At 38.9% G+C, this 525899-nt stretch overlaps 3 protein-coding genes, 1 non-coding gene and 2 pseudogenes across 4 annotated transcripts; 3 read left to right on the top strand and 3 right to left on the bottom strand.

Moving 5' to 3' along the window:
* Positions 1 to 16050: 16050 nt before the first annotated feature.
* On the top strand, positions 16051 to 18970 carry MARS2 (methionyl-tRNA synthetase 2, mitochondrial). Its single transcript, XM_066232616.1, has one exon. The coding sequence runs from the start codon at positions 16142 to 16144 to the stop codon at positions 17981 to 17983; it is 1842 nt and encodes a 613-aa protein (XP_066088713.1). The 5' UTR covers positions 16051 to 16141; the 3' UTR covers positions 17984 to 18970.
* A 48322-nt stretch (positions 18971 to 67292) lies between these two features.
* On the bottom strand, positions 67293 to 100265 carry BOLL (boule homolog, RNA binding protein). Its single transcript, XM_066232751.1, has 10 exons — positions 100245 to 100265; positions 94973 to 95116; positions 91909 to 92000; positions 88745 to 88799; positions 87342 to 87417; positions 82245 to 82372; positions 77565 to 77636; positions 69750 to 69797; positions 68846 to 68974; positions 67293 to 67409 (listed from the first exon to the last, which is right to left on the bottom strand). Exons 1-10 carry the CDS (start codon positions 100263 to 100265, stop codon positions 67293 to 67295), a joined length of 882 nt encoding a protein of 293 aa, XP_066088848.1.
* A 23859-nt stretch (positions 100266 to 124124) lies between these two features.
* On the top strand, positions 124125 to 511387 carry PLCL1 (phospholipase C like 1 (inactive)). The gene is made up of 6 exons (XM_066280316.1): positions 124125 to 124546; positions 433352 to 435826; positions 439622 to 439825; positions 455937 to 456012; positions 458124 to 458233; positions 509740 to 511387. The coding sequence occupies exons 1-6, from the start codon at positions 124304 to 124306 to the stop codon at positions 509920 to 509922; spliced, it is 3291 nt and encodes a 1096-aa protein (XP_066136413.1). The 5' UTR covers positions 124125 to 124303; the 3' UTR covers positions 509923 to 511387.
* Positions 233314 to 233423, top strand: LOC136307004 (U2 spliceosomal RNA; annotated as a pseudogene).
* Positions 296099 to 297690, bottom strand: LOC136337742 (nucleosome assembly protein 1-like 1; annotated as a pseudogene).
* On the bottom strand, positions 403339 to 403414 carry TRNAP-AGG (transfer RNA proline (anticodon AGG)). Its single transcript has one exon. It is a non-coding gene; the product is annotated as a tRNA-Pro (tRNA).
* Positions 511388 to 525899: the final 14512 nt, after the last annotated feature.

The raw sequence follows: 525899 nt of genomic DNA, 5'->3' as shown, positions 1-525899 counted from the left end.
AGCTAGAAGACTAATATTAAGTTTTAACTCTTTAATGTAGTTAAAGAGTTAAACATTAGTTTCACAATGTAGTCATATTTCCTCATTAGTAACTTATTGAAAGCAATACTTATTGAAAAAAACACTTTTTTTGTTGACAGAGACAGAGAGAGGGACAGACAGACAGAAAGGGAGAGATGAGAAGCATCAATTCTTCATTGTGGCACCTTAGTTGTTCATTGATTGCTTTCTCATATCTGCCTTGACGGGGGGTGGAGTGGGATGGGGGGGGGCTATAGCAGACCAAGTGATCCCTTACTCAAGCCAGCAACCTCCAGGTTTCGAATCTGGGTCATCTGTGTCCCAGTGTGACGCTCTATCCACTGCGCCACTGCCTGGTCAGGCAAAAAACACTTTTTAAAAATGATTATAATTGCCATATTCATCACATAGTTAATAGTTATATAGACTAAGATTTGTATTTTGCCTTTTTATTTTGTTTGATATAGTCTGACTTCTCAACATGACATTTAAAATTATTTATAGCTTTATAGTCTTTCAATGTTCATCAGTTCAAGACACACACACACACACACACACACACACGTTTACATATTGATTTTAGCAAGAGAGGAAGGGGGAGAGAAAAATAGGGACATCGATCTGTTCCTGTATGTGCCCTGACTGGGGATTTGAACTGGCAACCTCTGAATTTCAGCACGATGATCTAACCAACTGAGCTATCTGGTCAGGGCAGTCCACAATATTATTACTCTTAAAAATTTTTTTTGAGTATTTTAAAAAATTTATTTATTTATTTATTTATTTATTTATTTTTTACAGAGACAGAGAGTGAGTCAGAGAGAGGGATAGACAGACAGGAATGGAGAGAGATGAGAAGCATCAATCATTAGTTTTTCATTGCGTGTTGCAACACCTTAGTTGTTCATTGATTGCTTTCTCATATGTGCCTTGACCGCGGGCCTTCAGCAGACCAAGTAACCCCTTGCTCGAGCCAGCGACCTTGAGTTCAAGCTGGTGGGCGTTTGCTCAAACCAGATGAGCCTGCGCTCAAGCTGGCGTCCTCAGGGTCTCGAACCTGGGTCCTCTACATCCCAGTCCAATGCTCTATCCACTGCGCCACCGCCTGGTCAGGCTTTTTTGAGTATTCTTAACTGTTTATTCTTCTAGATCAGTAGTTTTCGAACTACTATGGCAGAGGCCTCTGATTCCAAAGAGATGCCTGTTCTTGTGAAGAGATGGGCCTTTGCCCACGAGAGAAGGCTGAGCAGGTGGGGCTCTGGGCCCCCCGCCACTCTTTCTTCAAACAGAATTCAGTAGCTTAGATTTTTACCAGTTTCATACACCTGAGTAACAGTTAAAAAATTATAATTTTCAGAAAAGTACACTATTACATTATTGATAAACTATGTAGTTTTTCTCTAGTAATTAATCTCTCAAAATATAAGCTGGACTTGTATGTAGAAAGTTATAAAACATTTCTTGAACAATATGAAAGGAAACCTAAGCAAACAGTAAGATATGCATAATTTTTTAATCGATTTTAATTTATTGTGTTTACATAAATTCTAGTGTTGTCCCGAATGCATCTCCCCTCCCCCATATTCGCCTCAACATCTCCCTTGCCCCCCTCCCCATAACTCCCTCCTCCCTTCCCTTCAGGTTTATCCCCTCCCATCACCCCCTTTCCCTCTGTCCTCTTTTCCTCTGGTCCCTTTGATCTCTCCTCTGTCTCAGTTCACATTGTTCAGTGGATTCCTCAAATGAGTGAGGTCATATGATATTTTTCTTTCTCTGCCTGGCTTATTTTACTTAACATAATAGTTTCCAGGTCCATCCAGTTTGTCGCAAAAGGTAAGATTTCCTACTTTTTCATGGCCCCATAGTATTCCATTGTATATATGTACCATTGCTTTATAATCAACTCGTCTACTGATGGACACTTGGGCTGTTTCCAGATCTTCGCTATTGTGAACAATGCTGCCACAAACATGGGGGTGGGTGCATTTCTCCTTTTGAAACAGTGCTATGGTGTTCTTAGGATATATTCCTAAAAGTGGGATGTCTGGGTCAAAAGGCAGTTCAATTTTTAATTTTGGTTTTTTTTTTTGCATTTTTCTGAAGCTGGAAACAGGGAGAGACAGTCAGACAGACTCCCACATGCGCCCAACCGGGATCCACCGGACACGCCCACCATGGGGCGACGCTCTGCCCACCAGGGGGCGATGCTCTGCCCATCCTGGGCATCGCCATGTTGTGACCAGAGCCACTCTAGCGCCTGGGGCAGAGGCCACAGAGCCATCCCTAGCACCCGGGCCATCTTTGCTCCAATGAAGCCTTGGCTGCGGGAGGGGAAGAGAGAGACAGAGAGGAAGGCGTGGTGGAGGGGTGGAGAAGCAAATGGGCGCTTCTCCTGTGTGCCCTGGCCAGGAATCGAACCCGGGTCCTCCGCACGCTAGGCCGACGCTCTACCGCTGAGCCAACCGGCCAGGGCCCAATTTTTAATTTTTTGAGGAATCTCCATACTATTTTCCACAGTGGCTGCACCAGTCTGCATTCCCACCAGCAGTGCAGGAAGGTTCCCGTTTCTCCACATCCTCGCTAGCACTTATTATGTGGTGTTTTGTTGATGAGCGCCATTCTGACTGGTGTGAGGTGATATCTCATTGTGGTTTTAATTTGCATTTCTCTAATGATTAGTGATGTTGAACATTTTTTCATCTGCTTTCTGGCCATCTGTATGTCCTCTTTGGAGAAGTGTCTATTCATTTCTTTTGCCCATTTTTTGATTGGATTGTTTATCTTCCTGGTGTTGAGTTTTACAAGTTCTTTATAAATTTTGGTTATTAACCCCTTATCAGATGTATTGTCGAATATGTTCTCCCATTGTGTGGTTTGTTTTTTTATTCTTATTGTCTTTAGCTGTGCAAAAGCTTTTTATTTTGATATAGTCCCATTTGTTTATCCTGTCTTTTTTTTTTTTTTTTTTTTCATTTTTTTTTTCTGAAGCTGGAAACAGGGAGAGACAGTCAGACAGACTCCCGCATGCGCCCGACCGGGATCCACCCGGCACACCCACCAGGGGGCGACGCTCTGCCCACCAGGGGGCGATGCTCTGCCCATCCTGGGCGTCGCCATGTTGCGACCCTCCTGGGTGTCGCCATATTGCGACCAGAGCCACTCTAGCGCCTGGGGCAGAGGCCACAGAGCCATCCCCAGCGCCCGGGCCATCTTTTGCTCCAATGGAGCCTTGGCTGCGGGAGGGGAAGAGAGAGACAGAGAGGAAGGCGCGGCGGAGGGGTGGAGAAGCAAATGGGCGCTTCTCCTATGTGCCCTGGCCGGGAATCGAACCCGGGTCCTCCGCACGCTAGGCCGATGCTCTACCGCTGAGCCAACCGCCAGGGCCTATCCTGTCTTTTATTTCACTTGCCATGGAATAAATCAACAAAGATACTGCTGCAAGCGATGTCAGAAACTGCTGCTTATGTTTCTTCTAAGATGCTTCTGGTTTCATGACTTACATTTAAGTCTTTTATTCATTTTGAGTTTATTTTTGTGAATGTTGTAAGGTGGTGGTCTAGTTTCATTTTTTTTTTTTTTTTTGCAGGAAGCTGTCCAATTTTCCCAACACCATTTGTTGAAGAGGCTGTTTTTACTTCATTGTATGCTCTTACCTCCTTTGTCAAATATCAATTGTCCATAAAGGTGTGGTTTTTTTTCTGGGTTCTCTGTACTGTTCCACTGATCTATATGCCTGTTCTTATGCCAGTACCAAGCTGTTTCTTTTTTTTTTTTGTATTTTTCCAAAGCTGGAAACGGGGAGGTAGTCAGACAGACTCCCGCATGCGCCCGACCGGGATCCACCCGGCATGCCCATCAGGGGGCGATGCTTTGCCCATCTTGGGGCATCACTCTGCCGCAATCAGAGCCATTCTAGTGCCTGAGGCAGAGGCCACAGAGCCATCCTCAGCACCTGGGCAAACTTTGCTCCAATGGAGCCTAGGCTGCGGGAGGGGAAGAGAGAGACAGAGAGGAAGGAGAGGGGGAGGGGTGGAGAAGCAGATGAGCACTTCTCCTGTGTGCCCTGGCCGGGAATCAAACCCGGGACTCCTGCACGCCAGGCTGATGCTCTACCACTGAGCAAACCGGCCAGGGCCCCAAGCTGTTTTGAGTACAATGGCCTTGAAGTATAACTTGATATCAGGAAGTGTGATGCCTCCCACTTTATTCTTCATTTTCAAGATTGCTGAGGCTATTTGTGTTCTTTTTTGGTTCCATATAAATTTTTAGAATATGCCTTCTATATCTTTGAAGTATGTCATTGGTATTTTAATTGGTATTGCATTGAATTTATAAATTGCTTTTGGTAATATGGACATTTTAATGATGTCTATTCTTCCTAACCATGAGCATGGTATATGCTTCCACTTGTTTGTATCTTCCTTGATTTCTTTTTTTTTTTTGCATTTTTTTTTTTTTTTTTGCATTTTTCTGAAGCTGGAAACAGGGAGAGACAGTCAGACAGACTCCCGCATGCGCCCGACCGGGATCCACCCGGCACGCCCACCAGGGGCGACGCTCTGTCCACCAGGGGGCGATGCTCTGCCCATCCTGGGCGTCGCCATGTTGCGACCCTCCTGGGTGTCGCCATGTTGTGACCAGAGCCACTCTAGCGCCTGGGGCAGAGGCCACAGAGCCATCCCCAGCGCCCGGGCCATCTTTGCTCCAATGGAGCCTTGGCTGCGGGAGGGGAAGAGAGAGACAGAGAGGAAGGCGCGGCGGAGGGGTGGAGAAGCAAATGGGCGCTTCTCCTATGTGCCCTGGCCGGGAATCGAACCCGGGTCCTCCGCACGCTAGGCCGACGCTCTACCGCTGAGCCAACCGGCCAGGGCCGATTTCTTTTATCAATGTTTTATAATTTTCTGAGTACAAGTCTTTAACCTCGTTGGTTAAATTTACTCGTAGGTACTTTATTATTTTTTTGTTGCAATAGTGAAGGGGATTGTTTCCTTAATTTCTCTTTCTGATAGTTCATCGTTGGTGTATAAAAATGCCTCTGATTTCTGAGTATTAATTTTATATCCTGCCACCTTGCTGAATTCATTATCACGTCCAGTAGTTTTTTGACTCAGACTTTAGGGTTTTCTATATTCAATATCAGATCATCTGCAAATAATGATAGTTTTACTTCTTTTCCAATTTGGATGGCTTTTATTTCTTCTTCTTGTCTGATTGCTGTGGCTAGGACTTCCAGAACTATGTTGAATAAGAGCGGTGAAAGGGGGCACCCTTGCCTTGTTCCTGATCTTAAGGGGATTGCTTTTAATTTTTGCCCATTGAGTATGATGTTGGCTGTGGGTTTGTCATAGATGGCCTTTATCATGTTGAGGTATGTTCCCTGTATTCCTAATTTGCTCAGAGTTTTGATCATGAATGGGTGCTGGATTTTATCAAATGTTTTTTCTGCATCTATTGAAATTGTCATGTGGTTTTTCTCCTTCCTTTTGTTTATGTGATGAATCACATTGATTGATTTGCAAATATTGTACCAGCCTTGCCTCCCCAGAATAAATCCCACTTGATCATGGTGTATGACTTTTTTCATATATTGCCGGATCTGGTTTGCTAATATTTTGTTGAGGATTTTAGCATCTAAATTCATCAGGGATATTGGCCTATAGTTTTCTTTCTTTGTGTTGTCTTTGCCTGGTTTTAAAATCAGAATAATGCTTGCTTCATAAAAGGAGCTTGGGAGTCTTCCTTCCTCTTGAATTTTTTGAAATAGCTTGAGAAGAATAGGAGTAAGTTCTTCTTTGAATATTTTGTAGAATTCACTTGTGAAGCCATCAGGGCCTGGGCTTTTGTTTGTTCAAAGTTTTTTGATAACTGTATTGATGTCATTTGTTGTAATCAGTCTGTTTAGGTTTTCTGATTCTTCCAGATTGATTTTTAAAAGATTATATGTTTCAAGAAATTTGTCCATTTCATCTAGGTTGTCTAATTTTTTGGTATACAGTTCTTCATAGTATTTTCTTATAATCCTTTGTATTTCTGTTGTGTCAGTTGTTATTTCTCCACTCTTATTTCAAATTTTATTTATTTGAGTCCTCTCTCTTTTTTTCTTGGTGAGTCTGGCTAAAGGTTCATCGATCTTGTTTACCTTTTCAAAGAACCAGCTCCTAGTTTCATTGATCCTCTGTATTGTTTCTTTAGCCTCTATGTCATTTATTTCTGCTCTGACCTTTATTATTTTCTTTCTTTTACTACCTCTGGGCTTTACTTGCTGTACTTTTCTAGTTCTTTTAGTTGTAGGGTTAAGTTGTTTATTTAAGCTTTTCTAGCTTCTAAAGGTATGTCTGTAATGTTATGAACTTTCCTCTCAGTACTGCTTTTGCTGTGTCCCATAAATTTTGAGTTGTTGTATGCTCATTATCATTCGTTTCTAGAAATTTTTTTATTTCTTCTTTGATCTTATTGTTAACTCATTCATTATTTAATAACATGCTATTTAGTTTCCAAGTGTTTGAGTATTTTTCAGTTTTTCTGTTGTGGTTGATTTCTAGTTTCATGCCATTGTGATCAGAGAAAATGCTTGATATGATTTCAATCTTCTTAAATTTGTTGAGACCGTTTTTGTGCCCTAACATGTGGTTTATCCTAGAGAATGTACCATGAGCACTTGAAAAGAATGTATATTCTTCTGCTTTAGGGTGAAAGGTTCTGAAGATATCAATTAAATCGAGTTGATCTAGTGCAGTGGTCTCCAACCTCTTTTGGGCCATGGACCAGTTTAATGTCAGAAAATATTTTCATGGACCGGCCTTTAGGGTGGGATGGATAAATGTATCACATGACCAAAACAAGCGTCAAGAGTGAGTCTTAGATGAATGTAACAGAGGGAATCTGGTCATTTTTAAAAAAGAAAACATTGTTCAGACTTAAATATAAAAAAACTGGAAATGATGTAAGTTATTTGTTCTTTCTCTGCAGACCAGTACCAAATGGCCCATGGACTGGTACCAGTCCACAGCCCAGGGGTTGGGGACCACTGATCTAGTGTGTCCTTTAAGTCAGCTGTGTCTTTGTTAATTTTCTTTCTTGAGGATCTATCTACTGATGTTAGTGGGGTATTGAAATCCCCTACTATTATATTATTGCTGTTGATCTCACCCTTTATATCCATCAAAATCTGCTTTATATATTTAGGTGCTCCTATATTAGGTGCGTAGATATTTATAACGGTTATATCTTCCTGTTGGATTCCTCCCTTTATCATTATGTAGTGACCTTTTTTATCTCTTACTATAACCTTTGTTTTAAAGTCCATTTAGTCTGATATAAGTATTGCTACCCAGCTTTTTTTTTCATTTCCATTTGCATGAAAATTTTTTTTCCATCCTTTTACCTTCAGTCTATGTGCATTTTTTGTTTTGAGGTGTGTCTCTTGTAGACAGCATATGTATGGGTCCTGTTTTCTTATCCATGCAGCTACCCTATGTCTTTTGATTGGATCATTTAATCCATTTACATTTAAGGTTATTATTGATATGTAGTGGTTTATTGCCATTTTATTCTTTAAAGCTCTATTCCTTTATTTATTTATTTATTTATTTATTTATTTATTTATTTTTACAGAGGCAGAGATAGACAGGGACAGACAGACAGGAACGGAGAGAGATGAGAAGCATCAATCATCAGTTTCTCGTTGCGCGTTGCGACTTCTTAGTTGTTCATTGATTGCTTTCTCACATGTGCATTGACCGCGGGCCTTCAGCAGACCGAGTAACCCCCTGCTGGAGCCAGCGACCTTGGGTCCAAGCTGGTGAGCTCTTTGCTCAAGCCATATGAGCCCGCGCTCAAGCTGGCCACCTCGGGGTCTCGAACCTGGGTCCTTCCGCATCCCAGTCCGACGCTCTATCCACTGCACCACCACCTGGTCAGGCAGCTCTATTCCTTTTTTTGCTATATTCTTTTCCCCCTTTGATCTGTTTATAACAGGTCCCTTAACGTTTCCTGCACCATTGGTTTTGTTGTAATGAATTCCTTGAATTTTTTTGTCTGGGAAGCTTTTTATTTCTCCTTCAATTTTAAATGATAGCCTTGCTGGATAAAGTAGTATTGGTTGTAGGTTCTTGTTCTGCATTAGTTTGAATATTTCTTGCCATTTCCTTCTGGCCTCAAGTGTTTCTGTTGAGAAGTCAGATGTCATCCTTATGGGGGTTCCTTTGTAGGTGATAGCCTTTTTTTCTCTGGCAACTTTTAATATTTTTCTCTTTATCTTTTATCTTTGATATTTTAATTATGACGTGTCTTCGTGTAGATTTCTTTGGGTTTCTCTTAAATGGAATTCTCTGTGCTTCTTGAACTTGTGTGACTTTTTCCTGCATCAATTTAGGGAAGTTTTCAGCTGTGATTTGATTGAACAAAGTCTCTATCCCTTGTTCTTTCTCTTCTTCTTCAGTAACTCCTATGATGCAGATGTTATTTCTCTTCATGTTGTCACAGAGTTCTCTTAGAGTTTTTGAGTCTGACTTTTTGAGTCTCTTTTCTTTTTGCTGCTCTGCTTCCATGCCTTTGTTTATCTTGTCCTCTAACTCGCTGATTCAATCCTCAGCTTCATCCATCCTACTTTTAATTCCTTCCATTGTGGTCTTCATTTCTGATATTGTACTTGTCATTTCTGACTGATTCTTTTTTATTATTTCAATGTCCTTTTTTATACTTGCTATCTCTTTATTTAGGTGTTCGTTATGTCCATCATTGTTGTTCTAAGATCTCTGAGCATTTTTAAAACCATTATTTTAAACTCTGCATCCGGTAATTTGTTATATCTGACTTGTTCAAGTCCTTTTCTGGGGATTTCTCTTGATTCATTTGGGTTGAATTTATGTGCCTTCCCATTCTGTCTATGTATAAAAAGGATGTGGCCACTGGAGTCCAATGGGTTGGCCTCTGTGTTCCCTAGGTGTGGTCTGTCTGTAGGCCTGCCACCCCCTCTGCCACTGCCTTGGGCGTTCGGGTATGGGCGTTGCTGGGGCCAGCCTGCTGCGGCTGTCACTGCAGTTTCTACCTCTCGTCCATGGGAGGGGCTGTGTTTACGTGCCCAGTCCACAAGCCTCCACCGGTCTTCGCCCCGCCCCCACGGGTGGAGCTGTGCTTGGGCACTGGCTACATGCCCTGGGTCTGTGTACCGGCAGGGCTGTGTGCCTGCATTCTGCCGTGGGTCTCTGCAGTTCCCCGGCTTTCTCCTTTCTCCGGTGGGCGGGATTGCAGGCAGGACTGCTCTTGCTCACCCTACCCGCAGCCGGGTTGGACCACTTTTGTGTGCCCCTTCCGCCTTTGCCTGGTGAGACTAAGCTCACACCAGGCCTCAGTTTTGGATGGCCCGGCTTCCGCACCCACCTATGGGATACGCTTTCATGTCCCGCTGCTGCCTGCTCTCCAGCAAGCCCTCAGCAGTGTGGGTGGGAGTGCTGCTGCTCAGACCTCAGCACTCAATACTGTAATCCTGAAGGCTCCCTCCTTCTAAATGACTCTGCTCTGAGTGCTGTGGGAGAGCTTGTTTGGCTGGTGTCCTGCTTCCCTTTGCTGGTATTGCTGATTCCAGGGGAAATATTCACTTTAGATTTGGGGAGTGACTCAGACCGAGTTAGGGTGGCTGTCCCTCAAAGTGTTTCTCTTTGTGTCTCCTAGATTACACTCTCTTCCTGCTACTTCAGTCATCTCAACTCTCCTAGTCTCCCAGAGTCCTGGATTAGTGGTTGTGAAAGAGGTGTTCTGTGCGGTCCCTTTAAGAGGAATCCTGGCTCTGAGAAATCTGTCTCTTTCTCACAAAAGTATCCTGACTTGTTTCGCAGCTAAACACTGTCCATTTGCATCTTCTAGGCTCTGAGGCTGCAGGCTGGGGCTTTGTTCCTGGGGCCCAGTACCCTTCCCTCTCTGCCAAACTCAGTTCCCACCACGTGAGTCTCTCCCAGCTGCTGTTTGCTCCGGTGAGCTGGGCAGCCCTCTCCACGTTTCCGCTTTTCCTACCAGTCTCAGTGTGGCTTCTTCAGTGTTCCTTGGTTAAAGAGTCCTCTTAGTTTAGTCCAAAGTTGTTTTTTTTCAGATGATGGTTTTTAAAATTAAGTTGTAATCCACTTTGGTTCTGTGGGGTGGAAGTTGGTATGTTCGCCTACTCCATCTCTATCTTGCCCCGAACTTTGATATGCATATTTTAAAGAACACTTAATATTGTAACTATATCTCTCCCAGCCCTTGACACCTGTCATTAAGCTATAGATTTAATGCAATGGTGACATTAACCCCAACAGGCATTTTTTGAATGGAATTTGTCAAGTTGATTTTAATATTTATGTGGAAGATAAAAAGTCAAGAATGAGATATTTCTGAGGAATAAAAAGGAGAGATTGGGCCCTGGCCGGTTGGCTCAGCGGTAGAGCGTCGGCCTAGCGTGCGGAGGACCCGGGTTCGATTCCTGGCCAGGGCACACAGGAGAAGCGCCCATTTGCTTCTCCACCCCTCCGCCGCGCCTTCCTCTCTGTCTCTCTCTTCCCCTCCTGCAGCCAAGGCTCCATTGGAGCAAAGATGGCCCGGGCGCTGGGGATGGCTCTGTGGCCTCTGCCCCAGGTACTAGAGTGGCTCTGGTCGCAACATGGCGATGCCCAGGATGGGCAGAGCATCGCCCCCTGGTGGGCAGAGTGTCGCCCCATGGTGGGCGTGCCGGGTGGATCCCGGTTGGGCGCATGTGGGAATCTGTCTGACTATCTCTCCCTGTTTCCAGCTTCAGAAAAATGCAAAAAAAAAAAAAAAAAAAAGGAGAGATTGGTTTTTTCTATATTAAGATTTACTATAAAGCTAAAGTAATTAAATGTTTTTAGCAAAGCACGGATAAGTTAATCAATGCAACAGAATAGACAGCCTAGAAACAGAAACATGGTATATGTGAAAATGTAACATATGTTGGAAGTGGCATGGTATATCAGTGGGGAAATGGAACTGGAATAATGGTTATCTATTTGGGGAAGAAATTGGATGCCCACCTCATATCATATATAAAAAATTTCAATTCTATATAAAATACTTGAACATCAAAAGCAAGTTTTATGCTTTTATATGAAAATATGAATATGCTGAAGCAAAAATTTTATGCTTTTATATGAAAATATAAATATTTATGCTGACATCATAGTACTAAATTAAAAATTTTTTTTCTAACAGTATTTAAAAAAATTTTTTTTTGTTTTTCAATTACAGTTGACATACAACATTATGTTAGTTTCAGGTGAATAACCCAGTGATCAAACATTATATAACTTACTAAGTGATCATCATTATAAATCTCGTACTCCTTTCACACCATATGCAGGTATTATATTATTGAGTATATTCCTATGCTATAATTTATATCATACCCTGTGACTATTCTGTAACTACCAATTTGTAGCTCTTAATCCTTTCACCTTTTCACTCATCTCCCCAATTTCCCTTCCATCTTTCATCCAGTCCCTAACCTCCCCCCACTTCCCAACAACCACCAGTTTTCTCTGTTTCTATAGGTCTATTTCAGGTTTATTCTGTTCTTTAGATTTCACATATCAGTGAAGTTTATGGTATTTATCTTTCTCTGACTGACTTATTTCACTGAACATAATACCCTTTAGGTCCATCCATGCTGTCACAACTAGGAGTATTTTTAAGGCGAAATGATAATCATAAAATAACCATAAATGATTAATCATAATACAATTTTAAGATAATTGTGTTTGTGAGCCTCCAATAAACAGGTATGGCCTGATGCTTTAAGCCTCTTTAATGAGAAGACTACATACTAATTGGTAGATGATTTGCAAAATATCAACCAGTAAAAAAACAGTACCAATAATATATAAAGCACTCCTGAAAATAATTATATAAAAAGACAAGCCAATAAAAAAGTAGACACAAAATATTGATATAAATAGGCACTTCATAGGCAAAAAAACCCCATATAGTTTAATAAATACACGAAGAGATGGCTCAACTTCACTTCTATTTAAGGAAATGCAAATCAAGACCACAATGAGATAACATTTTATTGTCATAAAATACACATTAAACATTTATCATTATAACCATTTAAAGTGTTGTACAATTCAGGCAATATTGTACAATGATCATCACTATCTAGCTCCAGAACTTTTTTGTCACCTTAAGAGGAAAACTCATATCCTTTAAGCATTCACTCTCCATTGCAACTTTCTCCCATGTCATGGCAATCACTAATTTCCTATCTGCCTCTAATCATTTGTCTATTCTAGATATTTCATACAAATGGAATCTATGATACCTTATTTTCTGTGTCTGGTTTCTTTCATTTAGCATAATGCTGAAAGGTTTATCTATTTGGTGGTATGTATCCATACTCCTTTCCTTTTTATGGCAGAATGAGATTCCACTGTCTGGTTTTATAACATTTGGTCATCTATTCATCAGATGAAATACTTGCATTGTTTCCACCTTTTGGCTATTGTAAATATTGCTTCTATGAACATTAGTGAGGTAGCATTTTATTGTTGAATGGCAACAAATTAAGAACTAGATAAATCTAAGTATTGGAGAGGCCCCATTTAAGGGTGTGAGGCTGATGGGAATGTAAATTTGTTTAACCATGTTGGGAAACAACTTAGCATTATCTCTCAAAATTGAACATCCACATCCTCTATGATCCAGCAATCTCACTCCTAGATATATATATATATATATATATATATATATATATATATATATCTCCAAGATAAACTTTAGCATATAAGTATCAGAAAATATATGAGAAAGTTAGTTGCAGTAGTGTTCCTAAGAGGAAAAACAAACCAATCAAATGTGCATCAACAGCTGTTTGTTTCAAGGAGTTCTGCTATAAAGGGAAGGAAAGAAATGGAGCAACAATAGGAATTGAGAATTTTTTTTTTTAAAGTAGAAAAAAATAGCATGCTTCAATGCTGAAGAATAGATTCCATGGAGAAGTGCAGGGGTCAAGGGAGGAACTGTTGGAGAAGCTGATTTCTCTGACACATAGACTGGATTAGTTTCCTAGTTCTGGAGGTGTACATCCCCTCCAGTTTTAAGTTCCACCTATCCTTCACTTCCCTTCTTAAACTGCTGGATCAAGTAGAGCACTTCAGCTAAATGCCCACAGGATATTTGTTGTCCTTAATGTAACTCTTACAGAGAATTTGGTCCACTTTCCATATCACCACAAAAATCAGATCCAATTTACTATATGCCACTGTTCATAAATTATTATAACATAGTCAAAATGGCTCAACTAGAGTTACAAGCAAAAGCATGGATGAATCTTAGAAACAAAATGTTGAGTGAAAAAGGCAAGCTGAAGACTACATGTAGTATGATATGCATCAAAAAATGTCTAAATACAAGCAAAATGGAAGAATATGTTGCTTAGACATCATATATATAATATATATTATATATGATATATATACAGTGTGTCTGTAAAGTCATGGTGCACTTTTGACCAGTCACAGGAAAGCAACAAAAGATGATAGAAATGTGAAATCTGCACGAAATAAAAGGAAAACTCTCCCAGTTTCATATCTATTCAGTGCAGTTCGATGTGGGCTCACGCACAGATTTTTTAGGGCTCCTTAGGTAGCTATCCCATATAGCCTCTACAGACTCGTCACTGACTGATGGCCTACCAGAACGGGGTTTCTCCATCAAACTGCTGGTTTCCTTCAACTGCTTATCCCACCTAGTAATGTTATACCTATGTTATAAACGCGCCGATATTCACATTGCACTTTGGTCACAGATTCAAATTTAGAGAGCCACAGAACACACTGAACTTTCCTCTGTATCGTCCACATCTTAACTGGCATGGCCGTGGGCTGCTCTGCTGTATACACAGTGTTACGTCATCATCTGCACACGTGCACATGCTGCCACATCATCCTACAGAAACTGGGAGGGTTTTCCTTTTATTTGGTGCAGATTTCACACTTCTATCATCTTTTGTTGCTTTACTGTGACTGGTCAAAAATGCACCATGACTTTATGGCCACACTGTATAATATATACCATATATAATATATAATATTATATATATATATATTTTTTTGTATTTTTTTGAAGCTGGAAAGGGGAGAGACAGTCAGACAGACTCCCGCATGCGCCCGACCGGGATCCACCCGGCACGCCCACCAAGGGCGACGCTCTGCCCACAAGGGGGCGATGCTCTGCCCCTCCGGGGCGTCGCTCTGCCGCAACCAGAGCCACTCTAGCGCCTGGGGCAGAGGCCAAGGAGCCATCCCCAGCACCCGGGCCATCTTTGCTCCAATGGAGCCTCGGCTGCGGCTGCGGGAGGGGAAGAGAGAGACAGAGAGGAAGGAGGGGGGGTGGAGAAGCAAATGGGCGCCTCTCCTATGTACTCTGGCCGGGAATCGAACCCAGGTCCCCCGCATGCCAGGCCAATGCTCTACCGCTGAGCCAACTGGCCAGGGCTAATGTTATATATATTAACATGAATACAAAAGTACAAAATCTGACAATGATTACCTCTGGGAGAACAGGAAGAGGAGAAAAGAAACACATCTGAATATATAGTTATCTGTTAATCACTGTTAATATAGTTCAATGGTTCTCAAACTTTGCTGTGCATCAGAATCACCTGGAGAGCTCATTAAAACCTGGATTGCTAGCTCCCACCCCCAGAGTTTCATTCAGAAGATGAGGATTGGGGGTGAGGCCTAAGAATATGCATTTCTAATAAGGTCCCAGGTGTTGCTAATGCTGCTCTTCTGGGACATTTAAGAGAACTAGTTCTAGTTCTTAGGTTGAGTTGTGGGTTCCCAGGTTGCTCCATTGCATTTTATTATTAATGCCTCTAGTATTTTTAATTTTTTTTCTTTTTATTTATTCATTTTAGAGAGGGGGGAGAGAGAGAGAGAGAGAGAGAGAGAGAGAAGGGGGGAGGAGCAGGAAGAAGCATCAACTCCCATATGTGCCTTGACCAGGCAAGCCCAGGGTTTCGAACCAGCGACCTCAGCATTTCCAGGTTGACGCTTCATCCACTGCACCACCACAGGTCAGGCAATGCCTCTAGTATTAAGCGTAGACCTGGAACGTTGAGGTCACTGGTTCAAGACCGTGGGCTTGCCCGGTCAAGGCACATATGGGAGTTGATGCTTCTTGCTCCTCCCTCCTTTTCATTCTGTCTCTCTTCTCTAAAAAAATGAATAAAAATTAAAAAAGATATTAAAAATGCCTCTAGTATTAAAAAATGGCTAATTGGCTAGTCATAGATCAAAGATGAGAGCATGTCATGAGGCAAGGATTAATATTAGTCCAATTCTGGGCTCCAGAAGCATCCCTTCCAATAGAGCTAGAGTTCCGTTAATAAAAACAAACATGAAAAACAAAACAAAACAAACCCTACTCTAAGAGGAACGCCAAAACCATTTAAAAAGAAAATTACTAATAACTACTTTGTGAAATAAATTGGAAAATTGACTGTTCCTTATTTGCACAGTGATAACATATTACATTCCACCTCCCTGGAGCTAAATAATCTTTGGCAAAGACCTGGCATGTTACAAATCTTTTTTATTGAATCAACAAATACTGAGCGTGTTTAAAGATTTTCTTTTTCAGTTCTTATTCTTTCCTCAGGTGCTCTACGTAACTATTTTTCTTCCTTCCTCTTTCCTCCCCCTTCCCAGATTGTGTCCGCTAGGTTCTCGGATAAAATTTAGATGTTTAAGAGCCCTACGATGTCCAGAGCCGGTGCAAACGGCACTGTGAGTCTTGTTCTGTGCCAGCACTGATTGGGGTTTGACAAATGCCCGAATACAGATTTCTTGCCCACAAACAGCTCAGCCTAGACAGGAAAAGATCTTTAAATATAAAATTACAACCCAAAGCAGGACATACAGGAAGTTAGAGAAAACCAAGGATTTGCCCGCTTTCATAGCTTTCTCCAAGCCTAGTGCCTACATTAGAGCCCCGTCGCCCTGCAGCAATACGCAGCCGCAAAGTCCGAGCTCCAAGACCCGCGGAGGGGGAGGCGCGGGCGGGCGGGCCGGCGGCGATTCGGCCGTCTTCATTGGCTTTTCAGCCGGAAGCGGCCGGAGGCCCGCTGCGCATGCGCTCCTCACACGTGCTGCCGGAACGCCCCCTCCGCGGGTTGGGCAGGGTCTGCACAATGCTGCGCAGCTCTGCCTTGCGGCTGCTAGGACACGCACTGCCGGTTAGGCTCTCGCTCCCGGGGTTCTCTAGCTCACGCCGCTACAGTTCGGGCCCCCTCGGTGCCGGCGACGACGCTCACGATGCGCGCGCCTACTTCACGACACCCATTTTCTATGTGAACGCGGCGCCGCACATTGGGCACCTGTACTCGGCGCTACTGGCGGACGCTCTGTGCCGCCACCGTCGCCTCCGAGTTCCCAGCGCCGCCGCCACGCGATTCTCCACTGGTACGGACGAGCACGGCCTGAAGATTCAGCAGGCAGCGACCGCTGCGGGCCTGGCCCCGACTGAGCTGTGCGACCGAGTCTCGGCCCAGTTCCAGCAGCTTTTCCGGGACGCTGGCATCTCCTCCACCGACTTCATCCGCACCACCGAGGTCCGGCACAGGGTGGCAGTGCAGCACTTCTGGGGAATGCTGAAGGCTCGGGGTCTGCTGTACAAGGGGCTCTATGAAGGTTGGTATTGCGCCTCTGACGAATGTTTCCTGCCAGAGACCAAGATCAGCTGGCAGCCGGACCCGTCGGGAGATTCGTGTCCTGTTTCTCTCGAGAGCGGGCATCCCGTCTCCTGGACCAAGGAAGAAAACTACATCTTCAGACTTTCCCAGTTCCGCGAGCCGCTCCAGCGCTGGCTGCGGAACAATCCTCAGGTGATCACCCCCGAGCCATTCTATCACAAAGTCCTTCAGTGGCTGGAGGAGGAGCTGCCGGACCTGTCAGTCTCTCGCAGGAGGAGCCACTTGCACTGGGGTATTCCAGTGCCTGGGGACGATTCACAGACCATCTACGTATGGCTGGATGCCTTGGTAAACTATCTTACTGTAATCGGCTACCCAGATGCTGAGTTCAAGTCATGGTGGTCGACCACGTCTCATGTCATAGGCAAGGACATTCTCAAATTCCATGCTATCTATTGGCCTGCTCTCCTCTTAGGGGCCGGAATGAATCCACCATACCGCATCTATGTCCACTCCCACTGGACTGTCTGTGGCCAAAAGATGTCCAAGAGCTTGGGCAACGTGGTGGATCCCAGAACTTGCCTTGACCGCTATACTGTGGATGGCTTCCGCTACTTTCTTCTTCGTCAGGGCGTCCCCAGCTGGGACTGTGATTACTATGATGAAAAGGTGGTTAAGTTGCTTGACTCTGAGCTGGCAGATGCTTTGGGAGGTCTTTTGAACCGATGCACTGCCAGTAGAATAAATCCTTCTGGGACCTACCCAGCCTTCTGCACTACCTGCTTTCCCATTGAGCCAGGGTTGGTGGGGACATCAGTTCGTGCTCAGGCAGAGGACTATGCTCTGGTGAGCGCAATGGCCTCTTTGCCCAAAGAGGTAGCAGACCACTATGCTAACTTTCAGATCTATAAGGCTCTGGAGGCAGTGTCTAGCTGTGTCCGGCAAACTAATGGCTTTGTCCAAAGGCATGCCCCATGGAAGTTGAACTGGGAGAGCCCAGTGGATGCTCCGTGGCTGGGTACTGTGCTTCATGTGGCCTTGGAATGTTTGCGAGTCTTTGGAACTTTGCTCCAACCTGTCACTCCAAGCCTAGCTGACAAGCTGCTGTCCAGGTTAGGGGTCTCTGCCTCAGAGAGGGGCCTTGGAGAGCTCTATTTCTTGCCTCGATTCTATGGACATCCTTGCCCTTTTGAAGGGAGGAGGTTGGGACCTGAAACTGGGCTCTTGTTTCCACGACTGGACCAGTCCAGGTCCTGGCTGGTGAAAGCCCATAGGACCTAGAAACTCAGTTATGGTTTATGGCTTGTGGTAAAAAAAGCAAATGTGATATTTTCTTATTTTGCATTTTCAGGAAAGATATATTAATGTTTTCTATAGTGTTGTGTCAAATGAGCACATAAGCGATGTCCCTGTGAAAAGAAGTTTATAACCTTATAACCTTTCAGGTGCTGACCTCTGACTTTTCAGTTCTCTGTGTCCATTAACCACTGTCTTTTGCATACCAGTGTCTCTAAGCTGTATCTAGGGAAAAGATGGGTAAGAGACAACTTTGCTGAAACTATTCCTTCTTATTGTGCCTCCTTCCAAACCACGGTTAGGTTACATGTCCAGACTACCTCGTATCGCTTGTTTTCCATTGGCATGGCCTCTGCTGGGCAAATTAGAGTGGGGATTGGAGGCCCCCTACCTCAGTTTTTAGCCCTACTTTGGGTTTCCTGATAAAAGATTCTTTTATTAAACCTTTAAAAATCAGTGTCCTCGACCAGATGATTTTTGTTCATGTTTGTATTTTCAGTTCCTACAACGACTACCTATACTTTGTTAGTTACTATTCATAGGCCAGTAGTTGTGCTTTGTTACGTTACACTTCAACCAGTTAGTTGATGGCTCTAGTCTCACATATAAAATTACTCAACATTGAGGTTTCTGAATCTTTAGAATTAATTTTTTTGCTTCCTAATTTTGCAGAATTTAAAGAAAATTTTCATTGTTTTTCTTAAAATGAGAGACCTACAACCATTGGTCTTTTATAGATAGCGATAAAAAAAGGATCATAATCCTAAGTTTTCTTCAGACTACTGAAAAAGGATATTTATTCTACTTAAATGTTCAGTAAGCAAGTAAGTAAATGTATCAAGTTTGGATTATCTATGATAAACTATAAAGTTCCCTTGAGGTACATGATATGTTAAACATTAAAAAATTTAATAACAGATTTAGAGATATTTAAGAATCAGAAAAATGTTCCAAAAGGCAGTATTTTCTTTATATTTCTTAGTCTTAATTTCGTTATTCACATACATAATTTACCTTATATGATTTCTTTTGGTTAATCAGTATCTATAATATAATACAGAAATTGTAGAATAGTTATTATAAATGTTAGTACATTCACTTTAAAGTAGTTTTTACTGATTGTTTATTTTGCTCTTTTAAAACTTAAGTTATTAAAATTTAAAACTTTTTAGGTACCTTATTCAGGTATGTACTGTTGCATTTGTTGGAGGTGATGGTGAAGGGAGGAAATGATCAATGCTCCAAGAATCTCAAACTGGATATAGGGATCTCCCAAGGCTTCATAAGAGAACATCACAGAGAAGATGTTAAGGTATCAATTTATACAGTGACTATAACACAGTAAGCCAGCATTGTATCTCATAAGTGATTGACTGGATAGGTAGGCCAAAATTTAAAATGAGAACTTGCCTTGAAATATCCATTCTAAGCATGGTGGCAAGCAGAGAGGGCTCATTGAAAAGTACACGATTACGCTGCTCGTTTCCCAAATTTATTTCATCTGCTACTATCTAGCTCGTTTCTGTTGAGAGGTTTCTTTTTGCTAGGAAACACTGCTTAAAAAAAGAATACTTGAAGATATTCTAAAGGTTCAAGGATTATTTATACAAATTTTTTTTCAGATCCTCCTTATTCTTCATACTGGAATCCTTGGCTTTCCATATGACATATTTCAGTTACCTGCTGGAATTTTTAGGGCCGATTACTGGGCCCCAGGATGGAATATATGTTTCTTAGAACAGGATAGAGCAGAGTGGTGATAGACATGGGATGTGTTCACATGGATGAAAGAAAAAAAATGACTTGGAAAACTAGTAGAATGATATCCTCTGCGTTTGAAGTGCCCTTCAGGTAGTCTTACAGTTTCTGTCATGAATGGAGAGATAGGGTCTTCTATTGATTGAGCTTTCCTATGGCCTCGTGCTGGTCAATTCACTGGACCTTGGCTTGCTGGGTGTTAATGGAGTCCTTTTGTGCAATCTGTCATTTATGTAGGCATTTAACTGGCTACCAGAAAGCTTTTGTACTGTAGGGCACAAGAAAAGAGGGGACTCAAAGAGGAAAGGGCATAATTATTACAGAAGACAAGATTTTGAGTGAAGAGGTACGGGAAGTTAGATCTGACCTATTCTGTGTGATACGCAAGGTGAACCAATTTGATTCTCTGTAGGAGGTACAATGTATTCAGTTTGATCGGCAAGTAGAAGATAGGTAAAACTTAAAACTTGAGGGCATGCACTTCCAAGAGACAGCAACCTAACCTTACTTTTGGGAGACAATCAACTTGTAGACATCTAAGTATTCCCACTACTCCTGAACTAACATCTCATAGGCATTTCCGTATCCCTTGGCCAGAAGGGGTTTCTCCCAAATACCACTACTTGAGGCTCTCAAGTTTTCATTATAGGTTATTCTTATAGGCAGTGTTGCAGGAGGTAATGAAAACACTAATCAGATGTTCACAGGATGTCACGTTATAGTAATAACAAGCTGTCAGTAGACTACAGTCCTATCTATGAAGTCACACAAGAAGTTGTGGCAATGTATAATTTGTTAAGTGGCATCATTCTAGAGGGCTATTCTACAAGTAAACTTATAGAGCAGGCACTTCTGAAGCTGGAAGACCTTTGGCTATATGGAGGTCAAGAATAGGCAGGAACAGCCTGACCAGGTGGTGGTGCAGTGGATAGAGTGTAGGACTGGGATGTGGAAGGACCCAGGTTTGAGACCCCAAGGTTGCCAGCTTGAGCACGGGCTCATCTGGTTTGAGCAAAGCTCACCAGCTTGGACCCAAGTTCACTGGCTCGAGCAAGGGGTTACTCAGTCTGCTGAAGGCCCGCGGTCAAGGCACATATGAGAAAGCAATCAATGAACAACTAAGGTGTCACAACGAAAAACTGAATGATGCTTCTCATCTCTCTCCATTCCTGTTTGTCCCTATCCCTGTCTCTCTGTCCCTATCTCTCTCTCTCTCTCTGTCCCTGTTTAAAAAAAAAAAAAAGGCAGTAACAAGAAATAGATATAATCTGTGATTGCACTGAAAATTCAGTTACTCTGGAGGTTGGCCTTTTCTTTTTCATTATGGACCTGTGTGACTGTAGGGGCCGAGAAGAGCCTATAAATTGACTACTCAGTTGATGCAAAAGTACTCAACAAAGCCTAGGCAGAAAGGTGGGCCCTGAGGCACAGGTCTTTTTTTTGGGGGGGGGGGGATTTGTTACCTGTTGAGTGGGACATAGCTCTATAGATTTGTGAAGTTCTAAAACTTTAGTAAAGTCAGTAGTTGGTCAGGTTGTGGGGCTCTAACTAGGAGGACGTAATCATAAAGTAACTTGAACAGTATGTGGCAGTACCAAGCATTCAGGCATTCAATAGGCATTCCTCCTTGCCTTTAAGGTAGGGATGATTTCCTGGATCTCTTTGACTGCCCGACCCCTAGTAAGTTGGCCTGCATTTGAGTTAGGGGGGAGGCCATGCTTCTTGACCAAGACTTGGTCCATAAAGCTGCTGTATGATTACCTATAATTGCCTCCTGGAGGTAATGCCTCCAGAGTTCCGCCAGATATAGAGCAACTGTTGGTGGTGAGGTCTGGGGTGCTGTAAGGTAAATCTTAGTGGGTTCTTGCCCTCTTGACAAAGGGTATGTACAATACATATTGACAGCCATGTGTCTATTTTAGGGGGAGCAGTTCTAGAAGAAAGCCTTTTAGTGCCTTGAAAAACAAAGTATCAAATATATCATTTCAGTACAACACAGCTAGGCCTGCCCCTTCCTCTTGTAGGAGCTTGGTATAGGATTGGCTAACTTTTATGACCAAACTTTGAGGTTAACATTGCTGGAAGGGCCAGAACAATAACAACCAAGTTAACTAAAGTTAATTAGTGGGGATTTTAACTTTTCAAGAAGAGTATCTTATTTTCTGAGACAAAGGATAAAAGAAGCTCAGCCTGCCTGACCAGGCAGTGGCACAGTGGATGGAACATCGGACTGGGGCACGGAGGACCCAGGTTCGAAGCCCCGCGGGTTGCTGGCTTGAGTGTGGGTTTATTGGGCTTGAGTGTAGGCTCACCCAGCTTGAGCACAGGGTCGCTAGCTTAAGCATGGAATCAGACATGACCCTATGGTCACTGGCTTGAGCTCAAAGGTCACTGGCTTGAGCCCAAGGTTGCTGGCTTGAGCAAGGGGTCACTCACTCTGCTGTAGACCCCGAGATCAAAGCACATATGAGAAAGCAATCAATGAATAACTAAGGTGCCACAATGAAGAATTGATGCTTCTCATCTCTCCCTTTCTGTCTATCCCTCTGTCTTTGTCAAAAAAAAAAAGAAAAAAAAAAAGTCTGGCTTAAGCTGGCTTCCTTTCTGGGACTAATCCATTTGAAGGTACAATCGACTCTTCCTTTGTGTTTTGGTTGTCCTGCATTATCCTGTATAGAGCCTCTGAATCAATGAAACCATCTAATAGAATCACTGACCATATTTAAAATACTTTGATTAGGATTATATCAGTTTTTACTTCTATTTTCATGATGAGGAAAGGGAATTGGGAAGAGCTACCCACCAAGAAGATCTTTAATGCACTGACAACTAGAAATAATGTACTCTCTACTGTCTCTCCCCATGAATAGCTTTTGCTCAGCCATACTTGAATCTTCATCAAAGTAAGGCAAGGCTATAGTATAGAAGTTCCCTACTTGGCTATGAACTGAATTTAACCCTCATTTAATTTATGACAGTTTAACTCACCATGGATTTTAAAGTTCATGATACCTCCTCACTTAAGAGTAAGATGGTATGAGAGATCAGGAAACCAAGTATGCCATCTGCAAGAAGAAAATTATAGCTCCAAGGAGAGATAAGCCCTGCCTTCAAACCACTAAGGATTTTAGGGTGAAATTTCTGAAGGCCTGGAAGACTCACTGGGTAAACTGGAATGACACCTCTAGGAATAACTGTGGAAGTGGATGATGCCAACTTTCTTAGCATATGGTATAATGAAATGGTACTAACCTCCTTATGCTATACCAGTCCCAAGTCTAACCCCATGCATGAAACCCTCATTAGTTGACAATCACTGGTTTGTGGGATTTAACATGATGAGCTTTCAAAAATGAATTTATGATTGTTACAGACTGGAATCATTGTTCTATTCTCTTAATTCAACACATTGAATAAATAATATATGAGCAATTACATTTTTCTGATTACTATATATATATTTTGTGACAGAGACAGAGACAGGAACAGAGAGAGATGAGAAGCATCAGTTCTTCACTGTGGCACCTTAGTTGTTCATTGATTGCTTTCCCATATGTGCCTTGACCAGGGGCTACAGCAGACCGAGTGACCCCTTGCTCAAGCCAGCGATCTTGGGCTCAAGCTGGTGTGCCTTGCTCAAACCAGATGAGCCCGCACTCAAGCTGGTGACCTTGGGGTTTCAAACTTGGGCCCTCTGCATCCCAGTCCTACACTCTATCCACTGCACCACCGCCTGATCAGGCCTGATTACAATATTTTAAAAAGGGTAATATTGCTTTGGAACACATTAAATAAGATAGTTTTAGTAATTTAGCTTCCTTTGAACTAGTCTATAAGCGTCTATTGGATTAAAAGCTATAAACATTAAAAATATAAAGTTAAACATGTTACACATTTTAGGTTAACATTAAAATAATAGAAATAGATATTTCTTTCATACCACATGAAAAGAAATGTTAAAGAAAACTCAATACAACAGAATACAGGAAGAAAAAAGGCAAAGAAAAATAAAAAAATCTGATAAAAGAACACCTATAATAAGATGACACAAATAAATACAAATGTATTAGTAGTTGAAACATAATAGAATGTTAGAAGATAGCAATGTTCAAGCTTAAATTTAAAAAGTTAGCTATATGTAGTTAAAAGGTATAAACTTAAGCATAACAGAAAATACAACGTGAAGAAACACTAGCTAGTCCCTGGCCAGTTTGCTCAGTGCATAAAGCATCAGCCCGGTGTGCAGATGTCCTGGGTTCAATCATCGGTCAGCGCACACACAAGAAGTGACCATCTGCTTTTCTCCACCTCCCTCTCCCCTTCTCTCTCTCTTCCTCTCCCGCAGCCAGTGGCACGACTGATTTTAGCATCAGCCCCAGATGGGGGCTGCAAGGTGGATCCTGGATGGTGTGCATGCAGGAGTCTATCTCCCCTCCTCTTAAAAAAAAAGAAAACACAGATATATATTAACCAAAAGAGCTGATATAATATTAATAGTAGACAATTTATATTGAAGAGAAAATCATTACTAAAGTAAGATGATATAAAAATAATAATGCCAAAAAGCTTTAAGGATTATGAATTTATACAATCTAATAATACAGTCTTAACATATAAAAAGCTAAAGCTAGAATTGAAAATGGCAAATGTTCAAGTCTGCAAAAAAAAAAGCTTCATGAGTTCAGAGATAGTGTGCAATGAGAAAGTAAAAATATAACATAAACTATATATTAGCAGTTCATTGCTCACTACCAAGTATACTATCATTAAGTGTGAAAAAAAATCTTATAGCAGGCATGATTGTGACTAAAACTTTTTCCATGCATACCTCTGTGAAAATAATAACTTGGTTTTTGAATAGAAATGTCAGTGAATATACTATATCTTCAGTAAATCCTCTTTATGGATTTAAAAGGGAGAATATGATGGCCATAATTTTGCTAAATTTTCTAATTGTTATTCAGTAATAAGCGAAGGTAAAGGGAGAGAACCAGGAGTTCTATGCTCCTTTTATGTGTTCTCTCATTTATTTTTCTGTGAAGTATTCTTTCTGTTTAACTGATGAAAAAGTGAGGCATAGAGAGATTAAGTAACTTGACTAAGGTTATACAGCTTGTAAAACAGGAAGAGTCTAGACTCAAACTTGTCTCAATGCCAGAGCTTCAGCACCACCCTTAGCACCAAAACCACAATCAGTGAGTTTATATACAGAGGACACTGTATTGTGGAGAGGAGGAAGTTGCATAATCAGATCTAAAGCCCTGACGATGAAAAGCCTAAGAAGCCTTAATTGAAATATGAGTGTTTTAAGATGAAGCACTGGATCACTAGATTATGAAACAGATGACTGCCAAAATAGAAGCTTAGAAAAAAGTCTTACCTTTATCAAAAATATATTTCTCTTTTGCTTTTAATAGTTTCCTTTATTATCCTAATCCTACTTATGTTTGTAGATGTAAAATTTAAAAAAATTTAATAACTCTAGTCTCTAACTTTCCTTAAGATTATTCTGTTTCTTATTTTCAGAACAGTGTTCCAAATTCTTGGCTCCAACAGTTCTCCTCTAAGTGAAAGTATTTTATCATATTCATGAAGCTAAGTATTTTGAAATAACATTGTAATAACTGATAACTTAAAATATACGTTTATTTTCCATACATGAAAACATCAATATTCAAAAGTTTTATTTGAATTAACTATCATAGTAACATGGCCAGTAGTTTACAACGACTGAAACTTTTTCATTTCATACATACAGTTTTAATACAAATGAACTTATTAAAAAAATCTATTTTCTAACAATTTAAATTCTATGAATTTACTGAACATTTATTACTGTATTCTTATGACATCTTTCATAACAAGCCTGCAGAAACCAGGATAAATACATTTTGACACCAGTTATTACCAAAGCAAATACCACCCCATTAGCTAAAATGCAGCATACTGGATAATTCCTGGTAAAATATAATCATAAATATGACAATCAAAACATGTTCTAATTTCCTAAAATTAGAAACTTTATGAACTGCATAAAAAATACAGTCATATTTTATGTTTTAGAAAATGTAGCTATTACATTAGACATAAGCTATACCTTGGAGAAGTGTGATAAAACCTAGGTTTATATAAAACTCTTAGCTAGCATCTAAATTGTATTTTATAAAATATTTCAAAAGGTATTAGAGACTCTGCTAATTTGGGAGGTCAAGAACATCTATATCTTAATTCCATGTTTTAAATAATTTCACCACAACTCTTTTAAATTGAAGCTACACAGTCCCACAGTTAACAAGGCATGATGGGCTCTTACTTTAGTATTTTTTGCATGGCAGATTATGACTCATTAGTAGAATCACACTGATGTATGTATTATAAATATGAAATTTTTTGATTACCTTAAAATCACTAAAGGAATTTATAAAGGCTTTCTCAAAGTAAAAAATCTTCAATTTTGGTAAATTGAAATTACTACATTAACTAGATTTCTGTAAAATTTATTTTGTGGAAACTCTCTACATTTTTAGAAAGCAAAACTTTTTAGTTCTGAGTTTAGTTTCTTTAATAACTTATTACTGGAACACATTTAAATAAATCAAGTTACAACATGTAAAAAGCCTATATCAGTATTATAGGAGAAAACTATTAAAATAAAATGAATTATTGAAAATATGTACGGTTAACTGCATGAAAGCTGATGGTTGAGTTTCCACACCATTTTTGGATTTGGAAGGAGTATTTTTTACTAAATATAAAGGAAATATCTTTAATATTCATTATGACATTGTCCTAGTATAAAACTATTAGTTAATAATTGATCTTCAAAGTAGAAAGTTTTGTCTTGTTAAAATGTACACATTAAGTCAGTCTTTACAAGGTAGATAATTCTAACAAGTTTTAAATAAACCATTTTGGATGTAACAGATGTATTTAAAGTTTTCTAGCCTAAGGAGAATATGTTAGGATTTCTTCCTTTTTCCATAATCCATGGAGACCATCTAAAAGTGGAGTTACAAGTTCTGGGGCACAAAAACCAGTATAAATGCACAACTATGTCTACCTAAGCATAAAAATTAGAAAGTCAACCTTATCTCTGACAGAAACAAAGGAAAAATGGTGAAAACTTGTTGCTTAACATTGAGAGTAGTAAGACCCAGGGCACTAGCCAAGTTCAACCAAGTCATCAAAATTCACCATTGATACGTTTGTAGAGGTAGATGTTTTAAATATTCCTTATGTTAAGTTAGGTAAATCTGAACTCAAGAGTTTTAAACAAGTCATTCTCTAAAGATAGACACGTAGCTAGGGCACAGGCATCAACATCTATTTGGTAGAAGCAGGACCATTGCTGAGTTTATTTTCCTTTGGCATAGATAGACATTAGGATATTAAGTGTGTTATTTTAATTGAAAGCTGTCCTCATTCTTACAGGCTGTTGGGTATAGCCTGAATAAAATAATCTTACAAACAGACCTGAATGGAAAATAAAAGGGAATACTGACAGTGTCACTGTGTTAAAGGGAGAAATATGTGTTGAATCTGACATGATATATGCAGTGAATGCCTATTCTTGCTAAGATGCTATAAGAACCCTTATATGGATGACAAAAGAGGGCCTGAAATAGATATGGAGGTATCTTTAGTATATTTAAGAATAGTGTCAATTTTGCCCATAGTAACTGGTATAAAATAATTGGTGTTAATATGACAGATTTCCATAAATATACAAATTATTTTTATATGTAGTAATGGCTGTCAAAATTTCTAATGTAAACCTAGAGTTTGAAATGTTTTATCAAAAACATTTAATATAGGTAAAATATAAATAAACCTAAACACAGTGAAACCAAAATAATGTAGAAGCTAGACTCTTCTACATATTATCTCCTTAATATGCTAGTGTTTTAAAAAAATTTTCATATTACAAAAAAATGGCCTGTTGCTATGTATATTCTGTATATGCCATGGCTATGTTTACATGTTTTTGATATCTGGTTGATAAGACAGCCAGATGATGACCAAATTTTTATCAAGTTTTATACATACCCTTTGTTCTGTTTGTTCTAGATTACAAGTCTGTGTTATTTAAGTGTGTGTGAAGTAATAAAGGAAACCATGATTTTATCCTGAACCTCCAGTGTTTTACCTGCTAAGATTTCTTTAATTCCCTCAAAAAAAGCAAAAACATTTAATCTTAAGCACATCCAAACCCTCATATTTGTTACCAGGTCACACAAGAGGCTAGTTGTTTTCTATTATTGGATAAACTAGTTATCCAAGACTACTTAACAGAATCAATTGGAGAACTATAGTCATGACCAAGTAGTTAAAGATGATGGACTGGAATCAGTAGGGAAAGGATTGAATAAGAATTGAACCCTCTATTCTGAAATCTTTTCTAAAATGACAGGGTGGGCTTCAAGAATATCGAGGCTTCAAACCTACAGATGAAAGCTGAGAAAAGCTTCTTCTCACAGAATGTAACCTTGGTTCCTATTAAGAGATTTAAAGAAAATTAGGGTTTTAAAACATTTTAAATGGTTCTAATTTTATAATTACTCGAGGGAAAGATTTTAAGAACAGTATTAACTGGGCCTGCATTCTGAGGAGACAAGGTGTGCTTTAGGAAATTCCCATTAGGAAGAGTAGGCAACTTATAACCTGCTGCTGGATAGGGAGGAATTCTAGGGCTATAAAAAGACTCACTAAAAAGGATCTGAGGATAGCTATATCTAATGGTATTTCTAAATAGACTTCCTCTGTGCTATCCCTGAACTTTGGTCAAGATTTGTTAAAAAGAAGATTTATGTACTTACTGATATACAAAATTAGAGTCAGATTCTATGGTTGAGAAAGCAACTATCCAGAGAAAATCAGGGACTTATTAATAAAATTTCATGTTAACAGAGTAGTATTTTATCCTATTGTTAAGTAAAACATCCAATGAACAGATTCTGTTCCAACAAATGATTTTTATTTGATCCACTGCTGAACCTATGGATTGCTGGAAATACTGCTTTGCTCAAGACACTCGAATAAGAAAATTTCACCTGAGGCATCTACACTGCTCACAAAAATTAGGGGATATTTTATCACTTCATATTCATTTTGAAATATCCCCTAATTTTTGTGAGCAGTATAATGACTAAATGCCTACTTTAGAGCATCAATGTTTAACCAAATCCTTTTGCCTGAAAATCTCATTATTTGCTGTGTCTGCTTTAAGTGGTTTGAGTTTGAACGTGGTGATTCAAGAACACAAGCATCGGAGAGCCTGAGTTTATTTTAAAAAGTTGAATAGAACTTTGGAAGAAGCATGTAGGCCAAATCAATTGCCCAACCTGAATCTGACAACAGAAATTTAATATCAAGTGTCCTAGTTGTTCTAAAAATTAGCAACCTACATTTAATTAAGAAAAATGAACTAAAATGTCCAAGATAAATTCTCTAAAGAGGGATATTTGATAATATACCATTGAACTTTCTATGATTTGTGTACATGACACTATTGCTTTGCCAAGACTCTGAGCATGTCCACGAACAATGAAACAACTTGCAATGCTAGAATAGGTAACTATCAGGAGTAATTGATAAAAACAATGGGTAATTTTTTATGGACTATCAGACTTAGATGTTTCTAGGGCTAAAAATGTTTTAAATAGTGCAATTGCACAGTTTATTCATATCACTTCAGGATACTCTGGGAAGTTACAAAACAATCTTCTAACCAGAAAAGAACCATTTATGAATTACTGTGAAATAAAGATAATTATCAAAATCAATGTTGTGAGAAAACTCACTCCACTGACATTAGGGCTGTCTTTAACCTTAGGCACTGTTGCAATTTTTGAGCTAAGGAGACTTCAGGAGGCAATTCTGTTAATGAACCACTTATCTTAAAACCACATTCATTTTGTCAGTATAAAAAGTGGCATGAGTTTGGTACTTGTCATTGGGATGTAAAAAAAACAACTACATTACAATAACCCTTTCCCAAAATAGCAAACATCACATGGAGGGTTTATAACAAAGACTGATAAGTGCGTATATTGCAATTACTAGCAGGAAAATTGATAGAAAGAAGAAAAGCAACTAAAGTTTCATTTATGTGGTTTTTTGGTGGACTTTGTTTTTAAAAATGTGGAAATATGCCATGTTCCCCAAATATAAAGAATAGATGGCACTACCTATAGCTATCTTTTGCTATCAGAGGGATTAATGTTTTTCTGGATAAATTAAATGGCCTTTCTTACTTTGTCTTCCTTCTTATATTTATTTCCCAGAATGCTGAGTGTACAATACTTTTAAAGAAAAATTTGATTAATAATCTACACTAAATTCTAGAATATTTTGTTTGTACTATTTTGGTTAGGAAACTGTTCATACTTAGGTTATTTGATAAAAGCATGATTTAACAATTTCATGTTTATCACAATTTGTTTATTTTAGAATTGAAATAATTTCTGATCTAAACTCCCAGATGCTTAAGTGATTAGAATAGACATTTTGTCATTTAGTTGTCATCTTGGGCAACTGTCTTTCTTTTCTGTACATATATACATTTATATTTATATTTATATTTATATTTATACAGTTTCTCCCACAGGAAAGTCTATACAAAGAGCAGTACTGCTGAAGCTTAAGTGTTGAGTGGCAAAGCCACCATGTAATAATTCAAGGTGTTCATCAGATATAAAAAGGGCTGAATTCAGCATACAAAATACAGTTTAGAAATAGTTATAATTAGAATTATCATTGGGCAATTCTCTTTTCTAAGTCTCATTTTTCTTACAAAACGTTGCCTGATTATCTCACAAAAATATTAAGTGGATAAAATAATGTATGTGAAGTGCTCATAAATTAAAAGGTGCTATATAAAGTGTTATTCTTGCCTTTGAGTAATATAGTAAGCAAAAATGTGATAGTCACAGTATGATCTTATAAAAGATTTTCATCAGCATCAAAAAGTTAATAAAATTTTTATAAAGAATATTATCATAGACTTTAAACAAACTTTAGTAAGTTAACCAAAGCTTTTCTTTAGCAACACCTAGCAATTATAGAGCAAATTTATCTACACAGGGCTAAGTTGTCAATGTTTTAAGACTAATGTCTTAATATTATTTCATAGTTGTAGACTCTAGTGCTTAAGTTATATGATTCTATGATTTTATGTTTATAACATAGGGAAATAGGCTTATACCTAAACATAATTCCATTAGTTAACTAGAAAGCATAAAGTTTCAAGGGTTAAAATGATACAAGAATTCAAGGCTGTCTCTTATGGCTAATCCCTTTCAGACTATACCTTTTGATCCCAGTATAATGTTACATTAATTTTGTAATATATTAAAAGGGTAACCTACATCCCAATTTCCCTGAGACAGTGTAGGTTTCTGCCTATTGTATTATTAGTTTCATTTGTGAAAAATAGTCTTTGAATAGAATGAGTATATAGGTTTATTAATGTGATAAACTTCTTTGTTGGTCAATAGCACATATTTCAAAATTTATTTTAATTATTTTTGGTGTCCTCTTCCACTCTCAAGTGTCCTAATTTGAATGATAAATATATAATTTCTGTATATAATATGAATTTAGAGCAGAGATCAAGAAAGTAAAGAACTTTCTGATTATTACAAGGAGAAGTAAAAGCAGAACTTGCTATATGACTGATAAACACCAAAGGAATTAGTTTATAGGTAAGTTAGCTATGGTTTCTAGAAAGAAATTCATATCAAGTCTGTCTGCATAAATCCAGGAAAAACACTCCTACATATGGAAGCTATATAAATTTGTTTAAAAATACTGTACTGCCATTATTGGCAGACATTTATAAAGCAATGTTATAAACTAAATCATAATTCTTTTTCTAAGCTATTTTTTTGAAATCAGCTTAAAGAGGAAGTTAGTTTTAATATTCAAAGAGCTTTTATATTTTGACATGCTACCATCTTTCTATTCCTGACTGTATTAGCGACTTTGGGAATCAGGTTGCAAAATTATTACCTAACACAGAATGAATTTCAGATGTCTTCAGGTTGGCCTTTCAAAATGGGTACTAAGTAAGTAAAAACTTACTTTTCAAATTTATCTATAGAAGATATACAACAGAAAAGAAAAAATAAAACAAGCTTTACTTAGTATATGTAAGGAGAATTTTCATCCGTCCAATTTGTTTGTTTTTAAAAGTAACATGTTTGGGCTATCAAGCTTTGCCACAAAGAAGGGTGAAGATGTTCTCCATGTATTAAGAGTAATAATTCCAGTTTTGACTAGCTTCTTGAAGTAAAACTAAATTCTAAGAAACTGTATATGTATATATATTATATGTGTTTATACATGCAATCTATACAGCTTTGTGGAAGCAACACATTTGGGTATCAATTATTATCAAAGTTCCTTATTTAATTTTTATTAACAGTCCAAGATTTGTTTAGCATCATGTTTAATATTTTGAAAATCAAAACATTAACATTTTTGCTCTCTGATAGTGGTACTAAAAGATCTCTGACACCAGAGGCTAGTAATTATAACTTACAAAACAAAAACTTGTGAAATTTCATTGTGGAACCTATTAGTCTATTTACAGTTTTCAAACCTGAGAATAATTAGTGTATATGGGATCCTTGTATGCTAGCATATATTCATGTGGCCTCTTGGTCACATGAAAATTTGACTGGTAAACATGTTCATTATGGTTTTAAAAGAAATGCCCTATTTGACTGACCAGGAAAAACTCGGAGGGGCGAAGCTATGTTCTATTAGTCCCGGTGCTGTTGCACATAGAAGACATTTGGGGATGGACTAGGAGAGTGAAGAGGTAGATTTATTTAGGTAATGGCAATATTTATGGCTTTCCCCTTCTTTTCTCAAATTAGGAAGCCACTGAAAGAACTGCAAGTGAATGTAAGGAGGATTTTTTTATACTACTACAGAATTTTTAGTGATAATACTTATGATTTGGTATGTAACTTTTGAACAATGGCTTTTCTTCCCTACCTGTTTTCCAATTTTTATAGTAAGACTTGGTTTTATAATCAGAATTTAAAGTTTTCCTTTGGTGTAAGAAGTAGTTTTGCTTTTTATAAAAACAATTGTCCTTTTAATAATCAATAATATATATAATTGGATAAATTGGTAACATAACAAGAAGAGGTCAAAAGATTAACGCATTCAAAAAACACTGAAATACAACGGAATATCAGTTAATGTTAAGGGATATGGACAGAGGTGAGCCCTCCTTTCATCAAAACAATTATATTTGATGATCCATATTACATAAAATTTGATACCAAATGGTTTATGTTATAGAAAGGCTGCATTATCTCAAATGTTAGAGAAAAATTTTAATACAGTCATAATAATCACATGAAAAGGCAAGAATACTGATCATCTGAATGGTACTACTAATATTTGGAAAATGTTATAAAAAGTATAAATGCTATTCAAATTTTGAAAACCATGGCAGAAGCAAAATTAAGTAAAAAGTACCAGTAACAAATTTTAAAATTCACACAGAGCATATTAAATAACAAAATAGCAAAGCAGTAGAACTGAATCATTAAGATTAAATATATTATATGCTAAAAGGCATGAAAGTATTAAAAATTCTGTTAGAATTAGAAAGAACTCTTATCCTAAATATTAAAATAGATAGCAACAAATATGAAACATAACTTGTAAAAGGTTGAGAAGAAATAATACAAAGAAAATAAGAGACACCTCATTATTTTCATTGTGGTTATTATTTATGGAATGGATAAAACATGTAGAAAATGTCAGTACAGTTAGATTAACACATTATAAATTCAACATACCACATCTACCTAAATAATTTTGTAGAACAGTTGAAAAAGCAAATTTCACCAAATTTAGACAGTATATAGTGGAATAAATAAGTATGGTGAGTTATTAACTAACCCTAAGTTTCACAACGGGCAGCTTCTAGCTGGTTCATTGAAGCTGGATCTCAGCCACACAAGGATCATTGGACAAGAAATCAGCTGAGCTGGACTAGAGCTGCCCAATTGTCTTAATAATGAATGCTCCACACTGTCTGTTAAGTAAAGAGAAAAAAATATATAGATTAGAAAGACTGAATAGGAAACAGTAAGTATAAATTAGAGTAGATGAGTGTAGGACATCAATGAACATTTAGTAAATACTTGCAGAACATATGACACTAATTATATTGGTGTGTTATGAATAGAGAGGCTAGAGATTAGGAGGCGGCCAGAACTCAGGAAAGGCTTGCTCACTGCTCTCTGAGAGCTTACAATCTATTTTAGACAATCTCTTTTCCAGTGTTACACTATAAATGTTTAGTGTATAAAATGAGGAACAGGTAAACACAAAAATAAGTTAATAAAATTCCTTCTATTTTTGAAGACATCATTAGGTGGTTTTTAAAAGAGGAGTAGAATTTGGCAGAAGGCTATTTAGAAAGTTGTCCAAAACCCAAAATGACCCTTCAAGTTGGCATTGGTAAGACAGGTATATAGGTACGCATACCATATAATACAGAATAAGTCCATGTATCTGTATCATCCTGAGATTTTTTTGGTGTGTATTTTAAGATTAGTTTGAGTCAAAGAAACAATCTAGTTGCTACTAGCTTGTTGGGATTTTGGGCATAGGCCAGGTCCTAATTTTGGGAACCAATCTGTTCTATGTCATATTTTAAATTTCAGTTAGGCTCAAAATTTCCCATATTTGTTCCAGGATCTCTAGAGCAGTACTGTTTGATAGTATGATACTTTCTATGCCGATAGGAAGGTTCTATTATCTATACTGTCAAATATGGTAGTCAGTAGCCACATGACACTATTTAGGACTTGAAATGTGGCTAGATGCAATTGGGGAACTGAATTTTAACTCTCATTTAATTTTAATTAATTTAAAATTAAAATTAGTCTCATCTGGTTTATGGTTACCATATTGGGACAGCATGGCTCTACAGGTTTGAACTTGTTCAGTTTGCTAAACTTTATAGACTGGCCTAGGATTTCTCCGGCCTGTTCAATATTGTCCAATATCACTTAATGTTGTTCACTGCCGTATTCTCAGTGTCTAGAATACTGGCTACTATACAGTACAGTAGGTACTCAATACATACTTGGTAAAACAAAAAAATGTGCAGTGATGATATACAGCTATTCATGCCTAGTCAACTACTCATGAATTATTAGTTATATGTTTTAGTCCTCTCAGGAAAAATAGAGAAGTAAAGTCAAACTGTATTATGTATGTGGAATTGCTTAATGGAAGGCTCAATGTGCCCAGAGAGAATAAGAGTGCCAGCTTCATTATAGCTCAAAGAAAAGAAATACGAAGTTGTAGCATATGAATAACTTAGGTTGCCAAGTCTTGAAAAATGGAAATAATATATTTATGCTGTTAAGCATAGGAAAGTGAAAGAAGAATGTAATATTTAATGGTAAGGAATTTAGTAAGGATGTAGATAAAAGTTGATGAGATGGATAAGAGGCAAAAAAACTAACTTTAGGTAAAAAATTAAATTCAGATTTTTGCATGACTAAAGGATGGAAACTGAAGATAGAGAAGTCATGAAGAAGTATATAGCAATCTGGCAATAAGAGATGTTAGAAAAGGGATTTGGCAGTGAAAAGAATATATTATTCTTAGCAAGATAGTGAGCTAAGGAAATGCTAGAACAGTATCAACAGACCATGGAGCATTAAGAGGTCAGAAAAATCACTGGTATTGTTTTAATTTTCGAGGAGAAAGAAGATAGTATGACCAACTAAGTTATAAAAGGAAGATCTTGAAAATAAAAGGTAAGAAATTGTGTGTTCATGATTTTCAGTTTAAGGCGGTAGTGACCATATATCCAGGTTTAGGGTTAAATCAGGAAGAGAATCAAAGCACTAGGGTCAGATTCACTATTAAACACTTACTAAATGCAGAAGAAAACTGGAAAACTCCTTTAGAAGACAATCCAGAGGACAAAGAGAATCATGTCATGATTAATAAGGAATAGTTCTGCAAGAGACAATGAAAGATCAAACTGAATGCAAAAAAAGAGAGGCATATCTGACAATTAATAAAATTTGAGCACAGGGTAACTGACAGCATCGAATTAAAGAGAATCTAAGAGAAAAAGGACTAGGACAAGATCCTTGGGATTTGGCTAATAAGTCATCAGATCTTGGCAGTAAATCTTAGTTGAGTAGTTTGAATAGATCTCATTTATGAAGAAACAATAATTTAATATGGAATGAAAAAGATACCCCATATCCTCTTCCATTATGGCTGTCCAAAACATAACTTTAAACTATATTTAGTAAAAATAAGTAAAGCACGGAAAACAAAATCCTACTGCTAGTTGTCATGTGTTCTCGGAGTCGGTGAAGATGTTACCCACCAAAGTTTACGAAACAATTTTGAAAGGGATTAAGATTTGATGAATTGGATCTTACATTGGTAAAAATGAGGATGCTTATCCTAAGAATTCTGGGATTAAAGGGAAAAGATAAAAGGTGGGTAAAGGGAGATAAAAAGTTCATTTAAAGGGAATGACAAACTCAGAATATAAGAAAATGTAAGTGTTCAAAGACTAGAAACAGGTAACTAAATATGCAAATAAAATGTGCCCCATGTGATGAGATAGATTTCCCCCATAAAAGAAGTATAAAAATTACTCAGGCTATTATATCAACTAATACCTATCCTTATACAGTAATTAATAAATATCTCAAATTATTTTTATCTACACTTTCACCAAATAAATGAGTATTTTGGCTGGTAAGAACTGATGGCAAATGTAAATATTAAGGCAGTCCAGAGGAGAAGGACTAATATGGTTAACTATTAGGTTAAAAATGTAAATATATATAAATATCTAAAATATGCAAATACTATATTTCACATTATACTTTAAGAGGGTACATGAACCTGACAATGGGCTAACCCAAGGTTAGTCAAACTATGGCCTATACTCCAAATCTGGCCCATCACCTGTTTATGTAAATAAAATTTTACTAGAACACAGTTACACTCATTGTTTATATTTTATTTATTGTTTTCCATTACAGTAGTAATGTTGAATAGTTGAGATAGAGACTGTGAGGCCCGCAAAGCTTAACATATTTACTATAGGGTATTTTACAGAAAGTTTGTTGATTCCTGGTTTAACTTAGGCTAAAAAGAAATTTTCAGGCTGAGAACTTCTGAAATTCTATGAAAGAAAACCTTAATAAAATGTGTTAAATTCAATATAGTATATATACTCTATATTGTGGAAATATTACTAGCTCAAATATATTGAATTCATCTTGATTAAATAAAAGTAAAAACCAGAAATTACAGGTTTAATTAGAAACCTTGAGAGAAACTAGGAAGTTGTTGATACTAATGCTTCTGAGACTATGAAAAACAGAATTAACTAGGATTCAGTAAGTCCTCACTTAAAAAGGGGTTCTTGGAAACTGTCTTTAAGTGAAACAACATATAACATAAGAAATTTTAGCATAGGCTAATTGATATAAATAAAATTCTTAAGGCATATATCTGGTCATAAAAATTACAAAATATATAGTCACAAAACTTTTAAATAAAGACTCAAAACACTTCTAATATTAAATATTGAAAAGAGTGTAAGCTGTACATATAGTTAAGAAAGATTCATATAAACAAGATAATGATTTTCCAATCCTCTCATCCCAGTTCAGAATCACAGGTAGCCAGAGTGTCTCAGGGTGCAAGGTAAGAGCCCACCCTGGAAAGGATGACTTTCCATTGCAGGATGCACTCACACCCACACTCACTCAGACTGGAACAACACAGACATGCCAGTTCACCTCATATGCACATCTTTGGGATGTGGGAGTTCACCAGAATATCCAGAGAAAAGCCATGTAGACATAGGGAGCATGTGCAAACTCCATACAGACAGTGGCCCTGGCCAGGATTTTCCCCTCTCATTATTATAATGAAATGATGTTGAACAAATGACACTATTTGAGGACCTGCTGTATATGTTTAAATATATAAGAAGATAAGTATTTGTGCACTAGTTATAATATTTAAGTTAAATGTATACTTATTCTTTTACTGTAAAAAGTTGAGTTTCTAAGTCTTTATAGAAGTACAAGAACCTTTCTGTAACTGAAAAGTTTGTTTTTAAATAGTTCTTCCATGGTTCTGATTTTTTTAAATTAGCATTTTTAATAGAAAATTACATGTTATAATATTTGTTTTAGAAAGTTGTGTACACTTAATGTGATTGTATTTGCAATATCTGGTTGGTACTGCTTATTAACATTTTTCCTGTGTCACTGCTTATCTAGTTTGAATAACCTTAACCAGAAGGGAAGACCAAAAGCTCTGTTAGAATTAGGAAAATGTAGCTAAAGACATTCTTCCTTGTATTTATACTACAAGTAAAATAAAGTGACTCTAACATAGAAGTTAATTTTTAAAAAATATTTTGCTTTTTCTATGTATTTATTTATTTATTTATTTATTTTTTCAACTCTAGCCTTTTTTTTTTTTTTAATAAATTTTTATTAATGGTAATGGGATGACATTAATAAATCAGGGTACATATATTCAAAGAAAAGATAACATGGCTAGGTTATTTTGTCATCAAATTATGTTGCAAACCCCTCGCCCAAAGTCAGATTGTCCTCCGTCACCCTCTATCTAGTTCTCTGTGCCCCTCCCCCTCCCCTTAACTCTCTCCCTCTCTCCCTCCCATGTCCTCCCTCCCCCCCCACCCTTGGTAACCACCACACTCTTGTCCATGTCTCTTAGTCTCATTTTTATGTTCCACCAATGTATGGAATCATGTAGTTCTTGTTTTTTTCTGATTTACTTATTTCACTCCTTATAATGTTATCAAGATCCCACCATTTTGCTGTAAATGATCTGATGTCATCATTTCTTATGGCTGAGTAGTATTCCATAGTGTATATGTGCCACATCTTCTTTATCCAGTCTTCTATTGAAGGGCTTTTTGGTTGTTTCCATGTCTTGGCCACTGTGAACAGTGCTGCAATGAACATGGGGCTACATGTGTCTTCACGTATCAATGTTTCTGAGGTTTTGGGGTATATACCCAGTAGAGGGATTGCTGGGTCATAAGGTAGTTCTATTTGCAGTTTTTTGAGGAACCACCATACTTTCCTCCATAATGGTTGTACTACTTTACAGTCCCACCAACAGTGAATGAGGGTTCCTTTTTCTCCACAGCCTCTCCAACATTTGCTATTACCCGTCTTGTTGATAATAGCTAATCTAACAGGAGTGAGGTGGTATCTCATTGTAGTTTTGATTTGCATTTCTCTAATAACTAATGAAGCTGAGCATCTTTTCATATATCTGTTGGCCATTTGTATCTCTTCCTGGGAGAAGTGTCTGTTCATGTCCTCTTCCCATTTTTTTATTGGATTGTTTGTTTGTTTGTTGTTGAGTTTTATGAGTTCTTTGTAAATTTTGGATATTAGGCCCTTATCTGAGCTGTCGTTTGAAAATATCAGTTCCCATATAGTTGGCTGTCTGTTTATTTTGATATCAGTTTCTCTTGCTGAGCAAAAACTTTTAATTCTGATGTAGTCCCATTCATTTATCTTTGCCTTCACTTCTCTTGCCATTGGAGTCAAGTTCATAAAATGTTCTTTAAAACCCAGGTCCATGATTTTAGTACCTATGTCTTCTTCTATGTACTTTATTGTTTCAGGTCTTATATTTAGGTCTTTGATCCATTTTGAATTAATTTTAGTACACGGGGACAGGCTGTAGTCGAGTTTCATTCTTTTGCATGTGGCTTTCCAGTTTTCCCAACACCATTTGTTGAAGAGGCTTTCTTTTCTCCATTGTGTGTTGTTGGCCCCTTTATCAAAGATTATTTGACCATATATATGTGGTTTTATTTCTGGGCTTTCTATTCTGTTCCATTGGTCTGAGTGTCTATTTTTCTGCCAATACCATGCTGTTTTGATTATCGTGGCCCTATAATATAGTTTAAAGTCAGGTATTGTAATGCCCCCAGCTTCATTCTTTTTCCTTAGGATTGTTTTGGCTATTCGGGGTTTTTTATAGTTCCATATAAATCTGATCATTTTTTGTTCAATTTCTTTAAAAAATCTCATAGGGATTTTGATGGGAATTGCATTAAATTTGTATATTGCTTTGGGTAATATGGCCATTTTGATTATATTTATTCTTCCTATCCAAGAACAAGGAATATTTTTCCATCTCATTGTATCTTTTTCGATTTCCCTTAACAATGCTTTGTAATTTTCATTATATAGGTCCTTTACGTTCTTTGTTATGTTTATTCCTAGGTATTTTATTTTTTTTGTTGCAATCGTGAAGGGGATTATTTTTTTGAGTTCGTTTTCTAATATTTCATTGTTGGCATATAGAAAGGCTATGGACTTTTGTATGTTAATTTTGTATCCTGCGACCTTACTGTATTGGTTTATTGTTTCTAATAATCTTTTTGTGGAGTCCTTCGGATTTTCGATGTATAGGATCATATCATCAGCAAAAAGTGATAGCTTTACTTCTTCTTTTCCGATATGGATGCCTTTTATTTCTTTGTCTTGTCTGATTGCTCTGGCCAGAACTTCTAGCACCACGTTGAATAAGAGTGGAGAGAGTGGACAACCCTGTCTTGTTCCTGATTTAAGGTAGAAAGTCCTCAGTTTTATGCCGTTTAATAGGATGTTGGCTGATGGTTTATCATATATGGCCTTTATCATGTTGAGATATTTTCCTTCTATACCCATTTTGTTGAGAGTCTTAAACATAAAATTGTGTTGTATTTTATCAAAAGCCTTTTCTGCATCTATTGATAAGATCATGTGGTTTTTGTTATTTGTTTTGTTGATATGGTGTATTACGTTAACCGTTTTGCGTATGTTGAACCATCCTTGAGATTCTGGGATGAATCCCACTTGATCATGATGTATTATTTTTTTAATATGTTGTTGTATTCGGTTTGCCAGTATTTTGTTTAGTATTTTAGCATCTGTATTCATTAGAGATATTGGTCTGTAGTTTTCTTTCTTTGTGCCATCCTTGCCACATGAGGTTTCGGTATGAGGGTTATGTTGGCCTCATAAAATGTGTTTGGAAGTATTGCTTCTTCTTCAATTTTTTGGAAGACTTTGAGTAGAATAGGAACCAAGTCTTCTTTGAATGTTTGATAGAATTCACTAGTATAACCGTCTGGGCCTGGACTTTTATTTTTGGGGAGATTTTTAATAGTTTTTTCTATTTCCTCCCTGCTGATTGGTCTGTTTAGGCTTTCTGCTTCTTCATGACTCAGTCTAGGAAGGTTGTATTGTTCTAGGAATTTATCCATTTCTTCTAGATTGTTGTATTTGGTGGCATATAATTTTTCATAGTATTCTACAATAATTCTTTGTATATCTATGATGTCTGTGGTGATCTCTCCTCTTTCATTTTGGATTTTATTTATTTGAGTCCTGTGTCTTTTTTCCTTGGTGAGTCTTGCCAAGGGTTTGTCAATTTTGTTGATCTTTTCAAAGAACCAGCTCCTTGTTTTATTGATTTTTTCTATAGTTTTTCTGTTCTCTATTTCATTTATTTCTGCTCTGATTTTTATTATCTCCTTTCTTCGGCTGGTTTTGGGTTGTCTTTGTTCTTCTTTTTCTAGTTCCTTAAGGTGTGAAGTTAAGTGGTTTACTTCGGCTCTCTCTTGTTTGTTCATATAGGCCTGAAGTGATATGAACTTTCTTCTTATTACTGCTTTTGCTGCATCCCAGAGATTCTGATATGTCGTATTTTCATTTTCATTTGTCTGTATATATCTTTTTATCTCTGCGCTTATTTCTTCTTTGACCCATTCATTTTTTAGAAGTATGTTGTTTAGTTTCCAAATTTTTGTGGGTTTTTCCCCCTCTTTTTTGCAGTTGAATTCTAGTTTCAAGGCTTTATGATCAGAAAATATGCTTGGTACAATTTCAATTTTTCTAAATTTGCTGATATTGTCTTTGTGGCCCAACATATGGTCAATTCTTGAGAATGTTCCATGTACACTAGAGAAAAATGTATACTCTGTCGCTTTGGGATGAAGTGTCCTGTAGATGTCTATCATATCCAGGTGTTCTAGTATTTCGTTTAAGGCCACTATATCTTTATTGATTCTCTGTTTGGATGACCGATCTAGAGCCGTCAGCGGTGTATTGAGGTCTCCAAGTATGATTGTATTTTTGTCAGTTTTTGTTTTAAGGTCAATAAGTAGCTGTCTTATATATTTTGGTGCTCCTTGGTTTGGTGCATATATATTAAGGATTGTTATGTCTTCTTGATTCAACTTCCCCTTAATCATTATGAAATGACCATTTTTGTCTCTGAGTACTTTTTCTGTCTTGTAGTCAGCATTATTAGATATGAGTATTGCTACGCCTGCTTTTTTTTGGGTGTTGTTTGCTTGGAGTATTGTTTTCCAGCCTTTCACTTTGAATTTGTTTTTATCCTTGTTGCTTAGATGTGTTTCTTGTAGGCAGCATATAGTTGGATTTTCTTTTTTAATCCATTCTGCTACTCTGTGTCTTTTTATTGGTAAGTTTAATCCATTTACATTTAGTGTAATTATTGACACTTGTGGGTTCCCTACTGTTATTTTATAAATTGCTTTCTGTTAGTTTTGTATCTAGTTTGATTCTTCTCTTTTGTTTTTCTATCATTTGTTTTTGTTTGTGTTCCATACTTCTTTCCTCTGTTGCTACCTTTTTTAAGTCAAGTGTTTTTGTGGTGGTTTTTTTAAGGGTGGTTACCATTAAGTAATGAAAAGGGTACCTACCATATTCATTGTAGTACCCTATCTTATAAGTATTTCTGCACTTCATCATCCTTTGCTACTGTTAATCTCCATCCTCTCCCCCCTTTTTTTTCCTTTGTTGTCACAGTTTAAGTTTGGTTTTATTGTGTTCTTGGTGGAGCTGTTACTTGTGGTGTTGTTTTCTTTTGTTCTTTGAATCTGGTTGGAAAACCCCCTTTAGTATTTCCTGGAGTGGGGGCTTTCTGTTGATAAATTCTCTCATCTTTTCTGTATTTGTGAATGTTTTTATATCTCCTTCATACTTGAAGGATAGCTTTGATGGGTATAGTATTCTTGGCTGAAAGTTCCTCTCTTTCAGGGCTTTAAATATTGGGGTCCACTCTCTTCTAGCTTGTAGAGTTTCTGCTGAGAAATCTGATGATAATCTAATAGGCCTTCCTTTATATGTTGTACTCTTCCCTGGCTGCCTTGAGAATTTTTTCTTTGTCATTGGTTTGTGTCATCTTTATTATGATGTGCCTTGGAGTGGGTTTGTTGGGGTTAAGAAAACTTGGTGTTCTGTTTGCTTCTTGAATTTGAGGCTTTAGTTCCTTCCACAGGCTTGGGAAGTTCTCGTCTATTATTTGTTTGAGTATATTCTCCATTCCATTTTCTTTCTCTTCTCCCTCTGATATACCTATTATTCTTATGTTATTCTTTCTGATGGAGTCAGACAATTCCTGTAGGGCTTTCTCGTTTTTTATTATTTTTGAGTCTCTTTTTTCTTCTCTCTGTTGTGCCTCAAGTTGTTTGTCTTCTATTTCACTAATCCTATCTTCAATCCGGGCTGTTCTGTTAGCTAAGCTTGTTACCTCGTTTTTCAGCTCGTGAACTGAGTTTTTCATTTCTGTTTGATTTGTTTTTATAGTTTCAATTTCCTTGGTAATATATTCTTTGTGTTCATTGAGTTGTTTTCTGATCTCCCTATATTGCCTTTCTGTGTTTTCTTGTATATCTCTGAGTATTTTTAAGATTTCTATTTTAAATTCTCTGTCATTTAGCTCCAAGGCTTCCAATATGTTAAGTCTTTTCTCCATAGATTTTTCCACATCTATTTGTGTTACCTCTCTTTCTTTTGTATCCATAATATTCGATTTCCTCTTTCTTACCGGCATCTGAGGGTGGTCTTATTGATAGCACTAATTAGAATTAATAAAGAGTAAAAAGTAAAAAAAAAAAAAAAAAGGGTAAAACACCCCACAAAAAAAAACAGTAATAATTTATTATTTCCCCCTTTTTTTCTCTCTTCTCTTTCCCTCCTCTCCCCTCCTCAGGGAAATATCGTGCCTATAATGGAGGGCCTGATTTGGGGTGAAGAGTTCAAGGGGCAAAAAAAAAGGGAGTAGGGACCTACTAAATGCAAAAAAAAAAAAAAAAAAAAAAAAAGAGGAAGAAAATCTTAGACAAGCATAAGATGATTTGCTTGTAAGTGATGGTCAACTAAGAGATATAATGAGAGGGATAAGAGGGAACCAGAAAAAAGGACCAAAAAAGAATAATAAAGAAGAAAAAATAAAAATAATAAGTAAAAATCTGTTGTATTAAGTGGAGCAAAGACTAAATACAATGGAGACCTTGGGTTGGGAGGACCCAAAATGCCACAAAAAGAAACAAACAAGAAAAAAAAATAAAAACAAAAGCAAAAAAGAGAAATAAAGCCAAAAAAAAGCCTTGAGTCCCAAATTAACTAATTTGTTCGTGATTGAGGATTATATGGGAGGAAAGTAAAATGAGAAAAGAAAAAACGAATAGAAAGGAAAAAATAAGAAAAAGAGAAAAACGAAGGAAGAAATAAAATAGGAAGAGAAAAAAACAAAATAAAGCAAGACAAAAAAAAAAAACACAAAAGAGGAGAGAGTGAGAGTTAAGTGTTTTGGAGTATAACCTTAAAGGAGGGTGAGGATGAAGAAGAAAAATAAAATGCAACACTCATGAGTAGTGTAGTTCAAGAAAGGGGAAGTATAAGATGGGCAGAGAATAGAAGGACCGAGGTGGAGGAAATAAAGGCAAAAAGATAGAAGAAACAAACAACAACAACAACAAAAAATTAGTGGATCAAGTTGTAAAGTCTGTGGGTTTTTCTTGATTTTGAGAGGTTAACTTCTTCCTTTTTCTTTTCTCTCCCTCTTCCTGGTCAGTGACTCTGTACCCCAGGCTCTGCCCCTGTGTCACTCTTAGGTAGGGATCAACTGCAGTTGATGGGATTCTATGGCAATGTCATATAATTGGCTTTAGTCTTGCTGGAAGTAAAGGCTTGTTGGCGTTTGCAAGGTTCAACGATGAGAGAGTTTGCTTTCCTGGATTCTCTCTCCTAGTCCCCCCTTTCTGAATTAGCAGCCTGGTGATCCAGCTATAAGGCTGCAACTGCTTCTGCCTGGGGAGTAAGAGGCTCAAAGAGCTGGGAAATCCCCACTCTATCCCCACTCAGTGCAAGGCTTTGGGAAAGGCTCTGACAGTCAGGGCCTCCAGTGTAATCAGGCGGGGGTGGGAGTCATTTGTTGTCAAGGTGACTGATCAGCGCCTATCATTTAGTTGGACCTCTCAACCCAGGCTTTCCACACTTTGTAGCCTGTTTTTGCAGGGAAGAAGAGGCACTAGTCTCTGCTTACGACTAGTGTAGTATAGACCTTATTATCTGCCAAGTCCTTCTTGTTAGCGTTTATCCCTGAATATGGAGGCTCTATCAATCAGAAGTTGTCCCCGCCCCTTTAGCGAGAGGCACTAAAAAATATCACGCCTCTTGTCTTGGATCGCTGAACTGAGAGAGATCTTATCAATTAGAACCGAGGGTGCGCAGATTTCATGGGTTAAGCTAATTTCAGTGATTGGGTCGCAGCTGTGCTTCCGAAGGTATTTTAGGCTGCCTGCGCGCGCCCCTCCCCCAATGCTTGATTGTTAGCTTGAATGGCTGGGTGAGGTGCCCCGCCCACGGAGAGAATCTCCCAAGCCTCTCCCGCTCGCCCCGCCGCTGGCGGCTGGACCGCACCAGGCGCAGGATAATGGAGCCCCCTGGGTGTGCAGGCCAGCAGGGCGCCCTGGACGCGTGGAATGCCCAAGGCACGCGCGAATGGGGCGCTCCGGGCACCGGTGGCTGGCAACCCCCACTCGCAGTGTGAGGGCCGCTGGGAATGTCAGCGGTGCTCAACCGGACCGGGCGCGCGCGGTTGCTCGCGGCGGCTCGCTGCGGCGACTTGTGGAGGCCGCTCGCGGCGGCGGCTCGCGGGGGCTCGTGGCGGGGGCTCTCGGCGGCGGCTCGTGGCGGCCGCTCGCGTCGGCCGCTCGCGGCGGCTCGCGGTTCCCAAGTATATGGGCTGACTCACCACAGGCGCACTTCCTTGCGGTTTGAAAGAACGTCCCTGTGGTAGATTCCTCCACACCCTTGTCTCTCAGATTCAAGTGATAACAGTCCTTTCGCTATCAGTTTGTGTGGAACTCCGGAATGCTCCGAGGATAAATTTTTCTGTTTCTAGTTGATAAATTTGTTGTGATTTAGGGGAGAGCTGTCGGACGCGCTGCTCACAGCGCCATTTCCGTGACGTCACTCCTTCTATGTATTTATTAAAGGTACATCAGAAATCTTCATAAATAGTTTTAAGACATTAACTATTTTTGTTGATGTGTAACATGAGCTCCTGTGGCAGTCTACTGAAACCTATGGATTCCTTCTCAGAATCATGTTTGTTTGTTTGTTTGTTTATTTATTTTTCTGAAGTTGGAAAGAGGGAAGCAGTCAGACTCCCGCATGCGCCTGACTGGGATTCACCTGGCATGCCCACCAGGGGGCGATGCTCTGTCCATCTGGGGCATTGCTCTGTTGCAACCAGAGCCATTCTAGCGCCTGAGGCAGAGGCCATAGAGCCATCCTCAGCGCCTGGGCCAACTTTGCTCCAACAGAGCCTTGGCTGCGGGAGAGGAAGAGAGAGAGACAGAGAGAAAGGAGAGGGGAAGGGGTGGAGAAGCAGATGGGTGCTTCTCCTGTGTGCCCTGGCTGGGAATCGAACCCAGGACTACTGCATGCCAGGCCGACACTCTACCACTGAGCCAACCGGCCAGGGCCAGAATCATGTTTTAAAATATATAAAATAAAATACATAGGCTTATATAAGAGAAAGTTATATTGTTATATAGTTACAGCCACAGACACTTTAAGAGGAGGTCTTTGGACCAGATTAACTTTAAAATTTAATGTAGAATTTTGGTATCTTTTTTTCCTTGAACTCAAAGATTAAGTGTAAATGATTGGCCATCATATAGACCCCATCTTGCATACTAACATCAATTATAAAAAGTTATATAATATTCAGTTTGGCTATGTTAAAGCAATCTTAGATTTGATTTTGTCATTTTAGGAAAACCAAAGGTAATACAATTCAGGTACATACTATTTTCTTAAGAGCAGCAACTAAATTCTGAACTTAATTAAAAATGCAATTATTCCCTAATTCTTTTAGAAAAATGGAGTGAGCTAGGCTGTAAACTATTTATTGTTTTGGGAAGATAAAAATATGTTGATATGATTACCATTTATGGGAAAACAAAAGTTTTCAACAATTATAAAAAACATATAAATATATAATGTATATTATACATGTATAGTATATATTATATATTTAGTGATAAAGGGAATTATATTACTTTACTAAGATGTTAGGAGTATAAAGAAAACACTCATAATTACAATAGCTGTGATGAACTAATGAGAAACAATTATTCACACTATTTCAATGTTTTGTTTTCAATATGGGGCACATCCACAATTAATTTTATTATACTACTAAACATAAGAAATCAATAAAGGTTCTGAGTTCAAACCTGGGAACCTTAATAACTAAAAAAAATTGACCTTATTTTTTATAGCATCCTTAGGTTCATAGCAAAACTTGGGCAGAAGGTAGAGTTCCCATAGACTCTCTACCCTCAGACATACATAATCTCTTCCACTATCTGGCCCTAGAAGGTGCATTTATTACAACTGATGAACCTTAACACATCATTATCACCCAAAGTCCCTAAGTTATATTAGGGTTCGCACTTAGGGTTATATATTCTATGGGTTTTGACAAATATGTAACATGTACCCATCATTATACTATCATACAGAATAGTTTCACTGACCTAAAAGTCCTCTGTGCTCTCCCTATTCACTGCTCCCTCTCCAAACCCCTCGGGGTTACTGTCTCCATAGATTTTCCTTTTCCAAAATGTTATATAGTTGGAATCATACAGTATGTAGTGTATTTACATTGGCTTCTTTTACTTAGTAATATGCATTTAAGGTTTCTCCATGCCTTTTCATGGCTTGATAGCTCATTTCTTTATAGCACAAACTAACATTCTATGGTCTGGATATACCACAGTTATTCATTCACCTATTATAGGACATCTTGGTTGCTTCCAAGTTTGGCAATTATGAATAAGACTGTTAAAAGCATCTGTGCACAAGGTTTTGTGTGAACATAAGTTTTCAGCATATTTGGATAAATACCTGAGTGCATAGTTACTAGATTCTATGGTTAAGAGTATGGTTAATTTGGTAAGAAACTCAAGTTATCTTCCAACGTTGTTGAGCCATTTTTCACTCCTACCAGCAATGAGTGAGTGTTTCTGTTGCTCCACAAATCTCTGACAGCATTTGATACTGTCAGTGTTTTGGATTTTAGCCATTCTAACAAGTGTTAGTGTGGTATCTCATTGCTATTTTAATTTGCAATTCCCTAATGACATATGACAGTAAGCATCTTTTAGTATGTTTATTTGCTATATGCATCATATCTTCTTTGGTGAGGTGTTTATTGAGGCCTTTACCCATTTTTCTAAATTGCATTGCTAATTTTCTTATTGTTGAGTTTTAAGAATTCTTTGTATATTTTGGATAGCATTCTTTATCAGATCTGCATTTTGCAAATACTTTCTCTTAGTATGTGGTTTGTTTTCTCATTCTCTCCTCTCTTTTTAGATTTTATTGGTTTTACAGAGAGGAGAGAGTGGGGGAGTGAGAAGTATCAATGCATAGTTGATTCACTTTAGTTGTCGTTTGCTTGTTGTATGCGCCTTGAGTGGGCAAGCCTAGGGTTTTGAACTGGTGACCTCAGCATTTCAAGTCGATGCTTTATCCACTATACCACCATAGGCCTGGCTGTTTTCTCAGTATCTTGACACTTTCTCAGAACAGAATTTTTATTTTTTTATTTATTTTTTTTACAGAGACAGAAAGTCAGAGAGAGGGATAGTCAGGGACAGACAGGAATGGAGAGATGAGAAGCATCAATCATTAGTTTTTCGTTGTGTGTTGCAACACCTTAATTGTTCATTGATTGCTTTCTCATACGTGCCTTCACTGCGGGCCTTCAGCAGACCAAGTAACCCCTTGCTTGAGCCAGCGACCTTGGGCTCAAGCTGGTAAGCTTTTGCTCAAACCAGATGAGCCCTCACTCAAGCTGGTGACCTTGGGGTCTTGAACCAGGGTCTTCTGCATCCCAGTCCGACGCTCTATCCACTGCGCCACCGCCCGGTCAGGCCAGAATTTTTTAATTTTAATGAAGCCCAGTTAATCAATTATTTTTCTCATGGACTGTGTCTTTGGTTTGTAGCTATATTTGATCTTAAGCCAAAACACCAAGAAGCAATTTTGGTGTTGTATCTAAAAAGCCATCACAAACTCAAGGTCATCTAGATTTTCTCCCATGTTTTCTAGTTTTACATTTAGGTCTGTAATAAATTTTGAGTTAATTTTTGTGAGGGGGTAATATTTGTGTCTAGATTTATTTATTTTGCATGTGGATATCCAGTTGTTCCAGTATTATTTGTTAAAAAGTCTGTCTTGGCTCTATTGTATTGCATTTGCCTCTCTGTCAAAGATTGTTGATCATATTAATATTTTTATGGGTTGATTTATGGGTTCTCTATTCTGTTTGATTGATATGTTTGTCTATTCTTTGCCAATACCAGACTACCTTGATTATTGTACCTTTATCATGTCTTGTAGTGTGTAGTGTCAATACTCCAACTTGGTTCTTTTCCTTCAGATTATGTTGGCTATTCTAGGTGTTTTGTATTTCCATGTAAACTTTAGAATAAATTGTTAATATCCACAAAATAACTTGCTAGGATTTTAACTGGAATTTTGTTGAATCTGTCAATCAAGTTGGGAAGAGCTGACATCTTGAAAAGTGGCATGTTTCTATCTATGCACACGGAATATCTCTCCATTATTTAGTTCTTTGCTTTCTTTCATCAGTTTTGATAGTTTTCCTCATATAGATCTTGTACATATTTTGTTAGACATATACCTAAGTATTTCATTTTTTATTCATTGTTGGTAAATAGGAAAGCAATTGAATTCTGCATATTAACCTTGTATCCTGAAGACATGCTATAATTGTTTATTAGTTCCAGGAATTTCTCAATTCTTTCAGGTTTTCTACATTGATGGTCATGTGAACTGTGAACAAGGACAGTTTTATTTCTTCCTTCCCAATCTGTAGACCTTTAATTCCTTTTCCTGTCTTATTGTATTAGCTAGGGCTTCTAGTACAATGTTGGAAAATAGGAGTGAGAGGGGACATACTTACCTTGTTCTTGATTAATAATTTATTACATTTTCAAATACAGAAATGGTATCTCTGAGTCTGCTATATGTTCACATAAGAATTTTAATGTAAAATTACAAGATATATAATTTAACCTGATATTCTAGAAAAGATCCATTAACATCTTCCTCATTTATTCTTTTTACTTTTTCTAAAACAGACCAAACAAAATCAATGTAAATCAGGTCTTGCTAGTTTCAATAAAAACTACATGTCAATACTGAATTTTACCATACTTAAAGGAAGTAGCTATGGACAATTTTAAAGTAACAGTTAAAATTAGAAGAAAATTATGGACTCAGGAGATGAATAGAGCTGTCTGTAATCTCAAAGGTGAAGTCTTATTAATTGTATCTATAGCACATCAAATAATATTTTTCAAATGTGTTGTTCAATAAATGTTTGATGAGTTGAACTCTTAAGAATTAGTTGTTACTTAAGGTTTGTCCTACAGTAGAGTCTATATGATGTCTATGTAAGTGCAACTTATTTATGTGACTTATTAACTAATGGTCAGTACTTCATTTAGATTCTGCCAGATTCGACAGTACACAGTAATATGTGACAGAAATATCAATGAATTTAAACACATATAGTTAAAAATTTTATTTTAGCTATAGCTTTAATTGCATCATTTAATTAAAAGTTTTTTGGTCAGATCAGAAGGATAAACAAACTGATTTTTAATTTTTTTTAGCGTGATAGCGACAAGAGAGAGAGAGAGAGAGAGAGAGAGAGAGAGAGAGAGAGAGGAGAAGCATCAACTTGCAGCGTGGCACTTTAGTTTTTCATTGATTGCTTGTCATAAGTGCCTTGACTGGGGGGCTCAATCCAGCAACCTTGGGCTTCAAGCCAGTGAATTCTGGGCTCAAGCCACCATGGGATCACGTTCATGATCTCACACTCAAGCTGGTGACCCCCCAGCTCAAGCCGGTGAGACTTCACTCAAGCTGGTGACCTTGAGGTTCTGAACCTGGGACCTCAGTGTCCCAGGTCAACGCTCTCTCCACTTTGCCACCACCAGTCAAGCAAAACTAATTTTATTTTGACTCCCTTTCCTTATTTTAAAGAAATGCTTTAAACAATAGTCAAAAAGAAAAAAAAATTACCAAAAGGCAAGTTAGGATGTGAAAAAATAAAGGAGTTATATCAAATGGTTTAACCATTATATGAAAAAGACAAAACTGATAGTAAGAAACAGAAAATACAGAGAACAGACTGACACCTATCAAAAGGAAGGTTAGGTGTAAAAGGTGAAGGGATTAGCAAAGAAAAAAACTTTTAGACACAGACACTAGGGGATTGTAGGAGGGAAAGGGGTTGCGAGAGGTGCAGGCAGGTAGAGAGGGGTAGACGGTGATGGAGGGAGACTTGACTCGGGGTGGTGAACACACAGTGCAATATATAGATGATGTATTGTGGGGTTGTGCACCTGACACCTGTATGATTTTATTAACCAATGCCACCCCAATAAATTCAATAAAAAAGAAATAAAAATTCCCTCAAAAGAAAATATATCCTATGAATATTTTTCAAGTACAAATTATTTGACCAAGTTTAAAGTTAAGAGAAGAGGCTTTTAAATAAAACTTTTAAAGTTTCCAGAGTGACATAACTCTCCTTAAAGGTTTATGAGATGAAATAAAAGGCTTTTTCCTCCACCTTGCAATCAAGAGCTAATATAGTTTAGGTTGAGAATATTTCATTGTACAAAGAATAAAGGAAGATAAAGTGTTTTGCAATTTACAAATATTTAAAATCTGTTGCTGTGATAGACTTATATAATGAAATACTACTTAGCCATAAAAAAAGGGATATGTTACCTTTTGAGACAGCATGGATGGACCCGGAGAGCATTATGCTAAGTAAAATAAGCCAGTCAGAGAATAACGAGTACCATATGATTTCACACATATGTGGAATCTAATGAACAAAATGCACTAACAACTAAAATAGAGACAGACTCATAGAGAGTAAGCTGACAGCTGTCTGAGGTGGGAGATGAGAAGGAGGTGGAGGGATTGAGCAAAAAAAAAAAGGGAAAACACATGGACTTGGACAACAGAGTAGTGACTGCTGGGGGAAGAGGGGTGGGAGGAGTTGGAGGAAGATCTAGGGGAGATAAAATGTGATGAATGGAGACTTGACTTGGGGTGGTGAACTCACAATACAGTGTACAGATGATGTATGGAGAACTGTGCACTAAAATTAAGCAAAGAAAAAACCCCCTCTGACATAGACAACGGTGTGGGATTACAAGAGGGAAAGGGGAAGGTAGGAGGTGGTGGAAGAGGATAAAGGAGGAATAAATGGTGATGGAAGGAGACTTGACTTGGGGTGGTGAACACAAAATACAGTGTACAGATGATGTATAACAGAATTGTAATTGTACACCTAAAACTTATATAATTTTATTAACCAATGTCACCCCAATAAATCCTGTTAGAAAAGAAATATTTAAAAAACTGTGTACTTGAAGCCTGTATAATTTTGTTAACCAGTGTTACCCCAATAAATTCAATAAAAAGTTACTAATGTGTTCATTCTCAAGTTTTAAAGAAAAGCAACACATGCAACACTCTTAAACAATACTGTTTCATCAAGTATACCGGTATAACTAAAGTCTTAAGTACCAAAGAAAGAAAGGCCAAGAAGATGTACAAGAAATTTCAATATTTTTCATATGATTTAGAATTCTATCTTAATTACCTGAGCAATGAAAATGTAAGCAGAAAATTACCCTTTGGTAATACAAACATATAGAAGACATTTCCAAGTGGACCACTGTTATCGAGTATAGCGATGATAATTAATAATACTGTATTTTATTTTTAAAAACTGCTAAGAGAGCCCTGGCCGGTTGGCTCAGCGGTAGAGCGTCGGCCTAGCGTGCGGAGGACCCGGGTTCGATTCCGGCCAGGGCACACAGGAGAAGCGCCCATTTGCTTCTCCACCCCTCCGCCGCGCTTTCCTCTCTGTCTCTCTCTTCCCCTTCCGCTGCCAAGGCTCCATTGGAGCAAAGATGGCCCGGGCGCTGGGGATGGCTCTGTGGCCTCTGCCCCAGGCGCTAGAGTGGCGCTGGTCGCAACATGGCGACGCCCAGGATGGGCAGAGCGTCGCCCCTGGTGGGCGTGCCGGGTGGATCCCGGTCGGGCGCATGCGGGAGTCTGTCTGACTGTCTCTCCCTGTTTCCAGCTTCAGAAAAAAAAAAATGAAAAAAAAAAAAAAAACTGCTAAGAGAATAGATCTTAAATGTTCTAATCCCAAGAAAAAAATCTGTAACCATGTGAGGTTTTGAATGCAAACCAGACTTACTGTGGGAATTATTAAATCATTATGTTGTATACCTAAAACTAATATAATGTTACATGTCAATTATAAAAATTGCATATTTATTGAAAGAGAAAAAGTGGACCACAATATATATGTAATTAAATCCAAGTTACTTAAGTTTGAAGTAAAAGTTATCTGTAAACTTTACTGTGTGTATGTGTGTGACAGAGACACAGAGAGAGACAGAGAGAAGGACAGATAGGAACAGACAGGGAGGAAGAGAGATGAGAAGCATCGGTTCTTTGTTGTGGCACCTTAGTTGTTCACTGATTGCTTTTTCGTATGTGCCTTAACCCTGGGGGCTACAGCAGAGTGAGTACCCCTTGCTCAAGCCAGTGACCTTGGGCTCAAGGCAGAGACCTTGGGCTTCAAGCCAGTAACCTTTGGCCTCAAGCCAGCGACCATGAGGTCATGCCTATGATCCGACGCTCAAGCCAGCTACCCCACGCTCAAGCTGGTGAGCCTTTGCTCGAGCCAGAGACCTTGGAGTTTCGAACCTGGGTCCTCTGTATCCCAGTCCGACATTCCACCTACTGTGCTACCTCCTGGTGAGGCTGTAAACTTTACTTTCAAAAATAGATAAGATTAAGAGAAAGGAAAAATTAAGTGTGAGTGTGAAATCTGGAGATTAATTCTCTTAAAGATGCATGAAGCTGATGGTTTTATTATTTATTTTAAAAATTTGCTTATTCAAGTAATGTATGTGAGGAATTCTGGCTAATATCAGCTGTTCTCTTTCTCTCCCCTTTTCTTTTGGTCACTTACTGTGTTCTCAAAAGTTTTGTGATTATTGCAAGACAGTTTTCTCTTGAGAGTGTTATCAGCTAAAATGGCTTATAGAGGGTATGAAAAAAAATAAGAGGGTGGGCAGTGGGCCAAATCAGGCCCTAAGCTTGTGCAGTGGTTTGAGAAGGAGTCAGAGTTGTCATGCCCATGACAGAGCCCGTGGCACTATCATCTCAACCCATCTGTTGCCATTTCACTAGGCAACCCCGCCTGCCAGAGTCAGTTTCTCAATACTTCTGCCTTGCACAATACTCTTCTCTTTGACTATATGTAATAGTCATTATAGTTAGAGCACATGGCCAGTATAATATACTGAATTTATAGATTTACTTTGTGACTAAAATATTAACTTCTGGAAATGTCTAGATGCTAGAAAATAAATAGCTTTCTCACTGCAAGGTACAAAATTCAATATGTATTATTCATATATAATATTTTTTAGGTCTTATTAAAATCTAAGTTATAATCATGATATTAAAGTCTCCCAGTTGTATTTCTTTCTCCTGGTATTGCTAATAGCTTTTAACTTTATATTTTTTGATACAAAATATCTTTATATAAAAATAGTATATTTATTTATTAGGGACATCTTCAGACTTGGTTATTCACTATAGAATTAACCTTTTATCACAATAAAAGGACTTCTGTCTTGTTTAGTGTATTTTTACTTTGAAATTTATTTTCTTATGTTAATGTAATCTTTTCTTTCCCCATAGTTGTTCACATTTGCCTGACACATATTGGGTGGAAATGGCTCAATTTAGTGTTCTTTGCACTTTTGGAGCTAATTTTTATTTTTATAAAAGTAATGTATAGTCTAAAAGTCAAATAGAGATTAAAGGGCAAGGGAAAAAGGTCTCCAACATGACCCTCCCTCACTACCCCACTCCTGTCCCACTTCACTTCTTTCTAAGTGGCGACATTCACTTGAGTTGTTTCTTCTACTACCTACTTCATATTTCTATCTCTATGAATCGAACAATTTCATTCATGATTCTTACATGGTAGATGAGGATTTAAATCTCTTTTATCTCATTTACTTCCTCACCCATCCTCTTTATATGAGTTACTTAATTTTTATGTTACTTTCATTATCATGCTTAATACTGTTCCCTAATGAGCCAAATGGTGTATTATAACTATATTTTTATTGAACAACTTTTTGTTTTTCACTAATTGCTTCACTTTCTCCCATTAGTCTTCCTTGAACTTATGGCTAAGTCTCTCAATAACAGCTCTGTGAAATACCCAATACAATTTTCTACACAAAAATTATTTCCCACCTCTCCTGCAGAGAACCATCCTGAGGCTGGTTGCTCTCTAAATCTGCTAAACAGTCATTTAGTGAATCTCATCCAAACAGCAACTTGCACCTACACAACATTAATATGTTGCTGACAGCCCTGAATGAGTGCACTGCATGGGGCCAGATTTTCATCCTGGAGGGCCTGTCCAATTACAAGCCTAAAGATGACAGAGAGGCTCAGAGCATGTGGGAGCAGTCACTCCCCGGCTATCTCATGCCAACTCGGCAGTTGTGCTTTCAGCAGTAAAAGTCCTAATGAGACTTCTAGAGTTGTTACTCGAGGACTCTGATTACTACAATATGCTGCTTTCTTCTGTTCGTGTCTCCATTTGTCACTCTGCTGTCTGGGGAGTGAGAGGTGTAGTATGTCTCCCTGAGAACCATCAACCTAATTGCCCTGAGGAGGCCTGAAATCTTGAAGCAGGAAATCAAAGTCTGTGAAGTATAAAGATCCTGTCTATTTTAAACTAAGAAGTTCCATGATTTGTTTAGTATCCCAAGCCAAAATTGCTCAGGTTCTGGCAGAAGGAATATGCCAAAGAGGTGAAATGTTGACTCTGTTCGCAAAGCTGTGAGGGCCGCTGGGTGGTGTGCCATTCAGGTGGAGCTATCTGCAGAATGTTGTGTAATCACACTGCTTGATCTCATTCAGAGCAAAGTAAATTATGTGGTCCAAGTGGCAATGCTGTCATCAGGGATATTTTCCGCAAATACCCCAACATTTATGAAAGTATTATTGCCACTCTGTGAGAACTTAGGACTTGCTGGGAGCCAGATGTTCGAGCAGCTATGACTTGGATTGTGGGAGAATATGCTGAAAGAATTGATAATGTAAACAAGTTACTAGAGAGTTTCCTGGAGGGTTTTTGTTTTTTTTTAAATGATGAAAACACCCAGGTACAGTTCACTCTGTTTACTGCCATAGTGAAGCTGTTTCTCAAGAAACCATCAGAAATACAGGAGCTGGTATAGAAGGTCCTGAGTTTGGCAACACAGGATTCTGATAATACTGACCTTTTTTCTACATCCTTGCTAACACTTGTTTGTGACTTACTGATGATGGCCATACTGACAGTTGTGAGGTGATATCTCATTGTGGTTTTAATTTGCATTTCTCTGATTAGTGACATTGAGCATCTTTTCATAAGTCTATTGGCATTCTGTGTGTTCTCTTTGGAGAAGTGTCTATTCATATTCTTTGCCTGTTTTTAATTGGATTTTTTCTTGGTGTTAAGTTGTATAAGTTCTTTATAAATTTTGGATATTAACCCCTTATCAGATGTATCACTGGTGAATAAGTTCTCCCATTCAGTGGGTTGTCTTTTCATTTGTTGATGGTTTCCTTTGCTGTGCAAAAAACTTTCTAGAAAAAAATATTGTTACACAACACGTCCGAGATTTCAGTATGTCTTCTTCTAGGCTTTTTATAGTTTCACATCTAACATTTAAGTCTTTAATCAATTTTGAGTTTATTCTTGTGAATGGTGTACAAAGGTTGTCTACTTTCATTTTTTGCACATATCTGTGCAATTTTCTCAACACCATTTATTGAATAGACTATCTTTACCCCATTGTATGTTCTTGCCTTCTATGTCATATATTAATTGACCATAAAGGTTTGGGTTTATTTCTGAGCTTTCTATTGTTCTATTTGTCTGTTTATATGCCAGTACCATGCTGTTTTAGATTACTATAGCTTTGTAGTATAGTTTGATATCAGGTAGTGTGATTCCTACAACTTTGTTGTTCTTCCTCAAGGTTGCTATGGCTATTAGAGGTCCTCTGTGGCCCCATATAAATTTTTGGAATATTTGTTCTAGTTCTGTGAAATGCATCATTGGTATCTTGAGAGGAATTATGTTGAATCTATAGATTGCTTTGAATAGTATGGACATTTTCCTTTCCATCCAATATTTTTAAATTTTTTAAAAATTTTTATTAATTTTAATGGGGTTACATCAATAAATCAGGGTACATATGTTCAAGGAAAACATGTCCAGGTTATCTTGTCATTCAATTATGTTGCATACCCATCACCCAAAGTCAGATTGTCCTCTGTCACCTTCTATTTAGTTTTCTTTGTGCCCCTTCCCCTCCCCCTCCCCCTCTCCCTCCCTCCCCCCCCGCCCCCCCATAACCACCACACTCTTGTCCATGTCTCTTAGTCTCATTTTTATGTCCGACCTGGGTATGGAATCATGCAGTTCTTAGTTTTTTCTGATTTACTTATTTCACTCTGTATAATGTTATCAAGATCCAACCATTTATTTTTATTTTATTTTTTTCTGAAGCTGGAAATGGGGAGAGACAGTCAGACAGACTCCCGCATGCACCCGACCGGGATCCACCCGGCACGCCCAACAGGGGGCGATGCTCTGCCCCTCCGGGGCATCGCTCTGCCGCGATCAGAGCCACTCTAGAGCCTGAGGCAGAGGCCAAGGAGCCATCCCCAGCGCCCGGGCCATCTCTGCCCCAATGGAGCCTCGGCTGCGGGACGGGAAGAGAGAGACAGAGAGGAAGGAGGGGGGGTGGAGAAGCAAATGGGCGCTTCTCCTATGTGCCCAGGCTGGGAATCGAACCCGGGTCCCCCGCACGCCAGGCCGACGTTCTACCACTGAGCCAACCAGCCAGGGCCAAGATCCAATCATTTTGTTGTAAATGATCTGATGTCATTTCTTATGGCTGAGTAGTATTCCATAGTGTATATGTACCACATCTTCTTTATCCAGTCATCTATGGAAGGGCTTTTTAGTTGTTTCCATGTCTTGGCCACTGTAAACAATGCTGCAATGAACATGGGGCTACATGTATCTTTACGTATCAATGTTTCTGAGTTTGGGGGGTATATACCCAGTAGAGGGATTGCTGGGTCATAAGGTAGTTCTATTATCAGTTTTTTGAGGAACCACCATACTTTCTTCCATAATGGTTGTACTACTTTACATTTCTACCAACAGTGAATGAGGGTTTCTTTTTCTCCACAGCCTCTCCAACATTTGCTATTATCTGTCTTGTTAATAATAGCTAAGCTAACAGGTGTGAGGTGGTATCTCACTGTAGTTTTGATTTGCATTTCTCTAATAGCTAATGAAGATAAGCATCTTTTTATATATCTGTTGGCCATTTGTATTTCTTCCTGGGAGAAATGTCTGTTCATGTCCTCTTCCTATTTCTTTTTATTGGATTGTTTGTTTGTTTGTTGTTGAGTTTTATGAGGTCTTTGTATATTTTGGATATTAGGCCCTTATCTGAGCTGTTGTTTGAAAATATCATTTCCCATTTAGTTAGCTGTCTGCTTATTTTGTTGTCAGTTTCTCTTGCTGAGCAAAAACTTCTTAGTCTGATGTAGTCCTATCCATTTATCTTTGCCTTCACTTCCCTTGCCTTTGGAGTCAAATTCATAAAATGCTCTTTAAAACCAAGGTCCATGAGTTTAGAACCTATGTCTTCTTCTATGTACTTTATTGTTTCAGGTCTTATATTTAGGTCTTTGATCCATTTTGAACTAATTTTAGTACAAGGGGACAAACTGTAGTTGAGTTTCATTCTTTTGCATGTGGCTTTCTAGTTTTCCCAGAACCATTTGTTGAAGAGGCTTTCTTTTCTCCATTGTGTGTTGTTTGCCCCTTTATTGAAAATTATTTGACCATATACATGTGGTTTTATTTCTGGACTTTCTATTCTGTTCCATTGGTCTGAGTGTCTATTTTTCTGCCAATACCATGCTGTTTTGATTGTCGTGGCCCTATAATATAGTTTGAAGTCAGGTATTTTAATGCCCCCAGCTTCATTCTTTTTCTTTAGGATTGCTTTGGCTCTTTGGGGTTTTTTATAGTTTCATATAAATCTGATGATTTTTTTGTTTCATTTCTTTAAAAAATGTCATTGGAATTTTGATGGGAATTGCATTAAATTTGTATATTGCTTTGGGTAATATGGCCATTTTGATTATATTTATTCTTCGTATCCAAGAACAAGGAATATTTTTCCATCTCATTGTATCTTTTTCGATTTCCCTTACCAATGCTTTGTAGTTTTTGTTATATAGGTCCTTTACATTCTTTGTTATGCTTATTCCTAGGTATTTTTTTTTGTTACAATTGTGAAGGGGATTATTTTTTTGAGTTCCTTTTCTAATGTTTCATTGTTGGCATATAGAAAGGCTATGGACTTTTATATATTAATTTTGTATCCTGCGACCTTACTGTATTGGCTTATTGTTTCTAGTAGTCTTTTTGTGGAGTCTTTGGGGTTTTCGATGTATAGGATCATATCATCTGCAAAAAGTGATACCTTTACTTCTTCTTTTCCGATATGGATGCTTTTTATTTCTTTATCTTGTCTGACTGCTCTGGCTAGAACTTCTAGCACCACGTTAAATAAAGTATGGATGTTTTCATGATGTTAATTCTTCCTATCCATGAATACAATCTATTCTTCCACTTATTTGTATCATCTTCAGTTTCTTATAATTTTCCAAATACAGGTCTTTTACATCCTTAGTTAAATTTATTCATAGATATTTTATTTATTTTTTGATATAATTGTAAATGGGATTATTTTCTTACATAGTTGCCCTTTCTGATAGTTTGTTACTGGTGTGTAAAAATGCAATTAATTTCTGGATATTTATTGTGTATCTTGCTACTTTATTGAATTTATCTGTTCTAGTAGTTTTTTTGTGGAATCTTGAGGGTACTCTCTATATAGTATCAGGTCATCTGCAAACAATGATAGTTTTACTTCTTCCTTTCCAATTTGGATGCCTTTTATTCCTCTTCTCTGATTGCTGTGGCTAGGACTTCCAGTATTATATTCAGTAAGAATGGTGAAAGCAGACATTCCTTTCTTGTTGCCAATATTATGAGAAACGCTTGTAGTTTTTTTCCCATTGAGCATGTTGTGGCTGTGGGTTTGTTACATATGGCCTTTATTATGTTGAGAGATAGTCCCCTTACTCCCACTTTGCTGAGAGTGTTTATCATAAATGGCTGCTGGATCTTATCAAATGCTTTATCTGCATCAATTGATATGATCGTGTGATTTTTATCCTTCATTTTGTTTTTGTGTTGTATCACATTTATTAATTTGCAGATACTGTACCAACTTTGCATCCCCCAAACAAATCCTACTTGATCATGGTGTATGGTCTTTTTAATGTATTGTTGGATCTGATTTGTTAATATTTTGTTGAGAATTTCAGCATCTATGTTCATTAGGGTTATTGGCCTATTATTTTATTTTTTTTGTCCTGTCTTTATCTGGTTTTGGAATTAGAATAATGCTGGCCTTGTGAAATGAGCTTGGGAGTCTTTCAGTCTCTTGAATTTTCTGGAATAGTTTAGAAGGATAGTTGTTAGCTCTTCTTTGTTTGGTAAAAATCACTTGTGAAGCCATCCAGTCTTTGTTTGGTAAAAATCACTTGTGAAGCCATCCAATTTAGGACTTTTTTGTTGGGAATTTTTTTATTACTGCTTCAATTTCATTAGTTGTAATCCATCTGTCCAGATTCTCTTATTTTTTCTGATTCCGTTTTGGAAGATCGTATGTTTCCAGGAATTTATCCACTTCATCCAGAGTATCCAATATTATGGCATATAGTTGTTTGTAATGTCTTCTAATCCTCTGTATTTTTGGTGCCTGTTGTTACTTCTCCTTCATTTTTTATTTTATTTATTTGGGTCCTCTCTCTTTTTTCTTGATGAGCCTGTTTAAAGTTTGTCAATCTTGTTTATTTTTTCAAAGAACCAGCTCCTGGTTTCCTTGATCTTTTGTATTTTTTATTAGACTATTTTGTTTATTTCTGCTCTGTATTATATTATTTCCTTTCTTCTCACTTTGGGTTTTGTTTGTTGTTCTTTTCCTAGTTCCTTTAATTGTAAAGTTAGTGAGATTTTTCTTATTTTTAAAATTATTTTTTATTTAGTTTTTTAGGTGAGAGGAGAGGAGATAGTGAGGCAGACTCCACATATGCCCTGACTGGGATCCACCCAGCAACCCCATCTGGAGCTGATGCTCAAGTACCAAGCTATTTTTAGTGCTTGAGGTTGTCCTGCTCCAATGGAGCTATCTTCTGCACCTAGGGTCACGCTCGAACCAATCAAGCCACTGGCTGCGGGAGGGGAAGAGGGAGAGAAGGAAGGGGGAGGAGAAGAAAATGGTTGCTTCTCCTGTGTGCCCTGACCAGGAATCAAACCTGGGGTGTACATATACTGGGCCAATGCTCTATCCATTAAGCCACCAACCAGGGCCAATTTTTCTTATTTCTTGAGGTAGGCCTGTAATGGTATGATTTCCCTCTTAGAACTGCTTTTTTCTGTGTCTCATAGATTTTGGGTTGTTGTGCTCTCATTTTCATTTGTTTCAAGGTATCTTTTGATTTCTTCCTTGATCTCATTGTTAACCCACTCTTTGTTTAGTAACATTTTTTTTAGCCTCCATATTTTCATGTATTTTTCAGTTTCTTTTTCTTGTAATTTATTTCTAATTTCATACCATTATGGTCAGAGAAGATGCTTGATATGATTTCAATCTTCTTAAATTTATTGAGACTTCTTTTGTGTCCTAACATGTGGTCAAGCCTAGAAAACATTCCATGTACACTTGAAATGAATATATATTCTGCTGCTTTGGCATAAAACACTTGAATCCATCTGACCTAGTGTGTAATTTAAGGCCTCTGTTTCCTTGTTGATTTGCAGTCTGGAAGATCTATGTATATTCATTGATGTCAATAGGATGTTAAAATCCATTACTATGATTTTATTACTATTGGTCTTTCCCTTCATGTCCGTAAGATTTGCTTTATATATTTAGGTGTTCTTATGTTGGGTGCATAAATGTTTTCAAGGGTTATATCCTCTAGTTAGACTGAATCATTTAGCATTATGTAATGTCCTTCTTTGTTCTACTGGCCTTATTTTAAAATTCATTTTGAGAAAGGGGAAGAGGGGGAGGAGCAGGAAGCATCAACTCCCATATATGCCTTGACAGGCAAGCCAGAGGTTTTGAACTGGCGACCTCAGTGTTCCAAGTAGATACTTTATCCACTGTGCTACCACAGGTCAGGCCTAATGGCCTTTGTTTTGAAGTCTATTTTGTCAGATGTAAGTATTGTTACTCCAGGTTTTTTTCATTTCCATTTGCATAAAATATCTTTTCTCTTTACTTTTAGTCTGTATCTTTCATTCTGTGGTGGGTCTCTTGTAGAAAAAATATATAAGGGTCTTGTTTCTTATACATTTCACTACCCTATGTCTTTTTTTTTTTTTTTTTCCCTGAAGCTGGAAACTGGGAGAGACAGTCAGACAGACTCCCGCATGCGCCCGACCGGGATCCACCCGGCACGCCCACCAGGGGCTACACTCTGCCCACCAGGGGGCAATGCTCTGCCCCTCCGGGGCGTCGCTCTGCCACAACCAGAGCCACTTTAGAGCCTGGGGCAGAGGCCAAGGAGCCATCCTCAGTGCCCAGGCCATCTTTGCTCCAATGGAGCCTCAGCTGCGGGAGGGGAAGAGAGAGACAGAGAGGAAGGAGGGGGGGGGTGGAGAAGCAAATGGGCGCTTCTCCTATGTGCCCTGGCCGGGAATCGAACCCGGGTCCCCCGCGCGCCAGGCCGACGCTCTACCGCTGAGTCAACTGGCCAGGGCCTACCCTATGTCTTTTGATTGGAACACTTAAGCCATTTACATTTAAAGTGATAGGTATGTATTTATTGCCATTGTATTCTTTTTAAGTATGTTTTGTTTTTTCATTTTCTTTCTCTTTTGAAAGAAAAAACGCTTTAACATTTCTTGTAATACTGGTTTGGTGGTAATAAACTCCATTAGCCTTTTTTGTGTGGGAAGTTCTTGACTTCTCTTTTAATTTTAAATGATAGCCTTGCTGGGTAAAGTAGTCTTTGTTGTAGGTCTTTGCTTTTTATCACTTTGAATATTTCATGCCTACGCCTTCTGGCCTGAAATGTTTCTGTTGAGAAATCAGCTGACAGTCTTATGGGAACACCCTTGTCGATAACTATCTTTCTCTTGTGGCCAAGATTCTCTCTTTGTCTTTAACCTTTGCCATTTTAATTATGATGTGTCTTAGTGTGGGCATCCTTGGGTTCATCTTGTTTGGGACTCTCTGCATTTCCTGGGCTTGTGTGTCTTTTTTGTTCACCAGGAAAGGGAAGCTTTGAGTCATCATTTCTTCAAAGGTTCTCAATTCCTTGCTCTTTCTCTTCTCCTTCTGGTAACCCTATGAAGCGGATACTCTTACACTTCATGTTGTCCCAAAGTCCCTTAAACTATCCTCATTAAAAAAATCTGTTTTACATTTTGCTGCTCTGATTGGGTGAGTGTTTTCTGCTACTTTGTCTTCCAAATCACTTATTTGATCCTCTGCTTCATAAAATCCACTGATTATTCCTACTAGTATATTCTTCATTTCAGACATATTCTTCATTTCTGATTGATTCTTTTGATGGTTCCCATGTTTGTTTTCATGCTGTTGGAGTTCTCACTAAGTTTCTTGAGTATCCTTATAACCATTTTTTTGAACTCTGTATCTGGTAAATTGCTTGCCTCTATTTCATTTAGCTCTTTTTCTTTCATTTGGGGCATTTTTTTTTATTTTGACAGAAACAGAGAGAGTGTCAGAGAGAGGGACAGATAGGGACAGACAGGAAGGGAGATGAGAAGCATCAGTTCTTTGTTGTGGCACCTCTGTTGTTCAGTGATTGCTTTCTCATATGTGCCTTGACCGGGGGGCTCCAGCAGAGCGAGTGACCCCTTGCTAAAGCCAGCGACCTTGGGCTCAAACTAGTGACCTTGGGTTTCAAACTAACAACCTTTGGGCTCAAGTCAGCGACCATGGGGTCATGTCTATGATCCCACATTCAAGCCAGCGACCCCACGCTCAAGCTGCTGAGCCCATGCTCACGCCAGAAGAACCTGTGCTCAAGCTGACAACCTCGGGGTTTTGAACCTGGCTCTTCTGTGTCCCAGTCCGATGCTTCACCTATTGTGCTACTGCCTAGTCAGATGGGGCATGTTTTTTGTTTTTTGTCTCTCTATTTTGGCTGCCTCTTTGTGTTTGTTTCTATGTATTATGTAGATCTGTTATAATTACAAGTCTTGGTCGGGTGGCCTTGTTATAGATGTCCTATGGGACCCAGTGGTGCAGTCTCCTTGATTACCTGAGCTGATTGATTCAGGAATGCCCCTGTGTAGGCTATGTGGGCCTCCCTGTTGTAATTGACCCTTAATTGTTATTGGCCCATTTGTGCATGGGATTGGCCCTCAGGATGGCTGACTGTGAGGATCAACCCCGACCACAGTGTATAAGCTACTGTGCAAGTGATGACTACATGAAGCAGAATTCACCACAGCATGATCTGGTACCTGCCAAGATCTCCCTTTGGATACATCACTTGTAAAGCTAATTGGATCCTGCTCTGATGTTGTCTGAAGTTGGCCACTGGGTGCTGGTTCTGGGTCTCTTGGGAGGGACCTGGTATAGGCAAATGTCAGATGCTACCTATGACTGTCCCTAGGCAACCTGTTTGGAGCTAGTAAGAGATCCACAGTTTGTGGCTGCCTCCATTGGGCCTGGGTGTGTGTGGGAAGGACTAAGCTGCAAACCAAGGCTGGCTTTTACCAGCATCTGGGCCTGAGGCAGGTCAGCAAAAGTCCTAAAGCATCCCAACACCTGCCTCCATCTGCTGGCTGCCTGGTAGGCTCAGTCACTGAAAGATTCTCTGGCTGTTTTTGAGTTGCATGAAGTAGATTCTCAGCGAGTCACCAGGTAGGGGCAAATGGTGTTCACCAGATTGATACAGGTTCAAACTCAGTACCAGTGCTGGGTCAGAGGCCACTCAGCAACTGTCCCTGGGTATACCAAGGCTAGCTGCCACCTGTCATTGCTCACAGACCTTTGTGGTGGGAAGGGTCTCAGGGAGATGTCAAGTTGAAAACAGTAGAGTTTATCAGGCCCAAACTGACCAATATTTAGCTGTGTGAAAGAAGGGCTCTGCACCAGTTAGATGTGTGAAGGAAAATGTTCCCTGTGCTAGAGCCACACAACTCAATATGTTCTAGATTCTGCACAGCCCTCAGCAGGGTGGGTCTACCAGGAGTTGGAAGAGTGGGGCTGCTGGGATCCTGGAGGGTGGGGCTATTGGCTCTTCCATAAGAGCAGGGTACCAGTCAGATTCATAGGAAAAGGTGGGGATGGCCCCTGCCCCAAAGCCGTAACACCGAGTCACCAATACCATCTGTGTCTGTCCAGATCTCTAAACCCTAGCCCAGGTATCCGACTCCTCAGCAGGGTATGAGCTCTGCAGGCTGGGGTGACAGGAAGTCCAGAGAGTGGGGCTGTTGCATTCTCCCAGACTGATGCCATAAAGTGGGATGCTCTATCCCAAAAGTGTGGTGTCTGCAGTATGAGAGAGGGACTCACCAGAGAAGGTCTGGCAGCTGTCCCTTCAGCTATCTCCAGAGTCACAAACTCCAGGCTCTACTCACAGAACTCTAGTCCACTCTGCCCTCCCTCCTCTAGAGCCCAGAGTGACTGGCTGTGAATGAGATTTTGTGTGTTGGCGCTTTAAGAGGACACCTGTGTCTCTAGCCAACTCCCGTCTCTTTCTGAGACAGAATTTGGTTGCTTTTCACAGTCAGATGTTATGTGGGCAGCTCTTCCTGGCTCTGGTGCTCTGGGCTTGGAAGCCAGATGTGGGGTTGAGACCCTACACTCTTCAGGGAGAACCTTTGCAGCTGAGATATCACCCTGGAATCTCAGTCCCTGCACATGAAAGTGGGGTCAGTCCTTTGTACCTTTCTGCCCTTCCTACCAGTCCCTATGTGGCTTCTTCAATAAATCCTTGGTTATAAGACTTCTATTTAGCTAGTCTTCAGTTGGTTATTTGGGCTGATTGTTCTATATTTTAGTTGTAATTCCAGTTTGGTCCTGGGAGGAGGTGAGTGTACTTTTCACCTATTCTGCCGCCATCGTGGATCTTCCTTCCTTAAATTTTATATGCAATTAAAATAGATAATAGGCCTGACCTGTGGTGGCGCAGTGGATAAAGCATCCACCTGGAAATGCTGAGGTTGCTGGTTCAAAACCTTGGGCTTGCCTGGTCAAGGCACATATGGGAGTTGATGCTTCCAGCTCCTCCCCCCTTCTCTCTCTCTGTCTCTCTCTCCTCTCTCTCCCTCTCTGCCTCTCTCTCTCTCTCCTCTATAAAAATGAATTAAAAAATAAAATAAAATAGATAATAAAAATGAGTATATGAAATATCTACGAAAATTCATGAAAGTAGATTAGAGGTTACCAGGTACTGGGGTAGGGGATGGGATGTTACCACTTGATGTGTATAGAGCTTCCATTGGGATTACAAAAAAGTTTGGAAATAGTTTTGATGTTAGACAGCATTATAAATATAGTAATTACCACTTAATCGTCCACTTAAAATGGAACATGCAAAGTTACATATATTTTACCATAGTAAATAAAATTTTTTTAACCATGTTTGGTTTATAACTTGTTCAAAACTAATAGAAATTATAGTTAATTTGGGATTCTATTTCCTTCACATGAAAGTTCACTAATTCTATACTCTGATCACAAATATGGTATAAATACCCAAAGTTGTTCCTTTCAGAAGAGAAATTTGGAAAACTTGAAATATGACCAAAAAAACCAAACAAACCCAGAAATAAGTATTTAAAACAAACTTCTTACTTTAATTGGTTCAGGCTGCATCACAGGTGCAGGCATAGCAATAGCACTTGAAGCATAAACCTGGTGATATGTTGCTTGAACTCCATGATCAGAATAAGGCTATTGTAAAGAAGAAAAGAAATGTATAGCCTTTCATTTTTTAATTCAAAATATTTATCAGCATTACAATGTACTAGGCACTTTGTTATACAACAGAGAAACACAGATGAAAAACATATCCCTATCTTTAACTTATAGACTGATCAGGGACAGACAAGTAGTCAGAATTACCGTAAGTCCTAGGAGACATCAACATGTATAGGAGAAAAGAACTCCTTGATTTAGCTTAAGAAAGATGGGGAGGTGTTCAGGGACAGTTTTCTAGTAGAGCTGATGCTTGAACTGGAAGAATTAGGGAAAGAAGATGGAACAGTGTGTACAAAGGCGTAGAGACAACCAAGAACCCATCTCATTTGGAAGATCTGCACAAGTTGTCTGGTATGGCTGGAAGGAAGCATATACCCTAAAAGAGCAAAAGGTAAGGAACAGATGGTGTAAAAGCAGATTTCTGGCTTGTCCAACAGACAGTGGAACCATTTATTGAGATACGAAATATAAGAAAAGCAAGTTTGATGTTTATGTAATTGTGTGTAATGGGTTTGAAGTTAGGCTCATAATAAATAAAGTTTGAGGTATTTGTAGTACTTCTGTTAGATGTATCCTGTTGATAGGAAGCTAAATGGCTCTATCTACAATGACATATCACCTCATTCTGATGATAGTCAGAATGGCTATCATCAATAAATCAACAAACAAGTTCTGGCAAGGATGTGGAGAAAAGGGAACCCTCCTGCACTGCTGAAGGGATTGTAGACTGGTGCAGCCACCATAGAAAACAATATGGAGTTACCTCAAAAAATTAAAAGTAGAACTGCCTTATGACCCAGTGATCCCACTTCTAGGAATTTATCTGAAAAAACCCCAAACACTAAAATTTGAAAGAATATATGCACCCCTAGGTTCACTTGGCTATTATATACAATAGCCAAGATTTGGAAGCAGCCCAAGTGTCCATGAGTAGATGAGTGGATACAAAAGCTGTGGTACATTTACACAGTGCTATACTACTCAGTTATAAAAAGAAGACTATCTTACCTTTTGTGACAGCATGGATGCACCTGGAGAGCATTATGCTCAATTATGCTAAGAAAGACAAGTACCATTTCACTCATATGTGGAATCTAATGAACAAAATGAACTCACAAGCAAAACAGAAACAGACTCACAGATAGAGAGTAGACTGACAGGTATTGGGGGGTGGGCTGAGTAAAGGGGGTGGGAACGATTGAGTAAAAAAAGGGGGAAAACAGAAAAAACTAAAAAACTCAGACATGGACAACAGTGTGGTCATTGCTGGGGCCATTCTTAGACGTAAAAGAGGGGAAGAGATATGAATAAATAAAATAAAAGAGTCTTGAACAAATATTTTTAGAAAAACAAAGAAACAAATGTAAGGTGAGGTAGTAAAGATAAATTACTTTGAGACTACTACATACCTCTGTAATTGAAGTTTCCATCAGAGACAGTGGAGGAGGAACACATCCTCCATCTTGTGCAATTTCCATTGGTTGATAAAAAACCTCAGATGGTTGTAGGTATAGGAACTGAGCAGAAGAGGCAGGAGACTGAAGCACAAAACCATAGTTCTAATTAAAAAATGATTAGTTATCTTAACTAAACCAAATGATTTACTCAATATGAGAGACATATTTTTTCATATTTTCCTAAAGTTCTTTTTCAGGGATAGCACAGAAGTTTCTCAGCAACAAATTAGGAACTCTGGATTGTTATAGACTCCAGTTGTATAGATGTCATCAAAGGACTGCATCAACAGTAAGTACTATAAGTTCTTATTACTTCAGAACCTCATATATAAATTCAGATAATTATATTAGTTATATTTATTATATTAATTAACCTATGTTATTTAAGTTGGCATAAATATCTATTCTCAGATTTGTAACTTGCCACGGAAATGGGAAATGTCAAAAAAAGATTAAATAATTTTTTTGGTGGTAAACTATTTTTTACCAAATTTGAGAGATGGGATATTTATTTGGAAGCATAAAGTCAAGCAAAATCTGAAGGCTAGAGAAATGTTAAAATTTCCTCTAATACTAATAGAAAAGAAGTAATTTTTCATGTTTATGTAACACTCATAACTTTCACTTACATGATCTCATTTGATCTTCACAAAATCATATGAAGAAAATTACAAAGGTAGAGTAGTATCATTACTTCCACTTTCCAAATAAGGAAGCTGAGAAATCAAATGATTAAATAAACTGCCAAAGGTATCACAGTTAATAAATAAAAAAGAAAGGTCTCTAATCTAGTTCTCCTGACTTCAATATTCATGCAGTCTTCACAAAAGCACAGTGAAAAAAAGTGAATATTTACCTGAGAAACACCCCACTGCCACTGACCTGGTATACACTGTGCAGGGGCCTAAAATGAAAGAAAAAGACCCCAAGAATTATAAACAAAGGTTAAAACTAGACATCTACATGCCTAAGATGGAGTTGTACCCCTATACCTCAAACCATATAAAAAATTAACTCAAAATGAATTCAAGACCAACATTAAGCGCTGGAACTATAAAATTATTAAAAGAAAACTTAGGTGTAAATCTTTGTGACTGACTCAGGCAAACTGTAAAAATTATGACATCAAAAGCACAAGCAACAACTAGACTTCATCAAAATTAAAATCAATGATTTGATTTGGTAAGGATATGAAGACATTAGAATGTTATTCAGCCATAAAAAGGAATGAAATACTGATAAATGCCACCACACAGATAAATGGTGAAACACCATTTATAGTTGGAAGAATCTAGTCACAAAAGACCATATATTTTATTTCATTTAATATATTTTTTGGGGGGTTCAAATAATATTTTTACCTTGAATGCTGATGTTTGAATAACATTGTTAAAAGAGTAAGAAAAGGTAGAAAAATTTTGGGAGGGGCATTTTCCTACATTTTTTCCCTTGTAGAGTTTAATATTAATAAAGAATGACTTCCAAATTGACAATTTTAAGAACATAAAATGTTCTTTTTGACAGTAATTAAGAAAAATATCCAAATAAAGGGAAATCAGTAATAACTAAGGGGTACTAAAAAATGTTATTAGTGATACCTACCTGTGATGAAAAGACCACATATTTTAGATTCCACTTATGTGAAATGTCCAGAATAGGCAAATATATTAAGATAGAAAGTAGATTCCTGGTAGCCAAGAGCTGGGGACAGACAGAAAGAGGAGGGACTGCTAATAAACAATATTTTTTTGTTTGTGATAAAAATGATAAAAATTGCAGCATGGTTGCATAACTCTGAATTTAATATAAAAAAACCCCACTATTGCATACTTTAAATCAGTGAATTATATGGTTTGAATGATATCTAAATGAAGCTGTTATTTAAAAAAAAAGGTAACCTTATTTAAGGTACTTACTGTAAGATGACAACATAAAAGACTTTTTCTTAAATTAGTTGTATTATTTCTTAATAATGTTTCATTCTTTACTTACTTTCCATTTTCAATAAAGTCCTTTATTTATTACCAAAGAAAAAAAAAGAATAAGAACACCACATGGATCTACTATCTAAATCCAATCAGTTAGTTTAGTGCTGACCATTTCAACTGCTAATGGGTAACATCTCTGTATTATAATGATGACCAAGATAATGTAAAGTTTATATTCTGTATACTGTATTCAGAAGGGTAGGATAATATATAATTTTTAAAGAAAATATTTTAACAAAAACATCTGAAATAAAATTTATATGTAGATTTGATAAATGAAATCACTATCTACTTATGAAGTGAGAAATACAAAGGAGATATTGATTAAACCATGAATTACCTGATATGAATAATAAAAACTAATAGAGCTATCAATCTTAGAATTTATAAAAAGGAAGAGCAAGGGACTATTCTTATCAAAGTGGGAATTTTAAGGGCGAATGATGATGAGTATATAATTGAAAAGAAATATGTGAAGTGAAATTATTTCTTATAAGATGTTACAAATTGGTACCAGAATCTTTCCTGAGTGTATCTAGGTAACATACTTCTAATTTTATAATGTGTATCAAGTGGAAAACCAAAGTATAAAATTAACCCTTTGAGTAGTACAAATGTCCTCGTGCCTCCTGACCATCCAGAGCAGGGGTCAGGAACCTTTTTGGCTGAGAGAGCCAAGAACGCCACATATTTTAAAATGTAGTTCCATGAGAGCCATACTATATGTTTAACACTAAATATAAGTAAATGTGTATATTTTATGTAAGACCAACACTTTTAAAGTGCAGTAAGTCTCTAAATTCTTTTTCAATAATGTTGTTATGCTGTTGCTAACCAATGATGAATAAAGTACTTCTTACCATTAATGCGACTTCTGGTGCTGCATGGTTTTGCTGATGGCTTTGTAGTCTGGTTGATACATGGTGAGGTTAAGCTTCATGCAGGCGTTGAGACTTCCATCCATTAAACGTGATCGTAGGTTGGTCTTAACGTTCTTTAGATGTGAGAAAGACTGCTCACATGCATACATAGAGCCAAACATTGTCAGTACAGCAATACTCACACGCTACAGTGTGTGGTATGTGACGGGAAGCGCGTTCCAAGTTTTGACAATCTGCTGGTCCGCGGGCTGAAGTTTTTTCATTTCTCCCCACTTGTGTCTGCTCGCCAACTCTGCTTGCTGTCATGCAAGTCTTTCCAAATCTTCATTCAGTGACTTGAACTTATTCACCCACGTCTGAGGCCTTCAGGTCAGCAGCTTGTAGCTCAAAAACTCTGATGGAGACACTGGAGATGTAACTCAGGTCGGCGCTGTCCACTGCACACTCGTGTGGGTCGGTGATGAACTTAAAAAGACTAGTGTGCTCACAAGATTCTCCAAAGCACGCTTTGAATGACTGCAGGAGATTAGATGTGAAGCCTGCTAGATGCTGGAGATCAAGATGTTGAGCAGGGTCACTTGCTGTGCATGCATCTTTAAACTCTTCCAGTTTTTCAAAGTGTAGTAAACAACCTGTTTCAATGTTGGAGATGAAGTGTTCTAGCTTGTTTTCAAATGCATACACTGCTTGTTGAGGGATAAAACTGTATTTCCAATGCCTTGCATTTTCACATTGAGCTGGTTCAGATGTTCAGTCATGTCCACGAGATAGAACTTCAGGAGCCACTCAGTGTTAGCTAATTCAGGATGCTCGACGTTTTTCATTTCAAGAAAAGTCTGGACTTCACACAGACAAGCCGCAAAACAGCTGAGCACCTTCCCTCTTGACAACCAACACACATTGCTGTGCAGAAGCAGACCAGGATAATTATTCCCAATTTCATCCAGCAGTGTTTTAAACTGGCGATCATTTAAAGCTCGGGCAACAATCAAGTTGACCGAATGATCAGCGACATCACCTCACCAAGCTGCTCGCCACACATCTAAGTACTAAGCGCCTCCTGATGTAGGATGCAGTGAAAACTTAGGATGGGTCTCTTTTCATGTTCACGAAGAAGCGCTATGAATTCTCTGTTTTTCTCCACCATGCACAGATCACCATCAGTACACACCGAAATAAGTTTATCCATCGGTAGATTTTTTCTTCAGCGAATTCAGTGAAAGACCTGAATAAATCCTCCCCTCTTGTTGTCTCTTTCATAGGCAAAACAAGACTTTCCTCATGTAGTATGTCACCGACAGCATACCTTGCAATCACGCTGAACTGGGATAAATGGCTTACATCTGTTGACTCATCCAAAGCGAGAGAAAAGAATGGTGCTGCATTTATGTCCTTCACTTGTGTTGCCTCAATTTGATTTGCCATCGTGATGGTATAATCGTGAACAGATCTTGCCGACAGAGGCATGTCTTTTATTCATTTGATTATCTTGTCTTTATCTGAAAAGTCGTCCAAAAGTTCATTGGCAACATCAAGCACGAATGTTTTGGCATACTCCCCATCTGTGAATGGCTTTCCGTTTCTCACAATTGCTGTGGTTTGAATGAGAGGAGATGTAAAGAAGAAAGGAAGAAACTAATATAGAGGGAGAAAAGAGAGAGAGAGAGAAAAAAAGAGGGAACCACTAAAAGAAGAAAAAAGAAAGAGGAGAGAGAGAGAGAGAGAGAGTTAAGGGTTTTGGAGTGCAACCCTCATAGAGAGAAAGGAAGAGGAAAGAAAAGATAATGGGAGATGTAACACTTATGGGTAGTGTAGTTCAAGGAGAGGAGAGAGTAAGACTGGCAGAGAGTTAATCGGCCAAATTGGAGGAGGAAAAAAAAATATCAAGAATGAAGATAAGAGAAACAAACAAACAAATATAATAAAATGGGATAGGTTATAAAGTCAGATTATTCTTGATTTTGAGAGGTTATCTTCTTGCTTTTTCTTTTCTCTCCCTCTTCCTGGTCGGTGACTCTGTACCCCAGGTTCTGCCCCTTTGGCACGCTCAGGTAGAGGTTTGCAGTTGATAAGTCTCTATGGCGATGTCATGTATTGTGCTTTAGTCTCGTTGGCAGTCGAGGCTCATTAGCATTTATATGCTCCGACAGTGAGAGAGTCTGTGTTCCTGGAGCCTTTCTCCTAGTCTTTCCTTCCTCAATTAGTAGCCTGATAATCCAGCTATGGGGTTGCTGCTGCCTCTGCCTGGATAGTAAGAGGCTCAAAGAGCTGGCAATTCCTCACTCTATTTCCACTCAGCACAGGGCTCTGGGTAAGGCTCAGTCGGTCAGAGCTGCTAGCATAATCAGGCGGGGCTTCCGCCCACTCAAAGACCTCTGGCTCTGCCACTCTGTCCGGTAACATGGGCGGGCGCCCACTCCCGGGGTTTGGAGGAAACTATCGCTCACTATCTGTGCGCGCAGACCAGGATATCAAGCCGGCAGTCTCACACTCTGAGTGAAACCCCCAACCGCATGGAAAAGTTCCAACGTTGGAATTGGCTCTCGCTCCGTCCCCGTGCGCGGCTTTTGCAAGGCGCTGGGGCGGCCTGAGATTCTGCTTTTGGCCCACACAAAGGCCCCTGACTCTGCCCCTCTGTGCAATAACACGGGCACGCACTGCCGAGGCACTCGGAGGAATCTCTGGCTCACTATCTGCGTGCGCAGACCAGGATATCAGGCCGGCCGCGTCTCCCTCTGAGTGAAACCCCCACCAGCACGGAAAAGTTCCACCGTTGGAATTAGTTCTCACTCCCTCCCCATGCGCGGCTCCCCCAGGGCACTGGGGCGGCCCGGAGATTCCACTTTTGGCCCACACAAAGGCCTCTGACTGTGCCTCTCTGTGGGATAACACGGGCGCCCACTCCTGGGGCTTTGGACGGACTCTCGCCCACTATCTGCGCGCCGACCAGGGGATCGGGGAAAATGGCTGCCCCACTTGTCTTTCTTTGTCTGGGTTTGGCGGGAGTGTTAGCTTGTATTGCCTGGGTTGCCACAGGAACAGTTTTTCCTTGGCTTGGATCTCCGTGCCACAGCCTGGTTCAGCTGTTTGTGCCGCAGCCTGGATCTATTCACCCCCTTTGCCTGCCTCAGTTTCTATATTCACAGTTACCAGAGAAAGCCGCCCTGTTTAGGTTAGTGAGAAAGGCGGAGCATTTCTTACTCCCTATTTCCTTCGGGGTTTGGTTATATATTTAGCCAATTTTTCGCTTGACCATACCTTCGGGTGTATTGCGAAACATCTGGAGGCTCCAAGGATAGGTTTTTCTGTTTCTGGTTGAAGATCTTGTTGAGTTTTGGGGGAGATTTATTGGTATCGCTTCCTACCCTGCCATTACTCTGATGTCATCTCCATTTCTCACAATTGCTAAAGCACCAGCAAAGCTAGCTGAATTCGTCACCTTGTTGGGTCCAAACACGGAGTTGCTGCTGTCTAGCTTGTGCTCTGCACAGTAGCTCTTGACATGCTTTCTTCCTGCTATCTTCCGCTGGATATTTCAATGCAAATGTAGTATGATGTGTGTCGAAGTGCCGCTTTATATTTGACCGTTTCATCAATGCAATTTTATCATTGCATATTAGACACACTGCAGAACCTGCTCTCTCCAAAAAGGTGAATTCCTCTGTCCATTCCTGCTGAAAAGTACGATACTCCACATCTTTTTTTCTTTTAGTCATCTTCTTTGTCAAAAGGGTTTCTGCAATTAGCTAGCTGACTACTTCATTAAAAGGAGGGAAGTTTACTTCCTGACCTCACAACAACCCGTGTACCTTACGCATTATCCAATAAAAATTTGGTGTTGTCCCAGAGGAGAGCTGTGATTGGCTCCAGCCACCCACAACTATGAACATGAGCAGTAGGAAATGAATGGATTATAATACATGAGAATGTTTTATATTTTTAACGTTATTTTTTAAATTAAGGATTTGTCTGAGAACAAGATGCAGCCATCAAAAGAGCCATATCTGGGTGTGAGCCATAGGTTCCCAACCCCTGTTCTATACCATTTTATATCAGGAACTTAAGCACCCAAGGATTTTGGTAAGCTGCCTGATGAGGAAATTACAAATTTATATTCCTTACTTTTTTCTAACGTTCATCTTGCAACAGCATATTCTAAGTGCCCGTAGTAATGTTCATTCCATCCACTGGTGAAAAATTTGATGGAACTATGCTTGTAATATTTATTTATTCATTTCATAAAACTCATTATACGTTTGATGAAATACTGCATTTTAATTCCCTCATGTTTGTTATTCAGTAAACAAACATATAATGGAAAAAGTGCCAAACAACCAGGGGTGACAAGCTGTCATGGAAATATCTTAAATAACAGTTTTACTGTTTTTTTGTCATGTATTTCTAAATATTTCTTCATTAATATTTTATTTTTATTTCATTTTTTTGTGACAGAGATAGAGAGGCAGAGAGAGGGACAGATAGGGACCAATAGAAGGGCGATGAGAAGCATCAATTCTTCGTTGAGGCTCCTTAGTTTGTTCATTGATTGCTTTCTCATATGTGCCTTGTTCAGGGGGCTACAGTAGAGTGAGTGACCCTTTGCTCAAGTCAGTGACCTTGGGCTTCAAGCCAGCGACCTTTGGGTTCAAGGCAGTGATCATGGGGTCATGTCTATGATCTCATTCTTAAATCAGAGACCCCGTGCTCAAGCCTGATGAGCGTACTCTCAAGCCAGCAACCTTGGGGGTTCAAACCTGGGTCTACTACATCCCAGTCTGACACTCTATTTACTGTGCTACCACCTGTTCAGGCTCATTAATATTTTAAAACTTTTTTTATAACATAATCTAGCTTTTGTACCTTTTTTATTATTACTTAAATATTAAATACATGAAATAATAAACTACCTTCCAGTATATCATTTTTTAAATATTTAAAATGGTTATTAGGGCATAGAACCAGTTGTTAAATTATTTGAATCCCCCCACTGGATATCTGAATGTGTGGTAGAGGTCAGTGCCCCTAATCTCAGTGTTCAAGGGTCAATTGTATATTAAATATAATAACAAGATAGTGATATAATATTAACAGTAACATTAGAAAACCAGTCTGTGGTCCCTAATATTTGTATCTTACTTTGGGAATTATTGCCAAGGACTTTTTAGATTAAATGTTAGCCAGGGGAGCCCTGGCTGGTTGGCTCAGCGGTAGAGTGTTGGCCTAGCATGCGGAGGACCTGGGTTCGATTTCCGGCCTGGGCACACAGGAGAAGCGCCCATTTGCTTCTCCACCCCTCTGCCGCGCTTTCCTCTCTGTCTCTCTCTTCCCCTCCCGCAGCCAAGGTTCCATTGGAGCAAAGATGGCCCGGGTGCTGGGGATGGCTCTGTGGCCTCTGCCTCAGGCGCTAGAGTGGCTCTGGTTGCAACATGGCGACGCCCAGGATGGGCAGAGCATCGCCCCCTGGTGGGCAGAGCGTCGCCCCCTGGTGGGCGTGCCGGGTGGATCCCGGTCGGGCGCATGCGGGAGTCTGTCTGTCTCTCCCTGTTTCCAGCTTCAGAAAAATGAAAAAAAAAAATGTTAGCAAGGGGAGCAAAACTGACCTCATTACATTTCATAAAAGGAAGCAAACAGTCCATCTTCCTGTATAACATTGTTTAGTTGTCTCAAAAAAACCCCCACTGCTACCAAGGCTTAGCTTTCTCTTTGATTTTCAGAGTATTTGCAGGAGAAAGAATAAAATGAAGATTACCGAAAGAGGACTAAAATTATCAAGGAGAATTTTCACTATAATTGAATGTTTACCTGATAGTGATATGCAGACTGCTGATAAACAGGCTGTGTTACCATCACAGGGGAACCAGATATAGAACGTGACTGTAAGAGAAAAAAAAAATTTTAGGCAAAATTCTTTAAAATAGTTTATAATAAAATTTATCTCAAGTTGTTACTTATACCTAATCAATTTATGGATTATGATTGGAAATGTAATTTTTCCACCCTTTATTGAAACTACAAACTCCACTTAAGTCTATTAAAACCATCACAGTTTCCTACTTCCACATGGTTTCATTTCCATAATAATGCTAAAACCACCACCTGGAAAGTTGTTTTTAATCCACAGATTATGAAAATATAGTTCTAAGAGAATATTCAGAGGAAAATGGCAGCTGGACTTAAGGTGTAGTTACAGTGTAGTTAAGTTTAATGTTTACATAGCATTTAGAACTGACTGAATAGTCATAGCTTATTTTGCCACTGACTTTCTACTATTTACATATAATCAATACCTATTTCCTTGTTATACATTTAGGTAAAGCAAGTACATCATTTATTGAAGTATTTGTCAAATTCTATTGTATTAATTTGACATTTAAATGATTTAATAATTTCTAACACAAATTATTCAAAGTAATAGAGTAAACCCCCAAATTTAAAACCAGATCATTAATAAAACAGGCAAGTTGTATGACAAGATAGGTAAAATAGGCTTTAATGATAGCAATTAAAATTTATTTTCTGGCCCTGGCCAGTTGGCTCAGTGGTAGAGTGTTGGCCCAGCATGTGGATGTCCTGGGTTCGATTCCTGGTCAGGGCACACAGGAGAAGTGCCCATCTGCTTCTCTACTCTTCCCCCTCTTGTTTCTCTCTCTCTCTCTCCTCCTCCCCATCTGGAGTCATGGCTCAATTGGAGCAAGTTGGCCCAGGGTGCTGAGGATGGCTCCACGGCCTCTGCCTCAGGTGCTAAAAAAATGGCTCTGGTTGCAACAGAGCAAGGGCCCCAGATGGGCAAAGCATCACACCCTAGTGGGCTTGCCGGGTGGATCCCGGGTGGGTACGTGAGGGAGTCTGTCTCTGCCTCCCCTCCTCTCACTAAAAAAAATAAAATAAAAAAAAAAATTTTTTAACATGAAATCTAATTCACATTGTTTTAATGTTTGCTCCCAAAACTAAGGAAAAGTATCATAGGTTTGCACAATTTGCAGACTATATTTGTTACTGAATTTGTACCACAGATTAACATTAGAAAACAAAAATTTATTAATAGATTAAAGGAGGTAAAAACATGGTAATCTCAGCAAATATAGAAATAAATCTGTTAAATTTAATAGCCTTTCATGAGAAAAACCATTAGCAAACAGAATAGAAATTAACTTCCTTAAATGACTTAGGCATTAATTATTAACTATACCAGTATGACTTTGTCCTGTGAAGGAATATTTGGCAGTATTTTGGTTTTCATAAATGTAGGGAAGCTAAGAGACTAATAAACATCCTACAACATACAGGACAGCCTCCCACAACAAAGAATCATCTAAGCCATAGTGCTGAAACTGAAAAACCCTGGTTAAAATGAAGAGTATCTTTAAAAACATACAGTGTGAGTCTGTGTGTGTATAAAATATGTGTGTATAAATATAATATTAACAGTGAATCACTGAATTCATTTTCTCTTTCAAGAACAAGATCATTGTGTCACTGCATAAATATTGTAGCAACTGCCAGTACAATAACTCAATGGGAAAAAAATGAGAAACAAAAGAACAGAAGGTATACCGTGTCATAAATGATTGTCTCTATGAGTTTGGCAGTTTAAATATCAACATTTAAAAATCAGAAAGCATTAGTAAACACCAGCCACAATTTATTAGAAAATGTGATTTAAAAATATACACCACTCATTAAAAGCAACAAAAACTATAGAGTACTTTAGAATAAATCCAACAAAAAATGTATCAGAGTTCTTATGGAGAAAGAAAATTTGACTGATGACCTAAATAAGAGTCATTAATGGAAAAAATTTTAAATACCCAAATATCCCAAATTAATCTATATATTTAATTAAATTCTACTAAAAACCCAACAAAGGCTTTTCACAGAACTGAACTAGCTGAATTATAAACTTTATATTTATAAAAGCAAAGACTTAAAGACAGATGAAAGAACTCCTAAAGAATAAAGTAAGAGAACTGTCCTAGTAGATTTTAGGACTCATTATAAAGCAATAGGAATTTTAAAAAAATGGGCAGGGCAGACAAATACACCAGAAAGAGACTACTTGCACATAGAAATGTGGCATTTGATAGAGGGTTCATTTCAAAACAGTGAAAGAGACTAGATTAATCAATACATAAACTCCAGATTTAAGATCTAGATGTGAAAAACAGCAACATCATAGTATTTTTAAAATAAAATATACAATATCTGTATTCTTGAAATAAAGACAAAAAGACACTAAAAGGTGAAACCATAAAAGGAAACATTAATACATTTATTTGTCAACATAAAAACAAAAAACTTATGTATGATAAAGAAATCATAAAGTTAATGGACAAGCCACAAATTAAAAGATAGTTATAAAATTCATATAATGAACAAAAAATAAGACAAATAAGCCCAATTAAAAAATGGACAAAGGATATGAAGAGGTAGTTCATAGAAGAAACTGAAATTGCCAATAAATATAAGAAAATATGTTCAGTCTTACCAGTGCCTAGGCAAATGAAATGTAAAACACGATACTATTTCATAATAATATCGACAAAAATATAAAAATCTAGTAAACTAAAGGACTGGCAGTTTATGGGGAAATTGAAGCTCTCAAACTGTTAACTAAAGTGTAACTATTTGGCAACATCTACTCAGAGATGTGAATATTTACGAATGTGAAATTCTATTTCTGTGCATACCACAGCATAGATGCAGGTTGGGGAACACAAAAATTTTCCAGTGGTACATAAGCATGAATTAGTTTAACAGTATTAACTTTCAAATGTTAAATTTCACATGTACTGCCTGATTCAATCTGTGAATGTGCTGGTGTATGATGAATTCTCTTCAAACTCTCCTTTTGCTTCATTATTAAAGGCACCCTTTCTAACTCTTTCTGGATCTTGCTATACTGCTTTCTGGAATGTAAACACCAAAGGGCATCAAACAAATAGATAATTCAAGAAGTCAGTGCTGCCTGACAAGGTGGTGGCACAGTAGATAAAGCATCGGCCTGGGATTCTGAGGACCCCACTTTGAAACTCTGAGGTCGATGGCTTGAGTGAGGGCTCATCCGGTCTGAGCTTGGGCTCACCAGCTTGAGCACGAGGTTGCTGGCTTGATTGTGGGGTTGCCAGCTTGAGCATGGGATCACAGACATAACCCCATGGTTGCTGGCTTGAAGCTCAAGGTCACTGGCTTGAAGCCCAAGGTCACTGGCCTGAGCAAGGAAGGGCTCACTGGCTTGGCTAGAGCCCCCATCCCCTGTCAAGGCACATATGAGAAGGCAATCAATCAACAACTAAAAAGTGCCGCAACTATGAGTTGATGCTTCTCAGTCTCCTTTCCTGTCTGTCTCTCTCTTGCTTAAAAAAAAAAAAAAAAAAAAAAAAAAAAAAAAAAAAGGCAATGCCTTTGAGAAAAAGGAAAGAACAAAGCAAAATGATCTTGGATAAGATATACTAAAGGAGAGATACCTTTTTTATCCAGTGAGAAAAATAAATTACATGATGGTCAAAGGGATATATATTAACTCATTTATTTGAACTTAAAAATAAAGTCAGAATTTTAAAACAGAACCTAAATATTGATTTTCCAGTATTATTAGGTTGACTAATTTTGTTAACTGAGTTACAAAAATTTTCCATACTTCCTTTTCCTTTTTTTAAAAATAAGATATAATTGACATAAAACACTCTATTTGTTTCAGGTGTATACCATAACAATTTGATATATGTATATATTTGAAAGGATCACCACAGTAAGTCTAGTTAACATCTATTACTACACATAGCACATGTCCCATTCTCAAAATCCATAGCTACAAAATTTTATAGAATTACATCTAAAGCAAACCTATAGAATATAATATCCTTAGATTATTTAAAATTATGATAAATTTCAGATACCAACTTAAAAATGAGAGCATTCATAATTTTTTTTCAAAAAAATTTAGGACATATAAGCAAACAACTTTGAAGACTACTGTCTTAGACAAACACAAGATTTGGATGTTCATTTTAGTCTTGTTTATAGAAAAAAGTTAAAATGTCCCTCAATTAAGGAATATACACTCATACAATGGAATATTATAAAGTTTTAAATAGATATATTAAAACCAATATAGTTTAATCTCAAAAACTTATTTATATAGTGTTTAAAAACCACCCAAAGTAATACTATATATTAAGTATTTATATATACCTACATTTGTAGTAAAAACATATAAAATAAACAGGAAAGGTATTCTCTGAGGAGGAAGAGGGTAAGAGAATAAGGCAAGAAAACTTTACCTAAATTTATCATATTTTATTCTCTCCATTAAAAATACTTAAGTTAAATATGGCAAAATGTTAACATATAGTAAACTTGAATGGTAGCCACATGGCTATTATATTATTATGTGTACTTGTCTGTGGTTAACATGTTTCGAAATAAAATATTTAAAAAACTAATAGTAACAGATGGAAACTCTTTTAAAATGAAGTTACTTACAGGCCAAGGTGGTGAAACAGAAGTTACCTCTGGAGTATGAAAATAAGCAACACCATTATGGTAAGTGTAAGGATATCCAGTTGAAGTTGTTAGATACATTGTTCCAGCTGCAGGCATTAAACTGGAACCTAAAGTAAAGATTGAGTAATAATAATTGAAATGTTAAATTTAACTTTAAAGAATGTAATTTCTGAACACAAAAAAATGTTTCTGTTAACACCTAAATAGCTATAATAAAAATTAAAAGTTATGTTTTTATTTATTTTTTTTGTATTTTTCTGAAATTGGAAACGGGAGGCAGTCAGACAGACTTCCCGCATGCGCCCACCTGGCATGCCCACCTGGGGGCAATGTTCTGCCCATTTGGGGCATTGCTCTGCTGCAACCAGAGGCACTCTAGCGCCTGAGGCAGAGGCCACAGAGCCATCCTCAGTGCCCGGGCCAACTTTGCTCCAATGGAGCCTTGGCTGCGGGAGGGGAAGAGAGAGACAGAGAGGAAGGAGAGGGGGAGGGGTGGAGAAGCAGATGGGCGCTTCTCCTGTGTGCCCTGGCCAGGAATCGAACCCAGGACTCCTGCACGCCAGGCCGACGCTCTACCACTGAGCCATCTGGCCAGGGCCAAAAGTTATGTTATTTTTTAATTCTTGATGTTAATGTCTCTTTGAAGTATATGTATGTATTTTCAAACTTATTACATTTGAGCTTTTATTAGCTTAAGGTGAATAAAAAAGAAACAAGTGTAGTAAGGAATACTAAAAGAAAATAAAATACAAAGCTTAATTTAGACTATCAGCAAAGTCATTATTTTTACAAACATAAATTATATATTGAATATAATTTTTATTATTTTTTTTGTGTGACAGAGACAGAGAGAGAATCAGAGAGAGGAACAGATAGGGACAGACAGGAAGGGAGAGAGATAAGCATCAATCAAATCAATTCTTCGTTGCGGCTCCTTAGCTGTTCACTGATTACTTTTTCATGTGCTTTGATGGGAGGGTGCGACAGCAGAGTAAGTGACCCCTTGCTCAAGCCAGCGACCTTGGGCTCAAGCCAGCAACCTTGGCCTTCAAGCCAGAGACCTTTTGGGCTCAAGCTAGAGACCGTGGGGTCATGTCTATGATCCCACACTCAAGCCAGCGACCCCGGGGTTTTGAACCTCGGTCTTCTGTGTCCCAGTCCAACATTCTATCTCCTGTGCCACCACCTGGTCAGGCTAAATTATATATAATTTCTTTTACTATACAGACACTGTAGTGAAGTTCCTAAGACTTCAGTAAGATCTTTTATTTGTAAAAGACTAAAGATGAGGGAGGCAGTGAGGTTGGAGGAGATTCTACTTTCTTGAAGACATTTTGATTCCACTCTACAAATTCTTTGCATCTACTGATAGGCAAGCCTTCATTCATGTTATGACTTTCTTTTATGCTCTAGTCTTCTTTTGCTACAACTGATGCTGTTATAAACATGACCACAAATCTTCATATAAATAGTCTTGGGTCCCCATCTCTTTTCCCAGGCCAAGTTATGTAAACTTCTTCCCCAAAATTAGAAAAAAAAAAATTTTTTTTTTTAGTCAGAAGGAAACTTAAAAAATTTAGATGAGCCAAGTTGGACTAAGTACTTGACTAGCAAGTTTGTGTAAAGTACGAGTACTGTCGAGTTTCATGATTTTGCTCCCCTCCAAAGATCATCAAGAAACCAATTTTATCTGTTAAATAAGTAAATAAAATTTGATAAATACTATTATGAGGCATTGAACTAGGCCTTGGTGATACAGTCAGAAAAGAAAAAAAATGGGACATGCCATGGGCTTTATCTTCATAGAGGTTCTGGTGGGGACAGTCACTAGCTAATTACATAATTAATTAATTATATTAAATACAATTTTGATAAGTACACAAAGAGGTAGTACAGCAGGGGTCTCAAACTCGCGGCCCGCGGGCCGCATGCGACCCGCCTACCAATTTTGTGCGGCTCGCAGATTAATCCACGAAGTTTGATTAGTCTTGCGGGCCGCACAAAATTGGTGGGCGGGCCACACGGCCGCGAGTTTGAGACCCCTGTCAGGGTATTTTACTGGCTAATATAGGATGCTAGGCTGAACATTTGGGCTGGGCTTTAAAAAAATGAATGGAGCCCTAGTCAGTTTGCTCAATGGTAGGATGTTGGCCTATCATGTGGATGTCCCGGGTTTAATTTCCAGTCAGAGCACACAAGAGAGGTAACCATCTGCTTTTCCAACCCTCCCCTTCTCTCTCTCTCTACCCCTCCTATAGCCATGGCTTGATTAGTTCAGCGAGTTTGCCCCAGGCAAGGAGGATGGCTTTTGGAGCCTCTGCCTCAGGCGCTAAAAATAGCTAGGTTGCTGAGCAACCATCAAGGGGGGATGGGGAGAAGATGGGCAGAGCACCCCCAGAAGGGCTTGCCAGGTGGATCCTGGTTGGGATAATGTGGGAGTCTGTTTCTCTGTCACCCCTCCTCTCACTTAAAAAAAATGAATGGGACTGACAGCTGTCAGAGGGGAGGGGGTTAGGGGGGACTGGATGAAAGAAGGTGAAGAGATGAAGCAAAAATAAATAAATTAATATATGTATCACACACACATATAACACATAGACACAGACAATAAATGGTGTGGTGATAGCTGGGGTAGGTGGAGGTAGGCAAAGGGGAAAATGGGGATGCAAAAAGACTCTGCTTGGGGCAATGGACGCATGATGCAGTGTGCAGATGATGTTTTAATGAGTTGTACACTTGAAACCTGTACCTCAATAAATTCAACAATAATAAAAAAAAACAAATGGGATGGGAATGAGATGGCAAAGAGCATTCTAGGTAAAGGAAACAGTACAGTATTTCAGGAGTACGGTATGTCCTAAAACTGAGAGGAGGATAGATGGCTAAAGCATGGAAAGAAAAGAAAAGAATATCTCAAAATAAGCAAAGAATAACACAATAGAATATGCACTTTTGAAAGGTCACTCTGGCTAACTTGTGTATGCTGGGCTGGAGGGTAGAAAGATTAGATTCAGAAAGCCCAGTTAGGAGACTTTTCCAGTAATCAAGGTAAGCAAAGAGGGTATTTGGTACTAGAATGCTGGTAATGGGGATGGAAAAAAAAGTGACAGATTTGAGAAAAGTTTGAGGTAAGAATATCTTTTATTTTATAGTACTTTTAATACTCATTATGTCTTTTTTAAAAAGTAAGAACAACTTTGGAGTTTAGGAGGACTGGGTCTGAAGGCTAAGACTATCATTTAGTTAAGTTATTTAATGCTACTTTTCTCAAATTTGGGCATGGGATAGTATACCAAGAAATATGAAAAGGCACAGAAGAAAGAAGATGATCTTCCTACAGAATCAGTTTTTTTCAAATAATTATTTCTAGAAAACATTTTTAATATGAAAATAAACAATACAATATTATAGAACAGAATGCAAATTGTGTGTGATACTTACATAGAACATGAGACTTTAAAGAAAAAATTTTAATTCTGGTTTGCTTCATTGGTTTAAGATCCATAACATGACAATATTAACCCTTCTCTACTAAGAGTATTTCAGCAGAAATGTTTCTAGAACAATGACTTCACCTTTCTAAGACTGAATTTTCTATATATAAAATAGAGCTAATGCCTGACCTGTGGTTGCGCAGTGGATAAAAGCGTCGACCTGGAAATGCTGAGGTCGCCGGTTCGAAACCCTGGGCTTGCCTGGTCAAGGCACATATGGGAGTTGATGCTTCCACCTCCTCCCCACCTTCTCTCTCTGTCTCTCTCTCTCTCTCCCTTTCTCTCTCCTCTCTAAAATGAATAAAAAGAATTAAAAAAAATAGAGCTAATAATACCTTATGGGTTGTTATAAAGATTAAATGAAATAAATGAAAACCTGTAACACTGACCCTTTCACTGAATAGTTCTTTATTGTCTTCATTTGTTTGGAAGTATGTTTTATTTTTTTTGTTTTTTTTTTTTGTTTTTTTTTGTTTTAAATTTTATTTATTCATTTTTTAGAGATGAGAGAGAGAGAGAGAGAGAGAGAGGAGAGAGACAGAGAGAGAGAAGGGGGGGAGGAGCTGGAAGCATCAACTCCCATATGTGCCTTGACCAGGCAAGCCCAGGGTTTCGAACCGGCGACCTCAGCATTTCCAGGTCGATGCTTTATCCACTGCACCACCACAGGTCGTATGTTTTATTTTTAACAGCTTGTGGGTCATAACATGAACATTACTACCTGTGCATACTCCTGGTAATAACAGGTTTCTAAAAAACCATTAATACATAGTACAGCTTAACTCTTGCAACTAAATACAGTAGTCTAAAAATATTCAGTATTCTGCCATATTAGTGCTTTCCATTTTGAAATATCACAATCTATTAATTTTTTAACAGATGTAAAATAACTACCTAATGTTTTAAACATTCCAGTAGTCAGTATGACAGAGATGAAGAATAAGAAAATTTAATTACTAATTTTATGTGAAGTTGCTTCTTGTAGCTGAATACTCTGTTAGAGATTTTAATAAATATTATAGGTAAAAACGATCAAGATACCTAATTTAATAAATGGAAAGAGTGAGGGAAAAAAAAGAGGAGAGTTGAAAGCATAACAGAAATTGACGAAGGCACATAACTTGGCCAATTCTTATAGCTTCAGGGACTGTTCCTTCTGATAATTATGACACGTGGTTGGGTTACAGTAAATAAGATGCAACCAGAGTTTCTGATATTGGGTCTGTATTTTAACCTTCAGTACTTCTACTCTAATTTTAAATTAAAATTTAAATTAAAAATTTTTAATTAGTAATTTCAAATTACTTTTGCAATTTTAAATTATATTCTATCAGATTTTTCCTTTAAAGATGTAACTATATGAAATGTAGTTAAGCATCGGTATTCATGCAAATTGTTCCCTAGGCTCCTCTAATCTATTTTAATTTGTGATGAGAACTATTCATTTGACCACCAACTTTGCCAAAGTAATTTTATTAAATGAAAGGAACCTGATATTTTAATGAGGCTCTAGAGAAAGTCTAATATTTTTAAAAAGAACCATGTAAAAATATTGAAAAATACATTAGTTGTCAATACATACGAGGGATCCCTATTTGTTGTTTTCTTATTGCTGGGCCAATGTTTAGTTTCTTATCCTTATAATTAAGTTTTTCAGCCTAAAATAAAAAAAATAGATTATTTTATTATTTTAGTATTATTGTTTATAAAACCAATAAGGAAAATTAGTGAGAAACAATTTTTAAAATTCAGACTATAACATTCTTTGATATCAGCAAGGTACAGTGGAAAGGCCAAAGTCTTTGGATTTAAAGAGCTCTGGGTATGAATCTTGGTTGCAATGCTCTGATCCTAATTCCTTAGCTGAAATAGTCAATCCTCTATTCATGGAACATTGAAAATTAACTTACTCATTAAAATTTATCTGTAATCCTAAAATCAATACTCATGGCAATTTAGTGGTTATTAGCAGACAAGAGCAGAGGAAAAATTTGAGTTGCCTGATGCACATGGTCCTAGCTGGGGTGAAAGAAGGCGACACTGTCTTGTTTCAGCTTTTATACTGCAAACAAGTGTCCTTTTTAGTGTTCTATACAGTGCCATGTATTTTGCATTTTTGTATTTATGTTGATGATTCTGCTACTTAAAATGGTTTAGTGCTTAAATTTGGTTAGTGTTGTCAAGTTTAAGACTGTCACTACTCTTATGGAGAAAATAAGTGTTAGATGGGCTTAATTCAGGAATGAGTTACAGTGCTGCTGGTCATGAGTTCAATATTAATGAATCAAACAGTATAAATTAATGTCTTTAAATAGAAACACATATAAAACAAATTTGTGTATTGATTGGTTGATGAAAATATTGTGACCAGAAGCTTGTGGGAACCTTGCACCGTATTTCTTCTAGCAACAGCAGGTCAATGAAAATTTGCTAGGTTTCAGTGTTTGAGGTGACTTTAGAAAATAAGGAGAATCAAGGGCATATGATTTAATAACATACAATTCAAAATCTATCTTTTCTAAAAAACTAAGTGTTACATTTTCCAAATTACGCTGAGCTGTAGGCTTCAGATTTTTTTCTGAATTTTGTTTAAAAATTTTCATAGGAGGGAAATAATCTCAGATAACATCATTGTAGTAATCCATACTTGTAGTTTTTAGGAATTCAAAGTGCTATTAATACTTCAGAAAAGATAGAGTTCCAAGTTCTTAGTCTAAGAAAATAAAGTGAAAATTATACAACTTCACAACTACATTCATGTAATGATTTAAAAGTTGTTTTTCTGAAGATAAAGTTTCTCTTTTATTTTTTAAAATTAATTCAGTTTTTTGGGTAACCAATGTCAATCTTAAGATGCAAATAAGTTAAATTTTTTTTTAGCAACTGATCATTGTTCTGGAACCCTACTATTAAAAAAAATACCTAAAGAATTATTTTCAATAAAATAAGTTCCAAAATAATATTAAATACATAAAAAGATCTCACCTCTTGTAAAATTTTCTGTGCATCTTCTTGTGTTTCAAAAGTGATGAAACCATACCTAAATAAATAAATAATTTTCTTAGAACATTACTTAGAGTTATATTAAGATTAATTTTTTTTTTTAAAGAATGGGCTAGAGTAGGAGTGAGCATTTTTTGATGGTGCACCTGCATGCAAACCTTAGGAGACTTATTTACAACTTAACATTGTCACCTTCTCTTAGAGCCAGGAAAACTAAAAAAACCCAAAACCTCAGGGATTTGAAACAGTTTAGACCTGAACTATATAAGGCAGAAATGCATGAGAGATACATATGCTGGCTTACAAATTAGGACACAGTAAGTTTCAGTCCAGAGCAATAATGTCTTTCTAAAACAGTAAAAGTTTGGCTTAAATTGGAATCAAAGTAAAAAAAAAATTATAGATTTTATTTTTTATTTATTCATTTTAGAGAGAGGAGAGAGAAATGAAGGGAGGAGCAGGAGCATTAACTCATAGTTGCTTTCCATATGTGCCTTTGCATATTTGCAAGCCTGGGGTTTTGAACCAGCGACATCAGTATTCCAAGTCAACACTTTATCTACTGCGCCACCACAGGTCAGGCTAAAACTTTTTTTTTTTTTTTCATTATTCTGAAGCTGGAAACAGGGAGAGACAGTCAGACAGACTCCCCCACGTGTCCAACTGGGATCCACCCGGCACGCCCACCATGGGGGCGACGCTCTGCCCACCAGAGGGCGATGCTCTGCCCATCCTGGGCGTCGCCATGTTGCGACCAGAGCCACTCTAGCGCCTGAGGCAAAGGCCACAGAGCCATCCCCAGCGCCCGGGCCATCTTTGCTCTAATGGAGCCTTGGCTGCGGGAGGGGAAGAGAGAGACAGAGAGGAAAGCCGGCGGAGGGGTGGAGAAGCAAATGGGCGCTTCTCCTATGTGCCCTGGTCCTCCGCACGCTAGGCCGACGCTCTACCGCTGAGCCAACCGGCCAGGGCTAAAACTTTTTTTATTAAAAAATTTCTTCATGAAGCCTGGTTTGGCAAACCACGTGAAACCAATAAATTAAAAAAAATTAGTATATTAGATATTTATCAACAAATTCAATTAAAAATATGTACAACTCAGGCTTTACATCCACTTTTCATATATAATTGTTATCTTCAGAGTGTATTTCATATAATGTTCAAGATACAAATACTAAAACAAGTAGACAAAAAGAAATGAAAGATAATAATTCTCAAAACATAATTTCTATTTAGATAACTTAAAACTTTTGAGTAATGCTAAATATCTTATTTTCTTAAATTCATAATTACTGTATTATATATAAAGTTCTTTTTCTAACAGAGGAATTTCTCTTTTTCCATTTGCCCAAACATTAAAAAAGGGTTAAAGAAATAATTATTACACTATTTTTTTGATAGAACACATACACCACCTAGTGGAAAAGGCATAAAATACAGTTTATATGTATTTCTATATAACTTTCAATGATAAAAAATGGAAATTACCAAAACACTGCAAATTCTATCAGCCAAATGAAAGAAGTACAATCTTGCCTGACGAGGTAGAGTGTTGGCCTGGGAGACTCTGACAACCCAGGTTCAAAACCCTGAGGTTGCTATCTTGAGTGCGGTCTCACCAGCTTGAGCATGGGATCATAGACATTTCTCCATGGTTACTGGCTTGAGCCCAAAGGTCGATGGCTTGAAGCCCAAAGGTCACTGGCTTGAGACCAAGGTCTCTGGCTTGAATAAGGAGTCACTGGCTTGGCTGGAGCCCCCCAGTCAAGGCACATATGAGAAAGCAATGAATGATCAAGTAAGGTGCTGCAACGAAAGAATTAATGCTTCTTATCTCTCTCCCTTCCTATCTGTCCCTGTTGGCACCCCCCCGACACCCCGCTAAAAAAAAAAAAAAGTACAATCTCACTTTATCTTAATATTGTTCATTAGTCTGAGGAAGTATCATTTGTTTGGAAATAACCTCTCTGCAGAATCCCATCTTTTCCAAAGTACCCATTTGTCATATATCGTTTCCCACTAATATACTTTTCTTTTTTCCTCATTGATCCCTTCTCTTATCCCTATAAATATGTTATGTCTTGCCTCTCTTTCAAGAAAACAATCTTTTACTGATCTCCATTGCCTTAACCATTTTCTCTAACTTTGCAGTCAAACTATTTTTATTTTTAGTTTTTAGTGAGTCAAGGGGAGGCAGAGAGACAGACTCCCTAATGCCCCCTAACTGGGATCCACCTGGCAGGCCCCCTAGGGGGCGATGCTCTGCCCATCTGGGGCATTGCTCTGTTGCAACTGGAGCCATTTTTTACTGCCTGAGGCAGAGGCCATGGAGCCATTCTCAGTGCCTGAGCCAATCAAGCCATGGCTGTGGGAGAGGGAGGGAGGGAGGGAGGAAGGGAGGGGATGGGGGGCGGGGGAGTGGTGGAGAAGCAGATGGTCGCCTCTCCTGTGTGCCCTGGCCAGGAATCCAACCCAGACATCTACACGCCAGGCTGACGCTCTACCACTGAGCCAATCAGCCAGGGCCACAGTCAAACTTCTTAAGTGAATATATTATGTAAACTACCTTCTTCTTCTCGGACATTTGGCTTTTGCATATACCAATCCACTGAAAAAGTTCTGTGGTCATCAGATATTTCTAGATAAATCCTACTACTTTCTTCACAATTTTCATTCTCCTTGATTAAGAGGATAAATGTAAATTTTTCTCAGATGTCTCTTAATTAGATCTCTGAGGCATAACCTACAGACGTTCCATTGTGTTAGCTTTTTCAGAGAAAGCTCTCTTTAGTCTAAAGCAGGTATTTAGCTCTAAAAGTATCTGATTCCTTTAGCTTCTGATTCCTTAGCTATTGGACATTACCTACCTAAGTGCATGCTATGTAACAGTGAGTAGTCCTTTAGCCCACCCAAGAATAACTTCACAACAAAGTAAGGAATATTAATTTGTGTCCCCCTCCCTCCAAAACACACACACACACACACACACACACACACACACACACATGATCAAAAGGTAGAAGGAAAGAAGAGAGCACAAAATTCTCTTTTTACAACAAAAAGGAACCAGAGTAAGTTAGCACACAAAATTTAGTAACCCAATAAAAAGACAATTGTTAACTCTGTATACTATTAATAGTGATACTAACCCTTTAGACACTCCAGCTCTGTCATTTACAATCTTCACTTCTTTTACAGACCCATACTGGGAAAAAAATTTTCTTAAATCATTTTCATTTGTCTAATGGCATAAAAAGAAAACACAATAAACATTGTTTAATTGGTAAATGATGAAATAAAACTCTTATGCTTGTTTTGGAAACATAAAGGTTTATAAGTAAAAATAATATGAATATAAGAATACCTCTCATTAAAAAGTGCATAAAGTTACTAGATTATTAAAATCAATATATGTAAATACTTTGTTTTATGGAGTAACGTAGTTAAAAAGGGTTTAGTAATAAGAAGTTTTAAGCTGAATTGTTTTTAAAACTACAAAGAAAGCTCAGTATTCAAAGGAATTCTTATTCTCTAGTTGGCCAGTTAAGAAATAATAATTTTAATAAGGTATAACTGTAATTATAGTAAGGACACATAGGTATGCCTCATTCTTTGAAATTTTGCCTTATATCACCTTGCCTTACAGCAGACCAAAAAGGATTTTTGCTTTTACAAAAAAAAGGAAAAATAGTGTTCAGAATTTGTTTTGAAGCAAGCATTTACAGAGGCAGCAAGCAACCCAAGCAAAAAGAATGACACTGCCAAGCTCCTCCCCCTGAACTGCACTCAGCAGCTCAGTGTCAAGCTGCCATAGCTTTAAACTGTGTCTGTGGGCATATGTGTTTTATCTTGATTTAGTCTGTGCATGCCTGAGCAAGATGTATCTTAAGGTATCAGAAAAGCTTAAGAGAGCTTGTAAGTATATTATGCTTAGCATAAAACGACATAATTAAACATATTTGGTATGATTTAGTAGGTTATTCTTTTGGGGGTCCAGGAAACACTAAAAAATTTTCCATATGTAAATGCTTCCTTGCTTTACAACATTTCAGTTTACAAAAGGTTTCATAGGAATGCTCTACTTCCAGAAAGCAGAGGAAACCTGTGTTACTAGAGAGGTCCACAGTTAAAGATAGTGTAACCAAATTATGTTGGCCTACATCAGTCACTATTTTAATCAGCATAGTATACTGGAAGAGCAAGGTCTTAGAAAAGGAATATATTCCCTAAAGTACTTGAACTCAATTTGTGGTAACAATTAAGTAGCTACAAGATTTAAAGCTTTTAGATGCTTTATCATACTCAATATACATTTCGGCTAAATACAGATAGTATGATGCTTTAAAAAGAAAAAAAATTGAGTCATAGACTATAATATACAAAATGTATATTATACAAATATACACAAAGATGGTTTTGGCATATCTGGTTTTAATTAATCTCATGACTCATATCATCCTTCCTATAGTATTTGTACTAAATTTATTGCAATTTCATTTTCTGGTTCAGCTATAACTGTTTTCCCCCAAGAGGAGCTTTAAATATTCCTAGAAAAAATTTTTTTGTATAACATAGGAAAACACATGCCTAAGAGCTATCTCACTACTATTTATATACACTATTGGTTAAGTAACCTAAAGCCTGCTACACTGGATGATGATAAACACTGAGTTATCTGAGGATAAATGAGTGCCTTTTATTTCAATAAATACAAAATGGAATCAACACCAGAATTATACTTTTTATTACAGATTTAAAAACAAATTAAAGCTATTTTCTGATAGAAAAAATCACTAGCTCAATTTTGCAAGTCGACTTCATTGAAAAGTTAAGGAGACAGAAAGTCAAGATGATTAAATATTAAAGAGAGGTGGGCTACAGGCTTCTAAAAAGAGTTTTTTAAAAGTTTGAGACCATCTCCTGCTATAGTAATTTGTTTCACTGCAGGCATTTATCTATGATTTTGAAAAAAGTGTAAGGGAAGGAACTCTAACGGTTACCTCCAAAGTTATGACTATACCGTAACAATGACCTCCAAAATTAATTTTGTAGTTGTAGGTTTCGGTAAGTTAGCATAACCTAGCCATACAAATGTTTACATTTATTTATGATTTATTTTAAAAATGCTAAGCTGTTGTAATATAAATTCTGACCAAGAATAACCACCTTGAATATTTATGGTCTGCCATCAATATTTTCCATAGAAACAAAATCTTTTTAAAAGTTAGCATTTCATAAGAAATACTTTTCCTTTATTTTTAGTAAACCAATCATATATTTGCTTAAGATTCATTATTTTGACAAATACATTACATGTAACATTTCTCTTGAGCAAGAAAAAATAGTTCTATCTAAATTATGACAGACTGACTACAGGGAAACATTGAGTTATAACTGTCAAATATCATACCTTAACATTGGGATTTTTTTTTAAATTAAGGCAACTCTCCCGTGATTTTCAATACATAATATGGCAGCTTGGAAATACTTCCATATATCTACTATGGAACTAAGAGTATATTCCACTTTATCCATGCATGACTCTCCTGCAGGTGTTTACTACTACCTCCCATATGGGGATACTGAAAAGTATCTCACAAAGCATGCCTTTTTTGAATGGCTGCCTACATTATTTAAATATAGTACTGTTAAGATGTTTTGTTCTGACAAGAACACAAGCCTGTTTGGGAATCAAATTTTAAATTTGGTGATATAAAGCAATTTTCAAAAGATGGAAGTCTAGGAGGTTACTCAGGAAACCTGAAATAAAAGTTGGGATAAAGAAACAGGATTTCATAGGAGTAAATTTTTTTGTTCTTTTGAATTTTCTTGCAAATTATAATCATTTTTTATTTGAACTACTGGAGTATTTGCAAGAAGGTATAATTAGTGTGGCATGGTGAAATGAAGAATATGGAGCTATGAGTCAGAAAACTAGGATTTTAGTCTTTATTTGTCACTAAGTAGCTAGAGGTCTACAGATAGGTCAATGAGCCTCAATTTCCTTGTATGGTATATGAAATTGGACAATTATATATGCTCTATTTAATTTCAATTGTTTTTGAAAATATTCTTTATATTAAGATAATCTGAAACCTATTAATCATTGTACGAATAGCAAACATGTTACATTAATAGTTGCCCAAGGAAACAATTTCTGAAAAATAACTTGAAATGAAAAATATACACCATATTGTATGAATAAATAGGTACCTTAAAGTCAATTCCTCCTACAAAGATGCGATTAGGGATCACTGTTCCATATCTTGGGGCACTTGTTGGGTTATTCAAAGGCACAGGTGACACAGGATTAGGGGATGAAGATAATGAATCCGTTTGCGTCTGATTTGATGTTTGCTGTAAGATAAAACTCTTTTAAACTTTTAGCACAGGATTTTTTTTTTTTTGTATTTTTCTGAAGTTGGAAACGGGGAGGCAGTCAGACAGACTCCCGCATGCACCCAACCGGGATCCATCCGGCATGCCCACCAGGGGGCGATGCTCTGCCCATCTGGGCCATTGTTCTCCAGAGCCATTCTAGCGCCTGAGGCAGAGGCCACAGAGCCATCCTCAGTGCTCCGGCCAACTTTGTTCCAATGGAGCCTTGGCTGCGGGAGGGGAAGAGAGAGACAGAGAGGAAGGAGAGGGGGAGAAGCAGATGGGTGCTTCTCCTGTGTGCCCTGGCCGGGAATTGAACCCGGGACTCCTGCACACCAGGCCAACGCTCTACCATTGAGCCAACTGGCCAGGCACAGGATTTTGGTGCCAGCTGAAAACATGTACCATATTTTTCAAAAAGATGAGCCATTTAAATAAAATGTATTACTTTAGACTTTAATTTTATTCTAATTTATGAAGATTATAATTAAAGCTAATAACTTTACATAAATATATGTTTAAATATATTACCTAACCATACTTATGTTAATTATTAAGTATACTACTTAAGTATATATTATAAATATTAAGGAAAAATGTTAAACTCAAAAAGAAGTTTGATAAAGAGAAAAGCAGGTCCTCGCTAGTGGCTCAGTGGTAGAGCATTGGCCTAATGTGTGGAAGTCCCGGGTTCGATTCCTGGTCAGGGAACACACAAGAGAAGCGACCATCTGCTTCTTCACCCCTCCTACTGCAGCCATGGCTCAAATGAGCAAGTATACCCCAGTAGCTGAGGATGACTCCACGGCCTCGCCTCAGGTGCTAAAATAGCTTGGTTGCAGAGCATCAGTCCTAGACAGGGGTTGCTGGGTGGATCCCAGTCTGGGTGCATGTGGGAGTCTCTCTGCCTCCCTGTCTCTCATTTGATTTAAAAATAAAAAAATAAAAAAAAGAGATAGAGAAAAACAGCCCTGGAAAGCTAGGAGGCAGTTTGGCATAAGCAGGTACATCCTGGTGGTATGTTAGGAGTTGGCCTAGAACTCACAGCTAGGCTGTGGTATTCTTTTGTTAACAGAACACCAACATCAGGAAAAGCTATTCTGTGATTGTGATGGATCAAGATAAAAATAAGACCATTCCATAATCATGTCTGGACACTGGCAGAAACAAAAGCATTGTCTAAACCACAAGAGTGACCAAATATCTCTCTATTCTGGCTTAAATGAGTGACTGCCTCTTCTTTATGAATCACAGCATTAGCCTTGATCTATTTGTCTTGCCTACAAGATAAGAATTAACACACCGATCATAAAATTACTACCACATCCTGACAACATGCATTTTAGAGTAAAACCTTTTTACCCCTTATATCCTCTCTAAAAATGCTTAACACAAACTTAAATCCTAAGCTCTAACATCATCTTAAATTCTAATATTGTCTTACTGAGATGTCCTATGGTGTATGCCTTTCCTAGTTGCAACATTTCCATAGACCCTATTAAACTTCAGGTCTGTTCCTTGTAGTCTCCGGCTAAAGAATATTGACAAGTTAGTAACCACTAACATTAAAATTCACTGTTTTTCATCTCTAAAATCAAATTTTTAAATGTACTTGTCAGTTTGAAGATTTGACTGAGTTCATAAAAAAATTAAATACCGTCTGACCTGTGGTGGTACAGTGGATAAAACGTCGACCTGGAACACTGAGGTTACTGGTTCGAATCCTGGGCTTGCTTGGTTAAGGCACATACAGGAAGCATGAATAGATGCTTCCTGCTTCTCCCCTCTCTTTGTCATTCCCCGACCCTGTCCCCCTCCCCTTAATCCTAAAATCAATAAATAAAATTTAAAAATTATATACCTATAAAAAATTATATACCTATAACTCATAAGCATACATTTTTATACCAAAGAATTGAGCTCAGCATATATTCATATATTCACAATTCTAGGTCAGGAGACTTAATTTTAGATTTTAATAAATATATCATATATATTTACATATAAGCTTTTACACAATGGCAAGATAGTAGACTCTTAAGGTACATCTGAAAAAGCAAGACTGGAGAATAGAATTTTGGAAAGAAACCAATTCAAGAACTTGCTAATTTTCCTTCTACAAACACTAAACAGACTTCTGGGGCAGTCTAATATACTAAATGAGTGCTTCACAAAAGCTTCATAATTGCAGTTCTCTGAAACAAATACATGAAAATGAATTTTCAACTTAGATAATGAAATTGTTCTTTTTCACATTTATTCTATGTCACTTCATTAGCCAATAAAACTATCATTGCTAAATTAATCTCTGCAAGATGTACAAAGGATGAGGCCAGTGGTAACTATGAGGTTATAGGCCTTATGGGCTCTATTCTCCACCTAATCTTAAGTGGGGGGGGGGCAGGATCTCTAATAAGGGAGTTCATAAAAACATCTATTAAACCATAGAAAAGTCATCACATTTATTAACTGCTATGGTTGTTTCCAATTAAGGAAATTGGGAATCCAATCTTAACAGCATCCTCTCTGGGCATTTGGAGGTTATTTGTAACTTTAGTGACTTAACTTGCAGGACAGTGCCTAGAATAGATGATTCTGGGATGCTTAGTGTTATTTTTCAACTATAAATTGTTTAGCCAGAAATAATAGAATAGTAGATATAATTTTGTTTCTGTACCTATTTGCAAATTTTAAAAAATCAGTCTTTATGAAATTATTATTATTTTTTAATTGAGGATAGTGAGACAGACTCCTGCATGTGTCCAGACTGGATCCATCTGGCAAATCCCATCTGGGGCACTGATGCTGGAATCAACCAAGCTATTTTTAGCACCTGAGGGTAACACTCTCACCAATGAGCCATTGGCTACAGAATGGAAGAGGGACAAAAGGGGGATAGAGAGGGGGAGAGAAGCAGATGGTCATTTCTCTTGTGTGCTCTGATGGGGGATGGAACCTGGGATGTCCATACTCCCAGCAATGCTCTATCCACTGAGCCAGCCCACCAGGGCCTCAAATTCTTTTAAAAAACAAACTGTGGCCCTGGCCAGTTGGCTCAGTGGTAGAGCGTTGGCCTGGTGTGCAGAAGTCCCGGGATCGATTCCCGGCCAGGGCACATAGGAGAAGCGCCCATCTGCTTCTCCACCCCTCCCCCTCTCCTTCCTCTCTGTCTCTCTCTTCCCCTCCCGCAGCCAAGGCTCCATTGGAGCAAAGATGGCCGGGGCGCTGGGGATGGCTCCTTGGCCTCTGCCCCAGGCACTAGAGTGGCTCTGGTCGCAACAGAGCGACGCCCCGGAGGGGCAGAGCATCGCCCCCTGGTGGGCAGAGCGTCGCCCCATGGTGGGCGTGCCGGGTGGATCCCGGTCGGGCGCATGCGGGAGTCTGTCTGACTGTCTCTCCCCATCTCCAGCTTCAGAAAAATACAAAAAACAAAAAACAAAAAAACAAACTGTGTTCAACGAATGAGCTCATTTGTTCTCAAATTTGTTTAAATAAACTTCTTTTTTTTTCATTGAGAGAGGATGACACGAACAGAAGTGAACAGGGTGATTTCCAATCTTGAGATTTTTCTCTTTACCACTTATCACTTTCCAACATAATATAGAATTTCCTTATTATGTGTATTGTCTGTCTCTGTAATTACATTACACGATAATGTAATGTTCACGAGGAAAGGAGTTTTGCCTGATTTGTTCACTGCAGCATCTATAGTAGTGATGTGATGGCGCACAGCAGGGATTCCGTACATATTTGTTGAACGAATGAATAAACAAATGAATCATTTCTTTCTGCTCATGGTATACCATCCAGTAGCCTGCAGGCTTTAGAACAGAATATGAATAATAGCCTAGAAAATATTTTAACTTTAGAAGTAACAAAGGTCAGCTAGAGGCAACACCTTAGCTCCTTCGAGGACAGCAATGCATTGAATTAACCACTGAAGCCTCAAATTCAGGTACCAATAATTTTGCAAACGTATGAAAACCGTCTAGATAGATGCTGTTACTGGGTTAGAAGGGTTCTTAACTTGGTCAACTTCCAGTATTAGAGAGTTTATTAAAAACTTCCTCTAAAGTACTGTGCCTTCACCACCTCCACCCTTTGAGAATGAACCTCGAAATCGATCATCTGTACTCGCCAACGAAGACAACAGGGAGAGGGGAGGCTAACCGTCGCAGTCGCGGCCTCGAAGCTCCTTCCCCTCCGAGGCCAGAAAGCTGAAGCGCCGGAGGAAATGGCCACGGAGACAACTTCCTCGGGTTCTCTCGCGTCATCGTGAATTTGGGCATTGACACGAGGATCCACCCCCTCCCCACCAAAGTGCGGGAGGGAAAAAAAGGCTAACCAGCGAGAAATTTTGCCCCACAAACCCGCCAGCAGCCGTGGCGGGAACCCTCAACGGCACTGAGCCGACGTCAGCCTCGTGCGTAGCTAACCCCGAGGCCCTCGCGTGGCGCGCTGTGATTGGCTGCCGGCGGGGCACGTCTGCGTCGCCATGGCCCCTCAGGCCTGTTCGGTCTCCGCCTCCCCCCCACCCCCCCCCCCGCTGGGCCCTAATCCACCTCGGGCGTGCACTCGGTGTTCGAGAGTCTGAGTCTGGCCCTGGCCCTGGCCCTGGCCCCTGGGCCCAGGCGTCCTTCTCCCCGGTCGCTCAAGCCTTCGGGTCCCCACTTGGTCTGGGAGAGGAGGAGCCGGCCGCCCTGACAACTCGTCGAGGAGACGGCTGGGCTGAGACTCGGTGGAGCGGGCGTCAAGGACGCAGCCGAGCCCAGTTTCGGCGGGAAAGCTGTTTCTCTGGCCCGGACCGGTCTGGTGCCCCGGGCCTGCCTCCCGAAACCTCCCAGCCATTCCCGAGACCCCCCAGCCCGCCCAGACCCTGGTCAGGCCCACTGGCCGCACCTTACGAGCCCACGACACAACGGCCCAGTCCGGCGAGGCTTGCCCGGGTGCCGCTCTTGGCCGTGGACGATGAGGCACCCTGTCCACGTCTCTCTCCACAAAGTAGAGGGCGCCCGGGCCCCGGCCCTCGCCCTGCGGGCCCCCAGGGACCGAGTCCACGCTGCTCCTCCCGGCTACCCCGGGGCCCCGGCCCGAGCCCTGTACTCACCGCTCCGGCCTCGCTCTCCATCTTCCTCCACGGCTCTTCAGACGCCCGGGGAAAACGGAAACCTAGTCTGAGCACCTTCGCACCCAGGGGGCGACAGCACGTTTCCCGACGGAGACTCGCTCCCCCTGCCGGCGGCGGCGGGGATGGCAGCCGCAGGGGCGCAGCCTGAGACCCGGGCCGGACCCTGCACCCGGGTGTGGGCGGGGGGGAGGGGCCGGCGACGGCCACGCGGGCGGGATTCGGCGGCGGCTCGCGGTCGCCGAGCGGGGCCGTCTCAGGGCAGAGCGCGCCGCAGGTCGGGACGCGCGTGGGGTGGGCGGGTCGCGGGCTCGGGTCTGGGGCCACTGTCGCCTGCTTTCGGACGGCTGGGATGGAGAGGGCGAACGGTTATGCAAAACTCCATGCACCGCACGTCTCTCCCTCTTCTCCCCTTCGGAGAAAAGCCGGCCTCTGGGACCTGGGTTTCCAGAGGCTGAGGTGACCTCAGGCTTTACTAAGGTGCAAGAAGCCGGCTGCGGGGCGTCGTCGGAAGGCTGGTGCGAGGCGAGGAGGACAGTTTCCAGAGTCAAACTCCGACCCACGGGGCTTGACGAGCCAAACTCTGGGGTTCCGGAGCCGCGGACGCCGCGCCGCACCTGTTGTCGCCGTCACTCATGCGGCCGAGCGGGCGGGGCCCCCAGGCCGGCGCCCGAGCGGCTTCGCGGGCCGAGCACCGCCTGGCCGCCGCACAGCCTCGGGGACGGCCGGCGACCGAGCCACCCGCGCGCGGGGGAGGGAGACGACTGCGCGACGTGGCTAGAGCGGCCGGGAGACTGCTTTGTAAAAAATATTTCTAAGAGGTAGCTGAGGGTATGTTATATTGGCTGTATATAATATAAGGCATAACCAAGTTGTAAATAATTACAACTAGATAAACTCATGTAATAATGGTGGTTATTACTGTAGCTACCACTTATCAAGACCTCGCTATGTGCTAGGCGCAGTGCTTTGTAATCAGTATATTTAATCATTTCATTCTCACAGCAATCCTTCAAATAGATACTCGGATTATCTTCATATTGCAGGTGAGGAAATGGAGATGTGGAGGGTAATTTGGTCAAGGTCTAAAGCTATAGGAAATTTAGTTGGTGGGGGTCTCTTTGACAACATTTCATGGTCTTAACTAACCGCTTTTTGCTCATATTTTAAAAGAATCAGCAGCAATAATTGTTTCATCAGTGGTAACTTTTTCTCTCTCTATTGTAAGAGCTTGACTTTAGGTTATTTTACTTTCAAGATAAAGGGTTAAAATAAGCAGTGTGACCATATTTTAATCTGTTCAAAGATTAGCTCTTAATATTACCAAAAATAAAGCAGGAAACAATTTTTGTGAATGAATACAGTTCAGCTAAAGCTCCCTGAAAGTCATTATACATTTCTGTGTGCAATATAAGCTCATTTTCTCAAGTTTTTGTGTCTGTGCTAATAGATAATACAAATCAATTCAAACTAAAACATACTCTAGAGCAGAATAATTTTGCTGTTCAATACCATTGATCTTTGGACATTTTTTCTTTTAGTGGTAATGGTGGATTTAATATTACTATCCTCTTTTTTTCTTGTATATCTATTTAAACTAAAAACACTTATTTTCTAAGACTACTGTATTCACCACAGTAAGTTGTTCACAAGTTGATAAAATTTAGGAAACATTGACTTCAATGGGTGCTGAGGGGTAGTATACTTTATGTAGAATATGGTAATTTTCTGTTCTGCTTCTAACTTTTAATGCTTACATAAAAAGTAGTTTTTTTAATTTTAAAGTTTAGATAAATTATGTAAAACTATACAATTCAAATTACTAGACATGTGTAGAGTTCCTATTATGTGTAGTACAAAATGTTATATGCTATGGGAAATAAGAATGAATAAGATCACACCTCTGTCCTTGCAGTGTTTCAATCTGGAAAAGGAGAAAAGACTAATTATTCTAAATAATTATCTCTAAAGATGCTGAAAATAAGATACAAACAAAATAGGATAGGTGGTGTATGAACTTTGATCAGATGTGTGTGGGAGCACAGAAGACAGCATGGGAGCACAGTGTTCTGAGCTGGGTCAGGGCACCCTCAAGGCCGGAATGCTGGTCTGAGTGGAAAGGTGGGAGGAAATATATCGAGCCTTTGTCATGTACCCAGCACTGGGCTAGGCACATCCAATTTTTAATCTTCTGAGTTCTCATTCTCTCTCTCTGTCTGGAAATCTAAGCCTTAGGGAAGTAAAAGTGACTCATGTAGTCACATTGCTGTTAAGTGGTAGATGCTGTTTTCAAAACTTAGTTCTCTTTAACTCCATTGCTCATGCACAGTGCACTCTGCCATGTTATTTATACTATGGAATAAGAAATAAGAATAAGGATTTAGGCGACTGTTGCAAATAGAAGAAGCTCATTAAAAGTTATTGACTTAGGAAGTTACATACTCAAAGCCAAAATTTTGGAAGATATTCTTAGTCCAGAGAACAATTTTTTAGGGGACTGGCAACAATAAATTAGAAGGATACAACTCTAGTGAAAAGTACTGGGTACCTAAACAAAAGTAGGCCAAATGAGAATAAAATACTGGGAGAGGGTTAAGGAAAACTGGAGAAGAACTGGGGCTGTTGGGCATGAGTGATGATGGAGAGGAATCATGAGGATCATTAAGGAGGAAGTTTCAGGTACTGGAAATATAAAATTACAACATACAACAAATTGCAAGCCTAAATATCCCATTTTCTTTTTTTCTTTCTTTTTTTTTTTTTTTTTTGTATTTTTCTGAAGTTGGAAACAGGGAGGCAGTCAGACAGATTCCCGCATGCGCCTGACTGGGATCCACCCGGCATGCCCACCAGGGGGCGATGCTCTGCCTATCTGGGGCATTGCTCTGTTGCAACCAGAGCCATTCCAGTGCCTGAGGCAGAGGCCATGGAGCCATCCTCAGTGCCCAGGCCAACTTTGCTCCAATGGAGCCTTGGCTGCAGGAGGGGAAGAGAGACAGAGACGAAGGAGAGGGGGAGGGGTGGAGAAGCAGATGGGCGCTTCTCCTGTGTGCCCTAGCTGGGAATCAAACCTGAGACTCCTGCACGCCAGGCCGATGCTTTACCACTGAGCCAACTGGCCAGGGCCTAAATATCCCATTTTCTTATGTTTTATGCTAGCATTCCGTAGTCTCATGTCTCATTTGTTTTCTTCACACCATCTGTTCAAAACATACTTATTGTTTTAGGGTTTTACCTAAGCCTGCTCTCCCTCTTGCTTGCCTTCCCTTACTGGCAGTTATCTTGTTTCTGCTTCTTGAGTTTTCTAGCCACAGATTCCAACTTTTAATATCTATTTCAAGCAATCTTTTTTTGATAACCCTTTGAATGCGTTGTTTTTTCAACTGCTGATCTATAGGTCAATCTGGCAAAAATTTCCTGCCCTCTGCAAAAGAGTTAACCACCCTGATGTTGTAGGAAGATTATAGACCTAATGAATGATCTTAGTAGAATTTGTGCATGTTAAGGGTAATTCCTGCCTTAGCAGTTTATGAAATAATTCTCCTAATTTCACTGGTCCCCAAATGTAAAAAGCTTGAAAACCATTGCTCTAACTTACAGAACTAGCATACCTCCTATGGACCAGCGTTTACTCTAAGGCAGGGGATATGGCAATAATTAAGACCTGGCTCTTGCTCTCTAGCAGCCTGTGGTCTAGTGGGAGAAGGAGCTAGCTATTTTGAAAGTTTATACACTCAGGGTGCTAAGTGCAGCTGTGGAAGAGTTGCCAGGTACAGAGATAGCCCAGACCAGGGATTGACTTAGTAGGCAAAACATGAGAAGGTAAATGCTTAGAAGATGCCTCGGCTTCTGTTTTCTTTCTTTCTTGTTTCTAGGTATATTGACCTCTTCTTGTATTTTGGAAGATTAAGAGGTGCTTTCTTTTTCTCTATGATGGTTGGATATTTGAAATAGGAGAGGTGAGGGACAAGATTAAAAAATATCTGCTGGCCCTGGCCGGTTGGCTCAGTGGTAGAGCATCGGCCTGGCATGCAGGAGTCCCGGGTTCGATTCCCAGCCAGGGCACACAGGAGAATCACCCACCTGCTTCTCCACCCCTCCCCCTCTCCTTCCCTCTCTCTCTCTTCCCCTCCTGCAGCCAAGGCTCCATTGGAGCAAAGTTGGCCTGGGCGCTGAGGATGGCTCTGTGGCCTCTGCCTCAGGCGCTAGAATGGCTCTGGTTGCAACAGAGCAACGCCCCAGATGGGCAGAGCATCGCCCCCTGGTGGGTGTGCCGGGTGGATCCCTGTCGGGCGCATGCGGGAGTCTGTCTGACTGCTCCCCGTTTCCAACTTCAGAAAGAAAAAAAAAATCTGCTATAAGGAAGTAAGGTTCATTCAGTTCAGATCTTTTCCTCTGCAGGGAACACAACACTTACACTTAGAGAGGATGTTACAGAGATGGTATAGACTAGAGCAATATCTGATTTATTAGAGGATGCCTTGTAAAAAATTATAAGGGGTCGTCAAACTTTTTATAAAAACTGCCCACTTTTGCAGTGCTGGTCAACCTGGTCCCTACCGCCCACTAGTGGGCGGTCCAGCTTTCATGGTGGACCAATCGCAGCGTTGTTTGGTTGCACGGTAGGGACCAGGTTGACCAGCACTGCAAAAGTGGGCGGTTTTTATAAAAAGTTTAAAGACCCCTGATTGCACAGCATAAGGTAGGAAGTCAATAAATATTTGTAGAATGAGACTAAATAAACAGATGAGCCTCACCCCACCCTCAGATGAGTTTCTCTGGTACTAATTTCTGAGCTGATAAGAGTCTTCAGTAAAAGGAGAATTTATATAGTGCCTGTAGGCAGAAAAGGGGGAGCTTTTACTGCTTCTTAATTGCCTTCAACTCAAAATAGTATGTCAGAGGCATATTTTGGGGTGACATATTCTGGCTTTCTTCAGATATATGAGGTATTTTCACATCCATTATCAGGATACCTCTTACATATTTCTTATACTCCTAGGTATCTTGGTAATACTACAAGTCCCCAATGTCCTTCCACCCATGAGGTTTCAAACATCTGTGTGTAAACATTTGTTGAATTGTCACTTGTCCACTTTCCTCCAGCAACTACATTGTTTTTGAGTAATGTGCAATTGTTCCCTCATGCACTCTGATCTCTTATACCTAAGACAGGCCACCCAAGGACTGATGCATAAGAGTGTCTGCCAAAAGAAAGAGTAGGCTAAAATCCCTGCTGCTCAATTCACATAATCATGTAGCCTTAGGACTCTATCCAATCAATAGGAGTGCCTTTTTCTAATTCATAAAAAGGTATCGAATGGGTCAGCAGCAGCACTGCCTAAATATAGCTCATGCACTGTAAGATGGTATCAGGAAACATTGGCTTATTTAAGTTCATTATATTCTGTTATCACAGTTTCAGATATCAATAACTGCTTAACATCTGGAAAAAGTTTTGGTGAGTGTTGCAAGTTGGGTTCTCAGGAAACAGACTGTGAGATTTGCATTGATAATGGAGAAAATAAAGTGAAATAAGCATTGCTAAGTGTCACTTAAAATGAACTTGAGAAGCCATTGAGGGAGTTGGCTTATGTTATGCCATGTCATGTCCCAGAACTATAGTTAAGTTGCTGACCTGTTGCTAGACTCAGCTCAAGGAAGAACAACAAACATCCTGGATCAGTAATTGCTACATGGATCTTTATGGATTTTACTTTCTCCTCATATGGTGACCAGATCTTCTGCATTCTTCACCTTGAAAGGAACCAATTCATTTAGACAATCAACATTCTTCATTTATAAGATGAACCTAACCAATCTCAACTGACCCAGCCAACATCATTTATTGACATAGAGGACCTTGATTTTTCCCTTTATAAATCTTGACTTTGTTCCTTCAGAGCACAATTTATGTTGCTACCTGAATCTCTGCCCTGGATTACAACCCCTTCTTTACTCCAATAAATGCTTTTTATTTATTATAGCCTAAACTATTTTGTTAACACCATGCAGGAGTTTTTTTTAGGGACTTAAGCTTGGAAACAGCACCTAAGAGGAGTTAAGGGAAGCAGGACTGGGCAGAAGTTGAATTGTGATATTGCAACATAGTTCTCAGAAATACTAGGATGACCTTCAGAGTTGTCTCTAGAAACCAGAGTCATCCTCTCCCCCCATCCCCCCAACACACACCTTACTATCTCCGTCTATCCCTCTACAGTCTTTGGATGCAGGCTGCTCCCAGAGAGGAGACCTGACTTTGGACAAGATGGTTTTCTTTCAGGGCAATTTTTGAACAGGACGCAGCTAAGAACAACCCACACTTCCAGTATCTGGTGGTACTGAAGGGGGATTTGGGCACACACCACAGCACATGCTAATGTGACTTTGTAATCGTTGATTTTTTCCCCTCCACAATGGGATTCAGCAGGTTACTGCTGCTTGCTTTTAGTTGAAGGGAACATGATAGAAACAGAATAATGCCTGGAAAAATTAAAAAATACTTTATTTATTTATTTATTTCAGAAGTTGGAAACGGGGAGGCAGTCAGACAGACTCCTGCATGCGCCCGACCAGGATCCACCCGGCATGCCCACCAGGGGGCGATGCTCTGCCCATCTTGGGGTGTCTTTTGTTAGTGAAAGCACCTCCCTGATTCCAGGTGGGATGAATACCTGGAGCATAAATTTGGTAACCTAAAATTTTGACACTGAAAGTTCAGATTGCACATTGTATTTAATGATCACAGGCTTGAAAACATCTTTTCAAGAGTTTGTCCTCTATTGGTTCCATGCTCAAGAAAGTATGCATATTGATTATCATTGGTGAAATTAAAAACAATAAAATCTCCTAACCCAGAAGACTTCTCCACAAAGATAAGAGGCAGAAAACAGTTTTATTATTGAATAAGCAGGAAATCTGTGGTTCACATACATCACAGGCAATCCACTAAGAGATTGCAAAGACACAAAGGAATCACCACCCCCTTGTATGGGCAAGCAGATACAACCCATTACCTCACACAGAGTTCATCTCAACTTCACCTGGTAATTAGGGTAAGCATCTTACTGGCTTTATCCAGAGGGGGGAAAACACACAAACTTTACATATCTTTATAATAGTTAGTTTTGCAAATTGGAGCAAAGTAATCACCAAAGTTAGGCTCTTATCTTTTTCTGAAATTGCAGCTAGGGGAGCTATCTCCCATTATGTTTGCATTTCAGATAGATGCATTCAAAAAGGTGGTTCTTGAGACAACATTACTGAGTTGTGAAACTGGCAGTTTTATTTAGCAGTTACAAAGATTCACACATATTTGAAAAGGACAGAAAAATTCTGAAAAGGAGTAGGGGAAGAGTCTCTTATTTTCAATAGGTAGAATTCCTTTATTTTTCATTTGTATTTGTCCTTACATTACATATCTGGATATGTTAAAAGGTTGGGTCTCCTTGAAGCACTGAAAAATTTTGAAAGCAACCAAAATTCAAAGCCATTATTTAAATGTCTGGAGTAGCTTCATTGACCATCATGTGTGGGTAAGTTTGAATGATGTCGAGTTTGGAGAGGTAGTATTATCATATAGTGATCCAGTAGGGCGATGGCTTTTGACCCTGCTGTGTGCCCATGTAATCTCTGCTTTCCATCCCTAAAATAAAGATAATAGCATCTATTACTACAAGCTATTGTGAGGATTGATATAATGCACGTAAAAGTCTTAGCATAAAACCCACATTTACTTAGTACTCATTGATTGTTTTTCCCTGAGATCTGTTTACTCAGAAGAATAGTAAAAAGTTGATAAACTTAAGTACTTTGTTTATATTACAAATATAGTCACACAAAAACCTCAGTTTAATTTAGGCTTTTTAATGGTACTAGTTACTTTGACTCACAGAATTTATTAACCTAGTTTGGGTATAGCTTATTTGATTATGAACTCAAAATCTTTAACTTGCTTTCCTTTAACTGGCTTCTTTTTCCCTTGGTGAAAATGGACACAAGCAATGGCTGTCCAGTGTAGGAAAATGCCTTGGGAAAACCTTGACAAATTTGAATATTCTATGTAAAGTAGTACAACCATTATGGAAGAAAGTATGGTGGTTCCTCAAAAAACTGAAAATAGAACTACCTTATGACCCAGCAATCCCTCTACTGGGTATATATCCCCAAAACTCAGAAACATTGATACGTAAAGACACATGCAGCCCCATGTTTATTGCAGCATTGTTCACAGTGGCCAGGACATGGAAACAACCAAAAAGCCCATCAATAGATGACTGGATAAAGAAGATGTGGCACATATACACTATGGAATACTACTCAGCCATAAGAAATGATGACTTCGGAACATTTACAGCAAAATGGTGGGATCTTGATAACATGATACGAAGCGAAATAAGTAAATCAGAAAAAAACAGGAACTGTATTATTCCATACGTAGGTGGGACATAATAGTGAAACTAAGAGACATTGATAAGAGTGTGGTGGTTATGGGGGGGAGGGGGGAATGGGAGAGGGATAGGGGGTGGGAGGGGCACAAAGAAAACAAGATAGAAGGTGACAGAGGATAATCTGACTGTGGGTGGTGGGTATGCAACATAATTGAACGACAAGATAACCTGGACTTGTTATCTTTGAATATATGTATCCTGATTTATTGATGTCACCCCATTAAAAAAATAAAATTATAAAAAAAAAAAAAAAAAAAAAAAAATAAAAAAAAATTTGAATATTCTAATGGCTTGAATACCTTGACTATTGTGCTGATTGTTTCTGTTCACTGTTCTAGATTCTTCTTTATGCTTCCTTTGCCATGATTCTTTTTTTTTTTTTTTTTTGGCAGAGACAGAGAGAGAGTCAGAGAGAGGGACAGATAGGGACAGACAGACAGGAAAGGAGGGAGGTGAGAAACATCAATTCTTCATTGCAGCTCCTTAGTTGTTCATTGATTGATTTCTCATGTGTGCCTTGTGGGGGGGGGGGCTACAGCAGACCGAGTGACCCCTTGCTCGAGCCAGCGACCTTGGGCTCAAGTTGGTGAGCCTTGCTCAAACCAGATGAGCTCGTGCTCAAGCTGGCGACCTCGGGATCTCCAACCTGGGTCCTCCGTGTCCCAGTTCGAAGCTGGTCAGGTTGCCATGATTCTTTGTTTCACTCTTAAGTCCCCTCCTATGCTTTCCCCATAGTTTAATTCATTGTAAAGATGAATTAATGTGTTTGATGAACATTTTCATCCTCAATGTGTTTGATGAATACTTTCTCCACTTTCTTGACCTGATGAAATATAAGGAGACTCTGAAGACCTCACTCTTTTGCAGGAGTTTTCACACTTTTTTTGTATACTCTTTTTGTTTTTTGAGGACACACATCATTTTTATTCATTTATTATTTATCTATTATATCTATGTTTCTGCTAGTACTTGTGCCCATTATAAAACATAAACAGAAGAATTTTTAAAAGATGATGCAGCCCTGGCCGGTTGGCTCAGCGGTAGAGCGTTGGCCTAGCGTGCGGAGGACCCGGGTTCGATTCCCGGCCAGGGCACATAGGAGAAGCGCCCATTTGCTTCTCCACCCCTCCGCCGCGCCTTCCTCTCTGTCTCTCCCTTCCCCTCCCGCAGTCAAGGCTCCATTGGAGCAAGGATGGCCCGGGCGCTGGGGATGGCTCTGTGGCCTCTGCCCCAGGCGCTAGAGTGGCTCTGGTCGCAACATGGCGACGCCCAGGATGGGCAGAGCATCGCCCCCTGGTGGGCAGAGCGTGGCCCCATGGTGGGCGTGCCGGGTGGATCCCGGTCGGGCGCATGAGGGAGTCTGTCTGACTGTCTCTCCCTGTTTCCAGCTTCAGAAAAATGCAAAAATAAATAAATAAATAAATAAAAGATGATGCAAACATTGCTTTAAAATATTTTGCTAATGGTCATTGCTTCATACTACCATTGGCTAATATCTTAAGACTATTCAGGCGTTGGCCGGTTGGCTCAGTGGTAGAGCGTCGGCCTGGCGTGCAAGGGGTCCCGGGTTCGATTCCCGGCCAGGGCACACAGGAGAAGCACCCATCTGCTTCTCCACCCCTCCCCCTCTCCTTCCTCTCTGTCTTTCTCTTCCCCTCCTGCAGCAAGGCTCCATTGGAGCAAAGATGGCCCGGGCACTGGGGATGGCTCCTTGGCCTCTGCCCCAGGCGCTAGAGTGGCTCTGGTCACCACAGAGCGACTCCCGGGAGGGGCAGAGCATCGCCCCCTGGTGGGCAGAGCGTCGCCCCCTGGAGGGCGTGCCGGGTGGATCCTGGTCAGGCGCATGCGGGAGTCTGTCTGTCTCTCTCCGTTTCCAGCTTGGGGGGGGGGGGAAGACTATTCATTTTGTATCATCTGTATTTTCAGAAGTGGAGCTACTTTCAGAAGTGGGTATACATCCACATATCAAAAAGTCAACATTTTGTGGTGGATTTATTGTTAAATCTCTCAGTAAAAGAATGTCCAGCTTAAAAAAAATAAAGTAAGAGTGTATTTAATGCCTGATCAGGCAGAGGTGCAGTGGATAGAGTGTCAACCTGGGATGCTGAGGACCTAGGTTTGAAACCCCGAGGTTGCTGGCTTGAGCATGGGATCATAGATATGACCCCACGGTTGCTGGCTTGAGCCCAAAAAAGGTCTCTGGCTTGAAGCCCAAGGTCTCTGGCTTGAACCCAAGGTTGCTGGCTTGAGCAAGGGGTCACTAGCAAAGCTGGAGCCCCCCCAGTCAAGGCAGAGTCAACCAACAACTAAGATGATGCAGTGAAGAATTGATGCTTCTCATCTTTCTTTCTCTCTGTCCATCTGTCCCTTTCTCTCTCTCTCTCACACACACAAAAAGTTTATTTAAGCCAATTGATGAAAATTGCTGGGAAGCAAAATCTCAGTGGACTGAGAAAATGCTCTCTGGAAAATAACAGTTTTATAGCATATTTTATACATTAGAATCAAGGAAATGTAAAGAGGGTTACAGATTCTTTTTTTTTTTTTTTTGAATTTTTCTGAAGCTGGAAACGGGGAGAGACAGTCAGACAGACTCCTGCATGCGCCCGACCGGGATCCACCCGGCACGCCCACCAGGGGGCGACGCTCTGCCCACCAAGGGGCGATGCTCTGCCCCTCCGGGGAGTCGCTCTGTCGCGACCAGAGCCACTCTAGCGCCTGGGGCAGAGGCCAAGGAGCCATCCCCAGCGCCCAGGCCATCTTTGCTCCAATGGAGCCACGCTGGGGGAGGGGAAGAGAGAGACAGAGAGGAAGGAGAGGGGGAGGGGTGGAGTAGCAGATGGGTGCTTCTCCTGTGTGCCCTGGCCGGGAATCGAACCCGGGACCCCTTGCACGCCAGGCCAACGCTCTACCACTGAGCCAGCCGGCCAGGGCCAAGCGTTACAGATTCATTGGTGGTAGATTAAGGGAGGTGGGAGAATCTCTGAGATTGGATAAAAATAAAATCAGAACAGATACTTCTTTTACATTGGTGGATACAGGATAGTTAACATTTATAGCACCTGGAGATGGTATGTGGGCAACAAGATAATAATGTGATCTCATGCTCTGGTGCCAGGGGTTGTGCCTTACTCTGACATATCAAATGCATGTTATTTTATATGCACAAAGACAATAGACAAATTGAAAGTTAAAGATTGACCTTTGGCAATGAAGTTATAGGCCTAAGTTGTGACTACCAACTTATGACTTGCTTTTAGTTAGAAATTTTTATGTTTTGACCACCTTGTGTGGTTACTTTGATCTCTGGATTAATAAGGCCTGCCATGCGGGCCTCCCCCTGAACTTGTCAGATTTAGTATGTGGCCCCTTCTTTGTCCATGATTGTTGTTTTTATCTCATAATATGGCCAGAGATGTCCTTGTAATGGGAACAGGAGAAGGGTCAGCCCCGCCATTTTTGAAATGTCTGCTAGAATTATCTTTGATTCATGTTTTTTTTCCCAGGAATATTTTAAGGCATCCATCTATGTTGGGTTAGTTCAGTTTAAACTACCCAATATAATTTTAAAACTTATTTAATGGGGTTTATGTATCAGTCCATGAGTTAGTGCTGGCAACTTCTCCATGTTCAGGAACTTCCAGTCTTCCCTTAAATACCTTTCACCCACATAACAGCCAAGTGATGGTATCAGTGAAATTTGCATATTAAAAAAGAAAAAATGGACAAAGCTTAATTTATTTCTTATTAAATTTAAATAAATATAAGTCCCAATATTTTCTTTCTATGCCCCCAGAGGACCACTGCTCTAGTTCAATAGTTTAAAAAATTTTTATTGCATGCCTGTTTTATATCATCACAGGTTAAGTACAAAAACAAGATCTGAATTTGATAGTCTATAAAGCAGAGGTCAGACACACTTGAGATGTATCCATATAGTCTAGTCAGTACAAAAAATACCAATGGAGGGGGGTAACTTGTAACTTATGGGTTTGGAAATGCTTCCTGAAAAAGGTGATGTCTGAACGGAATTTTGAAGACAGAATAATGGTTAGTCTAGTGAAGAGAGGTGGGAAGATATTTCATGTAACCAAAATATGACAGTATGAAATAGCATGTGGGTTCATGTAGCCTAATATTCCTAGAGTGAAAAGGAGAAGAGAAATAAAGTTAGGGATGTAGATAGATTCCATGGTCACATGTGCCAGGAAGACTGGACCCTGTTCAGCTGGCTCTGGGAAGCCAATAAATCTCCATAGGGAAGAGTCAGATTTGTAATATAGGTAAATTCCTCTAGCTACAGTGGGAAAGGACTATGCATATCAGAACATACCACATAGTCACTAAAATCAAATTAATGTGGTATTGGATGGGAAACTGAGCAGAAGTAATTTAAGTACATGTGAGAATTTAATATATGACAAGAGGATAATTCAATTTTGTGAGAAAAGAATAAGCTATTTAATGAAAAAAGAATATAGACTACTGTCTCTTTTTAAAATTTATTTACCATTTGTACACACTTAGTATATATAAACACATATACACATACAAACTAAATTAAAAAATAATTTATAAGAAGAACAAATAATTAAATGTTTAAAAAATAACAATAAAAATATTGCAAGAAAAGGTAGAAGATTACATGTACAATCTAGAGTTAAGAATTAACCAATGCTGAAAATAAGAGATAAGTGTATTTGATTACTGTATATAAAAATTAATATAATGTGTAGGCAAAAGACACCGTAAACAAAGCCAATAAACAACAGTTCTGGAAAAAAATATTAAAGCATATGAAATAATAAGGATAATATGTATATAATGTGCCAGTTGGGTTCCTTGAGAAGCATGTGAAGTTAGAAGGGTAAAAAATTTATTGGAGAATCCCAAAACACTAATTCAAAAGAAGATATACACCCCCATGTTTATTGCAACATTGTTTACAATAGTCAAGATTTGGAAAGAGCCCAAGTGTCCATAAGCAGAGAGTAGATAAAAAAGCTGTGGTACATATATACACAATGGAATACTACGTGGCATGAAAAAGAAGGAAATCTTACCTTTAGCGATGGCATAGCTAGACCTGGAGACTATTATACTACGTGAAATAAGCCAGGCAGAGAAAGACAAATATCATATGATCTCACTTATTTGTGGAGTCTAATGAACACAGTGAACTGAGGAACAGAATAGAGACAGAGATGGGGACATGAGGAGTAGAGGGACAGCTGTCAGAGGGAAGGGGGATAAGAAGATGGGATCAGAGAAGGTGAAGGATTTAGCCAAATTATATATACATAACACATAGATACAGATAACAGGACAGCAAATCCTAGAAGGAAGGGGGAAGAGGAAGGTAAGGGTAAGGGGAGATGGGCAAAGGAGGTCTAATGGGGGGCACATCATTGGGAATGGAGGTGGTTATAATGAATGAGATAATCCATATCAATCCAACAAATTAAAAAATTTAATAAAAATTTTTATTGGAAAGTAACACATGTAGAGAGAAAAGGGAGGAATAGAATTGAGCAAGAGCCCAGGTACAGACCTGCCAAAGTTTCAACCAGCCCAAGAGGAAACTTTGGAGCAATAACTGCCTATTGAAAAAGTCCTGCCATGGCAGAAATGGCTAGAGTCCATTGTCTGGAGTTTGCCCAGGGAAGAGAAGAGCAGCTATCAATGCCTCACTCATTCACTGGCAAGGGGCCACCTTCAGAAGAACATGATCTAATTTCAAAAGTTGATGTAGACCCTGAGCAATCAAATAGCTGAGGGCTGTCAATGAATCAATCATGTGCCTCGCAGCTGGAGAGTGTGCCCTTTGTTGAAGTGAGATCTGAGTATGAGATCTTTGTGTTTATCACAGAACTCTTACAAAATGACAAGACAAAGGCATTCAATCCAATGGAAATTTAGGCAAAACACATAGATAGACAGATTACTGAAGATTAAGTCCAAATGGCCAGGAAAAATTGAAAGAATGTTTAGTAACCTAGAAAGTGAAAATTAAAATAATAATAGACTATAGTTTTATACCTATAAGATAACCAGAAATTATTATAATATCTGTTAAGGTGGAATATAAAGTATGATTCTTTGGGAACTCTATCTTGCATTATCTATTAAAATTAAAAATATATACATCTTTTGACCCCAAAATTCTACTCCTGGAGGTCTTTCTGATGGAAATTAAACAACTGGTTCATAAAGACATGTGTACAAAAGTGATTATTACACCATTGTTTGTAGTGGTGAAAAACTACAGAAATAAGTTGAACTCGCCAAATAGGGCAATGTCCCAATAAATTGTTATATCCATACATAGAATATTATGCATTTATTGAAAATACTGAATTAATAGATAGTGTAGATAAGATGGTGGAATTCATACCAAGTATTGTTGAGTGAGAAAAGGAAGCTTATGTATAAAAATATTTCTGGCCCTGGTCGGTTGGCTCAGTGGCAGAGCATAGGCCTGGTGTGTGGATGTCTTAGGTTCAATCCCTCGTGAGGGCACATACATGAGAAGCAACCATCTGCTTCTCTTTCCCTCTCTCTCCCTTCTCTCTCGTGCGCTCTCTTCCTCTCCTGCAGCCATGGCTCAATTGGTTCAAGCATTGGTCCTGGGAAATGAGGATAGCTCGGTTGGTCCAAGTATCGCCCTCAGGTGCTGAGGATAGCTTGGTTGATTTGCATCCGCCCCACTTGGGGGTTGCCGGGTGGATCCCAGTCAGGGCACATGCGGGACTCTGTCTCCCTATCTCTACTCCTCTCACTTAAAAATATTTCTGCTCCCCCCACTTTTTTTGGTAAATCAAACAGTCACAAAAACACATTTGATTTATATGTGTATATGTAGATATATATGAATGTAGACCAAAGCTGAAAAGGTGTATCCTAAGTTACCTTTTATCCTAGTTAACTTGAGTTACCTAGCAAGGAGTGGGAGCATGAATGAGGGTGGAGGAGAGAAATATGCAAGGTATGTAAAACAAGATTTGAAAAAAGTGTACCCAAAAGCATGCATATGATTACATTTATGCTCTCATTTCTAAACCTAATAAGAAATGCAGCATCAGGGCCTTACACAGCTTGCAGGAAAGGGAAATGAAAAAAATGTTACAGAAATAAAAATAACTGTACATGATTTTATAGGATATACAAATTTTTTTATAGTTTACTAAAGTTTAGCAAATGTTTATTTGCTATACAAATCAAACAGTATCTGACTATATGAATCAATTGCATGGTTGTGAAAAGCATAGGGCTTTTAGTAAATTTATGTACATACCAGTTAAAAGAGTCTAGGTTACACTACAGTAGCAAATGACCCCCAAATTTGAGGGGCTTGCCAGAAAGTTTGCTTTATTGCTCATGCTACACATCTGCTGTAGATTGGTTTGATCTCTACTCCATGCTGTTTTAACTCAGGATCCCTCCTCTGTCTGGTGACTCATTAATCTTGCAGCAGAGAAAAGTGACGTCATGGTTAAGCATATGCTGGTTCTTAAAGCTTCTGTTTAGAAGGGGCTCTTCCACTCATCTTTCACTGGCCAAAGCAAGTTATGAGACTGAGCCTGCTGTCAATGGGATAAGGATGTATAACCCTCCCACAGGGAGAATCAGTAAACATCTCCCTAAGTAGGAAGATCGGCTTCAGCACAAAGGGTGTTAATGAAGTGTTTCCATGTAATTATATTAGTGAATGTTGTCCATGCTTGGGCAGAGAGGACAATTAGATAAGAAATAAGAGAAAATATTTTTATAATTAAGTAAGTGCTATTTTTTTTCATCCATTGGGTATACAGATAAGAGCTGCTCCTTTGACTTTAATTTAGTTTCAATCACAAATCACAAACCATCCTTTACATTTTCAGAAAAGAAACAAACTAAACCCCTTTTAATCCATATTTTGAAACTAGGAAAAATTAAGGTAGATAGAAGGAGTAAGATTAAATTTTACCCACATATTTTAATTTTTTGAAGTTAGACTTTACAGCAGGATTTATGCAATGAGAAGCATAACATTTATCAAAAATCAGAAAAATATTCCTTCCCTTAGAAATGATGTCTAAAAATAATAGTATTTGGTGCTAGTTAAAGAATCTTCCATACCAGTGATATCTGTAGCTATCAGTTTAGTTATTAAAATCTCATTTTGGTTAGGGGAAATTTGAAGAAAGCTCTCTAACGTCTCATTTACATTATTTATAGTATTGTACCATGTTTTTTGCTTATTATCCCACTTCACGGTTTAAGTTAAATTTGTTGCTGTGTAATAATACAGATGATTCTTGCAAAATGCTCTATTTCCCTAATCTTTCAAAAACAATTGTGACATTATCTTAAAAGTTTCACCAATACATTTTATATAGAACAGAGAATGGCAGAAGTCCCAAGTGCAGTTCAACAGCTGTTGGGTTAAGGGTAGAGGCAGTTGTATCCATGGTGACCTATATGAGTCAGTGAAGGTGAGAATTGTGGGATTCTCACAGGGGTTAATGACAGAACAAATGCTAGCAATTTAGCTTTCACTAGACATTTGGCACCAAGTGGATTTTTTTTTTTAAAGAAAGAACTCATTTTTTATAGATCCTCATTTTGTAAAGCAGATAAACTTATATTGCACTTCACAAAAAGGCTGTACACCTGAAAACTTACTAGGTATTCATCATACGACCTAAGGAGAGGAGTGCATTAAAACAAAAATGACTATATTTTGTTCCAATCAGTTCTATAATGCTGAAAAGCATTAATAAACTTTATGTCTTGGCAAAAATTGGAGGAAAACTCCCACACATGCAGATGAATTAGATTTTGGGTATGAACCTGGGATCGGGGAGAGGAGAAGAAACGTACCTCATATTAACTCCAAAGTTGATTTGAAGAGATTTCTATTATAACTTTGTACCTGGAAGAGATCCAAGTTGTCAAATAAAAAAGAGAAATGAAAGAAATGAGTTTTGTTGGGGGCTTCACTGTGCTGTTTTTATAAAGTGCCTCTGTGGTTTATGTATTGGTGGAGAACATAACCTCGATATGAGCTTCAACTCCAGGATCCATGTCAAAGTAAGTTAATACACAAAAAATAAATCAAACAGACTGTCTATTTTTAAGAGACATTTGCTCTGTGCACACAAATTGTTCCCAGACGATTGGCCAGGGAATTCTGATAGTGTATCTTAGCCTCAGGGTCTCTACATGGGGTGTATCCAGAGGGGGCAGTGTTAATGGACCCTGGCATTTTGTTCTCCTGTAGGTGGTAGAGGTTTCCCAATACCTGAAAGCAGCAACCATCAGAAACTGAAGAGTATTGGCTGTGATTAGAGATTTCTTATATTTATTGCTTTTCAGTATTTTAAAGATTGACTAAACTGGAGGATCTATATTTAGACTATTTGTAACTTGTTGGAGGAAAGCCAAAGCACCAAGTGACTTTCTGTTCCCATCTTGAGGAAGTGAAGGTTGAAACCAAGCATACGTGACTGAAAGCAGTTGCGTCCAGGGAAGGCCCAAGGACGTGGGTGCTTGGTCCAACCAGAGCTTTCTGCAGGTCAGGAATCAGACAGCAAATGGTGTGGTGTTATGTCTCAGAAAGGGCAAGAGAAATCTAATCAGTTTTGCAAAACTAATAAAATTGTACACTGTGTTCTGTTTGTTAGTTTCTTACACATGATGTCATATTTCTGCTTAATAAATTGGATAACCAATTTCTCTAAGGCACCTCAATCTTGGAGAAATTGGGGTCCTCCACTTGCAGTATTATTGCTGCCTCATTCCTTTGCAGCTCCTCTTCATGAAACCCTGAATATTAACAACAGTAACTTTTCATTTTTATAGGACTGTTATCAGTGAGTGGAGTTTACCTGAACTTTGAAGTAGAATTACTTGACTTTTATGTTTGGTTACTAAAGTTTCCAACCTAAAGAGACAGAAGAATATGTTTCAAGAAAAAATAAACTTTGAACTTTAAGAGGGTATATTTAAGTTTTGCTTATCTTTTATTGGCGTTGTATATATCTACTCTACTATAGCATTTATACTACAAAGTACTTTGCAATTTTTTCCCCCTGGAACTACAAATTGAACTGATTATAATGTATATTGGGGAGTGTTATAACTGAATATGAAGATACATGTGACTCAGTTGAAAATGCCATACTCATGTTCAGTGCATCTTTGAACTTATCAGAACTGGCTCTAAATATCAAAATGTTCTTTCTTACACCTATGTGGATGAAAGGATAAATGCATTTTCTGACACACTGATACATAACCTCACACTCCTATCGTGATGATTTAGAGGTATTGGCTGATGTTAAGATAAGAGATTGTTGTGCCTAATGTGAGTGGTTCCAATTTTGAAGGAGTAGTTCTTCCGATAGTTGAAGTTTCCAGAACTGTCACTGGATTTGCAGCCAATGAAAGTCTTGTGTAGCAGGAAGAGAGAGAGCTTTGAAGTTAGTGGCTGGGACTTAAATCCTGGTTCCATCACTTCCTGTTGGCTCTGACTTTGAGTAAGCTAACTGACCCTTTTGATCTTCAGTTTCCTTATCTGTAAAGTGGAGATCAGAATACTTCATAGAGGATTATCTGGTACATAGAAAGTATGTATCAGAATGGCAGTTCTCTTCCCCAACTGTGATTTCCTGGTTATGTATGGGAAGTCTTAATAATTTCACTGGATTTTTCTTAGGCCCAGGGTTCTGGAGTGACTTCCCTGTGCTAGAAAGTCTACATTTACATAGCTGGTCTTTAATTCTGGGATAGGTGTTTTCTGGTTAGCTAGACCTGATCAGGTTCCTATCACTTGTCTTTTAGTCTAGTTCCAGATTTCAAATTACTTCAATATATAATTGTCTAATTTTTACAACTGTTTGCTTTGGGTCTGTTCAGATTTCTGTCCTAAAATGTAATTTTAGGATCTTTGAATGTGAGAAGTCCTATTGTCTGGGCAGTGAGAGAGCCATTTTTCTTTAATAGAAGTGGTTGTATTATTCAGTTAGAAGACTGTAAATGTGAAGATTCTGTTCACAAATACTTACTAAGCACCTACTCTGTGCCAGGCATGATCTGAGAACTGCAGATATAGTAACTAACAAAATAGGGTATTTATGCATGAGATTCCATGCTCCATTTCAGTGGGGCAGAGATAGGAGGTCAGTATGATAGAATATGTAAGCAAACAATTCCATAGACAGGACAGTTTATTCACAGTAATAAAATCCTATGAAAAAACCAAACAACTATATGAATAACATGGTATGTGTGTAGGGTTGAAGGGGCAACTCAAGATTTGTGGTCAGAGAAGACCTCTTTGAGGTGGTGATATTTGAATTGCCAAACCATTACTCTTATTCACATCCCTCCCCCCCCCACCCCCACTGACCCCCAACTTCTAATTTGCCAACCAAGAGATTGTAACGTATTACTTGGTGAAAGGTTGGGAGATAGTAATTATGGGTGATAGTAATTTGGAAAGAAGAATTGTTAATGGAGGGGTAGGAATGTGTCAATGGGGGCTGACTTAAACAAATCTGGCTAAACCTTCTTCTCAATCTTGGGAATGGGGCCTTGAGTAGAAGCAGTTTCAGTGGAGGGTTATATATTATATTTTTAAACTGCAAACATGAGTTATCAGGAGATGTTTTCTGAGGTTATGCTAGAAGATAACAGTATGAAAGATTTGTTAGATCAGTGTCCAACTATTTTGTCAAAGTGGAATGAATTAGACAACAACCTTTATGAACAGACCCTCAGAGTGGTGTGTGTGTGTGTGTGTGTGTCCATGTTTACCTTCATATGAGGCTGAGAGGGAAGGCTACTAAGGTAGGGGAGATAAGAGAGGAATCCAAGTGGATATCATCTAGTTGAAACAAAATTAAGAGCCCAGAAATAAAACCACATGTATATGGGCAAATAATTTTTGGTAAAGGAGCCTAATACATATGACAGAGAAAAGAAAGTCTCTTCAATACATGGTGCTAGGAAAATTGGAAAGCCACATGTCCCCATGTAGAAAAATCAACTCAAAATAGATTGAAGACCTGAATATAAGATCTGAAGCAAAAAGTTACATAGAAGAAAACATAGGTACAAACTTATGGATCTTTGTCTTAGAGCTAAGATTTTTAAGAATTTGACCCCAAAGGGAAGTGAAGGCAAAAATAGATTATTGGGACTATATCAAGCAAAAAGCTTCTGCACAGCAAAAGAAACTGCCAACAAAACAAAAAGGCAGCCAACTAAATGGAAGATATGTGCAAAGAATAGCTTCAACAAGGGATTAATAGCCAAAGTATATAAAGAACTCATACAACTCAATACCAAACAAACAATCCCAGTAAAAAAATAGGCAGAAGACCTGAAGAGACACTTCTCCCAAGAAGACATACAAATAGCCACCAGATATATGAAAAGATGCTCAACTTCTCTAGCTACTAGAGAAATGCAAATCAAAACTACAGTGAGATATTACTGCACACCTGTCAGATTGGCAGCTGTCAACAAGCCAAGTAATAATAACAAGTGTTGTAGAGGTTGTGGAGAAAAAAGAACTCTCATTCACTGCTGGTGGAAAACAGTATGGTGGTTCCTGAAAAATTTAAAAATAGTTACCTTATGACCTAGCAATCCTTCTTCAGGGTATCTGCCTGAAAAAAATGAAAACATTTATTCGCAAAGATATGTGCACCCCTATATTTATTCCAGCATTATTCATGGTAGCCAAGACATGGAAACAACCAGTGTCCTTTTATAGATAACTGGATAAAGAAGATGTGGTACATATTTACAGTGGAATACTACTCATCCGCAAGAAAAGATGAAATACTGCCATGTACAACAACAGAAATGGACCTTCAGAATATTATACTAACTGAAATAAGTCAGCCAGAAAAAGCTAAGAACCATATGATTTCACTTATATGTGGGATATAAAACTGAAACTCATAGACCCAGACAACAGTGTGGTAGTTACCAGAGGGAAGGAGGGTGGAAGGGTTAAAAGGGTAAAGAGAGGTGAATATATATATGGTGATAGAAGATGACTTGACTTTGGGTGGTGGGCACACAATGATACATACAGATCACATATAGAAATGTACACTTGAAACCTATATGACCCTGTTGACCAGTGTTACCCCAATAAAGTTAATAAAAAGATCACTAACATTAAGTGTCAGTAGAGTGACTGTGATCTTAATAGTTCAAAAAGCAAATTATTATCCAAATAATATACAAATCTATAGAATAGGAAATCCTTGTAACAATATCATCATCATAGAATGAGATAATAAGTGAGATAACTGCATTTTCTCAGAGGATAACCCAAGAAAATAATTTTGATAAGGTTAACAAAGAAAAATGAAGCACCGAAAGCAACTGTAGAAACCAGAAGTAAACCACAGTAATAATAATTGAATATCAAAGAAAAATGATAACCTAAAATCTGTTATATTTGTGAGGATAGCAGGTGAAAGTATTTCCTGTACAAGATAGATGAGAATTCCCTGAACTGATGGAGATGAAGGCATGTACGGTTGTTTTAAGCTTGCATGCCCTTTCACTTCCGTCCTCGAGTCTATGGGTTATAAAGGCAGCTAGCTGAAAAGGAAACTGAGTTTCCCCTCCAGTCTACAAATAAGAAAAAGCATTTGCCATACGGGTTGCAGTTCTCAGAATCTCACTAGAGGGCAGTGTTGCTTTTAAAACCAGAGGTTGCTAATCTACAGTACATTCATTACTAGTCTACATTCGTATTTTAAAAGAAAAGGTAAACTCTATCCCTCCTAGCCTTCCCTAAGAGTTGGTAAATGACAAGTCTGAAAATTCCCAAGGGTTCTGGTTACAGCCCCAGAAGAGCCAGATAAAGTTATGAAGAGATTACTAGAGGAGTTGGATGGCAGTTTCTAATTTCAGCTCCTGCACTAACTAGTGGACAAGAAACTAAGTCTCCCGCTTAGGCCTTCATCTCATCTGCAAAATAAAAGGGCTGCCCTAGGATCCTTAAATCTCTTTGCATCTCTTAAAATTCTGGTGTTCTAACAAACTCTGGATCTAAGAGGCTGAATAATTTCTCATATTCTTGGCCAGACAAAGGAACAAGCAACATCTCAAAGCATTAAATTATTAATAATTAAAATATAACTTAATGTTATAAGTGAGTTTTAATCTGGATTCTAATATTAAAGAGCCTTTAAATTAAAATGCCAAGTCTTCTGTTCTACCAGAGAAACCTCAGGGCCATCGCTGACATCCCTCTGGGCATGCCGTGGTTAATTTCAGTGACAGTGCATCATCCAACGATATCTCTGGTTGCTAGCTTGCTGGAAATGAGCAAAATATGTTTACACAGAATTATCTAGAGATTGATAATGGTTGAGCCATTATCAAACGGATGTTTTAGGATAGAGACTAAGTCCCCCACCTCACCTTGTACTTAGCCAACATCCACCATATCTGTGCTTTGTTAAAAGTCAGTCAGTCTCCACAGGGATTTAGTGAGTTCAGTTTCCTATGACCCCCATCTCTTCTGATTCCCTTTCCTTTGCCATATTTATTCACATTGCAGAGTGAACTGAAAACCTCTTCATAAAAGCTTAAGCAACTTATTCAACTCCAGGGCCCAGTAAACCCTAGTTTATCTCAGCATGGACTTGACCTCTAAGGGGTGGCATGAGAACCTGCAGTGAACCCCTTGATGTGTGAAGCTACACTCCGTCACCCCAAACGTTTTGACACTAATACTCAACGCTCCCTTTCCTCCAAATTGCTTTGCTTAAGATTTTCTCTTGAGTCCCCCTTCTTTTTTTTTATCCCGCAGTTTTGTTGCATTTTCAAGCTCATTTCGAAGACCTAAACTTCCTAAAATATACTCGGAGCGCCGGCGGGTGCGCACACGCGCTCGCACCCTCGCCGGAGTGCCGGAGCCCGCTGGGCCGGCTCGGGTCCCAGCACACATTCCATTCTCCGCGCTCGGGCACACCCCTCCGCAGTGGGGATTGGTCGGGCCGACCCCGCTCGGCGAGGCGAGACTCCTGAGAGGCTCAGACGCCTGCCAATCCCCACGGCTGTCAAAACAAGTCTACGCGCCCTGTCACAACAGAGCGGAGTGGAGGCCGCCGCCGCCGCCGCACTTCCTGAGGTCGCCGCGCGGCTGTCCGCGGGCAGGTGGCGGGTGCGCTGGACGCGGTCGCCGGTCTCCAGCCCCTCTCTGGCCGCGGGCGTCTGGCCTCGGAGGCCGCCAAGCCAGACGCCTGGTGCCTTTTGTCTGAGCAGAGCGGGCGTTTGCATCCCATTTCGGACACCTCCCTCTCCTTTTCGCCTCTCCTTCTCCCTCCCGTCCACTCTCCGCCCCACACCCGCCGCCGCCCCCGGCGGACCGCCGGCCTCCTGGACTGACGCCCGCGGACGTCTCTCCCCGAGCGATGCCTCCTCTCCAGAAAGTTGCAGCCGCCGCGGCCGGCGGGCGGTGAAACAAAGTCTGGCGGGGCCGCCGCTCGGTGCAGGCGCGCATCCGTGCCCAGCGGCCGGACTCCGCTGCGGGGAGCGCCGTCTCCCACCCGAGAGCCCGGAGCGCGCCCCGCCATGGCCGAGGGCGCGGCCGGCAGGGAGGGTCCCGCGCTGCCCGACGCAGCCGGGGGCGAGGACGACCCCCGAGCGGGCCTGGACGGCGCCTCCGGGGACGGCTCGGCGGCGGCTCCCGGGGGCCGGTCGAGGGACCGCCGCAGCGGCGTGGTGCCGCCGGGCGCCGCAGGGGCCCCGGCGGACAGCGAGGCGAGCCTCCTGGAGGCGGCGCGGGCGACTCCCCGGCGCAGCAGCATCATCAAGGTAAGCGAGGCCACGCCGCCGGGAGCGGGTGCGGGAGGTGGGTGGGTCCGCAACCCGGGCAACGCGCGCGCTGTCCGGAGGCAGCGCAGGCTCAGCGTTGTTGTCTCCACATCCTTCACCACCAAACCCTCTTTCCTCCTCGGGAGGTTCCCATACTCAGCTCTCGCCCTTGAGAAACAGAAGTGACTTTTTATTTTTGATTTCCCGATAGCGGGGGTGGGGAGGTGGGGGGAGTTCCGCTCTATGTCTTTGCGGTTTGATGGATGCTTTTCCTCATTTTCTCCGAAAGCTTCACTAAAGCGTTGACGGAAGAAGGGGAGGATTTAGTGTAGACGCAGACCCACGGGATGGCAGTGCTGGGCTCTCCAGCGAAAGGCTAACTTTCCCCCACAGTCAAGGAAATGCAGTTTACTCTCGAGTGAAAATAAAAATCCTCTAGATTCAAACGGTCCCGAAATCCTAAACAGCGTGAACTTTTCAGGTAGGCAGGGAGATTTTTTTTCAGTGGACCTTCGGCAAAGTAGACCGCGATGGTGGAGAAGCCCCGAGTTTCTGCGCTGCAGAAAGCGCGACTGGAAAGCAATCAATGCTCTAAGCATCTTCCTGGGTCCTTGCGGTCACACCACATCCAGGGAAAATGCTTCCCGAGCCCTCAACAGTCAGATGGGGTTTCTCTTTATCCATTTCGCAAGATTTTTGTAAGCTTCACCCCTCCCTTGTTTCTTTCTGTCTTCCACCTGAGGCTCGTTTCCTGTTTGAGATTTCATCTTTTGGATGTCTGATATCAGGGTAAGGTCTCTTGGAAGTCAGAACTCTCTTTCAGGCTTTGGAAAAGGGCTTCTTAGCGTAAATGCGTGGGAGTAATCATGTGCATGTGAGGGAGTAATCATGTGCATGTGAGAATAAAATCGATTTTGGTAAAACAGTCAATATGAAACCTTATCTATAAATGCCAAAGAGGATAGTGAAAGGTGGACTGGGAACTAATTCTTTAACGTCCATGATGTGCTAATACATTTAAAACACTTGTTCAGGTTTTAGCTGTGTAAACACCACATATTGCTTGTCTCTTTCCAAAGCTCTAAAATGGGGCTCCCAGCGCTAGTGTGGGTGGGTAGGTTGCACCCACAGTACATCCACTTAGCTCAGGGGTCAGGAACCTTTTTGGCTGAGAGAGCCATGAACGCCACATATTTTAAAATGTAATTCCGTGAGAGCCATACAACCACCGTGTACCTTTGGCATTATCCAATAAAAATTTGGTGTTGTCCCAGAGGACAGCCGTGATTGGCTCCAGCCACCCACAACCATGAACATGAGTGGTAGGAAATGAATGGATTGTAATACACGAGAATGTTTTATGTTTTTAACGTTATTATTATTTTTTTTAAATTAAAGATTTATCTGGGAGCCAGATGCAGCCATCAAAAGAGCCACATCTGGCTCACGAGCCATAGGTTCCCGATCCCTGACTTAGCTCCAAGTATGGTCTAGGTTTTTTTCCCCAACACTGACACATGGATGCTTAAAACCAACAAGGAGATTTCTATAATAAAAGAAGAGTAGGGTGGTAGTTGCAAATGTCTTGTAGTAGTTTATCTTATTTTATGACTTGTAGATTGTGAAAAGGGAGTGTTCTTTTCTGGGTGTGAATTTGGATAAAAAAATAAATCATTTTTTTTCTTTTAATCCACAGATCAGAAAGCATGTTGTTTTGAAGCTCAAAACATGTCACATTTAGGAAACATACATTTTGTTTACGTTCTTTTAAATTTTTTTTACTGAGGTGTAATTGACATACAATATTATATTAGTTCCAGGTGTACAATGTGATTTGATATATATTTATATTTGTATATATTGTGAAATGATCACTGTGATAAGTCTAGTTAATGTTTGTTACCATACATAGTGATGAGAACTTTTAAGATTTACACTCTTAGCAGTTTTCAAGTATGCTATGTAATATTATTAACAATAGTCACCATGCTGCATATTGGATCTTCATGACTTGTTTATTTTATAACTGGAAGTTTGTGCCTTTTGATTCTCTTCAACCCTTTGCCCACTTCTACATCCCACTACTAACCACTAATCTGTTCTCTGTATCTTTTTTTTCCCCTTTGGATTCCACATAAGTGAGATCAGACAGTATTTGAAGAGATACACCATTTGGGTGTTAAGATACTGATACTAAATGTGGTCCTGTAGTGTGAAAATAAGAACTACAAGACAGTTTAAAATACACTATCGTAAAAAACAGTGGGCTCCATACTGCTATAAAAAAATAAAAGGAACAGAGTGTAAAAAATATACAAATTCTTGCAACTAAATTTGCAGGTTTTTTTTTCAATTTATTCATTTTTAGAGAAGAGAGAAAGAGGTAGAGAGACACAGAGAGAGAGAGAGAGAAGGGGGAGGAGCTGGAAGCATCAACTCCCATATGTGCCTTGACCAGGCAAGCCCAGGGTTTTGAACCGGCGACCTCAGCATTTCCAGGTCGACACTTTATCCACTGCACCACCACAGGTCAGGTTAAATTTGCAGTTTTTAAATTGTACCATGTGCTGGTTTATTATATTCCCAAAAGGATCTTTGCTGAGGAGTGATACCTCTTTCATTTTGAAGTTTCCTTTCAGACAAGAAAAGAGGGAGGCAACAGAGTATCAACTGGATCTTTCATCTATTTAATAGTAAAATAAACAATTAGTAAATGGCCTTTAAAATGACAGATACTAGAAAATGAAGTGAATTATTATTTAAATTTAAGCTTTATTGAAAAAGTAATATATACTTTGATAAAAAAAATCAAATGTTGTAAAAGAGTATGAAGAGAAAATTCTTAGTCACTCCACACTCCCACTTACATAGTCCACCCCCGCAGCTGTTAACACTTTCCTTGTATCCTTCCAGAAATATTCCATGCATATATAAGCACATGTATCTATATACATATCTGGGGTGAACCATTGATACTTCTGGTTTATGTAATAAAATTTGGTTAGAGTTTTACAGCCCTTATATTTTCAGATTTGCTCCAAATATTTTTGCTGCCTAGAGGATTGCCTAAGGTCATTGAGATTGGTCAGTTAATCTTCAGGTAGAGCCTGGTGGTGGTACATTGTGGTCTGTCCCAAGGGGCCTTGATTCCCGTCTAGTGGGGAAAGAGTCAGGTGATGGGCTCTGTTTCACTCTCTCTCTGATCATCAGGGACTTTTCTGTTGATATCTTGAACCTGCTGCTCATGGTTTGTTTACTTTAATGTAGTAAAAATAAAAGTTTCTTAAAAATGGTCTAGTTCATGTAAGAAATATATAGCACATGGTCTGTATTGACAGAAAATACATTCTTCACAGCTTTGCCAAGGGTTATTTTTATTTGGCATTGAAACATACACAAAAGAAAGACTTTTGTACATTTTATAGTAATTAAATTATTAAATGTGGTTCCAAATAGCCTTAGTGCAGTGATAATTAGTATTCATGATAATTTCTGAACCACTGAAAGATTATGAATCACTAAATATTAAATTCTTTTCATCTCAATTAAGGCATTGTTCCTATTCTAATTATTTGAATGCAAATTCTCTGTTAACTCGAATATTAGATGAATCAGAATAGTGCATTTCCCTATCATGTTAGAAAACAAACTGTCTTGCATATTAATATGAGGAATGTTTTAGGCAAATTTTACTCCATAATTTATGAAAACATATGTTTTGTTGAGAAAACAGTTTCCCTCTTAGCTGATGAAAACAGTAACATTTATCCTTACACATATTCAGAAAGTCTTCTTTCTACTGTAATTGTTTCTTTACTTATATGCCTAGTACTAAATTTTAAAAAATTTAACATGAGAATTAAATGAGGCTTTAAAAAAAATCTGTCCATTTTCCCTGCATTCTTTGTGTGATTATTTTTGACAGCATTGATATTGATAAATGTTGCATGTTTTTTGGTAAGTGCATTGTTGTATACCACAATATTATAACAGACTCCATCTTAATTGCTTCTTAATGACTTGTGGTTTAAAATGACAAATTACTTACATGCAAAATTGATAATATCTAACAATTATGTACTATTCTGAATTTAAACACATTTTTATTTAAGAAATTAGACCATTGGTCTATCTGGTACTTGATATCAAACTTACATGTTTAAAATATTTGACATTTTGGCTTAGAGTTTATAGCTCCTGTAAATCTGTAATGTTCTGGAAATAGAAAGTAATGTAGCTTATTCCATATACTAGAGGGTGGGAACTGAGATACATGCATATTTTAAAATAAGTAGATTTTTCTTCCATTATATGGAACATATTAGGGGGGGGGTTCTACCTTTTTTATTTTTTTGATTCTTCTTAAGTATGAGTCCTTTAAAGACATTTTCGCTTATATCTCATGGACATAGGTTATGTGGGCATAGGAGTTGGGAATGAGGTATTCAGACCTGCAGACCTGTGCTGAAACAGCTAGTGATGGTTTCAGTGTTGTTTACATCTCATTATTTTGTATCATGGCCATTCTCATTCTGTCATGTTCATTGTGAGGCTGGTGTAGTGGGTTTCTGAGCTGCAGATGTGACTTGGTTACCTGTTGACCTGTATCAAAATTATGACTCTCCTCAGAGGGGCAAGGAAAATTTCATTCATACTTATTAAGTGCTATGAGTCAAGTACTCAGCTAGGAGCTTTCATACAATATATCCTCACAGCAAACCCTCTAATGTAGAGAAGGGAGGCACAGAGAGCTACTGATACAACGTCAAGTTATGATTTATATATGCATCTGCTTAACTGGAGACTGTGAGCTCTTATGCTGATTCTCCACAATCCATAAATACTTTCTAGGTTAGAAACAATATGAACATATGAGAGAGTGGCAGAAGAGTCCGAATCTTGGGTCCCAAAGCTTGTTGGGTAAATTATCCTTTCTCTGTGCCACTGCCTCCCTCTACCCCCCAATCAGAACACATGGAAATAGATAACTCCAGAAAGGATTGCAAACTTTACTATCTTCGGTCATTCTGTTAGTCCTGCCCTGTATGTTAAAAGCAGAACAATTTGGCAGGTGTTCTACTTGTTATCAGTATATGGATTGCACATATGTTGTTTTACACCAGGCCCACTTCTCCCATGCTCCTGCAGACAGCTGAGTTTGGGCAGGCTTGTATTCTCTTTTGTAGATTGATATACAGGGGGAACAAATACCTGGGGCATAAGAATATGTATTATTCTATGGAATAATAAAATAGGGAATCTTAAATTGGAGCTCTGAAAGCATTTTTTTTTTCTTTAGAGAGAGAGAGAGAAAGACAGACGGACAGGCAGGGACAGGCAGGCAGGAAGGGAGAGAGATGAGAAGCATCAACTCAAAGCTGTGGCACCTTAGATGTTCATTGATTGCTTTCTCATATCTGCCTTGACCAGGGGCTCAAACTGAGCCAGTGACCCCTTGCTCAAGCCAGTGACCGTGGGCTCAGGCCAGTGACCTTGGGCTTCAAGTTAGCGATTGTGACCATGGGGTCATGTCTGTGATCCCATGCTCAAGCCAGTGACCCTGTCTCAAGCTGGTGAGCATGCACTCAAGTTGGATGAGTCTGCGTTCAAGCCGGTGACCTTGGGGTTTCGAACCTGGGTCTTCAGTGTCCCAGGCCAATGTTCTACTCACTGCTCCACTACCTGGTCAGGCTGAAAGCATTTTAAAAATGGAAACAGTTATTAAGGGAAGTTAAGTGTAACTGAAAAATTATGTAAAAATTTTAGATACATGCACACTGTAAGTTAAATAGGCTTTTATAGATTGACCTGGGAATTAATCAGCATTTATAGATTTCTTTTTTTGGTTGTAGAAATATGTATTAAAACTTCTAAATAATCAACTTACGGGTGAATTTTTGGAAGCAACCTGATTGTTCAATGGGGTTGGCTAGCCTTGCCTCTAAGGGGTGCCATGAGCATGCCCTGGTGGCTTTGGTTGAGGGTGCTTCTTCTGAGGTGTGATTCAGCTCTTTAAATAGCATTGAACTTCTTGAGGTGGATTTGTTTTATAATCTCAGTAACTTTGGTCAGAGTGTTTGCTTTCTCTGAAATTGCCATAGAAACATGGTCACATTTAACCTTAGAAATGATCACTCTCATTGGGGTGCCTTGCCGATGTGATTTCTTATAGCACCTTTTCTAGAGAATAAGGAAGGAAATTTAGACAATCAGCCTTGTCATATCTTGATGAAAGATTTTAGAAGTGCCTGTTGATTAGGTTTTGCTACTACTATGTATGAGAGTTTATGCTATTTGTTTTGCTTGGAAAATGTATTAAGGTTGAAAAAGCATAGTTAATTACATAGCCTTTGAGGGATTAAACAAACGTATATTGCAATTAAGACTGAATAGTTGTTTTCCTAACCTTTTCCTTTTTACTGAAGAGAAAACAGGTAATGAAATTTTGTACAGTAAAATGTCAGTGGACATATTGCCAGATAGCACCTCAGGTACAGTGAGGTGTTACGAAAAGACATCAGGGGACAGCTGACAGTACCTTCAGTGCTCCCAAACAATCCATTAATGCTTCTAGGTAATACTGGGGTGACTGGGCAGGCAGTAGGTCTGGGATTAACTCAAAGAGGGAATTGCAGCAGTGTTCCCTGCTTCTGGAGGGACTTCTGTTGAGCTTTGATAAATGTGAACATTGCATGTAGTTCCATTTTCAGGAGCAATGTCTGAACTAAGGCATGTACAAAATAAAAAAAATTATCCAGCCTTAAATGACTAAACAGAAGTAAGAGGCAAGAGTAAAGTTATGTTTTGAGTTTCCCATTGGGATCTTAGTACCAGTAATTCACCATTGATTATTAGGTAGGGAGAGAGAATAATTTGATTGCACTTACAATGTAAATCTAAGGTAGTATGAGTAAACCTTATTAAAGTAAAACCTGTCCGTTTTACAAAATCTCATAGTTTGACGTATTTTAATAATGTAAGCAAGGTTTATTTGTAGTTTTATTTATCTTAATTATCTTTGCATCCTAGTTCATTTCTGTATCCCAGCTGCTATAATGGGATACAATTGTTATTATCTAAAGGGATAAATAACAATTAGGACCAAGTTATCAAGTTCTATAACAACAGTATTTTGTTTTCTTTTACATTGTAGACAGTGTATTCTGTGTTTCAGCTAACAAAATCATAGTGTGACAAAGCATTGGAATAGTCCCTTGGATTTAAAATGCGATTTGATTTGTAGCATTATTGGTAACATCTTATATGGATGTGTCTAAGAAGGATGTAATCTAGTTTATTTTCAAAGTACCATTTTAACTCATCTCACTAATAATTAATCTAGTATTACTTTGAGAAAAGTAAGATTGTACATGGTGAGTAGAGAAGAATCATTATTTATACTAACAGTATCACTCCAGGAAGAAGAAAGTTAATTTTGAAAACAATACAACCCATCCAAAAAACAAAAGAACATTACACCTAAACTATTTCAGTAAGTATTTCCAAAGATTTCTTAATTTGTATTTGTAAATTTATGGAAGTGTGTAGCTATTACAAGAAAAAATATTGCTTTTCTAAACAATAAAACAATACAACTTTGTATTTAAAAGTTTAAAATTGATATACTTAAAAAAAAAGAATATCTGCTTTATGAATTCTTTTGTGTTGTTCAAGGGGTTTTAAAAAGATGTTGTGGTAGACTAAGCCCAAGGCAATATGTAAAGTAGGGAAACATATATTTATGTGATAAATTAATGGTTAGAAATGATGGTAAGATTGTATTCAGAACATCTTCCCTGTGAGTGTGGAAAGAAATAAATGCACAAGGAAGACAAAGAGAGACACTTTACCATTAGCTGGGACCAGGATTACAAGACAGAACTCCATAAAGCTGGATCTGATTATGTTTTGGTGCTTTTCCCTAAGGCCCAAATGATTTCAAACCCAAGCAGGCCAAACAGCCTGTGTGGTTTAAAGCCCATACTCCTCATCAGAGATCTGACAGCTGCAGATGAAGGTGCGCTGCTCTGGAGCACCCCCTAGGGCCAGAGAGTAAGGTGTCAACAGGGGGAGATGATCTTTCCCCTCCTCATTGTTCAGGCTGGTTTAGGGTCTGACTCAAGAAAAGGGCAACTGCATCTGAAGAGTCAGTGCAAACTGTCTGCCCTGCTCCAGGTCAGCTGGTTGTTGGATTGAGGAGAGAGGAGACCATGTGGTGTGCACTCTGCCTTCATCTTTGAAAGCTTCAACGTCTATAAAATATAGCCCATTGCTCTGGCCAGTTGGCTCAGTGGTAGAGCATTGGCCCAGCATGTGGAAGTCCTGGGTTCGATTCTCCTGTGGCCAGGGCACATAGGAGAAGTGCCCATCTGCTTCTTCATCCTTCCCCCTCTCCTTTTTCTCTATCTCTCTCTTCCCCTCCCACAGTCAAGGCTCCATTGGAGCAGAGTTGGTCTGGGCACTGAGGATGGCTCCATGGCCTCCGCCTCAGGTGCTAGAATGGCTCTGATTGCAGTGGAGCAATGCCCCAGAGGGGCCTAGCATTGCCCCCTGGTGGGCATGCCGAGTGGATCCCGGTCAGGCGCATGCAGGACTGTTTCTGCCCCGCCCTCCTCTCACTTCTGAAAAATACAAAAAAACAAAAACAAAAAAAACATAGCCCATCAATATCCTTGAACTTGCACTTTCTTAATCATTTATTATGACTAATTTGGGAGGAGGGAGTAGCGATGAGGGTGGGGAAGAAGTCTGTGCTTCCCCTAGAGGCTGATATACAAGATGCAAAACATCTTCAGCATTTGGTGAACTGCCATTTTGACATATTTTGGAATTATTGATTCCGTGCTATAATTAAACATTATATTTAGAAATGATATTAATAATTAAATAGCTCTCTTTTTAATGTTTTATCTAGTAGAAAGAACACACAGTAACACCTTGAAGAGATTTTTCTATTGAGAAATTTTCTTTATAATAGTAGCAAATGCTTATATAATTTGTATTATGAATCTGGCATTATTCAAAGCATGTTATGTGTATTAACTCAGTGAATTCTTATACTATTGTATTGTACTCATATGTGGTGAGTATTTTTATTATTACCTTCATTTTTATAGGTGGACAAATAAGTGACTTGCCCAATGTCACATAGATAGTAAATGTTAGAGCCAGGAGAAAACCCAAATTGTCTAGTTCCAGAGGTTGTTGTTAATCTTTATGCTATACATTCTCTTTCTCTCTCTCTCTCTTTTTGCTTGCATGAGTAGGGGGGAAGGGACAAGAGATGAGAAGCATCAACTCACAGTTTTGGCACTTTTGTTGTTCATTGATTGCTTCTCAAACATACTTGGGGGTGGTGGCTCCAGTGAAACCAGTGACTCCTCGCTCAAGCCAGTAATCTTGGACTTCAAACCAGAGACTTTTGGGCTCAAGCTGGCCACCCCACTCAAACTGATGAGTCCGCGCTTAAGCTGGCAACCTTGGGATTTCAAACCTGAGACTTAAGCCTGACAGGCTGATGTTCTGTCTACTGTGCCACCACTGGTTAGGCTATACTTTCTCTTAAATAATATTAATTTAAACATTAGCTATTGTGGATTAAATAGCAGATATATTATGGTTACCTTAAATACTAAGTTTTCAAGATTCCAGGATGGCAGCGGAATAGGCAGATGCACAGACTCCCAGCTCACACCACCAAACTGGATTACAAATTAATTTAGTGATAAACCAACTTTGGACCAAAAGAACAGGTCTCAAAAACCAGGAAGCAAAGAAGAATTCACACCGATCCTGGTAGGGCATGCGGGGGCATGGTGGGAGCTCCCCTGCATCTAGGAGCAAGGGGAGGCTGAGGCTGAGAGTCTAGAAGGGCTCTCATTACAAGGAGAGAGACCCTGAAAGGTGGGGGCCCTCAGTCTCAGAACCAGAGACCCAGCCTCAAAATCCAGGGACTGGAGGAGACAGATGGAAAGCATTGAGAGGGGAAAAGAGCAAAGTTCTGTATGTGGGAAGTGACGGGGGTGCCTTAAAGGGACAGAGCAGAAAATATCACTCACAGCCACTTTCCTGGGGCTCCGGGGACAAAGAGGGCTGAGAGGACTGGCTTGTCTTCCACAAAGAAAGTAGGGAGAGTGAGACAGATGGTGACAGGTAGAGGAATGCCTGGGATGACCTGAGAAGCTGACTCATCCAGTGCAGAGGCAGCTATAGCTGGGGGAGGGGTTGATCCCTCCACATAGCACAAGCTAAAAGTGGTTCTGGGTGACCCACCTCCAGAAAGCTCTCCAGCTCCAATCAGCATGAAAGACACAGCCAAAAGCAGGAAGTGGGCTAGAGGGGCAGTAACTCAGGTCTCCAGGGAGATCTGAGATACACCTCTCCGTACTGAAGCTGAAAATGCGCCCTGCGCTCAGAGAGCAGCTGGCAGAACCCGCCTTCAGATTCTCAGAGGTCACATTCCTGGATAGTTTCAAATAAGCCACCACTGAGATCAGTAAACAAGCCTACCACCGAGTTAAGTAAACTGAAAACAAACAAACCAAGACTTCAAAGCAGCTCTACTAGGTAAGGAGACCACAACTGGAACAAGCCTGCAAGCCACAGACAGAAACAATGGGAAGACAGAGGAACTTAAGTCATATGAATCAACAAGACAAATCCCCAGAAAAAGATCTGGATTAAATGGAAGTAATCAAATTACCAGAGGCAGAGAATAAAATAATGATTGTTAGGATGCTTAAGGATCTCAAAGCTACAATGGATGGACTTAATGAACACCAAAGTAAAGAAATTGTAAGCATCAAAAAAGACATGGAGGCCTGACCTGTGGTGGCTCAGTGGATAAAGCGTCGACCTGGAAATGCTGAGGTCGCCGGTTCAAAACCCTGGGCTTTCCTGGTCAAGGCACATATGGGAGTTGATGCTTCCAGCTCCTCCCCCCGTCTCTCTCTCCTCTCTCTCTCTCCTCTCTAAAATGAATAATAATAAAAAAAAGACATGGAAATCATAAAGATTCAGAACCAAACAGAAATGACAAACACAATATCAGAAATGAAGACTACACTAGAAGGAATTAAAAGCAGGCTGGATGAAGCAGAGGATCGAATCAGTGACTTAGAGGACAAGATAAGTGAAAGCATGGAAGCAGAACAGCAAAAAAGAAAAGAGGACCAAAAAGTCTGAGGAAACTCTAAGAGAGCTCTATGACAACATGAAGAGAAACTATCTGCATAATAGGGGTTCCTGAAGGAGAAGAGAAAGAACAAGGGATAGAGAACCTGACTGAAGAAATTATAGCTGAAAATTTCCCTAAATTAATGCAAGAAAGAGTCACAGAGGTTCAAGAAGCAGGGAGAATCCCATTAAAAAAGAACCCAGAGACCCACACCAAGACACATCATAATCAAAATAGCAAAGCTAAGAGATAAAGAAAGAATACTAAAAGCTGTAAGAGAAAAACAATTAATCACCTACAAAGGAACCCCCATAAGGATGACATCTGACTTTTTGACAGAAACACTTGAGGCCAGAAGGAATGGCAAGAAATATTCAAACTAATGCAGAACAAGAGTCTACAACCAAGACTTCTTTATCTAGCAAGGCTATTGTTTAAAATTGAAGGAGAAATAAAAAGCTTCACAGACAAAAAAAAAAAAAAAAAAAAAAAAACTCAAGGAATTCACCACAACCAAACCAATGCTGTAAGAAATGTTAAGGGGCCTGCTGTAGACAGAACAAAGCTGGGGAAAAAATAATCTAGTAAAAGAGGAATGTAGATTTAAAGAAAAAAATGGCAATAAATAACTACATATCAATAGTAAACTTAAATGTAAATGGATTAAATGCTCTAATCAAAAGACATAGGGCAGCTGAATGGATAAGAAAACAGGACCCATACATACACTGTCTACAAGAGACCCACCTCAAAACAAAAGATACACATAAACTGAAAATAAAAGGATGGAAAAAAAATATTTCATGTAAATGGAAATGAAAAAAAAAAGCTGGGGTAGCAATACTTATATCTGACAAAGTAGACTTTAAAACAAAGAGTATAATAAGGGATAAAGAAGGTCACTACATAATGATAAAGGGAGCAATCCAACAGGAAGAGATAACCATTATAAATATCTATGCACCTAATATAGGAGCACCTAAATATATAAAGCAGACTTTGATGGACATAAAGGGCTAGATTAACAGCAATACTATAATAGTAGGAAATTTCAATACCCCACTAACATCACTGGATAGATCCTCAAGAAAGAAAATTAAAAAAGAAACAGCAGAATTAAGGGACACACTAGATCAGGGGTCCCTAAACTACGGCCCACGGGCTGCATGCGGCCCCCTGAGGCCATTTATCCAGCCCCCGCCACACTTCCAGAAGGGGCACCTCTTTCATTGGTGGTCAGTTAGAGGAGCATAGTTCCCATTGAAATACTGGTCAGTTTGTTGATTTAAATTTACTCGTTCTAGCCCTGGCCAGTTGGCTCAGTGGTAGAGCGTCGGCCTGGCGTGCGGGGGACCCAGGTTCGATTCCCGGCCAGGGCACATGGGAGAAGCGCCCATTTGCTTCTCTACCCCCTCCCTCCTTCCTTTCTGTCTCTCTCTTCCCCTCCCGCAGCCAAGGCTCCATTGGAGCAAGGATGGCCCGGGCGCTGGGGATGGCTCCTTGGCCTCTGCCCCAGGCGCTAGAGTGGCTCTGGTCGCGGCAGAGCGACACCCCAGAGGGGCAGAGCATCGCCCCCTGGTGGGCAGAGCATCGCCCCTGGTGGGTGTGCTGGGTGGATCCCGGTCGGGCGCATGCGGGAGTCTGTCTGACTGTCTCTTCCCATTTCCAGCTTCAGAAAAGAAAAAAAAAAAAAAAGAAAAAAAATTTACTCGTTCTTTATTTTAAATATTGTATTTGTTCCTGTTTTGTTTTTTTACTTTAAAATAAGATATGTGCAGTGTGCATAGGGATTTGTTCATAGTTTTTTTTATAGTCTGGCCATCCAACTGTCTGAGGGACAGTGAACTGGCCCCCTGTGCAAAAAATTTGGGGACCCCTGCACTAGATCAACTGGATTTAATAGATATCTTCAGAATCTTTCACCCTAAAGCAGCAGAATATACATTCTTTTTTAGTGTGCATTGTACATTCTCTAAGATAGACCACATGTTAGGGCATAAAATGAGTCTCAACAAATTTAAGAAGATTAAAATCATATCAAGCGTCTTCTCTGACACAATGGCATGAAACTAGAAATCAACTACAATAGAAAAACTGAAAAACACTCAAATACTTGGAAACTAAACAGCATGTTATTAAATAACAAATGGGTCAACAATGAGATCAAAAATGAAATAAAAAATTTTCTTGAAACAAATGAAAATGAGCATACAATAACTCAAAATCTGTTGGACACAGCAAAAGCAGTCCTGGGAGGCAAGTTCATAACATTACAGGCATACCTTAAGAAGCTAGAAAAAGCTCAAATAAACAATTTTAACCCTGCAACTAAAAGAATTAGAAAAAGAACAGCCAGTAAAGCCTAGAGGAAGTAGAAGGAAGAAAATAATAAAGATCAGAGCAGAAATAAATGACATAGAGACTAATAAAACAATACAGAGGATCAATGAAACCAAGAGCTGGTTCTTTGAAAAGGTAAACAAGATTGATGAACCCTTAGCCAGACTCACCAAGAAAAAAAAGAGAGAGGACTCAAATAAATAAAATTAGAAACGAGGGTGGAGAAGTAACAATGGACACAGCAGAAATACAAAGGATTGTAAGAAAATATAATACTATGAAGAACTGTATGCCAAAAAATTAGACAACCTAGGTGAATGGACAAATCCTTTGAAAAACAAAATCTCTCAAAAATCAATCTGGAAGAATCAGAAAACCTAAATAGACCAATTACAACAAATGAGATAGAAACAGTTATCAAAAAACTCCCAATAAACAAAAGCCCTGGGCCAGATGTCTTCACAGTCTAATTCTACTGAACTAATTCAAAGAAGAACTATTTCCTATCCTTCTCAAGCTATTTCAAAAAATTCAAGAGGAGGGAAAACTTCCAAGCTCCTTTTATGAGGCAAGCATAATTCTGATTCCAAAACCAGGCAAAGAGAACACAAAGAAAGAAAACAATAGGCTAATATCCCTTATGAATTTAGATGCTAAAATTCTTAACAGAAACCGGATCCAGCAATACATGAAAAAAATAATACATCATGATCAAGTGGGATTTATTCTGGGAAGGCAAGGCTGGTACAGTATTCGCAAATCAGTCAATGTGATTCATCACATAAACAAACAGAAGGAGAAAAACCACATGATAATATCAATAGATGCAGAAAAACCATTTGATAAAATCCAGCACCCATTTATGATCAAAACTCTCAGCATAGTAGGAATACAGAAAACATACATCAACATGATAAAGGCCATCTATGACAGACCCACAGCCAACATCATAGTCAATGGGCAAAAGTTAAAAGCAATAACCTTAACATTAGGAACAAGGCAGAGATGCCCCCTTTTACCACTCTTATTCAACATAGTTCTGGAAGTCCTAGCCACAGCAATCAGACAAGAAAAAGAAATAAAAGGCATCCAAATTAGAAAAGAATAAATAAAACTATCATTATTTGCTGATGATATGATACTGTACATAGAAAACCGTAAAGTCGCAGTCAAAAGAATACTGGACCTGATAAATGAATTCAGCAAAGTGGCAGGATATAAAATTAATACTCAGAAATCAGAGGCATTTTTATACACCAGCTGTCAGAAATAGAAATTAAGGAAACAATCCCCTTCACTATTGCAGCAACAACAACAAAAAATAAAATACCTAGGAGTAAATTTAACCAAGGAGGTTAAAGACTTGTACTCAGAAAATTATAAACATTGATAAAAGAAATAAAGGAAAATACAAAAAAGTGGAAGCATATACTGTGTTCATGAATAGGAAGAATAAACATCATTAAAATGTTTATATTACCCAAGGCAATTTATAAATTAAATGCAATACCAATTAAAATATCAATGACATACTTCAAAGATATAGAGCACATATTCCAAAAATTTATATGGAACCAAAAAAGAACCCGAATAGCCTCAGCAATCTTGAAAAAGAAGAATAAAGTGGGAAGTATCACACTTCCTGATATCAAGTTATATTACAAGGCCATTGTACTCAAAACAGCATGGTACTGACATAAGAACAGGCACATAGATCAGTGGAACAGAACAGAGAACCCAGAAATAAACCCACAACTTTATGAACAATTGATATTTGACAAAGGAGGTAAGGGCATACAATGGAGTAAAGATAGCCTCTTTAACAAATGGTGTTGGGAAAATTGGACAGCTACCTGCAAAAAGAAATGAAACTAGACCACCAACATACACCATTTACAAAAATAAACTCAAAATGGATAAAAGACTTAAATGTAAGTTATGAAACCAGAAGCATCTTAGAAGAAAACATAGGCAGTAAGCTCTCCGACATCTCTCACAACAATATATTTGCTGATTTATCTCCATGGGCAAGTGAAATAAAAGACAGAATAAATAAATGGGACCATATCAAACTAAAAAGCTTTTGCACAGCTAAAGACAATAAGAAAAGAATAAAAAGACAAACCATACAATGGGAGAACATATTTGACAATATGTCTGATAAGGGGTTAATAACCAAAAATTATAAAGAACTTGTAAAACTCAACACCAGGAAGATAAACAATCCAATCAAAAAATGGGCAAAAGAAACGAATAGACACTTCTCCAAAAAGGACATACAGATGACCAATTGGCATATGAAAAAATGTTCAACATCACTAATCATTAGAGAAATGCAAATTAAAACCACAATGAGATATCACCTCACACCAGTCAGAATGGCGCTCATCAACAAAACAACACATAATAAGTGCTGACGAGGATGTGGAGAAAAGAGAACCCTCCTGCACTGCTGATGGGAATGCAGACTGGTGCAGCCACTGTGGAAAACAGTATGGAGATTCTTCAAAAAATTAAAAATAGAACTGCCTTTTGTTCCAGCCATTCCACTTTTAAGAATATATCCCAAGAACACCACGTCAATGATTGAAAAGGAGAAATGCATCCCCATGTTTATGGCAGCATTGTTTACAATAACCAAGATCTGGAAACAGCCCAAGTGTCCGTCAGTGGACGAGTGGATTAAAAAGCTGTGGTACATATACATAACAGAATACTATGGAGCCATGAAAAAGAAGGAAGTATTACTTTTTGCGACATCATGAATGGACCTGGAAATTATTATGTTGAGTGAAATAAGCCAGGCAGAGAAAGAAAAATGTTATATGACCTCACTCATTTGAGGAATTCCATGAACAATGTGAACTGAGAAATAGAATAGAGACAGAGGAGGGATCAAAGGATCCAGAGGGAAAACGGACAGAGGGAAAGGGGATGATAGGATGGGATGAGAGCAGAAAAGCAAGTCCTGGAGGGAAGGGGGGAGGGCATTATGGAGTGGGGAAAGGGGGATATACTGGGGAATGTGGGGGAGAGGAGGATGTATTCAGGGGACACTAGAATCTATGTAAGCACAATAAATTAAAATAAAAAGAAAACAAAAATAAACAAAAAACTAAGTTTAGCCGACATAAAAATTTTAAAAGCAGTTTTAGGAAATTTTCTTAAGCATTATTTGAATGCATGTTTTTCTTAGTTTTATGACCTTTCATGTAAAATACCATGATTTTACATTAATATTGTATTCCACTTTCCCTTGAGAGGAGTAGAACTCCTGTTAGTATACTTTTACTCTTTGAATAGAGAATTAGCATCTTTACCATGAATCAAGAATTTATGATCCAACTTTGGTATCTTTTATACAAGCTGAGGATGGGCAGTTACTTAATCACTAAACCCTGATGTGATTTATTTTAAAGTTGGATAGTTTTGTCTTCCTGCATCAATAAATCATTGAGTAGCTGAATTTCTAATTCAAGGAAGTTACTACTTTGTTTCATGGTAGTGGATATGATGCTATATGACTGAGATTTTCTCCTAATTCCATTTGAGGTAGGTATAGTTTTGCATAGATAGCAGGAGTTTGGTAAATATTTGTGTAATTTCATTAAACTGAAAGTCTGTTGAATCATTTAATTCCTTTTTCTTGGTAGAAAATTCCAAGTCAATATTTGGAAAATTCAAATACAGGTATATGATAAGCCATGAAATTACTGTGTTTGTGACTGCTTTGTTATGTTGAAGGTAATGAATCCATTCTGCTGGGCAGAGATAACAGTGCCCTGGCCAAATGGTACCCAGAATTTTGTTCTCATGACTTGGAGACTGGCCAGGTGTTTAAGGCACAATTAGCTCTCTTGTTGAAAACACTTGTAAGTCAGCTTTAATTATCTATCTGCGGTTACGTTAAATTATGGAAAGGAACTTTGGCCTTTTCTTTCTCTCTTCCCTCCTTAACCCCTCTCCCCATTGCAGCACCTGCACAATAAAGTATTTGGTCATATTCTCTCTCTCTCTCTCTCTCTCTCTCTTTAGATAAGGCTTTTCTTAAACATCTGAAATTTAAAAGAAATATTTTTCCTAATATGTTTTCATGCTTCGTATGGGATCAAGCTGAGTTTGTGATAAATGCATATGTGTATATGTGTGCACGCTGATGCTAGGTGTATTGGAATCAGATTCCTCAACAGCAGGTGACCTTTTGATCTTCACTTTTCTGCTCTACTGCTGGGATGGTGGTCGTTACCCAAAGACATGTTTATCATGAAAGTAACTGCGTGAGCTGTGAGAAATCACACTCAGAAGTGTTAGCAGTGAATGCTTGACCAGGTTGAAAATTCTGGGCCTTGGGGAGAAGAGAAAGAAAAAGATCAAGGTGTGTTAAGAGGGGAATGGAATCAGATGGGACCCTATGTATAAATGGGTAGGGTAAATGGCTCAACAAATGCTTCTTTACCTGGATCATTCTGCCAGAAGTTGTACATTTGGGAATTCAATTTTTAAAAGAGGTTTGATTACTTTTGGTTCTTCTGGAGAGCCTTTTAACTAATGAAAGCCTCACACCTTGGCACACCTACCAGTAACTGCTGTGCAGAAAGTCCTTTGAGCCTGGAGATTTCTGGGATCCAGGAAGGATTAGTCTGGCTTGTCGGTGAGAATGCTGGGTATTAAAAGGTAAGTTTTGTCTATTTTGTTGTTTTCCTAACCTTAGCTCTAGGAAATCCAAGGGAATTCTTCATAGTTTCACCCTTAGCATGACAGGATCACCAACAGGGAGAAGTGGCTTCTGATAAACAGGTCATCATAGAAGTTGGGGTAACAGGATGGAAGTAGTTGTGAGTACTGGAATTAGCCATTATAGGTTAAAACAAAAGATTATAACATTTCACAGATTTAAGGGACCATGAACTGTTGTGTTCAGCCATCACCTGCTGTGTTATGGAGGGGTGGCCTTTACTGCTGCTCTTACTCACCCCACTTGCCCAGCCAAATAAGGGGAGGACTGGGAGGGAAGAGGTAGCTTTGGAAAGGGGTTATGGTTCCTGAAGAGAGCCTGTTTCTCCTACTTTTCTCTTTGTGGGGGCAAGAGCTCAGAGCTTTCTCTGAGGTTGAGAGATAAAGGGCTCATGAGAATCATGTGTAAAGATTAGGCAGGTACTGGTGGTAGCATCCAGCAGTCCCCTCCCTGCAAAGTGTCCCTCTGAGTTGGGACTGATGCTCATCTCTTCTCTGGAAGGTACTGAGTTACTGGACCATCAGAGCCCCTGATGCCATCCTAAGTGTGGAGAAAGGGGACACTATAGAAGATGGCCAGTCATCTTGCTGGTGACCCATCCAAAGAGGCCATTTGGGCAGAGAGACTTTAGCAACAAAGGGCTGGGGCAGGGGCTAGGTGAAGATTGGGAGGAAGAGGTCAGTGTTCAAGTTGGAAATCTAACACCGATATGACAAATGTGCAGGAGAAAGGGCACTGTGCAGAAGCAGCAGCTCCACAGTCAGTATTTGGATGTCTGCCTCACAGAGAGATCCAGTGGTCAGTTTGGTGTTAGCTTGAGGAGCACAAAAAAACCACCTGAGTGGGGCAGGCAACATCCCTACTAGGCCACCTATAGAGAGACCTTGGCTTCTCCCAGCTGTCTTTTAGCCCAACCTTAAAAGGGAAGTGCAGGAGGAAGGAAAAAGGGAGAAGTTGGTTGAATAGGACCACCCCTAACTCCAACCACTACAACCACCATTCTAGCTTGTCTTGGGAGATAGAGGGTAGAAAGAGGACCTTGCATTGAATGTAAAATTAAAGTTATAAAAACAATAGAACTGAGTCTTTAAGGATTTGAAAGATACTAAAACATTATGGAATATGAGTGATCTATTGGTAATAACTGGAATATCTAGGGGTCAAGGGGATCCGAGGTGGAATAGGTGGGAGGGAGAAGTTATGGGAAAAGTACAACTCAAATGTTTATACTTCAACAACCTGAGACTGCTTAATTATTCAGTTATATTATTGTAGAATTGAAGAACTTAGAGATCATTCTCTAATTCTACACCTTCATTCACTAAGCATGGCTGTTCAGCATCTCTCCTATTCTTCCAGGGTGCCATTAGAGAGATTGTTTATGATACCATGGATAGATACTGGACGGTTCTTTTAAGATTTCATGATATAGAATAGAACATGGTCAAGATCCTACAGCTTGAAAAGACATAGCTATTATTATCATTATAACCTTACAGATGGGGAAGCCAGGGCTCTGAGAGGTATGGAAGCTTGTTCCAGGTCTCATAGCTATAAAGTATGTGTGTGGATGGTAAGGTGGTAGTGGATGTGGGGAGGACAGAATTTTTCCTCCCTGTTTTATTTATTTATCCCCCAAAACTTCAGCCCCCATTATCCCAAATTTCCAAAACACAAACAATGATTTTAAAAATAAATTAATCTTCCTGGCCATATGGTTGCACAGTGGATAGAGCATTGGACTGGGACGCAGAGAACCCGGGTTCAAAGCCCGAGTTCAGCAGCTTGAGTGCGGGCTCATTCGAATTGAGTATGGGCTTACCAGCTTGATTGGGGGTTCACTGGCTTAAGTGTAGGATAACAGACATGACCTCATGGTCGCTGGCTTGAGCCCAAAGGTCACTGGCTTGAGTCCCAGGTCTCTAGCTTGAGCAAGGGGGTCACTCACTCTGCTGTAACTCCCCCCCCATGCCCGTCAAAGAACATATGAGAAAGCAATCAATGAAAAACTTAAGGTGCTGCAATGAAGAATTGATGCTTCTCATCTCTCTCCCTTCCTGTCTGTCTGTCCCTCTTTCTGACTCTTTCTCTGTTTCTGTCAAAAAAAAAATTTAATCTGGTTGCAATGGGGCCAGGTAGAAAACAAAGTTAAGGTGATTCAACCTTGCATTGTTCAAGAATAAAAGCAACAACCATTTATTGAGTTAGGTGCACATACATTATTTCCTTTAAGTTGGAAGTTGGAGGGATCTAAGACAACAATAGATCTGAGGTGATTGTGTTTGTACACCTCCTAGATTGGAGGTTTGTGTTTTTTACTCTTTGAAACCTGCATGCTAGAAATCTTAAATGTTAGTTTCCTATTGCTGCTGTGACAAATTACCACAAATTTAGTGTCTTCAGACAAATTTTTTATCTCACAGTTCCAGAGGTCTGAAGTCTGAAATGGGCGAATGAAGAGGTACATAGCAGGGCTATGTACCTTTTTGGAAGTTCTAGGAGAAAATCTATTTTCTTTCCCCTTTCAGCTTCTAGAATCTGCCTGCATTGATCATGGCCCCTTCATGTTCAAAATCAGCAATTGCTGGTGGAGTCTTTCACATCACACCACCTTAACGTTTATTTTTCTATTCTGCATCATTCTAACTTGCCTGTCTTCCTCTTCCATGTTTAAGGGTCCTTGTGATTTTATTGGACTCACCTAAATAATCCATGGTAATCTCTCTATTTTAAAATCAGTTGATTAGCCATTTTAATTCCATCTGTAATCTTAATTCCCTTTGCCACAGAACCTAATATACTCACAGTTCTGGGTAATAGGACATACAAATCTTTGAGGGTCATTATTCTATCACATCCTAGTTTTAGATTTAGGTCATTTTATAGTGACTAGTTTTTTTCCAATTACAGATGAATTTTATTAGATTCTTTAAGTGAAAATATAATTTAACAAATATAAAAAGTCTACTTAGTTACAATTTAGTATTTTGATAGTAGTCTTAAAGAAGAACAATTAGTTAATGGATTTTAGGAACATATTATTTCTAGCTGCATCTGCAATCTTACATGATATACTTTTTTTTTTACTTTAATGCAGGGGTAGTCAACCTTTTTATACCCACCAACCACCCACTTTTGTATCTCTGTTAGTAGTAAAATTTTCTAACCGCCCACCGGTTCCACAGTAATGGTGATTTATAAAGTAGGGAAGTAACTTTACTTTATAAAATGTATAAAGCAGAGTTACAGCAAGTTAAAGCATATAATAATAATTACTTACCAAGTACTTTATGTCGGATTTTCACTAAGTTTGGCAGAATAAATCTTTATAAAACAACTTACTCTAGTTAAATCTTTTTATACTATATTTATACTTTGGTTGCTCTGCTACCACCCACCATGAAAGCTGGAATGCCCACTAGTGGGTGGTAGGGACCAGGTTGACTACCACTGCTTTAATGCAGTGGTCCCCAACCCCTGGGCCGCGGACTGGTATGAGTCCATGGGCCATTTGGTTCTGGTCCGCAGAGAAAGAATAAATAACTTACATTATTTTCGTTTTATTTATGTTTAAGTCTGAACGATGTTTTATTTTTAAAAAATGACCAGATTCCCTCTGTTACATCCGTCTAAGACTCACTCTTGACGCCTGTCTCGGTCACGTGATACATTTATCCATCCCACCCTAAAGGCTGGTCCGTGAAAATATTTTCTGACATTAAACCAGTCCATGGCCCCAAAAAGATTGGGGACCACTGCTTTAATGTATAGAACTTTAAAAGATAATTGAACTGAAGGGATCTTTATAGTTTACCTCATAATAGTTGAGTTCACCTCTTTATAGTTGAGTCCACCTCTTTATAGATTTGAAACTGAGTCTAAGAGAGGTTACTGGCTTTCTCAAACCATAAAGCAAATTGGTGGAGAACTGGTACAAATATCTTCCAACTTTTTATGACCTTATAAAATTTAAAAATAAGGGGGTTCAGATGTCTGTATTCATTCTTAATATACCCTTCACAAGAATGGAAGGACAATTTTCAGGTTCTTATAACATTCTTGTGTGTTTGATTTGCCTCTGAGTAGAGTATACTTCTGAAAAGTCTGGGAAAATTGAGTCAACTCTACCTTTGGGCAGATATTCACTTCTGTCCTTACTGTTAAAAGTAGAAAACTTCATAAATCATAATTGGAAAAAAGGGATGATGTTCCAGACAGGGGAATATTGTCTATGGTTAAAAGCGTAGGTAGTTTTGTTTGAAATGAATCTTAATTTTATTTTATTTTTCCTTAAGAGGTATTTTGATAAATCCTGGTTAACTAGTGTGTAAACTTAACTTTTTTTTTTTTTACCCCTTTTCAACTTTATTAAATGTCTCATTGGGAGAGTCATATTGTAGAAGCTACACATAAAAACCATCCATACACAAAACACACACTTACCTGGGCCTCAGGTCCTTATTGTGTTCCTCTATGTATTGTCAGTGTAAGGTGTTTTCCAGCCTGTAAGGCAATGTGGGATGTTAAAATAAGAACAAAGCCCTTAGCTTCCGCAATGCTTTGTATATTAAAGAGTAATTTCCATGCAAACACACATCATAGAGAACCAAATGCTATCTGTTTTCATGGATACTGAGACCAGAGATACAATGTTTTCCATTGAATAAAGCCTGTAAAAAGCCAGAGGAGAAAGACAAGTACTTTTTCCAGTGACACTGGGATCAGCTAAGGATGTAGTGGGTTTGGTGGCATTAAATATGACTTAAGTCTTTCTGAACTCTTACGGTTTAATTTTTGTTTTTTAGTTTTTACAGTTGAAAATGCCTTGAACATTTTAAAGACCAAGTGGATGACTAAGGTAGATTTGTCTTATTTCTAGAAGGATGTTGGTGCTTTGACCCTTGAGGGGGACTGTCTTTGTAGTTTTCTTCAAGTACTGTTTTTCTTCTGTTATTTGGGTTTTTCTTTCATAAATTATTCTGTTTCCAACTTTCAAATGTGTACTTTTTTTCATCTCAGGATTGCTTTGGCTCTTTGGGGTCTTTAGTAAAGGTTGTGGAGAAAAAGGAACCCTCATCCATTGCTGGTGTGAATGTAAACTGGTACAGCCACTACCTCTCTTCTGGGATTCTACCCCCCAAATTTGAAAACATTTATTTGCAAAGATATATGCATCTCTGTGTCCATTGCAGCATTATTCACAGAGGCCAAGACGTGGAAACAACTGAAGTGTCCTTCGATAGTTGTTGGATAAAGAAGATGTGGGACATATATATGATGAAATACTAATCAGCCATAAGGAAAGATGATTTACTGCCATTTGTGACACTATGGGTGGATCTTGAGAATATCATGCTAAGCAAAATAAGTCAGATAGAAAAAAAGCAAGAACCATATGGTTTCATCATATGTGGGATATAGAACTTAAAGCAACAAATGAACAAACAGGATAAACAACAAAAAAACCCATCACAGATGCAGACAGTTATATGGTGGTTACCAGAAATAAAAGGAGGCTGAAGGGTAGTGAAGGGTAAAGAAAGTCGAGTTTATGGTGATAGAAGGAGATTTGGTTTTGGGTGGTCATAGGATTATATACTTGAAACCTATATAACTTTATTAACCAATGTCACCCCAACAAATTTGATAAAAATAATTTTAAAAAGGAAAAAATAAATGTAAAAATTTTTAATGGAATTATTTTTATATTTTTAAAATTAAATATTCAAAATTATCTATTAAAATTAAAAGCAAATATAAATTATAATTCATTATTATTAAACTTTTAAATAAAATTTAAGCAAAGCCAAAAAAGAAAAAGTGTACCACTGGTGTTATTACCCAGCGTTGAAAATATTGTTTGCTTAGAAGGTTGTCTTGATTTACCTCAGAGATTAAAATTTTACAACAAGATCTTTATTAAGGGTGAAATTTAGGACAATATTTATAAATGAATCTCTGAGGTTGTGAAATGAGCAAGTGTACTTTTTATATTTAAAAATGCTTGCATTTTTAAGAAGCTAAGAGGCTCTAACAAAGACATCCCAACATATGTCACTTAAACAAGGTAGACATTTATTTCTCTAATAAGTCGCTTTCCACCAGTAGCCAGGTTATTCCAAGTCAGATAAATGACTCTGTTCCATAAAGTAATTCAGGGATCTAGGTTTCTTTTGTTTTCTTTTTGGGCAACTCTTGGTTTGTCCCTTTGATTAAACTGGCCAACTGTGTCTGCATCCCCCATCTAGCCCATAGGAAGGGGGAAAAAAGAAAGCAGATATGACCTATAAGCTGTGCATGTCACTTATATTTCATTGGCCCATTATTAATATGGCCATATTCATCTGTAAAAGGCTGAGAAATATAGTCTCTGCCTAGGTGACCATGTGCTCAACTTAAAATTTAGGAGATTCTCACTAGTAAAATGAAGAAGAAGAGACTAAATTTTCTTAAAGTTAAAAGAATTAGTCATGACTGTATTCTTGGAAAAAGAATCCAAGTGTTTTGTGATATGAGGGGGTCAAACATAACTCTAGTATGTTTTGGGGCTCACATTGTTTGATCTAGTTAGGGCAGCTGACAAAAACATGACTCATGTGCTATTGAACATGGTCCTAGATGAAACAGCTCCTATTTCAATACGTTTGAACTTCAAAATTACGCTTCACAGACATGGGCAGCACTTTTTATCCTGACTCACAAATGAATACCATATGTGAATTATCAAGAAACCCCAAACAAGAACAATACAGCATGTCTTGAGTAACTGTCATGTGCCACATACTGTGGGGAAGTCTGTGAGACTATCTTAGGTGAGCCTTCGGCGGTTGTTGGGTGCAGTTAACCGTACTAAGAGCCCATGTAGATGTGTGGAAATTGACCTCCACTCATCAGGGAGCTCCTTCTCTCTTACAAGGGAGCCAATCCATTTTCAGGTTGCTTTTGTTGTATGGAAACATTCTTTTACTGTACCCAAATAAAATTTTCTCTAATGCATCTCCTAGTCAGTCTGATTTCTACCTCAGAGCTAGAATAAGTTTGTGTACTCTGTGACAACTCTTGACATATTTGAAGGAAGTTTACATGGATGTCTTTTCCCACTATCCTACCTCAGTAATAACTTCTGGCATTTATTCAGGGCTTACTGTTTTCCAGACACTGTTCTGAGCAGTTTACATGTATTGACTCATATAATTCTTGCTAAGCTTATGAAGTAGGGAATCCTTACCCCATTTCATAGATGGGAAACTGAGGCACAAACAGGTTATATAACTTGCCCAAATTCACACAATAAATGGGATGTTCTGATTTGTCATCTATGTGTGAAATCATACAGTTCTTAGCTTTTCCTGATTTACTTATTTTACTCAGTATAATGTTCTCAAGGACTATCCATGTTGTCGTAATGTCACTATGTCATCATTTCTTATGGCTGAGTAGTATTCCATTGTATATATGTACCACATCTTCTTTATCCAATCCTCTATTGAGGGACACTTTGGTTGTTTCCATGTCTTGTCCACTGTGAATAATGCTGTGATGAACATGGGGGTGCATGTGTCTTTACGTACCAATGTTTTCATGTTTTGGGGGTAGATACCCAGTAGAGGGCTTGCAGGGTCATGTGGTAGTTCTACTCGTATTTTTTTGAGGAACCACCATACTTTCTTCCATAATAGCTGTATTAATTTGCATGTTCTTTTTTAAAATAGGGAAGTAATTGGTAAACAACAACAACAACAAAAAGCAAAACAGTAGTACCTGGCCTGGGGTGGCACAGTGGATGGAGCCTTGATCTGAAGTGCTGGGGTTGTCAGTTCAAAATCCTGAGTTTGGTCAGGGTACATATGACAAGCACCAATGAACTACTAGGGTGAAGAAACTGTGAGTTGAAACTTATCATTCCCTCCCTGCCCCTCTCTCTCCTCTCTCTATATAATCAATAAATAAAATCTAAAAGCACCCCAAACAAACCAGCGGTTAAAAAAAGATTTTCTTAATGGTCATTTGAGACAATGGAGAGAAGTTAGGGATTAAGAGAATGGCTAGAAGTTTTTAGAAGTAGGTACAAAGTCCAGTAAGTAATATAGTGCTGCCATTAAAGGGGTGGGCCTTAGAATTTGAATCCTGATTCTGTTCATTAACTATGTGACATCAAGCAGGTTACTTAGTCTCTTGACCCTCAGCTTCATTCATCATTGTAGTAGCACAACCATTCATAGGATGGTTAGGAGGATTAAATGAGAGAATTCCTGTAGAATGCTTAGCTAAGTAGTTGGCATAGAGTAGATAGCCAATAAATGTTAGTTATTATATTTGGAAATGAAAACAATATTGTTTGAGACTAGTGTTTAAGTCAGAATTACCAGGACTTTTCAGAGACATAAAGGAATCCGTAAATAAAAATAATTCTTAAGATTTTGATCCTGGAGTTCTTTGAATAGAGTGGTATCTTTGAGTTCTGGAGTAAAACCTGTCTTCAGGCTGCTGTGTATAACCTTATTGGGGGTGAGGAGGTCCCCTTTCTAAAGCAATGGGGACTCCAGTGTCTCTGCTCACGGTCCTTGGAGTCTTAGAGATTGCTAATCACTGTTTTTTTCCTGGTTCCTTGCAGCATTACAAAGAAGAATGCACAGAAACCTTGATTTTTAGTTGATTTTGTCAGTAGTTATTAAAGAAATAGAAAGCTTCCCATCCTTCCCACAAAAGACCTGTAAACTAATCAGCAATATTTGTAATCGTCCTCTTTGTTGCTTCTTGATACATAATATTACAGGATTTGCTAGAGGGTCAAGTTTGTGCAAAGATGGTTTTTAACTTCTTCAAATTCTAGAGTAAAATAATGAGCTATAAATTTTAGCCTAGCTCCATTTTAGTTCAGCAAGTGATTTTTAAGTAACTGCATTTGACACAGTACTATGTACTTGGCTTTGATTGTTCTCTTGTCTAAAATCTCATTCTAATGAAAGTGTATAATAAGCCTCTTTTTTTTCTGCTTCAAGTTGATTAAAATTTTAGAAAAAGCCCCCATAACACCCACTTTGACACTAACTTAGCCTTAAGGATACCTAAAACTTGGTAAAGGCATTTATTAGAAATAGCTTCCTCATTGATTTAGCTGAACTGATTTCACCTTACAATTAAACTAAATCTTTTTTTTTAAATCAAACTAAGGCTCTCTCATAGCTACTTAATTAAGACTCCTTACTTTCCTCCTGAAATCAGGCTCATTGTGGGAAACTTTGTGACTATATACAAAAGGTGAATGAAAAATTCACTATTTAAAAAGCCAGTCTGATTCAGACTCAGGTTTTCTGTGTTTATGTTTCTGTTTTTCTATTAGATTATAACTTCCTTAAAAGCAAAAATTCTTTCAAATTTTTCAGTTTGTGGGACCACAGAAGGAGAGAGTCTAACAATACTCTTAAATACTTAATGACTGATCTTAAAATAAATCCTTGAAATTAAAGAAAGAAGAGAACCATAAAATCGGCAAATATTACTCAACTTATTATGAGTTAGTATGGTTAAAGGGCAACGCTATGTATTTTTGTCTGCATCCTTTTCGACCAAGGCTGCTGAGATTCTGAGGAGCCTCCTTCCGGTCTTCTGTCTTAGAAGGTTCTTATGGGTGAGGCGAAAGCTGATGGATGGAAAAGGATGTAGTATTTTCTGTCTCGTTCTAAGGGAAATCTCATTAGATTGAAACATAGCTTTCTTTACTATTATTATTGGTATGTTTTTTGAATTGAGATATAACTGACACAAACATTCTATTGATCGGGTATACAGTATAATGATTCAATATTTGTATATATTGCAAACTAGTCACCATAAAAAGTCACACATAGTTCAAATTTTATCAACACACATAATTACAAGTTTTTTTTTTAGCTTGTGAGAACTTTTGAAATACACTGTTTTAGCAACTTTGACATATAACGACAGTATTGTTAACTATGATCACCATGCTCTATGTTAAGTCCCCAGGGCTTACTTATTTTATTACTGCGAATTTGCACCTTTTGACAACCTTCACCTGTTTTGCCTTCTACATACCCCTGCCTCTGGCAGCTATTAATTAAAAAAAATTTTTTTTAGATTCCACATATAAGTGAGATCATACAGTATATATCTTTCTTTGTCTGACTTATCTCATTTAGTATAATGTCCTCAAGGTCCATTCATGTTGTTGTAACACATACTTTTTTCTTGTATACTTTTAAAAAATGAATTATTGTATTATTTTCCATATGAAATGACTGTAAACTTACTTCTGCCCCACCCGGTGTGTATGTATAACATTTTCTTTATTCACTCATTTACCCATGGACACTCAGGTTGTTTACATATCTTGGCTACTATAAACAATCATGCAATGGACATAGGGGTGAAGATTTTTTTTTTTTTTGAGTTAGTGATTTTGTTTCCTTTGGATAAATGCTCAGAAGTGGAATTGCTGGATCCACAGTTTCCTTTATTAAGACATCCTAAAAGAATTGAAATTTTGGCTAGAATATTTGTTAAAACCAATCATGCATTTAATCTGAAGGGTTGTACTAAGAACTGGAGATAATAAATTGCTCTTGAATGACAATGACAATGGGCCTAATCCTCCCTCCCCCCTTTCCCGAGTAAACTTAGTTGAGGAGCCAATGTTCCTGGACGTCTAAAGGCTGTAAGCCCTTTTAATAGAACATATAGGTAATTTTCCAAGCTTATCGGCTGTAACCTTGATTTTTTTTTTATTTTTTTATTTTTTTTTATTTTTTATTTTTGTATTTTTCTGAAGCTGGAAACGGGGAGAGACAGTCAGACAGACTCCCGCATGCGCCCGACCGGGATCCACCCGGCACGCCCACCAGGGGGCGATGATCTGCCCCTCCGGGGCGTCGCCCTGCCGAGACCAGAGCCACTCCAGCGCCCGGGGCAGAGGCCAAGGAGCCATCCCCAGCGCCCGGGCCATCCTTGCTCCAATGGAGCCTTGGCTGCGGGAGGGGAAGAGAGAGACAGAGAGGAAGGAGGGGGGGGGGGGCAGAGAAGCAAATGGGCGCTTCTCCCACGTGCCCTGGCCGGGAATCGAACCCGGGTCCCCCACACGCCAGGCCGACGCTCTACCGCTGAGCCAACCGGCCAGGGCCTGTAACCTTGATTTTGATAAGAAACTATCCATAAACGTGGTATTACAGTGCCCTTTGTTTATTCTTTTATTAGTCTCATCTCACAAACCCTGAAGAGAGGAAACACATTTTAACCTTTTTGTGTCCTCTATAGTTCCTATTAAGTGTTAGGCCTGTACTTGACTTATTTCTCTCCCCAAAGTAAATCAAGATGGCTATTCTCTTCCATATTCCTGAAAGGATCTTTGACCTGAGTTAATGTGACCTACCATTGCTAGTTTCACTTTAGTTAACAGGAACTTAAATTTGGCTAGGGAAGAAGACACAGACTTGAGAATTAGATCTGGGATTCTAGAATCTCAGCTTTGCTACTTACTAACTGTATGATCATGAGCAAGTTTTTAAATTTTTCTGAGCCAGAGTTTCTTCACTGGAATTATGATGCCTGTCTTGCAAGTTTGCCATTGGCGTGGAGGTGAGGAGTACAATATACCTATGTAGATATTTTAAAGATATACTGTATTTTAGGCTATATACCTAAAAAAGAGAGGACACGACAATCCACTGAAGTAGCAGCTCCTCCAATAAAAATCTGCCTATTTGGTAGTAATGGCAAATATATAAATTCTACAAAAATTTTTATGATACAGTTGTTATATTTTCTCAGCAGCCGTGGTCAATATTTTTCTTCTGGTGGTTTTTCACTCAAACTCAAAACAGTATACTCATGTTTAAAGAAGCAGTTCTGTCATCTGCCACCATCTCTTAATCAAACCATGTATGACATTCAGTCAAATTAGCCTTCTGTTATTTAAGCTGTCTTGCCCACAATCACTTATGTTAATGTGTGTGAATATGGGCCATGTCTGGCATCTGAGCCCTGTCATCTACCTATACCTCATTCTGTGAGATCCAACTAACATAAAAACAATGTTAATTCTTTAGGTAATTATATATAAAGGAATTTCTTAGTTATGACAGATTTTGACACAAATATTAAAAATTGAGTTGATATATAATAATACATATGTCAGAGTGAGGAAGAACATGGGTCTTGTGTCTCATTATTTAATGTTTCATATTATTAAATCTTTAAATATATTCTTAATATCTGCTGTGGAGCCAAGGCCATTGAAATTTGACTCTACTAACAGCCTTTTTGGAAATGCTGTTCAGATTATTTTCATGCTATAGTACATTTGGCAAACTTACTTTTAATGATTGTTTGATTCATTTGTTTATTCATTGATGTTTCTGTTATTTGTGACAAGACTATATGTTGTAATATAGAAATCCAGAGATGAGGATGACATACTTTATACCTAGTGTATTAAAACTATCATCACAGAGAGAAAAGAATTACTGTAAAAGAGATACAGATCTGAGCTTCAAGCTAAGGGCTTAAAAAAACTCATTGAGTGAATAAGTGTATTCAGGTTGTATCGCTTTGCTGAATATTCCCCTCCCCCTCAGATTTACCCTTCTCTGTGTTCCCCACCTCATGAATAGCAACATCACGCCCCCTGCCCCCAGTACCATCACTAGTAATCTTATGTCATCTTTGGCTCCTTCCTCTTTCTCCCATCACGTCCAGTTTATCAGCATATTCTCTTGGTTCTACCTTCAGAATAATAGCTCTTAGTGCTTGCTCCTCAAGTTCGGGATAATTCCATGCTTGGCTTTTTTTGGCATGGTATCTTTTTAGCTGGCCTTCTGCCTCCAATCACCTTCTTTTCCCTAATCCATTCTCCGGAATATTAGCTAAAGTCGTATTTCTAAAAGGCAAATCTAATTGTGTTATTTTCCTGCTTAATACTGTTTGATGGCTTTCCACTGCCCAAGGAATGAAGGGCAGATCTCTTCACATGGTTCAGGGGACCCAGCACAATATGAACCCTACTAATCTTTCCAGCTCTATCTCCTACCATTGCCTTTCACATTCCATTCTATGAGATGACACTGTGTATAAAGCACAGTGCCCTGCCCATAAAGGCTCAATGTATCTTAGGCTTTCTTATTATTCTCAATGTGTCTTCCCTGAAAGTGGCACAATTAGAAAAAAAAAATTTTAAGAGCATTAAATAAGCGGAAGGGAGAAAAGTTGAGAGTTCACAAGAGGATATGATAAAATAATTTAGATGTTGGTAACACAATGGATAATGGATACTGTGATAGAGATTAAGAAATTATTAAACCCATTAAATTTTTGAAAAACATTTTTTGGAGGATGATTTTGAAAAATTGTTCAGTGTAGCATATTAAAAAAAAGGACTCTGTTGAATGTTAAGTTTAATGTTTCCCGAGATTATGATCTAGTTTAGAAAAGTCTCCATATATTCACTCTTTAAGACTCACATTGTTTTCCAAAGTGCCCCAAACGGTCATGGCACTGTTCCTAAGTGTTTACTTGGCTTCAGAATTTCCTTAAATTGTGATTTGTAGTCAATGGAATATAATGACTCACAGGGAATGTAGCTGTTTTAGTTTACTGATCTTTATCTTTATGTGGTCAAGTCTGTTTCTGTTACTCTCACATTGTCAAATGTATTTGTGTCTAAAGGAGGAAATAAAATTTAATTTAGCTAATATTTTGTGTCTAACATGACAAATACTTTATCAGCTGGAGTTTGCATCATTTAATCAAAGTTTTCATGCTTTTGTCTCTACTCTTACAATTTAGATGGAAGATCCAGTTTCATTATTTAGAATTAATAGATCTTCTGAAAATATCAGTATCTCAGTGATGTTTCTTTATTTAATAAAATCTTTTATGAGAGATTAGTTAATCTTATAATTGTTGTCAAATACCTTTGTAATATAAATAGTGCATAAATTATTTTCTTATATTTATGTTTTTTTTAAAATTTTTTTATTGAGAGCTGGGGAGGCAGAAAGACAGACACCCACATGTGCCCTGACCTAGATTCACTTGGCAAGTCCGCTACCAGGCAAAGTTGTGCCCTTCTGGGGCCACTGCTCCATTGCTCGGCAACCAAGCTATTTTAGCACCTGAGGTGAGGCCATGGAACCATCCTCAGCACCCAGGGGCAACTTGCTCGAGCCAATCAAGCCATGGCTGAGGGAGTGAGGGAGAGAGAGAGAAAGGGAAGGGAGAGGAGTGAAGAAGCAGATGGTCGGTTTTCCTGTGTGCCCTGATTGGGAATCGAACCCAGGACTTCCACATGCCAGGCCAATGTTCTACCACTGAGCCAACTGGCCAGGGCAATAAGATGTTTTGATGATCAGAATTACACTTGAGTTCAAACTTAAGAAAACTCATAGTAAAAAAAACCCCAAAACATTTTACTTAGTGCCTCTGAATTTTTAAATTGGTTTCAAAGTTTTAATTTTTTTGTTAATTCGATATATACATCTGATTAGGTAAAATTTTCTAGCATAAAATTTAAAAATTCTTATGCTTGGATGATAATGGTTTAAAATCAAGTATGGATTTTGGGAAAACATTCAGTAATGGTAATTTGGAAGTTTAGAACAAATTTGTTAAAATTTCTTATAGCTTTGCCATGTCAAGGGAACCTTTGTAAAAGTATCCACAGAGTGATGTGAAATGCACTTGTATGGGCAAAAATTGTTATGCTCATCTTTATAATTATGTATATATAATATATCCACAATTGAATATTCTAATCACAGCCATTTAGGTAAAAGCAAATTCTGAAAGCTGTTATGCTCTTCCTGAAGAAGCATATTGAGAACAGATGAAAACACAGCCCTGGCTGGTTGGCTCAGTGGTAGAGCATCGACCTGACGTGCGGATGTCCCAGATTTGATTCCTGATCAGGGCACAGAGGAGAGGCACCCATTTACTTCTCCACCCCTCCCCCTCTTGCTTCTCTCTCTCTCTCTCTCTTTCCTTCCTTCTTTCCCTCCCTCCCTCCCTGACTCCTTCCCTCTCCTATATCCATGGCTCAGTTGGAGCAAGTTGGCCCTGGGTGCTGAGGATGGTTCCATGGCCTCTGCCTCAGGTGCTAAGAAGATCTTGGTTGCTAAGCAACAGAGCACCCTAGATGGGCAGAGCATTGCCCCTAGTGGGCTTGCCGGGTAGATCCTGGTTGGGGTGCATGCAGCAGTCTGTCTCTCTGCCTCCGCTCACTGAATAAAAACAACACAACCCTCCCCAAAAAACAGATGAAAATAGAGTGTCTTTAAGTGTCCTAAAACTATTCTATAAATGGTAACCAATTTCAAAAGTTAGGAATCCTATTGAATCTCTTAGTTCTTTTCACGAGCTGCCAGTTGATTGTGTAATTGCATGCCATTTGGCACAAAACATGATTTATGATGCTATTATTACAGGGTGCTTACTAAATAGATGATTGTAAAATGGACAGTATAGTTAATAGGGGAAGTACTGTAGGGTTGTCAGACAAAATACAGGATGCCCAGTTAAACTTGCATTTCAGATAAACAACACATAATTTTTTAGTATAAGTATGTCCTATACAAAAATTATTGATCATTTATCTGAAATGCAAATTTAACTGGGCATCTTGTATTTTTATTTGTTGAAACTGGCAACCCTAACTTTAGGTGATTGGGTAAAATATAGGTAACAGTAAAGGAACAGATTTTACTAATGTAACAAAATTTTTTCTTAAAATTGCTCCAAAATCAAATAAAGAAAATCTTTATCACACATCAAATAAGTCAATCCGGAACTTTGGTTTAATCTCAGGGAGTTAGCCTCAAGAGTCATGATCTATTACTACCTCTCATATACTGATGTTTGTGTTAGTGAAATTAAAAGTAGTTCTGATATTCCATGTTATTTCATACTGTATTATATTAATGTTTTGCATTATTAAATTATTAAAATGCATCTTTTATTTTACATTAATAAATTGACTTAGTTAATAAATAGATCTCTTTTTTCTAAAGTTAGCTTTTTTTTTTTCCTTCAGAAGTTTCAAAAAACACATAGACTATTGCTGTTTTATTTTAAGTGGTGGTCATTTGTTTAACCAAATGTCTTTGTTTGCTGCATGATTAATGGTGCTGTGCTTTTAATTTTCTTGTTAAGACCGATTTACTGTATTTGCACTCTGTAACTGGGAAGCAGCATGGTTTGGAGCTGCACAGTGCTCTGCTTGTTTCTTTAGCTTGGCTGGCCTCTGACTCTTCTGGTGTAGCCATCAATCATCCATGCTCTTTTCATGCTATAAGCCACATTTTTTTCTCTCATGAGTGACAGGGGTTACCTTTTATGACTTAGCCTTCATTAATAATTAGGCCTGTACCACATATGAGATCTTGAAATAATTCATGATTTGCATTTATTCATTTATCAATATGAATGCATAAAATCTAACAGTCACGAAAGACTTAAAACTAAAACTTCTTAAATACAAAGATGAAAATGTTGCAAGCTATGATAGTTGAAATTACGCTCTTGAGAATGGTAGAAATGACTTAGCATGAGTTTTATCTTTAAATATCTTTTCTGTGCTAATGAAACCTTTCCTTATTGGGATACCAAATAGTAAAAAAGGATACATTGATTAAATAATAGAAAAACAAACTAGTGACTACTTAGAAAAGTGGTAAGCGCTTATTTACTAATTAATGAACTTAAACATACTGATATTATACTATAGCAATAAATGAACTAATAATATCTTTGACTGTTTTTCTTAGTCTACATTTTATGTTACAAAAATAACCCTGTGAAAGCATCTAATGAGATTCTAATGTGTGGTATAAAAAGTATCACTCTTAGTGACACAGTATTTGTATTTAAAAATGTTTATCATTATTTCAGTCTGCAGCTTCAGAATACCTTGAGTATAAAAATTATATAACTGAAACATCTTTGATTTTAAAGTCTTCTGAGCTCTATAGGGGTGAGCAATAGTAGATTTACAGTTGTTTATGTACTATGAACATTATACAAAAATAATACATTAATTAATAAGTAATAATACAAAAATAAAATCTGTTTTACATACAACTATAAACCTATTTTTGCCCATTCCTGTACATAAAAAATGATAGAATTTGCAGGAAAATAACAAAATGGATATAATGTTGAATGATATTTTTTATTGCGGTATAATATACATAACAAATTCCCCATCTTAACCACTCTAAAATGTACAGTTCAGTGGCATTAAGTACATTCACGTTATTGTAAAATCATCACCACTGTCCATCTCTAGAACTTTTTCATCATCCTAAACTGAAACTCTTTACCCATTAAACAACAACTCCCTTTTTCTTCCCTCCAATCCCTGGCAACCACCATTCTACTTTCTGTCTCTGTAAATTTGTGAAGACCATTTCTAATAGTGCTAAATATTACTACCCACTATTAATAGGAACAACACAAGAAGATGAGAAAAATCTGGTACTGGACTTAAACCCTTTCTGCCATTTTCTAGTTTGTAATCTGGACTAAATTGTCTAACTCGCGGTGTGTATCAGTTTCCTCACCTCTCAAATAGCTTTAGTAATTTATTGTGCTATTGGGAGGATAAGATAACGTATGTAAAGCATCTGGCTCTTAATAGGCACTCAAATACTGTTATATATAGAATGTTTTCAAAATATTAACACATCTTTTTTTCAGTTAGGCATATTTTAAAATGACTTCTGCGCAGCCAGTAAAAAAATAGTTAATATTAGCCTGCCTGGTGGTGGCATATTGAGTAAAGGTTCAACCCGGGATGCTGAGGTCCTAGGTTCAAGCCCCAAGGTTGCAGGCTTGAATGTGAGCACATCCAGATTGAATGCATGTTTACTAGCCTAAGTGTGAGATCACTGGCTTGAGCGTGGGATCATAGACATGAACTGATGGTTGCTGGCTTGAGCAAGGGATCACTGACTCGGCTGGAGCTCCCTGGGGGTCAAGGCACATATGAGAAGCAATCAATGAACAACTAAGGTGCTGCAACTACTAGTTGATGCTTCTCATCTCTCTCCCTTCCTGTCTCTCTACCTCTCTGTCTCTGTCTCTCTTGCTAAAGAAAAAAATTAATAGGGAATTGTAGATTAAAATCTATGTTAATTCTCAGATGTTTTACAATATGTTACAAATGACATTTTTATTAAACCTTGGAAAGTGAAAATAGCAAATTATTGCATTTTACAAACCAAAGTTTAAAACAGTGTTTTGATATACTTGCATACATACAACTATTAGCTATTGCCAGTAGAAAACTAAATAGTGATTTAATTCATGGATTTCATTTTTGGTCAGTTTTAAAAATATCTTTAGCTATTTTTCCTGTTAAAATGATCTTGTGTGTCAATAATTCATGCTCTTTTGCCCAGTGCACTATTTGTCACCTCCATCTTAGATCACATAGAGGGGGAAAAAGGAGGTTTAAGGTAAGTTGATCAAAATTTTAGCCATGGTTAGGATTTATAAAACAGGTGTTCTGTGTTACAGGAATCAGGTGATGGTTTTTTTTAAAAAACACCTATATAATCTGGTTGTGCAAATTTTGTCAAATTCCTATGTTGTAAAGTTATGTATTTAACTATTTTTGACATACATTGGCAAACATATACAGAGCATTTTCTTCCTGCATGGTTTTAGGGTTTTTAAGAAGTCTAAATTATTGTGTCTTCCAGAGTTTACAGTCCCTTTGAAAAGGGAGGCCACTTGTGTGTTAAAGTTTAAGCTGCAGTTCAGTAGGTTCAGGGGCTTGAATTTTGAGAGAAATAAAGACAGTTTAAGCTGTAGCCATGTTGTGTTTGAGATGAAGATGGGATTTCTAATTTAAATGAGACTGTGGGCCTCAGGACAAAGGTGGTAGGTAGAATTAGCTATATACAGGGTCCTTACACAAATTTAATGAAAAAAGGAGAATGTTGGCACATCTAAATCTTTGTAAACAGTAAATATATTTAGAATGTTTGACAAAATGGTCAAGTTTAATAATAGTTTTAATTACATCTATTTGTGGTCTTCACTTGCTTAAACGTTTTCTCAAAATCATTGGCTTCTTAATGATAGAAGAATTTGTTTGTAGGACGTTGGGAATATTTTCGGGTTGCACCTCAAGTTCAGTTCACTTCAGGCCACACATCTTTGCTACTTGCTCCACACAGATGGATACCCCAAATCCGGCTTAGTTGCATTAAGTGTGGGAATTGAAGGGCAGAGGATAGAGAACAGGTATTGAGTAGGGTGACGGAAAGGCTTCCAGTTATGTCCAGAGGATGAATTATTGAATCAACTAAGTCAGTGAACAGTTTCAATACTCAAAGTCAGAGGACAACATTATCCGCAAAAATTAGATTTCTGGAAAAATTTTTGGGACTTTATTCCAAAAGCTATGTCAATCCTCAATTATCATAGGAATCATTGGGTCCATACTGAAATGGAAGAAAACGTGTCCTAATTTGATATTACTCAATTTAGCATCACCTGGAAAGCAAAACTGTAGCAATATTTGTGTGAAACTGAGGGCTTCTTCTTCCAATTGCAGTTTTCAAAGGTTGTAATCTGTTGTGTTTTTTTTTTTTTTTGGTTTGTTTTTTTAAGCGAGAGAGAGAGAGAGAGAGAGAGAGAGAGAGAGAGAAAGAGAGAGACAGTGGGACAGGCAGGGATAACCAAACAGGAAGGTGGAGAGATAGGAAGCATCAACTTGTTGCAGCACTATAGTTGTTCATTGATTGCTTTTTCATACCTGCCTTGACGGGGTGAGGATGGGGTGCTCCAGCTGAGCCAGTGACCCCTTGCTCAAGCCAGAGACCTTGGGCTCAAGCCAGTGATCATGGGGTCATGTCTATGATCCCACACTCAAGCTGGCAACCCTGCACTCAAGCTGGGTGAACCCGTGCTCAAACCGATGACCTCAGGAATTCAAACCCGGGTCCTAGCATCCCAAGCCAATGCTTTGTTCACTGCACAACTGCCAGGTCAGGCTGTGATTATTATTTTATTTTGAACAACAAAAAATAAATTGAATTCAGCCATGTGTTTCTTAATTCTGGTATTCTCAAATTTTTATGTGATATATAAAGTTTCCTTTCTCAAAAGTTGAAATTGGCAGGTAGAGTTAAAGATAAAAATATCTAGCATGGCTACTGGTCTTGAAGGAGGTAGCTTGCTTCTGAAGAAGCCCACCCCAGGGGCTGTGGGTTTATTTGAGTTCTGTTCCTTCTGATGATGTTGGCCAATTATCTTTCAGGGTTTAAGTTTCTCTTTGGCTTTCTCTTTCAAGAGGTCAAATTTGATAATCAGGTGTTTTCTTACCTCACTTAGAGGGGTGGGCCCAGGTGAAGAGTTTTAACTTTTCCAAAGAAAAGCAGTTAATCAACTAATGAATCATCAGAATTCTAATGCTTTTTATTGTTAATATTTAAATTTCACTCTGTAGTGGCAAAAATATCTAGATAGTGGTTATTTCCTCAATATTAATGTTGGAAAATGATAAAGCTGAGATTTTTAGGAAACGAATGATTTTCTGACTTGAGAAGTATTGAAATACAAAGAGCATGAGAATGCTTTCAGTTTCTTTTAGAAAAAAGATTTGTCAATTGAAAAAGTCTTAAAAAAGGCTTCTTTCATGCTAGGGATTTCTCTACCATTGGGACCTAAGTCTGGGGACAGTGTTGAAAGCGAGTGTAAACCTGTACATTACAGACTGATTGAAACTTGACTCAGTGGGGTTGCAGCAGTGGTGCTTCTGTTGGGTAGCCTTCCTGTTTTAGAGGGGAAGATAGAGCTGGCAGTACAGGAACCAGCTTGTTTGTACATGGATATGTCAATACCATGGACCAGCATTGGCCAGATCCTGACCCACAGTAAAACCAGTGGTTCAATTGTAATTGACCTGTGAATGGTTTTCTTCCTGAGTCATCTAATGAGACCACTTTGAGAAATCTCTTAGGAACCTACTTTATCTTGGAAATATAACAACTAGTGAAACTGTAAAAGATGAACAATACACTGTTTTAGTGTATATGCATTTAAGTGGAACACTTCTCAATGGAAAAAGTATTGCCTTATTATCCACTCTATACAGCTTTTGAATACCTAATGCTATTATCAACTTATATAAAAGAAAAATTTAATATCGTATTATTTCTTTCTATATCTAATTTAGAAAAGCAGTTGTTCTCAACATCATACTAAATTCTTAAAAATAACAGTATTTCACAATGCAAGATTTATTATTTAATATCTTCCTGTCAACAGTGTACAGGGTAGTTTTATAAAAAACTTCAAAAATAAACTTTAGAAATAGTCCAGACTCATAGTTCCTGTCAAACAAACTTATACTCTAAATAATAATTCTTACAAGTTGTCTTAATATGAAATGCAAAAATACAATGCATTATGGGGTAAAATGTTGTTTAAAGAAACAAGTTTTATATTCATATCTCCAGGGACTACTTTAAGCCAGTTAGACTATTCAGAAAAATTATCCATATATTATTTTTTAAAAAATTGCATTAGTATGTTCCAAAGCTGCATTTTCATTCATTTTGTGGTTTTAACCTTTGGAGAGCACAGCTAGAAATACTTATTAGAGATGAATTCTAGGAAAATAAATGTAAACAGAAACTCAATCTGAACTTAATTTTCTTCTCTGCAAGAACTACTTAAACATGGCAGTAGAAGACTGCTCTCTTGTCTACAGCGTATTATAGTAGAAAATGTGAGGACATGTCTAAATTCAAAGGATTCTGGATTTCTAGGGAAAAAATGTATCTTAAGAAGGGTGAATGAAATATTTGGTGGGGAAGGAAAATTTCCTTATTTCATCCCTAAACTTGGCATTATTTCTGAAACAGAGCTTGATATTTTGGGACAAATTATAGATAATTCAGTTCACCTTCTCTGGAAGCAGTTTTGCACCCAATTTAAATCAGTTTTGCAAGGGACATCATCTTCAGCGATTTTGCAAAAATTCACTGGTTGATTAAGTAAGATGCAAATAGCAACCTTTTGGTGAGAAAATAATTTCAGATCTGTCAGTTTTGCAGGTTTATTCACATATACCATGGAGAGATAAAATATGTTTTCAAATCTGAGTTTTTATGTTGACATGTTCATTAACTTCTGTTTGCCTACTGAAATCCACTCTTTCCAGCTCCTTTGCTTTGTATATTATCGGGAGACTTTGAGTGGGTAAGTAAGAGATTTTGAAACAGCAAAAGCTACTTAATTTTATTTCAAACAAGTCCTAATAAAAAGGGAGAGTCTCACTCTCCACACTATCTTCTATAGAAGTAGGATGAATAAACTCTAAAATGTACATAAAGTAAGGAAGGATAGGATAGAGGTCCAGTCTCTGGATCCAGAGAATATTGGTGTATCTCCAGATTATCTAATCTTATTTTATCTATCTATCTATCTATCTATCTATCTATCTATCTATCTATCTATCTATCTATCCATCCATCCATCCATCCATCCATCCACCCATCTAGATCTAGATGGAGATATATCTCTTATCTGGTTCTGCTCAGGTCAGACAGGTGGGTGAGTGTTTCGTTGCTGTGTATATAAACTATAGTAGATTAACAAGATATTCAATCTTACTGTTGTGTTTTCAAGTTTGAATCACATAATATTCATAGAACTTCCATAAGATAAAAGATTAACATGTAGGGGGAAAAAATGAGTCAGGAGCTCTGAATTCTTGCCTTTTAGGATAGCATATAATTTTGTCAGGAGAATGACAAATATGAATAAGATGGAGTTCCCTTGACATTAAGAAGCAGATGGTTAAATCTAGTAAAGAACTTAAGATAATTGGGATAAAAGATGAAATATTTTGTGATGTGAAAATTTACAAAGTAATTATTTCCTAACTTAACTTGACATAGGTAAGAAAGAAGTAGTGCAGATATGTAGGGTAAGAAAGAAAAGTTGTGCAAATATAGTGATCTGAGAGTAAACATTGGTGAGGCAGAGCCATGTATGGATGATAGACCCTCAAAGATGTTTTATGAGTTTAATATATTGATGATGAAAAATAGATCCTCTTGTTTAGGAAAGGATCTGCTGTGTGGTGCAGTTGTACTACTGGTCTGAGACTTATGGCTTCTTGTCCACATTTTATAACTATGAAGTAGTGGGCTGGGTCTCAGAGCCAATTTGTATGTGTTCTTTGGTTTGTATGAATGGTATGTACTGTGAATTCTCAAAATAGAACTCCAGTTTATTTTCTCAGTAGTCCCAGTGAGAAAAGCTATATTTCTTAATATGGTCGGAAGGCACTGGGGGAGGAGAGTTTGCTGTAGGAACCTATGATTGTCTTCAGGCACCAGCATGAATATGTTTCCATTCTGGAGCCCAGGGGGATAATATCATTATTATACCTCTGCAACGTTTAAGTCAATTTATTTCTTAATGCTTGTTTTAATATTGTAAAAGCAGCAAGTGAACATGAAAAAGAATTAAACAATGTAATAGAGTACGGTATATCATGAATAGTAAGCCTTAGGTCCCCAGCACCTCCTGGAGGCAACCACTGTTAATGGTTTTAGGGGTCTTTCGCACAATGGATGTTTTATTTTATTTTTTAATTTTTAAATTTATTGTGTGGATGTTTTGTTTTTATAGTGAGAGTTTTTATTTTATCTCCAGAAGGTGTAAATGTGACTGTAGTTCCCCAGCAATGCAGTCAGCAAATGATCTTGAACTTCTCTTTCCAAGGCCACTTTGAGACATGAGTTTTAAGGAGCTGAATTAAGCACTCTGACCTAAAAGAAATAGATATTTGGATTTCTGTGAAGACATGTCTTCACTGATACTGACATTTGGAAGAATTGAAATTAATAGCTTTTGTCCTCATGCCAAAACATGGGAGCTTAATGCTTTGGCTATAATTATGCATTTATGTTATATTCTGAATGATGCAAGAGAAAATATTCAAGAACTTTAGACCACGAAAACACTTTTCCTCACTCTCAAGGCTGTCTGTCTCTCGTATTTGTGCTGAAATAACAGCTGCGTATAAGACAGTGGGAAAGTCGGTAGCATGTCTTTTAGAATAAGCTTTCACACACAGCTTCAAACACCTTTGTGGTTTAGGTTGTATTTTGACAGTTGCTAAGTAGCTTGACTCAGAGTACAGCTGTTCAATTTAAGATGATTTTTCCTATCCCAGTCTCTAAAGAGAGCTAAATGAAATAAAATTCTAATCAGACTTTTCAAGTGTTAAATTTGACCAAACTACTTACAACTCATGCAGTAGAACGAAATGGATGAAAGATTAATAAGGCACATACATATCAAAGTACATGTAGCAGTGATTTTGAGTCAGATAAAGCCAGGCAGGCTCGGTGTGAAGAGATGAACTGAAATTTCAGAACTGTTTCATTGAAGGAAAACACTGGGTTTGGGAGTACGGAGACCTCTTGGCACAGGTGGGTGTTTGGCACTGAAGCACTAAATTCCACACGAGTGTGCTGTTTATAATGATGAACCAGAGAGACTAAGATTTCTGAAGAAAAAAAAAAGAGTAGAAGAAAATGTAGAAATCCAACTTACCTGGTCAGCAGGGAATACTTTAGGATTTGAAACTTAGACATAGATTCTTGTAAGAGGAGAAATAAAGATAGCTTATAGGTTCTCTATCCTGAGAGTTTTTCTTGTTAATTTTCCTGGAAATAAGGACTAGAGTGACATATGTTTGATGTAAATGAGGACACCATTTGATAAGGACTACTAGAGACTGCTATAGGAGAATGCTGTTAAAGAAAACAGAAAAGGAAAATAAGCAAAAGACTTTGTGAAAAGTTATCCAAGGCAGATCTTGGAGAAGATAAACTAGAATAAATGGCTATGGAAACAGATGAGGCCAGGATTTTTCTGGGCAAGTGGGATTATCAACCCAGTTAGAGGTATTATGTTGCTGCCTGGAAATTGGTTTAAGCTTGAATCCAGACCTTTACCTGGAGAAATAGGGCCATGGGCGGGTGGGAGAAGAAATATTGCCTGTCCTGAGGATAGAGGAAGACATAAAAAGAAGGAAAATTCCTTTTTTAACTAGAGGGTATGGTCCCTACAGCCAGCCCATGCACTTGGTAGATCTGGTAGGTGCTTGACTGAATTAAGGTTGAGGATTTGCTATCCAGGGAATGAGACAGCAGGGGTTGTTCCATTGCCAAAGCTACAGCCCACACACTATATAACCCTCCTCCTTGCCTTTTTAAATTCTCTGGATGATGGTAGCAGGTAAAGGAACAGCAAATGCAGGGAGCAGTAGGTTTGCAGGACCATTGGCATTCTGTCCTATGTATAATTTAAAAGCCACAACATAATAATAGTAGGAAATAAAATAGGCTTTTTGGGGGAGATGGGTGTTTCTTAAAATTTTTCTTGACTAAAGGAACATTTACCTATATATATGATAAACTAATTATGAGATGTTTATTGACATAGAGTAATGGACGGTTAAAAATATATTAGTATTGCTTTTTTCCCCCCTCTCTAATTACTAAAGTAATACAGGCTCAAAGGAAGTACTTTGGAGAAGCATAAATGTAGAAGAGTGGTATTTTAAAAGAAAATATTCTTCTTAAAAAATATTAAATGGCTGGGTGGGTAGATGAGGAAAGGAACCTTACAGAGCTTCAGGGAGCCAAGAGGGCTCAGAGAGTAATACAAGAGAATTGGACACATCTCCCTGAGGGCATGTGGAATTGGCCTGAAATCAATTTGGTTGAATGTAGAAGTATCTGCCAAAGAAGGATTGCCCTGGGGAGATCATTAAAACGAGAGTAGATGATCATTTGAGAGACTGATTCAAGTTCACTGAGGTGCTCCTGAAGTAGCCCTAACCTTTGAAGCATGAATCTGAAATTACCTTCTCACCCAAATTTCCAGTGTTTCCATTAAACACAAATGTAAACACACATGGTTGGCAGCCAGGAAACCTGAGCCAGTCACCAGGTAGTGGCATACCCTGGGGCAAGTAACTTAATCTCTCTGAGGTTTAGCAGTTCCCTCATTAGTAGCATGACAGAATAGATTCATATTCTCTCCAAGGTTCAGTGCAGCTCTAACCCTTGTAAGACATTGCTCTCACACTCTCTTTTTCTGTCTCACCCCCATTTGATCTTGCCCCCAAGGTAATTAAACTATTCCCAGTTCAGACAGTGAGCCAAGTGCTTTTCTGAACAGACAAACTCAAGAAATACAGGAGTGATTAGAGAAAGTGTAACTTCTTCCTGGAATCCAGAATGTGCGATTACTAAATTGTTTTAGTAAATATGAGTGTATTTTTGTGGGAAATAGAGAACCACGTGGAGGAGACGGAAACAAATGAGCAGGCTTGCACTTTTTAGTAATGTCGGGAATGAAAAGAATTGGAATTGTGCAGAACTTGATAAGAATCTGGGATCGTGAATGGAGTAAACCTGGAGGCTGCACGTACTTCTGAAGAGTTACTTTATTGCTTATACTTTCCTCTCCCCATGTTGAAGAAGACAGATCATACTGTCTATACAACAACTACACCTAGCTACTCAAGGTCTTCATTTTCTGTTGTATGTGAATGCAGTTTTTTTTTATATGGAGATAAGATTTCTGGAAACTTCAGACTTTCTGAACAGTTCTCTATGTAGAATATAGTACAAATAAAACAAAAACTTAGTATAGATGTTTTGGTAATGATGTGGTTTATGCATATCAAGCAGCAACCAGCCTAGAACCCGAAAATGTTTTCAGCTGCACAGTGATGGAAGTGTGGATTAGCTGGTCGCAAAAGAAATCAGTGTTATGTTTTGCTGCTGAGGTCTTCATCTGAATAAGCATACGAAATAATTGGTGTTCGAGAGAAGGTGTGGTATCTGGACCACCATGATTAATGTTATTGCTCTTGGAAATATTGCCCATCATCTAAGTAATAACAAGAAAGACTTTCTGAATGATAATCTAAAACCCAAGTACAAGTGAGAGGAGTGAGAAGGGACAAAAACTGGAGAGGGTGGTGAAAAGCAGCAGGGACAGTGGGGGGTGGGGATGAAAGACAGTGGCCCCAAGGGGAATGACTTGCACTTCTCTCAGCCCCTCACCTGGAGGGCCTTGTGCATAACAAGGCATGGCAGAGGAGACTAGCAGGGTAGGAAGGAACAGCTTTGAGCAAAGTTCAGGGGGCCTTTAAATCCACACAAGGTGACAAAGGAGAACTGTCACCTGTCTCCCTCTCCCCTACGCACAAATGATTATATATTATGATGGAGTTTCTGCATTAGTGTGAGGCCACATGACAAATTGCTCATGGCCTGGCATTTGGATTTGCCATTAGTAGTGAAAGGTGAATATAGAACGATTTTCAAGTGATGCTTTTTATGTATAAATAAGGATGGTTGACATTTGATTTTTCTGTGTATTTGAAAACTGCAGCAAATGGGGAGAGTTAATTCAACAATGGGCTTTGGCCATGTGTTTGATGTACTTGGTGGTGATAGTTGGAGGTAGGGGGGACATTACTGCATGCAGAATGAGGGCAACAATGTCATGTGCCTCTCAATTCCTGGCAACCCTGCAGCACAGCTGCAGAGTGGCAGGGTGGGGGAGGGAGCAGGGAGGATGACAAGGAGATGGCACCACTGTGTGCTGCAGCCCTCTCTGGCTGCTGAGCTTTGACAGGTCAGCTGGAGAAAACCAATCTTGGCTCTGGATCTTCATCTGATTACATATTATTTCACCACCTTTGTAACTGTTATGTGTTTACTATGCCTTTTGAATAAATCTTCATGCATGTAGTGATTAAAAAGTTAAGCAGCATTTAATGTGCTCATTCATCTGCATTTATAGTAGATTTAAAAAAAGCAATAAAAGTCTGTAACTATCTTTTTAAATTACGTTGCTTTCAGAATTATTGCATCAGATGGCTTCTTTTCATTAACAAAAATTCTATTTTTGCACATGGGTTGATTTTTCTTTAATATTCAAATACATACAGACATGTTGATGAGTGCCAGTCACTGATAATTAATACTAGGATACTCAGGTGGTAGAGTTATTGGTAGCTATGGCCAGAGTTCTTTCTTTAAGCCTCTCCTACTTTGACCCGTAGGATGAAGCCAGTTGGCCTCTCTAGGAAACAGAGCTGGGCTTGAATCCCAGTGCAGTCACTAGGACAAACTTTAAAAAAGAAAACAACAAAATTTAAGGAAATTGTGGTACATATACATAACAGATTTTACCATTTTAACCATTTTTAAATGTACAGTTTTGTGGCATTAAGTACATTCATGTTGTGGTGTAACCATCACCACCATTCATCTCCAGTACTGTTCATCTTCTCCAACCGAACCTCTATACCCACTAAACAGTAACTTTTCTTCCCTCCCTTCCTCCATCCTCTGGCAATCAATATTCCACTTTCTGTCTCTATGTGTGTGACTAGTCTAGATACATCACATAAGTGGAATTATACAATATTTGTCCTTTTGTGACTGGCTCATTGAGTTCATCGATGTTGTAGCATATGTCAGAATTTTCATCTTTCTTAAGGGTGAATGATATTCCATATTGTATCTCATTTTGTTTATCCATTCACCTGTTGATGGCCACTTACTTATGTTGTTTCCATCTTTTGGCTACTGTGAATACTGCTATGAACATGGGTGTTGTACAAATACCTGTTCAAGTCTCTGCTTTCAATTCTTTTGAGTATGTATATATCCGTAAGTGGAATTGCTGGGTCATATGGTAATTCTATGTTTGATTTTTTGAGGAGCTGACTATCTTAGTAAGTTTGAGATGCTATAACATGGCCCTGGCCAGCTAGCTCAGCGGTAGAGCATCGGTTCCCCGTGTCTTAAGTCCCGGGTTCGATTCCCAGCCAGGGCACACAGGAGAAGCGCCCATCTGCTTCTCCTCCCTTCCCCCTCTACTTTCTCTCTATTTCTCTCTTCCCCTACTGCAGCCAAGGCTCCATTGGAGCAAGTTGGCCTGGGCGCTGAGGATGGCTCCATGGCCTCTGCCTCAGGTGCTACAATGGCTCCAGTTGCAATAGAGCAATACCGCAGATGGGCAGAGAATCGCCCCTGAGTGGGTATGGCAGGTGGATCCCAGTTGGGCACATGTGGGAGTCTGTCTCTCTGCCTCCCTGCTTCTCACTTCAGAAAAAAAAAAAGAGGTGCTATAACAGAATACCATAGACTGGGTGGCTTGTAAACAATAGAAAATTGTTCCTCATTATGCTACCGGCTGGAAGTCTAAGATCAGGTGGCAGCATGGCTGGGTTCTGGTGAGGCCCCTCTTCCTGGTTGCAGATTTGCCATCTTTCTACTGTGTCCTCACATGTTGGAAGGAGTGAAAGAGCTCTCTGGGTTCTCATTTTATAGTGTCACTGCTCATGAAAGCGTCACCCTCATGACCCAATCATCTCCCAAAGGCCCATCTCCTAATACCATCACATTGGGGGGTTAGGATTTCACCATATGAATTTTGGAGCGGGCCCAACCATTTAGTCCATAACACTGCTAAACTATTTCCTAGGACAAATGTTAATTTCTCTAAGCCCACTGTCCTCATTTGTACAATAGGAATAATAATACTCTGAAGTGGGTTGTGAGGGTTAGAGATAATATAGGTGAAGTTTCAACATCATTTCAAGAGATTGTAGTAACAAAATGGGTCGTTTGTGCCCAAACCTTGCTGTTTCTTACCTTTGCTTTTGCTGCCTGTCTGCGGTGCCCTCTCTTGCCAGGTTCCCTCCTTCATGTCCTCTGAGACTTGCTCAGGGGCTGCTTTCCTCAGGAAGCTGTCCCTGCATCTCCCCAAGCTATATTACATGCCTTTCTTTATGCCTTTATGCCACCTCTATTATTATACCGTACCATATTTTGTCTCTTCAATCTTCTGTGTCCAGTTTGTAGATTCACTCAATACTTACTGGAATATTTACTATGTACTCATGACTGGGGATTCACTGGTGACTAGATACACATAGACTCTATCTGTAGTGAGGTCCATCTGGAGCTCAGGGTGTGGTCTTTTAGACTTGTACCCCAAACAGTTGGAAGCTTTGGAAACTCACTCTGGACCTGGGCACCTGAATTTTAAACATTTATCTTGGGTGACTCTTGTGCACACTCTCCTGTGAGTTAGGGGATTCCATGAGGGTGGGCTCTGTGTGAGTTCAGCACCTCATTCTTAGCCTTGAGCACCATTCCTAGCACAGTAGGTATGCAGAAAATGCTGCAGAAGTATGTTATTCAGAACTGCAGTGAGGGTGGGACAACAACCTCCTTATGGATTCTGCAGTAGGCGTGGCCAGCACTAGCGTAGGGTGGGGATTATCTTTGCCTTTTCTCAACAAGTGAAATGCCAAGTCAGTCCAGGGGTTCCAAACATTTGTTGACTCCTTGCTTCTCTCTGTCTCAGCCTGTCTATAAATTTCCTAAAGGAAAGAGATGGACCATTCTTACCTTAAATCACCTCAGATTCATGCCAGTCCTTTAATATTAATGCTTCTTGAGTTTCTGGAGAAAAAACTTTCAAACTAGCTTTTATTAAGAATTACAATGTTTTGCAACATAATTGAATGACAAGATAACCTGGACATATTTTCTTTGAATATATGTATCCTGATTTATTGATGTCACCCCATTAAAATTAATAAAAATTTATTTATAAAAAAAAGAATTACGTTTGAAAAGGTATATCACACAAGAATTTGAAATTAGGTTTTCTGAATGACATAATTTATATTAACATTTATATATGCAGAAACTGTTTATATACACATAATGTAAAAATTCATATACTAAGATGACATTTGTATACCAGGGCTTGTATACTACACATTCTTTGCTGAAGTGTAGGAGAGATAAGTTTATTTTTGAGCATTAGTGTAAAGGATAAAAGGAGGGAAGATATGAATTATTTTGAATTATGTAAGGGCCTGAAATTACTAACAGTTAGGATCTACTTGACTTAATTATGGAGTGGCTCAATTGGATGACTTGCTACATATTCTGGTATTAATCAAGTGCTGTGCTTTCTCCATTTTTGGCTTATTGGTTTATAGCTTAGGCTAAATACCATTTTGAAAATTTTATTTAGAATAAATACAGTTTTTTTGTAGCCAGATTTATGGCCAATGTGAATGTTCTTTTGGCTAACTGAATTGGTCAGGAACTGTGATAAATATTTTTTTTTTAATAATTTTATTTTTTTAATGGGGTGACATCAATAAATCAGGATACATATATTCAAAGATAACAAGTCCAGGTTATCTTGTCGTTCAATTATGTTGCATACCCACCACCCAAAGTCAGATTGTCCTCTGTCACCCTCTATCTTGTTTTCTTTGTGCCCCTCCCCACCCCCTATCCCTTTCCCATTCCCCCCTCCCCCCCGTAACGACCACACTCTTATCAATGTCTCTTAGTTTCACTATTATGTCCCACCTACGTATGGAATAATACAGTTCTTGTTTTTTTCTGATTTACTTATTTCGCTTCGTATCATGTTATCAAGATCCCACCATTTTGCTGTAAATGTTCCGATGTCATCATTTCTTATGGCTGAGTAGTATTCCATAGTGTATATGTGCCACATCTTCTTTATCCAGTCATTTATTGATGGGCTTTTTGGTTGTTTCCATGTCCTGGCCACTGTGAACAATGCTGCAATAAACGTGGGGCTGCATGTGTCTTTACGTATCAATGTTTCTGAGTTTTTGGGATATATACCCAGTAGAGGGATTGCTGGGTCATAAGGTAGTTCTATTTTCAGTTTTTTGAGGAACCACCATACTTTCTTCCATAATGGTTGTACTACTTTACATTCCCACCAACAGTGTATGAGGGTTCCTTTTTCTCCACAGCCTCTCCAACATTTGCTATTACCTGACTTGCTAATAACAGCTAATCGAACAGGTGTGAGGTGGTATCTCATTGCCGTTTTGATTTGCATTTCTCTAATAGCTAAAGAAGGTGAGCATCTTTTCATATATCTGTTGGCCATTTGTATTTCTTCCTGGGAGAAGTGTCTATTCATATCCTCTTCCCATTTTTTTATTGGATTGTTTGTTTGTTTGTTGTTGAGTTTTATGAGGTCTTTGTATATTTTGGATATTAGGCCCTTATCTGAGCTGTTGTTTGAAAAAATCATTTCCCATTTAGTTGGCTTTCTGTTTATTTTGTTATCAGTTTCTCTTGCTGAGCAAAAACTTCTTAGTCTGATGTAGTCCCATTCATTAATTTTTGCCTTCACTTCTCTTGCCATTGGAGTCAAATTCATAAAATGCTCTTTAAAACCCAGGTCCATGAGTTGAGTACCTATGTCTTCTTCTATGTACTTAATTGTTTCAGGTCTTATGTTTAGATCTTTGATCCATTTTGAGTTAATTTTTGTACAGGGGGAGAGACTGTAGTCCAGTTTCATTCTTTTGCATGTGGCTTTCCAGTTTTCCCAGCACCATTTATTGAAGAGGCTTTCTTTTCTCCATTGTGTGTTGTTGGCCCCTTTATCAAAAATTATTTGACTATATATATGTGGTTTTATTTCTGGACTTTCTATTCTGTTCCATTGGTCTGAGTGTCTATTTTTCTGCCAATACCATGCTGTTTTGATTGTCGTGGCCCTATAATAGAGTTTGAAGTCAGGTATTGTAATGCCCCCAGCTTCATTCTTTTTCTTTAGGATTGCTTTGGCTATTCGGGGTTTTTTATAGTTCCATATAAATCTGATGATTTTTTGCTCTATTTCTTTAAAAAATGTCATTGGAAGTTTGATGGGAATTGCATTAAATTTGTATATTGCTTTGGGTAATATAGCCATCTTGATTATATTTATTCTTCCTAGCCAAGAACAAGGTATATTCTTCCATCTCATTATATCTTTTTCGATTTCCCTTAACAATGGTTTATAGTTTTCATTATATAAGTCCTTTACATTCTTTGTTATGTTTATTCCTAAGTATTTTATTTTTTTTGTTGCAATCGTGAAGGGGATTATTCTTTTGAGTTCCTTCTCAGTTGTTTCATTGTTGGCATATAGAAAGGCTATTGACTTCTGTATGTTAATTTTGTATCCTGCGACCTTACTGTATTGGCTTATTGTTTCTAGTAGTCTTTTTGTGGATTCTTTGGGGTTTTCGATGTATAGGATCATATCATCTGCAAAAAGTGATACCTTTACTTCTTCTTTTCCGATATGGATGCCTTTTATTTCTTTGTCTTGTCTGATTGCTCTGGCTAGAACCTCTAGTACCACATTAAATAAGAGTGGAGAGAGTGGACAACCCTGTCTTGTTCCTGATTTAAGGGGGAAAGCCTTCAGTTTAGTGCCATTTAATATGATGTTAGCTGATGGTTTATCATATATGGCCTTTATCATGTTGAGATATTTTCCTTCTATACCCATTTTGTTGAGAGTCTTAAACATAAAATTGTGTTGTATTTTATCGAAAGCCTTTTCTGCGTCTATTGATAAGATCATGTGGTTTTTGTTCTTTGTTTTGTTGATATGGTGTATTACATTAACCGTTTTACGTATGTTGAACCATCCTTGAGATTCTGGGATGAATCCCACTTGATCATGATGTATTATTTTTTTAATATGTTGTTATATTCGATTTGCTAGTATTTTGTTTAGTATTTTAGCATCTGTATTCATTAGAGATATTGGTCTGTAGTTTTCTTTTTTTGTGCCATCCTTGCCTGGTTTTGGTATGAGGGTTATGTTGGCCTCATAAAATGTGTTTGGAAGTATTGCTTCTTCTTCAATTTTTTGGAAGATTTTCAGTAGAATAGGAACCAAGTCTTCTTTGAATGTTTGATAAAATTCGCTGGTATAGCCATCAGGGCCTGGACTTTTATTTTTGGGGAGGTTTTTAATGGTTTTTTCTATTTCTTCTCTACTGATAGGTCTGTTTAGGCTTTCTGCTTCTTCTTGACTCAGTCTAGGAAGGTTGTATTGTTCTAGGAATTTATCCATTTCTTCTAGGTTGTTGAATTTAGTGGCATAAAGTTTTTCATAGTATTCTACAATAATTCTTTGTATATCTACAGTGTCCGTGGTGATTTCTCCTCTTTCATTTTGGATTTTGTTTATATGAGTTCTTTCTCTTTTTTCCTTGGTAAGTCTTGCCAAGGGTTTGTCAATTTTGTTGATCTTTTCAAAGAACCAGCTCCTTGTTCTATTAATTTTTTCTATAGTTTTTCTGTTCTCTAATTCATTTATTTCTGCTCTGATTTTTATTATCTCCTTTCTTCGGCTGGTTTTGGGTTGTCTTTGTTCTTCTTTTTCTAGTTCCTTAAGGTGGGAAGTTAAGTGGTTCACTTGGGCTCTCTCTTGTTTGTTCATATATGCCTGAAGCGATATGAACTTCCCTCTTATCACTGCTTTTGCTGCATCCCATAGATTCTGATATGTCGTATTGTCATTTTCATTAGTCTGTATATATCTTTTGATCTCTGCACTTATTTCTTCTTTGACCCATTCATTTTTTAAAAGTATGTTGTTTAGTTTCCACATTTTTGTGGGATTTTTTTCCTCTTTTTTGCAGTTGAATTCTAGTTTCAAGGCTTTATGATCAGAAAATATGCTTGGTACAACTTCAATTTTTCTGAATTTGCTGATGTTGTTTTTGTGGCCCAACATATGGTCAATTCTTGAGAATGATCCATGTACACTGGAGAAAAATGTATACTCAGTCACTTTGGGATGAAATGTCCTGTAGATGTCTATCATATCCAGGTGCTCTAGTGTTTTGTTTAAGGCCACTATGTCTTTGTTGATTCTCTGTTTGGATGACCGATCTAGAGCCGTCAGCGGTGTATTGAGGTCTCCAAGTATGATTGTATTTTTGTCAGTTTTTGTTTTAAGATCAATAAGTAGCTGTCTTATATATTTTGGTGCTCCTTGGTTTGGTGCATATATGTTAAGAATTGTTATGTCTTCTTGATTCAGTGTCCCCTTAGCCATTATGAAATGGCCATTTTTGTCTCGTGAGTACTTTTCCTGTCTTGTAGTCAGCATTATTAGATATGAGTATTGCTACACCTGCTTTTTTTGGGATATTATTTGCTTGGAGTATTGTTTTCCAGCCTTTCACTTTGAATTTGTTTTTATCCTTGTTACTTAGATGAGTTTCCTGTAGGCAGCATACAGTTGGATTTTCTTTTTTAATCCATTCTGCTACTCTGTGCCTTTTTATTGGTGAGTTTAATCTGTTTACATTTAGTGTAATTATTGATACTTGTGAGTTCCCTATTGCCATTTTATATCTTGCTTTCTGTTAGTTTTGTGTCTTGTTTGATCCTTCTCTTTCGTTTTTCTATCTCTTGTTTTTATTTGGTTGTATTCCATACATCTTTCCTCTGTTGCTATCTTTTTTATCTCATGTGCTTCTGTGGTGGTTTTTTCAATGGTGGTTACCTTTGAGTAATGAAAAGGGTCCCTACCCTGTTCATTGTAGCGAACTATTTTGTGAGTACTTTTGCACTCCATCGTCCTTTGCTACTGTTAATCTCCATCTTCTCCCCCTCTTTCTTTTTGTTGTTGTCACAGTTTAAATTTGGTTTTATTGTGTTCTTCTTGGAGCTTTTACTTGTGGCTCTGTTTTTTTTTTTGTTGTTCTTTGTATCTGATTGGAGAACCCCCTTTAGTAATTCCTGGAGTGCGGGTTTTCTGATCATAAATTCCCTCATCTTTTCTGTATCTGTGAATGTTTTTATTTCTCCTTCGTATTTGAAGGATAGCTTTGATGGGTATAGTATTCGTGGCTGAAAGTTCCTCTCTTTCAGGACTTTAAATATTGGGGTCCACTCTCTTCTAGCTTGTAGAGTTTCTGCTGAGAAATCTGATGATAATCTAATGGGCCTTCCTTTATATGTTGTATTCTTCTTTTCCCTGGCTGCCTTGAGAATTTTTTCTTTGCTGTTGGTTTGTGTCAATTTCATTATGATATGCCTTGGAGTAGGTTTGTTGGGGTTAAGAAAACTTGGACTTCTGTTTGCTTCTTGAACTTGAGGCTTTAGTTCTTTCCACAGGCTTGGGAAGTTCTCATCTATTATTTGTTTGAGTATGTTCTCCATTCCATTTTCTCTCTCTTCTCCCTCTGATATACCTATTATTCTTATGTTATTCTTTTTGATGGAGTCAGATAATTCTTGTAGGGCTATCTCATTTTTTTTAATTTTTGAGTCTCTTTCTTCTTCTCTCTGTTGTGCCTCAAGTTGCTTGTCTTCTATTTCACTAATCCTCTCTTCTATCTGACTTGTTCTACTAGCTAAGCTTGTTACTTCGTTTTTCAGCTCGTGAATTGAGTTTTTCATCTCTGTTTGATTTGTTTTTATAGTTTCAATTTTCTTGGACATATATTCTTTGTGTTCATTGAGTTGTTTTCTGAGCTCCCTAAATTGCCTTTCTGTGTTTTCTTGTATATCTCGGAGGATTTTTAGGATTTCTATCTTGAATTCTCTGTTATTTAGCTTCAAGGTTTCCAATATATTAAATTTTTTCTCCATAGATTTTTCCTCATCTAGCTGTGTTACCTCTCTTTCTTTTGTATCCATGATATTCGATTTTCTCTTCCTTAATGGCATCTGAGGGTGGTTTTGTTGATAGTATTAATGAGATTTAATAAAGAATAAAAAGTTAAAAAAAATCAAAAAGAGTTGTTTTTTAAAAAAAAATTAATAATGAAATAAAGAAAAATAAAATAAAATAAAAATTAAAAAAAAGGAAATTATTCCCCCCCTCCTTTTTTCCTCTCCTCTCCTCTCCCCTCTTTCTTGAGAAAATCTTGTGGTGAACTGTGAATTATAACAAACAATGCCTGTAATGGAGGGCCTGAATTGGGGAAAAGTAATAAAGGGGCAAAAAAAAGAAAAAAAAAGAAAAAAAAAAAGAAAAAAGAAGGGGGTATGGACCCACAAAAAGCAAATAAGGAAAAAATTTGGGTCAAGAATAAAATGATTTGCTTTTAGGTGTTGGTTGTCTAAGAGTTATGATGAGAGGAATAAGAGGAAAACAGAAAAATGGGGGGGCAAATTAAAAAATTACTATTGTATTTAGTGGAATAAGAACTAGATAAAATGATGAGCCATGGATGGGAGCACTGCTAGTGAGTTAAAAAGGTGAAGTAAAAACCCCCCAAAATGCCACAAACATAAGTTTGAGTCCCAGATAAGATAATTTGTTTGTTATTGAGGTTTGAATGAGAGGAGATGTAAAGGAGAAAGGAAGAAACTAATGTAGAGGGAGAAAAGAGAGAGAGAGAGAAAAAAAGAGGGAACCACTAAAAGAAGAAAAAAGAAAGGAGAGAGAGAGAGAGAGAGAGTTAAGGGTTTTGGAGTGCAACCCTCATAGAGAGAAAGGAAGAGAAGAGAAAAGATAATGGGAGATGTAACACTTATGGGTAGTGTAGTTCAAGGAGAGGAGAGAGTAAGACTGGTAGAGAGTTAATCGGCCAAATTGGAGGAGGAAAAAAAGTATCAAGAATGAAGATAAGAGAAACAAACGAACAAATATAATAAAATGGGATAGGTTATAAAGTCTGCAGATTATTCTTGATTTTGAGAGGTTATCTTCTTGCTTTTTCTTTTCTCTCCCTCTTCCTGGTCGGTGACTCTGTACCCCAGGTTCTGCCCCTTTGGCACGCTCAGGTAGAGGTTTGCAGTTGATAAGTCTCTATGGCAATGTCATGTATTGTGCTTTAGTCTCGTTGGCAGTCGAAGCTCATTAGCATTTATAGGCTCCGACAGTGAGAGAGTCCATGTTCCTGGAGCCTTTCTCCTAGTCTTTCCTTCCTCAATTAGTAGCCTGATAATCCAGCTATGGGGTTGCTGCTGCCTCTGCCTGGATAGTAAGAGGCTCAAAGAGCTGGCAACTCCCCACTCTATTTCCACTCAGCACAGGGCTCTGGGTAAGGCTCAGTCAGTCAGAGCTGCTAGCATAATCAGGCGGGGTTTCCGCCCACTCAAAGACCTCTGGCTCTGCCACTCTGTCCGGTAACACAAGCGGGCGCCCACTTCCGGGGCGCTTGGAGGAAACTCTCACTCACTGTCTGCGACCAGGATATCCGGCCAGCAGTCTCACGCTCTGAGTGAAACCCCCAACCGCAGGGAAAAGTTGCAGCGTTGAAATTGAGTCTCGCTCCGTCCCCATGCGCAACTTTTGCAAGGCGCTGGGGCGGCCCGAGATTCCGCTTTGGCCCACACAAAGGCCCCTCTGTGCGATAACATGGGCGCGCACTGCCGAGGCACTCGGAGGAATCGCTCACTCCTTATCTGCGCACGCAAACCAGGATATGAGGCCGGCCGCGTTTCCCTCTGAGTGAAACACCCTCCAGCACGGAAAATCTCCACTGTTGGAATTAGTTCTCACTCCCTCCCGTGTGTGGCTTTCCCAGGGCGCTGGGGCTGCCCAGAGACTCTGCCCTCGGCCCACAGAAAGGCCTCTGACCCTGCCTGTCCGTGGGGCAACACGGGCACCCACTCTCGGGGCCTAGGAAGAAATTCTCGCCCACTAACTGCGCACCGACCAGGAGACTGGGTAAAATGGCCGCTCCGCTTGTCTTTCATTGTTTGGGTTTGGCACGAGTGTTAGCTTTTATTGCCCAGGTTGCCACTGGATCAGATTTTCCTCGACTTGGATCTACGTGCCACAGCCTGGTTTGGCCGTTCGTGTCGCAGTCTGAATCTATTCACCCCCTTTGCCCGCCTCAGTTTCTATATTCACAGTTACCAGAGAAAGCCGCCCTGTTCAGGTTAGTGAGGAAGGCGGAGCATTTCTTACTCCCTATTTCCTTCGGGGTTTGGTTATATATCCAGCCAATTTTTCACTCAATCATACCTTTGGGTGTATTGCGAAGCATCTGGAAGCTCCAAGTATAGGTTTTTCTGTTTCTGGTTGAAGATCTTGTTGAGTTTTAGGGGAGATTTATCGGTATTGCTTCCTACCCCGCCATTACTCTGACGTCATCTGTGATAAATATTTTTTAGCTAATATCCTGAAAGCAAATAAGTTAATAAAGCTCATAACTATTCAGGTCAATAAACTGATTTCCTTATTTAGTTCATGGAAAATGAAGAAGGAATTTTGATAAACTGAGCTTTGAACCAAGAGGATCAGATCCATCTATGCTTGTGGTGGTACCTGGCATTGGTTTCCTCTCATCTGAAATGCTGGCCTTCTCCTCTCCATCTAACTAAATCCCATTCTTCATTTTTGCTTTGTCCTCTTTCCTCACATTGCTATTTTTTCAGAGCTGAAGCCACTTAATCCTCACATATGCCCCGTTGTAGATTTTGGTACCAATCCTTTTCTTCAGGTCTTAGTTTGGTTGTTCACATCAAATCAACTTTTGTTTGGTTTTGCAATGCCCTTGCTTGCTTCTGATAATAGATGTGTTTTTTTTTTTGTTGTTGTTCCTTGTGACCTAACTTACCCTTCATTGCCATTCTTCCACCTTATCTGGTAGCACAGTTATTCTGGGCTTGGGTTCCTACTTGGCTTCTATAGTCTTCTTTGGAACAGCCGGGTTGACTGGGTTTTAATTTACCCACTGCCACATCTTCTTAATGCAAGAGCTTGGTTACTCTGACCTCTGTCTAACTCTACTAGTTACCTAACATAGGCTTACCCATTTAATGTCCTTCATCCGTCCCAAAGTACCTCTCTACTTCGGTAGGTCTAGTAAGTCTCTGTGTCCAAGTCTTCCTTAGTATGGCTCATCCTGCTTCAGTGGAGTCCTGATTTGGAGAACTAAAGACCAAGTCACTGGCTAAATGATCAATTTTTGTACTTTTGATCACTAAAAGATAAGTGTCCTTGTAACCTCTATGTCTCCAGCCAGTCGTTCAGATGTGCCATGTGAGCATAATATATCATTTTGGAATGTTACTGAGCAAGGGCATCTGTTTTAGCTTGGTTGCCCTTTTTTGACCTAAAACAGAATTCAGCCTTATCTAAGCAAAGGTCACCACCCATTTTCTCCCATTGCATTAACTTGGTCTTCTAAGGTGATTCTGAGCTGACCTTTAAGAACACAGCAGGCAATTTTGATTTGCTTGTTTAGTTGTGCTTTTTATTGTATCGATCCTAGAGAAATCACAGGGATGAGCAACACTTAGTGTTGCAATTTCAGTTCACAGACCTCTTAGAAGTTAAGAGCCTCAGCTCAACAGGCCATAGTGACACTGTGGTGGAACTTTTACCTTCTTCTCATGATTGTCCTGTACTATAGTAAATATTGTAACCTATAACTGATGGAAGTTGAAATAAGTTAGAAGAGAATGATGCTAAAATTTCTTAAGCATCATAGGTTCTTGAATTTATGCTATTTACTTGCTGTTACTACAGTGATAATTTTATAAATGTTATTTTTTAAAAGCAATCTATCAAAAACTACATGTGCATAGAACGAATGTGAAAAAATAAGAAAAACATTTATTTTGAACAGAATGTTATTTTCAAAGCATTTTTAATTTATTGCATGTATACAGTTACAAACAACACAAAAGCAAATTTTGGCTAGCAATGAAATATCATTTTATTTAAATTTTATTAACATTCAAATCTGGAATGTTTTAATTGGGAGGTGAAGAATTACAGCTAATACAGTGGTTTATATACTACATAAGATATGAAAGCCACTTTAAAAAACATTTCACTGCTTCCCTGGCTGGTTTGCTCAGTGGTAGAGTGTCAGCCTGATATGTGGATGTCCTGAGTTTGATTCCTGGTCAGGGCACACAGCAGAAGCGCCCATCTGCTTCTCTACCCTCCCCCTCTTGCTTCTCTCTCTCTCTCTCTCTCTTTTCTCTCTCTTCCCCTCTTGCAGCCAAGGTTCAATTAGAGCAAGTGGGCACTGAGGATGGCTCCATGGCCTCCGCCTCAGGCACTAAAAAATAGCTCTGGTTCCAACAAAGCAAGGGCCCCAGATGAGCAAAGCATCACCTCCTAGTGGGCTTGCCGGGTGGATCCCAGTCGGGGCGCATGCAGGAGTCTGTCTCTGCCTCCCCTCCTCTCACTAAAATAAAATAAAATAAAAAAATAACATTTCACTGCTTTGTTGCCACATTTCTATAACCACCCTACAGATAAAGTTGAAATGAGCCATTATTTTGCCATCACTTGTAATATTTGTGACTTAGCATTTATTATCTACATTATTCTCCATTATCATTATTCTGTTGTTTCAACTACTTTTTGAAATACATTCAGATGAAATACATTTGTCCAACTTCAAGAAGATTGCTTATATTTAGAATTTTTCATACTTTAAAGATATTTACTGAGAATTGGGCACTTTATAAAAAGATGCCTTTGACAAAGATAAAGAAAAAAGTCAGTAGGTTTATAGAATTTTACAGCCGAAAGGGCCAGAAAGGTCACCCAGGCCAACTATCTGAGATGGAGGCTCAGAGACAGCATGTAGTTGGTGGAGGTCTCTGATTTCCGCCTTCATTTTTCCACTATACCCAGGCTGCCTTGCATGCTTTTAAATCACCACTCCATCTGCAGAGAGCTTTAGCTACTTAAATTTTCTCTCAAGGTTAATCCTTACACAGAAAGTTTGTTCTCCGATAGGAATAGGTATGTTGACTAAACTGCGGCAGTATCGCTGATCAGGACTTCTGACCTTGAATCCGAGCTGCAAAATAAATGGTCAGCTGATTGGATCAGCTTAGTGAGGTGAAAAGCTAGGAATTCCTTGTCAACAAACAGCCTATGTAAATGTTAAACGAGAAGAAATCTGGTTTCTGTGTAGTAATGATTCACTGGTTTTCTAGTGGCGGTCATTTGAAAGGAAAGGGAGCAGGGATAGATACAGCTGAACACAGATTATTAAAATCTGACTTCACTTTTGGCTTCTTCTGCACAGGCAAGTTTAGATGTCCACTTGTAGGAACTTGATATAAATAGACCAGGCAGGAAGAGACCATGCTAGAGAATGAACAGAAAAGTGCAATGGCAAGGATATATAACAGGTAGGAGAGCAAGACAGCTATATTGAATTTTTTTTTCTTTTTGAGAGAGAAAGGTAAAGAAATAAAGACACTAAGGGAGAGAGATGAGAAGCGTCAATTTGTAGTTGCATGACTTTAGTTGTTCATTGACTGCTTTGTCATATGTCCCCTTACTCAAGCCAGCGACCTTGGGCTCAAGCCAGTGGCCTTGGGATCATGTTGATGTGCCCATGCTCAAGTCAGTGACCTCAGGGTTTCTAACCTGGGACCTCAGCATCCCAGGTTGATGCTCTATGCGCTATGCCACCACCGGTTAGGCTATACTCAATGTTTTGTCATTATGCAACCTTGTATATAAGGAAGTTTTCATATGGTAAAAGGGACCCTGAAATAAAGGAAACTGAAAGGGTTCCTTATTTAGGACACTCACCCTGAAGTTTCTTCATTTAATCAGGGAAATGGACAGGAAGCTAGGCCCTCTTGCCCCTGCTGAGTATATCTCATGGGATAAGAAATACTTAGATGGGTTCTTTTAATGCACTTCCATTTCTATGGGGATATATTTGAGCATATTGAAGTAGAGGTATTTTCAGCTGATATAAAACTTGGTATGAAGGAGATCACAAGGTAAAAATGAAAACATAAGAGTAGCACAAAGAACACATATTTTGGAAACAGAGGAATCTGAGCTCAACTCCTTGCACTTCAGCTCACATCCATGTGCCCGAAAACAGGTGACAGCCGTGCAAGGTTGTATCTCCTCCCTTTAAAATGGAACAGAAACGTTAACTGTTAAAATGAATTTCCTGTGAAGTTTGTGAAGCTTCGTTAATGAAGCCCCCTGGGAAGGGCCCGAGCCATGTGTTCCCATGCCATATGTTTTTATTAAGCCTCTTTACATTCTGATTTCTCCTTTGTCACACTTCCCCTTGTGTGGATGGCTCTGGAGTGACCATGGGCATTTTGGGGTTTAATATTGTATATTTATGTCCTCTGTATTTTAAATTGTATTATTTTCTTGGTTTTGTATTATGTGTGCTAGTTTTCTGAAAGAGAACTTTCCATATAATACCTGGGTTGGTCCTGGTTCACCTCATAAGATTCTTGCTAAGATGAAATGAAATAACCAGGTAAAACACTGTATCTGTTATTTACTGCTAAATTGCAACCCATCCCCAAAATTTAGTGGTTTAGAACAACAACCATTTTATTTGTGATTCTGTTGATTGGCACTTGGGCCTATGCTTTGCTGGGAGGTTCTTCTGCTGGTCTCTCCTGGGCTCACTCCTGTGGTAGCAGTCAGGTGGTGGCTTGGCAGGGACTGGATGATCCAAGAGGGCCTCACAGTTGTCAGGCTGCCAGTTGGATGGCCTTGTTTCTCCCCCTTAGGGCCTTTCTAGTGGGCTAACTCAGAGAAGTGCACATGGCGCAGCATTTCAAGAGGGTGAGAATGCAAGCTGCAAGGACTGCGGCTCCCACAGTGCCACTTGTCCTTCGTTCTGTTTGTGAAAGCAGGTCACATGATCAGTCCAGATTTAAGAGGTGGAGAAATAGACTCCTAGAATGAGTGCAAAGAATTTGTGGCCATTTTTAATCAATCACAAAGTCTGTACCTGATGTTAGCTTTCTTCTTCCTCTTTCCATCTTGTTTCCTTCCTTCCTTCCTTCCTTCCTTTTTTTTGAAAGAGAAGAAAGAGAGGAACAGACAGGGGTAGACAGACAGGAAGGGAGAGAGATGATAAGTATCGACTCACAGTTGCAGCACCTTAGTTGTTCACCGAGTGCTCCAGCTGAGCCAGTGACCCCTTGCTCAAGTCAGTACCTTGGGCTCAAGCCAGCAACCATAGGGTCATGTCTATGATCCCACACTCAAGTCTGCAACATCACGCTCAAGCTGGTGAGCCTATGCCCAAGCGAGATGAGCCTATGCTCAAGCGAGATGAGCCTGCGCTCAAGCCGGTGACCTCATGGTTTTGAACCTGGGTCATCAGTATCCATCCCAGGTCGATGCTCGATCCACTGTGCCACTGTCTGGTCAGGCTCACCTTGCTTCTCAAACAGTTAAGGTATATAAACTTTATTTCTGCTGAAGTCAAAGAAACAAATTGAACTTCTCAAACAGTTAAGTTAAATAAAGTTTATTTCTGCTGAAGTGAAAGAAACAAATTGAAGAGAGACTTCAACAGAAGAGAAAATTAAATAAGGCTTTCACTGATGTGTCTGATATTTAATTTTGTAAATTCTCCCCCCTCCCTGTTTTTTTTATGATATAATTGACATACAACACTGTATAAGTTGAGAGTGTGGCATAATGATTTGACTTACTTTGTTGTGCAAGGATTACTACAGTAAGTTTAATTACCATATTTTTCGCTCCATAAAACACACTTTTTCTCCCCCAAAAGTGGAGGGGAAAAATGCCCGTGCGTCTTATGGAGCGAAAAATATGGTATTTTATTAAATATTTTAACACACCATTTGGTTCAGAATTTTTTTTTCTTATTTTCCTTCTTAAAATCCTAGGTGCGTCTTACGGTCAGGTGCGTCTTATGGAGCAAAAAATACAGTAACATCCATCATCTCATATAGTTTAATATATATACAGTGTTGTTGTGATAAGATCTCAAGATTTACTTTATGGTATCTTTCTTGCATATATCTTGCAGCAGGGTTAACTGTAGTTATTATGTTGTATATCACACCCCTGTATTTACATGTCTTATAACTGGCAGTTTGTCCTTTTTGACCACTTTACTCTAATTTCCCCTTCCTGTACATTCTTAATCTTTCATTTCAATTAAATTGGATTTTCAATCCATTCATATATTTTAATAAATAAAATGTTTATAATTTTAATATGTTAATAAAAATATTTTATGTAAGACATTAAAGTTTTAACTTTTATACAGTTAATCTCAAATAAGGAATTTGCTAAAGAAAGTTTTGTTTTGGAATAAAAGTGAATTAATAATTTAAATTATATGGCCCTGGCCAGTTGGCTCAGCGGTAGAGCGTTGGCCTGGCGTGCAGAAGTCCCGGTTCGATTCCCGGCCAGGGCACATAGGAGAAGCGCCCATTTGCTTCTCCACCCCCCCCCCCCCTTCTTTCCTCTCTGTCTCTCTCTTCCCCTCCTGCAGCGGAGGCTCCATTGGAGCAAAGATGGCCCGGGCGCTGGGGATGGCTCCTTGGCCTCTGCCCCAGGCGCTAGAGTGGCTCTGGTCGCGGCAGAGCGACACCCTAGAGGGGCAGAGCATCGCCCCCTGGTGGGCAGAGCTTCGCCCCTGGTGGGCGTGCTGGGTGGATCCCGGTCGGGCGCATGCGAGAGTCTGTCTGACTGTCTCTCCCTGTTTCCAGCTTCAGAAAAATACAAAAATACAAAAAAAAAAAAAATTTAAATTATAAAAAAAGGATATGTTTAGCAATTTATCAATACTCATGGCACTCTTCTAGTTTAGTGGCATTGTACACATGGCATTAAGAATTCAATAAAGCAAATTCCTAGGATTGTCTCCTTTAAGTGATAGTTAATTGCTTGTTGAGTAATTAATCAGTCTAATAATGAGTTACATGCTGTGTGTAATGACTTAGATAGCATCTACAAGGCTTAAAAGCCTGTTAAATGGTTTTGAGACTCAACCAGGTCCTCCTGGTGATGCTAGAATCCATAATAACCAGCATCACAACTAACAATAATCATTTGGAGAATTAGTTTTTAACCCTTGCTTTTTATATAGTAATAAATATTTCTATTATGAATAGTACTGACTTTATGACTACTGAAGAGATAATAATGAATAAGAAGAGATATAAAAAGGAAAGGAAACAGAAGCTGGTACTTGTTTTTAGTTTCTTTAGTTGCAAAGGACAGAAAACAGAAGAATGGGAGACTACTGCTGGCTGGTGTAAAGGGAGAGGCCAGAGGAAGACAGTAGGGATAGCTGGTTGCAGGATCCCAGTGGGAAGTCAGGACCCAGTTTTCTCTCTCTGATTTGTGCTTCGTTCTTCTGTGTAGGTACCAGTCTCAGGTTTGATATGGGAACAATTTGGCTGTAGTAGTTTAAATTTCTGTATCCTCTTAGGTTTAGGCACCATGGAAAATAGTGGTTGTTTAGGAAAACCCCCTGAGATGATCTCTGATTAGTCATGGTGGGTTTGGTGTGAGCCATGTGTCTGTTCATCCCCAGACCGATATGACGAGGAGCATGAAACACATGAATTGTCTCAGCCCTCCCTGCGTTTCACGTGCTCTTGTTCTGGAGTGGGGATGGGGACCCTCACCCAACCCCATAGACCTAGGTTGGGAAAGAGTGGATCAGGAACAACAGTGGGGGGCTGAAGCGAGAAGTAGGGTGAAGATATGATGGCAAGCCAAACACAGTTAAGGTCTATTACAAATGTAACATGCTTATTCCTGGCATATAATAGAAAATTAATAATATGTCTTTAATTAGAGATGGTTGCAGGCAAAAGATAGTTTGGGTAGTTTTTTTTTGTTTTGTTTTTTTTTTTGTACAGTTGTTTTGCACTCTGAATTCTGCTGAATAGATCCAGATAAGAGTTTGCACTTTCTGGTCATTTGTCAAAGTATTTGTTAATGATTATCTTCCTTCCAACTAGTTCTAATTTATTTTACCTGTTGGTAAAATTCAAGTCAGACATGATTTGGCTCCTTCCAGCTTAATTTATTTGAGAAATTTAGAGGCTATATACAATAAAATATTGTGAAATTGCCTTTTATTATCACAGACTACTGTATGAATAGGTGATCATACAACCAGTTGTTCAAACCAGAACATTGTAAATGAAAGGGGAAAATTATACTGGGAAACCAAGTGTAATCTACAAACCAGTCACCCTATTCATAAATAATATAACTTTTTTTTTTTCTGAAGTTGGAAACAGGGAGGCAGTCAGACTCCCGCATGCGCCCAACCAGGATCCACCCAGCATGCCCACCAGGGGGTGATGCTCTGCCCATCTGGGGCGTTGCTCTGTTGCGACCAGAGTCATTCTAGTGCCTGAGGCAGAGGCCATGGAGCCATTTTCAGCGCCTGGGCCAACTTTGCTCCAATGAGCCTCGGCTGTGGGAGGGGAAGAGAGAGACAGAGAGGAAGGAGAGGGGGAGGGGTGGAAAGCAGATGGGCACTTCTTCTGTGTGCCCTGGCCAGGAATCGAACCTGGGACTCCTGCACGCCAGGCCAATGCTCTACCACTGAGCCAACTGGCCAGGGCAATAATATAACTTTTATTAGCTGTAAACTTAATATTAATTCTTTTTATGTGGAACTGTGTCAGAGTATGTTTTATCCTGTAAAGCACTCTGATAAATGAGCTGTTAGTCATGTGACATTTTTGATGTGAATTGTCTTTAAGAGATAACAATATTTTAAATATTTACAGATTGTGATAATGTTGGAAAGTCCCACTGCTTCTTTCTGCATTTTTATGGCAGAATATTTAGTAATAGGAAGAATTAATTTTTTTGAGTGACAGATTTAACTCTCCAAACATGTTCTTGGTAACCAATTAGTTTAGACTATACAAGGTAAACTATAAGACTAATGCCTGATAAAGATACGTATCTCGATGGCATAATTGACCTCAATAAGGCAATGAAGGTTGGAAGAACACTGAAAACTCTGGTTCTGTTTTCCACCTTGGTCCTGCCAATTTCAGTTTATCACTATGACGTTTTCTTTCTCATATCCTTGTCTCTTGGGTGGCATTTAAGATTTTAGTATTATGGTAACTAACAAAGGGCCATAAAATGAAGGCAACAAATGCCATATTAACTCTTTTTTGTTGTTGTTGCTCTATTTCTGTTGTTTACTTTTTAAAGAATGGACTCTCCTTGTTAAGTATAATTGTTGTTCTACTATAGTCACTTAAGAAATACTTAATGGTGTGAATTCATAAGTCAGTAGCATTTTCAAAAGCCACAAAAACATGTTAAAACTTAGCAGTTACAGAAAGAGTTGGGAGTTCTTCTTGTGAAAGCACAGTGCACATAGTACTCCCCTTCCAAGTCATTTGCGTGCTCTTAATACTAATTGCCTGAGCCACTTTACATTAAGCAATCTTATTTAAAGTTAGTTGGATGTTGAGCCCACTGTACTGAGACCCTCTTATTCTATATCATGACATGTACTTCAGTGCTCAATTAGTGCTAGAATCCAAGTAATAAGCAGCACTTATCTTTTTATAATTGAAGAATCTAAAGTAGAGCCAGGTGATTTACCAAAGGGACAGCGAGTTGAGAATAAAATCCATGGTGTGATTGCCCGTTCAGTGCTCTGCTGGGAGGTCTTCCTCAGTCCTGCTGGCATCCAGTGAAACTGGGAAAGCTAGCAGGGGAGGCAGATGAGCCAGTTTATAAAGGTGAATTCCAGGATGTATGCAATTAGGGGCATTTCTCAGTGTTGGAGAAATCACACTAGATTCTTATTCTCCTTTTCAAACTATTAAAAACAAAACAGGACTAGTTTTTTAAAAAAATAGAAATTGAACTTTACTTCTTGTTAAAAGTTTGAAAAATATTGAGAAGTAAGAAAATAAAAACCTTCATAATCCACTGCCCGGAGATATCACCAGTTCATGTTTTGATATGATTCCATTTATTTATTTATTCATTCATTCATTTAGTCATTTATAGCTGAGTATATGCACTTAAACATTACAAAACAGTGATCACAGCATAACTAGTTTTGCAACCTAATTTTTATTTTAAATTTACATTTATTTTTAAATTTTTATGAATTTATTGGAGGGACATTGGTTAATAAAATTACACAGGTTTCAAGTGTACAGTTCTATAATAGATTACCTGTATATTGTATAGTGTATTCACCACCCCGGGTCAAGTCCTTTTCCATCACTATTTATCTCCGCTTTATCCTCTTCTACCTGCCCCTATACCTCCTTTCCCTCTGGTAATCAGCATACTGTTGTTTGTGTCTGTGAGGGGTTATTATTATTATTATTATTATTTGTCTTTTGCTTAATCCTTTCACATTCTTCATTTCACTCAGCCAGCCAACGCCCCGCCCTTCTGACAGCTGTCAGTCTGTTTTCTGTATCTATGAGTCTGTTTCTATTTTGTTTGTTATTTTGTTCATTAGATTCCACATATAAGAGGAATCATATGGCAACTGTCTTTCTCTGACTGGCTTATTTCACTTAGAATAATACTCTCTAGGTCAGGAGTCGGGAACCTTTTTGGCTGAGAGAGCCATGAACGCCACATATTTTAAAATGTAATAATGTGAGAGCCATACAATGACCCATGTATGTTATACATTATCCAATAAAAATTTGGTGTTGTCCTGGAGGACAGCTGTGATTGGCTCCAGCCACCCGCAACCATGAACATGAGTGGTAGGATATGAATGGATTGTAATACATGAGAATGTTTTATATTTTTAACGTTATTATTATTTTTATTAAAGATTTGTCTGCAAGCCAGATGCAGCCATCAAAAGAGCCACATCTGGCTCATGAGCCATAGGTTCCCGACCCCTACTCTAGGTCCATCCATGCTGTCACAAAATGTAAGCTTTTCTTTTTTTTATGGTTGAGTAGTATTCCATTGTGTAAATACACCACAGTTTTTTTCTCTACTCATCTACAGATAGGCACCTGGGCTGCTTCTAAATCTTGGCTGTTGTAAATAACACTCTAGTGAACACGGGGTGCATATATTCTTTTGAATCGGTGTTTCAGGTTTCTTCGATATACTCAGTGGTGGGATTCAGCTGGTTCGCACCGGTTCAGCAGAACCGATACCTAATTTTTTGTTGAATTCGGCAAACTGGTTGTTAAAATGGCACTTGTAATCAGTGGTCTCTCTAAGGTGGGTGCCTGGGCAGCTGCCCAATGTGGAAATCACAAATTTGCATTCCTTACTCTTTTTTAATGTTCATCTGAACAACAGTGTATTCTAAATGCCCCTAGTAGTGTTCATTCTTTCTACAGGTGAAAAAAGTTTGATGGAACTATGCTTTTAATATTTATTTATTCATTTCATAAAACTCATTATACCTTTGATGAAATACTACATTTTAATTACCTCACCTTTTTTTATTTCAGTAAACAAACATATAATGTCAAGAGAAAAGATACCAAACAATGAGGGGGTGACAAGTTGTATTGTTTTTTTGTCAAGTACTACATATTTAATATTTTAAAACTCTTTCTTATAACATAATCTAGTTTTGTATACCTCTTTTATTGTTCTTTTTAATTTTTTATTTAGTGAGAGGAGGGGAGGTAGAGAGACAGACTCCCATGTGAATTCTGACTGAAATCACTCAGCAAGCCCACTAGGGAGCAATCCTCTACCCATCTGGGGTATTGCTCTGTTGCTTAGAAACTGAGCTATTCTCAGTACCTGAGGTGGAAGCCATGGAGCCATCCTCAGTGCTTGTGCCCAAGTTGCTTCAATTGAGGTATGGCTGCAGGAGGGGAAGAGAGAGAGAGAGAGAGAGAAAGAGAGAGAGAGAGAGAGAGAGAGAGAAGCGAGAGGGGGAGGGGGAGGGGTGGAGAAGCAGATGGGCACTTCTCCTATGTGCCTTGATTGGGAGTTGAACCTGGGACATCCACACGCCAGGCCAACACTCTACCACTGAGCCAACCAGCCAGGGCCTTACTGTTCTTATTGAAGTATTAAATGCACAAAATAACAAACTACCTTTCATTATATCGTTTTTTAATACTTAAAATGGTCATTAGGGCAGAAAACTGGTTGTTAAATTATTTGAAGCCCACCCTTGGATATACTCTCAGAAGTAGAATTGCTGGATCATAAGGCAGTTCATTTTTAATTTTTGAGGTGACTCCATACTGCTTTCCACAGTGGCTGTACCTGTCTGCATTCCCACCAATAGTGGGCAAGTTCACCATACCCTCGCCAGCAGTTGTTGTTTGTTGGTTTATTGATGACAGCCATTCTGACAGGTGTGAGATGATATCTCATTGTGGTTTTAACTTGCATTTCTCTGATTATTAGTGTTATTAATAATCTTTTCCTATGTCTATTGACTATCTGTATATCCTCTTTGGAGAAGTGTTTTTCAGGTCTTTCCTTTTTTTTTTTTTCATTTTTCTGAAGCTGGAAACAGGGAGAGACAGTCAGACAGACTCCCGCATGCGCCCGACCGGGATCCACCCGGCACGCCCACCAGGGGCGACGCTCTGCCCACCAGGGGGCGATGCTCTGCCCATCCTGGGCGTCGCCATGTTGCGACCAGAGCCACTCTAGCGCCTGAGGCAGAGGCCACAGAGCCATTCCCAGCGCCCGGGCCATCTTTGCTCCAATGGAGCCTCGGCTGCGGGAGGGGAGGAGAGAGAGAGAGAGGAAAGCGTGGCGGAGGGGTGGAGAAGCAAATGGGCGCTTCTCCTGTGTGCCCTGGCCGGAATCGAACCCGGGTCCTCCGCACGCTAGGCCGACGCTCTACCGCTGAGCCAACCGGCCAGGGCCGGTCTTTCCATTTTTTAATTGAATTGTTTTTTGTGTGTGTGTGTATGTGTGTATGTATTGAGTTGTTTAGATTCCTCACAAATTTTGGATATTAAGTCTTTATCAGATTTATCACTGGTGAATATGTTCTTCCATTCAGAGGGTTGTCTTTTCATTTTGTTGATGGTTTCTTTTGCTGTGCAGAAACTTCTCAGTTTGATGTAGTCCCATTTGTTTATTTTTTTTCTTTTGTTTCCCTTGCCCAAGGAGATAGATCAGAAAAAAATATTGCTGGGTGAAATGTCTGAAGTTTTACGGCATATGTTTTCTTCTCTGATTTTTATGGTTCCAAGTTTGACCTTTAATTCTTTAATCTATTTGAGTTTACTTTTTTTTTTTCTTAGCGCACAAGAGAGGAGAGAGAGAGAAAGAGAAAGAGAGAGAGAGGGAAAGGCAGGGACAGATAGACAGGAAGGGAGATAGTTGAGAAGCATCAACTTGTTGTTACTGCACTTTAGTTGTTCATTGATTGCTTTCTCATACAGGCCTTGAGAGGGGGTGGGGCTTCAGCTGAGCCAGTGCCCCCTTGCTCAAGTCAGCAATCTTGGGCTCAAGCCAGAAACCTTGGGCTTCAAGCTAGTGACCTTTGGACTCAAGCTAGTGACCATGGGGTCATGTCTATGATACCATCCTTAAGCTGGTAATCCCATGCTCAAGCCGGATGAGCCCACACTCAAGCCAGATGAGCCCATGATCAAGCAGGTGACCTCAAGGTTTTGAACCCGGGTTCTCAGTATCCCAGGTTGATGCTGTATCCACTGTGTCACTACGTGGTCAGGACTGAGTTTATTCTTGTGAATGATGTTAGAAGGTGGCCTAGTTTCATTTTTTTTGCACATATCTGTTCAGTTTTCCAAACATCATTTATTGAATAAACTGTCTTGACTGCATGGTATGTTTTTGTGTTCTTTGTCAAATATTAATTGACCATAAAATGTGGGTTTATATAGGCTCTCTATTTAGTTTTATTGATCTATGTCTGTTTTTATTCCAGTGCCATGCTGTTTTATATACTATGGCCTTGTAGTATAGTTTGATATCTGAAATCTGATTTAAAAAATTTTAATACACTGTGAGCCTGTTTTGATTACATTCTTAAATTATTACACACACACACACACACACTCACATTTTGCATATAATTTTGATGTGGAAATACTACAGTTTGTTTAAATATCCCTCTTTTTTTTCTTTTTAAAACTTGTAAACACTGCATAATTCTATGATGATGTATAGTATATATTTCTTGACAAAAATGTAATTTTTACCTGACTGGTGGTGGCACAGTGAATAGAGCATTGACCTGGGACACTGAATTCCCAGGTTCGAAACCCTATGGTTGCTGGCTTGAGTGCAGGCTCACCAGCTTGAACGTGGGGTAGCCAGCCTGAGTGCAGGATTATCAACATGATTCCAAGGTTGCTGGCTTGAGCCCAAGCTCACTGGCTTGATCAGAAGGTCACTGGCTTGGCTGGAGCCCTTCAGTCAAGGCATATTTGAGAAGCAATTATTGAACAACTAAAGCGACACAACCATGTATCGATTCTTCTCATTATTCTCTCTCCAAAAAAAAAGTAATTTTTTTTTTAATTTAGTGAGAAGAGGGGAGGCAGAGACAGACTTCCGCCTGAGCCCTGACTGAAATCCACCTGGTAAGCCCATTAGGGAGACAATTCTCTGCCCACCTGGGGCTCTTGCGCTGTTGCAACCGGAGCCAATTTTTTTTAGCTCCTGAAGCAGAGGCCATGGAGCCATCCTCAGCGACTGGGGCCAACTCGCTCCATCAAGCCATAGCTGCAACAGAGAGAGCAAGAGAGACAGAGATGATAGATAGATAGATAGAGAGATAGATAGATAGATAGAGAAGTGAGAGGGGGAGGGTTGGAGAAGCAGATGGGCCTTTTTCCTGTGTCCTCTGGTTGGGAATTAAACCCGGGACATCCACATGCTGGGCCAATGCTCTACCAGTAAGCCAACCTGCCAGGGCCAAAAAAAGTAATTTTTAAAGGCTTTGAATGGGTACTGCTAAATTGCCCTCTAAAAAATGTTCTTCTAAGACATTCCCAGAAGCAGTGTATGAGAGCACTAATATTCCTGTATCTTCCACAACAATAAGTATTCTTTTAAAAATCATTTCCAAATTTGTGTGGTGAAAGTGGTATTTTATTGTTTAAATTTGTATTTATTTGACTTTTAGCAAAGTTAAGTGTTTTCTAATGTTTAGTGCCAACTTGTTATTTTTCTTTTATGAATTACTTGTATAGAACCTTTGCACTTTGGGGGTTTATGTCTTTTTCTTACTAATCTATAATGATTATTAGTGTATTGAGAAAAAGACTTCTTTTAAAATCTTATGTGGGCAAATATTTCCCTCCATTTAACGTTTGGCTTTAATTTTAGAGTATCTTTAAAAAATAATGAACAGTTGTTTTAAATTTTTATGTGGTTAAATCTGTCAATCTTTTCCATATAATGAATTCTGCCTTTACATATTGTTGAAAAAAGCCTTTATATTAAAAGAAAATCAGATACATACCTAATTATATATTTTTTTTCTAGCTTTAAAATACACACACAGAAATACACATTTATTTCTTGAATCCATTTGGAATTTTGTTGGTAGTATAATAGGAATTAGTCATAGAAATAAATCTATTCTCAAATATTTAAATGTTAAGCACAGGCTATATAATAAAAATTCATTTTTACCTGTTGATTTGAAAAGCAAAGATCATTTGTTAGTTTCATGTGTCTAGTAGATATACTTGTTGTTGGCTTTCCTATTTATTTTCCCACCTTTTATTATCTGAAAATTATCTAATTATCCCAGTTTTGAAAAGGATGTCTTGTTTTGCAACATGGTTAGGGGGAAAAATGAGGGCTTTGGAGTGAGACCCAAGGTTCCCCATCTGTAGAATGGGAATAATAGGTATCTGTCTACCTTGCAGGATTGCTTGAAAATTATGGATATTTTTGGTTTGCAGGTATTACTCTTCATACCATTTTTAAGGCATGACTCAGCCATTTATAATAGTTTCTTTTTGCCTTCTCTGTATGCCTTACAAGGCCCTATTAATATGGCCCTCATCCAGTCTTGTGATTGTTTCCATCATTTATTCAACATGTTATCTCACCATGTGCAGGCATACACCAGGCACTGTTCTGGAGTCTGGTGATAAGTAGTGTAGAAAGCAAAGGAGATCTGTGATTTTATGGCACTTATCTTTTTGTGGTGTGGGTAGATTAACTTAAGAATATTTCCAGTTGAGTTAAATGCCGTGGGAAGACAAACAGAATTTTAAGACAGAGGGTGCTGGGGATGGTTTACATTTGTGGTAAGATCTGTATGAAGAGGAATGGCAGCCTTGCCAAAAGAGTGTAGTCCAGGCAGAGTGAATGGGAAGCACGAAGGCCTGAGGCAGGGACAGAAAAGAGTCCAGAGGGGCTGGAGCATAGAGAGCTGGGGAAGGAAACCTCGCAGATGGAACTGGAGAGACAGGCAGGGGCAGATCATGTAACATCCCAATATGTACCTGTTTCCTTTCTGGCAATCTCCTAAGGACCTCTGCCTTATCATGCCCTCCTGGGTGCCTTTGCTTTACTGTCTTCCCTTTTACTGAAATATTTCCTTTTCTCCTTTCTATGTTTCAAAATTCTGTTCATTCTTAAAAGCCCAGTTAAGGTTTCATTTTCTCTTTTTGAATAGACATAGGCCACACTAGTCTCGTTCTTTGAGTTCCTATTGCTGCATGGCCATCCCCACAGTTTTGTGTGCTGGTCCCCACTGCTTCTTTATCTGCTGGATTGTGACCTTCTTGAGGACAGGGGGCTGGCTCTAATATTTCTTTCGGGTCCCTTTTCCAAAGTCTGATGTAGTGTTGGGAACACACTAGACACATCATTTGCTGTTCTAGATGTTAGCTGAGGATCTTAAGTTTACCCTATTGTAATTCTTTAAAAACAGTTTTGACTAAAAAGATCCCAAAGAAACTAATACAGAATCATACTGACTGTAATCTGTGATTGAAAAGGAAACCTAGAGATAGATTAAAGAATGCTAATTAGCACATTAAAAACAACGAATTATATCAATGGAACTGAACTTCATGCTTCAAATAGTGTATTTTAATACTTTAAATATTTATTATAAATTAAGATGAACAAAATTGAGTAACCAGTGTTCAGATTAATCACTAGATTTATCGTGAACATTTGCACTGGCTGAAAATGTTCTGTGTAAATAGCAAGGATGAAGCTCCAGTTTTCATTATTTAAAAAAATAATAATTAGTTATATTTCCTAGTACTTTCACATTGAATGAATCTGTCACTTATTCTGCTGGACAAACAAAAAGAGAGCTAATTTATCTGAACGTTGATGTAGCAGATGCTGCCAGAACCCGCCCTTGTCCTTGACACCTTTCACTGCTCCAGCTGACTTCAGCTGTCCGCACCTGCACCTTTCTGTCTGAGGGCTGCATTTCAAAGATCAGTTTATCCATGGCCAGCAGGTCAGCTCTAGGGAATTAATGTTCCCCATTTTCCAGCAGGCCTCATCTAATAACTCTAGTGCTGGTATATAAAATCCTCCAGCTCCCTTAAGCTCAGGTAAGAGCATTCTGAGACTGTGTTTTGCACTATTTCCCAAAGTTTCCCCAGGAAATTCACTCCAGACACCTACCCTGACAGCTGATTTGAGAGCTCACCCTTTATTACATGCTTTCCTTTCTTTGTCTTCCTTCTCTACTTCCTCCCCATTGTTCTCTAACCCCTCCCCCCAAAATATGCATTTGAATCTTGAATTTTTGTCTTGCATCTGCTTCTGGAGAACTCAAACTAAATCCCAACATCAGGCATTGTTGTTATTATACTTCTATGGATTAACCCTGTGGAGATCATGGTTTAGGAGTTCTCATAAAGTTTAAGAAGGCCCTGCAGAATCAATTGTGCACACTAATGGATTGGAAGTTATCTAGCATGACCCAAGATGCATTAGCAAACACAGCAAATCTGGCCTTTGAAGAAAGCCCCTGACCTGAGCCTGGAGAGTAAGATTCAATTTAGGACGATGAACCTTCCTTACACTATGTCAACTTAAACTTGCTACAGAGCTAATGATCCAGGGAAGAGGATTTTTGCAATGGCTATTTTTACTTTTTCATTTCCTTTGCCTGACTGATATTGGCAATAATCTCATCTTATTCTTTATTCCTGAATCTTCCCCAGTGCTATACACATAGATAGTGAAGACTCGTTGACTAGTGGCCTACTGTGTCCTGAACATTGTGCTGTCAGGAATATATTAAGTTTTGATATTTGATTTACTCTTAGCATCTGTGGGTCTCTTTTGAACCTGGTCTTTGTCGTTGTTAGGTTATAGAGCCTTGTCAAGTATTCCACTTTCTCTCCAAGGAATCCTTGCAAGATTAGCTTCTAATTATTTATTTTTGAAAACTAGTGATAAAATAGTTGTGAAATGAATACTACTTCTACCTGTCTGCTTCATCTCTCATTAGGTCTGGGCAAGGTCTTGTGGATGAGAGCTTTCATTTACTAAGGAAGCATTCCACCTTCAGTGGCAGCAGTCTGGCCAGTTGCTGCTGAGAAACTCCACTCTGCACCTTGCTTCTCTGGCTGTGGTTTGCTGGGGTCCACAGGGAGCCCCCTCCCTTATTCTGCTCAAGGATTTCCAGTGTGGCTCCCTGTCCCCAACCAGACGTCCTCGTCAGCAATTCCTTAGAGGTCTCACTCTGACTCTTGCAGGAAGCTCAGAGAAATACTCATAAAAAGTCACAGAATTGCTACATGCCATGAATTGCTTTTCTCATTTCAGGGTCGTAATTCTTTAACTGCTCTTAATCATTTCAGGAACAACTGTATGAGTGTACTGTATGCTTTAAACACGATAGTAATTGATCTTGTAGATAAAATACCAAATTATAATTGAACAAGGGAAAGGATTTTTATAATTTAAAAAACTTACCTATTACTATATTAGAAATGGGTATAGTGTTAGCTATTATAACTCCTTCTAGAGGTTCTGTGAACCTTTGTGTTTGGTAAAAACCGCATACTTCTACATATGCTTGGGCATAGTGCTTCCAGCTAAACCAGTGTTCATATATGTATTTTTCTATCTAAATATATTGCTAGGCATTTACTGGCAAGGAAGCCGATTACCACAGCATCTTTCTTATCAGCTGTTGCTTATCTGGCAACCTCAACTAGGTGGAACTTAGCCAAGAAACAGCTAAGAAGCTGAATTCATCTCCTGAGATGACCTAAGAGATATCTCAGTGTCAATGCAGCACTTATTCTAGTGTTGTTTATTCACTGAAGAGCCCCTTTACGACTTCCATGCAAAATGTGTTCTTTTTTATTTTGCACTTGATTTTAACAGGTTTGGTTTAGTTAATAGGATTTTCTGGTCAGTAGCAAACTAGAAAGAGGAGGAGAATAGATTACCAGAGAAAATGATCATACTTAGTGGAAGAGTTGGTTTTGGTCACATGTTAATTGACAAAATGGTAACAATTGTGTTCGAAGGCTTCAAACTGACCATTTACGTTGAGTACCTGGTAACATGCCAAGCAATGCAGCACTCTTTGTGTCCTCTCTCGCCCTAATATTCTGTTTGTAATAGACATTATTCTTGCCATTTAGAAAGAAGAAAACAACTGAGGCTCATATGAGTGAAATGAGTTGCTCAAAGCCAAGTAGTGAGTGACTGAGCTGGAATTAAACCAGGACTCTGATTTAAAAGTCTTTGCTGTTTCCGTCATACCAAGTTGCTTCCATATGGAGCATTCCATAATGCACTTCGTAGAATTGTTATTTTAAGAGCAATACACTCCTTAAAGGGTCTTCATAATAACCTTTTCTAACTCTTCTGAATTCATATCTGTTTTGCCCCTGAATGGATATGTAGGAATCTTGAACATTTGGGCTTATATCTGTGTAAATAACTTCCCCACTTGGTGTAGATTCAGTTCATGACTCTGATGATAATGTTTCTGGCCTCAGGCCTGACTCGCACAGTCATACACTGGCTCATCGTGTGAGAGATGGAGGGAAGGAAGGAGCAGCCAGAAAAACATCAGAACCCTTTTCAAGATGATTGTGGCACCTGCCACTGGTGGTGCGTCATTAAAGAAAGCAGATAGTTATGTAAAAGTGTTTTTTTGTTATTTTTTTTGCTGAGCCATCACTGACGCAGAGAGCAAGAAAATGGGGACAGATGTGATGAATAGGAGTTTGGATGTTATCCTATGTTTGGTTTGAATTCCTCCCCAGCCCTCAGTACTGCTGATTGTTATCTGTCATGTCAAATCAGAAGCAGGAACCCATAGGAGAAGGTGTGCTGCACTAGTAAGTTTCATGGTGAGACTTACATAATTCAGGGATCACATGAAAGAAAACCACATTATTTTCTAGCTTCTCATCTGATTTAGTAAAAAGACTTGAGCATACTTTTTTTTTTTTTTTTTTTTTGACAGAGACAGAGAGAGTCAGAGAGAGGGATAGATAGGGACAGACAGACAGGAACGGAAAGAGATGAGAAGCATCAATCATCAGTTTTTTGTTGCGACACCTTAGTTGTGCATTGATTGCTTTCTCATATGTGCCTTGACTGTGGGCCTTCAGCAGACTGAGTAACCCCTTGCTCGAGCCAGCGACCCTGGGTCCAAGCTGGTGAATTTTGCTCAAACCAGATGAGCCCACGCTCAAGCTGGCAACCTCAGGGTCTCGAACCTGGGTCCTTGGCATCCCAGTCTGACGCTCTATCCACTGCGCCACCACCTGGTCAGGCACATTTTTTTTTTGTAGCTGTTATTTCTCAGAAATCATAAACGCTAGAAACCAAACTTTGTCAAACATGAAGGAAGGGAGAGAAAAATTCCAATGAGGCTGGGAGGCCATGAAGCACTATGGAGTTTTGTTTTGTTTTTGTCTGGAGTAAACTGGTTTTACTATTTCTACTGAACTTTAGATAAAGTGAGTTAATAAAAACTAATCAGAGTTGGTTTATGCCAGAATTAGAATCAGTCAAGCATGCAGAAATTGGAGTATACTCTAAGGGGGTGCCTTCCTGTTTTTAGAATGTTTGATCTGTTATAAATTCTGATCTTGTCATTTACTCTCATCAATCCATTTGATTCCAGAGGGATACCTGCAGGGAATACTCCTGCAGGCTCCACAGCCCTATCTAGTCTTGCATCTTGGTGAGCCAGATTGACTTTGTTTTTTGATTTTAGCATAAAATGTAGACTAGAGGCCTATCTAAATTATTTATCATAGATTCCCCTTTTCTGTAGTCTTCCACCCTAGATATGTTGAATAATAATCTCATGATGTACCTAAAAATGTTCATTTTAAATGTAATCCCCCGGTGAGTCTTATGAATGGGAACTGCTGCATAGGTCTCCTAAGTCTGATAGCACCTCTCAGATATGTGGGACTTTGAAGCTTCAGAGGGTGTTACTGTGTTGGGAGGGAAAGGTGAGAGAAAAGTGTCAATCTTATTACCAGATTGGGGAGGGGCGGATTGGAGGCATGGGTGAAAAGGGGAAGGGATTTAGAAGTGCAAATTGGTAGTTACACAATAGTCATGGGATGTCAAGTATAGCATAAGAAATATAGTCAATAGTATTCTAATAACTATATATGGATTTACTGGGGTGATCACTTCGTAAGTTATATAAATGTCTAATCATGGGGTTCTATGTCTGAAACTAATATAATATTGTACATCAACTGTAATTTAAAAAATAAAAATAGGTTAAAAAATGGAAAATAGTGTTAACCTAAACAGTAGAGATCTCTGAACCTCTTTATGTCACTTCCAAACCTCTAAGCCCAATAGCCTTGGTCTGTGGTTTTTAAGATCAGTGTTTTTCTTTAATGGAGTTTCTTCTCCACAGGTATGAAATTTGGGGGGGGGGGTCGTGGATTTGAATGACATTCTGCCTAAAGCAGAGATAAACAATATTAAAAAAAAAAAAAAAGAGCAGGCTGCCCCTATTGCTCCTCACCCTCACTCATTCTGATCATTCTGACTCACTATATCCAGTGACTGGAATTCAGATGCTCATCCCTGGGGAAGAGTGTGACTTAGTGTGTTTGGGCTGCAATCACAAAATCCCATAGACCAGGTAGTTTATAAACACCAGAAGTTTATTTCTCACACTTCTGGAGACTGGGAAGCCCTAAATCAAGGTGTCAGCAGATTGGGTGAAAGCCATTTTTCTGGTTTCCAGATGGTCGTCTTCTCATTGTACCTGGCTGAGAGACAGCAAAAGAGTTTTTAAGGACACCAATCCCTTTCATCAGGGCTCCACCTTCATGACCTCATAGGATCCTAAGTTACCTTCAAAAGCTCCCATCTCCTAATACCATCACTTGGTGGGGAGGGTTTCAAGATATTAATTTTGGGATGACACAAACATTCAATTCTTAGCAGAACTGTTTTCCTGAAGATTAGAGTATGGGACCAAGAATGAACATACTTGTATTTGTGTAAGTTTCATGTTTAGGCTGGTGTTAGAGTTGGGGGCACTTTCCAGAGCCTACTACCAAACAAAGAGGCTTGATTTGACCCTGACCCTCAAGTAGGAATGAGGAGACCATTCAAATTTCTAGACCCTAATTTACACTTCTTCTCCTGGAGAGTTAGTTGAGAGGTATGAAGGGCTTGTAGAATTGCAGACTCACCAGGTTGGTCTCATTTTCAGAGTGAGGGTCCTAAGAGGAGGGGCAGAATGAGAACAGAGGGAATAGTGTAGGGCAGAGGCTCGCAAGTGTTCCTGGGACCAGCATCATTGATAACGTGCAGATTCCCAGACAGCAACCTGGATCTGCTGAGGGTAGTGTGTTAGCTTCCCGGGACTGCCATAACATATTATCTACCACAAACTTGGTGGCCTAAAGTAGGAATTTGTTTCCTTGTAGTTTTGGAGGCTGCAGTCAGGTGTCAGTACGTTGGTTCTTTCTGGAAGCTCTGAGGGAGAATCCATTCTATGCCCCTCTCCCAGCTTCTGGTAGCTGGTGGCAATCCTTGGTGTTTCTTGGTTTATAGACACATCACTACAGTCTCTGCCTCCATCCTCACATCCTTTTATCCTTTGTGTTTCTTCTGCCCTTCTCTTCTAAGGAAAGCAGCCATTAGATTTACCACCCACCCTAATCCAGGATAGTCTTGAGACTCTTTATTAATTACATTTGCAGAAACCCGTTTCCTGATTAAGGTCACACTCACAGATTCTGGGCCAACATATCTTTTGAGGGTAATTACTCATCCTACTGCGGTTTTGTCGGGGGACCTGCTTTTAAACCAACCCCCCTTGTGATTCTGACACATGGCCGTTTTAGGACTGCACTCTTAGAAACTTGGACGGCTCTGTCAGTCTCTGGGTCTGCCCAGGATAGATTCTTTTGCACTATAAATATTTGAAAAAGCAAGTCATTGTTAGAATTTCTTGTAATACTGTATATACTAGCTGCTAATTATTGAGCAGTGCAATAAATGCTTTAATGTACATGATTTTATTTAAGATTCACAATTCTTTGAGAGAGATATCTTGGTCTCATTTTGAAAAGGTAAGGGACTTCCAGTGTCACATAGTAGGTGGCAATGTAGGGATTTGAACCCAGGTCTCTGTGGTAGCCAAGCCAGAACAGTGAACCACTTTCTCATGCCATCTCTAAACCCTTGATTCACCTCAGGCATAACTGCCCCAGAAAACCCTCTTCGAATTCTCCCCACACCTCCAGCATCCCCCTCAAACAACAAAATTTACAATCTAAATTGACCTAGGTGGTCTCATTAGTGGCCCCCTCCTCTAGCACTCTGCATAAGTCTCTGATTGGGTAAGGGGTTGACCAGTCAGCTGCTAAGACATCTGGGACTGCAATGCAGTGTTTGACAAGGAAATGTGTGCTTTTCCCTCTCCACTACATCAACCACCACCTCACAAAGGCCCGGAGCAGCTCTTCAGCCACTCAACCCTGTGACCTTTCTAAGCAGCGCGCCTTCAGTGGTAAGAAGCTGGGACGGTACTTAGCTGCTCTTAGTTTGCTCAGCTGTGCTACAGCTTTACTGTTGTCGACAGTAAGTTCTGTCCTGGCTAAAAACATTTTGTGAGCCACTCTTTGATTGATATTTACAATGCAGGAAGACATAAAATTTAAAAATGTCAGTTGACCTGAAATAGTTTGTTAGGTTTTTTTCTTCTCTGGTCTAATCCAAGAGCTTTCTGTTTAGTTCATGAGGTCCTTCAGTGACCTTTATTTAGTTTTAGATAGCAAAGTTCATGCTCTGTGCAAGTAGAGGATGTTCTTTGCATTATATACAGCAAAATCAGCACAGTATTAATCACCTCATTCCAAATTTGGTTGGCATTTAGGCTCTAGAATCTCTGCTTGCCTGTTCTTCCCTCCCTCCTCATTTATCCTAAGGTGACCCAACTTTCTTACAATGAAAAGGAGGACAAGGCCCTAGCCGGTTGGCTCAGTGGTAGAGCGTCGGCCTGGCATGCAAGGGGTTCCGGGTTCGATTCCCGGCCAGGGCACACAGGAGAAGCGCCCATCTGCTTCTCCACCCCTCCCCCTCTCCTTCCTCTCTGTCTCTCTCTTCCCCTCCTGTAGCCGAGGCTCCATTGGAGCAAAGATGGCCTGGGCGCTGGGGATGGCCCCCTGGCCGGGTGGATCCCCGTCAGGCGTATGCGGGAGTCTGTCTGATTGTCTCTCCCCGTTTCCAGCTTCGGAAAAATACAAAAAAAAAGGAGGACAAAAATGGAAGAAAACAGTATCATAAATACAAGAAACATTTTATTCATTGCAACAATAATACACTGCCTTCAACAGTGGAAGTTAGTGGAGGGAGCATTTCCAAATTACTTATTTTTATCATAGAATTATTTAGCATGATGTTTAGGTTTATTTAATAAAATTTGGCCCCTAGAAAATCATTCAGAAAACTTTCTTAGCATACATTTCTAACACATGTTCTCTGGGTGGGGTAAAAAGCCTCAGGATCTTAACCTCTAGGTTAGAAGCCTGCAGGCATGGACCGATCTTTTATTTTCTGGTGGCTGCCTAGGACACATCACATGACCGGCATGAATTCCAGTGACCCTGGTCTGTGAGGAACAGCAGGAACCCTGCAGCCAGAAGGTACCTTCCTGTGATGGTCAGGGTCCGAAACCCTGTGGTGGAGAACTCCCATCACCAGGAGGTTCTTCTGGCCTGTGGCTGCTCACAACCGGCTATAATTGGCCTCTGCAAAGTAGCAACACGTGGGCTCTGCTACCCCCATCCATCTGGCTGTTCAGTTTTACGCATATGCAAATAATGGAATCCTTATTTGTGGCTATCCCTGGAACTTATGAGTCACAACTCATGCATCCATATGGTCTACAGTGTCACACAGCCAGGGTGGGGGTGGAGGAGTAGAGCATTAAGGTTCAGGCAGTCTGCTTCCATTACCTCTGTGTCCTGCCACTGTGTCAGACCACCTTCCTTGAATAGAAAAACCTTAATAAAATGAAAGACCTGAGATTGGTATGTCAATCGCTGCCAGAGACTTGGCACACCGTGATTAGGGCTAAAACTGATGCAGAACACTCTGGACAGGACTTCACTGTATTCAAAAAATAAAAACAAATCTTCGAAGTTCAATGACTCAGCATATCTAGTTGTTTAGTCATCTGTTTGTTTATTTCTTGTTGATCTCCCAGTGTAGTTCATTTTATCTTAACACTCAGTTATTAACTGATAACATTTTCTTCTTAGAGGAAACTATTTTTGTATTTGCTGGCATTTACATGTGTAATATGATACTATCAATAGTATCTAGAATGGGTCTTGAAACAAAATGTAAACATAATTTCCTTTTTTTTCTTCTTTTCCAAGTGAAAGGAGGGGAGATAGAGAGACAGACTCCTGTATGCACCCTGACTGGGATCCTCCCAGCAAGCCCCATCTGGGCCTGATGCTCTGCCCACCTGGGGCCATGTTCACAATCGAGCTATTTTTAGTGCCTGAAGAGGAGGCTCCACAGAGCCATTCTCAGCGCTTGGGCCCTATGCAGTTGAACCAATCAAGCCATGGCTGTAGGAGGGGAAGAGAGAGATAGAGAGAAGGGGGAAGAAGAGGGGTGGAGAAGCAGATGGTCACTTTTCCTGTGTGCCCTGACCGGGAATTAAACCCAGGACATCCACATGCTGGGCCGGTGCTCTACGACTGAGCCAACCAACCAGGGCCATAAGTATAATTTCAAAGCAAGCTCATAAAATTTTACTTACAAATTTCTTATATTATATAGTACTTACTCTGGAAAATGGCTACTTGTCAAAGTTATGACTGACCCAAATCTCAGTGGCTTGTAGGAACATTTCCATAGTTAATATACAGGCATGGGTCCTTCATGGTGTTTTGTTAATACTTGATCAATATAAGCCACTTTTGTTAATACTTTTGTTAACACAAAATGTCCACTTTGTTAATACTTAATCAGTATAAGGTACTACTACTTTTTTTTTTTTTCAAAGGTAAATATAAATGGATAAACTATTTATTTGATGGTTCATTCAAGCACATGCTTTATTCAATGGGGAAATGAAACTAGATTATTTCTGAATACTGCAATTTGAAGGCTGATGAAATGATTTTCATAAAAGAAAAAGTAATGTGTATCATAATATAAATATAATTATAAAAAGTTTAGAAACTTTAGAATATGTAGGTAAATGAAATGAAGAAAATAAAATAATTAAAAATCTTTCCATCCAGAGATAACCAGTATTAAAATTTGGTTTTTATGATGAAATGATTTTTAAAAATTATTATAGAGAGGTATATTAACAGAAAATAAAATTATCCATCTAGACTTACCTTGATAGATTTTTCAAAAGAAGTCTGAGTCCTATACACCATTAAAAATGGTAAGCAAAAATCTTATCTGAAATTTTAAAAAGCGAAAGAATACAAAGTAAATAGTAATTGTTTTTTATATAGATGTTTTAGATTTAGATTAAGTTTATGATTTGATGCTTACATTTTTATATTATGTAGCATAATTTTGTGTTGGAATACAATTTGCATAGGATACACTGAGGTTTCTTATATGTTGATAGTATATAGTATACTTGTGCCTGTTTGCTATGGTTGGAAGCATAATTTTATTAATTTAAAGTTGTAATAGTCAAAGTAATCAAAATGTTTTACTAGTAAAAGATACATAATGGTTTACATTATTATATGGACTATTATGTAGCAATGAAAATAGGTTAACTACAGCCATGTCCAGAAATATGGATGTATCTTACAAATAATGTCCAAAAGAAGCCAGACACAAAATTATATATATATATATATATATATATAATTATATTTACATAAAGTTCAAAAATAGGTATAGCTAAACTATAGTTGGGATGATCAGGGCAGTTTGGAAGTCAGAATACTTGTTACTTTGGGGGAGTTCTATGGGATTAGTGATTGGGAAAAGAAGAGGGTATATCAGAATGATCGATTTGTTGACCTGGGTGGTGGTTTATATAAGTTTATTCACTTTAAAAAATAATTCATGGAGTTTCACTAACATTTTGTATACTTTGCTGTATGTATATACTTCAATATAAAAATGTAAACAGTTATTAAAAAGTCATATTTATATGATATCTATTCTTTGCTAACCACATAACATTTATTCTTCATATTATTTCCTAAGGGAAATATGACCTGCTTTACTGTCATTCATTAATGGCTTACCAGAATGCATTGGTGTTAAAAAAACAAACCCCAGACAGGCAGAACTGCTGCCGTTTTTTTAAGTGAGAATAGGGGAGATAGAGAGACAGACTCCCACATGCACCCTGAGCAGATCTACCTGGCAACCCCCACACTCTGTCTGGGGTTGGTGCTCGAATCAACTGAGCTATCCTCAGTGCCTGAGGCAGCCATGCTCAAACCAATCGAGCTATCCTCAGTTTTTGGGGCCAGTGCTTGGACCAATTGAGCCACTGGCTGTGAGAGAGGGAGAAGGAAGGGAAGAGAAGCAGATGGTCGTTTCTCATGTGTGTCCTAACTGGAAATTGAACCCAGGACGTCCACTGGCTGATGCTCTATCCACTGAGCAAACTGGCCAGGACCCATCTTTTTTTTCCCTACTGATAAAATTTCTAGTCATTTATATCTTTTCTGGCTGATTGATAAAACTTATTAGTCCTTGTGCGCAGCAGATGTGTGAGACAGGCTGGTGTTGCTTTTTCCAGTGTTCAGATAAGGAAAGTAGACACGGGGAGGGTAATGTTTGCCTGAGCTGGAGGAATGCAGTTCTTCTGGCATTCCTCAGCAGTACCTGATTATAGAGCTCTGCTACAGCCACAGATATCTTAGCATTTCAAAAAACTTGGACTCTCAGGGATAAAAAGATTTCCATGAGCACAAACAGGCATTAACTATAAAAATATTTTTGTAGATTATGTTTGTACGTAAATACCATGAATAGACACATTGCAGGGGCAGGAAGGCTACTCATTCACTCAACAAACATTTCTGATGATAGGATATTAAGCCTGCCTTTGAATATAATTGTAATATAATGTGATAAGTGAAATGATGAAGGTTTACACATGACTTTGTGGGACCAGAGGAGGGGCCAGCAACCAGATTCAGATGAAAGGAATCTCTGAGTCTTCTAAAGGGTGGATGTCTAAATCTATTCTTAAATATGTAAGGTTGTATTTGAAATTAGATAGGTTAGATTTCCTACACTTTTCCCTTGTGATATTTCCACTTCCCAATTTTAAGAACTTCAGATTCTCAGAGAACATGTATCTTTTTCAGAATTTGAAAGATCAGATTAAAATTCTAGGGGTAATAGCTGATGGTAAGCCCTTGCAGACAGGGAGTCTTATTAATGCTTTGGTTTTTTTTCTCCACAGAATGCAGCAGTATAGTTGCATGTTTATTAAGACCATTGTGGGCCTAGTTGTGGTAGATTTTGTATCTTCTTCCTCTAACACATGCATTGCCTCCTTTACCCCCACCAGATTAGTACATTTATTAAAAAAGACACATTGATTCCTGGCCAGGGCACACAGGAGAAGCGCCCATTTGCTTCTCCACCCCTCCGCCGCGCTTTCCTCTCTGTCTCTCTCTTCCCCTCCCGCAGCCAAGGCTCCATTGGAGCAAAGATGGCCCGGGCGCTGGGGATGGCTCTGTGGCCTCTGCCTCAGGCGCTAGAGTGGCTCTGGTCGCAACATGGCGACGCCCAGGATGGGCAGAGCACCGCCCCCTGGTGGGCAGAGCGTCGCCCCTGGTGGGCGTGCCGGGTGGATCCCGGTCGGGCGCATGCGGGAGTCTGTCTGACTGTTTCTCCCTGTTTCCAGCTTCAGAAAAATGCAAAAAAAAAACACATTGACGTGTCATCATCACACAAAGTTCATAGATTACATTATGGTTCACTTTTGATGGTGTATATTCTATGGGTTTGAATAATGTATAATGAGATGCATTCATCTGATGATATCAGGCAGAGTATTCGAGTATTTTTACTATACTAAAAATCCTTTGTGCCCTGTGGAAAGGGTTATTTTTGGTAGCAGTATTTCTTTGCTTTTGTACCACATTTGCCTTATTTGTCAGCAGATTTAAAGTGCTGAACTGTTCGATTCATGGTTGTTCAGATGTTTTATTGCAGTCATATTCTAATATTATCAAATCATGCATATCAAAATCCAGTTGCAAATAAATTTTATTGGGCTGCATAGAATATTTTGATGGTAATAATTTTTAAAATAGGCTATGCTATAAATTTTATGTATAGGCATTTAAATGAGCTTAACCTCCCAGGAAACAAAAATCTCATGTTTATTATGTAATACCCAAACAGGCCACCTCCCAAGGTTGACATTTCTGTTTTTCAGGATATCTGCATCATCATGTTCTTTTAATTAGGTTTAGTACATGATCTCTCGTTTGTAAAAAGAGGTCAGACCTAACGAAATTTCAACAGTGAGATTTAGTTACAGAAGGAGAATATAATAGCATCAAAACCTTTATTCAGATGTATTATTTTGCATTGCCAATAGACATATGCTCGCATCTCGAATGACATTCACTATAGATGGCTCTCTAAAATATGTTATAATTACTGCTAGAGTAGTTAGGTAATAAATAGATAAATCCTTAAATCTTGACTCTTGTTTATAATACAAGTGCCTTGAAAGTTCAAGTGGGAGAGAGCAGGCCATTCATGATAAAGTAAAAGAGGAAACTTGAAGGCGCTGTGTTTGTTATTTTTAGATTTTGAAAATCGATCAAACTATTTAAAACAAATAGTAAAATAAAACATATTGGCCTATCTTGCATGATAGTTGAGGGAAATATCTCTTGAAAGTGGTGTTATCTCCCTGGCCATTTTCAAGAGAAAGTAGCTCAGCTGTAGAGCGTCAGCCTGGCATGTGGATGTCCTGGGTTTGGTTCCCGGTCAGGGCACACAGGAGAAGCGACCATCTGCTTCTCCACTCCCCACCCCCCACTTCTCTTTCTCTCTTCCCCTCTCGCAGCCATGGCTTGAATAGTTTGAGCAAGTTGATCCTAGTGCTGAGGATGGCTCTTTGGCCTCATGTTAGGCGCTGAAATAGCTCAGTTGCCAAGCAATGGAGCAGCGGCCCTAGATGGGCAGAGCATTGCCCTCTAGGGGGCTTGTGGGGTGGATTCCAGTCTGGTCACATGCAGGAGTCAGTCTCTCTGCCTCCCTGTCTCCTGGCCTCTCACTTAAAAAAAAAAAAAAGAAAAGAAAAAGAAAAAGTGAAGCTGTTACAATTTGCCCCTTTTACATGTTACCTAAATGTTTGTTTCAAACAAATAATGGAAATAAAAAAGTCCAGAAATAAAATAGGCATGCAGTTTAGTAAGTGAATGTTAACCTATTCTTAGCCAATTCAGTAGCCTAATTTATCATCCTGGGTCTGACTGATTTAAAAATTATTTTAATTCTCAAACATGACAGATTACTTAAATACAAGTAAACAAGAAAGAAAATGCATGCAAGTAAGCTGCCTTAATTTCTTAAAGTCGGTATTCTTGAAAGGTTGGCATAAGTAAAACAAAATAAAATGATAGTGTTTTTGCAATGAAGTTCTTAAATAAGGGCCCTTGCTTGGATGGACTTCTTCACTGGGGTTCTTGCACTCCTTAAAATTGTGTGCCTTTTTTAAGGGGCGTGCTTGGTCCTCCACTTTTATTGGGTTCTTAAAGAGTTAAGAGTGATTAAAACCAATGTGACCAGGATGTATTACTTAGAAATAGTGGATAAATTTGGAAAACATAGTAAGTCTGTCAAGTGCATTCATGTATTGTATATAACAACAAAGATGGGAGGTGCTTAACATTTCTGGGAATGCAGTCAAATGATGCCTATGTTATTAAAATGCTTGCCTAGATTATTTTATTCTCTTAGTTGAGATGCAGAACTTTTGTTTTCTTTCTTTTTTTTTTTTACAGGGATAGAGAGAGAGTCAGAGAGAAGGATAGATAGGGACAGACAGACAGGAACGGAGAGAAATGAGAAGCATCAGTCATCAGTTTTTTGTTGCAACACCTTAGTTGTTCACTGATTGCTTTCTCATATGTGCCTTAACCGCGGGCCTTCAGCAGACCGAGTAACCCCTTACTTGAGCCAGTGACCTTGGGTCCAAGCTGGTGAGCTTTGCTCAAGCCAGATGAGCCCGCACTCAAGCTGGTGACCTCAGGGTCTCAAACCTGGGTCCTTGGCATCCCAGTCTGACGTTCTATCCACTGCGCCACCACCTGGTCAGGCCAGAACTTTTGTTTTCTTGAGTTATGTTGCCTTGCTCTGTGACCAGTGAGAAATAACATTCTCCATTATCAAAGCTCTGTGTCAATTAGAAGTTTGGACTTTTTTTCCTGTTTATTCTTCTCCTGTTAACACACTTTGCTTGTACCACATTACACAGATTGAATGATAAATAAATCAAAGGTGACTTAGTAGCAGCAAGCATTTGACTTTTTTTTTCTCTAATTGTTCATTTGATTTAGTTTTTAAATTCACTTTCATTATAGGATGAGATATTGATTTATTGAGAATGAGCTTATTGGATTTTGAATGGGTTACTTCATAGCCCTGAGAATAATTTATAGCTGTTACATACATTTTGCTTTTTTCTTAAGAGCAACTTTAACTTTATTAAGATGACTGTAAATAAGATCAACTTATCTTTCGGGATATAAATGTTTTAATGAGTTTTCATTGTCTGGGGTATGAACAAGCATATCCCTTAACTCAATGATGGAATTGCTTCAGAAATGATTGGTGATCCTGGATCTTTAGGAAAAAAAGTGTGTATGTGTGTGTGTGTGTGTGTGTATGTGTGTGTGTGTGTATGTGTGTGTGTGGATAAAATGCATTGAAAAGTATGGTCAAAATGTAGTGCCTCCTTTAGGATCAAATTGAAGTCTCCAAAACATTTTTAATTCTCCTTTGACTAGACTCCCAAGTGATCTAAGACTGTGCATTACCAAGTTGGCGGAGGGAGAGTCAAGCTTTCTCCACAGTTTCCCTGAGATCTCAAACGGGCAGCCAGCTGGCTGAATCTGCCCACAGACATGTTTTATTTGGCCCATGCAGTGCTTTAAGAAATTTTGTGCCAACATTTTAATAGGAAGATTTCACATGCTAATCTGCATTTCTGGCTTATCTTGAGCAATCAGAAGATAGGGGAACAATTGTTTGGAGCTGAGGGGCAGCTGTCCTCTCCCCACCTGGGCTGCAGCCTTCTCCTGCACCTCCTTTAAGTGCCCCCACTCTGACGATAAATCTGTGCAGTTATTTACCTGCTGACTGATGGAGGCGTTATAGTTTGCAACTAGCTTAAGGCTGCCTTTGAGACTACCTTGGTTTTTTGATTAATAATAACCAGGTTTTGTGTAACACCTATCTTCTTAATCTTTGAGAGCTTTATTTATTGTTACATTGACATCTGGCTATCAAATCGAATAATTTTTTGGTTCAAAGGATTTAGAATTCCTAATGTGGATTCAGGATGGGTAGGGAGTGAATATAAAGAGAACACAAATGCTTATCTTTCCTAACAAATTCTGTTATTGTCTATCAAAACTTGTTTGAAGCTGTAATTTTAGTGATGCTGTAACTAAATTGTACTAGTTGGTTTTGGCATTTAAGCATGAAAAATATTTTTTTTCTGTTATGAAGAACAGTTGATTCATTTAAAAAACATGGAAATGTACATTTCTAGGATATCATAATTTCTTTATGCTTTGAAGTACAATGTACAAAATCCTGGGGAAAATATAATAGATTTGTTTTGGATTGTTTAATTCATGAGGCTGCAAATTTCTAATTTCTAAACTTTCAATTATTTTGGTCGAGATGGACATTCAGGCAGCATTCTTTTCCAGTAATTCCATGTAATATTTTCTAGGGAAGACAGAAATTTTGCCAAAACTCATATTTGACTTATTTGAGGGAAGCCTTTATCTTCTAGGGGTCTCCAAACTTTTTACACAGGGGGCCAGTTCACTGTCCCTCAGACCATTGGAGGGCTGCCAAATACAGTGGTCCTCTCACTGACCACCAATGAAAGAGGTGCCCCTTCCAGAAGTGCAGTGGGGGCTGGATAAATGGCCTCAGGGGGCCGCAGTTTGGGGACGCCTGAATTTAAACCTTTCTTTTAAAATATTTTTTATTTTTATTTTTTGTGACAGAGACAGAGAGAGACAGAGAGAGGGACAGACAGACAGGAAGGAAGAGAGATGAGAAGCATCAATTCTTCATTGCAGCACCTTAGTTGTTCATTGATTGCTTTCTCATATGTGTCTTGACTGGGGGGCTACAGCAGAGTGAGTGACCCCTTGCTCAAGCCAGTGACCTTGAGCTCAAGCCAGTGACCTTGGGCTTTAAACCAGTGAGCTTTGGGTTCAAGCCAGTGACCATGGGGTCATGTTTATGATCTTACACTCAAACCAGCAAGCCTGCGCTCAAGCCGGATGAGTCCAAGCTCAAGTTGATGACCTCAGGGTTTCAAACCTGGGTCCTCTGTGTCCCAGGCTGATGCTCTATTCACTGCGCCACTGCCTGGTCAGGCTATATAAATCTTTTTAATTCCAGTAAATTCTGCAGTTTAGTTAGGGTAGAAGGACTGAAACATGAAGTATTTAGTAATGTGAATGTGAAGGTAATTAGTATTTAACTTTTAAAAGAAAAATAAAAACTTTCCAAGGGTGATAACTTGAAGCAATCAAATATTCAGAACAATTTAGTTTTCATATAGTGCTAGACTGGCAATGTAATAAAAGCATAATAGCATAAAAACTCAGGGGATTTGGCCTTGGCTGGTGTCTCAGTGGTTAGAACATTGGCCTGGTATATGTACATCCCAGATTCGATTCCCAGTCAGAGCACAGAGGAGAAGCTACCCTCTGCTTCTAACCCTCTCCCTCTCTCCCTTCTCTCCCTCTGTCTCTTCCACAGTCAGTGGCTCAGTGGCTCAGTTGGTTCGAGCGTGGCCCTGGGCACTGAGGATAGCTCTGTTGGTTCGAGTGGATCAGCTTCAGGTGCTAAAAATAGCTCGGTGCTTGAGCATTGGCCCAAGATGAGGTTGCAGGTTGGATCCCAGTCGAAGTGCATGTGGAAGTCTGCCTCACTATCTCCCCTCCTCTCACCTTAAAAAACAAATCTCAGGGGATTTGAATATGGAAATGGGTAAATGTTTAACAATGAGAGAATTATTGTCCAACATTAGCTCCACAAAATTACAAATGTGCAAATCAATATTTTCATATACAATGTGTCTGTAAAGTCATGGTGCACTTTTGACTGGTCACAGGAAAGCAACAAAAGACAATAGAAATGTGAAATCTGCACCAAATAAAAGGAAAAGCCTCCCAGTTTCTGTAGGATGATGTGGCAGCATGTGCGCATGCGCAGATGATGATGTAACACCGTGTACACAGCAGAGCAGCCCATGGCCATGCCAGTCAAGATGTGGACGGTACAGAGGAAAGTTCAGTGTGTTCTGTGGCTCGCTAAATTCGAATCCATGACCAAAGTGCAACGTGAATATCGGCGCGTTTATGATGAAGCACCACCACATAGGAATAGCATTACTCGGTGGGATAAGCAGTTGAAGGAAACCGGCAGTTTGGTGGAGAAACCCCGTTCTGGTAGGCCATCAGTCAGTGACGAGTCTGTAGAGGCTATACGGGGTAGCTACCTAAGGAGCCCTAAAAAATCTGTGCGTGAGCCCACATTGAATTGCACTGAGTAGGTATGAAACTGGGAGAGTTTTCCTTTTATTTGGTGCAGATTTCACATTTCTATCGTCTTTTGTTGCTTTTCTGTGACTGGTCAAAAGTGCACCATGACTTTACGGACACACTGTATCTATAAATCATTTTTGACAATGCTTATCTCTGAATAGAGAAGTCATCTAATGATTATAAAATTGGTTGCTTTGAGTTTATTCCTTTCTTTCTCTTCTCATAAGAGGCAGCCAAGGGACTTTGGAATAAAACCACTTTAACTTGCTAAGTGTCCCCCAACAGTGAACCTTTTTGAAATAACATTTGGATGTTTTGGGTACAGATTATGTTATTCCCGTGGTTTTTTAGACTGACCAAACAAAACATCTATCTTTATGTGAAAAGTAAAAATAAGATATCTTAAGAGAGTTTACATTTTTACTGCTTTTCCACTTTTTAAAGTCATACTATTGCTTTACTTGTCTGCAGATGTTCTCATATGCAATGGAAAATATAAAGAAAAATTGAGTTCCTTGTCTAGGCTATTAGAAAAAAGGTAATTTATTAAAAAAAAAACAAAATAAAAGAAAAACTAGAGGTGAGAATATGCCTGGTTAAGATTTTATCTAATACATCCAGGGTTTAAGATAAAACCACACACACACACACACACACACACACACACACACACACACACATATTTAGAACATTTATAGTATGTGGAATTTGGTCTTGCTTTGTTCTTTTACTCACAGAATGTTAATCAAGTACATTTATACTCTGTGCCTTCTCTGTGAGTGTGTCCTACAAGGACTAAAACACATGGACTTTTTCTTCAAAGAGCTTAAATCTCCTTGGGAATCATTTATGTAGCCCCCAGTGGGAACATTACCTGGGAAAATATTGACAATATAGGTATCACGGTCAAAAGCAAACAATTACCAATACCTGACAGTTTTGGTCACCTTATAGGCATTTGCCTTCACTTTATTAATGCCTGATGATTTACTGTTTAGAATCAAACCATACCATATGGAGTTTATTTTTTCTTAAATTATGCACATCTGGAAATGGCTAAATGTTCGGAAGTGTACCTTCTGAAAGCTAGTTAATCTGAACCTAGTGCTAGGGAATTGAGATTGCTGGGCCATCCTGTGGTTTTCCTTCAGAATTACTTGTTCCATAATTCTATTCCAGCTTGTGAGCTCCCCGAGGGCAGGGATTGTGCTTACACTGCAATATCTTCACTGCTAACCCTTCTCTCGTTTTAAAGTAAATGCTCACTGTATTCTGTCAGACAGACCAGGCGCGAGGTTCTCTGTTGCTCAGATGGGTAGGTCTTAACAACCTGTGACAAAACCCTGGGATTTTAGGAGACACAGAAGTTCACTCGACAATCACGCAGATAAGTGTAAAATTCTTACCTCATTAATCAGATTTCCTCTGAGTTTTGTGGGCAGAGCATGATTTGTGAAACAGCCCATGGTTTTTGGCTCTAGGCGGTATCTCTGTTGTCTTTCATTATGCATCTCGTTTGGACTGGCTTCCTGGCTTTTGCCAGGTACCACTCTGCTTTGCAGGAGTCTGGCTGGAAGCAAGAGCGGGGGCTCTGTGTGAGTGAGAGTGGGCAGGGAAGGGGTAAGTAGGTAGGCACACCCCAAATTATACATGCTTTAACAAACTATAGAAATGATCCCTGAAAGTATAGTCTCATATACGTGCTTTAATTAAACATTTAATAGAATTTGTTAACCTTTAAATGTTCAGAGTGGAGGGAGAGGAGAAGCCAAGGCTTCTAGTTATTGGAAATTCTTGTGTGGTTGGAATATTAAGAGACTTCTTCTTTTTTTTTTTTTTTTTCAATTTATTACACAGATCTACCCCAGTGTGCTCCAAGAAGTTAAGGTACAAATCAAAGATTAGCAAAAACTTATCCAACTTTATGGGTGCATCTTGAGGAAGTAATGTTAGTGGCAGTATGCGGGGCAACCTAAAGACCAAACGGTCATCTTATTCACTGGGAACTTAAAAATTCATAGGAAGGACCTGAACTGGCTACTTTGCTATAGTTTACATTGTTTATTACCTGTTTCTTAAGCTTTGTATGTCACTTTTGCAGCAGTCTCTTTATTTCTCTTTCTTTTTATCATCATTATTATTTTGATTGTTTTGAGAGAGAGAGAGAGAGAGAGAGAGAAAGAGAGAGAGAGAGACAGGAAGGGAGAGAGAGGGTGAGAAGCATCAACGTGTAGTTGCGGCACTTGAGTTGTGCATTGGTCTGTGCCTTGACTGGGCCGTGTCAGTGTTCCCTTGTTCAAGCCAGTAACCTTGGGATTTTCAAGCCAGTGACTTTTGGGCTCAAGCTGGCAATCTTTGGGATTGTGTGGATGATTCCACTGCTCAAGCCAGTTACCGCACACTGATGAGACCATGCTCAGAGCTGGCAACTTTGGGACTTCAAACCAGCCACTGCAATGTTCTGGGTTGCCACTTTATCCACTGTGCCACCACTGGTCAGGCTTCTTTTCATTCTTTTTTAAGCAAGTCCTCACAGGGGTTTTGCTCAGAAGATTGATTTGAATGTAATACATTTTAGCTAAAGTATGTGTGCTTGTATTGGATGGATATATTACTCCCAAATATACAGGCAGTTTATATCTATATAACATCATGAATAAAACAAGAATAAGACAATCAAAGTGAAAAATCTCTTTTAGTATACATTGCAAGGCTTGGACAAGAATGTTCATGAAAGGCAGAAACTGTGAGACAAAATGAAAACATGAGGCTAGTGTGTTCCAAAAGGAAAGCTTGCTTTAAAATCACCTGGGTGCAGGCAGGCTGAGACCAACAAAGGGTGTCAGCACCGTGCTGTGGGAGGGAGCGTTAGATATAGGGGATGCTGCAGGCGTTCGCTGGCATGGGGTTCAGTGCACCTGGACATACTCAGATAAGCCTGTCTTGGTTTGTGGCCTTGGTCACTGACTGGACGATGAGCAGGAAGAGGGGATTCAGCTGCAGAAACACCTCCTCTGCAAGTTCTTCTCTTGTAGCACAGGCCCAATCAGCATGGTCCTATCAGGTGTCCTTGGTAAATCTTGAAGACAGCCAAGGTCAGAAGTCTCCCAGGAACAACTGGATCCTGGCACCCCTGGGCCTGTGGCTAGGCTTGTACAAACAACCATTGTGATTTCAACTCCCCTAATTGTCAGGTCCTTCCTGACAATGTAAGCTTTTCCTGACATTCCTGCAAAGGTAAACATTCTGCTACCTTTCAAAGTAAAGGCCAGGAAGCCATTGAGAGAGAGAACAGCAAGCAAATTAACTACAACCTCACAGTCGGGGATGAGGATGCTCTGTTTGGAGCCCTCCCTGCTCCTCCAGGCCAGTACCGTTCTCAAGATGGCCGCCGAGTTTTCATTTTATCTCTCCGTTCATAGCAGCATTATTTGTTGTATTTAAAATTGCTAATAACTCAAAATTCCATTAATAGAATAGATAAGTGAAATATTATAGAGTAATTAAAAAGAATGAACCGTGGCTATCAGGAACAATATGGATGATTTTTACAGACATAATGTTAAGTGAAAGATTATATATTTTTGTGTCATTTATATGAAGTTTAAAATCAGGCAGAATGGATCTGAGGAATCAGAATGCAGGATGATGGTTAACTCTGTGAAAGGCGGGTGCTGTGAACCCTCTGTGAAGGATTTTGGGTGCCAACAATGCTTTGTGACCCAGTCTGGGTTCTGGCCACACAGGTGTCCTCACTTTGTAAAATTTCATCAAGCTGTCTGTTTCAGATCTATATACTTCTCAGTGGGCATATTACACTTCATTGAAAAAGTAAAAGAAAAATCCCTTCCCTTTTATAAACAAGACTTGCCTCACTAATCTGATTTTCTTTTATAGGACAGAACTGGTAGATTGAGGAAGGAGTGATGGATACATAATGTTTTATTGTGCAAAGCATTTGTTTCTCTGCTTCATAAATAGACTGTGAAACTGTGGGCAAAATGAGCTGCTAGTCAGATCTGTTGGTGTTGGGAACTGTGGAGAACTTGTCATTATTACCTTATAAGGAGCATAATTAATGGGTCACATAAGGGAAGGTTCTTGGCTCAGTGTTGGTGTACATATTAGAATCCAGAATTGCTTAGTGTGGCGAGAGGAGTTCAGAATGACATTCCATATACTTAATTGTAGGACAGTAGAGAAATATACTGTATGTAGCATTTTAATAGCATAAACTTGCATTTTAATATAATATAAATAAATCTGGAGCTGAATGGATCAGGTAAATATAGTAAAAAATATATTGGCTTAAAAAAAGGGTATAACAATCATGTACAATACTGACATCATGTAATGAGTAGCACATACAGGTGATTCTTCCTTATATTGGTCTGAGTAGGAATATTTTGGGGTACCATGCACAGTAATGGTTCTAGACATAATTGTGTTATTGGAAAGATTTGTCTCTGGTAACTTCCTTCTCTTTTCCTTTTTCATATTGGATGGAATAGTGTATAAACATGAATTTTGAAGTCAGACTGCCTTTGGTTTAAATCTTGCCTCTATCTTAAGCTGACTGTTTGACTTTGGGCAAATAACTTCTCCGACATTCAGTTTCTTGTTCTTACAATGGGGGATCTACTTAACTGGGCTATTTAATAAGCCTATCAGATCTAACCTTACATCTCTGTATTAGTTAGGATTTTGTTTGACTGTTTGATCAGAAAACTCGATATAATTGTAAACACACAAGAATTTGTTTCACTTGGAAGAAGTCCAGAGAAAGGCAGTCCAGAACTGATGTATCTGCTCTCTGAAGTGACCAGCAAATTAGGCTCCATTTAAACCCCTTCTTTAATCTGCCCTCCTCTGCATATGAGTTTCATTCTAAAGGTTACCCCACAGCTGCTGGAGCTCCAGCTGTCTTCCTCTTTACAGGCAGCAAGAAAGAAGATGGAGAACAGGGCAAAAAACGTACAACTTCCGGCTGAGTTAGCTCCCTCTTTTAGTTGTCCCGGAAGTCCTAGAATACTTCCACTTATTTCTTATTGGCCAGAATTTGTTTACATAACTTCACTTATCAGTAGAAAGAGGCTGGGAAATGCAGCCTTTTACCTAGAATAAAAATGGGGTTTAGTTACTTAGGAAGAAGTGGAAAGTACATTTTTAGTGGCAATTAGGAGTCTTGGCCACAATGTTTACAACAGAATGCCTCCGCCCTCTTCTCTCAATCTTAGTAAATGGAACCACCATCTATCTATCAGACAGCTCAGTCTGACAATCTGGTGGTTTGTTCATTAATCCTTTCTTTTTATTATAACTCATATTCAAATTAGCACCAAGTCCTAAACTCTGAAATATATTCTGAAATCTGAACCTTCTCTCCATCTTCACTTTTAAGTGCACAATTCAAGTCATCACCATCTCTCATCTGGATTACTGTATTTCCGATGCCTCCTGACTGGTCTTCCTGCTTCTCGTCTCCATACAGATCATTACCTGTAGAGCAAACAGAATGATTTTCTCAAAAAATAAGTGAGATCATATTATTCTCCTGCCTAAAGCCCTTTAATAGCTTCCCATTGTAATAAATATAAACGACACCTTTTTACCTTGTCCTACAAGACCTTACATAGTTTGGCTTCTGCCTTTCTACAATCATTGTCGACCCCGCATCGTCAGGGCCTCAGGCTCCAATCATAGTGAACTCGTTTCTGACCCTTGAAACTTCTAAGTAAGCACTACCTCAGACATTTGCCAGAGAACATTCTTTCCTATATTCATATGGCCAACCCCCTTTTCACAGTTTGAGTCTCAACTCAAACATCTCTCCCTTAGGTACCTTCGCTGACCAGTCAGCTAAAGTAGTTCTTTCTAACATCAGTCCGAGTCATCCCCTGTTCCACTCTCAAGTTAAACTAGATTTCATGCTTGACAGGCACCTCCACCCGGCTCGGCTAGCTAGATGACAAATTTGGCCACGTGATGAAAGGACTATGGTGTGGGGAAAGAAGCCATCAGTGGAGAATGCGAAGTGTCGACCTGGAACGCTGAAGTCACCAGTTCAAAACCCTGGGCTTACCCAGTCAAGGCACATACAGGAAGCAACTGCTACGAGTTGATGCTTCCTGCTTCGGCCCCCTCTTTTTCTTTCTCTGTGTCTCCCCCCTTTTATGGCCAGTGGCCATGGCCATGCAGATTTGCATTGGGTTGGGGCAGACAGTAAAGGAACTGTGGAATTGGAAAATGGTGGGCTATTCCATTTATTAGACTCTCGCAATGGTGGACAAGCAAGCAAGCAGGAAAAACCGTTCTCCCCCCCCCCCTCAGGACTGACTAGCAAACAGGACAGGGGTTGGGGAACTTCTTCTCAGGCAAACAATAGCAAGAAATGGCCCCTCCCAATGGCAGCCAGCAGTCCACAATCTACAATCTGCCGCCCTGAGTGCAAACACCTGCAGCCTTACATAGACTACACATGTGGTGCTGCCCCTTGCTCATGCCCCAATCAGGCAAAGTACAAGCGAGCAAGCCTAACACACTTGTTTGCCCCACACCGCTCTACTTAAAAATCAAATAAAAAAGAAAAAAGAAAACTTTTTGGAAGAGTGAGAGCCTGCCACTTAGTCGTTTGTTGAACGAATGGTGACTCTGAGGACTGAATCACAAAGTGTCTAACCCCAGTTCCCCCCTTTTACTCTCCCTGCCCTTCACCCCATATTTAAGGTATCTTCTCTCCTACGATGTAAGCTAACACACATCCTGTAAAGTCAAATTCCTCAAACTAGTGTACTCCAGTTCCTGGGGCAATGCCTCAGTATTAAACTAGTGTATCTTCCTGGATTTGGTTTTATTTCAAGAATTTGGAGAAAAAAATATTTTTCTTTCTAAAAAGTATGGATCTATGAAAAGTTTGAGGGTCTTTGATATGCCTTCCAGGTTTCTAGGGTACCAGCTTAGTGTGTTTGACATTAGGACAATTTGATGGAAAGGTTTGAGAGGCACTGCTTAAAGGTGTTAGCTCCTGGGTAGATATTTGCATTTTAATAGAGAATTCTTCAATTCATTATGAAACAGCTATTAAAGCATTGTGCATATTGGGTTTAGTTTCAGGTGGTAGATGCTGGAGCAATAAAGTCTTCCTGAATTGTATATTTGTATATTCTCTTTAGTTTGCAGAATGCTTTCACATACCTTATTTTATCTGATTGGATTGTTACATCCACCAAGTTGAGTACCAGCATGGAAACTGTGTGCAGCCCACAAATAACCACGAGGTATGCAAACAATTAAACAGTTCAAACAGTGTTAAATTTGAAAATAACTAAAATATAAGTCCCCCTCCCAAACCAGGTTCCTAAATCCTCAGTTCTCTTCTCCCTAGGGGAATGTCATGGATATTTTTCCAGAAATATTTTAAAGCATGTACCAGCTCTCATATTAGGGTGTGATCTTGTATTCTTTTTTCATATACAAATGAGGAGTATATAATACTATTCTGCTTTTTAAAAAAGGTGTAGTGTTTTACATTGGAGTTTAATGTTTCATTGTATGAGGCATGTAAAATTTGTTTAATTACTTTAGATGGGTGGGTGTTTGGGTTGTTGCTTCAGTATTTTGCTGTAATGGCAGATTCTCTCAAGATCATCCTTTACATGAAAAACATTTTTTTCTTTGCCCACATAAATAAATAATAAGTAAATACTTAGGAGTGGAATTGTTGTGTCAAAGGCTATGTGGTTTTAGTTCTGTTAAATACCATAAAATTGCTCTTCAAGAGATTTTAACTGTGCTTTGTCTACTGATGGTGTAGGAGGAGAAAAACATTTTCCTTACATAAGGGTCAGTTCACAGGATCAGTTTTTAAAGTTTCTTAATAAGAGGGAGAGAAAAGGTTTATATTTTACTTGCAGTTCTTTAGCTGACTGAGATTGAGCCTTTTTTTTTTTTTTGTATTTTTCTGAAGCTGGAAACGGGGAGAGACAGTCAGACAGACTCCCACATGCGCCCAACCAGGATCCACCTGGCACGCCGACCAGGGGCTACGCTTTGCCCACCAGGGGGCGATGCTCTGCCCCTCCCGGGCGTCGCTCTGCTGCGACCAGAGCCACTCTAGCGCCTGGGGCAGAGGCCAAGGAGCCATCCCCAGGGCCCGGGCTATCTTTGCTCCAATGGAGCCTTGGCTGCGGGAGGGGAAGAGAGAGACAGAGAGGAAGGGGGGGGGTGGAGAAGCAAATGGGTGCTTCTCCTATGTGCCCTGGCCAGGAATCGAACCCGGGTCCCCCCCACACCAGGCCGATGCTCTACCGCTGAGCCAACCGGCCAGGGCTAGATTGAGCCTTTTTATTTCAAGAATTTCAAAGTGAATTTTCTGTAAACTCTTCAATATCTTTTTCTCCTAATTATCTACCGAATTATTCGTCTTTTTTTTTTAATTTGAAAGGACAGCATATACCAAAGAGAGGAGATTAACCCAGTAATTGTTTATGGTGTTTATGAACAACTGTCTACTCTAAAATGAAGTGAAAGTGTGCTTCCTTTTAAAATTAAAGGGTCTTGAAGCAGTGGAATGTCATCATAGACAGAGGAGAGCTAATCAGAGGAAAAGGTCAGGAGGTTGAATCATGGATCTGGTGCTTTCTAGCCTTATGATCTTAGAAAATTACATAATGTCAGAGAGTCTTAGTTTCCTCAATGGGAGAGCAGAAATGAGATAATACTTCCCCATAGATTCATGACAATTTAGTAATGTGGGGGAGGAATAAACTTTCTCCTATCCTCAAGGTTTTCTTCTGGCTTGATGTGAGACAGATTAGCAAGAGAAAAATAACCCAACTTTATATATACATGTGTATAGAAACTCCGCGTACACAAGAGTCAGAGACTCCATATGCAAGTGAAGTTCAGAGACAAAAGTGTATGTTGGTCAAGTAAGTTTGTAAAATATGATTTTTATGTTTGCTCACTTATAGTTTGCATTGGGGGCTGGGCAGCACCAGGTATATGTGATCTGTGAAATTGCAAATTACCCTTCTGCTTGGGAAGGGCCATTGTTTTGCTAATGTTTGCTGAAGAAGAGGTTTTTATGCCATAAAGTTTTGAGAAGAGAATAAGGAGAAGGAGAAAGAAGTCATGTTTGCAGAGTGAGAGAAGAGGAGAGAGAATGCAGAGTGCTGAAGAAGAAGCAGTTTTGCAGAGAGAGAGGTGTGCAGATGGGGGAACCAGAGCTGAGGGGCTTTGTGAGCTCTGCTAAGACTGATGGGCCTTTGATTCTAGGAGAAACCAGAGAAGATTCTCCTGATTGTGCAACTGGAGAATGTGTCCGTGGCTTTGAGAGCCCTGAGCGAAAGGGAAGTGTTTTCCCTGCCTGTTTGCTCATCGACTGGTGCAAGGCTTTTAATAAAGGAACGGCCCACCATTTTTTGACTCCACGGTTTCTTTACCATTTGCCTGAATCCGATGTGAACCCGCATGTGCATGACCATGAAGGCAGTGGCCTCTGGCCATACAGTATATAAGACATCTTGAGTTAGGGATGAGGTTAAGGTGCCTTGGGGGTTTCAAAAGGTCACTGTAGGATGATAAGACTTTTAATAAATAGAAATTTTCCCTGCCATATAGCTGGGTGGAAAAGGTTATTACTGATCATCTCTTATGTGCAAGGCCTCTAATTCAAAATCTTTTAGGCCAGTGTTTTTCATCTGCTGGTCCACAAATCAGTCTGCTAGAAATTTTGTGCCAGACTGTGTCAGAGTTTACCACCCTGATGTGGATGAAGATTATAGACCCACTGATCTTAGTCAAATTCACTTATGCTAAGGGTAATTTCTACCTTAATGGTCCCTGAAATAATTCTCCTATTTTCACCAGTCCCAAGTGTAAACCACTGTTGTAGGTAGTTAAGTGTAGGGGCAGAAGTTCCTCCTGAATCTGGAGCTAAAGTTGCCTTTGGCTCATACCATAAAGGAATATCTTGGGATGGCTGTTCTAGACTCCCACAGTTATAATCACACATGTGAAAGTGCTCTATAAATAACACTAAGTACATATCAGTTTTTGGTACTGTTTTGATAACTGAGTTCTCTTTTACATTGGAATATAATATTTTGAAGAATTGAAATTTCTGCTTTCAGAATTACTTTTTGGAAAACAAAACAAATTATTATTATATCCTAGTATTTTTCTGCTTTTAGCTCATCTCATGATTCCTACCAATTTAGTAGTTAAGAAAGACAAATTATTTCTAGTCATGGGACTAGAAAAAAAAGGTATGGTTTAATAATGCTAATGCATAATAAGGGATGATACTAATACTGAAAAGTGAAATAGTTATGTTAAGCTGGTACAATTATATCTTCTTTTAAAGTCTTTTCAAAATTTTAGTGGGAAAAATCTGCCAAAATTTAGTTCTTTTATTTGCAGCTTTCATAGAATATAAAAATATGATGCTTTCAGGTTGTATAAGTGTGAAGAGAATGTGTAGAGTTAGAGCTTTCAAAATATTTGATCTGGAAAGAACCCAGACATCATCTAGCCAGATGCCCATTTTTTTAGAGATGGGGAAGTCAGAAATTCCAAGAAGCAAAATAACTAACTTGAGTCATGTGGTCGCCTCAGAACAAAAGGGAAGAACTCATTCTGTCTTCTCTCTTCCAATTTAGGGCCCCTTTCAGCATCATATGACATTTGGGATGCATAGGTTGCATGTCTGTGTGTTTGGCTCTTATGACAATAGCTATACTTCTTCTAAACTTGTCACATGACCAGATACATTTCTTGAGCCTAGGGGTAAATAACTTTGCTCTTTTGGAGAGATTATTTTGAACCAGATTAAAAATTCTTATAATTTATACTGAATTTTAATATTCTAAGAAACCTTTTAAAGTTGGTTTTTCTCTATTTACTTTATGTTTTCATGTAGTAAGGAGAATTCATTTTAGGACAACCCAAGTAGGAAATGTGTTCAAGTTATTAAGCTATAATAATACATACTTTTTATTGATATTATTGAAATGGAATATATATTTAAAGCATTCAAAGTTGATCCAAATGTAATAAAATTTTACTAGTGACTAATAAAATTATTTCTATTTTTTTTCTCCTTACAAATCTTAGTTTTGCTTTTGTTTTAAGTTGAGTGTTGAAATTAGTTAAAAAATACCAGATTAATTGACATAATCTTTCTGTGGGAGGTGTGATTTTATTAATTCATTTAATTTTTTTCAAGCCATCTTGATTTTATGTAAAATATTAATTGAAATGAATTTTGCTTGTACATTTTTTTCTAGTATAAGGAAAAGGCTGGAGGCATCCCTCCAATCTCCTCATTCACTCTCTAAGAGCAGAAGCAATGCCCCGATTTGGTGATAGTATCAGAAAATCATTGCCATTAGCTAGCCCATCTAGTTTTGGTATCATGGTAAATAGAGTAAAATACAGTGTTTAAAAAATTCATCTTGGACAGTGAACATGCTGAAAAGTAGGAAAGAGCCAACAGATGAAGATGAGGTTAGAAGCTGATTTTCTTAACCAAAAATATTGAGAACAGATAATTTTTTGATGCTGAGAATAATCGACATTGTTAACATTGTTTCCACTGGCATCCACAGTTCTTATTAGAAAAATGTTATGTCATAAGATATTAATGGACATTTAAATATTTTTCTAAATCTCAGACAATAGGAGGAACATTGGTGAGAGCCAGTTGCTAAGGACAACCCATTTCCTACTCTCCTTCTTAGCAACAACTTTGCCCACCGTTGAATCATTGCCAACCTTTGGCTCACTGCCAACTTTGGGAAATCTCTGTCTTTTGAAGGTGAATACGGGAAACCATTATTTATTATAATGACACTCATTCCATAAGCATTTAAAATGGAAATAGTTTTACTATTTAAAAAAGTTATACATGCTTATTGTAAATATTGTAAAAAAAATAGGTATAGAGAAGAAAATAGTAAAGTATATGATTGTCTAATTTCTATGCTGTTCACCTGAAACTAATACAAAATAATATTGAATGTAAATTGTAACTGAAAATTAAAATAAAAAGAATGATGTCATTTCTTCGGGGAGAGACAGTCAGACAGACTCCCGCATGCGCCGGACCGGGATCCACCCAGCACGCCCACGAGGGGCAACGCTCTGCCCACCAGGGGGCGGGGGCATCGCTCTGCCGTGACCAGAGCCACTCTAGCGCCTGGGGCAGAGGCCAAGGAGCCATCCCCAGTGCCCGGGCCATCTTTGCTCCAATGGAGCCTCGCTGCGGGAGGGGAAGAGAGAAACAGAGAGGAAGGAGGGGGTGGGGGTGGAGAAGCAAATGGACACTTCTCCTATGTGCCCTGGCCGGGAATTGAACCCGGGTCCCCCGCACGCCAGGCCGACGCTCTACCGCTGAGCCAACCGGCCAGGGCCAATGATGTCATTTCTAATCTTACCACTTGGAGATAACCCTTGTTAACATTTCAGTGTATATTTTTCAAGAGCATTTTGTACTTATGTTTGTAATTTTCTTTTTCTGCTGTATATATCCTGGGTATACTTCCAATCAATAAATAACCAGTGTCATAATTTCTTTTTTCAGAGACAGAGAGAGAGTCAAAGAGAGGGATAGACAGGGACAGAGAGATGAGAAGCATCAATCATTAGTTTTTCATTGTGCGTTGCAACACCTTAGTTGTTCATTGATTGCTTTTTCATATGTGCCTTGTCCGCGGGCCTTCAGCAGACCGAGTAACCCCTTGCTCGAGCCAGCGACCTTGGGCCCAAGCTGGTGAGCTTTTGCACAAACCAGATGAGCCCGAGCTCAAGCTGGTTACCTCGGGGTCTCGAACCTGGGTCCTCCGCATCCCAGTCTAAGGCTCTAACCACTGCGCCACCGCCTGGTCAGGCCAATGTCATAATTTTTAATGAATGTATAGCATTCCACTGACTGATTGTGCTGTAATTAATTTAGGTAGTTTCCAAATAATGGAGTTTAAGCTTGTTTCAGTTTCTTTTTTTTCTGGTGTAAACAATGTTGTAGTAAATCAGTGAACGTTGAACACTTACTTCACCAGAAACTGTGCTAGATGTTAGGGATACAGAGATACACAGTGCACATTTTCTGCATTCAGGGACTCAACGGTAAAATAGGCAAAGAAACATCTAGGACTTGAAATACTGTGTGATATGGACAATGACAGAGCTGCACATGGGGCCAGTGTGGTACTGAAGTTGGAGTAACCCCTCTGCTTGGGAGCATTGACAGAAAATTGACTAAGGTTGAGAGACTTAGTCTGAAAGAATGGGCAACAGGTGTCCAAGAATCTGGGAGAGCTGGTTAAGATAGCTTTTTCTCAGTTTTATTTCTTAGAGAAGGTCAAGGGTGCGACCCCAGGTGGTCTACTCTTTCCAGATTGGAAATAGGCATAGGACATGTAAAGGGACTAGGGTGGAACACTGAATTGGAAAGGGGGTAGCTGCCAGATGACGGCAGACCTTGACCATCAAACTAAGGACTTTAGACTTTATTTTGTAGGTGATGGGAAGTCACTGAAGGTTTTGAGTGTCATTATTAGAACTGTGTTTTTAGGTGCACTTATCTGAAAGGAATACTATTATGGAAGTGTTTCCCCAGCGTCTTATGCCGAGGTAATTGACTTCTTGATTTGCTGATTATTTTTTATCAATAAATCAGACTAAATGCCAGCTTATTGCAGGGATCAGTGTTTCTCAAACTTTAATGTGCCTACAAATCACCTGGAATCTTGTTAAAAATAGAGATTTTTATTCGGTAGATCTGAGAGGGAAGCTGACATTATGCTTTTCTAACAAGTCCCCAGGTGATGTCGACGGCCATGATCTATGGACTACACTAGCATAGAAGATGTGTTAGTAGAAGGTTTTCGATTACGGAGGATTTCCATTTTATTTTTCACATGTGAATGTGCCCTACAATCTTAGGACTTCAATAAACTCCCTTGCAATCTGTTAGGGTAATATTTCCAACAAAGTTATATTTTCATTGACATATTTCTCTGTGTAAGTAACAACCTGTTTACTCACAATTCACAATGTGAAATTTTCAGTGAAGACCAACCAATATATGTATGTAATGCAGAGCCAGTTTTTAAGTTAAATCTTAAACCTTTTCAAAGAACTAGGAAATGCTAGTGAGATCTCACAAAATAAGAAGTTTAAAATTGGTTAACTGTATTGAGTTACAAAACCATCATTGCTCATTTCTTGGTATAGTTATTCCTTAATTAAATACAATGAACAGATGAATTTAAAAGTAGGATTTAGAATATCTATAACTTTAGAGTATCTCTTTTGTTCATCTTACCTACACTTATCCTGTCTTGCATTGGATTTGAACCCCTTGTGGTGTACAGATTTTGAGTTGCATAAATATCCTATAGGGAATAAAACTGAAGACATTTATCAAACACTTTTTTTTTATTGTTTCTCAGTAACTTCAGGGCTATATTTACTTGCTATAGAATTTGAGGTGGGAGAGGTGGCACTAAATATATACACTGAGCACTTTAGGGTTTAGTCAAGCAGGTCCTTCATTTGACCCTCATAACAATTATGTGAGGTACGCAGGGCAAGCATCATTATCCCCATTTCAGAAATGTGAGAAGACTAAGGCTCTGAGAGGTGAAATGATTTGCTTAAGGCCATGATGGCGAACCTTTTTATAAAAATTGCCCACTTTTGCAGTGCTGGTCAACCTGGACCCTCCCACCCACTAGTGGGCATTCCAGCTTTCATGGTGGGCCAATCACGGTGCCGTTTGGTTGCTCCGCTACCCGCCCACCATGAAAGCTGGAAAGCCCACTAGTGGGTGGGAGGGACCAGGTTGACCAGCACTGCAAAAGTGGGCGGTTTTTATAAAAAGATTCGGTATCATGGGTCTAAGGTCAACAAGTCAATGTCTGATTTAGAGCCCAGTGTATTATCCATCTCAGCATGCAAGACTCAATCTCAAAGAAAGTTAGGTGATTAAATGCTTTAGGTTAGCTGAGCTTTAAGTGGGCAGTAACACTGACATTATATTTATTAGAGAAATGTTCAATTTTAAGCAATATTAAGCTTGACTTAAAATGGTTTAAATGAATAGGAGTTCAGTGTTTTTGTATAACTAGACACCTGAAGATAGGTAGTTGGTGTTGGTTTTGCTCTTCAGTGACTAGGCTTTTTCTATTGACTCTGCCATTCTTGTACTCATTGACTTTCTTACTCTTGTTTGTCTCCTCATTATTGCAATATGGCTGCCCCAGCTATGGGCAGAAAGAGCCATGGAGTGTATGAGCAGTAGGGCAGATGATAGCTTTATTTCTCCCTCTTATTAGGAAAACAAAAAGCTGCCCAGAAATGCTACCTATTGTATTGGCTAGAGAGTTGGCACATGTCCCTGAGCCCTCTCCTCCATCTCTCCTTCTCACACCTTACAAAAGAGGCAGGGAAAGTCAATATTTAGTTTTTCAACCTTAAAAGTAGAGGTAGGCCAGCAAGAAGGGTCATTGGCCAGGGAGAAAGGTGATTTGCTGTGGGTGTTGAGTGAGCCAGCCTACGGTGTCTGTTTAGTCCAACTGCAATTCCATTTGGAGCAAACAGCATTGGATAAACTTCCAGTGAACACCCCTATACATTCCTGCCACTATATGAGTTTTGTGATTGTTTCTGAGTGCTAGGCAGCTTTTCTGTGTGATTTCCTAAGAAAGTTAAATTTAAATAACTTGCATTTTCTTTGGTCTAACTACATTGAGGGAGGGTGAGTGGTTGAGTTGTTTGCTTTTTGCTTAGTATGTAGTTCTTAGCTAGCATATTTATTTAATGAGATTATTTGTAGGATAGTTATATAGCTACTTTATCATCATTTGTAAACATCTGCTTTTCTGAATGCACGCACATTATTAAAGAATAGAAATTACAATATATTTGCTGTCTCTAAGAATAGATGTGTAGGATTTGCAGGTCATGGATTGTGTGTTTGCCTAGAGCTGTGTAGTATTTTCAGGAAGAAGCAGGACCTGCTAATAAAGGTACTTTAAGTTGTAGCAACATGAACATCATAGTTTTCCCGGGTTGGTGGAATAGGAAGAGAAGTTTTGGAGTCAGGTGAACTTGTGTTGTAATCCTGGCTCACCTCCTGAATCCCAGTCTCCTCAGTTTTCAGGTGAGAGTAATGGTGTTCACTGCGGTGCTATGAGCATCATGATGTGACGCATGTGATTGGCAGCACCACAGCACCACAGAGCTGGGATCAGAGGAGGCATTTCCTATGTTTCAGTTTCCCCTTTCCCTTTCTCTTTATAGCTCCTTGCTTCCCTTAACACACCCTGGCTTGTTCAACTTGGAAGCAATTTATCTATGTATTTCCCTGAATAAAAATGTTTAGTTTTTGTTTCTTATAGAAAGGGGAAGTAATTTAGAAATTCTGGCTCAGTAGACTTCCTTTCTAGTTAAAATACACAGCAAGCCTGTCTAATGAAAGAAAGGAAAATACACAATTGAAGTATCACTAAGATTCCAAGTTATCACATTGGTGAAAGGTCCTCTCTCCCCAGGATAAAGGTACTCTCTCAAAATGAAATCCATTGCATTTCCCCTACCCTCTTTTCTTTTTTACCTCATCCCCATAAGCTATCTTGAGTCAGAGAAAGTAAAAAGTGCCATTATAACATCATTTCAAGAGAAAAACACTATTTTGGTTGTGTGAATTGCATCTTGGTCTTTTGACTAAGATCAAATGTAGTATCTGTTCTTATCAGTTTAATTGGAATGTGAGCATCTAAAAGAAGAATATAGGTAAATCAAAAGTCACTAAATTTTTTTTTGTTGTATAGTTTTTACATATATGTATCCAAATTTTCATATTTAGAAATTCATGTAATTTTCTTCAGTATCAGTTGACACTCAATATTATATTAGTTTCAGCTGAACAGCTGTACAGTTAAATAGAAATTCATGTAAATTGTAATGAAGTCAATGAGGACTGCTTTCTGAGACAGCTGGTTTTGTGATATTTATAAAGCAGATTGTAAAATATAATTCAGTGCTATCATCCCTTTGATCTGCTAGTTCCAATGAGTATTTTAGGAAATTTCATTATATTTACTTGAAACACTGTATTTTTGAAAAAAAAATTTTTTGCACAGATTTGGTAAACAACCAAGAAGCACTTCAGTAGTAAGTTGGATCTCACCATACAAGGGCTATTTGTATTTAGAAGAAGCAAAGTTTGGAACTTTGCAGCTTGGTGTCATAGAATGATTGTAAAAACCAAAATTAATGTGTGAAATATGGGCCTTCGTTGAGAAGGACTGAGGTAGAAAGAAATACATCAGTGAAACTCTAAAGTGTGGTGGTTTTAAAGCACAATGGAACTGTAGTCTGGAATTCTTTTTGAGTTGATCATCTTTTGGTGATATTGTCCCATATAATGAACATTTTTGGTAATCGTGGTGTTCATGGATTATAGATCACCTTTGTTTCACCAGCCAAAATGCTGTTTTGAAATGGCTGAGATTAGAATAATAAATCTTAGGAACAGAAGAAATCAAATCATGTCTCCAAAAAAAAAAAAGAATTAGAACCCCATGACTTTGACCTTGTTGTCCTCCGCTTTCACTGAAGTAAATGAGGCAGATTATAAACTATATACTATTTTTTAAATTCATTTTAGATATTAGAGAGAGAGAGAAAGGAAGGAGGAGCAGGAAATATTAACTCCCATATATGCCTTGACCCGGCAAGCCCAGGGTCTCGAACTGGCAACCTCAGAGTTCCAAGTCAATGCATTATCCACTGTACCACCACAGGTCAGGCCTAAACTGTACCCTATTTAGTGGAGACATTTGTCTTCTGTTCACACTCTGAATTTTAAATTGTTGGCAGAGATTATTTTATCTGATGTAAAAATAGAAACCAAAATTAACATGAGTGTCACATACACTTTTAAAATTCTTAAACAGATTAAAAAACTTATGGGACATATCAGATATAAGCATGTAAATAGAATAATATAAATAAAAGAGAGTCATATAAGGAACTTTGTTTTATGTCCTTCCATGTCCCTCTTTTCCCATTAGGGATTATTTTGAAGCATATCATATCATTTCATCCATACATATCAATATTTCAGCATATGATTCTATAAGATAAATATCCCCAATATTAAACATTTTGAAATGGCTTTTAAATATGGTACAAGTGTAAAATATGAGAATGCCAATCAACATCAGGCATATTAAATTGCATACCTGCATGTTTTCACATGTCTCTACTTCCAAGCTTATTTTCTACAGACATCACTTTTGCTGCTTAATGTTTGGAGGTCTTTGTTTACATGCAATTTAGTTAAAAATACTAAAACAGCTTTAAATTTGTTCTCCTTTCATTGGCAACTTTTTCTTTAGGTGGAAATTTTTGTCTTGCAGAGTAGATGATCTTGTTTTATTTCTGTGGAAATGTTATCTGAGATGGCTCTGTGTGACCGCTGATGGCTCCAGCTGCCCTCTTCTGTCTTGAGACCACCCACTCCGAGAGCAGCTGGGGAGAAGATGAAAACTCCTCAGTTATGATTTGGGATTTAAGACGGAGATGCCATTTTCATTTGGAAAACGATATATTGCTTTTAGTGTCATTCTAATTAGTCTACAATTTATAGTTGAACATTTTCCTAATGATACTTTGGGGACAGGACTGTGACCCTTTTTGTTGTTGTTAATTCGGTTATATATGTACTATCTAATTGTGCTGGATTAGAAGATTTGATTTGACATGGGTGGATTTGCATAAAAAGATATGTTCTAATAAAATTTTATTTTTATGAAAGAGAATGTAGGCAATATAGAGTATTTGTGGTTCATAAAATGGTTTCCGGGGCCAAACTGCCCAGGGTTTGAATATCTGCTCCACCAATTAATAGCTGTAAGATCTTGGCTAAGTTTCCATATATGTAGTGCTTTAAATATCAGGATAATAAAGTGCTTACCTTCTATATTTTTTGGTATGGATTAAATAAAATGAAAACAAAAATTATCATTAATTTTGGCTTCAATTCAAGAGATATTTATTTGTTATTGGACATTTTTTTTAAAGCTATGATTACTTGTTTAATAACCTAAAAATAAGGATTGTTGGTTTCTGGGTGTCAGGTGAATGTGCATTATAAGTTTAAAAGTACTAAGAGGCAAATTCATTATTGTGAAGTTTTGTACACTTTAGAACTGTGATACATTTAGTTCTAGTACTGCATGTACAACGTTGCCTCAACGCACATGTCGATGGGAGCTGAAGCAGATTCTCTTTGTCATCTTAGAAGTGGACCTCATTTCCTTAAGTCCCATTTAGATTCGTTTAAGAAGCTCTTAAACATGTTCCTATTTTCAGTTTGTGCCATGTGCTGTAGGTAGGGAGTTCAACAGGTTCACCATCTCTATGTAGAGCAGCGTGGCACTTCAGCTGGAAGGCTTTGAGGAGGTGCAGCTGAGCTGCAGGATTCTGGCCTTTGCTCCTTTGAGGACTAGGACTTACTAGGCTCTGTCTAGTCCACAGGGCCTGATATCCTGCCCTGAACTACATGCCCTCAATTAGGTTGCATTTCAATTTTTGGCTGGTGTCCTTGGGCCTTTAGCCTTTGCTTTGCTATGGGGTAAGTTACCAAAGATGTTGATGGAGTAGAGGATTGGAACACACTGAAATAGGAAGCGGTATTGAAATAGAACTGGGAGACACCTACCTGCTTCGTGAACTTGCCAGATCCCATTTTTAGGTAATGTGAACTTATAGCTCATCACTAAGTGTACTTTGTTTTATTTTTGTCGGGTTGGCATTTCACACCCCAGAGATGCTTAATGTGTCATTTGCAAAATTTGAGACATCAGATTACTCAGTCTCTTCTAGTCCATTTATAAGTATCCAGGGAGGCTGATATTGGCGTCACTCCGAGAACCCTCATGCTTTGCCCCTCTTCTATCTGAGAAGTACCTGTTCATCCCTAACTTTGTGCTCTTTTCCTGGGATATATTAAGTAGTCAGTAAATATTCACTAAGTTAATAAATTGATGCAAGAGTTCACTGACTTTGCAGAGGAAATGTTTCAGTATTCATTAGATAGAACAGATTAAATTATAAGTTTAGGTGAAATGGAGCTAAAATTTGTGATTGCTTTTATAAAAGAAGTAAGGCAAGTAGTGATTAACATTAAGTAGAATGTACTCTTGGAGAAAATAAACTAAATTTTAGTTGGGGAAACTAAGAGAATAATAAGAAAAAGGAATGTTGGCAGACAATGTAATGTTATCATTTGAATACATTGTCCGAAAGTATAAATATTCAGAAGTATATGGCTCTCCTGAGTTCATGAAAGAACAAATGGTCTGCGGACCTTGGTATTATTGTCTAATTTAGCCCTGGCATGAAATCCCTGAAGATCTGGGCAAGATAAATTGAGGGATTAATGTCTCATGTCAGTTTTTATTACTACTTCTTAGTTTCCTGTACTCTTATTGGTTAAGTTTTTAATTTGCACTAAACTAATATTTATTAGTTACTTATAAAGTGAGAAGATTGCCATAGATAACTATTTTCAGAACAAGAAAAATACTTAATTTCCGACACACCAGTAAAACCTTAGAAAGGTCTTTCTTTATCTTTGTGTGTGTGTGTGTGTGTGTGTGTGTGAGCAGAGGAGGCAGAGAGATAGACTCTCACATGTGCTCTGACCTGGATCCACCCCTCAAGCTCATAAGGGGCTGATGCTCTGCCCATTTGGGACTGTTGCTCCATTGTTCAACAACTGAGCCATTTCTTTAGCCCCTGAGGCCACAAAGCCATCCTCAGTGCACCTTAGGCCAACTTGCTCAAGCCATTGCTGTGGAAGGGGAAGAGAGACAGACAGAGAAAGAGAGAGAGAAAAGGAGAGAGGAGGAGAGGGGGAGGGGTGGAGAAGTAGATGGTCGTTTCTCCTATGTGCCCTGACTGGGAATTAAACCCTGGACTTCTACACACTGGGCCAATGATCTACCACTGAGCCTGGAAAATGCTTTGTTGAAGTCTCCAACCCCAAAGTTTCCACATCTACATTAAACATTTTTTTTTTAAGTGAGGGAGAGATAGAGAGACCGAGAAAGGGACAGATAGGGACAGACAGGCAGGAAGGGAGAGAGATGAGAAGCATCAATTTATTTCATTGTGGCATCTTAATTGTTCATTGATTGCTTTCTCATATGATCTGGGGCTACAGCAGAGCAAGTGACCCCTTGCTCAAGCCAGCAATCTTGAGCTTCAAGCCAGTGACTATGGGGTCATGTCTATGATCCTGTGCTCAAGCCAGCGACCCCGTGCTCAAGCTGGCAACCTCAGAGTTTTGAATCTGGGTCCTCTGCATTCCAAGCTGACACTCTATCCACTGTGCCACTGCCTGGTCAGGCAACATTCTTTTTCTTTACTCCTCTTCCCCCATGGCCAGCCTCTCTCATACTCTACTTTATCAGCTGAGATTTTGAAAAAAAAAAACAGTCTCTAAACTAGAGAAACAAAAATGGCTTTAGATGCATATACTTTGAGAAGTGATTTTTTTTTGGATTAAGCGTGTGATAGGAGGTGATTTACTCAATGATGAAGATACATATTTCTAAAGAGTACCCCTTTCATGGTAGGGACTATATAGACAGTAGCACATAAGCTTTTCTTCTGAAATCAATATATGAGGAGACTTTCCATCTATTTTATTCATCATTATTCAGTACAAGTTGAATGCTTATTATGTGTGTGACATTATAAGATAATTGATTACCTAAATTTATAACCTATCAGAAAGGATAAGGCAAATATATAATCACTGCAATACAGGTGGGTCCCATAATAAATGAATAAAATAAAAGCTGGCGAGGTGTACAGGACAAAGAGATTGCTCCTAGTCAACCTTCAGAAAAGGCCAGAGGCAGGAAATGGTGTCTGTTTTTGATCTAGAATAAGACTTTTTGATGAACGGAATGGAAACCCTTATGAGCAGAGGCATGGAGGTGAAAAATTATGGGTCATGTTAAGGCAAAAGCAATGTTCCAGAAGAGGCAGAGGGGGATGAAATCAAGAAATAGGGCTGAAAATTTACTTGTGATAAAAAGAAATGACACTTCTAACTTAGAGAGAGAAACAAAGACCTATAGGGCAGAGAGAGCAATTTTCAGTAAAGGAGTGGAGGAGATTCTTTCATAGCTTCAAGCTCATTACATTAGGGGACAAGGTGAGCTGTTGAGAAAGAAGGGGATAGAAGTTATCTTCAGAAGCTATCTTACCTTTTCCAAGAACTTTACTTCAGAGATGTGTATCTTAAAAGGTTAAGGCCTTGTCCAAGGTGATAATTTGATACAGGAATCTAGAATCTAGGTCCTATGATTTTTAGCTCCAAGTGTATTTCTTGGCAAAAGTCAAAATCTCCCAAAGACCTGTATGCTAAAACTAATTTTCTAAGTTAAATATCTCTCATCTGATATGTAACTTTGATCTGTGGACATGATATTGTAGGCTTAAAAATAAATCAGACAAACCCTTAGAGGAAAAAAGGAGATGTATTACTTTCAACTTAAAGAACTACAACAGAAGCACTGTGTGTTAAACAAGAACAGTGTTCTGGCTGTGATTCAAGAGACTGTTGGTATCCACTGAGTAGCCCTCTTTTTCTCACTATCACTCTGTTTTTGTAGGCCTGGCAATCAGATATCCTCCTGGTACAACCAAAAAAAAAACAAAACAAAACTCTGGGTCCCTAGGCCCTGAAGTGGATCATGTCAAACCATATCTTAGTTTCAGTTAATTTCGTGAGTTTTGCATGATTGGAAATTAGACATTCAAAATGGTTTCTGTTCATTCATACCACTTGCTTATCCAAAGATGAGGGTGGTAACACCAGTAATTGTTGGACTTAAGGCAGCATGGCAAGGTTAGGGTTGGTGGGTGTCAGTCTCAAGTTTGACTGCAACATCAATTGCATCTTTGGTGTCATATGAGGGATTAGAAGAGAGGAAAGAGTTAAGGTAGACAATATATCCCCCCTTTTTTTTTAATCTCTGGCAGAGGTATCTCCCTAATTGTTTTGTAGGCTGAAGGATTTTTTGCACAGATATAAAAAATGAGCTTTCTGGAACAAGTACTGGATGGATTTACCAACCTTGGCACTGGAAACCTCCTTGGGCTAGCATCTGGGGAAACACTGGATCAAGTCCTAGGAATGAACCTTTTCGATTCTGAGTGAGCTCAGACACTTTGCAAGAAGGGTGTTCTAGGTTCTAAGATTTCTCCACCGGGATTTCAGTTATGCCCTTTAATTTTAGAGACAGACCTTGGCACCCAGGGGAAGAGATTGTTGATTCTGCACTCATGGTACTATTGATCTTGAGGAAGCTACATTTTAATGAAATTCACATCTAATATCTGTTGACATGGTTCCTGAGATTTTAGAGGCTGCACTGTAGTTAACCTAAACAAACCATTTATAAAAAGTAACAAAAAGAAATTTTAGTTCACTAGTGGACCAACTGATGTTTGCATGCTTTGATACCACGTTTTTTTTTTGTTTTTTGTTTTTTTTGTATTTTTCTGAAGCTGGAAATGGGGATAGACAGTCAGACAGACTCCCGCATGCGCCCAACCGGGATCGACCCGGCGCGCCCACCAGGGGGCGACGCTCTGCCCACCAGGGGGCGATGCTCTGCCCCTCCGGGGCGTCGCTCTGTCGCGACCAGAGCCACTCTAGCGCCTGGGGCAGAGGCCAAGGAGCCATCCCCAGTGCCCGGGTCATCCTTGCTCCAATGGAGCCTCGCTGCAGGAGGGGAAGAGAGAGACAGAGAGGAAGGAGAGGGGGAGGGGTGGAGAAGCAGATGGGCATTTCTCCTGTGTGCCCTGGCCGGGAATCGAACCTGGGACTTCTGCACGCCAGGCCGACGCTTTACCACTGAGCCAACCGGCCAGGGCCTACCACGTTTTTTTTTTTTTTAAATATAAGTCTTTGTTAGTTAGGAAAATTCTCTAGCTCAGGGTTGAAAATCTTTTCTTAAAGTTCCAGATAGTAAATATTTTAAGATTTAGAGGTAATATGGTAGTTATTGCAAGTAATTAATGTTAGCTGATGTTTTGATACAGAAGCAGCTATAGACAATATATAAAGAAATGTGCTTGCTCATGTTCCAATAAATCTTTATAAGAGCAAGTGGTGAGCCATAGTTTGGTGACCTTTGCTGTATGTAGTCCAGTGACTCAATTTCGCTACATCTCCGAGAAATTTGTGGCTAAATGTTACACGATGGTAGGCTGGGGACAAATATCTAAATATTTTTCTTTTCACTCCATTAAAATTTTAAAAAACTTTTAATTATTAAATAATTGTAAAAGAATATTCATTTGATATGTAGAAGGTGTAAGAAATTACAGTGAAATGGACATCTGTGTAACCATTACACAGTTTAAGAAAGATGCTGCTATTTCCTCTGAAGCTCTGAATGTGCCCCTACCCCAGACCATTCCCTTTTTCTCTCCACTCCACAGGTATCCATCCACCTTTCTGAATTTTGAGTGTCTTATTCCCTTGTTTTTCTTCACAGTTTCACCCCAATGTGTTCATATTATTCTGATAGGATTTAAAAATTATTTTTAGATGGTTTTATTTCATTTCTCTAGCATTAGAAAGTTTAGAAAAAGATGGCCAAATTTTGCTTAGTGAATAGTTGCAGATTCTCTTTCGGTTTATTTTTGGCAACATGCTAAGAAGGCAGAGTCGGGGCCTACAGTATTTGACTTAAATTCACTTCATGGCCTATTCTTAGGTTCTCCTGCCAGGGCAGACAGTGTCATGGGCTGACAGACAAGTGTAGCAGTTTGTGGCTTTCTACGCCCACCTGTCTTCCTGAGGAAATCGCTGTGGTAAATCAGAGCTGTTCCTAGGAGTGGCAAGGTCTATTGGTCTGAACTAAGTGCATATGATAGTAATGTTCCCAAGTAATAAAAATTGGAGAATTTTTTTATTTTTATTTTTTATTATTTTTTTCATTTTTCTGAAGCTGGAAACAGGGAGAGACAGTCAGACAGACTCCCGCATGCGCCCGACCGGGATCCACCCGGTACGCCCACCAGGGGCGATGCTCTGCCCACCAGGGGGCGATGCTCTGCCCATCCTGGGTGTCACCATGTTGCGACCAGAGCCACTCTAGCGCCCGAGGCAGAGGCCACAGAGCCATCCCCAGCGCCCGGGCCATCTTTGCTCCAATGGAGCCCTGGCTGCGGGAGGGGAAGAAAGAGACAGAGAGGGAAAGCGCGGCGGAGGGGTGGAGAAGCAAATGGGCGCTTCTCCTGTGTGCCCTGGCCAGGAATCGAACCCGGGTCCTCCGCACGCTAGGCCAACGCTCTACTGCTGAGCCAACCGGGCCAGGGCGGAGAATTTTTTTAAAGAAGAATTTTGTTTGCGGCATATAACAAAAAAAGGCCAATCTAAAGAATCATATTTGGTCAACAGTGAAAAACATAACTAGTTGTAATATTCGTGAATATTGGATAGTGAATATTAGATATTAGAGCATGACTTAGATACATTCCTCTGCTTTCTAGGTACCCAAAGCATTTTTAGAATTTCATTATTTTTGGTGGGGGCATACTGTTGGTGAGTCTATATGAAAAGCATTTTATGATCTACTTACACAAATGCTCCAATATTTTTTTTTCCTACATCTGTAGCTTGTTGCCTAGGATAGTTGCTTATGTTGGGGAATTTTTCAATGGATTGATGATGGTGCCATTTACTGAGATAGCAGAAATAGCCATGGTGCTTAGGAGAGAAAGTAATGATTCAGTTTTAGACTGATAATTTGGGTTTAACCCGTGGGACATCTATTTGGAGATAAGAAAGAACATCTAAAATATTAGAGCTGACCAAAATTGGAATAGGGATTTATTCGGTAGGGCTAAATATATTAAATGACTCTTGCCAGATGCTTATTGACTTTTTCTTAAATATGTCTAGCAATAAAGAATGAATTATCCATTCTATCTTTGAACAGCTAAAATAGTTCAGCTGTATTTCCTTATATTGACCCTGAGTCTGTCTTGTTTCTAATCTTTATCCACTGATTCTTTTTTTTTCCTCTGACTTTGGAGCCATTCATAACAAGTCCACTTTCACTTCCATGCCTCAGAAGAATTTCTTCTCACATGTTCCCTTCTTTGGGCTCAAGGTAACCACTTCCTCATTTAACATAATTGCAATACCGTACTTTCTAACACATCTTCTTAACATGGCAGCTAAACATGAATGTTAATTAAATACCCTACACTGCAGAAGTAAAGGGAATAAGCATTTCCTGGTCACGTTTTCATCTAATGACACTAAATATTATAACTCCTTTCTAAAACACTATATTTGAAGTAGAGAAGAGGTGATACTTTTCTTTGAAATACGCGCTTTTCTTCTTTTATATACCCCATTATAGTATTTAAAAAATAATTAGACTTAAACATAGAAAAGTTATGTAAAATGTATTATATATACTTTGTTGAATAAAAGGTTACTTACAATTATCTTAAAATTTATCTCAATGTGGAAAAATACTTGAACCCTTTGCTTCAAAAGGGGAGATAGTGTTTGTTTAAGTCTGTAAATTTATAGAAGGGTTTAATCACTTAAAAAAGGCCAAACATGAGGCTTTTGTTATTTCTCTTGTGGAAGATTTAATTGTCAAAGATAAACGTGGCATTTAGTTTTTCACTGCCTGTATTCCGGAAGGTATGCTCACATTTGGATAACTAATCTCCCTTTTCTTCCCTTGGAAACTGTGTCGAGCTAAGAATTTGTTGTTTAGCTCATGAATCATACGTCAGAGAATTGGAGTGTCTCCTTTAGGTACTTGGCAGAGCCAGGACATGTTTCCATATATAGCTGGAAAAACCTTTGTCGCCCATTCTGGCTTGAGAGAATGTGACTTACTAAAAGTTCATTCCTGAGTTCTTTCTTCTCTCTCTCTCTCTCTCTCTCTCTCTCTCTTTTTTAAGTCGGGGAACAGCAGTGGGCACTGACAGTTTGTACCTAGAAGAACAAAGATTAGCTCCAACAGAGAGGACTGGCTGTGTGTTTTGAGAACCCTTCCTAAGTTTCCTTGATCACTTTCTCCTTAGCACTTATGTGTATGTCCTTGGTGGCCACGGTCAGTGCCTTCTGGCCCACTTCCTCCTCATGGCCCAGGAAGCCCGGCGGGCAGCCTTCGCACAGAGCAATCAGGACGATGCCTAATCTGGGTCAGAGTCCGAGGCTCCCCTGTTGCTCTCGGAGGATGAGCTCTGTTTACCTCCGAGTTCCCTCTCTGACAGGATATTTGGAATTTTGGATGGTGGCCTGGAAGTTTGGAGACTGGAGTTCTCTGGGGAAAAGTTGTGCTGGTAGCAGTCAGCTTTTAAAGTTTATGCTGTCTGCCCTTTCATAAGGGCCATATGATGTAGTAAATGTTCTTTGGGAAAATGAAAAAGCCAGTAGACCCCTTCACTTCTGGCTTTGCACATGCTGCGACCCCCAGGTCTTGGTCTAGGGAAATGACACGGAGCTCTCCCTGAACCTTCCCTTCATCTCCACCTGTTCCAGTTCTGCTTGGCATCAAGTTCACCTTCTACCAGAGTGAAACAGACCTGTGTCTCAATCTTCATCGTTGCTTGACGTATGGAACGTCAGTCAAGTTGATGTGTTGTTTTTGACCTGAACTGCAAAAGAGAGTTAACAATGCCTGCTGCATAGGGTTTCAGGTGGGGGTTAAGTGGGATTGGGGGGGGGTTAATGTATATAAAGTGGTTAACAAATCTTCTGGGGGAAACAAGTATTTTTAGTCAAAAGAGCATGAACTTTGGGATCATTCACATTTGGGTTCTATCTCATTTTGTTCTTTCCCAGTTGCATGATCTCTAACTAAAGGCGCCTAAGTGTTTATGTTCCATAATCCTTAACCTCATTTTGTGTAAAACTGAATCATTGTCAGAGGGCTATTTTGAGGTTTAAATGGACCATCTTGTCCTACTTGGGTAGTGGCTAGTAGGCACTCAACAAATGTTAGCTCCATTTCTCACTCTCCTCTCCAAAGGCCTTTCCCAACCTCCCCCCCCCCCACACACACTCCCCAGTCCTCAGACACAGTTATTCCTTTTCTTGCCCTGTCAGTGTTTTGTTTGTTTTTGTTTATTACCTTGCTTCATTTCATTCTGTTTCTCACTCCATCTCTGTCTCTTCTCTGCTTCATGGCAATTACTTGGATACGGAGTGTTCGTCTTTTTGTTCTAATCGGCCTTACTTACTGAAGTTTCCCAGCAACCTGGAAACATTCCCTCAAGTTCTCTTAAACTTGAATTCTAAGGTAATTCAGAATTAATTTCTTAATCTTTTCTTCCCAACTCAAATATCCTGCAATAAATTACTAGAGAAGTAAATAGCTTTGTGGTCAATATAATGCATATTACATTTGGTAGTTCCTTCAGAACTCAGGATCTTTGTGTCTTCATTGTTGCTGGGCAAAAATGTAAAAGAGAAATGAGAACAAATAAAGACGATGCAGAAATGAAAGCTTTACACTTTAATAGGAAATTAATGGATATAGTGTTCGTTTAAAACAAATTAATTTGTTGTACATTATAAAATGAATCATAATCCAGAATGTTCATATTTAGGTACAATACACCTTAATTGAAAGCCCCAAGGGCACACATATTGATTCAGTCATCTCTAATAGTTTAGCAATTTGGACAAGAGAAACTTTTGCAAGAATATTAAAAAAAATCAGGTTCTCTTCAAGTATAGAAAAAAAAATCAGGTTTCCTTCAGCGTTAATAAAAGTTTAAATGTAAGTTAGAACGCTGTGGCAGAGTGTGTTTTATTTGCCTTTTGATGATCATGCATTGCTTGCAGGTATCACACATGTTAGGTAGGCAGATTCCGAAGTTGTGACTCTGTTAATCATTCCCCTTTTTCTATCTCTCTCCAGTATCCTGTTTCATTCGTGTGGAGTGCATGACATCCTGAGTCCATGACATACCTGAACACTTATAGATTATAATGTTGATCGGAACAACAAATTGAGAATAATTTTCAGTAAATTATAGGGCATTTGTTCAATAACTTGCAACAGAGCCTGTGCCTTTTGTCCCAGGCCCCAGCATCTGCTGTCCCTGCCAGGACACACAGAGAAGTGTTCCAACATGGCCCACCTTGCCCCCGCTACTGAACGCATTCCTTGCATGCAGAACGATCTCTGGAAAGTTATGCTTTTGAAGGAAATGGAGAGAGGTGCTACGTTACGTATCTTAACACGTCCAGGCTTATTTCCTAATAACTGAAAGGTTATTTCCTTTAGGCCTCATTAAACATAGATTTGAGTGGCAACAACTGGACACTGCTACAGGAAGTATTGAACCTATAGTCACTGCCTTGGCTCTCACATGAAGCGACAGTGGAGGAAAAAGGTGCTGTCTGTGAACCATTAACTTGGTTTTCTGACTACGTGAGGAATATAGAAACTTTTATTTTTTTTTTTGCTAGACTGTCAGATTTTGGTTTGGGAAAGGTCCTTTGGCTTTAACAATTACATTGAAATACATAGAGATAAAATGATGGGAGCAAAGAGGAAACTATATATTTTGGCATAAAGAATGCAAAGTGAAGAGCTTTTTCTGTGGTGTGACTTCATGGATGTTCCCCGCTCTTTCCTTCTGGAGGCAAATGCTTCGTGAAAAGACTTGTAGGATTAATCGTATTTGATACTGCAAGGGCCACTTTGCCGAGTTAGGCCCCTTACCCTAATGAAGTTGGTAATTCTGTTATTCACCAATGGTATCCAGCTGCAGAAAAGGCTCTTCAGAGGTAAACTCTCTTAGCATAAAGTGCAAATATAATAAAAGCAGCAGAGAATAACCACCAGTTTACAGGGGTGTTGCAAACTGACCTAAGATAATACATTGGTAGGACTATTGGGTTATTTTTGATTGAGAACAGCTACCAGTAATTAGAGGTGGGCAAAGGTAAGCTTCTCCACTGCAATCCCCTACTAGGTTACAGTGAAAGTAACTGGACCAAATTCCATTACACATACAGACAGGTAGATGTTTTTAGATAAACATTTATTAGCTTGTTCGCTGAACTTGATGAAGTTACAGGTGACCAGGGAAGAGATGCTTTTTCCACACATTGCATGACAGGCTTATTCAAGACGATAGTATTCAGGGGCTGAATTCAGTTAACTCTTCCCAGAATCCTCCAAACCTCTAGTTGGACATAGGTGTGTTTAGGTCAGCTTTTAATGCCGTCTTGGAGGGTGGAGGGCGAGGGTCTCCTAGGTTCCTCTATTCTTTTCATGCAAAGGTGGGAGTGTATCTCTAATATTTCTTAACTAATTCACTTACCTTGAGTATCACTATTTTTGCCAACAACAGTCCATTTTTAACATCAATTATTATAATAAACCATTATTTTTACCTGTGAAAATTTGTTTCTAGCATTCATTATGCTAAGTAGTAAGTTATGACCAGAAATAAAGAGATTTGAAGCATTTCTGGTAGCCACTGATATTGTGGCCTTTCTTATTGAATGTTAGCTAAGCACCACCGGCTGAGTCCCTGGTTAAGGTTACTGAAACACTTCAGTGTAGCTTATTTAATTTATTCATTCATAATGTTGAAACATTTGAGAGTAAATTATGACATTGTAGAATGGGGTGCAAAGAAAAAAAACAAAAGTGAATATCTGATTTATATTTTTGTGCCAATGCATTGGTCTTATTGGCTTTTGTAGTATATTTTACGATGAAACATTTCTTCAGCCTGTAAAAGACATACTGTCGAGTAGCTTTAGCCAGTAAGAACACTGTGTGTCTCAGGGTGATTTTCGGTTATTCAGTAAACGTTTATTGAGTACCTACTGTGTGCACAGGGCGTACAGAGATGAAGGGCACAGCTCTTGCCATCAGGACACTGTTACTGGCATGGGTAGGGTCACCACTCAGGGCAGCGATTTTCAACCTTTTTCATCTCATGGCACACATAAACTACTAAAATTCTGCAGCACACCAAAACATATATTTTTTTGCCAAGCTGACGAAAAAATAAGTACAGTTTTTTTTTTTTTTTTTTTTTTTTTTTTTTTACAGAGGCAGAGATAGACAGGGACAGACAGACAGGAACGGAGAGAAATGAGAAGCATCAATCATCAGTTTCTCGTTGCGCGTTGCGACTTCTTAGTTGTTCATTGATTGCTTTCTCACATGTGCCTTGACCATGGGCCTTCAGCAGACCGAGTAACCCCCTGCTGGAGCCAGCCACCTTGGGTCTAAGCTGGTGAGCTCTTTGCTCAAACCAGATGAGCCCGCGCTCAAGCTGGCGACCTCGGGGTCTCGAACTTGGGTCCTTCCGCATCCCAGTCCGACGCTCTATCCACTGCGCCACCACCTGGTCAGGCAAAAAATAAGTACAGTTTTGATGCATTCACACTAGATGGATATTGTTGTCTTGGCTGTTGTCATTTTAAAATTTGACAATCTAAGGAAAAAGAAGGACGTGTCCCTTACTAAATGGTCAGGTATTACATGTTTTAAAAATTCTTGTGGCCCGCCGGTGGAAAACTGCTGACCGAAGGCAATTGCTGCACAGGTCTAGAGGCACCTCTGTTACACTATGTGAACGGCAGGCCCTGAGGCGGAGCCTGGGAGGAAGCAACACAGTGGCTGCGCAGAGCCTGCTGTTTTCCTCCTTAAGTAACCTGGAACGTGACTCATCTTGTTGGAATTAAGACTTGGATAAAGGAGCATTTGTTTAACACATTGTTAAGGACATGGAACTCTTCCCAAGGAGCCAAAATACCATTGAGAGTTCCAGAGAACTTGAATTCTCTTTTTAGCTGCACTCCTTAGCTTGCAGTTCAGGTAAGAACAATCTTTTATTTAGATTGAAGTGATTAAAAAACTTGGAGGTCAGAAGGGTTTAATTGTCAAATAATCTGCTAACATCTTTTTTTAAAATTTTATTTATTTATTTATTTAAGTGAGAGTAGGGGAGATAGAGAGACTCCTGCATGTGCCCCAACTAGTATCCACCCAGCAACCCCTTTCTGGGGCCAATAGTTTGCCCATCTGGGGCCATGCTTGCAACTGAGCTGTGTTTAGCACCTGAGGTGGAGGCTCCATGGAGACATATTCAGGGCCCAGGGCCTGTGCACTCAAATCAATCAATCCATGGCTGCAGGAGGGAAAGAGAGAGAGAAAGAGAGAGAGAGAGAGAGGAGAGGGGTTGTAGAAAAGCAGATGGTTGCTTCTCCTGTGTGCCCTGACTGGGAATCAAACCCAGGATGTCCACATGCTGGGCCAATGCTCTACCATTGAGCCAACTGGCCAGGGCCCCCCTTTTTTATTTAAGAGGAGGAGAGATAGTGAGACAGACTCCTGCATGTGCCCAACCAGGATTCACCCAGCAACCCCACCTGGGGACAATAGTTGAGTACTGAGCTATTTTGAGCACTTGAGGCTGATGCGATTGGACCAACTGAGCTATTCTCAGTGCCTGGGCCATGCTTAAACCAACGAAGCCACTGACTGCAGGAGGGGAAGAGGGAAAGAAAGAGGAGTGGGAGGGGAGGAGAGAAACAGGTGGTAGCTTCTTCTGTGTGCCCTGACTGGGAGTCAAACCAGGATATCTATATGCAGGGCCAATGCTCTATGTACTGAGCCACTGGCCAGGGCCGCTAACATTCTTTTGTAATGTTGGGAAACAACATTAAGTCATATGATTAAAGCTGATCTTAAGGATCATTCAGTAAAAGAAATAATGGCATTCATTGTCCACGATGCAAAATAAAGCAGCAGGATTTGTATGTAAACAGTCCCATTTTACAGAAAGCCAAGATGCCCACATCATATTGATACTTCCTGTCTCTATTTAAATGAATAATGAATTCAGAAGGGATTTTTAAGTGTTCAGTGTGAAAGAAAGAGGAGAAATAGTCAGAAGACACTCTATTCAGGAACTCTGTGGATAATGAGTTTTTCCCAAACTCAAAATTTTACTTTCCAGAAGGAGATTAAAAATAAAGTCCTGGTGACTGCAGAACATGAAGCACCCATTTGAGTGGTGCTGAGAGTTAATCTGAAGAAGGTGGAATATCTTCCTTGTTAACAGCTGGTGCTCCATTCACAGATGTGTCTGGCTAATCTCAGCGAGGGTTGCAGGCAGTCTAATGGAAATTTCCAGCACAGCAGTGTTCATCTCCAGGGCCACGACCCCCCACATGGGTGCGAGAAGGCTCAAATGTGCACCAGATGCTGCCCCCAAATTTTGGAGAGAGGGAAAAACTCAAGGATAGACTCTGATACCCAGTGCATAGGAAAATAATTTATGCTAAAGAAGAAATACAGATGGCAAGATATGAAAAGATGATCAAAATCATTTGTCATAAGGTGATTACAAAAACAGATAATACGCTGTCACTATGCATCTTTAAGAATGGCAAAAATTAAAAAAGAAAACCTGACAATGCTAATTGCTGGCAAGGACAGAGCAACAGGAACTCTTATTTATTGCTGGTGGGAGATAGAGTGGCAGATTCTTACAAAGTCAAAAATAGTTTTTCCGTCAAATCCAGCATTTGCACTCCTGGGCATTTACCAAACTGATTTGAACACTATGTTCCTGTGAAAACCTACATGCAAATGTTTATGGTAGCTTTATTAGTAATCACCCAAAACTGGAATCAACTAAGGTATTTTTTAGTAGGTGAATGGATAAACACACTGTGGTATATCCATACAAATAAATGTTATTCAGTGATCAAAAGAAACGAAGTGTCAAGTCACAAAAAGACATGGGTGAATCTTAAATGCATGTTTCTAAGTGAAAGGCTCCATACTGTATGATTCTAATTATACACCATCTGTAAAAGGTAAAGCCATAGTGACAGTAAAACACTCAGTGGTTGCCAGGGGAGAGGAGAGCAGGACTGAATAGAGTGCAGAGAATTTTTTAGGTTGGTGAAACTATTTTATATGGCCCTGTACTTATAGATACATTATATGACACATTTGTTTAAAGCCATAGAACTTTATAGCACAAAGAGTGAATCTTGATAAATGAAAATTTAAAACATGATTTAGGAGACAGGGTCCCAGGATCGAATGCAGAATGTAACAAAACAATGTTAACAGTTTTACAAATAACTGAAAAAACCGCACTGAAGAAAGTGATGGTAAAAAGATGCTGACCTAAGTAACCTTGAAAATGAGTGTCTAAGACTAAAGGCAAAGGAAGGTATACGTAAACAGTAATCTAGCTGGAAAAGTTGTTTTCCATGGGCACACGGGTTAACAATGCTGATACTGCTACCACGTATACTGGAATTGAACAATTAAGTAAATGAGGGGTGGATGGTGAGAGCCAGGTTTCTCACTGTTGAAGTGAGAGTTCACAAATAATCCAGGGGAGGAGGCTGGATTAATCCATGTGGTAATGAATTAGTGTTGGAGAGAGCAGTATGAACTCATATTTAGTGTAAAGGTGGATACATGTAGAAATATTAATATGTATGTTACATATATATGAGTTATTATATACTTGTATATTTCCAAGCTCTGACAGCTGAGAGCACCTATAAATAATGACAATCCAGTAATAACACTTAGTTTCTAGTACCATTCTCCCATAAGAGGAACCAGGGCTTATTAGAGAAATAGATGGTCTTAGGACTGGGCAGGGAATATACAAGATGAGCCTGTAGCATCTTATAGTGCCAGAAAGAAAGGAAGTGCTCAAAAATAAAACAACAACAAGACCCTCCCCCCCTCCAAAAAAACCCAACAAAAACCAAACCTGCAATGAGGGAATATCAAAGTGCTATAGGAGCCAACTAAAAGACTGCCAATGGCCACAACTAGAACTATTTGAACAACAAAATAAAATAAGTATTGGACTATAATCTAAAATACAAAATGCCATACTGATATGAGTATAGTATGAAAAGGAGGGTAAAAATAACTTGACAGTGGAGAAACTTGACAAACATGAGCCAGGTGTCAAGGTCAGCATCAACAGTGATGCCATTTAATAATATGTATTTTTGATATGATGTGATAAATATGGTACTATACCTCTGTAATCACCCCCCCACCCCCATAACTCCAGTCTGATCCTGAGAAAAACAAAACTAATCCTAACTGAGGGACCATCTACAAAATACTTGACTAGAACACCTCAAAACTGTCAAGGCCACCAAAAACAAGAAAAGTCTAAGAAATTATTACAGCAAGAGGAGCCAAAGGAGACATGCTAATTCAATGTAAAGCAGTATCCTAGATGGGATCCTGGAACAGAAAAAAGGCACTAGGTAAAAACCAAGAACATTGGAATAAAGTATGGATTTTAGTAAATAATAAAGTATCAGTAATGGTACATTAACTGTAAAAAAGTACCATTCCAATGTAAGATGTTAATAAGGGAAATTGAGTGGGATATATATGGGGACTCTTTGTACTATCTTCATCATTTTCCTATAACTCTAATAAAACAGTTTTAAAAATTAAAGTGTATTATAAAAATAATTGTTTGAAGAAGACTTTTATTTATTTATTTAAAAAAAAATTTTTTATTACAGGGACAGAGAGAGGGATAGATAGGGACAGACAGACAGGAACGGAGAGAGATGAGAAGCATCAATCATCAGATTTTTTTGAGACTCCTTAGTTGTTCATTGATTGCTTTCTCATATGTGCCTTGAGCATGGGCCTTCAGCAGATGGAGTAACCCCTTGCTCGAGCCAGTGACCTTGGGTCCAAGTTGGTGAGCTTTTTTTTGGCTCAAGCCAGATGAGCCTGTGCTCAAGCTGGCAACCTCGGGGTCTCGAACCTGGGTCCTTCCGCATCCCAGTCCGATGCTCTATTCACTGCGCCACCACCTGGTCAGGCAAGACTTTTATTTTTAAAATTTTTAAAATTTATATTATTTTTTAGTGAGAGAGAGTATGAGGGACAGACAGGGAGAGAGATGAGAAATATCAACTCATAGTTGTGGCATCTTAGTTATTCATTGATTGCTTTTTCATATGTTCCTTGATGGGGATAGGGACTTTAGCTAAACCAGTGACCTTTTGCTCAAGCCAGTGACTTTGGGCTCAAGCCAGTGACCTTGGGCTTCAAGCCAGCGACCTTTGGGCTCAAGCTAGTGACCATGGGGTCATGTGTAAGATCCTGTGCTCAAGCCGAATGAGCCCACGCTCAAGCCGGCGACCTCGGGGTTTCAAATATGGGACTGCAATGTCCCAGGCCAATGCTCTACTCACTGCACCACCACCTGGTCATACTAAGAAATACTTTTAAAAACATAAAATCATAACTCATAGATGTAAAAATTATTACAGAGTTTAAGATTTTGTTTAACTCAATGATGGAACCAGGAAGATGATAGATAACCCTTTAAAGAAGAATCTAAAGATTTGACTCATTTATAGATTAAGAATATTGAAATAAATGTGCAAATGGAGGCAAAACTAACTTATTTTACCATGTTAGAGGCAAGTCAATTTAATCTCTGCTGAACAAGACAGCGTTTGCATGTCTACAGACAAGAATTATTTTGCGTTACAACCAGTTAGCTACAGTTTTCAGAGTTGTAAAATAATGTCCATATAATCAGATAGCTTAGAGGGGTGTTTTCTAGACAATGCATAGTTTTCTACCGAAGCACTTTCCCCCGCTACATGCATTTATCTCAAATACCATTTGTTGTAATGACATTTGAACATAACAAAATATTGAAGTACTTCTTGGAAGCTCCACCTCCTTGCCAATACTGATGTTTCTTTTGTCTTTGAAACCTCCATTAGTTGACTTTCTTTAAGGTTGTCGTTAGTTTTGTTCTGAAATATTTTGGCTCTTTGATTTCCTGGCACATTGTTATGTTGTATTTCTCACCTGCTTTGAAGTTTGGATAGCCATGTGACTTATGATGGCCTGGGAAGTAAAAGAGGAAATAACTTATGTCCCTTCCAATTGTAAATTTTAAAAGCTGCTTCCAGCCTAAGCAGGAGGTGGCACAGACGATAAAGTGTTGGCCTAGGAGGCTGAAGACCCAGGTTTGAAACGCCAAGGTCGCTGGCTTGAGCACAGGTTCACCAGCTTGAACGCAGGGTTGCTTGCTTGAGCGTGGGATCACAAACATGACCCCATGATTGCTGGCTTGAGCCCAAAGGTCACTGGCTGGAACCCAAGGTCGCTGCCTTGAACAAGAGGTCTCTGTCTCGCCTGGGCCCAGTCAAGGCATGTGTGAGAAAATAATGAACAACTAAGGTGCCACAACTATGAGTTGATGCTTCTCATCTCTCTCCCTTTTTGTCAGTTCCTTTCACGTTCTCTCTCTCTCTCTTTCTCTCTCTCTCTCTCTCTCTCTCTCTCTCACACACACACACACACAAGCTGCTTTCTTACTTGTCACATTTCCTTCTGCTATCTTCCTGAGTGTGTTCACCTTCTGTATACCTTCTGAACAGCTGGATCCTGAGAGACTACTAAGAGCAGAGCCCCTGCCCCCACTCCAGCCTGTGTTGGATGTTATTTCTCACTCAGAAATGAGAAATGAGATTTCATTATATTAAGTCAAAGGAAGAAAAACGACAAGTTCTTAAGTCAGCTTGCTGGGGTTTGAATCTTGGCTACAGCATTAATAATCTTGTGATTTTAGGCAAGTCCCTTAACCTTTGATTTTCTCATGTGTAAAATGAAGATAATAATAATGCCTATGTCATAAGATTGTGTGAAAGTTAAATAAAATGTATGTGCCATCCCTTGACACTCCTGGCTTTTTGTTTATTTTTTGGTCTTTTTGGTTCTGTAACTTAAAATATGGTCTTGGCCAGGTGGGTTCAGTGGGTAAAGCATTGCTCTAGTGTGCCAAGGTCATGGGTTTGATCCCCAGTCAGGGCACATATGAGAAGCAATCAGTGAGTGAATAACTAAGTCAAACAATGAGTTGATGCTTCTTTCTCTCTCTCTGTCTTTCCCCTTTCCCCTTTCTCTCTCTCTCTCCCTCCCTTTCTCTATCTCTCTCAAATGAAAGGAAAAATAAAAAATAATACCAGTGGTCCCACAAATTATACTTTTGCATATCATATATTCAGCACAATTCTGTTCATATTAGTACAGCTATTCCTGAAGGGTAGGGTCATAGGGACAGCTGTTCCACAGACTGTCTCAGAATGCTCTCAGGGAGGCTCCCTTGTGTTACCTTTCTAATCTAGTGCTATTGATGTTGAGTGTTTTGTGAAACACGAGGAAACTGGATACCACAGTGTCATGGGAGAGGCTCCCTCAGATGGGCAGAGAACAGAGTGTCTGAGGAGGACTCGAGTTCTTTTTCGGAATTGGAAATCAGTACTGTTTCTCTAGATCCTGAATCAGTGTCCTCATCTTTTCTTTATTATTAATCAGATGGCTGCTTCATTTTATTGTAACATTTAAAATTAATGAGAAAAATAAAAATTAATGAAATAATTGCAAAATAGAGCATGTATACAATAAAATATGCAAACTATCTAAGATTGCTCATTTACATTAGTGTGCTAAAGTTACTGTAACTGTTATGGATAATGTAAAATGATACACCTGCTATATGGTCTTGTGCCCTCTTGAAGAATATATATATGGAATAAATTGGCATGTTTTCTATAAATTTGTTTTAGCTCTTTTCCAAAAGTAGACACATATCCAGCATTATTTGCAATTCAATTTAATGTTCACTGCACACCAAAGGATCCAAGCCCTTCATATTTTGATTGATGAGCAGTTTAATTTCCCAGCTCAGTGAAAAAGGATGTAAATGACAACTGAGGGTATATTTATGCTTTTAGTACTTAGTGATCATATTTGTTCTGAAAAGTTAGTTTATATCAAAGACAGCAAGTGTCTTAGGCCACTTGAGTTGCTACATCAGAGTATCATAGTTGGGATGACTTATAAACGACAAGAGTTTACTTCTCACAATTCTGGATGTCGGGAGTCCAAGATCAAGGTTCCTAAGAGACTTGATGTCTGGTGAGGGCTTGCTTCATAGTTCATAGATGGCCATCTTCTTGCCAAACCTCGTGAGCCAAAAGTGATGAGGGAAGTCTTTGGGGCCTCTTTTATATGGGCAGTAATCCCATTTGTGAGGGCTCTGCCCTCATGACCTAATCGCCCCCTGAAGGCCCACGTATAACTACCATAACATTGGATGTCAGGTTTCAACATATGAATTTGGAGGAACACAAATATTTAGTCTATATCAGCAAGCTATTCATGTTATGTTAGGCATTTATCATTTGTTGAGTGTTACTTACAATGGTATGGAACCTATGAAATAAAAATAGCAAGAGGCACTTTTATTAATTGAGGTCCTTTTCAAAGTTTGGGGGTGAAAAGTTGTTAGATATGATAAGAATGTATACCTTGATTATAAATATTGGCATGCAGAAAATGTACTCACATTTAGTTCTTTTTCTTTTTCTTTTTTTTTTGAGAGAGAGACAGAGACAGAGAGAGGGATAGACAGGGACAGTCAGGAAGGAAGAGAGATGAGAAGCATCAATTCTTCATTGCAGCTCCAAAGTTGTTCATTGATTACTTTCTCATATGTACTTTGACTGGGGGTTACAGTCGAGCGAGTGACCCCTTGTTCAAGCCAGCAACCTTGGGCTCAAGTCAGCGACCATGGGGTCATGTCTATGACCCCACACTCAAGCCAGAGACCCCATGCTCAAGCTGGTGAGCCCACGCTCAAGCAAGCAACCTCGAGATTTTGATCCTGGGTCGTCTGAGTTGCATTCCGACACTCTATCCACTGTGCCATTGCCTGGTCAGGCTCACATTTAGTTCTGACAGATGTAAGCATCTAATAAAGGTGATGTAATTTAATGAAAAAAATAGATAAAAGTTGAAAATAAAAATATAAATTAAAATCTAATAAATAAGTCAGCATTCATTTAGCTTAACCCTTGCAGAAATGTACCTGTACTTGCCCACCAAGATCTGGGCTTTTGTCACTTAATTTCTATGCATGCTCTACTCTCGTTCCTAGCTCTGTTCCTTTGATCACACTATCTCTCCACATGAAATACACTTCTTTGAGCTTAAGTGCCACAGAAATTGTACATATCTTCCAAAATATTAGCTGACTTCTCGCGCCCACTCTAGTATTTCTCAGAATTTCTACAAATCTTGTGGTTGGTGTCCAATCTAGCAGTTATACAATCTTGTGCTATTATCTCTATATTTCTTATTTCTGTATTTTTGCCCTTTGCACTTGGGCTGTGTTATTTAAAGAAAGCACCCTAACTATAGAATCCTGAACACCAATAGAAGTATTAAGTGCCAGCTGATAGATGATGTTCTAATTGCAGTTATATTACAGTACGCAAACATCTTTTCAGATGAACCTTCCATTAATATTGACAATGGAGGAAGCTCTGATAGATTCACCTTTAATTTGAGTTGTGGTAAATACTTATAATAACAACAATAATGATAGCAGCTCTAAGTTATTTAGTGGTAACTCTGCCAGGCATTATATGAAGTATTTTACACATATTACTGTGTTTAATCCTTACTGCACCCCCATGAGCAATACTATTCTTGTTAACATTTTACAGACAGGGAAACTGAGGACTTAAACTATTTACTGAAGGTCCCCTAGAACAGGGACTGATTTTGGAGCTATGCTCTCAAGCATTACACAGATGTGCCTATCAGCATGGGGCAGCTGTTCAATGAAACATTCTTTGCATTTTGTGGGTCAAAGTAGAAAAGTAGTCATTATATTCTGAGGACTTCAGTGGTTGACTGAGAATACTGAGCACTTACCGATGAAACCTTTAGGGTTGCCATAATCGTTGGGGATGATCTAGACCTGACCATAGAATAAAGTGAAGGGAATACAGATCGCAAGCTCTGGTTTTCCTGTCAATCTGTTGAACAAATTAGGGCTGTACACCATAATGCTGCGATACAGCATAAAATGGGTATTTTTAAGATAGAAAATGTGGTTTACATAATAAAAAAGATGAAGAATCCCTCTTGACTTTTCCTGATGGACTTTCTGTGAATAGTAATATAATGCTTAATAATTTTTAATTTATGAATGTACTGACTAGGAAATTATCACTAATACATGCAATTTGGTGATAAAGAAAAAATAAAATAAATTCTTCTTAGTTGTGGAGGGTTTATTTGTATGCTGTAAAAGTGTGTTGCAAAGTGTGTTGGGGGAGTTTTAAAAATCAGTTAGTTAATAAAAAACAGCTTGAATTTGGGTGGGGTGGTTCAGTTTTAGCCAGTGGATTACTTAATCAGTCATAAATGTTCAGCTTCTGGGAAGAAATTTCTCCCCAAGTGAATACAGTAGACTCTTGGCTTTTCCAGGTTGAACATTTTTAGCTTCCAGTATTCGGGCATGAGCTGTAAGCTCTGCAATGCAGTGATTTATAATCCTGTGAAGTCATAAATATGGCACTGAGAATGCAAGGCTGGTTTGTTGGAGTTGTTCACAGTCAAGGAAAAAGTCTATACCACATCTTCTCAAGTCTGTTTTAGCAGAGGAGCTCATCCGCTATTCTGATACTTACACAAACCTAAGCACATCCATCACAAATGTTAATGCTCTGTTAGTTGTACTGATATTACAAGTTTTTTCTATTCACTCACTCACTCACTCACTGAGACCTCCTCAGTACTTGCAGAAGAACCTCCTGCCAAACCTGTTCCACATCTTTGTCATTAGTCTTCTCATTTTGATCTTCTAATCAATGGTCTAATTTTTCTACTCAGTTGTTTCAAATGCTCGTAAGTATATAGTACTTAAAGTCCCTTTTTTCACAGTACATTCATCTTCTCCTGTATTCCAAACTCATTCTGAATCAAACCCAGTCTGGTTTTGGAAGCCATCATTCACTGTGTTCAAACTCTTGTTGGCCTGTTCCGGCTTTTGGTGTGCCTTCGAGGGGCCCTGTTTTCTCTCTCATCTTTATCCATCCTTATTGGTTGCTCTCTAATGTGTGTGAACTTCCTCCTCACAGCATGTTAGCTGATAACTTGTCACACTTCAGTGGGCTATCTGTGATATTTTTAAACCTCTAAAGAGTATGTGGAGTAGACTCCACATCAGGACAGCAGTGCTGAGGAGCCCCAACCCACCCGGGCGGGAAAGGTCCGAGTTGCCCTCGGCTCCTGCAGTGGAGACTCGGAAGTAAGTGGTGGTATTTGAACAGAGAACATCTGAATGTGCTAAGCACGGGCTAAACCCACTTCTGGATTTTGCACTGTCATTTGACTTTCCTAAGCACAGTAACAGATTTCTTTTTTCTGACCCCAGTTTCTGCTCTTAGAACCTTTCCATGTTAGCGCTCTTTAACTCTGTGCAATGTTTCCAAATGCCAGCCATTCGCATCTATTTGCCATTACATTTTTTGTTGTAAGCTTTCAAAGTCAAATTATAACATACTTGATATTTAAAACTACCTTTAACTTAAATATATTCATATGAGGTTTCTCTTTTTAATTATTACCATAAATTAAAAAACCCACTATCCATTGCCATAAACAACATGAAAAATCTTTTTGGATTTTCTGTCATTAGCCTGTGCACTTCCTGTACCTGAGCTTATTCTCTTTTTCTTGAAAAAGGATAGCAGGAAATGTTCTGGTTATCAGTTGCTGCAAAAAACCCACCCAAAATTTAGTGACTTAAAATAACATTTTACTACTATCTCTCATGGTTTTGTGGTTGACTTAAGTCTGATGGTTTTTACTTGGGATTGCTCATGCAGTATCTGTCAGCGGCTGTGCTAGGAGTCATCGGCAGGCTCGAATGGGCTGGGTGTCATGAAGACCTTCCCACTTTGCTGGGTAATGGATGCTGACTGGTCACCGAGACCTCCCTATGGACTGTTGACTGCAGTGCCTACACATTGCCTCTTCATGTGACTTGTCCTGCTCACACATGGCAGGCAGCTGGTTTCCAAGAGTAAGTGTTCAAGGAAGCCCGGATGGACACTGTGGGGTTTCTTGTGACCTAGCCTCTGAAGTCCTCGAACATCTCTCACTTTCTTTTAGTAAAGGAGTCAGTAAAGGTGGTCCAGTTTCAAGGAAAAAAAAATGGCAAGGGATTTGCGGCCATCTTTGGTCTACCACAGCTTCTGTTAGACTTGTGGTAAAGACTAGCACCAAACTTAGGTGTACTCCAGGATATAATCAGAGAGCTTGAAAGAGAGCTGAAGGGGAAATGGCTTCCTCACTGTTCGATTCACTGTTATTTAATTCTGCCTCTCTTCATCACTTAAACTCATCTCGGTGCTATTGATTGTGGTGAGCCCCCTCCTCAGCATACTCACCCTCTTCTGTGTGTCTCTTGCCTTTGGGATTTCAAGTATTAATTTGGCTGTTATGTTCTCATACTCTCATTCTGAGGGTTACCTTCTGCCTTTTGCTAATGCCAGAATTAATACAAAGAAGAAAGGTGGAAAACCAAAACAAACACAATGATCTTTCGCAGGGCAAATGGACAGGTATTATATAAGTCAAGTCAGAGGGCATCTTTACCTAAATGTTGGAGAAACGGCTACACTGATTTCCAGATTAGAAACTTTTCTGATTCATTTGGAAGGAGGAATTCTCAGTAGACATCTTTCTCTGTGAGTCAGATTTCTGATTCAAATGTGTATGAATGAGAGAATATTTTCTTTTTTTTTTTTGCATTTTTCTGAAGCTGGAAACAGGGAGAGACAGTCAGACAGACTCCCGCATGCGCCCGACCGGGATCCACCCGGCACGCCCACCAGGGGAGACGCTCTGCCCACCAGGGGGGCGAAGCTCTGCCCATCCTGGGTGTCACCATGTTGCGCTGGGGCAGAGGCCAAGGAGCCATCCCCAGCGCCCGGGCCATCTTTGCTCCAATGGAGCCTCGGCTGCAGGAGGGGAAGAGAGAGACAGAGAGGAAGGCGCGGCAGAGGGGTGGAGAAGCAAATGGGTGCTTCTCCTGTGTGCCCTGGCCGAGAGAATATTTTCACCATAGAAGAGATGGTGTGGTTCTGTTTCTAAGAAAAAATTATTTAAGTATCCATATATATTATGGAAAAATGTAAGGTTATGTGGTTTGTTTATAATAACACAGTTACTTTCATTAGTATTAGTGAAGTTCATATAGTGAAGGCTTATATGAAAATTGATAAATATATATGGTGTAGTTTTTTTCTTTTTTAGAAAAAGCAGAAAGACCTATTTTTTTAATTTTAAGGTATATATTTTTTCTTAAGTGAGAAGTGGGGAGGCAGAGTGACAGACTCCTGCATATGCACTGACCAGGATCCATCCACAAGCCCCCTACTGGGGGTGCTCTGCCTATTGGGGCGTTGCTTTGTTGCTCAGCAACCGAGCTATTTTAGCACCTGAGATGAGGCAATAGAGCCATCCTCAGTGCCCCTATGCCAACTTGCTCCAACTGTGGGAGGGGAAGAGAGAGACAGAGAGAAGGGCAAAGGGGAGGGGTGGAGAAGCAGATGGGCCCTTCTCCTGTGTGCCCTGCTGGGAATTGAAGCTGGGAAATTCACACACCAGGCTGACGCTCCACCACTGAGTGAACCTGCCAGAATCTATTTTTTTGAGAAATGCACAAAATATTAAACCTAGATTTGGAACCAAAGGACATTTTAATTGAAATATGATGGTATAAATTTTTTTGAATTGGGTTATTGCTTTAGATTTGCATCTAGTTATTATGTGAATATATTTCAATTACAAGTATACATTTTCAGAACCTTTCTCTCATGCAAGTATCAAATTTTCCTTTAACATTGCTCTATATATTGTGTTGTAGATAAACATGCAGAATGATATATTAGCTCTTCCTTTTGGACAAAGTAATTTTTCCTATTGTACATTATCACTCAACATAAATGGTTTAATAGTCAAGATTAAATTTCCTTGCCTCTACTCAGTGACATTATGCAAACAAATGTTGCTTATTTGGTAGTCAGTCCTAACTGTGAAGAGCTCTTAGGAGCTTCCAGGCAGCTAATGATACCAAAAATTTCTCTTTACTTCATTAGATTTTTAAAGAAGCAAGATAGTTATTAGCCAGTGCTTGGAATATGTTTTGGATAAGTATTTGAAATGTTCTGAGTGAAGTCTATGCTAACATTATTGCCACTGGTACAGTTTTTAGCTTTGAAGATTTCTGGAATGAATTACTTTTTTTAAAAGCGTTGCTCATATTTTTAGGGGCTTATCTTTTAAATTATGCTAGATCCTACAATTTAAAAAGTACCATGAAAACACAATGATGAAATGTTGTTAGTAATGAGAATATATCTTTGAACTTTATTTTTTTTTGTGTGTGTATTATGTCACTGTACTGCCTCTGCTTTTGCTTAATTTCAAGATAAATTCAGTCACAAGCATGATATTTATAAAGAGTAGTTAATAACTTAGATGTTACAATAAAAATGAAACAACAGAATCCACAATTATGTAGACACATGGGCACAACAATGTCACAATAAATATACCGAGAAAAAAGTCTGGAAAGAATATACCAGCATGTCAGTAATTATTGCCTTAAAATGTTGGGATAGTGTCTTTCCCTTTGGTGATTTTAAAAATACTTCTCTATAATATTTTAAGAATGAGAATATTTTAGTATGGGCATGTGTCAGTTAACTAAAGGTGCTCCTCTAATGGCTAATGTTTATGTTTCAGCTGAATTGTTAGTTTCTAAATTATGTTCACGAGTAAACAAAGTTTCTAGGTCAACAATTTTCTAGCTTATTTGTGCCAGAGTGACATCTATTATACACAACTCTGGCTGCTTTTGGTTTATACATTTATATTAGCGGTCTTTAAACCTGTCAGGTGGAAACAGCTTCATCTTCCAGGTGATGAGGCCGGGTGTTCCTTTACTGGTGACTAAAGGTTCCATTCTTCACTTGGAAATGACTACAGCTGTGTTGTTAGCAGAACAGCAGGAGTGGCCTGGCCCATTTCTGTGACTCACAAAGACGCACTGGGGTCCTCAGCAAACATTCCTTCCCCTGCTCTTGTCGGCTTTCAGAAGCTTCAGGAAGTTAGGTGGAGAGGATGTGGGTGATTATAGGACATTTGTGGGAATAATTGAAAGCTGGGAATTTTATATATTTTGTTTAAGATAGAGGACAGGAAAACTCTACATTTGGACTCTGGGTCGGTGCGAATTCTCATGAATAACCATGCAAAAAAAGCAAAAACAGTGCTTGTTAACTAGCGGAGTGAGTTACACAGAAGACTTCGTACTGTGTCACTTTCATCTTTCTCATTCTCGGACCTGCCTCGCCTCTCATCCTTTCTCCACTCAAACAGTGTGAGGTTGTAGAATAATGGGGAAGAAAGAAAACGGTATACTTAATATCAGTCCATTCATTGAGTCAAACATTGTTTAAAGTTGTTGTGTTGCTTTTTCTTCCTGTGAGAGAAAAATATCACATGGACTGAGAAAGAAGTCATTCTTCTGGGGTGAATCAGCAGAGAGCGTGTGCAGTATTGTGTGCAAATGACTACTAGTCATAGAACTTCTGGGGTAAAGAAAATTCCATCACCACTGCTCTGCATGAATCCAAAGAACATAGCAGTTATTGAAGTGGTTTGATTTCGAACATATGCCATCTAGGTTCTTTTAACCAGATTATGCTTTTCTTTTTTCTTTTGTTTTTTAATTCATTTTTTAAAAATTCTTCTTTATTCAGAGACAGAGAGAGAGAGAGAGTCAGAGAGAGGGACAGACAGGGACAGACAGACAGGAACGGAGAGAGATGAGAAGCATCAGTCATCAGTCCTTCGCTGCGACACCCCAGTTCATTGACTGCCCTCTCACATGTGCCTTGACCGCGAGTCTTCAACAGACCGAGCAACCCCTCACTCGAGCCAGCGACCTTGGGTCCAAGCTGGTGAGCTTTTTTTGCTCAAGCCAGATGAGCCTGTGCTCAAGCTGGCAACCTCGGGGTCCCGAACCTGGGTCCTCCGCATCCCAGTCCGACGCTCCATCCACTGCGCCACCACCTGGTCAGGCCCAGATTATGCTTTTATAAAAGAAGATAGTAGCCCTTTAGCATATAAGACTTACCACATACCCCTACCTTTCATTTAAAAAAAATGCTTTTGAAAATATCCGTCAAGGAGAATCTTCAATTACTACATTGCTCAAGAAACCATACAATTTTGGTCATTAGGAACTCCACTCCAACAGATCTGTTCTTCACAAAACAAACTACTGCTCACAAAAATTAGGGGATATTTCAAAAATGAATATGAAGCAATAAAATATTCCCTAATTTTTGTGAGCAGTATAAATGATAGGTGCAGTGTCTTGCGAGAAAGATGTTTGGGTTCTTTTATATTTGATGACTTGGAATAGGTGAAAATTAAGGGGTTACAAATGAAATAACTGGGTCTTTTATTTTCCCTTTTAATAGTTTATTCTGTAAAGAGACCTCATTTTTTTTATTATGCCTAATACTTTGATACTTCTAATTTTCTTATGAGTTTAGAAAAGTGATTTATGTTCATACTTGTCTAGTTCATTGATCTGTATGAAACAGTTGCTTTATAGCTGTGGTCAGGTCTGATGAGCTGTGGTCAGGTCTGATGAGCTATAAAGTACAAATGCTGAAGGAGACTTTATAGCCCAGTAGGTCATCTGCCTCCACAGTGGTCAGAGAACCATTTTGCAATGGTCAGGACATATCTTGGGGCATGTTTGCTATTTTTTAAAATTGCATTTCTATTTCACAGTTCTTTCATAAGGAGGAGACGCGTGCTATCAAATATTTTTTTTTCAATTTGGAATAGGTTTATTGTATCTTCTATTATCTCCTTTATCTTTCCTAAAATGATAGTCCTCTGAATGATGTAGAAAGTTGCTCTTTATGAAATTCATGCCTTTTTCTTTTGTATCCAAAAAGAGCTTTGTATCAAAGCTCTGAGTGAGCAGGGGCTGTGGACAGCAGAGTCATAGGGGATGGGTTGGCTGGAGGATGGAGGGGAAGGTAATGAGTTTGGGCCAAGTCACATTTTGTGCTTGTTTTCTTAAATTTTTCATGGGTGACTGAAATAAAAATAAGGTCCACTTTGACAAGGAAAGGGAAGTTGGAGGTATCTCGGAAGGGAAGGGAGACTAAGCAGTGTGTGTTGGCAGCAGCCAAGCCTGGGCTGACTTTGTCACTATAAAAGTGCTTAGATCTGGCTGGTGGAAATCATTTTTATTCTACATTTTTTTGTTGCCTGGCTCACCTTAGAGCCTCAGTCTAGAATTGGTGCTATAATTTATAGCAATACCCTGAGGACAGTTCAGTTTTTTTTTTTTTTTTTAAAGAGTATAAAGCCATTGACCTGGACTAGAATTACAGTGGGGGACTCAGCCTTTGTGTGGGAAACAACTTATAAGGCAGACTGCGCTGGCTGGTCCTTAACTAAGTTTCTAATTTCTCCATTCAAATCGCACCCATTCTCTTCCCTTTCATGGCGGAAGCTACCAGTACCTTTACACAAATGGTCTTGGTGGGGTTTCTCTCATCCTGTATAAAGATGGCCTTAGTGAGTATGATTTTACAGACAATACTACAGACAGACCTGTTGCCTTCCTTCAGCTAACCCAGTGGTGGGATTCAAATAATTTAACAACTGGTTCTCTACCCTAATGACCATTTTAAGTATTAAAAAAAACGATATACCAAAAGGTAGTTTATTATTTCATGCATTTAATACTTAAATAAGAACAATAAGAGAGGTATACAAAATTAAGTTATGTTATAAGACAGTTTTAAAATATTAATAAAAATATTAAATAATACCTGACAAAAAACAATAAAACTGTTATTTAAGATATTTCCATATTGCTTCTTGCAAATGTCCTCGCTTGCAATTTTTTTCACCTGTAGATGGAATGAACATTACTATGGGCACTTAGAATAAGCTGTTGCTTATTAAAAAAGAGTAAGGAATGTAAATTTGTGATTTCCACATTGGGCGGCTGCCCAGGTGCCCACCTTAGAGAGAACTCTGATGACAAGTGCCATTTTAACAACTGGTTTGCCGAACTCAAAAAATTAGGTATCAGTCTGCTGAACCAGTGCAAACTGGCTGAATCCCACCACTGAGCTAACCTTTCTACCAACTAACCAGCCAACTCACCAACTGATCTTTTTACCATACCAGACAGAGTCCTTTATTTCTAGTTTTAAACTCAGTGTGAAATATAAAGTTATATGAGAACCTTTTTTTATTTTCTTGATGCTTTTATTACTATAAGGTCAGCTAAACATGAAATGGGAAGTGAAAAGGCTAAAGCAGTTGGGAGAGGTTATTAAAACCGGAGGACTATGGTTGTTTTACACACTTTACATATATATTCCAAATTTTGTTTAGGGATAGACTTACCAAATATTCTTCATAGATCAGGGATGGTCCATTTTAGAAGAAACTCTCTTGAATAGAAGTAAGTAAGACATGGTGTGACTAAAGAACCCAAAGGAACACCAGTTTCTCTGTTTTAGGATTCTGTGATTCTCCCCACACTTCTCTGTTGAGCCATGGCTACTTATATAAAGGTCTACCAGAAAGTTCTGTCCGTTTTTGGAATAAAACAAAATAAAAATTTTTCTTACCATCAATAAACTTTATTAAATAATATATTTCCACACCAACCCTATCTTCTGAATATGGTCCGAAATGGTTTGCTGAACGGAATTAAGCCTTTCTGCAATCTCCGATGTTGTCAGAAAAGGATCTTGCTCCAACATGGTCTTAACAACATTGTCATGGATCAAAGATGGTCGCCCAGAACGTGGCTTATCAGAAAGGTCAAAATCACCTGTTTCGAATTTTTCGAACCATCTTCTGCATGTCCTATCAGAAACTGTACCTTCACCAAACACTTTCAATAAATTTCTACATGCTTCTGTAGCATTTCTTCCTTGTTGAAATTCATATACAATACAGTGGCGTAAATGAACTTTATCAGTTAGCCACGGGGACACTATCGCTTCACACATAAGACTAACGTGAATCAACTTTGTTTTAGTTAATTTGGTACGTCAGTATGTATACATTAAGTGATAAAAATAGAGAGGCACACATGTGCCAAATAAACATGTGCTTATGTGTCAAAACTTGTGATAGAAACGGACAGAACTTTCCGGTAGACCTTATACTTATTGCAGGGCCCTGTGATACTCAGTCAGCCATTCCACAGAGTTACCATCTGAGGGGATAGGGCTAGTTTCAGCCCTCTGACCCTGCGGAGGAGGCTGGGCTGCAACCTGGGTATTTCCTTCAGCTTTTGATGGTTTAGAATGGCCATCCTAGGACATATCTCCACTGCACTGGACACAGTTATTCCCCATTTCTAGGTACTTATGCTTTTGTGATAACTTTTTATTGTGTGTGTGTGTGTGTGTGTGTGTAGAAGTGTTTTTAATTTAGTTTAATCTAAGAGCTAGTCCTTAGTCACCTATTATGAATAAGACACTATTCCAGGTATCACTGGGGTTCAAAGTGAAACATGGGCTGTGGCCTTGAGTTAATATAAAGTAGGGGAAGATGGGGTTCAGAGTGCTAAGCAAATAGAAGAAAGAATTTTAAGCACTTCACTGGGAGTGTTGAAAGGAAAGGGGAATCACATCTAATAGGGAAGGCATCTTGATTTGCTCAGGTCAGCTGGTTTGGTTTTATCTCCTCCTTTGGTGAGGCTTAGGGTCAATGTATAAAAAGCTAGAACTTAATAAAGAAAATATTTAAAAGTATCTGCTTCTAGAAACAAAGCATACGTGAGTAAAGCCGTCACTGGCGCGTCAAAGGCTTGCTCTTGATCAGGGTTCTGGAAAGAGCACTTTAAAAAATTTTAGTGAGTGGGGTGGGTCAAATTCCTAGCCAATTCTTAATTATTCAGGAGCTCATTATCTAGTTGGAGAATTATCTAAGTTGCCCTCTTTTTTCTCCTTTTTTCTGCCTCTTCTCTGATCTTTGTGTCATTTCTATATACTAATTTCTCCATAGCTGGTAGAAAGGAAAATAAAAATGATTAATTGCAAATCTTTAGAAAGTTGGTGAGAGCAAAGCTGTGATGTTTGGGGAAAACGAGGGTAACCCGTGAATTGGTTATTTGTTCTGATTCATCATTATCATGGCCCATGACTGATAGAAGTTTGTGGAACAGGTTCTGTTGAGTGACTTAAGATTGAGCTGTGTGTTGGACAAGAGTGGGAGAAAGGGTTTTGATAGTACTAGTTTTTCCTTATTTTATATGTTGTCCTAAACTAATGGATGCACTATATAATGATTTTGTAAAGTCTTTATGCTTTTTTTTACATATAGTATTTAAATTTCTGAACCTAAAATAAACTTCCTTAGAAGAGTAAGCTGGATTAAAAATGATTATAACTGCCTGACCAGGCCGGTGCACAGTGGATAGAGCATCAGCCTGGGATGCTGAGGACCCAGGTGCGAGGCCCTGAGTTCACTGGCTTGAGTGTGGACTCACAGGCTTGAGCGCCGGGTTGCTGACTTGAGTGTGGGATCATAGACATGACCCATTGTCGCTGGTTTTAGCCCAAGGGTCACTGGCTTGGAGCCCAAGGTCGCTGGCTTGAGCAAGGGGTCTCTGCTGTAGCCTCACACCCCCCTATCCCTGCTGTCAAGGCACATATGAAAAAGCAATCAATGAACAACTAAGGTGCCACAATGAATGCTTCTCATCTCTCTCCTTTCCTATCAGTCTGTCCCTCTTTTTCTTTCTCTCTTGCTAAAAAAAAAAAAAAAAAAAAAAAAAAAAAAGGTTATAATTGTAGAGATATGATACATGCTGCAAGATGCTCCCAGAAATCGGTAAGGCCAATGTCAGAGCCTTTTGGTTCAACATACTTAACTCTCATGCATCTCAGCCAATTAAAGCTTATGGCAACTGCCATTCAATACCAGCAGCTAAAGTGAAAAGATGAGTTCTTTAAAATGAATGTAGTTCCTTCTCTTATCTCAGGAAAAATGGTCTGGTTTGTCAGCAAGTGGTTTTTTTGTTAAGATGCCCTCTAGGCTGTAAATGGACAGGAAGCTGTCTTCTTTAGCAATCTTTTAAAAGTAGTGTGAGGAAGAAATACTACGATAAAATGTCTAATGGATCCTGAACCCACTTCCAGTGAGTTCATGGAAGTTTATTAATGTGCGGCTGTAGTGGGGTAGTGTTCGTTATGGCTGAGCCGGAAATGACTGTTCACGCTTCTGACCTTGTGAAGGCAGCATATCCCATCCGCGTCCACAAGGCCTTTCCTATAACCACAGCAATCAAATCAGGAGGCTTCTCTTCCTCTTTCTCTCTTATTATTAAGATGATTGATACTATTTGAATGACTACTTTCAAATAAGAGAGGCATAAGTTTAAATTCTGACCTCTGGATAAAGTTTTGTAAAGCCCATTTATTTCCTCATCTCAAATCTCTCATCAGCTACTTTATAGATTGTGGTCACCAAGCACCCTCTGTGTTCTCTGCTATGTCAGCCTCTAAATGTTGCAGATACTCTTTGGACAAAGATATTATGGAAATGCACTTTAGACATAGAATTCTAAACTCTGTAACACACAGTTACAATGAAATATTAATTAGAAAGTAATCAGGTGTTTGATATTAGGATTAAAATACTTAAAGTCAATTAGTTCCAAGGAGAAAAGGCTATAAATAAAATAAAACCAAAAGAGAGATAAAAATAATTATGACTTTTCAAAGCCAAGGACTGGCAGACATGGTCTTATACTGTTCCCTAAGTATTTAAGACGGTATTTGCATGGCTGTGTTGCTTTGCACTTTGCACTTTGCACTTGGATGGGTTGGGCAGTGAGTCCAAGGCTGGTGATGAATAAAGAAGTCACTCTCAAATTATCTCTGGGACACACTTGTTGGAATTTTAGACTCATACCTTCAACCAGATGTGACAGCTTCATGATTGTGTATCATAGACACCTCAAATTTCACATGTTTAATTTCTTGATCTTTCCCCTAGAAATATGCTTCTCTTCTAGTCTTTATAGGTAAATAATATTTCTGTCTTCTTAGAACTTGGGGGTCCATCTTTGACACTTTCCTCTACATTCAGTGCATCATTGAGTCATTGTGCTTCCGAAGTGTACGTTTACCTTACCCACTCCACCTCCCTTGCCACTGTGTTAGTCCGAGCCACTGTGCCTGGACTGCAGTAACCTCCTAACTGACTTTTCTTCAAACTCTTCTCACACGGTGGTTAGAATGTGATGAAATCCATACTGCTGCAATGTGTGTCTCAAGATACAGTGTTTGAGATTAAGATGGACATCTAAATCTCTCTCAGGTAATGTCTAAGCTAGGCAGCAGGTCTTCATCTGCTTGAGCTGTTCTATTGTCTTCAAAACACAGGTTCTGTTTTGGGCCTTGACCTTCATTTTTACCAAACAGATAGGGAAAGGACCAAGGGAATACACACTTGGTTCATTTAGGTGACTGCCTAGAAGCTTGGAGAATTTATATAACTTCCTGAATGTCACACAGCTACTTGGTGGTAGAACTGATTGGATCTGAGGTTTGTGTGGCTCAGAAGCCACGAGACCATGTGTAGGGGAAAGGAAATCACATGGATAGCTGTTGCAGTCTAAATGAACATCGATATTATTAAAATCATATTTTAAAATGATTATGTAAAGTAGAGACAAAAATGGCAGTATTATGAGTGAAGAGATGAATAGAAATAACATTTGAAAACTATACTTGAGAATGATAGGAAACAAATACATCACTATCCTAAGAAAAAAGTACCTTTCTCTGACGATGGTAGTGATTCGGTGGCACTATTTCTTGTGGGAGTACTTACCTGAGTGGAGCACAGTCCTCAGTAAAATAAAAAACTTAATTTTCCATTCAACTTTTTGGTTATATCCATTTAATAGCTTCAATAGGGGAATGTTAAAAAGAGTAAGTATCTGCTCTCTCAAGTTAACATTGAGTATAAAAGAGACCAAGTCCAACTTCAGACTTCCTAAAGCAGTGGCTCCTACCCTGGGCATACATTAAAATCTCCTGGGGAGCCTTGAAACCGCCCTGACCTCCCAGCTGCATCCATGCTATGAAGTCAGAAGGGACCTGTATTTGTTTGCCAGGGCTGCCATAAAAAAGTGCCGATATCTGGGTGGCTCATGATTATTTATATATTTTCTCACAATTCTGGGGTCTAGAAATCCAAGATCAAGGGGTCTGTGGGGTTGGTTTCTTTTAATTTTATTTTTATTTTTTGTATTTTTCTGAAGCTGGAAACGGGGAGGCAGTCAGACAGACTCTTGCATGCGCCTGACGGAGATCCACCCGGCATGTCCACCAGGGGGTGATGCTCTGCCCATCCGGGGTGTTGCTCTGTTGCAACCAGAGCTATTCTAGCGCCTGAGGCAGAGGCCATAGAGCCATCCTCAGTGCCCGGGCCAACTTTGCTCCAATGGAGCCTTGGCTGTGGGAGGGGAGGGGAAGGGAGAGACAGAGAGGAAGGAGAGGGGAAGGGATGGAGAAGCAGATGGGCGCTTCTCCTGTGTGCCCTGGCCAGGAATTGAACCTGGGACTCCTGCACGCCAGGCTGATGCTCTACCACTGAGCCAACCGGCCAGGGTCAGGTTGGTTTGTTTTAAAGTCTCTCTCCTCGGCTTGTAGATGGCGGTTGTTTCCTCCCCATTCCTTCATATGATCTTCCCTCTATACCTGTCTGTGTCCTAATCTCCTCTTTTTGTAAGGACTCCTGTTCTTATAAGTCTTTGGGCAGACTCTAATAACCTCATTTTACCTCTTTAAAGAACCCATATTCAAGTACGGTCACATTCTAAGGTACTCGGTATAGGATTTCAACGGATGAATTTTTTTGGAAAACAGTTCAGCCCATACAAGGACCAAAAAATCAGTGTTTTTATTTATTTCTTTTATTATTATTATTTTAAAAAATATTAATTTTATTTTACTTTTTAAAATTTATTTATTGATTTTAGAGAGAGAGGAAGGGAAAGAGAGACAGAAACATTGATCAATCTGTTATTGTATGTGCCCTGAGAGGGGATTGAACCTTCAATCTTTGAGTATTAGGATGATGCTCGCAGCCGAGCCATCCGGCTAGACTAGCTAGAATCAGTGTTTTTTCACCCCCACCCCAAGTGATACCAATGTACAACCAATCTTGACAGTCAGTGTCCTCCTTAGGATTTTAAAATTTGGTTATATTAGAAGCACTTGGGTAGCTTAAGAAAGGTCAGAGACACCAATGCTTAGGCATCACCCTCAGAGGCTTGATTGATCTGAGTGGGATGGGGTATCGTTAGTTTCCAAAGAACTCCCGGTGACTTAACTGTGTCATTAGGGTTGAACACTGCTGTCCCATGGATTGTTTCTTTAACTATATAAATGAAAACCTATTTCATACCCTTCTCTAGATTGTTTTCTTTGAAAAATTCATAAGAAATACAGCTCCTTTTTGTTAAAGATGTAGATCCAATGAACTACAGTTCAAGTCTAAAAAAAAAGAGCTAAATATGTCTAAGTTTGTAAAGTTTCAAATGTCAACAATGGGTTTGGTGATATTATTTTGCATGCGACTTGCAGTTTTTTTCTGCTTAATAAAAATAAATGAAAGGAACTTGGGCATATCACTCAGCACATAAAGTAACAGACACTTCAATGATTAAGTTGACTAAAATGTCAGAACTTTTAGTGAGGAGATTTTTTGATTAAAGAAATGATGTTTTCAGCTTTCAAAAGGAGGCTAGATTTTCCTTTCCAGATGATATCAAAATCTGATAGAATTTCATTGATTTAATCAGGCCAATTTCTGTGTTTTGAAGTAAAACCACTTATCCGGCATTTTTCATTAAGGCTTGACAGCAGCTGGCTGCTTCCCAGAATGTAGTATTGTGTCAGAGATTATTTTATAAAGCCGTGAATCAGCTGGCATTGTAATTTGCTTAAATTGATTATGTGTACATTTCTTCACTCTCTGGGCTGAAAAGAAATGCTGCACTTGGATGAGGAAACAGTATTATTGTTTCAATGACAAAAAGACCATTTCTACTGTGCTGTTACACATGGACACACTGTTTTTCCCATTGGGCCTTAATATATTTTTTATTTCAATGTTTTTAGCAAGTTTATTTTTAAATACTATGATTTCTATTATCACTGAATTATGTAGCTTTAATCAAGTGGTTTAGAGACAGTATTTAAAATCAGGAAAGCATCATTTAAACTATATAAGTATACATTTATGAAGAATATTTGATTTTATGTCCTTTCTGTTGATTTCTGACATAAAGATTTGAGTATGTGAGCTTTTAACTTAAAAAAAAACTATTATAACATTTCTTCATTAAATAATCACTTTCTAAAGTTGTGGGGTACCCACTCTTGCTGAAAGCTCTACAAGAATAATAAGGGCTGAGACTAGAGTAAAATTAAATATATTACTAAGTTTAGATATTTTATTTGAAGGCACCCAAGAATGCAGCACTAGAAATTCACTAGCAAAGTGCACAAAGGAGGAACCAAATTACATGTTTTCCTTTTATTCAAACTAAGGACTAAGATGAGACACAAGTGCTCATGTAAACTGAAGTAATAGTTTTCTTTAAAAGAATGGGCTAGCCCCGGCTGGTTGGCTCAGTGGTAGAGCGTCGGTCTGGCGTGCAGAAGTCCTGGGTTCGATTCCCGGCCAGGGCACACAGGAGAAGCGCCCATCTGCTTCTCTACCCCTCCCCCTCTCCTTCCTCTCTGTCTCTCTCTTCCCCTCCCGCAGCCGAGGCTCCTTTGGAGCGGAGATGGCCCGGGCGCTGCGGATGGCTCCTTGGCCTCTGCCCCAGGCACTGGAGTGGCTCTGGTCGCAATAGAGCGACGCCCCGGAGGGGCAGAGCATTGCCCCCTGGTGGGCAGAGCATCGCCCCTGGTGGGTGTGCCAGGTGGATCCCTGTCGGGCGCATGCGGGAGTCTGTCTGACTGTCTCTCCCCCGTTTCTAGCTTCAGAAAAATACAACAACAACAAAAAAAGAGTGGGCTATTTTTGGTTAAAAATGGATTTATGTGATGGATGGCAACTAGACTTACAGTGGTAAATATATAGTATATATAAATATTGAATTTTAATGTTCATCTGGAATATATATGATCTTGTGTACCAATTTTACAATAAAAATAAAAAACATATATTGAATAAAAAAGAATTGGTTAAATTAAAGAAATGAGGCTTTGTGTTTTGGTTTCAATCACTTATACTGTGGAACCGGAAAGTAAGATTTGGTTATCAAAATGCTGCTCTAATTCCCAGTTATTGTTTGGATTACTAGCCCTATTAGTTTTTAAAGACTTTATTTATTCATTTTAGAGAGAGGAGAGAGAGGGAGAGAGAGAAGGGGGAAGGAACAGGAAGCTTCATCTCCTATATGTTCCTTGACCCGGCAAGCCCAGGGTTTTGAACCAGCGACATCAGTGTTCCAGGTCTATGTCTTTATCTACTGCGCCACCGCAGGTCAGGCTGGATTATGAGCCTTATTGTACTACTTTTTCTATCTCTTCTTTCCATTGTTGAGACATACTAAAAAACCTCATAGATATGTCTCATTGCAAACTTTTACATTGTGGCCTTGCTGGTGCCTTTGATACTGTTTGAAGTTTTTAAAATTTATATCTTAGGGATCCCTATTCAGTGGCTTCCAAACTTAGCTACTTATAGAGATACTCTGGGCACCCTGTTAAAAATTGACTCCCCAGTTTCATCCTGGACCTACTGGGTCAGAGTTTCTGAGGATGGGGCTAGGGAACCTTTCTGTGTGACCCTCTCGCTGTGTGATTCTTGGTAAGGTCGGCCTTTCCCTGGCCCAGGGAATGGTCTTCGGGTAAGCCTGGTGATCAGTTTTTGGGCCTGACTTTCCTTTAGAAAATGATTGGGTCCTTCCTTTTACCCCAAAACTAAGGCCATCCAAAGAAATATTTTTTATATTCTCTTTTGTTTATCTAAGAAGCCTGTCTCTAGACCCATGGTGGTGAACCTTTTTATAAAAACCACCCACTTTTGCAGTGCTGGTCAGCCTGGTCCTTCCCACCCACTAGTGGTTGACTAGCACTGCAAAAGTGGGCGGTTTTTATAAAAAAGTTCACCATCACAGCTCTAGACAGTTGTTTTTATTTGAATTTCACAGGAAAGGGGCACTGGCCAGAAAGTAAACTCCACTTTTGCTTTTCTGTTTATCCATTTCCATCTTTAGTTCCCTTCATATCACTATCTAGTCCCCCCTCCCCCCTTTAAGGTATATCTTTTTCTTAACCATTGAACAACATAAATTTCCCCTGTTTGGAAAATTCTTTCCTCTATAACCCTGCTGCCATTGAATTTCTTAGTCTTCCCCCCACCAAACTTCCAGAAAGACTGATTTAGTTCTTCCTTACCAGTAAGGTGGTTCTTATTCTTTCCACTCTAGACCTGTGCCTTCATTAATTTTCTCTAATTATGAAATCAGTTTTCTTTTCTATCAGTAAGATTGGTGTTTCAAAGCAAGAAATAACAAGTATGAGAAGAACTATGAAAAGGCTTTTCTCCATCTCCTTTAGAAAATAAAATTAGAAATGTACAAAAGATACAAAAATTTTACCTATTATGAGCATTTGATGAGTAAGTGTGGTTGCTGTGGTCAAGATTCTGGCCTCCCCCCAAAGATAAGGTGAGAAGATAAGTCTGTCCAAATTTTTTGTGGACATGTTTATCATTGGTGCTCCTGTCTAATGGGCCATAACTAAGTAAGGCTTTGATTATGGTATCTAATGAAGATAATGAATACTCAGATAATTTATTTAACCAGACCTCTCCTAATTTGGAAAATTTTTCTGTTGCCATAATATGGGAATCTATTTATTACTAGAATATCAGAAAATTTCCACATTCTCTGGAGTTGTCCATAACTTACAAACTATTTTATTTTATTTTATTTTTTTTGTATTTTTTCTGAAGTGAGACACAAGGAGGCATAGACTCCTGCATGTACCTAAGCAGGATCCACCGGGTATGCCCACTAGGGGGTGATGCTCTGCCTATCTGGGGCGTTGCTCCTTTGCAACCGAAGCCATTCTAGCACCTTAAGCAGAAGCTGTGGAGCCATCCTCAGTGCCTGGGGCCAACTTTGCTCCAATGGAGCCTTGGCTGTGGGAGGGGCACACTTCTCCTGTGTGCCCTGGCTGGGAATCGAACCTGGGACTTCCACATGTTGGGAAGATGCTCTACCGCTGAGCTAGCTGGCCAGGGCCTTTTATTTCTTAATTATTATTATTATTTAGTTTTTCCATGATATGAGAGAGAGTGTGGTAAGAAGGGGGGAGGGAGAGAAAAAAAGAGAGAGAGAGAAGCATCAACTTGTTTTATTTAGTTGTGCCCTCATTCTTGTATGTGTTCTGACTGGGAATCAAACCTGTGACCTCAGCATACCAGGATGATGCTCTATCCACTGAGGCATCCAGCCAGAGCCTTTAATTACTAAATTAAAAAATAGTGATAAAAGTATCCCGTGAAAATGATTTTCAAATATTTCTTTAAAGCATATAATATTCTTTTTTTCCTCTCACTGTCTTTTCTACTTACTAGAAGAACCATTTCTTTTTTTATTAATTCAATGAATATTTATTACGTAATTACCTTGTGCCAACTCTCGTAGATGCTGGTATCATTGGTATCGCCTCTTCTTTTTAACATAGAAAAGCCATTTCAATGTTTTTAGCTATTTGTTCTTATAATTACTTCATTATTTGAAAACAGTATATTTCTTGATTAATATATTTATTTTCTATTAGGGTATATTATGATCATTACTCAATTATAATTCTTATTCCTTTAAGTTTAAAATCTGCCTGACTAGGCGGTGGCTCAGTGGATCGAGCATTGGCCTGGGATGCTGAGGATTCAGGTTTGAAACCCTGTGGTTACTGACTTGAGCACGGGCTCATCCAGCTTGAGCATGGGCTCACCAGCTTGAGCGCAGGGTCACTAGCTTGAGCACGGATCATAGACATGACCTCACGATTGCTAACTTGAGCCCAAAGGTCACTGGCTTGAAGCCCAAGGTTGCTGGCTTGAACCCAAAGGTCACTGGCTTGAGCAAGGGGCCACTGGTTTGGCTGTAGACCTCTTGTCAAGGCACATATGAGAAAGCAATCAATTAACAAGTAAGGTGCTGCAACTATGAGTTGATGCTTCTCATTTCTCTTTTTTCCTGCCTGTCTGTTCCTGTCTGTCTCTCTCTGTTTCTTGCTTTTTTGCTAAAAAAAATTTCAAAATCCCACACTACCCCCGCTTCTCACTTTGGAAAAATACAAAAAATAAAAAAGTAAAAATTCCCACACTAATTGCTGTAAATTCCAAGCATGCCCTGATATGAAATGTATACAGTATATACAAAGCTGCATTGAATGATTTGATCTATGTTGCAAAGTAAAAATTTTGCTTTCTTCCTATGTAATTTATTATGTCTAAATTTTTTGGTTACATCTTTTTCTACTATCTTAGTATGACTATGTAAGTGCTTTCTACAGTTATTTATGATGTAACTGCATTTCTTTTCTTATATTTGATGTTGTCCTTTTTACCAGGAATGAACAATTGCCTCATTTTCCCCTTTGTTTAATTTTCTTTGAAGGAAGGATACATCTTCAGACATCCTCTAACGATTCTGTGAAATACCTCTCAGTAGCGTTCCACACACTAAGCACTCAGAGAATCCTGCGCTTCCCATTTCATTCCTGCTTCTCGGAACCTCTGCCTCCTGCCCCCGTGTGCACTGTTCACCAGGCCGGAGGCACTGCTGACTCTCTGGGAATGCCCATTACCTCTCTCCTATATTTCCTAAATCCACATCTCTTCTTTCTTGGTTTATTTCTTTGTTTTGGTGAGGTATATCCTGTAGTGGCTTCTTGAGAAGAGTGCTTAGGAAAGGCATTTTTTAGACTTTGCAGGTATGGGTGGACTAATTTACTGAAGGATGATCAGACAAGTTCACTAGAATTTTCATTGAGGACCCCCCCCCCAATATCACCATACAAAAATCTTTTCTCTCAGGCAGTTTAGTTTCCCTAGAGGGGAATCCTCAGTCTCTTTCTAGGGGCTAATCTGAAGCCTGATGTTCTGGGGTTGAAGAAACTCAGGGATCAATATACAGATTTTCACGTATCATCCCTGTTTTTAGCATCGTGCCTTTTACTTGCTCTCTTTTATTTTTATTTTTATTTTTTTTATTTTTTTTTTTTTTCATTTTTCTGAAGCTGGAAACAGGGAGAGACAGTCAGACAGACTCCCGCATGCTCCCGACCGGGATCCACCCGGCACGCCCACCAGGGGCGACGCTCTGCCCACCAGGGGGCGATGCTCTGCCCATCCTGGGCATCGCCGTGTCGCGACCAGAGCCACTCTAGCGCCTGAGGCAGAGGCCACAGAGCCATCCCCAGCGCCCGGGCCATCTTTGCTCCAATGGAGCCTTGGCTGCGGGAGGGGAAGAGAGAGACAGAGAGGAAAGCGCGGCGGAGGGGTGGAGAAGCAAATGGGCGCTTCTCCTGTGTGCCCTGGCCGGGAATCGAACCCGGGTCCTCCACACGCTAGGCCGACGCTCTACCGCTGAGCCAACCGGCCAGGGCTGCTCTCTTTTCTTTTTGCTGTGTCTGATGAGTCTGAAACTCCCATGGTTCACTTTCTCTGGAGAATAAACCTGGGATTTCTAGTGGGTGGTGAAGCTTAGGACTTGGGAGCTATGGTGTGCTGGTAAATGTTTAACAACTAGCTTTCTTGAAAAAATCAAAACAAAAACAAAACTCTGATTTGTAGCAGTTGCTAGTTTCTGTAGTACTCCCACTATGGTTGATTTAAAGCGACCAATGTGAGGTTACTGCAGAGCTGGCTCTCGCTGGTAAGGTCTGCGTGAAGCTCACCAATGACTAAAAGTCTAAAGACCCTTTTATTTTAGCAACTGCTCTTATTACATCTTTCGAAGTTCCCAATGTCTCCATTTCCTAAGCATTTCCAGGGTCAAACTGGGTTGCTTCTTGTAGTCATTAGCTTGACTTCTCTTCTCTCTGCTAAAATGTTTTTTTCCATCTGCATTCCATCTTCAAATGTTGGGTTATAGCTGCTTCTTCATTTCATTGAAGTTGGAGTTGGTGTTTTTGTTTCCTGTTGTCTTCAGGGTTTTAGAATTTTGAGATAAGAAGGGAGTGAAAATGTCTTTACTTTGCTATCATGAAACTGAAAGCTCTAGTCATTTTTCTAAATAACAACTAGAGTTATAAAATGATACCTGTTGTTAATAGTATTCTGAATAATCTTGTCTAAATCTTTAAAAATCTGAATTGTAGTATAAGATGCTGAGAAGTAGTTTTTGACTTAGCTACATAGGCCTCATTATTCAGTGCAGTTCTGTAGTATACACGTTCTAGATCAGGGCATGCTTAAAAATTATAGCAATGGGCCCTGGCTGGTTGGCTCAGTGGTAGAGCTTTGGCCTGGCATGCTGAAGTCCCGGGTTTGATTCCCGGCCAGGACACACAGGAGAAGCGCCCATCTGCTTCTCCATCCCTCCCCCTCTCCTTCCTCTCTGTCTCTCTCTTCCCCTCCTGCAGCCAAGGCTCCATTGGAGCAAAGATGGCCCGGGCGCTGGGGATGGCTCCATGGCCTCTGCCTCAGGCACTAGAGTGGCTCTGGTCACGACAGAGTGATGTCCCGGATGGGCAGAGCATCCCCCCGCCCCCCATGGGCGTGCTGGGTGGATCCCGGTCGGGCGCATGCGGGAGTCTGTCTGACTGCCTCCCCATTTCCAGCTTCAGAAAAATACAAAAAAAAAAATTATAGCAATGCATGGTGGGATTTTTAACTTAAAAGTTGTGAAGGAGTGTGGGTTAGTTGAGAGAGCTATCAAGTTTTGAGTTACCTGTACTCAACTCTCATAGTCCCTTATTGTTCTTCTATCAGGTATTATAGCCATAGGTAGGTGTTACTGAGTTCTGGGGTAGATATTTTATTGGGGAAGGTTGGGTGAGGGTAAGGATGAGGGCATATTTATTCAGTTAACAAATTAGAAATACAGACTGTCCCACTAAAGTAGGTATACATTTTAGGTGTTAATGGCAGAAATAGTCAGTTGCTCATTTTATTTTGTGATCAATAATGATTTTTGAGACAAGATAACATAGTAGTTAAGGCAAAGGATCCTCAGTGCTTGTGTCCAGAGTACAACTTAGCCCATCGCTAGTCATGGGACCTTGAGCAAATTTCTTCATTTCTTGGTGTTTCTGTATTTTCATCTTTAAAATTAAGATTGAATAGAAAATCTTTCTAGCCAACCAGGTGGTGGTGCAGTGGATAGAGCATTGGACTGGGATGAACAGGACCCAGGTTCGAATCCCTGGGGTCACTGCTTTGAGCATGGGCTCATCCAGCTTGAGTGCAGGCTCACCAGCTTGAGCACGGGGTTACTGGCTTGAGCGTGGGATCATAGACGTGACCCCATGGTTGCTGGCTTGAGCCCAAAGGTTGCTGGCTTGAGGCCCAAGGTCACTGACTTAAGCTGAAGGTTGCTGGCTTGAGCAAGGGGTCACTCACTCTGCTGTAGCCCACAGTCAAGGCACATATGAGAAAGCAGTCAATGAACAACTAAGGTGCCACAACAAAGTGTTGATGCTTCTGATCTCTTTCTCTCCCTTCCTGACTGTCTGTTCCTATCTGTCCCTCTCTCTGTCCCTGTCTCTCTCGCTAAAAAAGAAAAAGAATCCTTCTAATGAGGATTGAGTTAATATGTGTAAGCACTTATCATGTGTGAAGCAAAAGTGCTCAATAAATAGTAATTATTATTGTTAACTCTTTGCACTAGTGATAACCAAATCGGTATTGGTTGACACCTGTCTACTTATTAAAATGTACATTAGTATCTTATCAAAGTCATGCATAAACACACATTTTATTGGAATGTGTTGTTGTTGTATGTGCCGTAGCTATTCTGTAGTTTATCACCATCTGATAATTTCATTTAACAGACATAAATTGAGCGCCAACCATGTATGATTTTAGTAAGCTAAATGCTGAGGTTACAGAGTTTCCCAAATGAACTTATTATTTGGTAAGATAAAGATTATTTGTGAAGGGTGAGAACTGTTTCTCAACCTTCACACCAAAATGAACTTTGGATGGGTCAAAAATTTAAACAAGAAAAGATGAAAAATAGAGCCCTAGAAGTGCTGGGAGGCGATATAAGAGGATACTTAATATAGTTGGAGCAGAGGAAGCTTTTCTACTGACATTAAAATAAAAAACCTTAAAGTAAAAGATTGGTACATTTGACTAAATACAAATTTTAACTTCTAGGATTCTATTTAAATATGAAAAAGTCTCCCTTCTGAAAGAGCGGAGTTGGCTGATGTGTGTGTGGTCATTCCAGTTGTCAGTGAAACTTACATATTGCTTTCTGAGACCATTTTCTATAGAACTTGTGCACACCTTTCTCAGGGGCACTGTTCCTAGAGGAAAACAAAACAAATACTTAGAGCAGGGGTAGTCAACCTTTTTATACCTACTTCCCACTTTTGTATCTCTGTTAGTAGTAAAATTTTCTAACCACCCACCAGTTCCACAGTAATGGTGATTTATAAAGTAGGGAAGTAACTTTACTTTATAAAATTTATAAAGCAGAGTTACAGCAAGTTAAAGCATATAATAATAATTACTTACCGAGTACTTGGATTTTCACTAAGTTTGGCAGAATAAATCTTTATAAAACAACTGACTATAGTTAAATCTATCTTTTTATTTATACTTTGGTTGCTGCGCTACCGCCCACCATGAAAGCTGGAACGCCCCCTAGTGGGAGGTAGGGACCAGGTTGACTACCACTGCCGTAGAGCTTCTGGGGCGAGAACAGAACTAGATTGGTTTGTTTGTGGGTTCATTTATTCAGTAACTATTTATTGAGTACTTACTGTGTGTCAGATACCATTCTAATCATTGCACATATAAGAATGGATACAAGTGTCCACGAAGCTACATAGACAGAGGGGTGAGATAGAGGGTGGACCCAGAAAGCCTTTCCAAAGTGGTCGTATTGGGTAGAGACCTGAACCATGAGACGGAACCAAGGATGTGAAGTCACTGGGTGGTGGTGGGGCTGGGGTGGAAGGCGGGAACAGAGAAGAGCTTTGCAGGGAAAGCAGAGAAATGGCTTTGAAGAGAACAAAGAGGCTGCTGAGGCTGCTGCCTCACGACTGGAAGGGACAGTGGCAGCAGATGAAAGCTGAGAAAGATGGCCAGCGGGCAGGTCATGGAGAGCGTGGCTCTCTGCTCTGAAAGTACACTGAAGATAAAGCAGTGCCGGACCCCACCTCTGGAGACTCTGACTTAATTAATCTGGGTGGCACTTAGGAATTTTTTAAAGCTCCTTAGGTGAGTCTGATGAGCAGACAAGACTGAAAATGATGGATTCAGGCCCTTTGTAGTGATGTAAAGTTAAGCTTTTATTTCAAGTATGGTAGAAAGCCATTGAGCAGTAAAGGATATACAGGGGGTCCTCAGGTTATGACACAGCTCTGTTCCTACAACAGTGATATAACCCAAATTTTGGTGTAAGTTGAAACACACCCTAGCCTAAGTCATTTAACTATCCTAACAGTTGTAAAATCATAATCTAGAACATAAACACACAGCAAAGCTACAGAAAAAGGACATAAGTATACTGAATTGTACATTGTACTGTAGTAACAGAAAAAATGACAAAAAATGAGTGTAAAAAAACCCTCCTTAACTTTATTCCTGTGGTTGGCTTGCACACTGCACACTGGAAGGGGCATTGCAAGGAAGGAGAGAGTGACCTATTGGGAGGAGGAAGCTGGAGAGGCAGGAGAACCTGCAGAAGGTGCTGGAGATACTGGGTCAGGTGAATCAGGATTGCCTAAGGAACATGCAGGAGACGCTGGGGATGATTCTACCTGTACCACAGGTGTTTCATCTTGAGAAGCAGCTGATGTGGAGGGTACAGGATCTGTTGCAGGTTTTTCTACCTTCTTAAAGAATTTTTCTAGGCTAGTCTGGAACTAGTTTGCCCACGGAGTTCATAAGTATGATGCTAAAGATGTAGGCTGAAGCACTCACGTCTCAATTTTTTAAAGTTTGAATGGGAGTGAGTATCGTAAACTCGAAATGTCATATGTTGAGACTGTCATAACCTGAAGACCCCTGTAATTGGATTCTGTTTTTGTCTGCTTGAATGGAGTTTGTAAGGGTAGTTAAGTGTGAATAGGGAAAACAGAAAGTATTAAACTGTCCAGGTTAAAAGCAATGTTGGATTAGTTTAGGTGGTACTGATGGTGAGTAGGAGGCAGGATGGTGGGAGTGTAGAACAGAAAGGACTGGCTGATGGGTTGGGCATTGAGAGGCGAGAGAGAAGGAGCAGACTTAAATATTATTCCAAAGTCACTTTTCAACTGGATGAAAGGTTTGGGCAGAAATTAAAACATTTTTTAGTTTGGACATGTTAACTCTAAGATGTTTTTTAGAAGCCGTTATGAACCAAATTTCTAGAGACTTACACCTGTGAGCTTAAACTGGTGGGCACATGATGGGCACCCAGTATATAGTTGTTGAATTAGTCAACGAGGGAATGAGTCAAGTCACTTTTATATATCAAGTTTATCATTTTAATGGGTGAAGTGGATTCAGATCACATTGTACAGAGGACATAAAATATCTAGTAGTTAAACATGTCTTGATTAAGTAATCATGAAGTAGTTAACTGGTCAAATGAATCTGCTGAATCCAAAAGGGCAGAGGGTTTTTGGTATAAGTTGTACAGTGTTCCTTGTGTTACCAAGGACAAAGGGTTAGTAAACAGGATCGAAACCCATCTGGGTTCTAGTTACATGTCTCTGTCTTTTTATTCTTTTTTTTTTTTATGAGCTAGTGTCGTATCTGCTTTCAGCAGAATCAGACCATAGTTGGAACCTGACTTCACAGAGAGTCCTACTTCTGTGTATGGCAGGGCCACAGTGGAGAGAGGGTTCCACGACAAGAGCTCACCTGACTTCACAGAGAGTCCTACTTCTGTGTATGGCAGGGCCACAGTGGAGAGAGGGTTCCACGACAAGAGCTCCTGTAAGCCAGCATGGACCATGCGAAATGTGTAATCACAGCTGCCGTACCTGAGATTTCAAAGGTGGTCAACATCTGCCTCTAAGTGTCTCTTCTCTTCTGATCAACCAAAAGTCAGAAGTTGTTTCTGGAGAGGAGAGTCAGTCCCACCAGTGGAGAGATCAGAGAAGCCACTGAGACCTGTTCCCAGGCTGTATTCCGATGCCCAGACTTGTGAGTGAGCAGGTGGGATCCTTCCCTAGTCCAGGCTGTTGTATCCTTAGGTTATGGAGTGGAGAGCCACCCAAACTCACTTCTCCTTATTAGTTCTGTGTTGAGAATAATGATTCCACTTCAGTTTTGGGTGATAGGAGTTAATAAGATAAGTCCACATTCTTAACAGCTGTCACCTGGTTCTTCTTACGAGAAGAAAACTCTATTTGTGAAAATATGTACCTTGAAAATTCACTGAAGGGCACAAGGTGGAACAGGAGAGTATGCTGGTGGCTAGACCCAAGGTAGCAGAGGGGAATGGTGAAGTTGGGACTGTGCTGCAAAGAGAGGAATTTGTTGAGCTCTTTCCAGGGAGGTAAACAGAGAAAGGACAGAGGAGAGAGGAGCTTGCTGATGCTGCATAGCTGGGTGAAGGGACCTATGGAAATAGTCCAGTGGTGGGATGGCCAAAGATAATTTAAGAAGGAAGATGTTTACTGTTCAATTGGAAGTTGTTTGCCTTTTTTTGGAAACTCCATTTGTGCCTCTCTTTAAATAACTGACAAAGTCTCTTACATTCATGGATGCACTGTGTGAGTTGTACAATGAGTGGGGAACTCAAGAAAGCTAGAGCTTCTCATGGTGAAATCTGATCTTCTAGATGGAGATCAGAGAGAGCTGTGGAAATAGTAGTGCAGCTTTCGGAAGGCACTGCCTGCTTCTCTGGTGCAATCCCCACTTTCTGATGTTCCTTGGTTTGGGGTCTGGTTTGCCTTCCCTTGCTTCTGTGACCTTGTGGGAGACCAGTTCTGCATTTCTACCCCTGGGGGCTATTGTACCTCATCCAGCATCTGAACTCAGGAGACCTCTGATCACTCAGGAGAGGGAGTGAGGCATGGCTGATATTCTGAGAGATGGTTTTCTGAGCATGAGTATGAGTGGGGCACTTTTTCGAAGATCTTGTATGATCACATGAATTTAAACAGGTAATGATTTATGGCATATCAAGTAATATTAAAAAGGTCATTTCACTCAGGAAAGGAAGAAGGCAATAAAAGATTCATTATTAGCTGAATTTTAAACTCCAGAAGCAGGGCCTTGAAAATATCTTTTTATGCTGCAAATGTCAAAGTCAGCATATACATTTCTGGAGGAAATAATTACCAATGCTAATATAAGGCAATTTTTAAAAATTTTAAATATTTCTACTGAATCTATTTTGCTGCTTCAGAATCTGCTAAATATTAATTAGGCAGAATTGTAAGGTAGGAATATGGTTTATATGTGGACACTGACCTTTTGACTTCACTCTAACAGTTGCTTAATATTCTCCTATAACGAAATTGTTTCCAGTAATGAAATTGCATTGCAGAAACTTTCTAGGTTATCTGAAGCCAAATAAGACACCAAGAATAACAAAGTAATTCTTGCAGGACAGAGGGCTGCTCTAGACAAGATAGTCATGGTTGTGTGATATTGGGAATGTATTCTCTCCCATAGACGATGCTACTTAGCAGGTTCATGGTGCTCCAGCTGAGTCTGGAGGTGGGAATAGTAGTGGAAATAGAGGGCTGAGAGGGTCAGGGATACAATTGTTTGCTTGACTGGAATAGCTATAGAATTTATAGCCCATAGTTAAGTTTGGTGAAGGTTTATTTACAAAATGACTGAACATACATGTTTTCATACCATGCTGATTATTGAATGAAAATTGCTTACAAACACCTGCAGTGATCTGCCATTGTGGTCTATTCAGTCCTGCCCTTGGACTTTCTTTTTGGAACAGTGCCCCCTTTCTTTTGGGAATGGTTCTAGCTTTCAGGGGTTGTTTCCTCCTTCCTTATATGACCCTGTCTCTTCCTTACTCCCATCCTTTCTCTTACCTGGACCACAGCATATTGGCCTGGAGTGGACACCTGCCTCAAGTTGGTCATTCTCCTCAAATTTTCTTCTTCTTTTTTTTATTCAATGAGGGGAGGGGAGGCAGAGACAGACTACCACATGCACCCCAACTGGGATCCACCCAGCAAGTGCACTAGGGGGCCATGTTTTGCCCATCTGGGACATTGCTCCATTGCTTAGCAACTGAGCTCTTCTTAGCACACGAGGTGGAGTCCATAGAGCCATCATCAGCACCTGGGGCCAACTCGCTCCAATCGAGCCATGGCTGTGGGAGGGGAAGGGGGGGAGAGGGGGGGGAAGAGAAGCAAGAGGGGAAGGGGTGGAGAAGCAGATGGGCGCTTCTCCTGTGTGCCCTGACCAGGAATCGAACCTGGGACTTCCACATGCTGGGCTGACATTCTACCACTGAGCCAATCGGCCAGGGCTAAAATTTTCAAGTGAATTGGGAAAGTGGCAGTTACTGTTGGCTGGGAATTTATAAGATGTGATGTTGTGGAGCTTCTATTGCCTGTTTTGCTGCCTCGAGAAGGAAGCCTAGTGGGAGGGTCAGGTCATGGAGAGAGCATATTCCTGTAGTTTGAGTGTTCACTCCCTTAATACAGGCTGCTTTAGCCTGCTTCCTATATATTTTTATTATGCTTAATCTCATCTAAGCAGGGTCTGTCACATACCACAAAGAATCCTGATGAACACATGGACACTGTACATAAGAAAGATGGTTTTATTAGAGGCTAATGGCTGTTGGCACAAAAAGTAATTCTGAGGTTTATAACACTAAACTGGTTGGTTGTTGGACATGACTCAGGAAAATGGACTTGTGTCTGCAGAAATCCTATTGATTGATTGAGTGATTGATTGCCTTGGAATATACACTTGAGGCTGTTTACTGGCAATATAGCCAACTAGGGAAAGTTTATGTCCCGTCTTAAACCTCCCCAGCCCTGTCAGTACTCTCTTGATGACCAGCTAAAGATTTGATAAAGTCCTTTCCACTGAAGTGAAATTCATTGATAATGGCTATTTTGTTGCCCTTTCCAGTTAGTACTTACCTTTTAATTCATTGGAGCAAGTTATTTATGAATTTAAGGCCCTATAGTAAGAAGAGGGGGGATATGACTTTTTGTGATAGCGTTTTGCCATGTGCTAGATATTGCTGCTGCTGTCACACTTAATCTCATTGCATCAATCTTAGAACAATGTTATGAGGTAGATATTATTATCCTTATTTTACAGGAGAGAAAAAACTAAGCACAGAGAAGTTAAGCAGCTTGGCTAAATTCATATAGCTCAGAGGATATAACTCAGAAGACAATAACCAGCACTGCTTCCTTCAAATTAGGCTCTTTGCCTGTATGAGTTACCTCCTTATCTGCCTTTAGGTGGGAAGTGGGCAGTGGTTGCTATGGTAACCCTAGGGACCCTAAAGCTTTTGGCATCTTGTCACGCATCCTGATTAACCCAGCTGTGGAAGAGCCTTGCTATCAACCAAGAATCACTGAATGACACACACAAAAGGAACGTAGCTTGCTTGTCTGCCATTTTGACCAAAGCCTAATTCCTTGGGTTTATTGGGAATTGTCAGATGTTACTTTGCAGTGATTGAGAGCCTCTGGGTCTCTAAATGACTTCTTATGATTCTGAATCCTAGAGGTAGGTGTACTGGAGATAGCTCAGAGCTGAAACCTCTAAAGCAGGGGTAGTCAACCTTTTTATACCTACCGCCCTCTTTTGTATCTCTGTTAGTAGTAAAATTTTCTAACCGGCCACCAGTTCCACAGTAATGGTGATTTATAAAGTAGGGAAGTAACTTTACTTTATAAAATTGATAAAGCAGAGTTCAGCAAGTTAAAGCATATAATAATAATTACTTACCAAGTACTTTATGTTAGATTTTCGCTAAGTTTGGCAGAATAAATCTTATAAAACAATGTACTATATAGTTAAATCTATCTTTTTATTTATACTTTGGTTGCTGCGCTACTGCCTGCCATGAAAGCTGGAATGCCCCCTAATGAATGGTAGGGACCAGGTTGACCACCACTGCTCTAAAGGGACTAGGATCATGCTCTTGCTTACATATTAATATATTAATAATCAACACCTCATCATTAATTCCATTTTAATGGTATCTGGGTTAATTAGTATAGTAATATAGTATTGATATTTCCTACTAAGTTGAATTAAGTCTATATGGATTAAAATATTTTCTAAGAGTTTTAAAAATCTTTGAAGTTAAAAGAAATATTGATTGATTTTAGAGAGAGGGATAGAGACAGAGAGAGTGAAACATCGATTTGTTGTTCCACTTATTTATGTATTCATTGGTTGATTCCTGTATGTGTCCTGACTGGGCATCAAACCCACAATCTTGGTATATTAGGATCATGTTCTAACCAACTGAGCTATCTAGCCAGGGCTCTAAGTGTTTTAAATATCACTTTGTATATTTCAGAGACTTATAAAAAGTGTCCTATATTTGCTAGCTTCCTAAGTAGACACTAATGCCATCAGGAAATAAAGGTGCATGAATTTTAAGTGGTCCACAGTTGGGAAACAATACACCTCTCGATGACGGGACAAATCTGTGTATATACGGGTGGTGTTTTATTTTTCTACCTGGACTGTGACCCAGTATATAATACTGGGGTTGACACCCCATCATTAGGGTTCATGAATATTTAGAATCAGAGGCTTATAAGAGACAATGAGAAGAAGACATACTAGCTGTAGGACTTTGATCCTCATTTTTCTTGGCCTTAGAATGATGTGATTGAGAGAAATGATTTTCAGGTTTAGTTTCAGCTTAAAACCTGAAATTCTCTAATACCAAATAATTGGAGATTTGTTTGCTCGTGTCTGATCACAGAGCCTTTTAGAAATAGAAGAAAACACCACAGATTTTGTTGTTCACTGTGTTGGGATAGGCTCTGAGGCAGGAAGGTCCACAGAGAGCCTCGGCTTCCTTTCTCTGATGACTTGCCTCCCATTTCCTTCAATGATGGGCAGAGATATTAATCTCTATTGTGTTTCAGCTTTTGTGGTTTCTTTCGTGAACAGCATCATAGTGGGTGTCAAGAACTATGTGGCAATTATGCTGTAGCATCATGTAATATGTGTGCATTGGAGAATAATAGTTTTAGAAGCACTTAAGTATAATTGTGTTTAGACAGGAGGTGCTTCGTAAGTGATGGCAGCCCCATACCTCTGCATGTCATGTTTAAGCTCATTCACAGCAGGGACTGTGTTTGGCATTCTGCGATGTGTGCTGGTTTCTTGATCCTTCCTCTACACAGCACTTATGGGAGAACCTCTGCCAGGTGATAATGATGATTTATTTTAATTTAGAGGATAAAAAGTATTTGAAAAAAAATTTTCTTTGAGAAGAAACAATTGAGAAATGGTTTAAGCATTTGAGAGTAGTATGTCAAGAATTATCTTACTAAAATTGGGAACAGTATCTAATTCCAGTGAGGATATATATATATTCATTTTCTAGGCAGTATATATGCTAATTCATATCAAACATTCCACATTTTAGGAACAGGCATCACTTCCATTAATCTTTTCCTTCCCATACCTATTCCACTACCTCGGTCTAGGCATTTATTACCACTGTTCTGGGTTATTGTAGCAGTCTTCTAGATTTTCTCCTGGCTCGCTCACACTCTTTTCTAAACATCACCTTGCACCTTGACAGATACTAGACCAAACCCAGCTATGATCAGGTCAAAACCTTTACAGGCTTCCTGCTGTTTAGGAAGTAAAATCCAAACGTTGTGCTTAGCAGTGAAGGTGCACAGCAGTCTGGTGGGATTCCAGCCTTGTCCTCCTTTACTTTCCAGCCAGTACTCTGAGTCCTAGAGGATTCAACTGCCTGCTTTATGTGGTGATTCTCTGTTCTTTCCTTCACAGACATCTGCTTGTGCCACTTCTTCATATACTGTTCTCCTGTTTTATAATCAAGTCGAGCACAACCGTTCGGGCCTTTTCAAAAACCCTTGACTCTATTTGCTCTTTCTAATTCACGCGTTTGGAGTTACTTTCCTTCCTGTAACTCTGCTAGAATATGGAAACTCACTGAAAGTATTGTGATTGTTCCTTCATGTCGTTGTTGTTTCTTGTATATGTATGTCCTTACGTTATATCCTTTTACTAGATTGTAACTTTTTGGGGTCGGGGCAGTGTTTTTTGGTTTTATTTTCCCTTTGTACCTTGTACAGGGTTGGCTTTGATAACTGCCATGGATAATTTGCATGGGCCAGTGGATGAAGGGTTTTGTTTGTGCTGAAACCCCTTTCTTTGACCTAGAAATCTCTCACTAACTAGAGGTTGGTGAGTTTTGAGAGATATTGGGTATATGTAGATGTGTTATTCTGCTGTTAGGTAAATTGTTAACCACTGATATTCTAAGCCTGACTCCATTTTTTTGATTGCTGATCCTGTCTATTATTTCTAGCCTAATTTTTAAAATACTAGATGTATATATCTTTAGAAATTATCATGAGCATTTGTTAGTGAGAGAATGTTGAATCAAAGCCATTATGTGAAAGTTTAATTCAGTAAGTATTTTAAATAACTATTATGGAGCCTGTTTGAGTTAGGGGCTGGAGAGCTAAAACATAAGTAATACATAGCCTCTGTTTTTATAGAAATAGAGAAGAGGATCAATAGATTGCAGCAAGATCACACTGCCTAATAAAATCTCTCTCACAGTCTTCACACTATATGCTACACATATATAGTAAAATTTGTTACATGTTATTGTCAAATGTGGTATTCTGGTTATTCAAATGTTCTAATCTCCAGAAAGTTACCATAGATTTACCAAGTTACAAAGCACTACTAAGCTATAGAGAATTAGCATGAAACGAAAGACAATATCTAACCACACTGGTCTTTGCTCTCGAAGGTATTTCAAGATTTTAAAGTGCCACTGTCATTGTCACTGTAAATATGGGTTAACGTGATATTGATATTGAAAATGTGTTGTAATACCTATGATGAGAAACTTTACTAATAATTGCTACTATTAATTGAATGCCAATTCTGTGTAAGTGTTTAGAAGCTTTCTTTTTTCAATCCTCAGATCCTTTCTGGGATGAGAGGTGGGAAATGTACTCTAATCTGAGGCACAGGGTTAAGTAACTGGCCCACGGTCACTCATGTGACTACTAAGTGATGGAGCTGGGCTTCAAACCCTGAAAATTTGGCTCTAGAATCTGCACTCTTAACCACTAATCTATATTCCTTCTTAATCACTCCAGTATTCTCAAACTTTGGTTTGCCCAGGTATCATTTTATGGCCACAGTCCTAGAGAACTGGGTTCAATCCATCTGGAGTGGGTCCTAGGAGTCTGCATATAAACAAGTGTCTACATGATTCTGTAGTGCTGCAGCTACACTCTGAGAAATACCTATTGTATATGGTAGCTTAGGTTTTTATAATGCATATACATGGACAGAGACATGTTTGTAACGTCATCTCCTACTCCATAAAAATAACTGCTCCAACATAGCGCACTGGGACATATCCTAGACAAAAAGTTAGAACAAGTTTTCCCCTCAAACTGGCGATGTGACTTTGGATAAATCAATGTTAGTCAGGGTTCTCCAGAGGAACAGATCCAATGGAATGTGTATGTACAGAGAAGGAGATTTATTGTTAGCAATTGGCTCATATACTTACAGAAGCTGGAGAGTCCAAAATCTGCAGTCTGGGCCAGCAGGCTTTGGGCCCAGGAGAGCTGATGATGGTGCAGATGATGTCTGCAAGCTATCTTTGGGAAAATTCTTTCTTGCTCAGGGAGCCCACTCTTTCTTTTTTCTGTTTATGCCTTCAAGTAATTGGATGAGGCCTATCCACATTATGGAGGGCATTCTGCTTTACCCCAAATTCACTGATTTAAATGTTAATCTCATCAGAACACCCTCCAAGGCCCTGGCCGGTTAGCTCAGCGGTAGAGCGTCGGCCTGGCGTGCGGGGGACCCGGGTTCGATTCCTGGCCAGGGCACATAGGAGAAGCGCCCATTTGCTTCTCCACCCCCCCTCCTTCCTCTCTGTCTCTCTCTTCCCCTCCCACAGCCAAGGCTCCATTGGAGCAAAGATGGCCCGGGCGCTGGGGATGGCTCCTTGGCCTCTGCCCCAGGTGCTAGAAGTGGCTTTGGTCGCGGCAGAGCGACACCACGGAGGGGCAGAGCATCGCCCCCTGGTGGGCAGAGCGTCGCCCCTGGTGGGCGTGCCGGGTGGATCCCGGGTCGGGCGCATGCGGGAGTCTGACTGTCTCTCCCTGTTTCCAGCTTCAGAAAAATACAAAAAAACAAAACAAACAAACAAAACAAAACAAAAACACCCTCCAAGCTGACACATTAAATTAAACATCACATCACTCAAGCCCTCTGGGTCCTATGGGTAAAATTCCACTGGTGAAATCCTCAGAGATTGGGCTAAGTGATCATGATTATATAAAAGACACACTGAATGGGTGGCTAGTGGGACACACCTGACAACTGAAGGCTCTGGATTGGCTGACCCAGACTTGTTCTATCCAATTTGTTTTTTTAAAATTTGAATTACTGTTAGCTGCTAACAAAATTCACATGAAAATCTGTATTTCAGGTTTCATGAAAAAAATTGATGATCTGGCAACATTGTATGGCCACAACGTAGCTGAGTCACACATGTCACCTGTAGGAGGGGTCTGCTGTCTCTATCACTCCTCCTCCCTGTATCTCACTCACTTGGTTCATGGCATTTATCTCATTTCTGTGAGCTGCTGAGCCCTGGTAGGCATCTGAGCTCTGGACCCTTGTTTTACTAGCTATGTGGCAGCTCCACCTGTCTGTTTAAAAATGACAAAGAGAGAAACACATGAAAGCCTGTGCTTGGTTGGGAAATAAGCTATTTCTTCATTATGTGTGGGGAGGTTTACCTTCTTTCAAATTATTAAAGGAGATGCTTTTATATGCCTGCCATCTTTTTTGGTTAGGAGATAATACGGATTGTGAGCTGGGTTTTTCAGAGTCACTGAGTGGGGTCACTGGATAAGAAGATGGAGGAACATTGATGTAAAAAGAGACTGTGCTAATTTTGCACAGGGTGGAATTAATGAAACAAGCAGTTTAAAATGTGAGTGTTGTCTTTTCTATAGCAAGGCTAGCTTTATAGGAAAAACAATGAATAGTTGTTTAATAGTATGATTTCAGAGGTAAAATAGCCTCGTAACTTCCCCAGTTGTTCTCTGGATGCTGCCATTACCTCATAGGGACAAAGCATTTTATTTCATAATGGGAGAAAGAAAGTGGAGACCCCTGAGAGTAGCGACATGAACTAAACTGCCACAGGAACTAAGTGGCGGTATTAGATCTGTATTGCAAACACATTTTGATGGGGGACTAGAGAAAAAATGAAACTCAGTGGTCTTCTAAGTCTGAAAATAGTAGGAGGAAGAAAGGTACAGAAAGGGGAGGCTTAGAGAACTAGGATTGACTTCCCTGACTGCTTAGTATAGAGCTCCAATCACATCCTTTTTTTTTTCATGTTAGCATGCCTATGGCCACCTTTTTTTTTTTTTTTTTTTGACAAAATATATATAAATTGCCTTCAGGGCCTTGAAAATTTATTCCATCAGGCATATGGTTTGCAAACATGCTCTACTTTTCTGTGTTAAAAAATGTATTTCAGATGTATAGCATTATTATGGTTTCTCTAGAAGTCATCCTTCATAAAATAACTCACGAATGTTAGAACCTTTGTCAGTTTCTTGGCAAACAGTGTTCAATTATATATTTATGTTCCACAAGACACAACGATTTTAGAAGTATCCTGGAATGTTTCCAGATTTGATTTTGGAACTCAGGGTTTGGTTATTCTTTATTAATCCCAATCAATAACAGTTTATAATAGTCATAAATGTGTTAGCTCTAAATGGCTACTGTATTCCATTTCAGCAAGAATGTTTTTGCTGTAACTTTTCCCAGAGTGTATATTTGAATATAGAATTTTGTGTGCCCTGATACTTGGACTCCTGTAGATAATTTGTATGAAAACCATCCAGAGAGAGAATGTGTGTGTTTTAATGTCTAATGTTAGATTTTCTTCTTGGGAGGCATACACTTGCCTCTAGATTTTCCATTCTTAGAACATTTCTTATTTTTTTCTCTTTCTATTAATTTTAACATATTAAAGTCATCATTAGCTCTAACCAGTTGCTTATTTCCATCTTGAATTAGATTTATAGTTTTCTTATTTTTAAATTCATCCAGTAGTTTATTTCTAAATTCCTTTTCCTTTAACTTGTAGAAAGAGAAATATTATAGTTAGCAAAAGTTTTATGCTTCCTATGCTGTCTTTTGGAGTAATTTTAGTAAATTACTGACTATAGCTCTTGGAAGATTGCTTATTATGCCATTCCGTTAGGAACTGTAGTCCTGTTTGGCTCAGAGACAAAATAAGCTTTGGTTCTAGGGCCATGACAGTTAACATCTTTTTCCTCCAACAAGATTATAGATTCTATGTGAGAAGTAGTTTTAAAAATGAAACTTTAGAGCGGGGGAGCTGTTTGTTATCTCCAAGGATAGGTGATAATGGTGCTTTCTCTTGGCCCAAAGGATGAGATACTTTCTGCCTCTCCATTCAGGTTAAGGATGGAAAATAACAAGAAATATATTGTTTTACAAAAATAAATAAATGGACTGGGAAGGAGACTGTATTTGTTTAAAGAAGTCATTCTAATATAAGTATCAGTATGAATAATTTGTGCTTGAGTAATAGATGTGATTAAATTATCCTTGGAATTTAAATGGCATAGTATTTTGTAAAGCTTTTCTTTTTAAATGAGAGAAAAATGAATTGTAAAAGATGCGATGTCCTGAAAAAAAACAACTCTGCTTCAAAATAACTTGCAAATTTTGTTTCATAACTCCTTATCTTTATTCTTGTTCTCCTATCCTTTTAAAAATATATAAACAGAAAAGGAAAGATGGTCCATGTATTCATGTGTCATTTAGAGTGTCAGTGGACAGACCACCCAGAGTACTCAGGAGGAGACTACTGATGCTCAGGATCACCATGTGCAGTGTGGGGCATTGAAAGAGGCGTTAAATACATATGGTTTGTCTGTGTTACCAAATAACCAACCACAGGTGGATTACCCATGGTGGTTTTAAAATCTCTAGTTAGTTTTTTTCTTTAACTCAGAATTCTTCTGGACCACCGTCATTGTGTGCTGACTGATGCCAGCCAATTTCTTGTACCCGCGTACGCCCTAGAGTAGAGTAGCGGAACCAGACTTGGACGAAGCGTTTGCTGCTCCAGCTTGGAAAGGGAAGCGGCTGGGAGTTGAGCAGGTGCTGACATAAGGGAACCCCAGGGAGAGTTTGTCCCTGCAGCCCTATGAAATCTTTTTTACTATGTTTTTGTTTGTTTGTTTTTTTGTTTTGTTTTTTACTGCATGGGAGAATTATCATGTTATATTAGGGATTTCGTTCACTTTTTGTTCATTCATTGATAATTGTTTTAAGTTTAGAAGTAACCTGGATATCAATGAATACATACTGGAAACTGGAATACATTCTAACCTGAATAGTTAGAACTGAAATTATAAGTCTGCTTAAAAGTAGAAACATTGCTTTCCATTTTATTTAATTTATTTTAGGAATTTCTTTAATGACTCTCCGATGACTTGTCCTCATATTTATTATCTACCTTTCAGTTTAAAAAGTTCTGTCTTTCTCATGGTCATAAGTGAAAAGATAAGAAACCCAGAGGAAAAATTACGTATTTACTCTTAATTTATTTTTAATATTAAGAAAATGTCAGCGCTTTCAAAATGCTTTATAATGTACATGTACTTTGGATTATTTTATTCAATAGAAAGAAGTATGGAAAGAAATTATGTTTTCTCATGTAGTTCAAAGACCCAATCTATCTAAGCTGGGAAAGTTACAGCCATCTTGAGTGATGTTCAGTGTCTGCCTTGTAAGGCCACTTCCTTCTCACGCTGAGCTCCTCCTCTCTCAGCTTCCTGCTGGTCACGTGTGTCTGGCTGAGGAACTTCTAGTCAATGTAGCCATTATTCAGCTCAGTTGTCTTTCACTTGTTATTCCAGTGATAATTTGTTAGAGGTAAGATAACTTACCTCTATGAGTATTTCTAGAATTTCATTCAGTAGTTCTGTTTATTTTCATAGCCGCAATCTAATAGTTACACGATAAAAATACCCTAGAAGAACCAAACTATGTAGCAGTGAATAAAAATGTGTGAGAGAATTTATGCATTCAACATATCTGGCAGAAAAATTAAAGTTAAAATGCTAGGTAGAGCAATCTTCTTGTTAAAATATCAATTCCTTTCCTTTAAAAAAAAATTAGAGTCTACCAAGAGATACAGAATCATAAGGCTGTGAGTAGGTAGTAGTTGTGTTTGGGCTGTTACAGTGGGGGTTATCCTCAAGGCCACATACATCTGCTTCACTGCTGCTTGCACTCTGCTGGGTTTGGATCCTTCTTTGCATCACTGCATCATTTTCCTCATCTTCTTCTTCCCCTTCCTCATCTGCTTCTTCACCTTCTTCATCATCATCATCATCATCATCATCATCTTCAACAGCTTCTCCAGTAAAGTACAACACTGATGTTGGGATTATATGCTCATGTAAAAAGTGGCCAATTTCAAAGTCTGCAGCAAGGATAGCTTCAGCAGCATCATCCAGATCTCTGCTCTCAGGAACTTCAGGAGGGGCAAAAAAATTAAAGAAAGAGTCATTGGAAACTGTTTTGGTCACAGTACAAACTGTCCCATGTCCCTTGTGTTTCTGCTTCTTTTTAATGGTTTTCAAAGTGACATTCTTCCCTTTTTTTCAATCTATCTGGCACCCTGTACAACCTATAATTTCTGGTCCATCGAAAGAAAAGGGATCAGAATCATCTGGTTCTGACCTCATCCTATATGTCTTTGTCAATACCTCATTTGTGAAATGTTCATTGGGTTCAAAGTGAAATTCTAAAACAAAGCTCATAGGCTGGCCAGCATCTGAGAACTTCACTGTCATATCTTTCAAGTGCTTCAGACAGAATAGGTTCATCATGTTCCTGAACCATATCGCTGAGCAAGTCAACATTCTTATAAACAGTCAACCAAAATTCAGGAATTCCCTTGGGGTCTTGTTTTTCTTCATCCTTTTTCTCAACTTCAACCTTGGCCTTTTCTTTCAGTTCCTCCAAAATTTCATCTTCCTCATCTGCTTTCCATTCACATTCTTCTTCTGTAGGTTCATAAATTGCATTAATGATCCCGAATCGCTTATCAAATAGAGGCTGATAGAGAACAGCATACTTTCTTTCAAGATCATGGTCTTCCTCATAGAACGTGGCTTCTATATGTGCACATTTAACCTGAAGGTTTTTGAGGGCATTCACGCATATTTTAACTACCTTAAGCAAGCCTTCAATGCTTCCTGGTGGTGTTTCTATCAGACCATCAAGTGTTTCTTGAAGGGCTGCAAGAATCTGGGGATTTTGCATCATCTGAACAGTCAGCTGACATGCTTTGATTTTTGCTTCTTCAGAAGTTTCTTCTTCTTCTACTTCTTCAACATCATCCAAATCTTGATCAAGTTCAGACTGTTCTTTGTTGTCAATGTCTGCCATGTTGTAAGAATTCCAAATATCGATGGCTAGCACAGGGAGCCAGGTGGCCGGAGCTGCGCAGTCAGTGACTCAGGGAAGTGGCCGGAGGCTCAGGAGGCGGCGCCGCGAGCAGATGGTGCTAAAAAAGACCCTATTTCTAGAATTTCAAGGCTCTAAAATTTATCTGCTTTTTAAGGGTTTAAAAATCAAGCTGTTTTCTGACTTGGAGAGGCGCTCCAGGAAAACGAACTCTACCATTGTTGGAGCCTGCAAATGCTAACAAGCCCGACTACCAACGAGACTGAGGCCTAGGATATGTCATTGCCATAGCAACACATCAACTGCAAATTTCTACCTAAGTGTGCCACAGGGGCAGAGCCTGGGGTACAGTGCCACCGAACAAAAAGAGAGAGAAGAAGGAAAAAGGAAGAAGATAACCTTTCAAAATCAAGAATAATCCACAGTCTTTATAACTTTTTACACTTTTTTTTTCTTTCATTTTTTTATCTTGATTTTTTTCTTCCACCTTGGTCCTTTTATCCTCTCTTTATCTTATTCTTTTCATCTTGAACTTCATTACCCATAGGTGTTACATTTCCCATTCTTTTTTTTCTTTCTATGAGGGTTATATTTGAAAACCTTAACTCTCCCTTTTTTTTCTTTCTTTCCTTTTCTCTCTCTTTTTTCTTTTTTCTCCTTCTTTTTTGGTTTCTTTTATTCTCTTTCACTTTTCCTCTCATTTGATCCTCACTCACAAACAAATTATTTTATTTTGGATTCAAATTTTTTCTTTGTGGCATTTTGTGTGCTTTTTACTTCGCTTTTTAATTCATTAGCATTCCTCCCAACCCCGGCTTTCCATTCTATGTAGTTTTTGTTCCATTTAATACAATAGTATTTTTTTCTTTTTTTTCCTTTTTCTTGTTTTCTCTTTCACTATATCTCTCATTCGACTGTCATTTACAAGCAAATTATTTTACTTGATCCAAATTTTTTCCTTGTAGCATTTTGTGGGTCCTTACCTCGTTTTTTGCCCTTTTGTCACTTCTCCCCAACTTAGGCCCTTCATTCTAGGTAGTTTTTGTTCCATTTAGCACAATATAATTCTCAGTTTTTCACGATATTTTCTCAAAAATAATAATAATTAAAATTTTTTTTTAATTCTTTATCAATTCTTATTAGTGTTATTAACAAAACCACCTTCAGATACCATTAAGGAAAAGGAAATCGAATATCATGGATACAAAAGACAGAGATGTAGCACAGATAGATGAGGAAAGATCTATAGAAAATAATTTTAATAGATTATAAAACTTGGAGTTAAATGACAGAAAATTTAAAATAGAAATCCTAAAAATACTCAGAGATATACAAGAAAGCACAGAACGGCAATTTAGGGAGCTCAAAAAACAACTCAATGAACAGAAAGAATATATTACCAAGGAAATTGAAACTATGAAAATGAATCAAACAGAGATGAAAAACTCAATTCATGAACTGAAAAATGAGGTAACAAGCTTAGCTAATAGAACAGGCCAGATAGAAGAGAGAATTAGTGACATAGAAGACAGGCAACTAGAGGCACAACAGAGAGAAGAGGAGAGAGACTCACAAATTTAAAAAAATGAGAAAACCCTACAGGAATTGTCTGACTTCATCAGAAAGAGCAACATAAGAATAATAGGTATATCAGAAAGAGAAGAGAGAGAAAATGGAATGGAGAACATATTCATATAATAGACAAGAACTTCCCAAGCATATGGAAAGAACTAAAGCCTTAAATTCAAGAAGCAAACAGAGTACCGAGTTATCTTAACCCCAAAAAATCTACTCCAAGGCACATCATAATGAAATTGGCACAAACCAATGATAAAGAAAAAATTCTCAACGCAGCCAGGGAAAAGAAGAATACAACATATAAAGGAAGGCGTATTAGATTATCATCAGATTTCCAACAGAAACTCTATAAGCTAGAAGAGAGTGGATCCCAATATTTAAAGTTCTGAAAGATAGGAACTTTCAGCCAAGAATACTATATTCATCAAAGCCATCCTTCAAATACGAAGGAGAAATAAAAACATTCACAGATACAGAAAAGATGAGGGAATTTATCACCAGAAAACCCTCACTTCAGGAAATACTAAAGGGGGTTTTCTGACCAGATACAAAGAACAAAACAAAACCACAAGTAAAAGCTCTACCAAGAACACAATAAAATCAAATTTAATCTGTGACAACAAAAATAAAAAAGGGGAAAGGATGAAGATTAACAGTAGCAAAGGAGGATGGAGTGCAGATGCACCCATGAGATAGTGCACTACAATGAACATGGTAGGTACCCTTTCCATTACTTAATGGTAACTACCCTGAAAAAACCACCACGGAAGCACATGACTTGAAAAATCAAGCTGTTTTCTGTTATTTACCCAAGTAAATTGGATTGTCAGATGGACCTCTTGTCTTGGGAGAGCTGAACCGAAAACCCTGACTGTGGAGACCTGAAGAGGCCAATCTAGAGATTCTAGAAAGATGAATGCACTGCATAGAGACCTCTTAATGATGACAAAAAGCTGCCATTTCGGGGGTATTTACTAGATTTTGAACTCTTTATTATCCTAAGGCAATCAACTGGAAGGCAGAGAACACAGCTCAAAATTCTTTTCTTTGCATCGAAGGGCTTCCAACATATCGTGGTGACCACTTAGTTTTCCAGTTATAGTTTTTATATCTTTACTATGAAAATTATTTTATTTGTTCACAATGGTCTATTTATGGTTCCCTAAAAACACACCTTGAATTTAAAAAAAGTTTTATTGAGATATAATTCACATAACCGTACAATATACCTATTTAAAGTGTGCAGCACCATGGTTTTTAGTACATCCACAAAATAGCACAACCATAACAACAACTAGTTTTAGAACATTCTCATTTTTTTCCCCCATTAAAAATCCCAGCTCCATACCCATTAACAATCATTCCCCTATTTTCCTCTACCCACCTTTCTCCAGCCACTAATCTATTTTCTTTCTCTTTCTTGCCTGTTCTGTACATTTCAAACAGATGGAACTATAAAATATGTGGTCTTCTGTCGTTGGATTCTTTCACTTAGTATTATGTTTTGCAAGTTCATCCACATTGTAGAATGTATCAATACTTCCTTTTTTATTGCCGAATAATATTTTATTGTATGAATATATAATTTTTAATTCATTACTTGGTAGACATTAGGGTTATTTAGCTATTATAATTGTACTATGAAAATTCATGTACAAGTTTTGGTGTGGAACATGCTTTTATTTCTCTTGGGTATATACCTAGGAGTAGAATTGCTATAGCATGCTATCGCTATGTTTATCCTTCTGAGGAAGAACTAGGCTGTTTTCTCCACATCCTGTTACTGTTAATATCTTGCCTTGTTATTATCTGCTTTATGTTTAAAATAGGTTCTTTTGTATGTTTGTATTATCAAGTTCTCAGAGTTCTTTATGTATTGTTGATCAAAATCTATTATCTGTTGCCTGAGTTTTAATATTTTCTCTCATTCTGTGGATTGTTATTTCACTGTCTTAATGCAAAGTACAAATAATTTTAATTTAGTGAAATCTAACATACCTGTTTTTTCTTTTATTACATGTTTCTGTTGTCACAATTAAAAAGCCATTGCTTAATCTGAGGTCCTGAAGCTTTACCCCTGTTTTATTTTTTTCATGAATTTTATTGTTTTAGCTCTTATATTTATGACTTTTATCCTTTTGAATTAATTTTTGTATATGGTGTTAGGTAGGGGTCCAGCTTTGTTCTTTTTGCACGTGGAAATCCAGTTATTTCAGCATACAACTTGCATTTTAGAACTTTTAAAGGACAACAGTATTGATACATATAAACCTTTCAGGATTCTGTAAATATCTAACATTTGGTTTTTGTGTGCAAACAGTTTGGGGACAAGGTTTCTTTTGATGAGAAATTCCATGTGTTGTTATGAATACCTAATATTCTTTTACCTTACACAAATGACAGAATGAGATGCATTTTTTTTGTAACACAGTAGATCAGTGGATATATTACAATTTTTTGTTGTTATAACCTTTTCTGGATTATACATTACTGACCCTACCATTATCAGAGCTAATAAAGAATTGTCTGCCACTTGGTTTTTGGGTACAAATATGATTTGGAGGATAAATTTGTATTTGAAGAGAAATACTATAGATTATTTTGCATATCTTATATTCTCCTTTTAATAATTAACAGGATGTATTATATGCAGTGTATGGCAAATCAGTAGGTACTTATACTCTATAGGGTATAATTTTATTTCTTGAAGTTTATATTACTGAACATACCCCTTTATGCAGACATGTGAGGACAGTTTGTCCTGTTTTCCATGAGGTATTTTTGGAAAGGTGGCATTAATCAGTTCTACATTCTTTGACATTTTTTAATCCAATAATCTTATAGCTCTATGTGGCAGTTTTTAACTGGTGGGCTGTGGCACACTAGTGTGCCACAAAAAAATTTAAAACATGCAATACCTGACAATTTATTCAGGGGCACTTACCTCATTTCCTTTAAACTGTCAAATGAAAAAATAATAATAGCCAACACAACAGTAGCCATCCAGTGTGTTGGCCTGTTTTGAACCATAAATATATAGGTTATATAGTAGAGTTGCATCTTTTTGATCATGTTGCATAATAAGATTGCATCTAATTGGTTAAATCTTGGTACCAGAAATCCTTATATACAAGGGTAGACCACTTGATTTTTTTAAAAAGTCACTTTGGAACAAAAAGGATAGGTAATTATTATTATTATTGTAAATCAGTCAAAATTATACCTATTTTTTTTGTCAGATTGGCCCAAAATATATTTTTTGGTGTGCTACAGAATTTTAGTACTCAGTTTATGTATGCTATGGGATGAAAACGGTTGAAAATCAACTGCTGTAATGTATAAAATATTCCAAGGTATAGCTAGCACCTTTCCAAATGGTCAGGGAAAGTCTATAAGGGCAAAGGACATTTCTCAACCAAACAATCTATCTCTAACTTCACAGGGTGTTGCTTAGGAGTTAAAATGGACTTTTTGATACTCTGTTTGCTTTTTCATTGCATTTCTTGTTCTGCTGGAGTTTCGAGTTTTTCCAGAACATAGTGCACTGTTAGTCACTACAGATTATCCCTCCTCACTTTCCTTTTTCTGAGATCTTAGAATGGTTTGAGTGAACTGAAAGCTTGTTCAGAGATAGATGTTTTAGAAGTTCAGAGTGAGTGGTTTAAAAGTGGTGGCAGTCAGTCCCTGAAACCAAGTGGCCTTGGGGTAAATACCTCCCACTGACATGCCATCAGTAATCAAGGCTCAGCTGCAAAAGGAGGGTGAACACAGCCTACAAGGTGCACACACCTGGAGTGCCTAGCTTGAGTGAACGGGGAAAGTGTGCCACTGAATTTGATAAGACACATATTACGTTAGTCTACTCTACCAACCCCTGGAAACATAGCAGCTCACCTAATACACAGAAACAAACATAAGGGGGCTGCCAAAATGAGGAGACAAAGAAACATGTCCCAAATGAAAGAACAGAACAAAATTCCAGAAAAATAACAAAACAAAATGGAGACAAGCAATCTACTAGATAGAGACTTCAAAACACTGGTTATAAGGATGCTCAGTGATCTTAGAGGAAGAGTTGATGACCTTAGACAGAACTTCAATAATATAAAAGGAGATGTGGAAACCATAAAAAAGAATCAGTCATAGATGAAGGATACGATAACTGAAATGAAGAATTATTTACAGGGAATCAACAGAGTAATTGAAGCTGAGAATCAACTCATCAGTATGGAATATAAGGAAGCAAAAACACCCAATCAGAACAGCGAAAGAAAAAAGAATAAAAAAAGAGTGAGAGTAATATAAGGAACCCCTGAGACAACTTCAAGCATACCAACATGCACATCATAGGAGTGCCAGAAGGAGAAGAGAGAGCGCAATAAATTGAAAACCTATTTGAATAAAGTAATGACAGAAAACTTTCCTAACCTGGTGAAAGAAATAGATATACAAGTCTAGGAAGCACAGAGAATCCTAAACAAAATGAATCCAAAGAGGCCTGCACCAAGACACATCATAATTAAAATGCCAAAGGTTGAAGACAAAGAACCTTGAAGCATCAAGAGCAGTTAGTTACCTTCACAGGAGCTCTCATAAGACTGTCAGCTGATTTCTCAACAGAAACTTTGCAGGTCAGAAGAGATTGGCAAGGAATATTTAAAGTGATGAAAAGCAAGGGCCTACAACCAAGATTACTCTACCCAGAGAAGCTATAATTTAGCATCAAAGGACATATGAGAGCTTTCCCGACAAGAAAAAGCTGAAGGAATTCATCACCACCAAACCAATATTACAAGAAATGTTAAAGGGTCTTCTTTAAAAAGAAGAAAAGGAAAGTTAAAAAATTTCAACAATAAAGTGGCAATAAATACATATCTATCAACAGTTGAATCTAAAAAATAAAATAAATGAACAAGTAGAACAGAAACAGACTCATAAATAGAGAACGTTTTGATGGTTGCCAGATGGGAGGGGTGTTGGGGGAATGGGTGAAGAAGATGAAGGGGTCGGGAAGTACAATTGGTAGTTACGTAATAGTCATGGGGGATGTAAAGTACAGCATAAGGAATATAGTCTATAGTATTCTCATAACTATGTATGGTGTCAGATACGTATTGGGATAATCACTTAGTAAGTTATATAATGTCTAATCACTGGGGTGTGCACCTGAAACTAATGTAATATTGTATGTCAACTTAATTTAAAAATAAAAAATGATTAAAAAAATAAAGTGCTGGTGAGTTATTAGAAGCAGACAGAGACAGTTTGAGGAAAGTAGGATCGTGAGAAGTGAAAATATGAAGAGATGTTTTAGAGCAGGGTTGGCAAACTTTTCCTTAAAAGACCCTATATTAAATATTTTAGGTTTGCCAGCTATAGTCTTTGTTTTCTTAAATTCCATTCTTACAGTGGAAAAGTAATCATAGAAAACAAATAGTGAACGGAGTGGCTATGTTCCAATAAATCTTTATTTACAGAAAATGACAATTTACACATAATTACTTTCAAAGTGTATGTGTGTGTCAAGTATATATTGTACTGCACATTTTCATAGAGGGTGTACAGTGGCAATTTGTACTTTATAATTGAGATATCTGGTTTCTCAAGGCTAGCCTTGAGGTAATTAGGTTGTACCATCGTCCAGATGTGTAAGATAGTTCCAGGAAAGTTCTTACTATTTATAGATGATTCCTCATAGATGCCAGAAGTAACTTTGTACTCCTTGGAACTCTTGTATTTTATCTGCCCCGTGCTGAGCACTCTCATCACCTTCTACTCCCTGTTGTAGCTTGGCTCTACTTATCTACCTCTTATCTCCCTTCTTGTTTTTCACATTATTTGACTCACAATGTTCACTTGGGAGATGTGGTGTCAGGCAGCAAATATTCCATCTCTCAGCTTTCTGGGAAAGTGATAAGATTGTACTTCTACCACCTTGGCTCCATGAGTTAGTTGCTTTGGTGGAGAAATAGTGCGTGCCCCTTTCAGGTGGAACATTTAATAGCTAGTGCTCTACTCCTTCTTTTTCTTCCTATTAACTGTGATCGTATGTTGGGATGGAGGCTGAGTCCTTAAATGATTACAAAAATCCGAGCTCCCTGCTGACCTGCAAGAGACATGTAGCTTGAGTGAGATTTTATTTACTGATTTTAGAGAGAGGAGAGAGTGAAAGGCAGGAAAGAGAAGTGGGAAGCATCAACTTGTTCTTGTATGGGCCATGACCAGGCAAGCTTGGAGTTTCACACTGCTGACCGCAGTGTTCCAGGTCAAATCCTTATTCGCTGTGCCACCAGAGGTTAGGCAAAAGAAATATATTTTTGATGCTTTAAGGGGTTGAGATATTGGGGATATTTGTACAAAGCATAAACAATCCTGTTCTGAAAGATGCACGAAACCAGCACTTCCAATGCTGTAGCCACCAGCCACATGTGGCTAGCAGGCCCCTGAAGTATGGCTAGTCTAATTGGAAAAACGTTGTAAGTATACAACACACACTGGAGTTTGAAGACTTAGTGTGCCAAAAAGTATGTAAAATATCTCATTAGTAATTTTAAGATGTTGTTTACATGTTGAAATAATATTTGGATATATTGAGTTAAATAAAATATATTATTAAAATTAATTTCACCTATTTCTTTTGTACTTTAAAAAATTATACATGTGTCTTGCATTATCTTTCTGTTGGACAGTGCCGCACAGAACTGTAAGCTTATTGAAGATAGAAGCTCTGTTTCACCTTTATTTTCCTACGATGTCTAACATGTCTTACATACATAACCTAGGATATGGGATATATTAAACAAATACAAGTTTAACAAGTAAACTATGGTTCCACTCATATTTAGTTAAACATGAAAAAGAATGAAGTCTTCAACATGAAGCCTATTTGTATTTTTGTGTTTAATAATCCCCTCTTTGAGTTCCTTTAGCTAAAAAATAAATCCCTTAATCTTTAAAACCATCAGAAAATCGAATGCTATGTTTTTATGTTATGTTTATGTGACGTTAATGTTTTTAAAATGTTGCATTCTGGAAAAAAAGAAGTGGAGATTATGGTCATTAAATACTTGTCCTGATCAAATTTTTAATGAGGTCGCTCCTATGACTAGCATTTTCTTATCTTTGTAAAAATAACCAAGAAGTCCCTGTGTGTTTAGTCATAATTGTGACCTTTATTTACTTGCCAGTGTCAGCCACATGTTATTTATTATATTGTCTTGCCCTTTGTATGAGTCCTTGTGCTACAAATCTAAAGGAAAAAGAACAGGAGAAATAGAGCAGTCCTCAGAGCTTTTGCAATGTCAGGTGTGGGGTATGCCTCATGTGAGGAAGCAGGGCTTTCCGTTTCTAGATGAGTGAGAAAGAAAGCAAAGTAGGTGGTGAAAGGAGCCCTAGAAAGTAATAACACATCTATAAAATAGAAGGGGTGGATAAAACATGAAGCAACAAGATGATGGAAAAAATTTTAAGCACTTAATACATTATAGCTGTTGGCATCAGAATGTATGACGCTAATGGGAAGTGTGGAAGGACACATACTGGGCCGTGCTACTGGTTAAGGACAGGAGGGGAAGCTGGTGCAGGGGACGGGGAGACAGATGCCCCATCAAAAGACTATAGAATAAGCAAGGACTTGTCTGCACCAACTTATATATAATTTCACTTGCATAAAATTATATTATGTATATGTGCATAGAAAGACATATGTGTCAAATATCAAAATATTAGTGATGAGTCTCTCTCTGAATGGTGGGTGAACTTCAGGTGATCTTTACTTTCTTTGTTACACATTTAAATTTTTTTCCCCAATGAGCATTTATCATTTGTATAATCAGTAAATAATCAGATCCAGCATTTTGTATTTATGAGTAACTTCGGGACAAAGTTTAAGGACCCAACCAGAAGTTATCTATTTTGTTTAAATCCTATTAAAACAACCATCAAATTATTATAAATTTAATAAGAGATGTAATCAGAAATGTAATAAGTGAATGGATTCATTTTGGGCATAAGGGACTATTTTAAATGTGCATATTTATAGGTCTAACTCAGGTCGCCTCCTGCCTGAGTTAGGCTCCCATCAACCTTCTAACTGAAAAAGGAAATGGGTGGTTCAGACCAAGGAAGCATCTTATCTGAAAGCGAACATTTCTTTAGAAGGAAAGAAAGTGCGTTTGTGAGATTATAGAGGATTTGGGAATTATGCCACGAGGGTACATGCTGAGTAATGTCAGTTTTCGAGGCAGGCTGCCAAATTTTGTCAAAGAAAGGCAAATACGGGGTTTGTTTTGCAATATCTGGAAAACCTGGAACTCTAATTTCTGGGGAAATCTTTCCAAAATGAATTTAGAATGAAGGCATTTTACTTCCAAAAATTACATGTAGCAAGAGGAAAAGAAAAACAAAGTATAATAAGATATAAGATGAGAAAAGGTTTTTCCTCCCCACTCCCCCAAGAGATTGTAACTTTGTTGAATTCAATTATGTGTCCGACTACCTCAGAGAAAACATCCTCATAGGGTTAATTTTACTGAAACTCCTGAGCAAGGGCAAAGTAAAGAAATTATCTTTCACAATTAGTTCACTTTTCTCCATCTTTAAAACTGTGCAAAAACAATGTGTTATGTATGAAAAACATTCTAAATAGCTTGGGGATCTCGAGCAAATCATTTAAACCAGTGGTCCCCAACCTTTTATGGGTCACAGATCAGTTTAATGTCAGAAAATATTTTCACGGACCGGCCTTTAGAGTGGGACGGATAAATGTATCACGTGACTGAGACAAGCGTCAAGAGTGAGTCTTAGCACACTGCGAGTGGGGGTCGCCGGCCACCGGTGCCCGGAGCGCCCCATTCGCGCACGTGCCTTGGGCATTCCACGCGCCCAGGGCGCCCTACTGGCCCGCACACCCAGGGGGCTCCATTATCCTGCGCCTGGTGCGGTCCAGCCGCCAGCGGCGGGGCGAGCGGGAGAGGCTTGGGAGATTCTCTCCGTGGGCGGGGCACCTCACCCAGCCATTCAAGCTAACAATCAAGCGTTGGGGGAGGGGCGCGCGCAGGCAGCCTAAAATACCTTCGGAAACACAGCTGCGACCCAATCACTGAAATTAGCTTAACCCATAAAATCTGCGCACCCTCGGTTCTAATTGATAAGATCTCTCTCAGTTCAGCGATCCAAGACAAGAGGCGTGATATTTTTTAGTGCCTCCCGCTAAAGGGGCGGGGGCAACTTCTGATTGATAGAGCCTCCATATTCAGGGATAAACGCTAACAAGAAGGACTTGGCAGATAATAAGGTCTATACTACACTAGTCGTAAGCAGAGACTAGTGCCTCTTCTTCCCTGCAAAAACAGGCTACAAAGTGTGGAAAGCCTGGGTTGAGAGGTCCAACTAAATGATAGGTGCTGAACAGTCACCTTGACAACAATTGACTCCCACCCCCGCCTGATTACACTGGAGGCCCTGACTCTCAGAGCCTTTCCCAAAGCCTTGCACTGAGTGGGGATAGAGTGGGGATTTCCCAGCTCTTTGAGCCTCTTACTCCCCAGGCAGAAGCAGTTGCAGCCTTATAGCTGGATCACCAGGCTGCTAATTCAGAAAGGGGGGACTAGGAGAGAGAATCCAGGAAAGCAAACTCTCTCATCGTTGGACCCTGCAAACGCCAACAAGCCTTTACTTCCAGCAAGACTAAAGCCAATTATATGGCATTGCCATAGAATCCCATCAACTGCAAATCCCTACCTAAGAGTGACACAGGGGCGGAGCCTGGGGTACAGAGTCACCGACTAGGAAGAGGGAGAGAAAAGAAAAAGGAAGAAGTTAACCTCTCAAAATCAAGAAAAACCCACAGACTTTACAACTTGATCCACTAATTTTTTTTGTTGTTGTTGTTGTTGTTTGTTTCTTCTATCTTTTTGCCTTTATTTCCTCCACCTCGGTCCTTCTATTCTCTGCCCATCTTATGCTTCCCCTTTCTTGAACTACACTACCCATGAGTGTTGCATTTTATTTTTCTTCTTCATCCTCACCCTCCTTTAAGGTTATACTCCAAAACACTTAACTCTCACTCTCTCCTCTTTTGTTTTTTTTTTGTCTTGCTTTATTTTGTTTTTTTCTCCTCCTATTTTATTTCTTCCTTCATTTTTCTCTTTTTCTTATTTTTTCCTTTCTATTCGTTTTTTCTTTTCTCATTTTACTTTCCTCCCATATAATCCTCAATCACGAACAAATTAGTTAATTTGGGACTCAAGGCTTTTTTTTGGCTTTATTTCTCTTTTTTGCTTTTGTTTTTATATTTTTTTTCTCTTGTTTGTTTATTTTTGTGGCATTTTGGGTCCTCCCAACCCAAGGTCTCCATTGTATTTAGTCTTCGCTCCACTTAATACAACAGATTTTTACTTATTATTTTTATTTTTTCTTCTTTATTATTCTTTTTTGGTCCTTTTTTCTGATTCCCTCTTATCCCTCTCATTATATCTCTTAGTTGACCATCACTTACAAGCAAATCATCTTATGCTTGTCTAAGATTTTCTTCCTTTTTTTTTTTTTTTTTTTTTTTTTTTGCATTTAGTAGGTCCCTACTCCCTTTTTTTGCCCCTTGAACTCTTCACCCCAAATCAGGCCCTCCATTATAGGCACGATATTTCCCTGAGGAGGGGAGAGGAGGGAAAGAGAAGAGAGAAAAAAAGGGGGAAATAATAAATTATTACTGTTTTTTTTTTGTGGGGTGTTTTACCTTTTTTTTTTTTCTTTTTACTCTTTATTAATTCTAATTAGTGCTATCAATAAGACCACCCTCAGATGCCGATAAGAAAGAGGAAATCGAATATTATGGATACAAAAGAAAGAGAGGTAACACAAATAGATGTGGAAAAATCTATGGAGAAAAGACTTAACATATTGGAAGCCTTGGAGCTAAATGACAGAGAATTTAAAATAGAAATCTTAAAAATACTCAGAGATATACAAGAAAACACAGAAAGGCAATATAGGGAGATCAGAAAACAACTCAATGAACACAAAGAATATATTACCAAGGAAATTGAAACTATAAAAACAAATCAAACAGAAATGAAAAACTCAATTCACGAGCTGAAAAACGAGGTAACAAGCTTAGCTAACAGAACAGCCCAGATTGAAGATAGGATTAGTGAAATAGAAGACAAACAACTTGAAGCACAACAGAGAGAAGAAGAAAGAGACTCAAAAATAATAAAAAACGAGAAAGCCCTACAGGAATTGTCTGACTCCATCAGAAAGAATAACATAAGAATAATAGGTATATCAGAGGGAGAAGAGAAAGAAAATGGAATGGAGAATATACTCAAACAAATAATAGACGAGAACTTCCCAAGCCTGTGGAAGGAACTAAAGCCTCAAATTCAAGAAGCAAACAGAACACCAAGTTTTCTTAACCCCAACAAACCCACTCCAAGGCACATTATAATAAAGATGACACAAACCAATGACAAAGAAAAAATTCTCAAGGCAGCCAGGGAAAAGAAGAGTACAACATATAAAGGAAGGCCTATTAGATTATCATCAGATTTCTCAGCAGAAACTCTACAAGCTAGAAGAGAGTGGACCCCAATATTTAAAGCCCTGAAAGAGAGGAACTTTCAGCCAAGAATACTATACCCATCAAAGCTATTCTTCAAGTATGAAGGAGATATAAAAACATTCACAAATACAGAAAAGATGAGAGAATTTATCAACAGAAAGCCCCCACTCCAGGAAATACTAAGGGGGGTTTTCCAACCAGATTCAAAGAACAAAAGAAAACAACACCACAAGTAACAGCTCCACCAAGAACACAATAAAACCAAACTTAAACTGTGACAACAAAGGAAAAAAAGGGGGGAGAGGATGGAGATTAACAGTAGCAAAGGATGATGAAGTGCAGAAATACTTATAAGATAGGGTACTACAATGAATATGGTAGGTACCCTTTTCATTACTTAATGGTAACCACCCTTGAAAAAACCACCACAAAAACACTTGACTTAAAAAAGGTAGCAACAGAGGAAAGAAGTATGGAACACAAACAAACAAAAACAAATGATAGAAAAACAAAAGAGAAGAATCAAACTAGATACAAAACTAACAGAAAGCAATTTATAAAATGGCAGTAGGGAACCCACAAGTGTCAATAATTACACTAAATGTAAATGGATTAAACTTACCAATAAAAAGACACAGAGTAGCAGAATGGATTAAAAAAGAAAATCCAACTATATGCTGCCTACAAGAAACACATCTAAGCAACAAGGATAAAAACAAATTCAAAGTGAAAGGCTGGAAAACAATACTCCAAGCAAACAACACCCAAAAAAAAGCAGGTGTAGCAATACTCATATCTAATAATGCTGACTACAAGACAGAAAAAGTACTCAGAGACAAAAATGGTCATTTCATAATGATTAAGGGGAAGTTGAATCAAGAAGACATAACAATCCTTAATATATATGCACCAAACCAAGGAGCACCAAAATATATAAGACAGCTACTTATTGACCTTAAAACAAAAACTAACAAAAATACAATCATACTTGGAGACCTCAATACACCGCTGACGGCTCTAGATCGGTCATCCAAACAGAGAATCAATAAAGATATAGTGGCCTTAAACGAAATACTAGAACACCTGGATATGATAGACATCTACACGACACTTCATCCCAAAGCGACAGAGTATACATTTTTCTCTAGTGTACATGGAACATTCTCAAGAATTGACCATATGTTGGGCCACAAAGACAATATCAGCAAATTTAGAAAAATTGAAATTGTACCAAGCATATTTTCTGATCATAAAGCCTTGAAACTAGAATTCAACTGCAAAAAAGAGGGGGAAAAACCCACAAAAATGTGGAAACTAAACAACATACTTCTAAAAAATGAATGGGTCAAAGAAGAAATAAGTGCAGAAATCAAAAGATATATACAGACAAATGAAAATGACAATACGACATATCAGAATCTCTGGGATGCAGCAAAAGCAGTAATAAGAGGAAAGTTCCTATCACTTCAGGCCTATATGAACAAACAAGAGAGAGCCGAAGTAAACCACCTAACTTCACACCTTAAGGAACTGGAAAAAGAAGAACAAAGACAACCCAAAACCAGCCGAAGAAAGGAGATAATAAAAATCAGAGCAGAAATAAATGAAATAGAGAACAGAAAAACTATAGAAAAAATCAATAAAACAAGGAGCTGGTTCTTTGAAAAGATCAACAAAATTGACAAACCCTTGGCAAGACTCACCAAGGAAAAAAGACACAGGACTCAAATAAATAAAATCCAAAATGAAAGAGGAGAGATCACCACAGACATCATAGAAATACAAAGAATTATTGTAGAATACTATGAAAAATTATATGCCACCAAATACAACAATCTAGAAGAAATGGATAAATTCCTAGAACAATACAACCTTCCTAGACTGAGTCATGAAGAAGCAGAAAGCCTAAACAGACCAATCAGCAGGGAGGAAATAGAAAAAACTATTAAAAATCTCCCCAAAAATAAAAGTCCAGGCCCAGACGGTTATACTAGTGAATTCTATCAAACATTCAAAGAAGACTTGGTTCCTATTCTACTCAAAGTCTTCCAAAAAATTGAAGAAGAAGCAATACTTCCAAACACATTTTATGAGGCCAACATAACCCTCATACCAAAACCTGGCAAGGATGGCACAAAGAAAGAAAACTGCAGACCAATATCTCTAATGAATACAGATGCTAAAATACTAAACAAAATACTGGCAAACCGAATACAACAACATATTAAAAAAATAATACATCATGATCAAGTGGGATTCATCCCAGAATCTCAAGGATGGTTCAACATACGCAAAACCGTTAACGTAATACACCATATCAACAAAACAAAGAACAAAAACCACATGATCTTATCAATAGATGCAGAAAAGGCTTTTGATAAAATACAACACAATTTTATGTTTAAGACTCTCAACAAAATGGGTATAGAAGGAAAATATCTCAACATGATAAAGGCCATATATGATAAACCATCAGCCAACATCCTATTAAACGGCATAAAACTGAGGACTTTCTACCTTAAATCAGGAACAAGACAGGGTTGTCCACTCTCTCCACTCTTATTCAACGTGGTGCTAGAAGTTCTGGCCAGAGCAATCAGACAAGACAAAGAAATAAAAGGCATCCATATCGGAAAAGAAGAAGTAAAGCTATCACTTTTTGCTGATGATATGATCCTATACATCGAAAACCCGAAGGACTCCACAAAAAGATTATTAGAAACAATAAACCAATACAGTAAGGTCGCAGGATACAAAATTAACATACAAAAGTCCATAGCCTTTCTATATGCCAACAATGAAATATTAGAAAACCAACTCAAAAAAATAATCCCCTTCACGATTGCAACAAAAAAAATAAAATACCTAGGAATAAACATAACAAAGAACGTAAAGGACCTATATAATGAAAATTACAAAGCATTGTTAAGGGAAATCGAAAAAGATACAATGAGATGGAAAAATATTCCTTGTTCTTGGATAGGAAGAATAAATATAATCAAAATGGCCATATTACCCAAAGCAATATACAAATTTAATGCAATTCCCATCAAAATCCCTATGACATTTTTTAAAGAAATGGAACAAAAAATCATCAGATTTATATGGAACTATAAAAAACCCCGAATAGCCAAAACAATCCTAAGGAAAAAGAATGAAGCTGGGAGCATTACAATACCTGACTTTAAACTATATTATAGGGCCACGATAATCAAAACAGCATGGTATTGGCAAAAAAATAGACACTCAGACCAATGGAACAGAATAGAAAGCCCAGAAATAAAACCACATATATATGGTCAAATAATCTTTGATAAAGGGGCCTACAACACACAATGGAGAAAAGAAAGCCTCTTCAACAAATGGTGTTGGGAAAACTGGAAAGCCACATGCAAAAGAATGAAACTCGACTACAGCCTGTCCCCGTGTACTAAAATTAATTCAAAATGGATCAAAGACCTAAATATAAGACCTGAAACAATAAAGTACATAGAAGAAGACATAGGTACTAAAATCATGGACCTGGGTTTTAAAAAACATTTTATGAACTTGACTCCAATGGCAAGAGAAGTGAAGGCAAAGATAAATGAATGGGACTACATCAGAATTAAAAGTTTTTGCTCAGCAAGAGAAACTGATATCAAAATAAACAGACAGCCAACTATATGGGAACTGATATTTTCAAACGACAGCTCAGATAAGGGCCTAATATCCAAAATTTACAAAGAACTCATAAAACTCAACAACAAACAAACAAACAATCCAATAAAAAAATGGGAAGAGGACATGAACAGACACTTCTCCCAGGAAGAGATACAAATGGCCAACAGATATATGAAAAGATGCTCAGCTTCATTAGTTATTAGAGAAATGCAAATCAAAACTACAATGAGATACCACCTCACTCCTGTTAGATTAGCTATTATCAACAAGACGGGTAATAGCAAATGTTGGAGAGGCTGTGGAGAAAAAGGAACCCTCATCCACTGTTGGTGGGACTGTAAAGTAGTACAACCATTATGGAGGAAAGTATGGTGGTTCCTCAAAAAACTGCAAATAGAACTACCTTATGACCCAGCAATCCCTCTACTGGGTCAGAGGGATACCCCAAAACCTCAGAAACATTGATACGTGAAGACACATGTAGCCCCATGTTCATTGCAGCACTGTTCACAGTGGCCAAGACATGGAAACAACCAAAAAGCCCTTCAATAGAAGACTGGATAAAGAAGATGTGGCACATATACACTATGGAATACTACTCAGCCATAAGAAATGATGACATCAGATCATTTACAGCAAAATGGTGGGATCTTGATAACATTATAAGGAGTGAAATAAGCAAATCAGAAAAAAACAAGAACTACATGATTCCATACATTGGTGGAACATAAAAATGAGACTAAGAGACATGGACAAGAGTGTGGTGGTTACCAAGGGTGGGGGGGGAGGGAGGACATGGGAGGGAGGGAGGGAGAGAGTTAGGGGGAGGGGGAGGGGCACAGAGAACTAGATAGAGGGTGACGGAGGACAATCTGACTTTGGGCGAGGGGTTTGCAACATAATTTGATGACAAAATAACCTAGACATGTTTTCTTTGAATATATGTACCCTGATTTATTAATGTCATCCCATTACCATTAATAAAAATTTATTAAAAAAAAAAAAAGAGTGAGTCTTAGATGGATGTAACAGAGGGAATCTGGTCATTTTTTAAAAATAAAACATCGTTCAGACTTAAATATAAATAAAACAGAAATAATGTAAGTTATTTATTCTTTCTCTGCGGACCGGTACCAAATGGCCCACGGACCAGTACCAGTCTGCGGCTCGGGGGTTGGGGACCACTGATTTAAACTACCGGGGTCCCAGTTTTCTTTCTCATTTAGCTAAGCTGGAGAGTTTGGATGGTAAAACCTGCTATGGTCTTTCCTAGGTCTTACTTTTTTAAAGTAAAACACAAACTGCTTTATGATTTTGACATATTCATATCCTGTTTGATATAGATCAGCAAAATATTTTTAAATCAAGGTCCAATTCTTCTCTGCCCTGAAAAGCATTGTAGGTGAATTTATGCCATGGCTTAGAACTGTGACCTCCTCCAAAGTACCTTCGAGTCGTCTGCACACTGTGAGATTCTTTGCCTGGTTGTCACAGGATTGTGGTGATTGACAGGAGAATCCAACCAATATTAGTTTATGTCTGCATCTACAAGATCGCTGTGAGAAGAACGAGATTCAGCAATATTATCCCCATCACAAATGCAAATGTGCCTTGCCCTCAAGTCTTAGAGCTGCCCTGCTGGTGGTGACTCTGCCTGCCTGGGGTGGGATGTCTGCCCGGGTTCTTCCAGGAGCATGATCTGGTTCTTCATCAGGCCAGCCCTAGCTGCTCTGAGAGGCTCCTGGCCAGAACAGTGCCTGCAAGAGTGAACTGCGGAGCTGCTAAAGGCTACAGGGGCATTTTGTTCTGAACTATTTCCCTCTGTTCCTCCTCATCAGTTGAGGAGCTGGTAGGAGTCAACCAGCATATCTTTGAACAATTTTTGAATTGAAGGTGAATTCCAGGTGACCTTGAGATTTGACTGTCCCAAGTAAGATGATACTGAGTTTATCTGATATGTTTACCATCCTTCAATTGAAGAAAAACTGTGTATAGGTTATTCACTGAGTCTACACTTATTGAGTGCTTACTGTATGTCATGTTGGTGAGAAGTATGAAAAAAATAAAACAGTACAATGCAATAGAGAAAGACTGGAAGGAGTTACTAATTGAGATTGGGATAGCCTCATTGAGGAAATAACATTTCCTTCTCAGTAAAAGAAAAAGCCAGCCATGGCAAGGTCTGGTATTAGGATATTCTAGCAGAGAGACAAGAGGGGGAAAGGTGGGGATGAGCTTCACGTGTTCAAAGAACAGAGGCGAGGCCAGAGTGTCCAGAGTGCAATGTATGTGTGGGGAGAATGAAAGGGGCTGAGGTCAGAGAGGTAGGCAGGTGTGAGGACAGGTGAGCCTTGTAGGGAAAAGCTTGGATTTCATTGTAAGAACAATTAATCATTGGAGGGTTTGCAAAAGAAGGACACCATCTGATTTGTGCGTCTCTTAATTTCTCTGGCTGTTTAGTGGAGAATGGATAGTGGAAGAGTATGGAGATGGTTAGCAGTTAGTAATCCTATAATCCAGTGAGAGATGATGGTGACTTGGGCAGGATCTATGGGGATAGTAAAGTGTCATAGCTCTTGGACTTATTTTGGGGGAGAGCCCAATGGGCTTGTCAATGGATGCTTATAGGAGAGTAAGAAAAAGCATGAATCAAGGTCGATTCCTATGTTTTGGGCTTGCATAGCTGGACAGGTGGTAGTGGCCTCTACCGAGGAGGGGCACCTGGGGAGGGATGGTTTGGAGGCGTAAGGGTCCTGTTCTCACCCTGTTAAGTTTAAGCTGCATATTAGATACTGAAGGAGAGAGAGAGGTCAGAGAGGTTGACTGGCCCTCAGTGGAAAGACCTGGTTTGGAGATATAAATTTGTGAATCACTGGCACAGAAAGCTAGGTAAAACTGTAAACTAGTCCTATAATTTATCTTCAGTGTGTGCTAATTTCAGTCAGGAAAAAAAAATCTCTCTTATGAAACGATATGGTAAATTACTTATTACTTGGGCTTTTTGTAGTAGTTGATTATCAGGCAAATCAAATCACCGTATCACTTATATCTGATAATTGAGTTAATTTGCAATTACGGATGGTAGGCTGACTCGCTGAATAAAAAAAAAAATACAGAGCACAATGTTTATCTCCACAACCACGGTGTCAAGTGTCTCTTTGGCTCCTTTTAGGCTCAGGTCTGCTGGCCTGTTGAGAGTTTAATTCAGAATTTTTGTGCTTTTTTTTTTTTATTGCTAAGCTAGTGGCTTTATTCTTTCCTAGTATTGTATACTTTGGGAGGAATGCTTTTGGGGGAAATCCTATCCCCCCACCGCTCACCCTCATCTGAACTGTACCTTCAAAAATCATTTTCACTGGCAGGCCCAGCAGCCTGAAAGTTAGTTGAAGTGATAGAGAGATGCTTCACGTTATTGGATGTCCACTAAGTGCCTCTCTTAGCGCTAGTTGTTTGCACAGATTATTGCAAGATCGTATTAAAAAGCCTGCTTTTTTATTTTTATTTATTTATTTTTGTGTGAGAGAGAGACAGACAGGGATAGGCAGGAAGGGAGAGAGATGAGAAGCATCAACTTGTTGTTGCGGTATCTTAGTTGTTCATTGATTGCTTTCTCATATGTACTTTGACTGAGGGGCTCCAGTCAAGCCAGTGACCTTTGGGCTTAAGCCAGAGACCGTGGAGTCATGTCCATAATCCCACGCTCAAGTTGGTGACCTCAGGGTTTTGAACCTGGGCCCTCAGTGTCCCAGGTTGATGCTCTATCCACTGTGCCATTGCCTGGTCAGGCAAAACTCCTGCATCTTTATTTCCATTTTAATGATGAGGAAACAGAAGCTTAAGGTCACATGGCTAGTAAATGGCATAGTCAGAACTCAGAGCTGAGTCTGCCTAGTTCCAAATTTATTATAATATTTATTCTGCCAGGCTGTGACCAAAAATTCCCCTTAGTTCAATATTCTAGCCCTGTTTCCATCTATCAGCCCTTTTATGTCTCTCTAGCCAAATACCCAGTTAGCTACCACCCACAAATCTCTTTTTGAAAATGGTCACCAAAGGTACGCATGCCCACCCTCTGATGCTTCTTCTGCATTCTCTGTAGATTTCAGCCCCGAGCTCCCATGCCACACCTGCCTTCTCACCAACCATACCCTCTGCCACACTCTAGTATTGTATTAGTTAAACAAACCTCACGGTCTCTAACCTTTTCCCTTCAGCATTTCCCTATATTCCTGCCAAAATTCAATCTTGGCTTCATTCTTAGTTATAAGTTCCTGAGCCAAACTCATCACTAGTGGTCACTTCTTCCTTTTTCTCTGGCTCTCAGAATAAGGAGCAGAGGTTAGCAAATTTCCTGCTTCCCACCATCACATCCAGACTATTTTTTTGCTTTTTGTCTCTCAAGAACTTGTGTTTTGAACTCCATTTTCTCCTCTCCTTATATCTTGTAATTCTTCCATCTTATAGTCAACTCACACCTTCTACTCACTTCTCACCCCATTAAGAGGCCGCTTTTGCTGACTTCTTCTCTTTCTTCTGTTATCTTCAGGAGCCTGAACACTTATCTAGTCTCAGACCTTGCCTGAGAGATCTCTGGCCTCTGGATCTAGGCACAGCCACATTTCTCGTCTGAAATGATCTTCTCAGACGAGATTGGTTATGGTTCCGCCTCTTCTCAATCTTATCTCCTATTGAATCTTGGTTTTATTTTCACGGTGGCAGTTCTTCGTCCCAGCTGTTGCTTTGACATGCCATATTGGCCTCACCTGTCTCCCTGTTCATGTGGACCATTAGGTTTGCTGTTGATACTCAGTCCTGGCTAGCCTCATGGCCTTCAGAGTCTGGTTCCCATGTCCTGCAGCAGAGAACGTGGTGAGTAGACTCCATCATCTGATTTCTCTATTCCTGCTCTCACAGTAGTGAGTAAAAAAGAAAAAGCTATACACCCTGATTTCTTTTTTTATAATAAGGAAAATTTATTATAATATTTTTGCATATAGCCAAAAGTCACATGGTTAGGTAAATCAATGATTCAGTAACATCACCGAAGATGTGGGATATTTCCATTCTCTCCGACTGTGTTGCTTCTGTTAGGTTGTCTTCCATATGAGAAGTTATCTGCAGGATTGTGGGACAGCTGCTGCAGTTCCAGGGGCCGTGAAGAGACAAGATTCAGAAAAATTGGGTTGATGGATCTTCCCACAAATAACAACCTACATTAGACCTCTGGCTTCATTGCAATCTCATTGTTAATTAGCTCCCAATTGTGTTCCCCATAAGAGCAGTGAGTGTTTCCCAAATCCAGTCTCATCAAGCCCTGCCTGCCTTCTTTCTTTTTCTTTTTTCTTTAGGCCTCAAAAGTTTCTCCAGTATGTGTTCTTTTTTTTTTTAAAGCTTAGTTTTTTTTTTTTATTTAATCATTTTAGAGAGGAGAGGGAGAGACAGAGAGAGAGAGAGAGGAGAGACAGAGAGAGAGAGAAGGGGGGGAGGAGCTGGAAGCATCAACTCCCATATGTGCCTTGACCAGGCAAGCCCAGGGTTTCAAACCGGCGACCTCAGCATTTCTAGGTTGACACTTTATCCACTGCGCCACCACAGGTCAGGTCCAGTGTGTGTTCTTAATGCTCCTACTCTGTGGTCTCACCCATTCCTTCCATTTTACCTGCTCTTCCTGAGGCTGGTGCTGAGCATGTCACTTCAAGTTCACTCCACTTTTAGTGGGTTCCTGGGGTCTCTCATGTAGCATTCAAGATCATAACCTGGTCCCATACTACATCTTCAATTTTAATTTTCCTCCTTCCCTCCCTCCCTCCTTCCCTTCCTCCCTCCCTCCCTCCCTCTCTCCCTCCTTTCCTTTCCTTCCTTCCTTCCTTCCTTCCTTCCTTCCTTCCTTCCTTCCTTCCTTCCTTCCTTCCTTCATTCATTAAGTGAGAGGCAGAAAGGCAGAAATGGACTCCTGCATGTGCCCCGACTGGGATCCACCTAGTAAACCCCCTACAGGGCGATGCTCTGCCTACCTGGGGATATTGCTTTGTTGCTCAGCAACTGAGCTATTTTAGTGCCTGAGGCGAGGCCATGGTGCCATCCTCAGCGCCCAGGCCCAACTTACTTGAATGAGCCATGGCTGTGGAGGTAAGGGGGAGAGAGATAGAGAGTGAGAGATAGAAAGAGAAGAGAAGGGGTGAGGAAGCAGATGGTCACTTCTCCTGAATGCTCTGACCAAATATTGAACCCAGGACTTCCATACACTGGGCTGATGCTCTACCACTGAACCAACTAGCCAGGGCAATGTTAATTTTCTTATTTCTGTTCATGACTTTTCCTTAACTTTGCAAATGAAATTATTATACACTTTAATATTTAAGTCCATTGTCATTTGTTATAAGATCTTTCCTGATCTCTCTTATTCCCAGCAAGAAATTAGAGTCTTTTCTGAATTTTGAAGTCAATTACCTTATATCTCTTTTAATTTTGTATAATTATTTTTATATATCTCCACTACTGATTGCTCTAGCCCAGTTTTTAATATTTCACTATTTTTATTATTTGAACAATTCTTCAAGTGCTTGGTGTTCGATTGTTTTTAGTTATTGTTTATACTTTTTTTTTTGTCTCTGATTCTACCAAAAGTAATAGTATCTGCTATTTGCTTAGAAGACATCTCACTTTGGGGCCTTCTGGGACTGTACATAATTTTGCCTGGATAAAGCCCAAACAGTGTAATGAAAATCATTCCCCTGGGTATGTAGTTCGTTGATATGAGGTTGTTTGTGTCTTTTCAGTTATATATTGTTTTAGTTGAGAAGCATAGTAAAAAAAATTTAAATAAGTATCACCAAGTTAACATTGAGGCGCCTATTTTTTTCCTAACATTACCCAACTCTAATGATTCTACCTTTAAATGACCTGTGAACTCTTTATTTGCACTGCTGGTGCCTCATTTGTGACCCTTACCACCTCTCTTTGCCACCAGTTTCTTCTCATTTTCTTCTGCTATCTATCCACAGCAGACTGGTCTCCATCAAGAACAAAATGGGTGATTTGACTTCTCCACTTATACACAGTTTTTGACACTCTGGTGCTTCTAGAAATAAGTCATATTCACTTGTGGGAACTCAAGTTTCCATTAGATTCCCAATGACCTTTCCCAGGTTCAGATCTTGCCACTTACTCAGCTGTGTCTCCTGTCCTGGACATGCCAAGAGTGTCACTACTCCCAGAACAGACCAGGATCTTCTGAAGCCTGAAACATCTCATTTCTTACCTTGATCAATTCTCACTGACCATTTAAGACCAAGCTCAAATATCACCTTGTCTGTGAGGCCTTTCCTAATGTCCGCAAAGAGTGACTCCTTTTCTCTTTTCCTGTATTATTCATTCATTCCTTTATTGAAATCCAGGTGGTAAAAAATGTTGGGGTACAATGACACATAAGTCCTTAATATGGATTATTAAAGGCTGAACAGGGAAATGTACAAGAAAATGACACCACAGAGGGAGTGGAGGAGAAAAAATTTGAGAGACCCCAGTGCATTAGAAAGAAATACAAAGGTTTAATACCTGATTAGATTTGGTGGAATGCAGAAAGTGGAAAAGAATAAAATAATTCCCAGATTTCTGCCTTGAGTGACATAATAGGTACGTAAATATCTATGGAACTAGGAAACAATGGGAAAGACTAGGTAAGTGGGAAGTATGCATTCAGTTTAGAGGTGCCGCCAGGGTAGCTGAGAGGATATGTCACAGTGGGATGTATGGGTCAAGAGCTCAGATGACATCAAATCCGGGAGGTCCCAACAAGCAAACGGTGGCTGATGTCAGGGAGACTGCTGAACTCACCAGGTACTTGTTTAATACTTCTCTTTTGTTTCCATACCGTGTTGTAACAAGATTATCTGTTGATATACCTTGATTTCCTCGTAAGGACACAGGCTGACTTATGAATTCACCTTGTATCCCATCATAGTGCTTTGTGCATGAAAATTTTATTTCAAATGTAAGAATGAATATATGAGTTCATTCAGCCATGCCTTAATCTTGGGAAGGGGGGATGTGATTAATTCATTTAATAATGTATTGAATACTTTGTATGTGTAGGACACTGTCAGTCGAAAACGACACTATGGTGTAAAAATGATGGTAGAAGGACAATAAGATAGGTAACAAGATAATATCTTATAATAGCAAATACTATTATTTTATATTATTAATATTTTATATTATTTATATTGTTATGCACCAGGCCCTGTTTTCAGCATTTAACATGAATTTAAAATGTTAATCCTCACAAAATCCTTTGTGGTAGGTGTGAATAAATTCTATGAGGGAAAGTAAACAAGGTAATATGGGGGCAAGTGACTCGGGTTGGGGTGTTGGTATTTACTTTAGTTAGAATGGACAGAGAAGGCTCACTTGAGGTTACATTTGAACCTAACTATGAAGAAGCCAGCCATCAGGCAATCTGGAGGAGGGATGTTCAAATCAATGTAAAACCTTCTTTATTTTTAATACTAAAAGAACAAAGATTTTTTTAAACATTGAGTTGCATTTACTACCCTTCCAATACATCGCACCTCAATCTACCTACACTCAATCAAACCAGTGGTGATTCTTCTTGCTTAGTGTAAGGTAAGGGCAAAAGACCTTTCTTTTTCTTTTTCTTTTAAATTAATTAATTAATTAATTAATTTTAAGACTTTATTTATTCATTTTAGAGAGGAGAGAAGGAGGATAGAGAGTGAGAGAGAGAAGAGGGAGGAGCAGGATGTGCCTTGACCAGGCAATCCCAGGGTTTTGAACCGGTGACCTCAGCATTCCAGGTCGATGCTTTATCCACTGCGCCACCACAGGTCAGGCCAAAAGACCTTTCAGTGTATATTGAGACACACTCCTTTGGCTCCGGTTGGTTAGGATTTGGGAATTACATTTCATTTTTAATCACTAGTGTATGACAAAAATTGCCGGAAAAATTATATGAAAACATATGTAAAGAAATGATTCTGATTTTAAAGTAGACTAAGTTTGAAAACATGAAAAAAACCAGCAAAATTATAGAGGTATGCCTGCTTTACCTGCTCATCTGCTCAGACTAAATTCTATTTTTTTTTTAAATGAGAGATAGAGAGAGAGAGAGAAGACAGAGAGAGGGACAGATAAGGACAGACAGACAGGAAAGGAGAGAGATGAGAAGCATCACCTCTTAATTGCAGCACCTTAGTTGTTCATTGATTGCTTTCTCATATGTTCCTCTACTGGGGGGCTTCAGCTAAGCCAGTGACCCTTTGCTCAAGCCAGTGATCTTGGGCTCAAGCCAGCAACCCTGCGCTCAAGCTGGATGAGCCCATGCTCAAGCCAGCAACCTTGGGGTTTTGAACCTGGGTCCTCTGAGTCTCAGGCCGACACTCTATTCACTGCCTGACTGCCTAGTCAGGCTCAGACTAAATTCTTAATGAGAAAGTTCTCAAGAACAAGCAATTATAAGGCATTTCATTTTTATTCATTTCCCCCTCCTCTAGAAGTCCAATGCGCTATCCATTGCACTACGGAGCCACCTCCCCCTCCTCTAGATAGGTATTTTGTCAATAATTCATGTGGACACATAACTTTTACTCTAGCAAGCATTTAGGGCAAAAATTAAGAACAGTAGTTGGAGTTCTATCTTTTATTTCCCTTCCTGTTCTCAGCTGGAGTTTCTGATGACACTGTGAAGGCTAATGGGAGAGTTCATTAAGGACCAAAAATGTCTCTTTCTTCTAAAAAGGAACTTCCATTTTCCAAATTGAATTTACTTATCATAATCATTAAAAGAGATCCATGTGGGAAGATCATTTTAACTTAAAAAGGAGGCATTGTAATATTGTGGTAAAATTTAAATTTATTTATATCTTTTGTTTTAAGGATCAGTAGCTTAATTTATATGGGCAGTTTGTAGTTAACCATGGGAAAGTAAAGACTATTGTTACTCTATTTTGCTTACCAAATTAATGAGGAAATTAATTTCTGAGTTTTTATTAAAAGTGATGTGCTTTAACCAGTAGAATTTGCACATATATTGTATTAGTCAGCTTGGGCTGCCACAAGAAAATACTGTAGACTGGGTGACTTTCAAATTAATTTTTTTACAGTTCTAAAGACTGGAAGTGCAAGATCAAGGTTGCCAGCAGGGTTGGTGTCTGGTGAGAGCTGTCTTTGGGTTACAGATGGCTGCCTTTCTCTGCTCACATGGTCTTTCCTTGGGGTGTGCACATGGAGAAAACAAGCCAGTGAGCAATCTGGTGTCTTTTCTTTCTTTTTTTTTTTTTTATAACACGTTTATTTATTTATTTTTTTAAATAAATTTTTATTAATGTTAATGAGGTGACATCAATAAATCAGGGTACATATATTAAAGGAAAACATGTCCATGTTATCTTGTCATTCAATTACGTTGCATACCCATCGCCCAGAGTCAGATTGTCCTCCGTCACCCTCTATCTAGTTTTCTTTGTGCCCCTCCCCTTCCCCTCCCATACCCTCCCTCCCCCCGCCCCCAGTAACCACCACACTCTTGTCCATGTCTCTTAGTCTCGTTTTTTATGTCCCACCAATGTATGGAATCATGTAGTTCTTGTTTTTTTCTGATTTACTTATTTCACTCCGTATAATGTTATCAAGATCCCACCATTTTGTTGTGATGATCCGATGTCATCATTTCTTATGGCTGAGTAGTATTCCACAGTGTATATGTGCCACATCTTCTTTATCCAGTCATCTATTGAAAGGCTTTTTGGTTGTTTCCATGTCTTGGCCACTGTGAGCAATGCTGCAATGAACATGGGGCTGCATGTGTCTTTACGTATCAATGTTTCTGAGTTTTGGGGGTATATACCCAGTAGAGGGATTGCTGGGTCATAAGGTAGTTCTATTTTCAGTTTTTTGAGGAACCACCATACTTTCTTCCATAATGGTTTTACTACTTTACATTCCCACCAACAGTGAATGAGGGTTCCTTTTTCTCCACAGCCTCTCCAACACTTGCTATTACCTGTCTTGTTGATAATAGCTAATGTAACAGGTGTGAGGTGGTATCTCATTGTAGTTTTGATTTGCATTTCTCTAATAACTAATGAAGATGAGCATCTTTTCATATATCTGTTGGCTATTTGTATTTCTTCCTGGGAGAAGTGTCTGTTCATGTTCTCTTCCCATCTTTTTATTGGATTGTTTGTTTGTTTGTTGTTGAGTTTTATGAGTTCTTTGTAAATTTTGGATATTAGGCCATTATCTGAGCTGTTGTTTGTAAAAACATTTCCCATTTAGTTGGCTGTCTGTTTATTTTGTTGTCAGTTTCTCTTGCTGAGCAAAAGCTTTTTAGTCTGATGTAGTCCCACTCATTTATCTTTGCCTTCACTTCTCTTGCCTTTGGAGTCAAATTCATAAAATGCTCTTTAAAACCCAGGTCCATGAGAAGAAGAGATAGTACCTATCTCTTCTTCTATGTACTTTATTGTTTCAGGTCTTATATTTAGGTCTTTGATCTATTTTGAATTAATTTTAGTACAGGGGGACAAACTGTAGTCGAGTTTCATTCTTTTGCATGTGGCTTTCCAGTTTTCCCAGCACCATTTGTTGAAGAGGCTTTCTTTTCTCCATTGTGTGTTGTTGGCCCCTTTATCAAAAATTATTTGACCATATATATGTGGTTTTATTTCTGGACTTTCTATTCTGTTCCATTGGTCTGAGTGTCTATTTTTCTGCCAATACCATGCTGTTTTGATTGTCGTGGCTCTATGATATAGTTTGAAATCAGGTATTGTAATGCCCCCAGCTTCATTCTTTTTCCTTAGGATTGCTTTGGCTATTCGGGGTTTTTTATAGTTCCATATAAATCTGATGATTTTTTTGTTCCATTTCTTTAAAAAATGTCATAGGAATTTTGATGGGAATTGCATTAAATTTATAAATTGCTTTGGGTAATATGGCCATTTGGATTATATTTATTCTTCCTATCCAAGAACAAGGAATATTTTTCCATCTCATTGTGTCTTTTTCAATTTCTTTTAACAATACTTTGTAGTTTTTGTTATATAGGTCCTTTACATTCTTTGTTATGTTTATTCCTAGGTATTTTATTTTTTTTGTTGCAGTCGTGAAGGGGATTATTTTTTTGAGTTCGTTTTCTAATATTTCATTGTTGGCATATAGAAAGGCTGTGGACTTTTGTATGTTAATTTTGTATCCTGCGACCTTACTGTATTGGTTATAAGGACACCAATCCCAGCCTCTGGGATCAGGGCTCTGTCCTTATGCCCTCACATTATTTTCCCTTTCTTTGATGCCCCAAGACTTTCCAAATTTAAGTGCATTATCCAGGAGAACAATTAGGAATTCGCTGAAGGAGAGTAGGGAAAAAAAGTATTTTAAATATCTTTAAATCTCTCCTATGGAAACAAACTAAATGTCCATCAGTGGATGAATGGATAAAGAAAATGTGGTATGTACATACAGTGGAATATTATTCAGCCTAATGGAATTAATGTTGTTGTTTTTACTATTATTGTTGCCAGACTCTGTGCTAGGCACTGAAGTTTCTATCTTCAGTGACTTTCTTCATCTTTCTATCATGATACAAGGATGCTGTTGCACAGGGATCAAAGCCTGGGTGAGGCCTATGGCTATAGAATTAGAATTACCATTGTTCTCTGAAAACAGAATTTGGCTATTTTGTAGGTTGGATCCAGAGCTTCTGCCAGGTCTGTGCATTCTACTTTTTAAGTAATGCGTAGATCTACAGCATGCACAAAGGATTACAGGATGACGAATGGGTAACATTTCACTATGACATAGCATTGAACCCCAGGTCCTCTAGTTAAATGGTTTCACTATGCTTCCCAGGTTTTTTATTTTATTAGTTGCATCTTCCATATCCCTCCGATGAAAGCATGGCTGGAACACAACCACCAGTTGTATTTATATTAAGCTTCATCTAGTTCATTATCAAAGCACAAACCTTGCTTTGCTGAAGAACTTTTTAGATTTGTTTTTATTAGTATAGTGATTAAGCTGGTCTGTGGAAAATGGGTACTTTCCAATTTCTTAAAAATCTAAACATGTTTTAATGGTTTGTTTCAACATGTTTAACTTTCTTTGTTTCAGTAGCTATATGCCTAATTAGAAGACAAAGAAACTTGTTTAATTACTGTATTAATTTTACATTTTATCTTTTATGATAATTTATTGTTAGAAAAATTTGGTTCTCATAAAGACATTGGAAACTAATTTTTCTCAGCACCTAAAATGGTAAAGGTTAGATGTATAAAGAAACCTTTAACAGTGACTGGTTTTGATTTCCAAGGAAGTTGAAGGTACATTTTAGAAAACATTTTCAGTATTAAGAAAATACATTAAAAAACCCATTTAAATGTGGTTTACCAGATCATCAATAGAAAGAGTATCATGTTCATGATTTCTTCCTGCTAAATATTTGGATTTTTTAATAATGAGTTTCTTTCCTTTTAATGGCTGTCTCCTGGGTGGTCCATAATATTGACTTTGTTAGATTTGCAAAAACAGATTTGTATTTCAAATTTAAGCCCAAGAAAAGGCAGAACATGTTTCTGTTGACATTGTAGTTGAGAGAGTGAGAAGACCCTATGAAAATGCCAAAAAAAAAAAAGGATTTATCTTATTTAGAAAAGTCTATTGCACAGAAATGGGCCTGTTATTACTACATTGGCTTCTTCTACAAAAGCGTCTATAAATAATATTTATCGGCCTAATTGAAAATAAAAGGATAGAGAAAGGAATTTAGCCTTATTTTTTCTTTTAAATTTAAGCATGATTCATTTCAACTATATTTTAAAAAAATACTTTTGCTATGAACATTCTTTAATGAAAGTTTAATAAGTACCCATATCTCAGATTAGCACTGAAATTTTTGGAGGAATTTAGAAATTCTGGGGCATGCTCCATGGGCAGTGAGAGGGTGAGGCGGGGTCCGAGAAGCCTAGGATGAGATCCTGGCTCTGTCATCTACTTGATGTGCAATTATGAGCCAGTTGATGAAGCTTGCTACGCCTCAATTTCTGTGCATGTAAAATGGGGAGCAAATAACCGTGTCACAGATTTGCTTTGAGAAGAAAGCAAAAACTGTTATGTAGATCATCTTACAGTATTGTTAGTTTTACTTGGCATCTATTTTTATAAAAATATTTTTCTTTCAAAAGTTTAAAATCATTGGATATTGAATATGGCTCACAGATTGAAGTGAATAATTAGTCTAAGCAGGGGCTGGCCAACTAGGCCTTCTGCATTTTTGGTGACCGTGGTTTTATTAGAGCATGGTAATGCTCATTCATTTAGGTATAGTCTATGGCTAGTTTCATACCACCCTAGCACTGTAGTTTTGACAGAAGAGACTCTGTGGCCTGCAGTATTTACCACCTGACCTTTTCCATAAGAAGTTGACCAACACCTGGTATAAGCTGCTCTCAGGAGATTGCTTAATTCATGTCATGGTTTGCACAAATGTGAGGATCCACTTTAAATGAGATGCCATGGGAGCAGACTACAGTATTACTTAGCTATTCCCAGAAGTCTAAGGATTATGTGTGGTTAGTGGTGAAGGCCCCTGAGACAGTTGGAAATGACATACCTAAGACCTACAGAAGGGGATATAAACAGGGCTGCAATCCTTCTTGAGGTTCAGATTCAGAATGGGGAGGAACTGGAGACTGATACAGATTTTACCACATGGCGTGCTTTATCAGCCTACAGCCATGGAAATTCTCCAGAGCTCTCATTGCACAGTGTGGAGGCAGCATTCTCCACAAGTCCCTGTGTATATCTGAGTCCTGATTTACAAGATGGCCACCATTTTACCTGGCGGTTGGAATGGACACTTTTGTATTTTTTTTTTTTCTGAAGCTGGAAATGGGGAGAGACAGTCAGACAGACTCGCGCATGCGCCCAACCGGAATCCACCCGGCACGCCAACCAGGGGGCGACGCTCTGCCCACCAGGGGGCGATGCTCTGCCCCTCCGGGGCGTCACTCCATTGTGACCAGAGTCACTCTAGCGCCTGGGGCAGAGGCCAAGGAGCCATCCCCAGCGCCCGGGCCATCTCTGCTCCAATGGAGCCTCAGCTGCAGGAGGGGAAGAGAGAGACAGAGAAGAAGGAGAGAGGGAGGGGTGGAAAAGCAGATGGGCGCTTCTCCTGTGTGCCCTGGCCGGGAATCGAACCCGGGACTTCTGCACGCCAGGCCGACGCTCTACCGCTGAGCCAACCGGCCAGGGCCTGGAATGGACACTTTTAAGTGCCAGACTGGACAGAACTAGAAAACACTTTGTGTGCTACAAATTACCTGAGGATTTGGAACCATGTTCTGCTTAGTTTAATAATTTTGATAGATTTAACATTAGAGCAACCGTCAGCTTCTACTGAAAGTTCTGCGAAGTCTCTCTTTCATTTTTCACGGTAAGTGATATTCAGCTAATCTCAAAGTTTTCTCTCCTAAATTGACCTTTGGGGAGTTAGATAATACAGTAGTCATTCCTGAAAGCTGTTTAGTGCTTTAGAATTTGCAAAGTGCTTCCATTTCCACAATTTTATTTAAATATTACCATCATTCTATAAGTTAGAAGGACTGTAGTTTTCTTTCTACAGATGAATCAGTTTCCAAGGAGTTAAGCCATACAGTTCTAAAGGGTGGAAGAGGGACTTGAATTTGTCTTCTGACTTCACATCCTATATTTGTTCTGCCACGGCATTCTGTCTGATGTTCCCTCTTAGCCAAGTTTATTGGAAAATGGGTATAATACACAATCTTATTAGTTTATAAAATAAACACCCAGATAATATTATGTTAGAATGAAAAATATCTAAGTCAAGGTTGTAAACCATTGGCTATAGGTCTTATCCGACCCACAGATGTACTTGCCTTAGCCTACAACACGAGGCTATACGCGTTTATTGTATTATTTTATTATTTTCAAATACATAGAATTTGTTGTCATTAATATTGCAGTCCTGATTTCCAGCCTCTTTAGACAAGTAACAAGACTAGTCATAGCGGGCCTATGTTCCCACATGGCAATAGGCTGGATTTAAGCACTGAAACACTTGTCTTCTTTGCAACAGGCATTTGCTTTCCAGTTTCCATCAGCCTCTGTCACTCCCTACTGTCCTTCTAGCCAAACCCCTCTTCAATCATCACCTACTGGTTCTTGTAGGCATTTGAATTTGTGACACCCCCCACCCCTGCTACCTGATTTAGACTAGCATACCAAGTCTAGAAATGGAATTCTAAGTAGTAACATGATTGGCAGCAGCGTGTTTAGAACTTGTTTTCCTAAGACAGCCCAGCATCTGGCTCTAGCACCATGTTTATTCCACTTTTTCCTTCCTGCATGGGAAAACCCAGTTCTTTCTTACTGCGTGCTTCCTCCCCCTTCCTTCCCCAGAGTCTCCTTTACCGCTCACATAAAACACTTCAGTTCTGGCCATCAAATATATAAAGGTGTTTATCACACCAAGCAGTTCTCTGTGACACCAGCTGGGTGTCCTACAATTTAACTCAATTCTGACACTACCTACCTGGAGATAACATTGGATACCAGAAGTTAAGGGCTCAGTCCCACAAGATTTCTCCCATCCCTTTTAGACAACAGATGCAAACCCAGGTTGTCACCTTCTGCTTTTTGACTTACTGGCTATAAATTGGAAGTTCCAATGGTCTCCTCCTCAGGTTTGATTAATTTGCTAGAGCATCTCTCAGAACTCAGGGAAACACTGACTCGCACTTAGCAGTGTATTAAAGGATATGATAATGTATACAGATGGATAGATTCATAGAGTAAGGTCTGGGTGGGTTACAAACACAGGAGCTCTGTCCCCATGGAGTTGGAGTGTGTCACTCTCTTGGGGAGGATGTGTTTACGTACCTGGAAGCTCTGCAAACCCTCATTCTATTGAAGTTTTATGGAGGCTTTTTTACAGAGGCATGGTCAATTATTACCGTGTGTAAGATGCACCTTTTTTGGAAAAATTTGGGGGTCTAAAAACCGGTGTGTCTTATACAGTGGTTGTGGCATTTCAAATGCCATAGATGGAACTGAGGACGAGGCAATATATGAAGACAGTGATTCATCCTCAGACACAGATGATGGATGGGAGTTCTGACAGTGATGAGGAGTTATATGAATTTTATGATGAATAGAACTTGAGTGCAATAACTTTATGTAATACATTTTTTTTTTCAAATTTCAGGCCCCCAAATTAAGGTGTGTCTGATACATAGGAGCATCTTATACATGAAACAATACATTAATTCCTTTTTAGCTCCTCTCCCCTCTCTGGAAGATGAAGTATAGAGCTGAAAATTCTAAGCTTCTAATAATGGCTTGGTTTTTCTGGTGGAGCCACTCAGGGCCCCAGTGAGTTGCCTCATTAGAACAAAAGATGCTCCTAGTACTCTTGTCACTTAGAAATTTACAAAGGTGTCAGGATCTCTGTGCCAGGAACTAGGGGTATATATATGTATATCTTTTTTTCTATTATCACATAATATTATTCATTATTATTGGAGAACAGCGGAATATCAAGGGAATGATAATTAGTCAAGAAATAATGTATGGTTTTCAATAAATTGTTAATGTTTTAGCAAGGGTCTGCTAAACATTTTATATTTATTTATGCCATATGAGCCAGATTTTACATATTTCATTATCAGACTATGTTTTATAGATTTCATTTCAGAAAACATGGTTATGCAAATGAAGAGAAAGGTTTATTTTCTTATATTGGAGAAGCTAGTTGGAGGGTGCATATTTGAATAGATTTTAGCATAGAGACTAAGTTTCAATTTTAGAAACAGAGGTATGTTTTCCCCTTGAGTATAATGGAAGCTTCCTCATGCATGTGATAAGTGCCTCCTTTGTGGGAGGTTTCAAGCTAGGCCATAGTGTATGTTAAAAAGAAATGGAAGGGAAGAGAGGCAACTGTAGATAATTGTGAATATATACTGGCACACTGGGAGGAGAAGTGTAGGCTGGAGCTGACTGGCACTCTGTCTCAGGGGGAATATGTAGAGGCTGGGTGAGCACAGGTGGTTTAAAGGAATTGATGGCAGTACGTACCCAGTAATGAGAAAGGGTGTATACAAATGGGCTGAGTGACACACAGTGTTTATCACTTATTTTTTCTGAAGTGTAATTTCTAGAATGAATTATATAGTTTAAACCCAAGGGTGTAAATTATAGCCTATTGAGAGAAACAACTAACTGGGGGACTTACAAAAAAATAACTATAATAAACAATGAATAGTTGACATTCTTGTTTTGAATGAACCTCTGAAATGCATAAAACAAAATGTTATATGAATATATTTCCAGATAGTTATGATTGTTGTTCTTTTTATGTCCTATTCTATAATTATTTCTGACAGTTTGCTATGTATAGGGCACCGTACTAAGCAGTGGGAAGTATCCAAAGGTTGAATCACTAGTTCCTGCCTTTGGGTTGATTTTGACCATGAGGAATTGGGGAGTTAAGGTAGGAAGATAAAAAACATTCCATACAAGACAAGCCCAGGTGAGTTAATGTTTTGACAGCTTAGGGAAAGAGACACCACTTCTCCTGACTTGATTTGGAGAAAGACTTTTGAGGGATGTTGATTAAGGATTTTAACTAGTCTTTGAAGAATGAGTAGAATTTGAAACATCAAAAGGAATGGTAGAGGTTTCTTTAGAGAGGGCTGGCAGCAGAACAAAGGTCCAGTGGCCATTAACTGTAAATAGACAAATGTGATTAAAACATGTGAACTTCTTGGCAAAGTAGAAGAGGTAGCTGGACAGGTTGGATGGTACTGAATTGTGAAGGGCCTTGACTCTCTGGCTAAAGAATTTGGATTTTTATAGATAGGGTTCCCATTGTTGACCAAGAGAGCTTGGTGCCAAGATTGTAGTATACGTTTAAAAGTGTTTGAGAATGGATAACTCTCGGTGGATCTTATAAAATGTCTTTAATAGTTGTAATTTAGAAGACAGTTTGCTTAGGAGGGAATCCAGACCTTTCTAAGTAGAAATAATTCCCCCTGGAGTTATAATAGACTCTCACTTGAAGTCTACTTGGAGACTCTCTGAAGCATAACATAGGATGGGCAGAGACCAAAGTACCACATGAAAGGCAGAAATACAGAAGAATGCCTACCAATAACAGATTACAGTTGGAGAATTCTATTGAATATTTTGCCAAAGCTAGCATTGAGTCTGGATTGTCATTTTATTTTCAGTCTCTGTATATGCCTATGGGATTCACCTTATAGTAGAGTCCTTATAAATTCTCTCATGTTACAGAGCACTGGCTCAATTACCTTATTTTAAACAGCCAAGCACTATTTGGGGAAGACACATTAGAGTGAAATGACCTCAATCGGCGCTATTTTTATTTGCTTATAGAGGGGTGCTGACATGGTGAGTAAAGAAGGAGGCAAAGAAATTCAATACAGCTTCTGTTATTATTCCTGGAGGTATGAGTTTGCAATTGCAGGTGCTGGGTATAATTTTAAACTAGCCTTTTAAAGCAATACAGTAGGTATTTTTATTGTGGATATCACAACTAAACACCTCAGGATGAAAGGAAAACAACTCTCTTACCTAATAAGACTGGGAACTTAGTGGGTTGTAATAAAATTTCCAGTGAAGAAAAGTAGATTCAGAAGGTGTTTCTCTAAGAAGTTTAGATAGATGGGGAGATGTACTTTTTGGGAAAGCGGTGACTTAAAGTTTGAGTAGAAACGGAGAGTGTGGTCTTGGGCTGGTTCCTCCCATTGGCCAACCCTCACCGAAAGCCTGGGTGAAGCGGTCCTCAGAGGTGGGCTCCAGGCTCAGTGCAGGAGGGAAAAGGTGGGGCTGGGTGTACCTAGTAAACAAGATGTCCAGCACAGATGTGGCATTCCCATTTGGTCCACAGCACCTTTTTCCCGCCTTTAACCACAGCCTGCCCCTCTGAGTTCTCAGGTGCTGTGAGTCAGTTGCCATTTCCCCCGCATCCAGGAAACATGTATTACTCTGTAAGCGATTTTCAACCTTTTCATCTCATGGTACACGTCAGTTAATTACCAGAATTCTGGTGCACACTAATATATTTATTTATTTATTTTTTGCAAACCTGACAAAAAATAGTTATAATTTTGATTTTTTTGTTCTTTCACACTGGATGGCTATTGTGCTGGCTGCCTTTTTTTTTTTTTCTAAATAACCTAAGGGAAAAGAGGTGAATTCCCCTGACTAAATAGCCAGGTGTTGCATGTTTTAAAAATTCTTGTGGCACATTGGTTAAAAATCGCTGGTATATTCGGTCACTGGAGCAGATGTGCTCTAGAAACCAATCTCCTTCCCCAGTCAGAGGACCAGCGAAGAAATAGCATCTTGTCATTCGCATTCAGAGACAAGGCAGTAAGCTGCCGTTTCTCAAAACATTCTCCACAGTTTTGATTTTGAATGGGTTTGGTGGAACTCTGAAGCCTTAATGTGTGAAATACATCCATAAGGGAATGTTATAAATACTGAATTTTGTTCTTTCTGGTGCAGATGTATTGTCATTTTGCTCAGTTTTCACTTACAACATCAGCCTTCTTTATGCTGTTGATAGTTTTTGTGCTACTATTTTAGGTAAAGCCTTTTCTGTTCTCTCCTGTGCCTATCCTAAGAATAGACCCATTTCAAGAACTAGTGGTTCCAAGGGTATGTGTGTGGGGCAGAGATGGACAGGTGGAGCATGGCATTTTTAGGATGGTGAGACTATTCTGTATAATATTGTAATAGTGGATATGTGATATTATGTATTTGCCCAAATCTGTAGACCTCTACAACACAGAGAGTGAACCCTGATGTAAACTATGGACTTTAGTCAGTAAAAATGTATCACATTCGGTAAAGGTACCACATTAATACAAGCTGTTAGTAACAGGGGGAACGAGGGTGCACAGAGTATGTGGGAACTCTATATTTTCTGAACATTTTTTTCTGTACATTTAAAAACCCCTCTAAAACAATTCTATTAATTAAAATTTTTTGCCTGTGAAGATCAGTTATGTACACAGCAGCTTTACTTTTGCAGGATCTCTCTGGTGAGCATATTCTTTTTAGGCTTATATAATACAGTTAAAAAATAACACTTCTCTCAAAGGGAAGTAATCAGCTGAACAAATCAGTAGTTATCAGAATGCAGGCTGTAGTACATCCTGTTTTTCTAACTCCTCTAATTTACTAGTAAAGTAACCCAAATTGAATGGAGGAAGGGGGGACATTGCTTTCTTTTAAGGCTGCATTAATGCTTTTAGGACCCCGTTATACCACTGGAGGAGAATCTGAGTACACAAGACTGAAAATCTTGCATGAAGAGAGAGAGAGAGAGAAAGAGGAGGAGGAGGAGGGGTAGGAGGGAGTGACTTGATTTGTTCCATTACCTGAAGGAAACTTACTATAATATTATTTTAGTGTAGTTTTTAAATTAAAATATAGTAACAAACAATAGTATATTAGTTTCAGGTATACAACATAGTTATTTTTTTATTTCTTTTTTATTCTTTTTTATTTTTTTTTTAGAGAGGAGAGGGAGAGAGAGAGAGAGAGAGAGAGAGAGAGGAGGAACAGAGAGAGAGAAGGGGAGGAGGAGCTGGAAGCATCAACTCCCATATGTGCCTTGACCAGGCAAGCCCAGGGTTTCGAACCGGCGACCTCAGCATTTCCAGGTCGACGCTTTATCCACTGTGCCACCACAGGTCAGGCCTAGTTATTTAACATTTATTTACCTAATGGAGTGATCACCACAGTAAGTCTTGTGACCATCTGTCACTGTACAAAGTTATTACGATATTATCGATTATATTCCCTACCCCCTATATTACATCCCTGGGGCTTATTTATTTTATAACTGGAAATTTGTACCTCTGATTTTCCTTCACCTTTTCACCCTTCCTCCCACTCCCTTCTCCTCCGGAAACCATCAGTTTTCCCTCTGTATCTATGAGTCTGTTTCTGTTTTGTTTGTTTGTTTTGTTTTTTGATTCCAGTTATAAGTGAAATCATATCCCCTAGGTTCATCCAGGTTATTATAAATGGTAATATTTCAGTCTTTCTTACAGCTAGTAATATTCCACTTTATATATATATATAGTTCCACATGTTTATCCATTCATCTATTGATGGTCACTTAGGTTGCTTCCATTATCTTGGTTATTGTGAATAATGCTGCAATAAAAACAGGGGTGCATATATCTTTTCAAATTAGTGTTTTTATTTTCTTTGGATAGATACACAGAAATGAAATTGATGGGTTATATGGTATTTCTATTTTTAAATTTTTGAAGAATTTCCATACTGTTTTCCATAGTTGCTGTACCAACTTGCAATTTCACCACATCCTTGTCAACACTTGTTATTTGTTGTCTTTTTGATAATAGCCATTCTGACAGTGAGGTGATTTCTCATTGAGGTTTTTATTTGCATTTCCCTGATAATTAGTGATGTTGAACATCTTTTCATGTGTAAGTTGGCTATCGGTATGTTTTCTTTGGAAAACTGTCTATTAAGGTCCTCTGCCTATTTTTTAATTGGACTTTTTTGATGTTGAGTTGTATATGTTCTTTATATATATATTTTGGATATTACTTTGTATTGGATATATCATTTGCATATATATTTCTCATTTAGAGAGTTTTCTCTTCTTTACTGTGTAAAAGTCTATTAGTCTGATGAAATCCATTTGTTTATTTTTTGCTTTTGTTGCCCTTGTCTTGGGGAGACATATCCAAAAACTGTCTTTAAGACCAGCGTCAAAGAGTTTACTGCCTATATTTTTTTCTAGGCATTTTATGGTTTCTGGTCTTACATTTAAGTCTTGAACCCATTTTTAGTTTTTTCTGGATATGGTATAAGAAATTGGTCCAATTTCTTTCTTTCTTTCTTTCTTTCTTTCTTTCTTTCTTTCTTTCTTTCTTTCTTTCTTTCTTTCTTTCTCTCTCTCTCTTTCTTCTTCTTCTTCTTCTTCTTCTTCTTCTTCTTCTTCTTCTTCTTCTTCTTCTCTCTCTCTCTCTCTCTCTCTCTCCCTCCCTCCCTCTCTCTTTCTTTCTTTTGCATATACCTGTCCAGTTTTCCCATCACCCTTTATTGTAGAGACTGTCTTTCCCCATTGTGTTCTTTCTTCCTTTGACCATATAATTCTGGGTATTTCTGGACTTTCTAGTCTGTTCCATTGACCTATTATCTGTTTTTGGGCCTGTGTCATTCTGTTTTGATTACTACAGCTTTGTAGTATAATTTTAAATCACGGAGCACGATACTTCCTTAGTGTAGTTTTTTCAGTGCTTACTGAATACCAAGTACCCACTCTGTTCCAGACACTCCCACTTCCTTCTTTTTCTGGTCTTAGTGTTGAAGCCTAAGAAGCAACTGAGTGGTCCCTTGTGGTGTGTTGAGGTCAGCCTTTGATCATCAGATGTGATAGCTGATGACTTACCCCTCTCAGCCTGCAACAGAGCTGCATCCTTTCTATACTCCTTCAGTTCTAAATAATGTATTCTAGAAACGGTTCTTTGTCAATGAAGCTGTTTTCAACATTGGATGATCTTCCTGATTTATACCCAAGAGAGTTCTTTCCATGACTTTGTACATGCTGATATCCGCTTCAGATTAGCAACTCCAACAGGCCAAAGACTTGAATCTCTTCAGTTGTGAGTGTGAAGGGGCTACCTGGTCTCCTGAATTTAACTAGGTCAGATAGAATCTGGTGCCTTACAGGTTTGAAGGAGCATGTCATTCCCAGCCTTTATTTTCTATTTCATGAACCCTTGAAGTGGAACCATTAGAGAGAGAAAAACAGAAGAAAGAAGACCTTGCATTAGCCTGACAAGCTTGTGCCCTGTGTAGTGAAATTTCAGGAGCTGCAAGAAGGATCTCTTTTCTCTCCCAAAAAGTACACTGAAGTTTGACTCCTTTAATTTTCTAATTAGCAGTGGGTTTAGTAATACTTCCAATCAAAGACAATCTTATGTTAAAATATAACTATCTCATGGATACGCATTATGGTGAATGAATTTCTGAATTCAGATATTGATAAAGCAAATGGAGAGAAAGTCTGAGGGTTTGGTGGCCTGATTTAGGTGGGAATGATGGAGATTCTGAGGATCATAGGAAATGAAAAATGAGGCTAATGGAAGAGAAATTGCTTATATATTCAGTTTTCCTTGTGTGTTTCCTTGAGAAGAATTGAGCAAGGTATGTGCATATCATATGTATGTGTGTGTGTGCTTGAATGTGTGTGTAGGGAGGTAGGCAGTACACAGCAATGTTTTCATACATACCCAACACACCATTCTTGTAAAATCACCATTTGTCTTTTCTTGCTCTCTAGCCTGTTACATAATAATGTATTTACTGCCCACCCAAACCACTTCCTCTGGTCATGGTGGCCTTTTCTGTGGTAACCTAGGAAATCAGGACTGTGGATAATGTTGCATCAGGAAACCTTTTATCTCCACTTGGTTTACATTTGGCAGAGAAATTGGCTGCATAGCACCTCTACAGACAACTCATCTAGTGACTTAAAATGAGCCTGTTCCTGTGTGCCAACCATCCAAAATTAAAATCTGCTCATTCACCAAATGCAAAGTATACTACTCTTTTACTTCTATGTCTCTACCCTCTGACAACCTTTATCAAACAGATGACACATTCAAGGGGTGATCAAGGGTGTGATGGGAGAAGAACCAACAAATGATGGCGAATCACTTTAGGACCAAAACAGAGGAAACATTGCAACCCTTAAGCCTGAAGGACCCACAGGAAGGAGAATTTGTTGTTGGAACTAGTGAGGAGCTGTAACTGTGGGTCAGGGGCCTCCAACAAGAGTTGTATTATAGGTAGAAAAACTCAACCACTCCAAGGCAATATGCTGGCAGAGAGAGAGGAGGGGAAGAATCAATATTCTGCTGTTTTCCTTTTCAGCTGATTCCTTCAGTGGTGGAACACCAGGAGAAGTATGAGGACCAGGGTCCATAGAGGTCAGCTTCCTGGGGCACAGAGCAGGGCAGAGAAGGGTGGAGAATTGTTTGGGAGGGGCAAATAGCAATCAGATAGCATTATCTCAGTTTCCCCATCTACTAAATGAAGATGTAGACTGCCAAGGTTAACTATAATGATCTGTACAAGCATTTAACAGAGCACCTGGAGCACAAAAATACGCTCTAAATGTAGGCTAGTAGCAGCAGTAGTGGTGGTTAGTGATCGTCAGATTAGGATGTCTGCACTCCATGTTAGCCATACCATTTCTAATAATTAGCTTTCTTTCTTATCCCAGCATTATGAATGACAGAATAGACTTAAGGAAGATCTGTTTGTTTTGTCTCAGTCATAACTGAAGGTTAGAATTTATAGCTCCATACCTCTTTAATACTGATAGATGGAAATGTAATTTAATTATTTTAACTGTAAAAAATTCTATAGATTAGATATTTAGGGCATCATAGCCTTAATGGATGCCTATAACAAAGAAATTCCCAGTCTGTCTCCTCAGTGTATACCTCAGTGCAGATTCTGGGAAGGAGGGGATGGAACATGACTTTGAGTTGAATGGATAGATATGGTTATTGAAATTATACAAACAAGCATGCCCTTAGTCCTCCCCACCCTCCTCTTCTTTATACATGTATATGTCTCTGTGTGTGTATGTGTGGGCATATCAGCAGAATGTGTGAGTTTGAGAGAAAAAAGAGGTGTAGGTACCTAAGGCAGTGTAGTAGCAAATAACTAGAAGACATATTGAGTTTTTTTATTTTTATTATTTTTATTATTTTTATTTTTTGTATTTTTCTGAAGCTGGAAACGGGGAGAGACAGTCAGACAGACTCCCGCATGCGCCCGACCGGGATCCACCCAGCACGCCCACCAGGGGCGACGCTCTGCCCACCAGGGGGCGATGCTCTGCCCCTCCGGGGGGTCGCTCTGCCGCGACCAGAGCCACTCTAGTGCCTGGGGCAGAGGCCAAGGAGCCATCCCCAGCGCCCGGGCCATCTTTGCTCCAATGGAGCCTCGCTGCGGGAGGGGAAGAGAGAGACAGAGAGGAAGGGGGGGGGCAGAGGTGGAGAAGCAAATGGGCGCTTCTCCTATGTGCCCTGGCCGGGAATCGAACCTGGGTCCCCCGCACGCCAGGCCGACGCTCTACCGCTGAGCCAACTGGCCAGGGCCCATATTGAGTTTTTAAATTATGTTTTTATCTGAAGCAAATAATTAAATGTCTGAATCTCCATTTGCATTATTAAATTCCCAAAGTATTATCTCCAATAACCTTCAATCTTCCAAAGTTGATGACAATTTTATATTGAAAATAAAACCCTTTGTGTGTGTATGTATACATAGTGTGTCTTAAATGTTTTATAAGGAAGGTGATGCTGGAGAAGTTAAGGAGTGAGGCTCCAGTTTTGCCTAATTCAGTACATTGTAACTGTCATGCTGTCTACCCCACAGATAATGTGAGCAAAGAGATGTCTGCTTAGTTTGGAGTTTTAGATAAGACGAGAAGATTTGGTTTATAATTGGAGATATGATCTTCTCCTCTAGGCCAATTTACGTAGCCCTAAATTGACCAAGTAATGCTATAACAGCATTATGCACTTTTCAAAATTACTTTGACATTTAATATCTATTTGTAGAGTTTTTTGTGTGGTAATGGAGGCCTACTGTATTACATACACTATGAAAGAATCAGAGAAGTCATATGGTTGAAACCCTCATTTTATGAATGAGGAAACTGATGTCCACAGGGGCTGATTTATTTAAGGTCACAGCATTGGTAAGCTAAAGAACAACCAGCTGTCACTTTCAATTTTTATTTTGAGACTTTTATTGAAAAGAACCAATCAAATTTTTCTTCTAGGCCTATAGTTTTGAGGTCTTAGTATCCTTTTGGTTATTTGTTAAAAATATTTATTAACCTTCTATTATGTGCTGGGCATCGTGCTAAGTACATAATATGTATATATTGGTAAAATAAATATATACGTAATTTCGGCCCTCATGGAGCTATAGTTGACTTCCGAGCTTTATCTTGTTACAATATGAGCAATCATGATAAATTACTTATTTATAGCTTACTATATGCCAGGCACTGTGTTATACAAACAGTGAAGCAGGAGCTGAGTGATACACACACACACACACACACACACACACACAATTGCTCACAAAAATTAGGGGATCAGAGAACGTGCAGATACTCCAGTACTTTCAGCCTTTTGTATATTGCATTTTCACCAATGAAATAAAGGTTGATTTTGCATCTCATTTTCATAATTGAACAACTTTCTTTGACTTGCTGTTTGCTTTTCTTATGTTCTTGTTTAATAAAAAAAATCAGATGCTTCTTTTTTTATTGCTTCATATTCATTTTGAAATACCCCCTGATTTTTGTGAGTAGTATATATATATGTGTATATGTATATACGTGTTCTCATTGTAAGTACATATATAGGAGAACCCTGTAATAAAGACGCCTCTGCCACTAACCACAAGGGGGAATTGAGATCAGACTCCACAGGCATGTGGGTGGTACCTGGGGCTGTCAATTTACCCTCCAAAAACCATTGGACTGAGAGAATTATGGACTAATAATAGTTTAATGTTTAAGCCAATGAACTTATCTAATTAACTTTTCAGAACCTTAAGTTACCTTTAGACCTAGCAAAGTTATTAGTAAAAACTTGGGCTTTGGCCCTGGCTGATTGGCTCAGTGGTAGAGCATTGGCCTGGTGTGCAGGAGTCCCAGGTTCAATTCCCGGCCAGGGCACACAGAAGTGCCCATCTGCTTCTGCACCCCTCCCCCTCTCCTTCCTCTCTGTCTCTTCTTCCCTTCCCGCAGCCAAGGCTCCATTGGAGCAAAGTTGGCCTGGGCACTGAGGATGGCTCTGAGCGACATACCGGATGGGTGGAGTATTGCCCCCTGATGGGCGTGCCGGGTGGATCCTGGTTGGACGTATGCGGGAGTCTGACTGCCTCCCCATTTCCAACTTCAGAAAAGTACAACCCCCCCCAAAAAAAAATAAAAATAAAAAACTTGGGCTTTGAAAGTAGAAAGATATGGTTTGAATCCTGGATTTTCTGTTTACTGTGTAACTAGCTTATAGAGAAATAATAATGTCCTAGGACAAAAATAAGGTGACCTACATGGTATGTGATGTTTGTTTCCTTCCTACCACATCTGTTAAGTTAGGGATAATGTTCTACAACCTGCCCACGCAAAGCATTGTGGTTGCCATGGCGATGGGGGGAGGGCAAAGACATTGTAAACAAGGAAGCATTTCTGCTACTCTGCTACACATATGGAGGGATTTTTAAAAAGTTTCTTTAGTTATTTTAATATATGCTTTCTATTGAAGTTTAAAATACACACAGAAAAGTACACACATTCTTAGTGTACAACTTGATGAATTTTCACAAAGAACACATAAGCATTTAACCAGAACCATGATGACAGAAAGAAACAGCCTACAAGACCCCGTGGCACTCTTTCCCAGGCACCACCTCACCGCAAAGGTAATTATTCCGACTTCTAATGCCAGAGGTCAGTTTTTCCTGTTTGGGAATTTATGGAATGATACAAAATGTTCTCTTCCGTTTCTGGCTTCCTTAGCTCCTGTTATGTTTGAGAGGTTGATCCGTTTTGTTCTATGTCGTTGAAGTTTTTCATTCTTTAGAGTGTTCTATAGTATGAATATACTACAATATATGTATTCATTTTTTACGTGATGGGTGTAAATTGTTTCTAGTTTTTTGGCTTTTATGAATAATGCTGCCATAATCATTCTTACACATGTCTCTTGAGAACACATATATGCATTTTTGTTGTGTATACATCTTGGGGTAAAATTGCTGAGTGACAGGGTATATATACATTTAATTTGAATAGATACCAACAAGTAATTTTCCAAGGTTACCGTACTAATTTACATTCTCACAAATACAATATATTTGAAGATCTGTACAATTTTGTTAAATACATAGTATGGTTTTACAAAAATATAGTTTGAATCATGTGGAAAATGGGTATATGTTTTCTCTTTTATTGATATTCTGTTTTAGTTATATTCTTAGATTGCATGAAACAGTCTCATTTCCATGAACTTAGCTTGTTGGCAGGGGTTTGTTATGATAAAGATTTGTAGCACACAAATTAGAAAACGCTGAATTGTGTAGTTTTAAAAAGGACATAAGACTGCACAGGGTCCAAGTTATGAGATCTTGAGTGTTCTGCTCTTTGGGCTTGCTTCTTCCTGAAAGGTATGCTGGTATCCTGAGGGGCAGTCCATCCTCTCTGGGCCTTTGTTCAGCAGGAAGTTACCATAGGTCCGTAATGGCGAACATTTTTATAAAAACCGCCCACTTTTGCAGTGCTGGTCAACCTGGTCCCTCCTGCCTACTAGTGGGTGTTTCAGCTTTCATGGTGGGCGGTAGCGGAGCAACCAAACAGCACCACGATTGGCCCACCATGAAAGCTGGACCGCCCACTAGTGGGCGGGAAGGACCAGGTTGACCAGCACTGCAAAAGTGGGCGATTTTTATAAAAAGGTTCGCCATCACTGCCATAGGTACTGCTGTGACAAACCATCTATTCTGGTCATCTGTTCTGGTCGGTTGTTGCCCTGCCATGTATTTTGTAAACACTTGATTATCAACTTTACTGACAGGGAGCTACTCTATGCAATCAATTGTTAGGAATGCCAGCCTTCTATCCAAACTATGTGCCATTCTTAAGCCAATCAGCCTTTGAACGATGCCTGCTCTCATCATTTCCCAGGAGCAGGTGCATGTGCTAGCTAGCCTTCTTGATTCATGGGTTGATAGACACCCTTTGTTTATATTAATGCTAGATGAATTACACAGAATCATAAGACTGTCATAAGAAAGGTTAGCAACCCTTATTTTGAATTAAGAATGAGATCTTTTTTTACAATAGGTATCTTAATGCAGATCTCTCCTAAGGCTGACTAATGTTTTTTTCTTAAATAAACAAGGGTTGGGACTTGCCATTTTGTGCTAAACTTAGTCTATGCTGGTTCAGCAAATGTTGATTAAGGAAGGGATATATTACGGAGGTAGGGAGGACCATTCTAAATAGTTCTGTACTTAATGGGCAAAATGGATATAGTTGAGGTGCTCTTTATGGAACCCAGGTATGAAAACCATTCCTTCCTGAAACTACCACATCTTGTAGTTAGTTTCCAGAATCCTTATTGGTTCAGTGAGTTTAACTGTAATGTAACTTATACTTTTGCTTTTAGCTTTTAGATTCTCAAGATAGAGGGCCTATTTCACTTGTTCTGCCTTCTGTTATCATAAGTAATTTCCCTTGGGGTATTTCTTGGCCCAACTGATGCTTAATATTTTTAGTTGATGCCTACTCTGTCATTAGGTTGTTTGCAGAAGAATATGGCCTATGCAAATGAATTCCGACTTCACATTCTTTATACAGACCTATACAGGTGTATCCGTAGCATGTCTGTCCTGGAGGTGAAGCCGTCACAGAGAGTTGTGGCTGACAAAGGTTGTGCTTCTTCTGACTTCAAGACCTCTCTCCACCACAGGCTCACAACTGAAGATTCTAATTAGAGAATCCATTAAAAATAACTTTATCTAGTCTGGGGCTTAATTCATATACGTGATGCTTTTCTGAAAGTGATTAATATTAGTCAGTGCATGCACCGGACCAGTCGTCTTGTTCTAATAAGTTCTTAAACTAACAGGGTAATTCAAAATTGGAACTAAAATGTAATTTCACTGCTGTATTCCTATGAATAAATTAAACTTTAAGCTTTATTTAAAGTTGAATGTAATATATTTAACTTTTTTTTTTTTTTTTTTAAAGAAAGTCTAGAATCTGGGCCTATTTCTGGAAGTGTTTTGCTTAGTAGCTATCCTTTTGTGGAAACAGATTTTAAACACTTGGTTTATTTAAATTACTCCTTTTTTTCTTTTAAAAAAGTCAAGTAAGATTGAAAAGAGTTACAGAGAAGTTGACTGGATTAGTCGTTCAGTTCCTTATGGATCATTCACATGTACCAATGCCGGGGAACATTTAAGTGATTAAAGTGTTCTGAATGAACTTATTTCAGGGTACTCTTTGAACGAATGTCTTTATTATATTGAATGTAGGCTTGCTTCCAATATTAATTCATAATTGTCCCTGGGTAACTCGTGTGTCCAACTAAAGCCCATGATATATTAATATTTGTTTAAAGGAATCTTTGTGGCTCTTAAAAGACACACAGAAATTTTACAGTCAGTATTGTTTATAAAATTTAGAGTGGTCACATTTAAATAATAAATTTAAGAATGAGATGACTAATGTTACAACTTTTTATTGTTAATTATCCTTAAATACTGAAAAAACAGATTCTTAAAAAGTCTCTTATATTGAAAACCCACATATAGCAGTCTCAGTCTCATATACAAAAAAAATCTAAACTCCTAGCATTGTTTACCGGCACAAGCACCCTCTGTATCCTTTTATGTAAGAGATTTCTTGAGAGCGAATAGATTTGTTGTGTTATACTGATTATTTGAAATTTAAGTTCTGTTTCCAATTTCTGCTTAGCCAATGACCATCAAAGTTCTTACTCCTAAATTAGTGGTTGCTGAAGAACATGAAAAGAAATCATGGGGCTATTAACACATATAGAAATAGTCCTTTTTTAGCCTTTGGTTCTTAACATAGCTTAGTGAAAATAAGATATTCAGATAAGGTAGGGTAGGGGGGTGAGTTTTGAAACTATTTTATTTTTAAACATTCCTTCCTTTTCACCTTCCCTTACTTTCATCTGCCTCTATGGCCCCATCTCCCAGTATGTTAACTTAAAACTTCACCTTCAAGATCTTCCTAGTGCTAAATTATGGGGTGCAGGGAAGTATACACTCTTTCTCTGTATAATAGTAGTGAAAAAAAGGAGGAAATTAGAGCATATTCACCACCAGATTTCAAAGGTTAAAATGCTGTTCTTATAATAGGGTTTTATGTGACCTTCAGGGCCTGAAATGGAGACTGCACTTCATTTATTCCCTGAGAGTCCATCTAGGCCAGTGCTAGAGAAAGATCTATATTTCCTTTATTCTTTTATTTCTTCATTACAGAATATTTATTAACTTCCCACTTTATGGTGGACACTAAACTAGGACCTGGGGTCTTTCCCACAAGAATAAAGTGTTAAGGGAGAGGGAGACATCCGTTAAAGACTCACCGAAACATCTGTCGACTCAATGGGATGAAAGGTGTGCTGTGCGTGAGAGTGTGCAACAGGTGTTAGGAGGTAGATGGGAAGCCCGCCACTGGTGACTGGGCAAAGACGGCAGAGAAGAAGGACCAGGCAAAGCCTCGAGGGTGCAGCAAGGCTGGTGGCTGGAAAAGTGAACTGTCACACAAAGCAAAGCCAGAAGATACAGGGGCCTGAGGGTCTCTTTTCGGCTGGACAAATGGTACAGATTTTCCCAACTCAGACTTTTCTCATAAGATGGGAACATCCAGATCTGGACAACACTGCCCTGTTTGCAAAAAATAGCTGCTGAATATTAAATATTTATTGAAATAGGAGAGCTGAGTAAGACACTGAAGCAGCAGTTGAGGGATGCCTGGCACATTCAGAGATGATTCCTGAGTGTCAAGAAAAGCATATTTTACACAGAGAGGAAAGACAGGTAGTTTAACAGCTCCTCTCCTTCCCGGGAAGCAACATAAAAGGACAGGAGTTGTTTAAAGTGAGGGTGAGCCATCTGATGACAGAAAACACGAGAAAATCAAGTCTATGTTGTTATGAATGATCCATAAATGGTCATCATTATTGTCAAGAGTGATAATAACTTTGATTTTTGAAGATGGGCAGTGCTTTTCTCTCACTAAATATATGTCTGTCTCTGTGTGTACATGTGTACATACATATTTGAGGCCAAATTAAACTTTGGTAAAAGAAGGTAGAGTTGCCAGATATAGTTCATGAAAATATAAGATGCACACATTTGAATTTGAAGTAAACCAAGAATAATTGTTAGTTTACATTTGTCCCAAATACCCTGCAATAGATTTCCCTCTGAGAACTCCCCCATATTTTAAATCAATGCATGTACAATATTCACATTTATATATATATTTATTCTTAGCTTATGTATAAGCTACATCTGCCACATGTAGTTTTAGAATCTTAATTTTCTCAACAGTCTCTGGAGCCTCTGGCGAGTGTGCGGGAACATGATGAAGGAGTCGTATCCCGGGGAGCCAGCTGATTTATAGCTGAACCTTCTCGCTCTCAGCTTCTGTCTCTCCAGTGTTAATATTCTAAGACTGAGACTGGAGCTTTTGCTGACTGTGGTGCCCTTGGAGCACTGGAACAGAGAGCTGCCTTTGCTATAATCACACAATGATTGTTCATCTGCCTTCTTGAAACTGAGCTGTGGCCCCAAAGCCTCTCACCAGTTTCCAAAGACAGCTGCTTCTTTTCCTAGGAAGTTCTTTCAGGGAAGGATGGGAACCCCTATAGTTCTGTGATACCGATTAAATAGCTCAGTGAGTGTAGACACCATGGAAGAGGACTGACACGTGAAGATAAAGCCTAGAAGGTAACTTGCGCCCATGAAAACAATTGTTGCTTTCCACTATTGTTGATGTTGTTGAATTAAAAAAATTAAATCTGATTAGGACATATAGAAGCAGCTATAATATGCATCACTATTTGTTCTTCTAAAGAGGAAAGCAGAAATTTAAAAAGTGGGCTTTTAATATGAGGGTTCATGTAGGATGAAACATTGTCTATAAAAATGTTTTGTGAACCATGAAGTACTCATATCCCTACAATTTAAAGGCAACATATTATTAGAATTAGTGAATGCTCTAAAGTGAGTAATTTTTTTTTTTGACAGAAACAGAAAGTCAGAGAGAGGGAGAGATAGGGATAGACAGACAAGAAGGGAGAGAGATGAGAAGCATCAATTCTTCATTGCGGCACCTTAGTTGTTCATCGATTGCTTTCTCATATGTGCTTTGATTGGGGGGCTACCACAGACTGAGTGAGCCCTTGCTAAAGCCAGTGACCTTGGGCTCAAGCCAGTGACCATGGGGTCATGTCTGTGATCCTATGCTCAAGCCAGTGACCCTGAGCTCAAGCCAGATGAGCCTATGCTCAAACTGGTGACCTCAGGGTTTCAAACCTGGGTCCTCTGTGTCCCAGACCGATGCTCTATCCACTGCACCACTGTCTGGTCAGGCAGTAATTTTCTTTTACTTTAAATATTAGGACATTTTGAATGAAGACCGTCAGAGCCGGCAAGTGGTGTTAGATTAGCTGTGCTCTTATTTCATGGCTGAGGATTAAAGAAAGAGAAATTATTTCTCTTAAGGGTACCTAGCTAATTAGAACCTGGTATAGGATCCAGATACCTAAGTAGACTCCTAGTGTTCTTCCTACTTCACTTGGCTACGTTGAGTTTGAAGTTTCCATTATGGGCATCAAGTCTGTGTCATTGAAAATTTTATACATGGAGCTGGTTAGTTACTTAGCATATTATACATATAGGAGATTATAGTCCATGGAATTACATGATATATTAGTTTCCTGGGGTGGCTATAGCAAGTTAACACAAAGATGTTAAATTACTGTATTTCCCCATGTGTAGGACACACACTTTTTCAAAAAATTTGGGGTCTAAAAACTGGGTGTGTCTTATACAGTGGTTGTGGCATTTCAAATGCCATAGATGGAACTGAGGACGAGGCAATATATGAAGACAGTAATTCGTCATCAGACACAGATGAGGACAAGCTAATTAATTGATGGGAGTTTTGACAGTGATGAGGAGTTGTATGAATTTTATGATGAATAAAACTGGAGTTCAATAACTTTATGTAATACATTTTTTTTTCAAATTTTGGGCCCCCAAATTAAGGTGCATCTTATATATGGAGAAATATGGTAAAACAACATAATTTTTTCAAATCTCTGGAAGCCAGAAGTCTGAAATTGAGGTGTAAGTAGAGTGACACTACCTCCAGAGACTCTGGTGAGACTTGTCTCTGCCTCTTCCATCTGTGGTGGCTGCTGGCCCTCTTTGACTTGTGTGCATTACTCCAATCTCTGCGTCTATCTTCATGTTGTCTTCTGTAAGTATGTCCTATCTCCTTTGCCTTTCTCTTATGAGGATACTTATGATGGCACTTATGGTCCACCAGTATAATCTGGATAATCTCATTTTAAAAGATTTAATTTAGTTATATCTGCAAAATCTATTATGTAAGGGGATAGTTACAGGTTCCAGGAGACTTATGTCTTTGGTGGTATTGGTGGGGGGAGTGTTCTGTTGCCTTCATTTGTCTGTATCCTCTTCTGATAACCTACTCCTTAGTTATATTATAAGTACTTCTGGAGGTCAAGAACCCATACAGAACAGATGGAATTATGGTCTCAACAGTAACAACTAACATATATGTGTGTAATTCAATACATATATGAAAAATATCAACTTTATAGTATTATATAGGCAAAAAGGACCCCACTAATGTGAAATTTCACTGAAATGATGCAAAGAAAAGATGTTAATTAAATATCACTGTTTCTCAAAATAAAGGAAACCTTCATATTAGTGGATTGTTAACTCTTTATTTTATGAGTCAGTTATGCTGATTTCATAAAAAAAAGCCTGAAGAAATACATTTGGCACTTGTATGTATGAAAAATCTGTATAACTGTTTTCATTAGGCAGTTGTTTTAAGTTCAGATTTCACTTCTCATCCTCTACAACTATTGATATTTCCTAATTTATGTACAAGTTACTCTATGACGATCTCCAAAAATGATATAAAGTGACATCATGAAAGACATGTGATTAGAAATAAAATTTTAAATGAGTATAGAAGGAAAGGAAAATAACTATGCCTTCCAAATGTAGGTTAATTGGTCATTGAGAAGTAGTACTATGGAATGCTGAGATCGCTGGTTCGAAACCCTGGGCTTGCCCAGTCAAGGCACATATGGAGAGTTGATGCTTCTTGCTTTCCCCTTCTCTCTCTCTCTCCTTTCCAAAATGAATTAAGTCTTAAAACAAAAAAAGTCAGAAAAATGAGAGGAGAATGAGTACTAATACTAATAAGGAGTACTTACTTCTAAGCTTCCTGGCAGCCAAAGCAGAGGGGTCTCCAATAGCGTTCTGTAATGCTCCTATTTAGTGTTTATTGCTCCCCCCCTCCCATCCCAAGCTGCGCTGTTATAGAAATGTTAGTGACCACCTCTAGTCTTAGTTATTATCTCCAGAAACAAAGTTAATTCTGACTTACACTTGCTTGAACTTTTCCAATTTTTACATACAGTGTTACATTCGCTTGAGTAAATTTGAGACCTGGTTTTAGATTTTATACCACAATACTGAAATCAGTCTGCGGTAGTAAGTGCTCTGACTAACCAGAACTGCCATCATCATCATCCTTTACCTGTGAGCATTTTATTAAAATTGGTACTTTTCCTTCAAGTCATTCTTTGTTTTTAGCTGAATCTCATTAACTGACTCAAGGCACCTTTTGAGTAAATCTTCTTACCCGAAGACTCTTACTGTGTCTTTGTACCAAGTTTGTACATGTCACACTGGTGGTGGTATGCTGTTCTATTCAACTATTGCTTAACAGAAAATCTATTGACTTTCACTAAGAAAATCTGAGAAAGCGTTCCACAGGTGGTCTGAACTTAAGGCAAACATGGGCAGTGATTAGACCAATTACAAATAAATAGGTAAGGAAGCTGTGAGAATGTGCATGAGGTGAATCATTATTAAGTACCGGTAAACCAGCACAGTTAGGGCTTTAGACATCTATGTGGGCTTTATCTATCATTTTATATAGCCAAACCAAATTAAAACGGTATTTTATGTGAGCATTAAATATTTTTTCTTAAATTGAATACTATGGGGATTTGGCATAATGCATTACTAATTTTCAGCCCAAATAGTTCACATCTCTTTTGAGATGTTAATGTTATTTGTGGCTAGTTCAACATGTTATGAAGCAGTGAACCTTGCTTTCTTTGTGGCCACAGATTATGTCCGTAATTCTTCTGGTCTGTTTCAACTTTTGTACCTCTGCTCTCAGGATGAACTAGGCAAAAGAATGTTGATGGATCATCACTTCTAGGAAAGCACCTCAAAGCATATTTCATATGGACAATCGGTCAACAAAGTAACCTTTTTATTTCATAGGAAGCAGTACAGTCTAAAATAATGAACTGGTGGGCTATCTATAAGGACATGCTCTGGTTTAATTATTCTATGGATATTTTAGGTAGAAAAGTTTGGATGTGAAAGAAAAATCTATTTTAAAGGAATGGAAATTCTTAGAGTTTAACTATTATTTATTAGTTAAGAGCTCAGCTCTGGCTCAAGAGTAAGACTACTTATATTCAAATTCAGATTGCTCCATTTACCATCTGAGTACCCTTGGTCAGGTTACTTTTCCAATGATCAGTTTAGTCATCTACAGAACGGACACAATGAAAGAAACTTAAAAACTTAATGGGTTTTTATTAGAATTAAATGTACTAATTTGTGTAAAGCAGTGATTAGTACAATGGCTGACATACGAAAAGCTCTCATAGATATTGGCTTATTTTGTTATTTTTCTAGTTAATATTTATTATCATGTGCAATGTTTTGTGCCGAATAATAAATGGTACTGGGTGTTTGGTTTTTTTTTTAATACAGAGTATGTGATAGCAACTGTAATGCATGCAAAAACAATTCTTGCATTTCCTCAAGTGCCTAATTCATTTTAAATAAAAGATCCATGACTCAGTTCAAATGTATGAATAGATTAACCTTTGCAAATAATTCACTTAATACCAGCTATAAATGTGACGTTTATTTTATAGTCTTTGTACACAGGTGGTCTACCTGTGCAAATGACTTTCTTTTTGATATCATCATTTATGTTTATTACAGAATTTTTTTTTCTTGGAAAGATTTTTGAACCCTGTGCAATTGTGTAGAGCTATAGCCAGTAAACTTATTTTTATTGCTTTCTCTGGTATAGTCACTGAGTCATTTTGTCTTATTTCAGAACTTATTGTCTGCTTTACCCTTGGCACTTACAAGCTCAGAGGTTCATAAGAAAATAAAATGAAGAAACCTCTTTATTCCCAGTCCACTAGAAAGAAGGCAGAAAAAAGGCAACAAGATGTATAATGATTTTCCTTTTAAGTTATTAAATATAAAACTTCAAGGAGATTTTGGGCATCATACTGTTTTGTGTCTCTGTCTCTGTCTCTATATATATCTATATACATATATAAATACATATGAATTCATCTCTCTACCTACTTACCTATCATACCATTCATTTTAGGGGAACAAGGAGGAGTTTAATAAGACTGCAGAAGCAAGTAGAAAATGTCATTAGAAGTATATTTATAAGAATGAGAAATAGTAGCTACTTAGCAAAAGAAAACATTTCACAGAGCATAACTTTTCACAAATTCTTCACAATTTAAATAATCACTTGAAAAATCAGAAAACAAAGTTTATTTGGCTTCAATCTAGTAAATCTAGTTGCTTATGGTGAGCAATCAATTATTAGCTATTAAGCTAATAAGTGACTAAGTAAGGATATTAGCAACTGTGTTTTGTAACATGGTAATGGATTATTCATTCAAGAAAATTATTGAACAGATGAGATACTGTTTTAAACATTGGTAATACAAATGGTGAATAAGATAGTCTATAGTCTAATGGGGGAGACAGATAGTTCCAAGTTAATGAATAAATAAAAATATAATTCCATATATGATTTGGGTAGTGCAAGACAGTGAGCACGTTGTGCTTAATGAATGAAGTTGTTGCAGTATGTTTCAAATCTTGGAGTCAGAATTTTGAGTACTCATCTGAAATCACTTTTTATGGGCAAAGAGTTACTCTCAGAAGGATACATTAAAAAATACACACACACACACACACACACACACACACACACACACACACACACACTAAGGTAAACTTATTTTATAACTTTACCTGACATGATATTTTCAAGACGACTGTGGATTTAATGTGTTGGAAAACATTTATGTGAAATGTACAATGACTCTGATATGTAGATAAAAGTATTTTTTGCTTTCAAAATTGCTACTATGCCCTGTAAAATAGCCACTTGAATGCCTGGCTCAGCGGGGAGGCAGATGCTGTTGAAGAGGGACAGATCAGTGGCTCTAGTCGATCGCAGCACATTTGAAGTTCTGACTGATCAATAGAGTCTTTCACTTCCAGGATCAAGGTGATAACAGCCAATGAATAGGAGAGTAGGCTGGAAGAAAGTAAAAGATCTGCACGCTAATGTTACTCGTGCTCTTCACAAGAAGCAAATGGGTTTTGCGTGAGAATATTGTCCCCCCCCCCCCCCCCCCGAACTTGAAAGCATTAAGCATTTGCTCAGCCTGGAGCTTTCTTTCATACTCTCCACCTTAAGCCATATGGGTATGGCTGTCTCCCTTCTAAGAAAGCCTTTTCTAAACTGCACCAGTCATGCCACTGTGAGCACCAGTGATTGTGCCCTAATGGAAATGGTCTGGGGTCATCGGTAGCTCTGCATTCAAACCCCAGCTGTGACTCTTTCTAGCTGTGTGACCTTAGCAAGTTATTTAACTTCCCAAACAGGAGAGTGAAACCTCCCTTGCACGATTGTGTGAAGATGAATGAGATGGTCAGCTAAGGGGTCTGGTATGGTGTCTGTCACCTAGCTGGTTCTGCTTGATACTTAAGGCTGAACTCTGAATGCACTTGAGGTTACAAAGCTCAGTGTCAGGTACTTTTCATGTGGTTTCATCTGTAAGTCTCCTTTTCCCCACAGTGAAGTGGAATCTTGAAAGCAGGAAACATATTTCATGCTCTTTTCTACCTTTCATGGCCCCTAGCAGAGTCCACAGTACCAAATCAGCACTTAATAAATATTTATATTCATTTATACTGTCTTTTGAAAAGTTTCTTAACATTAGAGGCTATGACAGCAGGCAGAGAAGTGCTTTTTCACACAGTGCATCCACAGGATTGGTGGATGGGGGAGGAAGGTGGCACCATATGAAATCAACTCTTAAAATCATGATGGTGAAAAGAAAAATAAACCATGTCCTATTGTTTGATAATCTCTATGCATAGCCAACATGGCATAACGGTTTTATTATGATTAAAACCACAATGAAATGTGTGATGCCCATTTAGCATGTTCCAAAACACAATGGCAATTCACCTTCATAAAGAACAATAGACCTGGGGCCAAGACCTTGGATTCTGGCCAATTTTAAACATCTGCTTCCTCCTGAGACAGCCTGGAATTATCTCACGGGATTTAGACTCACAACTGAGTTGGGAGCGGAGGGCCTGGTTTAAATGATAATATCTTAGAAGACCCCGGTTGACTGAGTGTGGAGAGTGGCAGTGCCCTGGTCCCATTAATTTACAAAAGCTGTATTCTGTCCTGCAATAGAGTGTTTCCAGGCTCTCTGTCAACACTCCAGTTACCTATCAGAATACAGAAATTGAGAAGAAATCTTCCACAGAAGTAGCCCTGGATACTTATTTAATGAATGAAAGGAGGGGGAAAAAGGTGTTTTCTTTGTATATTTCTATGTAACCCTAAGATTTACAAGTTGATTTTGGGCATTTTTCTAACACAGTGTAAAGATTTGGACAGACCCATGTTGTAATGATATTTGGCTTATTGATTTCTCAGCTCTATCAAAATTTGCTTTAGGCATTAGGGATAGATAATATATAGTATTCTTCTTTTTAATGCTTTTGGAATAACATAGTTGTCCAAATTGCGAAACCTGATTCTGCAAAATTATAATCCAAAACAGATTTTTAAGCATGTTTAAATGTATTCCCTGAACAACACTGGTCAAACATTCATTCCTTCAACAGTAAACAATTATTTAAGTGCGCACTATTTATTATTCTAGGTTGTATAGAGATTTCAAAGATAAATAAATTTCTATCTTTTACACTTAAGACAAATCAATTATTTATTAAATAGACACTATAATTTCATATCTTAAAGCAATTAATGGTTAAAAATTACTACACTGAGTGGTAAAATATTTTTATAGTAAAATTTCATGATGGCTCCTAAAGGAAATTCCCACTGTCTCATTGGTAGTTATATTTCCTATTGCAGACTATTACTTAATTTAAATTGTTTTTCCATGTGCATTTGAATATCATTTTTTTCAGTTTTGACATAACCTTAAGGAAAATACTGGAGTTCCAGACTTTTGCATATAATTTGATTAGAGCTACCGAGGCACAATTCTCCCATGAAACTTTTCCTGAGTGGCCAGGGAAAACTCCTATATAAACATTAAGAACCAGGTAAATGGGTGTTTGGGAGGTAGAAATGATCACTTATGACTTTTTTGAAAATCTGAATAATGGTAGATTATAAATTTTAAAATAGTGATTAATAATCTTGACTAGAGGTAGTAAACACAAAATGCAATATACAGATGATGTAATGTAGACTTGTGCACCTGAAACCTGCATAATTTTATTAGCCAATATCACCCCAATAAATTCAATAGAAAATTTTAAAAAAAGGAAAATAATAACCTGTTTAGGTGATTTGCCTAGAGCCATTGGACCGGATTTTGTTCAAATCGAAAATAGAGATTATTGGCCCTGGCCGGTTGGCTCAGCGGTAGAGCGTCGGCCTAGCGTGCGGAGGACCCGGGTTCGATCCCGGCCAGGGCACATAGGAGAAGCGCCCATTTGCTTCTCCACCCCTCCGCCGCGCTTTCCTCTCTGTCTCTCTCTTCCCCTCCCGCGGCCGGGGCTCCATTGGAGCAAAGATGGCCCAGGCGCTGGGCATGGCTCTGTGGCCTCTGCCTCAGGCGCTAGAGTGGCTCTGGTCGCAATATGGCGACGCCCAGGATGGGCAGAGCATCGCCCCCTGGGGGGCAGAGCACCGCCCCTGGTGGGCGTGCCGGGTGGATCCCGGTCGGGCGCATGCGTGAGTCTGTCTGACTGTCTCTCCCTGTTTCCAGCTTCAGAAAAATGAAAAAAAAAAAAAAAAAAAAAAAAAAAAAAAAAAAAAGAAAATAGAGATTATCATATTTGTGATTGGGTAATTTGTTGTCTCTTTATGGGTTTGGTTTATAAAGTTAGTATCAAAACTTTTGTAAAGATGCCTGACCTGTGGTAGCGCAGTGGATAAAGCGTCGACCTGGAAATGCTGAGGTCGCTGGTTCGAAACCCTGGGCTTGCCTGGTCAAGGCACATATGGGAGTTGATGCTTCCAGCTCCTCCCCCCTTCTCCCTCTCTGTCTTTCTCCTCTCTAAAAATGAATAAATAAAATTTAAAAAAAAAAAAAAAGAAAAGATTCCTGGGCCCTGGCTGCTTGGCTCAGTGGTAGAGCATCGGCCTGGCGTGCAGGAGTCCCAGGTTCGATTCCTGGCCAGGGCACACAGGAGAAGCTCCCATCTGCTTCTCCACCCCTCCCCCTCTCCTTCCTCTCTGTCTCTCTCTTCCCCTCCCGCAGCCAAGGCTCCATTGGAGCAAAGTTGGCCTCGGGTGCTGAGGATGGCTCTGTGGCCTCTGCCTCAGGCACTAGAATGGCTCTGGTCGCAACAGAGCAACACCCCAGATGGGCAGAGCATCGCCCCCTGGTGGGCATGCCGAGTGGATCCTGGTTGGGCGCATGCGGGAGTCTGTCTGACTGCCTCCCTGTTTCCAACTTCAGAAAAATACAAAAAACAAAAAACAAACAAAAAAAGATTCCTGGGCACTGTGTTTGAGATCTTGGTAGAGGCCGGCTATCAGGTGGGTGGATGGTGTACATACTGCTTTCATAGACTCATGAAGTATTTGTCACAGTGTCCTTTAGGAACAAAGGGCCTGACCTGTGATGGCACAGTGGATAAAGCACCGACCTGGAATGCTGAGGTCGCCGGTTCAAAATCCTGGGCTTGCCTGGTCAAGGCACACATGGGAGTTGATGCTTCCTGCTCCTCCCCCTGTCCTCTCTCTCTCTCTCCTCTCTCTCTCTAATAAAAATGAATAAATAAAATCTAAAAAAAAAAAAAAAGGAACAAAGTATATTCCTGGGAACTGAGTTCCATGGTCCAACAGATATGAAAAGATCTGGCTCAGACAACTTTTTTTTTTTTTAACTACAGGATTCCTGAGAACCTTTAATAACAATATACTGGCCCTGGCTAGTTGGCTCAGCGGTGTAGTGTTGGCCTGCTGTGTGGAAGTCCTAGGTTCGATTTCCAGTCAGGACACACAGGAGAAGCGTCCATCTGCTTCTCCATCCTTCCCCCCTCCTTCCTCTCTATCTCTCTCTTTCCCTCCCACAGCCAAGGCTGCATTGGAGCAAAGTTGGCCCAGGCACTGAGGATGGCTCCATGGCCTCCACTTCAGGTACTAAACTGGCTCCAATTGCAATGGAGCAATGCCCCAGATGGGCAGAGCATCACTCCCTGGTGGGCATGCTGGGTGGGTCTTGGTCGAGTGTATGTGGGAGTCTGTCTGTCTCCCTCCTTCTAACTTCAGAAAAATACAAAAAAAACCCCACAATATACTTATGTGTGACTCTCAAGACAGAGATAAACAATGCTGATTTCATAGACTTTTTTTTCTTTCTGGAGCCTGTTTTTCATGGAGCACATATTAAAAAAGTCAGCTGTAATAGTTAATCTTTTTATAGTTATAAATGTTTTTGAGAGTGTTGGAGGGAGAGAGGGAATCAGTTGAACAAGGTAGTTATCATTTCTATGTCTAAGAGGGGGAACCAAACACAGGTGTTAGTGACTTGCCCCTCATAGATTGAAGGCAGACCCTCAGATGGTGCATTGGCATCATTGCATATTTAACAATTTGAAGATATAAAATTATCTGGAAGGAGTTTAGTAAGTTTCTTAAAAAATCAGTTGCTATGTGTAATGCAGACTTTTTCTAATCTCACAAAGACTTTATTTTAAGAGTAAAAAAGATGTTATGCCATGTTTGATTTCAGTAGGAATGTGATTGGGATGGGCACTGGTCTTCTGCTTGCTATGTAGAACTTTAGGTGAATGTATAGATATCGGACGTTGGTTCCTCTGCTTCAAACACCTTGTAATCAAAACCTGTGAAGAGAATATTTCCTGTTTTCAATTTAGCAGAAGGAAGGAATTATTTTTATGCTTCACAGTTCTTTTTTCCATTCTTACCATTCCCTAATTATTTTTCCTTGACTGGCTGAAACAAGTTATCCTTCATGTCACACTGAAAGAGAGAGGTCATAGTCATTTTTGTACACAAGTCTTCTGTACCTCATATCAATGTTGACCTTTTTCTATTCAGGGAGAAGGGTATTAATTACCTGCTTTCTTACCAAGTTCCTTATCTTTTGATGTTCAAGGTTGCTATAAAAGCAAATTTGAAGTTTCTTTTTTTAAAAATTTTATTTATTTATTCATTTTAGAGAAGAGAGAGAGTTAGAATGAGAGAGAGAGAGAGAGAGAGAGAGAGAGAGAGAGAAAGGGGGGAGGAGCAGGAAGCATCAACTCCCATATATGCCTTGACCAGGCAAGCCCAGGGTTTTGAACCGGTGACCTCAGTGTTCCAGGTCAACGCTTTATCCACTGCACCACAACAGGTCAGGCAAATTTGAAGTTTCATGGAATTATTTTCTTTGATTGAGGTGACTTCTAACATGGCTTCTATCTGGCCTGTTCATATAAATTGCTCCATCTTGGAACTTCCTTTTTCTTTTCACAGAACACATATTTTAAGTCTATTTAACAAGGAAGAGATTTCAAACAAATATATATGTAATGATTTTCAAGCATATGAAATTGGATACAGTTGGATTCAGGTTAATAAATAAATGAACTAATAAACAAATGACAGTTCTTGACTTGGTATCTTTACAGCATGTCAATAAAGGTATAACTAGATTTATTAAGTTATTCACAGAATAGTCATAAATTTTAGCTGGTGTTTGAATTCTCTCTCATGCTGAGACTAAAAGTTATTCATCCTCCTTAAAGACTTTCTGTCTTTAGGAAGGTGATTGTTCCTGGATGACTTTTCTGCTGGTTCTCACAATGTAATTATTTTTGGCATGCCCCATTGGTTCTTTTACTTCATTGTATAGGTCCAACATTAGAAAGTCAGATTGATTTTTCTCTGTCTTACTAAACTCAGAAAATGTGATTGTTTTAGAGTGTAGTTTAAAGATTTTCAATAACACATGACAAATTTTTGACCAGCTAGCTTCATTAGAAATTATTATTTTTTCCTTTGCCAGGATGAGAATTGCATTCTGTTTGGAGTCTAAAATGCTTCAGTGGCAGACATTTTTGTTATTGTTATCATTGTACCTTGGAGGAACAACCAGAACACAGGAAAAGCACTCTTTTAGACAGTGACAAAGGGCTATACAATTGGGCCAATGGCTATGCTTGGCAGCACCAGGTGGAGTCTGGGGACTCTCTGCCATGGACAGGCAGAAGGAAGCCCTCTGCAGCCAGTGCTGGATGGCTGGTCATGCTCCCAGTCATGTCCCTTTCTGTCTTGCTTTTATTGAATTGGGGGTAGAAAACACTGCCTGGTAATGGTGCTGTCACCTCACTCTGTACTTCAAAATTTTGAATTCCAGAATGACTAAATTAAGAGGCTTTCCTCAAATTAGAGGAAGGAAGGTGCAAGAAGTTTAGGAGGCAGAGAAAGTGTTAATGTAGTTTTTAATAGCCTTCCTCTCTTTGTATAGGACAAATATGGTTATTAGATGTATATGTACAAATGAAAGATGCTAGCCATAATATCATGATAATTGTAATAGTAGTTATCATTTATTGGGTGCTCACTACATGCCTGGCACAGTGTAACTACTTTAATTTATTATTGCAGTTAATTTCTTTAACTGCACTATGAGGTAAGTGCAGTTAGTGTTACTATGATAACACTTGCAGGGGTCCCCAAACTTTCTACACAGGGACCAGTTCACTGTCCTTCAGACCGTTGGAGGGCTGCCACATACAGTGCTCCTCTCACTGACCACCAAGGAAAGAGGTGCCCCTTCTGGAAATGCGGCGGGGGCCAGATAAATGGCCTCAGGGGGCCGTAGTTTGGGGACACCTGGCGGAGCAACTGAGCCAAGTTTACACAGTGTACCACAGAATTCCAAACAAAGCTTTTCCTATTCTATTTTCACTGCTTTGACCCAGGGGGCATGGTAAGTAACTAACTGCATATGGACTAGTGACTGTTGGCCCAGGAGGTGTGGTAGGTAACTAATAGCATATAAACTAATGACTGTTGTAACAGAGAATGTGGACTTCCCATGTTCAGAATACACATGGCTGTGCCAAAGATGTCCTGTTTTGCTCCATTTTACATTTTATTCAAAGGTTCAAAATGGGTGAGCTTAATTAAAATATCAGTCTCTTCAGAATGCAGGTATTTAGTTTAAAACAATATTTTTAGTATTGTGGTTGGTTGTTTTAAAAATATGATGTCTACTTTATTTGGAAATACCAGCAACATTAAAGAAAGGGGTCAAGGTTTTATATAAAAATTACTTACTCAGCAGCACTTGACCTGTTCTTACACATCACTTTTGGCTTTTTTTTTCAATGTATTCAGATCTTTCATTATTTATTTATCTATTTATTTATTTTTGTTTGTTTGTGTTTTTTAAATTTTATTTAGACCAGGGGTTAGGAACCTATGGCTTGCGAGCCAGATGTGGCTCTTTTGATGGCTGCATCTGGCTTGCAGACAAATCTTTAATTTAAAAAAATGTTAAAAATATAACACATTCTCATGCATTACAATCCATTTCTTTTTTTTTTTTTTATAAATTTTTATTAATGTTAATGGGATGACATTAATAATTCAGGGTACATATATTCAAAGAAAACATGTCTAGGTTATCTTGTCATTAAATTATGTTGCATACCCCTAACCCAGAGTCAGATTGTCCTCCGTCACCCTCTGTCTAGTTTTCTCTGTGCCCCTCCCCCTCCCCCTCCCCCTAACTCTCTCCCTCCCTCCCTCCTGCATCCTCCCTCCCCCCACCCCTGGTAACCACCACTCTCTTGTCCATGTCTCTTAGTCTCATTTTTATGTCCCACCAATGTATGGAATCATGTAGTTCTTGTTTTTTTCTGATTTACTTATTTCACTCCGTATAATGTTATCAAGATCCCACCATTTTGCTGTAAATGATCTGATGTCATCATTTCTTATGGCTGAGTAGTATTCCATAGTGTATATGTGCCACATCTTCTTTATCCAGTCTTCTATTGAAGGGTTTTTTGGTTGTTCCATGTCTTGGCCACTGTGAACAGTGCTGCAATGAACATGGGGCTACATGTGTCTTTACGTATCAATGATTCTGAGGTTTGGGGGTATATACCCAGTAGAAGGATTGCTGGGTCATAAGGTAGTTCTATTTTCAGTTTTTTGAGGAACCACCATACTTTCCTCCATAATGGTTGTACTACTTTACATTCCCACCAACAGTGTATGAGGGTTCCTTTTTCTCCACAGCCTCTCCAACATTTGCTATTACCCGTCTTGTTGATAATAGCTAATCTAACAGGGGTGAGGTGGTATCTCATTGTAGTTTTGATTTGCATTTCTCTAATAACTAATGAAGCTGAGCATCTTTTCATATATCTGTTGGCCATTTGTATCTCTTCCTGGGAGAAGTGTCTGTTCATGTCCTCTTCCCATTTTTTTATTGGATTGTTTGTTTGTTTGTTGTTGAGTTTTATGAGTTCTTTGTAAATTTTGGATATTAGGCCCTTATCTGAGCTATTGTTTGAAAATATCAGTTCCCATTTAGTTGGCTGTCTGTTTATTTTGATATCAGTTTCTCTTGCTGAGCAAAAACTTTTTATTCTGATGTAGTCCTATTCACTTATCTTTGCCTTCACTTCTCTTGCCATTGGAGTCAAGTTCATAAAATGTTCTTTAAAACCCAGGTCCATGAGTTTAGTACCTATGTCTTCTTCTATGTACTTTATTGTTTCAGATCTTATATTTAGGTCTTTGATCCATTTTGAATTAATTTTAGTACACGGGGACAGGCTGTAGTCGAGTTTCATTCTTTTGCATGTGGCTTTCCAGTTTTCCCAACACCATTTGTTGAAGAGGCTTTCTTTTCTCCATTTTGTGTTGTTGGCCCCTTTATCAAAGATTATTTGACCATATATATGTGGTTTTATTTCTGGGCTTTCTATTCTGTTCCATTGGTCTGAGTGTCTATTTTTCTGCCAATACCATACAGTTTTGATTATTGTGGCCCTATAATATAATTTAAAGTCAGGTATTGTAATGCCCCCAGCTTCATTCTTTTTCCTTAGGATTGCTTTGGCTATTCGGGGTTTTTTATAGTTCCATGTAAATCTTATGATTTTTTGTTCCATTTCTTTAAAAAATGTCATAGGAATTTTGATGGGAATTGCATTAAATTTATATATTACTTTGGGTAATATGGCCATTTTAATTATATTTATTCTTCCTATCCAAGAACAAGGAATATTTTTCCATCTCATTGTGTCTTTTTCTATTTCTCTTAGCAATGCCTTGTAGTTTTCGTTATATAGGTCCTTTACATTCTTTGTTATGTTTATTCCTAGGTATTTTATTTTTTTTGTTGCAGTCGTGAAGGGGATTATTTTTTTGAGTTCGTTTTCTAATATTTCATTGTTGGCATATAGAAAGGCTATGGACTTTTGTATGTTAATTTTGTATCCTGCGACCTTACTGTATTGGTTTATTGTTTCTAGTAATCTTTTGTGGAGTCCTTTGGGTTTTCGATGTATAGGATCATATCATCAGCAAAAAGTGATAGCTTTACTTCTTCTTTTCTGATATGGATGCCTTTTATTTCTTTGTCTTGTCTGATTGCTCTGGCCAGAACTTTTAGCACCATGTTAAATATGAGTGGATAGAGTGGACAACCCTGTCATGTTCCTGATTTAAGGTAGAAAGTCCTCAGTTTTACGCCATTTAATATGATGTTAGCTGATGGTTTATCATATATGGCCTTTATCATGTTGAGATATTTTCCTTCTATACCCATTTTGTTGAGAGTCTTGAACATAAAATTGTGTTGTATTTTATCAAAAGCCTTTTCTGCGTCTATTGATAAGATCATGTGGTTTTTGTTCTTTGTTTTGTTGATATGGTGTATTACGTTAACTGTTTTATGTATGTTGAACCATCCTTGAGATTCTGGGATGAATCCCACTTGATCATGATGTATTATTTTTTTAATATGTTGTTGTATTTGATTTGCCAGTATTTTGTTTAGTATTTTAGCATCTGTATTCATTAGAGATATTGGTCTGTAGTTTTCTTTCTTTGTGCCATCCTTGCCTGGTTTTGGTATGAGGGTTATGTTGGCCTCATAAAATGTGTTTGGAAATATTGCTTCTTCTTCAATTTTTTGGAAGACTTTGAGTAGAATAGGAACCAAGTCTTCTTTGAATGTTTGATAGAATTTACTAGTATAACCGTCTGGGCCTGGACTTTTATTTTTGGGGAGGTTTTTAATAGTTTTTTCTATTTCCTCCCTGCTGATTGGTCTGTTTAGGCTTTCTGCTTCTTCATGACTCAGTTTAGGAAGGTTGTATTGTTCTAGGAATTTATCCATTTCTTCTAGATTGTTGTATTTGGTGGCATATAGTTTTTTATAGTATTCTACAATAATTCTTTGTATATCTATGATGTCTGTGGTAATTTCTCCTCTTTCATTTTGGATTTTATTTATTTGAGTCCTGTGTCTTTTTTCCTTGGTGAGTCTTGCCAAGGGTTTGTCGATTTTGTTGATCTTTTCAAAGAACCAGCTCCTTGTTTTATTGATTTTTTCTATAGTTTTTCTGTTCTCTATTTCGTTTATTTCTGCTATGATTTTTATTATCGCCTTTCTTCGGCTGGTTTTGGGTTGTCTTTGTTCTTCTTTTTCTAGCTCCTTAAGGTGTGAAGTTAAGTGGTTTACTTCGGCTCTCTCTTGTTTGTTCATATAGGCCTAAAGTGATATGAACTTTCCTCTTATTACTGCTTTTGCTGCATCCCAGAGATTCTGATATGTCGTATTTTCATTTTCATTTGTCTGTATATATCTTTTGACAATCCATTCATTTCCTACCGCTCATGTTCATGGTGGCGGGTTGCTGGAGCCAATCACAGCTGTCCTCCAGAAATACACCAAAATTGTTATTGGATAATGCGTAATGTACACGGGTTGTTGTGAGGTCAGGAAGTAAAGATCCCTCCCTTTAATCAAGTAGTCAGCTAGTTAATTGCAGAAACCCTTTTGACAAAGAAGATGGCTAAAAGAAAAAAAGATGAGGATCATCATACTTTTCAGCAGGAATGGACAGAGGAATTTGCCTTTGTGGAGAGAGCAGGTTCTGCAGTGTGTCTAATATGCAATGATAAAAATTGCATCGATGAAATGGTCAAATATAAAGCGGCACTTTGACACATGCCATACTACATTTGCATCGAAATATCCAGCAGGGACAGGAGGAAAAAAGCATGTCAAGAGCTACTGTGCAGAGTGCAAGCTAGTCAGCAGCAACTCCGTGTTTGGACCCAACAAGGTGACTGGAATTTGGACCCAACAAAGTACTTAAGCAATTGTGAGAAACAGAAAGCCATTCACAAATGGGGAGTATGCCAAAACATTCATGCTTGATGTTGTCAATGAACTTTTTGATGACTTTTTGGATAAAGACAAGATAATCAAGTGAATAAAAGAAATGCTTCTGTTGGCAAGAACTGTTCATGATCGTACCATCATCATGGCAAATCAAATTGAGGCAACAGAAGTGAAGGACATAAATGTAGCACCATTCTTTTCTCTCGCTTTGGATGAGTCAACAGATGTAAGCCATTTATCCCAGTTCAGCGTGATTACAAGGTAGGCCAGGGGTCCCCAAACTTTTTACACAGGGGGCCAGTTCACTGTTCCTCAGACGGTTGGAGGGCCGGACTATAAAAAAAAAACTATGAATAAATCCCTATGCACACTGCACATATCTTATTTAAAAAAAAAAAAAAACAGGAACAAATACAATATTTAAAATAAAGAACAAGTAAATTTAAATCAACAAACTGACCAGTATTTCAATGGGAACTATGGGTCTGCTTTTGGCTAATGAGATGGTCAATGTCCGGTTCCATATTTGTCACTGCTAGCTGTAACAAGTGATATGATGCACTTCTGGAGCCATGACGCATGCTTCCCATGTCAATGGAAGTAGTACTGTACGTGAGCGGCACCACCACATACGGTACTCCAGCATCCGCATCCTGTGCTCCTTTCACTGACCCACCAATGAAAGAGGTGCCCCTTCTGGAAGTACGGCAGGGGCCAGATAAATGGCCTCAGAGGGCTGCATGCGGTCCACGGGCCGTAGTTTGGGGACCCCTGAGGTAGGCTGTAGGTGACACACTTTGTGAGGAAAGTCTTGCTGTTTTGCCTATGAAAGGGACAATAAGAGGGGAAGATTTATTCAAATCTTTCACCGAGTTCGCTAAAGAAAATAATCTACCGATAGATAAACTTATTTTGATGTGTACTGATGGTGCTCTGTGCATGGTGAGGAAAAACAGGATTCGTAGTGCTTCTTCATGAACATGAAAAGAGACCTATCCTAAGTTTTCACTGCATCCTACATCAGGAGGCGCTTTGTGCTCAGCTGTGTGGTGAGCAGCTTTGATGAGGTGATGTCCTGGTCATTCGGGTGGTCAGCTTTATTGTTGCCCAAGCTTTAAATGATCACCAGTTTAAAACACTGCTGGATGAAGTTGGGAATAATTATCCTGGTCTGCTTCTGCACAGCAATGTGGTTTGGTTTTCAAGAGGGGAGGTGCTCAGCCATTTTGCAGCTTGTCTGAGTGAAATCCGAACTTTTCTTGAAAAACGTCGAGCATCCTGAGTTAGCTAACACTGAGTGGCTCCTGAAGTTCTACTATCTCGTGGACATGACAGAACATCTGAACCAGCTCAATGTGAAAATGCAAGGCATTGGAAATACAGTCTTATCCCTTCAACAAGCAGTGTTTGCATTTGAAAACAAACTGGAACTCTTCATCACCAACATTGAAACAGGTTGTTTACTACACTTTGAAAAACTGGGAGAGTTTAAAGATGCATGCACAGCAAGTGACCCTGCTCAACATCTTGATCTCCAGCAGCTTGTGGGCTTCACATCTAATCTCCTGCAGTCATTCAAAGCGTGCTTTGGAGAATTTTGTGAGTGCACTCGTCTTTTTAAGTTCACTACCCATCCACACGAGTGTGCAGTAGACAGCGCCGACCTGAGTTACATCCCCAGTGTCTCTGTCAGAGATTTTGAGCTACAAGCTGCTGACCTGAAGGCCTCAGACATGTGGGTGAATAAGTTCAAATCACTGAATGAAGATTTGGAAAGACTTGCATGACAGCATGCAGAGTTGGCGAGCAAACACAAGCGGAGAGAAATGAAAAAACTTCAATCCGCAGACCAGCTGATTGTCAAGACTTGGAATGCGCTTCCCATCACATACCACACACTGCAGCGTGTGAATATTGCTGTACTGACAATGTTTGGCACTAAGTATGCATGTGAGCAGTCTTTCTCACATCTAAAGAATGTTAAGACCAACCTACGATTACGTTTAACGGATGGAAGTCTTAACGCCTGCATGAAGGTTAACCTCACCACGTATCAACCAGACTACAAAGCCATCAGCAAAACCATGCAGCACCAGAAGTCGCATTAATGGTAAGAAGTACTTAATGGTTAGCAACAGCATAACAACGTTATTAAAAAGAATTCAGAGACTTATTGTACTTTAAAAGTGTTGGTCTTACATAAAATGCACACATTTACTTGTATTTAGTGTTAAACATATACTATGACTCTCATGGAATAACATTTTAAAATATGTGGCATTCATGGCTGTCTCAGCCAAACCGGTTCCCAACCCCTGATTTAGGCAATTTTAACGGGGTGACATTGATCAATTAAAGTACATAGATTCAGAGAAAACATCTCTGCATTGCCACTTTGGGAATTTTACTATTGTTATTATTTTTTCAAGTTTAATTTTATTTAAATTTATTGGGTTTACATAGATTTTAGTATCCCCCCAAAATACCTCCTGCCCTCCCTCGTATTCCCCACCACATCCCCCTTGCCTTGCTCCCTGCAACACCCTTTCCCTGGTTTTGTTTTTCTGCTCTGATCCCATCCTATCATCCCCTTTCCCTCTGTCTGCTTTCCCTCTGGACCCTTTGATCCTGCCTCTGCCTCTATTCTGTTCTTCAGTTTATATTGTTCATTGGATTCCTCAAATGAGTGTGGTCATAATATTGTTCTTTCTCTACCTGGCTTATTTCACTTAACATAATATTTCCAGGTCCATCCATGTTGTCACAAAAATTAATACTTCCTTCTTTTTCATGGCCCCATAGTATTCTATTGTGTATACGCACCACAGCTTTTTAATCCACTCGTCTACTGACAGACATTTGGGCTGTTCCTAGATCTTCGTTATTGTGAACAATGCTGCCATAAACATGGGGGTGCATTTCCCCATTTGAATTATTGATGTGGTGTTCTTAGGATATATTCCTCAAAGTGGGATGGCTGGGTCAAAAGGCAGCTCCATTTTTAATTTTTTGAGGAACCTCCATACCGTTTTCCACAGTGACTGCACCAGTCTGCTTTCCCATCAGCAATGCAGGAGGGTTGCTTTTTCTTCACATCCTTGCCAGCACTTATTATGTGTTGTTTTATTAACGAGTGCCATTCTGATGGGTGTGAGGTGATATCTTATTGTGGTTTTAATTTGCATTTTTCTAATGATTAGTGATATTGAGCATTTTTTTCATCTGCCTATTGGCCATCTGTATGTTCTCTTTGGAGAAGTGTTTATTCATTTCTTTTGCCCATTTTTGATTGGATTATCTTTCTGATGTTAGGTTTTACAAGTTCTTTATAAATTTTGGTTATTAACCCCATATCAGATATATTGTTGAATAAGTTCTCCCATTGTGTGGTTTGCCTTCTTATTTTGTTCATATAGTCTTTTGCTGTGCAAAGCTTTTTAGTTTGATATAGTCCCATTTGTTTATCCTGTCCTTTATTTCCCTTGCTAGTGGAGATAAATCAGCAAATATATTGCTGCGAGAGATCTCAGAGAGCTTACTGCCTATGGTTTCTTCTAAGATACTTATGGTTTTACGACTTACATTTAAGTCTTTTATCCATTTTGAGTTTATTTTTGTGAATGGTGAAGTTGGTAGTCTAGTTTCATTCTTTTGCAGGTAGCTGTCCAATTTTCCCAACACCATTCAATAAAGAGACTGTCTTTACTCCATTGTATGCTTTTACCACCTTTGTCAAATATCAATTGTCCATAAAGGTGCAGGTTTATTTCTGGGTTCTCTGTTCTGTTTCACTGATCTATATGGCTGTTCTTATACCAGTACCAAGCTATTTTAGTACAATGGCCTTGTAGTATAACTTGATATTAGAAAGTGTGATACCATTCACTTTATTCTTCTTTTTCAAGATTGCTGAGGCTATTTGTGTTCTTTTTGGTTCCATATAAATTTTTGGAATATTTTTTCTATATCTTTGAAGTAATGTCATTGGTATTTTAAAAGGAATTGCATTGAATTTATAAATTGCTTTGGGTAATATACATTTTAATGATGTTTATTCTTCCTAACCATGAACATGGTATATACTTTCACTTGTGTGTATCTTCCTTGATTTCTTTTATCAATGTTTTATAATTCTCCGAGTATAAGTCTTTAACCTCCTTGGTTAAATTTATTCCTAGGTACTTTTTTTTTTTCTATTGCAATAGTGAAGGGGATTGTTTTCTTCATTTCTCTTTCAGACAGATTATTGTTGATTTACAAAAATCCCTCTGATTTCTGAGTATTTATATTATATCCTGCCACCTTGATGAATTCATTTATCAGGTCCAGTAGTTTTTTTACTGCGACTTTACGGTTTTCTATGTACAGTATCATATCATCAGCAAATAATGATAGTTTTATTTCTTCTTTTCCAACTTGGATGCCTTTTAATTCTTCTTCTTGTCTGATTGCTGTGGCCAGGACTTCCAGAACTGTGTTGAATAAGAATGGTGAAAGGTGACACCCCTGTCTTGTTCCTGATCTTAAGGGGATTGCTTTTAACTTCTACCCATTGAGTATGATGTTGGCTGTGGGTTTTTCATAGATGATCTTTATCATGTTGAGGTATGATCCCTGTATTTCCATTTTGCTGAGAGTTTTGATCATAAATGTGTGCTGGATTTTATCAAATGCTTTTTCTGCATCTATTGATATTATCATGTGGTTTTTCTCTTTCCTTTTTTTTATGTAATGAATCACTGATTGATTTGTGAATGTTGTACCAGCCTTGCTTCCCCAGAATATATTTATATATATCCCACTTGATCATAATGTATGATTTTTTTATATATTGCTGGATCGGTTTGCTAATATTTTGTTGAGAATTTTAGCATCTAAATTCATCAGGGATATTGGCCTATAGTTTTCTGTCTTTGTGTTGTAATCACAATTATGCTCACCTCATAAAAGGAGCTTGGAAGTTTTCCCTCCTCTTGAATTTTTTGAAATAGCTTGAGAAGGATAGGAGTTAGTTCTTCTTTGAATGTTCACTACAATTCGCCTGTGAAGCCATCTGGCCCAAGGCTTTTGTTTGTTGGGATTTTTTTGATAACTGTTTTTCATCTCATTTGTTGTAATCAGTCTATTTAGGTTTTCTGATTCTTCCAGATTGATTTTGGAAGGATTATATTTTTCAAGGAATTTGTCCATTTCACCTAGGTTGCCTAATTTTTTGGCATACAGTTCTTCATAGTATTTTCTTGCAATCCTTTGTATTTCTGCTGTGTCAGTTGTTACTTCTCCACTCTCATTTTTAATTTTATTTATTTGAGTCCTCTCTCTTTTTTTTCTTGGTGAGTCTGGCTAAGGGTTCATTGATCTTGTTTGCCTTTTTAAGAAACCAGCTCTTGGTTTCACTGATCCTCTGTATTGTTTTTTCAGTCTCTATGTCTTTTATTTCCACTCTGATCTTTATTATTTCCTTCCTTCTACTTCTTCAGGGCCTTACTTGCTGTTCTTTTTCTAGTTGTTTCATATGTAGGGTTAAGTTGTTTATTTGAGAGTTTTCTAGTTTCTTAAGGTATGTCTGTAATGCTATGTAGTTTCCTTTCAGAACTGCTTTTGCTGTGTCCCATAGATTTTGAATTGTTGTATGGTCATTTTCATTTGTTTCAAGGATATTTGTGATTTCTTCTTTGATTTCATTGTTGACACATTCATTATTTAATAACATTCTGTTTTATTTCCAAGTGTTTGAGTGTTTTTCAGTTTTTCTATTATAGTTAATTTCTAGTTTCATGCCATTGTGGTCAGAGATGATGCTTGATATGATTTCAATCTTCTTAAAGTTGTTGAAACTCGTTTTATGCCCTAATATGTGGTCTATCCTAGAGAATGCACCATGAGCATTCAAAAAGAATGTATATTCTGCTGCTTTAGGGTGAAAGGTTCTGAAGATACCTATTAAATCCAGTTGATCTAGTGTGTCCCTTAATTCTGTTTCTTTGTTAATTTTTTTTCTTGAGGATCTATCCAGTGATGTTAGTGGGGTATTGAAGTCCCCTACTATTATAGTATTGGTGTTGATCTAGCCCTTTATGTTCATCAAAGTCTGCTTTATATATTTAGGTTCTCCTATATTAGGTGCATAGATATTTATAATTGTTATATCTTCCTGTTGGATTGCTCCCTTTATCATTATCTCTTACTATAGTTTTTCTTTTAAAGTCTATTTTGTCAGATATAAGTATTGCTACCCCAGGTTTTTTTTTCATTTCCATTTGCATGAAATTTTTTTTTGCATCCTTTTACTTTCAGTCTATGTGTATCTTTTGTTTTGAGGTGGGTCTCTTATAGACAGCATATGTACAGGTCCTGTTTTCTTATCCATTCAGCTACCCTATGTCTTTGGATTGGAACATTTAATCTATTTACACTTAAGGTTATTATTGATATGTAGTTTATTGCCATTTTTTCCCTTAAATCTACATTCCCCTTTTACTAGATATCCCCCCCTCCCCCGCATTGTTCTATCTACAGCAGACCCATTAACATTTCTTGCAGCATTGGTTTGGTTGTGATGAATTCCTTGTTTGTTTGTTTTTTCTAGGAAGCTTTTTATTTCTCCTTCAATTTTGAATGATAGCCTTGCTGGATAAAGAAGTCTTGGTTGTAGGTTCTTGTTCTGCATTACTTTGAATATTTTTTTGCCATTTCCTTCTGACCTCAAGTGTGCCTGTTGAAAAGTCAGATGTCATCCTTATAAGGGTTCCTTTGTAGGTGACTGACTGTTTTACTCTTACAGCTTTTAGTATTCTTTCTTTATCTCTTAGCTTTGGTATTTTGATTATTATATGTCTTGGTGTGGGTCTCTTTATGTTCTTTTTAAATGGGGTTCTCTCTGCTTCTTGAACCTGTGTGATTCTTTCCTGCATCAATTTAGCAAAAGTTTCAGCTATACTTTCTTCAGTCAGGCTCTTTATCCCTTGTTTTTTCTCTTCTCCTTCAGGAACCCCTATTATGCAGATATTGTTTCTCTTCATGTTGTCACAGAGCTCTCTTAGAGTTTCCTCAGACTTTTTGATCCTCTTTTCTTTTTGCTGTTCTGATTCAGTGCTTTCACTTATCTTGTCCTTTAGGTCGCTGATTCGATCCTCTGCTTCATCTAGCCTGCTGCTAGATGTGACTGCCCTCGACCTCCCTGGCTGAGCCTGGTTTAGATCAGTGGGGGTCACAGCCTATGGCTGGCTCTTATCAACCTTTTTGGAGCTACAGGTGATCCAGATCTTGTGGCTTCCTGCTGGGCCCAGGTGCTTTTGTAAACATCAGCTGCACTTCTATGCTAGCTTTTGTCTACTCTTGGCCTAGGAGAAGTTCTTTTAAAAGTTTAAGTTCCCCTGAGATCAGATTTCTACTGCCTCTTATTGCTGGCTACTTATTGGGCTCAGTACTGTAATTCAGTGATTAGGTATGGTATTGGATATGGCTTGCCCCTTAGCCTCAGATGTCTTTCTATCCAGACTTTTTATTTATTTTATTTGTTTTTTTCTTCTTTTTCAGCATTCAGAAGGGTGTGGTCTTGGGTTCAGTAGGTGTGGCCTCTATGCTCCCTATGTGTAGTCCTGTCTGCAGTGTGCCTGGTGGCCTCCCACACCCCCCCATCCCACCTTGGGTGTTTGGGCATGGGTGCTACCAATGCCAGCTCACCGCCTGGCTGCTGTGGTTTCAGCTGCCCCTGGTGGATCCATGCTTGCCTGCTACGACCACCCCTGATGTTGCCCAGGCCCCAGCTGCCGCAAAAGGCAGGCTCACGCAGTGGGTGGGATTGTGTGTGAGCTTGGACCTCTGCAGCACCCCTCGGTGGCTTCTGCCTCTGCGGGAAGGCTCATGCACGCCTGTTTCCACTGCTTCTCCTGTCATCTGGGCCTCAGTCACTGCCAGGAGCGGGCCCATGCTGCTGGTGTGATTGGCGCGAGGTTGGAGCTCCGACATCCGCAGCAGCTGCTGCACCTTCGCCTCTATGGGTGGGCCTGCGCATAGCTGCTCGGACCACCTCTGCTGGCTTCCTGGCTCTATCTGCCTCCAAGGACAGGCTTGCGCTGCTGGTGGGATTGTGTGTGAGCTGGGTCCTTCGCAGCTGCAGCCATGGCTCCCGCCTCCACGGGTGGGCCTGCGCTTGCCTGCTGGGACTGCTTCCACAGTTGCCGAGGCTTAGCTGCTGGGGGGCTTGCACACTCGCTCTGACTTTCCCATTGGCTGCTGTGGCTCCCGCCTCTGTGGGCAGGCCTATGCAGGCCCGCTGGGACTACCTTTGCAGTTGCCCGGGATTGCGCCACGGGTGGGTTTGCACGCTCGCTGTGACCTTCGAAATGGCTGCTGTGGCTTCTGCCTTTACCGGCAGCTGGTGCAAACTCACACTGACTGCCATGGCTCCTGAAGCTGTTCCCCACTGCCTCCGGCCTGCCCACCCCCAGTGAGCACTCAGCAGCATGGTGGGGTGCTGTAGCTCAGACCTCAGCTCTCACTACCTGTGTCCCTAAGGTGCTGCCTGCCTCTAAGTGCCTCTTTGTTCTCACTAGAGCAGGAGTAATTTTTACCTGTTCTGATAATTTTTACCCCGCCTCTGATAGGCGGGGTAATTTTTTCCCTTTGCTGGTGTTGTTGTTCTGAGGAAAACTGTTCACTTTAGATTTGGGGAGTGATTCAGCCCAGGGGTTAGCATGTCCATCCCTCAAAGTGTCTCCCCCTGTGCCTCCGAGACCGCACTCTCCCCTGGCAACTCCAGTCCTCCCAGGGCTCCCCACTCCCAGAATCCTGGGCAGGTGGCTGAGAACAAGGCTCTCTGTGTGGTCCCTTTAAAACGGAGCCTGGATCTGAGAGTTCTGTCTCCTCTCAAACAGTATCTAGGCTCCTTTCTCAGCCAAATATGGTCTATTCGCCCCTTCCAGGCTCCAGGGCTCTAGGCTGAGACTCCAGTTCTGGGGCTGAGAACCCACAACCCACAACTCACCACTCACGGGCAATCCTCCCCACCGAGAGTCCCTCTGGGCCACCACTCACTAGGGGGGTGGGGGGCAGCCCTTTCTGCATCTGGGCCTTTCCTATCAGTCTCAGTGTGGGTTCTTTGGTGGTTCTTGATATTGCATCCTCTTAGTTTAGTCCAAAATTGGTCTTTCAAGATGACTGTTCTCAAAATTAAGTTGTAATCCACTTTGGTTCTAGGATGTGGGAGTTGGAACATCCGCCTACTCCGTGGCCATCTTGTCTCCCCTTATTACTGGTATTCTTATGTGTCTTGTTTTACCTATTAAATTGGAAGCTCTTTGAGTTTTTTTATTTTTATAGGTTCAAATAAATATTTGTGTCATGAATGACTGAAAATTTACTTGTTACTATTTAACTTGTGCTCTCAATGTGGTGGGTGATAATTAGAAACTAATGATAATTATTGTATCAAAATAATTTGAGAGCACAAATCACATAACATTAGCGCCTACAGACTTAAGTTATCTTTCATTCTCTGGGCATGTAGAAGGAGTCTATAATTTAGTGGATGTGAAGCTTATTTCTGCATGTGTATTCAGGGAGACATAAAATATTGATTCCCCTCCTTGGAATAAAAGGAAGTTAATGACTAAAATGTCTTTGTAATCTCTATGACAGCTTTATCACATATGTCTCCAAAAAACTAATCATTTTCTAAGAAAAAAAATCTGTGTGTGTGCTAACAGACTGTGAAAACCTATCAGTTTCTTTTCTTTTTGATTAAACCAAAAGCCAAAAGAAGTCAGTCTTTAAATATTTGGACTTTTGGGGGGGTGGATATGGCTGTATCAGGCAAACACACTAGCATTAACATTTCTAAAGCAGGCTCAAAATAAATGAGATTTTTAAAAAACCAAACACCTTCCAATCCCTATTTTAATTGTGATTTTAATTAAAGCTTCTGTGTGTCCTTGGTGGCAGGGAGCTGTATCAGAAAGACAAAGTAAGACTGTATCTATCTTTGCCTTTTTTTTTTTAAACAGCGACAGAAAGAGTCAGAGAGAGGGATAGATAGGGACAGACAGACAGGAATGAAGAGAGATGAGAAGCATCAATCATTAGTTTTTTGTTATGACACCTTAGTTGTTTATTGATTGCTTTTTCATATGTGCCTTGACTGTGGGGCTACAGCAGACCGAGTAACCCCTTGCTCGAGTCAGCGACCTTGGGTCCAAGCTGGTGAGCTTTGCTCAAACCAGATGAGCCCCCGTTCAAGCTGGCAACCTCATGGTCTCGAACCTGGGTCCTCAGCATCCCAGTCTGACGCTCTATTCACTGCGCCACTGCCTGGTCAGGCTACCTTTGCATTTTATTAAGGGGAAGGGAAAGGCAGATTCATTTGCCATTGCATTAATATAATAATTTGCTAAGCATCAGGTGAACCACATCATTAGCTGACTAACATCTTTTTCTTTAGATTATTGCATCTTCTAGTCTAACTTAGGGGTGGATTTCCTGGTTTGGGGGCTTAAGCTAGTATATACAATACTCTTCTAACACAGACTATTTTTGGAAATAAGAGAATCTAGAAATCAAAATCTTTTTTTTTTATATTTTTGATTTGAAAATCTATTTATTCAGTTTACTACAAGATTGTGAGATCAAATAAGAATATACCTGTACTTAAAAGAGCTTTGTAAAATATTACTTATCATCTTAATTATTATTAGCTGGACAACAAAGTGAAATGCCTGTGTTTATTCAACCCTTTTGAATCACAATGCTCTTTTAGGAAATTGGGAATTTTCTTTGGCGTGTCTGTTTATTTATTAAATTTAGGAATTAAATTTAATGGGATGAGATTGGTCCATAAGAACACATAAGTTTCAGGTGTACATCTCCATGGCACATGAATCATTGATTGCACTGTGTGCCCATCACCCAAAGTCAAACCATTTTCCATCACCATACATTTCGCCCTCTTTACACCCCTCCTCTCACCCTCTCCCTTTGCTAACCACTTCACTTTTGTCTATGTCTATGGGTCTCAGTTTTATATTACACATATGAATGAAATCATATAATTATTAGCTTGTGTGTGTGTGTGTGTGTGTGAGACAGAGACAGAGAGAGAGAGAGAGAGACAAGGACAGACAGGAAAGGAGAGAGATAAGAAGCATCAATTCTTCGTTGCAACACCTTAGTTGTTCATTGATTGCTCTCTCGTATATGCCTTGTCTGGGGAGCTACAGCAGACTGAGTGACTCCTTGCTGAAGCCAGCGACCTTGGGCTCAAACTGGTAAGCCTTGCTAAATCAAATGAGCCCGTGCTCAAGCTGGTGACCTCTGGTTGTCGAACCTGGGTCCTTCACATCCCAGTCTGATGCTCTATCCACTGTGCTACCACCTGGTCAGGCTTAGCTTTTTCTGATTGAGATATTTCACTTAGCATAATGTTCTCAAGGTCCATCTATTGCAAATGGCACTGTGTTATCATTTCTTATGTCTGAGTAGTCTTCCATTTTGTATATATGCCACATCTTCTTTATCCAATTCTCTATCAGTGGATACTTTGTTTCTATGTCTTGGCCACCATGACTAATACTGTGATGAACATGGGGGTTCATGTGTCTTTGCAGACAAATGTTTTCAAATTTTTTGTGTAGGTTCCCAGTAGAGGGGTTGCTGGCTCATATGGTAACTCTATAATTTTTAAGGAACTGTCATACTGTTTTACACAGTGGCTGTACCCATTCTCACCAGCAGTAAATGAGAGTTCTTTTCTCATTTCAACCTCTCCGACACTTGTTATTACCTGTCTTGTTGATAATAGCCAATCTAACAGGTGTGAGGTGCTATCTCATTGTAGTTTTGATTTGCATTGCCTAATAGCTAGTGAAAAAGAGAATCTTTTTATATATCTGTTTGCTGTTTTTATGTCTTAAGTGTGTCTGGTTAGAAGCTGAGAACTGACTCCGATGTTTACTGCTCAGGGAACCTTAGCTCGCATGTCCTAACCTTAACAAAATCAAATCCATACAAGGGCAGCAGGCAGCAGGCAAAGAGCAGTGTAACCATTCCTCTCAGCTTTGGGGCCAGGTTGAAAATATGTTTTATTGTAGAAGAGGTAAAATTTGATTCTTATTAATGGGCAAAAAAGAATAATTTTAATGATGAAGATGGATCTACAGTCTGCACCTTGAAGATATACTGCAATCAGGAAGCATTGGAAACTATTCAATGCACTTAGCACACACAGAAACCAGGAGTGATATTAGTATCTTCCTAAGGCCTTATCTTAATTAGACCCCATCCTCTGAAAGAACTTTGCTGAATGCAGTTTTTCCCTATAAAGGCTCTTATTTCCTACTACGTTGTCCAAAGAATTGCTCTTTCTCTGGAGGGAACCCAGACAGAGGGGCCTGGAACTAACTGGACTCAAGAATGCTCCATCCGGTAGAACTGTGAAGATGAAGATTTGGAGATGTCAGGTATTCTCTAGTGCAACATATTTTACTAATGGTGTTTTCTTGTAGGAGCCAGTACAAGGTGAGCCCTTGAGGACTGCGTCTTAGTTGTTGTATTCCCACCATGCGTATTCATGCCTCCCATATTCATACCATACATGTGGTTGATTGAGGTCCTTGCATGCCCAAATTGCCAAAACCTGGAGCTCTTTGTCTAGCTTCCTCCTGTGTACCTTTTGCAGCACTGGGTTTCACCATTTCCCCTCCTGGTTGGAACTCTCTTTCCCGATTCTCCTTTTACATGACTCCTTTCTGCTTATTTTTTCTCTGAGTCCCAGTCCCATCCCCTCAAGTTGACGATTTTCTGTGATTCTGGCCCAGCCTTCAGCTTTCTTTCTTTCTTTCTTTTGGTCTGGCTGACTGTTCATTAGAATCACCTAGAAGCCACCTGGTATGAGTTAAGTTACAGACTTACTGTCCCTTTATACTTCAGTGCATATTTCTATAAAACAAGTACATTCTCTTATATAACTACAACACAATGATCATAGTCAGGAGATTAATATTAATAATATTATTGTCAAACCTATAGATTTCATTCCAATTTTGTGAATTGTTCCACTAATGTTCTTTGTTGCAAAGGGGGAGACAAAGAAACAGCTTTTGTTGTTTACGAATTCATCCAGTATCACAAGTTGCTTTTTGCTCTTATTTTTGTGGCCTTTTAATTTAGAGCAGTTCTTCAGTACTTTTTTTGTTTTTCATGACCTTGACATTTTTGAAGTGTACAGGCCAGTTATTTTGGGTTTGTCTGATGTTTCCTAATGATTAGATTGAGATGATATATTTTTGGCAAGAATGCCACAGAAATGATGTTGTGCCCTTTTTAATGACTCCTATCGGGGACACATGATATCTGTTTGTGCCATTCTTTGTGGTCACTTGGTTAACGTGCTCCGCAATATTTTTGCAGTGTAAATTGAGTCTTTTTCTTATAATTAATAATTATCTTGAGATACTTTAAAACTATAAAAGTAAATAGATCTATTATGAATAATGAGGGTCAAATTTGGCATTGTTGAAGGAGATTATACATATAGAAAGGTAAAAACCTAGAATGAACTCATATAGTGTTAGATCAAGATTGGAGATAACAGTTTGAACACATGGTTTATATATATATAGAGAGATATAGATATCTATCTAGCTATTCATCTATTTGTCCATCCATCCTTTTAGCTCTGTCTTCCGAGAGGATAAAGAAGCAGTGATAACTTGGTAGCAACGAGCACAATTACTATCATATCTTTTTTTCCAGATACTACGCTCTAATTAAAATTAACCAAATCTTTTTCCTTTCTGGGACAGAAAAAGAACAATATTGCCTGGAACAGCTTGTTTCCCAGAAAGTAAGGAAGTGAGCAAAGAATGATAGAGACATGCCCAAAGGACACAGGAGATCACTTGAAGGGGTAATTGTTACTAGCCAAGCAGATAGAATAAAATATGAATCTATGAGTCCATATTTACATAAATAAGGAAAGAAAAGAAAAATAAGGAAAAGAAAGAAGAGATAGAGAGAGAAAGAGAAAGAAGGAAGGAAGGAAGGAAGGAAGGAAGGAAGGAAGGAAGGAAGGAAGGAAGGAAGGAAGAAAGAAAGAAAGAAGGGAAAGTTAATCTTAAAGTAGAATTCTAACAAAAGAAATGATTGAGTGAAAATGATCATTTATCAGCTACTATAGTAATGGTTGTTTCCAGCTCACATTGAGGCCAGTCTGCCCTTATGCTGGCCTTTACTTGGCCCATCCTGCTGTATCTGAGACCAGGAAATACCCTGCTCTCCCACTATTGGATTAATATCTTATGCTATCTGTTCAGATTCTTCAGGCTTCCCAAGAAAACATTTAACTTATTTTATATTAGTCTGTGTCAAGATGAAAGCTAGAGAAATTCCCAGGAAGCACCTTTTCTTGTCAGCTAACATGAGCGCATTTTCAAACACACTGCTAGTAAAATTCAGATAGGTAAGGGAGGCTATTACAGCCCTCTGTCTGAGAGCAGATACAAGGGAGTCTTTGGGGGCAAATAAAACTTTTGGGCCTTCTTCTATGTCATATTGGTAGACAATTTCTTTTTCCAAGCTTTTGGTCATGCACAGATCTTAGTTGTTGCTATTGTTATTATTCTATTTTGTTTTGTTTGTTATAATTTTTGCATTTTTCCCCACTTGGTTCATAATTCAAGAAAACTCGAGATGAGTATTAGCTGCTACATAAAACATTGCTAGTATATTATAATAAAATAACTTTAAGGCTAAATACTGCTGCACACAGAGATACTTAAGTAAACTCTTATTCGTAAACAAGCAACTAAGCAAAAAACAATTTATACAGTTTGCTTTATGACTTGTTATAAAGTCCCACTTTCACCACCTTGCAAACATTTCTTCAAAGCAGACAGGGCAACATTGAGAGACTGAATTCTGTTGCCCTTATCACAACAATCAGGCAACCCAGATCTTTTTACACCAATAAATGGGAACAGGGCCATTTAGAGATCAAACCTCAGGTCTATTTCCATGGGAGAGCCTCTCCAGATGTTTATATTCTGTCCACACTAGAGTAGAGAGTGTCTCTAAAATATTTTCCTACTTCACATATACTTGACTATTTGTAATTTTACTTCTGAGAGTCCATTTCTAGATTCTTCATATTAGTTAACAAGCCACTAGTTTCACCAGTTAAAATACATGGTTAACCTGTATTAGATTGATAACCAAAGTCTTAGGTTTTACTATGAATAGCATAACTACTTATATTGTAATAAAAATGTAGACTGTGGAAGTACTTACAGTGATTCCTTCTGGAGTATTACCTTTCTGGTAAGATAGGGGCTGAATGTGAATCTTGTTTAGGGCAACCTGCTACCCCAGAGTTAAAACTTGAATAAACTAGCATGCACACAATATCGCAGTGTTCATACTGATATTTTAAAAAGTAAATTACACAAGTTGTAATGGAATTGGGAGAGGAGGAGATGATCTCAACACCAGGATATACCTAAGAATTCCAGTTCCAAGAGATTCTTTTAAAATTATTATTAAGTGAGAGCAGACGAGGCAGAAATACAGACTTTCTCATGCACCCCCCTCTTGGAGGGATGCTCTACCAATCTAGGGCCATTTCTTTGTTGCTCGGCAACCAAGCTATTTTTTTAGTTCCTGAGGTAGAGGCTCCACGGAACCATCCTCAGCACCTGTGGTCAACTTGCTCAAACCAATTGAACCATGGCTGTAGGAGGGGAAGAGAGAGAGAGAGAGAGAAGGGGGGGGAGGGGAGGAGAGGCAGATGGTTGCTTCTCTTGTGTGCCCTGACCAGGAATCAAATTCAGGATATTCACACATGGGCCGACGCTCTACCACTGAGCCAAATGGCCAAGGCCAAGAGATTCTTGATGAAAACAAAGTCATTGATCAAATGCATTAGAAAAATACTATGTTCTATAATGCCCTCTTGGAAATGAAAAATGCACATTAGCTATTTAGAGGCCAATGTCCTGCAATAAAACTATCTTTTTAGCTTTGATTGACACTGAATTCCTAAACTTAGTTGACCATAGAGTCCTTTTTTTTTACTTTACCCTTGAAATTAGTTTCCCTTGGGACATAGGTAAGAAAGCACTACTTTAGAGATTATAGGAAAAGCCTTTTTAATCAGCAACTACTTAATTGACTCTCATCCAAAATCTTTAGATTGTCTCCTCTATAATATACTCTCCTATCACTTGAGTTGTATGCTTACAAATGGTAAATTGAGTATTTTTCCAAAACCTGTTTATTTTATTTCTACTTGTGATTAAAATTATATAATTAAATATTACACACTCCTATGATTTGTGAGTATGAATATAGTTATTGTTTCTTTGAAAAATATATTTAATGCTTTGAAAATACAGAGTAAAAGAGAATTACTGAAAGTGTGGTTAAAGTAGGTGAGAGCCGGGCAACTGATATTTAGGAAAAAATAATATAAAAGGATTTCTCATGTAGATTATTTTGCAAGCATCTTTTAAGTTATTGATGCATTTTAAAGGAACTAAAATGTTTCATTGTTCAGGGAAGATTACGTAGAGAACTCAAATTAGTGGAGCCAAACTCAAAACCTTACATTTAAATAAAATATCTAAGATACATATATAGCAATTTTTAGTATTTCCTACTTTTATTGAATTTTTTGATTAAGTGACAAATTGCAGTCCCTGTTGGTGTCAGATAAAATGCCTTGTGTTCTAGCCAGAGAAAGTTGAAGAGGAGATGTCAGAAAGGGAAGTGTATATATATTCTGTTGTATGTTTTTAAATACTCAGTGCAGATTTTGTCTGTCTCTCAAGCCAGGCTCAGTTGTCTAAAACCTTTGCCATCACTGACTTGCTGCCTTTGTTTTTTTCCCTTTTTTTTTACTTTATTGTAAATTTATGGGATTGCTTAGTGCCCATAATGCTGTTTTTAAAATGAGGGTTAGCATTTTCATTTCTTTTTGGGTGTGATACACACACACACACACACACATACACACATGTGCAACTTCTGTTTTTGGTTTTGTAGCTGGGAACAAATTTTATTTATTACTAGTGTATTTCTTCAGTATTATTTTGTAGTAGAAGTTCTTGAAAGAATGTGCAGTAAATAACATTTGATTTCTATCTGAGTTCTTTTTGGCTTGCTCCCATGGCAGCCTACAATTTAAGGTTAAGGTTATGTTGCTATTTAAGAATTTTTATGATTTGTACTCATATTGCTATATAAACAGAGCAATTATTCTATTGTGGACCAATCTGTTTTGAAATGAATAACACAAAAATCATTTTTCACTTTTAATTAAGATTGTGTTTGCACTGAGATCTATAGTTTATAGAAGCAGTGAGGATAGGAAATGTTTTTGTTATGTACAAAATGGAACAAAAAGAGAAAATAGGGCCTGATTCTTTCCTTAAAGAATAACAAGGGGACACAGACTAATTTGGAATTCATTCAATTTTTAAAAACAATTTTCCAGTGATTTGAGAGAGAGAAAGAGAAGGTAATAGAGAAAAGCATAAACTCATCCACTTAGTTGTTCCATTTAGTTGTGCACTCACTGATTGCTTTTCGTACCTGCCCTGACTGGGGGTTGAACCTGCAACCTCTGGCGCTCTGGGTCAGCGCTTTATCCGCTGAGCCACCCAACCAAGGCCACTCAATTTTTATCATATTTTTTTAAACAAATACAAGAAACAGAGCCATTAGATAGAATTTGTTAGTTCCCATAGCTCTCCTCCCATCACTTAATTAAACGTTCTGTTATTAGTGAACTAGAAAGCCCGGCGGTCATACAAAATGACTGCTGTTCTAGATATTATAAATTGTAATTAAAATGATTTGTGCAAAGGTGTCTGCTAATTCAAACCGAATTCTCCTGCCTTTGTTCAAGGGCCTCATTTTGTCGAGACAGGCTTTTTTGTCTTGCATCTGAGGCAAGCCTTGTTTCTCTACGCTCATCAGTCTCATTTTGCCGAGAAAGACGCATTTGCTCTGCGACTGAAGCAAGCCTTGTCTTTCTCTGCTTAGTGGTTTCTTTTTGTTGAGAAAGCCGTTTTTGTGCAGCTTTAGCTCCTTTTCTCTCCTCTTCAGTGCTGTATTTTCTAGGAGGCATTCTTAAAAGAAATTACGTTAAGACGTTTTTATGTAAAACAGATGATTGCCAATGCAAACAAATGTTCACCTTCCCCCTGACCCGCTCAATTTGCGTTCAGCCGTGGCAACTTCACCCCATTGGCTAGTACAGTTACGCAAGCAACCAATAAGCTATCGGCGACAGACACTTAAGCCGCATATAATAAAGATAACCATCACCCCGCCCCAAAATTCCTCACCAAAATTACCCTCCTAGCTAGCCTAGCTCACTAACCCTATAAAGGCTTGAATCCTCAAACACTCAGCACTGAAGCCACCAGAGTCTCAGCCCATCTGCTTGCAGATGCATAAGTGAATTTCTTATAGACTCACCAGGCCTTGTGCATCCTTCCTTTGGTGACCTAACGGTACTCAGTACCCACATCCAAGAGTAGTACTTGCAGCAATATTTCTTTCAGGCGTACTTCCTTTTGTGAATCTCATTTTGTAATAAAGGTCATAAAACATGCTAATATCTCCAGCATAGAGAGCTGGTTGAGGAATGCAGGGAAATGGAAAACAGGACAGATTTTTATCAGGTGAGCATTAGCTCCTTTGAAAAACTGGCTTTTGGGCTTCTTGGACAATGAGCATGGAGTCCCTTTTAGCGATTATTTTACAGGAGGTCATATTTGCAGCGCTTGCTCTCTGTGAGAGTGCAGCCATTATCATATGATCATGTGCTATTGAGAGCAATGAAGTAGGGAAAGGAGGCCTCTCTTCAGCTTTGCCCCAAGACCTGTCATTGGGTCTTCTCAGTCGTGGTGGAGCAGGAGTTCCAGAGAGAAGCCTAGAGCCCAGCAATGGCTGAGTGCATCCAGACTGCTGCTCCCAGGGTGGGATTTCAGCTTCTGGAGAGGACCTGAGGAAGTTTATGAGCCTACCTGGGAACTGCTTTCTTTTCCCAACTTCTGAAAGGCTGTCCTCATTCAGGGCCAAGAGGAAGGAGGCAAGTCCGTGGGCTCCCTTCTGAATGGGAAAGCTGCAGGTTTTCTAGTTGGAGAAGACATGTTCCTGTACATTTTAGTTTATCTACTTGGTAAATAGGACAAGGAAAGGGCAACAAGCAAATTATAAAGATTGTTTAAAAAACCTGATCAGCGGGGAGTTAAGGGCATTGGGTCTCTTGCATAAATTGCACCCAGTTTGAAATCTCCTTAGCACACTTCTAAAGCTGCTCTGTGACTGACAGCAGTGTTGGGGGAAAGCTCTTAATCCTCATAGAGATCAGCATCTCTCAAAAATAAAGCACTGACTTTTCTCTGCCTAACATTGCAGGGGAGGGTTTAGGAGACTAACCCTCTGATTTGAAATGTCTGCAGGCTGCTTCTGTACTTGAAAAATTTGAATTTAACTTAACTCTGCCAGTCTTTTTAGCTTTCTCAAAGGAAATGGATTTTATTTGGCTACCTTCACCACTAAAGTACCAATATAATCATTGTTATTTTCTTGTCTTGTGGTCTATATTTTGACCAAAATAAGTATATAATGTACGGTTTTCGAAGTCCCAAGCACAGTGCTTTTTTGTCTATTTTTTTTTTATGATTAGTAATTCATGTATTGTTCTTTCTAGGCAATTACAGGATTTTTCAGCCAGTTAGTAATTTACTAAGCACATACCATGTTTTCAGCTCTGTGGAAGGAAGTGGGGCATTCAAAAAGAAATCTGAGGCTCAGTTCCTGTCTTCATATAGGGTACAGTGTTTGTAGGGCAATGAAACCAAGTCAGAAAATTTAAGTGTTGCACTGTGTAGTAGTAGCTATCAGTAAGAATTAAATGTGAGTAAATTCTGAATGTGAATGAATGATTGAATGAAAAAAGTGTTAATTCAAGGAGGACATCTTGTGTACTGTAATGTGTCATGAAGTAGACAGAGCATGAGTAGAGCCATGAAGGATGAATAAGATTTAGCAAGAAGTGAGGGTGTGGGTGAGGGTGTTCCAGGTAAACAGAGCAAATGTAAAAGGGTGAGGTTGAGCATGGAATATGTTTGGGACAATGAGAGAAAAACCAGATTGGCTGGAGGACCAGTTAAGTAGTCAAGAGGATTAAGAAATTAATTTGGGTATTCCTTCTTCCTTGATAACAGAACCTCAGTTTTGTGCCTATTCCAGGTGATAGATCATGATTGGTTTTATCCACTTATAATTCTATTTCTTCCTTTCCCGGCCTCCTTTGCAGATAGAGCAGCTTTGTGATCTCATTCTGGCCAGGCTGAAACTACAGATGGTATTTCTGGAGAAGTTTTTGTTCACTTGATAAAATGTGGCACTCACTTCTCCTCTCCCCCTCCCTTGAATAAAATAAAAAGACTAGAGACATACAGCAACTTTGATACCAGAGAAAAAGGCTGAGGTTTTGTCTCTGATGATGTTAAACTACTGTCTACTTCTGGACTTTCTGTTATGTAAGGAAGACTAACCTCTATTTATGTAAAACACTCTAAGTCATGGATTTGTATATTTGTAGTGGATTAGCATTATTTAAGAAAGCTAATCTGTTATAGCGTGTAAGCTGAATCAGAAGGGGGTAAAAATTGTGGTGGTTGTCATAGCAACATAGCTTGAGGTGCAGAGGTTCTGGACAAGATGTATGGCAAGGAGAATAAGAAGGGAGACAGATATCTTAGAGAAGAAGCAAAAGGCTTTGATATAAATTCAGTGGAGAGAAGAAGCCAGATAACACCTGAGTTTCTAAACGGGAGGATGAGTGGAATAGCCATACAGTTTTGGAGACAGGTAGAAGATAATAAAGATTAATGTTCTTTTGAGGCATGTTGACCTTGAGATGATGATGGGACAGCCGAGTGCAAAAGTTTTGTGAATAGTTAGAAATACAACATTTGAATTTAAGTGAGTAGTTAGGGTTCTGATGACCTTGGGCATGGACAGGGAAAAGAGCATTAAATGAAGCTTTCAGCTATGACTGGTATAAACATGAAGATAGAGAAAAGAGATAATCAGGATTAGAGGGCTAAACAGGCTGCAATGCCATCAAAGCAGAGGGCACATAGTGGGGACATCAATGAATGCATGTTCTAGGGATAAAGGAGAACATCCTCAGTATCCAATGCTTTGAGCGGTCAAAGAAGGTGAGGACCAGGAAGGGAAGAAATGAATCTGATAAAAATAGTATACTGTTGATTTCCATGAAAGGAGTTTTTACAGAAACGAGAGCCATATTATCAGCTGCCCATAACTGAGAAGAGGGTGGGTTAATCAGTGGGAAGAGAGTGGAAGCTGAAGGTGGTAGAGAAAGGTCATTCATTAAGGAGTTGGGGACTTAAGAAGTGCTGATTCATGCAGGGGTAGTGACTTGGCAAAAGATTGAAAGCCAGGAGGGAAGAAATTAGTGGAAAGGACCAAATGCATAGTAAAATTAAAGGCTCTATGTGGTGCGGGAGAAAGACTTTAGTTTTAGGGAGGTTCAGATGTTGCTCTTTAAGGTGGAGGTAAGGACAAGGGAGCTATGGAAGCCAATAAATGAGAGCAACAATACCTGGGTGCATCTTCTCCACAGGGCAGTGAAGTCAGGAGTTAAAAGCTGGGCTGGGGGTGAGAAGAAGTAGAGGCAGAGCTTGGCGGGAGTAACTTTGGATTAGCTATTGTGAGGATGTGTGTTAAAAAGGCTTCTCTGCAAAGGTCAACAGGCCTACCCTAAATTAGATGGTAAGAATCCATTAAAGGCAAGTCTGCATGGTTTTAAGTAATCTCCAGGCAGCACTTAGCAGAGACAGGGGAGCTGAGGAGAGCCAGCATTTGGTGAGGGTTTCATGGGGAGGTTTCCGTGTTCCCCTGGAGGGCAGAGGGTGAGAAGTCTAGTGTGCCACCAAGAAGGAAGATTGTCCAGAGGACAGAGAACAGGTTTGGAGGGTGTGGTGGGGGAAAGAGGCAGGGAAAGAGGTAGTGGCCTGCGATGAGGAAATGCAGATCTCACACGTGGAACAGGACCTTGAGATGGTGAGGACCCAGTGGCTTGTTACAAGAAGAAATTTAATTCTTGTTCTAATATCCTCCACCCCTTTTATGTAGAAAAACATTTGGGCAAAGTGACACAGCGTTTATTACTTACCTAGAAATACAATTTAGCCTGGTGTATTACTTACCTAGAAATACAATTTAGGCTGAGTATGAATTCATCACAAATCTAACGAGCTTTATCTCACTAGGTTGAGATTTCCTAAATATGCAGCAGAAAGCTCTTGCGGTGCCAGTTCCGGCAGTACTTTGCCCTCGCACGCACCCAAATACATCCCGGCTGGACTCTGCCTGGGGTTTCTGACGGTGAAATCTGTCATTCATTCAGAGCAGCTTCTCCCTGTCCTCCTTATGAATCACAATTCTTAAAATGTCCTCAAAAAAGCATGCTACTTTAATGAGATAGCAGATGGCCTGTTGTGTGATTTCTTCACTGGTATTACTTCCACACTGTAATTGAACTATGTAAAGAACTTGATTCTCAACTCAGTAGTAATTCTGTGACCCTCAATACTGCATTAGTTTAGGCAGAAAGTCAAACTGTTTGTAATTGGGATATGTTGTTCTGATTTGTATTACCTAGAATATGTTCACTGTGGAAATATTTGGTATGTTAGTTCATTGTGCTTTACAGCAGTGGTCCCCAACCTTTTTTGGGCCACGGACTGGTTTAATGTCAGAAAATATTTTCACGGACCGGCCTTTAGGGTGGGACGGATAAATGCTCAAAATAAAATTATGCGACCGGTGTAAAAACTGTGGTATTTTTAAATATAATTGTCGAACTTACGAGACAAGCTTCAAGAGTGAGTCTTAGACGGATGTAACAGAGGGAATCTGGTCATTTTTAAAAAATAAAACATCGTTCAGACTTAAATATAAATAAAACGGAAATAATGTAAGTTATTTATTCTTTCTCTGCGGACCGGTACCAAATGGCCCACGGACCGGTACTGGTCTGCGGCCTGAGGGTTGGGACCACTGCTTTACAGAATTTTCATTTTGAAATTGACCATGAGAAGGAATAATTATTTTGCATGGATTTATATTTCATACAAGCACTCGAGAAGTAACCAGGAATCAGAGAGAATGGAGAGGATGTTCATGGGTATGCCTTCTGGACTAACGACTTTTAATTGCCAGAAACCAGTGGGTCATCCAAAGACCAAAATGTTAATTTTTAATAAGTAGACATTTGCTTAGGAACAGACTTCTTGGGACTCTGATGCAACATATAAACAACTGAAAATTTTGACTATTAGTGCATAATTGCCTATTTGAGCTGAGCTATGCTATGATTATTTCTGGAATAAAATGTGTACTCAGCGATGAGGTGGAAAGTAAGGGGGGCACAAAAGTCTTTGAAGTGAGTCCTACCAGGGCACAGGTCTGTGCCACCTGATCTGACAGAGATCTTCACTGAGGCACATATATCTTCCCACTCTTAATTTCCATTTAATGAGCAGTCAGAAACTTCTTGTCGAGTTTGCAGGACACTGGTGACTGGTACAGGGGCAGGATATGGTTTGTCTCTTTTCCTGATTTTATAGTGTAAATTTGAGGTCGGCAGATTTTGACCTGCAGGCCTAGTCCAGCCACCCCTCCTGTTCTGTAAATAACGTTTTATAAGAGTACAGCCACACTCATTTGTTTATGTATTATTTATGGCTGCTCTCGTGCTACAATGTCGGAGTTAAGTAGTTTTAACAGAGGTGTATGAAGCATAGAGCTTAAAATATTAAATATTTAACCCTTTACTGAAAACATTTGTCAACTCTTAGTCAAACTTCTCTCTTCTAGTATTTTTTTTTTTTTGTATTTTTCTGAAGCTGGAAATGGGGAGAGACAGTCAGACAGACTCCCGCATGCGCCTGACCAGGATCCACCCGGCACGCCCACCAGGGGGCGACGCTCTGCCCACCAGGGGGTGATGCTCTGCCCATCCAGGGCATCGCTATGTTGTGACCAGAGCCACTCCAGCGCCTGAGGCAGAGGCCACAGAGCCATCCCCAGCGCCCGGGCCATCTTTGCTCCAATGGAGCCTTGGCTGCAGGAGGGGAAGAGAGAGACAGAGAGGAAGGAGAGGGGGAGGGGTGGAGAAGCAGATGGGCACTTCTCCTGTGTGCCCTGGCCAGGAATCGAACCCGGGACTTCTGCACACCAGGCCAACGCTCTACCACTGAGCCAGCTGGCCAGGGCCCTTCTAGTATTTTTTAAACCTGACAGCCCACTATTGTTTACATGTCAGTGTGGAATCAAATTACTAAGATGCTGAGGGAGATAGAGAAGAAGTAAAAAAACCTGTTTCTTCATTGGAAAACTTTTCAGACAAGACACATATAAATGAAATAACTGGGTAGAATATGACACTTGATAATCAAGGACTGAATTGTGTGATAGTAGCAAAAAAACCTCCTCTGACTATTCTATATCATAAATAGAAGTGAATTAAAAGTCATTTCAATCTGGTCAGAGCCAGAGTTCTGAAAAACTACCATGTGAATACACTAATAATTGAGGATTCTTTTGTCTTTATGAGTTAGAAATGGGAGCACCAACTTTTTGGCATACAGTTATATGGTTGGATGTAGGTTAGCCAGAGTTCTACAGGAGTCTGCAGCTTTTGTAGAAATTGTGACGTCAGAAAGGGTGATGTACTAGGCTTTCTTGAGTATGAGCTGGAAAAGAGGCTGCTACTTCAGGATAGTTCTGAGGAGTGTATAGAGAAGCCCTTACAGCTGTTTCTGAAGAGTGTAATTTTAATGAGGACTTAGGTAGGGAGGCTTGGGATCAAAACAGTGGATTTGTATATTCCAGGACTAAATGGAAATGAGAGAAATAACCTGTCACACACTGAACATATGTGGGGAAAAGAGTGAACTTGCAAGGAGCTCTGGAAGCAATCATCAGATGATGTATCTATAATATGTTTCATTTACATTAGTTTTGTATCTTGACTGTCTTGCATTATCCTAAAGCAGGTGCCAGCATTACACATTGGAATGTTTCTGTTCTATTTTGAAATGACTGTTACAGGACAGGGAGGTTAAAATCAGAGGAGGGAGGTACCACTCACCTTGCATAACTCAAGCGAGAGTTGGAATATTAAAATCCTTCCATAGTGGAACCATTTTGTCACATTGTACCAACTACAAAATGTCATATGAATCAAAAGAAAGGGGAGGTCAATGTGGTGGCCTCGAAGCTAATGAAACTTGGTGGAGAGCTTGGATTTTATATCAATTTCTGAAAAAAGTAAGGATTTGGTTTGATAGGAAACAAAAGTTTGCCTGGAAGAAGAGTTTGAGTAGAGTGAATGGTTTATGTCTAGAATTAGTAGATTAGTTGAGTAGCAAGAGGTCTGGAGAGAGGAGGGAATGGATGGGTGGCAGAACATAAAGGAACTAAGGTAGCATTTTTGTGAGCCTGGCTTCTGTGATTCCATTACATTGTGAGGTTGAGAGTTTAATGCTAAGAAACATTACCGGAAGTAAAACATAGAGAGGTCAAGTGATGCAAGCAGGTCTGCCTAGTCTGGGAATTGCTGGGACTGTTTTGTTTGTTCCTGGTTGAAATGAACAGCACATCCCATCCCTGGAGGGAAGGAACATCAGGTACTAAAACACAACAGCTTTAATCCTTTAACTGGCAGCACCTTTAGCCTTCTGGCCCTTGCGCTAAACCTTTTAGATAGGAATCTAGGGTATCAACAGTAAATAAATACAATTACCTCTGAGTTTATTTCACTAAGAGTTAGTTGGGAATCTCTTTGCTTTTTTGAGAGTAGTCATAGAGAAAAAAAAATTACAAAAATAAGACCCTTTCTCTCATTTTCCCTAATGGACTTTCCTCACAAGTGTGGCCTTTTTAATGATGGTGGTTGGCAGAACAAGCTTTTCAATGTGGTTTAATGATAAATTCTCCTAAGTCAGAGGGGGGCTGTGTGATATCCTAGGGCATGGCGGGGGGCTTGGCAGAGGCTGCCGAAGCAGCAGGTGCTTACAGGTCCAGAAGACCCCAGCTCATTAGGGCTGCTGTAAATCACGGCATCTTTCACGCCTTCTGAGTGAAACTTGGCACCTCCAGTTTACTGCTGTGTAGTGGTTACACCACCCCTGACTTCAACAGTATTAATAGATGGCACCTTCCATTGACTAATGGCACTGGGCCGGCCTGTGCCGATAATGATGGATCGGGAGCCTGAAAGATTCTGCGGGGAGGAGAGTAAGAGGATGCCAAGGAAGCCTGTCTTTTTGTTACTAAAGACTGGTGAATGTGAAGAGTCGGTGGGCACATCTATCACCCAGCGCCACTGTTTCCTTGAAGGGCTTGTGTGAAAGCTGTGAGAAAGGCTTTGGCAAGGATGGATGCCCAGCGCGCAGATGAGTGTGGCTTCACGGGCTGGGCTGGTGAGGGCCGGGCCAGGGGGTGAGGGCTGTGACTGGCACGTGGGCTTCCTGTCATGTTCAGTCTGATGTGGAAAGGCTTGTGTGCACAGTTGCCTGGCTGGGTCATGGAAATGGCACCAGCTTAATATCCAGGGCCTCTGTCTGCCAAGGCCTGCTTTTCTTCCTCTTCTTTCTTCTTGTTTGTTATTGAATATAGATAATAATAGGTAAGAGGCTTGAGGTAAATAGAGTTTACCAAAAAAGTAAAAACAACTCTTTTCAGTATTCAATATTGTGACTCACATTTAGATGCTTAAAGATCTTTTATTCTTTTTGGATCCCTAGGAGGTGATGATTTGTGGGTAGCAAAGGGCGAGAAAGAAAAAAAACACACACACAAAAGGAAAAGGTGTTCTCTTTTCGAGTGTATACAAGGAAGCTCTAGTGAAGGTATCATTTGGAGAACCTTGGGGAGTGATAAAAAAGAAAACAAGAAAATAATGGAACTCTTAGTTTAAAGCTGAATCGTAAAAAATTGTTTTATTTGCTATGTGCTGCAAGAAGATTTTAAAATGTTTCATAACATTCCTGTGACTTAGAGGGTGGTATTCAAGACTCACACACCAGGTGTGATTCTCTTGGCCGGTTTGGGTGATATGAAGTGACCAGGAGTTAAAAATCCCTCTATCTCTCTGATTGGCTCTCCTTGCCTCTTCTTTCCTAATTCTGCCTTTATTTTATCTCATTTACTAGAGAAGATCTAGAAACTCCCTTTAGAGTCTTCTGTGCTCCTAGGTTAAGCAGTTGTTACCCAGTCAACACCTTTGTGAGCTATTTTTGATTTTCTGAAATCGGTTTTCTTCAAATAGTTACATTAAAAGTGCTATGTAGTATAACGGCTCAATGGGAAAAACATTTTAATATGGCACAACCACGGTGTAGAGAGAATGGAAACCTTATTAAGCTCGGGGACTGGTGATCTAGCCAGCTGGAAATGGAAACATGCAATATATAAAGTTTTATCCTACTGCACGTAACAGGACAAGGTACAAGCTGGTGCTTGATTTCCAAACTCCAAATGTACGATGCATTGAATACTACAAAAGTTTGTCTGAATTTTTTGTCTATTGTGCTTTTTGTTTATTGTGCATGATTTCTAAATGCTGTGCATGATTTCTAAATGCTGTGCATGGTGCAAAAGGTTGTTTGAACCAGCCTACAAGTTCCAAAGATATCTAAGGCAACTTCATTAGTATTTTTCATCGATGATACAGGCTGATAAGTGGCAATCACCTCGAGCATAAGCAAATTCAACTGAGATCACTGGGTCTGTAATCTTCATATAACATCATGGTGGTTAACTCTTTCATGAACCAGCATGAAATTTCTGGCAGACCAGCCCTGGTTCATGAACTGGTGGTTGAAAAACACTGCTTATAGCCCATTATGGTGTAAATGTTATAGGTGAAGGTAACTGGCCAGAGAAGGCAGTGAAGGGTGAGGAAGATGAAGAAGTTTAGAGTTGGAGAGATCAAAATTCAAACCTGGGATGTACCATTTGACTCTAATATGGCACTTATCCTGTTTAGGCTTAATTTCCTTGTGTAAATGGGAGTAACCATTACCCACTGTGAGAGCTGCACATGAGAGAGTAGAGTTAGCTTATGAGCTGGCTCTGGGCCTTTCACGATCAGATTTATTTCTTGTGTCTCACTGTTGGCAGAAAGTTCGACCCCTGCAGGCTGATCTCCCAGCTTTGCTTCTGGCCCGTGGAAGGCAGTGGTAGGAGACAGGAGCTCACGCAGCAGCTGTGTTTGCTTGGGGGCTCCAGCTCCTGTGCTGGGGCCTTCACTGTGGTTTCTGCTTCTGTCACACTGGCCCTTGGGTGCTGGTACCACCACCTCTTCCTTTTGTTCCCCCAGCCAGGAGCGGAGTAGCTACCTGCTGCTGCTCATCTCTGGGTTACCCGTTTGTACGCTCTGGGCTTCTCAGCCCTCTGGCACTTGCATAACCAAAGCCCTGTATTACAGTTTCGGTCTGTGGTGGGTTGAAACCGAGGATGCAAGACCTATGGATGCGGCTGACTGTATTTATTGAAAGTAGTTTATTAAATTTAAATTTATTAAAAATAAGTAAAGAAGTGGATCCATGCAGTTCAGACCTACGTTGTTCAAGGATCAACTAACTGTAAGCTATATCTCCACCCCTACCCACTAAGACAAAAAGCCCCACAAAGCCCTGTATTAAATTCCCACTCTCTTAAACACTTGGGGTGGCTTCCGTTTCCATGATTGAATCCTTACTGATACAGTCTACTTAAGTAATCTGTGAGCTGAGAGGCGCTTTAACCAGGCTGGTTGTGATAGGAGAAGAAGGTAGAGACAGACATGTCAAAAGAGGAAGGGGCAGAGCAGTGACCGTTTAGATGAAAGAGGCAAAGATCAGGAGAAACCAGGCAGTTCCAATAACGGTGACAGCCCCTGATGGAGGTAGGTCGTTGGGAGGGAGTTGGCTCGGGGTAGAAGCTCTGTGTTCTTCATGTAGAGCGTGTCAGAGAGGAAGCTTCACAGTGTCACTGTCTGCCCTTTGCCTTCTACACTGAAGTGTATTACAGCTGCAGGAGTATTTGGGGGCGCTGCCTTGCTCTCTCGGGAGAGGGGAAGGGGACAAGTTCAGAGGGAAGAGAGGAGAGCAGTGTGTGGCCCAGAAGGGAGTGTCCTCGGGCGCTTGCTGAGTCTGGAACACATCTCTCCAGTGCCATGGACTGCAGCTCTGTCACTATACCCTTTTAGGGAGTGAAAGAGGAAGCTGGCTTCTGAGAATCAATTCTTTGCCAGTTGGGCAGCAGCTTTTCACCAAAGGGACTGGGATGAGCAGAGTGCTCATCTTGCCAGTGCAACATCTGCAAAGCCAGAGACCTTTTTGGGACCAGTATTTAGGACCAGACTTAATAAGCAAAACAGCAGAGACTTGAGATTTGACTTCCCCATGGTTGAAGATAGTTCAGAGTAGGTATGGTCAGCATTGCTCTGGCAGGCTGGCCTCCACATCCTCAGTGCACAAGGGGGGGGCGTTATAAAAATGACCCTCTAGGGACAGAAAGGATTCCGCATCTTCAGAAACAATGTCTAGAAATATTAATGACCTCAGAGGAAAAACAAACATGAAATCATTCTGGCAAATCAGACAGAGCACATTACATGGCATTTGATGTTTTATATATGTGTGTTGGGAAAAGGGAGAAGAGCCTAATACATGAAGACAAACAGGAAGTTCTTCCTAAACTCTCTTCCCAGATTCTCTTCAGTCACGTTGTGCAGGTCGAAGGTTCTGGGAAGAAACAGCTAGTGGTCTGACCTGCCTTCTGCAAATATAATGTTTCCTGTTTTGTAGGAACTTGAGGCTGAAAAATTCAAACACCAATTGATTTAAACTCTTAAACGCTTAATATTCACAAACCTCAAGATTTGCTGGTTGGGAAGTGTTTGAGATCCTGCTTCCCGGCATGTTACCAGTTTAGATCTAATAACTTCATAAAAATTAAAAAACAAACTGCTGGTTTAAGCATGTGTGTGTGTGTGTGTGTGTGTGTGTGTGTACGTGTCTGCTCTCTCTCTCTCTCTCTCACACACACACACACACACACACACACACACACACACACGAGAGATATTCCAGATGTCTTTGGAGTGCCATATTATAACTAGCTTCCAGATAATCTCTAGTTAATTAAATAATTGATTCAATTAAATGTTAAATGAATCAATATTCTATAGTTTCCCAAACTATTCTTTTATTTTCTATCATCTTTTGCAATTCTGGGTGATTCAGATTTTGCTGGAGAAAACCATTTATGTCATGTCCTGAAATACGGTGAGAGGAAGTATTATTCTCCTTGGATTGATGTTTATGTTAAAAAGCCTTCTATTTACAACAACCTAAATAATATAAAATTAAAATTAACTGTTGACCTCAGGGAGCAAGCAAATTTATTAAGAAGGGTTGAATAATGATCTTTACATTTCTTCCTTTCCTCTTTCATAAATGATGAAATCTCCAGTGTTGTCATGAAATCACATTTATTTACAGTTGTCAGTATGAAGCTAATCCCTGTTTCATCACTCTGATCAGTAGTCACATAAACACAGTGGAACCTGACATGTTGGCAGATTCTGCTCAGTACAGCTTTCTAAGCTCATGGCTGGCAGTTGAATGCGGTGGTAGGAGAGGAAAACAATTGCCTTTGGAGAGAGGTGTATTATTAACATTTCCACATGAAATTTCCACCACTTCATAGCTTCTGAGGGAATGGTGGCTATCCTAAGCTACCTCAGTTGTAATTTTAAAATTAAAAACATTCAAAAAGAGGGAGGAAATAATTACAAACAAGAATTATCACTTCAGTAGCATTTCTGTCTTCATGTTGTTTATCCCATTATTAATTACCTGCTAATTAAAAACAATAACTAGGAAAATTCTAGCAATGAGATTTTTCATCAGGGAAGTGTTTTGGTTAGAGAATTTTTTCTTGTCCTTACACCATCAAGCTGCTCTCCCACTTAAAAGGGATTGATTACTTTTAAATTACTGTAGGCATCAGGGAAAGAGCATAATGCTTTGTGTGAAACATCACTGTAAACAAAGGACACTTCTCTGGACATCTGGTCTTTAGAAACAAACACTTGACCTAGGCTTGAATCTGCATTCATCTCTGCTGTGTGACTTTGGGCAGGTTACTTCATCTCTTAAAGCCTCAATTTCTCTATCTGTAAAATAGGGATAGCAAAACCTTCACAAAGACCTGTTGAGAGGGAAAATAGGTAATATGGATAAAGAGCTAACAGGACAGAGAACCTGGCACATGGTAAGGTTTAAACCACAGTAGCTGCTTTAAAAAAATTAGTATTATGCTATTTATTTATTGTGCCTATTAGCATTTGCCAGACTGCTTACTGCATTACTAAATTTTGTTTTCATAGAGAAGTCCCAGGGTGATGGTTGAGAGCTCACAGATTAAATTGTTGAAGTGTTGGGTATAGCTGACTCTTATTTGGACCCTTACATACCACATTCTGTACCTGTTATAGCTTTAGCAGTAATGGCAAAAAATAAATTCCATTTTAATCAGTGCTACTCACAATCCTTGCTTTTGACTTTTTAAATAAAGATAAGATTATATGCTAAGGTTATAACCCTCTTTGAGCTGCTTAGTGAGACAGCACCCATCTGTGTCGGTGTCCTAGTGAAAACCCAACAGCTTTGCCTTTCATTATAAATTTAATAATACTTAAAAAGAAGCAGAAGTAAACTTGTGAGTCATTCCAACAACTACTTTACTAAATGGAGGTGAGCCTCTTTATTTCTTAGTAACTAATACTTTGTGATTCTAAATTAGGATTCTTGAAGTGATTGATTCCTCTCAAGCATTATTAGGAACTCACTTTATGATGCAGAAGTTGTGATTTAAACAGTCAGGGGAACAAAGTGTTTTGGCTTTTGGTGGTACTGGGTTGAAGGAGAGGGTAAGCTGGTTGGGATTTGTCCAGGATGTGCTCCTTATGTTGAGAGCAGTAGAGTAGAGAGGAAGCTCATTAATTTACTATGTATTAGATTTGTTTACATTATTGCATTTAGTCCACTCAGTGCATCTTTGAAAATAAATTTTTCAATGATTTGAGAGGGAGAGAAAGGGGTTGGTGGGGGGGAAGAGAGAGAGAGAGAAGCATCAACTCATTGTTCCACTTAGTTGTTCACTCATTGGTTGCTTCCCATATGTCCCTAACCAGGGAATCAAACCTGTGACCTCAGTGCACCAGGACAATGCTCTATTCACTGAACCACCAGACCAGGGTCTGGTCAATTTATCTGTGTGAACCACCAGACCAGGGTCTGGTCAATTTATCTGTGTGTGTGTGTGTGTGTGTGTGTGTGTGTGTGTGTGTGTGTGTGACAGAGACAGAGAAAGGGACAGATAGGGACAGACAGATAGGAAGGAAGAGAAATGAGAAGCATTAGTTCTTCATTGCAGCTCCTTAGTTGTTCATTGATTGCTTTCTCATATGTGACCTGACGGGGTGGTCTGGTCAATTTATCTGTGTGTGTGTGTGTGTGTGTGTGTGTGTGTATGTGTGTGTGTGTGTGTGTGTGTGACAGAGACAGAGAAAGGGACAGATAGGGACAGACAGATAGGAAGGAAGAGAAATGAGAAGCATTAGTTCTTCATTGCAGCTCCTTAGTTGTTCATTGATTGCTTTCTCATATGTGACCTGATGGGGTGGGGGGCTACAGCAGAGTGAGTGACCCCTTGCTCAAGCCAGCAACCATGGGGTCATGTCTATGATCCCACGCTTAAGCCAGTGACCCTGCACTCAAGCTGGTGAGCCCGTGCTCAAGCCTGATGAGCCCACGTTCAAACCAGCAAACTCGGGGTTTCGGACCTGGGTCCTCTGCTTCCCAATCCGATGCTCTGTCCACTGCTCCACCTCCTGGTCAGGCTGGTCAGCGTATCTTTAAGGCATGTATTATCTTACTCATTTTATAGGTTCAGAGATGATTTGCTTAATATTGCATAGTGAATAGAAAAGACGTTTTAAATGGAGAAGAAAATACTAGTTCTGGTTATGTAGTGTATTTGGTGAAAATTCATAAAGATGTATATTGATAATTTGTGCACTTTCTTATCAAAACAAACATGTCTTCCTTGTTCAAAGTCTGTGCCCTTTTTTCTGAAATGTGTTGCCTCCAAAAAGCATATGACGGATGGAACTCTAAGGAATTTCCTCCATCAGTCACAGCAGTAGTAGTCAGAAATAATACTACCCTTATTAACTAGACCTGACTTTGAATGACTTGGATATTGCCAAGGGAAAATATTTCTAAGAGGAGAACAGTTTTCTAAAACTGAGGATGATGCATGTGTGTTATATGAGAGAAATCTCAAGTAGTGTTCTGAAAGTGCATCCAGCTTGTTGTAGACTCGTTCATAATATTGAACAATCAGGGGAAACACCCAGAAATATCCGTCCAAGAAGAATTAATAAATAAATACTATGTGATTTTAAAAAACTGCTTGTTTGAATATGCTTATGATATATCATAGAGTAAAATATTTTTTTATTAAAATGCGTATGACTACATAAGGAAGGTGACATTTCTATAATTTTTTGGTTTATATTACATATGTTTCCATAAATAAGACTCTGGAAAATGTTAACTAAAATATTAATATTAGTGTCTGCATTTTGGGATATTGGTTGAATTTTTCTTTCTTTTTTTTATGTCTTACTGTATTGTTTGACATTGTTTTCCTACAAGTCTATAAACAGAAATTTTGTTTTAATTTTTATTGAAATAATATCTTTAAGAAAAGGCTACGTACTAAATTAAATACATCCCATCTCAAGTTGTTTACTGTGAAGAAAGAAACACCTGTGTGAGTTCTGATACATTAAAGCCGTGTTACATTGCCTGTCACCTGTGTGAGTTCTGATACATTAAAGCCATGTTACGTTGCCTATCACCTGTGTGAGTTCTGATACATTAAAGCCATGTTATGTTGCCTATCACCTGTGTGAGTTCTGATACATTAAAGCCAGGTGATGTTGCCTATCATCAAACCAAAGGAGAGCATCTTCAGGACAAAGAGAGCCACTCTGTACAATCAGAGACCTACCATTACCAAACTGGTAGGCTTCTTCAAGCAATGAAAAAAGTCATTTAAGATAAATAGTTTAAAATATTAAAAATAATAAAATATTTTAATTATATTGTATATAAGCAGGATTTTCTTCCTCCCTTCACCAGATTTACCTGAAAAATAGCTGTTTTCACCTATACTCAAGTTTATGTGTTGTATGGCTCTTGTTTTAAGAATTTCCCATTCTCTTTAGATTTTAGTATAACAGTCAAGACATATGATTGCTTTATTTTATTTTATTCCATTTTATTTCATTCTAGTGACTTCTTTCAGTCAGGTTAACTGAATCAGACAGTTTGCATATTCATGCAGAAACAGGTACCAAAGTAGAATATGGCTTTCATTTTTGTCCTTTTCTTAAAGATTTTTAAGGAATTTAGCACGGGGGTCGGGAACCTATGGCTCGCGAGCCAGATGTGGCTCTTTTGATGGCTGCATCTGGCTCGCAGACAAATCTTTAATAAAAAAAATAATAACGTTAAAAATATAAAACATTCTCATGTATTACAATCCATTCATTTCCTACCGTTCATGTTCATGGTTGCGGGTGGCTGGAGCTAATCATAGCTGTCCTCCCGGACAACACCAAATTTTTATTGGCTAATGCGTAAGGTACATGGGTCGTTGTATGGCTCTCACGGAATTACATTTTAAAATATGTGGTGTTCATGACTCTCTCAGCCAAAAAAGTTCCTGACCCTTTAATTAGCATAAGGGAATCTTGAGTATATATATATCTGTGGGTATTGTTAATACACGCTAATTCATCACCTGTTACCCAAAACACAAATAAATTGTGAGATCTGGCCAAATTCATATAATTACTACCACCTGAACAATTAGCAGTCTCATCAACATTCTCCCCTTTTGGATAGATAGGGCCTTTGATCTGGAATTCTGTCCCCACACTTATCTGAATTTATTTCTTTTTTTTTTTTTTTCCATTTTTCTGAAGCTGGAAACGGGGAGAGACAGTCAGACAGACTCCCGCATGCGCCCGACCGGGATCCACCCGGCACGCCCACCAGGGGCGGGGCTCTGCCCACCAGGGGGCGATGCTCTGCCCATCCTGGGCGTCGCCATGTTGCGACCAGAGCCACTCTAGCGCCTGAGGCAGAGGCCACAGAGCCATCCCCAGCGCCCGGGCCATCCTTGCTCCAATGGAGCCTTGGCTGCGGGAGGGGAAGAGAGAGACAGAGAGGAAAGCACGGCGGAGGGGTGGAGAAGCAAATGGGCGCTTCTCCTGTGTGCCCTGGCCGGAAATCGAACCCGGGTCCTCCGCACGCTAGGCCGACGCTCTACCGCTGAGCCAACCGGCCAGGGCCTCTGAATTTATTTCTTAAAAACTAGCTCAAGCCTTTAGAGCCACAGCCAACTCTGTCCTTGGGATACATATAACTATGTGTTGGGCAAATAAGTTTGTAAAATTTGTATTTTCTGAGTTGCTCACTTTTATTGTTAAGAAGGGCTGCTGCCCACATAAATTGCGCTGTCAGGTGAAACTGCTAATTCCTGCTTGGGAAGGGGCTTTGTTATGCTAATGTTTGCTGGAGGAGGGGTTTCATGCCAAAAAGTTTTAAGAAGGAAGGAGAAGAAGGAGAAAGCCATGCTTTTGCAGAGTGAGAGCAGGGAAGAAAAGTGCTGGAGAGAAAGCAGCCGAGATAGCCGGGTGCTGAAGGAGAAGTCGGTTTGTGTAGGGAGGGTAGAAGGTGTGCAGATGGGGAACCAGAGGCGACTGAGCTGGTGGGGGCCTTTGATTCTAGGAAAAACTGGAAAAGATTCTCCTGGTTGTGGAACCGGAGAATGTGTGAGTGGGTTTTTGTGACCTGTGTGTTTCTTGCCCGCTGGTTCTGAGGCTAGAATAAAGGAATGGCCCACCAGTTTTTGGCTCCACAGTTTTATTACCATCTGTTCAAATCTAATGGGAACCTGCACCTGCCTGGCAGTGATGGCGGCCACGACTACTGGGCCTACACTATGAAAACGGACAACATGGTCTAACAAAATTATCTTTCTGTTTGTGAATTGATATGTATGAAAAGACTTGTAATATATACACAGAAAACCAAAAGTTTGTATTTAACAGGTCGCATTTGTTAAAGAGAATGTATGAAAAATCAAGAATTTCTTTTTTCTGGAAAATCTAGCTGTTTGGTTTCTCTATAGTAACTGTAAAGTTGACTTTTATATTGTATATTTTACATGTTGGTGAGATAGGAAAATGTCTTTAGATTAATCATGTCTGACAAATGTTATCTCTTTTACTGAAGCTAGGCATTTTATTTGGGGAGCAAGGAATCCTTTGCTCACCAGAGAAAGAAGAGACCCAGAGAAGTCTCGGTATATAGTTGGAAGAAAATATTTTTAATTTTGAGAGTGAAGGAAGTTGAGAGAGTTCAGGGAGAGGGGGTTGGAACCAATGAAATGGCTGTCAGTTAATATCCCTCCTCCTCTACGCAGGGCACATACTCTCAGAATCTTAAGTAAAGTCATGACATTTATTTATGTGTGGATTTATGAGGAAATTGGGAAAGGTTCTAAATTCTATGTTTTGCATCCAGAGATCTAGAATAGAGGTGACCCAGGCAAGAGACAGAAGCCAATGTGAAGGTGTTTATGTTGCAGGAAGACCAGAAATTCATATAGTCAGGAGAGCTTTGGGCTGTCATAGGCTGTGGAAGTGCATCCAGGCCACGCGGAACCCCATATCTGAGGGTGTTAGTATGGCGGGGCTGGGGAAGGGTTTCTGACTACACTTAATGTTACAGGCAGAGGATGTGTCCTGTACACATGCAGGAATGACTTGTATTGTACATTGACAGTTCATAGTGTTGTAAGGTACCAAAAAGCTGCAAAATTAATATTAATAGTTTAGAAAGCTTAAAGAACATTTTATTAATTTGGGCTAGGCATGCAGAGAGATTTTGTAGAAATGATTTCTATACTTGTGTGATTAGCACCAACTCAGGATGGCCGATAGCATTGTATTGTATGTAAATGAAGAGGGAAAGGAAATTTAGATTCCCTCCCTCCCCCCCACACCTGTGAGAAAGCAGGTAAATAGCTAGCCAGGTGCAGAAAGGGAGAGATGGAAAGAAACCTTTTCTTATTTGATGAGCAATTTGTAGGCATTTTATCCCCTAGCTCAGGGGTCGGGAACCTTTTTGGCTGAGAGAGCCATGAACGCCACATATTTTAAAATGTAATTCCGTGAGAGCCATACAACAACCCATGTACATTACACATTATCCAATAAAAATTTGGTGTTGTCTCAGAGGATAGCTGTGATTGGCTCCAGCCACCCACAACCATGAACATGAGCGGTAAGAAATGAATGGATTGTTGTAAGGTCGGTGGATAATGAAGAAGGTCATGTGGGTAGCTCAGACCCACGAACTTTGGCTGGGACCACCCACAACCAAGTGTGCCAAAAGAAACTTCCCAAGATCCCTTTGGAAAAGAGCGACACCTCTGTCAGACAGTGAGATTTTACCACATCATATTAGCTCAACCACCCTAGGGACCGTCTAAATATCTCTCACGCGGGTCACCCTTTGCAACTCCTCTGGTCTCTGTCCCCCCGGACCAGAGGAGCTCGTTGGGCAGCATGTGCGCTGTACTAAATAAAGCCTTTTATTATTCCACACTTTGTGGCTCTGGCCCCTTCCTTCCTTCTCGGTGGGGAAAAATACTTTACAATTGTAATACATGAGAATGTCTTATATTTTTATTTATTTATTTTTTTTTTCATTTTTTCTGAAGCTGGAAACAGGGAGAGACAGTCAGACAGACTCCCGCATGCGCCCAACTGGGATCCACCCCGCACGCCCACCAGGGGCGACACTCTGCCCACCAGGGGGCGATGCTCTGCCCATCCTGGGCGTCGCCATGTTGTGACCAGAGCCACTCTAGCGCCTGGGGCAGAGGCCACAGAGCCATCCCCAGCGCCCGGGCCATCTTTGCTCCAATGGAGCCTTGGCTGCGGGAGGGGAAGAGAGAGACAGAGAGGGAAGCGCGGCGGAGGGGTGGAGAAGCAAATGGGCGCTTCTCCTGTGTGCCCTGGCCGGGAATCGAACCCGGGTCCTCCGCACCCTAGGCCGACGCTCTACCGCTGAGCCAACCGGCCAGGGCCGAGAATGTCTTATATTTTTTAACATTATTTTTTTTTATTACAGATTTGTCTGCGAGCCAGATGCAACCATCAAAAGAGCCATATCTGGCTCGCGAGCCATAGGTTCCCGACCCCTGCCCTAGCGCCATGGAAATTACTCCTCCCCTCCTGAAAGCGTGTAATTAATGTATACATCTCTAAACAAAGGAATGGCAAATGAACACTAGAAAATTTAAGATTATCTTTTAATATATGGAATAACATTTTTTGCTATTGTGTTACCTTATAAGTTTTAATGTGTAGAAACGTTTTTATAGGTCCTATAGACAAATGTAAGCTTGTGCCACGATGTCATGCTCTCCCCCACCCATTGTGATCAAGGGTATATAAACAGCCCCTGAAATGTATTTGGGGCACATGATTTGGGTTTGCAATTGCCCCATGTCAGCCATATGCGACCGGCATATTTAATAAATCTCCTCCTTTAATAAAACTCTTCAAAATTCATCTGGACTTGGTGTCTCTACATAAACCTGCCGAATTGAGGTTCAGGTACTTTACAACAATAGCCTCTTGATAGTCTACTGGATCTGAGTCCTTTAAAAAAGACCACTAGTTAGCTTTTCTCACCTCTGTCTGTTTCCTTAAAAATGAAGACATAAGAAACCATCCTTCTTAAAAACACAGAAATAAAGCCTTTTGGTTTGTTGGTTCATTTCCTGCCGTCTTCACAACAGAAAGATGAACTGTAAATGACAAAGGGCACTGGATCCAAATTCAAAATTCAGCAAAAAGTTCATTATTTAATTTTGTTAAAGGGACTAGGATTAGTTGGTGAGTTAAATTGAGCATAGATACAAACTCTTGAGTCTGCAGACTTCTGTGATGTTAAACACACTTTCACCCAAATGAGCCTCATGTAGAGTTGGTCTCACATGTATTTTCCTGCTGAGTTGCACCAGCGGTCATGGGTGAGTTGGAACACTTCTGCGCTATGGTTCACAGCATGCTGTCAGTTTGTCCACGGAGACGACTTATGGGAATGCATGAATTCATATACGGGCATTTGAAATCTTGATGGAGTCCAGTCTTTTCTTTCTCCCCACCCCCAAACTTTCATGTAGAAAATTTTGATTAATTAATTTAAAATTATGTTTTAAAAATAAATAATTAGGTCAAATTGATCAGAATTTTCTCCCTTTGCATTACTATTTGTTTTAAGAAATAATATTGAATTCTTTGTTATAAGATTGTGATAGATTGCATTTCCTAAGGTGACTTGAAGATGTTTTTATTATGTCACCTTCCTTTAAATTACCATTACCTAAAATAAACAGAAATGAACAGTGTTAATAGGATTGTTTCAGGATCAATGCCCTGATATTGATGCATCAAATAGTGTTGTTATTGGCAGAAAGCATTTACCAATACTATTGGGTATAGGAGACCCAATCCCCTTTTAAAAATGCATCAGTAGCTACCCGGAACATTCTATTTAAATTTCTAAGTAAGCTACTTCAGATGTAAATGAGTCCCAATTGGAAGTAAGAACTGCAGATTTGACCCTGGGAGTGTAGTGATTAGCAATGGAAATGTCCCATTGTGGAACTCTAGTTCCATCTGCGTGTGAAAAAAAGATTTCGGGTAATTATAATTAAGAATTCAGTGTGTGGCAGTGGATTAGATATGAAAGAAATTATTACTGAAAATCACTGATAATGGAAGAGGATATAAGGAATGACAAAATTTCATCTGTAACCTGTGCGATACACTTTGCTAATTAGTGACTCTCAATATGTTTATATCCTGCAGGTAGAATTTCTATTATTTCTAGAACACTAGGAAAATGCCTGGGCTGAGAATAATGTTTCCCAGTATAACTTGTACTACCTGCACACAGTAAAGGGATGTTGCCCATTCACATGCTTTCTAATGGCCCCCAACAGTGAAGGGGAGTAAAGGCAGCTGGAGCAGCTGTTAGTGAAAAGCAGGAGGCTGAGAAGGGAGCTAAAGAGGTGGGTGAGGCAGCCTCACTGCTGTGTGCTCTGGGTGAATGGGAAACTCTGGTGTAAGAGCCATCAAATCACTCTTCTCTTTTAAATGCATTATTAAGGTTAATAGATATGTTGATTATTGTCGCACTCTGTACACATTGCATGCTACTGAGAGACAAGGTATTTCACTATCTATGGCATGACTGTGGTTAGACTTTAATAAAGGGCAGTGTTGGTCAAATAAGTTTGTAAATATGATATGTATGTTTGCTTGCTTATAGTTTGCATTGGATGGGGGGGACAGGCTGTAGGCAGACAGGGTTGTTATAGCCTAAGGCTTAGTTTTAAGACTAAGCCTTTCCCACACTTTTAATACTAAGATCTTTTCAAAACTAAGCTTTTCCCTACACTCTTGACTGTTGCATGATGTGGGGTGGTGCACTCTCATGAGGAATCTCATTATACCTCAGATAAGTGACTTTGTATCAGAGACTTCCTTGTTTGTATATTGGATTAAAGGTTTTGATTTCTATACTATAAAATGGGGCAGAGGAGCCCATGCTGGAGGAGAGCAGAGAAAGGCCACGTGGAGGAGATGAGAAGCAGCCAAGATGGCGGAGTGCTGAAGGAGAAGCCAGTTTGTGCAGAGTTTGTGCAGAGAGAAGGAGATGGTGAACAGAGGTGAATAAGGCAGTGAGGCAGAAACCTGATTCTAGGAAACTCAGATAAGTCAATGGCTTTGGGAGCCCTGAATGAAAACGGAAGTGTTTTCCCACTATGTATTTCTTGCCTGCTAGGTGCAAGCTAGGATTAAAGCTAATGGCCCACTAATTCTTGACTCTGTTGTTTCATTATTGTCTGTCCAAATCAAATGCAAACCTGCATGGGCCAGGCGGCTGTGATGGTGGCCATGGCTACTGGCTTTACTAGCAGTTCCTTCCTTTTCATTTGAATATAACAGTTACAATCTATTAATCGGAAATTTGAATTATCTAGAATAGCGATTTTTAACTGGTGTGCTGCGAGGACTTTTAAAACATATAATACCTGACTATTCAGGGCACTGACCTCTTTTCCCTTAGATTGTCATATAAAAAATGACAACAGCCAACACAGCAATAGCCATCTGGTGTGAATGAATCAAAACTATACCTATTTTTTTTTTGTCAGATTGACAAAGAAATAATATTTTTTGGTGTGCCATAGAATTTTAGTAATTAGTTTATGTGTGCCATCAATGAAAAAGTTTGATATAGTAGACTTAAAATGAGATAATTTGAGTTCCACTAACTTTATTAGCTGAGAAGCTTTATTATAGTTACTTAATAACCCTTAGCTTTTTTGGGTTCTTTTTCTATTTTCACTTTTTTTGTATGTGCTTAAAGTTATAAAAATTGATATGTACATTATACATACATAGGTATATATATGTTACGCTTGGGAAGCGCAGTGTAAGTTGCATTGGTTAATATGGAGTACAGATGGAAACTGAAGAGGAATAGGCAGAGATGAAAGTAAGAGGGGAACCTAATGGGTGGGTGTAAAACCAGTATCCGCGACCACCATCACAGCTGCCTGGTTATTGTAGGTTCACATTTGATCTGGACAGATGGTAAAGAAATTGCAGAGTCAAAAACTGGTGGTCCATTTTCCTTTAATTATAGCTTGCACCCGGCAAACGAGTAAATATACACAGCAAGAAACACTTCCCTTTCCATTCAGGGGTCCCAAAGCCACCAACTCGTCTGATTTTTCCTAGAATCAAAGGCTTCCATCTCTTTGCCTCAATTTTGGCTGCCTCCTCTCCCCCATGTGGCCTCTCTCTCTCCCCTGGAACAATATGATCTCGCTCTCCAAAGTGGCCTCCTAGCTCCTCCTTTTAAAACTTTTTGGCGTGAAAGCCCCCAACACACATTAGCATAACCAAGCCCCTTCCTAAGCAAGAAGGTAATCAGCCGCCCCATGTGGATAGCAGCCATCTTTAACAGAGTGAGCAAAATATATCTTTTCTGCCTGACAGTGGGTAAGAGGAAGGGTGCACAGTCAGTGAAGTCATGGCCGAGTGCTAGAAGAGCCAGATCCTAGTAAAAGAACATAATTTAAATCCAACTTAAGAATACAAAGCGAATCTACTTAAAGTAAAGCTAACTCTTAACTTTGTGAGAAGAGAAAGGTCACTTGGGTGTAGGAGTTCGATAGCTTGATTAATTTGAATGCTTTGAATTTTTACTGTCAAGATTCTATAAGTTCAGATAATGAAGAGAAGGAAATAATGTTGTAATGGAGAAACCAGTCATCTTGAGAGCTGTTTCTCCTGTCAGCTGAGGATAAAATCATTCCTTGCTGCTCTTTTACACACAACTAATGGCTTATTTGTAAATTTAGTTGAATTCTAAGAAATAAATATACTTACCACATTCAGAGTTCAAACACCATTATTTTGGTTCCATAGATTCTTATGGAAGTCAAACATTTAAGAAGTATTTTTTTTCTCATTATATGAGAAGTAAAAAACCCAATCTGAGAGGAAGAATGTAGAAGCCATATATTAGATGGTGACAGTGTTCTCATGGAATTGAATTCCTGAGCTATTAAGAGAAAAGGTACATGAGTTAGATAACTGGGTTCAAATCTTGTTTCTACCTCTTAGGTGAGCCCTTAGCACAGTGCTTATGCCATAGTAAATGCTCAATAAACTAATAATAATTATAACACACAGCTATGGAATTTCTACAAGATATTATTCAGTAAATATTTATTGAGTGCATACAAAACTTCAGGCATGGTATTAGGTACTCAGGACAGCTACTCTCAGGCTGCAATAAACTTGTGAATAAGAAAGTTACTGTATAACACCAAATTTTAAAAATTTAATTAAAAAAGAAAGTTTATTATAATATTAGGTGCAAAGGATGGAGCAATAAGCAAAACTAAAACAAGGTCCCTATCTTTGCAAACTTCCATTATAGTACGTTATATTTAAGTTTATTCACATTATTCTGGTTCATTACAGGCAGTGTGTAGCCTAAGTCAGTGTTTTTCAGTCACTGGTTTGTGGACCAGTCCATCAGAAATTTTGTGCCAGTCTGTGAAAGAATTACCCACCTTGATGTTGTTGAAGATTATAGATGCAAGGAACTTGGTCAATGTTGGGCAAATGAGTTTATAAAATTTTTGTTTTTTGAGTTTGCTCATTTTTATTGTTAAAAATGGCACTGGTCCGTGAAATTGCTAATTACCTTCCTGCTTGGGAAGGGCCATTGTTATGCTAATGTTTGCTGGAGGAGGGATTTCACACTAAAAAGTTTTTTAAAGTAAAGGAGAAGGAAGAACGAAGCCAAGATGGCAGAGTGTTGAAGGAGAAGCCAGTTTGTGCAGAGAGGAGAAGGGAGAAAGTGTGCAGATGGGGAACCAGAGGTGACTGAGACTGATGGGGCCTTTGATTCTAGGAAAAACTGGAGAATGTGTCAGGATTTTGGAGCCCTGTGTGTGTTTACTTGCCTGCCAGTGCAGGCTATAATAGAGGAATGGCCCACCAGTTTTTGGCTCCACTGTTTCTTTACCATCTGCCCAAATTCAGTGAGAACCTGCACTTGCCTAACAGCAACAGCAGCCGTGACTACTGGGCCTACAGTTGAATTTGCTTATGCTCAGGGTGATTTCTGCCTTAGTGGTCCCCAAAATAATACTCCTATTTTCACTGGTCCCCAAGTATAAAAAGATTGAAAATCTCTGGCTTAGATTTGCAGACTAAAATTTTTTGCTTTAACCATCAGACTGAATTCTGTAATTCAATGAATTACCTGAGATTAGTCTGCAGCTTTAAAAAATTGTTTATTTCTGTCTTCTGTTAGGTATTAATAGATTTTGTTTATATTATCAGTGCAAGTAACATTGAACTTCATACATTTTTAGATAGAAAACTCTATAACTCTATTTGATATGGCTGTAATTTAAGATAGGCACAATTAAAATATCATAACTACTATATTTCTAAAATTTATGTTAATTTTATAATTTTTTAGAGAATTCCATCATTTATAATTTAGTAATTTTCATTTTTTTGAGTACAGATCTGACTATAAAATCTAGGAATATTTTGATTTCTACTAACCTCATCATACTTATAGTCTTATGTTTGAAAATTTAAGTGAAGTTTTTTCTTGGGCTAAAATAGGAGTGCTACTTTAGTATTGCCAAAATATGCCAAAATTTTATTCATTATAAACCTTGACTCATTTATGATTGTACTTCCTTCTATAAGATTGTAACTAATTGAAAGCAAAGACTGAATGAAGGTCCATGTTTTGCAGAGAAGAGATCACTCATTTGTCCTCAGGCACCTGAATTGGTGGAATAAATAATAGCAGGGGACAGTTTGGTATAGGGCAAAATCATTAATGGACTGGGCAGAGTTTGTTCTGGTCAAGGGACCACCAGTTTCTCTCTGACACAGAGAAGACACTGTAACGTTATTTTTACTCTCAAATCAGTGGTGGGATTCAGTCGGTTTGCACTGGTTCGGCAAAACCAATACCTATTTTTTTGCTGAGTTTGGTGAACTGGTTGTTAAAATGGCACTTTTAATCAGGGTTCTCTCTAGGGTGGACGCCAGGGCAGCCGCCCAATGTGGAAATCACAAATTTACATTCCTTACTCTTTTTTAACATTCATCCACACAACCATGTATTCTAAGTGCCTATAGTAATGTTCATTCTGTCCATAGGCGAAAAAAATTGCAAGTGAGGATGCCAATCAAGAGCAATATGGAAATATCTTAAATAACAGCTTTATTAGCTTTATTGGTTTTTGTCATATATTTAATATTTTTTGTTAATATTTAAAAACTTTCTTATAACATAATCTAGTTTTGTATACCTCTTTTATTGTTCTTCTTTAAGTATTAAATGCATGAGATAATGAACTACTTTTCGGCATATCATTTTTTAATACCTAAAAGAGTCATTAGGGCAGAGAACCGGTTGTTAAATTATTTGAATCTCACCAGTGTCTAAAGTCTACCACCTCGATAATTTTTAGCATGATCAGCAGCACACTTTATTTAGATGGACAGATGTGCCTGGGTACATGAATGTTGAAAACTAGCAGAGCCCTGTAGAAGCCCAAATAATCAGGGAGCAAAAGCTGCATAGTGATTGCAAGAAAACACAGTACTAGAAAATTTAAAGCTTAATGTAAATGTGAAAAAATATAAAGAAAAGTCATTAGGGTTGGAATGATAATGGGAATATAAGTGAGATAGCAAACCAGAGCCCTAAAGGATACATAACAAGAAGTACTGCTCCCAGAAGACTCGAGGCTATCTTTTCCTACGCTTAGCACCGGTCTGACCATTAATGATTTGTCCAGATAAGTAGAATGCATGGTACATACAGAAGGAACCCTGCATTGATAATTAAAGCTTAGAAAATAGAATACATGAGGAAAATGAAATGCAAAATAAAAGACTGAGGGGTAGCAAAGATTTTTTTTCCCAAGAATACAAGCACACAGGCACTGTGGAAATAGCAGAATGCTCAATATCCTCTATGATTAGAACAGAGAGAATAACTGTCTTATCATTTGAAAGGATGAGGAGTAATTTTTAGAAATTAAAGTAAAAATGTATAGAGGGAATTTTTTATCCTTTTCTCTGGTAGGCTTCTCTGGAGATGTCGCCTTGTCAGAAAACCTCTTTAGGAAACTTCTTTGGAAAACTTCTTTTTTCAGTTTAGAAAAATGTTATAGCCCAAGGGTATTTGCACTCCATGATGGGTAAGACTAATGATTTTTCTAGTCCAAATAGAGACAAATTATTTCACATCTTGATAACTTAATTTTTATAAAATTCTCTCCACCAGTTGCGTGGTAAATGTTAGTTTGATGAAATGACTTTTACCTTTAGAATCTTGCTAAGCCTTTTTCTTCTATATCCTTCAGAATAGTTATTTTAAACTTGTCTAAGCATTTGTCTTGTCCATGACTTACTATTTTCTCATCCTATTAATGTATGTTTCCTTTGTTATTCACGAAAGGGTTGTATTGTTGGCTTTATGCAAAGATGCTGAATGAATACCTGAAAATGTTTGCTTCATTGGTATTGAGAGAGAAAATGATTTTTCTTACTGACAATGAATTGTTGCTTCTGTTTGTGACTGTTAAATAATTTAATAGAATTTATAAAGCCTGCTTTCTCTTGGTTAAGCCATTGGCAAATATCAGTCTCTGCCTCATCTGGAAACAAACAGGAGAAAGCTATCTTTTAATTTGCCTTTGCTAGTTTAGATGTTAATAAGACACTGAATCATTTTATATTATACCCTTTTTGCTCTTGAGTATACTTTTATTTTTTAATTCTTTAAGTGAGAGAGAAAGAGAGAAAGAAAGGAAGAAAGAGGGACAGGTAGAGACAGACAGGAAGGGAGAGAGATGGGAAGCATCAATTCTTTGTTGCGGCACCTTAGTTGTGCATTGATTGCTTTCTCATATGTGTGTTGACTGGGGGGCTCCAGCCGAGCCAGTGACCCCTTGCCAGTGACCTTGGACTCATGGCAGCGACCTTCGGGTCAGATCTATGATTTTACACTCAAGCTAGTGACCCTGTGCTCAAGCCAGATGAGTCGGTGCTCAAGACAGTGACCTTGGGGTCAGATCTATGATTTTACACTCAAGCTAGTGACCCTGTGCTCAAGCCAGATGAGTCGGTGCTCAAGACAGTGACCTTGGGGTTTTGAACCTGGGTCCTCAGTGTCCCAGGCCAATGCTCTATTCACTGTGCTTCTGCCTGGTCAGGCCATTTGAGTATGCTTTTAATTTAAAGTTGAGACAAAGGAAAATATTGTTATTAAATAATTATTTTAAAACCTTTTTTAAATAACACTTTTTAAAAGAAAAGTTTTAGGTAGCAAAATTGAGAAGAAGGTACAGAGATTTCCCATATACCCTCCACCCCCACATATACGTAACCTCCCCCATTGTCAACATCCCCACAGACTGGTACATTTGTTACAATAGAGGAACCTACACTGACAAATCATAATCACACGAAGTTCATGGTTTACATTAGAGTTCAGTTTTGGTGTTGTATATTCTATGGTTTTGGACGAATGTATGATGCCATGTGTCCACCATGAGGAAAGAAGATTCATGTGCCTTGACCGGGGGCCTACAGCAGACCGAGTGACCCCTTGCTCCAGCCAGAGATCTTGGGCTCAAGCTGGTGAGCTTTGCTCAAACCAGATGAGCCTGCGCTCAAGCTGGCAACCTCAGGGCCTCGAACCTGGGTCCTTCTGCATCCCAGTCCGACACTCTATCCACTGCGCCACCGCCTGGTCAAGCAATACTGCTCTTTCTAAGATTGCCAATGACATTGATATTATTTCTCTAGACCTCTTACTAGCATCCACCACTCCTGCCTTCCAGCTGCACTGTTCTCTTCCCTAGGCTGCCATGAGTCGTCTGGTTCCCTCCTGCTCCTTTGGCTTTCATTATCCATCTCCTTTGTTAGCTTTTCTTCTAAATGATTGCAAAATGTACTTACCAAAAGGCCAGTGCTATGGCTTCTCTTTTTGTGCTGCTTTCTTTACTTAAGTTATCTCATTCACTCATATGATTTTAGATACTGCTAATAACTTGACAGTTTCTAAATCATAAGTTTTGTCTTGACCCCAGAAGTCTATCCTGAGGTCTAGTCCCTTAATTTTCAACTGCATTCTCAATAACTCCAGAACCACTTACAGATCCGTTCCTTCTCTAGTCTTCTCTCCTTCTAAAAATGGCTCCATCAGCCTCTCAGTTGCTCAAACCAGAAACCTGGGTGTCCTTAGTGGTAGTCCCTTTTCCTTTTCCTCTGTCCCCACTCTAGTTCCAATAAGTCTTCAAACCCACTTCTCTCTTGTTCCTACCCTAGGGTGGTACACTTTGTTCTCTCCCGTGATCACCATCTAAGACAGGGGTCCCCAAACTACGGCCCGTGGGCCACATGCGGCCCCCTGAGGCCATTTATCTGGCCCCACTGCACTTCTGGAAGGGGCACCTGTTTCATTGGTGGTCAGTGAGAGGAGCATAGTTCCCATTGAAATACTGGTCAGTTTGTTGATTTAAATTTACTTGTTCTTTATTTTAAATATTGTATTTGTTCCCGTTTTGTTTTTTTACTTAAAAATAAGATATGTGCAGTGTGCATAGGGATTTGTTCATAGTTTTTTTATACTCCGGCCCTCCAACGGTCTGAGGGACAGAGAACTGGCCCCCTGTGTAAAAAGTTTGGGGACTCCTGATCTAAGATACTACTTTCTTTCTCGTTTTGTGTCCCAAGATCCATTCTCCAGATATATAGCAATGTGTATATTTAATGTAAGAACTTCCACCTTTCTGCCTTTAAACCTCCATAGACTAAACTCTGGCTTATTTAGAAATGGCTTTTACAGTGCCCCCGTCCTGGCTTCTTCCTGGCTGTCCAGCTTCATTTCCTTCCTTTCCTTCTCTCCCTGCATCTGCTGCGCTGGCCCGCTGCTAGTGCAGTTACTTCGGGATCTTCTGTGTGGGTTCCTCTGCACATTGTTTGGTAATTTGTCTAGAGTAACTGTTAGCTATTCAGGGGACCTATAGGATCCCATGGCAATGTAAATTAGTCCCCTCTAAGATATTTGTATTTTCTTTCAGAACATTTCTTATAATTTTTAATTTCATGTTTACATGTTTATAGAATTATCTTTTAATATATATTGTTATAACAAGTGCCATCACAGTACACCTACTACATACCTAGCTCAGTGCCTGGCACAAAATTGAGGCTCTAAAAATATGTATTGAAAAAAATGTAAGGCCTGACCAGGTGGTGGCGCAGTGGATAGAGCGTTGGACTGGGATGCAGAGGACCCAGGTCGAGACTCTGAGGTCGCCAGCTTGAGCGCGGGCTCATCTGGTTTGAGCAAAATCCCACCAGCTTGAACCCAAGGTCGCTGGCTCCAGCAAGGGGTTACTCGGTCTGCTGAAGGCCTGCAGTCAAGGCACATATGAGAAAGCAATCAATGAACAACTAAGGTGTCGCAATGTGCAACGAAAAACTAATGATTGATGCTTCTCATCTCTCTCCGTTCCTGTCTGTCTGTCCCTGTCTGTCCCTCTCTCTGACTCACTCTCTGTCTCTATAAAAAAATTAAAAAAAAATAAAAAATAGAAAAAAAATGTAAGTATCCTCAAATTAATAGGCAGTTTTTATACTATATCTTCTTTCTTTGGCCCCTCTTTTTTTTTTTCTTTTTTGTGACAGAGACAGAGACAGAGAGAGGAACAGATAGGAACAGACAGACAGGAAGGGAGAGAGACGAGAAGCATCAATTCTTTGTCGCGGCACCTTAGTTGTTCATTGATTGCTTTCTCGTACGTGCCTTGGCCTGGAATGGTGGTGGCTACAGGAGAGTGAGTGACCTCTTGCTCAAGCCAGTGACCTTGGGCTCAAGCTGGTAAGCTTTGCTCAAACCAGATGAGCCCAAACTCAAGCCAGTGACCTCAGGGTTTCAAACCTGGGTCCTCCGCGTCCCAGTCCGATGCTCTATCCACTGTGCCACTGCTTGGTCAGGCATGTGGTCGCTCTTTCTGAGGAGCATTCTTGCCATGTAATAGAACAGTGTGCGGAAGAGATAAATAGTGTAAGTGACAGTCCCTTTTATTCAACATTCAATGAGAGGAAATAATTTGAGTCATCAAACACACATTCCTTACCATTGGGAAGGGGTAAGAGGATACACTGGGAACTAGAAAAGCACAGTAGTAAAATGCAGAGGTAGTGTGAGCTTATAGCAAGAAGTTCAACCAAGAATAAGAACATCTAGGTTTGATGTTCCACCCTGCCACTGGTTTCTATGTGTTTGGCAAGTTATTCAGTTTTCTTGTGTCTTAGATTTTCTGATCTTGAAAATCTTATGGAACTCTCATGAGAAAATGAATGTGGAAGCCCTTTGAAAAGTATGATACTTTGGCCCTGGCCGGTTGGCTCAGTGCTAGAGCGTCGGCCTGGCGTGCAGAAGTGCCGGGTACGATTCCTGGCCAGGGCACATAGGAGAAGCGCCCATTTGCTTCTCCACCCCTCCCCCTCTCCTTCCTCTCTGTCTCTCTCTTCCCCTCCTGCAGCCGAGGCTCCATTGGAGCAAAGATGGCCGAGGTGCTGGGGATGGCTCCTTGGCCTCTGCCCCAGGCGCTGGAGTGGCTCTGGTCGTGACAGAGCAACACCCTGGAGGGGTAGAGCATCGCCCCCTGGTGAGCAGAGCTTCGCCCCTGGTGGGCGTGCCGGGTGGATCCCGGTCAGGCGCATGCGGGAGTCTGACTGTCTCTCCCCGTTTCCAGCTTCAGAAAAATACACACACACACAAAAAAAGAAAAGTATGATACTTCTTAAAAATGTGAGATGCTCTTACCGTCCTTATTTTGATTTTCATTTATGAAAATGAAGTGATTTACTTTAAAGTTGTTAAAAGAATAATGAATTTAGTCAATGTAATAGATAAGAGTAGTTGTTATTGTCTCTGAATTTATACAAGTTTCTATAAAGAAACCACCTAAAGATGATAATATAAAAGTAAGTGACTGTAGCGAATTTATTATGAACTTCCTATTTAATTCTTTACAAGCTCCCTGATAGCAGTGCTAATTAAGTTTAAATATGTTGGGGTCTCAAGTCTTTTTCTAAGAGATTAGAGATTAGTCCCTAAACAATTTGTACATTACTATGCTGTTTCATTGTAAAGTGTTTAGTGGAGATGCTGTTGTAGGAAAATGATTATAAAGCATTATAAATGGTTCCATTAAGTACTTCATTTCCTTGTCATCCTACCAGTTCAATGGTAATAAATGACTTTAATGTTCTTTTCACTGATAATTTAAATGAGATCTAAGAGATGAAACCTTATTTTGAAATAAGTCTAATTTAGTTGACCCAGCATGGTTTGGAATCCTTGTGGCCTATGGTCCTTTTATGATTAAGTACTGAAGAAGAATCTGTAATGTGAATATTTTTCTTTTATTCCTTCACCATGGGATTCACACTCCCTGGGATAAAATAGCTTAGCTTTTACAGAGAACATTAGTAGAGGTATTAGAAATTTATCCTCTCAGGGGTTGTGACTGTCAGTTTCATCAACAAATGAGAATTCAAAGCTCTTTAGTAAAACTAATGACCTTATATAACCACCCTGCAGTTCAAATTGTATCTTAAATATCTTTGTGCTCAAACTGATAGCTTAGGGATCAGTATGTGTTAATTTATATTCCTGGAAAAGGCTGTGGTGTTCATTCATCCCATTTTTAAAACTGCTAAGAAGAGCAAGTCTAACTATTTCAGAATTCATAGGGTTTTCTGAGTGCCAAGAAAGCAAACCACCTGACAGTTTTTAAAACAGTGAGCCAATACCTAAGGATATAAACCAGAATTTACTGTTACTATTTCAGCTAAATTTGTCTCAGATTTTCATGGGATATGAGAGTATTTTTATTCTAGTTACCACTTCTTTTTTTCTTCTTCTTTTTTTTTTAGTGAGAGGAGGGGACTTAGAGAGATAGATTTCCACATGTGCCCCAATCGGGATCCACCCGCAAGCCCTGTCTAGGGACAATGCTTGGTTGGCCCAACTGAGCCACTGTCTGCCAGAGGAAAAGAAAGAGAGAGAAGAGGGAGAGGGAGGGAACGAGAAGCAGATGGTTGCCTCTCATGTGTGCCCTGACTGGGGATTGAACCCAGGACATCTGCACACTGGGCCAGCGCTCTATCCACTGAGCCAACTGGTCAGGGCCTAGTTACCATTTCTTATGATTATATTATCATGATGCAAATTATGTTCTCATAAGCCACCATCCTAGTGGTTATTAAACAAATTTAGTGTATTTTGATATATTGACAACCAATATGTTTCCTGAGTGTAAACATGATTCAGAAAAATATTTTCTATTTTAAGTGGCATCTAAAGTAGAATATTTGGCTCACTAGTTGAACTTTATGTTCACAGCTTAAATGGAGAGAGTTAAGCACAGTTGGCAGAAGAGTTTTATATACCAAGAATAGTCAGAAACTAGTTTATGAGTTGGAGTTAGTTGAGTTTAGATAAGGAACGTCTATTAAAAAAGGGACTCCAGAGCCGTTATTAAAGAAATAAAGGAATGTGGGTTAGGAGAGAATGAAAGACAGTTCTTGAGCAGTATAATGTGTTTTTCAAAGATTTGGGAGTGTGTTAAGAGGGACAGAATGGAAAGGCAAATATGGAATCACATATTGAGACATGAAAGTAGAGGGAGAAGCCAAGGCTACTTAATGGAGAACTTTTAAGGCTACACTTTGTCTTTGATAAAAATGGTTGAAGTTTTTATGGTTAGGATGTGTACACTGAAAGATTAAAGTTTATATTACCTATAGAGAATTCTTGCTGAATCCAATTTCTTTCAAATATATTTAAATCCTAATGTAATACAGCAGATTTGAATCTCATATCAGTGGAGTGCATTTAATTGAAATCCAATTGATTTAAACAACTAATCAGGAAATCTCAGTCTAATCTCCTTTTCTTCCTCTGGGAACATCCATCTATTTATACCTACTCTCTAAGCTTATAGGCAGCAAAACTTTAAGAGAAGACACACTATACATTTTCATTTAAATAATTAATATTTGTGAGATGAATTTTACAGATACATTATAAAACTGAATTGTCCTTTGGATATTTTTTCACCAAGGCTAATTAAAGTCAATAGTTTTAAAGTGTAAGATTCTAAAATAATCTCCAAATCAAAGGTTTGTCATGAGATTTAAGGAATATTTGTCATACTGTAATAGGGATGCATTAACCAGTCCCAAGAAAAACAAATATTTAATTGTCTCTAACTATTATAAAATAACATTGGTGTGATTTTTAAAATAAAAATAAGCCCATGAACTTTGGAATTTTAAATATTTTAGTTATGCATCAAGTAATTCTTAGAAAGATACCATTATCTCTTCAAAGCACATCTTCCCAATAATTAGTGAGTTAATTATAGGACTAATGCTATAGAAATATCTTTAATATGTTTTCTCTTATCATATGCTAATATATGTTAATTTTAAGTAATTTGAGCAATACAGAGAACACTAATTGGATAATACTACTTTTCCCCTAGAGAAACTACTATTACCAATTAGAATATCTTCCAAATTTGTCATATATAAATAATGAGATCTCACACTCTATGTTTTCTTCTATTGCTTATTTTTAAATTTTTATTATTATTATTAATTTTAATGGGGTGACATTGATAAATCAGGGTACATATGTTCAGAGAAAACATCTCCAGGTTATTTTGACATTTGATTATGTTGCATTCCCATCACCCAAAGTCAAATTGTCTTCCGTCACTCTATTGCTTATTTTTTAAGGACACGCACCACACACACAGATTATTTATTTCAAGATCTATATATAACTCTATACCATTCATTATAAGATTATAAGGACTTCGTAGAATCCTGTTTGCGTGAATGCACCACAGTTTATTTTGCCAGTCCTTACTAGGGATAGGTGTTTAGCTTATTTATTTCTCTTTTTTTTTATATCATTGACAAGATGGCATTGAACTGCCTTGTACTTATATCTTTGCCAATTTCTTCAAATACTTCCTTGAGATAAACTCTCAAAAAATGATATTGCAAATAAAATCAATACACATAGAAATTTTGGGTTGGCACAAAGGAATGCAAGTAGGTGGTGATGGTGAGAGTAAAATCCATTATTTTTTAGTTCCATGTCTTGGGAAGAAGGAATTTATTTCAGTACTTTCTATCAGTAAGATATTTTTTAATCAAGTCATTTCTATCCATAAGGTGTACTTTGAGTTTTATTATCGCTTAAAGAGAGCCAGATAGCTCGTATAAAGCCATCCTTACATAATTTCCTTTCACTTTTTTTTTTCTAAATTAAGACAATAGTTTTGTTTTCACTTTGACCATGGAGACTTCACTGGGAGAGGGGGGACAGTCTCCCTAGAAGAGTTTCTGTAATGAGAATGTGCATTCTCTGAGATCTGCCATCTGTTTGTTACACATGGACAGAAGCTGTTGTTCAGTTAATCAAAAGTAATAAAATACGGATTAAAGAGTTAGCTGGTTCTAACCCATTCCAGAAGTTATGGATAAGGCTTGAAACCTTTAATCAGAATCATCTTGATGCTCAAGTCAAATTGGCTATTTGAACTAAAGCTTTCATATGTTTATAGAACTGTCATGAAGACCATATTCTATTATTGCCATAAGAGAAAAAAATATTAAGGATGTGTTTGTACATTACATTGGGTCAAGAGAATTGACATTCTATTTTATATGTAGTTCAGAGATCTACCTTGTGGAAAGCTCAGAGCTTGCTCTTAGGGATTTATTACTGAAGAAATATTCAATTGAGAAGCTTAAAATAATTTAAATGTAAGTTTTAGAATTTATAAAGACAGTACAAATGCAAGAACTTGTCCATTTGTTAATTTATACATTCATTTATTAAATGGTATACTAAACTTCTCAATCTAGAAAAAATTAATTTAGGCTATAAATAAATTGTTTCTTATGTTTAAATAGATGTGCTTTTTAAAATTGACATTTAATCTCCATGCCTGTAGTCATACACATTTATGAAATGTTTTTTAAAGTAAATAAGTTGTTTTTAAATTTCCTATAGAATTTTTCTTAAGGAGAATATGTATTTTCTTATTTTTACAAATCACTTTGTTTCTGAAACTCATCTCCAATAATTCCCTATGATAACAACTGGTAGAACTAACTTAGTTTTGGAATATATTGGGTATTTCGTTTTCAGTTTAAAAAATGCTGTATTTAAATTTGGATGATTGGAAAATATGTTTAAATTCCAAAGTGAGTGAAATCCATGTAAATTATATATGTATATAATAAATTGAAAAATTACAACAAAGAAGGAACTGTTCTGTGGATTGGCTGTTTATATTTAGCACACAAAGTAAAAGGGGAAATTTTATCAGGAACATTTGTGAAATGAATTTCATTTAATAATGTACCACTATTGATGTTTTAATTTTTCAGACAAAGTAGTTTAATTAAATGTGCAACATTAGTTAGAATAAAAAAAATAAAATTATGCATAGATTTAGAGACCTTACTAATTATTTATCAATTTCTGATGGATGCCCTAATTAAGCATCAAGTTATATGCTTATACCTATGGCATTATATTTAATTTTTATAATAATACACTGAAAGGGATGCATTAGATATAGGTATTAAAAGTATACGTTTACATGTTTTTCATTATAGATTTTCTTTAGTAAGGATCATGACGTGCTGCTTTCCATAAAAGAGTGCCTCTGATTAATTCTCACACCAGCAACACAAGTCAGGGCTGGCATGGGATCAGCCAGGATTCCTGGGCCCTGCTGTGCAGGGAGGCTCCTGAGAAAGCACAGAATCCTATCTCAGTCTCCAGGCCCGCCTGGTTCTTGGCACCTCTGCTGAGAGTTGCATAGGCTACCGATGAATTTTAAATGTTGTGTTCTTTGAGTGTGAGGTGGACATCTGTCTTAGAGGAAAGGGTTGATAGGAGCATGTCGTTCCTCAGAAGCCATGGAATAATTGTCAGATGACCTTTATTGGCATCTACCTCCATTTTGTTCATACTGGTGCTGCTAAGGCACTGTACTCTATAGCATATTCTCCTGGGTCTTACAATAAACAAACCCACGCACTGCATCTAGCAGGAAGGTTAGTTGAAAAGATCATGTTTTTTACTAGAATAGTGTTAATGTTCCTTGTAACTGAATACAAAGTGGATTGTGAAGGATGCAGAAGGTGATTGGAATGATCTAAGCGAGAGGCTTTTCCCACGAGAGCAGTCCACAGTAGAAAGGAGCATCTACCCTGTGGACCTGAGGGGAAATAAAAGTTGAGACTAGAAAGCTCATTAGTCAGGGAGGTTTCACAATAAATGATTGCAGGGTTTGTGCCCTAATGCTGTGGGGAAAACAGAAATGGCAGGCAGCAATGAAACAATATAATGAATTGGAGATCTGGGGGTACAGGCTTTCAAAGACACTGTCTAACTGGTTTTCTCTGTGTCTAGGTCTCCTCACCTATGTGGACTTAAATTCCTCATTAAAAATAAAAATCTAAACAGGTGAAACAGTCGTTGAGTCTATCTGTGAGCATTCATTTGCAATGAAAGCTCAGTGAATTTCATTAGGTTTTAATGATTTTGTTTCGTGAATAAATCACAGTGATGAAGGAATATAAAAAAGGGTTCAAGGAGGTTAATTCTTTGCCTTTACCGTTGTTGAATTAACACCATCTAAGTAGGTTTGTTTCAGGTGTTAAATAACAAACATTTTAAATATTTAAATCAAGATACAGTGTTCTTTACATAGTGACTCATAAAAGATATTTTGGTATCCTTTACTGTTTTTATTTTCTTTACTGTTATTCTTATCATTCTTTTCAGTCAGTTTCTTCCCAGTTTTTTTTTATATTGAGGTATTATTGGCATAATACGTTATATTAGTGTCTGGTATACAACATAATGGTTCTATTTTGTATATACTGTGAAATGATAACCCAGTAGATCTAGTTAACATCTGTCACCATACATAGTTAAAGAAATTTTATTTTTTTTTGTGATGAGAACTATTCAGATTTACTCTCTTAGACTGATCAGGCAGTGGCTCATTGTACAGAGCAGTGATCTCCAACCTTTTCTGGGCCACGGACCGGTTCAATGTCAGACAATATTTTCACGGACCGGCCTTTAGAGTGGGACGGATAAATGTATCACGTGACTGAGACAAGCATCAAGAGAGAGTCTTAGATGGATGTAACAAAGGGAATCTGGTCAATTTTAAAAAATAAAACATCGTTCAGACTTAAATATAAATAAAACGGAAATAATGTAAGTTATTTATTCTTTCTCTGCGGACCGGTACCAAATGGCCCACGGACCGGTACCAGTCCGTGACCCGGGGGTTGGGGACCACTGGTATAGAGCATTGGCCTGGGACACTGAGAACCCAGGATCAAAGCCCTGAGGTCACCGGCTTGAGCACGGGCTCATCCGGCTTGAGCATGGGCTCACCAACTTGAGCGGTGTTGCTTGCTTGAGTGTGGGATCATAGACATGACCTCATGGTCACTGACTTGAGCCTAATGGTTGTTGGCTTGAAGCCCAAGGACACTGGTTTGAGGCCAAAGTTTCTGGCTTGAGCAAGGGGTCACTTGCTCTGCTGTAGCCCCCCAGTCAAAGCACATATGAGAAAGCAATCAATGAACAATTAAGATGCTGCAACTGAGTTGGTGCTTTTCATTTCTCTCCCCCTTCCTGTCTATCTGTCTCTGTATGTCTGTCTCTGCTTCTCTCTCACTAAAAAAGAAAGGTTTACTGTCTTAGAAACTTTCAAATATACAGTACAGTATTATTAACTATGCTCACCATGCTGTATATTACATCCCCAGGGCTTATTTTATAACTGGAATCTTACTAATTTTTGTTAAAAATTTCAGACCAAAGGCTTTTTAGCCTGTGACGAATATGCTTTAGAGCAGTGTTTATCAACTGCTGTTCTGTGGACTGGTCTTCCAGAAATTTTGTGCTGGTCCATGAAAGAGTTAACCACCTGATGTTATATGAAGAGTATAGATCCATTGGTCTTAGTTGAACTCACTTATGCTCAGGGTGATTTCTGCCTAAGTGGTCCCTGAAATAATTCTCCTATTTTCTCTGATCCCCAAGTGTAAAATGGTTGAAGACCACTGATCCACAGGAGGATAAACCAATCTCTTGTCTCAGAAATGAAAGTGATAGAATGTGACTTCTTAATCCTGATTTTGCTATTACATTACTTTAGGAGGCATTATAAAATTATTAACCTATTGAAAAGCCAGTACTGGTCTGGCTAGTAATATGCTTTCCTGTCTGATTATTTTCAGTTTCTATGAGAGAGAGCATGGTTTTAAGTATCTTAATGAAGACCCAGTCTTAAAGCTGTAATAACTATATGTAATTGCCATAGTACTTCCTTTTATTATTATTAGCACTTGTGCCCCTTTGTGATCTTAGTGTTCAAGCATCCTTAATGTTATTTAAAGCTGTTTTTACTTACATAGAAGTATTCATTAGATACTTTGCTTTTATTATTAAACTTGATTTTTGTCATTATTCTATTTATTAATTTCATCAGTTATAAAAACCTATACATTAAAGGAGTTATGAAGAGAAAACATTTATCCTAGGTAACTTGTGTTGGGATTGATGATTATTTTAAAGAACAAATCATGAGGATGGTACCTAGCATATAGTAGGTGGTCAGTCAGTCTTTATATCAATATAAGTGAATGCTGTCATTTAAAATAATACACGGGGCATGCCTAGTATGAGTCATACTTGAAGAAAAACCTTAACTTATACAGAAACCGTACAACAGAAGGGCTTGAGATGATCACTTTTATTTAGAGTCATTTCTTTTTTTTTTTTTTAATTTTATTTATTCATTTTAGAGAAGAGAGAGAGAGGGAGAGAGAGAGACAGAGAGGGAGAGAGAGGAGAGAGAGAGAGAGAGAGAGAAGGGAGGAGGAGCTACAAGCATCAACTCCCATATGTGCCTTGACCAGGCAAGCCCAGGGTTTTGAACCGGCGACCTCAGCATTTCCAGATTGATGCTTTATCCACTGCGCCACCACAGGTCAGGCTAGAGTCATTTCTTAAGGAGTCCAAATGAGCAAATGACTATAGCAAGATCTGGCACAATGGAACCTTCCTCTATTCAGCAAAACAAACCCACTCTGAAGTGGAGCCTCTCTATATTCCATCTCATGTTTGCCTGTAGAACATCAATTATTTTGCTTTCTAATGAGGAGAGTCAATTAAGAGATGTTATTTCAGAGAATATTTAGAGGGTCATCACTTCCTTATAATTCAGTTAGTTTCTTATTCCTACCTCAGTATATACATATTGGAGTAGACTTCCTAAAGGATATGGCTTTAGTACATTTTATTAAATGGACCACCTTTTATAAATGAAATGTAATGTTAAATACAGACATAAAACTTTATTTGGCAGGCCCTGGCCAGTTAGCTCAGTGGTAGAGCATCGGCCTGGTGTGCGGGAGTCCGGGTTCGATTCCCGGCCAGGGCACACAGGAGAAGCACCCATCTGCTTCTCTACCCCTCCCCCTCTCCTTCCTCTCTGTCTCTCTCTTCCCCTCCCACAGCCAAGGCTCCATTGGAGCAAAAAGTTGGCCCAGGCGCTGAGGATGGCTCTGTGGCCTCTGCCTCAGGCGCTAGAATGGCTCTGGTTGCAACAGAGCGATGCCCCAGATGGGCAGAACATCGCCCCCTGGTGGACGTACTAGGTGGATCCTGGTCGGGCGCATGCGGGAGTCTGTCTGACTGTCTCCCCGTTTCCAGCTTTGGAAAAATAAAAAAAAAAATACAAAAAAAAAAGGAAAAAAACCTTTATTTGGCAAGAGGTATGTGCATGCATACACTTAGCATTGCCTTTAATTATTTGGTTAACTTATAAGATGGTGTGAAGAATGAGTGCTTTTTTCTTTTTCTTCTTTTTTGAATGTTTTCTTTATGGATAATAAAGTCACTATTTAGCCCTGGCTGGGTATTGGTTGCAGGCATCCCCAAACTACGGCCCACGGGCCGCATGTGGCCCCCTGAGGCCATTTATCCGGCCCCCCGCCGCACTTACAGAAGGGGCACCTCTTTCATTGGTGGTCAGTGAGAGGAGCACTGTATGTGGCGGCCCTCCGACCGTCTGAGGGACAGTGAACTGGCCCCTTGTGTAAAAAGTTTGGGGACCCCTGGCAGAGCATCGTGCTGATGTGCCAAGGTTGTGGGTTCTGTCCCCTATCAGGGCACATATGAGAATCAACCAATGAATGCATAACTAAATGGAACAACAAGTCAGTCTCTATCTCTCTCCTTTCTTCTCCCTCTAGAATGAATCAATAGATAAAAATTTTAAAAAATTATTTTAAAAACCACTATTCAGCTTTTTACCAAGTAGGGTTAGAGAGCCACTGGGAGAGTTAATGGTTCACAGAGCTTGGGCCAGGTTTCAGCCACTTCTTAGCAGTGAATATCAGTACCACCACCTTCATAGTATTATGGTAACATTAGGTGGGTCATAGGGTATTAATATAAGTAAGTTGTGTCAACTGTTTGTGGCTTTTCATTAAGTAATTTGAGTTTGCTGTGAAAAAATAACTTTGGATGCTATAATGTGGAATGAATGTTATAATTCTACAGTTGCAACCTTCCCTTATCTGAAACTTGAAGGTAACAGATGTAGTGAGGACACCCCCTCCTTGACTGCCTTGAGTTTTGTGTTCAGAGTTGGGTTTTGTGTGTGGGGGTTTTGTCTAGACTGCCTAACTGCCAAGCACGGGTGTGGGTCAGGGCATAAGCCCATTGGGCAGGGAAGTGTGCACATAGAATCCAGCTCCATTCCTTGAACTATCACATATCACTTAATTAAAGCCAGCATTTTTGAGGATAGCCTTTCCTGGATTATCACTCTCTGCCTTTGCTCATTGTTCTAGTCTCACTTGGTGCCACTCTGCTTCTCACTTATTATTCTGTAGCTGTCCTGGTTTTTCTTCCCACCAGAGATCCTTTGTACTTGCTTTTCTTCCCTGGAGCCCTTTGCTCTCAACTCTTCTCTGGCTGCAGTTTAGCTCTTACCTCTATCACTGTCCTCACCATATTGAAGGCAACATAAGGCATTCTCCTCTCAAAGTTACCAGAAACATCTTTAAAAAAAACAAATTTATAGCTTAATTTTTAAATTACAGTGATTAAATTTAAATTTTTAAATTAAATGATATACAATATTATATTCATTTTAGGTATATGAGATCGTTATTAGGCATTTATATAACTTATAAAGTGATCACCCTGATAATTCTATTGACTATATTTCCTATGCTGTACTTTACCTCCCTGTACCAATAACAGCTGAATCCAGTAAACAAGTTTTTCTTCAAGTTTGTTCCTTGGCTTCTGTAAGTTCACACTCCTGGTTCTCTTACCCCTCAGCCTCCTTTTTTAAGGTCTCTCCTTCTCTCCCTAGCCTCTACACCTCAACGACCCATATTCATCTAAAATCTACCATGGTCCAAAGTAAACTTATTTCCTCTTCAATTTCATCTCTCCTAGTATTCCATATCTCAGTAACAATTTCATTCACCTCTCATTCAAACCAGAAAACTAGGAGTCATCCTAAATCCAGTCAACCTGAATTTACCTCCTATTTCTTGATACTTCCCAATTCTCTTCATCCCTTTTATTAGTAATCTATCTTGGGCCATCAACACGTCTTCAATGCTACAGTAGTCACCTATGGAACCATCTTCAGTTTGATCCATATTGTATCTTTTCAGTGCATGTCCAGAGTGATCTATCTCTGATAAAAATCAGACCTTGCCAGTTTCAACTGTATAATGTGTTAGTCCCTAGCGTGCAGTAGGTATCTAATTATTGTTTGTTGAATTATTGAATGAAGGATGGAGACCAGCCCTGACCAGTTGGCTTAGTGGTAGAGCATTGGCCTGGTATGTGGAAGTCCTGGGTTCGATTCCCACTCAGGGCACACAAGAGAAGTGCCTATCTGCTTCTCCAATCTTCCCCCTCTTCTTCCTCTCTCTCTCTTCCCCTCTTGCAGCCAAGGCTCCATTGGAGCAAAGTTGGCCCAGGAACTGAGGATGGTTTCATGGCCTTCACCTCAGGCACTAGAATGGCAATGGAGCAACAGCCCAGATGGGCAGAGCATTGCCCCCTGGTGGGCATACTGGATGGATTCTAGTTGGGCACATGTGGAAGTCTGTCTGCCTCTCTGCTTCTCACTTCGGAAACACACACACACACACACACACACACACACACACACACACACAAAAAGGATTGATACCAGAACTTTCTCAGTATCCTATGTTGGGGGCTCATTTGGATTCTAGGCTATATTGTCCACAATCCTTTGAAGATTTCATGTATTAACCAAATCTTTTATTTCTGAATTTTTCTTGAGAGTTCATAAAATCAGAATGGATATCATTAGTATAGTGTAATAGCTTGTAGGTTGTCTATAAGAACAGATATAATCCTTGCAGTAAAAATAAGATTTACTGCCTATATTTCATTTTAGTTATAATCTATTAAATTTTTATGCTCTTCAGAAATGTTTTCACCTCCCTTTTTCACTAAGAGAGAAAAATGAATGTCATTTTGAGAAATCTGAATTTATGGATTTCTACATTATAAAAGAGTTTTCTTGTAAGAGGTAGGGAAATGTGAGTATGATGTTTATTTTTTAATTTTTATACAATGCTTTGGTATACTTATTTTGGATGTGATAAAATATACATAACATAAAATGTACTCTTTTAACCATTATTAAGTATACATTTCTGTGGTGTTAGTTACATTTATATCTTTGTGGTTCTTTAGTATACTTTTTCCTGAAATTGTTATATTAAAAAAATTCAATAGTTTTATGGTTGAGACCCAAAGCTGTGCTTGCCTTGAATAGCAGTGGAGTTTTTCTGGACTTATCAGTCTGTTGTATAGAAAAAAACATTTTGTTTGTTGGGTTTTATTAAGACATTTGATGCATACCCAGCCTACTGGTCTTAGAAATTGAGAAGCCAGTGGAAAGTTACAAAAACAAGCTTATAAGTTTGGCTTATTTAAATATTTTTTCCAATTTTAGTTTACAAAACATGTTGAGGGAGCTATAAAGTTTTTACTGTTGTATAGAAATCTCACTTAATTACGATTGGTATCCTAATCCTAGTGGCAAATAAGCACCAATGTTGTAGAAAATAATGAAAATTAAAACAACAGTTGTACAGTTCCCTTCAGTATTTTGCAATTATTTCTAATATTAGAAATTGACTCTTACATCATGAGATTAGATAGAAACTATTTTTATGATAAGAATACATTAGAAACAGTGCTAATCGACCTGGAACGCTGAGGTTGCTGGTTCAAAACTCTGGGCTTGCCTGGTCAAGGCACATATGGGAGTTGATGCTTCCTGCTCCTCCCTTCTCTCTCTCTCTCACTTCCTCTCTCTCTCTCTCCTCTCTAAAATGAATAAAAAGAAACAGTGCTAAAAGTCAAATCAATGTCATGTATTGTTTTTAAGAAAAGAGTAAAACATCTGTCTATTACATTGTTGTTTATAAGATTTCTTGATTCTGATGATTAAACCCTTTATATAAAGTATTGATAAATTTAAGAAGATAGAACAAAAAGTATTATCTGGAAATATTCAGAGACCATAAAACCAACATTTTGTTTATTTATTTAATTATTTAATTACTTTAAATGTGATTCCTTTTTATGAGGTGATAATTTGAAAACTTAAGCATAGCATGTCAGGAAATCGAAAGGATTGAGCTCCATACCTAATTCTTGGAGCCCAATAGAACATGAGCTTCAGAGGCATCACAATGTGGTGTTCATTCTGATAAATTTAAACTTTTTTTGGTAAGCAGGTATAAGATAAAGTTGTGAGTGGAGGTGGTGGTTAATTGGTACTTTAGCCTTTTCCTTTCATTGTAGAGTGAGAAGTTTAGCTTTGGAATAATCAGGAAGCTCTCTTCTTTTATACAACTCCTTTGGATAAACCTTAGGATCATTGAGGTCAAGTCAATCATCTCATGAGCTAAAAGCTAACAAGAGCACACCTGAACTGATAGCAAACTTGGTTCCTCTTGCAAAATGCAAAGAGGACCTGTCTTCTCAATAGATTTCTTCTTATTTCATCATAAAATATACTTGGTATTTATCAAACAAGAAAAATCTATAACCAATACATCAATGTTTTTTAATTGGGGATATCCCATCTGTTTACCTGCACAGTCTTGCCCTTGCGCCAATAATCTGCCTACGTCTTCTTGAGGGAAATAAAGATTGGGCATATAGGGCTTGGCAAAGGGGCTGTAGTGATAAAGTTCCGAATGAGATTTGCAGCTGTCCATCTTCGCCGTCCACTTTAACAGTTTCATTTTCTCTCCTCCCAACTTTTCAAAGCTAATACATAGTATGACCACAAAAAGAACAGACCGAGAGAAATATCCTGAAAATTTTCTGGCCTATTTTGAATACAAGTAATCTTGGCTCTAGTCAACAACAGAGACAAGCTAATAATTGCTTCATATGTACTATAATCAGGGTTCTTTTTTTTCTCTTTTGATGTAAGATCATATGTTTTCCACTGGTTCCAAGTTTTAAGGCATTTTGCGATATGTTTTTTAATCATGTAGGAATTGCAGATCAAAGCAAAAAAAAATAATTGTTATTGAGCAGGTAGATTTTTTTGTAGGCTGGATATAAAACATTTATCAATGGAAGGCTTAACTTACTAGGAGAGAAAGTGTCTTGATTTAAGAGAATTTTAGGAGATTTCACCATAAAGAAGAGAGGCTTATAAGAGAAATCTCTTTTTTTTTCTTTTTCTCTTTTTTATTTTTTATTTTTTTAAATAAATTTTTATTAATGTTAATGGGATGACATTAATAAATCAGGGTACATATATTCAAAGAAAACATGTCTAGGTTATCTTGTCATTAAATTATGTTGCATACCCCTCGCCCAGAGTCAGATTGTCCTCCGTCACCCTCTATCTAGTTTTCTCTGTGCCCCTCCCCCTCCCCCTAACTCTCTCCCTCCTTCCCTCCCGCGTCCTTCCTCCCCCCACCCCTGGTAACCACCACACTCTTGTCCATGTCTCTTAGTCTCGTTTTTATGTTCCACCAATGTATGGAATCATGTAGTTCTTGTTTTTTTCTGATTTACTTATTTCACTCTGTATAATGTTATCAAGGTCCCACCATTTTGCTGTAAATGATCTGATATCATCATTTCTTATGGCTGAGTAGTAGAGAAATCTCTTTTGACAGCAGTAGTTCTGTTCTCATAAACAGACAGTGACTCAAGTCAAGAGAAGAACATTAGGCTGCACATGTTGGTGTAAAATCGCATAATAATGCATAGGGCACAGGAACTATGTGTATACATGCACTTAGAGGAACACCAGCTTTCCATTGAAAATTTGTTAAAAAACTATTAGGGGTTTTATAACTCTGTTGACAGTAATCTTATTTGGAACACAATCTGCTTATATAAAAATATTTTTTTAATGTGAAAGCTCTAATTAGCTTAAATGAGTAGTCAAATGGTAGCTTTATAAGCTGAGTCACAGCCTAATTTACCCTCACAACTCACAGCTTCCCTCTTTACTTTACTTGCTACATTAATCCCATCTTAGCAGTGCCATTAGGTGCCTGCTTGATGTTGTGGAAAAACGCGCACAAACATCTGATGTTTCTGATCATGACGAATTTAAATGTATTCTAACGATGCATCTGTGGATAAACAGTTGTTTTTAACTTAAAGAATGAGGAATTTGACCACTGTGGGATAATTAAAAAATAACAGCTCTCTGGAAAAACAGGTACAAAATTCTTAAGTGCCAGGAGACCGAGAGGCAATATTCTGTAATCTAAATTGGGTAATTTATATCTTTGTCACTTGAAAAGAGGTATTTATTTGAGTTCATGAATCATCCCACCAACATTTGATAACTAAAGCAAAATTTGTTTCCTTTTCACAGGCAAGGTTTTAGTCAATTGACTAATCAATCATCCTGCCTTGTCTTGAATCATAGGGATAGGAGGTTCTCACAGGCAAGACCACAATTAAATGAGGCCTTAGAGAGGAGATCCTACCCTGATATAAAATGATGCTGGTGAAAGAGACAGCCTGGGCTACTTTGGATATACTTTTCCATATTTAAAATAGTAGTATAATGTGGCTGTTTTTAAATACATTCAGTTTAATGCTGAAAATTTGTCTTCGATGATCAGAGGTTAGAATTAAATAATTAACTTCTTGATAACCTCCGATGTTGTGGTCAGTGCCTACTGATGGTCCTCTAGTGATCAGATATACAAAATAAAATGTTCCTCTTCCATCAAAATGAATGACCTTATAAGCAGTTGAAGTTTCAAAGAATATCTGCTCATTTTCTCTTTTGAGTCTCACAATAACACTCTATTGTGTATTATTTAAAAGCAGAAATAAAGGTTCAGAAAGGGAAGCTACGTGACTTATAGAGGTTATATATCTAGTGAGTGGAATAATGACAATTTGAGACTCATTACTTTTGCCCAAAGGGCAATGCCTTTTGTGCTGGACACTTTGCTGCCTATGAAATTGGGTATTATACACATTAATTAAGATGCTTTTGGGAAAGTTGTTCCTGGGAGAATTATTTGAGTTGATGATGTGGTTGGGAGCATTATTAACTTGAGTTTATGGTCTGAACAGAGGAATGCATAAAAAAGTATCTAGTTTTGCCTGACCCAGCAGTGGCACAGTGGATAGAGTGTTGAACTGGGACATGGAGGAGGACCCAGGTCACTGGCTTGAGTGCATCCAGCTTGAATGCAGGCTCACCAGCTTCAGCGTGGGGTCCCTGGCTTGAGTGTGGTGTCATTGGCTTGAGTGTGGGATCATAGAAATGACCCCATGATCACTGGCTCAAGCCCAAAGATCACTAGCTTGAAGCCCAAGGTTGTTGGCTTGAGCCGAAGGTCACTAGCTTGAGCAAATAGTCACTCGCTGTGCTGTAGCCCCCACCCCCATCAAGGCACATATAAGAAAGCAATCAATGAACAACTAAGATGCCGCAACAAAGAATTGATGGTTCTCATCTCTCTCCCTCCTATCTATCTGTCCCTGTCTGTCCCTCTCTCTGTCTCTGTCAAAAAATAAAAAAAGTATCTAGTTTTAAGTGTCAACATCAGATGTTCAGTGTGAATGCATTGGGAGTGATAGGCACAGTGCAGTGTAGGACTAAGGACAAATCCATCATTTTATGATTACAAATATTCAGAGGACTGGACCTATAATTCAGGAGAGAAAATAGAGAAGGCCCAGATACATCCAAGAGAGAAACAGGCACAAGTAATATTTAATCTGCATAAGGTAAACTAATCTGAATGGATGAAATTTGATGCCCTGCTAGCCCTGTTATTTAGGGAAGGGTGAAATTGACTGAGGAGGCCAAGATTCTGAGACTAAGTTCCTAGGACACTTACAGACATGGATAAAAGGCCAGGTGCAAGTGTTCCCTGTGAAATCTCATGGCAAAAGGCTTTGAAATTTAATTTGCATTGAAAGAACCTTAAAAGTTAGTGGCGCTACTCACATTTCTGTTAGGTTCTAAGCTATGGCTACTAATAGCATTATACTGACATGTAGGTAGGTGTGAATTCTCATATTGTTCATTTAAACTGTTTACCTTAGTCTGAAAATTTGCTCAAGTGAGAATCATTTGTCTACTGTTAGTTCTCAGTCTGACTTTCAAGACACTTACATTCTTCAAAATAGTTTGAGGGAAAAATAATAGTAATGTTGTATCATAAGCCCTTTGTGAAGTGAGGAAAAAAGTAATTTTTAGTTAAGCTATATTGTAATCCCTTTTTGATATAAAGTATGTTAAGGTTAAAAACTTCCATTTGAACCAGTGTTAAGTGTAAAACTTAAACTGTTGCCAAGTATAAATAAGGAAAACTTTTAAAAGAAATTCAGCTTTATTTCTTTCACTTATCACTACGAACTGAGCTAGGTTGTCTAAGTACCAGCATGTAGAGTTTCTTAGAAAATATGCTTTCATGAGTAAATAAGAGTGATTTGCAGTTAATTAATAGTCCTTGATTTTACTTCAAAGAACACGCAGGCATTTGAAAGATAAATTTTTTTCCTGAACCTAATAACAGTGAAAAGGTAAATCTTAAGCCAGCCTCTGTCCAAATAATAATAATAATAATATCTGAATGGAATCTAAGGAATTCATAGTGTTACTGAATTTGCCTTTCTCTAAAGGAAATTGATTCATTATTTTCCAATTGTTTTGTAGGATCCTTCAAACCAAAAATGTGGCGGAAGAAAGAAAACGGTGTCGTTCAGCAGCATGCCCTCGGAGAAGAAGATCAGCAGCGCCAGCGACTGCATCAGCTTCATGCAGGCCGGCTGCGAGCTGAAGAAGGTCCGGCCCAGCTCTCGCATCTACAACCGCTTCTTCACTCTGGACACCGACCTCCTCGCTCTTCGCTGGGAACCTTCCAAGAAAGACCTCGAGAAAGCTAAGCTTGATATTGCCGCCATCAAAGAGATCAGGCTGGGGAAGAACACGGAAACATTTAGAAACAACGGCCTGGCCGACCAGATCTGTGAGGACTGTGCCTTTTCCATCCTCCATGGGGAAAACTATGAGTCTCTGGACCTAGTTGCTAATTCAGCAGACGTAGCCAACATCTGGGTGTCAGGGTTACGGTACCTGGTTTCGCGAAGTAAGCAGCCCTTTGATTTTATGGAGGACAACCAGAATACACCAAGATTCCTGTGGTTGAAAACAGTGTTTGAGGCAGCTGATATCGACGGGAATGGGATTATGTTGGAAGACACCGCTGTTGAGTTAATAAAACAACTCAACCCTACCCTGAAGGAATCCAAGATCAGGTTAAAGTTTAAAGAAATTCAGAAGAGCAAAGAAAAGCTGACCACCCGGGTGACAGAGGAGGAATTTTGTGAAGCTTTTTGTGAACTTTGTACCAGGCCAGAAGTCTATTTTTTACTTGTACAGATATCGAAAAACAAGGAATATTTGGATGCCCATGATCTGATGCTCTTTTTAGAAGCTGAGCAAGGGGTCACCCATATTACTGAGGATATGTGCTTAGACATTATTCGGAGATACGAACTTTCTGAAGAAGGACGTCAAAAAGGGTTTCTTGCAATCGATGGCTTTACCCAGTATTTGTTGGCACCAGAATGTGACATTTTTGATCCTGAGCAAAAAAAGGTTGTCCAAGACATGACCCAGCCATTATCTCACTACTACATTAATGCTTCTCACAACACCTATCTGATAGAAGACCAGTTCAGGGGGCCGGCTGACATTAATGGGTATGTTAGAGCTTTGAAAATGGGCTGTCGAAGCATTGAACTTGATGTAAGTGATGGTTCAGACAATGAGCCTATGCTTTGTAATCGAAATAACATGACCACGCACCTTTCCTTTCAAAGTGTCATAGAGGTGATAAACAAATTTGCCTTTGTGGCTTCTGAATACCCACTCATTCTGTGCCTGGGGAATCACTGCTCCCTACCACAGCAGAAGGTAATGGCTCAACAAATGAAAAAGGTCTTTGCCACTAAACTCTATACCGAAGCACCTTTGCCATCAGAATCCTACCTCCCATCACCAGAAAAATTAAAAAGAATGATCATTGTGAAAGGAAAGAAACTGCCTTCGGATGCAGATGTTTTGGAAGGGGAAGTAACAGATGAAGATGAAGAAGCAGAAATGTCTCGAAGGATGTCAGTAGATTCCAATGGTGAGCAGAAGCAAATCTGGCTGTGCAGAGAGCTCTCTGACTTGGTATCTATTTGTAAATCTGTTCACCACAGGGATTTTGAACTGTCCATGAAAAGCCAAAACTACTGGGAAATTTGTTCATTTAGTGAAACAGAGGCTAGCCGAATTGCAAATGAATACCCGGAGGATTTTGTCAATTATAATAAGAAGTTCTTGTCAAGAATCTATCCAAGTCCCATGAGGATTGATTCCAGTAACTTGAATCCGCAGGACTTTTGGAATTGTGGCTGTCAGATTGTAGCGATGAACTTTCAGACCCCGGGTCCAATGATGGACCTTTACACAGGCTGGTTTCTTCAGAATGGAGGGTGCGGTTATGTGCTAAGGCCATCTGTCATGCGGGATGAAGTTTCTTACTTCAGCGCCAATACGAAGGGCGTTGTACCTGGGGTGTCTCCCCTGGCTCTTCATATCAAGATCATCAGCGGTCAGAATTTTCCAAAGCCCAAGGGAGCTTGTGCCAAAGGGGATGTCATAGATCCCTACGTCTGTGTAGAGATACATGGAATACCAGCAGACTGTTCGGAGCAGAGAACTAAAACTGTACAACAAAACAGTGATAATCCTATTTTTGATGAAACATTTGAGTTTCAAGTAAACCTCCCCGAGCTGGCCATGATCCGGTTTGTCGTCCTGGATGATGACTACATTGGGGACGAGTTCATAGGGCAGTATACGATACCGTTCGAGTGTTTGCAGCCTGGGTATCGGCATGTGCCCCTGCGCTCTTTCGTGGGTGACATCATGGAGCACGTCACTCTTTTCGTCCACATAGCAATAGCTAATCGAAGTGGAGGAGGAAAGGCACAGAAGCGCAGCCTTTCAGTGAGAATGGGGAAGAAAGTTCGAGAGTACACCATGCTCAGGAATATCGGTCTTAAACCCATAGATGACATCTTTAAAATAGCAGTTCATCCCTTAAGAGAAGCCATAGATATGAGAGAAAATATGCAGGTAAGAAAAGCCCATATTTTCCTCCCCTGCCCCTACTTATTTTGACCACACTTTATCCAATGAACATGGTGATTTAGTAATGATCTGGAAGGTAGTGTATACCCAATACCACTGAACCAAGGCCAGTTTTGCCTGTGATAAAGCAGATGTAGTTTATGTTTCTAATTGTGAGTGCTATGTTAAGTTTGGCCTGTACTAAGCCAGTTAATGGAGTATCAATGTTGCAAAATGCTGCATAGCTATTAAATATCCCTAGTATGTAACCAAATTGCTATGTGGGGAATGTGTATATGAAATGTGAAAATAATAAAATATAAAATATTATACCTATGTATAATATAAAAATATTATGTATACAAACACATGCATAACAATTTTAACTGTATATTTAAAATATTTACAGATATGATCATGGAAGGGAATTTGAAGTCATATAACACAAATGTAATGCCTATTAATATATTTTTTTGCTGTTGTTTAAATATACAATAGTAATCAGTTACTCCCTACAGAGCAAACAAAACTGAACCAACAAAAATGAACTTGTTGAAAACTATTTAGTTTTCTCTTAGAAATGTGGTTTTAATGGAAAGAATATAGATTCTGGATTAAACTCTATCCTTGTGTGAACCTTAAGTAAATTATTTCAGATTTCTCCTCATTGGTTTTCTTTACACAAGGTAAGAAAAATGGTAGTATTTACATCACAGGATTATTATGAGAATTAAATGAGGGTGTATGTACATTGCCCAGTCTTGGTATGCGGAAATTCACCTCCCGTTCATTAATGTTTGTAATCAGTGGTGGCTGCGAACTTCTTTCTTCCATACTACTTAATATACTTACTCTAGGCTCATGTTGCTGTGAAGCAATCAAATTAAGTTCCTGCAGTGTGCAAGACACTGGTTTGCAGGGTCAGCAGTGATCTGTGTATGACAGCAACACAGGAGAGGAATAGTTTTCAATGCACTTTATTTATTCCTTTACCTAACATTTTAATAGTAACCCTCACCAAAATATTCCTACCTTCAAGACAGAAAACAAGCTTGAAGAGGTTAATTTTTTTTTTTGTATTTTTCTGAAGCTGGAAATGGGGAGAGACAGTCAGACAGACTCCCGCATGCGCCCCACCGGGATCCACCCGGCACGCCCACCTGGGGCGACGCTCTGCCCCTCCGGGGTGTCGCTCCGCTGCGACCAAAGCCACTCCAGCGCCTGGGGCAGAGGCCAAGGAGCCATCCCCAGCGCCCAGGCCATCCCCACTCCAATGGAGCCCTGGCTGCGGGAGGGGAAGAGAGAGACAGAGAGAAAGGGGGGGGGTGGAGAAGCAAATGGGCGCCTCTCCCATGTGCCCTGGCCGGGAGTCGAACCCGAGTCCCCCGCACGCCAGGCCGATGCTCTACCGCTGAGCCAACCGGCCAGGGCCTTGAAGAGGTTAATTTTTCAAACATTGCAGTTAATAAATAGTAAGGTGACCAGCTTTTTTACAATGAAAATGAGGACAAAAATAAATGGAAGAAAACAATATTGTAAATAAAAGAAACATTTTATTCATTGCAACAATAATACACTATAATATAATAAATGCATAATAAAACATTTGTAATATTTTATATTGTAATTATGCTTACATGCCTATTCATTTTTAATAATAATTGTATGAAAAAATTACTCATTTAGATACAAATACATCACATCACACACAATAGATCGACTCTGCATCTATCGAATACAGACATTTACAGATTAGTCTTCCAATATCAAAAAGGAGGACATGTAGGAGGACACTATTCGAGGGAGGATGAACTTACAAAAGAAGGACAGTCCTCCTTAAAGCAGGACGATTGGTCATCTTATAAATAGTAATGTTGTGCTTTAAATCCAGAATTGCCTACAACCAAAATCCACGATCATTCATGGATTTTAGTCTCATAATGCTGAACCCCACATCCATCAGTTGGTGAAAACTTTATTTTTATGTTATTTTCACAGAGAAATTTTGGGATATGCTTAAAACACTTTTAAAAAGTCAAAAATGGCAAAAAATGTGGTATTTAAATCACACATAAATACTTAGATTGTAAGGATTATTTAAAAATAAGCTCCACACCGGCCTAGCGTGCGGAGGACCCGGGTTCGATTCCTGGCCAGGGCACACAGGAGAAGCGCCCATTTGCTTCTCCACCCCTCCGCCACGCCTTCCTCTCTGTCTCTCTCTTCCCCTCCCGCAGCCAAGGCTCCATTGGAGCAAAGATGGCCCTGGGCACTGAGGATGGCTCTGTGGCCTCTGCCTCAGGCGCTGGAGTGGCTCTGGTTGCAACATGGCGACGCCCAGGGTGGGCAGAGCATTGCCCCCTGGTGGGCAGAGCGTCGCCCCCTGGTGGGCGTGCTGGGTGGATCCCAGTCGGGCGCTTGTGGGAGTCTGTCTGACTGTCTCTCCGTTTCCAGCTTCAGAAAAAAAATGGGGGAAAAAAAATAAAAAATAAAAATAAGCTCCAAATAGCAGCATCTTTTACTGAATTTTTCAGACATAATTCTATCACTAATATAAATACCTATATTAGATTAGGGATCAGTCAATTTGCCACCTAACTTTGTATGTTAGAAGTAAATTTTATATATTTTCTATATATTTTTTGAAATATATCCTTTTCATATGTTATGTATTTAAAATATATATATATATTAAAAAAAGTTGGCTATGGATAAAGTTCTTCCAGGTAGTATTGATCATTTATATGATATCAACATAAAGTATTTTGGGTTAAGGGTTATTTGGAGACCAATCATAGAGAAATGAATGCCATCATTGTCACTAAATTCATGAGGTACATGTTAGGTTAGGTACTGTTTACTGTTAATAAAACTGAATAGTCATAATTCTTTTCTTTTTTTTTCGAGTCAGAGGGATAGACAGGGACAGACAGACAGGAACGAAGAGATGAGAAGCATCAATCATTAGTTTTTTGTTGCGCATTGCGACACCTTAGTTGTTCATTGATTGCTTTCTCATATGTGCCTTGACCACGGCCTTTCAGCAGACCGAGTAACCCCTTGCTCGAGCCAGCGACCCTGGGTCCAAGCTGGTGAGCTTTTGCTCAAACCAGATGAACTCTCGCTCAAGCTGGCGACCTTGTGGTCTCGAACCTGGGTCCTCTACATCCCAGTCCGAAGCTCTATCCAGTGCGCCATCGCCTGGTCAGGCATCATAATTCTTATTTCAAATGAGTTTTGAAAGGCTATAACATGGAACGATGTAGTTCTTTATGAAATGTGTTTTAGTTAGGTGTCTCTGTTAGGTGCATTTCTGATGGGATGACAAAGGATTACTATTGATGGTTAGTCAAAGGAGGGTAAGGAAGAATGACAGCCTGCTGCCTTGAGGGGAAAAGCTCAAAAGGAGAGGTGCTCCAGTGCACCACCACTGACATGTTCTTGTGATCATCAGGACACAAATCAAATAAGGTATTCATGACTAGCCAATGCTAATTCATGTGCATATTCCAGTGCTCTGCTTTGAAAAGCACTGGGTAGCCTTGGGTCATAATCTGCTCTGCTTGGTGGCATATTTGTGGCAGTTTCTTGAAATTGAGGAAGATGAAGTGGAACAGTGGATTAGCTCTGTTACCTCTGTGCCTATCACAAAGTTCTTGGTTGGTTATAATCCATTTTGCTTCAAATAACAGGTGTATTTAAGAGTATGCTTTTAATGAGTATATTTTTGTGTAAACCTAGAAGTGCTGGGGTGATGTGTCCTGTGGTCAGAAGTGTAATTCTATGTTTTCTTCCCCACAGAATGCCATAGTGTCTGTCAAGGAGCTGTGTGGGCTTCCTCCGATTGCCAGTCTGAAGCAGTGCCTGTTGACTCTGTCCTCTCGGCTCATCACCAGTGACAGTACTCCCTCAGTCTCACTTGTGATGAAAGACAACTTTCCTTATCTGGAGCCTCTGGGGGCAATTCCAGATGTGCAGAAGAAGATGCTGGCTGCTTATGATCTGGTAGGAAATTATGACTGTATTTCTTATCTGTGTGTGTGGGAAATCATATGGCTGAAGCTCACTCTTTTGTGGAACTTGGATGCATAACACAGAGTTGCTTGAAACCCGAATTGGTAATGCAGACAGAGCCAGCCCACTTGGCTTCCCCTAAGCCCCAGTGAAGACCTTTGAGGCTATACTTTGAACCCAGAGCTCCACAGATTTCAAATGGAAAATCTCTACTTTAGCAAAGAATACATTATTTATTAAGTCTTCTTAAGTGTACACATCTCATCATGACCTTAACCTACAATAGAACCATTTAATTGCATACCTATAGGAAATAAATTTAAGCCTTAGTGCTACTTATAATGGTTGAGACAAAATATTTTTAAGAATTTATATTTTAAAGCTAATGTTATGCTCTATTTTTCTGAATGTATAATGTATTTATGTAGCAATTAAATTTAAGAATAACTATATTTTTGCATTTTTTTATTTCATAAAAAAATTAAGGAGCAAATAATGTACTGGGAAAATTTGTAATGTGTAAGCCAGATAAAGTAAACATCCTTAAAATAGAAAGAGTACTTGAAAATTGATAGGAAGAACATATGGGGAAAAAATCTTACATTAGTCAGAATCAAATTCAGCTTCATGAAACTAAAAATGCAAGCCAATCATGGCTTAAAATGCAAAATTTTATTCTTTTACTTAAAAATCTGGAGACCAGCCATCCAGGGTGGCACTTCTCCAAGTTCTTAGGAAACGAGGCTTCCTCTAGCTTTTTGCTCCACCATTCCTACACTGTTCTCATGGTCAAAAATGGCTGCTGAAGTTCCAACTGTAGCATCTACATTTCAACTAACAAGAATGATAAAGAAAAAATATAGAGCGTGTCCTTTCTCTTTAAGGACATTTCTCTGAATTAGCTTAGATAATTTTTGCTCATATTTCAGCCTGGAGTTGACACATTTAGAAGTGAAAGAGGATGGGAAGTGTCTTTATTTCTAAATGGTCAAGTGATCAAACAAAAGTCATCTCTTCTGCTACTAAAAAGTAGAGGAATAATGAGTATTTCAGGACAACAAACAGTCTTTGTTTCAGAGGTGAACAGGCAATTTATGTGTCTCCTTCCTCTACAAATATAATGATATGTAAGAACATATTTACCTTAAAATAAATTTTTAGTCAAATATATATATTACAGAAAAGTGGTGAGATTCTTCACCTTTCCATTAAATTGGCATTATTTTGTCAAAAACAGTACCTCTGATAGAGAATTTAAGGAAGTAGATACTGCCATCCATCTACTTGTAGTGGGAAAATAAGTTGAAATAATTTAGGGAGAGAAAAATTTGACAATAGAATTTAAAATGTTTATGCCATTTTATCTATATATTTCCTTCTCATGGAATTATTCTAAGCTAAATATTTATACATAAACACATATATTTTTAAAATGTCAACCTAGAAGGATTGATTAAATGAAATACAGTAAGCCATATTGTAGACTACTTTGAAACCATTAAAATCATGTGTTAGAATAATATATAATGATGGCGGGAAATTCTTATACTGTGTTTTGTGAAAGAGTCTGGTTTCAAAAATGTACTCTATAGTATTTACAGTGTATTTTTATGTATATACATCTAAAATGCTAGTACAATATTATTAGTGATTGTTTTTAAATAAGGGGAACGAATTTGATTTTCTTGCATATGCTTTTCTATATATTTTTTGTATTTCCTAAACTCTTTACAATTAATCTGTGTAATTTTTGTAGTTGAATAAAGATAAACATTAAGGAAGAAAGGAAAAATATCATTAACAAACAAGTAAAAAGACATTTGGGATAAACATGCCAAAATTGAAAAACAAAAAATAAAACCCCACAGAGTGTATTCTGCTTATGAATGAGTGCACCTCTTGTGAACTGTACCTCATGGTCACTGAAGGAAAAGTTCATTTATTACCTGTATTTCATTTTTCATGAAATCAATTTTTCATCATAAAAGTAGGGACTGAAAGCTATGCAGTGAATAGGTATAATTGCCATCTAAGAGGTGAAATTAGGGTACTAGTTGCCATAGAGACAGACAGTAGAAATCAGTTACTCTTCCAATTCCCTTTGATGCAGAGAAAGAGAGATTATTACTGAGAGGGACGCTGGCCCCCTGGAGCCGGGCATGGAATGAGTGGAAAAGCACCGGGCTGGGGTTGGCCCATGGCCATTTCACAGCTCCGAGTGTCCACTGGTGTTTTGTTATTTCAGTTTTGTCTGATAGAGCCAAATCTGAACATCAGCCTTCTCTCATTTGTATTTTAAAATGCAGTTTGTAATTATGAACATTGTATGGTTTTCCAAAGCTTAAAGTAAGAAGCTGCAGTGGAAAGCAGAAATACTTGTAATGATGTCTTCTTTATAGGTCCCTATGGAAATGATTTATTTTGGTAGGGATTTGAGTATAATAGCCTCATACCAAATGGTAACCTTGGCAGACTATGGATGTGATCAGAAACACTACTGACATCTCTGTCGGTTATGTATGTATTTTAGTGGGTTGGGTGGTTGGCATCTTTAATACTCTTAGTGTATTAGTGTTAGTATTTATTTTAAAGATGTCTTCTAAGATACTCTGTAGTTCCAGAGTGATGATTTAAAAACATAAATCAGACCATGTCACTTTCCTGCTTTAAAATCCTTCCAGGGCTTCCTGTTACAACAAAGTGGAAACTCCTTACTGTGGCCTATGGGGCCATCTGTGATCTGGCTTTCCCTGCTTGTCTCACCTGCCTCTCCCAGCTTCACTCTCATACTCTCTCTTCTGCTCACTCCCTGAGTCAAATGGTCTCCCTCCCTCCCTCCCTCCCTCCCTCCTCCCTCCCTCCCTCCCTCCCTCCCTCCCTCCCTCCCTCCCTCCCTTCCTTCCTTCCTTCCTTCCTTCCTTCTTTCCTTCCTTCCTTTCTTTCTCTCTTTCTTTCTTCAATCAGACTAAGCTTGTTCTCACCTGCTCATCTGCAGGTTATTTTATTCACAATTCCTTCTGTCTAGAAAGTTCTTCTTGAATAATTGCTTTATATCTCTTAATTCTTCACTCAAATGTCATATCCTCAGAGGACCCTTCCCTAACCACTGTCCCCACCTGTCACTCTATCACATAACTGCTTAATTTCCATCATTCTACTTAGAAGCATTGAAAAATGTGTTGTTTGACTTTCTGTTTAGTTTCTGTTCTTCTCCTTTACCCCTCAATTTGAATGCATGAGTTTGTGAGGGCAGAAACCCTGTCTGTCTTGCTTACTATTGCCATCTCTAGCACCTAAAACAGTACTAGTTATCAATTAGTCTTAGTTGAGTAGAAAGTAACTAAAAGCATCTATTCTTGGTGAAAATAGTGTAATTGAATGTGTTTTATGGTAAATCTTTAAATCTCCTCTGTTTTTACCTCTAAGACACCACCCTAGCTAAATTGTTTCCTTTCTTATCTACAAAATTGCAAACATACAGACTAAGCAAAAGTATGGAGACAGTAAAAAGACCAATAATTGCAAGGAGCTGGGAAAGGCAGGGCAAGAGAGGAAGAAATAACTAAGTGGAACACAGGGGAACTTGAGGGCAGTGAAACTCTTCTCTGTGATATAGTAATAGTGGATGCATGTCATTATGCATTTGTAAAAACCCATAGAATGTACAACACAAAGAGTGAACCCTAGTGTAACCTGTGGACTTTACCTAATAATAATGTATCAATATTTGCTCCTGAATTATAATATATGTACCACAGTAAGGCAAGATGATAACAGTAGGGAAAACTAGGGTTAAGGTGGGATGAGAGGCTTTATGGAAACTCTCTGTTCTTTCTGCTCAGTTGTTACAAACCTATAACTTCTCATAAAAGTAAAGTCTTAAAAAAACTTTACAGATGTTAATAAAAACTTATTTGGGTGACTAAGGCATAAGACAAATTCAAAGTTTATTGCCTGGTAGTAATGGTGGTAGGTATTCTAAAATGAATAGATTGAGTGTTCAACCTAGACTCAAGTTATTTAACTGTTTGCATTTCTAAAAAATGGTAATGAACTGTCTATATGCCATGTAAGAGAAAATTTTGTAACCACTAAATATATACATATATATATATGATATGTTTAGAATAAAAAATGACTTGAAATAACTTCTGAAGAGATGCAATGTTTAGCTTATTTTAGTATCAAAAGAAAAGAATCAGAAAAGTATTAGGTAACCTACATTTATTGAAAGTCAACTTAATTGAATCAAACTATATAACTTATCAAGAGGAAATAAATGAAAATATTCTAGAAACATTGACCCTCTGTTCATCTGCACAGATTTTTTTCTAAATTTAAAGAAAACTTTCTAAATTTTCCCTAATGACCTCAGTTGATTGACCCTAGCTCTTACCAAACTTCCGCTAAAGAGTTAGAAATATTTCCTCTAGAGGTTTTAAAAGTCATTCTGTGTTAAAAGTCATTTTAATGTTAATATTACAATTATAATTCTATTGTAGCATCTGTGTTTATATCAAGTAGCCAAAAACCAAATATATCTGTAATTGAATAGGCTTATTTACATGGCATAATTTCAAAAGATACCTCCTAATCTCCATCTCATATCTTCTTTAAAATCTGTTTCCTTTCTGCTGGTAGGTACTTGAAATTTCAAAGTTACAATCAATTCTTTTGGGTTAAGACTTATTTTATATTTTTTAAAGTGCAAAAAACTCTCCATGAGTAATAATAGCACATTGGCCTATCAGTAATTTGTATTTTTGAATGAACTTAACAGATTCTGTCCTACAAACAGGTCTTCCCCTGGGAGAAGTAAGAGATCCTAATGACAAAGGGTTCTTCACATCCGGGTAACATGAGAGAGAGGTTGCTCAGGTAGTTGCGGGTTTTTTTAGAGCAGCCCTATTATCTACAGTCTGCCTTAATATACTGGTTGGGGTATAGCTATCTAAATGCCTAGCTGGTATTTAGTGCAACTGAAGCAGAGATGGCTTGCCTGATATTAAACACATGTCACAGCCGGAGGTGGGAAGTGCAGCTTCTGAAAAGCATCAAAGCAAACGTGAACATCATCCGTCAGCAACAGGCGAGTAAGCTAGGAACTCACAGTGGGCAGTGGAACTGATGCCTCCTTGCCCGGCTAAGAACACAGAGAGGAGAGCTCCTGAGCTGTAGGCTGCTTGCTGTAGTGCAGGGGTCCCCAAACTACGGCCCGCGGGCCACATGTGGCCCCCGGAGGCCATTTATACGGCTCCCGTCGCACTTCCGGAAGAGGCACCTCTTTCATTGGTGGTCAGTGAGAGGAGCACATTGACCATCTCATTAGCCAAAAGTAGGCCCATAGTTCCCATTGAAATACTGGTCAGTTTGTTGATTTAAATTTACTTGTTCTTTATTTTAAATATTATATTTGTTCCCATTTTGTTTTTTTACTTTAAAATAAGATACGTGTAGTGTGCACAGGGATTTGTTCATAGTTTTTTTTTTATAGTCCGGCCCTCAAACGGTCTGAGGAACAGCGAACTGGCCCCCTGTGTAAAATGTTTGGGGACCCCTGCTGTAGTGCCACTGTGGTGACTCTGTGCAAGGCACTTCTTCAGAAACTGTCCCAATTAAAATTGAAATACCATTTCTAAGAGACTTGTCCTTTTATTGCACTTTGATTTTTTGGGGGGGGTGGGGGGGCTCAGGTCTTGAAAGAGTAAGCTCACTTCTCCACTTTGGATTTTCACTTTCTTCGGTGGGATAAGAAAATATCCCACCGAAGTAGGTAATTCAGCTGTACAGTCATTGCTCGGACTTTCGAGGCTGTCAATGTGGTAAAAATCTGTTTTACCAATAAAAGTGATAGAATGTGAGGTTTTGTTGTTCTTTAGGATTAATCTTGTTCATGAGCTTGTTAAAAATGGAAATTGGTTACAGTAAGAATTGCCTAGTGTGAGAGCCAGGAATGGAGATATTTAATTCTATAAACACTTATTGAGTGTCTTTCACATGCAGACCACTTACAGAAGGTGCAGTAGCTTACAGTAAGGACAGGTGACCCGGTGAGATCCAGTCCAGGCCTGAGTCTCTGGTAGTGTGTGTGTGCTCCTCATTACTTAATATGCAGCTATAATGGTTGGCAGTTACACTGGGAAAGACTTAGCAATTTCAGTAGAATACTATCAAAATCTGTTTGAATAGCTTTGACTTTTTTCTTTTGACTATAGTGTTTTTAGGCATGTAGATTGAATGTTATTCTAGAAACCCATCTCTAGCCCCAGCCCTAACGTTGAACTCATCTTTCTATTGGATCACAGGACATCACTTAGGTGTCTCAAAAACAAACCGCAGAAATTGAATAGGTTTACAACTGGGTTAATCTTTTTATTTCCTAAGACACTCAGTCATCCTCTTCTGACCACTGCAAACGGTACCACCATGCCAACGATCTTTAATTCCTCCAAATCATTTTCAATGCTCTCTTTCTCTCTTTTCTCTCTCTCTCTCATATCAACTCCAATATGGATTTTTAACATTCTAATTTACAATTCAATACCAGTGAGAGCTATTGCTTCTTCCCTCACAGCATTACTCATTCATTCATTTTATACGTGGACTGAGTAAGGTTCTCACCAGGCTCCTTTCTCCTCCTGCTTGACTTTTTCAGCAGGCTGACTGGTCTCCCATCTAGTCTCGACTTTTCCCTAATTCAACCGTTGGAGTAATTATCCTCAAACCCTGTTTCTGATAGTTCACTGGCCTTGCCAAGCCTTCACTCAGCACTGCTGTCTGCTTTGCCATCCTCGCCTTCCACTTCCTTCTGCCTGAACCCCCTCCTTCAGTCAAGCGATGTATTTGCCAGGACTTTTTCGGTCCCGTCCTTTGTGTTTCCAGTCTCTGCCACCTAGACCCTCCCGGCCTTGGTTCCCTCTCCGTCAACGTCCAGCCCTTTGTCCTAACATCTGATAAAATTGACTTTATTAAGAAAGGATTCATTTGCCGACTTTATTCATGGCATTCAATATATACCACATATACGACTTAAGTAGATTCTGTGTAGTACAGAGATGAATAAACAGAGACAAGTATCAGCACAAATAACCATAACATAAAACATGGCAAACATTTCTCTTTGACTTTAGAGAAATATATATAAACTGAGAGGGGAACATGGGTATTAGCCACTTATAAAACACTTTCTCTTTTGACATTATTTTTGTGTATTCTTATGCTTTTAATTAGTCAGCTCAACATATGCATTTTGGATACCCATTACTGGGAAGGGTGCTGGCAGAAAGAAATGGTACTGTAAAGCCAGTATCCACGGCCACCATCACAGCTGCCTGGCCCATGCAGGTTCGCATTAGATTCGGACAGTCACTAAAGAAACGACGGAGCCAAGAACTGGTAGGCCATCATCGTTAATCCTAGCTTGCACCTGGCAGGCAAGTAAAACACACACTGGGCTCCAAAACTCACTCATTCAGTGCTCACAAAGCTACTGACTTATCCGAGTTTCCTAGAATCAAAGGTTTTTAGCTCACCAGACTTATTCACCTATGTTCTCCTTCTCCTTCCTTCTCCCCACACAAACTCTGCACAAACTGGCTTCTCACTCAGCACTCCACCATCTTGGCTGCTTCTCCTGGCCTCCTCCGCGTGGCTTCTCTCTGCTCTCTCTGCTCTAATGCTAATCTCAGGAACCAAGAGAGCAAGCTCTTGCTCTGCCCCACTTTATAGAGCAGAAATCAAAACCTCTAATCCAATATATGAAATAGGGAAGTCTCTAATACAAAGTCCACCCCACATCAAAAACGGTGGGAAAGGCTTAGTCCTAAAACCAACCCCCAGGCTACAAGGATCCTGCCTGCCTACAGCCCGCCCCCAACACACATTAATATAATTACGCCCATTCCAAGCATAAGGGCAACTAATATCATCACCTGGAAGATGGGCTTCCACGTGGGCAGCGCCATCTTTAACAAAGTGAGCATAATATATTTTATCTGCCCAACAGGTATGAAGCACAATTTCTGTTCTCAAAGAATGGAAAATTTGGATTGGAAGGCAGGGCTTATTCCCTTAAAAAAAGGAAGAAGCAGAGATACAGATTCCAGAGAGTAAATCTTGTGAGATGTTATGTCCTGAGCTTAATGGAGTCCAAGGACCTTGAGTCCTATGATGGACTTTCACAGTGACTTGTAATACACTCCCTACCCCCACTCTTACCCCATGTCAATATAATTTTAATTACAAATAATTTTGAAACAAAAATATTCTCTAACATTTGTATAACTTTTTCTTTAATTCTTTTTTTTTTTTTTTTTACTGAGACAGAGAGAGGGATAGACAGGGACAGACAGACAGGAATGGAGAGATGAGAAGCATCAATCATTAGTTTTTCGTTCCGCATTGCGACACCTTAGTTGTTCATTGATTGCTTTCTCATATGTGCCTTGACCGTGGGGCTACAGCAAACCCAGTAACCCCCTGCTCGAGCCAGCGGCCTTGGGTCCAAGCTGGTGAGCTTTGCTCAAACCAGATGAGCCCGCGCTCAAGCTGGCGACCTCGGGGTCTCGAACCTGAGTCCTCCGCATCCCAGTCTGATGCTCTATCCACTGCGCCACTGCCTGGTCAGGCTAACTTTTTCTTTAGATAGCTGAATTTTTACCTTTCTAATGTTCTCACCTGTCTACTTTTTCATGCATAGTCAAAAAATATTTGCCTAACATATTTGGTCCTTTTAAGTGTTTTAAGTTAATGTGAAAACTTGTGGGTAGTTAGTGTCTTAAATACAGCATTCAGAGGTAGTTACAGGGGACTGCAACTGGAAAAAATAAACCCAAAGCATTTTCTGAAGGTGACTTCTCTGCTGACTTATTTATCATTAACATAAAAGTTAAAACTTTACTATGGTAACAGCAACAGATTTTCTGAAGTTAAAAAAGAAATCAAAACATTCTAGCGACCAGGAGTCAAGGGTTATTTAATCTTTTACTAAGTCATCTGGGGTTTGATTTGTAGAGCAGTTGATGCTGTTAGCATGGCCAGGAATCTAGCAAAAAGAAGCTAATTGCTATCTTTAATCACTCTTGCAATGGAATTAATATACTGGCAGGCATCCCAATTAAGCCAATCACAATGAGTTGGGTTTAAAACATTCTCTTCTGTCAGCGTTATACCAAGCCTCAGGATGGGAAAATGTTGTAGGTGTATCTACTATAATTTTGCTTATGGAAATAAATTGAAATTGAAATTAGGTAAATAAGGGTACTGTTCTCCCCTTCCTCTCTTCCGTTCTGAAGTTTATGTGGAACTTTATATTAGTTTGCATTTCAAAAACTAGGTTGGCTTATGCAGTGATGGAATCCAGAAAAAGCAGAGCCTGCAAGCATGTGCCCATCAGAGCTGCTTGTTTAAAACAAAATGTTGTGCGTTGAAATGTTCTTGACTTGTGTGGGTGTGGTAATGTCTTCTGAAACATTCTGTATAGTGGGGAAATTGTCAGCACCTCCAAGATCGTCAGCATTTCCACTCGGTGCCGGGGTCCCAAAGACACATGCTACCAGAGCACATGAGTAAGCAGGTTTTTCAAGCTGGCTCCTTTGTGGAATGTTGCGCCTGGATCCTCAGAGTTTATTTACTCCACATTCCTGAATACCCAAGTTCTCGCAACACTCGCAGTTGAAGGCAGGGTGAGGAAGTCACATTGGCCTGAAAATTCTGGAGAGGGTTCACAAGGTTACTCACCTGGTAATTTTATGAATTAGCTAAATTGTAATCATAGCTGGATAAAATCAAACATTTCTAATGATTACTCAGTATGTAGCTACAGCTGTTGGGAAACAGTACAACTGGAGACCAAAGTAAAACGATCCTTTTTTTTTCAGAAAGCAGCTCACTGAAGCAGCTCCTGTTACTACATGAATGTGGAGACAAGCGTCCTTGAGCCTGCTCCATACTAGTTCTCTTGTCCTGCGCCTTACAAATTGGGCTTGCGAATGGGCCTCAGAGCTAGTCCTAGGACAGAGAAGCCCCCATCACATACGCCAGTGGCCGTGGACTCCCAATAAGCTTGCAAAGGGTCTGACCTTTGGTGTGTTCTTGTTTCACCGAAAATTAACACCTTTGATAGGATTGACTTAGTTTAAGAACAAAAGATGCCAGTCTATTAACATCGTTTTTATTGGACTTAAAAATTTTTTTGAGACATTAAAAATGAAAGAAAATGATCTTTGTTTCAGTTCACAAGTATATTTGTAACAGCAATCAGATTTTAAAATGTGCCAAGTTTAATAAAATTCAAGCCTTATTTTAAGCAATCTAAACAGGCGAACCACTACAGAACCAAAAACTAACACTCAGTGTTTTGGTTAGAAAGAATGTAAGGGATAGATTAATTATTTCACTCTTTTTAAGGGGAGAGAACAAAAATAGGTCTAGAGTAGATTTGTTTTTTATTGACTTACATATTCTTATGTGATTGCCTTTCCAAGTTTGAGAACTCCTTCTTGAAAAAAACAGTGACTATAAGTGCATTTCTTTCTAAGATTCATAGAAAGAATCTCTATATTACTTGATACATTTTGCAAGTTAGACTTGGAGGGAGAAGTGGTTGTGGCCAAAATGTGTTTTCACAATGCTTTATTTGATGAATTCTACTTTATTAAATGTTAACCAGCAACTTGTGCTTGCAATGGGAATTCTGCACTTTAATATAATATCTGTATTACGGAACAACTTATCAGCTTAGGTCTGCTCCTCAAGAATGCCTGGGTTCTAAACTCAACTGTTTCATTAACTAGCTGTGTGGCTTTAAGCAAGTCAGCTTGAGGCTCAGTTTTTTCATCTATAGAATGGAATTGTCCACGATGGTCCTTAAGGTGACTTCAAAATATCAAGTTATGTGGTTCTATGAATTTAGATATAATTCAGAAGAAAATTGGAATTTATGAAAGGTTTATGGGTCTTGATGTGATGGAAGCTCATCTTTTCAGTTCCATTAAATAATTACATTGACTCTGCAATGATGCTAGGCAATTAGTTAAATTCTCTATTGAGAAGAGCTGGAAGGACAGTTTTCTTCATACAGATTGGACAATTTAATCCATCCCTGAGTAAAAGTGTTACTGTTTTCATTTTAAATAAATGATTTTAATCTTAACTGACAAGTATACATGCCTGTTGAGGACATCTAATTCATTAAGTAATGCCACTCTTTATCTGGGTAAATCCTCTGTTCTTCTAGATACAAAGCTATGGCAAGGAAATAAGATCCATTAGGCGATATCCTTGTGACAGACTGAAGAAAAGCTCCTTGTTTGACTACAACAGGCAAAGGCAACTGGGTGACCAGGCAGAGACATCAGATATGTAATTCAGGCTACTGCCAGATTCTATTGATTGAGTCAACTGAGCATTGGCTGGCTGGGCGTCCTGTCTGCCCAGCCAGGGAATTATCTGAGGACATGCTTCTCACCTTTTCTCCTTGGCTTCTGCACCTTATATATAATTTTTGTCAGGTTATGTAGAGACTTAGGAAGGAGATGGAACTCAAATCAACAATTTTTCTTTCCTGACAACTAAGATAAATTACTTATTTGGGGGAAAGTTTGACATTGAAAATTAATTAATAAAAATTGATTACTTTTTTAAAAAATGTAAATGGTTTTATATTGTAAAGAGTGGAGGATTTACAATAAAAGGTGGCATTACTTGATGCATTAGATGTCCTCAGTGTAACACTAGTTCATAGTGTCATATAAGTTTCAAGTGTACAATTTTATGATATGTCATCTGTATATTGCATTTTGTGCCTGCCACCCAAAGTCAAATAATCTGTAATGAGGTATTTGGCCTCCTTTACCCATTACTATTCCCCCCCCCTTCCCTCTGGTAACCAGCATACCGTTGTCTGTGTCTATGAGTTTCAGTTTTACATCCCACATATGAGTGAAATCATATGGTTCTTGGCTTTCTTTGACTGACTTATTTTGCTTACCATAGTATTCTCAAGGTCCATTCATGCTGTTGCGAATGACAATATTTAATCTTTTCATAGGGCTGAGTAGTATTCCATAGTATATATGTACCACACCTTCTTTCTCCAAGGAGTTATCATAGAGAAGATTAAATGCTCTTATGAAAATAGTTCATATGAGCAATGATTTTAAATTCTGAGTCAATGATGCAGTATTTTAGAATAAATGTTGTGATTTTTATTATTGATGGGTTTCAGGTTATCCTCTCGATAATGTCAAAAGGATGCTTTTCTATGTTGAAAGTTAAATCACACTTGGCTATGTCGTTATGAAGTGATCTATTGGACATTGGGAAAAATAAACTTGTACTGTGGTGTTAACAGATACTTACTTGGGGGCTTTTGAAGAGAACCTGAGTCATAGAATTTGTTTTATGTTTTGGTTCTGACTTTGTTTTACCTCAAATAAGTAATGAAGTTTTAAAATTTATTTTTTGATATTGAGTATTATATTTTTTATGGGGATGATTCTGTTAAAAGGTTATATTTATTTTTCAGTACTTAATCTGAAAGGGAATTAAGAGCATATAAGATTATAGAAAAATGGAGAAGCCTAGAAAAAAGACTGGAAATAAAAAGCGATTAGAATTCAGAAAAGATAATTAAGGATTTGAGAAGTGATCAAAAATAAATAAAATATTTGATTGTACATAGATGTGTGGGTAATAGATGCGTAGAAAAAAACAAATGTTACAAAGTAAAATAGATAAAAGCCATACATTATATAAATGGCTAGATGAATTTGGGGATATAAGAAGATGAGTATGGCCCTGGCCGGTTGGCTCAGCGGTAGAGCGTCGGCCTAGAGTGTGGAGGACCCGGGTTCGATTTCCGGCCAGGGCACACAGGAGAAGCGCCCATTTGCTTCTCCACCCCTCCGTCGCACTTTCCTCTCTGTCTCTCTCTTCCCCTCCCGCAGCCAAGGCTCCATTGGAGCAAAGATGGCCCGGGTGCTGGGGTTGGCTCTGTGGCCTCTGCCTCAGGCGCTAGAGTGGCTCTGGTCGCAACATGGCGACGCCCAGGATGGGCAGAGCATCACCCCCTGGTGGGCAGAGCGTAGCCCCTGGTGGGCGTGCCGGGTGGATCCCGGTCGGGCGCATGCGGGAGTCTGACTGTCTCTCCCTGTTTGCAGCTTCAGAAAAATGAAAAAAAAAAAAAAAAAAAAGAAGAGTATGACAGGGTCCCTATTCTACTGGAATTACAGTTTACTGGTAAACAATTAACTGTAATTTAAGGTAGAAAAAATATAAACAGACTAAAAATAGAATGTTCTGGGAATTTGGAGGTGAAAGAGGGAGAATCGGAAGACCAATGGAAGAGGGGGAATTGAAGTGAGGTTTGAGGCCTGAGAGGATTTAACCACGGGAGAAGGGAAAAGCCAGGGCAAAGGCAGAGACTGTAGATGAGAAAACGAAGGGGTCATTAGGAATGGGTTCCTGAAGGAAGCATGGAGAGGTGGGACTGAAAGTCTAGGGAAAAGAGTTAGCCTTGGCCAAGAGGACACTTCCTTTTCAGGTTGTTACAAAGAGTTTTTGAGTGCAGGAAGTATGCTCTTTTGTTCTTAACATTGAGAAGATACTTAGTAAAAAGCATGGAGAGGTGGGACTGAAAGTCTAGGGAAAAGAGTTAGCCTTGGCCAAGAGGACACTTCCTTTTCAGGTTGTTACAAAGAGTTTTTGAGTGCAGGAAGTATGCTCTTTTGTTCTTAACATTGAGAAGATACTTAGTAAAATACTGCAAAAAAAACTGGTCACCAATTAATAATTTTTCTCTTTTTATCAGAGAATGGTATTGTCTGTTCTCTACTTAGAGCAAAATCAAGATAAATGAATATAATATGTCACTCAAGGTGACATATTATCAACCCTATTTCTCCTTCACTCCCTGTTTTTTGTTTGTTTGTTTGTTTTTTGTTTTTTAAAGGCTATGTTTGAATCTGGTTGTAATGAATCAGCCGTGGGCATGTCCTCATGCTTTTTCTGACTGGCTGGGCAAAATGACTTGGGAATGCTGCATTTCAGATTCAGAAGATTGCATGTATATGAAAGCATGTGTTCTTGCATGGAGCCTGGCCAGGCCAGACACAAATTAGAGGGATGCTATCTTTTCATGAAAGTAAGAAGGATGCTAGGAAGCTGGGATTTTCATTTTAGCTTGATCATTAATTCTGTTTTTCTTTTTTTTGTTTCAACAAGAATCTTAACTTCTATAAGTCTTAGTTATCTTTTTAAAATAAAATTAAAGGGATGGTCATGATAGCTAAGATTCTGTTACCATTGAAACTAAATGATTCTATAAATATATAGAATATTACCTATTTTATTCGTAGTAAAGTAACAGAATGGTTATTTATTATTATTAATGTTTCCCTTGCTTGAATTTCGTAAATATTTTGTCCACTATTTGAATAATTGGAACCTCTGAAAACTTTTGAAAGTATTATAAAAACTCAGTTGATGTTGCATGTGTGTATGCTAAGCTTAGAAAAGATTAAGTTATAGTATCTTCATATTAAATCTTTCTGCCTGTAGTTTTCATGCATTTGGAAGCTGTAGTAACTCAGATTACTGTTAACTACTTGATAAATTGTTATTCACAAGCATTCCACTTCCTCTTGGGATTTGAAAGTGTTAACTAAAGCAGTTCAACAGTTTGACTCAGTTAAGACCTTGATTATCTGGCTTACGGTTTTGACAGTCAATTTAGCCCTTCAAATAACCCCCTTTATACCAATCACTATAGGCAGAGAATATGATTAAGTGAATTTTGTTCAGTGGAATTAATTATCATATTTTATTCTTTTGCATAGACTTTCCGGTTAGACTATGAACTCCATGGAGATAGAGAACTGTCTGATGTTGCTCATCAATGTGTCCCATTTCTTGCACTTTCTATAGTGCTTACACATTGTGGCAGCTTAATAGATATTTGTTAAATGAATAAATGATAGGATTTTGCTCCGTGGAGTTGTGAGGTACTAAAAATTTGTGATTCAATGTTCTTTTTTATATGAAAATTTGTAATCATAAACCACTTTATATTTGAAAATGATTACTCAGGACTACAATCTATTCAACAGCATTTGACATGAAAAATGTCTTACTTGTGACCTTTTATGCCCAGTTTGAATTCTGCCTTGAGCTAACTCCTTTTCAAATACTGAGCCAGACATAAACATGGAATACCCAGAAGAAATGAGATAGCATTTATTGAGAGTAAAAGAAATTCAGAAAGGGTAAATTTGCTTCTTGGTTGCCTTTCTTTAATAATTTCTTTTAAAGGTCCCAATCCTTGTCTTTCTGAGCACAACTTCTTTACCTACTATCATCTTTACCCTTCTTCACATGCGTATTTTTCTTTTCTTCATCTCTTCAACAGTTATCTTATTTCCCCTACTTCATTCAGTATTTTATATTACTTACCTCTTAGACATATTTGTTTTCTACCCAAATGTAGAAGACCTGGACAACCATTTCAGTGTTGGTACCTACCAGCTCTATTTGAGTTTGTTGCTCTGAGAGCTGACTCACTCCTCATTCTTGCCAATGGAGCTGGAGCCCTTCTGGAGGGAGGACGAGACCTCTGCCATCTTTGGGCCTCCCAAATCCAAGCTGCCAACTTCTTTTATATGTTCTGTAGCCCTTCAGCTCATTAGTAGGTGATTCCCTATTCTGATCTCATTGCTGTTAGTACAGTGCCACTTGCCTTGATGTTGTAATAACTTTTGGGATGAGGGAATGCAATAAGAGGTTATTATCTGAATTCTGAATGTTATCTGGGGCTTAAAGAATGTGTATGCATTTATTCAACAGCTATTTGTTTGACACCATTGTGTGAGATGCATATTATATAACTAGAGCAATTATAAGGTAGGTGACTCTCGCTTTAGTGCTAGAAAGGGTGGAAGTTGGAGCAATGGAGCAGAGATTGTCCCTCCTTCTCCCATTTCTTGTGGTTAAGGCCATGGCTCCCCATTACTGACTATATCATTTGGGTCTCTCTGTATATTCTCTTTCCAATGAGCCAGTTTAAGGATTTCTGACAACTACCTTTTTGATTTTTGTTTTGTGACAGATGATTCAAGAGAGCCGGTTTCTCATAGAAATGGCTGACACAGTCCAGGAAAAGATTGTGCAGTGCCAGAAAGCAGGTAACCCCCCCCCACTCCTGCCACCACTGTGTTTAGAAACCATAATGATATAGTTCTTGGCAGATTTTTTTAAAAAGAGTCTATGTTCTTAATCTTAAGATTCAAATATTTTATAGCATATTTTATGCTCTGAGTTACATTTAAGTCTTTGTTTAATATAGGGAGTATATATGGGGGGGTGTTGTTTGAAGATTTCTAGAGAGGTGAGAGTTTCTGAATCTGCTTTTTGGTTTGGGAGCCTATCAAAACCTTCTACTACTGATATGAAAGCTATGGTTCCACAGTGCCCCTTCATAACCACTTCATTTTTACAATTTGAAGCATAATCCTTTTTATCTTCTAGGCTTTTGCTTTATTTACTGATCCTGGTAATTCAAATGTCCTTCTTTAGAGTGGGAAGGGTTACGTATCTGTGAGGGCACACCTCTATTTATGTTTATCTTCAACCAACCCTGTACTTTTATTTTTCTTGGCTCCATATCTCCTTGCTCCACACATACAATAATGATTTTGATGAGAATGATGGCAATAATGATAATGACTTAATATATATGCATATGTATAGACTAAGCATATACACTAAGTTACTTAGTTCTCATAACAACTCTGCAAGGTAATCATTATTATATCCATTCTATAGATGAGGCATTTGAGATTCTGAGAGATTGAGTGAATTACCCAAGATCTCATATTAAAACGTGGTAGAACTGACCTTTGAACCCAGACCAAACTTTAAAAATGGTGCTTTTCACTGACTGGCAAATAGGTTTACCTGTTTCAGTTGACAGGAAGCACAAAAATAATAATACGTAAATACTCATATAGTGCTCCTATGTGCCCAGCACTACTTTGAGAGCTCTATATGTATTGACTCATTTAATCTTCACCACAATCCCTGAGGTAAACACTCTTGTTATCACCATATGACCAATGAGGAGACTGAATTGTGGAGGTTCAGAGACTTGCTCATGCTCACATAAAAGGTAGGTGGTAGATCCAATGTTAGCTCAGGCTCCACAGTCATGTTCTTGCCATGTGTTCTGTTTGGGATGTTAGCACCAGGAAGGTTAATGTAGTTTTAGGCTGCATTAACAAAAGCAGAGTAGTTAGAACAAGGAGGGTGGTGGTAAATCCCTCCCTCATGTGGGCTGCTCCAAGCCCGCTGTGATAAATGTTCCTGGTTTCAGGTCTCTGCAAGCTTCACTCTGGAAAGTTATGCAATGCAGTGCCCCCCCCCTGGATGTCATCCTTAAACAAAAGACATTGTTGGCAAGCTGAAACATATTAGTGTTTAATCTGTAGAAAAGAAGACTCCAGAGGGCTTTAATATCTTTCTTAAAATATGTAAAGGGTTACTCAGTGGGAACAAGATTAGACTTTGATGGTCAGGGTCTAGCTGGCACCAAGGCCTGAATCAGAATTTGAGGGAAGAGAGGCTTTGGCTTGATATCAGTCATAGCTCTTCAAAGATGGAATGAGATGTCCAGAAGGAAGGATGATTCCCATCCTTGCACTTCTAAGACAGAGGCTGAAAAAAACAGAGTGTAGTGGTGTTTTTTATAGCATACAAGCTTAAGAGAATGGTTAAGCTAATAATCACTTTAAGGTCATTCCCAAATCTAAAGCATTTGGGTGTTCCAGGAATGCTATTTTTTAAAAAATCTTATTTTTATTCAACATTTACTAATTATCACTGTTATTGATATGGGCTGTAGGGCTTATTCTTAAGCCATATGGAGGGTTCATAGGAAAAAAGAAATATTTGCATTCATCACATGTGGTTGCCATTTAAACATTACACCATTTTGTACAAAAATTAGGCAGGGGACAAACAAGATGGATGTCATCTGTTGGAAGAATTTGCTTCTTGCCTTCTCATGTCTTTATCTATGGCTCCTGGCTGTTAAAATGTAATTTAGTCTAATGCATTGATTGTTGGAGTTTTATCCTAAGGATAACCATTTGGTGGGGGTGAACAGAATTTAATTTAAGTATTTAGAAATTACAGAAGGACAGGAATGGGGAATTTTATTTTTACTGATAATATTTTTATAAACTGCTTATTTTTCTTCAGTTTATACTAAGAATTCTCACATGTTCTCTTATCAAAGGGATGGAGTTCCATGAAGAACTTCATAATCTTGGGGCAAAGGAGGGCCTGAAGGGAAGGAAACTCAACAAGGCGACTGAGAGCTTTGCTTGGAACATTACAGTGTTGAAGGTGAGTGAAATGCCCAGGTGCCCCCTTCCCCTTTGCTTTTCTCCTCCTCATCTTTGCAGCATGTGGAGAAGCATCGATGGTTAAATAGGGTGATTTGCATTTTTAATAATGTGTGGCCTAATCACTAGGCTCATGCTGTAAGTGGGTGATGCATACTGGGATTGACATGCTCTTTGCCATAATATGGCAATGAGGTTTGTGGTGGAGTCAGAGGACAGCACAGCCTAATTCTGTTGCCTGGTGTTGGTGCGTGTGTGTTTTTACTCAGATGAACACTTCTGTTCAAGTCAGTATAACTGTTCTGGTTTGTGAAAAAAAAATATGGACAAATGTTCTTGAGAAGGATCCAATGCAAGTGATTTGGAAGAAACTTAAGCTATAGAATATCTGGAGCCATTTAGTATTATTTGATGTTAAGAACAGACTTTATAAATACATTTATTTTTGCAAATAGCTTTGAAAGTCAATCTCTTGAGATTTTTATTTGCTCTGCTAAAAATTAATTTCAAGATTTTAAGTGAAGATACCACTTTTTGTATTTTCTTACATGAAAGGAGAAATGATTTAAGCCATTGAAATAATTTTTTTGACAGTGTGTTAGGAAAAAAACCAGCTGCAAACAAAATTAATCATTGGCTGACATTTAAAGAACACATACCTTGTGCCAAGTGCTATATTGTAAGGTTTATACGAATTAACATTTTGATACTTGCAACAACCCTATACTGTTATTATTCTTATTTTATAGGTAAAAAAGTTGGCATTGAAAACCTACATATATTTCCCAAGGTCACTCAGTGAGTAACTAGTGGAGCTGGAGTTTGAACCCAGGTGGTCTGCTCCAGGACCTGTATCTAACCTGTTTTACAGAGAGATGCTGCCCATGTTTATGTGACAGTGTAGGTGATCTGTAGGACACATCACAGATGCTTATTAAAAATTCAATTCACATATATTTGTGCAGTACTAGACTCAGTGTTGGGCATTGGGGATCCATGGAGAACAAAAGTGGTATAGACCCTGACGTCGTGAATTAACAGTCTGGGGGTAAGAGGTGGGGGTGGGGGAAATAGGCATCATTTACTGAACAGGGCGGAGCTACGGCACTAATATAAAAAGGAGCCTGTGATAGCACTGGATAACAACGTGGCAGTGTGAACCCTCATACGAATGCCTTCCATTCAGCAGATATTTAGGTGGGCTTGTTAATGTGCTGATTACTGAGCAAAGTTTCAGGATCCAAAGACCAAAAGGATGACACTTACGATGGCCATTGATCATTCAGCACGTAATATGTGACAAGCACTCATTATATAGTTTATATATGTTTCTTCTTTCCTCTTTGCAACAATGCTGTGACATTAAAACATGTTGTTTCTGATATCTCATCTCTCCAATCTCACAGATGAGAAAATTGAGGTCTAGGGAGATTTAAGTTTCTTGCCTTCAGCTGGTAAATGGGAGAACTGAGATTTTAACTCTTGCCCATGTATCTAAGCATTACCCTGTCCTCCTACCTCCTATACAATTCAAGCCCTGGTCCTGGCCATTTGGCTCAGTGGTGGAGCATTGGTCTGGCATGTGGTTGTCTTGGGTTCAATTCCTGGTCAGGGCACATAGAATAAGCGTCCATTTGCTTCTCCACCCCTCCCCTTCTCTTTTCTCTGTCTCTTTCTTTCTCTTCTGCAGCCATGGCTTGGTTGGAGCAAGTTGGCCCTGGGCACTGAGGGTGGCTCCATGGCCTCTGCTTCAGGTGCTAAAATAGTTCAGTTGCTGAACAAAGAAGCAATGGCCCTAGATGGACAGAGCATCACCCCATAGGGGGCTTACTGGGTGAATCCTGGTTGGGGTGCATGTGGGAGTCTGTCTCTCTGTTTCTGTGCTTCTCATTTAAGAAAATAAAAATTTCTTAAAATAAAAGCTCCATAATACAACAAATATGAATTGTAATTACAGTGTCCAGGTTTGCTGAGCCAGAGGTCAATACTTAGAATCCAGCAAGGAGGCTGAAATCAAGGTGGTCCTGGAAGCTCCCATCTGTGTGTTTTTCTTTATTCATAGTTTTGCACTATGCATAGGTCCAGAGTAGGGACTTGCTTAACAGACCTTTTTCATTTCCCCACACTTTTACAATATGCCAATTTCCAACTTACTCATTCTTTTCCTCTCCTCTTCTTTCTCTTTTCCTAGCAAGCACAGAATCCAGCTTCTTACAGAGCCACGATGTTCATTTGAGTCGAATGATAATGCATGTCTCACAACCCCGTCCTCAGTATCTTTTGCAGATAATCACTGGACCATGGTAGCTCCATCTCACTTCTTCACACATGACCAGTTCCTTTCATCTACCTTTTTCTCCATGCTGTCCTTCAAAAATAAGTTTTGTTTGGTTATTATCAAGAAATTAAAAATCTTACAATGGAAATTTTTCCTGTTCTTTAAGTCTTCCAGAAGAAGACACTGCAGCTTCTTGTGTAGCCAACTAGTTGAGGTCATCACTAATTTGGGAAGTGTCTCTCACTCATGAGAATTCTAAGGTCTTTTCTTGGGAGAGAGATATGAACTTATACTGTATCATTGATAAAACACCATGTGCTGCAAAGTGGAATTAATTTAAAGTCCTGGAAGTCATCCAGAGTGTTTTGACTCTTTAAGAATACAAAGAACTTACAGGTAGGGCAGTCATACCTGTAAAACTGAAATGTGAAGAGTAGCATTTTAGTGAGCTTTGCCAATATATATATATTTCTAACTTGTCCTTTTGACTATTTTAAGGAAGTAAATTCCTTTCTCTTTATATTTTTAAAAGTCTGATAAAAAAAGTTTTTGCAGGCTGCAGGTATCAAATAGAGATATATAAAAGTAATATTGAAGAAAGTTTATAATTTAATGCATTTCAGTGTGTGCCATAAAAACCTGGGTCTCTTCTATAGATTTATATTCAGTCAATGTGAGTAATCTTTTTCCACCTAATGTTTTGGCTTTTTAATCACTGCTTAAGCCTTTGCTCCTTCTGCTCTATCTGGACATCTTCATTTTCCTTGGGAAGAGCAGAGCTGAAACATCTGACTTCTCCTGTTTGCCCACTTGCATTTCTAAACCAGATAGATTCTCTCATTCATTCCCCAGATTTCAGGCACTCGCAACTCTGGGGACTCTTACTCCACTCGGGAAATTATGTGAATGTCAGTATAGTACTATGCTTTCTACTAGAGCTTGCAAACACATTTGAATTCTCAGCTCATTGTTGAGGGACAAAAGGGGAAAGAACAAGGTGATGGGCTAATGGGAAAATAAGTATTAAGAGAAGCATCTCTCTCTCTGAAAGATAGAATGACAGCAAGAATAGTTACCCTTAACTGAATGGCCATAGATATTTTAAGTCATTCTATAAGATACTGTGTATGTGTGTGTGTGTCAGGGGGAGTGATCAAGCCAGGCTCTCTGGCAGCCATAGTGATCATTGCCCTGGGGGCTGCTGTGGGTCTACATAAAGAAGGGACCTGTCCTGTCCGGGGGTGGCACAGTGGATAAAGCATCAACCTGGAAATGCTGAGGTCGCCGGTTCAAAACCCTGGGCTTGCCTGGTCAAGGCACATATGGGAGTTGATGCTTCCTTCTCCTCCTCCCCTTCTCTGTCTCTCTCCTCTCTCTCTCTCTCTCTCCCTCTCTCTCTCCTTTCTAAAATGAATAAATAAAATAAAAATAAAATTAAAAAAAAAAAAGAAGGGACCTGTCCACTGTCCTCCATGTTGTCCATTGAAAACTCCAGTGGTGTTTCTGGCAGCTGCTGGCTATTGCTGCAGTGGATGCTAGAGAGAAGCTAGGTTTCCTCTTGAGCCAACTCATTCAGAAAGGAATAGCTGTTTATGATAATGTCTAAAAACAGGTCCCCAGTGATAATTCATTAATAATAAACTATTCTTTATATTGATATTACTATCAACTTTTAAGAAACCTAAAGCAGGCCCTGGTTGGTTGCCTCAGCGGTAGAGCGTCGGCCTGGCGTGCGGGAGACCCGGGTTCGATTCCTGGCCAGGGCACATAGGAGAAGTGCCCATTTGCTTCTCCACCCCAGCCCCCTCCTTTGTCTCTCTCTTCCCCTCCCGCAACCAAGGCTCCATTGGAGCAAAGATGGCCCGGGCGCTGGGGATGGCTCCTTGGCCTGTGCCCCAGGCGCTAGAGTGGCTCTGGTCGTGGCAGAGCAATGCCCCGGAGGGGCAGAGCATCGCCCCCTGGTGGGCAGAGCGTCGCCCCTGGTGGGCGTGCTGGGTGGATCCTGGTCGGGCGCATGCGGGAGTCTGTCTGACTGTCTCTCCCCGTTTCCAGCTTCAGAAAAATACAAAAAAAAAAAAAAAAAAAAAAAAAAGAAACCTAAAGCAAAGTGGTCAAGAGTACAGACTCAGGAGCTAGATACTTTCCAGCTGTGTGGTCTTGGGAAAGTTTTCTTGTGTCTCTATGCTTCTGCATTAGTTGGGCTATGGTAGGTTGTGCTGTGGTAACGCACATCTGAAGATCTCAGTGGCTTAAAACAATGGCTTATTTCTACCTTGCAATGTATATCTATAATGGGTCAGTAAGGGCTACTGAGGAACTCAAGCTGCTAGAGGCTTTATCTTAACAAATACTATAGTTCTATAGGTAGGGAAGCACAAATTGGTTTTAAACACTTCTGACAAGTGGTGTCTCATGTCCCATTCATTTACAATGAATTGGCCAAAGCAAGCCAACTGCTCAAGCCTGCCTTCAGTAGTGGTGCAAGTGTGCACTTTCTCAAGAAAGGGGAGCAGGCCTGATCGGGCAGTGGCGTAGTGGATAGAGTGTCGGACTGGGATGCGGAAGACCCAGGATCGAGACCCCAAGGTCACCAGCCTGAGCGAGGACTCATCTGGTTTGAGCAAAAGCTCACCAGCTTGGACCCAAGGTAGCTGGCTCGAGCAAGGGGTTACTTGGTCTGCTGAAGGCCTGCGGTCAAGGCATGTATGAGAAAGTAATAAATGAACAATTGAGGTGTTGCAACGCACAGCGGAAAACTAGTGATTGATGCTTCTCATCTCCCTGTTCCTGCCTGTCTGTCCCTGTCTATCCCTCTCTCTGACTCTCTCTGTCTCAAGAAAAAGGGGGGTGGAGCAGATATTGGTGAATATAATGCACCAGCGACAGGTGCCTCAGCTATGCCCGCCTCACAGGATGGTAGTGAGAACTAAATGAGTTCATCAATGAGTGACTAAAGGAGTTAAAAAGCAGGGTCTGGCATATAAAATGTGCCATGTAAGTGTGTTTTATTGTTATTATTAGTAAGGAACATTCGGTGCTTACAATGGACAGTAAGGTGATTTTCATACAACATCTTAAGTAATTTTAAGGGTAACCCTGTAAAGATATTGTTATTATACCCATTTTACAGATAGGAGGACTGAGACTTGAGAGATTAAGTAACCCTCCCATTGGCACATAAGTAGTAGTGAATGATAGACTAAGGATCTAACTAAAAAGTCCATGTTGCTAGCCCACTATGATATATTGTCAGAATATTTATAGCAACATAATAATGATACAAAATTTCCCTTTCTCTCTTCCGGTTCTTTTGGCTAGATAAATAATCAAATCAACAGAATGACAAGAGATACGAGAACCCCACATACACAAGAGAGTCAGAGATAAGAAGGGGGATATAGTAGACATTCTGATCTAGGGATGAGGTGATGCACCTTGGGGGCTTCAGAGGGTCATTGCAGGGTGATTAGAACAGATGTTTAGTAAATGGAAGTTTACAGTGCCTTATTGATAGATTAAAAGAAATTATCTCTGATGATCTATTATTATGGGCAAATCCTTATAATTCAAGTTCCTCTAGGTAGTTAAAAGAAGGGGGAAATTTTCTCTGGAGCCTGAAGCAAAATTGCCTTTAGCTCAAAATAATCTGCATATTTAGGGTGACTTGTTCTGAACCCCCACAATAGCTTATGTTAACTGAGTGCTTTCTATGTATCAAGTATTGTACTAAGTGCTTTATATTTATTATTCTACTTAATACAAGAGCGAATGTCTTGCCCAGCTAACATGAATACTCCTATCACCTTGGCCATGTATTCTTCCAGTGCAGAAATGTGCATGAAGAGAGTATAGCTTGAGATCACCAATTCTTTTTCACCAGGCAACTCTGTTTTCAACTTGGCTTCCCACGTGTACTTGTTTAGTAGAGACAGCATGGGTCAACCAAGTCACATAACTAGTCCCATATGCCTAACAGTTGCATTTCTCTTGGTAAGTTTCTCAGTTAAGTTCCTTTTCGGTCTGATCAGTCCATCTCCTTTGAGCTTGGTTAGCATGAACCAGCTCCCCAGGGTCTGATCATCCCTGAGCAAATGGATACAGGTGAGCCCTTGGACAGATACCATTGAGATGTGAAAGCAAAATAAAACTACACCAAAAATACCAAAGCAGAGGGCCAGACCCTGGATCTACCCTGAGAACCCAGCCAACTCCCTCCTGTTTCTTTTGGATGGCTTCACTTTTAGTCTAGACATTGCCAGCTTTCACAGCTACAGGAGAGAGATGAAGTTTAATAGTCCTGCTTCCAGTAAAAACTTTGCAAAGGCCAAACTCCCTTTCATAGTCCTTCCTCCACCCACTACTTCACAGCCTCAGTCCTTCCCAGACCCCCAGTCTGTCCTTAATCACCCAGGCTGTTAGAACAGAAGTCCTGGACTCTTCTTCCTTTGGATAACAAACTTGAGATGATGGAGAAATGAGATGTGAGATCCCTATTGTTAGATTCCTCGGGCTTCACTGAAAACACAGAAGCCTCCGGAGAGGCAAAGTGAAGACCCATGAAGTCACCAACCGTGAGAAGCCAATGTTCAAAGAGTTTAAATGGAGCTTTCAGTTCTGGTTTGAGGAGAATACTTTCTAATGATATATACAAAGTAGCAAATTTTTGGGTTATAAATTCTTATCTGTTTTTTAGTTGTCTAAGAGTTGAGACCTATAGAAATTTGGACAGTGAGTTTAAAAACCTTCAACTAACTAATATAATTTTTTAAAATTATCTTCTCTCCTCTGGAGCTAGATTTCCCCACCTAAAAATGAGATTAGACCTTATGGTTGATAGAGTCTTTACAACTCTTCACATTTTTTTTGATAATCAGAATTTTACTTAAACCTATAGAATACTTAAAATATAAACAATATAATTTCCTTGACTTTTTATTGTAACATAGAAAAATGCCTTCCATTATACTTCAAACCTTCAAGTTTTGCCCTCAAAATGTACACAAGGCAGCTAGTTGAAGTGCTTTAACAAGCACAGCTCTCCCAGATGGCTGGGGTACAAGATGGACTGTGGACAGGCAGGTGGCTTTTCCCTACTCTCATTGACTATGGTTTTTTTTTTGTGTGTGTGGCTCTCAGTGCCCTTCTAAGTGCTTCATCCTGGGGGAGCTCGCACATTCTCACATGGGTGTGGCTACAGCCTCTCTTAGGGCAACAAGCTTTTTAATTCAGTCTGTGCTTGGAATAAGCCATGCAAACAATGGCTTCTTGGTAGGTGTGCCACACCCTTTATTTTTCACTGGCTCCTTCATTTCCAGCTGTGTAAATTCATCTCCACATTTTATAATTAAAAAAGCAACAACAATCTGTTCCTGTAGCTTAATTGTATTACATTGCTTAAATACATTGGTCTTTTTATCACTAAATTTATCAATAGTGGAAATCTCTCTATGTATTTATCCTATCTTTTGTGTCTTGCTCCCCCATTTTTAATTTTTTTAACCCGTGGTGCTGTGAAACCCTAATTTTTCTAAGTTTCTGTTTTTACTCTGCACGGTCTCCCACTGCGGTCCCTCCTACTGCCTCTTCTCCCTTCCTGACTGCTCTTTCCAAATGAATGATCTGTACTTAGCATTTTGTTGGGATTGCTTTTCTGCTTTTTTTTTTTACTGTGGTAAAATATGCATAACGTAGTATTTATCATACTAATCATTCTGAGAGTACAGTTCAGTGCTGATAGACATTAAAAATGTCGGGCAACCATCCCTATCGTGCATCTCCATAACCCTTTTCATTTTGTAAAACTCAAACTCTACGCTCATGAAACAGTAACTCCCTGTTCACCACTCCCTCGGGCCCCTGGCAACCACCATTCTACTGTCTGGCTCTATGACTTTGACAACGGTAGGTATCTTACATACATAGAATCATGCAGTATTTGTCTTTTTGTGACAAGCTTATTTCACCCAGTATAATTTCCTCAAGGTTTATCCATGTCATTACATATATGTGTCAGAATGTCCTTCCTGTTTAAGGCTGAATAATATTCCATTGTATATAAATACATCATTTTGCTTATCTAGTCATCTGTCAGTGGACATGTGGACACTTCCATGTTTTAACTTTTGTGAATAAATGCTGCTGTGAACATGGGTGTATTTCTTTGAGGCCCTGATATCAATTCTTTTGCATATATACCTGGAAGTGGAATTGTTGGATCATATAGTAATTCTAGGTTTAATTTTTTTGAGGAACCATTATACTGTTTTCCATATCAGCTGTATCAGTATACATTCTCACCAACACTGCACCAAGAGTTTCAATTTTTTACATCCTCATTAACACTTATTTTCTGTTTTTTTGATAGCAGCCATCCTAATGGATATGAGGTAGTAATCTCATTGCAAGAAAAGTTGCATTTTTCTAACGATTAATAATGTTGAGTATCTTTTCATGTGCCTATTGGCCATTTGTATATCATTTGTGGAGAAATATCTCTTCAAGTTCTTTGTCCATTTTTGAATTTTTTTTTATTTGTTTGTTTTTGGTTGATGTTATCGAATCTTAGAAATTCTCTCTATTTTATGGATATTAATCCCTTACAAGATATATTATTTACAAATATTTTATTCCTTTCTGTGTGTTTCCTTTTTACTCTGATGAAATTGTCTTGTGCTGAATGAAGTTTTAAAATTTTAATGAGGTCTAATATGCCTATTTTTCTTTTGTTGCCTGTGTTGTTGTGGCACATCCAAGAAATTATCACCAAATCCAATGTCATAAAGTTTTTGCCATATGCTTTCTTCTAAGAGTTATATATTCTCAGGTTTTACATTTAAGTCTTTGAGTTAAGTTTTTTATATGTTGTTAGGTAAGGGTCCAACTTTATTCTTTTGCATGTGGATATTCAGTTTTCCCAACAACATTTGTTGAAAAGACTGTCCTTTTATCCTTTTCTTATTGAATGGTCTTGGCACTCTTTTGTTTGTTTAAATTTTTATTAATTTTAATTTATTGTGTTAACATGAATTCAAGTGTCCCACTTAATATAACTCCCTCCCTCACCCCAACCCCCTGTCCTCTATAGCCTCCGACCGCCTTCCTTTTGGGATTTGCTGGTTCTTGGCACTCTTGTCAAAAGCACTTGACTGTATACAAAAGACTTTTGGGATGTCTATTATATTCTATTGTAACTGAGTTTATGCCAGTATCACGCTGTTTCGATTACTAGAGCTTTGCAATAAGTTTTTAAGTTAGTAAGTATAAGTACTTCAGCTTTGTTCTTTTTTCCCCCAATAATTATTTTGGCTATTCAGGGTCTCTTAAGATTTCATATAAATTTTAGGTTGGCTGTTCTTTATTTCTTCAAAAACACTATTGGGATTTTGATAGAGATTGCACTGAATTTTTGGATTGCTTTTGGTAGTATTGACATTTTAACACTATTGTCTTTTTTACTGGGAATTTTTAAAAACAAAATGATCTTTTAGCATTTGTATCATTTTTTAAGACTCTCTGCAGTGAAAAATACTCAAACAACATTATAGAGTTTCTGATAACTAAATTTGATTTATAACTCACAGAAGCTCTACTCTGGAAATACAGGTTATAGCCTGTTAAATATAGGTTATGTGCTCCATTATAAAAAGAAAATTGCACAAAAGGAACCACATAAGTAGTTACTATTGCAAGATATACTTGACTGTCTATACACCTATATAGTTAGCTAGCTGTGTATTCATCTGCTTAAAAACTTACCTACCAATGTAAAGAATTTCCTATGTTTGTTAGGTTAAGTGTGCCTACTAGCCAGTGAAAGGAATGTTATTATCGATCTAGTCTATATATCTTCTACACTACATTTATTTTTTAAATTTTCATTTGATTTTTAATTTTTACATTTTTGTCTATTATGTTTTAAAAGTAGTATTTGAGTTTTGGCAAGCAGCTATGGCATTGTCGTGCTGGCAATGTTTGCTGACTGGAACTTGGAAGGGCAAAATAACGATGATGCCAAAATTGAGGGTCTGATGACAGTGGCAGCCGGTTTAGTCCCATTCAACCTAGCAAGCTCTAGACTCACCTGAAATCTCAGCCAGGTGCCTTACAAGGCATGTCATTTATCACCAGGAAGATGGTTTCAGGTGAGAGAGAATAGATGAACCAGTTCTAGAAAAACAACTTTCATCTCATGTGTCATTATCATTATCTCTATACACAAAAGAAAATGTTACTAGGCCTTATGAAGTGAAGAGTATACATTTATTTTCTTCTTTCTTCCTTTTTGACTTTATTGTGGTAAAACTGGTTAATAAAATTATATAGGTTTCAGGTGTACAATCCTATAATACATCATCTATACATTGTACTCTGTGTTCACCACCCCGAGTCAAATCTTCCATTACCAGTTATCCCCCTATGTCCTCATTTGGAAGGCATAGCATCTATTCCTGGGGTATTATAAGCTAAGTTTGATATATTTATACTTAGACTAGGTGTCTGAAAAGGTACTTCTAGACACATTTTTAGGTCCTTGTTAATATACTCACATAAGTTAGGGATATTTCAAAAATGAATATGAGGCTATAAAATATCCCCTGCTTTTTATGAGCAGTATATTTGGCTTATTAGTGCAGAATAAATGCCTTTCTCTCTCACTTTAAGAAAGGGATTTCATTTCCCACCTCAACCTTTATAAATAAGAAGGTTTAAACTACAAGAGGCTTCTAATCCATAATTTGGCAAACAGTAATTCTGTGTGTGTGTGTGTGTGTGTGTGTGTGTGAGAAATCACAGTCATACATTCAACAAATCCCTGTAAGTTCCTACAGGGTGTCAGGCTGTTGATTGGGAATCTACTGGTGAGTAAACACATGGACTCCTGGTCTCATGGAGCTGACAGTCTAGTGGAGGAGGCAGTCATCTAATAATCACATTGTGCATGTTAAATCTGTCCCTGATGAGAGCTGATGAAGGAGACCTTGCGTGGTGTTACCGAGAATGTGTAATGGGCTTTGATCTAATGGGGGAGGTCAAAGAAATCTTCTAGGAGGAAGTACCAGTTGAGCAGAGAATAAATATCTTTAGCCTTTCATGGATTCCAGAACCCTGCCTTGTATCTTGTTACTTGCGTGTGGTTGCCAAAACAATCTGAAAATAATGGTGAGAAGAAACAAATCAAAACAAATGTGCTGGACCTCCTCAACTTGATCTGGGAAGTTCTAAAATGTCTGCCTGGCTCATTTAATTACTATTGATTAGCATCGTAGCTAATTTGTTGTTATATAATATCTGGTCATGAGTCATATTGTTAATTACAAGTAAATTTAATCACTTACCTTCTAAAATAATAATCTGTAGCAACATTCTGTGTCCATGTGTATCCATAAAATTCATTTGACAAATTACAGTTGCAGAGGAGGATAAGATTGGCTTTTGAGTGATTTTTTTGTGATTTAAAGTTGAAAAGATTTAAATAGAGAATTATATAATATAGAATATTAGTTGTATTAGCACTAGAAAAAACAATTCTTTTAAAAGATGTATAATTAATGCATCTATAATAATTAAAAGGGTGCAAATCTAAAGCATTATTTCAAACAGCTCTTGCCCAACAATTTAGGACAGTTCAGATGGAATGTTAATGCTTCTTAGCAATAAGCAGGCTGTTTACATGGTGTCCAGATTTCTGCCTTGGGTGTTTGCAGCCAGCTGTGCCTTCCAGCAGTTTAGTAGAGATAAAAACCAGGCTGTTGACACCATTACGGAAGCACAGACTGCTCTACTTTATCTCTAGTACAATTAAACTTAGTGTTTCTGGGAGGTACCCCCCTTTTTCATATGAAAATGGCATTTTATAATAATTCTGAATAACTCAAAAGTGGCAGAATCTTAATGATTTGCATCAGAGACCAGAGGACTTGGCTCCAATTTGTAATGTTCGAGAAGGTCTTACTTTTCTTGCAGGAAAACTTTTTTTAGAGGAAATGTGTTTCTTACACACAGAGATTAAGTCTAAGGTGAATTTTTAGCTAAAGTGACTTTGATGTTTTAACTCAGTTAACTATTTTCTACAATGATATAAGAGGCGAGAAAACATTGATAACAAAAGCATTTCATTTTTAATTTCTTATAGCCCATTTAGGTTTTTCAGACACAAGTTCCTCTACTTTCTTTGTTACTCTGGCAGAAGATGGGGTACAGTTAACTAATTTCCTTATTCAAATCAGAGTGAAAGCTTATGTCTCTGAATGAATGTGTAAGTGTGGTGTGTACATTCTCAATCAAAAGCAAATCCAGATTTAGATAAAGAAACATTTTATTTGAAAAGATTATTGCAATATGGGGAAAGAAACCACTGCAATAAACAGGAAGACTGCTCCTTCCATAAAGTCTGTAAGCTTCTCAGAGGTCAGGCAAAAAGGATTTACTAGGAGGGTCAAATAAGCTAGAAAGAATCAGATGTGGGGAGTGGGTAGCTGGGTGGTATGAACCCAAGAGGCCATTAAGATGGGGTGGTATGCTGGGGGAGGGGTCACGTTCAGGGGCTGGAAGGAAAGATAGAAGCTTAGCTAAAGTTTGGCCAAGTCAACAAAGTAGTTCAGTTCAACTATATCACTTCTGAAAGGGAACTTGGAGGCCTGTGTCTGGCCATGGCATAGGTAAAGAAAGGAGCATCCGTGAGTCTTCTCTGAGGCATATGGGGAATGGAGGCTCTTTGCAGTAAGCCATTTTCTAGAACACAAAAGATTGAGGGATTTCTCAACCATCCTTGCTTTCCAGGAGGGCTCAGGTAAAGTTTAACATTTGTCAATATATACACATACATATATTATATATATACACACACACATATATAAATGTGTAAAAGATAATTTATTTCAACACACACACTCACACACGAATGTTATTCAGCCATGAAAAAGAATGAAAATTTGCTGCTTTTGACAACAAGGATAAACCTAAAGGGTATTATGCAAGTGAAATAAGTTAGAGAAAGACAAATACTGTATCATTTCACTTATGTGTGGAATCTAAAAAACTAAACAAATGAACAAATACAACAAAAAGACTGATAGACAGAGAAAAGCTGATAAGTTGCCAGAGGGTTGGATGTTGGGGGTATGGGCAAAAAGGTGAAGGGAAGGAAGAGGCACAAACTTATAAATAAGTCACGGTGATGTAAAGTACGGTATAGGGAATACAGCCAATCATATCATAATAACTTTGTATGGTGACAGATGGATAGTGGATTTTTGTGGTGATTGCTTTGTAAGGTGCAGAAATGTGAATTCTCTATAATATACCTGACACTAATACAATATTGTATGTCAGCTATCCTTTAATTTAAAATAACTTCACATTCCAGAATGAAAAAAAAAGGAATAATGAAATTAGATGTCCAATCTGCCATATTGAAAAGATCATAATGGGTAGCAAGAAAAAATTTCCCTTGATCCAGAAGTGTTTACTTTCAAATTTAATAAGATTTCTTTCATTTCAAGTGAATCCAGTGTGCTCAAATATGCATCATGTATAAGATTACATACTCATACTAATAGACCAGGAGGTGGGCAAGACCTCTCGCCCATCTTATTTTCCACCTCTTGTAAAACGATTTTCTGTTATTAATCACTCTCCACATATTACTGATGCTTGAAACATGTGTGATAAGTGAAGGTATCTCTTCACCAAAGCAGAATAATAGGTAACTTAATTTTCCCCTTAGGGAAAACCCATGGCTTTATGAAAAGATTAGTTCTACATATTTTGAAAAAATCCCCTTGGATTTTTAAAAGTAAGTTTAGATTCATACAAATTGTGCATATAACTGTTTATGAAATTATTAACTAAGGCAAGAAACATTCATTATTTTAAAATTATTGTTTTTAACTTTTAATGGAGTTTATTGGGGTACAGGTTCAGGTATGCAGCTCAATAAGACGTCATCTGCACACTGCCCATGCCCTTGTCACTCCAGGCAGAGTCTCTTTTGTCCCCATTGCTCCCCCTTTCCCCACCTTCACTGGCCCCCCAAGCCCCTTCCCTCTGGTTGTCACTATACTGTTGTCTGAGTCTGTGTCTTACAAGAAACATTAGTATCATCATTCTTATTATAATCATCACGTTAACTTTTGAAAAAAGATAACTTTTGGAAGGAAAAGACTATCACAAAACTATGACTTGGAATTGAGTCTTAGACTTTGCATTATCGGATGATGTTATAGAAAGTTTATAAAATCAAGAAGTGGAAACTGCTTGCTTACAGTGACAAAGAAGAGTATAGGTTTCTTCCCATCTGAAGAAAAACCCTTTGGTATGCAGCAGAATATACTAACCCCTTATGATTTGGTTTGTCAATCTGCCAGGACAAAGCTATGTGTTTTAGAAACAGCCAAACTCTGTTTATTTAAAGGATACTATTCTCAATGGACGTTTGAGTCAATGGACTCAAGGGTTGAAAGTTCTTCAATTGCTTCACAATGTATTCAGGATAATAAGATTGCAATCTAAATCTCTCTGAGGTATAACCCTAATCAACTAGAATATTCTAGACCTCCCAGTTGTCTGTGGCTCGGCAGCTGGCATTTTAGAACAACTGAATAACATTGGTTTGTGAATCTTATTGCCTGAGAAATATTAATCCCTTGGGCCACAATGAAATTCCTGATAATTTACTAATATATCTAGTTTCAGAAAATTAAGGGGTTTTCCCCCCTTAAACATGCATTAAGAGATGTATTTCTTATATATATTTAAAATATACTAGAAACCATAAAAGTATGGCCTGGTTTTCAGCCATTTATTCTGAATGCCTTGGATCAGAAATGTGTGTTGGTCTCACTATAATTTTCTGTATCTCCAGATTTTTTTTTTTTTTTTTTTTTACAGAGACAGTGTGCGAGTCAGAGAGAGGGATAGATAGGGACAGATAGACAGGAACAGAGAGAGATGAGAAGCATCAAACATCAGTTTTCATTGTGACACCTTAGTTGTTCATTGATTGCTTTCTCATATGTGCCTTGACCTTGAGCCTTCAGCAGACCAAGTAACCCCTTGCTCGAGCCAGCGACCTTGGGTGCAAGCTGGTGAGCTTTTTGCTTACATCAGATGAGCCCTCACTCAAGCTGGCGACCTCGGAGTCTTGAACGTGGGTCTTTAGCATCCCAGTCTGACTCTCTATCCACTGCGCCACCGCCTGGTCAGGCTGTATCTCCAGATTTAATTGAGTTTCACTTTTTTTAAGCAAAATTAAATGAGGGAAATTTGAGTAGTTTAGAGTTACATGTGTTCTCCGGTAGTACATCATTGTGTCAGTACTTGACTGCTTCAGTGAGCCTGGGTGAGTACATTTCAACATCTGATGTTGACACTCAAGAGGTATTGACAGTTTATTTGCTAGAGAAATCATGGCTGGTTGCATACCCCTTCCTTACACTCTTACCTTCCAGATGGTTCTTTACAATTACTACGCATGACGTAGAAAACAGGCTCTATTGTTTATTGTGGATTTGATATCAACCAAGAAACTTATATTTAAGGTTGCTAAAAATGAAGCTGGCATGTAAATGCTTGTGTATGAAAAGTATGTTTTAGCAATAAGTGTGTCCTAATATTAAATCTGAATAAATGAGACTAAAGATTCTTAACAATGTGTATTGTGTACCCTCTGGGTCAGCCCATGGAGTCTTTTCATGTAATCTAAAAGCAGAAGGAAAAAAAAGCCAGCAACTTCCTTCCTGTTCTCTTTTATCTCTAATATATTTTGCCTGGGAGAGGAAGAATGTCATTGAAAAGAACAATTATATGTATATATAGTGTGTGTGAGTGTGCATGTGGTTATAACATAGCCCTCTGGTTTTTATATCAAACAATCCATTTATTAACCCCACTCATTGCAAGCCCTGTAATAATACATGTAGGTATAATAATAACAATATTTAGAAACGACATATTCCTTTGAGCTTTTGGTTATCTAAAACTATTCTTAGTTGTTCTTGTGCAAAACATAAATATGTGTATAATAATATAATTACAAACATTGCCAGAATAGAAATTCCTTATCTGAATTTTGGAAAGTACTTTCTTAGCTACTGAATTCACTTCTATCCTTCAGACTGAATTATTTCAATAACCTTTCACTAAATAAAGAGCACCTTACAGATTATTGGGCTTGTCTCAGAAATAATTTTTTCTTGAACTTCCTCTCTGGTAAGAGGGAGAAGGAGCAAAGAGTGAAGTGATTACCACTGTCCTTATTCTTTAAATAACTGCCCCTGGGAAGGCCATTTCCTTTGGCTCCTTTGTCAAAGATTCTGGGGAAATTTTCACAGGAGACCCTGAACTACATACATCTGGTTTTGATAATTAATTACACGGGACTGTGAGTTTCATTACAGTTAAAAATCAATACAACCAAAATTATCTTCTATGCCTGTGCTATTATTATTATTATTCATTTTTTTAATACAAATTTGAACAGTCTGATCCCTGCATTGGCCAGAGGGGCCACATCCAACCCTCTCAGTTGTGCACTGTCCAGCTCTAGGAGGCGCCATTCCCTTTGAATGTATGTGAAAGATGCCTTCTAGATTTGTCATGTAGCTGTCATGAAGTTTTCAGCCTAAGCGTTTTTCTGCCTCTAGTCTTCTGTTTTCCATGAAATTTTGGGGAGTGTCTTTAAATATTTCTTACTTACATTAACTGTAATAATGTCTACTCCAGTGGCTTTCCTACTAAAGTTTACATTTATTTATTGTAAGTTTTAATAATTTCCAAAGGATCGATGTGCAGCGGTTCGTCTTTTTGTGAACCTGTCACTGATTTGTATATTGAAGCATGGGGGAGAAGCTCAACAATCCAGAGCGTTCTATACATCAGATGAGGAAAATTTATTTGTAGCTTAGCTAGAGCTTAACTTTGGTTTCGACAGCCAAACATAGTTGTTTCAGTTTGTAACTCCAGGTGATAGAAACAGAAGGCATTGGGAAAATGATATTCAGTCCTCTTTTCAAATTTAATACAGCCTTCTTTTTAGAGAGAAAATTTAACCTAAAATATTTTGATATTCAGAAAAAAAAAATGCCCTGAAATCACTGAGTGGGATTTAAAAACAAGCAAAACAAATAAACCTTTTTGGTAGCTTAGGTCAACTTGAGTGAGAGAACTGTTTTGATGGGTGTTTGTCATCTACGGGAAATAATTCCAAGTTCTAGGCCTGGACAGCAGGTCCTCAGTGACGGGGCCTGGACTGGGCTCTGTACTGTCCCGTCTCAGGCTCCCATGCTCCCACTGTCCCGTGGGTGCTGGGGCGCATTGGGCAGGTTCAGGACTCCATGCTTTCGCATATGCTGTTCCTGCCTGTTGTAATGTCTTTTCCCTTCTCTGTCGTCTGAGCAGCACCTCCTCATCTCTCGGGTACAGCACAAGTGTTATCTGTCACCTTTGTAGGGACAAGGTCCCTGCTCTTTTCTCCCCATGCTTCTCATCTCCCAATTCTCATTAGAACCAGATAATCAAACAACATTTAAGTGCCATGTCTGTAGCTTCTGCACAATTTCAGTGTGGTGTTCCCCACCCTGACTCGCTGTACTGTGATGGCTGTCTTTTTTTTATTTTTTATTTTTTATTTTTTATTATTATTCATTATAGAGAAGAGAGAGAGAGTGAGAGAAGGGGGGAGGAGCAGGAAGCATTAGCTCCCATATGTGCCTTGACCAGGCAAGCCCAGGGTTTTGAACTGGCAACCTCAGTGTTTCCAGGTTGACGCTTTATCCACTGCGCCACCACAAGGTCAGGCTGGCTGTCTTTTCTAGCTCCTTCTCGGGGGGGATTGTGTCTTAGCAGGGGCTGAGCTTAAGCAGAAAACAGGATTGCAGAAGCTAAGCAGTTTGTTCAAAATAGCCTCACTCACTAGTAGAGCAGAGGACTGGATGCAGACCTTGATCAGTGTGACTTTTAAGCCTGTTCTCAACATCCATGGTTATGGTGTTTAATGTCACCATTTGATGCCTGTGTGCCACTTACTTGGGAAAATGGGCATTTCTGGCATGAATAGTCGGTTTTATTTCTCATGACGTTACTCTTTTGACCTCTTCCTTCCTCCCTGTGCCTCTGGGCTGTGTCATCTTCCCTGGTCTCTTCTTACTTAGTTCAGCTCATCCTGCCAGGGTATTCTGCCTTCATGGAATATTGGCAGGTATGTGCACTAGACTGGGAATTTGGTTTTAGCTTTTTCTCTCAGTAGACCTGACACCCACCTTTATTTTTTTCATTACATGAGTTACCCATCTTTGTCTGGTGGCCACCAGTGACTGTTCTCAGGGTTTCTTTAGAGGTGCATTGTCTCCAGACCACTGCTTGAACTCCTTCCTCCATTCACACGATGCACCTGCAGTGTGTGCACACATACACAGATATTCTCGATAGATATTTTATATACTTCTTGGTGGCCCTGTTCTACATTTTACAATTCTAGTACAATTTTCTTATTATTACCGTAGAAGCATGGCATATGCTCAAGATAGGTTTGTGAATTGAATTATTTCAATATAAACCTAAAAACAACTGTTAAAATTTACCCTAGTTAAATAAGACTTTAGTCACCATTGCCTTTACTTGTTCTAGAGAGGAATGAAAATAGATACTTTAATTCTCTTTGGGTTTCTTGTCTTTTTCCAGCATAGTTGAGATATCATTAATAATCCAAGTGACTGTACTTTAGAATTTTTGATATGATCTTTTTATAAAATCTGGGTAACTTTTATCTGTGAGTTTCTTCCTCCATTTGTGAATCATCACCATCTTCATTACTGTCACTTTTTAAGTATTTATCAAGAGCTCATCATATACCTAGTACTTGCTATAAATATAAGAAAATGCCTTGGGAGTTAGCTCTTCTTCCTAGAATTCTCTTATGCCCAAATAGGCAAGCCTTTTCTCATTGGTTTTAGTTACACTTTTAGAAAAATCCTCTGTTCTTGGTTAATCTTATTTTTAACAAAAAATAAAATAAAAGAAGAAGAAAAAATAATTACTTAAAAAACAACTTGTTTACACCAGAAAAAAACGGGACATTTTTGGAAAACTCAAAATATTCACTGTAAAACTTGAATCAAATATATGACTGGTTGGAATTGATGAATTTGATTCTCTTTTAAATATTTTTTCTTAACATAGAGTGTAGTTTAGCAACAACAATAAATAACACTGGGGAACAAAATTTCTGTTGCATTCACAAAAACACTTGTTCATACCTAATTCGTGTGTGCTGATTTCAAATCTGACATTAGTTTTTCTCTGTAAGCTACAGTTTTTTTTGCAACTCAAGGTTTTAGGCATTCATCTTATTGTAAAGTTTTCAACATTTAATTTAACATAATGCAGTAGAATGTTTTCTTGAGCATCATCATTGCAAAAATTTAATAATTTATATAATGCAGTAAATACACTAATACACTAAAATATATGATTGCATCAGAATTTGTCTACAATTTCAAAATAGAACATATTAAAACACTTATTTTAATCATAAAATTTGCACAAAACTTATTTAAATTCTATTCAGGCAAAAATTTGCGTTTGTAGCTCTTGCATTTGTGTACTTGTTGAGGACAATCTCGTTTGATGCTCCAGCAGTAGTCTGCTCATCACTAATAGCTCCAAGATTTTCAGGAAATTTATCAAGGTGACTGTTCAGAAAGTGAATCTTAATGCTCATGTTACATCCAATGTCGCGGAAAGCCAACAGCATCCTTTGACCCAGAAGTTCATAGTTTTCTACTTTTTTGTTGCCAAAGAAGTTCTTTATAACTGCCACAAAAGACTGCCATGCAGCTTTCTCCTCCTTATTCATCTTCCTGGAAAATTCTTCATCACGTATGAGGGTTCGAATTTGAGGTCCATCAAATACACCTGCTTTTATCTTCTTGAAAGACAAGGCAGGAAAAGCAGAAAGAATATGTTGAAAGCATTCACTTTTCTCTATTCAAAGCCTGAACAAACTGCTTCATTAAGCCAAGTTTGATGTGAAGTGGAGGAAAAATGATTCTGTCTCAATTAACTACAGGTTCATTCACAATATTTTGCATCCCTACTTCCAGAGCTTCATGTTTCGGCCACTCCTTCTGTGTCCAGTGTTTCTACCGAGCTTGGCTGTCCCACAAACACAGAAAGCAAGGATACTTTATGAAACCTCTCTGTTGTCCTAGCAGGAAATCTACCATTTTAAGATCCATACAAATGATCTATTTATGCTCCTCATACTTCAGAAAGTCAAGGACAATTTTTATGTCATTATAATCTTCTCGCAGATGAGTTGAATAACCATTTGGAACCGCTGCATAAACATTACCATTGTGTATGAGAACACATTTCAGACTCCATTTAGAGCTGTCAAGAAATAGCCACCATTCTGTTGGACTGTAAGTGGTAACACCTAGCTGGCTGAGAAGACTACTGATATCATGACAGTAAACAAAGTGTTTGTCTTCGGAAAAAAAGTTCACAAAAATCTGTTCATGTTTCCTGAAATGGGATACTTTAGCTGACTGGTGAAGTACATTCTTTTCTTAAAGCCTGGAGGCTAAGGCCCTGGCCGGTTGGCTTAGTGGTGGAGCGTCGGCCTGGCGTGCAGAAGTCCCGGGTTTGATTCCCGGCCAGGGCACACAGGAGAAGCGCCCACCTGCTTCTCCACCCTTCCCCCTCTCCTTCCTCTCTGTCTCTCTCTTCCCCTCCCGCAGCCGAGGCTCCATTGGAGCAAAGAAGGCCCGGGCGCTGGGGATGGCTCCTTGGCCTCTGCCCCAGGTGCTAGAGTGGCTCTGGTCGCAACAGAGCGATGCCCCAGAGGGGCAGAGCATCACCCCCTGGTGGGCAGAGCGTCACCCTCTGGTGGGCGTGCCGGGTGGATCCCGGTCGGGCGCATGCGGGAGTCTGTCTGACTGTCTCTCCCCGTTTTCAGCTTCAGGAAAATACAAAAAAAAAAAAAAAATTCTGGAGGCTAATAACTCAGCTGCTTTCTTTGATAGGCCCAAATCTCTTACTAAGTCATTCAATTTGGGTTGGCTAAACTTCTGAGGGGTTAATGATTGCTTGGCTTCAGAAGAAGACCCTTCAGATTCTACAACCACTTCTTCATGTATCTTATCAAAATATATTTGATCACCATGTTTACTTTTTTTGTCCTTAGAAGAAATAAAACCATTGAAAACTGGAACCAGGAGTGTCTCCGAATGTGGGATAGGTCATATTACTGAAGGAATATTAGGATATGCAATCATATGCTGTTTTTTCTTGCCGATGCCCTTTGTATGGATCAGAAAGAAATAATAGTCACTGCTGTGGTCCTTAGGTTCACGCCAAACCATGGGAATACCAAAAGGCATTCCTTTGTGTTTTCTTTTTGTCCAGTCATGAAGCATTTCCTCACAATTATGACACACAATATGAGGATCCTAATTCTTGTCTTGATCACCAAAGGGAACGTGAAAATAGGCAATATATGCACCTGCCACAAATGATGAAATATTGTGCCTTTGACGTTGAAGTGTGTAATAGCCACATATATAACAGAAGGTGTCAGGACTATTCTTACATTTATGCCTACTCGAAGAAGCCATGATTCAATCTTAAAACAAAATAAGAGGGTGTTTTTATCAGATAATATTTTTTTACATTTAAAAACAACTACAATTATGTAAAAGTGATGTTTGTAAAACATTAATTGCCTTGTGGTATGTTCAATCCAAGATCGTTGCCCTTTAACTTCAATTTAAAAACCAATGCATGCCATTAACTGTAACAAAAAGAAATTAAGATTGCATAAAAACTAGAGCATGCACCAAAAAATAGATTTCATATTTGGAATCAGCGATGCAGAAATATATAGAAACAGTTCTAAAACCTCATGCAACAGAAAATGAAAAGAAAAATTGTTCCCAAGTGTAATAGTTATAAAATGCTTATCCTCTGCTAGACAGTGTTCTAAATGCTTCATACATATTAAATCGTTTAATTCTAGTAACACCCAATGACATAGTTAATATTACTATCTCTAATTTATATGTGAGAAAACTGTGTGTCAGAAAGGGTAGGTAGATAACTCACCTATAACAAGATCAACTAGCTGAATGGCAAAGCCAGAATTGAAGCCCATGCAGTCTGGACCTGCAGTCTTTGTCCATTGTATGACAAGACTGCTGCACCTGTTACACAGCTATTTCATATATAATGTATGAAAAGCACATTGACAGCAGTAAAGCCATACTTTATAATAATAATTAAAACCTAAACTTACAATTATATAAATGTAAGTGGCTCTTCAGATGATCAGAGAAAAGTTTGTTATGCATAATACAATAGGTACACTATGCCAAAATTTTAAACAGAAGTTTCCAGTGTAGGTGGATGTTGATAATAAATTAACCTGAGACACAGATTGGAACATAAAAGTGGTGACTTTTGAAGCTGAACTGTGCCCCACCAAAATTCACATGTTGGAGCCTTAACCCTGTGATTCAGAATGTGACTGTTTTTGGAGATAGGGTCTCACAGAGGTGATTAAGTTAAAATGAAGTCATTAGGGTGGACCTTAATCCAATAGGACTCGTGTCCTTATATGAAGAGGAGATTAAACATAGACACACACAGTAGAAAGACCATGTGAAGACACAGGAAGATTCCTACCTCTTATCCAAGGAGAGATACCTTAGAAGAAACAAACCTTGTCCATACCTTAACCTTGGACTTTAAGCTTCCAGAACTGTGAGAACTGTTTAATTTACCCAAGTCTGTGATTTGTTATGGCAGCCCTAGAAAACTAATACACTGCCTTAGTCAGTTTGCACTGGTCTAACAAGAATACCATAGACTGGGTGGCTTAAACAAATATTTATTCTCACAGTTCTGGAGGCTGGAAAGTCTGAGATCAAGGTGTCAGCAGGTCATGTTCTGGGGAGAACCCTCTTACTGGTAGAGAGTTAGTGAGCTCAAGTCTCTTTATCTCCTGATGAAGGCACCAGTATTATCATGGGAGCTCCACCTCCATGAGCTCACATTGAAATCTGATTATCTTCCAAAGCCTTTACTTTTGGATTAAGACTTCAACATATGAATTTCAGAGGAACACACATATTTTGGCCATAGCAGTGACCCAGGAAGAGAAAGATTGAAAGCTAAAGTTTAAGGAATTTTCTAACATAAAACCCATTAGGACACTCCCCTACTCAATTTCTATTGACCATTAGCTGAACAATATAATTTAATAAGAATGTGTTTTTATGTGAAGCGGGAGACTTGTTCTTCATGTGGGCAGATAGGACAATTTCCTTAAGTGATGTGATTAGAAGAATTCCCGCAGTTCACATCTCCCACCAGACATATCAGTGATTACTCCATTGGCTCCTGCCTCCCCAGATAGACTTGACCTACCTGACCCTGACGTTGCTATTATTGTAGTATCACGGTCAGTCTCTTGATTTTTTTCTTTCCCCTCCAGAAAATTCTTGTAAAAAGGGCCTGAGAAAAAGGTAGGGGGCATTCTGTTGGGTTATAAAAGGGTGGGCTTGCTTTGGGGTGAGTTGACTGTTTTTTGTCATAATTAAAAATTTGGAGAATAAGATTTTGCTGATGGTGGATGGCAACAGTCCTGGGCAATTCTGGCTGGGGTGAATACATATTCTGTGGCACTCAGTTAATTCTTTTATTCAACAAATGCTTTGGATCCCTGCTTTGGGCAAGGCCCTGTGCTAGTTGCTGGGCATACACCTGTGCACACGCCGGAGGCAGCCACTGTACTCGGGACTGTGTGTACTTGTGGGAGATTCAGATGCCAAAATGTGTAGGTCATAATCAGTTCTTAAATTGTAATTGTGGCAAGTGCTATGTCAGGAAAAAAGCTCGAAAGAGTGAGAAAGAATTTTACTTAATTCAGTATATTGCTGAAGATTAGCACTATCATTTAGCATGTGCTGTCCAGTGTGGAAAATGTGAGCCGCATTGTAATAAGAAGAATTAAAATTAAATAAAAGTATATAGTCTGTTTCTCAGTGGCACTAGCCAGATTTCAAGTACTCAGCAGCCACATGTGACTGATGACTATCATATTGGACATCAGAGATACAGAATAGTGCCATTATTACAGAAAGTTTCTTTGGCACACAGTCTGGGTGATAGAGTTATGCCAGAATTATGAAATAAAATAAGAGGATACTTTACTGTTAATTCCTTAGAGAATAGACGATAAATACACACACACACACACACACACACACACACACACACACACACACACACACACACACAGAGTCTGGCTCTCAAAATGAGGACTGAGACTTGATTTTGGACTACAAACAAAACTCTTTTTCTCTTTGTATTATTTAATGTTCATTTTTGTATTATTGAGCAATTTGTCCATATAGGATTTTTATATTTTTTCCTTTTATATAAAAACCTGACTGTTTAAAATAAACATTCTGTGTTTTTTAATATGGGAGAGTTGGAGACTGTTGCTTTAAAATAGTATAGCAACATTTGTATTCTCCTAGCTGAGAGAATTAATTTCAGCTTCAGTATAAGTGATCTCTATTTTTCCAAGTACAAGAGAAAGAAGAAGATACTAATAATATGCAGGTAGAGAAGAAGGAAATCCACTATGGTGCTTTAACACCCTTGAAGGTGACATTAGGGAAGGATTTATTAAAACATGCACCCCAAAGTTGAGCATTAACAAAATAATACGTCATGGTGAGGGATATCAGTTGCTGCCACTCCAAAAGGTCACCGTGGAGGAAGCTGGGACAGCTGCCAGGATCCATTGATTTCTGTCTATACTAAAACATCTCTGGCAGGTGTCAGCCTACCTGTTCAAACACATAAATATGGGAAATTAAAGACAAGGAAGAGTGTCCCCTGGGGTCCTGTGAGTAGATGGTCAGCGTGCTTCAGTGTTCTGAATAGACGTTATATAAATTTATAGTTAAGCAGCACTGCAAGCATCAGCATATGAAATAAACAAATATTTTCCTTTTAGAGGACTATAGCTTCTCAAGCCCCTAGGGTAACCAACTTGTAAAATCCTGTTTATGTGTATTCAATTCCTTTGTCTCTATAAGGTTGCATCACTTTGTTTAGTAGGTCATTTTCCTTAATGACCCACTGTCATTCTTGTATTAGTTCCCCATTACCCACTGCATTCTAGCCATAGTGTTCCTCTGCATCCCTGTTTTCTGGGTGATTTTGCTCAGAGGCTAAGCTTTTGGATATTTTTCTTCCTTTAAGGTTCTCATAAAATGCGGAAAGATGAACACAGTAGGGGTAAAATGATCTGCTGCCCGCAGCCATGGGATTTCCTGAGGGGTGACTGGAGGGAGTCATCCTTACCTTGGCCCTTCTTTCATTTGGATCCCAAACCTGAGGTTTGGACAATTAGCATGATTAGCAAGTTAAAGATGATAGAACTGTTTCCTTAGAAGACTGGCAAGTGAGGGAAGCTGGTTTTAGCTAGTATGATGGGAGAGAGACAGAGAAAGAGAGAGAGAGAAAGAGAGACTTCTTAGTCTCTTTGTACACTGATAATTATAACACTGACCTTTGCCCTCTGCTCTTCTTTTCTTCTTCTGGTGGATGTCTCAGGCACAGCAGGATGGGAGAGGGGCAAAGAGAAGAATCTATGGGGTAGACCTTTCTAATTTCCCTTCAACTCACCTATTTTCCTTATTGTGAATACTCATAAATGCATAATAATATTCTCTTTATGCTAAATTTTGCTAATAAGCCCTTTTAAGTAGAGGAAGGATCTTTTATGTGTTATAACTATCAACAGATCACTTAAACCTGAGAGCTTCACATCATATTAGATTGAGTTGTGCATGTTGAAAATTGTTAAACAGCAAGGATAAAGATACTGTTTTATACATGGCATTGATATGTTAACTTATTTTTTGTTTTATAACATAAACATTTATTGAATTTTTTTTTAAAGATTTATTTTTTGCCTGACCAGGAGGTGGCACAGTGGATAGAGCATTGGCCTGGGACGCTGAGGACCCAGTTTCAAAACCTCGAGGTTGTTGGCTTAAGTGCAGGCACATCTGGCTTGAGCACTGGCTCACCAGCGTGAGTGCTGGGTCGCCAGCTTTAGTGTGGGATCATAGACATGACCCCATGGTCACTGGCTTGGCTGGAGCTTCCCGGTCAAGGCACGTATGAGAAAGCAATCAATGAACAACTAAGGTGCCGCAACTCTGAGTTGATGCTTCTCATCTCTCCCTTTTCCTGTTTGTCCTTGACTCTCTCTCAAAAAAAAATTTTTTTTATTTTTATTAAATTTATTGAAATTTTTACTTATCAGTTTTTTTCCCTTTGTGAAAGCAAGTAGCTAGATTTTGTTTTGTCTTTGAACAGGCATGACTATTTTGGTTTTGCTAAGATGTTTTCCATCTGAAAATGTGTGACATGTGTTGGTCAAATGAGGTTGTAAATATAATATATATGTTTGCTTGCTTATAGTTTGCACTGGGTGTGGGAGACAGTCTGTAAGCTGGCAAAGTCATTATAGCCTAAGGCTTAGTTTTAAGACTAAGCTTTTATCCACACCCTTGACTGTTGCATGATAGGGGTGGTACACTCTTATGAGGAATCCCATTATGCCTCAGATAAGTGATTTTGTATCAGAGACTTCTTTGTTTGTATATTGGATTAAAGGTTTGGATTTCTACACTATAAAATGGGACAGACTGGGAGCTTGCTCTCTCTCAGTTCCTGAGATTAGCATTAGAGAGGAGAGCAGAGAAAGGCTACATAGAGGAGAAGAGAAGCAGTCAAGATGGCGGAGTGCTGAAGGAGAAACCAGTTTGTGCAGAGTTTGTACAGGGAGAAGGAGATGGGGAACAGAGGTGAATAAAGCTGGTGAGCTAGAAACCTTTGATTCTAGGAAACTTGGATAAGTCAGTGGCTTTGAGAACCCTGAATAGGGAAGTGTTTTCCCACTGTGTGTATTTCTTGCCTGCTGGGTGCAAACTAGGATAAAGATGATGACCCACCAGTTCTCGGCTCTGTTGTTTCATTACTTACTGTCTGTGCGAATCAAATGCGAACTTGCATGGGCCAGACGGCTGTGATGGTGGCTGTGGCTACTGGCTTTACAACATGCATGATGTTCACTTTTAATTTAAATGATTCTTTGTACATGTTGGTGATACATTGTTTTTTAATGACTTGTAAGTTTTCAGAATTTACTGGAGGTCACTTTTACATAATTATGTATTAGAATGATCAAGGTTCGAGTCTACATGGAAGCAGAGAAGTAAACCAAATGATTTTAGAAGGTCATTTCTAACCATTGGAACATAAATCTTTTGTGGACAGACAAGAACTCCCTACCAAGCTACAAAATGGGGGTGTCACCTGGTGGACACAGTGAGAATTTTTCATTTTTCATAGGTTGCCATAAATGCATAGACCATATGAAATCTCTGTTTTTTACTTTTAATTTTAGGTAGATTTACTCTTATGTATTTAAATTAGTATGCTTTATATTTTTATTTGCTGCATGACTCTCTAACTTCCTACATATAATAGGGCTCTGAAATAAGGAGAAAAAAACCATTAGGATACTCGGAAAATGAAGTGAGAACAAGTAGTCCAAGAAATGGAGGTTTTCAGTTATTCCATTTTATGTTCTGTCTGTGTCCTTTTACAATTCATTGTTCAGCCTGTGTTTATTTATATTAAAGAGGTTTTATAAGAGACTTCGGTTGCCCTCCAGCTACCCTACTTCCTATCTCTCTCCCTGCCCACACACCTAAACTTCTCAACAAGGTTCTGTTTACTCTTACTGTATCCACTTCCTTAACTTCTAGGAGCTCCTTAGCCAACTTTAATCTGTTTTCTTCCCTTGACACACCGTGTGATCATTCTCACCAACGTCGCTAGTCCTACCTTCTTGTCAGGAAAGCTTGTGAACTCTCTTCACCTTCTGTCTTATTTCACCCCTGGGAACCCTCGATGTGGCTGATCACTCCCTCCTTGCATCACCGCTTCCCTGGGTTTCTGGGACACCATACTCTCCTGGTCTTCCTCTTACATTTCTGGCTCTTCCTTCCCAGGTTACCCTTTCGTCTACTCTTCTATTAAATGCTGGTTTTTCTTAGGGTTCTCACCCAGGCTCTCTTCTCTTCTTCTTCTCTTTTTCCCTTCTTTTTCGAAATGAGAGGAAAGGAAATAGTGAGACAGACTCCCGCATGCTCCCCGACTGAGATCCAGCAGCAAACCACGCCTGGGATGATGCTCTGCCCATCTGAAGCCATGCTCGCAACAGAGCTATTTTTAGTGCCTGAGGTGGAGGCTCCACAGGGCCATCCTCAGCTCCTGGGCCCATGCGCTCAAACACATCAAGCCATGGCTGTGGGAGGGGAAGAGAGAAAGAGAGAAGGGAAAGGGGAAGGGGTGGAGAAGAAGATGGTTGCTTCTCCTGTGCGCCCTGACTGGGAATCGTACTGAGACATCTACACACCAGGCCAATGCTCTACCACTGAGCCAACCAGCCAGGGCCTCAGGCTTTTTTCTCTTCCTTTTTTTAAAAATTATTTTTATTTATTTATTCATTTTAGAGAAGAGAGAGAGAGAGAGAGAGAGAGAGAGAGAGAGAGAGAGAGAAAGAGAGAGAGAGAGAAGGGGAGAAGAGCAGGAAGCATCAACTCCCATATGTGCCTTGACTGGGCAAGCCCAGGGTTTTGAGCCGGTGATCTCAGCATTCCAGGGTGATGCGTGACCCACTGCGCCACCACAGGTCAGGCGCTTTCCTCTCTTCTTACCTCACTCTTTTTCTCTGGGTCATACTGTTCGTGTAAATGGTTTTGGTTATCCTCTTTATGCTACCAGATCCCAAATGTGTCCCTTTGGTTCATGTGTCTCTCCTTATCTACTTGCCACTTCTCCCTCTCAGCTACTCGCCAGGCATCACCACGCTTTCAAGGTCCGTGAGCCACAGCAAGGCCAGCATGTCCCCAACTGTGCTCATCTGCCTGCCCTCAGTGACACCCCTGGTATCCCTACCTGAATGAATGAATGACAGCTCAGAGTTACCCAAGCAAGAATCCTGGGAGTTAATCCTTAATCTTTTCCCCTAAATTTCTAGCTATAAGCAGAAAGTATTATTAGGTAAACCTCCTAATTATCTCCCTAGAGATCTCGTTTCTATATCTGTCACTTTGGTTCTCTTCGTATCATCTGAGTTAGTGAAAAATCCTTCCTTTCCCATATACCCCAGCACCTGCCCACGTACACACATCAGCAGCAAGGGTGACCTTTCTAAACTTAAGTTTGGTCATGGCTATCTGCCTGCTTAACACCTTTCCCAGGTTTCCAGGGGCTCCGCCTGCATACTCAACTTCCCCTGTGGAGCTCCTGGTGACCACCTTCCTCTCCAGCTTCGTCTCTCATTACCTTCCTCTTCCACGCCCTTCTCCAGCCACCCCGAACTTCTCCACTTCCTCAGTGACAGCGGAAGTGCTCTCAGGCTGAGCAGTTACACGGGCCACCCCTTCAGCATCAAAGACGGCTTGGACCCCTCCTTCCTGGAAACCCTACCCTGTTGTTTACACACTGCGCCGGGGGCACTTTCCCTGTCATCACCTCAGGTACCAGATCTTCAGGACACAGTTACTGACTCTGCCTTCTCTCACCCCCTATACTCAATGGGCTAGGTATCTTGCCATGTGTTGCCATAACACCTTGTCCTGCCCCCATCATAACATTTTAATTGCTTCCTTATCTCTTTCCCACTAGATAGTCTCTCTTAATTAAACACAGCAAATATAAACCAAGCCCTAATTAATAAATTATAGACTTTCAGTATAAACAGTGAACTGCAAGGAGCATCTCATTTAGTCTTCTTGTTTAGTAGAGAAGGAAACTGTAGCCCACAGGGGTTAGCAATGTTCCCGAGGTCACACAGCTGACTCATCATTCCTTAATCATTCTGCCCACTGCAGACATCAGTCACACCCCTGTCCTTACTTTCCTTTGATTCCGGCTTTCTCTGCAAGAAGTTTAGAAGGCCTTAGCTGGGATGAAAGCATGGTTTAACTCCATTTTAGCTTGGTTATCAACCAATCAAATGCTGTGATTAAAATTTTAACAGGCCTGTCATTTCTCATGCAAAGTAAAATTATTTTTTTGGCTGAGTTACAGGGAATAGAGACTCACTCATTCAGGCTTCTTCAGGCGAGACCAGATGTGACAATGCAGGAAACAGATTTCCTGGGAAGAAGAGGAGTTACAGAGTGGGCGACCTCACAGAACCTTGGGCTAGATGACCGTGACAACTCCAGCTGGATGTAGGGGACTGTGTTATCTCTTCCTCTCCCCAAGAAGCAAGATGTTGTGGGATTTCACTCAGTGCTGTGGCTTTAGAGGGGCTCAGTTCTCTCACGTCTCTTTCCTCTGTATATTTTTCTAGCACCTCTTTCTGTTGGCAACTGATCAAGGCTCTTTGAATTTCCCAGGCTCACTTTCTGAGAGTTAATCTGATTGATCTGACTAATTACTATCATTGCTGCCTAGAAGCCAGCTGTAGGTCACTGAACATTTACTGATTGGCCACTCTTGGGCCATGTGTGAATGCTTGGCTCAAGTTGGCCGCTCCTTGATTTAACTATTAATAAGAAGAAGCCCATTCCATTTGATAGTTGCCTTGCTGTCATTAATAAAACAACAACCTATTGGGTGGAGGGTGCAGGGAAGTTGCCCTGTTCACATTGTCTTGGGAAAGTAGGCTCTTATGGCACATGGCAGGCTGGCCCTGTTCAGGGTCAGCATGGGCTGATTTCTTTAGCACAGTCTGTACAGGAGGACAGGATTACAGAAGGCTTGTCAATGAAGTTCTGGATTTTCTACATGGTTATAATTTAAAGTTCCTCTAAAAATGAGTTTTTTGGTCTGCCTAGCTAAGGCCTAAATTATATCAGCTACCGAAACATTGGAAATAAATATAAATGTTCTCCCGCTCTAGTTTCTGATAGTTTGATTTTCAGTCATCTGTTCTGGGAAAAACCCAAGTCCTGAGTAGGCAGAGCATTTAGGGAGGTGTCAGCATGGCACTCGCAAAATTGAAAGGGTATGGTGGATTTTTCTAGGCATATACATTTACAAAGTTGATTTTAAAATAAGAATGTAAAAGTGATGATATCTGACATTTAGAAGAGCTGGTTTGACAGGTGGATGTCATAATTTAATGGTGTATATTCCATAAAGTAGACAGGACTGAAGTTGTGGAAATGAATGTCTTTCAAGAAAGTGGTACTTACCTCTGTGATCTTGCTGTTGAGTTTCCCCATGTTCTCTTCTGTCACTCGTTATCTTCAGAGATACTGATAATGTGTGAACCTGACTGGATTCTGGAGAGCTAGAAAAGATGGCTTGGACATTTGCGGACATTTCATATGTACTTCATACCAAATGAAATTGCTGAATGAGTGTTTCTTTCATTGGGTTAATAATGGTATTGTGGTTATGTAGAATGCCTTTATTTTTATGATATGCCCAGTGAAGTATTTAGGATGAAGTATACATAGATAGATAGATAGATAGATGCATATAGATATGTTGATTAAACCATCATGATATAATGTGAACAACTGGAAAACATAGATGCTTTTAGTTCAACTTTTGTGCAGTGTAATTTGTTTTATTTTTTATTTTTATTTATTTATTTTTGTGACAGAGACAGAGAGAGGGACAGATAGGGACAGACAGACAGGAAGGGAGAGAGATAAAAAGCATCAATTTTTTATTGTGGCTCCTAGTTGTTCAGTGATTGCTTTCTCAAATGTGCCTTGACTGGGGGACTACAGCAGACCGAGTGACACCTTGCTCAAGCTGGTGACCTCGGGGTTTCAAACCTGGGCCGTCTGCATCCCAGTCCTATGTTCTATCCACTGCGCCACTGCCTGGTCAGGCCGTGCAGTGTAATTTAAAAAATAAATGTAAGTTGAAGAAAAATGTGTTGCTCATAGTTTGGTGTTGTGAATAGTTTGAGTTTGAGATCTGAAACTTGTTGAGTCTCAGATTAAGAAGAACAGGTCTGGTATTTCCTTGGAGTACCAAGTAGTCTGGTGTTTAACCATATACCTTATTGAATTTATTCTTGTGAATGGGGTAAAAAGGTTGTCTAGTTTCTTTTTTTTTTTTTTTTTGCACATATATGTTTAATTTTTCCAACACCATATATTGAACAGACTGTCCTTACCCCATTTTCTGTTCTTGCCTCCTTATAGGCAGTAAAATCTTGGACATTTCTTGTAGCAATATTTTTCAGGTATATATTCTCGGGCAAGGGAAATGAGAGAAAAGGTAAACAGATGGGACTACATCAGACTTCAAAGCTTTTTTCACAGCAAAAGAAACTATCAACAAAATGAAAAGACAGCTCATTGAATGAGAGAACATATTTGCCAACACATCTGATAAGGGATTAATATCCAATATATAAAAAGAACTTATAAAACTCAACACCAAACCCTCCCCCAGACAATCCAGTTAAAAAATGGGTAAAGAACCTCAACAGACACTTTCCTAAAGAGGACATACTGATGGCCGATAGGCATGAAAAGATGCTCAATGTCACTAGAGAAATGCAGATTACAACCATAATGAGATATCACCTAACAGCTGTCAGAATGGCTATCATCAATAAATCAACAAACAACAAGTGCTGCTGAGGATGTGGAGAAAAGGGAACCCTTGTGCACTGTTGCTGAGAATGCAGATTAGTACAGCCACTGTGGAAAGCAGTATGGAGTTATCTCAAAAAATTAAAAATGGAACTGACTTTTGACCCAGCTATCTCACTTCCGAGAATATATCCTAAGAATCCAGAAACACTAATTCAAAAGAATATATGCACTCTTATATTCATTGTAGCATTATATACAGTAGCCAAGATTTGGAAACAGCCCAAGCGCCCAGCAGTAAATTAATGGATAAAAAAGCTGTGGTACATTTACAAAATGGAATACTATGTGGTTGTAAAAAAGGAAATCTTACCTTTTGCAACAGCATGGATGGACCTGGAGATTATTATGCTAAGTGGAATAAGCTAGTCAGAGAAAGACAAGTACCATCTGATTTCACTCATATGTGGAATCTAATGAACAAAATGAACTAATAAGCAAAATAGAAACAGACTCATACATAGAGAGCAGGCTGACAGTTATTGTAGGGGGTTGGGTGGAGGCACAGAGCAAAAAAGGACAAAAGAAATCCCTCATGGACAGGGACAACAGCATGGTGATGGCCAAGGAAGGCAGGGATGTGGAGGAGGGAATAGGGAGGGAGGATAAATAGTGATGGATGAAGACTTGTCTTGGAAGGGGGGCGGTGAACACATAATACAGTGTACAGAGATGTGTTGAAGAATTGGGTAACTGAAACCTGTATAATTTTGTGTCACCTCAATAAAATTCAAATTAAAAAGAACTTACCAGCAAATTGAAAAAAAAAATCAAACAAACAAACAACAAAAAAATGCCTTGTTGAAGCCCTGGCCGGTTAGCTCAGTGGTAGAGCGTTGGCTGGCGTGCAGGAGTTCCGGGTTCGATTCCCAGCCAGGGCACACAGGAGAAGCGCCCATCTGCTTCTCCACCCCTCCCCCTCTCCTTCCTCTCTGTCTCTCTCTTCCCCTCCCGCATCCAAGGCTCCATTGGAGCAAGGATGGCCCGGGCGCTGAGGATGGCTCTGTGGCCTCTGCCTCAGGCTCTAGAATGGCTCTGGATGCGACAGAGTGACACCCCAGAGGGGCAGAGCATCGCCCCCTGGTGGGCATGCCGGGTGGATCCCGGTTGGGCGCATGCGGGAGTCTGTCTGACTGCCTCCCCGTTTCCAGCTTCAGAAAAATGAAAAAAAAAAATTAAAAAAAATGCCTTGTTGGATCTGAGACACCAACAGTGAATACCTCAGTAATGACCAAATCTCTTAAACAGTCTTTGTGGAGGGAGCCAGGTTGGACATTCCACACTTCAACTACCAATAAGAAATAGCCCATTTCATTTGATAATTGCCTTGCCATTATTAATACAACAGTAACAGTAACCCATTGGGTGGAGGGTGCAGTGAAGTTGTCCTTTTGACAGTGTCTGGCTAATAGCAGTTTGGACACTGGCCCTGACACTAAACCTAGAACTCACACCAATAAATGGGTACCCGCTGGGCCACTGGATGGGCTAGCCCTGCACTCGCCATGGTGCTCTTTTTAAAGGAGACAGTTCCAGCCTATTTAAAAACATTATGCTTTTGCAAAGAATAAAGAGTAAATGTCCTTGGAAAAAGGGCACATCTAGACCAGATGCAGTATGGCTATTATTGGGCTGCAGGGAATGTCATGCATATAGAAGGATGTGTCAGTGGTGCTCCTGCAGTTGTACAACACAGAGACCAGATGTCATCAAAAAGCACTTGTTTGCTGACATTTTCAGCACTGTGGAGGTGGTTAAGTCGCTTCAAGGCATTCTCTGATCAATTCATTCTGATTGAGGGCTGATGTTTTTGCATCTACACTTTTTTTCTGGTATTTTTGCAGATTTATTTTTGAATAGATTAAGTAGCCAATAATTCAAGCAATGTAAGCTGTAAGTTTCTTTCTTTTTAAAATTTCAGTAAATTGCTCAAAGTGAAATTTACCAAGTAAATGCCAGAATGTATTTTTAAAAATATCCTTCTGATAATACTAAATATCTCTCTAGCCTTTTCTATTTAAGGGTTTGGACCATCCTACGTCTTTCAAGCTGTTTAAATGATCTTTTTGAAATGGAAAGAGCATGAGCTGGCTAAGAAGAGGTTTCTGTAGAAGCTCTTGTGTTTGGCTTATGGCAATAGTGTCATGAATTCAGATTTCAGAGTCATTTATTGTCCAAGGAAAGTTAATTTGAGATTTTGGAACTTTTAAACAGTAATTTTGGGGGGGCTGATAATGATCCATTACTAAAGCTGCATTTCAAATGCAGTTAATTACCTTTGTCACCTTGCTAAAGGTCGGTATTGATCTTCTGTCCTTTCTTATTTGAGCTGTTGACATGGAGGCTGATAATCACAATAATGGGAAGGAAAGAGAGCAGGGGGACCAACAGGCAGCAACTTCTTATTGTTTCATTGAATGGTTCTTTTGTCCAAATGACTGCAGGAGAATTTTCAGGATAACAGTATCATCACACAAACCTAAATTCACAAAGCTTTCTGCAGTTGAATCATATTTTAAAGTTTAGCTCAGGGTTTTCTATTATTCAGCTCACTGGTGTTGAAGCAATTCTGTTGACATTTTCTGTAAGTGGATTAGGCTCGCAGTCATTTGCCCAAAGCAGACAGATGGCTTCTTAACCAGAGCGCTCTTGCAGGAACCTGTCCTGCGGTATCTTCAGGAATATAACGGGTCTGCCACAAAAGATAATGTTTGTCATTAATTTCTTCTGGTGACAGAGGATTTCAGCTCAGTTTTTACTTTCTCACCTGGCTTAAATGAAACATCTGTTTAAAATTTTTTATTTCAATAGCGAGCAATGCTTTGGAGTACACTGAGCAGTGTTATAACCTCTAAATTACAAATAAGAACATAAGCTGGCGAAGCCAGGAGGAGGACATGTTCTAGGGCTCCCCAGGGAGAGTTCCTGCAACAATGTGATTGTTTCTCTTTTTTATTGTAATCACTGTGGAGCCTTTTATAGGGCTGATAGGTGATCAATCCTGAATGCTATTCTCAGTAACAGTTGATTCCTCCCACTTCACCAACTTGTCTTTTTTAAGGTTTAAAGTGGTTTTGTTTCCACACTTCAAAAGTGCAATAAACAGCCTGACCAGGCGGTGGCGCAGTGGATAGAGCATCGGACTGGGATGTGGAGGACCCAGGTTCAAGACCCCGAGGTTGTCAGCTTGAGCACGGGCTCATCTGGTTTGAGCAAAGCTCACCAGCTTGAGCCCAAGGTCGCTGGCTTGAGCAAGGGGTTACTCGGTCTGCTGTAGCCCCCTTGTCAAGGCACATATGAGAAATCAATCAATGAACAACTAAGAAGCTGCAACAAAGAGTTGATGCTTCTCATCTCTCTCCCTTCCTGTCTGTCTGTCCCTATGTGTCCCTCTCTCTGACTCTCTGTCTCTGCCACAAAAAATAATAAATAAATGTTTAAAAAAAATAAAAGTGCAGTAAACATCCATAACATTGCCATTATTTATAACAAAACATTTCATATATGAAAATCTTTTAATTTTCTGTTTAAAGGATAGTAATAATAGCTAAGAATCATTAGAGTTTTGCCTTATAGTCCAGGCATTGTTCTAAATGATTTACCTGCATTGTCTTTATTATTAATCTTATAATAAGCCTAGAGATGGGTACAATTACTATAGCCATTTTATGGCTAAGTAAACTGAGGCACCAAATGACCTTGCCCCAGGTAAAAAAACAACAAACAAAAACAAGAGATGATGAGCCAGGATCTGAAACCAGGTAGTCTGATATTGGAGGTCACAGAATAAGTTCACTTATCAAACAGCAACATGGTGCCCGACCTGTGGTGGTGCTGTGGGTAAAGCATTGACCTGGAATGCTGAGGTTGCTGGTTTGAAACCCTGGGCTTGCCCAGTCACGGCACATAAAAGGAGTTGATGCTTCTTGTGCCTCCCCCCTTCTCTCTCTCTCTCTCTCTCTCTCTCTCTCTCTAAAATGGATCAAGTCTTAAAATTAAAAAACAAAACAAAACAAAAACAATGAAAAACAACAATATGGTTACAATTCAAAGCCTCTAGACCAAATTGTTATTATCTGAGAGAAATGTGGAATCCTGGGAATCAGAGTATTCCTTCGGCACTCCTGGGGCTCTGGCTCTGATCCTCAGCTGTGTGTGGCTGTCTTGGGCAGCTTGGACGTGAGGTTATTTGGGTGTCATGGGCACTGCAGGGAGGGTCAGTGTCCGGAGACCTGAGAACTGAGGAGTCCTCACATTAACAGCATCCTTTATAATGTTCATCTAGTGCCTGTAATGAATTCTAAATACAGTGAAGAAAAAACATCTATTGTCCTAGTAAGCAGGCAGTGTTATTTATTTCCTTTACACTTATTTCCTGGGCAATATATTTATTTAGCTTTCTTAACTCCATTTTTTGATCTATGAAGTAAAAAACAAACCATAGCTATCCTTAAAATGCCTCAAAAATTAGAAATAATTGCTAAGAACTGTTAGCAGAACAAAATTATACTGTCATTAAATGATACTTTATTGAGTACTTTCCTTTTTTTTTTTTTTTCCAATGTTTAAGTTTCAAGGAAACAGCCTGACCAGGCAGTGGTGCAGTGGATAGAGCATCAGACCAGGACACAGAGGACCCAGGTTCGAAACCCCAAGGTCACCGGCTTGAGCCCCAGGTCTCTGGCTTGAACAAGGGGTCACTGGGTCTGCTATAACCCCCTGGTCAAGGCTCATATGAGAAAGCAGTTGATGAATAACTAAGGTGCTGCAAGGAAGAGTTGATGCTTCTCATCTCTCTCTCTCTTCTTACCTGTCTGTCCCTCTTTCTGTCTCTCTCTCTCTCTCTCTGTCACAATACAACAACAACAACAAAAACTTTCAAGGAGACAAAATAAACTCTAAGTAGGTAGAATATAAGAAATAACGGAATGTATTATGCCATTTTTTGGTGCTGTACCATAGAGGCATTATCCTCCCAGAACATTCTCTTATACTATTTATATCAGTATCTGTAGGACTGAAGGAGGATTGAGGACGTAAGACAAGTATCAAAAGGCCTTCATATCCTAGTTTACTCGTTATAAGATGCTTAGAAAAACATGAAGGTGCCTCTTAATCTTTCAAGTTGTTGCTCACTTACACTTTAAATAGGGTCTGATTCCTGTATGTTCTCCCAGCATCACATTCCTTTTTTGTAAGCATGTAGCACAACTTGTGTTTAGATGTAAATTTATTTTTATGGCTTTTTCATTTATGCCTAGATCCCTAATTAGACTCAAGTTCTATGTGGTCAAGAAGGGCATCTGTGCTCAACATCATATTCCCAGAGTGTAGGCTGGTTTTTCTTAATGGGTGCAATACTGCCCCCTAGAGGGTGTTTTAGAAAATTGAGAAGGTGATTGGGAGGATTCTCCTGGCATTTGGTGGTTGGTAGTAACCAGGAATGCAGAATGTACTGCACTGTAGGACAGTGCAACATAATAAAGAATTGCCCCCTGTGTCTGCAAGACTTTCTTAAGTATGCTGGATTAAACCCTCTAAATTACAAATTGAAGAAGTTACACAAAAGGCCCAGTTTATGAGGAAAATATAGTTACCAAAAGGGAAATCTAAATGAATAAAGATATTGTTTCCAAATTATTGGATACTTTTTTCACTCTGCGAATTCTGTCTACTTTATTGTATAATTACTATACAGTAATACTGGAACAAACTGGGAAGTGAGATGTTGGTTTTAATTTGGTACTTTACTTGTTTTTATTCAGTCCATAATAGGCGTTCCACAGTGTCCTGCAAAGTAGAAGTTGATATTCTCAATCTCAAGAAAAATGTCCTTTAAGGTCCTTTTGAAGTTTTGACAACTTTGGTGGGGGATATGGACATAATTCGCTTCCTCACTTGTGGGCTTATCAGACATTTTCTCCATGGGGAAAGTCTGCACTTGTCTTGGCATGTTTTCCCTACCTTAATTAGGTTATTTCCTTCCTTCTTTTATTATACGCAAATAGGTCTGCTCTGTTGCCATTATTTGTTTTTATATTAGTGTCTCCCTGGTACATCTGCATTTTTATTTTCAATATTTTTTTTTGTGTGGATGGCATCTGATCTTCTCATTTCTCTTTTACATGTAAATGAATCCATATTAAGTCAATACAGGTATCTTCCAACTTCATTATGGTTTTCTGTGTGCTTGCCTGACATTTATTTATTGCCATACATATTCTTTTATTTGAAATGATTAGTCTTTTATTTTTCCTTATGTTATTGCTAGGATACTATAGTTACTAAATTTTTAATGATGTATATAAATAACTAAGTTATATTATTTATGACTTTCATTTTAGGATAACAAAACATTACAAAATATTTGATTTAAAGGATTTTGGTTTAAATAGGGTTGAGAACCGTAGGTCAAAGATAAAGTCTGGTATGTGGTAAATGCTTAAATATTTGATAAGTAGAGGAAGGTTCAAGTTCTCACTGATAGCTAGCTAAAGGAGAACACCATTGTTTCTAAATCAAAGGGAGGAGGTGGGTGTGTCTCAGCTCACATATACATAACTTAGAACAATGTTTTAGAGGGCCAACAAATGAGAATTGGAGATGTTAAATTTCATACTTTAAAAAATTTTTTTTTCATTTTATTCAATTTATTGGGGTGACACTGATTAACAAATTATACAGGTTTCAAGTACACAATTTCACAACGCATCATCTCTACACTGTATTGTGTGTTCACCACCCCAAGTCTAGTCTCCGTTCATTATCATTTATCCCCTGATACCCTCCTCCACTTCCCCCTTGGGCCCCCCTCAATTGCCACACTGTTGTTCTTGTCCATGAATTATTTCTTTTTTCTTTTTTGCTCAGTTTCTTTAGCTCCACACTCAGTTCCCCAACACTCCCTGCCCCACAACAGTGTCAGCCTGCTCTCTATGAGTCTGTCTCTATTTCCCTTCCTTCCTCAAACACAGGCAGACAGGAAGAGAGATGAGAAGCACCAACTCATAATTGCGGCACCTTACTTGTTAATTGATTGATTGCTTTCTCGCATATGACATATGACTTGACAGGAATGGGGCGGGGGGGTGGCTCCAGCTGAGCCAGCAACCTTGGGCTCAAGCCAGTGACCATGGGGGTCATATCTATGATCCCACACTCAAGCCAGAGAATCTGCGCTCAAGCTGGTGAACTCGTGCTCAAAGCCAGATGAGCACATGCTGTAGCTGGTGACCTTGGGGCTTTGAACCTAGGTCCTTAGTGTCTCAAGCTGAACTCTATCCACTGTGCCACTTTCTGGTCAGGCATCTACAATACTACTTGATTGTTAACTATAGTCAATGTGCTATACATTAGCTCTCCTATTATTCATTTTATAATTAGAAGTTTGTATCCTTTTAACCACCTTCACGCATTTTCCCCAGTCCCCTGCCCTTCCCAACCACTAGTCTATGCTATTTTTGAGTTTTGGTTTTTTTTTTTAGATTTCACATGTAAGTGATATCATCCAGTTTTGTCTTTCCCTGACTTATTTTAGTGCTCTCAAAATTCATCTATGTTGTTGAAAATGGTAAGATTAGCTTCTCTCTCATATATATGTATAACAACTTTTAATATATATAATATTAAAGATGTATATATATTAAAGATATATATTAAATAAGATGTTTTATGTATAAAGAAAATATAAGATATATATACAGAGCATGGGCAAAGGTAGGTTTACAATGTGAGTATGCGAAACACAAAGTTTACTTTTGTATTATTTATTAATTATTTTATCATTTACTTGTATTATGTGTCTTCTTCTTATTGTTATTATTTTGTATCTTACTTATAATTTATCTTTTAGGTAATAATGACTGGTAAGTTAACCTATTTTTGCCCACCCTTGTATATGCATATATTTTGTATCTTTTTTATCTATTTGTCTGTTTGACAAACACTTAGATTGTTTCCATGTCTTGGGTATTGTAAATTATACTGCAGTGAACATGGGCATCTTTTTGGGATCCTGATTTCATTTCTTTTGGATATATACCAAGATGTATAATTGCTGAATATTTAGTTCTGTTTTTAATTTTTTGAGGAATCTCCATACTAATTTATATAGTGGCTGCACCAAATTACGTTCCCACCAACAGTGCACCAGGGCCTTCTTTCCTCTACATCTTTGCCAGGCTTGTTAATTGCGTCTTTGTTTGATAATAGGCATCCTAACAGGTTAGAGGTGGTTTGATATTTTATTGTGGTTTTGATTTGCATTCATCTGATGGTTAGAGGTGTTGAACACCTTTTCATGTACCTGTTAGCCATTTATATTTCTTCTTCAGAAAAATTTCTATTCATGGAATTTGGCTTATTTTTTAAATTGAATTATTTTTTTTTATTTTTTGAGTTGTTATATAAGTATCATGTATTTGGAATATTGACCTCTTATCAGATATATGCTTTGCAAATATGTTCTCCCATTCTGTAGGTTGCTCTTTCATCTTGTCAATTTTTTCTTTTGCTGTGAAGAAGTTTTTTAGTTTGATGTAGTCCCATTTGTTTATTATTGCTTTTATTGCTTGTACTTCTGTTGTCATATTCAAAGAAAATAATTGCCAATATCAATGTCAAAGAGGGTTTTCCCTAAGTTTTTTGTTAGAAGTTTTATGATTTCAGGACTTACATTTAAGTCTTTAATTCATTTTGAGATATTTTTTGTGAGTGGTATACTATAAGGGTGTAATTTTTATCATTTACATGTGAATATCCAGTTTTTCTAGCACCATTTATTGTAAAGACTGTCTTTTCCTCATTAAATATTCTTGGCTCAAATATTAGTTGACCATGTACACATGAGTTTATTGCTAGGCTCTCAGTTCTGTTCCATTTGTATTTGTCTTTATACCAGTGCCATATTGTTTTGATTTCTGTAGCTTTATAATATAGTTTGAAATCAGGCAGTGTAATGTCTCTAGCTTTGTTCTTTTTTCCTCAGGATTGCTTTGGCTAGTTCAGGTTTTTGTGATTCCATATAAGTATTAGGGTTGTTTTTCCTTCTGTGAAAAATGTTATTGGAATCTTGATAGGACTTCTATTGAAATATAGACTTGGGGTAGGATGGACATTTTAGTAATACTAATTCTTTTGATTGATGAACATAAAGTATATTACCATTTTTTGTGTCTCCTTCAATCTTTTTCATCAATAATCTTGTTTTGAGTGCATAGACCTTTCATTTCCTTGGTTAAATTTATTCCTAAGTTATTTTTTATTTTTGATGTTTTAATTGGAATTAAAATTTTTTTTTCTGATAGTTAATTGTTAGTGTACAGAAACACAATTGATTTTTTGCATGTTGATTTTGTATCCTACAGATTTACTGAATTTATTTGTTCTAACAGTTTTTGGGTGGAGTCTTTCAGGCTTTCTATATGTAAGATCAAGTTATCTATAATCAGAAACAATTTTACTTCTTCCCTCTGATCTGGATTTATTTTATTTTTTCTACCTAATTGTTCTGGTCAGGACTTCCAAAACCATGTTAAATAGAAATAGTAAGAGGGGGCACCCTTGTCTTGTTCTAGATTTTAGGTGGCAAGTTTTCAGCTTTTCACCATCGAGTACATTGCCTATGGGCTTTTACTCTATGGCTTGTATTATGTTGAGATATATTCTTTCTATACTTAATTTGTTGAGTTTTTATTGTAAAATAATGTTGAATTTTATCCATGATTTTTATGCATCTATTGAGATGATTATATGATATTTTTCTTTCATTTTATCAGTGTTATAATTACATTATTATTATTAGTGAGTAGTACTTAAATAATGTTAAATGACTATTTATATATAGCATTCTATATATACAAGGATACAAAAAGGGTCTCTTCTATATTAAAAATTACTTTTTAAAAGCATGGTTAATACATAGATTTTCTATTTATGACACAGTTATCATTTTGAAATAGATAGGGTTCTTTATTCCTTCAACTTTCAAGTTAATCAAGAATTTTTGATGAGAAAGATATTGTAACAATGTAGGATGTTAGTTGAGAAAGAGATGTTGAGCCTAACCAGGCAGTGGCGCAGTGGATTGAGCATTGGACTGGGATGCAGAAGACCCAGGTTTCAAATTCTGAGGTTGGCCAGCTTGAGCAGGGGCTCATCCGGCTTGAGCGTGGAATCAGAGACATGAACCCATGGTTGCTGGCTTGAGGCCAAGGTCACTGGCTTGATCAAGGGGTCACTCGCTTTGCTGTAGCACCCTGGTCAAGGCACATATGAGAAAGCAATTGAAGAACAACTAAGATGCCGCAACAAAGAACTGATGCTTCTCATCTCTCTCCCTTCCTGTCTGTCTGTCTCTATCTGTCCCTCTCTCTGTCTCTGTCACACACACACACACACACACACACACAGTGTTGAAAAAGATCTTATTTGTCAGGTCTTTAAATCATATGCTTTCAAATTTAACTTTGAATATAATTTTCATTTTGTTGAGTTTTAACAGAGTATAATGTCAATATTTTATCGGCTTTTATATGGTCATGCTTACTGAACATGTCATTTTGTTTTATTTTGCAATGTTGCTTTCTCTTTGGTGGTAAATTATTCTTAAATTTTTTTTAATATCTTCTATATTTTATAAATTATTTTTCCTTCAGTACTAATTTATCAGGTATTATTAGGAAGACTTATTTATTTTTTGTTTCCATCGTCTTCAGAAACATTTGATTCATTGGATTTATGACCAATACTAAAATATCAGTCACATAACTAATTTGAAAACTGAACTTTATATAAAATTACAGAAGCTAATGATTCAAGTGGACATAAAAACAAAATAATATAATGTTATTATCTAATAAAGTCTTGAAAAGCAGTGTTTAATTTGTTTTGAGTTCAGAATTTCAGAAGAGTAACATAAAAAGCTTCATTAAGCCAACACCCTCAGACCAGAGCAACTTTACAATTTTCATCCATATTTCTAGAATGTTCATAGATTAAAATTCAACTTTGTAAGTAGTGAGTAAATGCTGTTCACATATTTGGTTTCCAGGATGTTGAAAAATAATAAATCTGAGTGTTTATTACTAAATGCAAAGGAAATTTCTATTTTTTGTGCAATTAAGGTATTTAGTACATTATCCCCTAATGACTGCTCCTCTGTGCCCTACAACTTGTTAATATGTACCTTGTGTACATTCCTTGCATGGCTAAGTTTTCCTTCTGGAGAGCAAGAATTCCAGGCTATCTTTGCATAGTTTTATCCAATGATCCAGAAATGTAACATTTCAAAAGAAATACATCTGTCATGACATCAACACATTTTTTACCTATTTTAATTTTTTAAATAAAAGACATTGTAATAGTTGTTTTTATGTCTTCAGAGTAACATATTTAATCCCTTTATGTAATACAGACATTCCCCAAAGGCATGGTTTTTGAACTAGTAAGATGGCAATAATGCACAGCCCCCCCAGAGTATGGTCTTGTCCACCAAATAATGGCTAGAAAAACTAAAGAGCTACTAATTCCATCGTGCTGTCGTGGCCTGTTATACTGTAGCATTACCTTCTGGTGGCTCTAGCTGTGGATGTGGACTCTCAGATGGAAAGAATGTCAGGTGAATCAATCTGTCATTGAGTATGTGCTGAGAAATACCCACACAAGTGTGCTTGGAGACAGAGCTGCGTTTGTTTATGTGTGCAGTTGTGTATGTGAGGATCTCTCCATTCCCAGAGTCTATTTAGCTGCTTTAAATATTTGTGGTGTGCTCTGAGACAGCCCACACATTTTCTTCACACATGACAAGGACATTAGTGAAGATGTTCTCTAGCTCTTCCGTGCACTGACATCATGAGGGGTATTGCAGTTCATGGGAAAAATGGGTGTGAAGGAACCATGGATGTCTTTTGTAAGCTACTCTACCAGATTGTAGCCAAAACTGTTTTCAAACACAGGGGGAAACTGCATTTCTTGGTAAAAACAGGAATAACAAAAGTCCTAAATATCTCTGATAGAAAATAAAACGTATTACTAATAGATAACTTAGAATACCAGCCTCTTTTATGGTTGTGAGATAATGAGATAACGCATGCCAACAGGTTTGCACTGAGTACATTGTGTTCAATAAATGTTAGCTTCTATTTAGTGTTGTAATTGTATTTTATTTTAAGTCATAAATTTATTAGTAGTAATAAAAATGGTGGTGGTATTGTATAGCAGCCCCATTTACAATCTAAATTGCATCAGATATTTTTTGATTTCTAGATCATGTATTTTAATTGCAGTTTAATGCAGTTGGAAGAATTTGGTTATGAATGCTTAATGTCTCTTTAAAAATAATTAATCATTGCTGGGTTTTTTGTGTGTGTGTTTGTGACAGAGACTGAGAGAGACAGAGAGAGGGACAGACAGACAGGAAGGGAGAGAGATGAGAAACATCAATTCTTTGTTGTGGCACCTTATTTGTTCACTGATTGCTTGCTCATATGTGCTTTGACCAGGGGACTGCAGCAGAGCAAGTGACCTCTTGCTCAAGCCAGTGACCTTGGGCTCAAGCTGGCGAGCCTTGTTCAAACCAGATGAGCTCACGTTCAAGCTGGCAACTTTAGGGTTTTGAACCTGGGTCCTCTGTGTTCCAGTTTGATGCTCTATCCACTTTTTCACTTCCTGGTCAGGCTAATCATTGCTGATTTTTAATTTTAAATCATGATAGTGATCTCTTTATGGTTTTCTATAATTCCAAATGTTATTTTTTTAAATGTGGTGGGATTTCCATGAACTTTTACACTCAGAAACCAAATAATTGGAGAGGCGAAACTGATGATCATTGCTCTTGAGACTGTTGCTCCTGTTGTCACATCAGCGTCACTCTGCCTGAGAGGCCTTCCATTACTCTTACTTTCCTTTGGGTTAAAGAAGTCTTTCTCATTTTTTTCCCAGAAGCATCCCTTCTACCAGAGAGAGAAAAACTACAAATTCCCATCAAATTACCATTGTACCGAAACATCAGTAGCAACTTGAACCTTCTTCCAGGTTGAGGTGTGATCAAATTGTACATTCATTTTACATTCCAGACCATGACAATCGTGGACTTGTTTTAGTATCCAAGGGGGATTTCAATTTATATTCCACCTAGTAAAATTAAATCTTTTAGAAACACTCAGTTATAACCGGACCAGGTGGTGGTGCAGTGGATAGAGCATCAACTTGGGACGCTGAGGATCCAGATTCAAAGCTCTGAGGTTTCTGGCTTGAGCTCAGACTCATCAGCTTGAGCTAGCTTGAATGTGGGATCATAGACACACATGACCCCATGGTCACTGTTGTGAGCCCAAGGTCAGTGGCTTGAGCAGTGGGTCACAGGTTCAGCTGGTGCCCCCTGTCAAGGCACATATGAGAAAGAAATCAATGAGCAACTAAAGTGCCATAACTTCAAGTTGATGCTTCTCAGCTTTCTCTCTCTTTCTGTCTATCTTTGTGTCTGTCTCTCTCTCTAAAAAATAAAAATAAAAATACCTTGTTATAATACTCCTTAAATGCATACTACACACAAATACTTGTAAACAGCTTAGCTGATCTGAATACCTAATACATCTTGTGAAAAATGATTCAAAGGAAAGCAATGTTTTCAGGGAGGAGATACAGTATAAGCTGGCTAGTTAGAAGGAGTCTGAGAAATATAACAGAGTAGAGAGGGATGCTAGTTGGTCAGGGAAATCACTGCAAAAAAAATGGGATAAAGCACTAAAAAGGAACGCCAGGATAGGAGATTGTTAACAATAAACTTGACTCTCAGCAGTGTGTTTTAGGATTAGTTTTTTTCTGGTTCTGAGGCATTAAACAAGAGGAATCAAGAAGTTGATTCCTTGAATCACAAAATATTCAATAGAAAGATGACCCCCTATTTAAAAAAAAAACAGAAAACAAAATTTTTACATAAATGTTTCAATGTAAACTCTTCTTAACTTAGCCTTTCATTTTGTTCTTCTATTAGTTAACAGTTTAATTTCTCTTCCTTTGTTTTTCTGCCCATATCGTTCAGCCAGGACATGTTGTCTCCTGGTGATCAGGAGATGATGCGGTTGTGTTCTGTGCACTGGCACAAACAATTTTCTCCAATGGGCCATTGTTTCCTTGAGAGATTGTCTTGTGTTTAGGAGAACTGGCACTGTCTGGCATTTAGGCCGGGATGCCGCCTCTCAGACTGATGAGATGACATTCCGACTGACTAATGAGACATGTTTTATAACTTGCTGTAGGAAAAAGATGTGAGAGCATTCTGCATGAGCTAGTAGTATCAAGCTTGACATTTTTGCATGTTTCACTGTTCTTTTGAGATGAAAGAAGATGCCAATTTTGTTTTTGTTAATGCTTTTAAAGTTCTTGACATGATATACTATATAGGTGAATATTATAGAATTGTACCACTGAAGCCTATGTAATTTTATTAATCTATGTCATCCCAATAAATTCAATTTAAAAAAAGGGAATAAAATTTCAAAACTGAAAAAAAAAAAAGAAGTTCTGAAAAGTAATACTCTGAAAATAAGTGTTGGTATAATTTCTTTATTAATACAATTTGGATTTTTTTAAAGTATCTTTCCATTTGTAAAAATAGTAGCAATCACCATCTCTCTAAATAGGCTCTTGTAGATGCATTTTAAACAAGTTAGTAAAATTTAAATGAAAATATGCACAGTCCAAGATATTTATTTTAATAGACTATGTTAAGGGCTTTTTCATATTACCTTCTAGCACAGTTTACTTTGGTTATTTAAATCACAAATTAGCTTTTCAACATATTTTCTTTAATTTTCACAACTCTGAAGAACGCAGAGTTGTGCCTTCTTCTACTTTCTTCTACTTTCATTTTCACAAAAGAAACCATGGCCCAGGAAGAAACTGTTTGAGCCAAAAGCAAAACTAATCTGTCTGACTTTTGTTCCTCCCAGTGTGTTGTTGGTGCACCTCGTTTTCCTGACTCTCTAGATTCATCTGAGTTCTGTCAGACTATGTACCACGTGGGTAATGATTTTCTTTTTATCTGTGTTGTTTCCCTGGGTAACAATGAACAGGAGGCTGAAATGTGCTTTGTAGAGAGTGCACGATATGCGTTGAAGAGATGCCGTATCATATCCTGCTTGAGACTACAGACTCTGGAGCCAACGCGGGACTTCACCGAAACCCCAGCCCTCCCACTGACCAGCTGCATGACCTGGGAAGGGTGACCGCTCTGGGCCTCTTTTTTTTTTTTTTTTCATCCATAAACTGAGAATAATAGAAGTGCCAATCTCATAGGGATGTTGTGACAAGTAAATGAATGAACATATATGTAAAGCACAAAGAAGAAAGAGTGCCCTCACTGAGTAACTTTATATGTTGTATTCTCACTACTTATGAATTGCATTTTCAAAGTGGATATGACTTTGTTTTTCAATGTCCAGAGGGACTCATTATGTCTACGCTGTTAAGAACTGACTCCCCAAATTCTGCTGGTGTAGTGAATGTTCTCCTTTTAGATAATCTATATATGACAGAATATTCGTTCTCTAGTCTTTATTCTTAAATTATAAACATGGTGTATGTAATAGGGTACTGACCTACGAGACAGAAGACCTGGACTTCAGTCCCAGCTCTGTCGTTTGCCACCTGTGACCCTGGGTAATCTCACCAAGGTCAGCTTCTTTTCTCCTCACGAGAAAGCTAGCTAGGCTATACAGCTTCCACATCTACTCTGAAGTCCCATTCTATGATTAGGTTGGATAATTGGGTTGTTTAACCAAAATATTAGGCAAAGCCATACTTATTCATCCTATTTTGTTAATGGTTATTAGAAGGATTTAAACTATTAATATATAAGATTAATTGACATGTGCCTATATAGATTTTTTTTTTTTTGTATTTCTCTGAAGCTGGAAACGGGGAGAGACAGTCAGACAGACTCCCGCATGCGCCCGACTGGGATCCACCCGGCACGCCCACCAGGGGGCGACGCTCTGCCCACCAGGGGGCGATGCTTTGCCCCCCCGGGGCGTCGCTCTGTCGCGACCAGAGCCACTCTAGCGCCTGGGGCAGAGGCCAAGGAGCCATCCCCAGCACCCGGGCCATCTTTGCTCCAATGGAGCCTTGGCTGCAGGAGGGGAAGAGAGAGACAGAGAGGAAGGAGAGGGGGAGGGGTGGAGAAGCAGATGGGCGCTTCTCCTGTGTGCCCTGGCTGGGAATTGAACTCAGGATTTCTGCACGCCAGGCCGACGCTCTACCACTGAGCCAACCGGCCAGGGCCTGCCTGTATAGATTTTTGAGGAATGATATGTATATATTCTGAGGCATTGTGTGTGTGTGTCTGTGTGACAGAGACAGAGAGAGACAGTAAGAGGGACAGATAGGAAGAGACAGACAGGAAGGGAGAGAGATGAGAAGCATCAACTCTTTGTTGCAGCACCTTAGTTGTTCATTGATTGCTTTCTCCTATGTGCCTTGACCGGGGGCTCCAGCAGACAGAGTGATCCCTTGCTCAAGCCAGCAACCTTGGGCTCAAGCTGGTGAGTCTTGCTCAAACCAGATGAGCCCGCGCTCAAAACAGTGACCTCAGGGTTTTGAATCTGGATCCTCTGTGTCCCAGTCCGATGCTCTGTCCACTGTGCCACTGCCTTGTCAGGCCTGAGGCATTTTTTAAAATACAAGCTTTTTCATACATCTTAAGGAAAAAGCATCCATCAAATTAAAGAAATAAAACAGAGTATCATGAAGTACCTTGCATAAAATAGCTGACATCCCTTCCCTGGGTCTCTACTTTGTAGAGGAACCCTCCAACAATTGTAATAACCTCTGTATCACAGTCAGGCATTGCCCTGAGAATGGAGAGGGGAGAGAGAAAGAACAAAATGCTTTCTCTTTTGTCTGTACACATGGTCCAGTGTGCCCTGACTTACTCTTTAGGCCCCTGGGCCTGCATCAGTGTAAGCACTTGATCATTATAAGAATGAAATAAAATAAAAAATAAAAATATTGGGGGAAGAGATTTCTCAGACTCTGATGTAGTTGACAGCTGATGATTTCCCATGATCCTCAGTTTACTTTTTGTTTTGATTGACAGGTGGACCTCTGGAGTCTCTTTTTCTCTGTCAGTAAGATAGAAACATTGCCCTTGGGATGATGAAAAAGACAGAGGAATGTGGATAACTAATAATTTATCAAAGGATAGATTGTAAGAATAACCCAGTATATTAAAAAAAAAGTTAACCAAGGATAAAGGCCTATGATTTACTTTATAGAAGATATTTTGCTTTGCAAGCTCTTGTACACTGAATGGCTGATTTAATTTTCCTTTTATTTTTTATTTATTTTTTGTATTTTTCTGAAGTGAGATTTGGGGAGGCAGGGAGTCAGACTCCTGCATGCGCCTGACCAGGGTCCACCCAGCAAGCCACTAGGGGGCGATGCTCTGCCCATCTGGGGCATTGCTCCGTTGCAAATGGAGCCATTCTAGCACCTGAGGCAGAGGCCATGGAGCCATCTTCAGTGCCCAGGCCAACTCTGCTTCAATGGAGCCATGGCTGCAGTAGGGGAAGAGAGAGATAGAGAGAAAGGAGAAGGGGAAGGGTGGAGAAGCAGATGGGCACTTCTCCTGTGTGCCCTGGTTGGGACTTGAACCCGGAACTTCCACAAGCTGGGCGGATGCTCTACCACTGACCCAACAGGTCAGGGCCTAATTTTCCTTTGTGTGTGTGTGTGTGTGTGTGTGTGTGAGAGAGAGAGAGAGAGAGAGAGAGAGAGAGAGAGAGACACACACACATGAAGGGAGAGAGATGAGAAGCATCAACTTGCAGTTGCTACATTTTAGTTGTTCATTGATTGCTTCTCATAGATGCCTTGATGGGGGGGGGGGCTCAAGCTGAGCCAGTGACCCCTTGCTCAAGCCAGTGGCCTTGGGCTCAAGCCGGCAACCTTGGGCTTCAAGCCAGTGACCTTTGGCCTTAAGCCAGTGACCATGGGATCATGTTGATGATCCCACACTCAAGCCGGCAACCGTGTGCTCAAGCTGAGGAGCCCACGCTCAAGCTAGGGAGCCTGCATTCAAGCTGGAGACCTCTGGATTTTGAACCTGGCACCTCAGTGTCCCAGGTCAGCACTCTCTCCACTGTGACACCAGGCTAATTTTTCATTCTTGAAGGTGGAGTTGCAGTAGTGTGTGAAGTCTCAGATCATGGTGATGGAAAGGCTGATGTCCTTGTCACATTCACAGGAGGGTCTCCCTGAGGGTTGTTCCCGACAACAGGAATCTCAAGGAGCTGCCGGCAACCACAGTGCTGATTGGGAAAACTCTGGTTGACATACTGGACTTAAAGAGCAAAGAACCTCAATAATGCTCAACTAGAACCCTGGGGTAAATCCTGGAAAGCTGAGTTCTTGGGTCTGGGTTCGTTTCCTCACTGAGCAATAGTCACCCAGGATGTGCTCGGCCCTTAACTTTCTTCTTTCGTGTATATTTCTACCTGTTTGTAGGGCCAAGGAGATCTGTTGAAGAATGCAAAGAATGAAGCTCTAGAAAACATGAAGCAGATCCAGCTGGCGTGCCTGTCCTGTGGACTGAGTAAAGCCCCCAGCAGCAGTGCCGAGGCCAAGAGCAAGCGTGGCCTGGAAGCCATAGAGGAGAAGGAGAGTGGTGAGGAGAATGGCAAGCTCTGACCCTGAGCAGCATCACCGTGGCCGCCCATCCTTTCTGTAGAAGACTGTTTTTCTTTTTCTTTCTGGTTTTCTTTCTTTCAGCTTTTTAGACATTCACAAAATGATGCCATCTAGGGGATGTTGAACATAAATATTTTCACAATGTCAGTATTTTAATGTAGTTAATTTATCTAAGTTAAAATGTTTAGTAGCAGTGTTTTAAATTCTGAGATGTGTGTATATACCCAAGAATATATATATATAGGTAGAAGTCTGTGTGTGTGTGTCTCTGTCTCAGGAAGAGACAGAGATATAGATAGAGACAGAGAGAAAATAAAACCCAGAGAGAGAGATTGAGATCCTATTAAAATCTATTCTGTATTTTAGTATTCATTTAGTAAGTTATTAATGTATCACTTTAGGGAAAATTTGTTAATCTAAAATTCTAAAGAGCACTCACTAGAACCAGTTGCTGTGTTTAACTTTACTTCTCTACCTTTGTCATTTAAATTAGAGATGTTAACATGGCTTATTATTGAAGGAAGCCAAATTTACCAATGCATAGATGTCTTGATAGATTAAATATAGAGTAGAAAAATTCCTAACAATTACAGTAGAAATAAAAGTGAATGAAAGAGCACAAATGATCAGAATTTCTGGAAAGATCAGAAAAATAATTTCTTCAGTTAGTAAAATTTTCAAAATATTTATTAAATAAAAACAATTCTTAGAAAGTTTTATGTAGTTGTTTACTAATCTGATCATTAGTGAATTTATATCCACTGATGTGGTACTCTGAAACACAGTAAGAGCTCTTCTGTAATTAGGATTTTGATGTGACATTATTATTTAGTTACAAAATTTCAAGGTTGAGATTTCTAGGAAGATCTCATTCTTCCAAACTGAGAGTCTGTCATTCATTTTCTATAGTGGACATGGGCAGCTAGAGGTCTTGGATTTGATGACATTTAATTTAGAGTACTAAATTTAAACTTAATGACATTGTTTAAACAATACCACATTATTGTGTTGAGCTGATATAAATTCTGTGGGTCAGATAACATCGTCCTGATGATTTACGAACTAATTGATTAAAAAATGTCTATGGTATGATTTTAACATAAGCAGAAAAATACAAAAAAGAAGCAAATGACTAATTAGGGTACATTTATAATTGCATCTAGATCATTTTTGCCCTAATATTTTCATAAAGTTCTTGAGTGTGATATGTTTGTTACCTCCAACAGAACTAAATGTTCTATGGTTATGAAAATATATTTATTTGAAACATTGCTTTTATTTTGAAAAGCTTCTTAATTAATTTGATTAACAAATATGCTAATTTGGGGTAACCTAGGGAAGATAATTGTTGAAATTTTGCAAATATAAACATCTTCTATAGCTACTGTGTTAAGTTATTTCTGACTTCTTAACACTATTATGTTCATGTTGCACATTACTGAAAGAGTAAAGATATGAAACAACACTTTTATTGTTCTTTTTATTGTGAATTAATTAAAAAGGGAATAATAATGAAAATGGGTTCTTATATAAAAATATTTTAAAGGGTATGATATATACATGGACCAGATATGATGAAATTTCTCCTTGGATTTAACACGGGCACTTGGGAGGAAACACGAACTCATTTTAGTAGGTCTCCAAATGGTTCTACAATAGCTGGAAAATATTTCTTTCCTTTTCATTATACTCAACTTGCAGGGTAGAAGGAATGACGGAATCATGTAGTTAAGGCCCTGTGATGAAAAGGAGGTGACAGAAACAAAACCCACTTTACATCATCCATTTGGTTGGTTTCAGCTATCAACCTCTTCATCTCCCTGAATTCCACTTGAAGAAATCTGTGTCTTTATTGGTGATACAGAGAGCAGTGAAGAGAAGATAAAGGTGGCAAGCTCTCAACAAATATTTATTTCTTGACTTGAGAGTCAAATCTAATCCTAGTTTATTTCATTTGTCCTGGAGCCCCACTCATAATTAGGACTTACCCAAATATTCCTCAGAACATGATATGATTCCACCTCAGCTGACGCTACTTCTGGCAGTGGATTGTCAGCCTTCCCCTGCTTCCTTGCATTGGGTATTATTTCTAGATAAAGGGTGAGCTCTTAAATTTAATTGTCTAAATAAAAATAAATTAATTATAAAAAAACAAAAGGGTGAGGCTTGGGGCGGAGAATAGCTTTAGATGCTGAGAGTGAAGAAGTTGCAGCAGAGAACATCCTTATAATGGTCTTGCCTTTGGATGGAATAGCAAAAACAAACAACACTTTTTACGTTATTACATTCCAAGAGTGTCTGTCTCCCTTCCAGAGTTGAACTGCAGTAGAAAAATTCCCCTCTACACTTAGCTTTTCGCAATGCCAAGAAGGTAGTGTGGTAGATATTGATTATTTTTTGTTTATTAATTTTTAAATTACCAAGGGGATTTGGGACAGAGATGGAAAGTATTATTACTGGAATTTTATAAAAGAAAAAGCCCAAGGCCACTGACATAGTAAATGGAAGACTTGACTTTGAATTCTGGTTTCTCTGATGGTATGTACAAGAATATTTATTTAGTAATTTTGATTTTTAATTTAGTTCTCAAAATTTTAAACTAAACTATTAACTCTTTTATAACCACATATAAAAAGAACTTTATTATATTTTCTGATAAGCAAATATTAATGATTAATATAAAAATTCAAAAATATAGAAATATTAAAAAATAAGTCACCTACTATTAGTATTTAGATTTATACCCTCTCAGACACTGTTTATACATACATGTGAATTGTGCTTCCATTTTAACAAAAATGAGATCATATTATATAAACTGTTTTTAACAAGCTTTTTATAATAAAATCAATACATGCATCTTGGGTATCTTCCTATTCTACACACACATACACACTGGAGTTTTACAAATCATGTATTTATTTGGCCTCTGAATCTTTTAAAAATTCTGAAATAACACTGGGAAATAATTTTTTTCATTTTCTGATGCATGAAGTTTTAGAACTTTCTATATATTTCTGCATCGCTGATTCCAAATCTGAAATCCATTTTTTGGTGCATGCTCTAGTTTTTTGTGTTTTTTTTTTCTGAAGCTGGAAACGGGGAGGCAGTCAGACAGACTCCTGCATGCGCCCGACCAGGATCCACCCGGCACGCCCACCAGGGGGCGATGCTTTGCCTGTCCGGGGTGTCACTCTGTTGCGACCAAAGCCACTCTAGTGCCTGAGGCAGAGGCCATGGAGCCATCCTCAGTGCCCAGGCCATCTTTGCTCCAATGGAGCCTCGGCTGCGGGAGAGGAAGAGAGAGACAGAGAGGAAGGAGAGGGGGAGGGGTGGAGAAGCAGATGGGCGCTTCTCCTGTGTGCCCTGGCCGGGAATCGAACCCGGGACTTCCGCACGCCAGGCCGATGCTCTACCACTGAGCCAATCGGCCAGGGCCCATGCTCTAGTTTTTATGCAATCTTAATTTCTTTTTGTTACAGTTAATGGCATGCATTGGTTTTTAAATTGGAGTTAAAGGGCAAATACTCTTGGATTGAACATACCACAAGGCAATTAATGTTTTACAAACATCACTTTTACATAATTAGTTGTTTTTAAATGTAAAAAATTATTATCTGATAAAAACACCCTCTTATTTTGTTTTAAGATGGAATCATGGCTTCTTCGAGTAGGCGTAAATGTAAGAATAGTCCTGACACCTTCAGTTATATATGTGGCTGTTACACACTTCAACATCAAAGGCACAATATTTCATCATTTGTGGCACGTGCATATATTGCCTATTTTCAAGTTCCCCTAGGCGATCAGGACAAGAGTTGGGCTCCTCATATTGTGTGTCATAATAGTGAGGAAATGCTTTGTGACTGGACTGAAGGAAAACACAAAGGAGTGCCTTTTGCTATTCCCATGGTTTGCCGTGAATCTAAGGACCACAGCAGTGACTGTTGTTTCTGTCTGATCCATACAAAGGGCATCGGCAAGAAAAAACGGCATATGATTGCATATCCTAATATTCCTTCAGCAATACGACCTATCCCACACTCTGAGACACTCCCGGTTCCAGTTTTCAATGGTTTTATTTCTTCTAAGGACGAAGAAAGTGAACATGGTGATTAAGTGTATTTTAATAAGATGCATGAGGAAATGGTTGTAGAATCTGAAGGGTCTTCTGATGCCAAGCAGTCATTAACCCCTCAGCAGTTTAGCCAACCCGAATTGAATGACTTAGTAAGAGATTGGGCTAATCAAAGAAAGCAGCTGAGTTATTAGACTCCAGGCTTCAAGAAAAGAATGTACTTCACCAGTCAGCTAAAGTATTCCATTTCAGGAAGCGTGAACCAACTTTTGTGGACTTTTTTCCGAAGACAAACACTTTGTTTACTATGATGATATTAGTAGTCTTCTCAGCCAGCTAGGTGCTACTATTACTTACAGTCCAACAGCATGGAGACTATTTTTTGACAGCTCTAAACAGAGTCTGAAATGTGTTCTACACAACGGTAATGTTTATGCAGTGGTTCCAATTGGTTATTCAACTCATCTACGAGAAGATTATAATGACATAAAAATTATCCTCAACTTTCTGAAGTATGAGGAGCATAACTGGATCATTTGTGTGGATCTTAAAATGGTAGATTTCCTGCTAAGACAACAGAGAGGTTTCACAAAGTATCCTTGCTTTCTGTGTTTGTGGGACAGCCGAGCTTGGGAGAAACACTGGACACAGAAAGAGTAGCCGAAACATGAAGCTCTGGAAGTAGGGATGCAAAATATTGTGAATGAACCTGTAGTTATCAAGACAGGCTCATTTTTCCCCCACTTCTCATCAAAGTTGGCTTCATGAAGCAGTTTGTTCAGGCTTTGAATAGAAAAAAGTGAATGCTTTCAACATATTCTTTCTGCTTTTCCTGCCTTGTCTTTCGAGAAGATAAAAGCAGGTGTATTCGATGGACCTCAAATTCGAACCCTCATACGTGATGAAGAATTTTCCAGGAAGAGGAATAAGGAGGAGAAAGCAGCATGGCAGTCTTTTGTTGCAGTTACAAAGAACTTCCTTGGCAACAAAAAAGCAGAAAACTATGAGCTTCTGGTTCAAAGGATGCTGTTGGCTTTCCATGACATTGGATGTAACATGAGCGTTAAGATTCACTTCCTGAACAGTCACCTTGATAAGTTTCCTGAAAACCTTGGAGCTATTAGTGATGAGCAGACTACTGCTGGAGCATTCAACGAGATTGTCCTCAACAAGTACACAAACGCAAGAGCTACAAATGCAAATTTTTGCTTGAATAGAATTTAAATAAGTTTTGCGCAGATTTTATGATTAAAATAAGTGTTTTAATAGTTCTATTTCGAAATTGTAGACAAATTCTGGTGCAATCATATCTTTTAGTGTATTAGTTTATTTACTGCATTGTATTGATAAATTATTATATTTTCGCAAAGATGATGCCCAAGAAGACATTCTACTTCATTATGTTAAACTAAATGTTGAAAATTTTACAATAAGATGAAAACCTAAAATCTTGAATTGCAAAAAGACTGTAGCTCAGTGATTTCCAACCCCTGGGCTGTGGACTGGTACCAGTCCATGGGCCATTTGGTACCAGTCCGCAGAGAAAGAATGAATAACATGAAAAATTGTCAAAATAACAAATATAAATACAGCCTGAATAATGAGAACATGCTCTTTCCTCCTTTAACTTAGCCCAATAAATATCGTAAGTTTGACAATTATATTTAAAAATACTACAGTTTTTATGCCGGTCGCATAATTTTATTTTGTGCATTTATCCATCCCACCCTAAAGGCCGGTCCGTGAAAATATTTTCTGACATTAAACCAGTCCATGGCCCAAAAAGGTTGGGGACCACTGCTGTAGCTTACAGAGAAAAAGTAATGTCAGATTTGAGATCAGTACACTCGAATTAGCTAAGAACAAGTGTTTTTGTGGATGCAACAAAAATTTTGTTCCCCAGTGTAATAGACAACTTTTAAAAGTTAGGAAATTTCACATAAAAATACATTTTTCTACTTCTTCTTAATATAGATTAGAAAAAATAGATTATAATATCTCTGAGTATTCTGACAACACTAGGCACCCCCCTCTTTCAACACACTCGTTTCTTACTTGGCATCAATTAATTGGAGTTGTCTTCCCAAAAGGGCACGTGCTGTCTAGTTTGCCAAAGAGTTTCTTCACTCCTTTGTGTTACATCTGCCCCTGTGAATGTTTTTGGTGGTCCTTGATCCAAATCACTTTTTATAATAATGACATTGCATCTTATTATGTAGATTATCATATTTAACCAATTCCCTATTTTAGATTTTTCTCTCTTCTTGTTATGTAAACATGGCTGTGACAAAAATTCATTTTTTGCAATGTTATTAAACTTTTTCTTTAGGATAAATTTCTAGAAGTGGAGTTATTTTGTCAAAGGACATATATGCTTTTGTTAATAGGGATTTTGAGATACATTACCAGAGTCTCCAGAAATGTGTCCATTTAACTTCTCGCCAGGAGTTCATGAGAGTACTCAAATCTTGGCTAATACTAAATTTAATATTTCTTATTTTTATATTTGCCAATTTACTAGGTTAAAATAATCTTAGTTCCCATTATCTTTATTCTTTAATAAGATTGAACACATTTTTTTAATACATATGTTTATTGAATATAAATAATCTCATACAGATTATCTATTTTTTTTCTGATCATTTTTTGGGTGGGAGGAGGTAGATTCTTATGTTTTTATTATTTATTTTTGAGAAGCCTTTACATAGTATGAATTTTAACCCTATGTTTGTCACATGTGCTACTAATGTCTTTTGATGTACGGATCTCTATTTTATGATTCTTTTCCCCTTATGGTTAGTGTTAAGACATTTTTGCTTACTTATCCTCATGAAGATAATTCCATTACCCACTAGTAGCTTTGTTGGTTTACTTTTCACAGTAAATTTATAATTCCCTAGAATTGATTTTTGTGTATAATGGAAGGTAGAGGTCCATTTTTAATTTTTTCCTAATGTGGATAATTAGTTGACCCAGCCCAAATACTGTGAAGACTGTCCTTTGTCCATGACTTTGTAGTGCCGTCCTGGTAAAACATGCAACCTATGTGTGTGTTTATTTGTGGATTCTCTATTTGGTTTTATTGGTCTGTATTCTGTCCTGGTAACATTACTGCTCTGTCTTAATTACTATAGCTTTATAGTGTTCTGATATTAGAGAGTGTAGGTCTCTCCACTTTTTTTCTCCAACATTTTCAGGGTTCTTTTTGGCTTGTTGCATTTCTATATAAACTTGAGTATTCTAATTCATCCACCTGGTATATTTCTCTATTTATTTAGGTCTTACTTAATTTCTCTTAAATACAATTTTATAGATTTCTTTGTAGAAGTCTGGTTTATTCTTAGGTATTTTGTGTTTTATATGTGATTAGAAACAGTAACATTTTAAAATTTAAATTTTCAAATTGATTATTTATGGTACACAGAAAATACAACAGATTAGTTTGTTTTGCAACATTATGATGTGTGTGATAGGTTTTATAATCCTCATTTGTCTGTTGGGGAAACCAAGGTAAATTTTTTTCTACGGGGCTCCAGGATTTATACTTTCTGTCTCTCATTTCTTATTCCTTCATGGTGTTTGTTTGTTTGTTTTTTAAGGAGTATCTTACCAACAAGATAGAGGAAGCCAGAAGAGTAATCATCCACAATATGTTTGTCATAGTTGATTTAAGCTTAAACCCAAGGAATCTCCAAGGATAAAATGGAGAGAATTCATTCCTTTATATTTTTAATATGGTGAACATGTTACTAACATCCTGTTGCCATCAAGCATACATGGACTTATAGGCTTTAAGTTCTTTCAAAATTCTTTAAAATTTTCTAAGCCCTAATTGGAAATACATTGGCATATACAATGGAATATATGAACATATATTACATATATCTTGTTTGTTTGTTCGGAGATTGATAGATTTGTGTCTGCATTGGTGCATTTCCAAATACGCCATATAAACATTATTGTCTCTTCTGTACAATCTCTTTATAAAATATAATGCATGAATGTTTCAATTTTAGGCTTGCTGAAACAAACATACCAACAGCTCCTGACGCATCCCTTGATAGTCCTTTTTATCTGTCTTTTGTTTATGCAACCATAGATTTTAGCATTTCTCCACAATGAATTCACAATTTCTCGATGCATAAAGCAAACCACTGACACAGGAAAGGATAACAATAGCTTTTAGAAGAATATTTTACAGCACTTCTTATCGCTAAAGAAAGCAATGAAGTGCAACTGAATGGAAAATGCCAGTCAAATCAAATCTCCAGGGCATTGTAACTGTTCAATGATTAGAGGTTCTCCTCAATAGCTAATATTAATGTCATATATTCTTAAAGTTCTCTTTATCTTTTTTATTTTGAAGATGTAGCTACCGCTTTTCAGCACATGCAGTGTAAGTAATTTGACCTTGTGAGCTGAAGAGTCCAGCTTTCAGATTTTCTACAGTGTTCATCAGTATACCCTTACCTGGGACACCATGTATTCTGAATTTTCTCATAAAATACAGCCGTGCCAGGCTTGGGGGCACAGGAGAGTGTGAAGTCCTAGCACTTGGAGGAGAAGGCCTGAACAGTCATTGGATTTGCGGTAGTCTAACCTCTCCGTCATATCTGGGTCAGGTCGAAGGCCTTTCTTCCTTCTGTCAGAGCAACAGGGGGACACGTGGAAACACGTCCGCGTCTGTAATTTATCCTCACTTTCTGAGTTTCTTCTCTCCCCTCCTGGCGTCTTCCTGCTGCTTCTCCTCCACGCTCGGGGTGTTTTACTGTTTCTGTGTTCCGCCCATGCTTCCTTTCTGTGTTCAGATTTTCAGTTAGCCTTCCCAGCAGGAGAAATACCAAGGTCCTGGGGCAAGGGGGAAAGTCTCACCCAGGCTACTGCACAAAAATAAATCAACCAGCGCAGTGGTGGGGTTCAGCTGATTTGCACTGGTTCAACAAAACCGATACCTAATTTTGTGTTGAGTTTGGCGAACTGGTTGTTAAAATCACACTTGTATTCAGGGTTCTCTCTAGGGTGGGTGCCTGGGCAGCGGCCCCATGTGGGAATCACAAATTTACATTCCTTACTCTTTTTAAATGTTCATTTGCACAACAGTGTATTCTAAGGTCCACAGTATTGTTCATTCCGTCCATAGGTGAAAAAAATTGCAAATGGCAACACCAATCAAGAAGCAATATGGAAATATCTTAAATAAGAGTTTGATTTTTTTCAGGTATTATTTAATATTTTTTCATTAATATTTTAAAACTCTTATAATTTAGTTTTGAGTACATTTTGCATTGTTCTTCTTTAAGTATTAAATGCAATAAATGATAAACTACCTTTTGGTATATCATTTTTTATTCTTTTTTTTTTTTTTTGTATTTTTCTGAAGTTGGAAATGGGGAGGCAGTCAGACTCCCGCATGCGCCCCACTGGGATCCACCCGGCACGCCCACCAGGGGGTGATGATCTGCCCATCTGGGGCATCACTCTGTTGCAACCAGAGCCATTCTAGCGCCTGAGGCAGAGGCCACAGAGCCAACCTCAGCGCCCAGGCCAACTTTGCTCCAGTGGAGCCTTAGCTGCGGGAGGGGAAGAGAGAGACAGAGAGGAAGGAGAGGGGGAGGGGTGGAGAAGCAGATAGGTGCTTCTCCTGTGTGCCCTGGCTGGGAATCAAACCTGGGACTCCCGCACGCCAGGCCGACGCTCTACCACTGAGCCAGCCAGCCAGGGCAGTATATCATTTTTTAATACTTAAAAGAGTCATTAGGGCAGAGAATCGGTTTTTTTTTTTGTTGTTGTTGTTGTTTTTACATTTTTCTGAAGCTGGAAACAGGGAGAGACAGTCAGACAGACTCACGCATGCGCCCGACCGGGATCCACCCAGCATGCCCACCAGGGGCGAAGCTCTGCCCACCAGGGGGCGATGCTCTGCCCATCCTGGGCGTTGCCATGTTGCGACCAGAGCCACTCTAGCGCCTGGGGCAGAGGCCACAGAGCCATCCCCAGCGCCCGGGCCATCTTTGCTCCAATGGAGCCTTGGCTGCTGGAGGGGAAGGGAGAGACAGAGAGGAAGGCGTGGCGGAGGGGTGGAGAAGCAAATGGGTGCTTCTCCTGTGTGCCCTGGCCTGGAATCGAACCCGGGTCCTCCGCACGCTAGGCCGACCCTCTACCGCTGAGCCAACCGGCCAGGGCCAGAGAATCGGTTTTTAAATCATTTGAATCACACCACTGAGCCAACACTCTGAGTTTGCCCCTCTGCCGGAGCAAATCTGTTTTCCCCTCGTAGCCTCTTCATTTGACTTGGACTCCTGTGAACCATTCCCACCTCCAACCAGTTAATACTGTTTGGTCCAAGAGGTGTGTTTCCAAGCCTGTTCTCTGGGCCAGATGTTCTACAACAAACCACTCTTCATTGTGAGAAGAAAGGGCTTCCCCCCAAAGCTGTGCATTTTAGCAGTCACCAAATTACGAGGTTTCCACCCCTTTTCTTGAAATATCACAATGAATTCCTTTACTGTTTATTAATATCTCTGTGCTACCAGTTCAGTTCAGTTGTGAGGAGGAACTTAATGTGAAATTTTAATTATAATTTTGTAAAAGAATATGCTTTTTTCTTTTTTATAATTTTATTTTTTTAATGGGGTGACATCAATAAATCAGGATACATATATTCAAAGATAACAAGTCCAGGTTAACTTGTCGTTCAATTATGTTGCATACCCATCACCCAAAGTCAGATTGTCCTCTGTCACCTTCTATCTTGTTTTCTTTGTGCCCCTCCCCACCCCCTTTCCCTCTCCCTTTCCCTCCTCCCCCCTGTAACCACCACACTCTTATCAATGTCTCTTAGTTTCATTTTTATGTCCCACCTACGTATGGAATAATGCAGTTCCTGGTTTTTTCTGATTTACTTATTTCACTTCGTATAATGTTATCAAGATCCCACCATTTTGCTGTAAATGATCTGATGTCATCATTTCTTATGGCTGAGTAGTATTCCATAGTGTATATGTACCACATCTTCTTTATCCAGTCGTCTATTGATGGGCTTTTTGGTTGTTTCCATGTCCTGGCCACTGTGAACAATGCTGCAATGAACATGGGGCTGCATGTGTCTTTACGTATCAATGTTTCTGAGTTTTTGGGGTATATACCCAGTAGAGGGATTGCTGGGTCATAAGGTAGTTCTATTTTCAGTTTTTTGAGGAACCACCATACTTTCTTCCATAATGGTTGTACTACTTTACATTCCCACCAACAGTGTATGAGGGTTCCTTTTTCTCCAGAGCCTCTTCAACATTTGCTATTACCTGTCTTGTTAATAATCTAACAGGTGTGAGGTGGTATCTCATTGCAGTTTTGATTTGCATTTCTCTAATAACTAAAGAAGATGAGCATCTTTTCATATATCTGTTGGCCATTTGTACTTCCTCCTGGGAGAAGTGTCTGTTCATGTCCTCTTCCCATTTTTTTATTGGATTATTTGTTTGTTTGTTGTTGAGTTTTATGAGTTCTTTGTATATTTTGGATATTAGGCCCTTATCTGAGCTGTTGTTTGAAAATATCATTTCCCATTTAGTTGGCTTTCTGTTTATTTTGTTATCAGTTTCTCTTGCTGAGCAAAAACTTCTTAGTCTGATGTAGTCCCATTCATTAATTTTTGCCTTCACTTCTCTTGCCATTGGAGTCAAATTCATAAAATGCTCTTTAAAACCCAGGTCCATGAGTTGAGTACCTATGTCTTCTTCTATGTACTTTATTGTTTCAGGTCTTATGTTTAGATCTTTGATCCATTTTGAGTTAATTTTAGTACAGGGGGACAAACTATAGTCCAGTTTCATTCTTTTGCATGTGGCTTTCCAGTTTTCCCAGCACCATTTATTGAAGAGGCTTTCTTTTCTCCATTGTATGTTCTTGGCCCCTTTATCAAAAATTATTTGACTATATATATGTGGTTTTATTTCTGGACTTTCTATTCTGTTCCATTGGTCTATTTTTCTGCCAATACCATGCTGTTTTGATTGTCGTGGCCCTATAATAGAGTTTGAAGTCAGGTATTGTAATGCCCCCAGCTTCATTCTTTTTCTTTAGGATTGCTTTGGCTATTCGGGGTTTTTTATAGTTCCATATAAATCTGATGATTTTTTGCTCTATTTCTTTAAAAAACGTCATTGGAAGTTTGATGGGAATTGCATTAAATTTGTATATTGCTTTGGGTAATATAGCCATCTTGATTATATTTATTCTTCCTAGCCAAGAACAAGGTATATTCTTCATCTCATTATATCTTTTTCGATTTCCCTTAACAGTGGTTTATAGTTTTCATTATATAAGTCCTTTACATTCTTTGTTATGTTTATTCCTAAGTATTTTATTTTTTTTTTGATGCAATCGTGAAGGGGATTATTCTTTTGAGTTCGTTCTCAATTGTTTCATTGTTGGCATATAGAAAGGCTATTGACTTCTGTATGTTAATTTTGTATCCTGCGACCTTACTGTATTGGCTTATTGTTTTTAGTAGTCTTTTTGTGGATTCTTTGGGGTTTTCGATGTATAGGATCATATCATCTGCAAAAAGTGATACCTTTACTTCTTCTTTTCCGATATGGATGCCTTTTATTTCTTTGTCTTGTCTGATTGCTCTGGCTAGAACCTCTAGTACTACATTAAATAAGAGTGGAGAGAGTGGACAACCCTGTCTTGTTCCTGATTTAAGGGGGAAAGCCTTCAGTTTAGTGCCATTTAATATGATGTTAGCTGATGGTTTATCATATATGGCCTTTATCATGTTGAGATATTTTCCTTCTATACCCATTTTGTTGAGAGTCTTAAACATAAAATTGTGTTGTATTTTATCGAAAGCCTTTTCTGCGTCTATTGATAAGATCATGTGGTTTTTGTTCTTTGTTTTGTTGATATGGTGTATTACGTTAACCGTTTTACGTATGTTGAACCATCCTTGAGATTCTGGGATGAATCCCACTTGATCATGATGTATTATTTTTTTAATATGTTGTTGTATTCGATTTGCTAGTATTTTGTTTAGTATTTTAGCATCTGTATTCATTAGAGATATTGGTCTGTAGTTTTCTTTTTTTGTGCCTTCCTTGCCTGGTTTTGGTATGAGGGTTATGTTGGCCTCATAAAATGTGTTTGGAAGTATTGCTTCTTCTTCAATTTTTTGGAAGACTTTCAGTAGAATAGGAACCAAGTCTTCTTTGAATGTTTGATAAAATTCGCTGGTATAGCTGTCTGGGCCTGGACTTTTATTTTTGGGGAGGTTTTTAATGGTTTTTTCTATTTCTTCTCTACTGATAGGTCTGTTTAGGCTTTCTGCTTCTTCTTGACTCAGTCTAGGAAGGTTGTATTGTTCTAGGAATTTATCCATTTCTTCTAGGTTGTTGAATTTAGTGGCATAAAGTTTTTCATAGTATTCTACAATAATTCTTTGTATATCTACGGTGTCTGTGGTGATTTCTTCTCTTTCATTTTGGATTTTGTTTATATGAGTTCTTTCTCTTTTTTCCTTGGTGAGTCTTGCCAAGGGTTTGTCAATTTTGTTGATCTTTTCAAAGAACCAGCTCCTTGTTCTATTAATTTTTTCTATAGTTTTTCTGTTCTCTAATTTATTTATTTCTTCTCTGATTTTTATTATCTCCTTTCTTTGGCTGGTTTTGGGTTGTCTTTGTTCTTCTTTTTCTAGTTCCTTAAGGTGGGAAGTTAAGTGGTTCACTTGGGCTCTCTCTTGTTTGTTCATATATGCCTGAAGCGATATGAACTTCCCTCTTATCACTGCTTTTGCTGCATCCCATAGATTCTGATATGTCGTATTGTCATTTTCATTAGTCTGTATATATCTTTTGATCTCTGCACTTATTTCTTCTTTGACCCATTCATTTTTTAAAAGTATGTTATTTAGTTTCCACATTTTTGTGGGATTTTTTTCCTCTTTTTTGCAGTTGAATTCTAGTTTCAAGGCTTTATGATCAGAAAATATGCTTGGTACAACTTCAATTTTTCTGAATTTGCTGATGTTGTTTTTGTGGCCCAACATATGGTCAATTCTTGAGAATGATCCATGTACACTGGAGAAAAATGTATACTCAGTCACTTTGGGATGAAATGTCCTGTAGATGTCTATCATATCCAGGTGCTCTAGTGTTTTGTTTAAGGCCACTACGTCTTTGTTGATTCTCTGTTTGGATGACCGACCTAGAGCTGTCAGCGGTGTATTGAGGTCTCCAAGTATGATTGTATTTTTGTCAGTTTTTGTTTTAAGATCAATAAGTAGCTGTCTTATATATTTTGGTGCTCCTTGGTTTGGTGCATATATATTAAGAATTGTTATGTCTTCTTGATTCAGTGTCCCTTTAGCCATTATGAAATGGCCATTTTTGTCTCTGAGTACTTTTCCTGTCTTGTAGTCAGCATTATCCGATATGAGTATTGCTACACCTGCTTTTTTTTGGATGTTATTTGCTTGGAGTATTGTTTTCCAGCCTTTCACTTTGAATTTGTTTTTATCCTTGTTACTTAGATGAGTTTCCTGTAGGCAGCATACAGTTGGATTTTCTTTTTTAATCCATTCTGCTACTCTGTGCCTTTTTATTGGTGAGTTTAATCCGTTTACATTTAGTGTAATTATTGATACTTGTGAGTTCCCTATTGACATTTTATATCTTGCTTTCTGTTAGTTTTGTGTCTTGTTTGATCCTTCTCTTTCGTTTTTCTATCTTTTGTTTTTATTTGGTTGTATTCCATACATCTTTCCTCTGTTGCTATCTTTTTTATCTTATGTGCTTCTGTGGTGGTTTTTTCAATGGTGGTTACCATTAAGTAATGAAAAGGGTACCTACCATATTCATTGTAGTACCCTATCTTATAAGTATTTCTGCACTTCATCATCCTTTGCTACTGTTAATCTCCATCCTCTCCCCCCTTTTTTTCCTTTGTTGTCACAGTTTAAGTTTGGTTTTATTGTGTTCTTGGTGGAGCTGTTACTTGTGGTGTTGTTTTTTTTTGTTCTTTGAATCTGGTTGGAAAACCCCCCTTAGTATTTCCTGGAGTGGGGGCTTTCTGTTGATAAATTCTCTCATCTTTTCTGTATTTGTGAATGTTTTTATATCTCCTTCATACTTGAAGGATAGCTTTGATGGGTATAGTATTCTGGGCTGAAAGTTCCTCTCTTTCAGGGCTTTAAATATTGGGGTCCACTCTCTTCTAGCTTGTAGAGTTTCTGCTGAGAAATCTGATGATAATCTAATGGGCCTTCCTTTATATGTTGTATTCTTCTTTTCCCTGGCTGCCTTGAGAATTTTTTCTTTGCTGTTGGTTTGTGTCAATTTCATTATGATATGCCTTGGAGTAGGTTTGTTGGGGTTAAGAAAACTCGGAGTTCTGTTTGCTTCTTGAACTTGAGGCTTTAGTTCTTTCCACAGGCTTGGGAAGTTCTCATCTATTATTTGTTTGAGTATGTTCTCCATTCCATTTTCTCTCTCTTCTCCCTCTGATATACCTATTATTCTTATGTTATTCTTTTTGATGGAGTCAGATAATTCTTGTAGGGCTATCTCATTTTTTTTAATTTTTGAGTCTCTTTCTTCTTCTCTCTGTTGTGCCTCAAGTTGCTTGTCTTCTATTTCACTAATCCTCTCTTCTATCTGACCTGTTCTATTAGCAAAGCTTGTTATTTTGTTTTTCAGCTCGTGAATTGAGTTTTTCATCTCTGTTTGATTTGTTTTTATAGTTTCAATTTCCTTGGACATATATTCTTTGTGTTCATTGAGTTGTTTTCTGAGCTCCCTAAATTGCCTTTCTGTGTTTTCTTGTATATCTCGGAGGATTTTTAGGATTTCTATCTTGAATTCTCTGTCATTTAGCTCCAAGGTTTCCAATATATTAAATTTTT

This window comes from Saccopteryx bilineata, chromosome 5 (assembly GCF_036850765.1).
Source record: "Saccopteryx bilineata isolate mSacBil1 chromosome 5, mSacBil1_pri_phased_curated, whole genome shotgun sequence".
Classification (NCBI taxonomy): Eukaryota; Metazoa; Chordata; class Mammalia; order Chiroptera; family Emballonuridae; genus Saccopteryx; species Saccopteryx bilineata.
The sequence above is the reverse complement of the archived record's forward strand: the minus strand, read 5'-3'. Positions and strand labels throughout refer to the sequence as shown.

What these genes read in the sequence shown, in the direction of transcription:
- MARS2 (XM_066232616.1), top strand. Translation starts at nt 16,142, where the DNA reads ATGCGCTCCTCACACGTGCTGCCGGAACGCCCCCTCCGCGGGTTGGGC.
- BOLL (XM_066232751.1), bottom strand. Translation starts at nt 100,265, where the DNA reads ATGGAGAGCGAGGCCGGAGCG. An exon ending in TAGGAGGAATTGACTTTAAG is followed by an intron (nt 92,001 to 94,972) that starts GTACCTATTTAT and finishes TTATGCCATTAG; the next exon opens with ACAAATGAAAATGATTTAAG. An exon ending in GGCAGTGGGGTGTTTCTCAG is followed by an intron (nt 68,975 to 69,749) that starts GTAAATATTCAC and finishes TTTGTGCTTCAG; the next exon opens with TCTCCTGCCTCTTCTGCTCA.
- PLCL1 (XM_066280316.1), top strand. Translation starts at nt 124,304, where the DNA reads ATGGCCGAGGGCGCGGCCGGCAGGGAGGGTCCCGCGCTGCCCGACGCA. An exon ending in GGCGCAGCAGCATCATCAAG is followed by an intron (nt 124,547 to 433,351) that starts GTAAGCGAGGCC and finishes ATTGTTTTGTAG; the next exon opens with GATCCTTCAAACCAAAAATG. An exon ending in ATATGAGAGAAAATATGCAG is followed by an intron (nt 435,827 to 439,621) that starts GTAAGAAAAGCC and finishes TCTTCCCCACAG; the next exon opens with AATGCCATAGTGTCTGTCAA.